This window comes from Zalophus californianus, chromosome 6, assembly GCF_009762305.2.
Source record: "Zalophus californianus isolate mZalCal1 chromosome 6, mZalCal1.pri.v2, whole genome shotgun sequence".
NCBI classification, from domain to species: domain Eukaryota; kingdom Metazoa; phylum Chordata; class Mammalia; order Carnivora; family Otariidae; genus Zalophus; species Zalophus californianus.
Genome location: NC_045600.1, coordinates 65785844 through 66273343, shown reverse-complemented (window position 1 = coordinate 66273343; position 487500 = coordinate 65785844). Strand labels below are relative to the sequence as shown.

The window sequence follows — 487500 nt, the reverse complement described above, 5'->3', positions numbered from 1 at the left end:
TTCATGACTTAATAAAAAGAAAGTGTGATATTTTGGAAACAGATGGGTTTGGCTACACCTTTACCGCACCAACTGAAGGAGTTTACCTATCGTATCACTTTAAGATAAACATAATCTTTGTATTTTCCTTGACTAATTATCTGAAAGCTCGTATATACTCATTTTGTGTCATGAAAGCGTGCTGTGGATTAAAAATAAAATGTTGAAGGACAAGACCTATGACCTGAGTAAGAACCCTCAATAAATTTAAAAGTAACTTATGCCTTTGGTAGATAGTTCTGAATAAAAACTGGATTCTGGAAATTTAGTATGGTTAAGATACTGTTATGGTTCCTTCATACTGAGTAACAAACATTTGGATGATACTAGTATTACACCCCTAAATAAACAGAATAAGGAAATACACCACTTTATTGTGCCAAGTGTCTGAAAAGTTGACTTTGTTTCCTTCATGATAAAACATTTTGAAAACACTGCCAGGTTATTGCTTTGACTTCATTTTAATGAAATGTGAAGTCATTTTCATTTTACCAGCAATAGTCATTCTTTTCTTCTTCTTTTTTTTTTTTTTTTTTAATCCTGGGTATATGACTATGACTTCACTTTAATGGATGTTACAGTCATTTGGTTTTCCCTTGTAATATTCTTCTATTATGAAATGGATTTGCATAACTCATTGTGCTTCGCTGTGTTTTCTGAATTTCTTACTTGTGTTGCTAAAAAAGGAGAATACAATATATTTTCTTACAGGAGGAGGCATTAACTTTCATGAGAAATCACAATTGTTATCACATCATCGGTAAGTACTCTTAAAGCTACTACCCTCAGAGAACATTTAAATAAAACTCAGAGACCTGATTTCTTTTGAAGAAGGTGATTAGCATATAAATACAAAAGAATCATTTTAGAATAAGACACACTTCCAGAGTATGACATAGTAAGAGTTTACTAATAATTATAAAAATTTGGGGTATTTATTGTGCATAGAGCATCCTTTATTACACCTGTGTCACAATTATGGATGAAACATGCTTTCAAGGTAACAACAGTAACATATTTGCCATCCCTTTCCCCTGATGCACATATCCTCCATTACAACAGTGATCTTCAAGCTAACCAGTAAAGAAAACTCTTTGTATTTAGGATTTTGCTTTCTCATGGGTAAATTTTTATGTCCTTCCAGATCTGAGAAAGTCTGAACTTATGATTTTATCTCAGCAGCACCTTTGTGGTCATCAAAAGAAAGAAATCTCAGACTGTTGGTAGCTTCTGTAGAGATGTCTTTTATCCTACACCTGTGACAATTACCCTGTGTTAGTGAAGCTAACAAGAGTTAGGCCAGAGGTCAAGGGTCAGGGCACTGTCAAGAGGAAGTTATTCTTCAATCCACTAAAACTCTTATCATTTTCATCTAATGTGATATCCACCTGTCAGTCAGAGAATGTAGGCCATTGTCTTGTGCTAAGTGCTGCACTTTCTGCCTCAAAGACAGCACATTTTATTACTATCTTATAATTACCATTTCCTATCATTAAAATTTCATCTTCAAAATAAACATACTGAATAAACATTTTTATACCAAAATAAGGAACAATGTTAAAAACAAGTCTCAGGTATTCATGTTTGTTTGATTGATTCAATGGTCATATGTGGCGAACTGAGTTAAAGTCAACCAAATGAATAATGAAATGAGTAGCATTAGAGAAATAACAAATCATAGAAGAGTTCAACGATGTAACATGACCTAAATGAGTGTATGTCTACATGTAGGCAGGCTCATTCCCAATATTATAGACTAGCACAATAGCCAGCTAACAAGTATGTTTCTATAATATAATAAAGCATCTTCCGAGAAATGTTTTCATAATGGACTTTGGTGGAGTTGATGTGTAAACACAGTAGGCTCTGCTTTTGCTATACTTGGATATAATGACATTCCATTTAGAATGTGGTGTAGTGAAAGGCTCAGTTATCCTAGAAGTAGGGTATACAAATTGCAATGCCTTGTCACGAGATAACTTGCAAAGAAAATCTGGTCTCAAAGAGTCTTCCTTTAAAAAAAAAAAAACCTACTAGAGATCTCAAATCATTAAAAGAGTGCAATGTGTGATTTAAGAATCATAAAGTTAATTTTTTATTTTAATATGTTTTTAAATGTTTTATTTATTTATTCATGAGAGTCAGAGAGAGAGAGAGAGAGAGAGAGGCAGAGGCAGGCTCCCCGCCTAGCAGGGAGCCCGAAGTGGGACTCGATCCCAGGACCCTGGGATCATGACCTGAGCCGAAGGCAGATGCTTAACCATCTGAACCACCCAGGTGCCCCAAGAATCATAAGGTTAAAAGTAAGTTGGGTTGTTTAGGTATTCTCTTCACAGCAAGGATACTCAATCACAAAGAAGCTTCACGCTATCCTTTGTCTCCAAAGAAAACTAAATTAAATCTCTAGCATTTTCTTATGTCCCTTTTTCTTCTGGTAACTCCCATGAGAATAACATAGTGGAATGGAAAGTTTTAGAGTGGAACGCAGGGACCATATACTTGAGCTTCCCATCTGCTGTTGGCTAATAGAATAGAATGAGTCTCACTTTCTTTAGCTCTCAAATGGGAGCGAGAGCTCATTATTCTCAACCCTATGGATTTTTAAAGGCTTAATAGCGTCTTTTTGCATCCTCGGTTACAGAGAGAAATCTCTCCCCTGTGCTCCCTAAAAAGTTTTTTTTTTTCTTAATTCCTAATAAGAACATATATATTCCACCTTCATGGCTTTGATCTTTTTGAGGACAGGGATGGTGTCTTCATTTTTTCCCCAGGCACTTAGCAGAGTGTCTGTTAAATTAGTGAACAAAGAAATCATTCTTAGGGTGACTATACATCCTGCTATTTGCCTACTTCTTTTAATGTTTAATTATTAATAGGACCCACTCACTTTCAAAATTATCCAAGTTTGGACGACAAATTATATGGTATTCATCATTTCCTTACTGGAAGTAGAAACTACTATGTCACCAGTGTTCTCAGGATCAATTAATTCTCTTTTCTTTACAAAATAACTTCAATTCTTCTTTTTTATTGTCTGGTTGTTTTAAAGTTTGGAGATTGTTTTAGTGAATAATTGAGGCATAGATTTGGGCTTCTACACTTACTGTCATCCAATATTTAAATTATCCTGCTCCCAGGGTGCCTGGGTGACTCAGTTGGTTAAGCGACTGCCTTCGGCTCAGGTCATGATCCCAGGGTCCTGGAATCGAGCCCCGCATCGGGCTCCCTGCTCCACGGGAAGCCTGCTTCTCCCTCTCCCACTCCCCCTGCTTGTGCTCCCTCTCTCGCTGTCTCTCTCTCTGTCAAATAAATAAATAAAATCTTTAAAATAAATAAATAAATTATCCTGCTCCTAAGATAACTATGGAGTTTCTCACAAGTTTAAGATTATAGGATTCTAATAAATACAGTCTTATCCTTTGATCAGTCTCCCAAATTATACCTAACGGCCTCAACATTTTACTATTATTTTAGGTAACAAGCAGGTACCAGCTTAGGTATGCCAGCAAGCATAAATAAACAGTACATTTAAGTAGGATTGGCCTTGTCTTGGGAAACACGAATTCTGTAGCGAAAACACACGTGAGAGGGTGAGGAGGAGAAAATAGGTCTTGTCTTTATGATAATAACTGCCATAATAAATGACATCTTCAGATAGGAGGCACATAGTTCAAAAATTGGCATCTGTGTCTGAGTATACCAATATATTAGAAACATGACCATTTCTGATTCCAGAATCAGAAAACGATTTTGCTAAGAAGCCACTTCCAAATTCAACCAACTTTTTGCCAGCCTTGACATGTTCTCCACTCATTCAAACATTCTATATCCTGATACATCAAAAGCTCTGATTAAAAGCCTTAATGTGAAAACAACACACAAAAACAGAAAATATGTAGTTTTGCAAAATAGAATTTTTAGCTTGTAAGTAACATTTTCAACCTATTTCCTTTTGAAATATGGACAGTAATTGTAGGCTGTTTAAGAACCTATACTACTGTTATTATCCCATGTACTCAATATGTGACTCAGTCTGGCTTTTGAAGTAATATGTAAGGAAATGTTCTCAGATAATATTCAGAGCAAACAAGCCAATTTTGACCCTCAAACAGCCTGACCACCTCCATTTTACTTTAGTTCTATTGCCTTATCTTCTTTATATCCTACCTAAGTAAAAATAAAGGAAAACATCAGAGGAAACTCAGAGATGAGTCATGAAAATCACTTCTGACCAGCCACCAGTTGAATGTCCAAACCATGAAATTGCTCTTGATAGGCATATCACTGGTAAAATTTACAGAGGAATAGGAGAGTGGTCCCATAATTTTCAATAATTTCTAGATCTTTAAAATAATACATCTTTCACCTATTTCACCTTGAAAATAATACTAGTTGAAAGTACACAAAGATAGGCAAGTAATATGACATTTCCTAGATTTCTCAAGATTGCATATGTTCTTTTAGCATCTCTGTGGTCACCTGTAATCAAACCTGAATCAAACTGTTTCCAAAAAAGTTAGAAAAGCTAATTAACAACAAAGGAAGAGAAAAAAGTGTTTCTGTGCCTGAGTTATGTACATTCAAGGAAAGAAAACCTGGAATCTTTTTGAAAGGTAAGGATCTGAATGATTTTTGTGAAAGGCAAATATATTCTTTGCAATGATCCATAAAGAATGTTCTACTTCGCCACATTCAAGACATAATAAACCCTCTTCTCTCAATGCAACTACTAAAATCCACCCCAAATGCCCTCAATTAAATACACGGAGATCAGCCTCAAAATCAATTCAGCTGAGTGTGAAAATCACAGAAGTAGAAACATAATGGCTTTATTTTGCATATTCACCTCAACGGGGATCCTCTAAGTTTGTTGATTCTGATGCTCTGGTTCTCTTTACTATTAAGATTTTAGAGGTTCTGGTTCAAGATGGTGACTTGGGAAGATCCTGACCTTCCCTCTTTCCATACACACACCAGATCTGCAGCTCTCTATGGAACAATTTTCTCTGAAAAAAAATCTAAAGACTGGCAGAGCAACCCCTTCACATTGAGCAAACAGGAGGGATACCACACCAAAGCAAGCAGGGAAGGCTGACGCACAATCTAGCCATAAACCCCACCCACAGAGCGGGGAATCCAAAATCAGCAGGGAACTCAAAACCCTGAGCTTCTTCCTGAGGAGCGAAGGGCTAGTACCCCACAGCAGGCACCTCAACATTTTTTTTAAAGATGCATTTAAATATTTGAGAGAGAGAGAGAGGGAGATAGCTTGTGGGGCACGACGGGGGAGCGGCAGGAGAGGCAGAGGGTGAGAAGCAGACTCCCTGCTGAGCACGGAGCCCCTTGTGGGGCTCTATCCCAGGACCTGAGCCGAAGTCAGACATTTAACTGACTGAGCCACCCAGGTGCCCCCAGACACCTCAACTTTTAAGACCAGTACCTGAGAGAGGAGCCTCGAAAGCCTCTGACTTTGAAGACTAACAGGGCTTGCGCGGAGAGGAACATGGTCGGTAGTGAACTGCGGGGTGGTTCTTAAAGGGCCCATGTGCAGATTAACTGACCCCCGGGCTCAGGGCAGAAGCAACCCTTCGAAAAGCACCCATTGTTTACGTGAAAGAGGCTCATTTACTAATCTTAAAGCATTGGTCTGAAGGGCAGGGGCCAGCTGGGCAACACTCTGGGGAAGGAAGCTGGTGGGCACCATCTTTCTGATTTCACTCAGCCTTTCTAAAGCTAGAGGGCCCCATTTTAAAATTGTTTCTTTTATTTCTTTTTATGTCTTTCCTTTTCCTATCTTTTTTTTTCTTTTTTTGGTGGGTGCCATCTTTGCATCCCATTTTTGCCTACTCCAGCTGTGAGTGCAATCTTGATGCTCTTCCACTGCCACATTCTAGAGCTCCACGATGGAGGGGGAGGCTCTATACATATCTGGTGACCCATTTTTTGCAGCTGTCACCCAGTGAATACCCCCTTGATCGCCTGGTTCTGGAGGCCAGGTGGCCTGCTTTCCCAGACCCCATGAGACTAGAACAATCAGACAGTACTTGGCAGACTACCATTCCCAGGGCACTGCCTAGACCTCAGACTGAAACACATTCCAGTCTTCCTGAAAAAGAGGCCTTTTTGCTTGTCTAGGAGTTTTGGCCTGAGGGGCAGGCTTCTGATTTGGCACATTTATAGAGGCCTACAGAAGTACTCCTAGGGAATAGAGGCTAGTGGCATAGTCTTTGCCCTCTTTCTCTGCCTCACTCCAGATCACCAGTATCTTTCAGAAGGGAGATACTTATCTGGCACCCTGATTTTTGCAGCCGCTGCCAGGAGACACCTCTACATCACTTGGCTCTGGTGACTGGTGGGGCTCATGGGTCCCACAGGACTATAATTAATGGAGGAAGTTCTTCAATAGCTACCACCTGTAGGGCACAGCGAGCGGCCCAAAGCTCAATATTTCTGTGAAAGAACCCTATTAGCCTATCATCATAGCTGCAGCCTGAATTATGCAGGCTTATAATTAAATACATCTAAGGGCTGACTGTATTCCTTTCCTGAGACCACAGAGGGTGGGCACTATCTATCTTTGAACTTTCCCTCTGCCATGTTCCTGAGTGCCAGCATCTCTCCAGGGAGCTCTTACATGTGTTTGGTGCCCCAGTTTTTACATCTGGTGTATAGTATTCCCTTATTATTCATTCGATGTCTGCAGAATCCGTAGTGATATTCCCATTGCATTCCTGATGTTGATAATTTGTGTTGCCTCTTTTTTTCCTGTAAGATTTGCTAGACTTACAGGATAGAGGTTTCAATGTTATTAATCTTCACAAAGAACCACCTCTTTATTTCATGGATAGTTCCTCTACTGCTTTGCTTTCAATTTTATTGATCTCTGTTCTTTACTGTTTTCTTCTGCTTCCTTTGTATCTCTTTGGCCTCCACTGATGAGTCTCTGGCTGGGAGGGTAGGACTCCTTCATTACTGACACCACGAGGGCTGGGGAAAGACAGTGGGAAGATACCACCCTAGTTGGGAAGGGGACTGGCACCTCATTATAGCTAGGTAACGCTTTAAATTCAGACTCTCTAGGTGGTCTCTGCTGATATCATGGGACAGGGGTAGAGGCAGGTGCAGGTGGGGGAGGGGGTGGGAGGGCTCATTACTGCTTGATGGGGGATGAAAGCTTCTGCTCTCTACTCAGCCTTCTCTGATACCACCCTAATGAGAGATTTGAGGAGACTCATTCCAGCCTTGAGAGGGTAAAATTCTAGGCTCCTCATTTGGCCTTTGCTGGTGTGAGTAGGGGATGGGCCAGGTTTGTTTGTTTGTTTTTCTACAGCATTTTGGTCAAGTAAAGCAGTTATTTTCCAAAAGTTTTGTTTTGCTAGACTGCCCCTTTCCTGTCCTTTGGCCAGAGAGCAGGCTTTAGTTGGAGCTTTCTGTGTCTGCACTTACTGGTGTTTCCCAGTTACCAACTTCTTCAGCTCCATAAGTCTGAGGTGCGTGAAGCAAAAGGAAAACCTAAGGAACTCATTCTGGGACCTGAACTCCCTAACTGGTGTGCCTTTTTATCTTCACTTTTCAGAATGTCCTTATGTTTGTTTTATATATAATTTCCAGGGTTTTTAGTTTTACTGAGGGAATAGTCTATCTAATTTATCTTCCCAAAAGTAGAAGTCAATCTACATTATTTTTATAATTTATAATAATTTTTATAATATATCATATATTATTTTGGGGATAGTCCATTCAGTATATAATAGAAATTCTGTCTCAATGGAAAATGTAGACCAATTTACCTTGGGAGTAATTGGCTAAACAAAGATAGACCCATGTTGATAAAAATCACCTTAGAGTCATTGTTATGGTTCTGAAAGTTAAATAATATACCACTACACAGTTCCAGACCTAAACTATCTATAAGTAATGAATTGTTTTGAATCACTGGCTCCAAGAGATTAGGGAAAATAAAGAATTTTAGGAGGTAGAATAGGGTTGGCAACCTTTTTTATATTTTAGCTCGAGAAATATTTACTATTATTTAGTGAGATTTGCTTTATTTTATTAAGAAGACTACAATCCCTTAATTATTAAGTGACATCAAGAATGGTTTATATTGGCTAAGCTGTTTAAAAAAGTATTTCCATGTGTTATTTCCAGCTGGCAAAGTTCTGCTAAATACCTATAGTGATGTCTCAGTGAGTTTAACTGCTTGAACCTAAGAAATACCTAATTATTTTGCATTTAGATAATATAAAGGGTTGTCAGATTTACCAAAAAACAAAACAAAACATACAGGACACAGTTAAATCTGAATTTTGGATAAATAGCAAACAATTTTTAGTGTAAGTATGCCCCACACAATATTTGGGACACACAAATACAAAACAATTATTCATTGTTGTTTATCTGAAATTCAAATTTAACTGAGTATTCTGTATTTTTATCTGACAATCCTGTATTTTAAAATCTTAAAAGAAAAATATAGCTCATTATACGAGAGCTATATATATATGTATATGTAGTGTTTAAAAAAACACCAAATATGTGTTATATTTTAGAAATTGCTCTTAGATTAATCATAAAAGCACAAAAGCAAAGAATTATGGTCCAAAAATACTAAAGCAGAACGATAGCAATTGGTTAGGAAGTATAAAATAAATATATTTTATATTTTACCCTTACTTTCTCTGTATGAAGAGAGTAAGAAGAACGTGAGAAAGAAATAGAGAAACAGAGAGAGGAAGGACAGAAGGAAGGAAGGAAGACTTGATTATTGAAGGAATGGTAGAAAGTGGTAAAGAATCACAGAAAAAAGTTGTTTTATATGGGAAAACACACAGTATTAGTCTTTTTGCTAAGGCAAAAAATAATAATTCCTTTGAATCCCCAAACAAAAGAATGCTGGAGCAGAAGGAAGACATATGAAAAGTAGTGCTGGGTTGAGGGATGATTAAAATTTAGGAGCCAAATACTTTTTTAAAAAAATTTATTTATGACCTATTAATATAAAAACATCTTTAGGCATTAAGTATTCTGACCTACAAGAAATTATTATTGTCATTAATCATTATCTTTGGAACAGAAAAAGAGTATAAAAATAAGCATTAGGGAAAGCTTTCAGTATTTTATGTTTGGAATAAAGAAAAATGAATTGGCGCCTGGGTGGCTCAGTCGTTAAGCGTCTGCCTTCGGCTCAGGTCATGATCCCAGGGTCCTGGGATCGAGTCCCATATCAGGCTCCCTGCTCAGCGGGAGGCCAGCTTCTCCCTCTCCCACTCCCCCTGCTTGTGTTCCTGCTCTTGCTGTGTCTCTCTCTCTCTCTCTGTCAAATGAATAAATAAAATCTTTAAAAAAAAAAAGAAAAATGAATCAAGCGATAGTAAAAATTTTTATTAGATCAAATGCCTTCTAATGTTCAACCTGAGTTATTTTATTTTGCTTAAGGAGGCTCCTTCTCACACAAGGCCAAGGGTATACCACTAGATTAAGTCAGTGACTTCCTACCTGGTAACCCAACCTCAGTTTTATCTACACTTAGCTACAATCTACATGTCAGTGATAAAGTTTTCTTTAGTAATCCTTTTCTCATTGTCAAAACCAAATGAAGACCAAATTCTCAGCCTGTCTCCTAGGGCACCTCAGTGTGATCCCAACCAACCATCCAGCTTTTGCTCTGGCTGTTTGCTCACTGGCAACCCAGGAAGCAATCCAACTGAAATTACAGTAGACCCTTGAACAACGCAGGCTTGAACTGCGCGGGTCCACTTATACAAGGATTTCTTACAGTACTGTAAATTTATTTTCTCTTCCTCATGATTTTCTTAATAACATGTTCTTTTCTCTAGCTTCCTTTAATGTAAGAATACAACATATAATACATATACCATAAGAAATATGTGTTAATCGACTGTTTATGTTATCAATAGGCTTCCCGTCAACAGTAGGCTATTGGTAAAGTTTTGGGGGAGTCCAAAGTTACATGTCAATTTTCGACAACACAGGGTGTCAGCGTCCCTAATTCCTGAGTTGTTTAGGGCCAACTGTACCCACTATCCCCTGGATCCCTTAACTTTCCTGTCTCTCTGTTTTTGTTCTTGATATACCCCTCATTTGCACCTTCCTCCCCAGATTCCACTTTTTCTTGTAGAACTCCTCATTTTCTTTTAAAGGCATAATTTAAATTCCTCTCCATCACACTGGGTATTTCCTGGTCAGTAGCCCCAGTTGTTCTCACTCCCTACTATGATTTCTCATCTATTTCCTTTTTTCTTTTTAAAGATTTTATTTATTTATTTGACAGAGAGAGAGAGCACAAGCCGGTGGGGGGGGGGGTGGCAGGTAGAGGGAAAGAGAGAAGCAGGCTCCCTGCTGAGCAGGGAGCCTGATGTGGGGCTTGATCCCAGGCCCCTGGGATCATGACCTGAGCCAAAGGCAGATGCTTAACCATCTGAGCCACCTAGGCACCCTTATTTCTCAGCTATTTCTTAACATTGTTTAATATATTTGAATTGATTCATCACTGCTTAGTTACTTGTTTGGCCCCTCCAGGAGACAATAAAACCTTTGGTTTGCTCATCCATCTTTGGGCTATAATTTTAACAGTATCTCAGACTCTATAATTTTTTCTATAAATTTTTTATAAAGATTGGTTTAATAGTATTGGTAAGAAGCCCAAGGTTTTGTGGTTTCCAAAGAATGACTTAGACTTTGGGTGACAACTCTTTCCACATCCTTATGTTGTCAGGCTTGTCCTTCAACAAAATGAAGTAAATAAGCCACTGGAACATGATGTCAATGATTAGGGTCAATAGCTTTTATGAATAAAGAATCAAAATGGTTATTAGGAAAAAAATAACTGAAACTGGCTTGGTAATTTCAAGTGCCTTAACTCCAGCTGAGTGCTTACAAAATAATAAAATTTTCAGAAACAACAACTAGAATTTAAAGGACCCAACACAGGCTTCTGCATGACTTCTTAAAGTGGAAAAAAATAATTACAGCTTCCTTTAGAGGCTTTTTCCTGGTTTAGTTGAAACTGGCATAACTGAGATACAGAGTGTCAATTTGGGAAACTTTTTAAAGGTTTTTAACTTTGCTACTGGGAAGGAGAGAAATGTATTTCTTTAAAATGAAAACTTACCTGTGGAAGAAAACAAGAAAAATTGCAAAAGGCGGGGAAATTACAGAATCTACAATTTTGGGTGTTCATGATTTTTCACTATCCCTAGGAGATAACTTTGAAATTAGATGACAATAAAAGGTGCTTTCTGTGACAAGGACTTCAGTTCTTATTAGATTTCCAATAGTCATTTAGATATGGCATGGTCTAAAAATACCATAAAATGTTATAACTTCTCTTATTTTCAAAGTTATATAGATGTTTTAAAACCATTCCTGATATTATCAGCTCTTTAAATGGTGGGTGATATCTGTAATTCCTCCAATGAATTCTTTTCTTTACACCTTTTTTAAAGATAAAGATATCCAATCTACATAGACAAAGAAAAAGCTAGTTACTAATATGGTGGGAGAAACAATCTCTATAATTCGGAGGAATCATCCTGTTTCTCTAAGAAATCACTATCATAGGTTCTCAAAATGCCTTCTTCATCTAGATCTCCTACAAGCCCTAACTTTCCTTCAAAGTTCAATTTAGCTCCTACACTCTTCAAAAAGCCTTTTCCCACGCTTTCAGTCCTTCGTGATGACCCCCTCCCCAACTTGAACACTTGTCATATATTTGTCACTTGGCATGCAGTACCTGGTAGATTTAATGACTTTTTAAATGTCAATTTGGTCTTTCAAATCATAACATGAGGCTCTTACAGTCAGGGTCTCTTATTACAGTGTCCCAAGCTTAATGGGACACTGTCAATAATGTATGTGGTTTTCATAGAGATGAATATGCCTCAAAGTTTAGGGAGCCTCCACTTGGTCCCTTTCACTGTATCAAACAAGAAGAGTATCATAAACTGAATGTTTGTGTTCCCCCAAAATTCACATGTTGAAATCTAACCCCCAAAGTGATGTTATTAAGAGATAGGGTCTTTGGGAAGTAATTAGGTCATGAGGATGGAACCCACATGAATGGTATTAGTACCCTTACAAAAGAGGCCCGAGGGAGATCCCTTGCCCCTTCCAGCACATGAAGACACAGTGAAAGCCATCTATGAACCAGGAAGCGGGCCCTCACCAGATATGGAATCTGCTGACTCCTTGATTGTGGACTTCCCAACCTCTATAACTGTTAAATAAATGCTTGTTGTTTATAAGCCCTCCAGTTGTCTATGGCAACTTGTTATAATAGCCTGAACAGACTAAGATAGGGAGAAAGTGAGCAATCTGAAATTTCTACTGAATAAATAGATAATTTTTCAAACCATGTAGACATTGATAAATCCTAAATATAAGTACAAGACAACCAGGCTCAGAAGTGAGTAACTTCACCTGTCATTTATATAGGTATACTCCTTCAAACAGTCGTCTCAAAAATTTTTCTATTGTATAAATATATTTGAGGAACACAGCAGACCATATGACCCTCTTGACCATGTGCATATGGAATATGCACACTTCCATATTAAAAGTTCTGAGAAATCCAAGTATAAAGACACATTTTGAACTCAGCCTTTAACCCATCATTTCCTAAATTTGTTGAACCATGTAACCTTACTACCATACCTTAAATTTTTATCATTTGGAACACACTTTGAGAAACAAATTACAATGCATCTCATGAACAGCATCTAACCCACTTATCTTCACCAGAAGTGGGTGGTAGATGGGACGCTGCCCAGCCGAAGATGTGGAGGCATTTTTCACACAGTACCACGTCAGCATTCTCTTGGCAACTTTCTATACTTTCTAATAATACTTGACCAACAGAGTGAATTTCATAGCTATTTGTTAAATAGCTAAAAGTTTGGCACACTGCTATTCTCATAAAAGCATATACCACTTATATTTAATAATGATGTAGTGAACTCCTGTCTGAGGACAAATTATAAGTAAAAAAAGGATAAGTGTAGGCTGGCACAAGTTGGAAGTGTTTAAAGTCATTGTGTCATAATAAAATACAGACATGTCCCTAAATATATTTAACTGCCATCCAATATTTAAGGAAAAATAAAAGTATCCTTCCTGTATTCAATTATTCCAGATTCAGATATTTTTTGGCCAAGTCACACTGTATCCTGCTTAATTTTTTAAAAAATGTATGTTGTTGTGGTTGTTGTTAATTATTCTATATACTGTAAAGCACAGGATGTGGCTATGACAGTTGTGAGGGCCACGTGTAAACCAGGAGGGAAGCCATGATAACAATGAAGTCAGCCCCTCCCCCCCCCAAAAAAAAGAAAGGAAAAAGAATGAAGTCAGTACTGGGAGAGAAGAGGAAAGACACAAAAATAACTTTTCCTCTGATGGAACTTAAAGGCTTTTCTACTTTGGATTTTTATGTCATAAGAGGTAATACATCTTCTTTAATATGTAGCCTTGTTAAGTTAGATTCTCTGCCATTTACAAATAAAAACATCATACTTGATATAGAATGTGGTTCTAAAAGTGTGGCCTTATAAGTGATATATCCCAAAACATAGGATGATTTGAGTCCAGTGATGACATTGACATCCCAGGTTGTGAAGTTGGCTTCATTATAATGTGCTAGGGTACCAGTTGCTTCAAATGTTGCCCAGCTCTATCTGGAGGCTCAAACCATGAGCTCACGGAGGCTTTAGCTCCAGGATACTTCTCGGGGAAAATTCAGGATTTTAAATTATGTTGTATATAAGTGAGGGTCCCAGAGGGAAGTAGAAGGAATACTTAACTGCACTTTTGAGAACTCAATGAAGAGAGACATTTTACATAGGTGTGGACAAGATTAATGGAACCAACATTAGATCTCAGGCACTTAGATGTTGACAATAATTGGAAGCCATGAGCATCCTTGAGCTTGTAGGGTTAAGGGGAAGAAACAGTGTTCCTGGAGCATAGAGAAAGTGAAAGCTATAAAGGAACACAAGCACCACCAAAACTGTGCCAAAGCTGATTCAAAAAGAATAGAAATACTTCACCACTCCTTCCTCCCTCCTCCCCTGCTCCATTCTCCTACAGATGACTCCTTCAGGCCAAATCACATCTGATTACGTTTTATCAAAAAAAAAAAATCTATGAAAGAAGATGGAGAAGGGGAAAAAGAAGGGGAAGGGGAATGGGAAAGGAGGGAAGGAAGAAGGAAGGAAGAAAAGAGTGAAGGAGGGAAGGAAGGAAGGTGGAAGGAAGGAAGACAGAAAGAGAAAGAAACAAAGAAACAGTAAGAATACAGAGAAACTAAATTGTTGCTACTATTAAAATATTCTTTTAATTCGGAAATATGTTTCTATGTAATATTTGTACTTAAAATGAGTATGATATTTGGAAACTCCATTGCAAAACTTAAAATGAAACTGCACTGGAAGATCATATGAAACCAGATTCCTCTAAATATGGTTCTTTAAACTTCACTGGGGTGAAGAATTTATTTAAATAATTTGGTTTAACCTGCATTTTCTTTCTAGGTTCAGCTGTTTTTAAGACCCATTTTACATACTGTCAGTAAGAACTTGAAGGTGTGTGATGCTTGTCTGATTCATTGAATGAGGATCATGGGATCTGCACAGACCTTCAACTCAATACACAAATACATTTTTAAAATTAAAACCTAAGCGGGGCACCTGGGTGGCTCAGTTGTTAAGCATCTGCCTTCGGCTCAGGTCAGGATCCCAGGGTCCTGGGATCGAGCTGCACATCGGGCTCCCTGCTCCACCGGAAGCCTGCTTCTCTCCCTCACACCCCCCACCCCCCACCGCTTGTGTTCCCTCTCTCACTGTCTCTCTCTCTGTCAAATAAATAAATAAAATCTTGAAAAAAAAAAAAAAAAAAACCTAAGCATGTTTTCACCACAGTTCCTGACTTACAGAAGCCACAACTTTATTCCATGTAGCATGGTTCCTATACCCTTTGATTAGGTCTGCCACACCATGTTATAATAGTCCCTGCTTCCCCCATTAGATGATAGGTTCCATGAAAGTCTTATTCATTCCTCATTCACATTGCTAAATATTCCCAAAATATAGCGCTAGTGAATTCTCAATATATAAAAAGATTGAATAAATGACGGATTGGCATTTCTTGAAGTGACAGAAATGGGCTGTTTTTCAGATTATTATTCACATTCTGACTTAAAACCTGCCAGAGGTTTGGGATTATCTTGAAAGACCCTGGGAGGAAGAATTTTTAAAATAATTTTACAAAACACAACAGAAGAAATTTCTTGCAAAACATTTTTATATGCATGAGACCAAGAGTTAACGTAAAACACATGTAATGCCAAAGCTCACTAGAGGCTCTTTTCTCTGTAGCTGCCCCCTGACTAGACCACATCCCTTAAAATCAAATCCATCCATTTTGTAAGTTTCGTTTTTCTATAGCTGAGATTACAATCTATCATTTAGAGAGAATCTGACACCTAGATAAAAGCAAGTATATAAAAAGGAATCGAAACTGATGCAGAAGGGAAAAAGTACAAATAGGCTGCATTTCTGCTAGTTAAATGACATGGTTGGGAGCTGAGGAGAGAGCACGAAGAAAAAACTTTTTAGGTCATTTTTATCAAATGATATGTAGGTGAAGGAACATCAGAACATCAAAATTTAATCATATCTCCTAAATTCATTGTTCTCAAAGCCCTCCTCCTTCTTCTCTGCTTTTTTGTGTATTTGTTAAGATACTCAAGTTTAAAATGAATTTCATATTTGCCTTAAAGATAATAGTATCCAAGAAGTCTGCTTACTACGTGAAAAATCTAATCACAGTCTTCATATTACCCTCAAGCAATAATTCTCGCGTACATTTGGTACATAGTGTACCTATTGCTTGGTACATACACCAATCAAAATCGTGCTTACACAACAATTGACAAAGTAGTCCCTAGTACTGAAGGCTGAATATGTCCCGTCTTGTTTCATGTGTGTAATGAAATAAGGCATAGGGATAAGGAGCCAGGAGACATGGATTTTTGTTCCAGTTCCATGAATAAGCTCCCTTCCTGGGCCACACTTTTCTCATCTGTAAAATAAAGTTACTTAGACTAGATAATTTTTAATGTCCCTTTCTTTGACTTACATAATCTATCCTTTGAAGTCTTAGGCTAAAAATAAGAAAATGAAGAGGCTCTATCTATGATCAGTTCAGTTCCTTAAAGAACATTTGTAATTGTTTTTCTTTATTAGTTGCAGTTATTTCTGCAAATATTATAGTAAATAAGATAGGATAAAATAGCCTCCAATATTAAAAATGTTTCCAAATTTATTAGATTAAAAACCATTGGGTTGATCTTACTATACCATTTGTGGGGGGAAGAAAAATAGTGCCTTTTTTTTTTTTGTACTTTCAACCTCTCCTCTTCTCTTGAAAGGAAATATATCTTAACTGTGAGCAGCATATATACATGTATAACTTACCAGATGACAAGGGCAGTCCTTCCCCCGCAATTCTGTCCAAGCACCTGATGTGCATTTTCAGTAGTACGAAAGTTTACTCAGTAATTCAAGGTATCAGATGGTGTTATTTTGTCTTTTGGGTACCTTAATAATAAAGAGAGAATGGACCAAAAGTCGGGCATGCTTCCAGCTAAACCATTAATGTTTGCAGTTTGGGTAAAATTATGCTCAACCCTGGCAAACCTGTATTTACGCATTTTTTTATTGTCTGCAGGTTTCTAGCATTACACTACTGATGTGTGCCTTACACATTTGGAGAGCATCTTAAAAGAAGGTTTTCTCCATTTGTAAGCATCAGTTGGAACCGGGACTGGTTATGATTTCCACAAAATTTCTTATCGCAACCAAGAATCAAAAATCAAGCAGGAAATGCTGCAAAAATACAAAAGCATTTAGTAGCTTAGAAAGAAATAAAGGTGTCAAATTATATAATAGGATGGAAAATACTTAGTAAAGAAGAAAAGGAAGAGAGGAGAGAGGGTGCCGTCTGTGTTGTGATTTGTCAATTGGAGCTTGCCATAAAATCTACATGCCATTTTTCCCACCATTGACACATCTAATACCATGGAGTTTACCAGATCACACAGGCCAAGGAGCAAAGCTATTTTATTGCCAGTTAGGCCCGATGCAAACACCTTGCCAAAACAGCAGCCTTTAATGTCTCCTATGTAGGTCAGAAGCATTCAAATGTGTGGTCCATAGTGCGTTCAAAGCCCAGTGAGGCTCATGGGGGCACTCTGTTGTCTCTTTCAAGATAGGTGGCATAAGATGCAATAAAATGTTTCCAGATGATGCCTAATGTTGGTTGGGTCCTCCCAAGTTCAGTTGTGTATGGTTTATGATGTTTGAAGAGTTTCTTTAGGAATTAAAGGGGAAAAATGCTGATCAGTTCAGAGGAATTAAATGACATTGTTAGTGGAAAAAAATACATTTTATAACTTCTTAAAATTAGTTAGAGGATGCCTAAACTAACACCTAAATAAATATGTGTACATAATTAATGTAGACACTGTACACCTAATTATAAATTTATGTATAAAACATATTATGTAATTACATTGGTGCTTAAATTGTTACATGTATATAATTAACTGAGACATATATATTTTCAATTTTTAAATTATCTGCCTTAACCTACAAATAATTGAGGATTATTTAAGTAAATAGATACATAACATCATTAAATATATTTTTAAATTAAAATGAGGATCACAAATAATATAAGCTAGAAGATTTTCCAAGCTCAGAAAAAATTTAGAAAAAGGCACAAAAATGCAAAACACAAGTTCCTACTGTAAAACACAAAAATGCATGTGTAGTCTATAACAAAGACTTATACACTTCTGTAAGAAGATTGCATGCAAAATCATAGACTTTGGCCTCTTTTTTTGGCCTCCTTTCTTTTTATTCCCTAATCAGACTGCCAGTTCTTGGGCTCTACATTGACTATAAGCAATAAATGGAAGTCAGTTTCCCTCTCTGTGTTCACAGATTTTTTTTTTTTTACTCCGATATGAGAACTTTATTTATTTTTCTGACTCTGTGCCTTCTTTCTTGTACCCATTTCCTGCTGCTGTCAATGCAAACACTGAACATTGTACTTTGTCCTCAGCTACCTATTAGGCTGTCTCCTCATGACTGCAAAAGCAATTTTCTTCCGGGTCATGCTTCCATCAACGACTTTATTGCTCACTTATATTTTTGTCTTGTCGACCACCCTGGCTAGATTCCCTGTTGCTATAAGCTTACCAGTTTAGCATCTGCCAGTTATGCTGTTAGTTCTAACTAAGTCACAAAGTAATCTCTGACAACTTCCCATTTACAGGCTGCTCCGTTCCGATCTGAGAATATTTATGAATCTTCACAGTTTGCTTTCATGAAGAGGAAAAGTCTTTTTTTCTTGACACCCTTAGTCTGAAGTAGGAGGAAATGGCTTTTGGGAAAAAGGAGGTGAGGCCAACTTCCCCTGGGGAATCAAATCTTCTTTCTCCTTATCCCTTAAAAGGTTCCTTTATCCCTTAAAACTTCTTGGTGACCTCCAGGTTCATAACAAAAGCTTCTGTATTTGTGGCAGTATGTATCTGTCCTGAATTGAGGTTGTGACTTCCAGCACATTAAAGGCAGCCTAACTACTGAGGGACACCTCCAAACTTCTTAAATTCTCCAGCAACTCTGTCACCCCATCTCTACTTCCCAAATATACCCACTACAATATGTAAACTGATGTTTCCAAAATTCACACAAAGTTTGCTGTAGTTCACCATAAAAAGCAAAGAAATGCACTACCTAGATAAAATCCTTCAAGTCAAAAGTCTAGAAAAGACCAAAGGATAATTTGATTACTGAATAGGAAGCAGTTATCTAACCAGGTCAAATTCATAAAAGATGTGTGTGTGTGTGTGTGTGTGTGTTTGTCTGTGTGTATGTGTGATCGTGAATCAAAGAACCTTTAATAAAAAAGGTGTGATTATGATTATCCACATCTATTCATGAAATTGATTTAGCCACTTTTTTATAGATAGAGGAGACTATAATTTTACATCTTGTGAAGGCAATTAACTTAGTACCTTACTCCCTACAAATACTACTCCATGTTCCTTTAGTTTCCATGAAGTCAATCAACAATCATTTTTGGAGCACCTACCATACATTAGGCCCAGGCTAGGTTCTAGGATTATAATGATGTACAATACATGATACCTGCTCCACAGAACTCCAATCTTGCTGAGAAACTGAACATGCCCTACAAACACACTCTTCTAGAATACTGTATGGACAGAAACATGCACAAAGGCCATTGGAGCATCCCACAAGACAGGACTAGGTTTTTCTGACACATCTAGAAAGGCTCCATAGCTCTTATTCACTTCCAAAGTATACATTAGGATAATATTTCTTTTCTAGGTTGTTATGATTAAAATGCAACCATTTGAATTGACTGCTTGTATGAATTAGGCCTTTTACAGGTAGACTAATCTTGGTTTAATGGTGAGTTCCTAACGAAGTTAAAGTGAAGGTAGAATATCATTGTTAATGATGCAATTTCATCCAAATGTATATTTGGGGACTCAGTGTCTCAATGGGATCCTTTCTCCTAAAGTTTTGAAAACGCTTGTCCCTAATTCTGTAGAATGCTAGGAGTATTGCCATTTGTAGCCATAACACAGTTGCAGAATTCCAAAAGGACTATTTTGTTCCATTTACTATAGTAAAAAAGAAATCCTTGCTGAATATAAAACATTGCTGTTTTGATTATGTGAACTGATTGTGTGTAATTTTGCCGCTTCTTTTTATGTCATCATGTCCATTGAATCCCTTTTAAAGGAAAATCATTTTCTAGACTAAAATGTTATCATAAGAGCAGCTCTACTTTTGCTGACATGATTTTGATTAGGAAATTTAGATCTTCACTCTATACGAATACATTAGGAGAGGATTACTCTGATCGAGACTCCACAAGAGAGCTAAAATATACCACAAATAAATAATCAAGCATCTTGTATAAATTTAAAAATAAATCATGTATCATAAAGTAAAAATGGCCAGTTTCGGCTCAGAAAGAACACAGATAGCATTGCTAATTTGTAGCAGAGTGAATCCAGTAACATGGGTTTTTAATTAGATGGCAGAAACAGTAAGGTGACAGGGCTGAGAACAGGTAAATCATCCAGGAATAGCAAAGCACCGAGCACAGAGCCAGCTGGTGCGGAACTGCCTCGGTGTCAGAGATCTGAACTGCCTCCTCAAATGGGGACTGTTCAGACAGTCTGTCGCACAGCTGTTCTTACTCAGAAACAAACAGCCAGGTCTGGTAGTGGTATCACTCTGCAGGTACTATCATGAGAGTAAAGTTTCTAGGAAGGACTGGGTATCTCAGGGAGATGGAAAAAAAAAAAATCAAGCTTTACTGGAAACACCAAAAAGATGTATTTAAAAATATCTCCTTTCCTCTCATTTGCTTAATCCATTGCATTATGGATGTCAATCGGATTATTTAGTCAGAACTATTTTTATAAATCAGATTTGGGGTTCTTAAGAATTTGGGCTAAGAAGAATCAGTACAAAGTTGCTGGTGCTGTTTTTAATGTTGAACATGATCGCACAGAAACCCTGAGATTTTGTTTTTCAGGGAGATATCAATATGGGTAAAGACATTGTTCAGAATTGTTTCAGAAGGCAGGTCTTTACCTTAATTTCTTTTCCTTGATTGATGCTTTTATTTAAGGCCTTGAAAGACATCCTATTTGCTGAGACCCTCCCCCAATAATAATCGAAACTCACTATACTCATTAAAGTTAGAAATAACATGTGTAGAGAAGTTCAAAAGATAGAAAGTCAGTACTTATAATTAATAAAAGCAAACAAACAAACAAAAAACGTTTTGACCAAAAAGAAAGACAATGACTTTGTGAATTGGCACTCAAAGCAAATTAAAAGGACATTTCTCTAGGGCTATGGACTTAATTGCATGTCCCACCCCCAAATTCATATTTTGAAACCACAACCCCCAGTGTGACTCTATCTGGTTATAGGGCCTTCAGAAGGGATTTAAGATTAAACAATGTCCTAAGAGTGGGGGCCTTACTCCAGTAGGTTTTTGTGGCCTTATGAGAAGAGAGATCTCTCTCTCTCTCTCTCTCTCTCTCTCTCCCCCTCTTTTTTGGTGAGCACACAAAGATGAGGTCATGTGAGCACACAGGAAATGGCAGCCATCCGCAAGCCAGGAAGAGAGCTCTCAGCAGAAAGAGAACCCCGCCAGACCTTGATTGTGGACTTTCCAACAACCAAAACTGTGAGAAAATGAATTGCTGTTGTTTAAGCCACCCAGTCCACAATATTTTGTTATTGCAGCCGACACTGATACACCCAGGAACAAGTGAGGGCTCCCAGCAAAGCTACTGATGAGTCACAAGGACTGGACAGTGAGCAGGTGAGAACTGCGTCCAGGTGCTCCTGAAGTAGCAATGGGCCTGAACAGTCCAGCAGAGGTTGCCACAAATTTCAGACACTTGCCACCTCCCTTCCTATTGATGGTTTTGGCTTTAGTTTATCCATTTTGTTTTTTGTTTTGTTTTGTTTCGTTCTGTGTGCGTGTGGGTAGGAGAGAGCTGTTGTTTAGCTTTGGTTTGTCTGTTGTATGTAGAAACAGAAGCATGTCAATTGGGTAAATCATTGGCATTTCATTCATTTTGTTTGACAAAAACTATCTGGAAGAAACAAAGAAGAAAATCACCATCTTTACTAAATCTGAAAAATAATCTTTTATTGAGTATTTTCTATCAATGACTTTGATGGTTCTTGCTAATTTTTATACAAAAACCAACCAACCCCCTTTAGGAAATAAAAGTCTATTACTTTATCAAAAAAAAAAAAAACCTTCTAATTGCTTGCCTTGTTGAATTGGCAGAGGCTTAATGGAGGTGTCGCTAACAACACTTTCCCAAAGACAGAGTAGGACAACAATTCATTAAGTGAGATTCTAGTCAAAGTGAACACAAACATGGGGAGCAGTTTACCTTTGCCTTTGCTCGCCCCAACAGCTAAGCTTCTTAATCTTTTTCATCTCTACTCATATTGGTTTTCCATATTTGCATGTATCCCAGGTACCATCATCATTCATTCAAAAAATTATAATAAACACTGGCTAGGTATCGGAAGAGCAAAAATACACAAGAAGTTTGCTTGCTCTGAGAGAACTAAAAACATGTAAAGGGACAGACAATTATGCAGGCAACTAAATTATAATATTATAAACATTATGGTGGGAGCATGAATACGTCAACACTCTGTGAGTACAGAAGAGGGAGGAAATCAAAGAGGTCAATGGAAGAAATAATATTTGCTGTTGACCATGAGTGACAGGTTGTAATTTTCCATAAAAGTAGAGGAGAAATGACAGATATGATTCCTTTGTTCAGCATAGTATTAAAATATATATCTTAAAAGGCCTAAGGTCTCTCAATTCACACAATCCCCATCCCTGCTTTGCCAGATGCCTGATAATACTTAAATTTGCAACTTCCAGGATAGAATAAACAAAACTGTGGCATTTGGAGGATGGAGAGCATCACCTAGCACTTTCTGGGAACTGTAAATACTTTAATATAGTTCAGCATACATTTCATTGAGATTATGGTTACACAATATTTGTAATAATTGCTAACAGCTGAGTACTTAGCTTGTACCACTTTTAAGTACTTAACATGTATTAACTCCATTACCCTTCAGAATGATCCCATGCAAAGTTAGGATTATTATTATTCTAGAAGAGGAAATCAAGACAGAGAAAGGCTTGGTATCTCACCCAAAGTCATGCAACATGTAGACTTAAGATGTGAAACCAGGTGAAGATGTGAGCTCCCAAACACCAATACATACTGTAAAAAAAGTAGAATGAGGGAGAGGGAATGGTCTTGAATATCATTCTAAGGAATTTGTATTTTATTCTGTGGTAATAGGGAGCCATTAAAGGTTTTTAAGAAGAGAATGACTGCCCAACTTTGTGTTTTAGAAAGATAACAGGGAGGATGCATGGGAGGGGAATGAAGACTTTATTCAAAGGGAATAATCAGGAAACAAAAGCGATTAATCTAGACAGAAAGAAAAAGAGAGAGGAACAGGGCAGTAACAAGGCAGTCCCTCTTGTTCTTGCCCCCCATCCCAGTCAGCCAGGATTTTGATTGCTATGCCCGTCTCCCCTACTGAAACTTACTGGCCATGTCACTTCCTCTATCTCCTAGGTTCCGAGTTTCTGTACCGTTCAAGATGACAGTTAAAGAACCTGTTGCTTTAATATATGTTAACGCATTAGTTAAGCAGAAAGGGGCAACTTCACCCTCAATTCCCTCTTCAGAGCAGAGCCCATGTGAGAGGTGAGTTTAAGGTAGAGTAATTCTGAACTCAGATATAAAACAGAGTTGGAAATCCAAAGAACAGGAGGAATTTAACAGAATTATCAGGTTATACCATGTAAATCAGCCATCTTTACATAAATTTATGTGTGTAGTCTTAGTCTGTGTACCCATAATTTCAAAAATTAATTCTTTGGGTAGGGAGAGATCCTAGAATTAGATATTGACTTTTTTCACTTAGCCTTTTTTCATTTTTATTTTTGAAATTTTTCATATATATGTGTATATATGTTTTATGTAAATTATAAAACATAATAGCAAAATGAACATCATGTCGACTACCCAAGCCCCTAGATTTTTAAAACAGAACATCATTTATTTACTATCATGTGTTCATTATTTGTCCTTTCATCTGATTGCAAGCTTGGCAAACTAAACTGATTGCACTCTGTGACTGAGAAAGGGTTTTGTGTCTGAGAACACCCATGAGAGACCTGTCAAGGGTTTATTTGCATAAAATACCTAGGAACTTACTGGAAAAGAACTCATCTTAAGGAAACAGGGAAGTGAGGGGGAAAGAAAGATTGAAAGATCCAAGGGTCTTAGGCCACTATGTGAGAGGCATGCACCAGACTATCCATCACTGTCCCACCCCCAAGTCTTAGAAAAAAACCCTGAAATAGCCACTTGACTAAAATGTTTGTGTGATATCAAGAGCACAGGACAGCATTGGCAGAGTCCTCAGCTTTGATACCTTGGCATCCACAAATAAGGAGTGGCAAACATGGAAATGTGGGAAGACGCTTTGTGGATGTTCTGGCAAAAGTCAGATTCACAGCCTTCTGAGGTTAAACAATGGCTTTACAGAAACTTCAGTTGAATTCCACATCTCATCAGAAGCCTCTTATGGTACTGTCATCAGAGCAAGAACAGAGGCAAGGGTGGATTCCACATAGCCTAGAGAACCACTCTGCTTTCTAAATGCACTGACTTGGACTCTGAGCACTGACTAATGTGTCTTAATATGAGGAGGATTCCTCCCTGGGAATTTTAGGGGAATCACGGCTCTAATTGTTTTTTAATTAAAAATATTACTTGATTTCTAATATATTTTTCTCCTGTCTATTCCATGACAAACATGTGAAGCCTAGATTTGTGGTAAAATGGTTGCAATTTTATCTGGAGCAACTAAGAATTTGGAAACTGCTTTACTCCTTTCTCATGGGCAGGAATCTCATTGACTTTGAATACGTCAATCTAAATGGAAAATTCTTCTCCACGTTTTTTAAAGACAAACAGAACCCCTGTTATCTCTGAATCATTGAACAAAAAGTAAAGGAAATTTAACTGGATTTTAGTAATTAAGTTTTCAGCATCATACGCAGATATTAAAGATAGTTTCCTACTAATTATGCTATCCTTAAAAATGAATATATTTGGATCAGGAAGAAAGGATCATTTTTTATCCACTCTAATCTTCGCTACAACTGTCCTAGGGCCTGTTTGTTTCTCACGGCAGGGAAGTGAAAAGTGTGAAGTGACGAGAAGGGCTTTCAAATGCCATTAGCAACATTTCCCTGTCTGCAGATATCTTGAAACTCTGTTTCAGATACCAATACTGTTCAACCTAGAACCTCATTTACACATGAAAAGAGATAACTGAGAATTGGCAGGCATTTGAGGAAAACCACCAGCAAGAGAGAAACTAAAGTCAACACAGTCCATCCACACAGAAAGAAGCTATACCACACCAATGCAACAGTGCTATTGGAGGACTCAACCAGTTACTACATTTCCAAGAGAGAGATTGAAGAGGGTAACACATCCATATTTTAAATTGAGATAGACTCAGTATTACAATATTATAAACTGAATTAGGGGAATGACAGAAGATAACAAAATATAAAACTGCTCCTTAAAAAAAAAAAAAAAAGCCTGAGCCTACAAGGAACAGACTATTACTATGTTTCATAAATTCTTACAGAGGACCCAAAATGTGGAAACCTTCCAAACTGATTCACTGAGATGTGACCCTGACAACAAAATTAAAAAAGAGTAACACTCAAAAAGAGAACCTCTAGACCTATATTGTTTATAAATGTTTAGAAACAAAATACTAGCAAATTACTAAAAGCAGTATGTAAAAGAAAAATACATTATGAAGTAGGTTTTATCCCAAAAGTTCAAGGATGCTTCAACATCTGGAAAACTGTTAATGTGGTATTTACATATTGAAGAATAAAAACCATATAATCATCACAGTAGACACAGAAAATCATTTCATAAAATTCAGCACTAGGTTTTATTAAAAAATAGTAAATTAGCAATGGAAGGAATCTTTTTTTGTTTGGTAATGGGTTATGTACAAAATAGCTATGGAAAACTTAAATGTAATGGAAAAATTAGAGACAATTTCATTTCAGTCAGGAGCTATTCAAGAACACCCATTATCACTGCTACAATGTAGTGATAGGAGGGGTTCACCTCAGATACATAAAGGTATGTGTTGTCTGTAAGAACCGCAAAACATGGCTCAGTTGGTTAAGCAGCTGCCTTTGGCTCAGGTCATGAGCTTGAGGTCCTGGGATCCAGCCCCTCGGCAGGCTCCCTGCTTAGCTCAGCAGGGAGTCTGCTTCTCCTTCTGCCCCGCCCCCTGACTTGGGCACTCTCTCTCTCTCTCTCTCTCTCAAATAAATAAAATCCTTGGGGCGCTTGGGTGGCTCAGTTGTTAAGCGTCTGCCTTCAGCTCAGGTCATGATCCCAGGGTCCTGGGATTGAGTCCCACATCGGGCTCCCTGCTCAGTGGGAAACCTGCTTCTCCCTCTCCCACTCCCCCTGCTTGTGTTCCCTCTCTCGCTGTCTCTCTCTGTTGAAAAATAAATAAAATCTTTAAAAATAAATAAATAAATAAAATCTTTTAAAAAAAAAGACTTCAAAACAGTAACAAACCAACTAAAATTCAGTCTACTTTTATTATTACTATGAGCCAGCAACTCTAAACAGTATCAATGATAAAATACTTCTCTCTGAAAAAAATATATATTGTTAGTCTAAGTTTTAAAACTACAGTTTTGGTGACTGTTTTTGTAAATATACATATGTTTTAAACTAGCACATTTTATTATTCTTCTCTTAGTAACTTATAATATATCTGGAAGCCAATATGGAGAATTCTTAGTTACACAGTCAGTCCCTGACAGAGGGCTCAGTTACACTGATTTCTATTGAGAGAAAAGTTCATAACAGTTCAGAATTAGTCAAAGTTGCTTCTTCAGGCATTGTTCTTGTCTAGAACCTCTATTCCATTACACATTCCTGCATTTAAAGAACAGATTTTAAACAAAATATAATAATATCAAAGTGATTATAAAGATAAAGAAAGTGAACTGGACTTAAATTCTGTCATTGTATGAATGCCAGGAAAAAGACAAAAGATACTGGGCTTGAATGCCTTGATCATTTCCCCTAAGAACTTAACACTTGTTTTACAGCAATGGATCAAATGATGACAATGTTTGGTATTATTCAACTATTTCCACCAATTTTTGCAAAAGAAGAAAAGCTTTGGATGTTTCAACCAAATGTAATAGAAATTTATGATGACTTTCTGATGAGGATGTTTTAGTGGAACTTTTTCATACACAGAGATATTTGGAAGATAGAATTAATACCTAGGGAACATGGACATGGACAGTATTACAATTTGTGGAATATATTAAGAAATAAGATCTGGCAAATGTAGGGATCCGAAGGGGTACGTGCACCCCGATGTTTATAGCAGCAATGTCCACAATAGCCAAACTGTGGAAAGAGCCAAGATATCCATCGACAGATGAATGGATAAAGAAGATGTGGTATATATATACAATTGAATATTATGCAGCCATCAAAAGGAATGAGATCTTGCCATTTGCAACAATGTGGATGGAACTGGAGGGTGTTATGCTGAGTGAAATAAGTCAATCAGAGAAAGACATGTATCACATGATCTCACTGATATGAGGAATTCTTAATCTCAGGAAACAAACTGAGGGTTGCTGGAGTGGGGGTGGGGTGGGAGGGATGGGGTGGCTGGGTGATAGACATTGGGCAGGGTATGTGCTATGGTGAGTGCTGTGAATTGTGCAAGACTGTTGAATCACAGATCTGTACCTCTGAAAGAAATAATGCAATATATGTTAAGAAAAAAAAAAAGAAGAAGATAGCAGGAGGGGAAGAATGAAGGGGGAGAAATCAGAGGGGGAGACGAACCATGAGAAATGATGGTCTCTGAAAAACAAACTGAGGGTTCTAGAGGGGAGGGGGGTGGGGGTACGGGTTAGCCTGGTGATGGGTATTAAAGAGGGCACATTCTGCGTGGAGCACTGGGTGTTATGCACAAACAATGAATCATGGAACACTACATCAAAAACTAATGATGTAATGTATGGTGATAAACATAAAAATAAAAAATTTAAGAAAAAAAGAAAATACACAAGAAGAAAGCATGTTTCATAGGAACAAAGAGAATAAGTCCAAGAAAATCAATAACCACAATAAATATGACAACTTAAGTTCTCCTATTAAAAGATGGAGACTTTGGGGTGCCTGGGTGGCTCAGTCATTAAGCATCTGCCTTCGGCTCAGGTCATGGTCCCAGGGTCCTGGGATCGAGCCCCGCAACAGGCTCCCTGCTCAGCGGGAAGCCTGCTTCTCCCTCTCCCACTCCCTCTGCTTGTGTTCCCTCTCTTGCTAAGTCTCTCTCTGTCAAATAAATAAATAAATAAATAAGAAATAAGATCTGGGGCACCTGGGTAGCTCACTTGGTTGAGCGTCCGACTCTTGGTTTTGGCTCTGGTCATGATCTCAAGGTCATGAGACCAAACCCCACACAGGCGCCACGCTTAGTGGGAGTCTGCTTGAGATTCTCTCTCTCCCTTTCCCTCTGTTCCTCCTCCCATGCTCTCTCTCTCTCACAAATAAATAAATAAATCTTTAAAAAAAAGAAACAGGATCTTTGGAAATCACTGAAAATGTTATTCTTATGTTTAAGACTTTTTCTATTTGTTTGTCTTGCTTCATGTGAAAAAAACTTTAAAATTAAAACTAATTGAAAGTCTATCTACTATGAGCAAAAATGGATTATAAACCTAGCTCTACTATTAAACATGAATATACCAGGATTCATTTTTCCACAGTTTAATTGACAAATTTGCAGAAGTTAAGCCTTAAAAATAGAAATTGTAAGGTTATTTATTAGTGAGACAGACTACATATATAGTTATTCTCTTTTCAAAAAATATATTAATATAATTAAATATTATTAATCCACAGATTTTTTTCCTCATAAGTACTGTAATATTTGTACTATTTTTATATATTAATTTTAATTGGCATGTATATAAGTATAAATTTCAATTAAAATTTCTAATCTGTCTGCATTTCTTTTCTGGCCATTATATTACTTATTTCATTTCATGATTATTACTGAAAATAATTTTGTCATGTAGAGGACAGAATGCTAAAAAATTATCTACTCTAGATGTCAAGTACATTAGGTATATTACTGTATCTACCTAGAAAATACAAGACTGTCAACAGAAAAATCTCGTAGAAATTATGAGACAGCTTTTTGATGTGGGATGATATTAACTTTCCCACCATAGCAACAACAAAACTCGAAAAGACCAAAAGTTAATACTAAATAAGCACTAAACTATAAAACTATTAAATGTCATAAAATAAAATGAATAATGAATGGAATGGAAAAATTCAATATTTTATTGTATTTTATTTTTTGAGAAAGAGTGTGTGTGCATCATTGCTCTAGCGGCAGGACACAGAGGATAGAGGGAGAGAAAGAATCTTAAGCAGGCTCCAAACTCAGCGCACAGTCTGATGCCGGGCTGCATCTCACGACTGTGCTATCTTGACCTGAGCAGAAATCAAGAGTCCATGGCTCAATCAACTGAACCACCCAGGTACCCCAGAAGATGCATTATTTTAAAGATCTAAATCTCTTCACCCCCAATTAGCTGATAAAGAATCAGGTTAAGAATCATACAATTGGAATTTAAAGTGACTTTAAAATTCTAGTTCAGGGCACCTGGGTGGCTCAGTCATTAAGTGTCTGCCTTCGGCTCAGGTCATGATCCCAGGGTCCTGGGATCGAGCCCCGCATCGGGCTCCCTGCTCCGCGGGAAGCCTGCTTCTCCCTCTCCCACTCACCCTGCTTGTGTTCCCTCTCTCGCTGGGTCTCTCTCTGTCAAATAAATAAATAAAATCTCTTTTAAAAAACACACAAATAAATAAAAAAATAATAAAATGTTTAAAAATAAAATAAGTAAAATAAAATAAAATTCTAGTTCAATCTCTTCAATTTACCAGCAACACTACCACAATCAGGGTATTAATATTTTAGGACCACTCTGAGATGGACGGTAACCAGACTAGGGCATTGATTTCCCCATCAATGGGGAAATGTGTGATGTGGGGGCCTTCATATTAAAGAAACGCTAAGATGCAACCTTACAGGAGAATAAAATCTCCTGCACCAATTTTATGACACAATTTTATCAATTCTCCCACCATTGTGATCCTCAGTTTGAAACACCAATGAAATCATATGGAGACAACAGAGACACACTCCACTTAGCATTCATGAACACTCAAGACTCTGTCTTCAAAATCTCCAGAACCAGTTGCATAAAAACAATTCACTGATTAAGGACTTTCATGAAACATCATTTGTTGAAACTGCTGTTGATTCTGACCTAAGAAATTCTCATTTTTAATGACACTGTTCTCTGGCAACACATATATATGATGACCTCACTAGATTTGGAAGCCCCCCCCCAAAAAAGAAACTATTCTTAAAGAAATACATTCTATGACTTGCCAACCTCTGGTTAAGTAAATCAAAAATCTTAAAATCTCCTATTCTTAGTTGGGGGCAGTCCCTATTAACCTTTTAATCATATTTACCAACATTTAATTATAGGGTATTCCTAATTTCACTGAAGATTATTTAAAATAAATGCTCACATAGAGACAAAGCATTAATTCCAGACATTTTGTAGATTAATAAGAAAATTTCTATTATGTACATTGGAGATATTGTACACATACTTTCTGCCCGGGAATCTCTCATTTTCTCCTAATATCTGAGTTCCCTTCTCAGAGTCTAAGACCTAGTGCCTTCTTAGGGCCCACTTCTTGAAGCAAAATCTTTTCTGTATCCTCTATTCCCTTTCTCTCATGGCATCCCCTTTAGCCAGTGTCCAAATGTGACAAGTTGATAAAAACTATTTTCTGGGGCGCCTGAGTGGCTCAGTCATTGGGCATCTGCCTTCGGCTCAGACCATGATCCCAACGTCCTGGGATCGGGACCTGCTTCAGGCTCCCTGCTCAGCGGGAAGCCTGCTTCTCCCTCTCCCTCTGCTGCTCACCCTGCTGTGCCCTCTCTCTCTGTCAAAGAAATAAATAAAATCTTAAAAAAAAAAAACTATTTTCCTCTATGAGTGTGCAGAAAATTTGGGAGTATAAAAGATTCTAAAATAAGGAAATAATTGAAAATAAAGTAGATTTGAGGGATAACTAATTTCAATTTAAAACCTCTTTCCTCTATTTGCCTTTACTATTCTGGAAGCTTCTATTTCTATCTAGGTCAGACTTTGTTTCTCTTAGTCTTGACACAAACTTTGTCAAGCCACCACCATCTTCTGGTCTCCATTCCCCAGGTCAGAGTCAGAGAAGCTTTCTGAATGTCTAAGTTTCGTCATCCATTCTCAGAGTGCCACAAAATTCTACTCTGCCTGCAAAATCTGTGGATCACTCTTTCCCTATTTCTAAACTCATGCTCATTTAGTATTTACCCTGCTTCTCCCAATTTTTTTCTCCTCTGACCCTAACCATGGAAGAAGGTTCCACTCACCCTGTTCTTATCTATTGGTCTAGAATGTGCAACTAAGAATTTATAATAAAAATCATAGAGTCATGATAACTCCCACATGCCCTGCCATGCACTCTCCCCGAGCGCATAACAAAGCAGGCAGCTTGACTAATAGAATATTTAGACTAGCAGTGAAGAGAGAGATCTTTTTCCCTCCTGTACTCTGAATAAATAAATTAGTCTGACCAAATGAAGAAATGTGGTGTCACATGATTTATTTGGGCCGGAGCTGACACTCGTAAGACAGAGCCTCATTATCTGCTTACAGAAACTTAAGCAGAGGTCAAGAGACACATCCTCTGATTTGGGTGTCATATGTGAACATCATGGAGAAGAACTTGAACCTGGTCTTCAATAGGAGTCCAAACATATACTAATATGTCTTATAGACTAAAAGGGATTGAAAATGGAAGCCAGATTACATGGAGAAACAAAGGTCTCCTAAGAGAAAACACATCGTGAGTGAAGCTCAAAGTTGGTGTTGCCAGGCAAAGTTAAGCCCCCCATTCCGAGGATGGAGGTCCAGGAACAGAGGACCAGTGTATGAAGGCTGCAAACTCAGTGCTGACTGGGTCTCACGGCCATGGGACTGCCACCACTAACAACCTACACACTGAAAGGGAAGGTATATCCTTGCTGGACAGAAAGAAATTTTACTTCCAAAGGCCAAAAGTGGAGGCAGCTAGAAACTATACTATGTGGCCCCCGAGATAGTGTGGAACAGGTCCATCATTCCTATACCAAATTTTAGGGACCTGGAGGCAGGCTAGGGAAAATGAAAGTCCAGCTGGAGCAGAGAGAAGCAGAGGCAGACCGTGGGGCTGCAATTCCAATTCTCCTCACCTCTTTTGGAAGTGCCTACAGAGATCCCACACAGATGAGCATGAAAAGGCATTGCTCTTCTTGGCAGGTGAAGTCTTTGGACCCATTGTGCCCCGGAACAAATAACTAAAATGCTCTCACCTAGGACCCATTAGCTGTGGGATCTAGTGTAATGGCGGAGAGTAATATCTCAGTACAAAACTAGGGACCATGTAGACTAAGGGGAAAAACATGAGATGTTTTCCTGACAAATACTTTTCTGGGAAGAAATAAACTATTTTTCAACAAAAAAAATTCAAATATAACCAAATGAGCTCTTTGGTTCCAATTTTTTATTTAAATTCTGGTTAGTCAACATATAGGGTAGTATTGGCTTCAGGAGTAGAATTTAGTGATTCATCACTTACATACAACACCCAGGGCTCATCACAAGTGCCTTCCTTAACAACCATCACCCACCAAATAAGGCCTTTTATTTTTTTATTTTTTTTTATGATTTTACTGATTTATTTGACAGAGAGAGACACACAGCGAGAGAGAGAACACAAGCAGGGAGAGTGGGAGAGGGAGAAGCAGGCTTCCCGCTGAGCAGGGAGCCCGATGCGGGGCTCTATCCCAGGACCCTGGGATCATGACCTGAGCCGAAGGCAGACACTTAACCGACTGAGCCACCCAGGCGCCCCTAAATAAGGTCTTTTATTGGCAGGATGAGACATTTAAGAAGGAGAATAAACAGGGGCTTACGCCTGGGCGTCAGATAAACCCACCGATTAGAGATCCCTTTCCATTGAAAAGTAGCATTAAAAGTGCAAATTACACTAGAGCAAAATCTATTCACACTGCAGTATACATTTAAAATATCCAAATTAATAGATTGAGGGAGAAGAGTCTGGAGTGTTAGTTCTGGAGAAAGGAGTTCATTGTTTGAAAAATTGGCAGCATTGAGAACTAAAGGGAAAGGTCATGAGGTTCCAGTTGACAGAACAGGAGGCAAAATGGTGCATGAAGAAAGGTGAACAAAGGCCTTTGGGAGGGTTTCTAAGACAAACTTACAGTCCCCATAAACAACTGCCCAGATTTCTAGCACAAACTACTTGTATGCTATGAAAGGTCATTTTAATGTAGCAATTGACTTTCTGCTAATGATAACCCGATAAGCTGGTTGTTAATGATAAGGATTAGAGCAAGAATCACATTACACATAAAAAGCATGTACAAATAAATCAATAAACAATTTTAACACATGTATTTAAGGTCCCATTATTTTTATATTGTGCCTTTTCCCTGCAAAAACTAGTATCATTTTTGCCTTGTCTTTTCGGTATCTGTTACATAAAGTCCAATTGAGTTGAAAGAAATTGTACTATATAGCTATTAGTGAAAGTATTAATTCCCTTTGAATAAAGTATTTGTCCTTTTTTTAAAGGAAAACAAAAGATACTGAGATATAGATATAGAAATCCCTAACTCGAGAAATTAAACCAATTTTTTTGGTTCATTAGTGTTCCTTTTTTGTCAGCTTTCAGTATCTTTACACCTTCTGAAATGCTCAATTCTATTCATGTACACTCTATTGTTCTCCTTGTTTCAACTACTGGCAAAATCACAAAACAGAAGACAAAGGAAGTCATAATATTCTATCAGTTCAAATCGAAGGACCACGCATTTAGGAAGGATTCAAGCCTGCTTTTGCAAAATGATCCTGAAACACAAAAACATGATGAATATATCAAAAATATTTCTCACATACTGCCTGCCATAAAAAGATTGTTTGAACTAAACATCATTATTGCACTGTTGTCAACATGTTAGAATATAGAGATAAGCCACACACATGCCTAAGCTCTATCATGATCCACAAATTACTGTTATTTTTGCTATTGCTGGTTTGTTTTTAACATTTAATATTTTCCAGAGCACACTAACCCAGACCTTGGATTCTATTTCTGTCAGTTTATTTTTCTTCAAATTATGAGACAAATTCTGAGCAATCCTTTGAACCTCTTGAATGTTTTAAAGTGTATTACTGATGAATGATATCATCTAGGTCGGAGGCTGTCATTGACATGGTGTTTTGTCATATAAATGTAAGCAAGGCTAAGGAAAGGTTGCTGTGATTTAAAGGGCTTATTGTGATTGAAAGACTTGCTTTGTTTCATATAACAAGGTATCGTTTTTTTAATCATTTAGAATTGACCTATCTGGTTGGTAGATCATAAAAATTTAGAGATTATAAAGGATCTCAAAACTACCTCATTGAAACCCTTTCTTCTTTCTATGAGGAATCAGTGGCCCAAAGTTTAAATGGCTCGCCCAATATCACTCAACTAAAACAAGGGGCTGGGGGACCTAGAATCCACCTTTCTGCTCCACTGCTGAGTCCCTCCTAGTATGCCTGACATTTCATCTTGTGGCTAGCTATGCTTATTAGAAAATTTACTATAAGAAGATCTTAAGAAAAGCAAAACATTTAACTGATGCTGGCCCTAACTCTAGTTCCAATAAAATACATTAATTGGCTTTGGGAATCATCATGATTTTGCTTACTGGTTATCATCCCACTTCTATAGAGTTGGTATATTTTAAAACTTCACTAACATCTAAGTGAACATGAATCGAAGGATTCAGACTGTAGACTTTCCAAATGTGTCACAGAAAAAAAATGTGCAAATTAGAGGATCCAGGCATAAGGTGTATACCGGTTATGTTGTTGACAGTTACATGGTCAGATCGCTGTGTTCCAGCTCGCAAATCAAGTGTTTCAGTGTGCCATAAGATAGCAGGAAAATGTGATTCTATGATTTGTCATCCATCTGGAAGTTTTATCTGATAGAAACAAAAAAATTAAGTCCTGAGAAAATAATTAATATACATTTTTTTTCCTACAAAGCTTGTTGTGCTAAGGTCTGCTCCAAACCGGAATACCTGAAAATCCAGGACTGAGTCTCCACGGACAGAACCAAAAAAGGAATAGTAATTTGATTGCTATGGATAACCAAATTTAAGCATTTTGACTGAAACAAAGTTAAGTATGCAGGGTAAATTATTTGGATGTTGTTTAACCAAGTGATAGAAGCAGAAATTAATAGTAAAAGAAGAAATGTTTCATTCAAAATAAAAATGAATACTGGAATTAAAAAAAAAAAATCCTGAGGGGCACCTGGGTGGCTCAGTTGGTTAAGCGTCTGCCTTCGGCTCAGGTCATGATCCCAGGATCCTGGGATTGAGCCCCACATCGGGCTCCCTGCTCAGCGGGAGGCCTGCTTCTTCTCCCTCTCCCTCTGCCTGCCGCTCTGCCTACTTAAGTGTGTTCTCTCTCTATCTCTCTGTCGAATGAATAAACAAAATCTTTAAAAAAAAAATCCTGAATATAAGGACCGTGAGCTTCATAATTCTAAGGATGAAGAGGAAGAAAGATGCATTATTATAAACTTCTCTCCAGATATTAGATACAAAGAGATAAAAAGCTATTCGATAACTATTGGGCAACCACTATGTCCAGGACACTGTTGTAGGCACAGCGAAGGATTTTAGCAAAAATAAAACAGACAAGATCCCTGTTCTCAGGAAAGCTAGCATTCTATTAAAGGAAGGCAGTGGATAAAAACGAAGAGATTCACTGAATGATGTTCCTATTCTTTTGTTGTTTTCCAAGTGTCAGGTTTCCACTTCTAAATCAAAAGAGTTTGAAGCAAGTAAAGAGGGAAAAAAATCTACATCTCTTTTCATATTTGATTTCTTTTTCTGCCAGAAAATTATCCAGTGATTGTCTATAAAATTTTGATTTCATCTCCTTAAATATGAATACCTATTTAGGCACATTAAATGTTTTTCATATGAATGAATCAATTTTATAGTTAATTAAACAAACACGGATTGAGTATCTGCTACTTGCCAGACACTTGCACGGGGACTAGGAATATACATTTCAAGGACTCTTACAGGGTAAAGACAAGCAAAGACAATTATCTTGACGTCCTGGAAGCGTCAATACTCTTGTCCTCAGAAAATGTAGATAATAATAATGCTTAATTTTTAGCAACACTATTTCTAATAATTCCATTTCCACCACCATTTTTAATCACATGTCCATACTGTCTGGCCCTTATAACTTTTCATGATATGTGTTATGTTATCTTTCCTGTTTTATAGATGAGAAACCAGGTGGATACAGGTTAAATATTTTCCAAGGCTGCACAGGTGATAAATATATAATGAGATAAATTTATCATCCAGGAATATTTCTTTAGTTTTGGACCATTTCTTATTCCAAGGCCTGCACTCCTTCTACCAAACCCCCCAGAGTCCTGTTTATCTACCACTCCCTACTATTTCCAAGCATTTAGGCACTTCTTTATATTTGTTCAAAAGTTCAAGTAAATTGTAGAGAGTGATTTGTTTAGAGAGTGCGTTTATGGCACTGCCCCCACAAAACATGGTAATGGAGACCCCAAAATGACTTGCCTCTCTGTGAAATGATGTGCCCTATTGTGTAGGAGTGTGCTTTACTCCTAAGATATGAGATGCATGCAAATCATTTCCATGTTGTAGGCAGGCTTCTGAGCAATATGTAAATAAGTGAGAGAAAAAATATCCACATTAATAAACAGCCCTTTGGATATATGAAACCCATCTGCAACATTAGGTAAAGAGTTTGTATACTGTGTAGTCAGACGGGATGTCCATATTGCATTCCTCAGTGTCTGTAAGGGAAAACAGAATGATGGTTCAGGTAGGGCGGTGCCATATGGCTGAATCCATGAAAATATCACAGAGTTATTTTTTTTCAGCAACTGTGATCAGTCCATGTAAGCAAGGATCAAGTCTCTGCAAATAGAATTATGACACTCCAAGTTTCATCCTGTTTCCAAGGTCTCTTTCTCACACATCCTGCTGAGATTAACCTATAATATTTCTCTGCACGTGGATTGAGTTCTCCTAAAATAGGGGATGGCGACCAAAGGGAAATTGCAAGTAGAAGAGACACAAGCAACAGAAATGGCCCAAAGTGAGAATCACAGATTGACAATACAACATGTGCCAGTGAGCCCATGGCTGACATTATCAAGTAAGATGACTCAGAGGGAGAAAAAAAAAATCCACCAAGGGAACTGTTAACTCACACCAAACAGGAAATGACTGATTGAAGACAGAACAGAAATGCAAAGCCAAGACCCAAATCAAGTCAGAGATCTTTAGCTGTGCCCTTGTGGGACAGGACCATAACATATAATTGCACCTGTACTTGCCTGATATTATGGCCACTCTCTTGGAGAAGTGGGAATGAGAGCGAGAGAATAACAAGCATGCTGTCATTTCTTTTTCCCTTAATTTCTCGACTTATTATTTTTGTATTCCTTTCCTAATGAGATTAGGGGTTCAATTTTGTTGTAATAGCCACAAAATAAGAATTGAAGGATGACAGAATACAAACAGAGTTAGTCAAATTTACCTGTGACATTGGCAGGGTGTTCACCTCACCCTCTCTTATAAGCCTAAAACTCTAGATAAAATAGACTGCTTCTTTGGCTGCTATTACCACCTGCTTTGGAAAAGATGACTTTTGATGTCTTTAATAATATTGTTGCAAATTACACCATGCAACCTAAGAAACTCAACAACTTTTGGCTAGGGTCTGCCCGGGCTCACATCAGAATTCCGACCACTTTGTCCCACAAGCGAACTCTACTTTTATTTGACACATGAAGCCTATGCGTGCTTGCTCTCAACACCCAACTCTGGATGTAATGCTCAAATGTATTTTAATCAATATTCGGTTTGATACCTCAAGCTAACTTACCTTCTGCTGACAAGGCCGCAGAGAGGCAATAAAGAGGCCTACAACTCCTGAGACCCCAGGCAACGATAGCAGACAGTTGCGTATGAACGTTCTCTTCAGAACATTAGCGCAGTCAGCTAGGTTTCTCTCGCAGCCCCGCCTGCTTTGCCCGTCATCCCAAACACAAGCTCCACCCGGTCACTCATCTCTCCTGTACTCCCACTTCCTTATCGCTTGCTTCTTCCTGCTCCCCGAGTCGGCTGCCAAATGAACTCCCTCTGCCTCTTTGCCCTTACACAAATTTGGCTCTCCCCCTGAGAACTGGCTCTATCTTGCATGTCTGGAGTTGGAGAAGTGGAATGGAGGGATTAATTACTCCTCCCATTTCAGGTTTTCTCTTTCAGACCATTATGTTCCTCCCTCATATCAAATCTTTCCCCCTTTCAGGAATTTGCCTCCTAGGATGTCATGTTTTACTCCCCCTTGCTGTTGTCCCTCACATTATCTTTATTTCATTCCACTTCATTCCCTGTCACTTCTCTACATGTTTCAAACACTTCGGAACCTGGCTTTTTGTCTTCTCCATCCCAAGTTCAACCTTTGTTCTAAGAAGCTCCAATTTCCATACAAAATCCCTGTCTCACGGTGAGTTTTGGCTTCCTCAGTTTAGTGGGTTTCACTTCTTCATCAAGCATCTCCCACAAAAAACTGTTTCATCCCCCAAAATGTCCTACCTTTAAACTATTAAAATCCATGACCTTCTTTGACCACACCTGCCACCTGTCCAAGCTCATTTATATTGTCTTATTCCGCAATTCGTTGACATCCTTCAGCTTCCAGTCCCACAGCCTTCCGTGTTCTCCCAGTCCTCAACTCCTTCCTATCACTGAGTAATGATCGAGAAAATGTTACTTATTTGCCCAGTTTTTTTTTTTCCACTAGAAATTTATGGTCTGGAACTTATATTGCACTTTTAACACTTCCTGGCATTTCTTCTCCATAGTTCACTTTTCTCCTCGGCTGCTCTTTCAAAACTTTACTCTCCTTCATTGCAAACTCATTCTTTTTCAGAATTACCTAGTTACCCGATCTCTTTTCTCATGAAAGTTAAGCAAAAAGGTCGATAAAGAGAAAATTGTTGGACTTTCTACCTTTCTTACGGGTCTTTATGTTCCCTAATTGATGTGGAAGGCAATCCAAAGTTCCCACGTACCAAGTGGAATGTGAAGATTGGCTGAGAGAACCAGCAGGGGCTCGGGGGTCAAACAGCCAGGATAAGGGGACACAGAGTCGGTTAATGGTCCAACCAGAAACCTGAGGACATGGCTGCATCACAGAGAAATCAGTTGAGCCAAAGATCCAAGCAGTGTTCCAATAAAACCACAGACTAGTTATCACTGAAGAAACACTGAACACCATTTGTGTCAAGGGAGGCAGCTTGATTAGTCACATCTGGAGAAAATGCCAGTGCAGAGCCAGCTCAGAGCCAGAATAGGAGGCCCCCCCTTCCTGAGTCTGGTGGCAGTTGCAAAATGTACCTGGAACTTGGAACTGACTCTGGAGACAATATGATGAGAGAAAACCAGAGCAGAAAATTTAAACCTCCACATGGCTAAATTTTTAACCTGCATTAACCAAGTGTAAGGTTAGTTTATTGAACTGACTGAACCTGAAACTGACTAGGCGGCATTTTCCATTATCCAGTGGAAATGGGGGCTTACAATAGAGATGATGTTGAATCATGAGAACATAAAGTTATACACATGAATATGGTATGCCAAGGTAATAAAAAATTCGTATAACCACCAGTGTCAAAATGCACAAATCCCACTTGAAGAAATTGTCCCTGAGAAGATATTCAGTCAACCATACAGAAAGAGATATACGCCCTGGGTCCTTCATCACAGCATCGTTCATAATAAGAAAAGCCAAGGTATCTAGCAATGAAAGACTAGTTATTTATTTAGCCATAATTAATATACATAATAGTGTGCAATGCAGTAATTTAAAATAATGATGTAGATCTCTATTTGTGTGCCTAGAAACATGTCACCACGTAATACTGAGTGAAAGGGAGGAAATGGCATCTTCTCCCCATATAGGAAGTATTAAATTTTCATTCTTCCTGAAATACACAAATACATAATAACCACTTGGCCCTCATCCGGGGCTCATTTTCCTATTATGGTCAAAGATATGCTTCTCAGCATCCTTGCTAACAGTGTCTTTGTGACACTTCATCAGGCAATCCCTCATTTCTTCACATTTAGCAGCCGCAGGAATTTTGTCCTGTCAGAAAGAGAGTGAGGGGTGAGGAGACCAGATGGTCTGAGGGGACAGTGTTCAGCCCTGATGACGGCCTTACCCATAATTGTCGGATTCAAGATCTGGCTCTTTTAGCCTACCTCTTAACTGGGATGCTCCCCTAAGTTCCTCTCGTGGATATTTTTCCTTTCCATTTTAAATACTCTACTTGACTGGTCTTAGTCACAACATGCCTTAGGTAGACATACCCAAAAAGAGGCCATGAGATGAGAATTTATTTGTGTGCAAGCAATTTCCAGGGAGGTTAGTCAGGGAGTAGGGAAATAAAGTGGGGATTGGGAACAAAGCAAGCACAGGTACAGTTTGGGGAAGAGTCCCAAAAGGCAAATTATACCTCACAGTTTGCCCCAACTGGAAGCAACAGAGTTGGGCTTTTGTACGCCTATACCCCTTAATCAATGGCTAAGGTCTACCATGGGCACTGAAATAACCAGACAACCCCTGCTCTCTGAGCCTGAAGACAAAGCAGCCACAGTACCTCCCTCCATGGGTTCAGGCCACTAGATACAAAACCATAAGGAAGCTGGTGTAGGGATGCTGGCTAGAAGACAGAAATTGCAAAAGCGACCCCAGGGCATCTGTGCACAAAATATCAGTGCCCACTATAACACCCACAGCTTCAACCGGCATGACAAATTCCAAATCTGTATCACTACCACACACCTAGCCCCTGAACTCCAGACCCATATACCTGTCTATTGGACCTTTTCCTTGTCAACCAGGCTCCCCAAATACACGTTCTCCAAAATGGGGCTCACATCTTTATCCTCATGTATTGCTTTTCTCAGTGAAAGTCACTTTCATACCCCCGTGAACCAGTCCAGAAATTCAATTCACTTTGCAGACACCTCATCCTTAATTCACCAAGTCCCCCTGATTTTATCTATTCAGTACACCTCTGATCTATCCCTGACTCCCATGCCTTAGTTCCAGCTTAGTCCTTTCCCAAATGTTTCCTTGTTTCTTCAATGTGCCCCCAATAAGACAACTTCCATCACACTACCTACCTTGGATTACCACTCTCCGATTTAAATCTTACCATAACACTCCTCCTCTGTTTAAAATCTTTCAGTGGCTTCTCATTTTGCAACTTAAAAAACTAAATACTTCGCATTTCAAATTATGTCCATCCTGTTATAACTCCTACTTTTCTAGCACCATCTACCACTCTTAAAATCCTAAACTCAAGACACATTTAACAATTTATAGTTTCATAAAATTGTCTTGCTCTCTTACTCTTAAGGCAATCAACAAGTATACCTTTCATCTTTCCATACCTGATGCCCACCTTAGATCTTCTGAAGGCTTCCTTGGCATTCCCTTTCTAGCAGGCTGATTAATTTCCTCTGTTGTCCCCCACTGCAGCCTATGCATAGCGTCAGGGTAGTATCTGTTTATGCCTAGACTATTAGATGACTGGATCTTAAAGGACAGAGATAATCATTTAATCCTGGGCCTGCCTTGCACATCACCTGATGTTCGAACTCTTGTCCTTTTGTCTATCTTCGACCACTTATCTACGACCGGGCAATAGATGGTTGTGTTTGGTACCGGTGATACAAAGATGAGTAAGGCTGGGTCTCTGTGTGCGGTCTAATAGGGAAGATGCTCATATATGAGATGATTCAAATATAACCCTATGATGAGTTCTCAGTTAGCGGGCTCCACTGGGTGCTGTGAGTTTCCAAGAGAAACATTTCACCTAACCTAGGGGCTTAGGGAAGGCCTTCTACAGAAAATGATGCCTGAGCAGAATTTCAAAGGAGGAATAAAGGTTAGCCAGGGAAAGGAATGTGATTCCTCCAGATGTTTCTATTCAGCTTAAAGTCGGCATATTATCAACCAAATGTGCCTTGTCCTTAAATGTCACCAACGAAACAACCAGCCAACATAGAAAAGGACAGTAAAATGATAGGCCTTCCACACCAAAAGTCTGTATGATTTTATCACTTTGCTGCATTGTTTCTAGTCTTGGTGAGTTCAACACCAAGAGGGCCTATGCATATATTTAATAGACTCTCCTTAATGTAAGAATTATCTGGAATGAACTTTATTCCCACTCATTCTAGATTGTACTGGGATTAAGCAAATTGCAGGCAAACTTTATATAGCTGGTTTTTCATTGCCTTTTTAAAGGTATCACCAGAGTCCAAAATGTTTGCAAGGGTTTTTTTTTTTTAAACATTATTGCAATAGGGTAAATTTTTATTATTATATATGGAAGCTAATCATTTCAGAGTAAACAACAGATGTTTGCACCCTTATTACTGTTTGGTACTGACATCGGTATTAAAAGATAATATGAAAACATGTCACAAACGTGAATGATGAATTCAAATGTCAGGAACAGAGGAAAAGAAGTGTTTAAAATAGAAAATGTAAGGGTCTTGGATGAGAAGTAAAACTATGAGCACCTTCTTCAAGCAATGTGAAATACTACCTTTCCACAGAATAATAATAACCTGGAAAATTCCAAGGCACATTTCCCTTCAAAGAGTTATCATAACTGAAGTATAGGTGATCAAAATTCTCACTTCATCTATTAAGTAATAGCAGCTGGCAAAAAATTCAGTTGTGTCAAAAATAATAAACTTATCAGGTATTATGTATATAGATAAATAAATAGACCGATTGCTAGATAGATGCTTTCATGTTGTACACTGTATTTTCTGGACATTATATGACATGTTTCTAGAAACCCAAGGTCATATATTTCGATATTGATTGATCTGTCTTACATACAGTTGCAAATTATATTGTTGACTTAAATTATTACCACCATTCAGTGTTTTCTGACAGACTCTGATTGTGCTAAGCCATGAGCTTGCCAAAATGGGTTAGTTTTCATCCAGTAAAGACTTATTAATCTTTTTGTTTCATGTGGCTAAAAAAATATTGGTACATTTCATGAAACAAAACATTCTAGGTCTTTTTTTCTCATCATTAACTAAAAGTCATCAAGCCTGAGGAAATGAGACATCAGAGGCTTTACCTCTAGAGCACAGGTTCTGTCTCCTCTGACAGGAAGGTAGGCTCCACATAACAGGGCATCTTCTCTGTCTTGTTGAGTGCTTCATCCTGAGTGCCTATGATAAGGCTCAGAACCTAGGAAGATGTACAATATATATTAATGAATGTTAAATGAATGAATGAGTAACACAACAGTAACAGCATTCAGAGTTTTTAGTTTTCCATTAAAACAATATCACCTTCAGTACAGTTTTGAAACTTTTAAGACATTGAAAGTATATTAGAAATCATTTATAACGATAATGAAATTTGGAAATAATAACAGTGTTAATGAAGAGGCTAGAAAAGTAAGTTGAGTTCACATTCGTTTTTGCTCTCCACGTGGAGGTAAATGGGCATTGACTACAGCCCCCTGTTGACCACAATGGAAGGCCAGGGAGGCCGTTGGCCCATTTTGTCCTCCACAGCCATTGGCTATTTATCTAGAGTTCTCTAAAGTAGGCCGTGAAAAGCAAGAATTGCTTATTTCCCTAGAGAATTAGTAAAGATGAAATGACTTACCTTTACAGTGTAAAGACATTGTTACTGCTAGAGGGAGGGTTGTGACTCTTACCTAGGAAAATAAGGTCGGGATTTAGGGCTTGGCTTCTCATCCATGTGCTTCTGTGTTTCTTCACAGATTCGGGACTTTACTCTTCACCTGAAAATACCCATTCTTGATCACAACAGAAACCACAATAAAAGAAAGTGACTGAATCCTTCCGATTCCGTCTCTAGCGTAGTTCCAATGATATGGGCTCTGGAAGTAGAGCATCGGGTATGAATCTTAACGTGAACTCTCAGAAGCTAGGTGACCTTGGGTAGCTTCCATAACTTTGTTGTGCCTCTTTGTTATCTATGAAAACAGAAACGGTAATAATTCCCACTTCGTTGGTTGCTGTGAGAATAGTCAGTGATCAATCAGCAGGCAAGGAGTATTTGTGCTACAGCAGCAGCAGAATAGACTATGACAGTCTATTCTGTGACTATGACAGTCACAAAGGGTGAGAGCCTCAGGTAGGGAAGAACGAACCTCCCTCCCTCCACATCTCTCACACTGGCTGACCTAGAAACAGGATGTTAAACTGAGACTATTAAAATAAGTAAGGACCTTTTTCACTTGCAGGAAATAAAGGGGAAAGAAGCCAAAATGTATTATTTCCCTACTTACATCATGTACTTACCATACTGTTCTTCAAGTAATCTTCACAATAAATCTCAAGGTCACTATCATTTTCCTATTTTCACATTCAAGAATATGAGGCTGAGAGAGATCAAGCCACTTGCTGAGCTCCTGGTCCTGGTAAGGGGTAAATTTAGGACTCAAACTCAGGACCATATTGTCTGAATAATGCGCAGTGCTGCTCATAGTCCTGGACCTCTGGTGCAGGGCCCTGTCCCCCCACATCCCGTTCCAGCTACTAGACTAAAACTCTAACACACTCCTGGCAACTATGAGAACAAGCAGTGTGGCCCCACCGCTCCTCTGTTCACAGCTCCAAAAGTCGTTTGCCTAACAAGAGCCTCCGCGGAGCAAGGGCCGAGTCTCCTCCACCAGCTGACCTCTTGGGGGAAGGTAATAATTTCCTAAACCAGCGCTTCTCAAAAGCTAACGTGTCCTGGAGTCCCTTGTGAAGTACACATTCTAGTTGAAGAATGGTACGCAAGATTCTGCATTTCTAACACCTCCCCATGATTCTGATGTTGCTGGCCCTGAAACTAGGTAGGCTCTTGGGTAGCGAGAACTGGCTATCTAATGCGTGAAGAACAGAAATCAGTTCCATTCAGTGCCTGTTTGTGATGGCATGCTTTGGTTTGATCTAATGTGTAAAAAAAAAAAAAAAAAAAAGTTAAGTAGTAGGGATCCATGTCCTTCTCAAATAAGTTTACTTTCCTAAATCAACTGATTTATTTGAATGGTACAGAAGGGTCACTCACCAGTGAGGGAAAACAAACAAACTGGGAACAGCCTGCAAAAATATGAGCATGAGGGAGAGGCATATTATGATGCATCAAGACCTAAGTATGGGCACCTATCTCCTCTAGACCCCTCAAAACAAAATTCATTGGTTCACCATCATTATTACACCTCTTCCAGCTATCGGTATCTGGCTGAGACATCCTCACATAGGAAGCTGCACCACGAGCTGAGGTACAGGAAGCTACATGCAGATATGGAGGTAAAAAATAAATAAATAAATAAAATCCTCCTCTCTAGTCCCTAAATGCCTACATGAGAAAATAATCTAGACAAGTTAAAAAGAAACGCACATGTTCTTCCCCACTCCTTTTTTTTCCTTAAAGGAGAGGGAATTTTCCCCTCTATTTCCTAGGAAGAGAAATGTCCAAGAGGACCCAGGCAGCCTTCACATCTAAGTCTCAGGAAAGGGGGAGCAATTTCTCTGAAGATGCATCCAGGAGAAAGCTCAGCATTTTTCTGCTTCAGGTCTGCCTGACAACAGAGAGAATGTCTAGGTCCACCCTCCTGTGAGTCAAGAGATTCCAGTCCTGCTAGGGAGGCCTGCAGGTATGTGACACTGCCTGAGAGGGGTGGGAGGTTTATTTGCTGAGTGGTGTTTTGTGTTGTTCACCTGTTAGTCAGACCCTATTTTCCACCATTTACCAGTTAAAGCTAGCATTTTTGGCTTCATCCAGCTGCTTCGAATGCCTATCTTTTATTTATTTATTTACCTACTTACTTATTTATGATTGAACTATAATTAACATACAGGGTTATATTAGTTCCAGGTGTACAATCAAAGACCTAGCTTGTAATTGATTCTAAATTTAGGAGAAAGAGAAGTTACTATTTACTGGCCTCCTCTAAAATCCTAGACACAGCTAACTGGAATGGGGAAGGTTGGTAGAGAAGGGCTCAGTCTGATTTGGAATATTTAGAACATGTCAAATAAATGCTGCTTTTACTACTGAATGACTCATTAGATGGGTTAATGAGTTGATCATTTTTTCCAAATAGCTTTGTGTGTAAGAGAAATTTTCCGATCCTTTTTCTGTAGACAACTTTGCTATGGAGAACCTAAGAGTGTTGGAGAAATAATGCTAGAATTAAAGTTTGGATTCTTGATAGTGCAGCTGACCTATTGCATGACCTCTGACAAAAGCTATGCAAATAGTGAAAACCAAAAGATATTGTTGATTGAATTATCATCCATCTGACTCAATTTTTCAATCCACATGTGTATAGGCTCTTGAGATTCTTGGAACAAAGAAGCTAAATGACTTCTATATATTCTATCCCAAATGCATTAATTGTACTGAGACTATGAATTGTATCTGTTAAATGTCTTACCACCTTTCCTTTGATAGAAAATACCCTTCTGTTGCATTTACTCTATTCATAATATATTCTGATATTCCTCTGCTCTTCTTTCCATTAATATTTCATTCAAATTACAAGGGGACATCATTGTTTACATATTGGTATTTAAACATCTTTCCTGGGGAATATTTTCCCTTTTTATTGTTTAAATAAGGTAGCAAGCAGATGAATTTAAATTCAAGCTGAAGATAAGTTTTATATACATGTTTTTATTCTATTGAACACCATATACAATTCAAACTAAATATAGCGCCCAAAATTCAAAATACAAAATGTAGGAGGAGGGAAAATATTTATTCTCCATTAAGCCTACTTGAGCTTTTGCACAAAATCTAGTATTCATGACATTTCCCACCTAGAAAATACGGTGATTTTGACATTTAAAAATACACTTTTCCCCTCCAGAACACACTTTTACAATAGCTTCTTGCAAAGCACCAGAGGCTCGAGGGACAGTCTTTAAGACAGCAATTTATTTCCTGATTTCTTTTTCAGAATTAAGATAAAATTGTGGAAATAAATGCTGGAAGCCTTCAAGTTGAAACTTACCCATTGAAAAATAACATACATGTCTCCATTGTCAAAATGTGTTTAAAAGGGAAGAGCTTAATGGTTTCTCATTTTAGCAACCCAGATGTTTGTTGTCAGCTGATCCTATTATTATTAATAGGACTCTAATTGATATTAATTCTTCAACAACTAGGTTAGCACTTTCTCACTGTTTAACTTCTTCTCTATCGTTGCCACATTTAACTGTTTTTTAAATTCCCTCCAGTCAAATTCTGCATGACCTTGTCATCTGTAAAGATAGCAACTTTGTTTAGAAATACATTTTACCAAGCTTAAATGCTATCGAAGTCTCATCAGCCAGCGAAGAGCAAGCCACACTTCATTTTTCAGATAGCTCACATTGTTTTCCATAATGTAATGACTGGAACTTGGGATGTTTAAATGGTACTTCATGGTGCAGACGTGGTCTAAACTTCTTCGTGATTATACATATGCTTTTCTACAGTGCGCACTAATCTCCTCTGCCTTGGGTGTTTTAACAAAATGGCTGAAATTTTCAGCCATTATGGATGAGTTATTCAGCAAATCTGTAAAAGCAATTCCACTTGACAAGCCTATAGTACTACTTTAAGTGATTGAATCTCTTTGATTCCACAATGGCAAGGTCCTTATTATTCTTGCAGGAATTTTACAAGTTCTAAGAATATTTCCAAAATGCCACTAGCCACACTGCCAAAGAGAGACAGGCAATTCAGTCAGAACTATACTAATTTGATTTAGGGAACCCAGTTAAAGCAATGATTTCTTTTAGGAAAAATAAATAAAATAAAATAATAAAATAAAATAAAATAAAATAAATAAAACAACTTGTTATACTTTCTACCCATTTGCGCTAATCTTTTATTACACTGACTGTCTTAAAGTTCAGTCCATAACATGGCCTTATTCTCTTGCTTAAGTTTATTTTCTAGTAAATGAATGGAAGCCACAGAATTGGTGAGGTCATGAAACTTATTTATCTGAAACACTGAATTGTATACATCCCTTAAAGGCAAAGGGATGTTTTTTGCCCTGAGGGTATTAGTCATGGTCCATAGTTCGTGGGAAAAACGAAGGAAGTCTCAAAATTGTGTTCCTATTATTTCCATTTCTCTAAGACTTTGTTTGAATTCCAAAGTGAATTTTCTATTATCCCATTGTACATTGCATAGGAGGGTACCAACCAACAGCCTTTGGGGAGCAACACCTGCAGTTACATTCAAAGGCGTGACTTTTCCAAGCAGTTTGTGAGCTGGCCAGCATTGTCCCCAAAAGGATAAAGGCCTAGGTTCTTTACCTGACTGGCAGAAGCATTCCAGCACTACGAAAGGACTCTAAACATTGTTTTGTAAGTAATGAGTCCTGCTGGTTTCATCCTGCAAGACATTGAAATCCCACAGGGAAAATGTGGTTGGAAATAAAACAGAGGGCTGGGGCCTTTAATGAGTTTCCTATCCACAGATGCCATCAAGCTTTTATACTATTCATTTTATTTCTACAGCTTCAACAAAGATTCCCAGAGTTGTGGGCCATACTCTTAACACTGAAGTGCATAGAACTTGGCAGAAATCTACACTTCAGAGATAATAACATATCATTCCATGAAATAAAGGAAAAGGCATAATCAAAAAAAGAAGTTAAATATGGAAACCTGTTTTGACAACAAAGAAATACAGATGAAGCCAGACAGGAAAGGTGTTATGTATGCATGTTTTTTTCATGTTTCACATAAATTATGATATTGTAAGAACCTATCAAGTTTTCTGTTCTCTTTTTTCATATACTTTTAAGTCAGATAGATTATTTATATTGTTCTCCATCTTATATAAAAAAAATTTTCAGACTGGTGCTTTAAATTAACAGAACACTTGCAAAATCTATCAAAAACATACATGGCCCATTCCTCAATTGCATTTTATTAGCTATTATAGTTGGAGATTCCTCAAAGTCACTTGGATATCCAACAAAATGAAATTAGACTTTCTGAATTAAAAAAAAAATAGGAAAAATGAAAAACAATTGTTACTTAATAGAGGGAAATTACCAGTGGAAACAAATATTCATCAAATATATTTTGTTAATAAAGATAATTACCGAGTTATAGACAGTTTCCTTGAAATTTGCACTGGGGGAAACGTCAAGTCTCATCAAATTTTTAAATGACAGATAAGGGATATTTTTGGGGGGATTTATAATTTCTTAAAACAAAACAAAACTTAGATTTTTCCAGTCTTATAAAACTATTCCTGATTTTATTTTTCACTTCTAAAGGGTTTTTATTTATATTCAAACTAGAAAATTTGGCAAGAGATTTAGAAGACAGCAAACCAAGAATTATGGAGATACTATACCATAAAAATCTATCTTTCAAAAAAAATCTATCTTTCCAGAAATATTTTTACTTTAAAAAATATTGAGCTTCCATTTTGACTACTTGATATTGACCCTTGGATGAATTTTTCAAATTGACTTCTGATAAGCCAAAGTTCTCTGAAAGTTTTAGATTTTACAATCCTATCTAGAAAATCATTGCTTAGTTAAATTAATGGTAAATCTCAAAAATGATATTTTGAGTTTTTATTAATAAAAAATAATGCTGAAACAGCTAGTAGAAATTATTGAAATAATTCTACCATTTCTAACATGCCTGTCTTGATGCAAATGAAGGAGACCTATAGAAACTTTTTAAAAAATAGCTATGCAAGAGACCCAAGTTGGTGAACCTTCTGAAGTAGAAGTTTGAAGTAGTTCAAAGGTATTAATGGAAAAAAAAGGAAAGAAAAACTTTTTGGAAACAGTGAATGGAGAAACCTATAACATTTCTATCCCCACCCCAAATCATGTGTTTTAAATTCCTCAATTAGTAACTTTCTATATTTTTGTTCCACTGATGTTTGTAACTAAGAGGCCAATATGATGAGAAAACTATGTGTATTTACATTCACAGATAAAACCCAGAAGTTAGGGCCCTTACTTCTACCATGTCCATCATCACCTCACACATTTTCTTTTTTTCATTGCATGAGTCAGAAGAGCAACTTTCATTCTTGCAAGTGCCTACTATGTGCCAACCATGTTAATGTACATTTGCAATAAAACAACTTCCCGCAACATGGATTTTTATTCTCATCTGATAGATGAGACTTAGAAAGTTTACATAAGAAAAGTTTCCCAAGCTCAGACCACTTTAAAGAAGTTGACCTAGGATTTGAACTAAGTCTTTTTCACTCCAAAGCCCATGATCCTCACACAAAACATGCTGCATTATGTGTTAACTTTTATTCCCTCTTCTTTGTATACTGTGTTTATGTCTCTATTTCTTCATTAACTCAAAGAGACTTTTTCCAGATGATTTGATCAGTGAATTTAGTCAACATGATCAAATGGGTTAATATTTGCAAATTTAATCTTAAGGAATTATGATGGAAGGCATCAAATGAGAGGATTAATTTTTCTTAAGTGAATTTTCTAAGCTTGGCAGTTCAGATAATGTTAAATTAGTTGAACTATATTTAGCACATAATACTGCTTGAACCAACTGCAATACCTGAGATCAGCATGGTGCATCAAACACGAAAACTACAGAGAACTGTCAAATAGGAATGCCATGATCCCAGCAATAATGGGAAATCATTAAAGAGAAGAGACTAGCAAAGATGGGACAACTGAACAAATTGAAAAGAAACACTTCCCATGAAACAATAGATAATATAGGTACACTTAAACGTAAGAAACAAGGAATTTTTGACCTGTATACTATTTGTCTTTTATCGGAATCTCAGAATTATTGCATCTCCACACTAGGTAAATGTTTTAAAGTATATGCAAGCTTTGATGCTATCAAAGAATTTTCCCAGTTGTTTTATTGATTTTGACAGCAAAATAGGGGTTGGGGCCTCATTTGCCCTTTGACTATCTCTTTGGATTTCCAGACAATTTAATAATTTAATTCTCTCCAGAAAAAAATAGCATTGATTTACTATTACGTTTGCATTATTTTGCTCTATTTCTTAGTATTATTTATCTTACCATGAATTCTAAGTGACAATACCTTGACATTTTAATCGCACATTATTTGGAATGTGTTAATTTAGTCAGTTAACCCATTCGAGCTTTTTTGGTTTGTTTTTATTTTTCAGAATAGCAAAGCCTTATATTAACCCTTGTGGTTTTAGCAAGCAATGGTTTAAACTAATTTAAACTAATTCATTGGTTAAAAAAATTAAAGTGACTTTGTTCCTCAACATGCATTGAACCAAAGGCCTCCGTGACATCACACACAGAATGTGTTTGAGGGGAAAGTGACATTTTATATTGGTTTTTGATTGGGAATCATGCACCTATCTCAACTTCTTGATTTAAAAAAATATAAAATAGGGTTTCATGTTTGTGGATCTATGTGAATTTTAGAAATTTAGAAATTTGAGCTGATTTTAAGGCTTACAGAGTTTAATTTTGGAGAAAACATTGGAGTCTTGGATTTCACAAAGTAATTTAAAGGAAAGAAAAAGTATTCTCCACATTTTAAGTACCTTGGAATTGGAGTCATCTGGCAAACAATTAATGTGAAAGTTATGCACATTCTTTCATTGTTTGCTATTAACCTTAATTTCATTTTTAAATTCTTTTCATTTTAGCACAAAATGTGACATGAACCCTTTCAGTCGTTTTGAATCGATTTTTGTTTCCACAGGCACATCTTTAAATGGGCAGAGGATTGGGAAACTGAAAAGAAATTTTATAGGAAATCTGTAAATTATGGAGAATGTATTCTGGCAACACCCTACTATGTACCAAAAATTACGTATCTTTTAAACAAGCAACAGTTGAGATATAAATAGATTCTATGCATCATGTTTCCAGTGAAAGTCTCTTAAACGTTTATAGTCACAATAATGGAAAAAGCAACACACAAGAAAATTTCTATGCATAATCTATTGCTACTACCTATTTTGTGTAAGTAAAATAAGTAGCAAATTATTTCAGAGGTAAATAATCATTTTTAATGCTTAAGTTATTTGGTAAAGTGAACAAGTTTAAGTGCTAACTAGTATTTTGCATACATACCATAAGATACAAAATAGCACGTGCTTTCTATTTATGTTGGTTACCAATCTTGATATTCAAGGGAAGAGTGTATAAAGTTAACAAGCAATTATTATTTGGCAAATTAGTACTCAACAACCCTGAGTAAATAGGAAGTTTGAAACCTATCTGTTATACAGCTACTTTAATTTGCATAGCACACTGGTGTGTTTGCTTTGCAAATACTTTGCAATGAATCATCATTTGTACTATACAGTCCAAAGAAAAGCAATCAAAATTCACAGCAAGACAATGAAATTAATTATAACTGTTGAATTCTGTGGTGGTAATTCCTCCTCATGCAGGAAGATTAATTGCATTGCACTTTCCTTGCACTCCACTAAATGATCTGATGAATGTATAATCATTTACAGATTTCTCAAATGCTGAAAATTGATTACCTTTGATTAGCTCTGATCTGCACAAAGAGCTCTGACAGAGTATCAGTGAAACATTACAACATTACAGACAAAGTAACAAATGATTTAATTACCAGTGTGCTTATTAATGTTAGATTCCCTGCAGTGATCCTGGCAAATCAGGGGCCTGTAATAGACCTGTGGGTTTCACTGAATTCCATTAGGGTTTAAATAATATTTCTCACTATTTCTCAAATCCTTCTTTTCATGGCTCCTTAATAACTCTAATTAATTTTAATTTGCACAAAAAAAAATCCATGGCATCTTTAGAAACTTTTAATTAGCTATAAAATAAAACTCTTCTCCTCCCAAGAAGACATATATGATCAGCTCTGGAGTAGACTCACAAATAAGTTTTCATTAATGGTAGTTAGCTCTCCATAATATTACTAAATGAAAATCTAAAGCAAATGTTGAATTGCGTATGTGGTCCAACTCTCCTCTTCTAGTGGCAAACAAAATGAAAATTTTAAAACAAGAACCAATTAAAAAAACAATATGGTAAAATGTTTAGATAGTAGTGTGGTAACTAAGCATCATCATAATACCCTCTCCTTTTTGTCGCAAACGCATACTTTCAACCATTTTGTTAACTAAAGTATAGAAAACACACTGATTAAGAAGCTTCAGTGTATGTTGAAAGAGGATTTGAAAATGCAAGAGCAAGAGAACACTGGCCCAGTTAGACACAGAATGTGATGAATAATGTTGGCACAAACAAATCAAGCTTATCTAGGCTTGTACGCAGGAACATTCTGAGATCACTTTGGATTGGCAGCTTTTAGGGCTTTCCTCAATTTGATGCCATTATATATGACATTAAATTATTGTGAAGCAATGACAATGAAAACCCAGATGATCAGAGGAGTCAAACAGAGCAGCTTAAATTAAAATATGTGGCTGCAAGTGTTTCCAGGCAGAGAAAAATTAGAGGGTAGGCAATTAAAAGGTTGTTTAGCACAGAAATGCTGATATACAGACAACTTTATAATAATATTTTTTCACAGTGGCTTTGCAGTTCTGCAGAGACAAGGCAGTGCTGCAGGTGTTTCTGGGTGGCATTTCAAAGCCACTAGCTGGAAAACTTAAGACGTGGGGATATGCAGCCCCCAATGCTAATGAAAACATTTATTATGTTCCGTGCTGTCAGCAGCTGAAAAGCTATCCATCACAGGGAAACAGCACCGAGTCAGGAGTCTCTTTTTGTGGAGAAATATTGAAGTCAGATTGTTGATGTCAAAAGTCAAAGTCTAGTTCAGCTATCTGTTTTATGAATCTGACTGAGACACATTGTGCCTGTGCACAAACTGATATCTAGCAGAGCTCATTTTAGCAAATGTGTGATTTAGAAGTCAAAAAAACATTCGTACAACCAAACTCATAGCAGGCAGAGGCTGTGGCACGCATGCATAGTTTTTACATTTTAATATAACACCGTTTGGTAGTGTTTATCATCTGAAATCCAAACCATATCAACTCTCTAGCTACGATATTTAAGATCTGTGTACTTTCAAAAAAAAAAATTCACACAGAATAAGAGAATACATTAAAATACCGCCACAATAGCAGAGTGATTGGCCTTGTTGGGCTTGGTTTTGTTTTCATTTTCTTCTGCAAATCAAACCACAAATAAATAGTGAATTCACTTTATTCCCAATTAAAAATAGACATGCAGGGTCAAAATGAGATGAGTATTTAATAGCCACCAAACTGCAGACACGACTCAAAGGCCTTTTTTGGACATATACACATCATTACACTCCTGGAACCTCTATTATAATATTATTTATAATTTCTGAGTATATATGTTATACATAGCCTTATGTACCAAACATCTCCAATAGCCAAATGTCGCTGCATTTGTAGAGAATAGAAGTAAGATAAGAAAAGAAACCGAGCAAACTCACTATGCTTAGGACTTCTTTTTTTTGCTTCTTTTGATCCTCAGCTCACCTTGTTTCAAAAGATATCCACCTTCTTTCTTTTTTCCACTGGAAAAAAAATTTTCAAGTTAATTTACAATAAAAGTAAATGAGGTAAAATTGGTTTGGGTACTGCATATTCAATCCTATTTAATCAAATTTTTAAACTAACTTCAAAATTGATGACAGAGCTTGGAAACTATAGTTTTCTTTTAACAAATCTTGGGGATCAAAGTGTACATTTCGCGTGTATTTCTTTAAGCAAGGGCTTTGTGCCTCCGAAGGAGCATATGCTCAGAATGCTATTACACTTGCCAGGCTCCCCGCAAATTTGTGGTGTTTAACAAAAAACAAGCACATTTTTCAATTCAAGTCAGGAAGACTCTTTTATTTTTGCTGATTTCGCCTTCTTTTCTCTTTTCTAGCACAAGCCTCAGGGCGCATGATGTAATGGTCAGCGCTTGTACATGGGAGCAAGAAAGCCTTTCATGAAGTGCAAACTTTATTCAATAAAAATGATTGTGCTCCAGCCCTTTTTCCCTCCTAAAGAATAGAAAACATACAAATATCATGTAGAAGGCTCTAGGAATTCTAAAGACTCCAGTAGATCTTAAAAACATCAATTGTTTTTTGGGGGGGAGGGGTGTTTTTGTTTGTTGTTTGTTTTTTCTTTTTTTTTTTTTAAGGAAGGAAAAGAAGCAACACACACACACAAACAATAGCGGAGATTATTTTTACCCTAACTTGGTTCAATGACTCCAGATGTAGAGGAGGGATCTATGGCTTGAAGGGTCACAAGTTTGAGTCAAAACTCAACTTCAAGTTAATTGGTTGGCGTTGGGGGCCGCACAAATTGAAGAGGGACATATTTGTTTCTAATGGGGGATGAGTAGGTCACGGTTCCAGAGCCTCTGTTCCTCCTTTCTATCTTGCCAAGAACTCGCTCTCATAAGTAAATATCTTCAAAGCAGACAACTTTCATCTTTCCTGATAATAAATAAATAAAGTGATCATGATAGCTCTTGTTAGAAAGTGAAAGGAACAAAAAAAACAAAACAAGACAAAATCAAAATAATGGTGGGACTTTATTCCTTCCAGATGCATTTTCGAAAGCAATGTTTGTTTGCTCACTCTGGGGTTTTCCTGTATTACTCAGCAAATCTGCTGACACCCATATGCATTTAAGTAAAACCAAAGATCATATCCTAATTTTAATACTTTGTAATGTATAAAGGCAAACCCTATATTTTAATGGTCAGATTTTCTTATGTCTTTTTTTTTCTAATCAATTTTTAAAATCAACTGAAAACTTCTTTGGAATACTAGGCAGGATTATTTCCTTTTAAAACTCCTTCCAGGTAAATATGTCAGCAGCCACTTTGAATACTGCTATTGGAAAACCACTATATGTCTGTCAGGGGAAAAAAAGGAATCCACAAAAGAGGGGAAAAAAGCCACCATATGGAATTCACTAGACACTAAACCTCTTGTCCACCCAAATTACACCAGTCCTCACATAATAAGAAGACATTGCAGAGGCTGTGCTTTATGCCTTCCAGGCAGAGCTCCATAGCCAGCAATTAGTCTATATAGTCAGAGGCCAAAAAACCTTATTGTCTTACTTGCTGTATAATTATCTGTTATGATGAACTGTGATTCTAAGGACTATTGTCTTTACGCTTGGATCTGTGCGTGGAGTGGTTGTCTGGCTGAGACCCAAGAATGGACCTTCCTTTTAGTATCTCTGCCTGAGTGATTTCTCTGGTCTCTTCCTGGCTGGGTAAAACAGAGACTGTTTCTGCATGATTTCTTGGGTTGATGAGAAGCAATTATGCCTTAAATGAAGTCATTCATGTCTGCCATTTTGTTTGCATATTTTCCAGTGTTCACCTGTTATTAAACCTGTCTTTAAACTGTAAGCTAGTTTCAAGTAGACTTTTGTGTCTAACACAGTTTGGTAATCAGAGGAAAACAAAATAGATAAAATGTTTTCTGCACAAGTCACTCAAGCAAGAAATCTAATAAAGTGATTAAAATCTAAAATAGCTTTTAAGAATTTCCTGGGCATTTTTATTACTTTGAATATTCCTTCCATTCACTGAAAGATGGCAATTGTCTTAGCAGTCTTAGTTTGGAAACTTAGAGCAACTTTATCATCTGTTGGGAGAGAAGGACAGGGCAGAAAAAGGAGAAAATGTTAGGAAATCTTATTCTCATTGTCAAAATAGTTATGTTGTTCATTATAATATAAAAGTGATATGTTGGCATATATAATAAAAGGATATTGGAAGTATTTGTTTAAAATTGATTATATCTTGTAGATAAAGAGTCCATTAGAAAATATGGATTAAATATTTAAGGATTCTATATTGTAACTAGACATAATTACTAATTAAAAGTATATCCTAAAAAGCTTTAGAAACTAAAAGAATATTTTACATGGAATCGTATAGAGCAAACATTCTATTGTACACCTTCGGGTCTTAAAATATCTGAAACATAAAATATCTGAAAGCCATACTAGCTTATAATGCAACTTTAGATGAACTATAATTTAAAGTTAGAAGAGTTACAAAACAAAAATTAAGATTATTATCAATTTATCTAAACTAATTCATGTTTTATTAAATGGAGCTTTATTGAATAACTTTTTTCCCCGTTTTGGAAGTTTTTACATTTAGTTAGCTATTAGCTATTCTCTGTTAGTGAATATACTTTATAGATACAATTAGTTTTAAAATAAGGCCCAGTAGCTGAGCCAGAACAATTTACTGGATATTGTTCTAATAGTAAATACAACATGGAATTTTGTTGAGCAAGTTGCAGGTATAATTGATGCCACGATTATTTCATACTATTTATTCTCATTCATTTTGGAAAAGAATCTTTTTTTTAAAAAAGGATATAGACTTGAAAGCAATTTAATTTTAAAACAATTTCATTTTGTCTAACTTTAAAAAAAATCCAACTAAGCATGTGGGTTTGATTTTTGAGCTTCAGTGAAATAAGAGAAGACTTGCTGATGGTTTAAAAGTACTTAATTTATCACCACTGAACAGAAAGCATTTCCCCCCTAAAGAGGTTTGTACTAAGGTGACCTCTGCTGTTTAAAAAAAAGGCTTGCAAAAAACAGTCCCTTTCCTAAAATACTCAGTAATCCTAAATTACCAGGATAGAAGTGTATACTGCTGCGCCTGAAAGTATTTACTAAATTCATTACTGTTTCGATTATATATGTGATTTCTAAGCCTTTTTCCTTCAGAGCTGGGAAATTTCCTCTGTCGTTTACTTCCTTGCATTTTGCGTATAAATTCTGACTGACTGGGATCCCTGCCATTGGATTTTCTTCTCACTGAAGGGTTTTCTCTACTCCTAGTGGGGCAAAGTCATGACCCAGAAAAAAATTGATTCATGAATTCTCAGGGTATAAGTAAAGAAGAGAGGAAATATGCCTTGGCTGAGCTCCGACTAGTGACAATTTAAAACCTGTAATTAGTCTGAATTCAAGCTGCAAAAGGAATCTGAATTTAAAATTCATTAATTCGAACTGATATATTAACTTTAACAAACTAGATCCCTTATTTAAAGAATCATTTTCACAAGCTGTTGAGTTCACCGCTGGAACCTAAATTTTACTAATTTTATAAAATTTTTAAAGATGGTGGAAAGACCACCAGACTGTATTGCATCGTGTTTGTTCCACCTTGATAAATCTTTTACTGGATTTGCTGAGTATTCACATCCCAGTCCTCGGTTTTATTTGCACCCTAGTCCTAAATTTCATGTTTGTAAATCCCCATTGTCCTGGGGAGCACGTGTTCTTTAGCTATTTCCCCCCTGATGTTTCCAAGACCCCAAGTCCCCTTTAGCTAACTCCCTGACATTTCCATGAACCACACTGCTGAAATGTTATACAGTAATTAATGTTGATCCTAGTACACACTCAGCCTCCAGTACAAATTAGGATGGAAAAGGTTATCATAATATTTTGCTAGTCTATTTGGTAGATTTGAATTGCTCCCCGTGGGGAACAAACAAAAAAGAAAGGTGTTTTAAAGTTAGGCTTCAGAAGGAAAAACCTTCCAGGTAATAACGAGTCCTTGAGAATCACACACAGTTTAAACTTTTCATTCAAAAATAATTAATCATCCTGTGTCCGCATATTGATTATTAAGTTAGAACTCCCTCGGGACCAACGTGCAAGACTAGCAAGTGGGTTAGTAGGTACTGTCAATGGATGGGCTCTGGAATTCAGACTGAAACTGTTATCATTGGGTGGAGTTCAAATCCAGGTAGAACCAGCAGCTGGATCCTCTCCAACTGTCAGTCGTGTCTGAAAAACACTAAGAGACTAAATAATTTAGATTACACTATATTGACCTGTATAATTGTTTAAATGAGTAATGCAGCCACCAACTGAAAGAGGTCAACCATCTGTAGAGGAAACACAGAATTCAGTTTCATTTCCAAACAAACTTTTGAAGAGAAAATTGTTTTTTCTGTGGGAGGTAGGGGAAAGTCTGAAGACAGATTAATGGCTTCTCCCACTAAATAAAGGTTAAAGCTTCTGTCACTTATAGAATGCAACTTCAGTAGGAGAGAAGTCATAAGGCAGCTGGGCCAACCGCCACATAATCAGTGTAAATGGGTATTGTTTTGGGTAGGTTAAAAGGTAATTGGCTTTGAGAGTGCAGTATTATTTTATTATATGCCGTCATCATTCATTACGTATATGTGTGAGTACATGTGTATATAAAGGGAAAAGACTGGAAAGACTAGATCTTGAGGTTAGACTAACCACATTTTTACAGATGATAGCGAAATGTTTGTTTTAAATGCAACTCTACCTAAATCCTTATCTCTGAAGTTTGCTATAAATCAGGATTTGAGATGCATACATTATGCATCCAGTTTATTTTGAGAAAAAATGCCTATTTTAACTAGATTAACACATACTGATCAAACTCTTGGCATTCAGGCAGTTCACATCAAATGAAAGGCTGCAATAACCAAGTGCCCCTACCAACTTATTGTCCAGAGCCACAACTTTCCAATGGGTTACTTGCCAGGCAGAGTGAAGTTAATTACTGGATTTCTTCCCTGATCTTCTGTTCTCCTGCCATTGTACTTTAACAGGCTTCTCCAACCTCTTCATGGTATACAAATTATAAAAGAAGAGAATGACACAGAGGAAAGAGATTAAGTTCTGTGCGCCTATGAGCTAACCTAATTTTGTGCCACGAATTAAAAAATAACAGAAAAATCTTTACCATTGGTCTTTACTTCCTACCTACCTTGCTTGAGGCTGCATGTAGATTAATGTTTAGTAAATTCTTTCCTCAAATGCCTTTGGGTATGCTGCCCATCCATTTAACAAGAATATCTTCAGTATTCACCTTTGCATCATTAGTCATCTGATAAAACTTTTTATGACAATGATTCAATACATCAAGAAGATACTTGCATTGCATATGTGAAATGTTGAGCTTTTAAATCACTATTTATAGTCACAAATCTTTGCAAATTTGGGTAATATCCACATATTGTTACTGAAATGTAATTTTGGTAGCCACTGACTGATAACAAATGCTAATTGGGAATATCATTTTTAAATATCATTTACTGAGAGTTTGGTGCTGTGAGGAATGCAGGAATAAATAAAATACAGATACTACTCATAATTTCCTTTTAATATAATAAAGTTGAAAACTCCATTGACTTATAATAGACCCAGTCTGAAAACTATGCCCGGAACACACAGCCATAATGATACCAGTCCCTGTACCATATTCTCATGCTCTGACTTTCATGAATAAGCACTTTGTCCTCTCTCTCTCTCCGTCTCTCGCTCTCTTTCTCCCCTCAACCCTTTCTTTCCCTCCCTCTCTATCTCCCCCCTCCATTTTCTCTCTTTCTTTCCCTCTCATACACACGCTTACAGAGCTTTACATATTCCTCATCTGAGCCAAGTTAAATAAAGAAGAGGATAAGTAGGACTTCACACGGATTTTGTATTTGTTTGTGACTCCTGCAGGCCACCAATATTTCCCATTCCCTCCTCATTCATATTCCAAAAGTGAAAGCTGCAAAGGGTAGTGATTTGTAAAATATGTCCCAACTGATGGATATATTTCAACTAGAAGTCAATATATTGAATATTTCCATTGCATCAAGCAATCCCAAGAAAAATGAAAAACTCAGCAGTGGCTAAGGAAATTCAAATATGTTTTCCACTTTTCCGACATGGTATACCAGTTACACTGACATAATCTTGATACGTTGATGTCAACTTATTTCTGTTTTGGTCCAAATATTTCTCTATTATCTACTACAATATTCACCAGAGAAACTGGAAATAGAAAAAATAGATAGTTCCAGAACACAATTCCTGAAATGTTGTGCTGTATTTCTAAACATTTTTCTGGTCTTAAAACGAAATCATATTTTGTTTGAATACTGCTAATATAATCATTCTTCATTTCAACAGATCTAAGGCCCTTACCTCATCAGACACTGGACTGAATGCTGGGGATGTAGAAGTGAATAAACATACAGTCCCTGCTCTAGTGGAGCTTACACATTAGCGATAAATTATGGAAATTATTAAGCCCCTTTAAGGAAGGAGAGCCAATTTTTAAGGAAAAAATAGATAGGTTGGGGATATACATCATCTAGATCAGCACTATCCAGTATGGTAGCCATTAGCTACATGTGGAAATAGGAGGCTATTGCAGGTTTTCAGGGAACATGACCTGACAGTTTTTAAAGATGACTGTGGCTTCTTTGTTGAGGATAGAACAATCCTGGTTTATGCCAATTGTGTTGAGACATTATTAATAGTGCTCTCTCTCATTCTCAAAGATGCCTGTTTGGTTAACAACTATATGGTCACCCTATAGGATGAGGCTATAGAGGTGACCCAGTAGGACATTGATCCAAGTAGTTTGGATGAAGACAATAGCAGTGAAATAATATATATTATGCACAGGAAATTGATATCTTTATCACATAATCCTGGGTTTCTTTTTATTCTTTTTTTAAATGTTTCAATTTATTTTTATTTTTTATTATTTTATATTCCTTCTTTTTGTTTTTAATTGGGGCAAAATGCACATAACAAAATTTGCCACTTTGACCATTTTCAGGGTGTGCAGTTCAGTGGCATTAAGTACATTCATAGTGTTGTACAACCATCACTACCAGTCATCTCCTGAATTTTTTCATCTCATAAAACTGAAACTATGTACCCATTGAATAATAGCTCCCCATTCCACCCACCCCAGACCCTGGCAACCACCATTCTACTTTGTCTCTATTGATCTGACTACTCTAAGTACCTCATATAAATGGAATCCTTTGGTATTTATCTTTTGTAGCTTATTTCACTTAGCATAATGTCCTAAAGGTGTATCCATGTTGTAGCAAACATCTCTTCAAAACTGCTTTAAATTCTTTTGGGTAGGGGCACCTGGGTGGCTCAGTTGGCTAAGAATCTGCCTTCAGCTCAGGTCATGATCCCAGGTCCTGGGATGGAGCCCAGCTCTGGCTCCCTGCTCAGCGGGGAGTCTGCTTCTCCCCATCCCTCTGCCCACCTCAACCCCCATGCCCACGTTCATGCTATCTCTTTCGCCCTGCACTCTCTCTCTCTCTCAAATAAATAAATAAAATCTTTAAATAAATAAAATCAATTATTTTGGGTATATATACTCAGAAGTGGAATTGCTGGATCATATGGTAGTTCTATTTTTAATATTTTGAGGAAAGACCATACTGTTTTCCAGAGTCTGCACCATTTTATTTCCACCAACAGTGCACAAGGATTCCAATTTCTCCACATCACTGCCAATACCTGTTACTTCGTTTGTTTTGGGTATTTTTTGTAGCCATCTTAATGGATGTGAGGTAAAATCCTGTGTTTCTTAAACTCAATTAGCATATCCAGATTCAACATGGTATATCTTCCTAGAATGTCAAGTTATTGCCAAGTGTTGGGTAAAACCTATTTTTGTGCTTAAACAGATTTTTTGTGAAATTGAATATATTTTGCATAAGAATTTCTCATATATATTTGTAAGATAAAAGTTTCAGCAAGATACTTCAGTCCAAGCATGGTCCCTCCCTAGGTCTCCTTGGAATGCCAGTTCGTTCTTCTCTCTTTTTTGAGGTGTTTGGGTGGAAGTTTGTGAAGCAGTGGGAAATTTGTTCTTACTAATACTCATACCAATTAATATCAGCTAATATTTGAATCTATGGTTGACCAAATATCTGATATACCTGATATGACTTTTAAATATTTGACTTTTTTTTTACTGGAGGTAAGAAATGGCTGTCATGCTAATTGCTAGTAACTGTGAAGATCCACAAATAATCTGAGAACTACACTTTGGCAAATTCTTCCAACCTAATTCTTCCTCTGTTTTTTTCATGGAAAAAAACTAATAACTATTATGTTATTAGTTTTTACTAATTAGTTATTAGTTATTATGTTATTAAACTAATAACTATGTTATTAAAACTAATAACTACTAATGTGTCCTAGTTTCCTTATTTTTATGAAGAAGCATGTTGAAAAGTAGTTAAAAGAATGGCCTCTGAAAACATACTGCCTAGTTTTAATTTCAGCTCAGCAATTGGCTAGTTGGGTGGTCTGGGTGGACTCAGGCTACTTACTTACCCTCTTGTGCATTTAGTTACTTCACCTTTAAGATGTCAATGCATGTAAAGTATTTTGAGCAGGATTTCAACTAATGTTCATTATTTTTATGATTATTTTAATTTAAATTGTATTTAAACATATATATTTCAACCAAAAGACTAAATGTATGTTTTCTGATTAGTCAACATTAATGTTCACTATGGTTATGAAAATTTATTATTTCCGCTAATGGATCACTATATAGGTAAATAAAGATAAACATAAAAGACATCCACATTGAAAAATCTCCAGATTTGTCAATCAAAAGCTTTGACTCAATTAGAAGCACAGATGAAAAAATTATTTCAATCCATTTGATTTAGCATTACTAGAAATTATCCAGATTGAGAGAACATTTCATTTGATTCATCATCTCTAAGACAACTCACAACTGACACAAATGAACAGAATTGTTTATTTCATCAAAAAATGTGGTATTGTATAGATGTTTTACTTTTTTTAAATATTTATTTAGTTATTTATTTACTTATTTATTTATTTATTATTTGAGAGAGAGAGAGCACACAGAGGGACAGGAGGAGGGAGAAGCAGACTCCCTGCTGAACAGGGAGCCCAATGTGGGGCTCAATCCCAGGACCCTGCGACCATGACCTGAGCCAAAGGCAGACGCTTAACCTACTGAGCCACCCAGGCACCCCTGTATAGATGTTTTATATGGCTGTATTACACATTAATCTACAACCAGTGTATAAATGCTTACTCCAATACACTATCATCTGAATTAGAAAAGGACATTTCAACTCTACAGACATCATGATACATCCTCATGTATACACCCAGAAAAGCCACTGACATTGAGCTAATAAATGGCCACAATAATTCAGTGACTTATCACAAAAATTCACATTTAGTTCTCTATTGACATGACATAATTTGTGGCTACCCAACCATTGCTACAAAAGAACAGCATATCATTATTATCAAAATATGAACTTAACACATCATAATGACTACATCTGAATTTGTTTATTAATGAGATGAATATTGTTTTATATGAAGATAATATATTTTTGGGAGGTCATGCAGTCTACAGTAGCCCTGAATACATCCTTACCTGTGAATAATTTGGCTAGTAAAAATGGTAGTTACAAAAAAAAAACCATTCTCCCCAATTTTAAATATAAAAATATAAGCCTTAAGAAGTTTTAACAATTCAGGGGCACCTGGGTGGCTCAGTTGGTTAAGTGACTGCCTTCAGCTCAGGTTATGATCCCAGGGTCCTGGGATTCAAGCCCCGCATCGGGCTCCCTGCTCGGCGGGAAATCTGCTTCTCCCTCTCCCACTTCCCCTGCTTGTGTTCCCTCTCACGCTGTCTCTCTCTCTCTCTCTCTCTCTCTCTCTCTCTCTCTCTGTGTCAATTAAATAAATAAATAAAATCTTTAAAAAAATTAAAAAATTTAAAAAAAGTTTTAACAATTCAAAAATAAAAAACAACAAAATATTAATTAAGCTCAATATAGTTTTCTCAGAATTTGACCATGTTAGTTTTTAATGAAACTAGATACAGTAATATATTTAGTCCAGCACATAACAGCCAGAGGTAGTATACAATGGCATTTGTAGATAGCTATGATTCAAGGAATTGTATTTCTCATTGATGACTAGCTGTCAGGAAAAAGATTTAATGTGGAAGGGAAGATCCAGTCAAAGGCTCGTGGATGATTTTCAGTTGATTCAATTCATTAACTCATTCATTCATTAAATTGACATAATTCACATACCATAAAATTCACTTTTTAAAAGTGTACACTTCAACAATTTTCAGTATATCTACAAAGTTGTACAAACATCACCATTATCTATGTTCAGAACATTTTTTTGTCACCTAAAAAGGAATTCTTTATCCATTAGCAGTCACTTCCCATTCCTCAATCCCCCCACCCCTGGCAACCACTGATAGGATTTGCCAACTTTCAACATTTCATATAAATGAAATCATACAATATTGTGGCCTTTTATGTCTGTCTTCTTTCACTAGCATAATATCTTTAAGGTTCATCCATGTTATAGCATGTATTAGAACTTTATTTTTTTATGACTGAATAATGTCCCAAGGTCTGATTTATAGGATCAGCTTTCAATTCCTGCAAAAAGGCAGCTGTGATTTTTTTTTAGGAATTGAAATAAATCTGTAGAACAATTTAGGAAGCATTGCCATTAAAATAATGTTGACTTTAAATCCATGAACACAAGATGTCTTTCCATTTATTGAAGTCTTCTCTAATTTCTTTCAACAGTGTTTTGTATTTTTCACAAGTCTTGCACTTCTTAAATTAGTCCAAAGCCTTTATTCTTTTGATACTATTATAAGTGGGATTGTTTTCTTTTTTTAAATTTTATTTTATTATGTTATGTTAATCACCATACATTACATCATTAGTTTGTGATGTAGTGTTCCATGATTCATTGTTTGCATATAACACCCAGTGCTCCATTCAATACATACCCTCTTTAATACCCATCACCAGGCTAACCCATCCCCCACCTGTAAGTGGAATTGTTTTCTTAAATTGATTTTGAAATATTCATTGCCAGTGTATAAAAACACAATTTTTTATATATTGTTTTTGTATCTGGTAATGTTGAACTCTAATAATTTTGTTTGTGTGAATTCCTTAGGATTTTCTGTATAAATATCATGTCATCTACAAATAGAGGTAGTTTTAGTTTATGCTTTTCAATCTGCATGTCTTTTATTCCTTTTCCTTATCTAATTTCCCAACTATAGCCTCCCGGAAAAAAAGTGGAATAGAAGTAATGAGAATGGATTTTTGCACCCTAGGGACAAAAGATTCAGTCTTGAACATTAAGTATTATGAGTATTACGTTAGCTGTGGGTTTTCATAAATGTCCTTTCCAAAAGCGCTTTTTCATAGATGAGAAATTTTCTTTCTGCTCCTAGTTTATTAAATATTTTTATCATGAAAGGATGCTGGATTTTTGTCAAATGCTTTTTCTACATCTATTAAAGTGGTCATGTGGTTTTTCTCTTTTATTCTATTAATATGGACTATTACATTGATTATTGAATATTGAACCAACCTTGCATTCCTGACATAAATCCCACCTGGTCGTGATGTAAAATCCTTCTTATATGTTGTTGAATTAGGGTTGCTAGTGTTTTGTTAAGAATTTTTATATCTATATTCATAAAGAATATTGGTCTATAGTGCTTCTTTCTTGTGATTGGTTTTGGTATCAGGCTAATCCTGGGCTCAGAATGAAGTAGAAAGTCGTTTTTTCCTCTTCTTTTTTTTGGAAGACTTTGTAAAGAATTGGCATAATTCATCTTTAAATGTTTGACTGAATTCATAGTGAAGCCATCTGGGCCTGGACTTTCCTTCACAGGGAATTAAGTAGTAGTAGCTGCAGTAGTAGTAGTTGTAGTAGTAATTCCATATTGTTACTACAGATCTATTCAGATTTTCTTTCTTTCTTTATGTCTATTTAGTTTTGGTGGTTTGGAACTTTTCTAGGAATTTTCCCACTTAACGTAGTTATATAATGTGTTTCCAGGCAATTGTTCATAGTACTCCCTTATAGTTCTTATTACTTCTGTAATATCAATAGTAATATATTCTCTCTTCTCTTTTTTCTTCATCAGCCTACCTAAAGATTTCCCAATTTCGTCAGCCTTTTCAAAGAACCAGATTTTGTTTACATCAATTTTTCTCTATTTCTTTTTTTATTATGTTATGTTAATCACCACACATCATTAGTTTTTGATGTAGTGTTCCATGATTCATTGTTTGTGTATAACACCCAGTGCTCCATTCAATACGTGCCCTCTTTAATACCCATCACCAGGCTAACCCATCCCCCCCACATCCCTCCCCTCTAGAACCCTCAGTTTGTTTCTCAGAGTCCATAGTCTCTCATGGTTCGTCTCCCCCTCCGATTTCCCCCTTCATTTTTCTCTTCCTGCTATCTTTTTTTTTTAACATATAATGTATTATTTTTTTCAGAGGTACAGGTCTGTAATTCAACAGTCTTACACAATTCACAGTGCTCACCACAGCACATATCCTCCCCAATGTCTATCACCCAGCCACCCATCCCTCCCGACCCCCACCACTCCAGCAACCCTCAGTTTGTTTCCTGAGATTAAGAATTCCTCATATCAGTGAGATCATATGATACATGTCTTTCTCTGATTGACTTATTTCGCTTAGCATAATACCCTCCAGTTCCATCCACATAGTTGCAAATGGCAAGATATTGTTCTTTTGATGGCTGCATAATATTCCATTCCGCTTCTTAATCCATTCATCTGTTGATGGACTTCTTGGCTCTTTCCATAGTTCGGCTATTGTGGACATTGCTGCTATAAACATCAGGGTGCACGTACTCCTTTGGATCCCTACATTTGTATCTTTGGGGTAAATACCCAGTAGTGCAATTGTTGGGTTGTAGGGTAGCTCTATTTTCAACTTTTTGAGGAACCTCCATACTGTTTTCCAGAGTGGCTGCAACGGCTTGCTATCCCACCAACAGTGTAGGAGGGTTCCCCTTTCTTCGCATCACTGCCAACATCTGTCATTTTGTGACTTGTTAATTTTAGCCATTCTAACTGAATTAGGGTTGCTAGTGTTTTGTTAAGAATTGAGGTTTTGATTTGGATTTCTCTGATGCTGAGTGATGTTGAACACTTTTTCATGTGTCTGTTGGCCATTTGGATGTCTTCTTTGCAGAAATGTCTGTTCATGTCTTCTGCTCATTTCCTGATTGGATCATTTGTTCTTTGAGTGTTGAGTTTGATAAGTTCTTTATAGATTTTGGATACTAGCCCTTTATCTCTATTTCTTTCCCTATTCTCTAATTCATTGATTTCTACTCTAATCTTTATTTTCTTCCTTCTTTTGCTTTGGGTTTAGAGGTCCTTTTCCAGTTTCTTAGGGTACAAACTCAGGTTATTAATTTGAGATCTTTGTTCTCTTTTAATATAGATGTTTACTGCGAATTTTTCTCTAAGCACTGCTTTAGTAGTATACCACAAGCTTTGGTATATTGTATTTTTATTTTCTTTCATCTCCAAGTATTTTCTAATTTTTCTTTGTGATTTCTTCTTTGACCCATTTGTTACTAAGGAGTTTGTTGTTAAATTCCACATGTTTGTGAATTTCCCCTACTTTTTTAATTATTAATTTCAAATGTCATCTCATTGTGGTCATAGAGCATACTTGGTATGATTTCAATGTATTTAGATTTATTGAAAATTGATCCACTATATAGTCTATCTTGGAGAAGATTTCATGTACACTAAAATTAATGTATATTCTGCCATTACTGGGTGAAGTGTTAAATAAATGTCTGTAAAGTCTATTTGCTTTATAGTATTTTTAAAGTCTTCTAATCCTTTGTTGATTTTCTGTCTAGATATTCTATCCATTATTGATATTGGGGTACCAAAGTCTCCAACTGTTATTGATGCCTTGCCTATTTATCCATTCAATTCTGTCAGTTTTTGCTTCAGGTATTTTGGGCTTCTGTCATTGGGTGTATATATGTTTATCATTGTTATGTCTTCTTGATGCATTGATCCTTTCATTATTAGAAAATGTCCTTCATTATCCCTAGTAACAATTATTTTCTAAAAATTTATTTTGTCTGATATTAGTATAGTCACTCCAGCTTTATTTCAGTTAATGTTTCACAGTATATTCTTTTATATTCTTTTTACTTTTAATCTTTGGAATCTTTCATTCTGAAATATGTCTCTTACAGACAGCGTGTAGTTGGATTGCATTTTTTAATTCATTCTGCCAATCTTTGCCTTTGGATTGGAGTATTTAATCCATTTATATTTAATGTAATTACTGATACGACATGATTACACATGCCATTTTCCTATTGTTTTCTATATGTCTTATATCTTTTTTCATTCTTGTATTCACCCATTATTGGCTTTTTGTGTGTTAAACAGATATTTTCTAGTGTACCATTTTAGTTCAATATCACTTCCTTTAGTGTATATTTTTGAGTTATTTTCCTTAGTGACTGTTCTGGTCTTTACAATTAATATCTTAATTTATAATATTCTTGGTCACATTAATACCAAATTAACTTCAATAATATACAAAAACTTTGCTTCTATACAGTTCCATTTACTCCATTCTAATACATTTTTAAAAGTTCTTTAGATATAACTTCTTTTAGTTCTTTGAACATATTTTAAATTGCTGATCTAAAGTCTTTGTATAGTAAGTGCAACATCTGGACTCCTTCAAAAGCAGTTTCTATTGGCTGCTGTTATTCCTGTGTATGGGCCATATTTTTTTGTTTTTTTTCATATGCCTCACAAATTTTTGTTAAAAACTCGACATTTTCAATTAACATAATGTGACAACTCTAGAAATCAGATACTCTACTCCAGGGTTCATTGTTGTTGCTACTGCTACTATTTGTTCATTAAGTGACTTTCCTCAATTATTTGTTATTCCGGAAAGCCTGTATTCTTGTTGTTTTGTGGTTACTGAAGTCACTATTCAATTAGCTTAATAGTTAGCTAATGATTGGACAGAGAATTCCTTAAATTCTTGAAAGCAGTAAGTTTTCCAGACTTTGCTGAGGTTCTACGTGTACATTTGGGGTATCCCTTCAATGTCTAGGCAGTCTGTTTACATCTCTGCTTTAGTATTTACTGCCTGCCTTCACAGAGCCTCAAGGTCAACCAGAAGTGAGAACTTACATCCTTCTCAGGTCTTTCCTAGGCATTCACACAGTCCTGGGCATGTGCACAGCTTTGTCCATGCATGGCCTTCTACCTTCCCTAAAATATGTAGGAGGTTTTCAAAGTCCCCTGTGGACATCTATTCCCTAGTAGATTTTGGTCCAGTTTCCTGTTTGCTCCGACTATCATTGCTGCCTTAGGCAGAAGTGATGTTAAACAATTTCAACTGATAGTTTTCTCCCAGGGAAAAGAGCTGTTTTCACTGAGAGATATGAGTTGAGTCAGGTAAATACAAACCCTAAGTGGAGATTTCCAAAGAACTACCAGGCAGGTCAACTGATGATAATTCTCTGAGAATGGGACTTTAAGCAAGCTGGAACCCATCATGACCCTTACAGTGGCTGCTAAGTTGCTTGTTTTCATTGTGATTGTGTGGCTGTTGGTTTGCAAGACTACTGCAGAGTTGGGGAGTAGGGGGGGAATTAGACCAAGTTAAAATAAAACCATAAAACTTGCTGTTCCTACCAAGATTCAATGATTTTTCTTCTTGAATAAATGCTCCTTGGATTGCTGCAGGCCTTTGGGTAATTTCCAGAGTTCTGAAAAAGTTATTTGGACCATTTTGCAAATATTCTCATTCCTTTATGTAGGAGTGAATTTTGAAGTTCCTTACTCTGCCATTCCTGTTGACGTCCAGCCAAAGCCCTTGATATTTAAACACCAAGCTATTTATCACTTTTAAAGAAGATTTAAATAGATGATTTGGAATGTTTACTTCTTTAATTCCTCTCAATCCAATTCAATAGTTATTGAAGCCCTATGGATCCTAGAGCCTGAGAATAACTTTGAATATGCTTTAGGTCTAGTGCACTGACTCAGATTAAAGATAGATAAAACACTGCAATTACTAATAGCTCAGGCTTAATAAAGAGGCATCTTTGATCCAGAGAAATAATGATTTTTTTTCTTATTAATAACTTAGCATAGGTCACCATAGGTGTCACAGCTGGTGACTACAGAGAGAAGATCACATCAGTAAATTAAAAATATACCAGAGACGCACTTCTTAATTAATGTACCCCTGAGTTTGAGGGTCAGTTCAGTCCAGGGAACCACTGGGGTTCCCCAGTGGACATGCTAGGAAATTTGCAGAGTATGCTATGTTCAACAGTATTGCATATTTTCTCTCCTAAGCCATGTCTACAATGAGACCCATTCCTATATTATGAAATGTTTTAAGTAGCCCTACTGAAATGTTATAATATAGGCTAAATTATCCTTTGCCTGTCCTTTCAAATCTTTACATTTTACAAGTTCTTGCCTTGTTATTGCTAACTTGTAATACTTCTGATATCAATTCTACCACACCAAAATTGATGTCAGCAATATTCAACAATCCCAGTCTGGTACATCAATTTATTTAATTTTCTAGAAATTGATTTAACCACTAACTTTTGCTAGTTTAGCTGATGATTCTGGTAGAATTCAAAGTCAAACATTTCAAAGATATAAAACCGTATCTAAGGTAGATGGCTTATTCTTAAAGTTTCAGGGTAAAATTATCTTTGCCATGCACTTTTCAAATACATCTTCAGGAATTTCAGTAGCTCAGAAGCTCCTTCTTAAAGGAAAAGATTAGCCCTGAGAGTCAGCATCTTTCAACTCACCTCTGTGCAGGAGGGTGCTCTTCTCTATACACAGAATCCAATCTCACTTCCTGAAGGTCATTAACAGCATGTGAAACAGCCATTTGTCTGAGATGATAAGAGTGTTCAATTAGATGTTACATATGTATTTAATCCTTGCCTAAACCCTCCTATTATTAATCCCATTTTAAGAAGATGCTAAAGCACTGAGTTCCTGCCACTAAAAAAGAGAGCAAATTTTGCATTTGAACCTTAGCATTTTGTTTCTCCAACTGAACTTTATACTACTACTCTAAACACCTGAGAGCTAAACATACTTATTCCTAATACAGAACTTGTATTTGAAATGCATTTTATTAGTGACATAATGTTCAGTAGGGAGGACATATCTCCCAATCTAGTTTCCAATTAAAAGCTCAAAGCAGTACATACCCAAAGAGAATATTTAGACGAACATGTCTAATAAATTGAAAATTACCTCACAGCAAGGTAAATCAGAAAGCAGTAAACTTGGACCACATTATCTAAGTTCCCTCACCACAGTAATATATTTGCTAAATAATTTATAAATTATTTACCAACATTTATTACAAATAATTTACAAATTGTTAAAATTTTGATATGATGCCCTAGATTTTTATCAAGAGTCTAAATAGGAAAAATCATACAAAACTATCATTGTAAATACCCTCTATATATTTTGTTCAATGTCTCTTACATATAATTTAAAAAAACTGGTAACAAAAAGGTTTCCTTTGCAGAAGCAAGCTATATATTTTCCAAGATAATAAGAGTTATGAAATCCATTCTCCTTTCATTGTTATCAGCTGCCAGGAATCTCTAAGCTAAGTGTAGGGTTTGATCACAGTTAATGTATTTGCTCCTGTGAGAGAATATTTTCTACCTATTTAAAAAAATCTTTTTTTCTTTATTCTAGTAGCATTTTTGTATACACATATTTAATAAGCTACTCTAAAACCATTCTGGAAGCAAGCAGGTGATTTTTTAAGTTGTCTTTCTCAAAATTAAAGTTAAAAAATCTGTTGTAGGTGTTTCCCCGTAAGCTAATACTTTAGCTCTGTAAAAACCACAAACACTAATTCGAAGAGGATTTTTAGTGATAATTTAAAATCTCATTTACTCTCATCGTATCAACTAAACAAGAGGAAAAGGAACTAACTCTAGACCTATTACTTCCACAAAACACCTCCTTCAACCACACAATGGAAGAAGTAGCTATGGTCTACTCTTCATATTAATATCTTCCACAGGACCTCCAGTAATGGTTTACCATAGTTTGAGACTTGAGTAGTCCATGGGCTGGAGAATCCTGATGCCAGAACTGTACTAGAAATGCCTCACCACTCTACCTCATGGTATGGACACTGTTCCTGTCCTGTGAATTAAGTTAAAAAGCTGTAGGCATGGCTCATCTCAAAAAATGGTGATTTATATTTCTCTTTGTGTATTTCTGTGGGTGCAATAAAGGACAGGGATAGACCGATAAATCAGCTTGTCTCTTGTCTTTTGGAAAATAAATGAGAATTAACTTAAGTTTTTGTACTCCTTTTGTACTTCTTGTTTTGAGGAAATAGTTGTGTCAAATACACATGTTATCTCAATTTCTATACCAGCCCCTCTTAATATTGATCATGTTATTTCTCTCCTCACCCCTTTTACCCACCTTAGACTGGAATCCTCACAATTATCTACCTCTATTCTATCATGATATTTTGCTTCTATCTGTAGGTGTGAACACATCCATCTTCCCATCTAAGTTTCTAGATTTGAAGACAAAGATCGTGTATTTTTGTATCCTTCTAGAATCTGGCTTTAATCCTTGTACACAACAGTTCTTCAGCAAATCAGAGAGATTTCACTCTGTTAGGACTACTACAGAGGGATTTTGTTGAGTGCATTGTTCAATGTAATTTCCCCTATAAATGATGAGGCTGGCCTCATTTTTAAATTAGGAAATAAAGTACTGGCAATCGTGCACTAGAGTAGTTACGGGTGTCAACTCTAGACCTAGACTGTCTGGGTCTATAATCCTGGTAAATTATTCACCTCTTCTCAATATCTTCATCTGTGAAAGGGGATAGTAATTGGACACACCTCACAGGGTGTCAAGACCATCAGTTAACACATGCAGAGTACTTAGCGCTTGCACAGATTAAATTTTAGCAATGAAAATAAACAGGAAGCACAGACGTTCTGACTGGGAAATCAAGAAAGTCATGACTAAAACAGTAACTTGTGAGGGAGAATTTGATATGTAGAATTCCATTAATAATTTATAGCTCTGTAGCTATAAATCTATAGGCATTGTGATACATCATCATGGATTATATGACTTTTCAGAAACAATTTTATTATATGAGACATTACAAACATTGAAAAAATCTTGCCTAATAATTTTATCAGAAAAAATTCTTATTTTACTAATGACACAATTTTGGAAAATATTGTTTTATAACTAATATAGAAAAAATGACTTTTACATGAGTTTTGTCTCTGGTGCGATTTATCCTAGAACACTTATTTTTAGAACACCTTCATTCTCATAATTTGGGCAACAACTTAGATTCTGGGGTAATCAACTATCTTAACAGATCACTTAGCCTCTAGGGTGTAGGGTTGAATAACATATTAATCTCTCTTTTGTAAACCAAGTGAAATATGCATTTATGAAATGATACTGCTAAAAAAGAGGTCTGTGCACACACAACAAACATTCATCCATATACTGGTCTACTACGTGCTCTGATAATGCCAACAAAGGAAGAGCAGCATATATTAGAAACCATAATCAATAGTTTTACTCTACGTCAAGGTCAGTCAGTCATAACTTATAAATTCAAGCAGCTAACTATCTTCATGCCTGTATTTGGATCTTTATGCTTTTAAATTTAAAGTAACTCTAGTTTCTGTTACAGATATTCTCATGGGAATTGCCCAAGGTAAATAAAGAAAACCTAAGAAAAAATTTAAAAAATAACTTTAAATAGAAGTTTTTAAAATTGATAATAAATAAGCAAACATTTATTTCCAAAATTCCTTCTAAATACCCCTTTGATTCTTCTTTATAAACTCTGTACTTTATTAGTAACTTAAGCTTTCCTTTTTAAAAAAAAAATTTTAATATTTTATTTATTTGTTTATTTAAGAGACAGACAGAGAGAGAGTGGGGGGAAGAGCAGAGGGGGGAAGGAGAGGAATAAGCCAACTCCTGACTGAGCATGGATCTTGATGCAGGGCTCGATTCCACGATCCGAGATCATGACCTGAGCCGAAACCAAGTGGGACACTCAATAAACTGAGCCACCCAGGCACCTCACACTCTAACTTTTCTAGTTAACTAAATATTAGTCATTTTTGTGTATTAGATTTTTTAATATAGCCTTGTAAAGTAAAAATAATTGTCCATTAACATAAAAAAATAATTTCTACACTTACTTTTTGCCATTCCTACACATTCTGAGAATTAAAGACATCAATATAAATCTTGGTAGGGGAAACACAAGTTATTGCTTTATAATTATACTGTTGTGTTTCTTAAAAATATTCATAATTTAGAGGTGCCTGGGTGGCTTAGTCATTAGGCGTCTGCCTTCGGCTCAGGTCATGATCCCAGGGTCCTGGGATGGAGTCCCACATCAGGCTCCCTGCTCAATGGGGAGTCTGCTTTTCCCTCTCCCACTACCCCCTGCTTGTGTTCCCTCTCTCACTATGTCTCTCTCTGTCAAATAAATAAATAAAATCTTTTAAAAATATTCATAAAGTTTTTTTAGCTTTTGAGGGGAAGAGAATTTGGTACTATAACTAAGAAATTCTTAAACAGTAGTAAACCTACTGTACTACACATTAATTCTCACACAATTAAAGATGATGAGGTTTTTTTTTCTTTAGCATATATCATTATCATTCACTTTAGTTCATATTTGTTAACTAAACATGAAAATAGTCAGAAAGTGAAATAACTTGATGACAATTTTAAACCTCATATCCATGAGAGATTTTTTTTTTAATGTTTTACTTCAATACCAAGGAATTTAAGCCTTGGCATTCACAATATACTACCTTATGAGCCTTCTACAGAGGAACCCTCAGTTAGATTTTATAACATTTAATATGGAGTTTAAGTCATTGTCCCAACAGTCAAATTTGCAACTGAAATTTACACACTGGCTGTAGATGTTCCCATATTTTAAAGGAATAATAATATTGTAATTTATTTTCTTTTAATGATCGAGGAGTGTACAACCTTGTGAGTTGGTATGGAATTAATGACAGATTATCTTAATGTGCACTTTTTAGCTAAAGATTGCAGAGGACTAGATGATTGTCAGATATCAAGGGAAATTAAGGGATTGATTTTGAAAGTCATTTAAATTAACAACAAACAGAATTTTCTTTTAAAATCTTTTTAATAGCTGGGTGCTGCCAGATGAAAAATATCAAATACAAAAGGAAGTTTATTTTCATATTAGTACTGGAGATTGAAAAACATGATATGGAATTCTAAAATAGCATTTATCTCTATAAAATGTGAAGTGGACAGGCTTGATTAGTGAATTGATTAATTTCTTTAAATCTTTAGTTCTTTCTCATAAATACGTTAAAATCTAAAAGAAGACTGGAGACAATAAGTTAGACATGTTTGAAGAGACTGACAGTTTAAATGTGAATAGGGGTCTATCATTTAATAACAAGGCAAATGACAGTAAGAAATACAACCAAAAATGCCAGGATTTGAGAAAATATCTTAAAAATATACCATAAAGATATGTATGATTGTGGACATACACACCTGTGAAAATAATATGCCTATGTTTTTGTTCAAAAAAATTTTAGAGTATATAAAATAACTACATGTCAAATTGTGAAAGTTTAAAAGAAAATATTAGACATTTTTAAATATCTTATCAACAATGAAGAAAGTAAAAATCATATATTCTATACTATCTTCTTCTAGCATACCTGCATATGAAATAGAGTTTTAATTTCCACAGATAAATTAAAAATCATGAAATAGAATCAAAGTGTTGAGATATATGTGTCTACATGTACATTCAATCAATATTCATAATCATATACATATAATATATAATATGCATAATAAATTAGTCAATATATCCAATGTGGTGACAGTCTATAAAAAAATAATTCCTGTGTAATAAGAAATGCTACCTATTCCCCAAACTGTGGGTAAATAGCAACAGCCTGTGGTCATTTCTGATGTTGCAGTTTTCATAACAATTCAGTTACTTTAAGTATAAACACAATATTTACTTTAAGCAATTTCTTTAAGTATTACTAACAGTATTACAGTATTCATTTACAAAAAGTATTCCTTTAGTACCCATCCTAACAGGTGTGAAATGTTCTCTATCCTCCTTCCCACAAAGCACCAGCTTTCAGGAAATACAATCTGGAACTAAAAGATTTGATTAGCTAGTCCTTGGCTATTGTGGAGGGGGGGTTGCTACCTTCCACCTGAAAACATAGCAAACTTCCAAACCTTGCAGACATTGACATACTCTGTGACCCAGTGACCCAGTTTACATCCTGAGTTGACACTAAAGATGATTCCAATCTCATAGGTCTTGGTAAGGAGTTTATTTTTTTTTTAATTTTTTTTTTAAGATTTTATTTATTTGACAGAGAGAGAGACAGCGAGAGCAGGAACACAAGCAGGGGGAGTGTGGGGGGGGAAGCAGGCCTCCCGTGGAGCAGGGAGCCCGATGCGGGGCTCGATCCCAGGACTGTGGGATCATGACCTGGGCCGAAGGCAGACGCTTAACGACTGAGCCACCCAGGCGCCCCTTGGTAAGGAGTTTAGATTGTAAAGTCAGGGCAATGAGAAGTCGCTAGAAAGTATTAAGCAGGAGAGTGAGATGGCATTTTTAAAACACTTTGTTGGCCTTCTGGGTGGATTAGTGTGGAGAGGTAAGTGTGACGGTGGGCAATGAGGAATCCGTTGTAGTAGTTCAGATGAGAGATGAGGGCAGCTTCACCAAGCGGATTGCAGCAAAGATGGAGCAAGATGGACAGATTCAAGAGATGTTGGAAATAGTGCCAAAGCGACTTTCTGTTGTATTAAAAGCTGGGCTAGGGAATCAAGGACAAATACTAAGTTTTTCAGTTAAGTAACTATGTCATGAGTTGAGGAAGGCTAAAGGACAAACAGGTTGGTATCATCAAGAATTGTGCTTCAAACGTCATAAATTGGAGATCTCTTTTAACGCTGCCTGTGGAGACATGCGAGGTGATCAGAATCACAGATCTGGAGCTTGCAAGCTGAAGAAGTCCAGCAGGAAGTTATCCTTTGAAAGTTATCAACATGTAAATAATACTTACACTTTGAGCCTAGAGTCATTCATTCATTTGCTTATCAAACAAATATTTATTAAGCACCTAATATAACCAGGTACTGTTCTAAGTGTTAGGAAACCAACATTGAAAAAAATTCAGATGGTAATCCTTGCTGTTATGGGGCTCACATTGTGTGAAGAGATCCCCTTAGAAAGAAAATGTAGATAGCAAGAAGAGAACCCAGGATGACTCTCCAGGGCATTCCCACCTTGATAGAATGACGGGGCAAAGAATCCACAGAGAATAGAGTGAAAAAGCTGCCAGGGAGGTAGGAGACGAACCAAAAAATTGTGGTGTCACAGAAGCCAAGAGAAAAAGTGATGCACGCCTTTAAATCTTTTTTTAACAACTGTTCAGCTGTGCAAATGACTGCTGAGGTGTGTAGAAAGATTAGAAATATAAAATGGTATTTTAATTAGGTGATAAGAAGGTTGTGTCCTTCAAACTCAGTGAAATGGCAGACAGAGTCTGTATTCCAGTGGTTTGAGCCAAAACTTGGGGGAGGGTAACAAAATGGAAGCCATAAGTATGGACCCTTGTAAGTGTTACCATCAAGGGAAGTTGAGAAGTAGGCAAGTGGCTGGGAAACAACTGGATAAATTTATGTATGACGTCTGAAGGCTCTTACCAGGGCAGGTGGCACAAACTCAACATTCAATAAATACTACACCTTATCGTTGATGATAAGTGTCATTTAAACGTAATAGGATTAAAAGAAATAATGTACTGGCAATAGGTTGTCACTTGAGGCTGAGAGTTATGAATTTTTGTACTGAAAGTCTTAAAATTAGTTCAGATTACATAGATATTGAATTTACAAATGAATAAAGACAAATTAACAATAAAGATAGCGGGTGGCATTTCCATCTATTGAATTGGCAATTGTTAAAGGTATAATATTCAATATTGGTGAAAGCACAAGGAAATGAATCTTAAACTGAGTTTATAGGAATATAACCTTTCTGAAAAGTAAATTTATATGTATCAAAAGCCATAAAAATGTGCTTACTTTTAGTTTTATTTTTTCTGTGAATGTCATTATAGTGTATTTAATGGAAGAGAAATTCTAAAGTTAGAGAAACACAAAACTCTGACATTGTTAAAAAAACTAGAAGTATATGCATTCTGTAAGAAGCATCTGATGGGGGACTGTTCATATAAAATTTGTGAAATACCCATCCATTCAGACTTTAGTTACCTCCAGGCTAATTGCTGAAAGCTCTATACCTAATGCCCAGCCTTCAAGACCACCCAGAGCTTTCTGCAGGTGGGAATGCAGCTGTTCAGCTTCTTAGTGGGGTGAGTTTCTAGGAGCACAAACACTTCAGTGCCAACCTCCAGACTGACTTTGGTTGTTTTCTCTATTTTCTAAACAGGGCTAGGTTGGCCATATTCCTCAAAGTATTTAATGGTTAGGAACTGATTTTCCCCCAACAGCCCCTTGCTCCCTTTTCACATCCCTGTTTCAGAGCATTATGGTTCAAATCTGGGCTTCTTCTGTGGGGTTCAAAGAACCATACCACCATACCAGATAATTTTTATTTGTATAAAATTTGGTGGCCCAACGATATGGCCACCAAGCGGGCATATTAAGTGAAAGGGAGACGTCCTCGCACAACCACAAAACCAGTTCAGTGTCTTGGCATGAGATGATTCTGACATGAAGGGGATTGCTGCTGATTCCCTAAAGCTGGAAAGTACAGACTTTTACTGGCTAAAGACAGGATTCATTTCACAAAGCAGTGTTGTAATAGTTTATACTTAGCACTTTACAAGATTTGAAATGTTTTATTATTTCATTTGAGCTTTAGAGTAATCTTCTCCCCATTTAAGATACTGAGAAGCTCAAATTCAGGGACATCATTCCCTATGTAATGAGACTTTGCTTCATAAGATTCCCTTAACCTCTGTGGGCCTAATCCTAAAATGTGGCACAATATACGGCAGGAAGGCTACAAAGTGTGAGTGGGTATAAGAGTGTTACATCAATTTACCTCTGCCCTTTAAAGGCCGTAGGGAATACACCGACAAGGCTATCTTTGCACTAGCTGCTTCTTACATATGGCCCAGAGCATGCTTCCGGCACCAGTGTCTTTGGAAGAGGTGTGAAAAAACTTCTCTCTGAGTCCAGGAGAGTGGGCTGTTCAAATCCTCCTGGAGACAAAAGAAAGAATTGGTTCCAGTGCCTTTTTCAATCCTAACAGCTTTCAGATGACACATTGGGAGTCATTTATACAGACTTGAATATACCCAAAAGCATTTCTCGCCAAGCCTTCCCACAGTCTACACGAGCCAATGCAGATCACTTTATTTAAAAAGGTTATATGTTATGTAAAACCCACACAACTAGCTGTCTTAGATTTTTCTCTTCCCCTACTTGGACTTCTGTGGGGTTTCCTCCATATTTTCCATCTCTAACTATAGACTAACTGATTTATTGTCACCCATAAAGCAATGTTCATTTTAGTAAGCCACCTTCCAAAGGTACCAGCCATTGGATGTTCTGCTCAGCTCATCAATAGAAACTTACTGCTTAGGAGTCACTGCCCCTGTCAGTTAACAAGCAAACTAAATTCAAAAGGCTACACTCCTGGGAATTTTTTTCTACTGACTACTAAATCAAACCAATATACTATGCTGCTTATGCCCAAAATGTTACTTTTTTTCTGATAGGAAACTCTTAGGGTCATTTTTTAATCTCTTCTTTGACCTATGGGTCAACTGTACTTAACCTCCTGCTACAGGGGGATGCTTCAGCAGAATGTGTTTTCCTAGAAGTTCATACCAGCAGCTGGAAAGTCTGCCTTATACAATTAAAAGGTAAAACTCCCCTCAGTATGGTTTAGAAACAAAGGATACAATAAACTTCTCTGGTGACACTGGAGCGGGAAGCCTCGTTGCTGGCCATGTGTAGACCAAATGTCCTATCCCCATGAAGGACCCTTGAAAGGTACTCTTGCCTCCTATCTAATTGAGAATAAGGTTTTATTCTCAATTATCTATTACTGTATCTACTATTTTAATTTTGCATGATGCCTTTCATTCTGTTGTGGCTTACCTTATCTCTTTTGTTCATATTTACAAATATGGATAGTTTTAAATAAGATTTATATGGATAATATTTTTTAAGTTTGTATTCAAATTCCAGTTAGTTAACATACAGTGTAATATTACTTTCAGTTATGTAATTTAGTGATTCAACACTTACCCACAACACCTGGTGCTCATCACAAGTGCACTGCTTAATCCCCATCACCTATTTCACCCTTCCCCCCACCCACCTCCCCTCTGGTTACCATCAGTTTTGTCTCTATAGAGTTTGTTTGTTCTTGGTTTTCCTTTTTCTTTTTTTTCCCCTATGATCGTGTGTTTTGTTTCTTAAAATCCACATATAAGTGAAATCATATGGTATTCCTCTTTCTCTGACTGACTTATTTTGCTTAGCATAATACTCTCTAGCTCCATCCACATCGTTGCAAATGGAAAGAGTGCATTCTTTTTTATGGCTGAGTAATATCCAATTGTATATATATATGTATATAGATAGATATATAGATGTATATTTGTATATATACATATATATCACATCTTTTTTAAATTTTATTTACATTCAATTAATTAACATATAGTATATTATTAACTGCACCAAAAATCATAAGATACCTAGGAATAAACCTAGCCAAATAGGTAAAGGATCTGTACTCTGAAAACTACAGAACACTCATGAAAGAAATTGAGGAAGACACTAAGAAATGGAAAAATTTTTCCATGCTCATGGATTGGAAAAATAAATATTATTAAAATGTCTATGCTTCCCAGAGCAATCTATACATTCAAAGCAATGCCTATCAAAATACCATCAACATTTTTCACACAGCTGCAACAAATAATCCTAAAATTTGTATAGAAACAGAAAAGACCCCCAAATAGCCAAAGGAAAGTTGAAAAAGAAAACTAAAGCTGGTTGCTTCACAATTCTGGACTTCAAGCTATATTACAAAGCTATAATCATCAAGACAGTATGGTACTGGCACAAAAATAGACACATAGATCAATGGAACAGAATGGAGAACCCAGAAATGGAGCCTCAACTCTGTGGTCAACTAATCTTCGACAAAGCAGGAAAGAATATCCAATGGGGGGGGGGGGAAGAACAGTCTCTTCAACAAATGGTGTTGGGAAAATTAGACAGCCACATGCAGAAGAATGAAACTGGACCATTTTCTTACACCATACACAAATATATATATACCACATCTTCTTTATTCATTCATCAGTCAAAGGACATTTGGGCGCTTTTCATAATTTGGCTATTGTTGACAATGCTGTTATAAACATGAGGGTGCATGTGTCCCTTCAAAACTGTACTTTTGTATCCTTTAGGTAAATAACTAGTAGTGCAATTGCTGGGTTCTAGGGTAGTTCTATTTTTAACTTTTTGAGGAAATTCCATACTTTTCCAGAATGGCTGCACCAGGTTGCCTTCCCACCAATAGTGCAAGAGGGTTCCCCTTTCTCCACACCCTCGCCAACACCTGTTGCTTCTTGTGTTGTTAATTTTAGCCGTTGTGACAGGTGTGAGGTGATATCTTATTGTAGCTTTGATTCGTATTTCCCTGATGATGAGTGATATTGAACATCTTTTCATGTGTCTGTTGGTCATCCATATTCTTCTTTGGAGAAATGTCTATTCATGTCTTCTACCCATTTTTAACTGGATTATTTGTTCTTTGGGTATTGAGTTTTGTAAGTTCTTTATATATTTTGGAATATTAACCCTTTATTGATGTCATTTGCAAATATCTTTTCTCATTCCATTCTGTGTGTCATCTTTTAGTTTTGTTGATTGTTTCCATCACTGTGCAGATTTTTATTTTGATGAAGTGCCAATAGTTTATTTTTGCTTTTGTTTCCCTTGCCTCAGGAGACATATTTAGAAAGAAGTGGCCACTGACGATGTCAAAGAAGTTATTGCCTGTGTTCTCCTCCAGGACAAGATTTTTATGGTTTCAGGTCTCACATTTAGGTCTTTCCATTTTGAATTTATTTTTGTGTATGGTGTAAGAAAGTGATCCAGTTTCATTCTTCTGCATGTTGCTGTCCAGTTTTCCTAACCATTTGTCAAAGAGACTTTTTTCCATTGGATATTCTTATCTGTTTTGTCAAAGATTAAGTGACCATACTGTTGTGGGTTCATTTCTGTGTTTTCCATTCTGTTCCATTGATCTACGTGTCCATTTTTGTGCCAGTATCATACTGTTTTGATCACTACAGCTTTGTTATATAACTTGACATCCAGAATTGTGATGCCTCCAGCTTTGCTTTATTTTCTTCAAGCCTGCTTTGGCTATTCAGTGTTACATGGATAATATTTTAGAGATGAGAGATAATTCACTATCATGCTACACCCTGATCCATTTCACAAACATATTTCAGTGAAAGAGCAACAAGGGAAAACATTTGTTGATGGGCATTGGTCACTCATTACCTTCAGCTTCTTTTATTTTCTCTGCTTTATAATACCATTTTTATTCTTCCTTGATTGAGCCTATATGATTTTTGTTAACATAAATTCATTGGTTCAAATAATTCCAAGTTCAATTCCTGTCATGTAATTTCAGACTCAGTTTGCTGGTTGACCTGCAACCTCATGTTTCAAATATGCAAATATAATTAAAATGCAGTTCTTTAACTTGAGAACATATAGCAAAGCTAGGTCTTTATAAATATAAATATTTTTAAACCATTAAAGAGAAATATACACATATATTTATAATTTTTAATTATAACTTGAGTGAAAATTTATAAAGAGTATAATTCAAGTTTTATAAGTATAAATTAAATTTTATTTATAAATTAAGAGGACAAGTTCATGCATGTGTGTGCATATTTTTTCTAGATTTTTGCAATGCACACCTAATAAAATCTGTATACATACTCAATTTCTAGATTTCATGTTTGAGTCTGCTACTACATGCAATGAGCAATTTTTTCAAATCAGTTTTTTTATTATTTATTTGCTAGAAATGAAAACAACATGAAATTATACTTTAATAGTGGATTGCCAAAGCAATTATAAGTTATTTTCCCCAACCATCTCTATTTTTGGTAGATGATTAGTACCCCGTGGGATCCAGAGACTTCTCTGATCGAGAGCTGTTTGTTTTCTGCTTGCTGCAATTATATACTACACATACACCAATGATGAGTAGCCTCATGTGTTGGGATAAATATGTTATTATAAGTTCAAATGCTTAGATACTTTTTCGATGTTTATTTGAGCTGAGCAAAACATAGTGGTTTGAGTTCACAGGGGGCTTACATAAACCTTTTGGGGAAGAATTTCAGCTCAGAGGGGTTTGTAAGCAGATGGCATATGCAGGCAATCGCACTTCTCTTTGGTGGGAGGAATGGCATTCTCAGGGTAACAAAACAGGAGAAGGAGGTGCCATGACAAGTCTGTTCTCAGAGTCTCCACCTGGGCTTTCCCCACAAAGCAGAGATACTAAACATAATTGAGAAAGATAACATGGAATCAGAACACAGTGAAGTGCTTCTCTCAATACCCCATTCTCCCTCTGGGAGCCTTGGAAGCAAGCTGAATCATCCCACTGAACTGAGGTGAAGTTTTGCAGAAATTTTGATGAGATTATGTTTATGAATGTTAGAACCTAGCACTACCCATTACTTGTTCTCACAGTGTGCCATAGGTGCAACTACAAGCAAGAAATAATTTCAAAATGGGAATCAACTTTTATAATAGTAGGACCAGCCTCCAGGTCTCAAATGTACAGAACTCTGGAAAATCTGGGTTGGGATACATGGAAGAAAAGTCCTCTACCCTCCAACCAGCTCTATCCATTCTGCATCTAAATCTTGGAAGGTTCATTCTGCTCATTGTTATATGAACACAAAACAGAGATGAGTAAACTAAAGTGAAAAGGAGAGATAATCTGGCCCCAAGGAAAGCCTTAAACCAGTACAGCAAATGCACATAGTTGGGGTGAGGGGGGAGCAGAACAGAAGGAAGAGAAACAAGAAAAGAAAGAAAGGGAAGGGAAGAGTGGATGTGTCTTTAACCCTTATGATCCCACTTGCTAGCAAATATGTCTCAATCAAAATCCTACAATCTGGCAGAAACCATAGCAATGCTTCCCCCGCTGAGAGGGGAAATGAAGAAAGAAATGGACACTGAGTTGGCCAGAGAAGATTTGTTTGTCCTCTCCTCCCCACCAAATCATTGTGTTTTAAAATAACCAGAGAAGTCTAACCAAACCTCAGGTCATCCCCTCAAAAAAATACTACAACTATAATAGATGTTTGTGCGACAGAACATGGCACTTACATATGCTCTAGGACAGGTCTGTGTCTTGACCACTGAAACCACACAAACACATAAAACTGACTCGTGTCATTTTGGCTAAAGTGGAAATAAACTTGTTTTAAAGATTTCACACCCTTATTTACTTAGCATGTCAACTCACAATAAATATATATTTCAAAGGAATTATTTTCCATCTAGATCAACATGGGTCTCCTCAGGATTACACAGAAGCCATATTGTGGCAAAGAAAAAAACAAAGGGCACTGTTATGTTCAAAGAATTTTTGTCTAAACTCACTTCATATACACTGAAAGAATCCTGAAATGTAATACCTAAATAGAAAGATCATTTACATTTCCTTATGTCATACCATTTTCCTAGTGGCTGCTCCTCCAAAACTGTGATCTTAACCTTGTTCTAGTCTTTTTCATCCAATATCTTCAAAGAAAGCCATGAGTGTAACAAATGGCAAAGGTGCTCATAGTTGAAGTTCTGTCATTTCACTGGTATCTAGTTTACCCAATAATAATAAAGATGGTAAATATGTGAAAATTAATCTAAAGTGAAAAAAAATCATGTTAAATCCTGAAAATGTGGGAGATATCCTTATTAAATCAATGGACTATTTCTTGAAAGATGTTAAAAGGAAAACTAAGTTAATACCAATTCTAATTATTATGCTGCTCAATAATGAGCATGGATACTTTTAAATGTAAAGATTATATCTGATTAGAATACAAAACAATACTTAGGTATACACAAACTTACAGTGGGTTGTTCATATAGCAGAACCGTACTAAGTTTAAAAAGAAAGAATTTTAGCCTATTATCACAACCAGATGAAAAGAAAAGGATGGATAAATCCAAAGATGTTGCAAAGGAAAATAAAGATTTGGTGATCTGAAAAATGGATAAGTCAAAAGAGGAAGATCTCAAAAGCATATTGAAGATCTGAAAATCATTCAATCATTCATTTAAGCCATTCATTTATTCCATTAATTTATTATTTATATAATAAATATTATATATTATAAAGATATATAATCCCATTATGTCTTATTTATTTATTTTTTTAAGACTTTATTTATTTATTTGACAAAGAGAGACACAGAAAGAGAACACAAGCAGAGGGAAAGGGAGAAGCAGGCTTCCCATGGAGCAGGGAGCCCGATGCAGGGCTCGATCCCAGGACCCTGGGATCATGACCTGAGCTGAAGGCATCTGTTTACCCAACTGAGCCAAACAGGAGCCCCTCTTATTTATTTATTTCATTAATATAAGAGTTGTTTTACTCTTTATAGCCACGAGCAGGAACAAGACATTCACAAGGATCAGTATTTGTGATGCTTTTCAAAGTAGGGGCAGATGACTTGGTTTCTGCAATGGGAGGTAAACCAAAATCTAAGAAAATATTGTGGAAATCTTGGCTCATGTTTTTAAATGACAAGGTGGAAGCCAGAGAAGTCATGATGAGGTGGCTCAATGAGAGCAGATGTGACAATTAGATAAATGTGAAGAATTAAAACTGCCCTTAAGATTCCAGCAATATTTGGGGGAAAACCTGATTAAAAAAAAAACAAAAACAAAAAACTGTTTCCTAACAGTAAATTTGTGTGGGTTATTGGGCATTAGAGCAAAGTATATTTTCCTTATTTATTTTTTCCATATGGAACATCTGGAAGATAAAAAGGGTTTTAGAGAAAAACTAATGAAATCTGATGGAATTTAGTTAATAATAACAATACTAATAATAACACGTGGAGTTTGTTTAATAGTGATGTACCAGAGTTGGTTTGTTAGTTGTGGCAAATATACAAGTAAGATGTTAACAAGAGAGGAAAACAGGTGGAGGGTACTTGGGAACTCACTGTACTATTTTTGTAACTTTTCCGTAAATCTAAAACTATTCTAAAATAAAATGTTTACTTAAAGCAAAAAAGAAAATTAAAAAGCACTTGCTATTTTATGCAAATTTCAAAACTGGCCTATGAGCTTAGATCAGTTCTTAGCACATACAGTAAATGCTCAATAAATGATAACATTATTATTATGAGAAAATGCACAATGTACAAAAATTTAAGAATTTAAGTATAACTTTTACATGATATAAAGAAAGTTTAAGAAATATTGACTTAAATAATGACTGTTTGGTAGCTGGTTTGGATAAAGACAGTAGAGGCTATAGATTCTGGGAGACCACTTAGAAAACTTTTCATCTTTCTATACATTGTTTTTTGTATCTATAAAATTCCAAAACTAAGTTTACCTACCTCATAGGGTTTTGTGAGGAGTTTGTGAGTTGTTAAATGTAAAGTGCTTAGAACAGGTGCTTGACAAATAGAAAGAATTCAGTAAGTATTATTTATTACTATCTTTTTATTATCATTGCATCATATTGAGGTTTGCTGAAGAAAAGAATAATATTGACAAAATGAGGTCGATGGGACATTGAAAAACATTGATTTGGGAGGAGAAAATGATCAGCTAAGAAAGAAATATCTAGTAGATATTTGGCAACACAAGAAAACTTTTGAAGTAACCATTTAAATGAGAATAAATGAGATCTCTGACACTGTAGAAAGAGACCCAAAATCTTAGTCTTAAAAAAAAAAAAAAACTCAACTAAGTGTCAGAACAAGGTAGAGAAATGTATGAAGGAAAAGAAGAAAAATATAAAAAAGAAGAATTAATCAGGCTATTGTTATCCCAGAAGGTAAGAGAATAAGAATTTATTTAAAAAAGGGGGGGCTCAGCCATACTGAAGACCTCAGAAGACATCGAATAAAATGAGATCTAAGAAAAGCAAAAAGATTCACTCATGACCTGAAACAAACAGTTCAAAATAGTGTGATTGTGGGAGAACCCAAAGAAGAATGGTTTTATTCACCATGGGTATTATTTTTGACTGTCTTCTACTCCATGAATGTAAGCTGCTCTAGGGCAAGGATTTTTATCTAATTTGTTCTTTGATATATGCTACTGCCTGGTACACAGTAGGCATTCAAAAACATTGGTGAATTGGGGCATTTGGTTCACTCAGTTAAGCATCCCACTCTTGGTTTTGGCTCAGGTCATGATCTCAGGGTTGTGAGATGGAGCCCTCACTGGGGTCTGCATTTAGCGGGGAGTCTGCCTGAAGATTCTCTCCCTCAGCACTCTCCCTCTCTCTCTCAAATAGATAAATCTTTTAAGATATATATATGGTGAATTAAGGAATAAAATAATTCCTGTCAATTATTTTAAGTGGCTGTTGTCCAAAATTATTCTTTTTTTTCTTAAACAGAAGTTTTCTGCTAAATCTTTAGCCAGAAAATACCATAACAAAATACCATAACCTGTTGGGGTTTTTTTTAATTTGTTTTATCAGGTCATAGCACATTTTACACTTGTTTCTGCTAAAAGCTATATGACTTAATCTCTGATTTAGACTTATAAAAATAAAAAATTTTCATAATTTTGACAAATAGCATTAATTTTTAAAAGATAAAGGATAAACCAATATTAAGTATGATGTCTTTCTTTTCTTTGTTTACTATTGTATTTCAAGTGCTCAGAACAAAACCTGGCACATAGTAGGTGCTCATTTTTCTTTTCCCCTTTTTTAATGGAATATTACTCAGCCATAAAAAAGAATGAAATCTTGCCATTTGCAACAACATGGATGAAGCTAGACAGTATTATGCTAAATGAAATAAGTCATCCAGAGAAAGACAAATACCATATGATGTCATTCATATGTAGAATTTAAGAAACAAAACAAATGAGCAAAGGGGGAAGAAAAAACAGAGGGAGGCAAACTAAGAAATAGACTCTTAACTATAGAGAACACATTGATGGTATCCAGAGGGGAGGTGGGTAAGGGGACATGTTAAATAGGTGATGGGGGTTAAGGAGGGCACTTGCTGATGAGCACAGGGCGTTGTATGAAACTGCTGAATCACTACATTACACACCTGAAATGAATAGTACCTTATATATTAACTAACTTGAATTTAAATAAAAACTTTATAAAAATTATTCTAAAGTACTAGTTTTCTTTCTTTTTTTAAAAGATTTTATTTATTCATTTGAGAGACAGACAGCACAAGCAGAAGAGGCAGAGGCAGAGGGATAAGCAGACTCCCCGCTGAGCCAGGAGCCCGATGCGGGACTCCATCCCAGGACCCTGGGATCATGACCCGAGCCAAAGGCAGATGCTTAACCTACTGAGCCACCTAGGTGCCCCGTAAAGTACTAGTTTTCACTAAGAAAAAAAAATGAAACTAAGACTACAGAATTCCAAACTAGCAACAACATATCTTTTTTTCCCCAGGAAAAACATCCAATAATAAATATCACCAATTAAGTTCAGCATTAATTACACTTAACTTTTTATCAATAGGAATGGCTATCTTTTCTAGCACACACAAAACTGTAGTTATCCTATACATTTTTCTCACTTTTGCTGCTTATTATACATTAAATTTTAAAATTTAGAAGTGAAGTTTCTGATTTAAAAAGAAAATGGACTCTTGAGGTGATGAAGAACAAAAGTATGTCAAAGTGAAACCTTGGTTGAAGATTAGGTTATCAATATTCCTTATGACATAATGAAACATAAAGTCAAATATTTTATAGAAATCAGAGGGACAAGAAATAGGATGTAAAACTTCCAAACCACTAAGAGATTTTTTAAATGAGCAAAGTCAACATGATCATTTCATAGATGTCAAAATTAAATAAATGCAAACAGGAAGAAAATAAAGCAAAAAATAAGATGTTAAAAATAACATATATCAGGGGCGCCTGGGTGGCTCAGTCATTAAGCGTCTGCCTTCAGCCCAGGTCATGATCCCAGGGTCCTGGGATCGAGCCCCACATCGGGCTCCCTGCTCGGCAGGAAGACTGCTTCTCCCTCTCCCATTCCCCCTGCTTGTGTTCCCTCTCTCGCTGTGTCTCTCTCTGTCAAATAAATAAAATCTTAAAAATAAAAAACATATATCAGAGGTCATAATAAAATGAATGGACTAAAAAGCCCCTTCTAAAAGACCAAACATTCAGTTTGAACAAACAAAAAGGAAAATCTATAAATGCTGATTTTTAGGGATGTAGTTAAAGTAAAATGACACAGAAAATTGAAAATAAACAGAAAGGTATAAAGATATCGGAAATAAAAATAAAGTGAACTTGAAAATAATATATGAGCAAGTGTCCTGGCAGAAAGTTTTTAGCACATTCAGTTCAAATAACTTGAAGAGAGTTTAATAAAATAAAGCATCTATAGAGGATGGGTAGGGTTTAGGAAAACCACCACCAGTTATAGCAGGAAATTATTACCATCCCTAGGTTCAGTGGGTAAAGGGGGAAGGCTTATTACCAGAAGCCAGAGGCTATCTGACAAAAGCTGTGATTTTGTTCAAAACCTACAGTCATATGGCAACTCCACATGAAAGAAACAAGGAATAGGCATCCCAAATTCATTCTGCTCCCTCCCTGGGATGTCCTGCCAGTGCTCTCGCCAGCCTAACACAACTAGAAGTCAGGGGGCAAGGGCATCTCTTGAGATGTGTGGTCCATACAAATTAGCATCTAGAGACAGAGAATAGTAAAGAGTGGAGTGTGGATCTGGGAGGAATATATAAGATTTCCAGGATGAATAGTCATAAAAGATAAGTAGAGTTCAACTTAAAGTGGGGGTTTTATAAGGGTTAATTTCAAAGATACATACGAAGGAGTTTTTATGTACCAATAAGTGTATCATTAAAATACATAAAATAAAAAATGTCAACAATATAAGAATAATTTGGTCAAACTCTGGCTATGGAATGACATAGCTTAAGATCTGACATAACCAGAACTGAGGGGATGATTGACAAATGTGCTTGGTAAACATATACAGAGAACTTTGCACTTAACTGAGAAACATATTTTTCCTAAAGACTCAGAAAAAGTTAGTCATCCACTAAGAAACAAAATGTCTCAGTAATTTCCAAAGGACAACATTTATAGAAACATTCTCTGACCACAATTCAATAACTAGAATTTATTAAGCACCAATTTTGCATTCTAGTATAATTCACATATGACTATAAGGAATATGTTATTTTTACCTTCATTTCAGAAATGATGAAATCCTAAAACTCAAGGAAAAACATACTGATTTTGAACACTGTGGAGGTAGTAAATAAAACCAAATATCAGCTATATATATTCTTACAACAAAATGAAGTAATAAAGATAATGAGGGGGGAAAAAAGCACCAGAAGATAGTATGCATAATATATATTATAGCTACAGATTATGTATGTATATATGTAAGCATATATATATATGCAAATGTGTGGAGGAAGGAAAACAGAAGGAAAAATCAAATAAAAAAAGAAATTTATCTAAAGACTCAATTATTCATATTGAAAGAGTACCAGGCAAAAAGAAAGGAGAAACATGACTAAACACATCTTGTAAAAATTTTCTTTCTATTTCAAAGGTTGTTAACCTTGTTAACCACAAATCTGAAGCTAAAAAAAAAACCTAATAATAATCATAAATACATCTAACATTTAAACAGGTAGGAAAAATCTCAACTGGAAAGAAAATTTAAAAGTTACCTTCTACCCAGCTTCTGAGTACTTTCTCTTCTGGGCAAACCCACCCATGCTAAGATCATGGTTTTCTTGAGATCTCCTGTCAGTTGCTTTCAAGCACTGATGTCAAGGGCTATAAACAAAATCACCTGAGGTCAGTTACAATCTCTCTATATGTTTTTATTAGGTATCTTTCAAAATGCATTGATATAGCAATTGATGACTTAGATCCTTCTGAAATTTTATGTTTGGAAATAAATTACAGAACAATGATCCAGTTTATGTTGAAAAAAAGAAAATCTATGCGTGTATATGTGTGTGTGTGTGTGTGTGTAAATAAACAGAATGAAACTGGAAGGACACAAGCATACAGTTAAGAGTGGTTACCAGAAGGATATTCAAAACTTCATGAGGATCCAACTATTGAGCTCAAGATTATTCCCAGCCTCATCCAGGATAACAGACACAGATCCATGTTCAGCAATCAACCAAAATAATTATGCTTTTTTTTTTTTAACACATAATGTATTATTTGTTTCAGAGGTACAGGTCTGTGATTCAACAGTCTTACACAATTCACAGTGCTCACCATAGCACATACCCTCCCCAATGTCTATCACCCAGCCACCCCATCCCTCCCACCCACCACCACTCCAGCAACCCTCAGTTTGTTTCCTGAGATTAAGAATTCCTCATATCAGTGAGATCATATGATACATGTCTTGTAGGAAGGGAAAAATGAAGGGGGGGAATTGGAGGGGGAGACGAACCATGAGAGACTATGGACTCTGAGAAACAAACTGAGGGTTCTAGAGGGGAGGGGGTGGGGGATGGGTTAGCCTGGTGATGGGTATTAAAGAGGGCACGTATTGAATGGAGCACTGGTGTTATATGCAAAAAATGAATCATGGAATACTACATCAAAAACTAATGATGTAATGTACGGGGATTAACATAACATGATAAAATAAAATTTAAAAAAATAATTATGCTTAAGTGAAAAAAAAAAGTCCAAATGTACAAGCAACTGTATTCAAACCAGGGTAACTTCATCTGAGGCCATTTCACTGTATAGATGAATTAAGTGGAAAATATCATTTAAAAGACCACCACATTCTCCAGACATGTTTATTTTATTTTCTTTTTATTTGTTTGAGAGAGAGAGAGAGCCGGCAGAGAAGCAGAGGATGAGGGAGAAGCAGACTCCGTGCTGAGCATGAAACCCCATGCGGGGCTCGATCCCACGACCCTGAGATCACGACCTGAGCCAAAATCAAGAGTCAGACACTTAACCGACTGAGCCACCAAGGTGCCCCTCCAGACATGTTTCTTGGCTTAAGTTCACTATAATAGCTTCAGAGATACATAAATATCTCTTAAAATTTTGAAAATTTTGTTGCAACATTTTTGCCATGTCCATACATTTGTGGTTCAATCAGCAGCAGCAATTGTTCTGATTTCCCGTGGTTCCTTAAGATAGCCCACTGAGTTGAGAGAGTTGTTATTTCTGAGTTCCTGCAGTTCACATTGCTGTCTGGAAAGTGATACATGTAAACAATCACATCTTACTCACTTTGAGCCCATTCATAAAAACAGCATTTGCCTGTTACAACATAGCCTACTTTTACAATGTTGTGTTTTAGTTGTGCTATCAATACATTTACTATTATTGAATGTCTTACTCATTGCTCCATAAATTCCTTGAGGATAAGGATCAAATTTTATTCATTGCTGCATCCTTAGTACCTAAGATCTGCCTACCTATGGCTAGTATAGAAAAATAGAAAATAAGTATTTTATGGATACATGGATGGATGGATGGATGGATGGATGGCTGTATTCATGTACAACCTTCAGCTTTATTTCATCAGAAGAATTTTGTGTATAGGATTTCTAGAGAGGTGGTTTGTATATAGCCTTTGTTAACCACTAGGCATTGTTCTGACTTTACAGTTTTGATATGCTATAATAAACAGGTTTTAAATCTCCCCACCAATCCCCCCAAAAAAGGTTAATCCAAGTGATTAACAAGTGACCTCACATGAAAAATACTTTATATTTCTATCTTTCTGTTCAACCATTTCCATTGGTTCTTACAATTCCTCTTTGCTTTGTTCTCCAAAAGATTATTTCTCAATCTCTCCTATCAAGGGTCATCAAACAATACTAAGATTTTATTTCAAAATGTGTTCTAAGATACATCTTAAAATCCTCTAAAACATTTCTATTAAGAGATAGTGCCTGGCATAATGTGTCTTTATTTGACCAATTCAAGATTGACAATCTCCATAAAGGGGTAGAGAAACTCCTCCTCTCAAGCCTGTCACTCTTAAGAAGCCTTTACCAAAAACCTAAAATCATTTTTACTTTATTTCTGTATCATCAGCCCAGCTGCAGGTTAACCATCCTATGACAACTGTTGCTCACTGAATTAAACCAAAATGACATTAGTGAACAAAATTGAGCAAGCAAACCATAAAAATCCTGGAACGGAACAGATTATTTTCATTGTGTTCTCAGTCTGCGAAAAGAAGAGATGATAGAGGAGCAGTTACATTAAAATTTTCACGTTAAAAAATCCACTTCTGGTTACTTTCCTATTTTCTTTTGGTCAAACGGTTTTAAATTGCCATTAAAAAATCAGTAAAGGAATAATAAGAAGGAAAATCTCAATCTAAACTCCAATCTGTGAAATTAGGCTCACTCTCTATTGAATATACCCTGCACCTGTTACATTTTGCCACTGGAACGGGATAAGCATTGTAACTAAATGGATTACGCTGCATTTTACTAGAAACAAATTACCCAATACTACCATTTATGAGTTAAGACTTCCTGTAAGAAAATAGTGCAGGAAAAAAAGAGGGATTATTTCATATCTTTGAAGGGTGTTTTATCACACTGTGCAATTGCATGCAATTTAACACCTAAACTGCTTAAAGTGCAAATGATATCAACTAGTCCACCCTAAGGGCTTGGTAATAGTCCTGCGTTTGTGCTGCTAGAGCTGGTTTTGTCAGCACTTCCATTATAAGCCTGGTCTTTCAGGATTTTTTTCCACTCAACCATGAAAATGTGCTGTAGTTTACAACTTGGCATAGCAGGTTTTAGCTTAACAGCTCCTATTTTTCTTCCAGCTATTTTGTCCCAAAAGAAGTCAGCTGGCCATCTCTTTGTATAGAAAAGAAGAAAAAGAAGAACTTATGCTATAAGTTATAGAAAGTAAATTTCAAATTAATAGTTCATCTTGAATTTTATCTAACCTCACTGATGCTAATGTAGTTTTGCCCTGACAGTCACATCTCCACAAGAGGCTCCTAAAATATTTGGGGAACAAGAATCACTCCTTTCCAAAGTAACTTCTGGCCTGGCAAGTTTTCCTCAGTCCATAAATACTAGGACTATGTTTCATAAATTGCCAGGTAAATCTCAAGAGGGTTAATAGGGATAGGAGCAGAGACATGACAATTACATCTAGTTCGCCACTTCCTGGAAACACACATACTCAGAAGAAAGCAGTATTCTGAAGAAAGCACAGTTAGCCTTTGGAAGAAAGGTGTCCCAGTGTTGATGTTCCAACTTTTCTGATTTCTCTCACTTCTCCTGTGGATAAAGAGCATTTCTCAAGTGGCTTTCTGGAGAAATTCTCCCCATTCCTCACAAGAAATGATTTTTCATTTACAACGTCTAGTTTTCATAAAGAAAACTACATATTCGGTTCTTTTTTTGTGTGTTCTTGACAACCTACACCATAACTACACATGCAATAGCTCCCAGCACTCCATCTGCAGAGTAGCTGTGGTCTCTTCCGGGTGACCATCTCCCCTAGAGCATCATGTCACTTTCCCTTTTATCTCCTCGGGGACTTCCCTGCTTTTATTTTTCTCTTATATGCTTGTATTCCAAAGCCTCCTTTGCTACTCCTTCCGGTAAATTTATAAAACAAACTCCATCTTGAAAAACATTTAATTCTTCCCTCAATCCTCTGTAATCCTAAGGAAAAATGTGATATTTATTCCAAATACTATACACAAGTGTATTTATACATTTAGTCCATCCAGAATTTTTATTTAAATATACAGTGAGGTAGGGATCTAGGTTCATTTTCTTCTAAATGGTTGCTAATTCTTCCCCAGCCATTTATTGAAAAAGCCTTACTTTCCCTCTCAATTTGAAATCTTACACATCTGTACATTTACTTAGACCAAACTATATGTCTTTCAGTAAAGTTTTCAAGTCACACACACACACACACACACATATTACGTGTATGTATACATAGAAATATATGTTACATCATTCTTACAAAATTTATTCCTATACGTTTTATAGTTTTTGATGCAAAGATGATTAGAATCTTTGCTTATACTTTATTTTCTAACTAATTTTCACTGGTATGAGTAAAAAAGCTACTGAGTTTTCTGTACTGTGTATCCTTCAACTTTATAAAACTTGGTTTGGTAGAGTTTATCACATATTCTAACTAAATTCTATTTCATTTATCTTGTACACCAACTAAAAAAGTTAGTATGTTTCAATTTCTCTTGATAAATTATTTCACTTTTGGGGGGGTTAATCTTTTGTTTTTAAGATTTTATTTATTTAGTTAGTTATCTGATAGAGAGAGACACAGTGAGAGAGGGAACACAAGCAGGGGGAGTGGGAGAGGGAGAAGCAGGCTTCCCACCAAGCAGGGAGCCTGATGCGAGGCTTGATCTCAGGACTCCGGGATCATGGCCCGAGCTGAAGGCAGCTGCTTAACCGACTGAGCCACCCAGGTGCCCCAGGGGAGTTTTAATCTTATTGCATTAGCTGGAACCTCCAGGAATGGTAAATAATAGTGAATATCTTGCCTTGATATAAACTTAAAAAGGAAAGTATTCCATTTTTCACCATTTAATCTGATTTCAGATGTTTGATGTTTCTGATAAATAGTTTATAACATTTAGGGGTATCTATGATTCTTATTTTGCCTATAAGGAATTTATCAGAAATGACTGAATGTTGTCACAGAGTTTTGGGGATCATTTTATATAATTCTGTGGGGGGTTTTGCCATCAATTTGCTACTACTACCACTAATTGCTAATGCTTATGAAGTTCTCACTATGTGCCAGGCATAATGAAACATTTTATATGGATGAATTCATTGAAGTAAGTCATATCACTATCCCCAACTTTAAAAGCAGGAAGCTGATAAATAAAGAGGTCAAACAGATTTAAGTGAAATAATCAGGATTTTCACCCAGCAGTCTAGATGCAGAGCCCACACTCATAACCACTATGAATTATTCCTCTCCCATGTTGATTTATTTCCTAGAATTTAGCAATTCTTGGATTCCTGGAATCAGTCTTACTTTTTTAAAAAGGTTTTCTTTCTTTATTTGAGAGAGAGACAGAGTATGAGCAGGGGGAGGGGTAAAGGGGGAGGGAGAAGCAGACTCCCCACTGAGTAGGGAGTCCGACACGGGTCTTGATCCCAGGACCCCGGGACCAAAACCTGAGCCAAAGGCTTAACCAACTGAGCCACCTAGGCGCCCCTGGAATCAACCTTATTTTATCATTATGTATTATTAATAAATATACTAATATTACTAATAAAACAAATAATTTGTAATTAGTACAGAATATAATTGTATAACTTACATTATTAATTCTACATGAACAAATGAGATTGGTCTGTAGAGTTTTGTATGAAAAGTAAATGTATGAGATTTTACTATTAGTTACATCTAACTTTTTCTAAAATGAATTGGGAAGCTCTTCATCTTTTCTGTACTCAGAAATAGTTTAAACAACATAGATGTACTGGTTCCTTGGAAGTTAAATATAACGTACATATAAAATTATTCTGGCCCACAGCTGTATCTATTAGTTTAACATTGACTACATTTTAAATTTCTTCCAGTTAGTCTTCTGTTCTAATTTACAGCCTTGTGTTTATAAATATTTTGTATAATAGTGGTGATATCATAGTTATCATAATATTATAAATTTTTCAAATTTAGAATATTGTAAATTTGCTTGCTCTCTCTCATTCATGTCAGGGATTTATACATTTTACTCAACAGTTTCAGGTGAAAACTTTTGGTTTTACTCATCATTTCTACTTTTTTCCTATTTTACTGTTCAATCATTTTTCTTTATTGAGGTAAAAACACTTAACATGAGATCAACCCTTCTGGTAAATTTTTAAGTGAACCACACAGTATTGCTAACTATGGGTGTAACACTGCAGAGTAGGTCTCTAGAATTTATTTGTCTTTATCTACATTGAAGTGCCTTTCATTTTGTTGCTTTTCATCTTTTTCTATTTTTACAATGCTTATTTAATAATAAACTATTCAAGGCCATAGATCTTAAACACAGCCTGCACCGTGGTCATGGGTTTTGATATATTCATGTTTATTTTCTTCAATTGCACATCATTTGCTTAAATTATGATTGACTGTTTAGTATCTGTGCTATTTGGAATAGCTTTTTTCTCAGGTACCTAATTCTTTTGTATCTTTTGATCCTTGGTTTCTTGTTTTATTTTATCATGTACAACAAATATTCTGTAAAATGTGCATGTTGTAAATTATAATTTAAGCTTCATTTCTTTTGAATGAAAGTTTCTTTTCTTCTCACAAATGTTTTGTGAAAATAAAACCTCTGTACCCTACAGAGAATACATATTCTGCCCTCCTCTCCTTACTCTCTCTCTTTCTGTCTTTTTCTCTATGTGTATTGGGGGGTATAATTGAGATTTTTTTTTAATTTGTATTAATCAAATCTTTTTTATAATTTTTATCATATTTATCATATTTCATCTAGTTCATCTGTTAAATTCTAAGATAATACATTAAAATCTTCCACTATGATTATGGTATTATCAACTCTCTTTTTATTTCTAAGTAATTATGAATACTCTACTGCTGGATTGTTTGTAAGATGAATGTTAATGTTATTATATCCTTCATTTAGTTTAATTCTATCCATATACAGATAAATTAGATAGATAACAAGGGCTTAAATGTATTTGTTACAAATAATGAAGGTAACCACCAGAAAAATAGACTGCACAGTACAATGAGGAATTCAGAAGACGTCGCTATCAATTGAGCAAAAGCAAGGAATGGGACAGGAGGAGGGTAGAAAGTAATACTGAAAGAGTAGCAAAGAATCATCATACAATTGTAACAAAACAGAACACAACACAACAAAAGATGAAAGGAACGAAAATTTCAATTATCCAGAATAATATGAATTGATTAAATTCTTATATATGAAAACAAAGATTGTTGAATTAAGTTAAAAAGCAAAATGGAGAGGGGTGCCTGGGTGGCTCAGTTGGTTAAGCATCCAGTTCTTGATCTCAGCTCAGGTCTTGATCTCAGGGTCATGAGTTTAAGCCCCACTTTGGGCTCCACTTTTCTGAATACAAGAACCACATTTAGAACAAAATGGCAAAAAAAGATGTCGTTACATTACTTATCAACCTTTACATTTGCAGCATCCACCCCATTTAGTTTGTCCCCACTGATTTTATTATGGTAGTCTTTCTCCATTCTGATTGTGACTATAAAATAGCTCTTTAAATGGGCTCCATACCTGCAAATTTGCTATCTCCAATTCCTTCACATTATAACTTGAGTAATCTCTCTAAAACGCTCTCTGAGTTTCTCTCGATGTCTCTGAGTTTCTCCCTAAGTCTCCAGTTTTATCACCCAATGCAGCCCTGTGAATCTTCTCCTTTAGCCACAGTAAACTGCAGTTCTTAAAAGTTCTCAACATAACCTGTAGTATAGCATGTCTCTGGGTTTTATTACTCAGTAAAAGCTCCAGAGATTGTGTCTGTGTAGGCTTTCAATAAATATATGTTCAGTGAATGAATGAGTCTGTGAATAAGTAAATGAACAAGGAATGAGGGAATTGGTAAACAGATGAATAAGTTATATTCCCTTTTTTTGGACTTCCATTCCCATCAGCCTATCCAATGCCTACACTCGCTTTTCAAGGCTTCTTTGAGATTATGACAGTGTATGATATAATAACTTCTTTTGTAAACAATTCTACATAAACTGGAAGTAACGCTTGATGTTTTACCTAAAAAGAACACCCTTTTATCAAGTGACCAGGGATTCATGTTCATTTCTCTCTCTGTCTTTATTCCCTTCCTATTATGTATCCAATGATCCCAGTTCTTTCCTTGTTGTTTTGTTTTGTTTTGTTTTGTGTCACTCAATTCAGGATTTTTCTTTTTCTCAGTGACAAGTATTCCTCTTGTCTTCTAATAAGAAGTCAAGAGTTCAGCTTTCCAAGGCTCTGGAGAATGAGTTATAGTCCCAGGAGATGACTCACAGAGAGAAAGATCAGCCCACACACCTTCACCTACGCTTTCTCTGAGCTGACTCATGTCTAGAAAAGAATGTCACAGTGGAGAGGAAGGGCAGGGACAAACTTTCTTGGCCTCAGTTTCTTTTTGTGTAAAATGAGGATTCCAGATCTGATAATGCTGACAACAGCTAATCTATGACCCAAAAGACAAATATTTTGTACCAACTAATCCCAGTTCTATGCTAGATGCCTAAAACACTGACAGTTATTTCCTTTACATGACTTTTTTCCAAACCTTCCAACTACATCTCAAGAAGTGGGGGAGGGGCTAGTTTTAAAGGAGCCTGACTATGGGAATTAGGGTAATGAAGGAAACCCTCAGCTTCTCACTTTGGGGTCTATTGTGATTAGACAAAGAAGGCTGGCCTAAGGCAGGCCAAGACCCAGCCCATCTTGTATATTCTCTTTTCTGTGTGTCTCAGACTAAGGGGCTCTCAGCTGGAGTAAAAAACCTGACCAGTTTCCACATATATTACTTTGCTCTTCTTAGTCTTCAAATAGCTCAAAATTGTGGTGTGCCTTGATTGTGAGGTGTGCCTCAAGTGATTTGTTGCTAATAATAAACTACCAATTTTGCAAATAATTATCTTTTTAAATAAATTAGAGCAGACTCAAAGTTACTCCTATCTACTATATCATTTTCACCACCTTGTAGTCTAATCTTTCCTGGAACAACAAAGATGAAATTAGAGCAAGAACATGTTGAAAAATAAGCAGGGGTTCTGCATGTGGACATCATTCCTTATATCTGTTATAGGAAAGATACTGTCTAGGACTGATGTATTAAATGATTACTACAATTAACAAACAATCGATATGAGAATGCATGTGTGGTAAATAGGGGAAGATGATCTAGGTGTTGGGGAGTGGAGATAAGAAAGAAGTGCTTTGATTAGCATAATCAAGGTAGGCTTGATTATGGTAGGCTTTCCTCTGTTCTGTAAATTAATTTATTACTCAACTCTTGTCAACCCAATGCCCTTCAGAGGGTCTGTGCTATGATTTCTTGCAGCGCTTCTCAACCACAGCTACATATTAATACCACCTAGGAAACCTTTTAAAAGAAATCCATGCCTAGGCTTCGACTTTCAGAGATCCAGTTTCAACTGGTTTCCCATTAATCCAGTGGTTCTCAAAGGTTAGCATGCCTCAAAATCATCTGGATGTCTTGTGAAAATACAAACTTCAAGGGTCCACTTCTGGGGATTTTCAGTGGTCTGGGGTGGAGCCTGAGAATTTGTGTTACTGGTGTGTGAACCACATTTTAAGAAACATTGTATTCAACCATGCCACAAAAAGTAGCAGAGGACCCTAACACCTTGGAAACCTATTAAAAACACAGCTTCCCAGACTAGTCTTGTTATCGGTGGGAGAGTCTGCCTTGTGTGAATGGAGGTTTCAGTTCTTGGATTCCCCATAAAAGATTTACGTGAGGATTCACACTCAAACAAAGACAATTAGAGGAAATGTAGCAAGCACAAAGCAGTTTCCTAAGGACAGTGCCCTCTCAAGAAGGGAGAGTGGGCAGGCCCCAACGTGGCAACTGCACCAGGGATAGGGGTGTTTTTCTTCTGTGTTTGCATAGGTTATGGGTCTCAGCTAGGGTGGTCTCCAACAGAGGTTGTTTCCAATCATCTAAAGGACTCCTTCTACCTGTTGGGAGGGGGAGTTTTTGGCTCTACAAGGTTCTTGCCAGAACTGTTGTGGCCGTTTTGGGGCAGGGTGTCAAAACCACAATGTAAATTTATCATAACGAAGCTATAGGTTACCCTGGGGGCAGAGGTTGAAGAGGAGAGTGCATGGCATGTTCTGCCCCTGTGGCTCTTGGTCTGTCAGCTCCGGTGTGGAAAGCCATGAGGCCAGGATGGTAAAAGCCACAAAGTCAGGATGTTGTGCCCTCAGGCTTCTAACGTGTCACCTATTTATCGCCACCTTTGCCTCCAGCTGGTGTCTAACTAACTGCCTACTCTATCCTTCTTGTGAAGATTTTGATCAGAATGTTTGGCCTGGAAATGGGGAAGTTTAATTTTAACAGTTCCCCTCAGTGAATCTTCTCACTAGGCTAGGTTGGCGATCCCTCCAACAAGAGACCTCTGGCAGAAAGTGGAGACGGACAGTGGGGATGGTGTCTCAGTTTTTTTACATAGTGCTGCTTCATGGACTGAAGCCGTGTGGCAAGGTGTCATGTGTTATCAGTGTATTTCGGTACAGCAAGTGTCAGAACAGACCTTGTTCCACCTTATTCTGCTCTCCTTGGCCTCTCTCTCCATGGCTTCCTAACCACACTGGCTTCGCATCACGCCTAGGTCTTCCCTATCTTGGCCCAGCCTGCCTAACTCAGCTGATTTCTCTAGCACCTGCCCTATTTTTCTTATTCTTTCTTCCACCACATTTCTCTAATAGATGTTTTATATCACTACAACCACTGATTTCTCACCCTAGACTTTCCTTAAACGAAAGGAATCTGGCTTTCATCCACATTACTCTATGAAATAAACTCTAGAACAGTTTTTCTTATACTTGAGATACATACGTACCTTCTGGAACAGAATATTCTTAATATATTGGCAGTGTTAAATTATTTGTATTTTCATGTTACTTAAATATGCATAAATGTAAATTTAACTTAAACTCTATGTAAATGTTATCAATTATGATGATGTAATCATGAAAGTATAAGTTAATATAAACTGGAAAACCAATAAATTATAAATTAATAATATAAATATAATATGTCAGATGATATATTTATTTCAGAAAATACTTAGTTGCATTTACTGACAAAATAATGTAGCATAATATATGCTTCTACACCTAATCTGCTTTTCTATTTTTGTATCAGTAACACTTATGCCTAGCTAAATAACCCAGTTTTAGAAAATACATGAATAATAGTAAATCCTTGAATTCTGGTTCATGATAATCAGACCTTCTACTTAAACCTAAACTCTTTGAGGGAACAATCTTAAAATGTCAATTTTAATTAGATGTCCCTTGAGAACTCTCTAAATTTGTCTCCTTTGCTTAAAGATAAATTTTGTTCCACTATATTGTAATCTATGTTAAAGGCCTATGTAATCCAATTAGTGCCACAAGAAAGAACAGAAATTTTCTTCATTAACATATATTGATCTAGTATTACTGTTAATGATTGATATGAACAAAGGTGGAATCCACACAACACAGCTCAGAAAGTGAATATGAGATGAACTGTTATTGCCCTGCTTCTTTTAAACTCAGGTGCCTATACTTTCAAGTGCATGTCCTACTGTAACTCTCCTAACACGTCTCCATGAGGACTGTGAAACCATCATCAGTACGGCATACACTCACGGAGATGCATCCATCCTTCTTCCTAAAAACCGTATCTATTTTAGAGGCAAACATGAGCACCAGCTATGTAGCAAGTGTATATTCAATAATATGATTTACGTTTATATTATTTTTTTAGATTTTCAACTAAAATGAAAACATAGAATTTAAATTTTTTTCATCATCAACTCATAGACTCCAAGGCTATATCTATGAATTGCAGGACTGCCCAGAGGGGAGTTTGAAAAAACGACTTAAGAATAATGATTCTCATTGGGGTGGAGGAGTTACTTGACTGTCTCAGGCACTGGATTTGAATAACTTGAAATATTTGTAAGCTACCCATTTCCTACTATGAGATTCTAATATGAGATACTGCTTTTGATAATTTCCTGCCCTGAACAATGCATTGTTGCTGATGGGGAGTGGTTATATATCTTGTGTTATAAAGAGAAAAAGAGGTTTAAGAATCAGTATGTTCAAAGAATCAGTACGGCTCAAAAACAAAAGATTTCTTTAAGATCAAACTCAGATGCTTTTCCTCAATGGAAATCCTTACCTTTCAGAACCAGGTGATACCTACTACTATCTCTTTCCTTAAACTCTATCCTATGCTTCTTAAACATTTATTTTATTAGCTACACTTCTACTTATTTGACTGTGCCTAATCTTTCTTTGTCACAGTCTCCTCTTCCTCTTCTTTCTTGTTCTTTTTTTTCTCTTTTAAGACTTATTTACTTATTTTAGAGAGGGAGAGAGAGAGAGGGTATGAGTAGGGGGAGGGGCAGACGGGGAGAGACGGAGAAAGAGAGAGAGAGAGAGAGAATCCTCAAGCTGACTCCCTGCTGAGCACGGAGCCCAATGTGGGGCTCGATCCCAGGACCGTGAGATCATAACCTGTGCTGAAATCAAGAGTTGGCCGCTTAGTGGACAGAGCCACCCAGGCACCTCTCTTCTTTGCTCTTAAATGTATATTCCCTGAAAAGTTATTTTCTCTGTCTACATTTTCATTCTTAGCAACCATTCCCACTTCCAATAAAATACTCAGAAGACTGCTTTTACTCTTCATATTATTAGTCATAGGAATAAAAAGTTCCAAGAATGAGTTTGTCAAATATAGATTTAAATAATCCCACTTCTCATCACTGTACAATTACAAAAATAAGTCAGTACTTTCAAGAAGTATCCATACATTGGAAAAACAAATTCAAATTATAACCAGAAATTTCAGTCCACACTGAGCACAATAAAAAGTTTCATTAAGGGCAAGTGGCATTAAAAAAAATCCTTTACAGAATATAGTACCTGATTAATTCAATTTAGAACTTAAAGTACTTTAAATCCATATATATTTTTTAATTTAACCAACTGCTAGTCAGAAAAACAATCAAGAAAAGAACTTCTGGTTTCAAATATGTTCTTAATGAATAGGATTTGATATCTGGCCCATAGCTTAAAACACAAAAATAATGATATTTGGATTGAGGTGAAGACAAGAATAGATAGACAAGAAGTTCTTTTCCAGAAGACTATCCAGCCTGATTGGGAGGATTTTATGTTGAACATAGATGGAAGGAAGGGAAAAAAATGATAAAAAAAATAACTTGAGATGTCAGTTTCACTGTAGGAATTCAGAAATAGATATTAGGTATATTTATATAGAGGAACTGAAGAAGATCCTGAGTATGATATAATGATTCTCCTAAGACGTAACACTTGAAAAGGATCCAATACCTCTACATTCATTCTAGTTTTGGCTATTACACAAACTGACTTCTCTGGACTTTAGTTTCCTTATTAATAAAATGAAAGGTTTGGGTTAGATCAGATTATGAATTATGCTATAGTGATAATTTAATTCCTAAGTATCAGTGGCCTAACATAAATGTTAGATCCTGCACATGTCTATGCCCTGCAAGGAATCTATTCCATTTAGTCATTTGATGACCCAAATGATGGGGAACTTGTTACGTTGAGACACCACCATCTCAGGACCAGGCTTCATGGGGTACCCTGCTATGGGGAGGTATTGATGAAGAGGGCATATCGCTTTTAATGATCTCAGCCAAAAAGTGATACACATCATTCCCCTGCAAAGCCAATTGATCAGAACTACTCTCGTGGTCCAAATTAAATGCCAAGGTGTCTGAGAAATATGAAAGAGCACCTGGAAAATTTTGTAATCATTTCTATATCTGCCAATATCTCAAATTTCTCAACAGAAGTCCTAAAATCTATGGTTCTCTAATTATAAAGTCTAGTATTATACTATCTTCTACTTAACAGGCAATTTACATATGTCAAAATATACTACCTACAATATGAAAATGTAATACCTAAAACAGTACAAACCTACAATCCACTAAAGTGGGCAATATCATCCCAATTTTATAGATGAAAACAGATAAAGAAAAAAACAATTCCTAACAAGTATTGGAGTTGAGTTCTAAATCCGAGGCTGTTAAATTCAAATAAACAGTAAGACTGTTTCCCCACGTCTCACTGTCTTCCCTGAGTATGATATAATGAAAATGGCTTTTGAAAGCTTGTGCTTTGGCATAAGTAGGAAAACAAATCTGAAATTTGTTTTAATTATGTTGAAATGCCTAAAGGAAATTGTATGTTTATCTGTAATAAGACTGCAGGTTATCTAAAATGTCATATTTCTTTTTTTTTTAAGATTTATTTATTTGAGAGAGAGAGAAAGAGAGAGAGAGAGCACAAGCAGGAGAGGCAGAGGGAGAGTGAAAGAGAATCTCAAGCAGACTCCCTGTCAAGCATGGAGCCCAACACGGGGCTTGATCTCAAGACACTGAGATTAGGACCTGAGCTGAAACCAAGAGTCAGTCACGCAACCTACTGTGCCACCCAGGAGCCCCTGAAATAGCACATTTCTTTACTTTTGATTGAAATTATATAAAATCATATGCTAACAGAGATTATCTAATACTTATTAAATACTCATATAGCCCATCACAGATCTTTGATGAATAAAAAGAAAATACTGCAAAATACTGGATCATTTGGATAAAAATCAAATCCTCCATGATATTAAGTTGGATGTTAGTGTGATAGACTAGATGATCTTGAAAAGATTTATAGCTCTAGCATTCCCAGATCATATTACATACATTGTTGCTCCCATATTTGCAACTTCTTTGTTCTTGCCAATTGAATATATACATATCATCACATTAGCTCTCCTGATGTTTTGTTTACATGGCACCAACTCTGCAGTTATTTGGAAACCCCAGGTGATTGAATGAAGTTTTCCCTTTGTATTTGAAGGCTTGACATCAATTAATGGAACAAGAAAGTCATTAATTTAATTAATAATCACTGAAAATTCTCCCTTGCCCTGCCACTTCTAAATTTATCTTCAATTACAGAGATGCTTTCATTTATTCATTTAGCTATATTCATTGAGTACTTACTGTATTCTCAGCACCATGCTGGGCTGAGATTATAAAGATGAATATGACAAAAGGCCTTGCTCTTAAAGAGCTCAAGATATTATGAGTAAAAATATCTAAACATTTGTTTCAGTTTGGTTTTTCCCCTTAAGTGGGCCCCAGCACACTCTCTTTCTAGCAATTTACTTTACCTATTTCCTAATGAAACTAAGCTTTTCATTATTTTATTAAGGCATTTATGCTTGTATTGTCTAAATGGCACCTGTTTTCAAAATACTTAGGAATATTAATTAGCCTGTTTTTCAGCACAAAAGATAAAATCCATGTTTTAAAAATGTAATAACCTTTCATCAGTTGTAGTAATAACATTTATTTTACATATTTGTCTTACAATAGTATACAAACAAATGCTAAAAACAAAATACGTGTGATTTTTTTTAAGCTAATAAAATGTTCTCAGTATTTTGGAGAAATGAGTCATTCACATCGAACACTTAAAAGTACATACTACTTTTCATCTGACAGAAACACCTGAACAAAAACAGCCAACTTCCTAGGGCAGAATTAATATAAAATAAAAACTTTAGAGACTTTCTTTTTCTCCCTTTAAATTTTTATTAATTAATTATTCTTAGTTTGTTTGGGGGAGTTGGAAATGCTTTCAGTGTTTTCCAATATAGAAAAACGTACTGAGTTAATCCATAAATGCCCTCTTGTGACAGTCTCCAAAAATGCAACTGCCTTTTCCCCTATTTGTTTTGCTTTGTTTCTCCTAAAATGTCCAAACTGTAACAGATTTAATAAAAAATAATCAGTTTGATATTTTATCTAATAAAATTAACATCTCTTTTTTAATAAGCTATGTGATATTTTGAAATTTAGGCAGAAAAACTTGTGACAATTCTATTTCCCTGTGTAGGGTAATTACTGGAAAAACCTAGGAACGATTCTAATTCTACCTTTACCTTATTCTACTTTGACGTGTGTGGCAAGGGAATTCTAGATATTGTGAAAAGATCCTTTTTCAAGAACTTCCAGGTTCACAGCACATTTCTCAATGTGATAGCTAAAACATAATACATTGACTTAGTTTGAACCATTCTTTCATAAATTATTGATGATTGGGGTGCTTGGATGGCTCAGTCGGTTAAGCATCCAACTCTTGGTTTCAGCTCAGGTCATGATCTCAGAGTCCCAGGATCAAGCCCTGCATCAGGCTCTGCACTCAGCGCAGAGTCTGCTTGAGGATTCGCTCCCTCTCCTCTGCCTTGCACCCTGCTCTCTCTCTCTCTTTAAAATAAATAAATCTTAAATAAATAATTATCTCATTTATATTCATTGGTCATGTGGGAGTTCCCAGAAGCAACGTTTTAAAATGAAACAATTAATTATTAAAGCGTTAAATGACATGCCCAGGATAAAATAAGGGCATGATTAAATGACCTGTGGGTCAACCTGTGGCCTTTACACATACCTATAAAGCCATTGGCTTTATACATACCTGTATTCAAAAGTCAGATGTTGGCAAAAGCTTTCCAAAGAGCAAGTCATATGTATTTCTTATTATTTATTTCTAAAACTTTGTTTTAGGCTAAGAATACCTAACTTTACTCTAGTTTCAAAACACAAAAAGAATGTTTAAAAGGCAATCTTTCCTTTCTAAGATTCAATCGAGAGCTTTCAGTAAAGATATAAATCATGAAATTTCTTAAGCAAATGATATACACAGAACTTTGAAATGAGCCAGACCTGTGTTTGAAGAAATTACTTGATTTTTAAAAAACATATCAGTTTCTAATTCTGAAAAAAAATGGAAATAATAATAACCTACGTCATAGGATTTCAGTAAGATTTACATGAGATCATGTATCTATATATTTCCTTGCCCTTAATAAAGGCTTAAAAATTATAGCCATTATTATTAGACAAAAGGCTTAAATTTGTGTTGTGAACTAAAAGAAAACACAATTTAACTTTATTTTGTGGCTAAGATGGCCAAATATTAATAACTACTAATTCCTTTCCTTCACATTTAAAAATAGTGTAATTACACAGTTGACTCTTAAACAACACGGGTTGAGTTGTGAGGGTCCATTTACATGCAGATTTTTTTGATATACACAGTAAAGTACTATAAATGTATTTTCTCTTCCTTATGATTTTGTTAGTAACATTTCTTTTCTCTTGCTTACTTTACTGTAAGAATATAGTCTATAACACATATAACATACAAAATATGTGTTAGTCAACTGTTTATTACTAAGGCTTCTGGTTAAGAGTAGACTATTAGCAATCAAAAGTTATATATAGATTTTCTCCTGCTCAGGGTGTTGGCACCCCTAGGCCCCACGTTGTTCAAGAGTAAACTGTATATGGCATACCTAATGTTCCTAGCAGATGAGAATGATAAAAATAATTCAATAATGTGAGTCCTATTTATACTTTCATTGTTAACTTAGATAATTTGTTTAAATTCTCTTCATGGTAAAACCTGATAAGTAGCCGAGATCCAAAAATTTTTCCTAAATTTGATAAGATCTTGAACTTACACAGTCTTTCCATCACCAACTGGGGGTGAGAGGCATGTGGAGAATATAAATCAGTGATCTATGATGGAATTCAGAGGCATCCTGGACAAAGGAATATCAGAGGAGAAAAGAGGGAACAAGAATGCTTGTCTTTCTTACCTCCAGGAAGGAAACCTTTGGAGCAACAGAACACTGAATTTTGCACCATTTTGGAAATAGACAACATATTTTGCAGAGCTACCAATACAATGTGATTTTCTATTTGGAAATTCCTTGCAAATAATCATGTTCTTTAATTACACAATCATGTATGAATTTCAAACCACAGTACAGAAAATATGTGAGAAAATAACTGTCCGTTATGATATTTGAAAAGGTTCCCCAACCCAAAAGTAGCCTTTGACATCCTCAACTCCCATGCCCAATGTATTGCTGTTCTTATAAATTTTACTTCCTAAATATATCTTGAATTTTCGCACTCCTCCACATCTTCTCCAGACCCCTTTAGGTGAAGATACAATCATCTTTCATCTGGGTTATTATAATAGCCTCCAGATCATTATTCCTGAATCCATTCCATTTCCCCATTACCACCTCTTGCCACCCCTCACCCCAAACACACACTCTGAATTCTGTCTCCAAATCACACAATCAGGGTGATCTTTTGAAAGCACAAATATGATGAAATAACACATTAGTTTGGAATTTTGACCATTTTCTGTGACTCATAGGATAAAGTGCCCAATCCTAATGTTGCCTTAAGACCCTATCTGACCTTCCTTGTCTACTCCAATCTTGTGTGCAACCACTCCTCTCAGCAAATTCTGGAACACATTGGCCTTTGCCTAGTCCCACAAACACATTAAATGCTTTCCTGTTTTAGGGTTCTCCTGCATCATTTTTTTCTTCTATCACATTTTGCCTAATTCCTGTCCACTCATCTTCTGATCCCAGCTCAAACATCACATCCACAGAAAAGTTTTGCTACCCATAGAAGAAGCATTGCACATGTGTTATAAAACAACTCACTCCTAGGTCACCTGGTTGGCTCAGTAGGTAGAGCATGCAACTATTGATCTCAGGGTTGTGAGTTTGAGCCCCACATTAGACACAGAGCCTACTTTAAAAAATAAATAAATAAAAATAAACCAACACACACAAATAATAAAAAAGAAACCAACACTTCTGTCCTGGTTCATTTCCTCCAAACAAGTTATCACAGCTTATACTTACATGTTTATTTGATGGTGCATTCATAAGTACTGGCTATTGGCCTCATTAGACTATAAACTCCAAAAGGCTATGTCTCTTTGCTCACTATTATAGTTCCAGGGCCTGTAACAGTATGTGACACATAGTTGGTGCTCAATAATTATCTGTTGAAAAAATTTAATTGCTTGTTTTTACTCTATACTAGAGAAATCACTCTGTGTTTAATCTTTCTTCAAGACAGATAAGTGTCCATGCAATATTTTCAGTCTTTTCTTCCTCCTAATTCCAAGCTGCCCAGGTTGTACTTGCCAAACAACGCAACTGCCTCAACCCATTGGTGCCACCTGTTGGCTCTTCTGTGCCTCACGCCTTCTCTCTATTTCCTTACTTTAACCTTTGAAGGGGACTGGGACCCTGATGCATTCTCCTTGTCCCCTCACCTTTCTCTCAAATTTTAAACACATAACCAAACTTACCTTTAGTCAATCTCTTTCTCACAAATACACAACTTCTAAATTTCCAGTCTTTTTCTATTTCAACCTTTGTTCACTCATTCAGGAAAATTTCAGTGTGTCCTCCTTCCCCACTCGCTCTTCTTTTCCTCCATTCTGTCCCCTTCCTCCCTTCCTTTCTCCCATTCTCCTCTTTCCTGAGTCTCTTCTTCTCTCTCAGCTTCTTCCTCTTCCATCTTCTTCATTATAATATATATGTAGAAAGTTCCAGAAATCTACTTTCCAAATTTTAGCTTGTAATTATTTGTGAGATAGAACTTTCCAAAATACCCATGGCTTACAAAACCAAGGTGGTATATATTTGTTCCATTAGCACCTTGACAAAGCCCCAAATTCTAGAATTTTTATGGTAATATTGTGTTCTGCATCTGTTTTAAGGATAAACTTAGAAAATAACTTTAGCAAACTTAAATAATCCCAATGAATTACTGTTATTAAGTAATAACTGACTTGTACATATATGATATTGTATTTAGTAAAATAACTTATTATGCACTTAATAACAGGAAAACAAAAGGTAAAAGGAAAATGTTTTATAATTTTCATGTAGATTTATTTACTTCCTCACGCCTACCATATTGTACTTAACATTGCAAGTCTAGGATTATAATTTTTTTAATTAGCTATATCTAGAAATAATCTAAACAGGCAAAAAACTGAATTTGGAGTAGAATTTAAATTATAATCTTGACTAAATAATTTAATCTTTCCTGAATTACATGTAAAACTCAATAAGCTTGATGCTTAATTGAATGGGAATTTCCCTATGTAGTCAGATATTTTACAAGTACATTGAGGAACACTGAGAATAAAAATATGTATCAAAGACTTCTTATATGTCAAAGTTAACGTTTAAAAAATTATTTGGTATGAGTATTGATTACTTGCCTATTCTAGAATGAGACAGAGCATTCTGTAATTCTTCAAAACTAAAATACACAGTCCACTGGATATTATTTCATGGGCTGGGGCACCTGGCTGGCTCAGTTGGTGGCGCATGTGACTCTTGATCTCGGGGTCGTGAGTTCAAGCCCCATGTTGGGCTGGAGTCTACTTAAAAAAAAAAAATTACATAGGCTGACAATTCACTAAAGCAATGATAGCTAAAACTGCTTATACGTTTAGTAGTGAAAACCAAGAAAGGGAATTATATTTTGTCCAAGTTTACCTTATGAAGTTAGTTGTTTCTATAAATTTAATAAATATTTTAACACAAGGTATAATATCATCTTTATAAGGAAGGACAAACTCACCTATCATAGGGTTTCAGTTCAAGTCATCAAACATTTAGTGAGCAATGACTTACTCCTATAAAGAATACACAAATGAAGAGGACAAATTCTTACCCTCGTGGAGCATGAGTGAACTGAGAAGAAAAACTGGAGATCTATTTTCAAACAAAGAGGAAATGAAGGAAAAGAAGGTGGTCATTTTATGAATATTAATCTTGCACAAATCAGAGAACCCACCTTGCAAGAACATATGTTTAACTCTTTAGTGAGGCCACGAGTCGAGCATTCCTTGTATGCCAAATCTGAAATCATTATTTATTGCTTTAAGTAGTAGCATTATATTCTTTTTAAAGTTTTTCAGCATGCATGTTAAAGTGGGATTTACTTTAAAAAATTATACTACCTTTTATTGATAAACAAATGAGAAATTATTATCCATAGTAAAGGTTCTGCCAAGTAGCATTTCTATATTAAATATGGAAAGTTCCAGTTCTGATATTAGTATCTTAGTATATACTCTTGGTTTATGAAATATTCTTCAATTTTATCACAATAGAATGTAGTTTATGGGGATCTGGTTTTTTAGAAAAGTGTTTTTTATATATGCCCAAATTTTATTTCCTAGAGAAAAATTCAAATCTGATAATGTGTACTTTTCTTTAGTAGAGTTTTTTCTTGAGGCATAAGTTTTTTTTCCCCACAAGGGTCTTTCTTTTTGAGGCATAAGTTTCTTTCTCTGTATGTAAGAGGAAAAAGCAAAACAAACAAACAAAAGGAAAACCCTGTTGTACTGGCTAGCACATAAGATCCTATAAGTAAAAAGTTCAGTCTTCAGATATGATTATGGCTTCCTATTACACTGCTAAGAAGCTGGGCTACTTATCAATTTGACCAAAAGTTAAAAAGGAGACAAAACTCAAGAAAATGCGTGGTGTCTGTTTGAACAATGTTAGCATTAACTTAGGAAAATTTCTATCTCCAACATGTTCTCTCTAAGTCAACTTGAAATATATGAGAAACTAATACCCAGTGCTCCAATATATTTCTAAATAAAACTTTTTATATACTAATTATATCATGAGTATGGGTAGCATGTGCTGTAATATGTTCTCCTATTACCATATGAGGTAAGCCTAGAAAATAATATCCCAGGACTAGATATTTTAGCATACCCTAATCACTGAACTAGTTAGAAATAAGTTAATGGCCAACAACCGTTTGTGTATTACTTGAAGGAAAAATATAAAATAGTATTACATATATCTTTTTAAAATATTATAGCATGTATTTTATATCTTCCTCACTTACCTGGGAAATATTATATACACAGTAGATAATAAATGAGAAAAACTTAGAGATCTGAATTTTCCCAGAAAAGAACAAAGCCCAAATCACGTCATTATCCTTATACTGACATATTTCTCTCTATCCCTCTCATGCATTAGACCAATTTTTTTCTGTATTCAACTATTTAAAGTTTATTATTTATATCCTATTCGTTTATGTTAAATGAATTAGGACAATAGCAAATTACATCTCAGTTTAAAATATCTTTTGATAACTATTAAAATTTGCATTCTTATTGTACAACTATTTTAATGTCATTTTATGGTAAAGGATTTGAGAGGTCATTTAATTCCGTCCCTCCTTTTCCACCACTGAGCAAATTTACATTGAATTCAACTGGACTGAAACCTTACTTCATAAAAGAGGAAATCCAAAAGCTGAGCCTGATTAGCTATTGCTAAATTTTAAATCCTTACTTTTAGCACTCTTATAATCAAAATGATCCACCAGTAAGATTGTGAACACCATAAATTTAGTGAGTATGTGACTAAAACGGTATGAATGCAAGTATACTTACATATTTTCTGTTCACTCATTTATTCAACAAGTATTTATGAAGTATTTATTTGACGTGTGCCATTTAAAAAATATTTTCATGTTGGTTTTTTATATCCTTACTCTATGTCCCTTTATAGTTCTTAAATAAATACTCGAACAGCTCAGAAATATCTACTTATACTTGATATGAATCAATTATATTTCATATACATTTCAAAATAGTGATGATGATAATAAATATTATTTACAAAGAATATTTTATAACGTGGGTAAGCAGTTGTGAGGCAACATAATAACTTAATATTATCAGAGTTAAACTCCTTAGACTCAAATATGTTAACAAATAGATACATAAAGCTTACCTCGAATGCAGTTGGCCTTCATGACTGTCGTTCTCGATTCCTCATATTCCTGCATGGAAATAAAGCAAACACAACTGACGGCACCAGTGAGGAAAGGATAGTTAACCCGATGACAGGATATAATATATCTAAACATAATAAATCATTTTTTTCTGGGAATTTTTTCATTTCATCTTTTTTTTTCATCATCATGTAGGTACAACAATAGTTTTCTTTGCTCTTGATATTAAATGTGGGTTTTGGAAATCATCATGAGAAAATAATAAGAGGTTTCACTAGGGTAATGTTAGATATAAAATATGTAGTTTTATTTATCAAGAGAAAATTTAAAAATATATTAAATAGCATAAAAGTATATGTGTGAATATATATACACATATAAACTTATATATGTATGTTTTCCAGTTTACAATTTTATTTTCTATCCTTACGTTGATTAATGCATTAATTAATGGGGTGGATGAATAACAAGAAATTGTTAAAATCAAAAAGATTTAAAATTTGAGGTGTTATATACCACAAGATAATTTTTTTATTTAACTGAAGTCATAGTAATATGTATCATATTATTATAGTAAGTCTAATCAGTGAATTTTATGATAAAGCGACCCATAATTTAGTGTACTTAAAGCGTAAAGATGGTGCCATTTAACTGCTGACAAACCAGTTTTATTGATAGAAATAGCTCAAGTTGAAAGAAGGATCTTGAAAAGTTTACAGCTTATTTTTTCAAGCACCACAAACTAATAAGTAAAAACATATGAATTAGATAAAATACTTCATTAAGTTACTTTTATTGGGTGAGTCAATGTGATATGATTACATTTCAGAGACATTTAATTCCCTATCATATAAAATCACATTGATGTTTGGTTATATTTTCTCTTCTGGTGATGTAGCCATTCAAAGTATTTTACCCATATCAAAGCAGAGATATTATGAAGTTAAAACTAAAGTCATTTTCATCAAAGCTAATCATAAATTTTATTTTCTTAAGTGTTTCCCAGAATAATCGCATTGCAGGTCTGTAAAGAAGACTCTTAAAAGTACTCTTGGGTCTTGGGTTCTAATTGGAAAGAATCCTGTCAAACTTGGGAGCACTGCAGTAAATATAGTCAGGAGAGCAAAAATTAAAAAACACCCACATTTGGTTCATGAAGCTTTGGATGAACCCATTGAACACCAGCACTTTAGGAAGGTATTTCTTAATGTTGAAAGTATAATTGGCCATTCATTATTTAGATGGCCAGCTCTGCAGTGCTTTGCACTCATTTGTATAACTTATGTAAATGTATAAATGCTTCCTTTGAAATGACATAAACCCTGAATCACTACATAAACTGGTAAATGATAGTTGCTCGCTATCTTGTACACGGGACCCTTTCTATTGGTTAGAGAAGGTAGATGAACATCACAGATGGAAAATGTTTGTTGTTAAGAATGTGTGTTTACAGGTGTGGAATACCCTAAGGATGGGTAGAACCGATATCCTGCTGCAGGTGCAGACTTTAATAAACAGGAACTTGTCTTTCCCCTAACCACTTCTCTCCTTTATCATGCTTTTGGATTATCTCAATTCACATTAAGTATCACTTGTGCATAAAGCATATACAGTGTTCTATATTTATTTAGATGTACATGTGACTAGATTTTCTGTGAATAAAACCCAAAATGCATTCACATGAGAAAATGGAGTGGTTTAATTTAAATATTTTAGGAGTGCTAGAATACTAATAAACATCTGGAAGAACAGATAAAACTAGATAAATGTTTAGTCTTGTTATGAGTAACACACTAGCATACGATTAGGTTTATAATGGTTGTAATTTAACAAAACTGTTGTATGAAATATTTTGTTTAGCATTCATTAAAAACTGTTAATGCACTTGTGTCTTCCACGGACTAAATTTTTTGCAGCAGACGCACATTATTAGTATAATACAAATATGCTAAAAAGCAAACAGTTTGGTGTTAAAATGTTTTAAGTCAGATTGTGAAGAGGAATTTTACACCGATCTTTATTTTTTTTTCATTTTTACAGGGAAAATTTTACCACAAATTCCATATTTTAATGATATTATACCAACTCTATTTTTTAAACTCATTTTGTCACTGTTTTGTAACAGAAACACTGTAAATATTATAGATGTGGTAAACTATTATACTTGTTTTCTTATAAATGAAATGATCTGTGCCAACACTGACAAAATGAATTAATGTGTTACTACGGCAACAGCCACATTACATGCTTTCCCTTTCACAGTAGGCAACAGAGCATATGGTTTTCTCTTAATGGAACGCTAGCTTCTCATTAACATACCAGTAGCAGTGTCAGAACTTACAAACCAGCATAACAGGGAGATGGAAAAACTTATAAATTAGACCCTTTCAGTACTATTGAGAAGGAAATGACTGATGTTCTAAGGTACAATATTTAGCTAATACTGTGCCCTTTTCTGCACCTTCATTCCACAAAAAAAAAAACTTCTTTCTTATCATAAATATAAATATAAATATTGAAGTGCAAGTAATTTTTACCCTGCTTCTAAAAGTGATTGGCACCCCGATTTTGATAACTCTTCTTAAAAAGATTTCGTTGCCTTTTTGCTCGCAGTATGTTTTAAACAGCTGTATTTCCACCATCCTGTTTCAATACAGTAGAGCCGCTGAAATGTAAAGCCGATTGTCATGTCTTCCCAAAAGAGGAAATCCATCAGGTAAACAAAAAATGAGAATGAGAAGGTAACCTTTTCTGGAGGCCAGAGATGACAATTCCAGTCACAGAAGTGGAGCCTCCAAGAGGTTATGCTCGGTAGTGAAGGAAGAGAAGAATTATTTTCCTTAGTCCCCATTTCGCTGTGTTGTTTAAACCATATTTAGCTGTCTTATACTAATTATGGTGATTTGAATTTTTCATCCACTTTTTTTTTCTTTATTTCAAGATCCTTCTCGCTGAGAATTCAGCTGTATTTGTAGATGGAATATATATCAATGTCAAGTCTTGAGACACATTTTAAAATTTAAACCTATACATAGGGCATCAAAATGATACTTACATATGGATAATCATGACATGACCTCACATGCCAGGAATTCCATAAGATGAAGTTGGTTTTGTCATTTATATATATATATATTTTAATTTCATAATATTTAACTATGATTAGATGGCTGAGTGCTATTAAAAAGTGAAATATCAAGTCCTGGAAAAACAACCAGTGCATTTGGGTCACTGTAGAGTAATTGTCGGGAAGAAAGCAGATGTATTAATCCTCTGACAACCAGACCTCTGGAGAGATAGCAAAATGGACTGACGTTTCTTTCCAAAGACTTTAATGTCTATACTAGTTCAGTTCACTGAATGGAAAATTTTACTCCTAAGAGTATACCCATTGACTAGCCTTTTCCTGCAATATTTGATGTAGATATTTTTCTTATATCTGGTGAATGACAAGAATCTCTTTTAAAAGAATAATTCAGGAATATGTAGATAATACCAGTATCTTTTGAGTCTTAACCATAAAGATATAAACAACCTTTCTAACCATTATTATTCTGAATAAGTAAGCCACTGATATATGTAGATTTTGAAATTGCTTTTTCTTTCCTCTTTGGTGGAATTCAAAATTTTACTGAAATTTGATAATTATCCAAAGCTAGAATATTTGTGACTTAGCTCAGTTTCTATAAATGCCTGAAGAATGGCCCAAAGGGCCAGGAATCAATAGTATAGTTACCATAATAAGAAGGCATCCAAGTAATGTTGTTCCCACAGATCATCAGCCTGGTCTTATAGACTGAATCTTGGTGTTTAATATTTCTGAACTTACTCATTTTCCTTTAGCAAAGAGAAAGATACACTTCTATTCACAGGAGACTTTTCTTTTCCTCATCCACCACAGGACATGACAATACATTTCCTTCATAATCATTCTCCTTTTCCCCCTGCCTCAAAATTTGCCATTACCCCTAACATGATTGCAAATGCTTTGGAAACTAAGTTAATAACTACTATTGATTCAGGCCTGATGTTATTAATGCAAACTATTAATTTAAGGGTGTTTCCATACTTTCTAAGTAGCAAGAAGCCAGATAACTATGGCCCATGCTGCAGATTTAATCTTCGTGTCAACTGAATCCAGATTTTTCCATTTGGTAAGCAAACTATGATTTTCCACTTTACCAGGATCCAAGAGAGCCACAGGGAATAATAACTGGCTGCTTGGCACATCCCTTTGCTACGTATAGATAGTGTCCCTATAACCTGAACAAAAGTGTGTGAAAAGTCGCTACTTCTCCGTGTGTTTTTCAACCCCATGGAATCAGGACCGTCTCTGCATACAGGTGTTAAAAGAAGCTTCCACCTCATGTCTAGCATTAAAACTTAAACTGATGGCTGTTATTCAGCTGAAGACAGTATCAGTGTAAAGTGTCACCGATCTGGTCACTATCTCTGGGAGGCTGCCAGAGCCTCTACATTGGCTTCGTGGTATCGTCTGTGAAGGAAGCCAATTAAGATCACAAGATAGTGTCTGGTAATAATAAACTTCTAATGATGTTCCTGACTGAAAAGAGGTAATTAAAATGTGTATATGGATGACCCCAGCTTCTGTCAGCTCAGTGTAGCTGTTACACTGACAATGTCCATGTTTTGTTTCGGGGAAAAAAAAAAGAGTTAGTGTTGCCTAACAACAATAAAATAAGCAATTTAATAATATAGAAAGGATTGCCTTGGAAATGCACACCAGTTTCAATTTTGTTGCATCCCTGATAGAATTCCGTTGACGGCCGTCTCTTGACTGGATATTTTGTTGTTTCTGTTACTGACTCCGTAACACCTCCCTCCTCCCCCTCTCCATCCTTCCTGTCTGCCCGCTATACTCCCACACCCCCCACCCACCCCACCCCCCACCCCCGACCCCCAGCCCCCATTTGAGTTTTTGGTTGTTGTTGTACTAGGACTAGGTCTTACCTTCTTCAGGTGCTTCTTGAAATCAAAGACCATGTTTTGAAAAGAAAGACAATTAATTAGATAGCAAAGGAAGCCAGTCCTCTTATCACTCGATCTGGTCATGGACATAAGTGCTTCACACTTTTTCCATTCCCTAACCCTGCAGCACAAAGCTTTCCTGTACACCTGCTCAGCTCAGCTCATCAATTTTCTGTGAGCCAGTTAAGTTCCTTTAAGCCTGTCCACTGAGAGGTGGTGATAGCTCTCTGAGAAAAAGAAGAGAAAGAGAAACAGAATGCTGCTCCCGGCCTTTATCTTGATCACACTGTTTGTTTTCGAATTGATGTCTGTAATGAAACAAAGAGGATTTAATCGTGTTAAACAAAAGCCTGTTGGTACCCAGAGGAAACTCATTTAACTCTTCTCCAAATCTTAGAGTTTCAGGTTTCTTGTCTTCCTCTTGGCCGATCCACCAGGCTGAGTTTCTTACCTGGGGCTTAAAATTGTGAGGTGTGAAACTCTTCTTTTGTTTTGACAGGTGCTCTTTGCTAAACATCAGCCTAGCCTTGATGGTGATAATACACAGAAGGGGGAAAAAACTTCAGAGACGCTAATGACTGTAGTTACCCTACTTCTGCCTTAAATGGGTTTTATTAGCTTCCCTCCTTGGAGTTCTTCAGGATGAAGTGGGAAAACAAATCGGTCTGATGGGAAGTGAGTTGTGAAAAGAGAGTTGCTAAGGAGAAGACCCAGGAACCATCCCGTTTTAGAATTCCAAGAGGAAAATAAAGGTGATGAAACAGGGCCTGGACAGCTCTTTCTTGATCAGGGAGTTCTCTGGCAGGGCTGACAACAGTAAGTGTTACCTGGGAGAAGAAACAGACTCACAGGTGACATCAGTAACTTGACATTTGCCTAAGGAGTCTCCAGACATGATTCTCAATCCTAGAATGCTAGGAAGGTAGAAGACTGTGAGCTGATAGCGCTCTGAGACCCAGAAAAATATCTCTCTGGCTGGAGAGAGAAGCCTTGAGGCCCTCTTCTCTGACTTGAAACCACTCCGATGTGTTCCTCTGCTGACCAATCCTTCACAGTGATTCCAAGATGGCTTCCAAGATTCCTTTCTGCATTTGTTTAAAGCACTCAGTTCTACCTGCTACTACATTTCTCTGTGCCTCCCACTATCTCCTGAATCACTCTTTCCTTGACATACTCTTGAGGAGTGGGAACTTTCCCCTTCTGCAGACACTGATAGATCTGCTGTGTTGACCCAGCATTCTACGGTAAGGACAAGCTGAGCTACATTTCCAGACGGTGAAAATAATGTGTTAGGGTTGAGCTTTGTTATCAACCCAGAGAGTTCCACTGCTCCAAAATTAAGTAAAAAAAACAAAAAACAAAAAACAAACAAACAAACAAAACTTTCTTTTTTGCTGTATGAAACCTGCTTTTCTCCATCTTTATTTAGACAGTGGTACTCGCAGTACTCGCAAGAGGTTCACAGAAAATTATTAAAGAGGTGATATGGATTAGGGGTTAAAAGTGGACCCAGACCACCCAGGGCCAATTTGGGTAAAGCTATTAATGCTTCAGATTCCTCAGCTTTAAAGTGTATATACTGCAGGGGCGCCTGGTTGGCTCAGTCGGTTAAGCGTCTGACTCTTGGTTTCAGCTCAGGTCATGATCTCAGAGTCGTGAGATCGAGCCCTGCACTGGGCTCCACTCTTAGCGGGGAGTCTGCTTGAGATTCTCTCTCTGCCTCTGCCCCTCCCCCTGTTCGCACTCTCTTTCTCTCTCACAAAATAAATAAATAAAATCTTTTTAAGAAATAAAATAAAATGCACATACTGTACAATAGCAAAAAGATCACATGGTTGGTATAAGCATTTAATTAATTTATATCAATGCTTAGAAGAGTCCCTAAGTGATAGTTTGTGCTCAGTAAGTGTTAACCGTTATTACTTACCACTGGATAATCTTCTCAAAGCAGGTTGTAAATTCACTGAGCCTCACCTCCTTCACTGTGTGGTTCATCTTCCGAGCACTGGCTTCACTTGGTTCCAAGGTTTTTGGCAGACATGGGCTGCTTTTTTCATGTAAAAGGACTTTGCCTCCAGGAACCATTCTGTTTCTCAGCCAAATCACCCTTATTTCTTCCCAAACACCCTATCCCTAAAATACCTAGTCAGGTTGTTTAGCCTTTCCTTCTTTTCATTCAAGGTCTTCAAGAGGATGGAATTATATACTTAATTTCAGTTCTTTTTTTGAGCAAGACCATGCAGTAAGTGTACAAAGAAAGTAGATCGTAGATTGGGGCTGAACGTAGTTACTGCTACTGCCCATTACTGCTGCCTTGTACCTAAAGTTTCCATCTTAGACAGAGGGCTGGTCTTGACGCTTCGATTATAGTTCCTTGCAGAGTTGATTATAAACTGATATATTTGTGGAAAAATTATTTGTTAGAGACCGAGGCAGGTGAGAGGGTTTAGTGAAAAGGCCAATAACTTGGTTACACTTTTCAGAGACCAGAAAATGATGGGCAAACTGTAGATCTGGTTGATTCCTTAAATCAAATACCAGCAAATAGGCAAAAGGATGAAGAAAGAAAAAGTGGTGACCCTGACATCTTCCAAAATGGGAATATACTCATCCCATATAGATGCATTTATCATGATCTTGACAAAATATCCTGTATTTGCTTTAAAAACAACCGTTAACACAAAAATAGTGGGGGGGGGGCATTCAAACACCAATTACCTAATTGGGAATAATTCAAGCTGAATAGGTTTGAAATTGAAATGGGCATTGTGGCAAGTATCTTGGGTACAGACTTCATGTTTAAGTTCTTCTCAATTAAACTGTAAAAGACAAAAAAAAAAAAAAAAAAAAACCCAAAACTCTAGTGTCATCTCTGACAGTAGAAGCAATCAAAAAGAATATTTGTTTCACCAAATTCCCTCCCCCTCCCCTTTTATTTTTGGCTGGAAAGTCCATTTTATTCCTTTAAGTGTAATCATGTTACCTTTTCTAGTTGGAGTTTTCTGCAGATTTATAGAGAATTTTCTTATAATAATGATTCATGCTAGCTAGGTATTCACAAAATAAAGAGTAATAAGGAAAATGTTCTTTTTGGTTTTTCCTCCCCAAATAAAAGTTGTCTGACTCAAAAAGAGCAAGTCTTGTCTTTGGTTTTTCTCTTTTCTATCCTGCATATCCAAATACAGTGAACTTGCCTTGCATTTGAATGTACAGAGGGCTGTAAAAGTTCACCTATGGCACACAAATTATTTTGTTAGGGTGCCATCTGCTGGTGTCAAACTACCAAAGACTTATTTTTCTTAAAGATAATTGGTAAGCTTCTAATAAGACTAAAGACTTTGAAGTTATTTGATTCAATAACTGTCTTTTCTCATTTATAATTACAGCATAGACTATTTTCAAACGGCTGTCTGATGCATAATTCTTTACCACTCCAATATAGTAATATAAAATGTCACTTTATTTTAAGGTTAGGAACATGGAGGCACCAGACCTAGCCTTGACTTACTGGTTCATGACCTGTTTGGATTCAAATTTCATTTTTTAGTTTCCATGGCTCCCTGACTTTTAAAAAAGTTCTGTTCAATTTTCCCCCTTAGAAAAGCAATTTAAGTGCTTGCTTCGGCAGCACATACACTAAAATTGGAACGATACAGAGAGATTAGCATGGCCCCTGCACAAGGATGACACGCAAATTCATGACACGTTCCATATTTTAAAAAGAAAAGCAATTTAATTGCCATGTTTGTATTACATTGATTTCAACACTTAATGTATCTATTCACTAAATTTGTTCTCTATGCCATGATATAAGGTGCGTGCACCATTTACTGCTTCTGTATAAAGCAAGCTTGTCACCGTAGTCCTAATTATTTATGTTCAATATCAGTGCAGTTCCCAAGCATTTTTCCCAACCTACCTTCTATAGGAGGTGAGGAAAAACAACTACTCCTCCTTCTTTTTTTAAATCTCTATCACCTACTATCTGTGTAACCTTGAGTAAGTCTTTTAACTTTCCCGTGCCTCTTCTTCCTTATCTGTAAATTTCCGATAATAATAGTAACTAGCTGATAGGGTTATTTATCAGGTTACTGTGAGTGTGTTAAAGAAAGTCAAGGGCACCTGGGTGGCTCAGTCGGTTAAGCATCTGCCTTCGGCTCAGGTCATGATCTCAGGGTCCTGGGATCGAGCCCCACGCAGCGAGGAATCTGCTTCTCCTTCTCTCTCTCTGTGCGCATTCTCGCTCTAAAATAAATAAATAAAATACTTAATTAAAAAAAAAGTCATACCTAGGGGCACCTGGGTGGCGCAGTCTGTTGGGTACCTAACTCTTGGATTCGGCTTAGATCATGATCCTGTGACCTCCAAGTTGTGGAATTGAGCCCCTGTTGGCTCCGCTGGCGCAGAATCTGCTTAAGATTCTCCTTCGCTCTCCCTCTGCCCCTACCCCCTGTGCTCATGTGCTTGGGTAAGCCTGGCTCTCTCTCTCAAAAGAATAAATAAATCTTTAAAAAAAAGTCATACCTATAAAGTCCTTAGAACAGTGCCTGTAACATAGTAAACACACAATAACTCTTAGCTGCTTAACCATAGTTAATTAAGCATCTAAAATATGGGTTAATGTCAATTAGACAATTGTTGCTTTCCAGTAATTTCTGAGATCCTTAACTTCCTCCCAATTGGAAGATATAAAGTGCATATGCGTGTTTATGTTTTGGAGAATAGGGGAAGAATAATTATTTTCTTACCTTTTATTCTCACTCTATGGGCACTTAACTGGCTTGAAATCTCAACTCCCTTAAATCCTATGTAAAACCTTCTACTTACTTTTCCATCCTCATTTCTCAATATTCTCAATTTCGAACTCTGTATTCCAGCCATAAAGAACTTCTTTCAGTTGCCTGAGTGAGTCATGCTTTCACTCTCCACCCCGTTCCACAAGCTCTTATCCCTTATGCCTGGAACCCCCTTCTCCCAACCTGCTTCCAGTACCTGGCTAACACCTTCTCATCTCTCAGCTCTGCAGTTAAGAAGTTTTAAGTCAAAGATAATCCTTTCCTGGGTTCTCAGAACACTCAGCATTCTTCTACCCCACCCTTAGGCCCCCCGCATTTCCACAAGGGGTGGAGAGGTGGGATCTAGCATATTCGCCACTATACTCCCAGCTTCTAGAGAAGGTGCAGATGCTCAGTTGGGACTAAATATTTATTTCATCGGGCTCCCCAGGTGCTCGTGTTTATTCTGGGGTAATTCAAAGAGAAGGCATGAGTCACCTCTTGCTTACAAGGTTGAATTCTATCTGAAGTAGTGAACATCTTTCTCCAGTTACTGCCATTAGGACACCACTAGTGTCACTCTCATTCTTTAATATCTTTTTTATTCATGTATTGTATATATGTACAATTAAGTATGTATAATAAAAACGGATGTGACGGAGGTTTTTTTGCATGCATGTAGGAATTTATTTTTAATTTCTACTTTGGCGAATCATAAACATTACCTACTTAACAATTCTAGTTTTCATTAAAAAATCATATTATAACAATATATTCAACAAATATGGATGGAGTGTCTACTGTTTGCCAAATATTCTTCTAGGCACCAAGCAAAGCAGACAGAAATTCTTAACCTCGTAACTGAGCTCTATGTTTTTGCTTAAGTTTTTCTGTATCTGTCACGAGAAGAAAGGAAAACGAAAAGAGAGTCCCGCACCCTGGGGCTCACAACAAGGGGAGCTGTTCCTCTCCCTGCCTCCAGAGGGAAAGGGAAGGAGTAGTTCCTTAAATTCTAGTTCGGTGATTGCATGGAGAAGGCTGCATGATGGAACCAGCAGCCTTCAGTAGAGGAAATAGCCAGCAGGCAGTGTATCTCTAGAGAGGGAACCCGGGAAGTCAATTCTAAGACCCCACTTCTTCCTCCTTCCTTCTGCTGTGTCCTTCCACTGGCTGAGGCCCAGTGAAGCCACAAGGCAGGATGCCCAGGAGAGACAGTGCACAGAGCTCAGCCTCCCAGAGCACAGAATAAGTGCCAGGAACCGCAGAGTGAATCTGGAAGGACAAATGGAAAATATGCCTCATTAACCCTGATCAAGAACTTTTTAATTATTATTTTTAGCCTCTCAATCTTTTCTAAATGCAGAGGATTCTTTCAAATAATTGGCAGATTTCGTGTAGCATGGTGGGTGCCACCTGTTGGATACTAGGGCTGATTTTTAATAAAACCCCTGTCATTTAAACAAATGTTAATGTTCTGTATATTTGGAAGCTCTTTTCTGGTATCAAAAGGAGAGAGTTAAGTGATTTAATGTGAACAAATAAACATGTTCTAGATTGTGACTCTGAGGCTCACATCAGAATTTTTAAAAGGAAAGAACATCAGCAGGGTTTGAAATTCTGTGACTATGGAAGAACTAGCGATGATGCCAATTTTGTGCAACCTTTCTGAGCTTCTCCTGGAGCTGTTGCAGAAGCAGGCATGGCTTGGTGCTGTAGCTCATAACCTGAAAACCAGGTCCCGGGAAAGTTACGCACAAATAGAAAAAGGGCTACTGAGGTCCCATGGCATCTTTGAGGAGAGCACGATTTCTTTTAATGGTGGAAGTTCAATCTGAATATACCTAAAATCCAAAGGCACAAAATGCAAGAACACTAAAGTAACCTTTGCATCCTACCATCCATTTATCTATCATTTGTTATATCCTTTTTCTTGAAAACCTTATTAGAACTTTGCCTGGTACTACACATAGGGTTTATGCTCTCATAGGAAGTACTATTTTTAGTCATTTATAAGTCAGGTGGATACACTTGTTATATGGTCAACTTTTTTTCAGAACAAGTTACTCAATTACTTCTTCCTGAAAACACACCTTTGCACTCCTCTGCCCCCAGTAAATATTAATTAATCTAACAGCTTGGTACTTAACACCAACAGTGTTTTCCATATTGTGAGGTTACCAGCTTGTATGACTTCCTTCTAGGAGTTAAAAAATGAAAGAGTACTTGGGAACACTAAGAATGCCTTACAAATTGGTACTATAAAATTTTCACAACATTGTCATGTGCATCTTTGAAATTGGATGCTCATGATATTCTTTGCAGCAAGACTTTGATTCCTATAAAAAATAAGAAAGCCAGAGGCACCTGGGTGGCTCAGATGGTTGAGCGTCTGCCTTAGGCTCAGGCCATGATCTCCAGGTCCTGGGATTGAGCCCCACATCGGGCTTCTGGCTCAATGGGGAGACTGTTTCTCCCTCTGCCTCTGCCTCTCCCCCTGTTTGTTCTCTCTCTCTCTTTTTCTCTCTCAAATAAATAAATAAATCTTAAAAAAAAAATAAGAAAGCCAAGAACTTAAGTGAGTCTCTAAAACAAATCAATCTATGTATTTGGGCTCTGTGGTGCACCCACTCTGTGACAAATAAACAGTGCTCCTAGGATCCTCAGAAGCCCTGGCTTCTATTCCTGGCAAGTCCATAATGAGTGAGTTTCTCTGAACCTCAGCTTCATCTTCTCCACAGCGAAGAACTGGGCCAGATGCTTTGGTTCCCTTCCAGAGTCAAGCTTCTATGGAATTATCTCTGTGAGTTTTGACATATTGTCCCTTTGATTTTTCAATCTTCTGGATTAAAATCTACTTGAGTGTTGAGTCCTCACTATCTAGCAGAGTGCCTGCAAAATGCATATAAGAAGTCAACAAATATGTGTAGGGCCGAATATTTTGCTGAGCTGTTTAAGCATCACCAAGTCTCTAGAACTATTTCAAAACATTTTGTAACTTCTACGACATTATTTTTCAGCTGCTAGCAATGTACAAAGATGTAGGTCAATGGAGTGTTTTGGATGTTTTAGAAAAGTTGGCCAGGGTTAGAGCCCTCCATTTGATTAGATTTCTGGAAAGAGGATTCAAGTATATTTATCTCAGTTGGGCAAAAGAACATGTTTGCATCTCATATTTTAGCTAAAATTTTACCTAGAATGAGACATTTGGTTCATCTTTAACTAACACCCTTTTTTAAAGGTAACCCTGTACAAGTGCTATGGACAGAATGCATGTGTGTCCCCCCCCCCAAATTCATATGTTGAAGTCCTAATGCCCAGTATGATGGTACCTGGAGGTGGGGCCTTTGGGAAAAAATTAGTTTGGATGAGGTCATGGCACTGGAGCTCCCACGATGGGACTGGTGCCTTTGTAAGGGCATGAAGCTCTTTCTCCACAGTGTGAGGACACAGCAAGAAGACAACTGTCTACAAACAAGGAAGAGGACTCTCACCAGGAACCAAACTTACCGGCATCTTGATCTTGGGACTTCCCAGCCTCTAAGATGAGGGAGAAATAAATTTCCATTGTTGAAGCCACTTGGTCTATGGTATTTTTGTTACAGCAGCCCAAGCTGACAAAGACAGCAAGTAAATCTGGTTTGTACACAAACAAAACAGAATCTCATGGTTGAGAATTCAGGTTGGTAATGGATTCTTTTATAAGTATAATGGAGGAGCAAGAAATCTAACAATATAAGCATAAGGAGGGGCTGCATGGAATACTGACACCAATAGCAGAAATTACCAGCTCCAGGCAATCCACAGCCTAGATGGATTTATTCAATGGCAGAGATATTTCTAGCCAAAGAAGAACCCTCCAGAGCTTGCCAGACTGTGACTCCACTGCTGGACTCAAACTTTTCCAGATTGGGAATTACATCTTCTTATTGATCTTCTATAAATCTTCAGAGAACATGGGCTCTCTCTGAATGCTGCTTTAAAAAAAATACATAAAAATAAAAATACACTCTTTAATATTATCTCAGTTGTATCAAGTCACACCAGGCAGAATTCAACTCCTGTTTTCTCTTCATACTCTCTACAAAGAATATGCTTCCTTTGTTACAAACAGTAAGTTTTCTTCAAACACCGACAAAATCAATGTGTTTATCAAGGCTTATGTGTTTGAGAAATCCAGTTAAATCAGTTCAACAAAACTATTCTTATTTTACTAATAGAATGGGCTCATCAAAATGAAGTACAACTAAATTTATCAAGTACAACCAAATTATAGGTGACCTGGTATTGGGACAGGAACCCTTCATGGATTAGAGCAGCTACTTGCCCATTTATCTTGACTTTTCCTCCAGCTCTTCTTTCCTCTCTTTCTGTCTTCTTTCTCCCTTTCTTCCCCATCTTTCCATGTTCTTTCTAGCTGCTTACATTACATGGTAGGTTTCCTTTCAATACATACTGTGAGTTTATTGTTTCCTGAGATTTACAAGTGCTTTATCACTGGTATTCCAAACCTCCTAAAACATATCCCCAATTATAATACTATTGTAGCAGGACACAATTTCTGTGAGGTCCCAGAAAACTTCACCTTTGACTAAAAACCTTTGAGCCTAATTCCAGACCCCAGTTCACATCAACCCTCTGTGGTGAAAGGTCAAGTCTCCAGCCCAGACTTTGGGATTATCCTGTCTACAGAAGCAGAACTTCTACATTCCTAAGTGAGTGGTTCATTCTAGCAAGGCAAGAACTTAGTATCTGGAACTAGAAATTCTTAACCTTTAAGGGCACTATCTTATCCTGCTCTCATAGACCCTAAACATTGAAATATTTTCATTAACAAAATAATCAAAACCACACCAGGTCAAGTAGGCACTGTTCTTCCAGCTCCTCTCATGAGGTTAACTACCACCAAGGGGCTGTAATGTACCCATTACCTCATTCTCAATTTACCTTGATTTTTCTGCTTTTCTCTGAAAATTTTACATCTCCCATCTCTCTCTCTCTCTCTCTGGCCATTCCATGAAAGGCTTGGTCCTGAACTCCAGCTCCCAAATTGCTGGTCTTTGGTTGCTTGATGCCTATAGTTTGGAATAAAGATGAGGTGATTTAAATAAATAAATAAATAAATAAATAAATAAATAAATAAATAAATAGGGAAAAAGGGAAAAAGAAAGAAAGAAACTGCGGTGAAGAGGAATTCTGGAAGGAAAAGACCTGAATTCCAATCCTGGTTATGCAGCATTCTATCTTTACATGACTTCTTTGATCTTCAGCTCCTCCTTTGTAAAATGAAGCAAAAGCTATATTGCAGTTTGTGAATACGTGAGGTAGGGCACAGACCAGCTCCAGCAGAGTATGTAGCATGTAGCATCTAGCAGACAGATAACCAATAGCACCTATTGGTATTACTATTCTAAATTAAATTCAGTAAAGAATATTTAAGTAAATTCTGATGAGTGTATTCATAAGACTACCAACAGCGTATTTCATAAGCTCTAACCAACAACCATACATTTAACAATTGTCTTTACTGTCTTGGTAGCAGGAATATATGGTCTTGTCTTATTTGTCTATGCATCTCTATAGTCATGCTTAATCTACAACAAAACATGTACCTTAGCATTAAAAATTAGAAAAGATGATTTAACAAAATCAGTTTTACTTCTGCTAAGTATGTTTGGATATTAATTCAAAGGAGTTTTGATTTAGGATTTCCAAATAGCCACATATTTCTGTAACACTGTAAAAGGTGATGCTATTTTCTGTAATTTTCTAAAATAAAGTGTTTGTTTTGTATTATTTATAATAGCTACCTGATTTCAAGTGAGACCAGAGAAAAAAATAAATTTGTGTGCACTATAATTTGTTTTGAGCAGAAACATGGGGCTTATTGAATGCTGCAATTTGACTTACTGCATATACAAACATCTTTAGGGAACAATAAAAAATCATATGCACTACTGTCAAGTAAAATTGAGGTAACAACATGAGTTAGCCAGGGAAATACGTTCCAAGTTCAGTGGCTCCCTCTGTCACCACCTACGTCTTTTGGCAAGTTCTACAAGCAGAAGTTTTTACCCTCTGATTCAGGACACATTGTTTAATGGTCTCGGGTAAAAGTTGTATCACAAGAGGGGCACCTGGGTGGCTCAGTCCCCTTAGGCAGCTGCCTTTGGCTCAGGTTGTGATCTTGGGGTCCGCTCCCTGCTCACTGGGGAGTCTGCTTCTTCTTCCGTCCCTCCCTCCCCCCACCCCCATTCATGCTCTCTCTCTCTCTCAAATAAATAAATAAAATCTTTTTTTAAAAAAAAGTTGTATCACAAGTAATCTGTTGCCAATAATTGTAGAAATTGATATGCATTTCAGAGAAATTAGAGTTTTATTTTTCAACAATAAAAGTACATTGCCTGTAGCAATGATCATTGGTTTTCACAATACGTCCACGTGCCCGTCTACTTTTCCAAGCCACCAGGCCTCCCCGTAAGATCATGTGACTATCTCTCAGTAATCAAATATTAGGGGGAGTGATGTGTTATTTCATGCCCTACCTACAGAATAAAAATTGGATGTACTTTCTATTGTGTGCGCTCTCTCCCATGTCCTGCTGAAACCCAGGATCTCTGGGTCTAGGCTTAGAAAAGAGCCACACCAGTTTTACCTCAGACTGTAATATAAGCAAGAAATAAGACTTTTTATTTTAAGCCACTGAGATTTGGGGGTTTATTTGTTATCACAGCATAGTCTTTGCTAACCTGACTAATAATACCTTTGTGTATTTCTAATGTTTTCCTATTTAATGTTCATGAGTTCACTTGAGGGAAGTATAATTATTTGAGGAATATGAGGAAGCTGAGAACTAGAGACATTTATTAACTTGCCTCAACAGGAAATGGCTGAAGTGGGATTTAAATCCAGCTTTCATTTGAACTAATTTTTTTAACCTAAAAGTATTCCTTTATTATATCACATATAATGTGACTTGTATGTGAATGGAGCTACTATTTTTGCATCAAATTTCCCTGATAGGTGAACAAAAGTGATTCTTTTTATCCTCTTTGATCCTTATGTTTTTCAGCATATCCCTGCTATGACCATCCTCACAGCATAAGTAAAGCTTCCTGATCCATGAGGAAAAATCCAACCTCGCTCAAGAGAGTTAAAGTTTAACAAGGTACTATGATTTGTTTCCACTACATAGCAGAAAACAATCTATTCTCTAAGAAATCTCTCTCCTCATTTCTGTTAAAACTCATGGGTAATTGGGAACAAATTCGGGGCAGAAACTTGTGTGTCCTGGCTACTTGATGGTTCTGGAGGGACTTGGTCCTTTTTGGGACACATAAGCCAACATACTTCTTGAGAGCCCATCATGTAAAAGAAGCACTATGGACCTAACCTTAAGAGAATCTGTAATTTGGGTTGGTTTTTCCAGTAATAGAGATAGAATGCTATCATTTCTCCCTGTGTTTTCTCTTACAGTCAAGGCTGTGTGTTTTCACATGGCTCCTTTACTACTGATCTAACTTTCCCGAAGTCCCTTCAATTGAAAAACATGAGTATATAAGCAGTCTATCAACAGTATCACCAGAGCTTAAACGAGTCCAAAGTGTATCTTTTTTTAAAGGAAAAAAAATTAAGGAAATTTAGCTCAGCTGTTCTTTGCTAAATTTCAATGGCATCTCTTATATTTTGGGAAATAAAATGCAGCTTAAGAATGGTAATTGCTATGAAACCATTTACTCAAAACCCAGCTTATTGCCTCAAGACACAGGGAGCTAGTGACTAGGAATGGCAAGAGACCTCTGTTTATGCCTAAGAAAGAGCCCTAAAGCAAAGATGATGTTCCCTGAGTAGCTTCCAAGACAAATGTTTGGCTATTTTGTAGGTTCACAGAGGAAAATCAAATCTCATGTGAAAAGGAATCAGAAGATGAAACAAAAGCATAATGAAATATACAGTAATTCTTCTCTTGCAAGTCACCCAAACCTCTCAAAAATGCATCTGTACCACATTAGTTATCTGGCAATGGCTACTGAACCTCTAGAGACATTTTAAAAATTCACTTCTCTAGCACATTTGTTTCTGATAGATTGAACTAGAAAAGTTAGAAACTAGAGCTTAGCCTAAGCACTCATGGATGCTTTGGTTTGAGTTTTACAGAAAGCTGTCTTTTATTTATTCATACATATACTCCATCTATGCCATGCCATGAGTAATATTTTCTGTTAAAACCTTAGTGAAATGCAAAAAAAGAATGCTAATATTCAAACTATCAAGAGTAATAAGGCTTTTCTTATTTTTATTAACATTTATTCTGTGTCAAAATAATTACTGTAGCAACACGTGGAAAAACCACATTTAAGAAAGGTCCAGAAAGAGTTATCAAGCAAATACATCAGCCTGCAATAAATTCATCAGATAGATACTCATCTTGGGCATGATAATCTTTTTGTCAAAGTCACTCAAGTTTATTCTAATATATTTGTGCTGGTATTGCTAGTAATTAAATATATAAGAGCATCTAGCCATTTTAACAGGAAAGTCTCCAAACCACAGTACAGACGGACTCATGCAAAGAACTGTAATGACCACAAGGTGGCAAAGTATACAAATCTACATGGTTTAGATGGGCTCTTCCAGAAGAAAAAAAATGTCTTTCGGCATGGGGGATGGGGTAGGGGTAGGGCTTCTCATGATTGTCTGCTGGCTAGAAAATAGCAAAATTATACTAATTTCTCAAAATTTGGTAATTACTCCAAATTCCTGGTTCTTGAGATGAGTGTATGTATCATGTTACTATTCTAATTTGTTATAAATTTTTTCTTTTTAGAGCAAAATTGAATTTCTTAAGTCCTAAATGTATATTTTAAAGGCAAAATTATTGGGTCCCTCTCTTACAACATTTTCAATCTATTTGATATGTATAAAACGAGTCAGTTGGAAAGTGGGCGTTATTGCTACACAAATTCAGAACCATGATGTGATTGTATGATTAGTGCTAGTTATCACAAAATTACAGTTATTTATATTTCAAAAAAACTTTGGTTTAGAGAAGCTAGATTATAAGACTTCTTAATATTGTTGTTCCCAAAACTCTGTGCTCTGGTTTCTCTTCTCCCTGTAATGTACTTTGAGTGATCAACCAGTTTTCAGTGACCAATAAAATAATGACTCTCAGATCTATAGCTGAAGTCCTGGCTTCCTGAGTCTTCGACCAGAAAATCTAAAATAGCCATCTGGATATGCCATACACAGTTTGTATTTAATATATTTAAATCTGGTCTCATTATCTTCCTCCCAAAATGCCTATTCTTTTCATCTGATTTCTCTTTTGGTGATCCAGTGGACTGTGACATACAAGTCAGAAACCTAGGACTGCTTAATATCTATTTTTTTTTAATTTTCCTGTACCCTTCATGGTCTGGACCCTATCTGTTTCTGTCACTCTCCTATGGCCGAACCCACCATGTTCTCTCATGCTGTGTGTCTTTGCTTATGCTATTTTTTGTTATCTAGCTAGTACTCCTGGGGTTGCAAATTGATATAAGCCTTCTGGAAGCTTTTTGCATAACGTATTAAGTACCTTATAAAAATTCACATTCTTGTATTTGTCAATTCCACTTTTAAAAAGGAAATTATCAAAAAGTTGGTCTGACATTTGTATAAATATTATTTACAATAGCAAAAAAGATCCCAGAAAACTTAAAGAGAAATTGTAAAATAAATTACAGTAAAAACCTAAGAACGTTGGATAGCTCTGTCAACAGCATTTTCAAATAACAGTTTGTTTAGAAAAATGTTTATTGTATAACATTAAAGAAAAACCAAAGTTTTGGGGAGTTGAGAGGACTCTGGAGCCAAACTATTTGGTTCATATCTTGGATCTGTCACTTTCTCACTACAAGCTATTTATTCTCTCTGCTCCTTGGTTTTCTCATCTGTAAAATGGGAATGACAATAATAGATCTGTTTTGAGGATTCCATGGATTAATGCATGTGAAGTGCTGACAGTGGCTGACACATAGTAAGTGCTAAATAAAAGCCTGCTAATGCCACTGTTCAGGACTGGATTTCTGGTGCCATGAAACCACTGACATCCTATGTGGACAGTTGTTTTGATCTATACCCCTTGATTAATTCTCTATGCTAATGCAGTCTCAGGAAAATGATGAGGCAAATTAGTAAACCAAGTTGAAATCATTCACCTTTGGTCTAAATAGGGTACTCCCTGGAGAAATTGTTTATAATTCAATAGAGCAAATTCGTTACATTTCAGTAACTGAACGGTTAAAGCACAATAATCTCCTTAGAGAAAGGTCTTGAAAAGATTAGCCTCAAACTGAATGTTCTAGACAAAAGCAAGTTTTCATATTCCAGCTTTTGTTCTTGAAATAGAAACTATGATATACTTTTCCCAAATGAATATTAATGAATATAATTAAAAGCACATTATGATAGTCTACTGATTTACTCTGAGGGTAGCTGAAAATTCTGAAGATCACAACCTAACTTAGACAAGTAGGTATGAAGGGCCTCATCTTTCCTACGTTAATTATCTTCTGATATAAAAAATAAATAATTTTAGTTTGCTTAGCCAATTGTTTAGAAATTACTGATATTATAAGATACCTGTGATATTGTAGGTCAAGATTTAAGACTTTAATACCTTCTTATCCCTTATTAAGCTCATCAAACTGGGACTTCTTCCAGAATATAGAATAATATTAATCTATAGGAATATGTTTTGAAATAAGCAAGGGTCCAAGTGAATTCTTCAGCTGTGGAATTCCTCAAGCAACTTCAAAAAATTGAGTGTTATGTTTTATAAATTCAAATTTAAATGATTTTTGAACATTCAAAAGAGCTCAGCTAAAATCAATTTTACCTGTGATGAAAGTATCTGCTAACCATATCAGTAATCATACATAATAATATAAAGAATAGTCTCAAGGGGAAAAAAGAAGTTGCTTTCAAATTTAGAGCACCACTCTCATTTCACTGATACAATTCATTTAATAGATTGTTAGCTTTGCTAAAATTAGTATATATACTAAAATATAGCCAGATTTTCAAGTATTTTTTACCATTTCATGCTTACCCTAATTCTACCCAATTGGTGAAATTTTTCTAGAAAAGGTTTTTTTTTTTTCCAACTCAGTTCATTATCCATTTTCTGAGCTGTGGTGGGTTGACTTGTGGTCTCAAAAAGATGTCTATTTGTAAATAAGGCTGCAATAAACATAGGTATGCATATATCTTTTTGAATTAGTGTTTTCATTTTCTTTGTAAATATCCAGTAATGGAGTTACTGGATCATATGGTAATTCTATTTTTAATTTTTTGAGGAACCTCCATACCATACTGTTTTCCACAGCTGTACCAATTTGCATTCCCACCAATCATTTACAAGAGCGAAGATACTGAAGTAACTCAAGTGTCCATCCATAGATGAATGGATAAGGAAGATGTGGTATATATGTATATATATGTATATATATATATATATATATATCTACAATGGAATATTACTCAGCCATAAAAAAGAATGAGTTCTTGCCATTTGCAAAAACATGAATGGACCTAAAATGTATAATGCTAAGTGACAAAAATCAGAGAAAAACAAATACCGTATGATTTCACTCATGTGGAATTTAAGAAACAAAACAAACGACAAAGAAAAAGAAAAGAGACAAACAAGCACAAAGACAGACTCTTAAATACAGAGAACAAATTGGTGGTTGCCAGAGAGGAGGTAGGTGGGAGGAAGGGCAAAATAGATAAAGGGTTAAGAGAATTTACTGTGATGAGCACTGAGTACTGGATAGAATTACTGAATCCTTATGTTCTATACCTGAAACTTACATAACACTGTATGCTAATTATACTTCAATTTTTAAAAACTGTCAAAAAAAAAAAAAAAAGATGTGTCTGTATCCTAACTTCTCAAATCAGTGAATGTGACCTTACTTGGAAAAATGGTCTTTGCAGATGTAATTAAGTTAAAGGCCTCAAGGTGAGACCATCATGGCTTAGGATGGGCACTAAATTCAAGTACGCCATATCCTTATATAAACATGCGAAGGAGCCACACAAAGTAGGAGGTCATGTGAAGGGTGTGGTAGAGATTGGAATGATGCAGCCACAAGCCAAGGAATGCCTGGAGCCACCAGAAGCTGGAAGAAGAAGGGAAGTATTTTCTCCTAGAGCCTTCAGAGGGAGCACAGCCCTGCCAACATCTTAATTTGGGACTTCTGGTCTCTAGCACTATGAGAGAATACATTTCTGTTGTTTTAAGCCACCAAGTTTTTTGTTAATGCAGCCCTAGGAAACTAATACATGAACAGTCTCTAAAAATTCATTAAGTAGAAGAATTAGTTTGGTTAAATATTTGAAAGTTTGTTGGCTTTTTTCTTTAGAGGTCTGCTAGTATCAGATTGTATTTCTTTGGAAAGAACCTTTTCAATATAATTTTACCCGAACTGATTAAACAAGTAAATCCAAGTCTTTATTTCTTATTTAGATTTGCTGCTTATAGCTTATTAGAAGATTGAATGTAGAACAATATTTTTTTTAACTAGGCTCTATGCCCAACCTAGGGGTGAAACTCCAGACCCTGAGATCAAGCGTGGCATGGTTTACCGACTGAGCCAGCCAGGCACCCCTGAAGGCGGAACAATATTTGATATGAGTTTTCTAAGAGTCATTTTTCACCCAATCTAACTCTCCTTGCTTCAATGATGGTTTCATTACTGGAGATCATCAGGTAAAATCAAATTATAATTTGGGGCCACTTTAACCTTTAATCTCATAATTGACTGGCCTGACTCTAGCTGTTAGAGTAGTGGAAGTTCCTCTTTAATAGGTCACTTGGGAGATGGAAGGGTCCATCAAAAGATTCCTGGTCCCATGTCTGATCCCAATCCTTTCTCCTCTCCACCACACCAGGGGACAGGAATGCCATGAGAAAAGGAGGGGGGTAGAGGGAGAGAGGGAAGAGGAGAGAGACAGACAGACAGAGAGACAGACACAGAGCAAGTGAGCTGAGTCCCTATGACTAAGAAAAGTAACAGGAACTGAGGTATGTACAGCTAGGTTAAAAGAGTAATAAGCAGATCATGGAAGCAAGTTTAACCTGGAGAGAAATGCTTATGGTTGAACAGGCTAAAGAATTTCAAAGAGGTCAGGGATATCTAACATTCCATTTTATTCTGTCTGCTATGATATAACTCCATACCATTATCCCTAAATGAATAATAACAGCCAACATTTAGTAGATGTTTACTGTATACCAGGGAGTTTCCTTTCATATGTTCGCTTTATGCTCTTAAAAATTCTATGAAGTGGGAGCTATTATGAACCCAATCTTCAGGAAAGGTTTACAAAGCACAGATGCCTCATGAACTGATAATTTAGGGAAATGAAAGGCTATGTTTCACATTTGGGTAAATACAGACTAGAAAAAAATACAAGGAGATCAAAAATATTTTTTGTAAGTAGGAAGAGATAATCCATTGGGAGAAATATCAGACTACCCCAAGAATTTCCAGGAAATCCTGGATGAAACACTGGGTTTCCCACCTCACAAAGAAGATCTATTAATTTTTACAGGATAGAGTGGTTCAACTAGTTGGAAAGACTTAAACATATTTAGGCAACTGATATCAGAGGGCTATAAGCCAACATTGATGGACCAGTTCAAAAAACATGATATATATAACTAATGACTTAATTTTCTTTTCTGTATTTTTTGACTAATTCTTATTAATATTTTTGTTAGAACAAACTCAGACATTTATATGTCTCAATTTTCCAATTCCATAAATACTTTTGTTTTTACAATACTGAGATTTGGATCTATTAGGAAAAGAAAAGGCAAAATAGAAAAGAAAAAGTCTTGAACAAATTTGGATAGGTTTTTCTCATTAAATGTTGTAAAACTTTATCACAAGGAACACAATCTCCACACCGTAGACAGTTCTTTTCTCTAAGAACACATTTACTGTTGGTTGCAATACATTCTTATATTAAGATCCAATTCCAGATACTTAAGGAAACCTCCAGAGAAGTTGGCAGATTGTCGTGTTTAACCAGACATCGATGTTTATGTAGCACGTGGGTGAAAAGATATTAATTAGTAGGGTGTTGGTTGAGCTGATTAAGAGTAAGAGCTGTTCGTCGCTGAGTTGAGTAATAAGGTAAAGAGCCGATCTTGTGCTGGGATGCACTTGCTTCCAATCCCCTCTTTTGTCTTCACTGCCTTTTATCTCCCAAGGGCTGAGACCACTACAGTGGTCCTCAAGGACCTCCAGGGCCATGAGAAACCCCACCCAGGCCAGGACCTTACCTGGCCTCAGTGATCTTCCCCTGCTGCAGCAGCTTTTGGGCTCTTCCTTATGGAACTGGGGCCGGGGCGGGGCGGAGGTGGGGGGGGGGGGGGTGCTTACTCTCCAAACCTAAAATTCAAGGGAAAAGAAATAAATATAAACACGAGCTTTCAGACGGATTCAACATCAGTTCTGGGGACCTTTCTCTGGGACTTTGTCTCTTACAAACAAACACAATCTTACTTAAAATGCCAGGCATACTTTTTAGAAACGCTAAGAATCTCTGAAGGAAGAAAATCATGTCAGGACCCTGTGTTCTAAATAATTTTGCCATTGTTTCTTTTAAAATTAGAAGGCAGTGTGGCCCTTCTCAAGCTGGTGGGGCAAACAATCAGTTTTTTTGTTTTTGTTTTAATTTCCAATCCAAAGCATAGTTATACTTTTGCAAAGTATAGTAGCAATGAATTACTATGAGAGTAAAATAAAAACAAGGACAAAAAATATGAATCCGCTTTTTAGTTATTATATTTAACAACAGAAAGTCTATCAAATTGCCATAAAAATGCCTAAACACTTATAATTTCTGTACTCATCTTGTGGTGGCCCAAGACCAGCCCTACTCCACAGATTTCACTTTTTATGGGACTACGTTAGTGTCTTGGTTGGGGTTTTAATTTTACAGATAAGTGAAAACTACTGATTTTTTTTTTAATTAAAAAAGATTTCTTTTGACAGCATGGACTGATTCTAACAGAATCCTACTATCCTCCATATGCCCTTCTACTTAACATTAGAGTTTAAAAACATGAAGGGAAAAGGAGAAGTGTGTGAATAAATCCAGCTGATACACATATATATTTAAAGGATCAGTGGGCTTTAAAATTGTTTTGATCCCCAAAATATTTTCTCAGTTTTTCTGAGAAGTGGCCATATCACCTCTTTGCCAACTGATCTTTTCTCCCTCCTAAACTTGGGATAAAATAAACTATGCTTGTAGCTAAAAAGTTATACTCAGTGTTCTCCCATAAACACACAATAACACATACACTAAAATAAAACAAAAAGAGAAAATAGAAATAGAATATTAAGCACTGATGTATGATTAAGGGCTTGGTCTCTGGAGCCAAACTACCTAGATTCAAATCCTGACCCCATCAGTTATTAGCTATGTGGCCTTGGGTAAGTTACTTAATTTCTTTGTACCCCAGGCCCCTATCTATAAAGTTAAAAATATATAAAATGCCTATCATACAACCTTCATAGAGTTATGGCAGAGTTAAATGAAATGCTTGAGTTTTTGGCACCTTTACTACTTAAATCTTATATACTATTACTGTTTGGACATTTGTTTTAGGCTTTAGTTTAAAGCACACTTTCAAGATTGGTTTGATGACTAAGATTCAAGAAACATGAACCTTGGTTTCTGGTTCCAATCAAAATGGAGAAAACACATTCCACCCAGTTTCTTCCCCCAAAAGAAACTAAAATCCCTGGACATAATGCATACAGCAGCTATCTGAGGACTCTGAAAAGTAAATGGTAGTAGGCAGATTGGGGAAGGAAACCAGAACGTGAAGTAGCACCAAATCAGAAATGAGTTTCCCATTTTTTTTCTCCTCTGGTGTCTCTTAGCAATGAACTCAAAAGCAGCCTGGGACTTGAGACTGTGCACTGAATGTGAATAGAAAGGGCTCCAAGATAAGCTATTTCTTAGCTAATGAGCAAAGAAGGGCCCTCTGGTGTCAGAGAAAGTGAGGGAAAACACTCTGTGCTTTTTTCTATGATTTCTCACCCCAGCTAACCCTAAAACAGCAGTGATAGCAATGGTAATGACTGGCAGGCACTTACCACTCAAATGAAGGAGCACTTCCCCTTGACCAGAAGAACTCTGGTCCTAAGAGTATAGGGAAATACCCCATTGTGTCTTTTTCTCTATATATCCAGATACAGCCATGCTAAGTATGTTACAGAGTGAGGAAGCCAAAGCCCTGACTTAGTAGTGAGAGGACCATTAAAAGGGGGCTCCTGTGAGACAGAAGGTGTCAGGAAGATCTCAGAGAGGAGGGAGCTCAGGAAAATAATTCCAAAAAGTTGTATAAGAACTTTTGGGCTCAGTCACAAGTTGTGCATGCTTAAATCTATCTCTAGTCTGCTTATCAAAGGCTTTGAGAACTGAATGGTGAGGTAGACCATTTCCCAGATCCTAGACTGCCACTGGGTGGTGCACAAAAAGACAGGTCCAAATGGCACAGCACAAGTGTTCAAAAGTGAACTGACTTTGGAACTACAGCCCACAGAAGGCAAGTAGGAATTTGTAGCTTGAATCTAACAGGATCTATTGCTATTAAAATCAAGAAACAAATAATGCAATCAATACTCTCTACAACACTTAAACAAGACTAAAGAACCCACATAATATTCAAAATATTCATGATAAAATCCCCAAATTTAACATACAGGAAGCAAGAAACTCTCAACAGATGGCATAGATGTGGAAATTATCAGGAAAAAATTTAAAGTAGTGATTTTAACTATACTCCAAGAAGTAATGCCAAATACTGCTGAAATGAATGGAAAGATAAAAAGTCTCAGAAGAGCAATACAAGACATAAAAACAAAACCGAAGGTAAACTTTAGAACTGAAAAATGCCATAACAAAAACTAGAAACTCACTGGATGGATTCAAGAACAGAATGGAAATGACAGAGGAACGAATTAGTAAGCTTGAACTTAGATCAACAGAAAGTATCTCATTTGAAAAAAAAGGAGATTAAAAAAAATGAACAGTCTTAGGGATCTGCGGGATAATACCAAAAGTTAAACATTCGTCACTGGAGTCCCAGAAAAATAATAGAAAGAATGTAGTTCAGAAAAGCCATCATAAGAAAGAGTGAGGAAATACTTTATAAATCTGGCCAGCCATAAATTAAAGACTCATGAAGCTCAGTGAAACCTAAACAGGATGAATGCAAAGAAATCCATGCCCAGAAACACCAGAATCTAACTCCCAGAAACAAATGACAAGCAAAAAATCTTGAAAGCTACTAGAAAAAAATGAAACATTGCATTCATGTAGAGAGACGATATTAAATGATGGCAGATTTCTTATCAGAATCCAGAAAGTAGTGGTCTGAAGTCAGTGGGATATTTTCAAGTACTGAAAGAAAAGAAATGTCAACCCAGAATTCTACACTTAGTGAAAGTATCCTTTATGAATGGAGGCAAAATAAAGATATTCTCAGATGAAGGAAAACTAGAGAAGCTGTTGCCAGCAGAGGTGCTCTTAAGGAAATATAAAAGGGAGTTCTTTGGGTTGAATCAAAATGGCATTGGAGGACAACTTGGAATGTCAGCAATGAAGGAAGAGGGACAGAGATAGTAAATTTCTGGGTAAACATAATAGACAAATCTCCCCTTAATTCTTTTTAAAAATGTATGTTGAAAGCAAAAGTTATAACAGTCTGATTGGGTTTTCTTTTTCTTTTTTTTTTTTTTTAAGATTTTTATTTATTTATTTGACAGAGAGACATAGCAAGAGAAGGAACACAAGCAAGGGGAGTGAGAAAGGGAGAAGCAGGCCTCCCACTGAGCAGGGAGCCTGATGCAGGGTTCGATCCCAAGACACTGGAATCATGACCTGAGCCAAAGGCAGACGCTTAATGACTGAGCCACCCGGATGCCTCTGGGGTTTTCAATATAGATGTAATACATATTACAACTACAACATAAAGAGGAGAGGATAAATGATCTACAAGGTTGAAAATTTATATATTGCACTTGAAGTTGTAATATGTTACTTTTACATGCACTGTGAAACTTCAGGTATGTCTACTGTCATCCTTCGATCAACCACTAACAAAAAATTAAAGAGATATAGTAAAAGTCAACAAATAAACAAAAATAGAATACTATAAAATATTCTAATAATTCAACATAAGGAAAGAAATGGAAAAGAAGGGAATAAAAAGAGAGAGGAATTGAAAACAAACAAAAAAAATCATGGTAGACCTAAATCCAAAAATAAGAATAATTATGTTAAGTTTAAATTGTCTCAGCTATTAAAAAAAAAAAGGTTTCATAATGATTTTAAAAATCCAAGACCCAATTACATTTTATCTACAAGAAACTCACTTTTTAATATATGGATATAGGTTTAAGGTAAAAAAATGGAAAAACATACACCATGTAAAATTAACCAAAAGGATACAGAAGAACTGAACAACACCATCACTCAAATGGATTTGGTTGACCTTTGTAGAACACTTCACCCCACAATAGCAGAATACATATTCTTTTCAAGTACATATGACACATTATCAAGATTGGACCTATCTTCATCATAACAAATTCAAGAAGAATGGAATCCTACAAAATATATTGCTTGATCATAAAGAATAACTAGAAATCAATATCAGAAAGATAACTGAAAAATCTCCAAGTAACTGGGAATTAAAGAACATACTTCTAAATAATCCATGGTTCAAAGAGGATGACTGAAGGGAAATTAGAGAATATTTTGAATTTAACAAATTAAAATACAACATACCAGTATTTGAGAGATGCAGCTAAACTAATGCTTGAGGGCAATATTTATCAATAAAATGCTGTATTAAAAATAAAAGTATCAAATCAATAATTTAAGACATACCTTAAGAAATTAGAAAGAATTCCAAAGGAAGCAGAAAGAAAATAATAAAGATATGATCAGTTAAATTTAAAACAAAAAAAAGCAGTAGAAAAAATCATTAAAACTGAAATGTGATTCTTTGAAAAGATTGATGAAGTTGATGAAACCATAGTTAGACTAACAAAGAAAAAAGAGAGAAGATGCAAATTATCAAAATCAGAAATGGAAGAAATCATACCACCACAAGCTCCACATATTAAAAGGATAACATGGGAATAATACAAAAAAATTTGTGTGCCTAAATTTGACATCTTAGATACAAAGAATCAATAAATAAATGCTTAAGATCAGAAATAAATAAATAACATTTTGTCTCTTTGCAGATGATTGTCCGTGTACAAATTCCCCAAGATTCTACAAAATTTCTAGAACTACTAAGAGCAGAACAGTTGAACAGACACTACCAAAAGAGACCAATGGAAAATAAGCACAGTATGATTATTCACTATGGGAATGCAATGAAAACCACAATGACATACCACTACACACTGACAGGAATGGTTAAAATAAATTTTTTAAGAGTGACAATACCAAGTGCTAATGAGACTATAGAGCAACTGGAACTTTCATACGCCTCTGGTGGGAATTAAAAATGGTATCGACACTCTGAAAAACAGTTTGTCAGTTTCTTATAAGGTTAACAGACACCATATAACTCAACAACGGTGTTCATGGGTATCTAATCTAGAGAAATGAAACTTATTTTCACACACAATCTGTACATAAATACGTATCGCAGCTCTATTAAAAATCAATTCAGGGGTGCCTGGGTGGCTCAGTCATTAAGCGTCTGCCTTCGGCTCAGGTCATGATCCTGGGGTCCTGGGATCGAGTCCCACATCGGGCTCCCTGCTCCGCGGGAAGCCTGCTTCTCCCTCTCCCACTCCCCCTGCTTGTGTTCCCTCTCTCGCTATGTCTCTCTCTGTCAAATAAATAAATGAAATCTTTAAAAAAAAATCAATTCAAACTGGAAACCTCAATGTCCTGTAATAAGTGAATGGATCAACAAACTTGATACATCCAGACAATGGAATACTACTCAGCAATAAAAAGGAATAAACTACTGATTCACGCAACAACACAGATGAATCTCGAAGGCCTTACGCTGAGGGAAAGAAACCAACCACAATAGTTTATATACTCTGTGATTCTATTTATATGAAATTCTGAAAAAGGCAACTCCGTAGGGATGGAGAGCAGATTAGTGTCCACCAGGGGTAAATGTTGGAGAGAGCTTGATTCCAAAGATGTATCATAAAGAAGTTTTTTTTTTTTTTTGAGTATAAGACTATTCTGTACCCTGAATGTGATGATAGTTACATTAATCTATATGTGGTAAAACTCATAAAAAGTGTAGACCAAAAAAAGTCAATTTTACTATATGTAAATTTTAAAATAAAAAATAAATCTGACTACTTCATGTGCTCATAATTCAATGTGGAACATTAGAAACAAACTGTAGCCCTTTCCTGCCTCAATTTCCTTAGCTCAGGTATCTATTTTTTATTGCTTTACTCATAGGATTAATGAGATAATGTTTGTGAAATGTTTTGAGCTCCTTAAAAGGAAGTTGCTATGCAAATATAAAATGTTGTTATCAATACCCAGGCCCTATTTTTTTTTTTGCTTGTTTGATGAAGTTTATGATCATCTTCATTTTCACATTATTTTTAATGAATTGTAACAATAAAATGTGGTAGCCAAGATATAAAATGAAGCACTTGCGTTAACAAGGCTAGAACTTTGTAATTAGAATTTGAAACATCAGTCTGTCTAAAGATAATTGGCTCTAATGATTATTTCTTTATGTACACAAGCTACAATTTTATGAAGTCAAAGTGTGGCTTATTCTTCAAGTCACTATCTCCTTTGAGATATTCTTAGTTTGGGTATCTGAAGAAAGAGAATCAAGTGCGAGGGAGAAATTCACATCTGAAAATAAGAGTACTCTGTCTTCAAAAGGAAGTAATGAGAGAATAGTCCATTTAACCTGGACTCTGCTTGCATTATTTTTTTAAAGCCTTTTACTCTCTATGAACAAAAGCATGACTTAAATATTTGAATTCTTAGAATCACCCTGCCCCCAATTTTCTTCTTTCTTTCTTAAGTGCAAAAGAAAAGAATTCCATAATTCCCCTTACAAAAATTGCAGTTAGCTTCCTACTTATTTTGGGACAACGGGTGAATTCTTCTTCCTGGTTTTTGAGGCTTTTGATAATTTAGCTCTATTTAACCTGGACAATGTTACTCCCGGGGTCTACCTTCATATTAACCCTTTGCTTCATCAGGAGATTTTCTTCTATTCATGTCAGGTTCTTCTGACTTCCATATCTTTACTCAAGCGATTCCTCTTACTCCTCTCCCTCAATCTAAGGGGTGAAATCTGCATAGAATCCAGCTGGAGATTTTACATGAGATCTAATATGGGTCACATTCAGGTATTTGTCCCTAATTATCCTTGTCTCTGTGGAATCTAGTGGAATCCAGTAGCCAACCAATATAAGAGAGCTACCTGCCTTTAAATGTGGAGACAAAATTATGAGGAGAGAAAAAAATCTCCTTGGCAATTGAGATCAGTCAAGTGCCCAAAGCTCAAGTAAAATCCAACCTTTGTTCTCAGACTAAGCTACACTAAAATATTTCAAAAGGAGAAGATCCAAGGGTTTTAGGGCATATTTTTTTTCACTTTTTTAGATTTTTAAAATTTATTTTTATTTTTTATTGTTATGTTAATCACCATACATTACATCATTAGTTTTTGATGTAGTGTTCCATGATTCATTGTTTGTGCATAACACCCAGTGCTCCACGCAGAACATGCCCTCTTTAATACCCATCACCAGGCTAACCCATCCCCCCACCCCCCTCCCCTCTAGAAACCTGAGTTTGTTTTTCAGAGTCCATCGTCTCTCATGGTTCGTCTCCCCCTCCGACTTACTCTAGGGCATATTTAAAACAAAACAAAACAAAACAAAACAGAAGACATGAAGACTCTTCCATTTCCCAGAAAAAAACAAATCTTAATTCAAAGTCTTACCATTTCACTTAAGATACAGAAAGAAGTTCTGCAGCAAATGTTCACACTTTTGTTCACACTTTTCAGCAGATCTGGTAGCCCAGATTCACTTAAAGAAACCATCTATTGTCAAAAGTTCCTGGACACAATCTTTGACAAAAGGAGGTCAGGAAAGGATGTGACATTCCCTTGTTCAAAAGAGCATTTGCCCCAGAGAACTAGAACATAAAGAGAGTTGACAAAAAGTGTGCATCATTGGCACTTTGTTGACATTCAGATTAAACCATGCTTTCATAAAATCTTTGAATTAGGAGATAATTTAGAAGTCATATTGTCTAGCTTCCTGTTTTGTTATAGAAATAAGAGATGAACTTCAAAGAGGTGAAACTAATTCCTAAGTCCTTAATTCTATCTGTGTTCCATAAATCTGTGGGATACATAGAATTCTTATTGAATAGGACTTTTATTAATTTTTGGACCCCACAGCTTTTGTAACTTTAAGGAATCTGAATGTATCTTGTAGATAACTGGGAGCAGAGTCCTTGAGGATTTTAGAACATATGAGTAAAAGGATAAAAGCAAATTTCGTGAAAATAAATCTGGCAGTGGTGTGGAGAGTAGATGGGAGGGAGGGGAGCCTGAAGAAAATGTTCCACCTAGAAGACGTCTATGATGCAGCTGATTTAAAGGTGAAAATGATAATGCTGATTTTAGGATCTTTAGATAGATAGAGCCTATAAATTCATGGAGAGAGGAAACTGGATTGCTGAGAGCTTACGGTAGCCAATATGGATTTGGAAATAAATCATATGAAGAGAAAATATCGAAAAAGAAAATAGGGAAAACCTTGGTAAATGCAAACAGAGGTCAGGGAGAGGAGGAAATTAACATTTCTTGACCTGCAATACATGCCAGCAATTTGCCTAAGAAATTTACATACTTACCTTAGTTATCCCAACTGCACTTTAAAATAGGCATTGTTGCCACTCTACTCATGAGGAGACTCAGAGACTTTAAAGTAGTTTGTCTAAGTTCACTAACAAGACCTGGGGTTGGGATTGGATCTATGGCCATTAAGCTTCAAAGTTCATGCCCCTTTCAGTAGCCATCAAAATAAATGGAGGTAGGACCTCAGGGAAAAACAGGTCATAGGCAATATGGACAGTGACCCCATCTACCTCTCAGCTGCTATATTCCCAGCACACAGGAAGTGGTCAAGAGTCATTGCTGAGTGACTGAACAACAGTCAACCACTATTGATGGCTTTATCGACATCTCAAGCCAAGTATGCACTGAATTGTACGTTTGTATTATTTTATTTAGTCTCTCCCAACACTCCCAAAGATGTATGAGTGATTGTAGCGCTTTCATGGTCACCTAGAATTCAAGCCAATGTTAGTCTGTCTCTACATTTGGGTTTCTAACCTTTAACCTACGTTGAGAAAAATCCAACCTTTTTGAGTTAGAGGCCATTGATGACTTTCGTAAGAAGAGGATTATCAATAATAAAAATGAAAATTTTATGCCATGGGATATAAACACAGAAGCCAAAGGAAGAAAAAAAAGTGAGAAATTTACCAGAGAAAGAACAGACAAATTATTTTGCAAAAATATTTGCTAAAAGGAGAAGCAAGGCTCAAGTTGATTTGTTTATATTGTTTTGTTGAAAGTGGGAAGCTGAGCCTGCTTTAAGTCAAGGGGTAATTTGTTGGTGGATACTAAAAATATCTAACAAAAAAGAAAGCAGTTAAAGAGAAGCAGGGGAGCAGAAATGATGTGAGACATAGGTCAAATGCAGGCTTAAAGGATGAATAGGAGTAAAGGCAAGGGAGTGGGGGGGGCAGAAACGTCTTGCAAGCAATGTGTAAAGGCTGAGATGAAGGAACTTGTTCCCTTTTGGCCACTGAAAGCAGTTGCCCTTCTCCATGGGCCTTGGTGGATCTTCAGATGAACCAGTACTTGGTTTCTTAAACCAAGTCCAAACAAATGGTCTGCAAACAGAATCACTTCACAGGAGTAGTCAAGCTTTAACACTGGGTAATGGATTCAGAGGAGACAGATGGCTTATTTTCACCACTGTACTTATTTTACACATTCAGTACAAAGGTTCATTACATATTTCTCAAAATGTCTCCATCAGAGTGAGTATTCACTAAACGCAAAGATGATCTCTTCCTTAGGGACAAATGGACGTATCAAAAGCATCCGTGATCAAAATATTTTTCTCAGCACTGTCCTCTTGCTCAGGACAAATGTAAGAATGGTGGCTGTTTGTGCTGATGGTTCAGGACACGTAGAGACCAGCAATTTTTATGGCATCTTGGGCTGATAATGTCATTACGTAAGGAATATTGCTTCTGTGACAGTGACAGAGGACACAGCCTCCCTAAAACATGCTTTTGTCATTTCTCTTATTTTTGTTAGAATCAGAAGATACTTCTGTATCAAAAATGCTGGGTTGTCTTTTGAATTAAATAGACTATGGATATGCCCATATCATTTGATACTATGAGATACCACTGATGTGAAGTCTGGACAACTTTATTGATGATAATTTAGCATAGAAAGTCGGTGCTCATTCAATGAAATTGGATTCTTTGTAGCATCCCTGATATTTTGGGTGGAAGAAAAGTGGCATGACTTTCAGTGGCCCCCTTCTCTGAAAACACAGAGCCGTTTTTTTCTTTTTCCTGTGCTTGATGACAAGGCACAATAGATGGTGTCAATAGCACACAGATGTCCTTTTGACATGGCTATTCTGAATGTAGCTGTAGTCATATTCATTACAAAATGCTGGAATGGTTGGTAAGGCTGGCCCCCCAAAGGCTGAAATCATTATCTCTCCATTGTATTTTCTACTGTTGTCTACTTCATTTTTGAACTTCTTCCTTTGGCTTCTGTAATATTGCTTCATTTAATTCCACCTTTACGCGTTCCTTTTCAATTTTCCTTTCATTCTGACTGAACCTTCTGTATTGGTATTTCTCAGGTTTGTGTCCCAAGGTCCCTTCCATCTCATGCTATCCAAGGATCCAAGTCATTCTGATCAACATATGGTGGGATTTTGACTTACAAATCTGTATCTTCAACTCCAGAATTCTCCCCAAGCTCCAGGCACATATATAAATGCCTTCAGGATGTCCCAAACTTGGTGTCCTATAGAACTTTATATTCACCATGTTCAAACATGAACTCACCCTTTCTAAAGCTGTAACTCCTTTTGATTAATAGTTCCATCAATCATCCAAGCCAAAACCTAAGATTCATTCTGGATTTTTTTAAATTCCACATTTAAATTCTATTTACTACTGTTTTATGTCAGGTCCTCATCATCCCAGAAGGGTTATTACAATAGTTTAGCTGGTCTTTTGGCTCACTCCTTATCCTGGCTTCTACCCAGACTTTGTCTTGCTGGCAGAGTGAACTCTGTGATATTGCTTATTCTTCTGCTTGAAAGTTTCAATTGGTGTTCTGAGACATAAAGGGATAAATAATAACAGAACAGAATAAGGAATAGGTAATAATACAAAATAGTGACTAACCACTGAACTGGACTTACCACTATTTTACCCCGATCTGTAAATACTGTGTAGTCTTAACACGTTTACATAATACATTCAAGTGTCTCAGAACACTTATAAAATTCTTCCAAATATTTATAGCATTTCTGTTACAAAGTAACAGTAATACATGCTAATGCTTTGTCATCTTGCTACAAAGAAAGACTGCCTACATTACCCACTCCTTACCCCAAAGTCTGTTAAGTCCAATATTAGTTTTCTCTTTCCCAGGCTATAGAACTTTACCTCAGGTGGCTTTCTCTTTAGGAATTATTCTCTAGTCTTTATGTGTTTTTGTAGTTCACCTTAGAACCTTTTTGTTTAGATAATATAGAAAGAAATTAGAGCCATTATTGTAATAAATCCTGGTTTTATACTGACTAAATCAGGATGCTACATCGAGACTGCCATTTGTAATATTCTTCCTTATGCCTCCAAGTCTCCTGTTTGGTTGTTTTTCTCTTTGAGAGCTCTTTTTTCTACTGGAAACTAGATGACACGCAAGACAGAAATACTTCATTACACCTTGAAACACATTTTTAGGCTTCATAGCAGTTAAAGCTAAATTCAAAACCATGAGACTTTCTCTGCTTTTTGAGCAGATACCTCTGCTCCTAAATGGCCTGAAAGCAAATGAAACGATTCGGTCAAGGGGACACATTCTTTGACAAGAATATTTATTTGTTATTATTGAAAAATACACAAAGGCAAAAGGTTGCTTAGCTGCTGATTTTCCATAGTACAGAGGGTATTGTAAGAAAGGGGGAAATATCTGTTACAGATGGCAGTTTACATTTCTAAGGCATTTAGGCTTATGAGTAGTAGGTACACCTAGGTCCACTTCTTTGAGTTTAAACATACTGAGGCACGCCAGGCAGGCAAAGGATTTGAAACTATACAGTAAACTCTTCCATGCACTTGTGTCTAGGATTGTATTTCTATCTCCCATCCTCCATCATTCACTTTTTTTTTTTCCACATGAGTTTTGGAGTTGTTCATAGAACTAGTAATAATCTACTCTTCAAGAGTTTCCTTATAATGACAACGCCAATGGGACACACAGAACAGAACTATTTCATGGACAGGTTCCATAGACTCTTACCAAATTGAGGCTCCAGTAAGAAAAACACTGATTTGCAAAGGCACAGCGGAGACAGGTTTAATGCATTAAATATAACATGAATCATTCACAATAACAAGTTTAGTGTTTCAGGGAACTTTTGTTAATACAACACAGTTGGTCACACAAAATACAAATGCTTCTGTTGATTTGTCTTGGCAACTCAGATACATCAACAGTGCTAACAGTTTAACAGCTTTGTTCTCATCTGACAGAAAATAATGGCAGTTCTGCAAGGCAAATGTTAAACCTGACCGTATGTATTTATTAATTCCACAGTGTTTTGACAGATTATAGGGGATGGAACTCAGAGGATGCTGACACGCTCACTGAGGGCTTTCATCTCTGTTTCTTCTGTTTCAGGACTGTCGCTGTGGCTAGCACTTGGATTGATCAGGTGAGCAGGGTACTGCAGCCCCTGCTCGCCTGCATACTGCTCCCACCGCAGGTCGTCGCTTTCATGGGTGATGTAGCGTTCCCCGATTTTGCACTCTAGCTCTCGCAAATCTAACCAGGTCTGATAATCCTGAGGAAGGAATTCCAAAATATTACCATAGAGATGATTACAACTCATTAAAATACGGTTTCGTTTCTTGTTAGTTCCCACAACCAATGAGTTACCCTTTTCCCTTCCACTCTATCCGTGGTTTGTCTCTCATCATGCACCTGCAGGCAACAACATCAGGACCAAAGCCTTCCTATTTACCTAAACTCTGCAAAGACAGACTGTTTATATGGTATCATGCATCAAAGAGTGGGCAATTAATGCGTGAAGTCAACCAACTAGGAATACTGGTATTCCTCTGAAATTTAATGCCTACGAATAATCCTTCAGTATTGCAGAGTATCATTTTTCTAATGTTTAAGTTTAATGTGACAATAAATATAGAAGAGGAAACAAACACATGCATATACTTTATATTTGTTATGCATTTGTTTCATGAATATTAGCCCAGGATTTAAAAATGCAGCCTCCAAATGAGTACAGTGCATGACCAGATGGGCATCTGCTTGGACATTTATCAGGATTACACATATAGATGCTCTTGAAATCTTGTCCTTGGAGTTTTATAATGACCCTTAAATTTTTTTTGTTTTTCTGTTTTTATTTTTGGTGCATGTGTAAGCACACGTACATGAGTGTGTATTGTGGTATATTTCTCCCCCGTCAAATATTCTTGGTAGAGACAGAGAGATCTAGAAACACCAAATTGTTATTAAATCCTAAGATGTTGTATGCATTTTGGCAAACAAATTGATAAAAGAACAACAATTTTAAGACTATAACAAAAGATTTTTACATATAATACCAGAATCTGGTAAATATTTAGAAGTCCATCTGATTGGGAAAATATCCAGTGATTGATGTTTACCTGTAGCCAAGGGTGACTCAAGGTCTTATCCACGCTATAGCGCTTTCTCATTTTTACTTGCAGCAAGTTATTGATAAGATCAATGGCTGAAAAAAATTTCAATTATTGATAAAAACAGATGACAAATCTGGAACATATGCATAATTCATTTACAGTTTATTTCACACTGTTAAATGCAGCGTAGTGATAACAGGCACTAGAACCTTAAGAAAATACCTCTTGAGAATTCTAAAATCTTGGCCTTCATTTTATTTTGGATGCTAAAAAATGAAATTGAAAATAATTATGGAGGAGGAAGTCTGAGTCTTTTGTGAACATGATGTGAATTTCTCTTGGTCTGGTCTTTAATACATTTTTCTAGAGAAGGAGTTTTGGGCGCCTGGGTGGCTCAGTCGTTAAGCGTCTGCCTTTGGCTCAGGTCATGATCCCAGGGTCCTGGAATGGAGCCCCGCATTGGGCTCCCTGCTCGGCAGGAGGCCTGCTTCTCGCTCTTCCCCTCCCCCTGCTTGTGTTCCCTCTCTCGCTGTGTCTCTCTCTGTCAAATAAATAAAATCTTAAAAAAAAAAGTAGGAGTTTTGTTTAAATGTATATCATTTAACTATTTCTTACACTAACTGCAGGAAACAACTAATATTCAAGAGAAAGCATTTACTGATTTTGTTATAAAATGTGTTTAAAGTTTAAATACACATAATAGGCTTCATAGTCTTGAATCAAATGACAGACATCTGGACACCAAATTTAAAAGAAAAAAAATAAGGCAGGGATGTCCACTATTACCTCTGCTATTCAACATAGTATTAGAAATCCTAGCCACAGCAATCAGACAACAAAATGAAATCAAAGGCATCCAAATCGGCAAAGCAGAAGTCAAACTCTCACTGTTTGCAGATGATAGGATACTTTATGTGGAAAACCCAAAAGACTCCACCCCAAAACTGCTAGAACTCGTACAGGAATTCAGTCAAGTGGCAGGATATAAAATCAATGCACAGAAATCAGCGGTATTCCTGTACACCAACAAGACAGAAGAAAGAGAAATTAAGGAGTCAATCCCATTTACAATTGCACCCAAAACCCTAAGACATCTAGGAATAAATCTAACCAAAGAGGCAAAGGATCTGTACTCAGAAAACTAATACTCATGAAAGAAATTGAGGAAGACACAAAGAAATAGAAAAACGTTCCATGCTCATGGATTGGAAGAACAAATATTGTGAAGATGTCAATGCTACCTAGAGCAATCTACACATTCAATGCAATCCCCATCAAAATACCATCCACTTTTTTCAAACAAATGGAACAAATAATCCTAAAATTTGTATGGAACCAGAAAAGACCCCGAATAGCCAGAGGAATGTTGAAAAAGAAAAGCAAAGCTGGCAGCATCACAATTCTGGACTTCCAGCTCTGTTACAAAGCTGTAATCATCAAGACAGTATGGCACTGGCACAAAAACAGACACATAGATCAATGGAACAGAATAGAGAGCCCAGAAATGGACCCTCAACTCTATGGTCAACTAATCTTCGACAAAGCAGGAAAGAATGTCCCATGGAAAAAAGAGTCTCTTCAACAAATGCTGTTGGGAAAATTGGACAGCCACATGCAAAGGAATGAAACTGGACCATTTCCTTACACCACACACAAAAATAGACTCAAAATGGATGAAAGACCTCAATGTGAGACAGGAGTCCATCAAAATTCTAAAGGAGAACACAGGCAGCAACCTCTTCGACCTCAGCCGCAGCAACTTCTTCCTAGAAACATCACCAAAAGCAAGGGAAGCAAGGGCAAAAATGAACTATTGGGTCTTCATCAAGATAAAAAGCTTTTGCACAGCAAAAGAAACAGTCAATAAAACCAAAAGACAACCAACAGAATGAGGGAAGATATTTGCAAATGACATATCAGATAAAGGGCTAGTATCCAAAATCTATAAAGAACTTATCAAACTGAACAACCAAAGAACAAATAATCCAATCAAGAAATGGGCAGAAGACATGAACAGACATTTTTCCAAAGAAGACATCCAAATGGCCAACAGACACATGAGAAAGGGCTCAACATCGCTCGGCATCAGGGAAATCCAAATCAAAACCTCAATGAGATACCACCTCACACCAGTCAGAATGGCTAAAATTAACAAGTCAGGAAACGACAGATGTTGGCGGGGATGTGGAGAAAGGGGGACCCTCCTACACTGTTGGTGGGAATGCAAGCTGGTGCAACCACTCTGGAAAACAGTATGGAGGTTCCTCAAACAGTTGAAAATAGAGCTACCATATGATCCAGCAATTGCACTGCTGGGTATTTACCCCAAAGATACAAATACAGGGATCCGAAGGGGTATGTGCACCCCAATGTTTATAGCAGCAATGGCCACAATAGCCAAACTGTGGAAAGAGCCAAGATGTCCATCGACAGATGAATGGATAAAGAAGATGTGGTATATATATATATATATATATGCACACACAATAGAATATTATTCAGCCATCAAAAGGAATGAGATCTTGCCATTTGCAATGACATGGATGGAACTGGAGGGTGTCATGCTGAGCGAAATAAGTCAATCAGAGAAAGACATGTATCATATGACCTCACTGATAGGAATTCTTAATTTCAGGAAACAAACTGAGGGTTGCTGGAGTGGTGGGGGGTGGGAGGGATGGGGTGGCTGGATGATAGACATTGGGGAGGGTATGTGCTATGGTGAGCGCTGTGAATTGTGCAAGACTGTTGAATCACAGATCTGTACCTCTGAAACAAATAATGCAATGTATGTTAAGAAAAAAAAAAAGAAGAAGAAAGCAGGAGGGGCAGAATGAAGGGGGGGAATCGGAGGAGGAGATGAACCATGAGAGATGATGGACTCTGAAAAACAAACTGAGGGTTCTAGAGGGGAGGGGGGGTGGGAGCATGGGTTAGCCTGGTGTTGGGTATTAAAGAGGGCACGTTCTGCATGGAGCATTGGGTGTTATGCACAAACAATGAATCATGGAACACTGCATCAAAAACTAATGATGTAATGTATGGTGATTAACATAACAATACAAATTTTTAAAAAAAGAAATAAAATAAAATATAACATGGGCCAAGATTCAGGATAAACTCAGAGCCTAAAAATGGCCCAATAGGAAAACATTTTGGTCTCCTTCACCTTGCTTTTTAAAATATCCAATGAATTGGAATTATATCAGCCTTCATTGTTTACTAGAGGAAGACAGGAAAGAAACAGGTTAGAACCAATGTATCCAGCTTAGTACTCTGATCTGATTGGGATTCCTACAGAGTATAATTCAGAGTGATTTTTCTAGTCATCTAGTTACAAAGCACCTGAGTTACCATGTGACAGAATTTTCCCTCACCTTTGTAAAAATTATATTTTCAGCCTAGATTATTAATAGTTCATTATTAAATTCACTATTACACTTCTTACTCATTCTCGTAATAACTTCCCATATTTCTTTCATCTTAGCATTTTCTTCCCAAAAAAGAGCTTAGCGAAATCTGCCAAACCAATGGAAGCATTCACATTTCACCTGAGTTCATTTCTATCCTTATCCTACCCTGACCATTAGGTTTCCTGAGAGATGGATCTTTCCCCTCCAAATCTTAATCAAATAGGTAGCTGATATAAAAAGTGTGAATTAAGTCCCCAACTTCCCCAACCACCAAGTCCTGATTCAGATGACTTTGACTCTATGTATGGTCTATGTCAACCTGTATGGATCTGAAAATACAGGTAATCACAGGGGTCCAGAGGCAACTGGGACAAAGACTGCTTCAAACAGAATGAATCAGAATCCTTCTCATTATCGGGCAAAGAGAAATTATTTCTATAGTCTTTTGGCAATCCAGAGTTCTATCTCTCTGACACTAATATTCCAAGTATGTGTCTGCACGCTTGAACGACTGGAGAATCAAACACCTTAGAATTCTTCGATTGGAGAAAGTAAAGGCAATAGCATACATACATTTCAGGGCCGTCTAGGCCCATATACCCCTGCCTCAACGAGGATACCTCAGGAAACACAGTACTTAGTACAATTTCAAGTTCCATGCATGTGTTCCCAGAGAGCTTTTGAAAGTATAGTTCTTTCAGTGAACTGTGTATTGGGCATGTGCTTTAAAACATCCATTCACATGATTTACTCACTGGTGAGTAAACTGCACCTTCCATTCTTGCTGCTGTGAAGTCAGAGAGCAGAAATGGAGGATGAGGGGAGACTCGGGAGAGCTTATGTGCTACTGTAAGTGCGCCAGGGCATTACGTTTCCCCAGACCCCGCAGGTAATAAATACACGTTATTAATTCACTCATTCTGCTTTGAATTCTATAATTAGGAAGGTAGGAGTACAGTAACTCAACAAAAGGCCTGGTTTGTGCCCAAATGCACCCCAACAGTGAGCCACACTGCCTAATGGGGAGGGAAGGACTGCCAGGGGAGATCTGTAAGTGTCTGGAGGGAATGGAATATGTGGAGATGGAAAATTTTTTCTGCTGAAGGAAGCACACAATCACAGCTCTGACTACAGCCGCAGTCGCTGGGCGATGTGAATAAACACAGCAAAATAAGGGCAAGTACCACCAAGAGAAAATCGTTTAGGATATAAGGAGAGAATTAGAAGGGATACGTGTGTGCATATAAATATGTGAGTGGATTTGTGTGTTTATAAATATATTTTGTGGCTCTTGGTAGGAAAAAAAAATGGGGATAATTAACTTTGGGCACTTGGTGTTACTTGGAAAATAGGCCCATCATTGAGAGCTCCATTCTACTTGTCGCTGTTTCTGGAGCTCTTAAAACATCCTTTTTATTAATCAAGTCATACAATCCAGCATTAACTGTACCATCCAAAATGCCTTTCCCTAAACCCATTTTTAAAAGAAATTCTAGTTTTGTTTTGTTTTCACAATGTTCTCTTTATTGGCTATCTTCCTCACATGTGTCAACCATTCATTTGTCTGTTCATTCACCATTCATTCACCAAATCTTCCCTAAGGAATGACTGTTAGCGATTACTTAGGGAACAAAAGAGTTAATGATAAAGCTCTAACCCTAAAAAGCTCCCAATCTAGGTGCAAAGGCAAAATGTGAGTGCACACACACATGTGCACACAGACACACTGGAGATAGTATAAAACTATCTACAACGGTCCAGTCTATTTCATATGCCAATGAATACTAGTAACAAGAATTTGTTTCTCCTATAGTGTGCCCCAAACTGTCTTTTTATAACTAACCCACATTAACTTGGCTCTATTAATTTTTTTGAAGTTTTTTTTATTTATTTGATAGAGAGAGAGAGAGAGACAGCGAGAGACGGAGAGGGAGAAGCAGGCTTCCCGCTGAGCAGGGAGCCCGATGTGGGGCTCGATCCCAGGACCCTGGGATCCTGACCTGAGCCGAAGGCAGATGCTTAACGACTGAGCCACCCACGCGCCCCAACTTGGCTCTATTTTGTATGACAGTTTTTCAAGTCTTAGGGACAGCAATTCACCTTCGCTTCACCTTCTTACAGTTGCTTCAGCTGTCCTTCACACTCCTCATTTTTTCCTGTGCACCCTTATTTTGACATTCACTAGCTTTTCTTCAATGTTCCTATTCATTGTTGACAGAAGCTTCCTCATAATTAACTGACTTATTTGTACACACAGATATTATTCAGGTAGCCTAGAATTGAGGGTATTTTAAATTTCACATTCATATTCTTATATAGTCCTGATAACAGCCCTATGAAAGTAGTTATTATTTTCATTGCCACTTTATATAAAAGGAAAAGGTCATGTACCTTGGCCAAAGTCAGATAGCTCCGGAGCTGAGACTGAAATCTGGGGGTCTGGCTCCAAAGCCCCTGCTCTTAAAGACTATGGCATATAGCAACCAGATCATACCATTAACTTATTATTACTAACTGATACTGTTAAAAGTTAATTAAATTTAACATTTTTTCCAATTATGAATATTAAATTTTTCTTAATTAGGTTTCTACCACACTTTTATGTTCTTCTGTTCTTCTGTGAGTTTAACTCAACATTTTGGCATTCAAAGACTATTTTGAATGTGGTATGAGCCCCTCCTATCATAAGGGCTGAGTAACCTAGCTATCTATCACTTCCAACTGAATGAGTCTATCTGCTATGTATTAATTAGATTATTAGAAACCTTTTTTTTTTTTTTTGGTCAGGAAAATGCTTTAATATGAGGCTGGATGACTCTATCCTAGATCATACTCCCAACTGCCATGCCTACTGGTTATTCTCTGAGCAAGACTGACAAAAAAAGACAATTGCCTCCTCGGAGTACTGCCATCCAGTCCCTATTTTATCATCTTTTTTTTTTTTAAGATTTTATTTATTTTACAGAGAGAGACACAGCGAGAGAGGGAACACAAGCAGGGGGAGTGGGAGAGGGAGAAGCAGGCTTCCCGCCGAGCAGAGAGCCCGATGCGGGGCTCGATCCCAAAATGACTATGACCTGAGCCGAAGGCAGACGCTTAACAACTGAACCACCCAGGCGCCCCCCTATTTTATCATCTTTTCCAAAGATGGAAGACGGATGGGAGATTTTTTCCAAATGTTTTATTATAGTGAAGGCACATTAGTCCTCAGTAGTACTCACTTTACCATTCTTATTTAAAAAGAAAATTCAATTATTCTGGAAAAAATTTAAGTAAACTAATATTGACTAATACTGACTTTTAGTAATTTCCTTCTAAGGGCCAGGATTTGTTTTCTAAATGTTTGAACACTGTCTACTCCTAGTCTAGGATTTTGTTAAGGATCAATGTTAAGCTTCTTGTTGAATGAATTCAGAATTCATTCTTTACCCCTTTCAGAAATTCAGAGAACTCTGGCCTGTCTTAAGTATCCTGGCATCTCTCTCATTTTATCCATGATTAAAAATTACTCACAATGGCCCTAAGAGCACCACTGTGAGCTTCTTTAATATGCAGTCATAAACATTTATCGTATTTATAGATGCCATTGAGTGTCCTTCCTCTTGTGATACGACCATTTTCCCCCAGGTGCTAACTCCCAGCAGAAACTACTAGGTGTAATATTAAGAGTGTAGAGGGTCCAAGCTAAGGGAAGAGGAAGCCAGTAACAAATGAGCTAAAAGACTAGTAAAACTGGAGTAACCCCAGCAGTCCCAAAAGAGAGCCAGCAATCAGAAGAAAAGTCCAGATGGGGGTCTCAACTCCAGTTCCCAAACTTGAAATCAAGACTCAGCACTCTGATCTAAAGAGAATGCAGGGGATGAGGGGGAGAGAGAGAAAATGGGAGAGATAGATACAAAATTGGGCCATTCTGTGATTTTCTCTCAAAACTAAGCAAAGGAGACAGGGAACACATTCTGGGTCTGGCTGTGGGAAACAGGAGTACAGAAGAGGACTGTCTTAGAATGGAAAGTCAGAAGGGAAGATGCATGTTGGCACCACAGCAGAGCAGGACCCCAGAGCCTAGGGGGGAAGGTAGAAGGAGGCAGGAACTCCAGGTTCCCCAGAGCTCCATGAAGATCTGCAGCCGAAGAGGTTTCCGTAGCCCCATGAGAAAGGGATATTGGAGGAGATAATGTCTCAGAAAATCTTGGTATCTTGTACCTCCTTCCCTAGATATAGCAAAAAGGATATATCCAAATACCTGCCTTTCAAGAGTTGAAGTTTATTGCAACACAGTGCTGGTCCCCACAGTTCTGGGCAATCAGCAGATGCCATTTTGAACAGCTAACACTGGCTAGGGCAAAAGCTATGCAGGGAATCCTTTATTCCCTTGGGTTATATATATATAGTTTCACAGTCTCCTCTTTTTATTCTCTCAGCTTTAAGACATCTGCATCCCTCCCTGAAGAAAACAGGAGAAAAACAGGCAGTGGCTGATTTCTCCTTCTCTTTGCCGTAAATATGGTAATTTTTTCAGAAACTAGTAGGATTACCTTCTGCCATTTATTCTGGGAGTTAGCCTTTCTAATATTCTGAGGGTTTTGTTCTCTTCCTTAAACTCAATCCCCTCCTTCCCTGTCATTAACAAACTGTCGCAAATTCAAGCTCTCGAAACACCTTGGAAAGCCACATCGAGGTGATGAGGGAGAGAAGCAGAAAAATGTTCACCTTTAGTCCAGAAGGCTGACCTATATAGCCTGCAGAGTTTCAATATAGATCAAATACATGCTGGTTGCTAAATTCTTAAAGGGTCTCATGACTGCCCATCTATCTCACCAATAGTTACTATCGAACTGAATGATAAGCACCAGAGAAATCTGGCGAAAGTAGTTTTACGAGTAGAGAAAGAAGACGTGTATGATCTAATACTCCCTGCACCCTCCCCCTTGAACACTAGGCATATAAGCACCAGCTTCATTCAGTAAAAGTGTAGCTCTTTCTGCCCATGGGTCCTGTCCCTGTGCTACTTAAATAAACTTATGAAGTTGCACCATCAAACATTTCAAGAATTCTTTCTTGACCTTCGTGCCAATGATTCTGCCACAGAGGCAATGTGGAAAGTCTTTCCCTTTTCTTTGTTATTGGAAAATTTTAAGCAATTGTATGGTTCAAATTTTCATTTTTAAAGAATCCCTTATCCTTCATGAGCAAAAGAGCTTTGTGCCTTCTAAAATGTCTCTAGCCATGGATTCACACTGACGTTCCTATAAGTTAGAGAATAAGAGAAAAGAAAATCTGTTTTTTGAAGCCTGATGTTTCTTTTTTGCCACAATAAATTCTTGGCTAACGTGGTTACTTTCCCCCTAACTTCCTGTATAGCAATTTCTCTCATTGCCCCATCAGCTGAGAGTCTAAAATGTCAGGAAAGCAAAGAGAAAATTGAATCAGATGTTCTCTTTTGCTGGAATGGAACTTTAGCAGATGTTAGGATAGCTCAAGTACTGGGTAGCCTGTCTGCCAGGTGTACAGGTATATATCGGAACAAAACCAAAACTAAATTGTATATGCAGGTGCTGAAGGGCTTTGTTTTAATAAGAAAAGAAAGTCCCATCAGAGTGCTAATTGTATGGATTCCATTTTTTCTGGCATCAAAATTCAAAATTACCTTTGAAATTGTAGAGACTATATTGCAGTCATTCTGTATTTCAAAGCAAATACCATGTGTATGGACAGAATAAGTTCTGTGTGGGGCGCCTGGGTGGGTCAGTCGATTGAGTGTCCGACTTCGGATTTTGGCTCAGGTCATGATCTCAGCGTTGTGAGATGAACCCCAGGTTGGGCTCCGTGCTGCGTGTGGAACCTGCTTAAGATTCTCTCTCTCCCTCTCCCTCTGCAACTCCCCCTTTGCTGACCTCTCTCCCTCTCTTAAAAAAAAAAATAGGTTCTCTCTATGTAGATTGGTACATTTGCATATGCCATTACTATGGCTAAACTGAAGGACATCCAAAACCTGGAGAAAATTTTACCAAATGAATAGAACTGGACATATTTGAATATATAATAGGTCCCGTGCGTCAAACCTCAGTCATTTCCCATTTCCCATCTTGTATTATCTCAGTATATGCATGTCTTCCCCCCAGTTCTTCCCACTAGATTTTAACTCCTTTAAGGTCACACAGATTATGTACTGATTTTTGCACATAAGTTTCATAAATATTTAAAATAAAATGCATCACTCAGCACATTAGAAGAATGCGTGCTAAATGGCATTTGGTAGATTGAATACATTAATTAGAAATTTAAATGGCCACTTTCTCAGCTCTAAGTTTTAATATCCACATTATGTGCATATGGTTTGTATTATTTTGGCTAAACATATTCCTAGATGGAAAGACATCACAACTCCATAAAATGTAATAGATCACAGGATTGGTGACTTCTATCAGAAGATCAAAATAATGCTGAGAATACCTGAAATAGAGATCATGTTATTTTGCAATGTTGATTTTACAGAAGAGAAATTACCTGTGAATCCCATGGGCTGACCTCTTTTTTCCAGAAATAGTATCTTTTCAACATTTTTCCCACACTGTCTTCTGTCCACCCACAAATTAGTCAGGTACAAATTTTCAAACAGGAAACCAGATCGGAACTATTATTCTAGTGATGGAGCCATCATCTGTCAAACCACTGAGCTCCTTGCCTTCAAGGAGGTATTTTCTTTTTTCCCTTTCGATTCTGCCTCACTGCCTGTCACAGTGTAGTGCTCAGTACTTCTCTTGGTTTGCTTCATGCTGATGGTAAGTTGTATGTTTATTTTAAAAATCATTTTGCAACCCTTCACATTCCAGCTCTCAACCCAGCAAGCTGTTGCCCGGCAACACTAACAGGGACACTCCTCCTGGGCTGAAACCAGAGGCTGGTGGCAAACAAGGCCACTAGAAATCATGCTCTTCCTTGTTCAGAGTCAATGACCGCAATCCAGTCAAGTGCAGGACCTTTTGAGACTCAAGTCGGTATCTTTCCTTTTCCAGTTCTTTCCTCTGTAGAAAGTTACTCTACCAATGGTTACACCTTTCCTTTACAATTTCATTTCCTCTTGAAGACTAGGAACACAATCTTGGAAATCATGAGTTGTTAAAAAACTGCCTACAGCAGCCCCCAAACTGATGCCAAATTGGTTCAAAATTTAAGGTAGAAATCAAAATACATTTACTACATGATCCTAATGATATTCAGGTGGATTTTTTTTTCCTTTTTCACTGCACATTAAAATCCTTTGGAGAGGCTTCTGTGTTTCTGGTTTTTAAAAAATGCTAATACTCAAGCCACAGTTTCAAGTGAAAATCTTTAGGGAGGGGCTTCCAGGTATCAGTATTTTGAGAAGTACCCCAAGTGTTTGCTAGTATGTGCAGCCAGCATTGAGAACAACTCTGCCAAGCCGTGCTTCTCAGACTTTTACGTGCATATGAATAATCCAGGGATCCTACACTGAGGATTCTGATTTGGCAGATCTGGGGTAAGACCTCAGAATCTCTTGTTTCGTGGATCCCAGGAAGAGCCTTAGACCACATTTTGAGTAGCAAGGAACTAGAGGTATGAGAACATTTACAGGAGTTAATAATTGGTTAATATCACCTAACGGGCCCCTGAATGGATGGATGTAAACATAGAGAAAGTTATCTGTCCTCAGCCCTATCTGGCTCAGTATTCTGCAATGAAGACACAGAAGGGTTTTAGGATTCAGAGGATGTCAACAGGAAGAGCAAGCAAACTGGATTACACAAACAAGTTCCAAAGTAACTGTATCTGCAGCTATGGGCCGTACTAATAAGATAACATTTAACAGGGGCAAATGAAATGAAGTCCTCTTTTTAGGTCCCACTTCCCCACCCCCCCTTAGACCAAGGAAAAGTCTAAGTACAGAATTGGAAAACCTGGCTTATCAACAACATTTGGAGAAAGAATTCAGGATTCTAAATCCACAGTAAACTCAACACTTGTTTACTTACTGTTCCCAACTCAACTGTGATTTCATGTCATGCTAAAAGAAATGTGTTCTTTACCATGAGGAAGTGGTGGCATCACTTTACACTTGACTCATGGAACCCAAGTGAGAACAGTTTCGGGGTTCGATTTCCAAAGAACATAAACGAAGATGAGAGTGTTTGGACCAGAGTGAACAAGAGGCTGTGAAGGAAAAGCTGACTGCCGGAGAGGAGAGGAGAGGAGAGAAGCGAAGCTTAGGGGTGACATGATGGCTGCTTTCAAACCTCTGAGATGAGCCTCTATTTGGAAAAAGGAGCCGGCTTGTTCTAACAGTGGATATAAACACTGAGATATTTTTGCTCATTGTGCAAGGGTCAAATTCAGAAGAAACGGGGCTCCTCATGAAACTCTGTATTTTCTATCACTGAAGCAATTTAAGAATGTTCTGGATAATTACTCAATATCTTGAACTACAGAGCAGTAGAGGGGTTAAGTAAGATTTTTAAGATGCTGTATTTTGAAGTATTCTGTGTTGTCATTATAGAAGAAAGCAAACTCAGAATACTTAAAACTTTACCGTTCTTCTACCCTGACATTTCAGATGTCATACTTCAACTCAACTATGATACACATTCATAAGTGAAATTTTAATTTTATAATTGAGATATACAGGAAACACTTCACTTTGGGGGGACAAACAAACAGCCAATTTTTGAGCACCTATAATGTCAATATTCTTTTTTTTAATGCCAATATTCTTGCTAAAACTTCTCAGCAGTTTCTACTAATTACCATATTTTAGAGAAAATTCTATTCGTTTTATCTTACTTGCTATCAGAATAAACAATTCCTTTCCTGGTGTTACATCTTTTCAAATATTATCTCATTTGGATTTTGAAATACATGTATACGTACACATACATACATAATAAAGAATTCACTCTATTAGATTAAAAAGAAAATCACTGTTCACGATTTTAAAGTTCCTTATTATTGAATGAAGTGCATGGCTTAAAAAAAAGTAAACGTAAGTAACTCCAGAATTTCAAGTGGGGCTTATTAAACCCCCGTGGAAGTTCGAATCCACATAATTCACTTTAGTTTACCAATCGTGATAGAATTTCCTGGGACTCAGTCAAGCATTTTGAAGCAGTTCACCAGCTAGTCCCCTCACATCTCCTCCATGCTGATATGTCTGACAGTGGTGCTAATATGTTGACAAATCAATCTATTCATTAATATTCAGCAGGCTTGCTGGATCTGCAATCCTCATAAACTGTTACAAACAGAGTTTAATTATTAAAATGACAATTGTCTTTCTTTTGTTTCTTACACCATTGGATTTCTGGGTCTCATCTATCCGAGGCTTATTTTCAACGGGGTTATTTTTTGTTTTGAACAATATGTAGTGGAAGAGGGACCTACAGCTGGTTCCTTTTCATGGTAAAGTGCTACTTCCAACTTAAGTGTTTAGTGTTCTGGAACACTGTTCATTTTGAAAACATACCATGTGGTATTCTTGCTGCTAGGCTTTTATTTAGCTTTGCTTTGTGTTTGTACTGGCTGTATTTTTCATCTTCAATTTCTGGGGGAAAAACACACTTGTGACCAATTTTATTTGAATTAACCACAGTGAATGGTAAAAATTGCTTTTAAAGTAAAATTGAGATGCTTTGATAAATTTAGTGGTATATTATGATAGCTAGTCCATGACTCGAGATGCCATATATTCTACACTGTGCATAAATCTCACCACAGGACTGAGACTCACTGGAAGAATAAATTACAGCTATGCTTATCAGGGAAAGGAGGAGACAGAAATACTAACATTGAGGCTAATCGAGTACACAAGTGGAAAAAACCTATGTCACTGGGGCATCATCATGATTTGATCATTCTGAACTGAAGACAAGCTATAGGATTCATGCAAGGGGTCCCCCCCCCTTACATGTGGAATGTGAAAGCTTCATGTCAGCTCTTAATTCTTGATAATACCAACTAACCATGTGACTCTGAAGCTGAGCAGTAACAACACAGCAGGTGATTTGAGAGTAGGTGCTTCTTCAGACTTCACCTGTGAATACAGAACATGATCTCTGTCTGCGGGGGTTGGGGACTCGTTGTGAGACAATTTCCAAGGTTGCCTCTGTGTTGATTACTGCCTGCTTGCCTCCCTAATGGCACATAAAGGAATATCAAAACTCAGAAGAAAAAAAAATAGTAATTTCTCTGGTGATCTTCACAGTCTATTACTAACCTTCCTCAGATTTACTGTGTGTCTCTAATTGAACACATCGATTCAATTTGATGATGGAAATGTACTTTTTACTCTAATAAATGCTTTCCCATTGCTGCAGGTTTGTCATCGTTCTGGTGAGATGACTTGCGCTGGAACAAATATGATATCTCAGTTTACCAGCTATACAATCCACATCACTCGGTTATCTATGTCACTTCCCTTCTTCCTCTAAGAGTAAACTCTTGGGAAAACAAAAGCTGCCTACTAAAGCCATACATAAGAAAGAATCATTTACGATGTATGTTATGATTCTGAGCAACTGAAAGAATATAGGAAAAGAGAATCTGTTTGACTTTCACACTTGAAAATTCTCCTTTGTGTGGACACAGGTTTAGAGAGTGAAGGTTATGTCTTCTTCATCTGCCCAGTCACAATGCAAGGGCTGGTGTTAAGGAAAAGGAAACATAACCCTCACTTTTCGGTGAATGATACTTATATATAAAATATTACATATATTGTTTGTGTATTTAAAATTTTAGACATTTTTATATCAGGCACAGAATTATATAAAAAGTTGTACTCCATTTATTTCTAGAGCCTTCTTTCCCCCCACACACTTTTGTTCATTTTTATATATTTTTTAAGTAGGCTCCATGCCCAGTATGGAGCCCAACATAGCATTTGAACCCACGACCCTGAGATCAAGACCTGAGCTGAGATCAAGAGGCGGACGCTTAACTGACCGAGCCACCCAGGCGCCCCACTTTGATTATTTTGTAATAAAGTATTGCATGCACTTGGTAAAAGATCTAAATTAATCAGTAAAAGGAGTTCAAAATGAAAAATAAAAACCTCACATCTCATTATGAGACCCACTCTCCAGAGATTACCTCTTTTAACTACTTAAAAAATTTCTTCTGATTTAAATCAGTGCTACTCAGAGGAGGTCCATGGATCAGTGCCAATCTGTGAACTGTTTATTGGTCTACGATGAGATAAGTATAGAAAGTAAGACTAAGTCTTTGGAAACTTTTATAGCAATATGATACTGCTGTCACATTTATTTTATTTTACAAAGTACTGGTCCATATGTTTGGAAATTAAGATAAAATAAAACTGGCCCTTTATCACAGAGTTTGAGAAGAATCACCTTAAAAAAGAAAACAAAACAAACAGATTCCTTTCCATTAAGGACAATGAATCATTTTGTTTTTCTTGACCTTATTGTCCTCCTTCCCCCAAGTAATGAGATTATCCTAAGTTAATGTACTGGCCACCTTTGTAATTTAGAACAGTGCCTGGCACACAATATGAGATATCTATACAATACATATATGTAATATTTATTCACAAGTATTAACTCTTAAGATTCAAATTATATATTAAATCATATACAGGTAAATTTGTATGACTCAGTCCGTTCACCTAGGCAGAATCTTATATGAACTCTGTGAAAGCTATGGCTCTTAGAGTTCTCTTTACCTCTTCTCTGTTCTCCTCCTTCTCAGGATTGTCGATGTTTCATTATTTACATTCTTTTGCATAAGTATAATGAAATCAGACATGCTTGGTCTAAAGGTTACCTAAAATTTTAAATTAATATGTGGAATAACTTATATGTAACTATTATGAACTATAAGATTATAACCCCTGCCCCCTATACCCTATAACCTATAATATAAAATTTCCAAACCTATGTCCATTCAAAGGAGAATTTTCATGTGTTAAAAGGATTCTCTTTTCCCACATTCCTTTAATTGCTCAAAATCATGGCACATATGTTAGTTTATTATGTATTGTATATAGTTTTATTATACAACTTTCTGTATTTCCTGGAGTTTATATGTTTTCTTTTTTATTCTTTACAAAAGGAACTGGTCAAGAAGTTTTTTTCTATTCTTACTACTTTCATGACAATGTATATTGAAATACATTTAACATTTGGAACAAATTACATGTCCTGATATTAAATATCTGATAAAGAAAATGTGAATGCAAAAAGAGGTTGGGAATTAGAGAGGAGTTTTATAGTTTATTGAAATTTAAATTCCGGGAATCTATTTAAAAAGTTTTTTAGAAAAAAAAAATTTAGAACACTGTTCAGCTGTCAGGTCTTTCAGAGGATCAGGGCTCTGGAGCAGCGTTTTTGGAAGTGTGATCCGTGGACTTTTTACATTCTCAGGGCAGGATTGCAGCTTATGGGGGGAGCCTGGGAATCTCCATTTTTAACTACCTCCTCTGATGAAAGGGTGGCATTCCAAAGTTAAAAAATGCCAGCTACAGACTTAGAGCTAGACTATGGCAGGTTGTTTAAAATGAGCCATAATCAAGAAGGTTCTTCGGCAAAATTATTAGAAATCCCTTGCCTTGCAAATATTCCTGTGTTCTATTAGCTAGTTTTTCCATTTCCCATTTCTAAGACTTATACCCCTGGTATCTACTTCTTAAGTCATAGACAGAGTCTTGTTTGCAATTTTCTGATGTTTTGGCAATGTCCATCCGAGATTTACCCTTATTATTTTACCAGATGTGCCAAACATGGAGAATAGCCTGGTCTACCTCTTGTTCTTTTGGAATTGCTACAAATGCAATGAAAGGAAGGGCACATTGACACATGATCAAGTAAGGCATCATTTTCCTTAGTTTCATCTGATTATCTAAAAAATGTTTAAGTGAAAATGGGCTGCTCTTTCTATAAGATAAAGTAAATTTGCCTAATCAAGTATATATTTTAAAACAGGTACACGAGTCCTTTCAAGGAACTGAGAAAGGTCGTAGGATGGATGTGTTGAGGGCCAAACTGAACTCAGCATGTGATAAAGCTAGAGGTGGGAGTGAGGCCATGTGTAATCACTGATGGGTAATAATGGATAAACTGGATGATGTCAAATGCCCATCCAGTAGTCACAATGATGAAATGAAACAAGAGGAAATTAAACGAATACACAACACTGGCTTAGAATGAACTGTAATGTTCTCAAACTCCCATCTCATGATTACCTCAAGTCTTCTCTTGTGCAATTATTTGTAATCATATGATTCATTCTGGAGGGTTTTATTGTATACATGCATTCTTATTTAGTTATATTTGTATAACTGTATTTATAATGTGTGTATTTGGTTATATATATAACTATATATAACTATAATTAAATATATGTTTAGTTACATATATAACTATATAATTACATACATGTGTGGGTATAACTAAATACACATACAAAGACAGATACATAGATCATGTAAAGTGACTGGAAAACAGAAAGTGTTCATATATTTAAGGTACTCTATGTCAATCACTGTGCTATGCATTTTGCAGTATAATTTCATTTAATACTTAATATAACTCAGTGAATTAGGAATTACTGTCACCATATTTCAGACAAGAAAACTGAGACCTAAGAGAGTAAGTAACTTGGATGGGGTCAACATTACACTAAGTGGAAGAGCTCTCAACTCAGGTCATTATCACAACATGATCTTGTTTCCCTGTATTTTAAGACATTATTGAAAATTGTGTTGCTACTGTAGCTCTAAGCTGGTGAAAGCATATTAAAATTTAATGTGACAGCATGGCAAAATCCATTAGAAGGATAATCAAGAGGCTGTAATTGTAGTAGATAAGAGCATCTACCTTGGAGCCAGCTGACAGGATTTGCACCCTGGCCCCACTCAGGCAAATCACTTAACCCTCTGTGTCTACACCACTTCATCTCTCAATGGAAACAATTATAGTATCTACTCAAAGGTTGGGGATGATTAAATGAGTTCATATATGTAAGGTGCTTGGCTATAATGCAAATGTTATAGATGTGTTAGCTACTATTATTTTTTTCTTTGAAAGTTTAATTTTACTATCTCCCTCTTACCTGTAACATTTAGTGAGGTAAGTTTTCCTCACATTTTTTCTCATTTTTCAAATCATACCTTTATTCACAAAAAAAAAATCTATTTTTATAATGGACATCTGTTAATGCTTTTGTGTTTGTTTTTAGCCTACTATCCTTTCCCTGCAGGAGCTTACTCTCTCCAAACTGGAGAGGCTCTCCATCATCCATATGGCCAATCAAAGCCACGCTCCTGCGGTGACAATGGGATTGTTCCCAGGGTATTACAGGATTTAAGCAGAGCCAATCAGTGCCCCTTTCAGAGACTCTATGGCTACTGAGAGATAATTATTCTTCCACTCTGAGATCATGTACAATGAGTATAGCATGTAAAGCCTGGGGCTGCCGGGGATCACTTGGCATCACATGAAGAGTCCACCTGAGAAGGAAGCCTTCATAAAGTAAAGTGGAGATGATGAGAGATGGAGAAATAGGACACTTGAACTGCCGGATCCAAAGAGACGAGGTTCACCTTTTCGACTTCCCAGTTGTGTGAGTCAATAAATTATCTTCTGCTTAAGTTAGTTATAGGTTTCTATTATTTGCATACAAGAGTCCTGATTAATTAATTCACTGTTAAATTATTGGTAAGCACATCTCCAGAATGCTAGTACTCGGCTTATTCTATTATCATAGCAAAAATAATGAATGAGTTTAAAATATTCTCTATAGGGTCCTAAACATCAATCCATAAGAAAGGAGCACCCTTCCATGTACAACAATGTACGATATAGAGAATGGAGGCAAATAATTTCAAATCCAAGTCCTGCCACTGTGTGACTTTAGGCAAGGCACTTAACCTTTCTGGTTTCTGTCTATTACAGAGACTAAAACAAGTTACATATTGGAGGATTGTTGTGAGGTTCAAATGGCACAATGATAACTCCAGCACTCCAATATATAGTAGTATATTATATCAGGTACATTTCTACACTAACAGAAAAAAATGCATGACCCAAGAATTTTTTCATTCTGACCCATCTATGTATGCTACAAGGACCTTACAACTTTCTTTTTTCTTTTGCATTTTCATGCCAAGAAAAAAAAATACAACTAACAAATATGTCTGAAGAATCCTTGGGAAACATGCACATCAGTTTGCATATAATTTCTAAAATTATACAATCAATTCTTGGTTACCCGCCAGAGCAATTGCTTGGAGCTTAGTGTTCTAGCCTCCCCCTAAATCAAAATCCTTGGTTCACCCCACACCTGCCTTTGTAGATGCTTTTCACATCCTTTATTTCATTCAGTCTCTGTTACAACCTCATTATATAGGCAGGAACCAAAGCTCAAAGAAGGTTAAGTGATGGCTAATGAGAATGGCAGATAGGATGATAAATCCAACTGCTTGACTATTGTTCCTTACCTTTGATTTTAGAGTCACTGAGGTGCTTAGATTTTTATTTCCTTGTATCCAGATGGTGGTCTGGTGTGGTTTAAAGTATACTGAGACTAAAAATTCACTAATATCAGTTGTGACCATCCTTTACCAATACTAGCTTGCTTGTGTATTTATCAGCTCCTATGTGATTAAAATTATATCGTACCAGCCTGTTATTACTTTTCATGAGGGAATTATTTGTTCTCAACAAGATAGTGGGATAGACTCCAGGCCAGTAACTACTTCTGTAACACTTCAGCTAATATTATGACATCTTTAACTAACTTTTTTATATTCGACTATTAGTTCTGTTCATACACCAGCAGCTAGGTAACTCATTTGCCATCCAGAGCCTCAATTGGCAGCCAGGAACCACTCTTGTGCTTCAAAGGCAAGGAGGAGTCAGAAGAAGATACTGAGGAGAGAGGCCAGTTAATTCCAAACTGATACCTGAGTCATTTAGAAAAGTGAGGGTCTATCTGAGCTGGCCTCCACTTCACTTTGTCTGCGTGGTAGGAAATTTTTAGCACTTAGAAATACATACAGCAAGTAAAATATGTACTTCTTGGTCAAATATAAATGCCTTTTTAAATTTTCCATGTAATTCTCTTTCTGAAATGCTACATCTCTTTCTTTGCAAATTTTGTGCACACATACATATGGGGTTTCCCCATAACAGTTCCTTGAGGCATTAATATTTAGGTTTCTGGTCTCTACTATCAGTGATAATTAAACATTCACAGCCTGTAACTGTTCGATTCCGGCCTCAGTAGGCTGTATCAACACAGTTAGGCCAGCACATTTCCATGGTACCAGAGAGGGGGCATCATTTATTCCACTACTCCAAGAAAAAGATTTTAAAATGTGGAGGCTATTTTCCCAGTGTCCTATTCCTACAGAACAAGAAAATGTGACTGGCTTCAGAGGTATTCCAGATTTGCACTGTGGTAACAACATCAAGTCATTTTATTGGATTTCTGGGCTGTAGGTATCAAGCATAACAGTTAACCGTATTTAAAGGTAGTGTTTCCTAACAAGGATACTGGTCACAAGGTTATTTGATAATTCCACCTTTCTGCATTCTGGAATGGAAACATAATGATACTTTGCTTTTTGTCTCTGTTAAATTATCCTAAATATTTCATTAGTGCTTTGGCTACATGATGGTTCTTTTGTAGGTCACAGATTCCTTTAAGATATATCCCTCCAGCTATGATTTACAACTAATTAGAGGATGTTAAAAGTTGTCGCTAATAGTAACTCAAAGCCCTGATAATGGATAGCTCTTGCCATTTAATACCAACAGTAGCCTAAGAACTTAATTACCTCAGGCAGTTTATCTACATTCTTTTCCAATTTCTACATCATCGCATTCAGTAACAGGTATTGAACAGATGTTTATCTATGACTGTATCTGCCTTTTTAAGTGGCGAAAAATCTGAACTTAGAACTAGACACGGCCTGAAAACTAAAGAAGGACCAGTCATTAACCGGTGGTGGTTAAAGAATGTATGCGCAGACTGCCTGGGTATAAATTCTGGCTCTGCCACTTACTAGTTTGTGATTTCGGCCTGTGGTGTCTGTTCTTTTGCCTCAAGTGCTCTTACCTGAAATCCAGGTGTAATAGTAAAATTTATCTTATGGGGTTGTTGTGAGAATTAAATAAACTCCAAAGTACGTTCATTGGGTTCTTCATTCCGAAGCATTGGGTGTGCCCTTTTCTCTGCCCTGATTGCCCCTCCCACTTTTAAAACTCTTTCTCTCTCTTTAAGAAGAAGGAAAGATTTTTTAAGAATTTAACTTTAAATAACGCAGCACTGCCAAGGCAATCTATCCTAAAGAAATCAACCAGAGATACACATAGAAATTATATATAAGGATCAAATAGGAACAACCTAAAAATACAATATCAGGGAAATCGCTAAAGAAAATACCATATATATTCTAATGTCACATGAAGGAAATCAGCACACAAAGAACTGGCATACTAATATATAATATGATAATTAAAATATCACTATCATAAACTTCTTGTGTCCCTAATAGATTAAAGTGCTTAATACAGAAACAGGTATATAGTTAAAGATTACTCTTAAAATAAGGCAATATGCCAAAATAATAACAATTTATTTTTGTTTCATTTGTCTCTTAACATGTATCACTCAATTTCTCTATAAAATATGGACATTTCATCAGAAGATGCTTTCAGTCTCCATTTCCTTTACTCCTTCCTAATCCACCTTAACAACTTGTGCCCCTACTCCAGTGGACAATTTGCAATGAACATTTATCAATTTAATAATTCACAATTGAATTAATAGTATAACATTTAAGCATTAAGCCATTATCACTTTTGAGTGGGAGATAGTACCTTCGTGAGAGATTTCCTTCCAGGGATTTGGTGGATACATGAAAGCTGCATTCTGGATTTGGTCATGTATGTCTTCATCTTCATTGAACGGAAACGTACCACTTAGGCTTACATAGATGATGACTCCAACAGACCACATGTCTAGAGAGCGGTTATAGCCCTTGTTCCTTAAGACCTCAGGAGCCAGGTAAGCTGGGGTGCCCACCACTGACCTCCGGAAAGACTTTTCTCCAATGATCCGGGCAAAACCAAAGTCACAAAGTTTCACCTGTTGGTAATAAATGGTTTGCAGAAATGGTAAGGTCACAAATGGTGTGTCTGTGTGTGTCTTAGCCCAGGTCTGTCAACAACAATTAGAATACTTCACATATATTGTATAGATTTCTTGTGCATTATAGAAGTAATAGCTATTTTCCATTTTATATATTTGAAGACAGTGGTGAAGTACTGGTACAAAAGTATATTTTCATTCCTGAAAAAATCATCTAAACATTCATCCTGCCTTCCCCCCAACACAAAACTGAGAGATAAATGTGAAAATATGTATACTCAGAAGTGGGCAATACTCTTTTACAAGGCAGAAAAACCTCATGCAAATCTGGAAGTGACAGACCGAACGCAAGGGCTTATAAGTAAAGTTTGAGGGATCAGCATAGAGACCTGTCATATTACCTACGATGATCCTCAAAATCAACTCTGCTTGGGAACCTAGACAGGACCTGAAGAGGTCAGGGAAGCAAGGCGGACAGCTGCCTTAGTTCACTTCGGATGGCAGATTCCCTGGGGAGACGTGCAGTAGTTTTCCATCCTCTGAGTTGAGGAAAAGCAGAAACGTTTGCCCTTGCCCCTCAGAACAACATTGACCTTCACCTTCCCTGGGACTCTTCATTGTTCTCCTCCCTCCCTGGCCAGTGCTTTCAGTACTGCCTGGGGCCGCCAGTGTCCCAGGCTCTGCCTACCCTAGCAGCTGAACAAGCACAATGAAAAGGTTCTGCACGTGTTGCTCTCCGGCAGGCTGAACTGAGAAGCCAGAGTAACAAAGCTGCAGTCCCCAAGATCGAAGAAGGAGACAAATGGATGAAAACGAACAGGTAAAACGTGAAACAAATAAAGCTTTTGAGGAAAAAATCCTGCAGGGGAGCCGGCTGCCATCAGCTGGTTTTGCTGAGAGAGGCTTTTATACTTGCCTGGGGGAAAGGATCTGCCGATGCCAGCAACACGTTTTCTGGTTTGAGGTCACAGTGAACGATATTTTTAAAGTGAAGATGCCGCAAAGCCACAAGGATCTAGAGAGAAGAAAATCAGCAAAATAATCTTATTTTGGTCTATGAGTTTATTTCAAAATGTCTTCTACTGGGACATAAATTGGAAGGGCCACGAGAAAACCCACAATGAACAGTTAAGCCTCTTTACACCAAGACACTGAAATGAGCTCAATTCACAGGGCAGGTTTCTAAGGAAATGTCAGCAGAAAGAGTAGCATATTATGGTATTGATACAGCAACCAAGACAGGTGTAGATAACAGATGTCAGTAATATCTTCCAGGGAGACCCATTCTTGAATAGTTTCAAAGAACCAGGACTCAGTCACCGCGCAACTGAAAGTTTCATGAGTAGTTTTAATACATGGGCCCACAAACGCATGACTCACTTGGTATGCTGGACTCTGGAGACCACAGATAGAAACGAAATAATACAACACGCCCTCACCACCTTTCCGAGTGTAAGTCAGACTTGGGACTCAGGGACTAAACAAGGCTAGGAAGCTGCAGTAAAACAGTGATAACATTTGATATTGAACATTATCTTTTTTTTTTTTCTGTCTCTAATTGATTTCTTACCTGAGTAATTAAAAACTTCGTTATGTGCTCTGGCAACCTGCCCTTTTCACTTGACAAGATCATCTCCAGCATGTCTCCATGGAGTTTTTCCATAACAACAAACACTCTTTCAGGCGTCTCAAACATACACTCCAAATTTACAACACCAGGGTGATGAAGGTTCTATTAAAGATAAATAAAGCACTTGAAGAAAATGAGTTTTTTGATACTGTTTGGCAAGCTGGCTGATTATATAAAACTGTTCAACCTTAAAGCTATGGAGAAACCCACACTTCAGATTTTTAACATTTCTTAAATTCCACATGTGCTGCCTTATATTTTTGAAATTACAATGTCTCCAAAAAATATATCTTTACTTTCTATGCAGAGTGAAATTATTTTTTTCCATGCTGAAAAACCTAAGTTCCAGCACAGTGAATTGCTAATTAGGTTTTAATTAGAATGCCATATTGAGAAATCTGTAATTTCTCAGGATCATCTCCAATATTAAGCATACCACCCTAAATAAGCATACTAGGCCATCTCCACACACTTGATAGAAAGTTAATGTAGACAAGATGAAATCTGTACTTGCAGCGCATTGGATGGCACTGAGGAAGCACATGAGTCAAAACCTTTCGGAATTGCTCTGCTATGAGAAGCTGCAGTAGTTGTTACCAACGCTCCTACACAGAATGAAGATTGCCAGGAAAATAGCCAAAAAAAATAAAAAAATTATTGAGCCCATGTTTTTTCAGTACCCCATGCCACGTGGTAGTCCTGCGTGGTTCTCAAGCACTCAATAAATATTTCCACAATAAAGCAATGGCTAATGAGAGGATGCATTTGGCTTGACATGTTAATTGTCACATATGTCAAGTAAAATGACTCTTAACATTACATGGACCCTTGTGAGGATGCTTCAGCCTGAATGTTGCTGTGGGGTCAACAACAAAGCCTTCAATCATCTGACCTTTATTTTATTTTTCTTCTGGGCACAACAACAAAAAATCCTAACATTAAAAGAACTATTATACATCCACTTACATTTCAGTGAGAAACAGAAAAAAAAAATCATCATGAACACAACTACCTAAAGAAAAAATCAGGGACTAACTAAAATGTACTAACAGCTGAACAGACCAAAATAAATAAATAAATAAATAAACGGTTTTAGAAAAAAAAAATTCTCCTTCAGGGATAAAAGTACACATAAAATGAAATTTTCACAAACTTCTTGAAACCTGAGACGGCTCGCTATTTAGACCTCACAGATGGATACTGGCTGGTGAGCAGCAGAAGGGATCGCAGGTGATTCTGAATGGTTGTCGTCCTCCCTCTGCCCACGGACAAGGAGAGTCTGGCGTGAACTGGATACGGAGCCTGGCAAAAGCTCCCGTGATGATAACACGTCTCTCAGGACGCCCTGCCCATACTTGGGCCATGTTGATCTCTGCGTCAGACACCTGACGGGTCTTTTTGATTTTGGTGCCTTGGTGCCCGATCCTGTACCGTTAATGTGGTCAGGGAAGAGCAAGTTTCTGAATGTGGTCTGAGCAGATGTCTACACCTCTACCCCAAAGCCTTTCACTTCCAGAGGGCTGGAGTCACTGTTCTTGAAACTGTCACACTGTTAACTGGTCAAAACTGGCTACTTTGGGATAAACTAAGCCTCTAGCTTCAGAGCTGAAGCACATGGAGAGAGAGTGAGATGAACAAAACTACTACTTTATTTGTCCTGACTGGATGACAAATAAGACCGGACAGCTGCTGGGCTTTGACCACCGTGGGGCTGCCAGATCATTAGGTGGGAGATGCTAATGAAGGACTCTGTGAGTCCGTTTGATATGCAGTATGGAGTACCAGTAATAGCACTGCTCATACCTGAACCCGTGCCCAGGCTGTCACATGGTCTTGAATCCCCTTCCCGGATCCAGGAGCCACACCGAGTAGAAAGACCACCAGCCCCTGGGGTACCCAGGCATTTCAGCTGTCCTCTTTTAAATCAATGATGACAGGAAAGGATTTAAGAATGAAATGAGAGTCCTGCCTGAGTTATGATTCTCCTGCGACAAGTCCACTGTGAAATGTGCTAAGTGTACCTTCCTCTTTGAGTATCTTCTGAACTGATTCTTTTTTCTATTTACTCTAACTTTAAGCATTTAAGCAGTGTTCTGGAGATTTGGCTTTCTTTCTTTCTTTTTTTAATATTTTATTTATTCATTTGAGAGAGAGAGAGACAGAGAGAGCACAAGCAGGGGGAGAGGCAGAGGGAGAGGCAGAAGCAGACTTCCCGCTGAGCTGGGAGCCTGACATGGGGCTCGATCCAAGGATCCCGAGATCATGACTTGAGCGGAAGTCAGACACTTAACCGACTGAGCCACCCAGGTGCCCTGAGTTTGGCTTTCTTAAATGACCAAGGCCTTATTGACTGAGTGGGGAGCAGGAACAATGAATAGAAAGCAGGAGATAGGCAAAAGAAGGTAGCAAGGCAAGGGGTCTCCCGTGTAGACCCAGGAAAAACTGGAGTGTGAAGAAGATCAATGAAAAGGAGGCTCAGGAAGTGCAGGGGAGAACAGAAGTGGTGCTGCTTCTGCACCCTGTCTTGGGCTATGAAGGGTGGGGAAGAAGAGGGACTTAGGAGATGGCCAGGAAGCTCTCCTACCTAAATTAATCCAAATATATATGTAATGTTGATTCTCATGTGCTTCTACTGGCATTCCTCTACGTGAGGGAAGTCTTAAAAGTACTAACGTCCTGTGTCAGTATTTCTTTTTTCCTATTCCCTATTCTACAACATGACTTAAGGAGCCCCTATATAGAGGCGAGGACTTAAATGGGTTTATCTATTTGGTGTATTCCCAGAATGTTCAAGGCCAAAAGTATGGAACAGATTAATGAGATTATTCACTGTCAACTATCTTGTGCCATGTTCACTGTAAACTCTGAAGCACTCTAAAATGTCCCCCTACTAACATCTTTATGAAAGGATAAGGGGAAAGTTTGCTATTTTAATAAGGGACTTTGAATATAGTTAGGTATATAGATTTATAAAAAATTCAGTAAAAGCACTGAACTAAAAGTCATGTATTCACAACTGGTAAAAAGATGTTTTAGAAAAGTTTAGACTAATATGTTTGTTGCACGTGGCCCTTGCTCTTTTATAAAAACCTTTATGCTTTCTAGGTTTGCTAAAGAATACATTGAGTGGTAGTTGAAAAATTTTTCCAAGAGAAAAATGACTTTTTTTTTCCTGCAGAGCTGATATATAAGAAGTTAACATTTTTAAAGTTTATCATGTGTAGTTGAGACAAGGCCATCACAGATGCTTACTCATGAGCTATATTTTTTGCATTGACCCAAATGACCAAACTTGTTTTTGTATTTGACAGTAACAAAAGAAAAGAGAATAGAAAGAATCATGCCTTATTTATCCATATTCTCCATACTATACTGATGAATACTTCTTTACCCTAGAGAAGATAATATTTGGAGACTGGAAATAAAAAAAAATTCAAGGCCTTATTTTCTATTATAATTCATATTACCTTTTTAATTCCTTAAGGGTAACTTTAAGATAAGCTTCAACCCAAGCAGTCCATGTGACTTGTTCACAATTTTACTCTTCTATATAAAATATGAAATACCTTTTCAACTTTTCCTTCTAATGTCCAAAGTAACTGAATTAACTGAAAAGTGGCTTGATGACCACAACACTATGGCACACTAGTGTTCAGAAGGAATTGTGCTAACTTCTCAGGCCTGCCTCAGGAACTCAGATAATAAATTTCATGGCAGAGTAATCTACTCCTGGACTCTCTGGCCATCTGTTCGTTGCATTTAAGCAACTTAATTTTCAGGAAATGAAACATTTGGTCAAGTACAAGAAAGAATAGTGTCCATTCACACTTCACAGATTGATGACATATCCATGGGGTGAATATAAATTATTCTGAAGTCTGGAGGAAATACCATTTGGAGATCAAGACAAAAATTTTCCTGATTCAAGTTGCCTAGAAAATCCTTATGTAATTAATGGAAACTAGTCACTAAAAGCAAAAGCTTTTATAAAGGTTACAATATTTTATCTGAAAAAAAAGAAATAAGGAGTTAACTAATTCACATTTTTAGTGAATGCATACATTCTATTTTATATTTTTTGGATTCATGTTAAGCAATATTTCATTAGTACCTGTATTCCTTAATTCTAATAGTGTTGCTTTGTTTTAATACTCAACTCTGAAGTCGAGTATTTATTCCATATATTTAGCTGTGATAAGTTAAAGGTGTCATGTTTTCCCCTTCATTCTGCCTTCAGGATTATTATACTCAAACATATGAGAGCTAGGAAAGAGGAGAATTAGAATCAACATATCTTTTTAACAGGTTATTTAGGAGCAATACAGCCTTAATATGGGGACTTCTGACTACTTTTCTATCAAACACCTGAATGATTTGGTTCATAATGAGACTGAAAGAAATAAACTTAACAATGATGAGTCCAAGGTCTAAATTCTACATGGCATGCAGAACAGAAGAATATTCCATTACACAGTGGTATTGGTGGGGACATGAGGTGCCTTTCTCAGAGTAAAGCACTGTGGCAATGGCTTTGTTGATCCTCATTACTGCCCGTTTGCCAGGGTTGAGAGAAGAGCATACCTTCTTATCCATTTTCCAATCACGTTCTCTTACAATTTATACTTCATTTAAGGGCCCTCGAAATCACCATCATCTGATGCCTTATAAAGGAGAAATAACATGCAATTCCTGGAGAGATGCTACAAAAGTCAATGTAGAAAGCAGATGATTATAAGAAGACTCAAAGATAATACCAAAATTGATAAGGGAAGCTCCGCTATCTCTCCTAAATTCCAGAATCTTATATCCAAGTGTCTTTTTTCATGTAAATGAGTGATGCCAACAATGGGATCAGTGTCTTTCCATCCAAACTTACTCTTCGGGTGGTGTTTCCTCTCTTGGTAAATGGCCTGCCATCTAGGTCAGAAACCTGAGAGTCATCCTAAACATTCCCTTCCCTCTCACTTCTAACAACCAGTTGGTCTCTAAAAATTTTAGAGCTCATCCCCTTAATTTCTCTCACACTGATGCCTCACCTTCATCCTCAACCATCAATGCCTTGGTTTGAACCTTATTTCTTTCCTAGGGATGGGCCACAGCCTCCCAAGTGATCTCCTCTTAGGTTTTGCTCTCCTCCAGCCCACTCCTCAAAGGGCCGCCACTGTGATTCTGATCATTCCATCTTACTTCCAGTTCATACGGGAATCACCACTAGCTTGAGGAGGAGATGTACCCTGTTAGCGTGGCACACAGGACCCTTCACCATCAACTACTTATCCTCCCCCCACCCCAATATTTCCCCATCTTTTCTTCTTCTCCTACATATCTACCCTTCTCTCTAGCCATAGTAAACTATTTTCAGAACAAGTATCGCTCTTTCTCTCCTTTCTACACTTTCATACATACTTTCTCTCAGCCTGAACCAGACCATTTTGCCTGGTCTGAATATTTAGCAGTCAGGCAGCTTTCATTGACTCCCATAGTCTGACTTGGATGTCTCTCCACCCTCTTTCCTCAATCCTTGATAAATGCTCTTTCAGAACAGTTAACATATCATATTCAGTTACTGGTGAACCCGTGTGTCTTATCTACAAGTCTATAAGCTCCATAAAGGCCTATATTTTATCCGTTATATTCCTAGTCAGTATAAGCCTAGTGCCTGGTACATATGAAATGTCCCAGGCAAATTTGTTAATTTGATTGAAAGATGAATTGCTATATCTCCTTACTTTTTAGTATGTAGATAACATTCTTTAGGATTTAAATTATTTTACTGAAGAGATGATAACACATGTCCGACATGTTTGGTCAGCACATTTTGCATCGAGTATGGTGTATGCTGGTATCTTCTCTTCATATAAGAATACAGTACATGAATTTTTCATTGTAAGTTCACTTGAACCTGCCAGTAAGCAAGCTCAGGATTCTGATGATAACTAATATCAGAGATGCTGCCACTAGTGTGAGTTGAAAAATGGTTTTCTGAAGTCTCAGGGGAATGACGAAGACCTCCTAGTGGTTTCTGGGCACCATTCCTTCAAAACATACAAGTTTTGGCCACTGCCCTGGTAAATACTTCAGCATCTATGGTAGGAAGAAACCCATAATTTTCCTGCTATTTGGGTGATTTGTATTTATTCTATATCTAGTTCTCAATAAGGAGCTATTCATATTTTCAGCTCATTCTCAAAGGCTACTAAGCAAGGGTTATCAGCAAGAGAAGCAAAGCAGCAGTCGCTGAAGGCCACCATCAGTATATTCCTTCTAAATTATCCCTTTCCTTCCATGCCACCCGCCCCCCGTACATGAGGTATGAAAACCTAATTCCTAGGATTTCATTATTGTCCTGAGGATGAGAAATAAAGCAATGAAAAATGGGCTATTCAGAGAATAAGGATCACCGTATTTCTGCCTTCTTGTGTAGAGAAGACCTTGGGACTCCCTTCTCTTTCTCCATTTTTGCTTTAGCCCAGAGCGGGCATGACTACAAGGAAAGTCTCAAGGCGTGGAACATAATTTCAGGAGCACAGTACCTGGAGACAGACTGCCAGAGTGTACTGGAGCTCTGCACTTCCCAGCTCTTGACTTCCATTTCTTTGTATGTAAAATGGCATAAGAATAATGTGTCTAATTCTGAAATGTAACTAGGACTTAATCATTTAATGTGTATAAAATACCTGAAATCATGCCTGGTATATAGTAAAGGTTAACTGATAATATTATTAGGCAGATTTTCTGTCATTTTAAAAAGATCTGTGTTACATTTCTCTCTCTAGTTTGATACCTGAAAGTTTACAGTAAGTGGCAGCAAAGAAAACTTCCTTTTGCCGTTCATCTAACAGAGGCTACAGGGTTAAGTGTGAACTGCCACAAACTTGCACCTCCTAGTGTGTCCTTCCCCATCTTTCCCCTTGCTGTGTTTTTAGACCTCAGTGATGGCAGAGATGCATCTACCCTGAGGTCAACCAAGGGAGGGCTGTGTTACACTAGGTGAAGGCCCTCCTGGCCTCAGGTGGGAATGGAGATCACCTGGTTGTTGTGTGTAAATGTGTGCCCATTTCATGCTCAGTTGGCCAAAGGTCTACAGTTTACATGAGGTCCTACTTTAAGTAGTTATCTTTTAGCATTTTTGGCAAATTTCATCTGCAAACTTTTAGAAAGGGACTTGATAACAACCTAGAACAAAATAAAGCTAACATGCACTGTCAGAGGAATAAAGGCATACAATATTACTTCAATCACAAGACCAGCTCTAATAATCCATCCTCTTATATATAGCTATCACTGGCTGACAGTGAGGTCAATGGGGCCACAATCAAACTAACCCACTGGACTCTCGGACCTCAGAAATGTTCATATAATTTTTGGTAAGAATTGTCTGCTCATACCATCCATCACAACTGGAATGTAATTTACTTTGGTTGTAGCAGTAGTTAGCACAGATTAATGCTAGTTTAATACAGTCTGAAATTTTGTGAGAGAAACCCTAAGCTGAAGCAGCATCTTCATTAACTGCTAAAAACAAGAGATATACCTGTATTGTGCCTGGCTCTCAAGACAGTCAACTTGCAGGTGGCCAGCTTGTAATGAACAGTCCACCACAACATCTTAAATAGCTTTAAGTCTTGTGTATTGTATTAGGTAACACTGGCCCAAGAAATAAAAAGAAAAGAAAAAGAAAAAGGACCAATTCAATATTTGCTCAGCAAGAAAATCAACTGAGGGCCGATGCGTGATTTTGTATTCATGTATACCCATAAACCTATCTACACATCTCTGAGTCATTCTTCTCTTTATCAGTTCTGGAAATGCTTCAATCTAGCTTTAGATTCCAGGGTTGCTGCAAACACACGATAAATGTGAGTCCTCCCCTTTCCCTCTAAGAGAAGAAGCTAAGGGGGAATATATATAAAACAATACTTTAAAAACCCTCCCATCATTTTCTCTCATACTGTTTCCAGCTTTTTTTGACTTCTTCTCAGGTAGAAATAGTATGTGAAATATGTGATATTTTCCATCCATCACCAGGAATCCTTCAAATTAGAGGTATATGGAAAATTTAAAAAACCAAATCCAGATGTCCTAAGTCTATCATCTGGACTGATACACTGAGTTTTCATTGGAATTAATGCTTATATATGGTTGAATTTGATACTGTAATTTTTGGGTAAAGGGGGAGTGGTTTCTATCAGGAGAACTCAGGACAGACCCTCAACAGAAAGGATCTTGTACATACTCCAGTACCTACCCCTTGACCCCTAACTAAGGCCAGAATTTTAAGTTGACTATGTAAAAAGGTGTTGATATATGAGAGCCAATAACAAAGACTTCAAGGACAGAAAATTAATGACTGATCAATACCTTAAAAAAAAAATCAGTGTTAGTAACATTTCACCCATAAAATATGACCCCCCCTTCTTCCATGCTATTACTGTTTGTGTTTAGGGGAAAGGCAAGAATTAAAGTATGGTTGTTAAAACAGAAAAACTGGAATTTGTCAATCAAGATATGTTTATTGTATATAAAAGCTGAAAAATGGTTCAAATATCTGGATTTTTTTTCAATTTGCTATCAAATGCAAAGCAATGGAGACACATCTGGAACACTTTTTTATTTCCTGTTAATCTATCTGGCTAGAAACATGAATGCATAAATCCAATCTAGTCTTGGTGCTAGATTTAAAGTGTAATTTTTAACAAATCATATCACTGTAGCCCGGCTTCTATATTTAGATGCCAGCACTCCAGAAAGCATAACACTCTATTATAGTGTTAAATGATCTATACAGATACATAATCCTTCTGATGTCTTATATATCAGATAATGGGAAGTGGAGCGAGGATATAGGGTCTACTGGACAGGAATAGAAGACAGAACGTTATGTGCAAAAAGGTCAAATGGTGATATTTCACACTTGTGTAAGCTTTCTGTGGCAAAACGTGTTTAACTGGCATATTCTCAAAATTAAGCGAGTTCTTAATTATGGGGCTTTAGTAAGTGAAAAGACTGTATTCACTTCCAAGACGTGGATGACCTGGATATCATACACAGCATTTTCTAAACTGTCTCAATGAGGGAATCTTGACCCCATCCCCTTCCATGAAGAAACTCAAAAGACTAGTGTTCTTCCAAAAATATGCTGGGAAACACTGATTTAAATATATTATTTAATTTAGTTCTCCAAAACATTCTTGCAAACCAAGTACAAAGTCACATGAATTCCAACTCATAAGGAAATCAAAGTTTAAAAAGATTTACCCTCCACCCCCCAAAAAGGGAACAGTTTTGACTTGCAAGGAATCTGGCTTTTTGACACTAAGTTTTCACTATGACTAACTTCTTACTGAACAGAATATCTATTTGGAAAAATTTCTAAGTTCCTTTTCTTTTTCTTATAATAGATTTTTATTTCCTTTCTCGCTCTATTTTAGATATGTATATACCTAATCAATGGGCTTCATTTTTTGGAACATGCAGAAGATAACAAGATTACCTCAGAGCTGCAAAACATGTCTTATCTAAAGAAACAATTTCATGAAAATTCTTCATGCAATAGAATACAAAGAAATATTTGAGGAAATATAATAAACCGATTAGATGAAACAACAGAAGCATAAACAAACCTCTCCCTACACGCTAAAAGAACCAAGTCAAATTTTGCATACTTTTCTCTAGAGAAAGAAAAATTGACTCCTTCATGATTTTTTTTTAAAAATCACCAGTTGGCAAAACTTTTCATTTTCCCACCCACACTTAGCAGTATTATTCTCTGGTTTTCTATCATGATCACCTCTTCTCCACCTCCTGATCATCCTTCTAGAGTAAGAGAACAAAGCCATTTACTTATAAGATATATATGTCATCTTGCTCAATGAAGACAAATTGCCATGGTTTTAGACAAATGATAAGGAATGCTTTATTATCTTATTGGCATGCTCTGCAATTCTGTATTCTCCTGGTTTCTTCAGTGTGGCGACATTATTTGTTCAATAAATATTTACTAAGGCCTATCAGGGGCCAGGCATATGTTAAGGTACGTTTTAGCCTGAGTCTAGGCTTTGAGTCAACCACGTTCTTTGTTATGATGAAACAATGTGTTTTGAGGTTCTCTATTTAGGGAATTCAACATCAAGTTATTGGACCCGCTTTCTAGAAGCTAGACTTTACAACCTAGTGGTGGCAATGCTAGTAACACCTTAGTAAGTATGGAACCTTTACTACCTGCCAGGAACTGCTAAGAGTTTCACAAAATTATCACATCCGAGTCTCACAACATCTCTACGAGGTTTTCCAGAGAAGGAAACTGAGGCTCGGACAGTGTAAGTAACTTATCCAAGCTCCTAAGAACTCTTAAATAAGTCTGAGCTTTGAATCCAGGCACCTGATTCCAGAACTCATGTTCTTTAAACGCTATATTACACATTGCTTTAATTTTTTCTGTGGACTCAAGTCCATTTAGGACTGGGGTCCTGCCTATTCTAACTGGTATGCCTCAGGCTCCATGACACTTAGGCCTCTTCACTGTGATCTCACAACCCATCTCAGCATATTGTCTGGTTTTCTGAATGCTGCCAGGGATGACATCCACCTTGACAAGTTGCCTTGATGATTCCTTATTTTCCTGACTGGCAGGACTTCTCCTAGAGCTCATTCTATTTCTAAACCCATGTACCACCACAGTGTAGTTCTAGGTTACCAAATCCCTTCTTGATCTCGAGGTTCCACTGTCTTTAAAGGTATCGCTCTGACATGTTCTCTGACTTCTTTTGTACCTAAAGCCCAATTTTCCCCACAGGATTCAGCTTTTGAGACAGCCTGTACATCTGGAACAATTAACAGCTATTCTACAAACTCTTCCTCCTCCTCAAATACAATAACTTTCTAATTCGAGCCTAAAATTTAATGATTCATGCAAAAGGTTTTATAACAAAGGCCCTTAAAATTTAATACAGTATGTGATTTAAGACAATTTTGTCAAACGTTAACCTATTACTTGTAATGTCTTTACTACTGTGCTAGGCATTGTGGAAACGGAAAACAAGGCGTTGCTGAGACCTTCAAATTTGTTTATAGTATAATTATAACATAAGAAGTATTTGATAAGTATTACTGCTTTGTATGAAGACTAGAAACCATAAGTAAACAGGAGATATGGAAAAGAGCACGAGCGGTCAGAGAGGATTGATACATCTCGAAGATCAATCAAACGTGAATAAACCAAGGAAACCAAGGTGGGCCTCCAGGCTTGGAATTAAAAGCTGAGCAATGGCCAGAGGTTAAGAGTATGATGAGAACAGTAACTTGAAGAGAAATGAAGGACTAAGGTGAATAGGAGTGATAAGGTCCAGCATGATCACCTACAATGCTAAAAACAGATTTGATGAAATAAGAAAACTACTAAGCCAGGGAGGGACAGGATGGAAACCCACTAAAGACTCATCTGATTGTGGTCTTCAGGATGGACCAGGGGAAAAGGCAGGGTCAGCAAGATGATGACAGATTCAGGCTGGGGGAGTGGGGAACCAAACTATCAGAATATCACCCATTGCAGCAATCAAGGCATGAATTTAAAAGTCTGGTTTAGGGATGCCTGAGTGGCTCAGTTCGTTAAGCGTCTGTCTTCGGCTCAGGTCATGATCCCAGGATCCTGGGATCGAGTCCTGCATTGGGCTCCCTGCTCAGCCGGGAGCCTGCTTCTCCCTCTGCCTGCCACTCCTCCTGCTTGTGCTCACTCTCTCTCCCTCTCTGACAAATAAGTAAATAAAATCTTAAAAAAAAAAAAAAAAACAAAAAAACCCAGTCTGGTGTAGACTAGTGCCAATGGAAATGTTAAGGATGAAGCCAAGACAATTGCATAGCAAGAAAGAAGAGGAACCAGGGGCACTTTGTCACTACTAGCTGAAAATAGCAAATAGCCTCCAATGAGGTTTTCTTGCCTTTAGACATTTTTCTCTATAATATGCCATCTCCAAATGCTAATTTGATCATAACATTTTTTTCAAAACATCTCAATAATTTACAATCACCCAAGCGTAATAAAATCTGATCAACTTGGCACATTATCTAAGGTTCTCCATGAACTCACATGAAAGCCATTTCCTGTCTTCCTGCACACTATGTCCCACCACAGCAGTCTCCTAACCAAGTAGGCATACTCTTGGGGAACAGAAAGATTTTTAAGAGATATGTGAGCAGAGCAGAGTTTTAGGAAAATCTGTTTTGTTTATATCTGTATCTTTACTGTAGCCTGGAACATGGTGGGCACTCAAAAATATATGAGGAATGAATGAACGAATCAGACCAGTCCACAAATAACTTCTAATATAGATCTGAAAATATCTGTGTAGTTCTCAAATTCTCCATCCACATGTTTCCTTTCATAATCATTTTTCTTCCTTCCATGGATGCTTCTCACTTACTCCAAATATTACTAGAGCACCTTGCCGGGGGTAGGGAGAAAAATCCCCTGAGAGAAAAGCAGAGAGAAAATTTGAAATACTGTGCCAGTCTGAAGTGAATGACTCTAACTTGGAAATCAATTCATCTGTAACTTAGTTTCTAATTCATGCTTTCATCAAAATTAGAGATTTAATGGATTTATTAATGGAGAAAGGACTGAAATGAACTTCTGAAGATAAATCACTGTTTTTGTTTGGGCTTATAACTTGGCTCCTATAGTTTAAAAAAAAAGAAAGAAAATGGTTGCTGAATTCTGTCTAATTCAAACAACAAGTAATATTCACATGCCAATTTATGAACTAAATTAAAAAATCAATCTCAATAAATAGTGTATTTTCAGTAGCATTTTATTTTTTATGTTTAACAAGTATAGGTAAAATTTTAGGGAATTAAGTTTTTACTAATAATTGTAATGGTAACTGAACCCAAAAGAATGCTTTGAAACACTTATTAAAGTGTTGTAATCAAGAAATTTAAAATATATACTTATTTTTACTGTAAATAATTATGAAAGGGGACCAACAAAAGATTTTCAATTATAAAAACACATTACATTGGAATACAATTTCGTGAGAAAAGTATAATATAGTCAAAGAAAACAAGCAATATTGTGAATTATATTGTCAAAGAAGAGTCCATTCATGTATTTTTTTAAATGGTTGGTAAAGTATATCAATTGACTATGACAATTAGATTCTAATGCATACCTGTAAAGAAGTGATATAATAGCTTTATTTTTAAATATCAATATTCTTAATATAGTGCAAAACTAAAACTCTTTAAATGTCTGATAAAATAGTTCTGGCTGTCATCTTAAAAATATACAACCAGGTACAAGGTACAACGTTTTTTAAAATTCTTTTTGAGGATACATGAGGAAAAATGTCTGAAAGCTAATCTTCTAAAATGATCTAAATTTTTCTATTCAATTTTCATACACTATTTATTTTACTAAGGTGGCCCCTCAGCCTAATAACCCTTTCCAACATTTCTTTGGTTATCAAAACCCATGAATCTTTCAAGACTTCACCAATGCCATATTTCTCTTGGAACTGATTCCAACATCCTGGCCTCAGTCATAATCCATGATTTCTTTCACTGTGCTTCCACAGCTATCCTGACTTGTAGTTACTTGTACCTGACTGCCCAGATAGATGATAAATATCTTAAAAGCTTTCATTCATTTTTATATGGCCCAGAGGCTCACTATATTGCTTCGTATAAAGGAAGGAAGTACTTCGTAGGTACTGTTGATTGACTTAATATTTTTATTAATTGAGGAAAAGGGTTCTTGCCTTAGAAACTGGAAGAATGAAAGCAAAACAAAGTTAGGGAGAGAGTATCTTGCAGGGAAAGATCTTACAATTAAGTGTTAGGTTTTAGGCTGGTTGGTTTGGGGTGAGACTGGCCCAGCAAAGTGGAGATGTCCAAAGGTCAAAAATATGAGACTCAAGTGCCTCTGGAAGATCAGAACTCAAAGATAAATTACGGGATGACCTGGAAAGGGATGACAGAGGCTGCTCTTAAAGTGGATGACCTCACTCCGGGAATGAGTCCCACATTAGCATAGGCCAGTTAGGTGAAAGAAAGGAGAAGTTCGGGTAGAAGTTTGGAGAAGCTAGCAGGGAAGGAGAGAGAGGATCTTGTAAATGCAGGGGAACAAATGATCAATGCCACATAAGGACTGAGATTAGTCAAGCTGGATAAAGACTGAAAAAGAGCCAAAGGGTGACAGATGGGCAGAAGGAGAAAACAAGGCGATGGCAAAAGGACCTTGCATTTTCTTTAAGAAAGGTGTGGAAACCAAAGACAAAGGAATGTGTGAACAAGAATGGAAAGAAGAGGAGAGATCTAAATCTAAAGAGTGGCCACACAGAAGGGAGAACTGAATGCACCTATGCAAGGCAGCCTGGACATATCAAGACCACATTTGGTTGTTGCTGCCTTTTGGTTTTTAAGGGAAGAGAGACTTGAATGGGAAGAGGAGTGCCTCACAACAGAGAAACCAGAATAATCGAGGTAATTCTGGAGTGCAAAGGGATACATTTAATTTATGGCTTATAAAATTCTTATGTATTTTTTATATTATGTATTCTATATTCGGTCCTTTTTAAATTCCAAAATGCTTTCACACATTGTATCATAAACAGAAGTGCTAGTGTTGTAATTCTGACTGAACAAGTCCATGTTAGTACAGTATATTAAATATACCAATACCATTTACTTTAAATTTTAAGTTTCTAAGTTTTGCAAGAGATAGTTGCCATCTCCTTGTAAAAGGTCAGTTTTCTGTGATATTCCTAATCATAAAACAACAATCTTCTTATTCTTATTTTGCTGACATGAATAGAAAAAAAAAAGTTTTAAATTTGCTATGTCTTTTTTTAAATCAAGATACAACTTTTAACATAATAATATAAGCAGATCCCTTGGGGATTTTATGAAACATTTAACATGTACATTAACATTCTACTGAAACAGAAAAATAATAACGAAGTATTTACATCTAACGAAAATAGGCTATTCTAAATGATATAAGGGATGACTATGCCATAAGATTCACACTTGCCTTAATTTGTCAACTATTCAAAAATATCTAAAGAGCTTAGTTTCCTAATGACTGAATCAGATTTTGGAAAGCCCTGACCTAGGTTATACAGCAAGGAGAAAATGGACAATGAAAGAATTCTACTATTTCATATAGTCCATATTTACACAACTCTGAAGTCTTCTATAAGCAAAGGTACTTTTCTACAAACAACAGAAACACATCAGAATTTGACCAGAGGACTAGAAGAGCTGCAGGAGGAGGGATTTCTGCCATCAGTCATTTCAGCCCACATGGCCCCTTCTGGAGAATCAGGAGGAAGGGAACAGGGCAAAACTTGTAAGACTCCAGGTACAACCATAAACTAGGACTCCAGCTTTCGTAAGTAGGGGACCACGAGGCAGAGAATGCCAAATGCTTCTAGGAATCACTTTTATGTCCAGAGGGACGGAATTCTGTTCCTTAAGAGTAGTAGAAGAAAACCTTGCTCACCATCCAGTTGACTTCATTCATGGTACTTTTTCTGAACATACCAGTTAGTGAGTCAGAATTCTAAGCCCCACTCTCTATCCCCATTACCACTTTGTCTTTTCAGGTCCAAAAAGATGAATTCTTACTTTTGATAAATACAAAATGAGGCAATGAGGGCTTTCAAAGAGCTAACCCCATTAACCATAGTTAATCCTTCTTAACTAACCAGCCAATTAACCATTAACAGCAAATGCAGTCTAGACTTCTGCTACCTGGTTAGATACTATGTAGGACATTTTATGTGACAGGATGGTGTTTCTGTACAATTTTAATTCAACAAATATTCCATCAACAAATATTTGCTAAACACCTGATATGTACCAGGAACAATTTTTGGGGCTCGGGACATATCAGTAAACAAAAGAATGATATCTACCCCCCTGATGTGTATATTCTAGTGAAGGGGCTGGGGAGAGAAACACACAACAAATACAATAAATGAAATTCTATAATAGAACAGAAGGTGATAAGGGCTATGGAAGAAAAAAACAGATCAGAGTAAGAGGCGCACAGGGGTAGGGATGGGAGGGGGTCTGAATGAATTGTAGTTTTCAATAAGGTAAGAATGGTACTTATACAGTTGATGATATTTGAGCAAAGACTCAAAGGAGGTGAGCTTGAACTTCACTGTCTTTGAATACTGAATTACAATCTTTCCTTCCGGAGAGGCTGATAAATCAGACAATGGTTAAAGGGTTAAAACATTTTCTTTCATTTGTTTCAGTTGGGAGATAGGATGAGTCCCCTATTTTTGAAATTTTGAAACAATTGGCAACTTTATGATAAAAGTATGAACTTCTGAATCCCGCAAGTGCATATAATTAAGCCAAGGCTTAAGAAGACTCATGGTACATGTTATGTGATTGAAAATTCGACACATAAATAAGTTGCAAACATCTGACTGAAGGTATAGCTGAGTGATTCAAATTAAGACCCACGACAACAGGCAGCTCTTTCTGTCCATGGGACCTGTCCCCATGCTGTAATAAAATCACCTTAAGAAAAAAAAAAAAAAAGACCCACAACAAGGATCTGTGCATCTTGTCCCCTCTGTATTCACTGGACCTAGGACGGTGCTTAGCTCATGCTATGTACTCAATCAATAGGAGTTTGATGAATAAAGTGAATGATTAGGGACAGTGGGGATGAGGGATTAGCAATGAGGATTTTTGAGATTCCAGGCCATAATATGAGAACTGTTCAACCTCTTCACATGCTCAAGGGGCAGAATTTGACTTTCAACCTAAACAAACTTTTTTTTTTTGAAAACCATAATGAAAATCTTGCCAAGTGTCTGTTTATTGTATCTGAGTTGTTGACTGCACCTACTCTTTTAGAAGAGGAGACGGGAGGCAGTTTATGCTCAGGTGTATTTTATTTTTCTACCTCACTATAGAGTCAGCAGCTGATACTTACTGACAGGCGGGGGAGAGCCAATTACAGGGCCTAGACACAGAGAGTTAGACCTTCTACATCTATCCGATCACACTCTGCCACTGCAATAACATGTAAAATGACGGAGCCATGCTAACCAGGAAGTTTCTCTCTCTCATGTCTGGCAAGCAAGGATAAATGTCTCTGTACATATGCCAGTCTGGAGGTTGGCATGTTGCAAAGGATCAGCCTTCAGGACACCACTTGGGAGTGGAGACTGGGAGAGCAGGGGCCAGGTTTGGCATGATGTCATTTACTAAGTTTTCAGACGTCATTAACAGCTCCATGTCGCCAAGTTAAGAATTTTCTAAAAAATCTTTTTTTGGTAACTGATTAGCAAGCACTAAGCTATGAATCTATGAAACTGGCATCTTCAGAGCCTGGTTATCATCTTCCCCAGGAAAACACAGAACACTGTGGTAGTTCTCTGTGTTACACAGTTGTCCAAAAGCACAAAAACACCATCTTTAGAAATTCTGAGTCCCAGAAAAGTCTATGTTATTTTTCTATGTATAGCGGGCATTATTTTTGGTTGTCTGTGCACATGAGCTCCTTTAGGGCAGAAATTGCATCTTTTTCAACTTTTTATTGTATGAAACTCAATAAATGGCAGCTCAATGAAACAATAAATGAAGAAAGGCAATCTGTTCTGTTAGCCACGTTCAAATGAAAATTATTCAATAAAGCTATGAATTAGAAATTATGAACAGCTTGCACAACAAGTACAGAATTATGGTGGTTATATAAAAAAATGGGCATTTATCAATGGCCTGATTGTCTAGACTGAATAGCTAGGTGACCACATTTAGCAAACAGTTGCTCAATTTCCTTTTAGCCTGTGGAAAAAGTTTTAATGGTTACAAAAATTATATGTACCGCATAATATCTTTGACTAACATATTCTGGCTTGAAAAAGGGATTACTGTTAATGAAAGGAGTTAAGTAACATGCTCACTATTAAGGGAAAGGCTTACAGTGAGAGACAAAAAGGACATTAATAATACCAAGACGATCCGATTCTCGGGCATACATTACTCATGTACCTAATATGCTGACAGTTCCATACTCAATTCATATAATTATCACAGCATAAAGGAGGAATGTTTATGAAGGCAAGGTCATTTACGATGTAAAACAAAATGGTCTCAGCATGTCCACCACGAGCAAACGCTGAAACATTACCCATTTAATGAGCATTAATAATATATTAAAACCCAGAATTAAGTACATAAAAGAGAACAACTACTGCCCAGACTTAGGAAAGATACTACCTAGGCAATAGTCGGATGCTCAAGCTGCCTTTCCAGTTATTTTAAAGCGTTCCAAAAAAACTATGCCATAGATATCTGGAGACCTTTTCTTTGTTCTGCGGAAGTTGGGGGACAATCTTAGAGACTCCAAATGAAAAACAAAGATGTACCTGAAGAATTGCAACCTCATTACGAAGCTGGCTTTCTTGTTTGGTTGGAAATCTTAATTTGTCAATGATTTTAATAGCTACATCTCTTCCTGTTTTACGATGTTTTCCTTTAAAATAAAAAGAGGAAGATATTAGCATAATGTTATTAAATATCATCTATATTAAAGAACACCAGAATTTACAAGGACAATTTTGGGAATTACAAAAATGTTTCATTGAACACAACATTTCTAATGAGCATTGACTTACATCCATCAAGATTTCATTTCTTAGCTCCCTTATTCTAAATCAAATATGTACCATAAAATTAGCCACAATTTAGAAAACAAAAGTGGGACCTTAAAGGCTATACATATCAACAGCCTGATATTGTTGCATAAAAATATATGATTTAGAAACACGATATTGAGCTACTTAATATAAACAATCTTATACCACCAACAAAATGCTCTCCTTAAGAAAGTATAATTTTAAAGTCCTGATAAACTAATGCATGTCATAAGGGAAAGAATAAAAAGTCTTGGCTCTCACTTACTAGCTTTGGTACCCTGAGCAAATCACTTTAGGCTTTCTGAGTTTTAGGTACCTCATCTTCAATGGTAGGGCTGTTCTGAGCATTAGGTGAAATAAGATACCTAAGGTACACACACTGCCCAGAGAACTATACAAACTCAGAAAACCTTCATCATCATCACTGTCATTGTCATCACAAGACAGGCCTTTTACATACATTACATCCCATTTAAGCCTCCCAACAAACCTTTTAGGGAATCTATAGGGCACCCTCGAGCTCTTAACTTCTACACTACTATACTGTAGTAGGTATAGAATAGAGTAGTGTTAAATAAGTATGAAAATGACCTAATTACACGTTTTTTTTCACATACAAACAAACCTGAAATTCCATGATACCATTTGTTGTAAATCCAGCGTTCCTTCCCCCTACACTCTACTCTCACTCTTCCTTCTGACTCCTTCCAGACTCTTGCTGACTTCCTTCTGACACCTCCTTCCTTCTTTCCCAGATTGTCCTGTTTTCCCATTCTCTACTTCCCTAACATCACTTACTCTTGGACGCACTGCCATCTCTATTCTACTTAGTCATTCCACTCTCTACTCTCTTCAGGGTCAGACCTTCTTTTGTTTCCACTCCTCTGTCATGATATAGAGTACTTGACCTCTCTTCTGATAGTGGTTCTCATCTGCTTCATCCCCTATGAGACCGGTCTAAACTTTTCAGTTTCCTTGTGGAGTCCTCTTCCTGGGCCTGCTCCTTCAGTGTTGGGTATTACAAATTATCTGGCACCTGCTGGTCCCTCTGCCCTCATTTCTCAACCCTACAGGATGTGCAGTTATATTTACTATGTTTTATATTGCATGACTTTTTTTTTTTGCAAGCAATGATTACACTGTAGAGTAATACTCTGTGCAGCACTGTTACACTGCTATGCATTAACAAAAAGCACAATGTCTGCTGACTCATTGTGGGTTTCCCATAAAAAAATAGCATTTGAGCATTTTATAAGAATCAAAATTACTTTTTATTTTTTTATTTTTTTAAAGTAAACGCTACACCCAGTGTGGGTCTCAGACTCACAACCCCAAGATCAAGAGTTGCATGCTCTACTGACTGGGCCAGCCAGGTGCGGCCCAAATCACTTTTTAGAACAGAATATAACTTAATCAGTTTTTAACTAAAAAAGCACATATTATACTATCATAAACAATAATGAGTGAGACATTGTGATTATTTCAGAGCCCTCCCACCTCACAGAAAAGATAATTTTTTTTAACTGATTATATCCAAGAACTGAAAGTTGTGGTGTCAGTTTATAGGGGAGGTAAAGCATAAATATTAAATGTTTCTTAAAGACTTGAAAACTATAATTGAACTGGCTAGAATCTAAAACAGCAGAGTTTAAAATAATAAGTTCACCAAATAGCTTGACAATAAGGAAAAGGGTAAAAACCTAGTATTTCATTTCAAAACTTTAAAAAACGACAACCTTTATGAAATACATTGTCACAGATTTTAGAATTAAAAGATTATTTGTCTAGTTATGTGAATAGATTTCTTGTAGAGTTCTGATCAAATATGCTAAAAAGAAATGGAACTAATTTATGAATTATAACTTCCGTCCTTCTCAATATTTTGTCTAAATAAACCAGTATTTAACCAGCATTGTGTATAGATTCTGTCAAGAGTTAATCAAAAGAAGTTTTTTAGGAGTAGAAAAACTTCTCTTACAAGACAGAAATATCCAGTTCTCTAGATAGTGACTATCTCAAGAGAAATTGCTGAAAAGGTAAAACACAGAGAGATATATATACAAATATGTGTACACATAGGTCTTGTCTTTTATATTTTTCTTGGAGATATTACTGTTCTAAATACACGTAGCTAAAATTCCAAGTTAATAAAAATACTAGTGAGCTAACCTACCTCCATAAACAATTCCAAATTGCCCAGAACCCAGTACTTCATCAGGAAAAATCTGATATACTGTGCTGATGTCCTACAGGTGCAAGTCCAATGAAAAACAAACATGAAGTAGAACAAAACATTAGTCCTGATAAATTATATGTCTATTATATACATTACTAATATTATTAGATATTTTAACGTAAATGATAAGATTGTAAATGCTAGATGAAATGTGCAGCATCACTACAGAATTCAAAGCACACTCTTCAATTAATTTAATAGTGTAATATTTTTGCAAACTGGTTGGTTCTTAAGCAGCAGAGGTTTCAGAATGTTCAGTCATATATGTTTTAACAGAGAGAAATAAGACTTATAACTATACTACGCTACTTTAAGTATTCAAAAAGAGATTTGCTTGTGGGGATGGTTATTTAGAAATTTCAGGTTAAATAATCATGGGTCCCAATCACATGTCACTTCACTCTTTATGGCTAGGATGGTGAGGATGCTTCTCTATCAACCATCCAACCCAGATGAATCTAAACTGAAGGGGCTGAATCACTGTGAGTTGGAGACACCACAAAAGGATGACAATCCATTGTGAAACTCTCATCTGTGAGGAAGCTATTTTTTACTACTTTTGGAGGTCACAAGATCCAAATGTCTAGTCTTTTCTCTTTGAAATAATAATTGCTAAAGAAAGCATTATGTTTTAATCTATGTCTTACAGTCTCTGATTTGATGATTACACTCATGAAAACACAAACACCACTTTCCACTTTATGTATTCCTATTATATCATACTGAATTTTCTGCCTGTCCTCCACTCTTACAGTCTTTGTCCTTTCAGAAAGCGAGTCCTTGTACATCAAATCCTACCCTCTTCATCTCCTACCCACTCTTATCTTTTCCTTTGTGCTCCTCCCTATAAAACAACTACCAGTTGTCTCTATTCTGTTCTCCCTTCAGAGTAGCCATGGGTTGAGTTCAAGGTTGTCTGGAGACAAGAAAACAAATTAATACTGTTCCAGTATTTTGAGTCCCAGCTTCTCCAACTTTTTCATATGGCTCAATGGCCCACCCCAAATTTTCAGTGGATAACAGTGGCTGAACAGGGTGGAATGACCTGACAGGTATCTAGAATTTTCCAAGAGGCTTATAGATTACCTTTATTTCCCAAAGTCTTCTCTGGCTGAGCAAGAGCAAGAGGAACGTGCAGGTGTTTAGAAATATATTTCAAGATTAACAGCATAAGACTACAACTAACCTTCACTATGAAGTTTTCCTAATTCTCTTCAATTCAGCTTTGGTTTTCAGTTTACTTTATGCCAATTTAGCAAAGGATGCAAAGCTATAACTAGTGATGAACAGAGTTTCATGGATTTTATTCTTTAAAAATTAAACTCACATCAGTGTAAGTAAGGCTGTAAACATTTTGCTTTCAGTCATAGGTATAGCAGGGAAAACAGAGCAAAAGGTCTGAGTCACAGGACGGGGTAGGAAAGGCTTTATTACATGTTGGCTGCCTGTCATGACAAAATATAATAAATTATCTCATGTCAATGATTTTCAAAAACTGAGTTGAAAGGATGGAGTTATGTGGCATAGCCAACTAGGGCGTTAGAATATGGACCCATAAAATCTAATGATTTATGCAGTTTTCTGAGGTCTTGATAAGCATACGTGACTCTAAAAGCGTTCACAACTCCTTGTCATAAGACAGCACTGCTAGGTAGCAATCAAGGAATGAGAATTTAAGGGCTGCTTGTGCAACTCAAAGAATTTATTTTGTTTGGTATTGTGTTATATTGACCATTAAAATTCCAATACCAAGGTGGGCAAATGTGAGAAAAATCAGTCACTGCATTATAATTGTTTATCTGAGATGAATAATAGTATTTAGCTCTCCACACTACAGGATATAGAAAAATCACTTTAAAAAATCCACATAATATAATGTTTCTAAAATCTTATGGAAGAAAAATATCCCAATAGACCTTATTTTACTTTCTAGAAAATACTGAAAAATTAAAATGTTAGATAAATAAATATGTACTTTAGGATACTCTTATTTTCCAATAAAGAATCACATTACCACATTAGTAATGTGGTTTTATATTAGTAGGTACACACTCACCACATTTTCTTGAATCTGGCAATTTGATACTGAAATACTCACAGAAATATCTCCTGGAAATACATGTTAAAAAATACACAAAAGAAGTAAGAGAAGCAACATCAAAGCAAGCAGATTATAGGCTTTACTAATCAAGCTGCAGGGCTGTTTTTAAATCACAGCAATTAAATGTTTCTAGGAAAATGTTCATTAGAATATTTCTTTCCTTTTACAATTACAGATTTACTCTGTACTTGGCTTTGAAAAATAATATTTTGTCAGTTTAGAGTCTGGAGTCCTGAAGCCTTGGGTTAATGCTGGCTGCCGCTTTACCACTCTGGTAAAGTTGAGACAACTTAATCTCTCTAGGGCCCGATTTCCTCACCTGTAACACAGGCAAATCATTAACATCCACCTGTCAGGGTTGTTTTAGGCTTTAAAATAGAGACCTCACGTAAAATGCTTAGCACCAAAATAAACATATATAACCTATTTATATATGTACATTGCTTTACACATCAATAGAAAAGTTGTGACCAATCACCAGATAACTTACTGCAATACAAAAAACAGGTTCCCCCCTCGTAGGCTTCATTATTAAGAGCCATTTTGAAATTTAAAATTACACATTTTTACATAGATATTCCTCTAAAATATCTTTTTAAAATTCATCCTCAACACCTGATCACAGTTGCATTTTGGTAAAATCTGTCTCATTCTACTAATGAACAGAGACTTCTTTCTGGGATACAATTATCAAGAATTTCCAAGTACTCTGCATACCGAGTATCCTGCACAGAGTACCATGTTAGGGGGTTTTGAGGAAACATGTTAACTCACATTTGCAAATAACAAAACTGGCATTCCAGATCAAATGCAAGCTGACTAGATTACTCCTTCTTTTAGGACCAACAACAGCTCTAGGTTTCTGCTATTACCTAATACATAGGGTTTACATGAATTTGTTCAAATTTTCATATAAAATAAACAATAACATATGATCATTTAATGAGATACCTTAGTAGGTGTAGCAGCTTCTATTTGAGAGACCCAATGTTCTCCAATAAACTAAGTCATCCCCAAAGAGGCTCTCTTCAACTGTTCTACAGACACAAAACTAGAGCAGACTCACTGTGCGAGTTGGTTCCTGAACCTACAGTCGAGCCCTTGGGAATGACGGGCATGAGGGCATGCTGAATTGCCATCTCCCACATCCTGGCCACATCTGCACCAACACCACTGGTGAGGACACTGCTATTGGGTGGTGGGCTGGAAGGACTGACCACGTTTTCTCCCACGTAATACACTACATTGGCCGTAGTGATCTCAAAACAATGAGGATTGGCTCCATTAGGAATTAAAGCTGAAGGTTTTGCTGGTTCCAGAGATAAAATTTCTGATAAAGGAATTTCCTGTGGAAGAAAGAGTGTACTAACTGCAGTTTATCGCAAGTCTATGAACTTTCAAATAAAATTCATGCTAGGCACATGTGACAAATGACATTACAAATAGCCATCATTCAGGTAAAATAGTTTTATTAAACACAGAATACTGCTAAGCAAAATTCAAAAGTACCTTTACTGGGGGAAACTTTATCATCTCCTCTTGCCAGAAAAATTCAAGTGACTTTTTTACTACGTTCATGTGGCAAGAAAAAGTACAAATAGGAATAATGATTTTGAACCTGCACTGAGATCTAAGAATATAAATGATTAATTTTTATAATGGTGAGATAGAATCACACTTTTGAAATGCACTTGGGTATGCCTGGCTGTTGCTAAGTTTTAACTATCCTTTTAGGCACTGAAAATGAATCATATAATTTGATTCAACAGATGTTAATATAATAGTATAGCCAAATGAACAATTTTAGTGAGGTAGACCAGAGAGACTGGTTTTAAAAGCCGTTGCTTTTAAGACAATTTTGATAGCAAAAAATAATTAATCACCACATTGTCTATGCAGAGGTATGGAGTGACTAAGAAATAATAACTTTTAAAATAAATTTTTCATTTAAAACTTAATGAGGTTTCCTTTTTCTGTTAGAGCTGTGTAAAGTAGACACTGTGAGTCATATCAACTATGGCTGAGGCTGCATTAATTTTGAAGGAGCAAGTATATACTGTTTTCACTATGAACTTCTTTTGGAACCATGTTTTACTGGGTGATACATTATGTGACATCTGTACTATTTCACGTAGAGAGACAAAGTGGAAACTGCTGCCAAATTTTTCTCTAGAGGAAAGTGCTCCTTATGCATATTGGCAATGCATGGAGACATCATACAATGTTTCTTAACGCCCTGGGGAATGTGTTGTAAGACTATAGATGAACAAAAAACCTGGATGTAGTGGATATCAAGAATGCAGCCAATCTGCTGGACTTTGAATTTTCTAGTTAAAATGCACATATCTAATATACTCAATTAAACTTCCTCTTCCCCACCACCATTCCATGGGGCCAGAAGCACTCCTCAGGGAAATTTGAAATTCACAGATGACTAACTTGGGGTCACAACCTGATTCCCCTCAAATCTGTAAACTACAGAAAAAAAATATATCTCCTGGAACAAGCACAAAACAGTCATGTCTGTTAGACGTATTCTGTATTCCTAACACCCTACATTCCCAAGAAGACAAGAGGGAGCAGGAGACTCCAATTAAGGCAAGAGCCATCCTTACCTTGTAGTACCTGCTTCCGGTGTCATTTTGAAAGAGGGTAATACATTTGCTATCCAATCTCCAATAGTGCCGTTTCCGCTGAAACAGAAATTAGATTTAGGATCTTTAAAAAATTTTAAAAATACCAAAGATTAAAAAAAAATACCTAAGAATGATAAAACCAAAACATTTTCCCAATGGAGACATAAGATCTGATGGGCTCTGGACCAGGAAGACTCACACTGAATTTTAGACTCTAGAAGAAGTTGACTATTTAGCAATTGTGTGATACGTTTCTGCATCTCCATCAGAGAGTTAGGAGTAATAAAGGAGATAATATATTTGCACCCAGTGTAGTGCAAATATAGTAAACTTATAGTTTACTAGTAAACTAAACATAGCACTTAGTGCATGCGTAGTAAATATTTCTATTTTTTAAAAGATGTATTTATTTATTTTAGAGACAGAGAAAGAGTGAGCACTCAGGGGGTAGGGGCAGAGAGAAACTGAAGCAGACTCCCTGCTGACTGCAGAGCCCAAGGAGCTTGATCTCATGACCCTGAGATCACCACCTGAGCCGAAACCCGCACTTAACCTACTGCGCCACTCAGGTACATTTCCATTTTAAAAATTTATTTGACTGCTTGCAGAGCCAGAGGTGGATTTGCAGTTTGTAATAAAATAAAAAGGGTTAGATATAAGAGATATTATAAGAGATGTAGAATTTATGTATACTCATTATTTCAGAACATAAGGAATACCATGCTTATCCAGTCAAGTATTCTGGCCTCCATTAGAGATGGAAGAATTCTGAATATTACAGAACTAAAGAATATTTTGTTGGATGTCAAGTCTGACTCCATGACATCAATGTAACGAAGTCAGGGGAATGCATCAAACTCTATGTTCTCTTAAGTTCACTACAGATTTAAACTTCCATGATTTGGTGATAAGGTCCTTGTTCAGTCTAGGTTTATGGTCCACAATTTTAGGGTGTGTGTGTGGGGGGGGTGGGGGTGTGTGTGTGTGTGTGTGTGTGTGTGTGTGTGTGTGTGTGGGTGTATTCATCCTTTTAGACCAAAAAGCCCTAGCAGTATTCTTGGTTCTCAACCACAACTAATCTTAGACCAGTCAAATATATTAGATATGCTTTAAATACTGTATGTCTGCCATGTCTAGGAAGAACTAGAAATGATATTCAATTGGATCCTATAGTAAGTCATGTAAATCTCTCTCCAGCAGAGAAGACTGATATTATAGATAGAGTAATTAGGTTATGGGTGTCTATTTTTCTAAAGAAATGTTGGGGATCCTATAAATAAGAGGTGAGGAGGAAAACACTACCAGTAACTGAGAAAAGATGCTTATCACCAAATGTCTATTAGTTCAAAACAAAAACGAAGATTTTTCTTTTCTCTCTCTTTCACACATGCACAATCTCATTCATCACCTATTAGAAAAATCTGGAGTAGTGAACACCTCAGACTACATTTAAAAAATTAAAATATGTTGTCCTTTATCTAATAAAATACAGGATCACTGTATTCCCAAATGGGTCAGTTGTTAAGTGAACACTTAATTAAGGATTTAAAAAGTGTATAATAGTTATCATTGTTTTTTCTCTCCCTAAAATGCAGTGTTGTTTTTTTTTCCTTAAATTCTGAATCACAAAGGAGCATTCTGAAAATACATGCTGTCATTTTCATGACTGCTATAAAATGACAGGTAGATCAAGTTGTTCGGAGATCATCTCAAGTAACAGAGGTAAATGACTTTGTTTCCCTGAGATTGCTGTCTACACTTTTTTCTAACTCAGTTGCTTGCTCAACTACCTCCGACACCCAGAGACTGTTAATGTGTTCCACCGGATCCTACGCAATGCCCAAGCAGAGGTTTGCTCCTGGTAACATATGTCCTGCGGTCTTGTCAAGGCACTAGCAACTCTTCTAATGAAAGCTAGTGAGCCAAGAGTAAACTGCTGGCTGTGGATCTTACCAGGGTGTCCTTGCTGGTGTAATGGACCATCCATCCTTCTTTCAACACCGTGCTGCTTTTCCTCTTCGTGTGTTTGACAGACTGCACAACTCTCATGAGCGGGATATTGTTGCTTGTTGATGGACTTGAAAAGTCAAAATATTTTGGGAGAGAAATGTTTTTAGATACAGATCTTTTCCTGCATAAAACCTTATTTCAGCTATTTCAGGGGGAAAGTCAAAAAACATTCACATCCCATTTTTGGTGAAATGTATTGTCAGAATACCATGGTTCAGAATCTGGATTACTCTGAGTGATAGGCACTTTACACTTTAAAAATCCTGAAGCAGGATAATAATCACCTTAGTTTTTAGGTTGAACCGCATGGTGTTCAGTCTTCGGGGAAACACCAGATAGATTACCGTCTTAGGGTACTGAGGCCACAGTATTCAGAATCACACATAAAAGCTTATTTGCTTACTTATCATAGACTACAGGCAATATATTAATCATGCGCATAATATAATAGAACATGATTTTGAGTCTGGATAATTTCATAAAAAGTAGACTCTGCCATTTAAACTCTCTTAAATAGCTATTGTTCACAGGATCCTTCATCTCTTTGCCTTTCATTTCTGTCTCTGTCTCTTCTTGAATTCTTCCCTACCCACTCTGCATATATGCAAGCACCTCCCCCCAAACTCCCCCCACTTTGATACTACAGAAATGTACACCTTCAAAAGATAGTTCCGTCACAAGACTAATATTTTCCAGTATATTTCTTATGCCGTTAAATGGAAAAACTCCAATTATTTTATTGCTCTACTCATGAGCAATTTCAGTTTGCCAATAAATATGGCATTTGTAAAACGGACACAAAAGTGTGAATACATTTTATAATGTAAATCAGAGGCTGGGAAACTTTTTCTGCAAAGGACCAGGTGTAAACATTTTTAAGCTCTGCAGAATAGTTAATTCTGCCATTGTGGTGCAAAAGCAGCCACAGACAATATGAATGGGTCACGCCTATGTTTCAATAAAACTTTATTACAAAACAGGCAGCAGCCTCATTGACCATAGTGTGCTGATCCCTGATATCAAAAATGGGGATCATCTAGTAATCTAGAAGTACAGATGATCAAATCCCAAATATAAAATTTCACATACTTCTGAAATAAAATACAGAAGAGTAAGATGTAGACATATGTGATATTTGTATAAGGGGCCAGCTATAAGATAGATGGTATCCACTGATGTTGGCCCCTGATCTTTGCAGGTCCAAACAATGAACTCTGAATAAACATTAATTTAGCAGTAAACCTGTGGCTGGCAAATATGAGTAACTTTCACATGCAAAAGAAAAGCGATCACAGAAAAAGGCAATGCTAGAAAGGATGCAAAACTACACCTCTCTAAGGCTATCCAGACCTCCTAACTCCACTGGCTCTCCCCTAGTTCACATCGCATTCTTAAACAAATCAAGCACACGCTTTAAATTTCTTCTCCAATAGATAAAAATAGCAAAGAATCTTAAAAAGGAAATTCCCCTGCTGGCGTGAGACTGGGAGTGCAGCCCTCACCTGATGGTTCTGTTGGAGTCCTCAGGGTCGGGGTCTGGGTCCTGCATTTCCCCACTGTCATTCTGGCACTCTGCCATCACCACCTCAGCATCTTGAACCATTGCCTCTTCCATGTCATCCATGAGCCCACTGTTCCTTTCACTGTCATTGTCATCACTCCCTTCTTCCATGACCACATCAGACTCTGCCCCAGGGCTAAGCAAATCTAAAAAATTGTTTTGCATCCATGAAGATAAGCCTGGAATCCTAGAGTCAGGGCTTAAGAGAGTTAGGCAATCCTACAACATATCAATTGGAAGCCCTAAAAAAATACTTATTTCAAGAATTTATCCTCTCTTTCCTTTTCTTTTTTTTAAATTTTAGTTCATAAGTATCTGAAATTATCAGTGGATGAATACATAATTTTATAAGCAGATGTTTCTTTTTCATGCCCCTAAGCCTAAAAACATGAAAAGACATGGAGAGCCATGGCAGGAAGCCAAGGGTAGGATAGAAGCAAAGTTCTAGGAAGCAAAGTGATACCAGGAACGAGTGAGGAGGAAACTGGTCTATTTCAGTAGCCCAGCCCCGGTGGGAAAAAAGGGCTACATGGGAGGATGAGGGAAAGTTTGACATGCAAGAAGACTCGGGGTCACCGATTCTTGCTATTCCAGTAAATTTTTAAGTCATGGATTCCAATATATCCAATTGGTCACATAGCAGCAGTTTTTAAATACTTAAGATATTTGATATTTGAAGTAATACTGAATCCTGTCATCATGCATTTGATGGCAATGCAATAAATTATAATTACAGTTGGCCCTTGAACAACATGGATTTCAACTGTGTGAGTCTACTTACACACAGATTTTTTTTTTGATCAATACAGTACTGTAAATGTATATTTTCTTCCTTATGATTTTCTTAATAACACTTTCTTTTCTCTAGCTTACTTTATTGTAAAAATATAGTATATAATACATATAAATACAAAATGTGTGTTAATCAACTATGTTATTAATAGGCTTCTGGTCAACAATCGGCTATTAGCAGTAAAGCTTCTGGGGAGCCAGAAGTTATAGTCAGATTTTCAACTGTATGGGGGGGTTGGTCCCCCGCCAATCCCCAAGTTGTTCAAGTGTTGACTGTACTTACAAATGCAGAGTACTTATTTTAAACTGAAAAACAGATCATGGACCTCAGCCTGCCAAGCTTGGGAAATTCATGTTTTTACCAGATTTTTCTGACTGTATGGGAAAATGCCATTTCAAAGTAATCAAGAATATCAAAAACCGCACTGTTTCCCCTTAGTTCCAGTTATCAAGAACATACTGACATTTCCTGGGCCTGAAAAAGTCAATTCCCCATGCCACAGAAAGTGGGAAGACTGCCAAGATTTCCATTTTGGCAGCTAATCCATGAATCTCCAAGGCAGGAACTAGTAGGAATGCTTTCCTTGAGAGATTTCCCTTCTTCTTCTAGGTACATATTTCTTCTAGGGAAGAAAGTTCTAGAGAAAAGGTAACCCTTTATTCTTCAGAGTTTTAGCATTAAAAATACTCAATTTTTTTCTCTGGTCTTCTGTCCACCATTTTTTTTTCCAGAGGAATCACAAAACTGATATTAGACTCAAGGTATAAAGCAGTCCACTGTCTACAGAAAAAGTTAGCCTGGGGTACTAAGTCAAATATTTTACTAAGACTCCATTAGGAATACTACTCAGGAAGAAAAAAATGTCAGCTGTTCCTTTAGGACACGGTATTTTACTTAGGAATCTTTCAAAGTTAATTTTTACAGTTAGAGTTTTCTCAAAAGAATATTCCCAAGTATAAAAAACAATATATATTTTTAATTGGCTGAATTAAAGTTCTTTTTATTATTATTAAAGATTCAAGTTAATAAGCACACATATAACCGAATTAACTGGGTGGAGGAAGGAAGTGGGTGATTATTTCTTGATGGGTCAGTCTCTGATTCTTCCCTCCCTTTCCTCCCAAAGAAAAATTAATCTTTGTCCCAGTGCTTGGAAGGAGAAGGATGAAGAAAAAGAGACTGAGAGCTATAACTTGCAGGCATTCCAACATTTTCTACATTTCTGAACAAACTAGGAAAGAAGTATTAAGAAGAAAGCTGAGAAAGAAATTCTGGACATCCAAGTTTTCAGTACTAGCTGTGCACTGCATAAAAATCAAGCGAAGCTCTTTGGTTTTCTTTTTTTTTTTTTTTAAAGATTTTATTTATTTATTTGACAGACAGTGAGAGCAGGAACACAAGCAGGGGGAGTGGGAGAGGGAGAAGCAGGCTTCCCGCCAAGCACGGAGCCCGATGCAGGGCTCGATCCCAGGACCCTGGGATCACGACCTGAGCTGAAGGCAGATGCTTAATGACTGAGCCACCCAGGCGCCTCAAGCTCTTTAGTTTTCATCAAAACTCATTGAAGAGCGTTTTTCTAAAGTCAAATAGAACAAACTGAGCCCATAATTTACTTTGGGCTGGGTCACAAGTAACAGAAAAAAAAAATCCTGTGAAGTCATTACAGACACACTCTTGAACAGGGAAGAAGCACAGATGTGACAGTTGATCTTTCACTTACCTCCATTAATGGTCACTTCACCAAGGCAGTTGTTGGGTACTTTGGATGCACAACGTTTGTGACAGTTGAATCTGCAATCTGATCACAACGATTGTGAAAGGAAACAAAAACCAAGCACTCATCAGAAAGAGGAGTTGTGAACTAAGAAAAAGAACAGTAATTTCAAATGGATGAGGACTACTTTCCAGATCAAAGTGCGGCTGGCGACAAATGTCCGGTGGCAAGATCCTCCTTACCTTTGCACTGGAGGCCCTGCCGAAAAAGCCCCTTGAGCAGCTTCTTGCAGTACTGGCACACGGTGGGCCGGGTGTATGAGTGGATGACGAACGTGTGTGGCACTTTCACCTTAGACATCAAAATCTTGTCAAGCTGAATCGGTCGTCCAATGTATGACTGAGAATTCGACCTCTTCTCTCGACCAATAAAGGACTCTGATGGTGACTTTTGCTGTGTTTGAAATACAATAAAGGATAATAAGATGTAAGAGATGACTTGATTTATATATACATATAAACATATATATATCTATATATATATAAATTGTTTTTACTGTTTAGTGGTTGGGTCCATAAGGAAATGAGAGGAGTAAACTAAAATTGTGTTTCTGTTATTTAATGTAATTTATACCCCCTTTATTTCTCATCTGACTTACCTTATTTTTACAGTCTGAAAAGAAGAGAATTAGAGATCAGAATATTTGAAACTGATTTCTAGAACTTTCAAATTTGGGGCTTTTAAAAAGTAACATAATTAGTTGTAATGCAGAAGTATAAAGTTGAAGGCAAACACACAATGATCCTTCACCCCACTGCACATGTTATTTCTTTGACATTTTCTGAAGTATGACATGCACGTGGTTAAAAAAAGGCAAGCAGTCTGCATAGTGCATCATCTGAAAAGTGCTTATGGTTCCTCTGAAGTTCCTCAAAGCAAAAATAAATATGGTTTGATATTATTCCTCAACAATAGAAAAGTGAAGGGTTAAAATTATACTCTCATTTTTATAATTAAAAAACAAAGCAACTAGTGGACTATACAAGACACACAAATATGGGTGTTTGGTTATAATTACATCTCTGTGCACTCTTGTCTCTCATTTTAAAAATTATTTAATCAGCCCAGTACATATATTTTTAAGTAAATGAATTAAAATTAAATGAATTAAATAATTCATTTAAATTTGTTACATTATATATAGAAATTCATTATTATACAAATTAATATAAATTTATAACAATTATTACATTATTACATTCAAGTAAATTTAATTAAATGAGTTAATTTAACATAAAATGAATTAAAATTGTTTCTATGTTTTTGGGCAATTTCATGTAGCTCTTGATATCAAGGAAATGTACTTGGGAATGATCAGAATAAATGTATTTTGGAATTATCAGAATAAAAGAGGAATTGAGTTACTTTTTAATAGTTACTATACTTATAGATCTCATTTATTAAGCTCCTACCCTCAGTAATCATTGTACGAGACACCTCACAAGATAAGCTTTATTAGCTAAAGTCAAGGTATCTTAGCCCATAAAATTTAAATATATTCTTTTGAGTCAAATGCTACAAGAGCTAAAACCTGAACCCATGTTTGTTTGCCTCCAGAGCCCTTATATTATTACCTTACTCAGTTAGTTTCTGATTTGGAATGGTTACTGACAAGATGAGAAAAAAAATCATATTTATGTACAATTTCCACCCATTTCAATGCCTATCAGCACCAAAAGGTAGCACCATTTGTTACCAAATGGATATATTTTGATTTGCAGATTTACTAGCTGCAATAAAAAAAAATTTGAGATGAAGTTCTACACAGGGATTTATGTCTACAGTTAAATTTGTAATTACAATCCTATAAAAGAAAACTGCAAAGGATAATTACTCTGGAACGGTTCAACTCTTGCAGAGAAGTTGAGGGAGTACAATGATAGGCCAAAGGTTTGCCAGACCAGAATCATGAATACGAATATACTGAATAAATATCTTCAATGGAATTGAAAAATAATTAAATCCACAGGGTTAGGTCTCAGTTTTATGTGTCCTTCTCGAGTAACTGTAGCTAACGGGCCAGTTTTAAGCATAGACTAAAATGAAAATTGGTATTTTTCCATAGTTGGAAAGTTTCAACACTCAGAATAAAAGCTGACCTGATGTCACATTTTAAAATGGTCTCAGATTTGGAAAATCCTATGAAAAGTTGACCAAATCACTCTTCAATTATTTTCCTTAATTTAAGACACCTAATTCTAGGCTATGTTAATAGAACCAGTTTCACAAAGGGCTCTTTACTATACCGTGGAGCAAAGTCACTCAGAAGAGCAAGAGGCAATCTGATAAATTGAATGTTTTCTTCTTAGCCAATACGGTAACATCCACATAAACACTGCCTTAAACACTGCCTAAAACTTAAAAAAATCATTTCCTTTATTACCTTCAAGGCAGGACTGCATATGGAATTTTAAAATGTTATGTGAGTTTATAGAAGAGAAGTTAGCTGTCACTGTGGCCTAGAGACTGTATTATACACACATTCAGGCAATGGTGAGATTCACACAGCTACATGTGTGCTTGGCACGGAATAATAATTCACAAATTCTGTAATTTATAGTATCAGAAATTAAGACTTTAATAGCACTTAAGATTTAATAGCAATTTAAGCTTTTAGTAGCATTAATAAAGAGTACCCTCCTGGCATTCATGACATTTTAAAATTAAAATCAGCTAGCATCATGACCAGAAATACGTATCATCACCTTTTCTTATAGTTCCAAATACATTACTTAATTTCAACGTGGCCTATGTTTCTAAATTAAAAAGTAAAGCTTTAAAATCTTGAGATGCGTTGCAAGCTTGGTGACTTATGTGGGAACTGATTTACTTCTAGAAGGAGCTTGTGTTGTCTAATTTTACTAGATAACACACACTCTGGAAAAGGGAGAATGGGAAAGGCTTTGGAAGTTTTGTTTGAAGAATTATATTCTGTGTCTGGAGTATCCACACACACGTGCATGTGCTTTTTCCTACCAGGATGCAAATCTCAGAAGCTAAGACAAAAAAGGAAGACTGGTTCACTATTTGATAACTCTATAAGTGCTTATATTTATCCATTCTTCAATTAAAATGCAAAACAAGGCCTTCACTGATATACAACAGATTGTAAAACAAACAAAAGCCTATGAAATAAGGCTGTTGCCCTGTAATACCCATTTATCATTGTTTATGTAAATGTTAAAGAACCAACTTTTCAGTAATCCTGCCAATCATCCCTTCGAAATTAATTCTAATGATGTGAACACAAACCAAACATTCCTAAGGATTTTCAGAATCAGTGATACATTTTTCCTTAATAATTAATATTCAGTTACCATTTTAAGCCAAAAAATGTAATTTCTCAATTATGTGAAGTTTTATTTGAAGGTATGTGCACCAGAAAGCCATAATTACAGTATTTTGTTTGTTGTATCAAAGTAGGCAAAATTTAGAAATTGGTAATGTTAAAAAAAAAAAAGATCCTTAATAAAATCTCCCCGATCTAAATCCAACTAGCTTGGTCTTTAAAATAACTTCAACATGAAATTAGACATAGTGGTGAGTCAAAGTCAAGGAGTAACATTGACTTAAACAACCGGGCTTTTGCGCATGTTGACACATTATCATACAACATAAAGAGAAAGAGTATTATTTCTTCCTTAACTTACTTAATTTTATTTTTTTATTTATTTGTATATTTATAATGTGCACAGTCCTTTAAGACCTTCCCCTTTTTTCTTCTTTTAAGTAGGCTCTATGCCCAGATGGAGCCCAATGCGGGGCTTGAACTCATGACCCTGAGATCGAGAGTCAGATGCTTAACCGACTGAGCCACCCAGGTGCCCTGTAAGATCTTTCTTTAAAGTCAACTCTGGTAAAGGGAAAATTCTTCTTTACTCACCAACACCAGTGAAGGTTTTACTAGGTTAACTAAGTGGTGTTTAAATTATTTCCAACTGCTACTTGTTGTTCCAGTTTGGCACTATGTATTTGGTGAACCTGAGCAACCTGCAGAATGATTGTTTTTTATGGGCATAGGGGAGGAAAGTTGAAATGCTCTGGAAAGGGAACAGCTACATTTTGTTTCATTCTGCTTCATTATTATGTTCAGAGCAAAAACTGGCTCAAAACTCACAGGACAGATCTCAAATTCCCTTCTCTATAATTATGGTAAGCGCATGCAGGAGGATGTACTTCTAAAAATTTACATTTCTACATTAGCCAGTGGTATTATGAATTGTTCTTTTCCTGAGTGGAGTAGTTTAGACCAAGTTACAGGTGTGCAGCTTTTGGGAGAACTGACATAACTGTGAAGTATGGTACTGGGATGCCTGTGTACAAATGATTTGATTTGGCAAATTATAGCTGATGCAAAGTGTCAAGATTTCTTCTCTGTTCTCAGTGTAAGATGTATCCACATCACAGACAGGGGAGAATATGAGAACAGAAAAATTATGAAAGCTGATTTTTAAAGCCTGGATTAGAGATAAAATAAAGATTGCAGAAATTAATTTTTAAGTCTGTAGTGTTGTAAAGCATCTGTAGTATTCTTACGCTAACAGTATTCATTTGAAATTAGAGCCAAAGTTAAAATGCTATGCACTGAACACCTACTTACACAGATAATATACCCTGCTTCTCTAGAGACTGAATTTGCTTTTTAACCTGGTATGCTAAATTAATGACTCAGCAAGTTTGGAACCTTCCCAGGAAATGATGGCTTAGATTACATTATGGAAACTCCAACTGCCAGCACATCTTTAACATTTAACAGGACTCTGAAACCACTTCCCAACAAGGTATATCCCACTTCGTGGTTCAAAATGAATTCTCTGCATTAGTAAAGCTAGAAAACAGAGGGGGAGGAGTTGCCTTTCCTTGCCGTTTGCTGATTGCCATTGATGTAAAAATCAAACACAAGATTTTGGAAGATAAAAGTCACTTTACATAACGCCTGGTTCAAATGAAAACTGCGGTATTAATATATTTATATTCATTAACTAGAATTCATTTCACAGCCTCATATTGGGAATGGATTTGGGGTGACATAAACTCCCCTTGAGTGAAAGAGAAACAGAAAAGTAGAGAACACTTTAGCATACATGTTGACATCCTTTTTGGACTTGTCTCAATCATAAGGCAATAAGCTCCTAAGAGAAGAACACTGTCTTAATCTCATTTGTCCTCTGTGAATGGAAACAAGTTCCTGGTACATGATAAACAATAAACATTGCTTGAACTGAACAGAATTAATGTTTTCAAGAAGTAACTGCATGGAAATAATGGATGTGACACTTCAATAGAAATATGCAAATACAGACTATCATTTAAGTCTTTTTTTTAAAAAAAAGATTTATTTATTTGAGAGAGAAAGAGCACAGGGACAGGCAGAGGGAGAGAGGTGCGGTAGAAGCAGGCTCCCCACGGAGCAGGGAGCCTGATGCGGGGCTCGATCCCAGGACGTGAGATCATGACCTGAGCTGAAGGCAGCTGCTTAACTGACTGAGCCACCCAGGCGCCCCGAGAGTACAATTTGCTAAGGAATGTTTTTCATTGCAGCTGCTCTCTGTACTTGTCTGCTTGCTCCTCACCCCTACTTGGCATATCCAACACAAATACAAAATCTCTCAGAACTCTTCTGCTCTAGAAAGAGAAGGACAGTCAGTTCAAATACTTGTAGGTTGCTAAGATCAATGGGTAGCCCCTCAGTATCAGGGATGCAATAGAGAATGGTGGAGACTATGGTAAATTGGAGGAAGGTTCAGAATAAAAGGGATGGCCCCTGCTCATAGACTGCTGATAGCTGCCACATGAGTATGTGAGCCCAGTGTTGTCAGGCCTCTGCGTTTTTCAAAACAAGCAGAAAAAAATCTAGTTGTTTTATGAAATAACCCTATTTTTAAATGTTGGCAACTTTGAAAAAAATATGAAACATTTTGCCAGTCCACTTACTTGGGGAATAAATCTGGCCCATGAACCGAGACCTGTGAACTAGATAATGACATAAAACACTTTCTTTAACCTTTATATGTGCCAAGCTCTTTTCATAGCACTTTACGTGCATTAATTCATTTAAACTCCACACCCAACTAGTGTTATGACCCCCCATTGTACAAATAAGAAACTGAGTCTCAGGGACGTTACATCCTTTGGCCCAGGTCACACAGTCTGTCAGTAGCAGAACTCTGAATTCAGGTAGTCTCAGGCCAGGTGATTAACAGTGATTCCTCTTCCTTAGCCCCTCCCAGCTCTCACATCCCTTGCTTTTATGCTAATATGAAAGTAGAAAGGATTTTCTTCCCTTCATTTAAATCATGATGGAAGAATTCTTGGGGAGAAAGTGAGAATAATTAAGTAATAACGTTCCACATGCCAAAATGCAATGTGAAAATATTGTGAATCCCTTAACCTTGACCTACAGAAGAGACTTTCAACCAGCTCATCTGTGCTTAGAGGATAGCATCTGAGTCGTGCATGTTTTCTAGAACAAAATGACTAGCAGAATAAACAGCTTCTATTGTATGAGCATCATTCAGTTGTCTGTCTACTTTCCTATTCAGGTGCTATTATACTTAAAAGATACTAGCACAACTGTGTGAAAACATCCAACCAAACAATCCTTTATTTCAAAAGTTTTAAGATCTAGCACTTTGGACTATCATTCAAAGAACTGTGCGGAATAGCGCCTTACGATAGTCCTCTTCTCTCACAATTATGATTAATCTATTTAATTTAACAAGCGTTTCCTGGGGCAAATCTTAACCTGAAAGCTCACTTCAGATGCTGCAGGACATAGAAAGACCAGTAAATAAGTCTCTGTGCCTGATAACTCTAAATCAATAGAATCCTGGATACAACATAACTGTTACTATCAACAATCACAATATGTGCTCTTCCCTTCTTTCTGCATACAGGGTTCTGCTTTATTCTCCAGATTTCAGTTCATAAGTCACCTTCTCCAGGAGGCCTCCGGACCACCCAGCTTATCGCTCACTCCTCATTCACGCTCTCTGGCACGCCATCCTATCTCCTCCCAGAGCTCTTACTGAAGCCTGCAACTGTCTTATTTGCCCACTTGCATATTGGATTTTTACTGTTTCCTTTAATATAAGGGCCATGAGGAGAGAATCTTGATGGTTTTGTTCATCAGTGTATCACCAACTTCTGAAATACTGTCTTGCATAGAATAAGTGCCCATACATATGAAGGTTTGAAGAAAAGAGAAACCACCCCTATGGTGGAGGCAGAGGGGGTCATTCAGAAAAGAGGCTTCCTGAAGAATAAGCATTTGGTGTGGACCCTGAATTGACTCCTACCATGAATGACTATGTTGAAACTACACGCAGATTTCTCTATTTACTTTGATACCTCTTTATCTCTCTTAGAAATGATTATCTAACCCTGCCCCTAGTTGCTGCCAGTACAACACTGTGAATGCTCAGTCTGAAGCTGACTACTTTCTGAAGCAAAAAGAAAAGGAACACTACATCAAAAACTAATGATGTAATGTATGGTGATTAACATAACATTAAAAAAATTTTAAAAATTTAAAAAATAAAAGAAATGATCAACTTCTCTCAACAGCACTTAGATGAACACACTACCTCTCACACAAGGAGTGAGGGGTTTTCTGGCACAGACCAGTTGTTGGGCAAAAGATACATCTGAAGACCCCTGGGAAATGGAATTCATATAGGAACACCCGTTTCATTGTCCTGTACTTCACTGAGTAGAGAGAAGGTAGGGTGTTTGGTGACTTTCGATTGTTCGACGCTATTCTGTTACAATTCTGATTCTACACCCCTTGAACTGCCTGCCAAGCATGCCAGATAAATAAATGAGTTTGCCTCCTCACTCAGTTGGATACCCTAAATATATATAGCATAAATAAAAGCTAATCAACACCTTTTCATAACAGTGAAAAGAGTTGCTATAGGGCAGGAAAAAAAAGTGTGCCCTTGTTTAGTGGTGACTGATGCTGTATTTTACAGAAGAGAATGCATTTTGGGTGCCTGGGTGGCTCAGTTGGTTAAGCAACTGCCTTCGTCTCAGGTCATGATCCCGGAGTCCTGGGATCGAGTCCCGCATCTCGCTCCTTGCTCGGCGAGGAGCCTGCTTCTCCCTCTGACCCTCTCCCCTCTCATGTACTCTCTCTCTCATTCACGCTCTCTCAAATAAATAAATATTTAAAAAAAAAGAAGAGAATGCATTTCTTAATGTTTGCTGCAATTTGTGAAAGCTTTCAGGGTAATAACATATATATGTATAATCTTCTATTAAACATACAAGGTGGTCTGGATTTTCTGAGTGTTAAATAATCTTGAAAGTTACATTAACTTTTTTATTGCATCGCTCTTTTTTGGGTAAACAGAAATGAAGGGTAAAGGAACCTTACTATTTGCTTGTGATCCACCTTTGCAGGGAAAGCACCAGAACTGTTCAAGAATTGTTGCAAATTACATGCATTGTTCTTTCAAACTGTCAGTTACCAACATCCTACAAACTGTGGGATCTTGGAGGAAAGGGGAAACATAAGATTACCTCGCTTTTTACTTGAAGGTAATGTGACCTTAATGCCATGTACTCTAAATTTACACAATAAAAAAGGAGGACTTCCACTGAGGAAGAAAATAATTTTGCATGTCAACAGCTTCTGTTTTGGGGCTTCAAATGGCAGGATTGGTCTACACATAGAAAGTGAACTAGAAGGTAAATAGATTATGTGGAAAAATCAAGAATAGTGATGTTAGGAACATCCATTCCCATAGAATCTGATGCTGCCTAAATTGATAGGGACCTGGTCTGAGAAAGCTGAATGAAATGATCTGGAAAGAGGCTGTCACATTGATTACTGCCTTAGAGACATCAAGGAAAAGCTGGAAAAGCATGCCATAAACACAGTTCAAGGCTATAGAGGTTAGCCCCTCCCTTCAAAAAAAAGTATAACTTAAGGGCTCATAAGGATACTTTTATAGTATTTTATAGAATCTTAACCTATAACAGTAAATGGTGAACACGAAGCACTCGTGTGTGTGTGTGTGTGTGTGTGTGTGTGTGTGTGTGTGTGTGTACGGGCACTTGTGCTTCTGAAACAACATGGTAGAACCAAAGGCTAGATTTTAATGTAACTCAGTTGAAAAGAGAGAAGAATAAGATGAGACTTTTTCCTCATCAATTTTGAGTTTAAAAAAATACAGGAAATAAAATTACACCACTCAGTGATATTTTCAGTGCATAGCTATAGAAAAATAGGTATCACCAAAAAACTGGGCTATTTGGAGAAAGAGGTATGTATATTTATTCATAACTTCTAGACATTGTTTCATCTTGCATTTCACTATATTTATTATCAAAATAGCAATACTTTCACTCTTCTTGAGAAGGGAGAGAGGAATTCATCTGATCAAATAGAACCAAATATTAGAAAACCATGTCTAATGATTCAAGTAAAATAATGTATCTAAATATTTCTGAAAACACAGATAAGTATGTTAGAAGCTGAATTATTTCTCAAGTTTCTGGAAGTCTAATTTATAATATCAATTCCAATCTTCCACTTTCCTCACACTTCATTGTTATTTCTCCTACACAAAACTTTTACTCTGGGTAGAAACATTCATTAAGACACAGGCTTTCAAAGTTAATTGAGGACCTCAGTAGTCATGGCTGGTCAGCAATTAAATGAGAAGCGACTGAAATCTGGCCAGGTCTGGCTTGAATTAGAACAAAGGCCTGTTATTGATAACAAGGGTGGGAGGCTGCTTTGCATCGCAAGGTAGAGAGCCGTGTTCTGTGTCTTAAGGCATGGCTGTGGGTAGAGTTAGGAAAGTCCCTTTCCTGAGGAGAACACAGGCCCTACAGAGCCTGCTTTAAAGATCCATTAGTTCCCAAGACCGATATGCTTGTAAGTGTGGGCAAGTAGTAAATGCCCCTCTCTCCTGCGGGAGTCCATGAAGAACACTCCTGAAGTGTTTAATTTAGAGTTACACATCTGGAAGTTTTTGTTCAGAGCATGAATTAATAATGTACATATAATAAGCCAGACACACTGAATGAAATCAGGCAACAGCTGATTAGTAACACATCAAGTAGACCACACACTCTTAATTTTTCTGAAGGGCTCCTTCCTGACAAACCCACCACTGCACATACTCTTCTAACTCTCAGGAGGTGGAGACGTGCTGGTACAAGAATTCTTGGATGTGTTTTCTCACTGACTGAACATATACACTACCCAGGTCTGAATCTGAAGAAATAGTTTACACAATCATCAAAAGAAATCTTGCAATATCTGGCAAATGTACTACATGGATGTTATGGTGCATATTTCAATGGAAAAATGACTTTTTAATTCAGATGAATCACCAGGATTCCTGGAACCCCAGAACACAAGAGTAATAACAATTTAAGTCTCTATTTCTAGGTAGATTTTGCTACTTTGGAAAATACCCTGGAAAATTTTTATTTGGTCAGAAATATCATAGTTTCATTCAGGATTAGAAATAGCTTTTTTTTTTTTCATTATTTGCTCATTTGAAAAGAATCTACCTGGATATGATAAAGCACAGCAGGATGATATCCAGTAATAGACAGATAATGCAATACTGGTATCCTCTTGTCTTCATTTTTTTTTTTTTAATCAACAAAAACAGTAACTGAATGAATCATTTGTGGGGGAGATTTTTCTAGGAAAGTATTCAAGCAAGAGTTCCTTTTAATACAATGTTTGTGTAATTAAATGTGAGTCAGCAAACGTTATGAAAGTAATAGCAGTTTATGGCAAATTATTATTTAGAAAATATGCACCCTTAATAACAAGTTAAGCTGAATATTATCTAACTTTCATAAAAACGAAAGGATGCAAAAAGTGAGGACATAAAACAGTCAAACACAGGGAAAACTTTTGGAATGAGCAACTTATTTCCTAATAATTTCTGAATATTAGGAATAACCAAAAAGACTGGACTAGAAGTATTTAATTTCACCAAAAATAAATTTTCTGCAGAGCCCCTTAACCTCAAAGCAATAATGGCAAATGTTTCCTGAAAGACATTTAAAGATAATTTTAGGGGTGCCTGGGTGGCTCAGTCATTAAGCATCTCCCTTTGGCTCAGGTCATGATCCCAGGGTCCTGGGATGGAGCCCTGCATTGGGCTCCCTGCTCAGCAGGAAGCCTGCTTCTCCCTCTCCCACCCCCCCTGCTTGTGTTCCTGCTCTCACTGTGTCTCTCTCTGTCAAATAAATAAATAAAATCTTAAAAAAATAAGATAAAAATAATTTTAAAACTTTAGTAAAGTTCTTAAATTTTAAAAATTCCATAAGACCTTACTTTAAAAAAACTATCATCAATTATATCCTGTGATTGCAAAGGACACCATTGTCTTAAATTCGGCTTCATTTTCTACTTTGAATTCAGCTCCTTTACTTCAGGAAAAAATCATTCTCCACAGTCATTTGCTAGGGTATTATGTTTAATCTGGCCATACTGATTAATCTTTAACAGTCTATCTGTAGTAAGAAAATTAGTGAAAATATGTCTTTTCTCTGTCAAAATAGCAGGGTGGGAAAAGACGCCAAAAGCACACATAAAACTGAAAATATTAAGAGGATTAATCATATTAACAGAGGATTAATCATATACAAAGATTCCAAGCAACCAATAAGCAACTCAACAGAAAAAAAGGCAATTCACCACAGGGGAAATACAAATGGCCAATAAATATATGAAAAGCTGTTTATCTTCCAATAAAGAAATAATATTTAGGCATAGAAATTTTTCACCTGTCAAATTAGTAAAAAAACAAAACAAAACCAAACACAAAAACCTTTTTAAAATACTGATAAAATCTATTGTCAGGACGAATATAAGGCAACAGAAACTTTCATACACTGTAGTTCACAGAGTTATAAATTTAAACTTTTACAACTATTTGAAGAGCTGTTTGGAAAAAAATTGTATATATTCTTCAGTCCATTTGGCTTCTAAGAAGATAACCTACTAAATACATTCAACAAATGCTGACCAAGAAACCTACTAACACTTTTACAGATGAACAACAAAAACACAAGTATGCTTATTTCAGCTATGTTTAAAATAAAAAAATGAAAACAACCTAATCAATAGGAGAGATTAAGAAAATTAATATATATCATTGCAATATAACACCAGGAAGTTTTTACAAAGACATATATACTATATCTATTTGTTTGCACATTGGCCATTTATGCAAGCTCCATAAGGGCAGAGAATTTATGTAATTTTGTATGCTTCCTCACTCCAGAGTTATAAACCTAAAAGTGTTAATTGACTAGCACAGGAATGTGGAACCGAGGGGTGGTTTCTATAAGAATTCTGCAACTTACACTACTGTCATGAATATACTGGTCAAATTTTATGCATCATTTTCTTCTAATACAAGTATAAAAAACAAAAGTCTACTATCTTTTCAACAAACTGGATATAAGAAAGTTCAAGAACAACAGCTTGTGCCAAAAATGCATCTTATTTGCATCAGGAGTCATCCTGTGAAGGCCTGTGAAGGCCTTTAGAGGTTGTATAACTTTCACAGAAAAGTTGGGCACCTGGGTGGCTCAGTTGGTTAAGCGACTGCCTTCGGCTCAGGTCATGATCCTGGAGTCTCGGGATCGAGGCCCACATCGGGCTCCCTGCTCGGCGGGGAGTCTGCTTCTCCCTCTAACCCTCTTCCCTCTCATGCTCTCTATCTCTCATTCTCTCTCTCTCAAATAAATAAATAAAATCTTAAAAAAAAAAACTTTCACAGAAAAGCAAACGATCTCCCTCAGTCCCTTAGATACTCTGTTCCTGATTACAATGTAGGAGAAGGAAGTGAAAAATGCTTCTCATTCTCCTTTGGCTTCATTCCGAAAGGACAATCTGAAGGGAAAGATACTAATTCCCATTTCAAATTATGTCTGGAAGGCATTGTAAATCACAAAATTTAAATTTGCAAGAATATAAAAAAAATTACATTTACCTAGCTTTCACCCTGGACTTTTCTAAGTAGGGCACATTTTGAACTAGGATGATTTTTCCAAACATAGAAATTTACTATTATTGAAGTAGATTTCTTCACTTTATATCCTATGAATCAAGATATCTTGACTTCTCAATTTTATTTAACCTAGAACACGTTCTGGTTGTGTTTTCATTAGCTTCCTTTGTTAGAGTTACTTTAACAAGACCATCTAAGAATGGACACTAATAATGGTATTTGAAATTTATAGTCTCATGAAGAAAAATAATATGTCAATTCTCAATTTGCCAGAAGTACAGAAATAAGGAAAACTAGAGATTAATAAGCCAACTGGTCAAAACAAGTTATCATTATAAAAGCATCATTGTATACTCTGCTTTACCACTTGATCTAAATGCCTTTCCTCTTATTCCAGGCTATCAATTGCTTAACATAAATAAAAGGCCAGTTTTGGAGGGGGGCTTAATTAAAACCCTTAGGAAGGAAATTTGTGAATTTTGTAAATATAAACCATCCTTTTAAAAATAATTAAATAAGGATAAAAAAAGCTTCTTTCTTTAAAAAAAGTTATATTCATCTTCAGGCAGTCCTTGCTGTATGCCAACCAAAACCTGTGTGTGTGTGTGTGTGTGTGTGTGTGTGTGTGTGTGTGTGTGTGTGTGTGTGTGTGTGTATTGGGATGGTGGCCTCACTTTGCGTGGTTCTGTGGTACTAGGCTTCAGGATACAATTCCAATATGCACGCACTTCAGTTAACATGCCACTGGGTAAAATGCATGCTGACTCTATTCTGTTCTATTCTCAACCTGTCTTTTCAATTTCCTAGAAAAACCTATGGGCTTTCTGCAGTTCAACAGGTTGGATTCTGAGCTAAATTCTGACCTGATTATTCTCATAGAGTTAATACAAATAATTGTCTGATGTCAACCTATTAGTATTATGTTGGTTTGTAAAAGATGGTGAAGCATATTCCTATTGTCAGGTAAAGTTAGTACCTACCTCAAAGCCAGGACTCACAGGAGACTGAAACATGAAGTTGTAAGAGCAAAAAGCAGGCAAAGGTGCAGAATAAAGGGGAAAAAAGACAAGAAAATCGTGTTATTTGAAGAAAGCAAGGCATGTTATCAGTAATGTTTTACATAGATGCATTTTCAAGCAAAATGTTACACTAATCAGCTTTTACGGTCACAGAGACATCTGAGTTAGAAACGACTTTTTTAACATTTAAATGGAATTATGAACACTAAGTACAAGATTGCAAAAACACAGTTTACAATTTGTGAGTTGGGAAAAGTAAAAAAAAAAAATCTACTTGTTAAGGTGTCAGTGATGAAAGACAGCTCTTTCACCTTGTTGAAAATAAATTATAGTCAGAATGAAGCATTTTTGACCTTTATGGGAAAGATTAGATTTTCTTCACAATAATTCATCCTCTCAATGGGAAAAGAATGAAAAAGGTCATCAAAGTAATCAAATGTTACATAGTTGTTATCTGCCTGCAGGCAAGAATAAGCTGATGAATAATCAGTATTAGTCAGTGGTTTACAAACCTGGAAAGTCCAACAGTGGGTTAGAGTTTTAATGAGAGAAATATGCCTACAATGCATTCTTTGCTCATTTTAAAATCTTTGTTGCATATCATTGTTTTCTGTCTGATTTCATTCAAGGTTGAAGTATAATTCAAAAGTGGAAAGGTTATTCTGAAAAATTGTTTTAAGAAGAATATCAATGAAAAATGTAAGAAACACCTTGGTTAAGTAAACAATACATATCCTGTATCTACACTGAATATGTTTTTTTCATCCCAAATCCAAACTAAAATATAGCTGACTCTTTTTCTTAACAAAAATGCATGGCCATTGTTCTCTGAACCCCCATATCCTATTCTGCAATGTACAATCTACAATCAGAGACATTGGGAAGTAGTGTACATTTAGACTGAGGTTCTGCCAAGATTAACTGTTAGTTACCCAGTAATAACTGCTACATTTCTGGATTGACATGAAGCATGTGCAGAACTCAGGGTTAACAACCGCTCATTTGAACAGATCCAAACAGACTTTTAGGGATGTTAGGGAAGAAGACCTTCCTCTGCCTTATGGTCCTTCTAGTTGGACTTAGAAGCAAATTGACATGAGACAGATTAACAGGAGAAAATAAATTTTAATAGGTGTATATATGGGGAATCTACACAGACATGAAATTCCAAAAACAATGAGGCAACATGAAGCTTATATGAGCTAATGAGAGGGGTAGGGCCTGAGGATATGTAGGGGAAGAAGGTCTTTAGCAAGAAGGTGAAGAGAGATGTTTGGAAAAACAAAGTTGCCCTATTATGCAGATAAGTTCCTTAGGTAAAGGGGAGTCTCTATTAATAGCTCTCTTCCTGTTACAGGCACTCTTTTCCAATGTAAATTTAGGGAGTTGTGGGGGAGGCAGAGAGCTTTTCCTGCATCTGCTGGGTTTTGATTGCTTTTAACTCAAAACAATCTTTATGCCAAAGTGGCCCATCTTGGGATAGCCCGCCCTGGGTCCCTACAAGGTAAAATTATAACCCTGTTTGTATGTGCTTTTACGGAACATTTTCATACAGAGATGGCAATGCTTTCTCTTTGGGAGAGGAAATCAATCAATTTTCTCAATTTCCAAAATAAGGTCTTATCCTTATCCTCATCAACATATCTGATGTGTAAAGTTCATGATCTTCCTCCCATTTGTAAGCTCTGAGTACCTTTACTCTGGGCTCTAATCAGCATTCGGTTTCAGCTGAATGCTATTCAGCTCATGATATTTGAAGATGATCTATGCAACATATGTTCATTTATTCCACTAAGTTATCATTTCTCAAAGTGCATTTTTCCCCTATAGGATATCCCTAGGTTTTATGAGGAAAAAGGGATTCCATATTTGAGTCAGTATAGGAACATTGATTTCTTTATTCCAAGACTTCTGAGACCCATAATTATGCTTAATAAATATCACGATGTCTAATACATGGATGGACCGAGAAGGACTTCCCATTATTATCTGACCAGGAAGTTGTTTATTTTTTTTGCAGAATATGTGATAGGGCCATTACTTTAAAGAAAAAATTGGGGGGAACACAGAGCTCTTTCTACTTTGCTATCAAGGAAGAGTCATCAGAAAGGTTATTTTTCATCCCAAATAGGTGCCACCTATTCCTTTAGCAGTTGGCTGTAATATTATGCTATAGTTTTGTTTTTATTTTTGGTTTCCCCTTGAAGGAAGATCATCTGAATTACAGTTTTTCATCTGTAGTGAAAGCTACTGTAGAAAACAATGTTGATTATGCAAATGATATGCATATTGGATGATGTGACAACATGACTTTTCTTTAGCACCCAAAGAATTTATTTCCCTTTATTAAATAATATAATTCCTATAACCCCATTTTCATCAACTGATATTAATTTCAGAACTAAATTTAATTATTAATTATTCTGATATTTTATTCTTTTCTCACATGACCTGTGATGAAGAAACCTAATAACTTTATAACTATTTATTTGTTTCTAGCTTTTAGCTATTATGAATAAAGATACAAATATGCTTGTAACAATACCATTCACATTGGCACCCCCTCAAAAAGAAATACTTAGGTATAAATCTAACCAAATATGTATAAGATCTGCATGAGGGAAACTATAAAATTCTAATGAAAGGAATAAAATAAGAAATAAATAATGGAGAAACATTCCATGTTCATGGATAGGAAAACTTAATATTGTAAAGATGTCAGTTCTTCTCAACTTGATCTATAGATTCAATGCAATCCTAGTCAAAATCCTAGCAAGTTATTTTATGGACATCAACAAACTGATTCTAAAGTTTAGGAGGAAAGGAAAAATATCCAGAATAGCCAACATAATATTAAAGGAGAAGAACATAATTGGAGGACTGATGCTACCTGACTTCAAGACTTACTATAAAGCTACAATAATCAAGACAGTATGGTACTGGTGAAAGAAGAGACAAATAGATCGATGGATCAGATTAATGAACCCCAAAATAGTCCTTTGTAAATAGAGTCAACTGGTCTTGAACAAAGAAACAAAGGCAATACAATTTACAAAAGCAGTTTCCTCAACAAATTGTGCTAGAACAACGAAACTTCACATGCAAGAAAAAAAACCTAGACACATACCTTACACACTTCAGAAAAATTAACTCTAAATGGATAGACCTTAATGTAATAGATCAATGCAATGTAATAGAGTGATGTAATGTAACAGACCTTAATGTAAAACACAATACTCTAACATTCTTAGAAGATAACATAGGATGAAACCTACATGACTTTGAATATGGTGATACCTTTTGAGATATAACACCAAAGGCACAATTTATGAAAGAAACAACTGATAAGCTGTACTTCATTAAAATTAAAAATTTCCACTCTGCAAAAGACATTGTCAAGAGAATTAAAAGACAAGCCACTGGGAGAAAATATTTGCAAAATGTTTGCAAAAGACCCATCTAATAAAAGATTGTTATCTAAAATATACAAAGAACTTTTAAAACAATAAACAGGAAAACAAACAACTTAATTTTAAAAATGGGCCAAAAACCTTATATACTTCACTAAAAAAAGGTATAAGCAAAAGGGGTGCCTGGCTGGCTCAGTCAGTAGAGCATTAGACTCTTGATTTCAGGGTTGCAAGTTTGAGACCCATGTTGGGCATAGAGATTACTTAAAAATAAAAATCTTTAAACAACAAAAAAAGAAGATATAAGAGATAGCAAATAAGCATATGAAAAGAAGCTCCACATCATATGTCATCAAGAAAATGTAAATTTAAACAATGAAATACCACTGAGATGTCCTGTGTTAGGTGCAAGGATAAATAACCTGTGGATACCTACACAATGGAATATTATTCCACGCTAAAAGGGAAGAGTTGTCAGGCCATGAAAAGACATGGATGAAACTTAAATGCATATTACTTAATAAAAGAACCCATTGTGGAAAGGGTACATACTGTATAATTCCAACTATATGACATTCTGCAAAAGGCAAAGCTATGGAGAAAGTAAAAGGAACACTGGTTAGCAGGGATTGGGTGAAAGTGAAGAGGGAAGAACAGGTAGAACACAGAGGATTTTTAGGGCAGTGAAAATACTTCATGTGATACCATAATGACGAATACACAATTATACATTTGCCCAAACCCAAAGAATGTACAACAAGATTGAACACTAAAGTGGGACTTTGGGTGATTATGATGTGTTAGTGTAGACTCATCAGTATTAACAAAAGTACTGCTCTGACGAGTGATGTTGATAATGGGAGAGACAATGCACATGTGGGGGCAGGTGGTATATGGGAAATCTCTGTACCTTCCTTTCAATTTTGCTAAGAACCTAAAACTGCTCTAAAAAATGAAGTCTAAAAAATTTAAAAGCAAGAAACAACAAAAAAAATGCTTGTACATAGTTTTCTCTACATGTCTATACACATTTCTGTTGAATATAAACCTAGGAGTAGAACTGTGGAGTCACATGATGTGCATACGTTCAGCTTTAGAACGATAAATGCCAACCATTTGTCCAAAGCTGTGAACTAATTTATATCCACACAGTAGCAGTGTCTGTGAGTTCCAGTTCCTCAGTATCTTCATCAATACTTGTTATTATCAGGGTTTTCTTCAGTGTTAGACATTCTGGTGTGGACCTATTTCACTGTTGATTTAACTTTAGACTCCTTGATAACTAATGCCATAAAGTACATTTTCATGTTTATTGGCTGTGCTCTTTTATAAAGTGCCTTTCAAGTATTTTTGCCTGTATCTTAAATGGAGTTGTCTGTCTTCTAAATTTATGTAGATGTTCTTTATACATTCTGGATAGGAGTCTTTTATAAGACAGATACACTGAAAATACCTTTTCCTATTCAGTGACTTGCTTTCCAATCAATGGTATTTTTTGCTGAAAACAATTTCTTAATTTTAATGATGCCCAATTCATCACTCTATTCCCTTTGACATCAGTGATTTGAGTCCTGTTTAAAAAAGCTCTTCCAACCCCAATTTCTTGTAGATACTCTTCTATGTTATGTCCTAGAAGCTCCCAATCTACCTTAAATTAATTTTGCATATGGTGTAAGGTAGGGTCAAGATTCATATTTTCCAGATAGATACCCAACTGGTCCCAGAAATATGTGTTGAAGAGACCATCTTTTTCTCACAGCAGTGATACCCTTGTCAGCAATCAGGTGGCTTATACATACACACAGGTAGTTTCTAGACTCTTTTTTCTGTTTGATTGGTTTATTGTTCTGCTCTTGCATAATACCACCTTGTTTTTTAATACTTAAACCTTGTGCAATACTACATTGTCTTAACTACGGCTTTATAGTAAGGAAATTCTCCAGCATGGTTATACCTCAGGGGTTCTCAACCTCAGCATGACTGACATTTGGGGCCAGATACTTCTTTGTTGTGGGGGCCTATCCTGTGCACTGACCTCTCTGTGATTTCCTTCCTCCTGAGACATCGGTCCCTCAAATCCTGATTGCTTTGGTTGCTCTTGGGTACCTTCAAATATTATTTTGTTCTGGTTTCTTCTGTTATATTTTATTCAGCTTTTATGATTGCCCCTTGTAGGACAGTTGATCAGATATAAGCTTCTTCATAGTTCTGAAAGAGATTATTAACTTTTTGCCTAAGACTAAGTCTCATAGAACACGGTTTCAATTGGTTTTGACTTTTCCTAAATACCACAAGAACATTTGTAAATAAAAATAAAAAGATGAAAAAAATAAATAAAAAGATGAGTAAAGCATAGAGAAATGATAGGATCATTTAATCCTGACTTCTGCAATTTTCTTAAAAGTGCATCAAATGGATATAATCTTAATAAGTATACTTATGTATAATAATAAAATATATTAATGTGTCCTACTTAAGAACTTATTGGGTTTTTCTCATTTCCTTCTAATACTGGTGATGGTTTACAAAAAGGTATACACCTCCCGCTGAGCTGTTATGCCACAAATTGACTGCATTTTGAGTCTTCTTAAAAGATGGATTGCCTCATGGTTGTTATAATGAATACAGTTTACTGCCAAAATTGATGACAGATAAAGCCTGTCATATGATCTATGTTGTTATACTTGTTTTTCTTAGCAGCAATATGGAAATCTGAGATTCAATTTATGTGCCAAAACTGAATAAATTAATAGAATTACCAGTGTCTTTATCTGTCTGTGAAATGGTGATTTTATAGTCAAAATAAGCCATCAAGTATGGACAGGAAAAATCATTTTCTTATGTTTGAGAAAAAAATCTATACACTTGTCATGGCAGACTTGCAACATGGATGATATCAATGGGATTAATAAGCAATACCACCTTTATATCTTGGTTATTGTCTTTTTCAGAAATGGAAAAATATCTTTTATTGTATATATAACTAAAAGATTTTATTATTATTTCCATATTACTTTTGATTAGATATTCACTCTAAATTTTAAACTGTAATTACTGACCTTTTATGTCTTGCCCAGGGATAAAAAAGGTCATATTCACTGTACTCCAAAATGCCTGGGTAGAGCAGGGTGGTTTTGTCCCTACATAAAGCAGCTGAGGCATGATCATGACCCAAGACAACCAGAAAATACATGCCCTCCACAAAGTGGGCCGGTGTTGGCTTCCTTTCTCAGTTATCGGATAAAACAAGAGATAAATAGGTATATCGTGAGGGCACAGAGAGCTTTGATACATGGAAAACATGACTTTAAGAACTAGTGGGTCAAAGAGTGTCACAAACATGATTTCCAAAGGCATTTCTCATGTAAAGGCTACCTGTTGGGCATTTTATACAAGGTTATGGAAGTTTATGATAATAATATTTTTCAAAGTATTTTATGGCCCCAATATTTTCTCACCTTACAAATTTCTGATTTGGTCACAATCTTATAAGCCTTCTTGACAGACATGGTTAAAATCTGATTTTTAAAAATAATAAAAAAAACATTTTAAGCATTCTACTATAAAAATTTCCATTCAGCAATAAAGCACTAATGAATTTCAACATTTCATGTAAAATATAGCTTGTAATCAAGTAATTCAAATGATGAAATAATTATTTAATTTGGTTAAATAAAGCAATTAAATAATTTGATTTAAAAACCCATGTTAAAGACTATAGTTATGTAACCTAAATTATATTTACATATAAATTATATATATTTATAAATATACACATGCATATAATTTAAATATGTAATTCAATTTATATTTATAAAATCTAAATTATATATGTAATGTTTTATATTATTTACATGGATGTATGTGTATATATATGTATAAACATGTATACATATATATGTATATATTATAAAAAGTTGAGATAGATCTAAAAGAAGAATCTTTAGCATTAATCATCTAGATTCTAATCTATTCTAATAATGAATGGCTTTAGAGCTTTAGATTTCTTGTGGGATGTTAAATAATCTTTTAAGAACTTTCCTTGGTAAAACTGAAAGAAATATACAATTAGTTTACAATTTTGTTTCTTAAACTTATTTTTTTTATATTTGTAAATATTTATTCTCTTGAACTGAATTGTCTCAGTGACTAACTTAAAAGCAAGAGTAACTACTATAACTTGAAAAATCACTACCTATAAAAATTCAAACTAAATCAAGGAATTTCAGAATTGGGAAGCTGACATGAGTTATTTGAAAAAGTAAATAGTTTTTGATTTAAGTACCTTTCAGTTAGAATATCACTAGTTCCAATTAATGCAACATTACGGAATAATATAAAATCACGCATACACATTCTGAATAGTTACCGAACATAACATATTCTTCTAGTTAAATGGCAGGAATAAGTACTTGCCTTCCTCCAACAGGTTCACTTCATGAAAGACTGAAAACACAACAAAGTCTCAAAAGAAAGTCTTGGGAAAACAGACTATGACATTTTCCTGTTTACCAAAATGAGCATGTATTTGGGCTATATGTCTGGTTTACGCTGTAACAAACAAAGGACTCATTGATACACCTTTTTTTAGAGATGTCTTCAAAATTTATCGCCCCTCTCCATTCCAAGAAGGATAAATTTAACCATAATGTTGTAATAATTTTTAAAGTTTTTAATTGATTTTTACAATAGCTAGATTATAAAAATTCTTTGTAATATTCTTTGGGGGAAGGGAGCAACTATGGGAAATTCAACGTCTCACACTGTTAGCTTATGTTCTTATTTTAAAGATTTTATTTATTTGACAGAGAGATAGAAAGAGAGAGCACAAGTAGGCAGAGAGACAGGCAGAGGAAGAGGGAGAAGCAGGCTCTCCACTGAGCAGGGAGCCTGATGCGGGGCTCGATCCCAGGACGCTGAGGATCCGACTGAGCCACCCAGGCACCCCGTTAAGTTCTTACTTTAAATAATTCACATAATTACCACAATTTTTACTTGGTTTTAAATGTGTGGAAAATCCAAATTTAACTGCCTTAAAGAAGAATATTTAAGTCATATCCGTAAGGTAAGTATTTTAGAGCTAATGGAAATATTTAAAGTATTCAAGCTCTATTTTTCTCTAAGCATTTGTCCATCAGCATCACCCTGACAGTATCACAGAATGTATGCCATTGATGCCAAGACATTAAAGATTTGCCTATTTTCATAAGAGCAAATTTAAAATTTTCTCCCAGAATAAATATTCAGCGACACCACAAAGTACTCTAATAATCTCCAGAGGAGAACTTCTTTTATCTCTGGTTTCCAAGTTTCGACGAACTAATGTTTTGCAATATTCACACACTAGGTTTGCGCTGCTCTGGCCCTACGACCACGATGAAACCTCACATATTTCTAATTGCACGAAGCTCACAGATAAAAGCAAACTCAAAGCTGTTGGGTATTTGACGAAGCACTGACCAATCTCCAGCATAGGCCCTGAGGAAACCTAACCCTTAACACCCTGGCTGTGTCCTCCCTCCCAGGGCACTGTCTTGGCTGACACTGTTACCACACTGTCCCACAGGTTCCTCACGTAAATGGATAAATGGATAAACAGGAGGCTGTACCAGAAGGGGCTCATCAGGGGTGCTGGTGGAGAGCTCAGCAGACGCTGTGCGGACGGTGCTGAGCCCAGTGAGGGAAACGTTGGAGAGCCTTCTCCTCCTCACACCACTGCAATTGTTGGGGATTTTAAATGCACATCTCTTATGGTAATTCAGACCACATCCTGGAAAGAGAAAGTAAAAATGATTTTTGTTCAACCATAAATTAAAAGCTCTTCTGGTATTAAATTATGCATTTTTAAAAATAGTACTGTTTCTTGAGGCTATTTGGAAATTCAAATTTTCTCCTGAGCTTTTTCTGATTTCTTTTCACATTTTGTAAATAGGGTGGGTTTTGAATTCTGATTCTATTGGACAAGCTCAGCAACTATTCTAGTTATTTTTTTTTAAATGTTCTTTGATAGAATGAACTTGGGCTCTGAGGGATCTAGCAACAAAAACCCAAAGAGATTATCTGAGGCATTTTTAACTGCCACAAGTTCTAATGCGAGTGGATGCATAAGGGAAAGTTAATCACAGTGCATCACAACTTTTGAACTACGTTGATTTGAATCCTTGGCTCGACAATTTTTTTGTCCACATGACCTTGCATACCTCAGTTTCGCTGTCTATAAAATAGGAATAAGTTACTTTGTAGCATTGTTAAGAAAATATGTAAAATACCTTACATGGTAGTTTCCACATGGTAGATCATTAGGAAGGCACCATTTTCTTTTCAATATTCCCACTATTCATTGTTCACGTAAGACACATGGGTACAAGCTCCGGTCTACCATTCTACAGCTGAATGACCTTGCATGGTTTGGTTAACCTCCTAAATCTCTGCTCATTTCAACAAACTTTTATTGAATGCCTACTAATCCAAATCCTGACTGAAGAAGCAAATATTATTTTTAGTTTGTTGCCAAAATAACACAAAAGAAACAAATCTACAAAATACAGGGGAAATGGTATGAGTGTCAGGTTTCCCAGATCAGAGCAAATATGCTGAAGACAGGAAATGTAACAAAATGAACAGAAACAGAATCCATGCACCCAAAAAAATCGCTGGAAGACATCTGAGGGAATGACATTACTGTAGAGGGCACAACATAAGCAGATAGTTGGTATGTTCCCGCATGTGATTGACTTGATTGGGGAGGAAAGACCTTACCTTCACATTTAAGGCCTTGACGAACCAACCCCCACAGCATTTCTCCACAGTGATCACAGAAAGCTGGAGCTCTGTATGAATGAACAAAAAGAGCGTGGGGACGAATCTGAAAGTCTTCAAAGGTGGCAGAAGCTGTAGAAATAGTAACATTGGAAAATAAGTCAAATGGATACTCTGATCTTTAGATAATTAGCATACAGGATAATTAATACACAAGTATGGGTATAACTCTCTGGGCAAAGTCAGGAAAGATAAGATGCAAGACTGCTTGGCTTTAGCAGTGAGACTCCATTCTTCCCACCCCCAACTTTACCACTGGTGGCTTGGCATAGCCTCTCTCCCATCTTCCTGCTAGTCAAAGTTTCGGGGCACTTTGAGAATAGGTAAAATGTGGAAGAAAGCATGAATCAAGGATAGTTCAATCAGATTTACAAATACCTGATGTTACTTAAAAATATTTTGCTTTTTCTTCCCTGAAAGGCAGTCAGAAATATTAATGAAAAAAAATTTGATGGATTGAATTTGACAGATCAGAAGATGGAATACTCGAATATGACCATGAAGAACTACATGAGAAGGGTGGGGCCCCACTGGAAGACGGATGAGCCTCTTCTTTGGGAGATAGAGTTGTTTGAACTCTTAAGGCAATATAAACAAGCATTTATTATGACCTAAAAATAACTAAGCAGCCTCTTCACCAATAGGTAAGAGGTACTGAATACACACGCTGGTGAATTCCAGTCCACTCCTTGAGAAATACACTTTAGCAAATCATACTCATGATGTAGGGTACTTTTTGTTATCACATACTGCTACTTATTCTATATGGTACTCCTGCAAAGTATTGAAATTCATTACTTTTTTAAATTATATTTTTCCAAATGATTATTTTTTTAAAAGATTTTATTTATTTATTTGACAGAGAGAGAGACACACAGCGAGAAAGGGAACAGAAGCAGGGGGAGTGGGAGAGGGAGAAGCAGACTTCCCGTGGAGCAGGGAGCCCGATGCGGGGCTCGATCCCAGGAGTCTGGGATCATGACCCGAGCTGAAGGCAGACGCTTAATGACTGAGCCACCCAGGCTCCCCAAAATGATATTTTTTATTGTGTTACAAAAGTAGTTTATGCTTTTTGTTGTTGTTCAAGTCAAGAAAGATATAGAGAATTGAAAGTAAAAGACCACCCACTTTCCCAAAATTCTAATGGGTAGGGGGTGTATCTTTCTAGATTTATTTGCATACATAGCGTAATGTTGAGCTTACCCGGGACACTCGAGTGAGTGTGCTGAGCTGGAAGGGAGAAGGGCTGGATGCAGCTTTGCATTTACTCAAGTGACTCCTCACCTAATCACCATGAGCCTCAGTTTCTTATACATAAAAAGAGAAGATCTGACTGATGGTAACTTCTCCAAGCCCTAAAAGTTTACACTTCCATTAAAGTTAGGACCATGTGCACTTGATTTCATAAGGTTTTATTCAAAGAGAATTTGCGGGGGGGGGGGGGTGGGAAGGGGAACTTAGGCCTTAAATATAGTGTTCTATTCTGCCTCTCTCTTCCTTCTGGTTGCCTTCTTGCCTTACTTTTTCAACACAACTTTGTTAAGCACCTTCAGTGTTGTCAATGGTACAAAGGGGGATAAAGATCTAATGATGAGTAAGACATCTCTACCGAGCTTACCAAACTAGCAAGAAAGATAGGTAAAAACAAACAAACAAAACCCCCCACGATAAGTATAAAATGACTTCCAAGGTTCAGAGAAACTACAAAATGTGACCTATGATACTAAAGAGAACTAAAACTACAACCCATAGGTGTTCTGGCCCCCAATTAACTGTCCTTTTCATCACACTGGCATTACATCTTATCTTCCCTATCTCCGCCCAAAGAGTTATGTCCAATAGGCCCATGCTGTGGAGAATAAATATGTGCAGTTTTCCTATTGCTACCTTGGAGAGCAGGCTATAGGCTAACAAATCATTCACTGAGTGTACTTAGGAAGTGCTTACCTTGTTAACTCAAGTATACAAGGTGTCACAGAGTGCATACTGAAGATGTAGGCCATTCATCTCTGCTAGGTAGGTGTCCAAACTTATGAGGACAACTCTGAGGGTAACACATCCCTCAGAGCAAGTGATAACAGAACATGCAGGAAAGTGACTCACTTCAACCAGAAAGAATATTACTGATGGTTCGCAGGACATACAACTGGACCATAATAGGAGATTGAAAATTTTAATGGGTGGATTGTTCTTTGAGCCTTGAATAAAAGCACTTTATTCCAAATTAATGTGCTTTACTGTTGAAAATCAATTTATTAAAATCATGACTTTTACTCAGTTGGAAAGATAATTAAAATAACAAGAATAATTAGGATGTATTGAGCTCTTAATATATATTGGATATTATGCTAAGAGATTTAAGTGTGGGAAGAAGAAGCTGATCAAAGAACTACCAACAACCATGCACCAACATGGCCTCCATGAAGTTCTGACTAGTGTTAATACTTTTTATAAAAAGGATTTCAAATGAAATAAGTTTGAGAAATTGCATACTATGTTTCTCACTTCAAGATTCACAATATTATAGTCAATGCTTATCAGTAAAGGGGTATGATTTGTGTACCAGTCATCTACTTTTGTTGTTTGGTCAAAACACGTCTAATTTGGGGATGGTAAATTCTCTTTAAAACTGAGCTCTCTGACTTATGGACAAAATTTGTTTTTATAATATCAGAGAAGGGGCGCCTGGGTGGCTCAGTCATTAAGTGGCTGCCTTCAGCTCAGGTCATGGTCCCAGGATGCTGGGATAGAAGCCCCATGTCGGGGCTCCCTGCTCTGCGGGGAGCCTGCTTCTCCCTCTCCCACTCCCTCTGCTTGTGTTCCCTCTCTCATTGTGTCTCTCTCTGTCACATAAATAAATAAAATCTTTTAAAAAATAAAATAAAATTTCAAAGAAAATATTTTGTGCCAATCATTAACTCCTTGCCTCTTCTCTCCCCTCCCCCTAAAAAAGTCACCCCTCAGGACCAAACAACTATGATGATACTATAATACCAATTAGTTAATAATTACTGTAGTTTTCAAAATAAGGAACATTAGTATTTGAGAATACGATTACTAAGCTGTGCTCTCAGATATTTTTGAAATAATCAGGAAAAATATAAATAATTAAACTGAAGATTTTCAGTGACCACACTCCTCCACCCCCCCACCCCATTTTGCCAGGTAAGTTTGTTTTTTCACTTTTTGAAGGGGATTAACATTCATAAGCGGTTAGCACCCTTGACTTATGTTTAAATGCCATTTTCTAAAGTTCAATTTTAATATTCTCCTGTTAATTTTAGAATAATTAAATAGATTTTTAAAATAAAACTACCAAGTATGGGGAGGTTTTACATCCATTTGAAATCAAAGCACAACATCCATTCATTATGAATTTACCTGTTCTTCACCCTGGGGGAAATCAGCATTAGCTGAGTGTATGCATGCCATCTCGTCTAATCACAAAATTGCACTTCAGAGATAATCACTTAGCACAGGAAAACAAAGTGAATGCTGTAATTCCATTTCACTTAAGTTTTGGAATCAAAATGGACAGAAGAGAGTAGGAATGTTAAAGTGTCTAGAGACTCCAAGAGAGGAACAATGTGCTGTCAGTTTGTCATAATCAATCAACCAACCTAAATTAAAAGCATGTGACAGGGCTACAAACTAAGCACAATGGGCCCCTTATACTGGTATTTGTGTCTCTTTGATTTGCTCTATTCAAAGTCTATTGTTATACACCAGTGTGCAGGAGAGGAGAAAATGACATGCTTTCCTTAGTCACTGAGCATTTGAAACAGGTAATTGAGCCAAAAACTCTAAAATAATCAGTAGTTCTTTTAAGGTTCATTATGAATTGTTGCACAAAATGGAATAAACTGGTTAGCAGTACAGAAGAACTGAGGCTTCTGATGCAAAATAAATAATCTCTAGAGGTCAAAATTATTTGCATAATAAAGTAAAATAATGTCAGCTCCTCCAAGATTTGCAGTAATTTTTTTATTGGTAATTTTGGCAATTTCGGAGAAGCATTAACTCTTTCTGGCATCAGCAATTTGGGACAGATATAAGAGAAAAGGTTATCATCTCTTTCCGTTTTTTACCAGCAGTCTATGAAGTAGATATTATTATCCCTACTTTACAAATGAGAAAACTGAGTCTCAGAGAAATTAAGGAGCTGTCCTAGGTAACAGAGCATCCTGATTCAGAAAGTCTCCACACCTGAACCATACAAATTCTCTAAGCCGCTCTGGATCAAATTATCATATTTCTCTGACCATTAAAAATATTATGGATTATAAACTGCATCTTTATTTTATGAATCACTAGAAAAGATTTTTTAAAAACACAATTAAATATAACACATTAGCCTCGTATCATGCATCCTTATCTCAGAGATGCAAAAGATATTGGACAGAAAAGGAGTCCATGAAATAACCATAGAATGAAATTAATTCTGTTTGTGATCAACTATCCTTTTAATATGCTTTCTGCATGGACTCCATTTTTTTAAATCCTTCTGCCTCCAAACCAATAGGAGTTAGTAACAATAACTGGTTTTTAAATTGTCACAAAATCAAAGGTAATGCATCACTAACAGCCAGTGGAATTTTGTGTCCACATGATAACCAGTGTTGCCACATTCACCTGGTAAGTCTGGCCAAGTGCAAAACATTACGAAGTTTTTTAAAGCTCTTAAGATTTATTGTAGATAAATTTGCCTTTTCCCTAACCTCCAGAATACTGCAAATAGCTTCTGGGTATCATTCCCACATAAATACACATACTCATCAGTTTTAAGGCTAAGAAACGATTATGTCCTTTAACATCCCATCATTTATCCAGACACACAAATAGATGTACATAAATCATCCTCGGTTCCTTGAGAGCTTCCATTGGTGGAATGATGACTCCTCACAAATCAGTTTATTGCATTTGTGAATATATCAAATTAGTAGAAAGATTTTTTTTTTTAATTCTGAGACTCAAACACTCCTCTGTAACTTCGACATGGTCCACATCTTTCATAAATTAGCTCGTGGAGGCCAAGTGGTCCTAATATCTTCAAGTATGTAGTTGACTAATGCTAGTTTTATTGATGTATCTACAACCCATTAAGTAACGTAGTATATGTTTGAAAGAGAAAAATGACAAGGAAACGGTATCTGCTGTTGAGGGTTCAAAGTCGAAGTGAGGATGACAGACCCATAATAATCATAATAGAAAATGCAGAGATGGAAACAGAAAAGGGTGACTAAAACTGTCTGGATCTGTCAAGGAGAGCTACCTCAAGGACAGACACTGAACAGAACCGAAGGATGAAGTGTATTGTATTTTGAAAAGTAGACAATGGGATGAAGAGGGAACATTTTTATATAGTCCGATTTTATTTAAATATAGACAATTTATAGGATTAGCTACATATTTCTTTATAACTATAATTACTGTGAGTTCTTGACATTTCATCTTTGGTGCACTGTCGGGACAGTTAGCAAAGGGACTCCCAACTGTCCATGCGGCAGGTACCTGAAGTTTGACAACAGATCATTTCTATGCTATTGTGGCCCACATATTTGACAGTACTTATAAAATTAAGTTTGCATATGTCTGTACTACCTCTACCCCCCATACACACATATCTACATGGACATCCTAAGGCTGGTCATTTCTTTCTGCTTCTTCATTTGTCTCAGTCTCTCCAAGCCATGTTTGTACCAGATTCTCCCTTTGAAGAAATGAGATGGGAATTTCCATTTTTGACTCATATCTGACCAGAAAAATTTTAGTGAGGTGCAATGATGGGAACTTGGGAGGCTATGAATATCCCAGAGGTTATAGCAGCCAAGAGAAAAAAACCATAAAATGCATTTAGATATGTTGATTAGGCAGTTCAGAAAGTTCTGGGAAAATATTTTATAAGTCCATGGCCAGAGACCCTTAAAAAAATACGGCTCCAAGAGGAATGGTCTCTCAAGCCAGATTGATAGCACAATAACAAGTTACCCTAATTAGGAAGAAAAAGGGGTGGGAGCTAGAGAAACTGACGTAACCTCCCAGGGAACTCTCTGACAAGCTCATACTGAAAAATAAAATGCATCAGCTACAGAAGGGGCAGCCGAGTCTGGTGAAGGCAAATGGTGGTTCCGGCCAGTAAGAGCCACCCCGAGAAGACTAATGGAAAGAAAAAGCCGAAGCTTTGAAAAAGCCTGAAACAGAACAAACGACCTTGCAGCCATGTGATATGTGGAAAGGATGAAGTCGAGATAGTCCTGAACCATCAAAAAAACAAAAAACAAAAAACAAAAAACCACACACACAGCTTAATGCTAACAAACAAAATAGAAAAAGCTGAATTTTTCAGTTGTAATTCTTTCCCTATCTTTTCTAGGGGAAGAGGACTATTTTCAAAAAACAAAAAATTAGAAGTACAAATATATTTCAGAAGAAAAGAGAGTAGATGAACAAAGATTATCTAAGGGCTTTAACTGAACTATTTTAAATAAGCCATAAGAAATCTTATACACGAGGGCTCAAAATTCACCCTTAATCTTAAGAAAACATCTACTGCAATATTCTTACAGAATATTCTAACAAAATCTCATTGGGCTTAATGAAATTATTCTGAAGGCCTTCTGTATGAAAAACAGAAAATATTCTGATACAAATATAAAAGTTTAAAAGGAGAGTAAAGAAATTCAGCCCTAGTTTATATCAGAATATTCTATAAAACTATATTTTAAAAATGTGCTGGCTGTAGGGGCACCTGGGTGGCTCAGTTGTTAAGCGTCTGCCTTCGGCTCAGGTCATGATCCCAGGGTCCTGGGATCAAGCCCCACTTCGGGCTCCCCGCTCAGCTGGGAGCCTGCTTCTCCCTCTCCCACTCCCCCTGCTTGTGTTCCCTCTCTCGCTGTGTCTCTCTCTCTGTCAAATAAATAAATAAAGTCTTTAAAAAAAAATAAAATAAATTAAAAAAAATAAAAATGTGCTGGCTGTAAGACAAAAGAGATAAAAAAAAAAAGACAGGTCTTGATAGCATAGTAATCCACTCAATGTATGAATTTAAAATATGATGGAGGAAATATCGTAAATCAGTACACCAGGAAAACATTTAACTAAATGATTAACAATTAGCTACATGGTGGAAAATATAACTTAGAATCTTATTTCCTATACTATAGGAAATATTATATTTTTATATAATATTTATAAATTATAAATAATTTACAACTTATAACTTATAAAATAGATTTTATATTATTTCCTATATTACAGGAAATAGTCCTATAATATAGGAAATAAGGAAACATAGGAAATTTCCTAGGTTATACATGTATATACATATATATACATACACACATATATATGTAATGTATTATATATGTTATACCTGATGAATAAAAAGTTCAAATAAAACACCAACCTGAACAAAACAGAAGTGAACGCTCATCAAATCTATAAAAGAAACATGACTGTAGAAAGTAAGAGGAGCTCATAAATCTTAACAGTGATGGAAGAAACTGAATGGGCAAGTTCATGAAGATGCTCATGTAGTAGGCACTACTGGTTGACTTGCCAAAGCGTCATAATGACAGTTTCTTTTTTTAAGCATAGTTACAATAGGTTTATTTATGATAATTATATAAAGCTAGGTCACAGAAAGCTAGTTATATTAACATTTTCAGGTATTCAGAATATAACTACTAACATACAAGGAGAGCCCCCTATACATTGTTAGACATCAGACATACAGGTGACAAGGCCTAGGTTCTATTATGAAAATTGGGAAAGTCTGCATGCATTCATTCTTGCTCAGAAAGAAAGAAATCCTTCTTCTTTTTTTTTTTTTTCTCTCTGTTTAACCAGAAGCAAGCAGCAAGACAGTGGGAGTGTCTGATGGCAGGGCTACAACCCTGCTCAGGAAGCAGCTGATGATCTGTTCATGAACCAGGAGAGTTATAGTTAATGCCTCAGTGACCAACCCTTTGTTTCCCTCCCAGGCAACTGAGCTCTCTGGTTGTTGCAGAACATCTGCTTTAGAAGCAGCAATGCCTCCCAATGTGCTCCAGCCACTACTGATGTATGCTTCCCTGTCTTTCACCCAAACCTTTGCTTTGTTTAGCATGTGGCTAACCCCAGGTAGCTAACTCTACTCATCCCCAAACTCAGCTCAGTATCACCTGCTCTGGGAAGCCTTTTGTGATACGACTGCCCCCACCTGATGTAAACTGTCCTCTTCTCTGTTCTCATAAGCGCCTGGGCACACTTGTGTCATAAAATGTATCACTCTATACAGCAACTCCCTTCCTTACTCCTTTATCTGTTCACATCTGACATAACAGATTGCTGGAGGACAGAGATCATACCTTCTCTCACTTTATATGCACATATTAATGATCAATTAATATGATTCAACCATGGCTGAATAAATAAAGCAGTGCCTTCAAAACTCAAACACTTGTCTGCAGATCTCAGGTTCTATATTTTATGAAATCCCAGCAATCTCTAAATACAGTATTTGAAGTTTAAAAGCAAAGCCCATCAAAACCATAATTTGGATCACATTTTACAAAGTGTCTAGCAATGCTTTTCAGAGATGTCCTTGCTAGTTCCTTATTACTGTAAAGGAAGCCTGGTGTTGTAGTCATGAAAACCACGGACACAGCGTCAGAGCAGACCTGGCTACTAATCCTGGTCATAGCAAGTGAGTGACCTTGGGTAAGTCACAGTCCACTTCTCTAAACCTCAGTCTCCCTGTCTACAAAACTAGCTTAGTAAAGCTCACCTGACTGGGATGTGAGAAGACACAAAGTAACCAGCACAGTCCCAGTGGTGGTTATCGCAAAAACGTCTTGGCATAATTTAGATTAACAGTGCGGGCTTTGTAATCCGAAAGACCTGGGTTTGAATCCCAGTTATTATTAATATTATTTATAATTATTATTGTCACCATCAATATTAATGGAAGGCAATGCTGCTTTTAAATCTATTACCAATCCATAGCACTTAAAAAATCCAAGGACTTTAAAAACTACTACCGTTTGTTCCCTCTATTACCTTATAAAGAATATGTTTCCACTCCAGAGGAAATTGCTTTTCTATCTACTGTTCTGGTTAACACTAATTAAATGGAGCTAAGCCCATAGGATGGTGTCTAGTTCCTTCTCTAAAATGAATCAATTAACAGTTGGGAATTGCTGTGGGGAAAGAAGGGTCACCGTATCCTGATGTGACTGAATGACAAATGCCACAGCTGGAAAGAGATTAGAGAGCATCTCAGGTCAAGAAAGAACATAAATGGTTGCCCCATGTGTCCAAGATAGAGGAAAAAGAAAATTAAGTAAAAATGTCATGGAGTCAAATTCTAGCTAATGAGTATAGGCTCTGCAGGCACCCTGAATGAGGGAAAGAAAGGTCAAGTCTGTTTCTTAGAAAGCTCCGGAGCATACAGGAAACGTTATGCATTTAAAAGGATAATGACCTCATTTACATGAGGAACCCCCACATACAAACCGCCCTTTAGATACTTAAAAAAGCTGGTAGACAAGGCTAGGTACAGTACTATGGGAAATGCTCTGATAGGCAGCAGGGTTTCTGGCAACAAATGGCATCACTGTTGTCAAGGACATCTGCACACAGAGACACCAGACTGAGGTCCTAGATGCTCTGCTTCAAGCTGAGGTCTCACTGTACCTTTCATAAAAACAGATGCTTACTTTTGCTTCACAAACAACAGAACCCTTAAAAGCTGTGAAATCGGCTGGGTATTCCCATTGCAGAAGAAGCAAGAGTTCAGTGCGGGCTGAACTGAATCCAGGGCTTGCTGCACACAGGAAAAGTTCTGGCTGCCGCTCAGGGGACCAAGGGAAGGGGATGTACTGCTGAGGAGCTCCCTGCGTTCTTTCTGAAGAACCAGGCTCATTGATTTCATTGGTCTATGCTAGCTCACCAGAATAAGAGCTTTACCCATTGAAAATCTGAGTTGATGCTTTTTAGTCAGGTGCATTGAGGCGCAATTTACATTAAGTAAAATCCACGCTTTTTTGTGCACAGTTTTGATAAACATGTCATTATGTAACTAACACCATAATCGAGAAACGTGCCAATTTTATCAACTCCTCCCAAATTCCCCTGTGCCGCTGTGTAGACAATCCCCTCCTCACCCCTGGCACCCTGCCCTGACAACCATTGATGTATTTTCTGTCCCTTTTTCAAAATGTCGTATAAATGTAGCCTTTTGAGTATAGCTTCTGTCAGCATAATGCATTTGAAATTCATGCATGTTCTATGTGAATCTGTAGTTCACTCCTGTTTATGGCTGAGTTGTAGTCCATGTGGTTGATACACTACAGCCTGCTGGCCAACTCTCCAGGTGAATTCTTTCAACAGAACATCAGTTTATCCATCTCCCAGGGCATTAGGGCATACGGTCATTTTGAGATTGAGGGTGGTAGGGATGTAGGGTCCAGAGCCCAGGTTCCAGGGGGAAGGCAGAGGTGGAAAGGAATGTTTGTGATCAGTCCAGGACATCCATAACATGGGACTTTACTGTCGAAAACAATTTCTTTTTTATAACACTGGACAGCATATGACTTTGGGAGGAGATAAGGTGGCTTCACTGCTATTTCCACCTACCACTTACAAGCTGTAGGATCTCTCTGTACCTCATTTCCCTCATCTTTTGAAATGGGTAGAAAAATAAACTCAAATAACAGTTTCACAATCATTTTAATGAGAAAATATTTAAAAATAACAGTATTATATTTGGCATTACACTGTGGTAGTACACAAAATATGGTAAAATATAGTAGACATTTTCTCAAATTTATATGCATATGTAGATTTATAATAATCTTGTTTTTATGCCATTAGCAAAAAATAAATTCAAAATAGATCATAGACTTAAACATAAAAGCTAAACTGTAAAACTTCTAGAAGACAACCTTAGAGAAAATGTTTATGACCTTGGGCTAAGCAAAGATTTCTTAGATACAACCAACACTTTAATTAATTTTTAAAAATTGGTAGACTTTATCAGAATTAAAAACTTCTGGTCTTCAAAAGATCTCTTAAGAAAATAAAGAGACAAGCTACAATCTGGGAGAAAGTATTTGCAAAATACATTTCGATAAAGGACTTGTATCTAGACTATGTTAAGAACTCTCAACAATATTAAGGAAAGAACCAAAAGAATAAGTTTGAAAGACAGTTGATCAAAGAATCTAATGTAGATGGTAAATAAGCACATGAAACCTCATTCATTGTGGGTACATTGTAGGCTTTGGTACATTAGTTTGGAACTATTATGTCCATTTATGATGTTCTTTCAGTTACAAAATCATTCTTGTTCTAAATATTTAATTTACAAATTAATGTGTTTGAGGACATAACTCATATACAGGTCTGTCTATACTTATTTTAGGATCTTATATCACATTCCATCTTTGTAAATGAAATCACAAACTTTGGTCCTACTCAAGAAAATATTTTGGGAGATCATCATTACCAATTTTTAGAAAACACCAGAAGTAATTGCAGTTTATGATTTTTAATCTAAAATTAACTATGTTTGGACAAGCTTTAATTAATTTTGTGCAACAACATTCATGTTTTGAATATCAAAATGCTCTGCATGTGTATGGTAAATGAATTATTACTGCAACTTTGTTCATTTACTCATCCAATATACATTTTATTCTCATACAGTACTCTTACAGTCATATCTGAATTTTAGCATTTAATTCTACTTTCTCTCCCATTTTAAATTGCAAATCCCAATGTCATTATTACTTAAAGCAACAAAGGGTTAATTTTATCAGCACATAAATTCTAAACAAGCTATCTAGTGATTTCAGGACAATAGAGGATAAATAGCATAGGAAAAAAATGTTTAAAAGAAGATAGATGTAAATTTTTATGTAAATTTGATGTTTCCTGTTGCAGTTTTAGGTAGTAATGTTTTTTTTCCAGGGAGATATACCAGCGCTGAGAGGGAGGGGAACAAAGTAGTTTTCAAATTATATATGCAATCCTTGAAATTCGGATAGTAGCTCCTTTCCTAGTCTAGAGGAATATTCTCCTGCGATTGCCATTCCATGTGATGGCAGAGTTCACTTTGTGCTGGGCATGTAGACAACATGGAGGCAGAAAGGACTGTGTTATTCAGTGCAGTGTAACGGGTTAGAAAGGCCATTCTGGAGCAAGACTGCCTGGTTTGAAAGCCAGCTTCACCACTTAGGAGGTGTCTGAGCCTGGCCATGATTCCTGATTCTGCAGGTCTCAGTGACCACATCTGTAAAATGAGAGTGATAACTGCAATAGGAATTCAGGTTTTGAATGTGGACAAATTAGGCGAAAACTCATAGACACTTTAGAGAGGAAAGTTCTGGAGAATAATTTAGATCATCCTGAATCCAGACCTACATATGGATTTTCCAAGTTATCATATCCACTGCAAATTTAGTATCACTTTGCCTGTTCCTTTCCAGTATTTCCACTTCATTTCTTTTTGTAGTGTTATTCCATTTGCTAAGAATTTCCTGAACTAGGAAAGATAGCTCTTTTCTTCTTAACCTTAATTGGACTGTGCCTTACATATTCTTGTTAAAAAGGATGTTATTGATTTAAGTTAACTACTTCTTATTAAGATTCATGAAAGATTATAAAAATTGACTAATAATGTCAAATCAACTTTTTATTCCTAGAATAACTTACTTGGTTATTTTGTATTATTCTTTTGTATTCTTACAGATTCTATTTTTCTCAACACTTTATTTAGGACTTTTGTAACCAGAAAGCAAAAATATTTCATTAATTGCATGTGGGTTCTGATTTCAGATATTCCTGGGTTTTAGGTAAAATTTTACTACTAAGTAACTGGGAGCTTCCTGGCAAATTACTTAACTTTTCTATACCTCTGAAAAAGGCTTACCATAGTACCTAGTGAATGGTAAGTGTTTAAAAACATTAATCATTCCATTAGTGGACACAGTCTATTCTTTCTGTCTTAGTTTCCTTTCCCTCTTAGTTGGCTTGGGCTGCTGTAACAAAATATTACAGACTGGATAGCTTATAAACAACAGTTCTGGGGGCTGGGAAGTCCAAGATCAAGGAGGCAGCAGATTGAGTGTCTGGTGAGTCTGTTTTCTGGTTCACAGATGGAGGTCTTTCCTGTCACTAATTGTAGATGGCAGAAGGGGTGATAAGGCTCTCTGTGGTATCTTTTATAAGGGCACTAATCCCATTCATGAGGGATCTACCCTCATGACCTAATCACCTCCTAATACCAATCACTTCGGGGGTTAGGATTTCAACATGAAGTTCAGGGACATAAACATTCAATCCACTGCATTTCCTTTTCCTTCTTATGGTGTCTTTTCCAGGTTTCAGTATTAAAATTTTGCTGAGTGTTACTGGAGTGGTTGGGGGTGGGAGGGATGGGGTGGCTGGGTGATAGACATTGGGGAGGGTATGTGCTACGGTGAGCGCTGTGAATTGTGCAAGACTGTTGAATCACAGATCTGTACTTCTGAAACAAATAACGCAACATATTTTAAGAAAAAAGAAAAAGAAGATAACAGGAGAGGAAGAAAAGGGGAGTATGTCAGAGGGGGAAACGAACCATGAGAGATGATGGACTCTGAAAAACAAACTGAGGGTTCTAGAGGGGAGGGGGGTGGGGGGATGGGTTAGCCTGGTGATGGGTATTGAGGAGGGCACGTTCTGCATGGAGCACTGGGTGTTATGAACAAACAATGAATCATGGAACACTGCACCAAAAACTAATGATGTAATATATGGTGATTAACATAACAATAAAAAAATTAAAAAAAAAAATAATAATGAAAAATAAGGTTTTATGAAAACAACTTAGGTATACCCACTGATAAAGCATAAAAAATAAAACAAATAAAACTTTAAAAAAAAAAAAAAAATTTTGCTAGGTTTGGGTTAGTTATTAGACAAGATGTTCAACTTTTATGTGTTCTGAAATAGTTTGTGCTTAGGTATTTGATAGAAATTCCACCCAAATTGCCTACACAATGCTCTTTTTTTGAGTGGGTGGGGAGAAAGTTGGTACATCTCAAATTGTAATTTTTTTCTATCAAAAAGTGTATATATGTGTGTGTGAGTGCATATACCAGAGAGTAAATAGAACATTCTAACAAATTATTACAAGCCAAATCATATGACAGCGAATAAATCTTACTATTAAAATATATTTCAGTACTCAAATGATTTTAATTGTATCTCTGATGAAAATAATGGATTTTAACATAAATGTGCAGATTTAAATTAATGAACCGTGAATACTTGAATCACAACACGATTGGCATACATTTAACATGATAATCCTTACCTTAAATCATAAAATATTATTTGAAATGATAACAAGTAAGCATTAAAATAAACATTAAAAACAGATGACAATTTGTACACCAACTTCCAGCTTTAGGTAAGTTAAAAGCTCTAGCCATTATTAAATGCTGCATGTTATCAGAAGGCTATATGGCAGGAGAGAGTGCAATCACTTTCCTGGACTGTTTTTCAGTAATTTTCCTAGATGAAAATGATAAAGAAAAAACACAGAAACCAATCTATGTGCCACAGTTATCTAAAAAGTTTATGAAAATAAACCCTAAAAGTGAAAATTTTAATGGAAGAAAATTGATTTGATAATAAGCAAAGAATAGATTCAACGTGTACCATGTGTCAATTTTAGCCCATCTTCCTAAAGGGTGCTATAAACATAATATTAGCACAAGTGATTCTGAGCAAAATATTCCAAAAGGTGATTTTGCCTGTAGGATTATTACATTTGGTAGAGCTTTGAAGTCTTTTCAAAGGCCATTGTTCTTGGCACTCAAAGACTGTATCTGGCCTTCAACATTTCTCGGCTCACTCCACATTTACAGTAACACTCTCTGGAGTATTTCTACACTTGACATGATTAAACCAAACAAATATAGCCTCTTCCAACATATTTAAAAGAAAGTAGCAAAAAGATTCATGGTCATTCCACTAGGATTTTATATTCTAGGGGAGGAAAGATGGTAAATATACTAAAAAACAAACAAATAGGCCAAGTAGACTATAACACAGTATGTAACCAAATATGGATTGGGAGATTGTAAAGGTCAGGAAGAGTTCCTGGGAAGGAGAAGGGAGACTGCACAGACGATATGCTGTAAAAGATGAAGGAAAGTATAAATCTTGAAGAAGAAATAGAATTTCTCAGATAGAAACATGGTGGGAATAAGGTTCAGAAGAGGAAATAAATGTGGGAAGTTTGGAGTACTGAAGGAATCAACATGATCGGATGGGAAGGTCATTATCGTCAAGAAGTGGGAAAGACAGTGGACAGTTTGTCTGGGATCAGCTGATGGCCAACTTTGGTATTTCAAGTTGAGGCTCTAGAATGCAGTAAGACATCCTTTAAAGTCTTTTTTAAAAAATGACTGGAATTTATTTTAGTTAAAAGTATCACATATACAAAAGAGCATATAGAGCATATGAGTAGGTTAAAGAATAACAACAGACAGCCCTCGTACTTTCTATCCAAATGAAGAAAACTACCGTTACCTCAGAAACTGCCTTGGGATCCCCTCCTGAGCTGGTGAAGTATGTAGAAAAGGGTTTTGGTGAGATGAGTTGACTCATGTTTAGAGCATATAAAGGGAAAACACAGAAAGTACAGACACACTTGAGAAAGCAACAAGAACCCAGGGGACCTTAAGCTAGGAAAGCAGCAGTGGGAAAACAGAAGAAAGGGACAACCTATGGAAGAACGGGAAGACAAATATGACTCCCCTTGTTTGTTTATTTTTGGAGTTGTTTTAGTTCGGCTTGTTTTTGCATGGATGAAACAAAACATCGGCACCACTACTTAAAAAAAAAAGGAAAGGAAGGAAGGTTTGAAGGGAAAGCCCATGTTTTAGACCTATAGTTGAGAGAATGAAAGATTTAAGTGTAAAACCTACATCAGTCCAGTAGAGACTACACGAACCTTTGAGATTAAGTAGAGCAGAGTTAAGATTTGAGGCTTGAGGGCTAAGAAATAACCAGGTGGAGGAGTTGTTAGAGGGCAGAGGGACCCAGGAGCTACTCTGTCACAGATGAGGGAGGAAGAAAGCCTTTGGAGAGGGTGAATTGTGTGTCCTGAGAAAACACCTCCAGACTTTTTAACAGCAGGTCAGTTAGAGACCTTTGCACGAGGGAGTGAAGGGGCAGAGTGCAGCCTGCCAGAAGCTGAGGAAGAAAAAGAAAAGAGAGGAAAGCAGTTATGTAGGTACTTCTTTCCTCATTTAGAAAGCCAAAGGAATCTCCTGTACTTAAGCTTCTCTTATCCACAGCAACTGGCATTATAAGGTAGCAGAGGTCCATGGTGATGCCTTTAGGTGACTGGAGCAAGAGCAAAATGTCCTTGGATTGTAGCCATATCATGATAATCCTGCTAAGGCGACGCATAACTAGCCCTCTGGCACCTTTAATAAGCCCAGGGCAGAGCTGAGACGTTCATCACCTCTTTCCTCCAAGCCTCTTTATGCCTTAAGAAGGAGAAACAAGAACAAATACATATTTCCTATTCAGTGTCAAAGCAGCTGGGCTTTCCTAAATCTCCCTGCGCTTCCTTCTCACAAACTGCCTGCATCTACTGCAGAAGTTCTTGACCTTGGTTGTGCACTAGAATCACCTAGGAAGCTTTCTATCTATGGAAAGTTCTGATCCTGACCTCTAGAGAATCTGATTTAATTATTCTGGTTTGGAGCATAGATACGCATTTTTTTTTAAGTTCTCATGAGTGAACAAGGTTGAAAATCACTGCCTAAGGCTGACCTCACTGATTTTCATGAGTCTCCAGAAGCTAATAATTAAAAAGGACTTAGAACCTAGCATCAGTTTATTATGTTTCAAGCTATTAAGGGGCATATTTGAAGTAAAATGTGATCACCATCCATAATTTTGCTAAGGAGGGAAAAAAAACAACATTGTATATAACAATTTTAAGAACATCAAAAGACATATGTGACTGAATTGTATGATGACAATCAGTGAGGCTAACACAGTAAAAAAAATATGCCTGATGCTATGTTTCAAAGCATAGGGGCAAATATGCCAGTTTAACATAAGCCTAGTAAAATCAGAAACCTATGAGAAAGACAGTCTAACTGAAGTAAAATTCTTCAATCTTCCAAACATCTTTTACCACTGATCAGTGTTTGCCTGTAGGTTCAATAACTCTCCAAAGGCAATGCTGTGAACATCTCCCTAAGAACAAGGAGTGATGATGGCAAAACAGGGGCCATATATATGTCATCCCTTGCCTGGCATCTCTACCTTCATTAGCTGCTAGGATAACCAAGGGAGAGAAGCTATGTGTTTCTTCTCTGTGGATTCTAAAATGTACACATAAGTAGTTTTTTGGACTTGGCCAGTGTGGCATGAAAGATTACATAAGAGAGCAGAGTGTCTGTTCTCAAAGCTATGGTACCATCCTATTAAAAATGCCACTTATGGAAAGCTGATGGTCCATCCTGGACACTGATGAAACGGATTCTAAATAGCAAGAAGCAGGTTTACTGAGTCTTACTGAGTCTTCTTTTTGGATGAGAATCATTCATCTCTAACCCAGTAAGCTCATTTGGTATCTACTTTCTGTCTATTCCTTCATCAGAAATTCACATCTGAATTCAGCTTGCCCAGGGGACATCCATACCTAAAGAAGCAGACCCCCCGATGGGGGGGAACCAAGGTGACCATTTCTGGACAACCACAGTATCTGGTCCATTCTCAAGGGGGAGTTACATTGTAATTAATTGGTCAGATCGCAAGAGACTATGTAGACTGAAGTCCTACAAACGGGTGGAACACTCAGAGGAATAAGGTTGGCTGGGGGATAAGGAAAGATGTGGTCTCTTCTATCTTCCTTGAAGCCTAAGAGGTAGGAGGTAAGGCTAGCCTTTTATGGTGTTTTCTCTAATTGGCTATGGCAGTCCACAGCTGAAGCAACTGCCCTCATCAACTTGACCTATATGTGGAGCTAGGATAGCCACTGTAGTAGAACAAATATGACAGTTCTAAGTCATGGCCAAGAGTATACACCGGGGTCAAAGCCCTGGGCATAAGCCTTTGGCCTCCTCCTTTGCTCCGTGTGTGTGTGTGTGTGTGTGTGTGTGTGTGTGTGTGTGTGCGTGTGTCCCCACTAGATAACACTGTATTAAAGTCTGTCAAAGACATGCTCTGTGTATTCAATCCAAAAATCTAAATCCAACTCTCATGAAAGGTTTTCCAACAATTACCACTAAGGTTTTTAGAAAAAAAGTTAAATTCTTGCTATTTAAAATGTGGTCCATGGACCTTAAGCCTCAATATCTGAAAGCTTCTTAGAAAGGCAATCTCAGACAACCACACCTCATACTCTACCCTCTAAGACGGTGGGAATCCTTTACCCTGCCAGACCCACTGAATCAGAATCTACATCTTAACAAGATACCCAGGATATTCACATGCACATAATGAGATCCAAGACTTCTCAGCTGATGAGGTTTTGACTTTGAGTTGATTCTATCATGACTTTGGGTGATCTTGGGATGTGGTCAGCGTATTTTGGATATGGGTTGGATGTGAATCTTTTCGGGCCAGAAGAAAGACTGATAGGCACAACAGTCACTCCCTCCCCTCCTAAAGATGTCTACGTCTAAATCCCCCAAACCAGTAAATATGTTATGACAAAGATAAATCAAGCTAGCAGTTGGAGTTAGGGCTGTTAATCAGCTGACTTTAGACACGGAGATGATCTTGGATTATCTGGGTCAGTACACTGTAGTCACAATGGTCCTTAAATGCAGAAGAGGGAAGCAGAGGATGCAAAATGAGGAGGATTCACTTGGTCATTGCTGGCAGTGAAGATGGTGGAGGGCCAAGGGCCAAGGAGTGTGGGCCTCGAGAAACTGGAAAGGGCAAGGAAACATGGCCAGTGAGACCCATTTGCATTTCTCACCTCCAGAACTAGAAGATAAATTTGTACTGTTTGAAGACAATAAAACTGTGGTAATTTGTTAAAGCAGCAAAAGAAAACTGAACAGGGAAGCACTGTTCCATTTGTTTCAGCTTTGCTCTGTAGAGTTCTATACTAGTATTTTGGGACAAATTTCCTGCTGCAAAGAAAGTATTACTGTTTCTTGTTTACCTGCTCCCTTTCATATTGTATATTCTCTTGCTTTCAAAACTGGGAGACTAATGCATTAAAAAAAATCCCCAAACTTTATTTAGCTACTGCCTCCAACTTTTTCTCACAGTAAAACTTCAAAGTTTTCTTATGTACTTTCTGCTCCCTGACCCTTTGTCTTTTCAGGAGAATGAGAATAGGTGATGAATTTAAAACCTTAAGACTAAAAAGGAAAAAGAGAAGAGAAACTGGTACCCTGGCAAATTTGTTCTGTTTCTGAGTAATCACAAGCTAATTATATTTATATGTGTCCATAACAGAGATGAGTAATATTTTCACATTGGGTGAAGGGAAAGGTGAATAAGTTGTCTGTGCCGCTGTTACACAGTGTCCACATGGGACCAACCCTGCCTCCCTCACGTCACCAGTCAATGTGTCTTTGGAAAGTCATTATGACAGGCATTATTCTCCATTGTATTCTGAGTAATGTGACCCATGCAGAGACTTCTATTATGTTGAAATTATTAGGCGGGTACTTAGACATGTCAAGCAATTACACACTTGAATATCTTTAAATTAAGTAAGGAAAAATATTATCCTTGAGAAATGTTTCTCTTTTGTCATAGCTATATTTTATTGTCCTTTGTGTAAAATCAGAACCTGCCCTCATGGATCCTAGTTTCTATTCTATGCTTTTTATTGCACGCAACATATAAACATGCAACATGGCACAATTTGTATTCAAGAATTCACGTACTTAATGGTGAAATGCTTTTAGAAGATCAGTAGAAGCCAAAAACACTAAGAGAATGCTGAGAAAATGAGCAGTTAAGCTTCTGAAATTGCTGAGTATAGATGTAATTCTCAATTATACTACCAATGACATTTGCCAGAGCAAAAAACTACACTGAACCTAAACAGAATGAACAAATGGAAAGTGGAAACTAGCAAAATGGCCGTGGATCATTGTACATAATTTGATAGCCACTGAACCATAAAGTCCACATGTCTGTGTGAGTATCCATGTAATTAAGGGTGTAGGTATGCAATTTGGCTTCTGGTTCTCTATCACACTAGTTCATATAGAAATGTAAATGTCAGATCTGGGACTACCAACAAGGTTTGATAATTATTATGTACTTGTTTATTTAGCATCAATTAAAGTGAGGATACTGAACTTTGCACATTGGTAGGAAAGAAGATATATATTAGAAGAATTTCTTTTAACCTCTATCTCAAGGGCTTTTTCTAGTCCTTCCTAATGATTGAAAGGACACACTGGGTTCAAGGTCTTGTTTAAATAATTTTACTTTCCCTTGTACATTTCAAATGTTTTGTAAAATTAGCTCAGATCCTTCATGTAATCAGTATTGGACCAATCTTCCTGAAATACCACTTTCATCAATATTCCTCCCTTGCTTAAAATTAAATGGCTTTGTTTCTCACTGCATTATTTATTCAAGAAACATCTGTTGAACAGCAACTGCATGGAACACACAGGGCCAGGAAGCGGACAGGAAGGGGAGGTGGTGATGCCAGGAGAAAAAGGAAAATATGGTTGGGGTGCTTATGGAGACTATGGTCTAGTAGAAGAGATCAAATAAATATACATAAACACTACGTAGCTGTGACAAGTACTGTAACAGTGGAGGGGAAATTTCATGCCGAACTTGGGATCTCATCTTGATCCTGAAGGGTAAATGTAAACCTTAAGACACAAAGCTGGGAAAGAGGCTGGTATCCTCGGCAGAAAGAAATGCCCAGAAAAGCAAAGAACGGTTCAAGACGGTCAGCTGTTCAGTTAGGTTGAATCACGGAACACCCGAAAAGCATGTACAGAAGTGTGCCAGGGAAAAGCCAAAAGGTGAGTCAGGGCTTGTATAGAAAGGCCTGGATGCTTAGGGAAATGGGATTCAGCAGATGATGAAACGGAAGGCACTGGGGACTTCAGGCCAGATTACAGTCAGGTTTTTGGAAGACTGATATGTAGAATGGTCACAGAGAGGATGGACTGCAGAGGGGCAAGGACGCTAACCAGAAAGAGCTACAGCGGTTCTGATGGTAAAAACAAAGGAGAGAAAAAGAAAGGCAAGTTATAAACTTGACAACAGATGCAATGAGACGTTATTGAGAAAAGCAGTCAACTGAGCCCTTACAAACTGACCGGAAACCAAATGCTACCATCAAGGATAACAGATCACCAGCAGGAGGGGTGAGTTGAGCCAGAGGAGCAATGAGTTCTATTCTGGATATGTTGAGCTAGGAGTGCCACTAGGATATCCAAGTGGAGATGTCCACCAAATGGTTAGAAATGTGCTTCGGGAGAGAGAATTTCAGACAGAGACTGACAGTGGAGAAGTCACCCACCCCACAGACAGTTCTTAAAGACACAGGAGTGACAAGGTTACCAACAGAAGGAGTAAAGAGGCCTAGTGGAGGTCTTTGGAGGGATGGAAGAGCCACAGTCAGAGAGGAGGCAGGAGTTCAATGGAAGCTAAGGGAGATGCGATGTCCAAATTGAAGGGTAATTAAACCAGTATCAAATGCTGAACAGAGGACTACGGAGTAGAATACAGAGTGAGAAATAGTAATACCTAACATTTATTATGCATGTAGCATATATCAGACACTATGCTAAACACTATATGCATGATCTCACTCACTCCTGACCCCAAACTGCAACAAGGTAGATTCTACTGTCATTGTCCATTAACAGATGACAAGATTAAAGTTTTCGGAGTTTACGGAACTTGTCCAAGGACATAATGCTGGTTGGTACCAGCAGACCATGGATGTACCCAGGGATCTATTGAAACCTAATGACCATTTTCTCACAGTTAACAAACTCCTTGTGTCCACATGTTCACATTCCTCAAAACCATCCCTTAGGGCCCAGTTCCAGAACCATCATTTCCAGAAAGTCTTCCCGGACTCTCCAAATATCTTCTTTATAATGTTCACAGCCCTTGCTCTTTAAGACAAAGAGGATCATTTAGTTCTATGTACTGTCCTTTTATTATACATCAATAATTTAAGTGCATTGCTCTCCCCTCAATTAAGCAGCTGGAAGAGGTAAGGAAACATGTTCTTTTTAGGCCCCTGAGACCTATTTATCACATTTTATATTTCTTCTCTACCCTACACTTGTCAGTGAGAGGTGTGGTGTACCCAGTGAGGAAGTATTTGTTATAAATGAACCCATGTCCCCAGATGCTAAAAGAAATTAGAATTGGCTGAGGGTTAAGGGAGCAGAAATGTTCTCAGTTATACGGGTTTAACAGGATGATTCTAAGAGAGCAGAAGGACGTTCCCAGCCCTCTAAAAAGCCTGTGCAAGCTTGAATGGACGATGACGAGGAAGGAAAGACCCTGCTCACTGGGTGGGGCTACGCAGGACTATTCTGAGCTAAAAGCTCTGAAAATACACTTGGCTTCTCATGCAGTTATCACACCCCTGAGATTGTTAACAAATTAAGGCATGCAATTTTTCCAGTGGACTCACAGTTTAAGCTTATTTTAGAAGACTTGATTTTCTGAATTCTGGAAGAATATTTTTCCCCCTTTCCAGGGAGTATTCTACAAAAAGTGTCTCTGAAACAAAGCTTTACTTTGATGGAGTCCTTCTTTAGAGTAAGATTTAGACAAACTCCAAAACAGAAGCCCCTCAAACATCCTGGCTCATCACCATCTAGCAGCATTTCTCAGGCCACAGGCCCAAGGAGACTTGTCTCGCAATTTCCCACTCGAAGTGCAGAAGACCATCCCACTTGGCAGAAGCTTGACTGCCCCTGGGATTTGGGACACCTTATTTGAACCCAGAACATCTAACTTGATGACTGCTAGAAAGTATGCCCTTGCCCTGCTTTGAGTGCCTGTTTTCAGCTTGTTTAAATATGCTCCACAATGTCAGTCTAAATATATCTGAGAAAGTAAATGCCAAACAAAATGCATTTAAAACCACTGTTACTTTTATCATCTGCAATGGAACTTGACTCTGACAGAAATGACAGAGCACATCCAAACATCTAAAAAGTTTCATTTTGGTGAAAAAAGACCATAGCAATGAAGCTCTTTACAAATCAACTTTCTGCATATACCACAAGCTTATATTATTACATTTTTTCTGTAAGTTATCACCATTTATCTCTCTGAAATATTAAACTGAGTGATGTTCTTAACTAAACACAGTTTTTCATCATCTGCAAGGGAAAAAAAAGTAAAGTACCTCTTTAATCTCACGGAAATGAATTAGGGATCACAAATTCTGTTACAAGGAGAGCATTTAATTCAACTTTGGCTTCATCTTGTTCAAGATACTTTCAGCGAACTGAACAAAAAATGTAGATGGTTAAAATTCCCAATCCTGTCATAAATACTGTGACATATTTTCCAGTAAAGGTGATAAATTTTTGGAGGCAAATAGCATCTTTTGTGGATCTTTCATACTTAAGAAAGATGAATAGTTATAATTCACAGAATGAGCAAAGATGTATCTTTATCCTCACTCTTTGTGTGTGTGTTAACAGTCTTTTCTATGCAATACTGGACCAGCTAACTATAACTCAAATTTCAGATGTTTATGCTTAGAAAAAAAAATTCTATTTTGGACTGTATAGCTCTCATCAGCATTTAGTTTTAGAAATAGAAACTTTTTAAACTCAGAATTTCTAACAGTAAGACAGATTCTCATTTTGATGATGACAGCTGATTTAGGGAAAATGTTTATTTCCATTTAAAGTCTTCAAAGACACACACATAATAACTTTCCATAGTAACCGTATTATAAGGGGGAAGACATGATGCAGTTTTGGATTTGGTTTGCACAATACTTACAAAGGGCTTGCTACTTTCTTTAACAGTTTGGGATACAGAGCTCCTGTCCCACCGAAAGCTCAAAACCTCCCTTCACCCTTTTCCTCGTAACTGGAATCCTTTTCGGTTCTTTCTTGTTTGAGTGGAGAGTGTGCTCCATAATTCAGCCGGTGACCCCTTGCTTGATGTATCTAACTCTGACCAGATGGGCTGGGAAGCACCAGGAATCTCATACTAAGTCTCTGGGTGGAGGCATTTAGGGGAATGATTATGGAGTGTTGTCAGTGGGAGAGATTTAGGGGCTTTAAACTGGTGCTCCGCCATTGGCATATTACCCAGCTACCCATGTTAATCCACTGAGACGACTGTGTTCTTCAGTCTTCCTCTCCATACTCAGGGTGCTCAAGTCCCCCATTCTGACGGCTGAATCTCTTCCTCATAATCTGTGCTGGGATCCACGCCTAGGTATGCCCTCTGTATCTGTTACCTCATCTGTTACTTTGCCAGTTTTCATTCATCCCAGAGGTTCAGCCACAGATATGAACTCAGGGGCTGTCATTATCTGACAGATGTTCTGGATTCCCCATCAAGGGCTTTGCCTATAGGCCATGTACCTCTATTTGCCAATTATCGGCTGTGTGATCTTGGCCAAATTCCTAAACCTCTCTAAGCTTCAGTTTTCCCATCTGTAAACTGGGAATGATAATCACATTGCTTATCTAACAAAATATTTTGAAGATTCCTTGTAATGTGATTAAGTTAATATTTGGCACTCTGTTAAATATTCAAGAAGGAAATCTATTATCATTACCATTCTTTCCACCTCAGGTTAGACAGGGCTGATGCTGACCACAGTGAAGAACTTACCACCAGCTGACTGTTAATGACATGTCACAGTTTTGTTGTCAGAGCCTTCTCTGGCCCAGTTCCTAAAGCTTAGTCTGTTCTCCTTTATCCTTGAACATCATAACCTTGAGCACCCGCTCCCTGCCTCAAGTTCTGTGATCTGCTAGCTCAAACCCTCCTGAGGCAGAGGCCATGCCCAGTCAGCCACCCCTAATCTTTGCTCATTCTCTAGAGGTCTGGTCGCCATCTGCAACATATTTCTTTCCATGATATGGGCTTTAAAAAATACATATCAGAGCTGAAAAATTTTTGCATATCTTTAAAAAACAGACTTTAATCTCTTAAGGAGAAGTAAAGAACGTGAAGTTATTTTACTAGCTGTACAAAAGCCCAGCTGAAATTGTGTGTCTTCAGATTTTTGATGGAAGGAGAAACTGGCTGAGATTAGGGATGGAGAAGAGAGAAGGAGGGGAAAGGGTTTAATTATGTGTACACTTAACTCTTCAAGCAGCTCTACAATGACCTATCACCAGGGACTCAAAAAGTTCTGCTAACTTCTTCAAGGTCAGAGGCATGAGACCCCCGAGCTCCTCTAAGACTCTGGCACAGGTTGCTGCGCGTATAGCCATGTGGGAAGGGGGCCCTGAATGTGCACAGTCTTTGCTCGGGGTGGAGACGCTCCCTTCAGTTATCACAACCACTCTGACATACTACTTAGCGCTCCACAGATATATAAACACCCCTCGTTGTTAACTGTGTTTTTGTGCGCCATTTGTCTCCTAATTATTTTCCCTGTTACTTCCTATCTATTTAGTGAGTCTAAGGTTAAAATCAATCACATCTATCACAATTCACTCACACCTAGTGCTCAACATTTGTCACTGAAATTAGTAGAGGGACACATAAACATGCCCTCAGAAGCATGTGCATTTGTATATCCATTTGCTACATTTGAACCTACTTCATATCCCTATCTGACTTCACTACTTCAATACTTGAATTAGTTTCCTACTGCTGCCATACTACAAACTGAGTGGTTTAAAACAACACACATTTGTTATCTCAGAGTTCTGGGCGTCAGAAGTCTAAAAGGAGTCCTCAGGGGGCTGAAATCAAGGTGTCAGCAGGCTGCATATCTGCTGGGGTCCACAGGGGAGAAATGGTCTCGCCTCTGCACCTTCTAGAGGTGGCAGGCATTCCTTGCCTCCGGGACCCTTCATTCCTCCATCTGCAAAGCCAGTAATGTCAGGCCAAGTTCTTTTCATGCTGCCATCTCTCTGGTTCTCTCTCTTATGTTTCTCTCCTCTACACGTCAGGACTCTTGATGATAGTGGGCTCACAGGGATAATCTCCTTATTTTAAAGTCAGCTGATTAGCAACTTTCATTCCATCTACAACCTTAATTCTCCTTTGCCATGCAGCTAACATCTTCCCAGGTGCTAGGGCTCAGGACATGGGCATCTTAGGTGGGGCACTATTCTGCCCACCACATAACCTTATGATTTAGGTGGAGGCAGGGGTTTCTCCTGGTATGGGTTTAGGAAAATGAAATAAGAACAATTAAATCACTTGCCCATGGCACCGTTATAAGCAGTGGCAAAGCCAGAACTAAAACCTAGTTATACCTACGTCCAGTGTCCTGGACAGGTACTCCCACTGCAGACTCCTTGTTCTTTAAACTTTGAGATACAGGCTCCCCTTCTCACTTTCTGAATGAGGTCATCTACTCTCCTGGTTTAATTATCCTATGAATGTTTATATCCCCAAGTCTTTCCCTAGTCCCAACATCTGGGAATGCATATCTAAAGCTCATGACAGATACTGGGACTAGGGATAGGCTTGGGGAATATGTTCAGTTCATGGGAGCCTCAGATGTAATTTATTCTAAAACAAATTCATCAACTTCTCCTCAAAACCTGTTTTTCCTCCTAAGGTTCTTAATTTGGTCAAATTGCCCATACCCAAAGCATGGATGCTTTCATCCTCTTTTCTGTCTCCAAATACCCAAATACTCCAAATAATTCACTCTTATTCTTCTCACAGGCTTTCTACTTCTTTCCATTTCTATTGCTGTGGCAGAAGCTACCATCACCTCTTAACTAGATTTCTGCTTCAGCATCCCTTCTTTCCGGCTTCACTCTTGCCTCCTTGCTCAATCTATTCTGTGTCATGGCCAGAGAGTCAAAACCACTGCTTGTGGGGCGCCTGGGTGGCTCAGTCATTAAGCAGCTGCTTTCGGCTCAGGTCATGATCCCAGGGTCCTGGGATCGAGCCCCGCATCGGGCTCCCTGCTTGGCTGGAAGCCTGCTTCTCCCGCTCCCCCTGCTTGTGTTCCTGCTTTCGCTGTCTCTCTCTCTGTGTCAAATAAAATCTTAAAAAAAAAAAAAACACTGCTTGTAGGAATAATGACATGACTCTATAATCCTCAGATCTTTTTATCTGCTTGAACTTGTTGAACTCCTAACCTTGGGACCCCACTCCAACATCACTGAAATGCTTTCATTTTGTGACAGGCACACACACTCTCCTGGACTTTGAGTTCCTGATTTCCTCAGAATGCTCCCCACTCCTACCCTCTCATCTGACTGAGTCCCAACTATCTTTCAGTTTTCAGCATAAACTTCATTTGTTTGCCCTTGACTTCCCTCTTCCCCTCAGTATGGATAGACACCTTTACGACCTGCTTGTCTTTACCGTGGTCCTGTATGAAAACTGTCTAGTGATTTGTTTACTGTCCAACAGGGCTCTAAGTCCTGTAATGGTGGTTGCATGGCTATTCTGAGCACCATTTTATCCTCATGTTGGCACAGTGCCTGGCACATAGTAAATGCTCAAGACACCGTTGTAACATGAAGAAATGGCAGGTTTAATTATATTAAAGATCAAACTTAAATGGAGCTGAGAAGCAGCCCAATTTTTTTCACTAAAATTCTACTGGGATCTTTTATACAGGTGCTGGATTATACCTACACAAAATGAGGAAGTCTTGGAGATGGTGAAGCATAGGTATTTTTAAAAAGTTCCCCCATGTGATTTTAATAAGTAGCCAAAATTTAAAACCACTGATGTGATCTACTTTAAAATTACTGCCATGAGAATAAGGGCTTTCTGAGAGCATTTGGTCCACACAGATCTAAACAGCTTGAGGCCCACAATGCCCAGCAGAGGTTGCCAAGACAACAGCAACAAGAGAACAGTTTTATTCCATTGAGACATCTCACCCTGGGGCTGTACTTCGAGGGGTAGAATTAGTTGGATTAGCAGTGTACAAAGGGTTAAATATGATTGTTGATCACTTCTTCAGCATTTAATATTTATAAAGTTAAAACAAAGATTCCCTCAATTTGTCACCACTATGTCACAAAAAAAAAGGGATATATTTCCATCAAACTTTGAAGGTGTATTTAGAATGCTCTGAGCTAGCATACAGCTATGGGAGCTTTAAAAAAGAGTTCTTCCCCTTCTCCCTGCATACCTTAATGAAGAGGCAGCCTTCCTCCAGGGCTTTTCAAAATACGCACATATGATTCTAGGTATGTGCTCCACCAGAATAAGCAGCATAATCAACTTTCAGGGCGGTACACAAATGCAATGTTTTAAATGTGAAACTTATCCCACACAGCCAAGCACTGAGTAAACTTAAATCTTCCCATGATGGTACTATGTGCTTGAAATAATTAATTTGTAAGTCAGCCTCCTTATGATAATTATGGTCATCATTTTATGTATGTAAAAATGTCTTTAAACAAAGTTCACAACAGAATTCTCACTCATTTTTTAAAAATTCTGCTCAAAAGAAAATAGTGTTCCAATACCCTTTGGTCCAAATGTACCTGTTGGATGATTCAATTCTTGCTTTACATCCTTCCATGTGCACAGTGCCCTAGAGTTTCAGATTGTCTTAGCACTTGACCTCATTTGCATTTTGAAAACAGGAGAGCACTATGACTTAAGGACGGGTTTTAATCAAGGAGAACCACAGAATGACTGTTTCTGGGGTAATTTTTAGGAAAAGGATTCTTTTTATTTACATGGAGGAGAATTTGCAAAATTTGATGGCCACCAGAAAAAGGGACTTAAAATGTTTTGGAAGAGGAAACAAATAGAATATTTCCTTTAGCAATTAGTTTAGTTTGAATGTAATTACTGGAATCATTATTGCACTCAAAAAAATTTTTATAAGAATGACAGTGGCCTGATTTAACACTTACTCATCATCCTCAACTTCCCCTAATTCAGATTACTCTGAATGCTACTATACAAACACCCATCCTTCCCTTTCAAGAAATTGTCATCATGTCTTCATAGGGAGCCTGATAAAATATAAGATTTTTATAACTCCGGAAGTTATCAGAGATACAAGTTTGCCAAATAATTACAGTAGTTTTCTCTACATTGGCTAATATTGATTCAGTCTACAGTAACTAAATTGTACATGACAACAAATATCCTCATATAAAGAAGTGCAGGCCAAATGTAATAAAGCAATTATTACATGGCCCTGCTATTTCTTAAACTATTGCTCAGTAATACATTGCACATGATATATTTTGAAATCTTCTGTTATTTGGCAATGAACTTGTGCATTTTTTCAATGCAAATTACAAACATCTGTCTTATATTTAGAAACAATGTCTGGAAAGCATTTGAGTTAAACAAGCAGTGCAGTTCTGGTGCCCTTACTAATTGGTTAAACTCTAAAGATGTTGTACTCATGTTGTCACTGTTTCGTGCTTATAGTCAGAAAATACCTCTTCCAAGAAATTGGGAGCTTCCAGTCATTTGTATTCTACAGCCCATCAAGATCGAATTTTGAAGGCCAAGAGTTGTTGAAGATGCAGTTAAATCTGATACTCTGTGCTGCAAATTTGGGTCAGATCATTTCATTTATTTACCCACAGTTGTATCACATATACAGTTTCCATATTATAACTAATACCAATTCTGGGAAATCCAGAAATCCATGCAAGAAAATAGCAATGTGTGATGATTTTATGTCAGCATGACTGGGTCACGGGGTGCCCACATATTTGGTTAAACATCATTGCTGGGTATGTCTGTGAGGGGATTTCTAGAGGAGATTAGCATTTGAGTTAGGAGGCTGGGTAAAGCAAACTGGCTTCCCCAGTGTGGGTGGGCATCATCCAATTCATCGAGGACCTGAATAGAACAAAAAGGTAGATGAAAGGAGAATTCACCCAGCCTGATGGTTGAGGTAGGACATTGGTCTTCTGCTCTCAGACGGGGACTAATAGCAGTGGCACTCCTAGCTTTCAGGAGCTGAGACTTGGATCACAACCTACACCATCAGCTCTCTGGTTTTCAGGCCTTTGGACTTGGACTAGAACTTACACCATCAGTTTTCCTGGTTCTCAACCCTTCAGACTTGGACTAGAACTACACCACTGGCTTTTCTGGTTTTCCAGCTTATAAAATGGCACATCATGAGACTTCTCAGCCTCCAAAATCATGTGATCATATACATCATATATCTAAAGACAATTATTATATAGTTATAATTATATGTAATTATAACTACATAATAAGACATAATAATAATGTATATATAAAAGACTTATTACTTATTATGGGGAATACTATAATTATATATAATATAGGATTATAACTATAATAATTATAATATAGCAATTATAATATAGATTACAAAGAGGAGATTATAAGGAGATATATATAATACTGTAGTATATGGATTATATATAAGGATGCTACAGTTGACCCTTGAACAACATGGGTTTGAATTATGTGGGTCCACTTATACACAGATTTTTGACAGTACAGTACTCTAAATGTAGTCTCTCTTCCTTATGATTTTCTTTGTAACATTTTCTTTTCTCTAGCTTACTTTATTGTAAGAATATAGTATATAATACATAGAGCATACAAAATATGTGTTACCTGACTATTAATGTTATCAGTGAGGATTCCGGTCACCAGTAGGCTATTGGTAGTTAAATTTGAAGAGTCAAAAGTTATATATGAATTTTGACGGCACAGGGAGTTAGGACCCCTAACCTTTGTATTATTCAAGAGCCAACTTTATATTATAAGGATTATTAGATAGAAAAAAATTTAAACACTGTGGCTAGGAACTCATAGAGAAGGTACCATGGGCGTGAGAGTGGAGGAAATGACTAAATGAATTGCACTGATATCTGAGGCGAGAGCATTAGAGGCAGACAGCACAGCACGTACAAAGACCCAGCAGTGGGAGTGGACTTGGTACGTTCAAGGAACACGATAAAGACCGACTTAGAATTCAGTTAGATCATCTAACTGCTATATTTTGAATAAACTGTGTAGGGGCAAGGACAGAAGCAGGTGAGAGATGATATCTTGAACTAGGGTGGGCATGGTAGAGAAAGGGTAAAGAGATCAGCCTCTGGATGTATGCTGAAGGCAGAGTAGATATGATTTAATAACTGAGCAGATGTAAAGTATGAAAGAGAGAAAGCAAGGATGGCTCTGTGAATCCATAGCCTGAGCAACAGAAAGCATGGAATTGCCTTTCACTATGAAGGGAGGAGTATGGGAGCAGCCAGTCTAGAGGAAACAAAGAGGAGTCCAGCCTTGGACGTGCTGCCTTTGGAAAACTTATAAGACATTCCAAACAGAGATGCTGAGTAGGCAGCTGGATATGAGAGTCTAGAGTTCAGGGGACACATCTTCAAACTATAAGAACTTAGAGCGAATCATTAGGGTAATATCAGAAAAGAGGGGGATTGCCAGCCAGTGGAAACTGGGGCATGTTATCCTAGATTAAAAAAAAAAAAAAAGAGGAGCACCTGTGTGGCTCAGCTGGTTAAGTGTCTGCCTTTGGCTCAGGTCATAATTCTGAGGTCCCGGGATTGAGTCCTGCATGGGGCCTCTTGCTCAGCAGGGAGTCTGTTTCTCCCTCTCACCCCCACCCCCTCACCCTGCACTCATGCTCTCTCGCACACACATGCTCTCTATTTCACTCTCAAATAAATCAATAAATACAATCTTTAAAAAGAGAGAGATAGAAGAAAGCAGAAAAATGATAGTCCAGTAAACTTAAAATATAAATTTCATATTGGATTAGTAGATGAGTTGAGAACACTGAGGGAAAAAAAGTACTGATTAGTTGATTGATTTGAGCCAAATAAAGTCACTTTGTCTTAGGAATTGGTCTTTTATAAAGGTTCATTTTGGTATATACTCAAAGATGGGGGAATTACCACAGCATAAAGACTCTCATTTTCTACAAAGCATGTGTCAGAGTTGCTCACGTTAGTCCAATAAATTAAAAAAAGTCAAAACAAAAAAACCCCCATGAGCTGAATATTAAGCATACAAACTACTAATTAATGGATTCATGTCCATCACCAGGAAAGCATCTAGTGATACTCCACAGAGCCACGTACTTGCCTATGTATGTGCATATGTATAGGTTTTTTGGGGGGTTTTCTTTTTTTCAAATAATTATTTCGGATAAAGACACAAGAGACTTGGTTAAAAAACTTGAAGTATACAAAAAGCTATGAAAGGCCAGCTGTTTATAAGACATGTAAACCAAGTTTCCCAAATTTTGGAAGAGAATCTGGATAACAGACTAAAGCTGATTCCTTTGTTTCACATCTTCTATCACTTTCATACTTTTATTTTTTTTTAATTATTTATTTGAGAGAGAGAGAGAGATCAAGCATGAGTGTGTGGGATCAAGCAGAGGGAGAGGGAGAGAATTTTAAGCAGACTCCGTGCTGAGCCCGATTCGGGGTTTGACCTCACGACCCTGAGATTATGACCTGAGCCAAAACCAAGAGTCAAACCCTTAACTGAGCCACCCAGGCACCCCCATACTTTTAAATGAAGACCGTTAATGGTTATGAGGATTCTTTTGGGGGTGATGACAATATTTTTTAAAAGATTTTATTTATTTGAGAGAGAGCAAGAGCAAGAAAGCAAGCTTGAGAGGGGGGAGGTAGGGCAGAGGGAGAAGGAGAAGGAGACTCCCTCTGAGCAGGAAGCCCAATGTGGGGCTCAATCCCAGGACCCTGGGATCATGGCTTGAGCTGAAGGCAGACGTTTAACCAACTGAGCCACCCAGGTGCCCCAACAATTTCTAAAATTAGATGATGATGGCTACACAATGCTGTGACTATACTGAAAACCAATGAACTATAAATCTTAAATGACTGATTTTTATGATCTATGAATTTTATGCCAATAAAGATAATTTTTAAATGTTTATAAGACCTGGTAGAAAGTAAACAAAAATGAGCAAAGTGAGCCACTTTATGTTACTTAAACATGTTCTCTACTTAAAACATGCAGCCATTTCAATTTTTTGTTTTCTGTCATTGGCTACAGACACAGTTCCTACCAAATATTTCTAAATTATTAGGGACACTTCACAATCACAAAGATAAGCAGTGACTGATAATGCGGCCTCAGCGACAGGAAGACCACGAAGAGGGGCAGTGACTGCAGTGAACAATAGTGCTGAAATTCCATTGTTCCATCAGCGGGGAGGCTCCCTATGCTGGGGTGGGGGGGCTGTCATGGAGTGCTGAGTCTGAGTGCTGGTTCCTCTGAAATTTCAAGACAACCCTGGAGTCCAGAGTTTATGTCAAATCTCCATATTTTTAAATGTCTACTCTAATTTTCCAGGAAAAAAAAAAACACCATTTGGGGCTCTTGGGTGGTTCAGTCGTTAAGTGTCTGCCTTCAGCTCAGGTCACGATCCCAGGGTCCTGGGATTGAGCCCCACATCGGGTTCTCTGCTCAATGGGGCATCTGCTTCTCCCTCTCCCACTCCCCCTACTTGTGTTCCATCTCTCACTGTCTCTCTGTCAAATAAATAAAATCTTCAAAAAAAAAAAAAGAGTTAAAAAAAAACCCCACCATTTTGTTGACTCTTAACGCACATCTGTAGGTTGTACCTGACCTACGCACTGCTGGTTTGTCGCCACATTTTGATACACACAAAGAAAAAAATCACATACCAGTATTTAAGTCCACTCCTCCTCTGACAGGACAATTTAAAATCTCGGTAGTAGGAGCTGAAACATACAGCTGCATATTTTTAAAAGTGTTCTTAACACTTACAACTCAAATGATAACACCAACACAACTCCCGGCGTTTCTATTGCCTAAGTGAGTGTATGTACACAAGATTAGACATTTAATAAAAAGTTAAAACTTCATCTGAATTACTGTCCTCTAAAATAAGAACAGTCTGTATCATGTATGCAGATCTTTTAGTAACATTTTAAATTTCATGATGCCGTTTTAGGGCAGCTGCTGATTTAGAGTATGTTATCCCGTTGCAAACATCTACTCTATTAAAATGTGTGTGCAAAACAAGTTTGGGGGAATAATGTTTTAATATAAAATTGTGTTTCATGAATTGGACTGAAGAAATTTTAGGTAATCACACTTCACTTCTTTTTCATTTTTTTCTTGACATGATTGTGCTTGAATTTCTCCAGCAATTTCAGCAAATGTATTTTTAACCTTAACAAATAGTAAGCTTTAATGTATTCCTGTTTGACATAATGAAATTGTATAACTCCCACAGCTTTCTACTTTTTTGATATTATATAAGAACCCTGTAATTTTATATGCCAGAGAAGACAGAGCACCTGAGAATAAATGTCTATTCAGACTTGTAAAGCAGTATCTAAAGATGTGCCAGGCATTTCTAAAGTAACCTGAGGTCAAAATTCACATGAAAACAAGAGATGCTCAAAAACTTTACCGAAATATGTCTTTCTCATTACATCTTATAGTTCTAATTTTTCTAAAAACTGTTACCACTAGTCATGTGAGATCTGTCAAAGTGTCAATATTTGGAGCATGAACCTGGTGTTTCCTCACTACAAAGATTTGGATATTTGAAACTAAGTTTTAAGAAAAATCGAAAAATGACATTTGAAACATAAATACATGTTTCTAGTGACTGTTATCTGGATCATGAGATATTATGTAAAACTTATAAAATTCCTAAAACTATGAGAGTAAATGTGGTCCTCTAGGATGCCATTTTTCAATGAAGGCAACAAGTAACAAGCGTACCGGTGTTATTTATAAGGAAAGCTATTTATAGTTTTGAAATTTCACGAAGTAAGCTTTAATCAAGTTCTGTCAAACTTGACAGGGAAGAAATGAGATATTAAATAATGGCCTATTAAGGAAAAATCCTAGATGGTAGATATCCTTTGACCTCCTAAATTAATTTCTGCCATTCCATGTTATCACTGAAATTTAAATGCTGCAGAATATTCTATCCTTTCCGATTCCTTTCTGGTTCTCTAATAATAAAAGGCACTTATAGCAGATTTCTAATGTGTTGCTAATAACCTTGTAAGAGTATTTTTATTAAATGTGAGAGCATTTCTAAAGAACTGAGAGCTAGAAGGAGAACTGCTTGGTCACCGAGTTTGCTTTTTTAAAATTTTTGAAAGGAACTACAAAGTTGCCCATCAAAAGAACTTTACCAATTTGTTTTCCAACTGACAGTAGTGAGGCTGCACATTTCCCTGTACCCCTCCCTCATCAGTACTGGATCTTGCCCAGGGTTTTTATTTTTGACAAATCTGCTAGGTGAAAACTCTATCCTATCAATTTGCATTTCTTAGATTACAAATGAGGTTGACCATCTTTTCAAAATTTTTATTAATAGACTCCCATTTGTCTTCACATATTTTTAGTTCTTCTTTTGTAAACTAACTGTTCAGACCTTTGCACATTTTCCCTTTAGTTTCATTTGTTCGCATTTCTGCAGGAGAAGCAGACTCCCTGCTGAGCAAGGAGCCCGAGATTTGGGGCTTGATCCCAGGACCCTGGGATCATGACCTGAGCCAAAGGCAGCCGCTTAACTGACTGAGCCACCCTGGCGCCCCTAGAATTTATTTTCTAAGTGGATATCCAATTGTTCCAACATCACATGGCATAATGCATTCTTTTTTTCTATTGATTCAAAATGAAACTAAATGTTCATATACAAATGTGTCTCTTTCTTGACTATATTTTACTACTGAGCTGCCTATCTCTCAGTCAAAACCACAGTTTTAATTTTGTAGATGTATAGGATGTTTTGATACCTGGAAGGGTAAGTGCCCCTCTATTATTCTTTTCAAAGGTTTTAAAAAAATTTTTACTGTGAAAATTTCAAACCTGGAAAAAGAATAGTACAGTGAGCTCCCATTCCCAAACCAGATTAAAAAATTATCAAAATTTTGCCTTATTTGCTTCACCTATCCCTTTTAAATCTTTTTCCCTTGCTGATGTATTTGAAAGCAGATTCCACACATTTTGTCATTATACCCACACATATTTCAGAATGCACTTCTTCAAATAAAACACTTTTCATATGTAAACATTTTCATATGTAATCACAAATTCTATAATAACATCTATTGAAACTAACAAAAGACTTTTTTTCTTGATAATTTCTGTTCCATAAACAAATGGCTCCAATAGTTTTCAAAACTTCTTTTTATGAAAGATTTGTGAGAGTAAGGTCCTAACAAGTTCAATACATCACATCTGGTTGTTATATCTCTTAAATCTCTCTTGGTCCAGGGCAATCTCCCACCTTTTTTCTGCCCTTTTTTCCTCTTTCCTTACTCCTGCCGTCTCTCCCTTCCTTCCTTCTTTCAATACCACTGACATGTTGAAAAAGCCTAATCACTTCTATACCTTGTTTTATCATTTACCTTGTTCCTCTTTCTCCCATTAAAAAAAAAGTTAGCTCTGGAGCCTTGCCTGGATTCAGGTTCAACTTTTTGGCAAGAATATTTTATGTTCATATGATAGTTCCTTTTATGTGTAAACTTGGCTAAGCCACAGTACCCAGATATTTAGTCAAACATTATTCTAAATATTTCTGTAAAAGTATTCATAAGTTGAGATTAATATTAAAATCAGTAGACTCTGAGTAAAGCAGATTACCCTCCATCATGTGGGTGGGTCTCATCTAATCAGTTAGAGGTCTTAACAGGAAAAAAAAAAAAAAACTGACATCCCCTGAGGAAGAGGGAATTCTGCCAGCAGATTGCCTTTGGACTTAAGCTGAAACATCAAACTTCCCTGCATGTCCAGCTTGCTGGACTAACCTGCAGGTTTTGGATTTGCCAGTATCCACAAGCACATGAGCCAATTCCTTAAAATCTCTCTCTCTCTCTACACACACACACACATATACACACACATAACCTCTCTATTGGTTCGGTTTCTCTGAAGAACCTTATCTAATGCAACTCAGTACTGTGTACTTCATTTTACATAACATCTGGAGGTCTATGATACCTGGTTGACCCACTTTAGTAATGCTCACTGATGAGTAGATTCCCGTGATTAACAGCTTGATTTTTTCATTCTGAAGTTCCCCACCAAAATTTCATTTAATGCAGAGGCTCTCAAAGTGTGGTTCTCAGACCAGCAGCATTAACATTACCTGAAAACTTATCAGAAATGCGTATTCTTGGCTACACCTAAACATACTGAATTGGAAACTCTGGGGATGAAGCCCAACAATCTGTTTTTAACAAGTTTCCCAGGAGATTCTGATGCTCACTAAAATTTGAGAATCAAATCAAATTTTAGTTCATCTACTGATGAACATTATCTGAAACAATTTCATTAGAGACTGCAAAATAGTGATTTTCTAATTCTATTATTCATTCCATATTTTTAGTTCGGATAATTCTATAAAGCATATCTCTTCCTCATAAACTGGTGCTATTGGGTTTTCCTGAAATACAGTTAGTACAGAAAAGGCAAGATAAACTCTTAATTTTTTCCCTTTTACTTGCTATTATTTTCAAAAATGAGTTGGTGCCCTAATTATTTCCGATATAAGTATTTTTCTTCTTTTTCACTCTTTGTCTTACCTATCTTGAGCTCACAAATTTTTATATATCCAATATGTTTCCATCAATTGAACTTATTTTTCTTTTGGATGCTTAAATTGCACCATATTTACTCAATGGGAAACGCTTCATGTTGGTTCCTATATCCCTTCAACAAAGAGTTATTAATCCTCTTTTTCCCTTGGACTAAATAAATGGTTATTGTTGCTATTTTTCCAGTTTCACTGAGAAGTAATTGGCACGCATCACTGTATAAGTTTAAGGCATACAGCATGATAATTTGATTCACACATATTGCAAACCTTGCCACAATAGGTTCAGCTAATAATTATCTTCTCATACAGATACAACAAAAAGAAAACACTTGAAGAGTGAAGGAAAAAAGAAAAAAAATTCTCATTGTAAAGAAGACTCATAGATTTACTCTTTAACAACTTTCCTGTATAGTGTTAGCTGCCATCATCATCATGTTGTACATTACATCCTTAGTACTTATTTATCTTATAACTGGAAGTTTATACCTTCTGAACACTTTTCTCCAGTTCCCACCCCCTACCCTGCACCTCTGATAACCACAAGTCTGATATTTTTTTCCATGAATTTGTTTCTTTGTTTAGATTCCACATATAAGTGAGATCATACAGTATTTGTCTTTCTCCATCTGACTTATTTCACGTAACATGATGCCTTCAAGGTCCACCCATGTTGTTGCAAATGGTAGTATTTCCTTGTGTTTTTTTTTTTTAAGATTTTATTTATTTATTTGACAGAGAGAGACACAGCGAGAGAGGGAACATAAGCAGGGGGGAGTGGGAGAGGGAGAAGCAGGCTTCCAGTGGAGCAGGGAGCCTGATGCGCTTGATCCCAGGACCCCGGGACCATGACCTGTGAGCCGAAGGCAGATACTTAACGACTGAGCCACCCAGGCGCCCCTTTCTTGTGTGTTTTTTTTAATGGCTGAGTAATATCCCACTATTATATATATGCATATATATAACACAACTTCTTTATCTATTCATCCATCAGTGGACCTTAGGTTCTTTCCATGTTTTGGCTATTGTAAATAAAGATGTTATGAACAAGGTGGTACAGGTATCTTTTTGAGTTAAGTGTTTTCATTTTCTTTAGATATGTCCCTCTGAAATTCCCTTTTATAACTGCTTTTGCTGTACCTCATAAAGTTCTGGTATGCTGTGTTTCCATTTTTGTTTTTTTTTTTGGAAAATTTATTTCCCCTTTAATTTCTTCTTTGATCCATTGGTTGTTTAGAAGAGGATTGTTTAATTTCTGTGTTTTCATGAATTTTTCCAGTTTTCCTCTTACTGATTTCTCGTTTCATGCCATTACAGTCAGAGAAGATACTTGGTATGATTTCAATCTTGAATTTGCTAAGACTTGTTTGTGGCCTAACAGATGGTCCAACCTAGAAAATGTTTCATGTAAGCTTGAGAACAATGTGTATTCTGCTGTTGTTGGATAGATGTTCTGTATGTGTCTTTTGTCCATTTGGTCTACTGTATTTTCAAATATGTTGTTTCCTTATTGATTCTCTGTCTGGATGATGTAGCCACAGTTGAAAGTGGGATATTAAAGTCCTCATCTATTATTATATTATTGTTTATTTCTCCTTTTAGCTCTGTTAGTTTTTGCTTTATACATTTAAGTGTTCCAATGCTGGGCACATAAATATTTACAACTGTTACACCTTCTTTATGTTTCGATCTCTTTATCACTATATAACGTCCTTCTTTGTCTCTGAATATAGTCTTTGTTTTAAAGCTAAGTATAGCTACCTCTGCATTTTTTGGATACTATTTGTTTGAAATGTCTTTTTCTATCCCTTCACCTCAGTCTATGTGTGTCTTTATGGCTAACATGAGTCTCACAGGCAGCATACTATTGGACCTTGTGTTTTTTTTTTTTTTTATTTAGTCATTCTATTTATTTTAATTGGAGGATTTACTCCATTTACATTTAAAGTAATTTTGATAGGCAAGGACTTACTATTGCTATTTGCTAAAATTTGTCTGGTTGTTTTGCAGATCTGTTGTTCCTTGTTTCCTATGTTGCTGTCATTTCTGTGTCTTGATGTCTTTGGTATCAGTGTGACTTGACTTTTTCATCATGTTGTTTTGCATAATTACTATAGCATTTTCCCTGTGCTTGTGGGGAAAATGTGGTTTTTTTCACATTTTCTTGTGAAAAAGAAAATTTCTTTTTCTTTTTTGGTTACCATGAGGATTACATAAAATATCTTAAACTTATAATACCCTATTGTAAACTGATAGCAACTTAACTTCAAAGAGAATCCATAAACTACGCTTTTGCTTCTCTCCACATTTTACATTACTACTGTTACAAATTATATTTGTTTTATATTATGCAATGAGTAACAGATTACCATCATTATGATTATTTTACTATTTTTTTTTACTTTTAAACTACAGTTGTAAGTGAATTATACCCCACTATTATCATATTGTGGAAGCTAACTATAACTATATATTTAGCATTATCAGTGAGATTTACACTACTTTTTAATATTTTTATGACATTAACTCATGGGTTTTTTTGCATCCACTCAAAGAACTTCCTTTAGCATTTCTTGTAAGGCAGGTCTGGTGGTAATGAATTTCCTGTTTTTATTCATTTGAGAAAATCTTTATCCCTCCTTTGTTTCTGAAGAACAGCTTCGCCAGATATAGAATTCTTTGGTGACAGTTACTTTCTTTCAATATTTCAAATGTATAGCTTTGCCAGGTATAGAATTCTTCCTTGGCAGTTACTGTCTTTGAATATTTCAAATGTGTCATCCCATTCTCTCCTGGCTTCAATATTCTGCCAATATTCTTATGGGACTTCCCTTGTATGCAACTTATCTTTTTTCTCTTGCTGCTCTTAAAATTCTTTCTTTGTCTTTGATTTTTGGTAAGTTAATTACAATGTGTCTCAATGCAGTCCTATTCAGGTTCAGCCTATCTGGGGTCCTTTGGCCTCATGGATCTGGATATCCATTTCTCTTCCCAGCTTCAGGAAGTTTTCACCCATTACTGCTGTAAATATACTATCTGTCCCTTTCCCTTTCTCTTCTCCTTCTAGAATTTCCATAATGCAAATATTATTTATTTTCATTGTGTCCCATAAACCCCTAGGCTTTCTTCACTCAATTTCATTCTCTTTTGTTTTTACTCCTCTGCCAGGGTAATTTCTCATGTCTTATCCTTCAAGCCACTGATTCTTCTTCGGCACGGTCAAGTTTACTTTGAAACTCCCTACTGAATTCTTCACTTCAGTTATTATATTTGTCAACTCTAAAATTTTTGTATGGGTATTTTTTGGTGACTGCTATTTCCTTGTTGAACTTTTCATTTTATTCATGCATGGTTTTTCTAATTTCATTTAATTGTCTGTGTTTTCTAATAGTTTCCTAACTTCCTAAAGAGAATTATTCTGAATTCAGTGTCTGGCCGTTCTGAAATCTCCATTTCTTTTTTCTTTTTCTTTTATTATGTTATGTTAATCACCATACATTACATCATTAGTTTTTGATGTAGTGTTCCATGATTCATTGTTTGAAATCTCCATTTCTTTATAGTCAGTTAGTGGAGCGTAACCAGTTTCCTTTGGTGTTATCATACTTACCTGATTTTTCATCTCCTTTATTCCTTATGTTGGTATCTGTGCACTTGAACAATCAAGCTCCTCTTCCAGACTTTAGAGGTTTGCTTTGGCAGAGTCAGTTCTTCACCAGTCAGCTCAGTTGGGTTTCTGGGTATGTCTACTGGTAATGTTCCTGAACAGGTGGGGTCTTAATATGCTCTACTTTGGGGCAAGGAAATTATCTGAGCTCTGAGATTGGGGATGAGGATTGTGCCAGTGGCTGAGAACAGTTAGACAGGACTTCTGGCTTGGCTCCCTACCCAAATGAGGTTGTAGATGGGCTCTGCAGTTGCCTAGATTTCCTTGTCAGGCTTACTAGGTGGTTGGGACTAGCTACTATATATATAGTAGTTGATTATGAGCTACCCTGTCCTGGCAGGGCAGCAAAATGAGACCCAGGGCCTGTATACTCATTGTTTGGGAACCCAAATCAGTCCAAAGTTTGCACTGAATTCCATGGGCAGATGAGGCGACTGGTTCTACAGATAGGGGAAGCCACAGGCTGTGTTCTCTGTTCAAATGCCACTGTACAAAGTACTGAGTTCTGTGGCTTCACATGTGCTCTGGTTAGGTTCCCTGGTCAGACAGGCTGAAGACTATATTCAGCAATGAACAGGGATACAAATTAGATTCCCTATCCACTCACAGCAGGAGAAGAAGCTCTAAAGCTGGTGAAGTTCTTTGTTTTCTTGACTCAAGCCAACCTACATTCCAAGTTGAATAAAGTTGCTGGTTGAGATCGCTCTTTGTACAATGCAGATATGAGCTCAGTCTGAAGAGATCCTCTGTGCTAGGTGTTGCAAGCCACTCCCTCCTATCTCCATCACAGGCAGATTCCCAGTGGTTGAGCCCCACACATTGCCCTGCAATCCCTCTGGTGCAAGATCAGAGTAGGGGCTTCCACAAAGTGACCCACAATGCTGGAGAGGGGCTGGCTGTCCCCCCTGGGTTCTCTTTCCTCACTGAAAGAACCTGAGGTTCAGGGGATACCTCTCTGCATGGTTCTGTGCTGGACTGGGGAAGGGGCAACTGGTCAACTGCTTCTCTTAAAGTTCTAATGCAGTCTGTCTTGGTCTCTGTGGTGCTGTTGGCACTTCAGCTTCACCCTTGTGTTCTAGAACTCTCTCAGTGGTGTCTTGTTCTTGAATAGTTGTTAGCTGTTCTTGTGAGGAAGAGTGAAGTCAGGAACAACTCATGATTATCATTTTGGTGATATCACTCTCAACTCATTAGTTTTTGATAGCTTTTTTGCTTCCTGGCATAACAAAATATTGCAGGCTCATCTTGCATTATTTCCTGTCTCAGACCTAAATCCTCCAACTCTCTAAGAATCGCAAGATCATCATAATCTGGATAACCCAAATAGTCTTATTCTTGCACATTTTCCTTCAAAATCAGCTTTTCACATTAAATAAAACTCTTTTTAAACTTTATTAAGGGGTGCCTGAGTGGCTCAGTTGGTTAAACATCTGCTTTCAGCTCAGATCATGATCCCAGGGTCCTGGGATTGGGCCCTGCATCAGGCTCCCTGCTCAGCAGAGAGTCTGCTTCTCCCTTTCCCTCTGCCCGTCTGCTCATGCACACATGCTATCTCTCTCTCTCAAATAAATAAATCTTTAAACTTGAGGTTGCAGTAAACACATGATTAATCTGGGAGAAATTGAAATGTTAAATTTACTGAATCTTCCAATGTAGGAATATGGAACTATTTTCTTTGCTCTTCTTTGAATGTCTTCCAGGAATGTATCATAGCTTTCTTTTAGAGGCATCAACATTTCTAAGGTTTATAATTAAGTATTTTATAAATTTCTTTCATGAGTTATGATTTATCATCACTTTATTCTAACCCTCTAATCAATCTTGAGAGCTTTTCAGTTAAATTCCTTAGATTTTAACTATTAGACAATCAAATTGTTGAAAAAAAAATAGTTGGCTTTCCTCCTAATACTTATATACAATTTCTTTTTTATATATCATTAGCTAAGAACTCCTGTACAATATTTAATAATGGGGCATGAGACCAGACTACTGTGTTTTATTCCAGACTTTTATGGGAATGATTCTTTTTTTTTTAAAGATTTTATTTACTTATTTGACAGAGGGGGAGCAGCAGAGGGAAAGGGAGAAGCAGACTCCCCACTGAGCAGGGAGCCTGATGCAGGGCACAATCCCAGTACCCTGGGATCATGATCTGAGCCAAAGGCAAACATTTAACCTACTGAGCCCCCCAAGGCGCCCTGAGAATGATTCTTTCTCACTTCACTGTTGCATGAGATGTTTGATACAGGTTTCTTAAAATATGCTTTATAAAGTTAAGGAAGTTTACCTTTATTCCTAACTTGTTATAGATTTATTTCAGAAAAAAAAATGCAAAACTTCTCCAATACATGCTGAGTTAATCATAACATTTTTCTCTTTTGATCCACTAATGTAGATTAAAGTGAAAATTACATTAATAAATTTTTTAAAAGTGTGCAATCCTTCACTTGTAGCATAAACCAAATTTCTATTTTCAAGGGTATTGGTAAAAAATATGCATAGTATACTCTTTAATCTTATGCAATTCACTTATTTTAGTGTTCTCTTTACATGTTTTGAGTGGAATGATAAATTATTTCCAAACATTCTTGTGTTCTAATAAATGCATTTAAGAATATATATTTTGTTTCTTTTCTTCAACAATTTTATTTTGGGTATACTGTAATTATTTTATTTATTTAGTCCTTCATTACTTACATCTAACAACCAGTGCTCATCGTAACAAGTGCCCTCCTTAATATCTATCACCCATTTAGCCCATCCCTCACCCACCTTCCTCCATCAACCCTCAGTTTGTTCCCTATCATTAAGAATCTCTTAGGGCTTGCTTCCCTCTCTCTTTTTTGTTTTTCTTCCCAAATGTTAATTTGTTTTGTTTCTTAAATTCTACATATGAATGAAATCATATGGTATTTGTCTTCCTCTGACAGACTGATTTCACTTAGCATAATACACTCCAGCTCCATCTACATCATAGCAAATAGCAAGATTCCATTCTTTTTTATGGATAAGTAATATTCCGATGTATATATAGGAATATTACTCATATATATGTATATGATATATATATATGTATATGATATATATATGTATACATATCACATATTCTTTATCCATTCATCAGTCAATGGACATTTGGGCTCTTTCCAAGGTTTGGCTATTGCTGATAATGCTGCTATAAACATCAGGGTGCATGTATCCCTTTGAATATGTATTTTTCTATCCTTGGGTAAATACCTAGCAGTGCAATTGCTGGATCATATGTTAGTTCTATTTTTAACTTTTTGAGGAACATATATATACTGTTTTCCAGAGTGGCTGCCCCAGTTTGCATTCCCATCAACAGTATAAGAGGGTTCCCTTCTCTGCACCCTCACCAACATCTGTTGTTTCCTGTGTTGTTAATTTTAGCTATTCTGATAGGTGTGAGGTGGTATCTCATTGTGCTTTTGATTTGTATTTCCCTGATGACAAATGATGTTGAGCATCTTTTTATGTGTCTGTTAACCATCCGGATGTCTTCTTTGGAAAAGTGTCTTTTCATGTCTCCTGCCCATTTCTTAACTGGATTATTTGTTTTCTGGGTGTTGAGTTTGATAAGTTCTTTATAGACTTTAGATACTAACCTTTTATCAGATATGTCATTTGCAAATATTTTCTCCCATTCCATAGGCTACCTTTTAGTTTTGTTGATTGTCTCCTTCACTATGCAAAAGGTTTTATCTTGATGAGTCTCAATAGTTCATTTTTGCTTTTTTTCCCTTGTCTCCAGTGAAATGTATAATAATGCTATGTCCAAGGTCAAAGAAGTTTCTGCCTGTGTTCTCCACTAGGATTTTGATGATTTCCTGTCTCACATCAATTTTGAATTTATTTTTGTGCATGGTGTAAGAATGTGGTCCAGTTTCATTCTTCTGCATGTTGCTGTCCAGTTTTCCCAACATCACTTGTTGAACAGACTATCTTTTTTCCATTGAATATTCTTTCCTGCTTTCTCAAAGATTAGTTGACCATATAGTTGTGGGTCCATTTCTGGGATTTTAATTCTGTTCCATTCATCTATGTGTCTGTGTTTCGCTGCCACTACCATACTGTCTTGATGACTACAGCTTTGTAATAGAGCTTGAAGTCTGGAATCGTAATGCCTCCAGCTTTGCTTTTCTTTTTCAGGATTGCTTTGACTATTTGGGGTCTTCTGTGGCTCCATATAAATTTTAGGATTCTTTGCTTTAGCTCTATGAAAAATGGTGGTGCTATTTTGAAAGGGATTGCATTAAAAGTGCAGCCTGCTTTGGGTAGTTTCCATCTTAACAATGTTTTTCCAATCCATAAGGATGGAATGTTTTTCCATTTTTTTGTGTCCTCTTCAATTTCATTCAAAAGGGTTCTGTAAGTTTTCAGAGTATAGATCTTTTACCTCTTTGGTTAGGTTTATTCCTTGGTATTTTATTGTTTTTGGTGCAATTGTAAATGGGATCAATCCCTTGATTTCTCTTTCTACTACTTCATTATTGGTGTATAGAAATGCAACAGATTTCAGTATGTTTATTTTATATCCTGCTACTTCTAGCAATTTTTTGGTTGAGTCTGTCAGGTTTTCTACATAGACTATCATATCATCTGCAAATAGTGAAAAGTTTGACTTCTCCCTTGCCCATTTAGATGCCTTTTATTTCTTTTTGTTGTCTGTTTGCTGAGGCTAAGACTTCCAGTACTATGTTAAATAAGGATAATGAGAGTGGACATCCTTGTCTTGTTCCTCTTGATAGAGGAAAAGCCCTCCACTTTTTTCCCCACTGAGGATGATATTAGCTGTGGGTCTTTCACACATGTCCTTTATGATGTTGAGGTATGTTCCATCTATCCCTACTTTGTTGAGGATTTTTATCAGGAATGGATGCTCTATTTTGTCAAATGCTTTTTTTTTGCATCTATTGACAGGATCATATAGATCTTATTCTTTCTTTTATTAATGTGGTTTATCATGCTGATTGATTTGCAAATAATGAACCACCCCTGCAGCCTAGGCATAAATCCCACGTGATTGTGGTGAATAATTCTTTTAATATACTATTGGATTTGATTGCTAGTATCTTGTTGAAAATTTCTGCATTCAAGTTCATCAGGAATATTGACCTATAATTCTCCTTTTTAGTAGCGTTCTTTGTCTGGTTTTGGAATCAGGATAATGCTGGCTTCATGGAATGAGTTTGGAGGTTTTCCTTCCATTTCTATGTTCTGGAACAATCTGAGAAGAACAGGTATTCAATGCCTGGTAGAATTCCCCTGAGAAGCCATCTGGCCCTGGACTTTTGTTTGCTGGGACATTTTATGATTATTGATTCAATTTTTTTTGCTGGTTATGGGTCTGTTCAAATTTTAAATTTCCTCATGTTTCCGTTTTGGTAATTTGTATCTTTCTAGGAATTTGCCCATTGCTTCCAGATTGCTCTGTTTGTTGACATACAATTTTTCAGAATATTCTCATAATTTGTATTTCTGTGGTGGTTGTTATGATCTCTCCTCTTTAATTTGTGATTTTATTTATTTGGGTCCTTTCTCTTTTCTTTTTGATAAGTCTGGCTAGGGGTTTATCAGTTTTATTAATTCTTTCAAAGAACCAGCTCTTAGTTTCCTTGATCTGTTCTACTATTCTTCTTGTTTCTATATCATTTATTTCTGCTCTAATCTTTATTATTTCCCTTCTTCTGCTGGTTTTAAGCTTTATTTGCTGCTCTTTTTCTAGCTACTTTAGGTATAAGGTTAGGTTGTATATTTGAAACTTTTCTTGCTTCTTGAGGTAGGCCTGTATTGCAATACACTTCCCTCTTAGGACCACATTTGCTGCATCCCAAGGGTTGTAGACTGTTGTGTTTTCGTTTTCATTTGCTTCCATGTATTTTTTTTATTCCTTCTTTAATTTCCTGGTTAACCCATTCAGTCTTTAGTAGGCTGTTCTTTAACTTCCATGTATTTTCCAAGCTTTTTCTCGTAATTAACTTCCAGTTTCATAACATTGTAGTCTGAAAATATGCATGGTATGATCTCAATATTTTTGTACTTGTTGAGGGCTGATTTGTGACCCAGTGTGTGATCTATTCTGGAGAATGTTCCATGTGCACTTGAAAAGAATGTACATTCTGCTGCTTTAGCATGAAAAGTTCTGAATGTATCTGTTAAGTCCATCTGGTTCAATGTGTCATTCAAAGCCATCGTTTCCTTGTTGATTTTCTGCTTAGATGATCTGTCCATTGCTGTAAGTGGGGGTGTTAAAGTCCCCTATTATTATTGTATTATTATCAATGAGTTTCTTTATGTTTGTTATTATTGATTTATATATTTGGGTGCTCTCAAGTTGACGGCATAAATATTCACAACTGTTAGATCTTCTTGAGGAATAGACCCCTTATTGATGATATAATGACCTTCTTCATCTCTTGTTACAGTCCTTGGCCTAAAATCTAGTTTGTCAGATTTTGACAAACTCTGGCTTTCTTTTGACATCCATTAGCCTGATAGATGGTTCTCCATCCTCTCACTTTCAATCTGCAGGTGTCTTTAGGTCTAAAATGAGTTTCTTGTAGGCACCATATAGATGGGTCTTGTTTTTTTTATCCATTCTGATACCCTATGTCCTTTCATTGGAGCATTTAGTCCATTTACATTCAGAGTTATTATTGACAGATATGAATTTAGTGCCATTGTGTTATCTGTAAAGTCGGTGTTTCTAGTGATGTTCTGTTCTTTTTTAGTCTTTGTTGCTTTTGGTGTTTTTTTCCCCAAAGAGTCCGCTTTAATATTTCTTGCATCGCTGGTTTAGTGGTCATTAACTCCTTTAGTTTTTGCTTGTCTGGAAAACTCTTTATCTCTCCTTTTATTCCAAATGACAGCATTGCTGGATGAAGTATACTTGGTTGCATATTCTTCCCATTCAGCAGGTTGAATATATCATACTATTCTCTTCTGGCCTGCCAAGTTTCTGTGGATAGATCTGCTGAGAACCTGCTCTGTCTTCTTTTGCAGGCTAAGGACTTTTTTCCCTTGCTGCTTTCAGGTTTCCTTCCTTGTCTGTGTATTTTGTGAATTTGACTATTATATGTCTTGGCGATGTTCAGCTTTCGTTGAATTTAATGGGCGATCTCTTTGCTTCTTGGATTTAGACGTCTGTTTCCTTCCCCAGATTAGGAAGTTTTCAACTGTAACTTGCTCAAATAAGCCATTTGCCCTTTTTTTTCCTCTCTTCTTCTGGGATTTCTATGATACAAATGTTATTATGCTTTAAGGAGTTGCTGAGTTCCCTAAATCTGCATTTGTGATCCAATACCTTTCTTTCCCTCTTCTTTTCAGCTTCATTATGTTCCAAAATTTTATCTTCTATATCACTGATTCGTTCCTCTCCTTTGTCCATCCTCATTGTCATTGCATCCAGTCAGTTTTGCATCTGGTCATAGCATTTTTTTATTTTGACCTGAGTAGTTTTCAGTTCTTTTATCTCTGCAGTAAGGGATTCTTTAGTGTCTTCTATGCTTTTCTTAAGCCCAGCTATTATCCTTATAATTGTTTTAAATTCTGGTTCAGGCATCTCACTTATATCTGTATAGATTAAATCCCTGGCCATAACTTCTTCCTATTCTTTCTTTTGGGGTGAATTCCTCTGTCTTGTTATTTTGTCTAGGTCACTGTTTTATGTGTGTGATTGTTAAGAAAGCCTGTGATATTCCTGCTCCTGAGAGTAATGGCTATATTAAGAAGAGTTCCTATACTGTCATGTGCCTGGTTTTTCAGGAGGTATTTCAGAATATACACTCTGTTATTGTGTTTTGGCTGCTCCTTCCCTTAGGTCAGTCCTCTGCAGAGTTTCTTCTTGCCTGCAGTGGGGGTTGCTTGGATCTTGTCCACTGTGTGGCAAGTTTTAACTAGGTATGTTAGGGTCTGCTTGTTAAAAGAAGCTAAATGAAAAAAAAAAGAAGACAAAGGAGGAGGAGGAGGAGGAGGAGGAGGAGGAGCAGCAGCAGCTAGATCTTATCTCCTCTAGAGCTAAAGCTTTGCAGCACTCTATGATCAGTAGACTTGGTGTGTGTGAGGGGTATGTGCTGTCCTCTAGGGGAGGGGCCTGCTGTGCTGATTCTCAGGCTGACTTGCCCTAGTGGAGATGCATCTGCAGGGCTTGGTGTAAGCAGCTCTGTCCTCCACTGGGGGGTGCTGTGCTGTTCACCAAAGTCAGTCAGTGCTCATGGCGGATGGGGGAGAAATGGTGTGGCCAGCTCTCTCATCCCCAGAGCAGACAGTTCATGCCCATCATTCTTCAGGAATTTCTCACAGAAGAGCAATCAATCACCCCTCTTGTGTTCCCGGTTCCTGTCAGATTCCTGCATTCACCCTGTCTGTATCCAAGCTGTCTGCCTGCCAGGTAGCACAGTCAGTACTCCTGTGTTTTCTTAGGCATGTGCCTGGATTTCAAAACTTCCAACTTTTAGGGACCCAGGTGCTGAGGACCTGTGCTGATCTTATGGAGGAGAATCTCACTGGGCTGTGGCCAGTGCTGATTTGTCCCAGAAAAGCAGTCTCACGACCACACAGCAGTTCAGAGTCTATGCTAAAGCACAGCAACAAGCCTGAACCAAGGCTTGTTGCCCTCAACTGGTGTCTTTGTTCCCATGGTAGGGAACGGGCAGCATGTTGGTGCCGCCAGTTCCTCTGTCCCCAGAGAGGCCAGGCCACCACTCTCAAATGCACTCCAAGAAAGGGAACTGTTTCTCCCTGTGTGATCCAGGGGATCCTCAGACTATGCTGCCCGATTCCGGGTCTCTGCACTCCTTCCTCACTGGAGTACCATCAAACTCACCAGGCATGACCCCAGCAATGGTGTACACTTCTTAAGCATCAGACTTTGAGCTCCACTGTTTATAAAAACTTGTGGTAGTCAGCCCCTCTCCTTTTCCCAGTCAGTGGTTTTGGAGAAGAGTTTTTCTTGTGCAATCCCTTGCCTGCTGCATTCTCTCCACCACCACCACCCCGCCCCCGCAATCAGGGCTCCTTCCCCTCCACACCACCTGCAGTTCTTTTCTCCCCCAAATCAACTTTCTGAAGCCCGTACCTTCCATCAGGTGGTTGTTTTTCTACTTGTAGGTGTGCAGCTTTGTTCTCTCAGTCCTCAGACTGATTTCTTGGGTGTTCAGAATGATCTGGTATTTATCTAGCTGTGTTTAAGGAACAAGGCAAGCCCACAGTCCCCCTACATCTCCACCATCTTAACTCCTCCATCTATATACTTTCTCCTTAAAATCATTTTGGCACTATCCTAAAGTACAGGATGTACAGTATTCTCATACTCATTTCCAAATAGTCTATAATTTAACTGTTTGCTTTTATTCTGTAACCTGAATTTTTAGAAGGATATTTTAAAATTTCCAAGTTGATATATTATTTGTCCTTTAGATTATTTTATCTTACTTTATTGCACTCATGTTAAGAAACATACTGTGAATGGTTTCTACTTGAGGAATTCATTAAGATTTTCTTTTCATGATGTGATCAAACCTATGATTTTTTTCCCAAGGGTTTTTGGTTATCCTTTGTCTATGCTTTCATTTCAGTTATCTCATCTTCATTTATTGATCTCCAGCTCACAAAGTCTTCCCATTTAAATAGACAAGTCTCCCACCACCTTCCATGTAAAAACCATGATAATATTTAGGAGTCTATCTACCAGATTGTGGACTGAAGCTAGGGTCTCCTTTCCTTCATTCTTCAAGAAATCTTCTTCACCTTTGCTAAGCTCCCACCACACCAGGTATGACAATTAAATTTTAGGGCTACTGTTTTGGTATGTAGACCACGCAGAGTTCTATGTCATACTGCACTGGGTTTTGGGGTTGTTTCTAGTGCCCTTAACTCAAATGAACACATAAAAATCTGTGAGCTCATCAAATGTTAAGACAGAGTGAACAAGAGAATAGCTAAATATTTATTGAGCACCCTTGAAAATAGGGCAGCAGCTAATTATTTTACTTTATTTTATTTAATTATTTGAGAGACCAAGAAAGTAAGCATGAGCAGGAGGAGAGGCAGAGGGAGAGAGAAAGGGAGAAGCAGACTCTCCACTGAGCAGGAAGCCCGACGCGGGCCTTGATTCTAGGCCCCTGGGATTATGACCTGAGCTGAAGGCAGACGCCTAATGAACTGAGCCACCCAGGTATCCCACACCAGCTAATTACTGAACACACACACACACACACACACACACACACACACACACAATTCAGTCCATGCAATTTTTGTTCTGTCAAACTAAAGATGTAGTATTGCTCTATCAAGAATATCATATCATTGCATAAACATGTATCAGTTAAGGAGAAGAGATTACTCTGCATTGGCAAGAACAGAAAAATCTCTGAAGCAAAAGGATCAAAAGCATATTACACGTCAATACTGCAATGTGCTAAAGCCAAATCCTTTGAATTACTCACATTGACAGGTTATCCTAACAGCATAATTTGAATAATAATCCTTCCTTAAGTCCCCAAAATAAAGCTTATGTTCAGCTTTTTGACTCTGTAATCCTTATATTCTATTGATCTTTAGCAATTAAAAGTTCTTAAAGCAACTAAAATTGTGTATAAAAGACCTCCACAGTATTTTTGATATAATACCTTCCCTTGTCCTCCCTCTACAAAACCTTTATCCTCTAGGTTTAAAGAAAAGCCAAATTCTTATTTTTTTTTCTTTTATCTTCCATCTACTTTCTGTCTTTATGGTTATCCCTATTCTGGACATTTCACTGAAATGAAATAATACAATAATTCACCACTTGTGTCAGATTTCTTTCATTTAGGATAATATTTTTAAGGTTCGTCCATGATGTAGCAAGTATCAGTACGTGATTCAATTTTATGGCTAAATAACATTCCTTGAATGGATATACCACTTTTGTTTATCTATTCATCAGTTAATGGAACTTTGTTCTTTTCCCACTTTTTGGCTACAGTGAATAATTCTATGAATACTTGTGTACCAGTTTTTGTGTGAACATGTTTTCTCTTGGGTATATACCTAGGAGTCTATTACTGGGAAATTGTGAGGAACTGTCAATCTCTTTTCCAAAGCAGCTCTATCATTTTACATTCTAATCAGCGATACAGGGTCCTAATTTCCCCACATCTTTGCCAAAAAACTTGTTATTGCCTTTCTATTTGATTTTGGGGTATAAAGTAGTACCTCATGTGGTTTTGATTTGCATTTCCCCAGGGACTAATGAAGTTGAGCATCTTCTCATGTGCTTATTGGTCATGTATGCAACTTCTTTGGAGAAATTTCTATTCAAATCCTTTGTTCATTTTTTTGCAAATTCCTTGCCCATTTTAAAAATTTAGTTTCCTCATTTCTTTTTAAGCCTTTGAACTTCAATGGAAATTCATTCCATATAGTCTTTATTCTTGTTCACTGATGAGAGTTTTTCAGTAACATGGTTGTTAGATGCTATTCAAGTTATGAATTTAAAAAGCCACACACAAAAAAATCATTAAAAGTTTTTTCTTTCGATTGATAAATAATAATGATAATGTTCTAAACTGAGTATCATCCATATCATATTTAAATCGAAATCTGTCTTAAGTACCCATACTAACCCTATGGGCTTCCTGAATGTTGATGTACCTACCTGGATTTGCTTACTCATAATCATAAAATGATCCCTAGGATACATCTTTCAGGTTGACAGATCACTGACCCTTTCATGACTTCTGGAAATATCTGACTCTGACACTTCAGTCTCCATCACTTCTGACCGTAGCGCCAGTTGACCATTAAAGGTAAGTTTGTCAATCTTACTTTTGGGGACTCCTCTATAATCCAAAACACAGATGTTGCTTAGTAAGTACACACTCTCAGTCAATCTAGTACGCTTATCATCCCTTTCTAATAGAGTAACACATAGTGATGCCTAAATCAAGCAGATAAAATGACGTTAGGAAGGACAATTTAATGGGATGACCAATTAAATGATCTTTAGGCAAGTGAAGGAACTATAAAAACATATACTGGTTATAAGATGATTAAGGCCTGAGGATCTAATATATAATATGGTGACGGTGACTATAGTTGATAACACGGTATTGCATGATTTAAATTTACTAAGAGAGTAGAACATAAATGTTCTCACACACAAAAAAAGTAAATCTGTGAGGTGATGGAAGTTACGTAATTCAATAGAGGCAATCGTTTCACAGTCTACACATGTATCAACTAATCATGTTGTACACTTTAAAGTATTTTACAATTTTACTTGTCAATTATATCTTAATAAAGCTGAAAAAAATACCAAATGAAAAAATAAAAGAAAGCATGACCCAGAAAAGAGGAGATTTTAAGGCATTAAATATTTAAAGGATGACATAAAAATGTGGGAGTAGGATTAGTTTTGCATGTGGTCTGTGGGCAAACTTAAATGACTTAGAAACATGAGTTAACTATTAGGGTTTGAAGCTTGCAAGTCTTTGTTTTAGGGATTGTATAACTATTGTTGTGAGTGCACAAACATCTGAAACTTTTAAAAATTTAATTTCAAAATGTATACAGTGGCCATAATGTAAAATAAGAAATTTGTCTAAATATTTTCTCCTTACCTATTAGTCTCCAAGTGTCTTTACAACTTATAATATTTATTTTAAAAATAAGTATAGGTCTTTAAATCGAAACAAAGCTATAATCACTCCTTCCATAGAAAGACAGTAAAATGTTGTATAACTGTTCCAAGATATATTTTATATGACTTAGCTTTTATCATAGTATTAATATGTCATGTTTCTACAATTTGCACTACAATAGTTGAAAATTATTATTAAGCAAAGCTCCTTTTTTATGGCAAATTAGAACTAAATGTAAGAGGATCCTTATCCATTGATTAGCATCTGCTTCAGAAGCAGATTATTTATGGAATGAAGAAACTCCTTAAGACTTAGTTTATTCAGAGTATGCTTTATCATTGTTGCTACTAAAGAATTAAGGAAGACATGCATTTTATTCTCCTAAATAAAAGGGAAAAATGTAAAAGTGTAAAAGAATTATTTTAGAGCCTTTGCTAGCTCAGATTCATATCTATTTAACAGAAGAATTGGGAGAATATCTTAGAAGAATTTCAATTTATAAGTTTTAAAATCTCACCACATAAAGCAATAAATGCAAAGAGGTGATTAACATAAATTTCAATAGAAAGAGACAAAGTCAGGGAAGGGGCAAACAAAGGGTTTTTCAGGCTTACAATATTTCTCTAATCTTCAGTGGGATAATTGGTTTATTAATCAGAGTCCTCCAGGTAAAAACAGCCAAGAGAATGAAGATTGGCTCACACAATTATGGAGGCTAACAAGTCCCGAGATCAGCAGTCAGCAAGCTCTAGAGCCAATGAAACAGTCCCAATCCTAATCCCAGTGTGAAGGCAGGAGAAGAGCAATGTTCTAGCTCAGGGACAGTCAAGCAGGCTATGCTCCCTTACTCTGCCTTTTTGATAGGACTACAAGAGATTGAGTGAGGAGGCCCATCAACACTGGGGAGGGCACTCTGCTTTATTCAGGCTATTGATTCAAACGTTAATCTCATCCAGAAATATCCTCAAAGCCATAACCAGAATGTTTAGCCAAAAATCTGGGCACCCATGGCCCAGTCAAACTAACAGAAAATTAACCATCACAGTTGACATACTGGTATTCATTGGTATCCATAAGTATCTCTTTAAATTATACGTACATGTGTGTGTATTCTCTTATATGCACAGTGAGAAAAGCTGAGCTCAAAAATATTGCTGTGACAAGTGGCACTAAAACTTGTATTATTAAATGTAGTTAAAAAAAAAACCTAAAGTTGTGTTTTGAATAAATAAATGAAGAGATTAATTCTCATTCCAGAGGAATTCAACTTAATATATATAGATTGTTCCCTTTCCAGAGGGTGGAACTTAACCTTACCTTCTCCCTTGAAGGAAGCTAAACTTAGTAACAGAGTGGGGGAAGAGTAATAGTAAGTTTATAGTGGAGAAACCTGGCCAACAGCACCCTAACCAGGTAATGAAGATTCACATCATCAGTGAGGTTGTGTTGACACCTGAGAAGTATACTGCACTTCCCTGGTACTTTATACCAAACATCCATAACCCAGTTTATTTACGAGAAAAACATCAGGTAAACCCATATGGGCGACATTCTACAGACTACCTGGTCTGTCTTCTTCAATACTGTCAAAGTCATGAAAAACAAGGAAAGTCTGAGAAATTGTCACTGACCAGGGGACACTCGAAAAACACAACTAACTGCAATGGGGTACTCTGAATTGGGTCCCGGATCAGAAATAGGACCTTAATGGGAAAAAAACTGGTAAGTTCAAATCATGGACCAATGTTGATTTCTTAGTTTTGACAAATGTACCATGACAGTGTAAGATGATAACATTAAAGGAAAGCAAATCTGGGTAAGGTGAACTCTCTGTACTATCTTTGCAACTTTTCTGTAAACCTAAAACTACTCAAAAATTTAAAAGTTTATTTAAAAAGCTATTGGGTTTTGACTGTTGATTCACTTGCTAGGCTGGTATCATCTATGGAGGCTAGTCTGATTTTAAAGCTGGAAAGATGCATTTGTGCTTGTCTCGCTTGTTCTGCATGTTAAGTACTCCAGGAAACCAAAAATAGATTTCAATCATTAGAGATAGCAAACCAAGACCTCTGCTCAGCACGAAATGTCTTTAAAAGCATAAAACCAGCAAGAGTAGAGATTTACACAGGAGATAATCCTGAAATTCTATTAAGCTTGAAGGACAAGATGAATCTATTTGGCTCAATATATAAACATTACACATTTTTTCTACATGGAAAAGACCGTATATTAAGATTATAGAATTAAATATTTTTCATTAAAATTTTACAATGATTTTTTTACAAAAAAATTTATGATAATTGTTAGAATAACATGTCATAAGAAATAATGTCTCTTTTAACTCTGAAGTTTTCCAAATATTTTAACTCCCTAAAATCAAACTTAATTTTTTCCTTTCACATTGAGAGCCATATATGAAGTCTTAAATTGCAAAGTAAAGCATATCAATCATGAACAAGTATTTTTGGACTGACTACTGTATATCTGTCACTGAGCTAATTGTTATACAGATTTCTTCTTTTTTTTAAGGATGATAACCTACTGCTCCATCCTTTAGGATTATTAATCTCACTGAATATGTAAGATAAATGCACATCAAGTACATCCATTTCAGCAAACTTATGTCTTGCTCTGTCATTGCTTTTCATGACCTGATTCCATAGAAAGTAATTTTTTACATGTCAGTTCTCACAAATACAAATGATTTTAAGTGCTCAAATTTCATATGGTGAAAGATATGTGGGGGCAATATTAACACATCATCAAATGAATTCAACTTAGACCTTTAAACCTATATGAATATCAAAGTGTAAAAGCTGGAGCAAACCAATTTCAAACTATGCAACTTTAGTTTCAGAATGGTTATGTCTGTCTAATCACTGTGAAAACAGGTATCTCTGGATGGACTGCCCCATACCAGATCTTCATTGTTTCCTAATGTCTATCATTCCTAAAACACTGCTTGTGGATAACATAGTGAAGCAAGGGGTAGTTTTTGCTTTACTTTTGGTTTTTGTTTTTCAACATCAAGGGATTACTGTGTGGGGAGAAAAATCTTTTTTCTCTTGATTTTTTTTTTTAAATAGAGGACCAACTGTTTAGACTCACTGAGGATTCTCTACACAGCTTTATATTACCATGCTCTCAGGATTAACAAGTTATAATAATGAGAACCTCAAAAAACTTCTGAGGAAAAATAAAAATAGAATAAGATGAGACCCAGAGTTAGCCAAAAAAAAATTGTCATTTTCTAGAAACTGAAAAGCTGAAATTGCCTCACAACATGAAAAAAAAAAAAAAGAGCTCAGAGCTTGATTCAAATCTCAATTCTTGTATTAAAATATATGTAGGGAAAGAGATATTTGGTATATTTATGTGTCAACTTCATTTTAAAGCCTGAAGTCAACACTGGTAACAGGCTATGTAGATGTCTTAAAAATAACTCAGAAAAGTGGAGGTACAAATCCATTCTGGTGTAGTATTGCTCTTTTCAAATACATCTTTCTATTTTATTCCTGCATACTGGCATAATGAATAGTACTATTGCCGTTTAAGACTTAAAACAGCTGCATTTCTAATTTTGGCAGATTATGAGGGATTTTTACATGGGTTGCATGTTAAAAGCAAATAAGCGACACGCCAACCAGCAGAATGAAAGTGCTGGGCAGATGGTGGCAAGGCAGAGCTACTGAACTGAAGTGCTGTGAGCACCACCCATCATGGGACATCCAAAGGGGTATGTGGCAGCTTTTCAAGGGAAGCCCAATCCTTTACCTCAAACAAAAATACCCATGCCATAGAGGTCTTCAGAGAGCCATGCAGTAGCCATTCTCCAACTGGCCTTTGTTAACGCAGGCAGCCTTCGATGCCTTTATTTCGCTGATTTTGATGGTATCTATAATTCTGACTTTCCTTCCTTCCTTCCTTTCCTCTTCCAAGCCCTCCTGTTTTGTGTGTGCGTGTGTGTGTGTGTGTGTGTGTGTGTGTGTGTGTGTGTTGGACAGAGAGATGAATAGGGAAACAAAGTATATGTTATAATTTTTTCCCATTACTAAGGGAATTATCCCTGCAGAAGACAAGAAAGCATTCTAATGTCTTCACAGTGAAAAAAGAAAAAAAAAAACCAACGATGTAAGATCATAAACAGTCTTGATCAATATCAATTTTTATTGATCAATCTTGACCAAAAAATTTTAAAAACTGCATTCAGAATGTTGCTACATAAATTTTCCCAAAACCCAGAGAGATGGTTTTCCTGAGAATAAACAGACGGGCACTAAACCAACAAAAGTTCTGGCCTTCAAAAACAGGCTTTCCTCGAATTCAAAGCAGCTTATGAAGTATGAGGATAAAGTTATATGACTGCTTCTTAATAAATATTCTAGAATTTACATTAATTAAATGATGTCTTTTCTGGGTGCCTTGGTTGGTTAAGTGTCTGCCTTCGGCTCAGGTCGTGATCACAGGGTCCTGGGATGGAGTACCGCATCCAGTTCCCTGCTCAGCAGGGAGTGTGCTTCTCCCTCTCCCTCTGCCCCCCACCAAATAAATAAAAAAAGAAAAAAGAATATTATCTTTTCTAACTTGGACAACATCCACTGTCAATTGCTGACAATTTTATTATATTTTGTATGTTTTTGTAAGCCAGCAAAAATTTATGTTGGAAAAAAGGTGAGACAAAACAAAGAAATGAAGCCATTCATCAATCGGACAATTAGTCTATATACTATATCACGATGCTGCTGTATTATTCTTCCTGACCTCTTTCTTTTTTTTTCTCCTATCTACACTTCCTATCTCCTTCATTTCTAATATGATTTTACAAGTTCCTTATGTCCTAGGTAGTGTGTTAGATACTATACATTATTATCATGTGCATCCTCAGTTTGAAGGTGAGGAAACTGACACCCAGACACTAACTAGCCTTCCCAATGCCACAGAGCTAATGAATGCACTGCTGGGAACTGAACTCAAGCAGCTTGGTTCCAGAGTCTGTGCTTTTAAGCACTAAGGTATGCTGTGTAGCATGCAATGAAACAAGATAAAGAAATTAAGAAACTTGGGGAAATAGAATACTGTGGCAAATACAAAGAATTAGTATAGTAAGAGTGACGTAGTATTGACTTGGGTCATATTAAAAGTGGCCCATGAATTCCTATCTGAGAGGGAGAAGCCAAAGCAAAAAGAAAAACCAGACATCATACAAGAGTAACATTACTCAGAAAATAAAGCTGTTTTGGGGTACTAAAATCTGAGGAATCTGTCCTATAAGGAAGTCTCAGGGTAATATAGTGGACAATTTCTCCCCTGAGATTTTGGTAGTAAATATACTACCAAAGCATTCAGGTGTGTTATTTCTAACATTCCTCTAAATGTCATTTCAAAGAACATTTCAGTAAAGGCATTTCTGCAGCCTATGTACGTGTGTGTGCAAACAATGTGTTCTAGACCTTTAGGAGTAAATTTGGTTTATCTAGCTGCTCTAACAGAACTTCTTTTTGATAGTGAAATGTTTATATCAATATGGCAGCTATTAGTTAATGTGTCTATTAAACACTTGAAATATAGTTAGTGTGACTGAGGAACTCAGCTTTAATTTTACTTACTTTTAGTTAAATTAAGTACAGCCACTCACAGTTAATATGGACAGGGCAGAACTAGAGAAATGGTGGGGTTGCCTATCTCTCAGCCAATTCTCATGAACATAATTTTGTCTTTCTATAACAGATGAACAAAATAACAACTGAAACAGTTTTATTCTCCAGTTTGAGCCTAGAACACAAGAATTTTGTGCTAACTCGATATTAATAATTTTTTCAAAGATTATGACAAAAAACCTATTCATATCACCTCTATATAGAAGTGAGCCAAGGAAATACTGATTTACCAGATACTATGATTGCCTAAAACTTTTTTTTATTAGGGTCTAGTCCTGTAAGTCATCTATTTCGTTACCTCTGACGTGTAAAAATCATTTTTGAGTTGGAGTGCAATTTCTTAAATACGTCCCACATAATTCAGAGTCAAACCTGGTAAATGAGGTAGATTAATAAGACTTTTGTGTGTGTGTTTTATACACCAATTCATGTAAAAAGGCAAAAAGAATGAGCTAGTATCTTAGTATATATTCTAGAACGATTCTGAATATGCAAAGTTCTCTGAGATCCTGTTTTACATGGAGGTGCTAACATGGTAAGATTTACATACATGAGACGGTTAAATCTCCACCCTAAGAAGCAAATATAAAGAATTTTTGATTACACAGAGACCAGAAAATACAGAGAAAAAGTCCTTTTTGTGTGGTTTTCATTACCCCTGTGTTCTTTTCCTGTTTATCTGAATGAGTTATAATACTGGCTTCAATTAGAGAAGTAACAGATGAAAAGAGAAGAGAAGGAAAAACTCTGATTTCTGGCTGGATATCCACTTGCCAGATGGTGAAGAACTAGGCCTTAGGCTAATTCTCCGTGAAGAGAGGGGCTTGATACGTCTGTCTCTGAAAACCACAGTATGTACATGGACAGAGATCTATGGAGATTTAGACTCTGGTTTTGGAGCACATGACTCAGCTTTTCCTATAGATGGTGCCAGCTTACCCTTAGGCACAGACAGCTGTTCTGTTAGGTGGATAAAGCAATGGTGCTCCAGTGTGAGGAATGGGGGTCGGGGGAGGAGGAAGAGCAGGAAAGGTCAGCCAGCATCCCAGCATATCAGTCCTGGTTCCTTCCAGACACGGAAATCGAGAAGTCAGAGCCTGAGGCCAGCTCCATAGTCATTACTAAGAGTTAACGCAGGTATAGAGCACTGAGGCTCCAGATGAGGAAATGATACTAAACTGATGAAGGCAGGTGAGATTAGCATGGGGGAGGGGCGAAGGGTAGTGCATCCAAAAGGAGTGATTACTGAACATGTTTAAGAAAGAGAGCAAGAATATTTGTAAGAAAAGAGCAATGGCTGGGAAAACTGGTTGAAGGAAGAATGAACTGAGGTAGGTAGCAAATGAGTTACTTGGTCATGGTGATGAGCATAATCCAGGAGTTGTGGGAATCAGATAGGAAAACAATTAGTGTTTTATGAATTAGTTCTTATTTTACATGAGAAATGTTGTAAAAATTAAAAATAAGTAATTTCTAAAAAATAGTTTTTGACAACATATAGAAGATAGCAAGAATCTGGAAAAAAAAGGATTAGTCAAGTGATAATAATATTGATATTACTAATAGATTAGGCCAAGGAGAGCCAACAGTAAGCATTGAAATTCTTCCTACAGAACAGCCTTGAAATTCTTCCTACAGAACAGCCTTGAAATTCTTCCTACAGAACATCAGTAAGTTCTGGATATCATATATAAGCACCAATTTAATAATGCGCTTATTGGTTTGTTCATTTTGTTACTTCAAGTATCCATTCATTCACTCAACAGATATTGGTTGCATGTGACATGCCAAAACCTGAGGATTCAATATAAAAATAAGTGGTTCTTGTTTCAAGAAATGTGTGGGTGGAGGTAGAACAAGGCAGAGTACCTCACATTCACCAGGCATCTTGTGAAATGCTTTATATCTATCCTCATGGAATTTACAGCCCAACACCAATAGTAAAGATATTACTATTGCTATTTGACAGGCGATGGATAAAGACTCAGGGAAAGGAGGTGACTTGCCAATCACTATGCAAGAAATAAATGGCAGTTCAGCCCAGTCTTTGACTGGAAGTCCACTAATTATCAAACTGGATTTATGGGGATATATGCCATAAAATAACTGTGATGCATATTTCTGAGTTAATATACGTAAAGCACTTAAAACAGTGCCTAACACATCATGAATGCTATACGTCCTTATATCATCATCATTAATGTTGTTTTTCTTAAAGAACAATATGGGGGAGAAATATTATTTATTCAAAATTAAACAAGAGAAATCGAACACAGCAGAACGCAAAATGTCCATAAAGTTTTCAAATGAAATAAGATTCTTCAAAGAACTTTTCTCTTTAGGGTTTGTCTTATGCCCCATGTTACCTGGGAAGCATGTTTTCACTCTGCCTTGACACTTAGGGTTACTTGGGTATAAAAAGACAGAGAAGCAGTGGACTATTGTGCCACATCTCCCTAGAGACTCCACTCCACAAAGAGACAAATAATGGAGAAAACTACCAAAGTAAGGAAGGAGTGCTCCGAGCCCCCATATCCCAGTTGAGGTCACAAGTTGGGAAAGGTGGAAAGTCTATGGAAACATTCCAATAGCCTCCTCTTTGTATTCACTTTTCTATGAAAACGATTAACGTAGTACAAAGAAACTAAAATGAGGTTTACTTGCAAGACAAAGATGGAAAGAGGCTTAATATTAACAATAATAACAAGGAAATGCTTAAGACACACTTAACATAAACCCTACTTGGAAGAAAAGAGTAACGACCTGTAATCTTACATTTCAGTTTTCCATTATTATAAAACCACCAGCACAAATAATTGCAACTAAAGTTGGACAGGACTTGGCACCACGAAGCCTGGAACACTTAGATGCCCAAAACAACTACAGAGAAATATAAATTGAGTACTCAGGCTAGGTCTTATACAACCTTAATTACTCAAGCAGTATGAAGACTGGGGAGGTGCTTCGCACGATTAATTCTCCCTTCTTAAAAGCAAACAAAACCATGTCTATCTAATGTATTCTTGGGGAAAATAATGCAGTGATCTAATATATCCCCCTCACAGTTTTCCTCCTCCCGCCGTATTTCAGGGGAGTATAAAACACTGCTAAGCAGTATCCTACATCTGACAGAAATGGATATAACTGGCACAGTACCATACAAATCAATAATTTACATTTTCTATAAAAGGAAAAAGGACCTTGCTAGAATTTTTTTACCTTTTTTGGCTCATGGTTTAGGCACTGAATCCTAGGAATAGAAAAACATGGTCATAAGGATTCCTGGAAATATACTGATGCTATGACAATATTTCAATTTTGATCAGAGTTGTGAAATTATATGATGGGATCCTGTTTAAGCAGGGGTGTGGTTACTTTATTTTTTCCTATTTTGTACTGTCACTCTATGAAGAAAAGCCTCCGGGTTTTCTTAACCTGGTCACAGTTTTTATATTTATTAAATATTTATTTTTTCATGAAAAGGAGGGGATAAGCGTTCTACAATAAAAATAATGCCAGTGGAACCTGTAGCTCGTTACTGGTTTTGTTGTTACAAATACCCTCAATATTTCCCTGAAGTATCAACTGACCATAGTAGGAATTCTTTGAACAGATCCTCAAGAAATCCTGTTCAAGTTCAAATGGTTAACCTGAACTTAAGGTAATGTAATAGTGATTAAACACTTAGATTCAAGTTCTGGTACTATCTCTACTACTCACTGCAGGATGTGGGCAAGTTAAAATGTATATTTTATAGCTTTTAAGATATCTGATTTCACTACCTCCCAGAGTCATTGTGAAGGAAACATTACTTATGTAAACAGATTCAAAAGCTTGTGCTCTTATGTAAACAAAGCTTTCTTTCTTCCTAGCTCCTGTTTTTCCATGGTTCAAGTATTCCCCTCTGTGAGAGAGAAGTGGCCTATGTGTAGAGAGAACAGATAGACCCTCTCAGACCATTTGGTCCATGGGCTTGACCCAGAGGAGTACTGCCAGTGTAGACTGCTGAGGCCAAGACTCACTATATACTTGGGAAAAAAACAAGTATTTGTGTTAAAAGTGAATTTGGGAAGTGATCTTAGAAAGTTATGCTTCATATTAGCATGAACCAAAGTTCTTAAGAGTCCTGCAATAAATAGCTCTTTTAACATTGTTTGACACAACAATTCTCAAAGTTGTCAGACCAGGATTCCCTAACAACGATGGACATTGTGGGGAAAGGCTGCTAAGAGCGTAAGGAGGAGAAGAAACCAGAACAGCTAACATCTATTGTGTAGTTGCCTGTGTGTAGAAATCTCTGAAGTGCTTCACATGCGTTCACTTATTTTTAATGTTTGTAGTAACCTCACACTGTAGGTGCTGGTGCTGCCTCCATTTCACAGATGAGGAAACTAGGGCACAGAATGTCTAAATGTCTTTGCAAAGATGTAAACAGAAAATATGGAAGATGTAAAAAGAAAATATGGAATCCGGGCACTATTAGCCCTGTTTGATACTTACCCATCCAGTGTAAGATTCTTTTTTGATTGAAAAACACACAAAAACCCCTAAACCTCAGAGATTATGCAACTTGTACAAAATCACAAAGGAAATCAATGATACTATAGGCCCAAGAAATTAGTTCTCCAGCGTCTTGGAGCAGTAGCTAAACCACTCAACAAACACATTGAACAACATGTGAGAGCAAGACTTGGTGGGAGGGAAGAGCATGTGATCACTCTTAGGTGGTTGTAGCTGTCCTTAGAGTCCTCTTCATATTCTCATTTTCCTTCATCAACTATAGCCAAATGGGCATATATCTCTTCAATTTTACCCCTAAAATATTCCTTAATCTCTCTATCCCATTTTCAGCTCTTGAATCATGGCCTGAAAATAGGCCCACAGCCCCCTCTGCCTGGGCTACAGCACTAGCTTTCTAATGAGGCTCCTATCCCTAGATGGTGTGGAACAAATAACCAGCCACATGTGGTGACACCGCTTTGCAAAAGCTATAAATAATACTGCATGATCTATTGCAAAAACTAGTGAAAAATATCCGAAAAAAATTGGATTTTTACCATTAATGAAAGAAGGAAAGATTCAACATTTAGCTCTGACTTTAAAATTGTAATTTTACTAGAGAAATTCTTGTAGTTGTCTATTTTCCATTTAACCACCTATTAGACACACACACACACACACACACACACACACACACACACAATTATTAGCGATCAAGCCCCCACAAAACAAAAAACAAAGAGTTGAGTCATGTGAATGCAGTGCTGGTTATTAATTTGCTTTGCTATGGCTGAATTATCAGGCTTTGATAGAGACCCATCATGAAGAAGGCATCAGATGAATTCCATGAACTTTATTTTATAGTTTAGGACTACACACTTGAACTTGACTTTGGCTTTAGTAAGAGAAATTTCCATTTGCAGTGTTTTCCTACTCCATAACAATAGTACCAATGCTAATCCTTTGCTTAACAGACAAAATTTGCCAGTGGTGGGAATGTGCATGGTGGGGAACTTCCATGGAGTTCATCTTTTTTTTCTCCAGAACCCAACCCATCCACCCATGAGCAATGTTTTCCTGGCTTACAGGGTCTAAATGCACTAGCTCATACAAGCCCTGTTTTTCAAAAAGAAAAGGAGAAAACCAGCAAATTAGCCAGGAGCAGCCTGGTTAGAACTAACAGATGATGAAAGGTCTCAGCACAAAATGACATGAGCAAGAGAAAATTCTTGATGGTTGCCTGAAGAGTCTATAGAGTATTTCACCTTCCTCAAAATTAATTTTTTCCATATTTTCTCACATTTTACTGGACTCCTATGTCAGAACATGTTCCTATGGGTGGAATACAGGTTAAACATTAAAAGAATCAAATTATGTTTATGCTGAACTACAGAGTAAAATTTATTTTTTCATAAGGAAAAACAGAAAATTTGGACAAATGAATTTGAATAAAATTATAGTCGTTAAGAGAAAAATCTCCACAGCATCGCTTATGTTCTCAAACTGGTCGAAAGGCAACAGAGGGGGTGTGCCCTGGGTTTTGTTCTCCTACCCCCATTGCCATTTTGAATGAAGTTGATACTTAACCACACCTTCAGGAAATGGCATATTACTCTGCACTGCATATTCTTCCGGGACTGGGTCAGGAATGAGTAAGTGATAGGAGCTCCCTCACATTCACACCTGACATGCCTTCGTTAGCAATCATTTGTCTTGCCTTCAATTATAATGCAACGCAACCCTGCCCACATCACAGGTGCTAATTTCTGGTAAGGGCTGAGTCAGTGCACAGCAAGGAGACATGAACTTTCTATTTCTTACTATTGAGGAAATACCTAGAAATAGTATTTTTATAACAAATCAATATTTTGTCAAAATTTTGTAAATGTGATAACTTCTAATGTGAAAGCCACTAGTCAATCAATCAGCTCATATATATTTATTGAGAACCTCAACTGTGGTAACAAAAGGATGCGGGGGCAGGGGGAAGAAGAGATTGGTGAACAGCAGTAAGGCCAGTAAAGACGAGTCTGCACCGAGACACAGAGGCAGGGGACTGTGTGTCTAGCAGCTCTGTGTAGCTCAGGACCAGGAATGACAAAAATGGATGGTAAAGTTATTCAGATTACAGACCTGTGTAACAGGCCCTGTGAGGGTGTAAGAGAACACAAGAGAGTTGAGAATGCATCAAAGTGATGTAAGACGTGCACATGGTGGCCCATGTGCTGTGGGGAGAGAAAAAGAAAGGGAAAAACACAGTCTTAAGATGGTAGGGAGTTGGTGCCTGAAAACTACAGTCAAAAGACAGGGCCTACAGATGTGGATTTGGTAGCAGCAGCAGGCAAGATGGAGAAGGAGTGCCTGAGCAAGGACCGAGGAGCTGGACCGTGCCTTAGTGGTGAGCTCAGACATAGGAAACTGACGACAAGGAGAGAGGAAAGGGGTAGGGGGGGAAACAGGGTTATAATGGGGGGAGGGGGAGTTAAGGAAAAACCATTTTTAACATTTACTGAGAAAATCACAATGTGAAGCATTAGAGTGGGAGAGGAGGGAGAATACAGCCACCAAAGAAGCTAACAGAGAAATGTGGGAGATCATCAATTAAACATAATTGAATGCGTGTATATATAAAAAACACATACACTACATATATTATATATAATAATTTAAATACATATATTTAATTAAATATGTATACTTGAATATTTAAGGGTTAAATGACACTGGGGACGTGGGACTATGTGGACTGAAAAAGTTGAAAGTCTCCAGGTTCAAGTCTGAAAGTAGGCTGTTACAGAACAGCTCCTTTTAAATACCAACAAGTTAGCTGATAAGAGTAGGAGAGACCTTCCTGAGTCTGGTATTGGGACAACAGGTAAGAAAAAAGGCTGCCTTTAAGTGCCCTCTCAGCAGTTGTGGCCATGGAGACAGGAGAGGCAGAACATGGGACAGAAAGGGTGGCTGGCAAAAGGAGAGGAGTATAAGCACAATGAGGGTCTTGGTTTGCAGAGATGGTGGGAGGAGCATCATGCTGTTCCCTGGGCAGCAGGGCAATGCAGAGAGCTGCGTCAGGTCAGTGTGCCAAAGGGCAGGCCCTGCTCACTGAGGTAACATGCAAACAGGCAGCCCTCTTCCCTCTCCCACAAGCACAAGCACACCCACACCCAGCTTGCATTCAATCTGTCTGGTATCACTATAAAGTGCTTGACAACAAAAGTAAAATGGAAAGAAAAATAAATTAAATTTTGAAATGCACTCTTAAAAATTCTCACATATTTCTGGACATTGCCACAGGCCAAAAAAAGAAAGATTCGTAAAACGTATTACATTATTTGCAAAGCAGCCTGGCTATGAGTTTAATATGAATTATAGATAGAATGGATCCAGGGCATGATTTCCCTGAATAATTTATTACAGACAGACCCTCCTATTCAGAAATAGGAAACTTAAAAAACAATATGTCTAAGGCACTAGATTTTTTGTTTTTTTTATTATGTTAATCACCATACATTATATCATTAGTTTTTGAGGCACTAGTTTTTTGAGGCCAGGTGTACTACTTTTGTGAAAGAGCCAACAAAAGGTAACAGCATGGAGGTTTCTCAAAAAATTAAAAATAGAGTGGCGCCTGGGTGGCTCAGTCGGTTAAACATCTGCCTTCGGTTCAGGTCATGATCCCAGGGTCCTGGGATCTAGCCCCACATCGGGCCCCCTGCTCAGCAGTAAGTCTGCTTCTCCCTCTTGCTCCTACCCCACCCCCCAGTCTCTCTCTCTCTCTCAAATAAATAAAATCTTTCTAAAAAATTAAAAATAGAACTACCATATGATCCAGTAAGATTCCACTACCGGGTATTTACCCAAAGAAAATGAAAACACTAAATCAAAAAGATATATGCACCCCTATGTTTATTGCAGTATTATTTACAATAGCCAAGATATAGAAGCAGCCCAAGTGTCCATCACCAGATGAATGGATAAAGAAGATGTGGTGTGTATGTACAACAGAATATTACTCAGCCATAAAAAAGAATGAAATCCCGCAATTTGTAAGAACATGGACAGATCTAGAGGGTATAATGATAAGTGAAACAAGTCGGTCAAGGAAAGGCAAATACCATATGACTTCACTCATGCAGAATTTAAGAAACAAAAAAATGAGCAACAACAAAAAACAAAAACAGACTCTTAACTATACAGGACAAACTGATAATTGCCAGAGAGGAGGTGCGTGGGAGGGATGAGTAAAATAGATGAAGGGGATTAAGAGTACACTCATGATGAGCACTGAGTAATGTGTAGAATTGCTGAATCACTATACTGTACATCTGAAACTAATTTAACACGCTATATTAATTATACTTGAATAAAATATATATATGAAAAAATAATAATAAATTAAAGTGGTTGGTATTGTCTACAGAAAACACATGAAAGCTTTTGCTTTTTTGATTTAGCAAGGGGCAACCCTATAAACAAGAACATTATTACTCTTTTATCTAACAAAGCAAGTTTATAGGCTCTAGCTACACAGTGAAAATGTGGCTATCCCAGGACCTCACATAGTGATAGATGATCAACAAAGATAAAGACAAATTGGAGTGAATCAAAGCAAAGTCCAACTGAATTATAATCGGTGCAACCAAGGTCTGGGCTCTGAACAAGTTGAGGAAATTGAGGAAGTGAAATCTAGAATCAGTGAAGCAAATGGATTTCCTTTAGATAAAGAAATAACAAGCAAAGATGGCCAGAGGGGAGAAAGGAGCAATACAATAAGAGTTTCTCAAGAATTCCTCAATTTCCACAAAACTAAACATTAAAAATCTAGATCTGTTCGTATTATTGCACTGATCATTGTTGTAAGGATCCCCACTACAGCTGTTCTCTGGCACTTTTTTTTTAAAGTTAAATATGCCTTTTTTTTCTGTATTGATACACACAGTCTGATTACTAACTTCTAAATCCTAAAAAAGAAATCTAAATCTGGGCAGAGGGAAACACAGCAGCTCCTCAAGGAGGGATCTGGCTAGTGTCACATGGCATGGCCTGACCTGCTGTAACTCCCCGAACTCTGTTTTCCAACTTGGTCTTGGCTTAGAATGAGTAGACATCTGACTTAACTAAAGCTACAGATTCCTATTGTTATTTCTTGGCTTCCAGCCCCTCCACACATTTGAGGTCCTAACATCTGTCTTTCCCCACTGGGGAGTTTTTGGTTTGCTTTTGCTGCTGCCCAGATGATTCAAGGTGATGAATGCAAGTATGCTTGTGTATTGCTGGGAGGCTTGGGGAGATGGTAAAGTTGGAGAAAGTGACTGGGGCCATACTGGGTGTAGAAACAGCCAACTCGAGGCAAACCATTTGCTTTTTCCAAAAAATAATTTGAAAGTTCCTGTAGACAGAGGCCTAACATTTCCTTTTAGGGCTGAGTTTGATGGATTTTTTTTATGTTGCCTTAAAAACTTATGCCCAAGATTTCTTCAAATACAAACTATTAATCTATGGATAGAGAAATAAGTGTACTACCTGACAAGACAACTTCAATAAGATCGCCTTCTTGGATATCGTTAGCCGTTTTCACCAGCTGAAGGATGTTTTCGGAGGTAGGGTCATGGCGAAAAAGCAGGATCTTATCATACATTCCGTAGAAACCACATTCAGGGAACTGTAAATACAAATACCACAATAGGTTAAATGTCAAAATCCTCCTAAATTTAGAATAGAAACCAAAAAAATAAGTGTCAGGGCACAAATACAAGCTAATTTATACTTTTATACTATGTTAAATATATAGTGGGTATATTTGACATACAGTAAAATTCACCCTTTTTGGTGTGCAGTTCTGCAAGTTTTGACAAATGTATAGGAATAACTACATACCATCTATGTGGTATACACAAAACAGCCAAGATATAAAACAGTTCCCATCACCCCCTAAAATGTCTCCATTCCCACTTTGTTATCAACTTCTCCCCTGACCCCCGGCCCCTAGAAAACACTGACCTTTCTATCTCCAAAATTTGGTCTTCTCAAGAAGGTCATATGAATGGTATTGTACCTTTTACATTGCATATAATTTTAAATCTGATGTTTTACTTTTTTATTTCAGATTTCTTATTTATTTATTTTGAGAGAGAAAGAGAGCACAAGTGGGGAGGAGGGGCAGAGGGAGAAGCAGACACCCACCAAGCAGGGAGCCCGATGCAGGGCTTGATCCCAGGACCCTGAGATCATGACCGAAGTCAAAGGTAGAGGCTTAACCGACTGAGCCACCCAGGTGCCCGAATCTGATGTTTTTCACTTAGTGTAATGAATTTAAGATTGCCCATTCTGCTACATGTATCATTAATCTTTTCATTTTCATTGCTGAGGAGTGTTCCATTGTACTGCATGGATATACCACAGTGTATGTATCCATTCCTCAGTTGAAGGGCATTTTAGTTCCAGTTTTTGACTATTACAAATAAAGCTGCTATAAATGTTTACTTAGAGGTTTTTGTGTGAACACAAGTTTTTCCTTCTCTGGGGTGTATGGAAGTATCTGGATAACTTTATAAAAAATTGCCAAACTGTTTTGAAAGTGGCTATTGCATTTTGCATTCCCACCAGCAGTGTATGAGAGTTCCAGTTGCTCTGCATCCTTGACAGCACTTAGTGATGTTGGTTGTTTTTACTGTAGATATTCTAATAGGTGTTAGAAATAGAAAAACAATGTTTTTCTGTTATAGAAATAGAAAAACAATCTAATAGATGTTGATTGTTTATTGTAGATATTCTAACTCATAGTTTTAATTTTTCCCTAACAACTAATGATATTGAGCATCTTTCCATTGTGTCACCCCCATGCACACAACTGATCAACTCCTTTGCCCATTTTTTAAATTGAATTGTCTTCCTATTGAGCTCTGATAGTTCTTCATATATTCTAGATAAAAGCTGTTTATCAGATACGTGTTTCATAGATTTTTCTTCTAGTCTGTGGCTTCTCATTCCCTTCACATTATTTTCTGAAGTTCTTAATTTATATGAAGCCCAACTTATCAAATATTTCTTTATGGATCATGCTTTTGGTTTAATATCTGATAAATCTTTGTGTAACTTAAGGTAACAAAGATCTTCTCCTATGTTTTATTCTACATTTTCTTCTTTGGGGTTCTACATTTGGATCTATGATACAATTTGAGATAATTTTTTAATGAAGTAAAAAAAACATCGATTTAGGCTCATTTTTTTGTGCATATTCTTGAAGATTCCTTTGGAATTGGTATAAGTTCTTCCTTAAATATCTGGTAAAATTCTCCAGCAAAGGCATCTAAGCCTGGATTTTTCTACTAAGATTTATCTTTTAGATAGCACTACTTAGATTTCCATTTTCTCTTAAGTGAGCTTTGGTAGTTTTCTTTCAAGGAACCTATTCATTTCATCCAAATTGTTGACTTTCTGGGCAAAAAAGTTTTTAATATTATTCTTCTATCACCCTTTCAATGTCTATAGGGTCCATAGTAATGTCTCTTTATTACTTTTTCATAATTTGTCTTTTCTTTCTTTTTGCTTGATCAGTCTCTGACCATCAGTCTATGTATCTGATTTTAAGCCAGTTCCATACTGTTTTTGATTACTGTAACATATTTTGAAATGAGGAAGTATCATGCCTCCAGCTTTATTCTTCTTGCTCAAAATTGCTTGGGCTATTTGGAGTCTTTTGTGATTTCATATGAATTTTAGAATTGTTTTTTCTACTTCTATAAAAAAAATGTCATTGGTATTTTGATAGGAATTTCATTGAATCTGTAGATTGCTTTGGGTAGTACAGACATTTTAACATTAATTCTTCCAGTACATGAACATGCTCTGTCTTTCTATTTGTGTTCATTTTCCTTTCTTTGAGCAGTGTTTTATAGTTTTCATTGTACAAGTCTTTCACCTCATATTTTCATGTAAATCCTTGAAAGTTGTTTTCTACTAAGTCCATCACCTCTACCATTCTGGTCTATTTCCTTTAACTCTTTTTTGATCCTTCTAGGTTACATTTCCTCCTACATTTCCTACTTTTTCATATGTGTACTTTCTAAAAATTGAAGTATAGTTAACATACAATGTTACATTAGTTTTAGGTGTACAACATAGTGGTTCAACAATTCTATATGTTATGATATGCTCACCACAAGTGTAGCTACCACCTGTTACCATATAATGCTATTAAAATATCTTGACTATATTCTCTATGCTGTACCTTTCATCCCTGTGAATTATTCATTTGGTAACCAAAAGCCTGTACCTTCCACTCCCACTCCCCTTCACCCATTTTGCCCATCCCCCTACTCTCTCCCCTCTGGCAACCACCAGTTTATTCTCTGTATTTATGGGTCTGTATCTGCTTGTTTGTTTGTTCATTTGTTTCTTAGATTCCATATATAAGTGGAATCATATGGTATGTGTCTTTCTTTGCCTGACTTATTTCACTAAGTATAAAAAGAGAAATGCCATATGATCCAGTAACTCCACTACTGGATATTTATCCAAAGAAAATAAAAACACTAATTCAAAATGATATATGCACCCCTGTATTAACTGCAGCATTATTTACAACAGCAAAGATATGAAAGCAACCTAAATGTCCACTGACAAATGAAAGGATAAAGAAAATATGGTTTATATATAATGGAATGTTACTCAGCCATATAAAAGAATGAGATCTTGCCGTCTGGAACAACACAGATGGACCTAGAGGGTATTATGCTAAGAGAAATAAGTCAGAGAAAGACAAATACCATGTGATTTCATTTATATGTAGAACATACATGTACTTTTTAAATTAGATGCCAGATTTTATGAATTAATGTGAGCAGTTGGACTTTGTTGTCTTCCCTTAAAGAATGTTGACATTTGTCTTGGCAAAAATATTAAGAAAATTGCAGCTCAGTTTTGTCTTTTCAAGGTTTATTTTTAAGCTTTGTTAGGTTAGCTTTTAGAGTAGTATCTCCTCTAGGGATAGTTTAACCCTACTACTAATACGTAACTCTTTGAACATCTCTATGAAATATCTCAAGTGTTCAGTGAAATTTCTCCCATTTGCCTGATAGAAACTCAACTGTCTCTCAGCCCTGTGTGAGCTCTGTTAAGTGTTCATTTCATACCTTCCAGGCAGCTGCTCTTTCCTCTGCCTTAATGATTTTCACCATACACAAACACAGATTTGTATTCAGTCTAATACTCAAGTGGGCCCTTAGGCAGATTTCTGAAGCTCTTTTTCTGTATAGGTCCCACATTTCCAGTGTTTCTCCCCTAAAAATCCTTTTGACATGGTCATCTTGAGCTCTATTCTGTACGTCTTCCATACAGCTAGACAACTAGGCTCCTCTTAGGTTCTTTCTCCCGACACTACACTCTGGATCTTGCCTCCAGGCAGAAAGCTATTACTTACCTTGTTTGTTTCTCTTCTCTCAGGGATCATAATCCTGCATTGCCTGTTGGAAAATGTCTGAAAACAGGCATTCTACACATTTTGTAGTGTTTTCTATTTGTTTGGAGCAGGTGAGCATGTCCTATACCAGATACTCCTTGGGAGGAGAACTCAAAGCCTCATGTGCTTTTAAAATATAGAATGCTAATTTTTTCTACCCAACCTTTTGACTACCCAATTCTATATAAATAGCATTTGCAAGAAAAGTCAGTTAAAGACAAATAAAATGCCCACAATTGGGAAGAGTACATTTTAGATGACACTGAAATAAATATATAAAATACATTTAGTGAAATAAAATGTAATAATTATCATAAAACTCTTAAACCTCAGTTTGAGAGTTTGAATTAAACTTTAACTTAAAGAATCTTCCCTGATTTGATCACAAATGTTCTTCAAAATACACTAATTAATGCACAGATCATCTTACTATATCCTGTCCAAAACCATGGGTAGCTGATTCTGACTCAAGATAGGAAAGAGAAAATACAAGGGACTCAGTGTCTGAGGTGGGGTGAGTAGACAATAATAGCTAGACAGGAAGAGAGATGAAACAACAATTGTCTTCCCAAAGAAGAACCAAACTTTACAGTGTCTTCTAACAATGTCTTGTGGATGTGCTGTGTGGAGGAAGGATCAGGTGGCAATAATGAAGAGGGGCTTAGGAGGCATCTCATCACGATTTGTCAACATGTCCACACCCCTCTTGCTTTCTTCAGCAAGGAAACTGTCCTTTCTTCAAGGACATTTCTAAATTCTATTTCTCTATGGTCTTAGATTGCTAACATTTGAGTATCCCATTCTATATTGTGCCTCTTTGTAAAAGTGGGTATATGGAATGGATGATTTTGTATTCAAGTAAGGCTTGAGCACCTCACATCCTAATTATTATATTTCTTTCTGAGGGTGACTCACAAAACACTTTTAAAAATAAGAACAGGTAGAATAATACCAATATAGACAACCCATATTAAAGCTATTATTTAAAAAGACTGAATTTAAAAACCAAAGATACCATCATGAATATTCATGGAAGTTATTTGTCCAAGATATAGAGCACTGAGGCGTGGATATTCTTTCTCCCACATGCCATCTTACTGGGTCATAAACATGGCTTTTCTTTCTTCATTAACAAGCCATTCAGAATCAGGTTGTAGAGGCCTGTGAAGCAGGGCACAGGGGTGAACATGAAGGCCTAGCCTCACGGGACAGTTGTCATGGCAGCAGAAACTGAGGGTTCGATTTTTTTTCAAATTGTACCTTTTTTATTGGCCAGAGAAAAATATATGCACATTTGCCTTTTACTGTTAAGAGAGAAAAAAAAATCTTTTCTTTGATGTAACATAACGTTCTGCTTGAATAGAACCTATACAAGACTTCCAAAAATTATATTTAAAAATGATGTCTGGAAGGTGGAAAGTATAACAAAACAATGCCTGACAACTGAGAAGAGAACATATTGGGGGAAAATATTCATGGAACAACATTCCCTAATTTGGTCATAATCATCTGTTTTTACGTGAAGGTGTGTGAGCTTTGAAATCTGAAAACCCTCATTAAACTAAACAGGCTTTCAGAAAGGCTCAGAGGCTTGTAAACTCAGCTGGAGCTTATTACAAGATCAGTTCTGTGTTTCTCAGAGGCTTTGTGGTTGTGAGCGCAAACATCTGAGATAAGTGATTTCAAGCTCTCTCCAAGTTCAACTGTAACAAAACTGGCCACTGTGAAAATACGGCCAACAATCACGGCACTGGTCCTAAGCTCTTTAATTCTACCCTATGCTGGAAACCTCTGTGCTGCTGTGTGTATCATTTGGCATTTTTGACCACAGAGCACAATTTACTGTTACATTTCACTATAAATTCATGGCTGGCCAGACAATGTGCTCCAGAGTAGAATAAATACATGTTTTAATGAGTTGCTGAAATGTGACCTGGCCAACGGGAACTCTGAGGAACAAAGGGTGCTTTTCCACAGTTGAGGCCAATCACAAAGGGCAAGGAACAAGCAATACCAGAAATAAATTAATCCATGATTCAGTCAAGTAGAAAAAAAAGAAAGAGAGTGAGACGGCCTGCCTGATTAGGAAATGAAAATACACTGCCAGTTTACTTTTGCTAAAAGGTGATGAAAATCCTGGAATTAAATTATTCTGCTCAATAACAGAACACATCAGGCAGGTGAATATTGAACTCTTCTCATCAAAGACGCTTTCCAAGTTATTTTCCAAGAACTCTTTTGTTTATAACAAGTGGTGCCATGACTGGCCACCCTTAATGAGCAAAGAAATTAAAAAGGTGCTACTACTTCCTAGTTTGGCCAAAATACTCCCTAAGTATTTTTCTAGGAGTACTGGGACAACAAGGGTACACGATGAGCAACTGTCTTAACGAGAAAGCCTAAACAGTTGGGTAAAACTGCCTCTGGGGTTCCTTGCTGGAGTTGCACCTGAATGATGTTAGCACTGAACTGTGAAAAGCAGGAACAATCAGACGGTTGATGATGGTTCTGAAAGCAGTGGATCCTTAGGTCAACTGGATCCTGCCGAGGGATGTCATGGGTGAGACCTAAGGCAACTACTGTTGTAAACTTTTCTTAACTTTGCCTAGGAAACTAGCCCATCCCATTTTTAATCACCTCACAATTAAAAAAAAGTCTAATAATTTTTTTATAATTCATATATATAATATAATAACTTTTTAATAATTTAAGTATAGAAAAAAGTTAAGTATATGAAAAAACAACAAATAGTGAATAACCACTGGGTGATTATCACGTACACAGCACTACAGCTGTAGCAACAAAATTATGAGCTGGTTCAAGCCCACCAAAAGCATGAACACTAAACTGACATTTAAAACACAAGTTATAAAGTGTAAATGAAAGGGGAAAAGAAAAAGTGAATACTCTATATTATCTGGAGGCATATTTCTGAAATATATTCAAATTTGGGCACAGGCTCTTTGATTTGGTGATTTCATATCCTCAAAAAGGCACACATGAAAAGAATTCCACCCCATGACCACATAGCTGTGTGACTAGTTTCTGAATCTAATCTTAGGAAACAGAATCCAGAAAAAAAATTAACTTTTCTTTTTAACTCCCTCCCTCCTCTACCCAACCCACCCCCACCCCCGCAAGCCAGGCAGAAAACTGAATAGTGTTCCATCACAATAACTAAGAATCATTGTCAATGGCAGAACTTTGCTATCTCTCCTAGTGGCAACTGTTATTACAGATTCTTGGTTGAATCACTGGTCTCTCAGTCCAAAAGATATGATTCATGAAAATAAATCTGTAACACCTATTTTCATGAAATATTTTGAAAAGCCTTTGCAGAATTCCAGTTCCTGAAAATGATGACTAAATGATAGTTACAGTGTTGCCATAAGAAGATGCATTATACACTACCCAAGCCATGAAAAAGAGCACGACTGTCGCCGACAGAGCCAGGAGTGCAGGCATTCTCCATTTTACTTTGCTATTTTCTGGGCCACAGGCATGCTGTCCAGATGAAGAGAACCCTAGCGAACAATCACAACCCTTGCCTGGCTCCCTCTGTAGTTCTTTCTCTCACCAGCACCTGTAATCATATGACTCTGCTCTACTAGCCCAATGCTTCCTTTGAAAAGGGATGCCTAACACCAAGGGTCTATCAACTTCAGAAATCTTCAAGGTCTGAATTTACAAACACAAAAGTCACTCTGGCTACTCCTCCTCTCTCTGCTCTAGAGCCAAAACACCTCCTTTTCTCATTCAAGACAGGATTTTAATTTATTCCACTCTTGTTTTCCTAAAGGCAGATCTAGAATCTGACCCACGCACTTTCTTCTGCTTAGATTTTCTTTTTTTAGCCACTCTCCTTTCCATTAAGTTCAAAAGCCCATTGTTTAAACAATCATTTTCGTTCATAATTTTACATTTGGACCTTAACCTTACCCTCCATTTGCATTACAGAAAAGAAAAATAAGCAGAAAAAAAATCTGAGGAAAAAAAGGAATATATTTCATCAAGGAGAGGTCTGCTTGGAATCTTTAGATTAAATGTGAAATGGTAGATTTTGGTTATGAGATTTAAAAGTTGGTTGTACTACCAGACACAGAAACATGCATATGACCGGAACTTGGCAACACCTTTGGGGAAGAAAGCTAGACTATAAATTCTTCTTCCTAGGGCATATAAATATATTGACATCATATACCAGATATTGCTAAAGAAGTCTGTTTAATAAATTATATGCTTATCTTTAAGGCAGCAGATGTGACTCAGTGTGATGCTTAATTGTTAGTAGAAACTTTTCCTCTACATTAATTTGAATAATATGTCATCTATTAAAAAGACAAAAGCAGTAAGAAATGACTTAATACATCATTAACTCTAATGCAGCAACTTCTGTGTATAGACTTCCTGGAGGTACGTTAGATCATTATTTTGTTGTCTATAATTTTTAAGGTTTAAAATAAATGTTCATATCAAGCAATTATAGGTGGTAATAATTAATGAGAGCCTCACCACTGTTGTGTAAAAACATATTATACTGCATTATACCTTGACAGATTACTAGTCAGTGATAGCTATTAGAAGACTTAGTAGGCACTCTGAAATTATTCACACAACAGTAATTAGGTGCATAGATGTGCAGCTTGGAAATGGAAAAAAATGTACTTCGCACTCTTTGTCTTACTCTGTATTCAACTGTCATTATAGAATACTGTATAGTTTTTACAGTCCTTAATAAGGCTACATGGTTGTTCATTACTTAAATGAATTAATGATAATGGATGCACATATTAGATAAAATGAAGAATATGACAGCAACTAAAAAGGTTTTACCAAAAATTAAAAATCATTAACTTTGGAGAAGAAAAATTTCCAGAGGTAATTTATCTTTTCATTTAGAGATGAGTAGACTGATGCTCAGAATTTACTAGGGAATTTATCCAAGGTCACAATGTTAGGCAATGCCAGAACAAGGACGAGAAGCCTAGTCTCCTAACTCACTGCTTGATCTTCCCTCTCAGTTCCACTTCTCCTAGGAAGGAAACACAGGAAGAGTGGCCAAAAGTCCAGCCAACAGTGAGTCAGAACTGAAAACCCTGAGCACTTTTTTTTTTTTTTTTGCCAGAAAGTGCTGGACCCACACTTACAGATTTTGGATTTTGAACAAAACTAAGGTAAATGACTTAATGAATTTTAAAACAGCTATTCCATGGCAACCTTCAGTTCTTACTACGTAGACAAGAACCTACAGTTCTTACTACGTAGTGACAGTGAGGAAGCCCACTGAAGGCTGAATGACAGCAGAATGGACAGCTTATAGCAGAAGAAAACCTGGTCGGGGTCATTAAGACAAGGCGGGGGGGCAGGGAGGGCACAGTCTTACACATCCTACCCTCAAAGGAGAGTTTTATTATAAGAGAACCATAATTAATATTTACAGAATTATTGGTCCTTTAGATATAAAGAAACATACACATAGTATTGAGTAATACATTTGAAAAGATTTCCACTAAATTATCTAAGATAAAATTGGAAAATAAAATGTACTCTTATTTGGAAAATTTGTACATATGTCCATCATGTTCATTGATGATAATGAGAGATAATTATATTAGCATATTACAATCTGAGTTTGTATTTCAGATGCATGCTGTGTAACTTTTCATTAAATTAAAACTATATTTTAATATTAAATATACATAGACCAATGACCAGAAAATGCTAATTTAACTGCACACATTTACAACAAAGTTTTTATGTAATCATTAATAATGCCATTAACCCTCAAACTGCTATGGACTGTATAAACAGCTGGTCAATTTATGAAAGCCAGTTAAAAAAAAATCAATCTTTAGCAAAATAACTGAGTAAACCATCTCTTTTTTCACTGTTTTACTCTTATGTTCTAAAATGTTTGATTTTGACTAAATTCATCTTACTCTAGGTAATTTTTGTTCACACAATAACTGGACAGAACTAAGTACGTGTAATCATCAGGGATATAACATACTGGAGAAGGGTGTGGGAGAGAGACAAATTGCCTGGATTATGCCTCAGATCAGAAATCTAGAAATGGAGGTTAGGGAGAAGTATTTAGAGGTCAAATACTTTTCTTACCAAAGCTCTTTAAATGATATACCTAAAGGAACAAGAAATGGGGATGGGACACAGACCTTCCAAATAAAGTGGAAAGGCTGATGTCACAAATATAACCGTCCTGCTGAGCACCCACCTGGATCACTACAGCACACATAACACACAGAAGAACACCTCTCTCAAGAGGTCGGGGAGACATCACAGCACACCACAAGTGCACCCAGTCCTTCGTTCACCCAAACTTTTAGGTACTACGTCCCTAGCTAGAGATACAATGATAAATCAAACCCGACATGGTCTCTTCTTCTCAGAAGGAAGGGGAGAGCACAAGTGGGGGAAGAAGGGCAGACATCAGATAGCTACTCCCACAAATGAAGGTGTAACAGGACAGCGAGATAAGTGTAATAAAGAAATGGAGCGACTTCCCAAGAAAGCATACAACGAAGGACCAGACAGGGAATTAGGAAAGGCTTCCTCGAAGAAATGGCATTTCAGCTCAGATCCAATGTTCAAAAGCAGTAACTTCGGAAGGAGGGCAGTAGCAGGTCAGAGTTGCTAGCAGCACAAGCATCTGTGCAAAAATCTTACATGTTCTTTAACATCACGGTAATAAGTCTCCTTTGATCAAGGGGAGAAAAAAGTATTGCTGGTTCCCACATCATTACCCTTTCATATCTCATGGTAGTCCACGCTGGGACTAATGCCTGTGTCATCATCTACTTTATAGCTCCGATACCATATGAGCCCCACAAACTGCTTATTCATTAAGAATCCCCTGGACTTAGACCAACATCAGAATTCAGTGATAAAATTAACATTTCCCAAAGCCTATACACTTACTCCACGAGTAGCTCTATGACAAGAAGGTCTGAAATAAGTTTGGAAAATGTGGCATATACTATACCCTTCCAGAAAATTCACCATGTATTTTATCATATTTATGTTTATAAAGAAACTTGCTTCCCAGGCATATTTTTATATTTGACACATATATGCATATATGTGACATATATCACATATATTATAGGTACATATACATACACTTATTTGTTTACTGATTGCTTCCCAGAACCATTGTAGAGATTATTAAATAGCTGTACAGACCAATGGAGCAAGATGGCGGAGGAGTAGACCTAAATTTCGTCTAGTCCCAGGAATTCAGCTAGATAGGGATCAAACCATTCTGAACATCTATAAACTCAAAAGGATATCAAAGAAAAGAGGAGCTGCAACTCTCTCAACAGAAAAGTGACCACTTTCGGGAAGGTAGGACCTGCGGAGAAGTGATTCTGAGGCGATATTCGGGAAGATAGATGGCGGGGGAGGGGGCCTCCATCAGCCGCTACCGGCAGGTGATAGAGCGGCAGAGCACAAAATCTGAACTTTTAGAAGTCGGCTCCGCTGAGGGACATCGCTCCAGTGGCTAAGCGGGGGATGGAACCCTCGCAGGACAGTGTGGTCTCAGGACCCTCGGGGTCACAGAAAGACCGGGGGTGTCTGAGTGCAGCAGAGCTCCCAGGTATCGGAGCGGGGAAGCTGGCTGCAGAGACAAAGCCAAGGCACGGGCTCTCAGCTCGGGGTGGCCATAAAGCAGGATCCGCGGCACGGTCAGGACACTGCTTTTCAGGCGGGTATCCAACAAGCAGCAGAGCCGGGGAGACTCCCCTTCCTCCCCCGGGGGGAGCGGCGCGGGAGCACACTGCAGGGATCTGCTGGGTTTGGAGACTCCACACGGGGTCGGGTGCCAGAGATAGAAACGCTCGCTCACAGGCCAGGTGAGCACGGAGTGCAGCCAGAGACCGGGGAGACGGGAGTGACTGACTGCTTCTCTTTCGGGAAGCAGACGAGTAGGACACCGAGTTCTCGGCTCCTCCGGGGCAGAGATTGGGAGGCCGCCATTTTCACTCTCGTCCTCCAAAGCTGTAGGGAAAGTTTGCAGGGAACAAAAGCTGAGAGCAAATGTGAGAAGATGACTTAGCCGGGACCAGCAAGGGCGGGGCAATTGCGCCTCCAGCAAAGACATTTGGGAACCACGGCAACAGGCCCCTCCCCCAGAAGATCAGCAAGAACAGCCAGCAAGCCAAGAACAAGTTTACCGATCAAGGAGAACAGGAGAACTCCAGCGCTAGGGGAATCCTGCACATAGAATTCATGGCCTTTTTCCCATGATTCTTTAGTCTTTCAAAGTTAATTTTTTTATTTTCTTTTTGTTCTTTTTCTATTTTTTTAAATTTTTCTTTTACCTTTTTTTACTAACATCTTATAAATCGCTTTTTTAAAAATCTTTTTTATTTTTCATTTTTGGAGTCATATTCTATCCCTTCATAGTAGTTAACCTTATTTTTGGTATACATATAACTTGTTCTCTCTTTTTTTAAATTCCTCTTCTTTCTTTTTTCAACCAACTTCTTCTCTTACCAATTCCTTTTATAAAATCTTTTATAATTTTCATCTTTACAGTCATCTTCCCTTCATCATATTTATCCTTATTTTTGTATATATATACGTTTTTCTTTCCTTAAAATTTTGGGAGGCACTTTCTTCTAACAGACCAAAATAGACTCAAAATCTAGTGTGTGGCACTGATCTATGCACCAACCTGATCATATTTGATCATATTCCTTTTTTTTAATATTTTTTTCTTTTTTCTTCCTTTCCCTTTCTTTCCCCCCAGTTTCAGGTCTCTTCTGACTTGTTTAGTGTATATTTTCCTGGGGTCGTTGTTACCCTGTTGGCATTTTGTGTTCTCATTCATCTATTCTCCTCTGGACAAAATGACAAGACTGAAAAAAAATCACATCAAAAAAAAAAAAAAAAACAAGAGGCAGTATCCACTGCCAGGGACTGACAAAAAGAGAGATAAACAACTACTGGATCATGAGGGCAGAATTCGAGAGATAACTGATACCATCAGATGAAACAATATTAGAATAATTGGGATCCCAGAAGAAGAAGAAAGAGAGAGGGGGTCAGAATGTATATTGGAGCAAATTATAGCAGAGAACTTCCCTAATGTGGGGAAGGAAACAGGCATCAAAATCCAGGAGGCACAGAGAACCGACCTAAAAATAAATAAAAATAGGTCAACACCCTGACATCTAATAGCAAAACTTACGAGTCTCAGAGACAAAGAGAAAATCCTGAAAGCAGCTCGGAAGAAGAGATATGTAACCTACAATGGTAGAAACATTAGATTGGCAACAGACCTACCCACAGGGACCTGGCAGGCCAGAAAGGACTGGCATGATATATTCAGACCACTAAATGAGAAAAATAGGCAGCCAAGAATATTATATCCAGCTAGGCTGTCATTGAAAATAGAAGGAGAGATAAAAAGCTTCCAGGAAAAACAAAAACTAAAGGAATTTGCAAACACGAAACCAGCCCTATAAAAAATATTGAAAGGAGTCCTCTAAGCAAAGAGAGAGCCTAAAAGTAACAAAGACCAGAAAGGAACACAGACAATATACAGTAATAGTCACCTTACAGGCAATACAATAGCACTAAATTCATACCTTTCAATAGTTAACCTGAATGTAAATGGGCTAAATGCCCCAATCAAAAGACACAGGCTATCAGATTGGATAAAAAAAACAAGAGCCATCAATATGCTGTCTGCAAGAGACTCATTTTAGACCCAAAGACACCCCCAGATTGAAAGTGAGGGGGTGGAAAACCATTTACCATGCTAATGGACACCAAAAGAAAGCTGGGGTGGCAATCCTTATATCAGACAAATTAGATAGCCAAAGACTATAGTAAGAGATGAGGAAGGACACTATATCCTACTTAAAGGGTCTATCCAAAAAGAAGATCTAACAATTGTAAATATCTATGCCCCTAACATGGGAGCAGCCAACTATATAAGCCAATTAATAACAAAAGCAAAGAAACACATCGACAACAATACAATAATAGTGGGGGACTTTAACACCCCCTGACTGAAATGGACAGATCATCTAAGCAAAAGATCAACAAGGAAATAAAGACTTTAAATGATACACTGGACCAAATGGACTTCACAGACATATTCAGAACATTCCATCCCAAAGCAAAAGAATACACATTCTTCTCTAGTGCCTATGGAACATTCTCCAGAATAGATCACATCCTAGGTCACAAATCAGGTCTCAACCAGTACCAAAAGATTGGGGTCATTCCCTGCATATGTTCAGACCACAATGCTTTGAAACTAGAATTCAATCACAAGAGGAAAGTTGGAAAGAACTCAAATACATGGAGACTAAAGAGCATCTTACTAAAGAATGAATGGGTCAACCAGGAAATTAAAGAAGAATTAAAAAAAATTCATGGAAACAAATGAAAATGAAAACACAACTGTTCAAAATCTTTGGGATGCAGCAAAGGCAGTCCTAAGAGGAAAGTATATAGCAATACAAACCTTTCTCAAGAAACAAGAAAGGTCTCAAATACACAACCTAACCCTGCACCTAAAGGAGCTGGAGAAAGAACAGCAAATAAAGCCTAAACACAGCAGGAGAAGACAAATAGTACAGATCGGAGCAGAAATCAATGAAATAGAAACCAAAAGAACAGTAGAACAGATCAATGAAACTAGGAGCCGGCTCTTTGAAAGAATTAATAAGATAGATAAACCCCTGGCCAGACTTATCAAAAAGAAAAGAGAAAGGACCCAAATATATAAAATCATGAATGAAAGAGGGGAGATCACAATCAACACCAAAGAAATACAAATAATTATAAGAACATATTATGAACAACTATATTCCAGCAAATTAGATAATCTGGAAAGAAATAGATGCATTCCTAGAGATGTATCAACTACCAAAACTGAACCAGGAAGAAATAGAAAACCTGAACAGACCTATAACCACTAAGGAAATTGAAGCAGTCATCAAAAATCTCCCAAAAAACAAAAGCCCAGGGCCAGATGGCTTCCCAGGGGAATTCTACCAAGCATTTAAAGAAGAATTAATACCCATCCTTCTGAAACTGTTCCAAAAAATAGAAATGGAAGGAAAACTTCCAAACTCGTTTTATGAGGCCACCATTACTTTGATCCCAAAAGCAGACAACGACCCCATCAAAAAGGAGAATTACAGACTAATATCCTTGATGAACATGGATGCAAAAATTCTCACCAAAATGCTAGCCAATAGGATCCAACAGTACAGCAAAAGGATTATTCACCATGACCAAGTGGGATTTATCCCTGGGCTGCAAGTTTGGTTCAACATCTGCAAATCAATCAACGTGATACAATACATTAATAAAAGAAAGAACAAGAACCATATGATCCTCTCAATAGATGCAGAAAAAGCATTTGACAAAGTATAGCATCCTTTCTTGATCAAAACTCTTCAGAGTATAGGGATAGAGGGCACATACCTCAATATCATAAAAGCCATCTATGAAAAACCCACAGCCAATATCATTCTCAATGGGGAAAAACGGAGAGCTTTCCCCCTAAGGTTAGGAACATGGCAGGGATGTCCACTATCACCACTGCTATTCAAGGTAATATTAGAAGTCCTAGCCACAGCAATCAGACAACAAAACGAAATAAAAGGCATCCGATTTGGCAAAGAAGAAGTCAAACTCTGACTCTTTATAGATGATATGATACTTTATGTGGAAAACCCAAAAGACTCCACCCTAAAACTGCTAGAACTCATACAGGAATTCAGTAAAGTGGCAGGATATAAAATCAATGCACAGAAATCAGTGGCATTCCTATACACCAACAACAAGACAGAAGAGAGACAAATTAAGGAGTCAATCCCATTTTCAACTGCACCCAAAACCGTAAGATAACTAGGAATAAATCTAACCAAAGAGGCAAAGAATCTGTACTCAGAACTATATAATACTCATGAAAGAAACTGGGGAAGACACAAAGAAATGGAAAAACATTCCATGCTCACGGATTGTAAGAACAAATACTGTGAAGATGTCAATGCTACCTAGAGCAATCTACACATTTAATGTAATCCCTATCAAAATACCATCCACTTTTTTCAAAGAAATGGAACAAATAATCCTAAAATTTGTATGGAACCAGAAAAGACCCCGAATAGCCAGAGGAATGTTGAAAAAGCAAAGCAAAGCTGGCGGCATCACAATTCCGGACTTTAAGCTCTATTACAAAGCTGTCATCATCAAGACAGTATGGTACTTGCACAAAAACAGACACATAGATCAATGGAACAGCATAGAGAGCCCAGAAATGGACCCTCAACTCTATGGTCAACTAATCTTCGAAAAAGCAGGAATGAATGTCCAATGGAAAAAAGACAGTCTCTTCAACAAATGGTGCTGGGAAAATTGGACAGCCACATGCAGAAGAAGGAAACTGGACCATTTCCTTACACCACACACAAAAATAGACTCCAAATGGTTGAAAGACCTAAATGTGAGACAGGAGTCCATCAAAATCCTAAAGGAGAACACAGGCAGCAACCTCTTCGACCTCAGCCACAGCAACTTCTTCCTAGAAACATCGCCAAAGGCAAGGGAAGCAAGGGCAAAAATGAACTATTAGGACTTCATCAAGATAAAAAGCTTTTGCACAGCAAAGGAAACAGTCAACAAAACCAAAAGACAACCGACAGAATGGGAGAAGATATTTGCAAATGACATATCAGATAAAGGGCTAGTATCCAAAATCTATAAAGAACTTATCAAACTGAACACCCAAAGAACAAATAATCCAATCAAGAAATGGGCAGAAGACATGAACAGACATTTTTCCAAAGAAGACATCCAAATGGCCAACAGACATAAGAAAAAGTGCTCAACATTGCTCGGCATCAGGGAAATCCAAATCAAAACCTCAATGAGATACCACCTCACACCAGTCAGAATGGTTAAAATTAACAAGTCAGGAAATGACAGATGTTTGCGGGGATGTGGAGAAAGGCGAACCCTCCTACACTGTTGGTGGGAATGCAAGCTGGTGCAACCAACTCTGGAAAGCAGTATGGAGGTTCCTCAAAAAGTTGAAAATAGAGCTACTGTACCACCCAGCAATTGCACTACTGGGTATTTACCCCAAAGATACAAATGTAGTGATCCGAAGGGGTATGTGCACCCCGATGTTTATAGCAGCAATGTCCACAATAGCCAAACTATGGAAAGAGCCAAGATGTCCATCCTCAGATGAATGGATAAAGAAGATGTGGTATGTATATACAATGGAATATTATGCAGCCATCAGAAAATGAAATCCTGCCATTTGCAACAACATGGATAGAACTTGATGGTGTTATGGTGAGCGAAATAAGTCAAACAGAGAAAGACATGTATCATATGATCTCACTGATATGAGGAATTCTTAATCTCAGGATACAAACTGAGGGTTGCTGGAGTGGTGGGGGGTGGGAGGGATGGGGTGACTGGGTGATAGACATTCGGGAGGGTATGTGCTATGGTGAGCGCTGTGAATTGTGTAAGACTGTTGAATCACAGACCTGTACCTCTGAAACAAATAATACATTATATGCTAAAAAAGAAGATAGTAGGAAGGGGAAAATGAAGCGGGGGAATCGGAGGGGGAGATGAACCACGAGACACTATGGACTCTGAGTAACAAACTGAGGGTTCTAGAGGGGAGGGGCATGGGGGGATTGGTTAGCCTAGTGATGGATATTAAAGAGGGCATGTATTGAATGGAGCACTGGGTGTTATACACAAACATTGAATCATGGAACACTATATCAAAAACTAACGACGTAATGTATGGTGATTAACATAACATCATAAAATAAATTAAAAAACACTAACTGTACAAGATTTATAATAGACCAAAGGAAAATGATAATGTTTGCTGTTAATACGTAGTTATAAGTAAGTTATAAGAAAACCAGGATTTTCTAGTCTGCTCTGTTCTTTATCAGAAACTCCATATGAGGGACCACTCGGATGCACAATAAGTCTGCTTATTGTTCTGCAATTTCTGCTTAGTTCCTGTAACTTCAACATAGCTCACATGATTTCTAATTGGCTCTAGCCAGATCGTGAAACTAAAAAGGCTACACTAAGGCTTCCTTCACTTCCAGTGTTGTGCATTCTCTGGTATAAATATTCATTACACCTAAGATATGTATTACATTTCTTCAAAACTAACCTATATTTGGTGAAAGAAATTTAACCAATTTTTTAAAAAACTCCCTTGTATTTATTCATATTATGATATTTTTGTGTTAATTTCACATAGTGTACTAGGAAAAAAGCAAGGACCACAGATTTGGATGTTGGCATTGATACTGTGGAATTCCATTGTTCTGGTTGTACTGCTAATGATCCTTTGGTTCCATGGATAAAAATCTCATTTCCTGAAAACCAAATCCCCAAGGAGCTGCTGTATTTTTTTTCTTCTTTGTACTGATAAGCAGGCATTTCATCTGATTTAAAGGATCAAAATGAAAACAATTTCTCTCAATTACTTTGATGTTCCCCAAGATAGGAAAGAATTTCTTCACCCCCCCGTAAAATGCTATACAGCTTCTGGAAAGAATGCTGTAGCTTGTGGAAGAGTTAGTAGTGGCCAAAGATAATAAAACCACCTGCCATCCCACCAGAAGTAACATTTAATAAATTGGCCTTTCAGCTTACTCCCAAGGGGCCAGATGTCCTCAGCTGAGCTCTCAGGCAAGAGCAGCTTTGGCCCCACCTACAAAGACCCTTTATGTTTATATTAAAAAGGCATCTACAAAAGCACTTATGGATATCTGTGATGCCTTAGGACCTTGATTCAGGTTATTGGGTCATAGAGAAATGTATTATATTTCCAGCAAAACTGACTAATGGTCTCTTGCTGTCTCTCATAAAGGCAGATGTAGATAATTTACAAAGACGAAATCTGAAAAATGGTGAGAGAGAGCAAGTTCACCTGATCCCAAGAGAGAAAGAATTAAAAAATGAGATGTTGAGGAAAAAAAAATCTATAAAAGTCTGTGTTCTTTGATGAAAGGTACAGCAAAAAATGAATACAGGCTCCCCCATTACCCAAAAGTAGGGCATTCCTAGAAACCTTTTTGTAAGCCAAAACGTTGGTAAAGGGAAAAAGTAATTACCATTAATTTACATGGGAAAATTGTTGAGCATTCTCAGATACAGAAAATAACCTTTCTTAGGCTTTTCTGATGCCTGGGAGGACACATCTCGCTAAGGGATGCACAAAATAAGCTGAGATAAAGCACAGATGCTCACAGGTACAGTTCAAAGCTGTAGAGACTGGATGCTGACACACTCACTGAGTGTAGTTCAGGGGAAGGATATTTACAGGGCCCCTCTCACCGCCTGGGATGCATGCTGCCTCTATAACTGCCCCTGCAGAGCAAATGCTCAACACTGTTTTTGCTTTTTGCCTTTTTTTGGTAAAAGCAAGAATCGTCTTCAAATTCCTTTCAGTTAGCTAAAATAAGTACTAATGTAGGTCTTTCATAAAAGCAAAGTGGATCAATAAGAACTTTCAAAAAGTGGGGAGGATACCTATATGTAGGCAAAATCTTATACTATGACTTATATACTATGAATTATACTATGACTTTGCATTAAGTAGGTTAATTGCTTTCATTTATCATACTTACCAAAGGTCATAAAATATAAATATATTTTAAAAATATATAAAATATATAAAAAATATAAAACGATTTTTTTAAGAAAAACAATGGCACTATACTAATACCTTGTGACATAAATTATTCCAGTACAAATTTATATTTTTATTTTTTGGGTGCTTGGAGAACAGTGGTTTGTAAACAATATGGACAAATATCCCCCAACTTCATGAAGATCTAAGATACCCTTCTGTTTTCTCGGCTGAAACTTCATGAATTTCCTAGAGTTACCAGAGGCAATCCCCCAAAAGTTAACTTCCTGTTCCCTTTGCATTTCTACGATCCAGTTTGCCCATAATCACAAGACAGTAAAGACGGAAGAAGTCAGTGTAGGAAATGTTTTAAGTGAGACATTGTGAGAGAAGTTCCTATTTGACTTTATTTTTTTTCAAAGATTTATTTATTTTGAGGGGGATGGGGAGGAGCAGAGGGAGAGACTTTCCAGCAGACTCCTCACTGAGCGCAGAGCCCGACGTGGGGCTTGATCTCACCACCCTGAGATCATGACCAGAGCCGAAAATCAAGAGTCTGGCACTTAACTGACTGAGCCACCCAGGCGCCCCTTCTATTTGACTTTAAAAGAAGGTACAACAAAACCTCAGGAGAGGAACCTGTGATATCTGAGAAATCTGGGCCATCTAAATAGGCGAGCAACTGCAAGTTGTCAAAACCCCCTATTGTATTCTTGAAGCAACTGGGAGTTTATAAAAGAGTACGGGTCTGTGATTATGTCATTTCATCTGGGTCCAGTCATTGCACTAATTCATATTCCTTTCCACAGGGAGGGAATGAGTGCAGACAAAAAGTAGAACTGAGACATTTGAATTGAACATGATATTTTAAAGCTCAGTAAATATATATGTATGTAAATTTATATATAAATCTTACTTTAAATTCATAGAAAATAAAATTCATTAGTTGAGACTGAAACACATTAAGAATCAAAACACTGTCCTTCACAAAACTTCAAATACATTTATCAGAATTCACTTTACCAGCAAAACACTCAAGGTGTATTGCACTCCAAATTGCACCCATTTCCCTCATCCTATTTAAAAGAAATTGTCCTTACGAGAAGCAGTGGGCACTCCATGCATACACTCTCACTGGAATGGCCTCCAGGCGAGCTGTTCTTCACATTGTCAGGTTCCATGGGTAATCTCCATCCTCTTAGGCAATACATCAGCAGCATTTGCCCCAGGTGATCACTCCCTCCTTCCAACAAACACTTTGTTCCCTTGATTCCAGAATAGTGCATTCTCTTGGTTTTCCTTCTACTTGAAAGGCTACAACTCTTCAGTCACTATTACTGAATCTTTCACTTCTTTCCAACCTAGTAGATAAATGCCGGAGTGGTCAGAGCTCATTCTGCAGGAAGTCTATTTTCTCTATTTATAATCACCCTAGAGGATCTCATCCAGTCCTCTGGCTTTAGATACCATATATACTCAGATGGCACAAATGTCTACCTCTAGCATTGAGCGTTCCTCTAAAACACAGACCTATCTATCTAACGACACTCAACATCACTGTGTGGCTACATCTATGAGATTCACAATAGAACTCTTGACTACTCATCCCTGATTTTTCCCCTTCACTGTCCCCATCTCAAGAAAAGGCACCAACATCCAGGTGTTTGGGTCAGAAAGCTTGGAATCATCTTTAAATTTTCTTTCTCTCATTTCACATGGAACCCATCAACAATCTTATTAGCTCTACAAGCATGATATACTCCAAATCTAAAATCTGACACCATTTCCACTGCCATCTCCCAAGTCCAAGCCACCATGTCTTGCCCATACTGCCATAACTGCTCAAACCACCTGCTCCTCCTGTTGGCTGCACAATCTTTTCTACACACAGGAATGGGAGTCGCCCTTTTAAATCGTCTATCAGATCAGAGCCTTCAGATGGCTTCCCTTCACACTTAGAATTATCCTTCAGTCATAACTAGAGCCCACAAGGCTCTTCCATCTCTGCCTCATCTTCTGCCACCCTTCCTCTACTCTGGTCCCATTACTGTTTTTCAAGTAAATCAGAGATAGTTCCTCCTCAAGGCTTTTACACTTGCCCTTTTCCTCCTGCTTGAAATACTCCTCTTCTCAATATTTACATGGCTAATTCCTTCATGTTGCTCAAGTGTCACCACCTCAGCAAGGCTCTCCCTGACCACCCTAAGTAAAATACAGCTCCTCTGATGCCTTTCTTTTTTCCTGTTTCCTTTTACGTCAGAAAAATTGTCACTACCTGAAGTTATAGATCTATCTTCTTTTTTAAAAAATAATTATCTTCTCAACCACAACATAAGCTCCATTAAAGCAGGAACTTACTCCATCTGATTCACTATTATAACTCAACAGCCTAGAATAGTGCCTGGTAGGCAGTATGTGCTCAATACGTAGTGATGAGTGCATGAATAAATAACACGACAAAAGCAAGCTATTTTACCTCATGAAAGAATTAGAGGAATTGGTTAACAATTACTTCACTTTTCTTTAACATTATCAACCCAACCGCAAGTTGGGTAAGTACCGAAGTACCGAAAATTAATTCATAATTTCTCAGTAGAGGTTTTAGAATCCATCCAGAGACATTTAAAAAAAAATGGGTACCTAGCTGTCCATAGATTTAAAGAGATGATCTCTCTTCATACTCTAAATCCACAACTAAAACATGTCAATGACCTGTATTTATTGGGACGATCTGTTCCCCTTTGACTCTTAAAATAAAAACAGTCTTTATTTTTAGAAACCAGGATTTCCTTTCCTTGCAGAGGTTACAGCCCAGACACAGTCAAACACTCAAATGTTTACAATGACTTTGGCAGACTGCTCACACTGAAGAAGCATGTTTCCCCAATTTAGAAACTCCAGGTCTCTGAGGGTCTAATTCTCATATTCTGTGCCACTGTGGGTATTTCCTCAGTTGACTTATCAGAGTATCTTATCACCTCTAGAAACTTTAGATTAAGCAAAGAAAAGTGAATATGCTGATTCACCAAGTTAATAGGTAACCACCCAATCTTGGTTCAGTTCACCTCTCTCACTGACCAACTACCACTTTCCACTCTCCCCTCAGCCACTCTTCTTGGGAAGCATCAGCCATGAAGCACAGCTAGACTCATGGTGTCCATTCTTGCTGTTCCTTTTGCCTGGAATACTCTTCCACCTAACAGTCTACTAGCATACACCTTCGTTTAATTCAGGTCTCTGCCCAAATATCTTTATATTTTTTAACTCACTGTGTATACATATATATAGTATCTCTCTAATCAGTAAAATGTGCCCTCACTTGAACAGGGACCATGTGTTTGATTCATTGTTGAATCCTAGTACCCAGGACAAGGCCAGGTGTAGGGCAGTTAGTCAACTAATGGTTGTCAAATGAATGCTCCATAAACAGCATATCTTCATCATCCCTTCCCAATTACCCCCATTAGTCACTGAATGAATTTTCATTTATTTTGGAACTAGCAGCCTATTTGGACACTCTTAAAATACCCTCTCCTTCTGTCCCTCCCCCTCTCAAGTAAATAAATAAATCTTTTGAAAAAACAGACTTACAGCTATAATTATTGAATACATATAATGTGTTATGATTTCAGATTTTAAAATATTGGAGAAAAATAAACTGAAATCTCTACAACCAACCAAAATGCATGTTAAAGGAATTAAATATAAGACAAATAGTTAAATAAATAAATGAGAAAGAAATATAAGAGTATATCTGTCTGATTGGGGAAGTCCTTTCTAATCCTTTAAGCCAATAAGCCTCTGGTCCAGGATGACAGATGAAGCATACATATTAAAGTTTCATATCCAAAAAAAATTAAAAAATAAAGTTTCATTTCCACAAATTCTGAAACAATAGTAAAGTACAAAGGGAATTTAATCCATATTACCCTGAACATGGGAGTGGACAGAGCAATGGAAGAACCAAAACTTCTAACAAGTATCAAGAAGATGGCAATCTTGATGGAAAGAGATCATACATAGGTTGTCACCTTTCCTGTGCATATATTTACATGGAGACTCTGACTGTGATTTCCCTCAATATACAGGAAGCAGGGGTCTTATACGCATCATTCACTTCTACGTCCTCAGCACCTAGTATATTCCAGGTACATAAGAAGTGCTCAATGCATATTTTTCTATTGAATGAATTAATAGCCATCAATAGAAAATTAAAGACACAAAGATGAGTCATTTTAATGTATTCCTATACCACCTTTAAAATTCAATGCCAATCACAAAAGAAGTTCTCAATAAATATGTTCTGAACAAATGAACAAATGGCGGAAATAAAATCTTTAATGTTGTGAAAAATTGCCATGATGCTCCGGTAAGTGAAAAAGATCATAAAAGAGTATAGACAATGAAACCCATATGTTGTTAAAAATAAAGGCATTCATACAAAAAGGACTTGAGGAGAATCCAAAAATATCAACTGAAGATATATCTGGCAATGGGATTATGAAAGGCTGTATTATCTTTTGTGCTTTTTTGCATTTTTCAAGCTTCTCACTACATACGTATAATCCCTTTGTTATTAAGGGGGGGGAAGCTATTGTATAACAGAAGGATTTAGTTCTGCCGTTCTCTTGGAAGTACTATGCTATATCTCTTCTCCCACTCTGTAGCCAGCCGGCTCATACCATGTTATGTGCCAGACTGTAGTCCCACCTTCACACAGGAAAGGAGGGAAAAATGGAGGTGTGACAAGGAGGCAGTTATACAGACAGACAAGAACCAGGCTCTGGGCTGTGCTCTGCGTTCCAGGATGGAATTTCACAGCCTATTCAGGTTAGAATATATGCCAGATACATCTGTATGTGCGCATATATGTCTATGTTGGGATGGTGTGCAGGTAGAGGTGCTTCCTCCACCATGGTACAGCCCTGAGCACCAAGATAAAACCATGGAAAGACCACCACCAAGGTCCCGCACACAGGTCAGGCACACTTCGCTCAAGTACCTACTTACTGGTCATTACGGATCCAGGCTTGGTGTCAGCTTCCTTACCTATGTGCAAAAAAAACATGTGGCTATCTGTATCACTGGGTGATACATGGAAGTGCTAAATTACTATATTGTCCACCTGAAACTAATATTACACTGTATGTTAACTAACTGGCATTTAATTAAAGCTTAAAAAAAGGATGAGGCATGCAAATGAAGCTTTCTCACTGCCTTGATCCCTCAGATATCTTCTGCTTTTATTCAAATTTTGTAAGGCCAAAATGTCTAGAATATGGGCAACCATCTTATGACCAAGGGGATAAAGGCAAAGGAATCATAGAGATACTATCCCCACAACCTGAGGCTGTGGAGCAGCAGAGGAGACCCTAGAGCCCTGTACCTACAAACTCCGTGTTAAATATATTTATGTGCCTGATGGCTCAGTATTGTTCTGTGGGCTTTCTGTGACATGGGGCTGAAGGCATCTATGATGGATGAAACACATAAAAATGACCACTAATTATTTCCTTCCCTGTAACCATGTCCATTTAGCTATCCTGTAATTTTTAGTGCTCTGAGATTGGCCATGTGACTTGCTTTAGCCAATAGGATATAAGCAAGCATGACTCAAGCTGTATAATTAGCATTTGTGCTCTCTTGCCAGCCCTGAAGCCACCACTGCCATGTGAACAGCACACACATGCATACATACAGACATATACACACACAAACTGGGAAAACTTTTTTCCAGTATTCAAAACTATTATTTGGTTCAGCAAAGAACTCATTCATGTCACTGATGAACATGGTAAGTCCTGACATCCACCTCTGTTGCTTCATTTTCATCTTACTCATTCACATAAAATTATACACCAAGGGTCATGTCAGAACTACAATTGTTTATCATTTGCAAACATAGGTTGCAACCATAAGATACAAGAGTTTAAAAAAATAGACAAAATTATTCTATGAGATATAATTGGCTATATGGAATTTATAATAAAGGGTATTGCACATTTTATTATTATTTGTAAATTATATTCTATATTACATTTTATATCATTAAAACTTCAATAGTTTTTTCAGCATTTCTTGTTAAACATTTACCAGCATACCACTGAGTACTATATAATGTGCCATCTTGCCCCCTAAGTCCCAGAGGCTGAGACAAAGAAGAGATTCTTGAGTTCTCCATCATAAAAAAAAAAGATAATAAATTAAATTATTTTCCTCAAGGAAATGGTGCTCAACTCTTTAGGAAAGGATGACATAATTAGTAAAAGTGGGCTGCAACTTCCTTATAAACCTGCAGGAAAAGCTAGAATAATGGCTGGAGGTAAGGCGGGCAGCTGGATTTCTAAAAACAAGAACTTTTTATTTGCATTCCTCTCCAGGGATGAACAATTATTTTTTTTTTATTATATCCAGGCTCTCTCAAATGTTTGCACCAATTAGAAATAGGAATCAGGTAACAACTTCTTATGTGGGCCTCATTTTTGAGGACCTGTGAGGGCATCACCAACTTAACATAAGGCCAAAGGCCAAAATAGGATATTAATTGATAAGTGATTCAATTTAATTTTTCCAACTGTGAAATCATCAAAGAACAACCTACAGTACTAAAAAAAAAAAAAAAATGTACTTAGAAAAAAACTTTCTTGAAGCCTGATTTTTTTCATAACCTTTACTTTCTATTGCCAAAATATATGCATGAAAATAAGATCAAGTAACCTAGCAGTTTATTCCCTCCCACCATTATCCTCCCGAAGTCATATATAGGAATAGAGTGTGGGAGGTGTGCAGGACAGATCTCTAGGCTGAGGAAAATCAACCTCTTAGTAAAAAGAAATGGGGAGAGACCTTATGTGACTGTTGGGAACAGGAAAAATGTAGAAGGAGAAATAACAAGACGGTACATTTTTTTCTTTTTTTTAATATAGAGAGAAAGGAAAAAGCAAATTGGAAGACAAGTTGATGTGGTGAAAAAAATCGTGAAAGGACAGAGCCAAAAAATGTAAATGGCAATATAGACAAAATTAAGCGGCATATAAAAGAAAGAAGAGCAAAAAAAAAGAGCCAGAATGATTAGTTTCTAATTTACTGTGCCATGATGAGTATTTCAGAATCCATTCTGCTAATGCTTTCCAAACCTTCTCCTTAAATTTAAGTAGCTGGCCATCCTTCCCCACATTTTAGGGGTCCGGGTCCTTGAGTAGTTCTCAGTGTGATAATATCCATAAATGAAGTCAAAGGAGGCTGGTGTTCATACAGCATCACATATTTTGTTAGTGTACTTTTGATATCCTGACTTCTTGAGATATTCCTGAGACAGTAGACATTTGCTATTTCTAGCAGATAGGATTCATTCTTCCTTCTTTTGGAAATGATATCTATGCTTCCTGCTTCCTTTGGTGTGTCTTTTTTTTCTCTTTCTCTTTTATTCCTATAACTTACTTCCTTTTCTCTCTCCACCCCAGGAAAAGCCATTGTAAAATGCTTTGTGTGTATCTTTGGTTTGTATATGCATGCATATATTTGATTTATAAAAATAACATTATGCAACATATCGTTTTAGTCCTTTTTTGCTTTTGAGATGTATCCATGTTGCTATATGCACATCAAATCCATAGTTTCTACCAGCTTCATTCTAATCCTTGGTGTCCACTATAAACTACTTATCTACTTTTCTAGTGATGACACCCAGATTTCTACCAACTTACTGCCCCCCCAAACAATACTACAATAAATATGTTGATCCCTGCTCCTCATGTAGCTATGTAAGAAATTTCTTGAGGCCATATGTACCCAAACTGCTGAGTTATAATATTTGTATAGTTCAATTTAACTAAATAGTACCAGATTGCTCCCTAGGATGGCTACACCAGTCTACACTTTGACCAGCAATGCCTGAGGCTTCCTAATTATCAAATCCTCACCAGTACTTGGCATTATCCAGCTTTAATGTTTTTTTGCATTTTAGTAGGTAAAAGATGACATCTCAAAATTCCTTTAGTTTGCATTTATCTAATTACAAAATGATTTGATGTTGTGGGCATTAGGAGTTTCTTCCTCTGTAAGTTAACTGTTCATATCGTTTGTTTATTTTTCTTTTGGTTTTGCTTTCTTTCTGTAGTTGATTGTTTGGAACTCTTTGTATTCTACATATTAGGTTTTAGATATTAGGAATATCTTCACCCATTTAGACACATGTTTATTAACTTCCCTGATGGTGTCCTTTAGTGAGCAGAAATCCTGTAAGTTATGTCATCAAATTCATCAATTTTTCATTTTATGATTTCTGTTTTGGAATTTTAAGATGGCCTTCTTCCTTCTCTCCATTACAAGACAGTCTCCTAATTTTTTTTGATTCAATTTATAATTTTAGCTTTCATACTTAGGTCTTTCATCTATTTGGAATACACCTTTGTGTATAAGATTAAAAATGCATGTTTTATTTTTTCCATATTATAAGCCAGTTTTCCCAATATCATCTACTAATTAATCCATCTGTTCCTCATTGATCTGTGGTACAATTTTTTATCATATATAAAATTTTCCCATATATATCAGTTTAGTTCTGAGCATTTCATTCAATCTTTTCAGTCTACCTCTCTGTTCTTATACCAATAAAACTTAAAAAAAATTATTATGACTTGGTATCATCTTAATATTTGATGGCCAAATCTCTGTTTTCCTCTTCTTGAAGTTGATTCATTTCCTTCTGAATCTGTATTTTTCCATAAAATATTTGTAATAAAATTAGTATTTTTAAATCTAACTGAAACTGTGATCAAGGTTAATTTAGGGAAGTTTGACATCTTTATAATATTAAATTATATCATCCTAAGAGCATGGACTGTCTTTTTTTATAAACATCTATTATATTTTTTATTAAAGTTGTAATATTCCCCATGGAAGCCTTATACAAACTCAATTATGTTAACTTCCAGATATTTAATGCTTTGTATTGCTTTTTTTTTTCCACTGTAATGTCTAGTTGATGTCTCCTAGTATAGAAAAATATTACTGATTTATGAAAGCTGATCTTGCATCCCAGACCTTAGTTGACTCTTTTAATGGTTCTAGTAGTTTGCCTGTAAAATCTTCAGGGTTTTTTCTTTTAAGATAGATGGTCATTTCTGATGGACTCTGAAAAACAAACTGAGGGTTCTAGAGGGGAGGGGGGTGGGGGGGTGGGTTAGCCTGGTGATGGGTATTAAAGAGGGCACATTCTGCGTGGAGCACTGGGTGTTATGCACAAACAATGAATCATGGAACACCACATCAAAAACTAATGATGTAATGTATGGTGATTAACATAACAATAAAAAATTATTAAAATAAAAAAGATAGATGGTCATTTCATCTACAAATAGCGAGAGCTTTACCTCTCTCATTCCAATATTTCCATTTCTTTTTTTTTCTTTTTTCTAAAGTGTTGTTCTTTACCTACTCACTTTTTAATGTTCCGAAATATGTACTAAACTTCTCCATGAAATATAATATTTCTACAAGTTTTTTGCACATGATACTTCCTAAATTAAGAAGCACCATTCTACTTCTTTATTCCCAAGATATATTTTTCATAAACAGGTATTGAACCTTATCAAATGCTTTCCTGGGATCAATCAAGATAATCATTTGATTTTTTTTCTTCTTTGATCTAATAGATGAATTATCCTTTTTTTAAAATATCAGATATCAAGTTCTACTTTATCATGATGCATTATTTGTAACACACTATAGGATCCTATAATACACTATAGGATCTGCTTAGCTATTGGTTTACTTTGGGTTGTGGTGTCTACATCACATGAAAAACAGACCTATAATGATTTTTCCTCTGTTGTGCTCATCAGGCTTTAAAGTTAAGATGTAACTAGTCTCAGTTAGTGAGCTGGACAGCTTTTGCTAATTTCAATTTTCTGGAACAACTTTCAACAATAGGAATTAGAGTTCCTTAAAAGTTTCGTATGATTGACTTATAAAGCCAACAGGCCACAGGTTATTTGTTTTTAATAGTTAATAGTTAATTGGTTAATTCCAATTTGGAACCTTGGAATCATAAAGGGAGAGACTGGACTTTAGGGGCTCACTGTGTAGACTGGAGCCAAATGTAAGTTTAACTAAGCCAGGAGATAAACCCTGGTGGTACTGTGTGAGTCCTGGATAAAACCAAACCCACCCCTGGTCAATATGGTTTGGTGTACCAAGTTCCTCAAGAAAAAGTTTTTCAACCAGTTTCTGCATTTGTAATTACACGGTTCCTAAAAACTTGGTCTTAAAGCCTCAGCCTGTAAACTTGGATCCTCCCTGGTTCTTTGTGAATTACTGACCTCCTGCTCCCTAAAACACTGCCTGGAGGAAGCTGATGACTCCCTGGCCCTTGGCATGATATCCTGAGCCCGCATTTTTTGCTTGTTCTCAAATGTGCTGGGACAGAGCCTTCTTACTCAATAGCCTTGATCTCACTTTCAGACTTTGGCTTGCTTTTGACCCTGTGAACAACCAGCTTTCTCTTTAGCTCCCCACCCAATCAGCATAGCCACATAATGCCTAGGTCACAGTGTCATAGATGTGCAGATAGAGTGGAGATTTACCAACTGCCACACACATTTTTCACTCAATTTTTATAGTTAGTGTGTACATAGTTAGTGTGACATTACAGTTTCATAGCCTAATGAGAAAAAAAAAACAGGAAAAAATATCTTGATATAGTCATATATTTATCTATATCTATAATGGTAATACATATATATTTTTTCCTCTAGTAAGTTCTGGCACTCTCAATACCCCCACTGAGTTTCTAGAACATATGATATCATTTCAAAGACATATGACAGAGAAACAATGTTTAGATTTCTAAAAGTGACACAAACTGAATTTTAACTGTAACAAACTGTTGTACCAAGCTATGTTTAAAAACTTTACATTTAGAAACAATGACACATGCTGCCAAAGTCTGTTTGAAGTGTTCTTTCTCTGTACTGTGCATAAAGACTTTCTATGTTTTTAAATCAAAATTTAAATCAAAAGTTGATCAGTGATGAAGGTATATTCAAGATTTTGAGGATTTCTTTTTGTACATTTTGAAAACATACACATGGTAGTTCCTCTTTTACAAATGAAACTTTCAAGAATAAAAGCAACATTTCAAAAAAAAAAAAAAAACTAACATTCTTTGGATATTACTTTAAAGCAAGACAAAACTTTCACCAAAACTGCCCTATGTCTGTCCTTTATTCTATCCTTGATGGAACAAAACAGGACCAGTGTGGATATGGAATACTCATGTGATTGAAGGAACTTTGCCATTGGTCCTTCCTAACCTCACTGCAGGCTAGAGTCTTTACCAAGTAATTAGAAAGCCTGAGGTTCTGCAGACAAAGCTCTGCGAGCCTGCACAGTGGCAAAACCACAGTAGTAGTCCCTTACTTGAGAGATGTGTTATTTCAGAAATTATGTGACAGGCTCAGGACTCATCAAAACAACTGCCCTTTGAGATAGCTGTCATGAATTTTATGAAAAGGGTAGAGTGGCCATGGACCAATTTCTATGCTTCTTTTAACTTAAATATATTATCTGGTAGAACAGACTTTTCAACTTTGAAGCCCCTGTGTCTTAGTCCATTTAGGGAGGGTGGCTTATAAACAACAGAATTTATTCTCACAGTTCTAGTCAAGATCTAATCCAGTCAAGATCAGAGTGCCAGCATGATCGGGTGAGGGCCCTCTTCTGGATGGCATTCTGCTTCTGCTTCTTCATGGGGCGGAACGGGATAGGGAGCTCTGTGGGGTCTCTTTTTATAAGAACACTAATCCAAAAAAACAACACAAATGGATAAACAAGGAAAAAAATAGTATCAGACCTATAAATACAGAGAACAAACTGATGGTTGCCAGAGGGGATGGAGATGGGGGGGATGGGCAAAATGGGTGAAGGGGAGTGAAAGTTATAGGCTTCCAGTTATGGAATGAATAAGTCTCAGGAATAAAAGGTACAGCATAGGGAATACAGTCAATGATATTTTAATAGTGATGTATGATGACAGATGGTAGCTACACTTGTGGTGGGCACTGCATAATGTATAGAAATGTCAAGTCACTATGCTGTATACCTGAAGGTAATGTAACATTATGTGTCAACTATATTCAAAAATTTTTTTTTCTTTTGAAAGAGCACTCATACCATTCAGGACGGTTCTACTCTAGTGACTTAAGCACCTCCCAAAGGCCACACCTCCTAATACACTGGGCATTAGGATTTTAGCATATGAAACTTCAAGGAAGACACATTCAGACCACAGCACCCTTATCATATAAACTCCATCTTTTTTAGATTTATTTATCTGTGTAGTCAAAAGACTAAAAATCATATAATTATAACCCAGAGTTTTCAACTATATAAAAAATAATAATTGTAAGATATTGTATATAGTTATCAACAAAGATCAGCAAAGTTAACATCATATTGCTAGTAAGCTGGAACAGCTAAGCTCCATATCCCCCTTAATGAGTAAGTGAAGTCGGTTAGCTGTTTCACCAGTCTCAGGTTCTAACATGGTGCCTGGGCATACAGACAAGCATCACATTAACTCCTAAGGATTCTGGAATGAAAGCTCTTTCCTGCTTTCAAGGAGCTCCCAGGCTAGTAAGAGAGCTTGAGAACCATGCAGTCTTCACAATGACGAAGCTAATGCAGGATGCCAAGGGAGCATGGATGAGGGGGGTACCCAGCTCTACCTGAAAGCTACATGGACAAAGTGTCATCTCACCTGAGTTTTGAAGCATGAGGTGAAGCTGCACAAAGAGCGAGGGGCATGTACAAATATATATGCTCCATGAGAGTGACTAAGGATTGAGTGTAGCCATATCAAATCATATTTCAGGAAAATGGCAGGAGAACTAGGCAGAGAATAGTCCTTGATTGCTACAACAAGGACTTTTTGTTTTTATTGTGGACACAAAAGAGTTTGATTGTTTTTTTGTTTTTAAATAAAAACATGGCCTGATCATAAATGAGGTTTCCCACAGACTGGCTTAAAGGGAGTGAGAGTAGAGCAGCAATGACCCACACAGGAAATGCTGAGGGCCTTCCCAAGGGCAGAGCAGAGGGGGAACAGTGAGGGGCAGCAGATTGGATAAGGAGGGTGAAGCGTGGACAGGGAAATGGCAGAGTGGGGACAACGCTCAGATATGGGGATTGAGCCACCAGACGGTTCATGTTGACGTTCTTTAAAATTAGGAATCTAGGGGAAGAACAGACTCAAGAGGAGATGAGGAATGGTTCTAGGAGCTATGAAATGCCAGGATACAAGGTCTGTTTCCTGGGTGTGCCTCACTTTCTGAATGCTCTGCTCAAAAGCCCGTAATTTTCTGCCAAAATTATAGTTTTCTACGGGGTAAATAAAAGCTCTTCTCACCAAGAGAGGAGGATAAAAGCATGGAAAGGAAAAAAGAAGATACATCAATGAGCAGAGTGAAGAATGTGAAAGAAGAGAAAAGTGAAAGTGGTTGTCAGAGCAGAGGGGTGTGCGGGGGAATGAGCGAAATAGGGGGAGGGGGTTAAGAGGCACAAATTTCAAGTTATAAAAACAAACAAGTCACAGCAACGTACAGCATAGGGAATGTAGTCAATAATATTGTAATAACTTTGGGTGATGAGAGACAGTAACTAGAGTTAGCATGGTGAGCACTGAGGAATGTACAGAATTGTCGAATCACTATGTTGTATACCTGAAAGCAACTGAACATTGTATGTCAACTATACTTCAAAAAAAAAATTATTTTTCTTGGTTCAAAAGGAAAGAGCTTGGTTTATTATTTATTATTATTATTATTATTTCTCTTGGTTGGAAAGGAAAGGAATGGAAAAGAAAGGAAAGGAGGGAGGAAGGAAAGACAGGAAGGAAAGAGGGTGGAAATGCTAACCACAGAGAGTGGAAAGACCATAGTGTATGAGCCAAACCTGAGCAGTTGTCCAGACATGACTCCAAGGTGGCTACAGTGAGTCTTCAAACCGTGGTGACCCAGCAAACCATGAGAATAAGACTTCCAGACATAGCTGGCAGTTCAGCAGGAGGTCAGAGATCTCAGACATTTCTTTTAGTAAAAGCCTGTTCTCTCTCTGAGGAAGCCAAGGAGGGAAGGGATTGAGCAGGGTGTATTTTACTTCTTTTTCTACATTTACAGGCAGCTGGCAAATGTATAACTGTAGAAGTTTAATTGCAAGATCAGGACTTATTTATATCCTATATATAAAAAGTCAATTCCTTAACTGAGTTTTAGAGCACAAAATGTTCAAATTCCACCAAGGTGTTGGGTGTAGTTCATACTTTATCTTGTTGGCCAATATGTTAAAATGCAGAGCTTTCATATAATTTCTGATTTCTCCAAAGCTGGGACCAAGAGAGGCCTCCCTCTTCAGATGCAGAACATGATGATTTGAAACCTTAATCTATCACTCTTGAATTGTCACAACAATTATTTTTCATACTGCAGTTATATTCATTTGATAGAAGCACATTCCCTTCCAATAGAAATAAGTTTTTAAATACAAGAGTTCCTACCCTTAAGAATTCTCAATTTAGGGGCACCAGGGTGGCTCAGTTGGTTAAGTGTCTGCCTTCGGCTCAGGTCATGATCCCAGGGTCCTGGGATTGAGTCCTACATCAGGCTCCTTGCTCAGCAGGGAGTCTGTTTCTCCCTCTGTCTGCCACTCCCCCTGCTTATGTTCCCTCTTTCAATCTCTCTCTCTCTCTCTGACAAATAAATAAAATCTTTAAAAAAAAAGGAATTCTCAATTTATAAACTTTACATATAAGAATAAAGCTGTGCTACAGAGCAATAGTATGTCAACATTGTACAGATGGTGTCCATTCGTCACATGTGGTCATTTTGGTCTTAACCATCACAGGGTTCTAAAGTCTAAGGAGACTTGTAATTGTGTTGGGTTTTAAAGGTTCCACAACTGTAGTTAGTACACAATACTGAGATTGGTACATAGGCAGTAAGGGTGGAAGGTGCTAGTGAGGTGAGACATATTCGTAGGAAGCAAACTAAAGAAGAGAAAAAAATGAAAAAGAGTAATTGAGACCATGCCAAGTACACATGGAATTCGCCTCAAACAGCATGTGAATCACCTGGTGTGTGGAAGGCACAGGGCTCCTATAATGGACTCTAATTAATTTAAAAATAGCAATCTTTCTATTAGTATGAAAGGAAGCTCCATGATTAAACTGGTCACATTCAAAAACATGCGTTAAGCATCTTCACACTTCAGGTAATTTTAACCACTGTCCTAAGACTAATTTGAAAATGTAATCATTCCAGAAGCCACCACAGAGGGGGAATGAACTGCAGCACTAGCCCTCCTCATTTTGGCAGTGGTTTGGAGTTTGTGCAACTTAGTGACACTCAGAAAGTTTGGGAGTTATTTTAGCACAAAAGGGAGGCTTCTATTCAGATGCACAACACTGTACTTTCACGTAAGAAACATGAGAGCCCACCAAACACACAGAAAATAGAAGAGCCACAGGCTCAGTGGCAGAAGTTGGGATTGTGTGTTGAAGGTGCCAACCTCACGTGAGCAAAGAACTGGTGCGTTGTGGCAAAATTCACTGAGTGAAAACTCTTAAAAGAGAGCACTCCTACAGAAAACTCCACACATATATTTTCCTTTATGACTAAGAAACTGCATGTTATTCACTGGCAAATATTTCTTATTTATTAAAAGAAATTTCAATTTTTTCACAGTCAGAGGCTTATGGACAAAAGTTAAAATAATCTGGCTGACCTACACTTGATTGTAAACACAGGCAAAGCCTTCAGAAATACAGACCTCCCCAATGTTATTAAATAAGAGACTGTTGTGTCCAGTGAATGGGCAAACAGCATGGTTTACTATTTTTGTATGATAGCAGTTTTCAATAGCACTCTTATTTTCTTTTTAAAAGGCAGCCTTCCATTCAGCCAACCCCAAATTCCCTCTTTCTTCACATTGGAGAAATTGTTCTGCATTCTACTTTGCAGAGTCGCTGAGTTATGCCAATGAGAGAGCTCACACAGTTCAATCCTGCTTGCACCAGCGGTTCATTAGAACAGCTTCTGGATTTCAAATTCACTTTAAAGGGACACTTAGATTTCACCGACCAGAATTTTCTCACCGTCAACTAACACTCAACACATTAGCTAAAATACATATTGGGGAATTATTTCTTGATTACTACCCAGAAGCTCCATTCTACTGAGCCTTACAACATAACTCATTCCACTTCAGTCTTTCTAGATCCTTTGCAACATATATATATTATATATATATACACATATATATATTATATATATGTATTACATCTACTGTATTAATAGATATATAATAATAGCTTCTTGTTAGTTTTTGTTTTGGTAGCTTATATTTATATAGTTACATTGTAAAAGTTTATCTTAAATAAACTTACAGAATTGGTGGTCCTAGGCACATCCTTGTTCGCTAGATTTTATGTTTTAATTTTAATTACCATTTTAACCTCTTATTTTAAGTAACCAGTGTTGAAATCTCTTTAAAACAGAAAATGTTATCTTTAAAAAAAAAATAAAAAATAAAATAGAAAATTAAGTATAACTTTGTTAAACATAACTTGAAATTTTAAACATTAGCTTAAAGTCACCATAATAAACATCAATAATTACTGAAAGCAACAGAGTAGGCCATCAAAAGCAGAGGCATTTTAAAGCCCTGGGCTCAATGTTCAAATTCATCAACTAATTTGGCATTGTCTGAACCTTGGATTGCTTATCCACAAAGTGGGAATAAGAACACATTTCTCATCTGGTTGTTGGGATGACTGAGTTAGATAATTAACTGTACTCAAAAAAACAAGTCTTCATCATTTCTCTAGAAGGCTGGAGTGTACTCAGAATCTGCTGAGGTAGGTGAAATATTTGCTTCCAGTCTAAATAGCACCACACTACTGCACTTTTAGAGTGCTCGGGCTTGATTTTATTACTTTTGACTATTTGCCTGTCATGGTATCAACTCAGGCTGTCACTGATATCATTATATTAGCCAGTGGTCTAACAGGTAAAATAAAAAGGGAGCACAGGATTCAATAAATAAAAGAAGCCTTCCTGTACACAGAAAAGAGTTCTCCTTCCTCTTGTGAGCAAGACAAGTGCGTTTCCTGAAATAGAGGTTCCTGAAGGAAAATGGGAAAAGAGGTGTTTCAAACTGATTTACAATTGGGCCAGGCACAACTGCCCAATTCTTTTGATAAACATATGAGTAGCATCGGATAATCAGCAAAATGTATTTTAATGAAAACAAGTCCTAGACTGAGCTAGACCACAAGTTCAAACAAGCATTAGCAAGAAGGCATACACCATCATGCCACCTGTTACTATAGACTCTTCAACTCCCCTCTCTTAGTCTTCGTTTTTTAAGATTTATTTATTTGGGAGAGAGAGGAAGAGGAGGGGGAGGGGGAGGAGAAGGAGGTGGAGGAAGAGGGGGAAGTGGGGGAGGGGGAGGGAGAGAGAATCCAAGCAAACTCCGTGCTGAACACAGAGCCCGATGCAGGGCTTGATCTCACAGGCTTGTGATCACCACCTGAGTCAAAACTAAGAGTCGGACTCTTAACCAATTGTACCACCCAGGCACCCCTCCCCTCTCTTAGTCTTTTTAGGCACTCCACATACCACTCTGCATGAAAGATTTACCATTCCACAAGAATCAGCTAGTCCTCTAGTCAAATAAGAAGACAGAATGCTCTTTGAGTGGACCCACTGGAATTCTCAATCAAGGGGCTTTACTCTGAAGGGGTTAGCTGTTCTGTTTGCAAGATTCTTATACACTTCATTCCAACGATGGAGGTACCTATACAACTCCTAACAAACCGCACTTGTCTCACCACTGAAGAATTCTAGCATCCATTTTACTAATTAATGAATTCTATGGTTCATATCTGTATGTAGTTCATATATATTTATACATTTGTATATATGAGTTTTGTGGTTCAATATTTGAAGTGTTCTTAGTGATCATTTTAGATTGCAGACTCCCCTTAAAAGTCCTTCTTATATAAATAACTATGCCTACAGTGGAGAGTCAACTTCAGCACACACATATTACTCTCTATACTGAAGTATTTTAAAAGTAAATTACAGATTAGTAATGAGGAGGGGTGGTTGTGATTATTGTTAATTTTGTGTTCCTTGTGGTAGGGAGAATAAAAATCAAAAGCTTCACATTCAGGAAATGTAGTTCCCATGGCCTTGGATGGTGTCCCAGGGTCTTCCACAAGTGTTCAAGGTACTCAAGACATGGTTTGCACCTCACAGGAGCCACAGAATGGACAATGGGCTGGGAACTAAGCAACTAAAACCTAATTTTTCCCCTGTGCTTCTTCATGCTGAAGAATCTGCATAGAAAACTGGCTACGGGAGCTCCTCATCTAGTTAACATATACTGTCTGGTGACTTTTGGCTCATCCTGGATCCAAATGCAATCTAGGCAAATCTAAATTACCCCTCTAATTTGTTGATTATAATCTGCTTTAAATTCATAAATTAGAATACTCTATTTTTTTGCAGATAGATTGATTTTGTTTTTACAATGATACTTATTCTGCAGAACAGAATCATCTAGGGAGACTTATCTATCTCACAGACATAATGAATCAGAATGTCCACGGTGGGACCCAGGAATGCATAATTGAGGGGCTAAAATGGGGAAGATGCTATTCGGTTCTGATGTACACTCTTGATAAAGAACCACTGGAGAACTGCCAGTTTGCCATAATGACGAACTAGAGCTTCAAACCAATCTTCCTCCACTGGGGGTATATATATATATGCTGGATAGGCTTTTTTTTAAATAAATCACTTTAAAAGTATCAAAGAACTGACAAGATAATAAGGAATCATTAGCTCAATACTGCAGGAACCCAGAGAGATAAGCTAGCATGGAAGATTTCTTTCCATGAGTCCATTAGCCAGTTCTGACAAATTTTAAAATTCCTACATATTTGACCTTTTGTCTTCATGGCCTCACTAGCAGAAGGTGACCAAAATCAAAGCCCCAGACTGACACAGAGTGGAGGATTTAACAGGAGATCACCCTGGCAGAAGCAAGTATTGTTTCCTTTTGGAATCCCAACTTAAGTTTAGGGTACAGGTGAAATAGAATGGATTTGCAGCCTAAATTGGCATTATGAAGAGCCTCCAAAGAAATTCAAGCCTTAAGCTTGGTTGGTGCTACATTCAAAGTGTCACCTTGTGCCCAGCAGAAGCAAATACAGATTCTTTCCAGAGAAAGTTAGCTTAATTCCAGAACTCAACTAAACGTGACTATATTCAAATAAAGTACTTCTGTTCATTAAAGACATCATAAAGATAGGAAAAAAAGGAAGACAGTGGATGGGAAAAGAATTTGCAATACATGTAACAGACAAAGGACTAGTATCCAGAATATAGATAGACATAAAATTTATATAGATGCTTCACAAAGAGTAAATCTAAATGGTGAAAATACATGAAAAGGTGGTATACCTTGTTAATAATGAGGGAAATAAAAAAACAAACACACAATTAAAGACGCTACACACACTCCTGACTGCTTCTCGTTGAAACCTGGGAATGGGACATGTTTTTGAGAATTAAGAAACAGAGCCTCTTATGCCCTTCTAATATGAATATAAATTGATTTTAAAAAATGCTTTGGAAAGCATTTGGCCTTTTCTAGTGAAGCTGAAGAAACTCACATGCTATAGAAATTCCACTCTAGGGAAACTCATGAACAGGGACATCAAGAGATATATTTGTACAATAATGTTCTTTGCAGCACTTTTCTTGACAGCCAAAACTAGAAACAACCCAAAAGTCCACTAACAGCAGAATAGATAAATTGTAGTATAAACACATAATAGAATATTTTATAGCAATGAGAATAAACAAACTACAACTGTACACAATAACATGAGTAAATCATTAAAGTAAATAAATCATGAAAAAAGGCAAGTCACTAAAGTACCTATAGTATGATTAAATTTATATGAAAGTCAAAATCAGGTAAGACCAACCAATATTGTTTCAGTGTACATACGTAGTGGTAAAATTTTATTTTTTATTCTATTTTTTTAAGATTTTATTTTTAAATAATCTCTACACCCAGTGTGGGGCTCAAACTCACAACCCTGAGATCAAAAGTCACATTCTCCACCAACTGAGCCAGCCAGGCACCCCATAGGGGTAATTTTTTTTTTAAAGATTTTATTTATTTATTTGACAGAGAGATAGAGTAGGAACACAGCAGGGGGAGTGGGAGAGGGAGAAGCAGGCTTCCCGCGGAACAGGGAGCCCGATGCGGGACTTGATCCCAGGACTCTGGGATCATGACCTGAGCCGAAGGCAGACGCTCAATGACTGAGCCACTCAGGTGCCCCCAGAGGGGTAAAATTTTAAAGAAAAATGAAAGGAACTGGGGAGTGGGAGAGGTTATAATTAGAAGATCTGTCAATGTTCTTTTCCTTGACCTGGTGATGACTGCATGAATTTGTGCTTTATAATATTCATTAAACCATATTTTCAGCTTTATGGACTCTCCTGGTTTCATATTATATTTCATAATGAAAGCAATATTTAAAAAAGAAGAAGGAAGGGGAGTAATAGGAAGAGGGAAGAAGGTAAGGAGAAAAGAGAAGAAAGAGCAGGAGGAGAAAAAGGAGGGGGAGGAGAACAGGAGAAGCAACACTGACTTCAATCCCGAGTCCATAGGCTTGTGACCGTATCCTTTCTCTTCAGTGTGCGACGTCAGATCAGCCCGCACCATAGAGTGCCTTCAGTAAGCCCTCCCCACTGCCCCACTATGTTCACTGTAGGCTCTAATTTGGCCTTTGTCCTGACTTCCGGTTCTCTTCGACAGCTTTCTCAATCAGTGAAAAACGATGACACTGTTAACACGTCCCAAAATAAGTATTCAAGGAGCAGGGGAAATAGAATATCACAGGATGACACTTGCTCAATACCATTTTAGCCTCATTTGCTCTTACAGTCATCATTCTCACAGGTATGGTAAGTACCTCAACTGTGGCTTTCTTTCCATGGGTATTGTCCATGAATCTCACTGATGCTGAATGGTGCTGACAATACGGGAATCAATGTCATGCTCTTCAGATGTAAGGAAATATGTGACTTTTTTCTCAACCTCAGCAGGAGTAGAAGTACTAACTATAATTTATAATATGTATACTCCCATGGACTTATTTTTTGAGTACTTTAAAAAAATTTAGTTGGAAAAATGTGGCTGCTGAACATAATTCATGACTTCTAATAGGTTTTGAAATAAATAATAAATAATTGAATAATTGAAATAAATAATAAATTTTAGGGACCAAAGAATGTGATTCCTTAAAATGTGAAACTTTAATTCAGAATTTAAGATTATAGATGTTTGGGGGGAGGGGAAGGAAACAAACAGACAAACTTTTATTATTAAAATTTGCTCAACGTACTACAGATTCTTTGGGGTCACTTTGGTATCACTGGCTGCCCTGAACTTAAAAACAGGCTAATCAATCCCTGACTGTTGTGAGGGAGAAATTCTCCATAAGGGTAGGAATTTGTTTCTTCTCCCAACTGAATCATGTTTTACTTCAAACACACTCTCTAAACAGGAATGGTTTGTACTCCATGTTTTCTTGTTTAAATTTTTTTTAAGTTATGTGGCTGATCTTATATTACTCCTAATATAATCCCCAGCCTTCACCCCTAAAATCCTAATTTTCATGCTGCCAGACTTTCCTGAATCTTTTCTGCCCCTGAAACAAAAAAGTACCCAGATTTTCTGCTCTACCTAAGCAATCTATTCAAGTTCTGGAGGTCTTGTTTAATTGATTTATAGAACTCCAATTCCAAGAGGAAGAGTTTCCAAAAACCCCATGCAATAATGCCACCCAATTCATCTCTGTTGAGTGCTTATCCAGCTTGAAAACCTTCAGCAACGGGGGCTCAACCTCCAATGAGACAGGTTCCATCATCTGAGTAGCTTAAATTATAAGGAAGTTCTAATTAATGCTTGTAAATGGTACCAGATGGCCTTTGTTGTGCATTTTGGAGCCACACCAAATACCTCTATTCTCTCAACCTTAGGCAGTTTTATCAAAAATACCTCAAGGGAGTTCTATTTTCTTATTTCCAGGTTAAACACAGTCCATTTTGTCAACTGTTCTTCAAAAGATAAGGTTTCAAGATCCATCACTGGACTGAACTCCCGTTTTGTCAATGTTCTCTCCAAAACAAAGTGCTCAAACTAAACATGGTACTTTGTACTTAATTCATGTTATTATTAAATATGCAGCCTAGAATAAGGTCTGTTTTGTCAGCAATAGAATACTGTCAACTGAAAATCAGTCAGCAAATCCTTCAGAATCTCTTTTGCTCTCATGCACAGTTATATGTTGTATAAGTGATTAATTTCAATAAAGTTTAGTTTTATACTAGTACATAATAAATAATCACCCTGTTAATTACAGAACAAGTTTTGAGTTGCTTGAAGTATTTACCTTTATTCTTTCAACTAAGAAGTTGAAATCAGTTAACAATTCGGTGAGTATCTACTGTTTTATAACAGAAAATTGGTTGTTATTTTAAAGATAAGGAAACAGAAATCCAAAACTTTAAAGTGACTTGCCTTGGAATCAGCATTCTTATCTAGTCTGTGTGACTCCAAAGGGTGTGCTATACCTCTCTGTTCTTTCTTAACCATCCCACTACTTTAGATATACACAGAATTGACAAGTAGGCCTTCTAGTCTTTATGCAAGTCACTGATATGCTTCTGAATGGGGCAAGGCCCAAGGATGGAACTTTGCAACACATAACTAGAAACCCTTCACAGGGAGACATACTGACCCACTAAGCACCAGTCCTTGATGAGTTAATTTCACAATTAAGAACTAAGCTATCTCCATCAAGCCCACACTTTCCATCTACTCCATAAGACCATCAGAAGTAATTTTATAAAAAAAAAAAGTCCAAATTTACCACATACACAAAGTTCCATGCATGCCCTTGAATCAAGTAATTATTTAAAAAGAGATACCAAGTGTTAAACTGAGGCATATTAAAATTTTAAGTTTATTTGAGCAAAAATGCCTTGGAATAGGACCGTGCCAAACCAGAATTGGTTAGAAGCATTCCATCAACAGGAGCCACAGACAAGCGGTTGCCTTGTTCAGGAAAGCTTACTTGGCTGTTTGTGATTGGCTGTCTTTAGGTTTTGATTTCTTAACCTAGGTTAAGCATTACAGGCTTAGCTTTGGTTCGTTTATGTAGGTTACTAAGCCATTAGAACCACCTGTGTCTAATGGCCTCCTTATTTAATTAACTTAGCACAAGTTAGTGAAGCACAATTTCCTCTTGGATTGGCATGAAGCCATGCCTCATCTCCTGTTAATAATCACTGCTGCTTTTCTGAAGGTTCACACAGTCTCATGATCTATTTTGAAATTTGGCTGAAGAGTTTGAGGTTAAGTTTACTAATTGGGAATTTACAAATTCTTCTATTACCCTTTCTGGAAAATTATTTTTAATCTCTTAGAACTCTTCAGTTCTTTGAATCTGTAAAAATCCTAACATCCCTGCATGGTGAGTCTGGACTCACAAGAAATCATCCCTTCGGGGAGCCTGGGTAGCTCAGTCGTTAAGCATCTGCCTTCAGCTCAGGTCATGAACCCAGGGTCCTGGGATGGAGTCCCGCATTGGCTCCCTGCTCAGCGGGGAGTCTGCTTCTCCCTCTCCCACTCCCCCTGCTTGTGTTCCCTCTCTCACTGTGTCTCTCTCTGTCAAATAAATAAATAAAATGAAATGAAATGAAATGAAATGAAATGAAATGAAATGAAAATAATAAAAAAGAAATCATCCCTTCATTACCTAAGAGCTCACTCACTATTTCCACATATTTTCAGGCACCAAGTTTCTGCTAGCCAGCTTTGTTCTACCTCTTGAGTTGGAAGCTCTCTTTGATTAAAAAAAAAAAATCAAACAAAACAATTACTATGTGCTTCTGTTACCTCGTTACCATCTAGATATACGATATAACAGGCCTCAAACAAAAGCCTATCTCTCCCATGGTCTTCTTATTCTGAAAGTAGTTTCAAATACCTTCTTTTTGGCAGGACGCTGTATATTTTAAATTACTCCATGCATTAAACTTTCTCAAAGCAGTTTTAAAAGATCTTCCCCCTCTGTTATAAATATCCTTGGTTACATATGTCTCAAGCCCAGCACAATACCCACTGTCTTGAATCTGGGAGACCAAGTCACTCTTTTTTCTCTTTCCAGATTTTATTTAAATTCAAGTTAGTTAACATATAGTACAATATTAGTTTCAGGGGTAGAATTTAGTGATTCATCAGGTGCATATAACACCCACTGCTCATTACATCATGTGCCCTCCTTAATGCCCATCACCCATTTACCCCATTCCCCCCACCAACCTCACCTCCAGCAACCCTCAGTTTATTCCCTATAGTTAAGAGTCTCTTATAGTTTGCTTCCCTCTCTGTTTTTATCTTATTTTACTTTTCCTTCACTTCCCCTATGTTCATCTGTTTTGTTTCTTAAATTCCACATATGAGTGAAATCATATGGTGTTTGTCTTTCTCTGACTGACTTACTTTGCTTAGCATAATACACTCTAGCTCCATCCACATCATTGCAAATGGCAAGCTTTAATTCTTTTTGATGACTTAGTAATATTCGATCATATATATGTATATATATCATTTATTCATATATATACATTTATATATCATTCCATCATACACACACACACACACACACACATATAAATACCACATCTTCTTTGCCCATTCATCAGTCGATGGACATTTGGGCTCTTTCCATAGTTTGCCTATTGCAGATAGTGCTGCTATAAACGTTGGGGTGCATGTGCTCCTGTGAATCAGAAAGGATACAAAAATAGTGAGACCAAGTCACTTCTAAACCTTGAACTCATTTCCTTCTGCCCCCCACTTCCCAAAACACTGAGCCTGGGCCAAATGTTAGCCAATAAGAAGGAAACTGAAAGTATTACAGTGCTATGATGAGTGCTGTGAATTATATAAGACTGATGAATCACAGACCTGTACCCCTGAAACAAATAATACATTATATGTTAAAAAAAAAAAAAAAGAAGAAGAAGATAGCAGGAAGGGAAAAAATGAAGGGGGGGAAATCGGAGGGGGAGATGAACCATGAGAGACCATGGACTCTGAGAAACAAACTGAGGGTTCTAGAGGGGAGGGGGGTGGGGGGATGGGTTAGCCTGGTGATGGGTAGTAAAGAGGGCACGTACTGGAGCGCCTGGGTGGCTCAGTTGGTTAAGCGACTGCCTTCAGCTCAGGTCATGATCCTGGAGTCCCAGGATCTAGTCCCGCATCGGGCTCCTTGCTCAGCAGGGAGTCTGCTTCTCCCTCTGACCCAACCCTCTCTCATGCTCTCTCTCTCTCTCTCATTCTCTCAAATAAATAAATAAATAAAAATCTTTAAAAAAAAAAGAGGGCACGTACTGCATGGAGCACTGGGTGTTTTACGCAAACAATGAATCATGGAACACTACATCAAAAACTAATGATGTAATGTATGGTGATTATCATAACATAATAATAAAAAAAAGTATTACAGCAACTTTTACAAATAGGAAGTGTCAACAGATAGGAGTCCTGAAAAAAAAAAAAAAGACAGAAACAGAGGCCATGGGAGCTCCACATATCACCAACAGGAGAAAACCAAAGCACCACAGACAGGTCTACCCTTCAGGGACACACCTAAAAAGTGACTCCTCCATACGCATCAATTTTCCCACCTATTTTTCTTTTTAATATGGAGTATCTATGTTCCTCAGGAATTAATGTAAAAATCTCTTGAAAAAGAACCCATGCCAATATTTTCCTTTATGTGGAAAAAAGCAGCAGTTTGCTATATCAACCTCCAGCCCATCTGTATAGTAAGGAAACTAACAAAGAAACTATACACTGCATATGCATACATACAAAGGTGTAAGAAAATAGTGGTGTGGACTGTTATATAATAAAATTTATTTATATAAATGAATACAAACATTATTCAACACTGTATATTATATTAAATAATACACAATGAATATTACATATTATATATCATGTCATATATCCTACATTATACCTTACATATTATATACTTCATACTGATGTATGTGTATAAGCATACACTTTTTCTTCTATTATCATCCAGAATGTTCCTGACACCTACTTACTACCAATACTGTCTTTAGTGACATCTGACAATTGCCCAGAGGGTGCAAAGCTCTGCCTAAGATAACAATGTTTGCTTATATCCATCTGATTCCAAAGCTTCACAACATTTAAAAGATACTACGGAAGTATTTTGGGGCTCCACAGGAAAGCAGCAGATAGCAATTGTGTTTTAAAGAGATGTCTATAAAAGATAAATCATGGGAGAAGACCGAAAAGACTTTACCAAGAAGCTGTAGTTATCATTCCAATGGAGATGAGAAACTGGGTATGACAGAGGCCAATGTGAAGCATGAAATGACAAGATTTGATGAAAGTGTAGAGAGCAAAGTTTGTGTCATTTAATGTTCTTAGGTAGAAGCAGCAGAAGCATATTCTAATTTATGAACATAAGGATTTTACTTAAAGAGATCTGAGTAGCTTGCAAAATCTTGAGAGGACCAGAGAGCCTGAGGAAGTTCATCAGTCATAAAATACCTCGAGTGACAAAACAGAGGCCCCCACCACTGGACAGTGACCCCCAGCTTGCGAGCCCATAGCAAGACACTGCTAGACACTGTCATCAGTCAGCTGTCACTCCTTTCTCCTGCAGCCACCAACTGACAGAGTCATCAGGGAGGCCACTATTACGCAAGCCCTAAGTGGATCTGGCTGTGATAAGTTACAAAAAAGACTGGGAAGGGGTTTTCAGTCTTGGTAATGGCTGAGGACTCTGTCTCAAAATATTAGAGAGTCCCCAGAATATAGGAAGATCTAAAAAAATAACAAATATCCACCACCAGGTGAGGGTAGAAACATTTAACATTTTAAATTATTTATTTATTTATTTTGGAGAGGGAGTTAGGGAAGTGGGGGGTGGAGGGGCAGAGGGAGAGAGAGAGAGAGAGATGGAATCTTAAGCAGGCTCCACACCCAGCATGGAGCCTGACCCAGGGCTCGATCTCACAACCCTGAGATCATGACCTGAGCCGAAATCAAGAGTCAGATGCCTAACCGACTGAGCCACCCAGGCACCCTGAAACATTTTTTAAGTTCATTTTGTGTATTGCATATTCAGAGATTTTAGTTTATAGGAACACTTCCATAACATAATCCCCGAACGCAATTTTACCAAACTAACTTGACAGGGGAAAAAGAGCAGTCAGCATATTGTTCCTTAAGAGTATTTAAAAGGAGACCATTGTATCATTTGTGAATATTCTTGGAAAATGCACCAAGGTATACAATTCACCTTGCTGCTATTTCTAAGAAGTGGTTGTTGTATATTCTTCCTCTTTGATTAAATCATTTTTTCTTTTGTCAAGAATATCCATATGGTTTGTGTATCCAGAAACAGATTTATGATACATTCTTTATATGCCTGTATTCCTTGAGGATCTGAAAATATCTGTTTTCCTAAGACACTGTATCATGATGCTTTCCAGTTGAAGACTGAAATCCTACTTGTTTTGAGAATGTTCTGGATAAACAAGAGATGTCATCAGTGATAATCTAAAGTTAACAGTGAATGTATATCTGTTTGAATTAGTGAAATTATCAGATAGTAGTTCTATTTTTAATTCTTTGAGGAACCTCTTTACTGCTTTCCATAGTGGTTGCACCAATTTGCATTCCCACCAACAGTGAACAAGTGTTCCCTTTTCTCCACATCCTCACCAACACTTGTCACTTCTTGTCTTTTTTAATACTAGCCATTTGGATTGGTTTGAGGTGATATCTCACTGTGTTTTGATTTGCATTTCCTTGATGATTAGTGATACCGAGCATCTTTTCATATGTCTATTGGCCATGTGTCTGTATTTGGAAAAATGTCTGTTTGGGTCCTTTGTCCACTTTTTAATCAAATTTTTTGGTTTTATTGGTGTTGATTTATACAAGTATTTTTTTATATATTTTGGATATAGAAACACCATATGATCCAGTAATTCTCCTCCTGGGTATTTACTCAGAGAAAATGAAAACACTAATTTGAAAAGACATATGTACCCATATATTCACTGCAGCGTTATTTGCAATAGCCAAGATATGAAGCAACCCAAGTGTCCATTCTTAGATGAACAGATAAAAAAGATGTGGTATATAAACAATGGATTATTACTCAGCCATAAAAGAAGAATGAGATCTTGCCATTTGCTACAACATGAATGGACCTACAGAGTATAATGCTAAGTGAAATAAGTCAGAGAAAGACATATACCATATGATTTCATTCGTATATGTAATCCAAAAAACAAAACAAATGAACAAACAAAAACAAAAAGACTCCTGAATATAGAGAACAAAATGATGACTGCTAGAGGGGAGGGGGGAAGGAGATAGGTGAAATGGATTAAGAGGTACAAACTTCCAGTTCCAAAACAAATAATTCATGGGGATGAAAAGTACAGCATAGGGAATATAGTCAATAATACTATAATAACACTGGATGGTGACAGATGCTGATTAGACTTGCCATGGTAAACACTGAATAATGTATAGAATTGTCAAATTGTATATGTGAACTAATAAAACATTATATGTGAACTATACTTCAATAATAATTGTTTTAATTTAAAAAAATAAATAAAATACCAGTGAACATTTCTGAACACTATCAGTGCCAAGTGTTTTGCTTGCAAGAATATGTTCTGGCCTGATTCACAAATACATTTTGGGGAATTTGCCTTATCTTGAGGACTATTTTACTTTAATGATTTCTCCTGAGTTGTGAGTGTTACTAACAACAACAACAAGCTTCTAAAACAAATTGCAAAATACGATTTTATTTTAGGTAAGGGAAATGAATTATAACTATAAATCTTTCCTCTGAACAATTTTAATATTTAATATGTATATGATATACATATATAATAACAATTAATATTTAAATTATATTCTATTGCATTTTCTTTGGGAACTCTTCACTATTTAATAATAAGGATGAAAACTAGTTAGAGGCATCATCTAAGTATGCTTCATTTAAAGATGTATATCATAAAAGTCGTACTTGCTAATGATGTGTGCTTGGCTGATTGAGCAACTTACAATAAAAAGATGTACATTATGGATAAAGTCCAATTACTACTTAGTTTTTATCATGCCAGCTGTAATGTAACAGAAGATTCATAATTTATTCAACAGCATGCTGATCAGACACCATAAATACCACTAGGTCTTTACTTTTGCTTTTTTAAAAAAAGGAGCTCATGCCTCTCATTGACAAAAGTATTCATCAATTGATTGAGCTTAACAATCCCTGGAATAGCCAGCCTCAGAGGATTTTTCTCTGATTTGGCTGATCTACAACACAGAAAACAAACAACTTCTATGTTTGTTTTCAGTCTCATTGCTCATATTTCTGTTGTTTTCTTTTTAATTGGTTTAAAATTAAAATTATCTCTAAACATCTTCAGACAGAACTTGGAATCACTGTATTACAGAGCCTTTATTGCCATACCATAAAATTTATGTTATGATGATATTTTATTCATTCACTCACTCAACAAATAGTATTGTTTCAAGTATGTACACGATGTTATGAATAAGTGTCACATTTTAGAGGGGATAGAGATATTAATCAACTAATTATGTAATCCATTATATGACTGCAACAGTCACAAGCATTAGAGAGATGTACAGGATGCTATGAGGCCACATAAAATGAAGTTCTGACAATCTGGGCAAGAGGGATGGGAGAAAAGGCTTTCAGGAACGTCTTCTCTGAAGGTTACTATGAAAATTACATGTTTGAAAAGCCCTCGGCGTAACAGGCACTCAGTGAAGCAGTGATGATGAGGATGAGGAGGAGGATGATGATGACAATGACAACACAGTTAAACCGTTCAGCTGAAGATCTTTCCTACTCCTCCAGACCAGGCATATCTAGTATATATTAGGAACAGAAGCAGATGTGCTAGGAATAACTACACATCATCTATTGTTTCAGGAATAACAACAAAGGACCTGAGAGTTTGTAGCTGTCTGTCTCACAGTGGTTTTCATGACTTTGTCAGAGATTCTGCTCATCAGAGGCTTAAAGTGTATCCTTCCCCAGGGCACTTCTGGTTCTCCTACGCTAATACGTTATTTGAGATCTGAATGGATGTTGTCACGCTACTTGCAAGAAACAGAAGGGGTAGGGGTGAGTATGGCAACTCCAGTCATAGTTAGGTCCCTTATTTCTCCAATTTGCATTGAAAACCATTGAAATTGTCCAGTTCTGCCCTTCTGCATCTCTCCATAGTCCTCGGCCATAGCTCTTCTTCAGTCTGGGCCATCTCAGTGAACCCCAGATTCAGCAGTCACTTGGAGATCCCATGACCTGCCACTGTATTTACTATTATTATTTATTTACTTATTTTACTTACCTCATGAATTGGATAGGTGCCCTTAAAAGAAAAGACATAAGAGAGATGATATCTCTGTGGATACCGTATGTGGATACAGTGAGAAGGTGATATCTGCCAGCCAGGAAAATGGCCCTCACTAGAACGTGACCAAGCTGACACCATAATCTCAAATTTTCAAGCCTCCAGGACTATAGGAAATAAATTTCTAAGGCTTAAGCCACCCAGTCTATGGTATTGTTAGAGCTGCCCAAACTGACTAAAACAGGTACAAAGGCATCACTTCCCGACAGCTCCTTTGTAGTCCCTCCCTCAGGTCCTTCTCACCCTCTGAGTCCAGGCAACCACTGATCTGTTCTTCTGCACTATGGATTAGATTGCACTTTCTGGAATTTTCTATAAATGGAATCATACATTATATACTTTTTTGTGTGTATCATCTTTCAGTCAGCATAATTATTTTGAGATCCTTCCATGCTGTACCATATATCAATATTCCATTCCTTTTCATAACCAAGTATTATTCCATCATATGGATATGGATATACAATAGTTTGTTTATACATTCACATGTTGTTGAACATTTGGGTTATTTTTAGTTTGAGGCTACTACAAACAAAGCTACTATTGGAAAATTTGCACATAATTCTTGGTACAGACACGCCATACCAAGGTATGTCTCTTAGGTAAATACCCAGGAGTGGAAGAGCTAGAATATATGCTAAGTATTTGTTTAACTTTTTAAGAGACTGCTAAACTGTTTTCCAAAGTGATTATACCATTTGATATTTCCAGTAGCAGTGTATAAGAGTTCAAAACAAATGAGTTTTAATACCAAGCATACACTAGAATATGAAATAGGATAAAAATGAAGTATCTTTTACAAGGTCAGAAGGTCCATATTTTGTACTGTAATCACACGGAGTTAGGTAGGATGAGGTAGAGACCTTCCTAGTATACTGAGTTATCAAATATTAATAATGTTACAAATGTCTCAGGTATCAATTTATCTCAAATGTTATCATGAGTGATTCCTCTGTAGAGAAGAATTTTATTCAATGTTGAAAGTTTCCAAGGCCAACCCTTGGCATGGCTTGGGCTTGTGAAATTTCAACCAGGATGCTAAAATGTGATGACCATTACAAGTCAGTCAAAAAATGGGGAGGAAATAATTTTGCCGTCCAATGACAGCAACACTCAGGAAAACTGCTAAAATCTCCTAAGTGCCAGAACATGGAACTGTTGAAGATCTCAGGCAGAAAGGAAAGGTTTATCATCTACATAGAAAATTGCTACCAAATCCCAAACACCTGGATGCATCAATACCTGGGAAGAAAGCAATGACACGATGGAAACTAGACAAGAAAAATAATTCAAGTTCACTTAGCAAGGTCTGAGTAAAGCAGCCAATACTAAAGTGATGCCAAAGTGAAGTCACTGCTTTAAAAAAGCCAAACAAGAGGAACCATGAAAGACGATGGACTCTGAAAAACCAACTGAGGGTTCTGAGGGAAGGGGGGTGGGGGGATGGGCTAGCCTGGTGATGGGTATTAAAGAGGGCACATACTGAATGGAGCACTGGGTGTTATATGCAAACAATGAATCATGGAACACTCTATCAAAAATTAATGATGTAATGTATGGTGATTAACATAATAATAAAAAACTAAGAAAAAAAAGAGGGAGCATGTGAAATAAATAAACAAACAAATAAATAAATAAATAACAAAAAAGCCAAACATTCCCCAATGTTCACTGGATCACAAGTGATCTAATTGCAAAATAAAACGCATTAAAAAACATACAGGAGAACAGAATGGCAATATACAGACACCTATAAATCAGATTCCTTTTAAAAGACTTCACACTTGTATCATGGAAAAAAAATAACAATCTGCAGATTATTAGTGCTGCCAAAACTGAAAAAAGTTCTTGTGGCTAAAATAAAAGCAAAATATGCATAAATATACAAGGGTAACAAAAGACTATTTTTTGCTTGTAGAAGCACTGTAATTTTATTTAAATGGTAGGTGTTTCTGCAGAATAGAAAATGGAATTGCACTTAAAAAGACATCCAATTCCGTATCTCATATATAGTAGTCATCTTTAAAATGTTGGCAGGAAAAAATGCCTACAGGAAAAATAAAAGAAGCAAACTATTTTAAAATCATACATACCATAATAACTCAAGAAACACATCATCTATTCACTTCCCCCCCCTCAGGTAAATCTGAGATAGGTTCTCCTTAAAGAAAACAAAAGCCACTACCAAGAATCAATTTGTTCTAAGATACTCAAGAGCCTAAATCCCCCAGCTATCTTTTCAATATATGTTCCATGGGAAGTTGGAGGTAAAAACACTATTTTCTTTGAACAGTTTGGTTTCTTACACTTAAATAGGAGCAATGTTCAAAATAATCATATTCATGAACAGTGGGTATTTCTGATTCAAATAGGAAGAAACAAGTACAAGTGTGGTCTTTTGCTCTTTGGGTTTTGTTTGTTTGTTTAGGTTCTTAAAATTTAAAAAAAAATGAACTTGGTCTCCAGAACTCCTATGCAACACTTCTGAAGCAGTGGATTTTAAATCACCCACAGCTTCTGTCTCACCACAGAAAATGAGATGCGAAATCTGAGTAGATTTTTTCTTAAACATATAATACTATGTTTATTCCATGTATAGGTATCTTGCATTAATGGAAGAGCTAGAGGAAATGACAAGCTACAACCATACCTTTTCTTTCTTTTTTTATTAACAGTACCTTTTCTAAACACAGCAATTCATGGGCTCTGTTCTGAATTTACTAACATAGAATGTTCCTTCCAAAACAGATTTTTTTTTTACTGTGGCCACTTTAAATCAAGCTTATTAGCAGTTTGCAAATTTCTGCTATGCATAGTGATGAAGTTTGTTTTGTTGGCATAAAATGTAGATATATTAACAGATGTTTTAGGTTCAAATCCAACTTGTAATTTAAGGTTAACATGCTGATTTTATAAAAAGGGGCTCAGAATTTCAAAAAGTAATTTTAGGCTGTTTTCAAGTTTTAATTTTATTCACACAGAATAAGGGCCATGACTTATACATTATGCTATACAGTAGAACAGACTTTAGTATATAAAATTCTTGTATTCCTTTTTAAAGCATGGATATGCAACAATTATTACAACTTGAAATTTAAATTAGTGAAGAAGTAAACAAAACTATAAAGTTCCTCTTACACTAAATAACACCTATCAATTATCAATTACTAAGGGTTTTTTGGGGGGTTTTTTTGTTTTGTTTTTTGGCCTATTCCTTTCATTCCTCTTCTACATACAGAGTGTTAAGTATTTATAATCACCATGGAGATAAAATGCTGCACCTTGATTTACTTACTTATTTCAAACATAGTTGTTCATCAATCTACACTATATCTTCATAACTCAATATTTAAAAAAAGCCAAATACTTCTCTCTCTGTCTGCCTCCACCATTGTACTTTATTTTGGAATCTTTTCTCAAGGAAAAGTCTCAGAAAGAGAAGCCAAATGATAGAATCAAAGGAATAACCACAGTTTTTGCCCTCCCAATATAAGGACAAATTTTTCCAATTTATCATTGTGTGAATTCACACATGTCCCTATTCACTCACCTAAAATGGATTTATAATTTTTAGTTATTTAATAATTTAGTAGATAGTAATAAACACACTTGATTTACATTTCTGTAATATTACTAAGTTGAACATTTTTCCTTTCATCTTTGATAACTGTTTCATTTATATGAAAATTTATTTTCATTCTCTAAATATCTTGTATATCACTCTTACACATTTTCATTAATTCTGTAAATGACATCAATATTAATTTTCTAGTCACCAAATGTATCCAACAGTTCATCATACCATGAACTTTATTGAGAATCTGAAATAATATCTGGTGAGTATGTGGAGAAAAGGGAATGGATTCTCATTCACTGTTGGTGGGAATGTAAATTGGTGCAGCCACTATGGAAAACAGTATGGAGGTTCCTCAAAAAATTAAATAAAACTACCATATGATCCAGTAATTCCACTACAGAGTATTTACCCAAAGACAACAAAAGCACTAAGTCAAAGAGATATACACACTCCTATATTCACTGCAGCATTATTTACAACAGCCAAGATATGGTAGCAACCCATGTAACCAGTGATGAATGAATGGATAAAGATGTGGTATATATACACAACGGACTACTACTCAGCCATAAAACAGAATGAAATCTTGCCATTTGCTACAACATGGATAGACCTAGAGAGTAATATGCTAAGTGACATAGGTTAGACATAGAAAAGCAAATACTATATGATTTCACTTATATATGGAATCTAAAAAACAAAATAAACAAACAAAAGAGAAACAGACTCAGATACAGAGAACAAACTGATAGTTGCAGAGGGAAGTTAGAATGGGTAGGTGGACAAAAACAGGTGAAGAGGATTAAGAGGTACAACTGTTCAGTTATAAAAAATTAGTCACAGGGACATAAAGTACAGCATAATATAAAAACTCTGTATGGTGACAAATGGTAATTAAACTTATTGGGGTGACTATTCTGTATGAATATAAATATAAAATATATATAATATAAATAATATAAAAACTTTGTATGGTGACAAATAGTAACAAAGCTTATGGGGTGACTATTCTGTAAATGATTATAAACATCAAATCACTAGGTTGTATACATGAAACTAATACAATACTATATATATGTCAATTATTATTCAATAAAATTTTTATAAAAATTTATTGAGTATCTTAATATAGAAAGCCAGAAAATGTCACCCCTAAGCCATTTTGCTTTTGTCTATTTTTGTTTTTCTTCTATTTTTATTTTAAATATATTTATTTATGTATATATATTTAATTACTTTTAATCTATTTTACACAGTAAATATGTCTGTTTTTGAATCACATGAGATATAAGAAAAGTTTATCTACCTCCATATTCTTACATCAGTTTTGCAACATTGTGTGTTAAATAACTCATGTTTCTATTATAGTCTCACTCAAGTTTCATATAATAAATTCTAATAAACATTTCTGGAATATTTGTCCTGTCTTCAACATGGGTAGTAGTGTAACTTAGGAATAGGTATACATTTTGGTGACTTTATGGTTGAAATGAAACTGTCTGAAATTGCTTTCAAATCAGAGTTCTTTTCCATTGGAAAATTACAGTAAAGTTGACCAACAAGGTAAGAATGACAAATATAATAATTTGGAATATTGCCAAATTCTAGGTATTAAAAAAATCATTCAAGACACTTAGCAGAACACAAAATGTTCTAGAATGCTCTTTATTATCACTTGGGACATTTTTAAGCCTAACAATACATGAAATATGCTGTGAACTGCATATTTAAGTTATAAAATTCAACTTTCAGCTTGGTTGAAAAGAGTTAACTTTTTACTGCCAGACAGGCAAAAATAACAACATTTACAAAAGAGGACAAGCAAAATAAACATAATTTACTAAGATCGTTTTAAATGTGTTAGCTGGTCATATTAGTATGTGTGTTTCCTACTAAATTATAAATGCTACACTCTTCTTTCATCTATTGATGTATAAATAACAGTGATATGCATATTTGTAACACTTCTAAGCGAGCAAATGATTTCTCTGGCTAAATGATATCTCCCAATAGGATTACATGGTATACTATGTTAGCATGAATTAGTTTGTTAGGTAAATAATCTTAAATATGAAATAGCAATCAACAAGTATGCATAAAAATCACTTAAACGTGTATGATGTGCCTTCCTGAATTGAGTGATTCTAGTTTGTATATCTGAAGTAAATTCCCCAACTCCTGAATAGGGAAATTAAAATGAATGTTTAATTACAACAATATCAAAGTTGTTTTTTTAAAGATTTTATTTATTTATTTGACAGACAGAGAAATAGTGAGAGCAGGAACACAAGCAGGGGGAGTGGGAGAGGGAGAAGCAGGCTTCCCGCAGAGCAGGGAGCCCAATGTGGGACTCGATCCCAGGACCCTGGGATCATGACCTGAGCCGAAGGCAGACGCTTAACAACTGAGCCACCCAGGCGCCCTCAAAGTTTTTAAATTGCATCTTTATTTATCATCTTATAGATGGCTTTTTTTTTTTTTGATGGAAGATGCAAAACTGGTCTATTAAAATTTCTGGATGTAGAACCTGAAATTCCTATAACTTGTGAAATAGGAAAATTGAATGTTTGGGAGAAAGGTCTGGTATAAAGACATCAATCTGGTGTCATCAGCCTATAAATGATATTTAATGTCACAAGACTGAATGAGATCTCCAATAATAAGTGCAAACAGAGAAGAGAACCAAGTACTGATCCCTAGGGTACTCTGACGTGGGAAGGTCTAAAGAAAGAGAAGCAAGGAACAAATGAGTTACGGGCATCTGGGTAGATGTGCTGTCTCTGCTGCTCTGGGGTAAGTCAGGTAAGATGAAGACCAAACAATGACTAATGGATACAGGAACTTGGAGGTCACTGTTGAACCTAATCAGATTGCTGGAGGAGTGGTGGGGACAACAGTGTTAAATTAATTAGAGTATGTTGGGCGCCTGGGTGGCTCAGATGGTTAAGCATCTGCCTTCGGCTCAGGTCATGATCCCAGGGTCCTGGGATCGAGTCCCACATCGGGCTCCCTGCTCAGCCGGGAGCCTGCTTCTCCCTCTGCTTCTCTCTCTCTCTCTCTCTCTCTCTCTCATGAATAAATAAAATCTTTAAAAAATTAATTAATTAGAGTATGTTTAAGAGATACCTATAGGAGAAGTAGAGACAAGTACAGACTTGTTGAATTTCAATGCCAAGGGCAACAAAGAATGGCTAGAGAAACGAGAGAGGTGAAGAGGCAAGAGGGCGTTTTTTGGTTGTTTTAAAGACAAGTGAAAATTTGTAACAATTAATTCTTTCTAAAGTTCTTAAACAACACATTCCCCTAATCCAGTCAAAAGCTCTAATGAGGAAAATCCATTGAGAAATGATAGCCTGAGGTAAATGGTAGGGAATATTTTTGTCTAGAAAACTTGATCCTCAATCAGGACAGTCCTATTTTCAAAGTAATTAAAATGTACAGGCATTCTAACTACATATAAAAAGCAACAGTCAATTGTTCTTCTCCCTTTCATAAATGATACTGGGTAATCCCCTGATGATCACTATTCCCAGAACACGTAAAAAAGCAAAGCTGTACCAGGTGGTCTTTTAGGAAGGCTATTAGTATGACTTGTAAATAAATTTTATGTAAGTGACAAATTAAAATTTCTTTGGTATTTATTCATTGGCCAAATGTACTAAGTTTAATTCAATAAAATAAAGCTGTAGGGGTGATGTTACTATTACCAGTTCAATTTAATGTTCAAACTGTGCTCTGAAAGGAATGGTTTAAATGTGTGAAATTATCAGAATTGCACTGTTAGAGCATATGAAGTATGTAAATATAATCTAATCCTGCTTTAGCCATATTAAGTAACAAGGTTTCTCAGAACACCTAAAACTTTTATGGCAGAGGCCACTTTGCAAGAATCATAATGGGTAATTAATTCAAACTACCCATGGGGCCACACGTAAATGGTGCAGACCCTTTGTCCCGCTGAGCCCAGGAATCTCAAGCCATGTCCACTACTGGAGAGACCACACCACTGCAAAAGCAGCTGTTCACGTTAGCCTTCCTGTTCTCCCTCCCCACCCTACTCAGGTACCATGACCGAGGCCTGGGGACCATAAAACGGAAGCGACTACAACTGCACTACCATTTACTTTGCACTTCTTTGCTGAAACGAACACAGTTTTGAGGTAATCACTGCTTAATATCAAAATCCAGGGGACGTATAGAAACTAAACCTTACACTAAAATTTAAGCTGAACTCAACCGATTCATACCAGTAATAGAGCCATTTAATCAGGATCAACTGTAACTACAGAACTAAATATCATCCAAATCTCACCTCATATTAATACTTAAGGCATTCCAGAAACCATCAGGAAGATGTATGCACACTTAAATACACAGCATTGTCCTCAGAACATTTCCAACTGTTACGTTATGAAAATGCCAACAGAAATTTTAATTTAATTAAAATGGACAAATATCAGCTTTTCTCTCTTGGGATATTTTGTTTCTGAAGACACGTCTGAAATGAAAATTTGCCCCTATAATTTTTTTTCTTTGAGAACTGCACTTTCCTGACAGCAATATGCAGTTCCACGCAGTTACACCCACTTCCCACTGCTTTTCAGACTTATGTAGCAGAAGCGCCACCAAAATACACATACATATTCATAAGCTGTCTGAAGCATTAATTCCACACATGGCAATGTACACTTGCATCTGTGGTTGGAGCTTCTAATTTGCAAAAGCAAATATAATGTGTCTAAAAATCTTGATGAGTGAGTCTTTCAAATTCAAGCCCAGAACATTAAGGATCGACATATACATAATTTCAAGCAGCAATAGGCTTAAGTTTTCTGACTACCTAATATAATTCTCTCCAAGTCAGAGTGTCACTATATGAATATGATTATTGCCAATGCTAATTTCTCTAATTTACTTCTTATATGTATTTCAGGTTATAAATATTCATAACCAAAGTCCTCTGGTAGGGTCTCCTTCCACTAGTAAAAACTAAATTCTACTTGCTATAATATAAATCTATTTTCTCCCATTCTAATTTATGATATGGCTAAGAAAAGTGGCTTGTGATATCTTTTCAAAATAAAGAAATAACAACCTACCCTTTCTTTTTTTTTCAGGGTACAATGGTCTAGTGGTGGAAACACTGACAATAAAATATTCAAATTATCTTCCACATCTCTGATTCTTTTTCATTTTTTTCTTTTGTTCTTTTTTTTTTTTTGTACCAGTAGTTGAGCTGATCTATTGCCTCTGCCCTTGAGTTCTAATTTTGCTTCAGTACCTATAAAATGGCATCTCCTTTCCCTCCTCTTTCTTGGGTGGGGTTACCTCCATGATGTGGCAGCTGGTTAAGGCAATAAAAGCCCTGGATTGCTAATTCATGACTTTTAAGCACAGAAATTTGCACCTAAGTGCTTCACAAATAAAGAACTGAAGGATTGGCATCAACCTAAAAGTACATAAACAGTTTGCAAGAATCAAAGTTGTAGACTTGCTAATTTCTTGGCAAATTTCAATATGATAAAAATCATCAAAAGGTGAAAACCTCAATTAAACAAGTAATCGTTTTAACATGGTTAAACACGTAACATGTTAATGAATTGACTTCATAAATCTTGGTGAAAGAAAACAAACTGCTTCTCCACTAATATTTTGGAAAAGATGACAAACTACTTTGCTTGGATTTTGATTTCTTGTTTATTTGTGTTGATTTTATTACACATGCTAGTGGTTCAAAACAAACACCTGAAATTGCTCAGAGTTTCCTAAGGAAAACCTATCGCCATATTTAGAGATCTGTTTATTTACAGAACTTATTTTCTCTTCCTAAAATACTGCAGTAACAAAGATTAAAAATGTTTATTAAAGAATCTTGCAAACGAACATAAAATGTTTGGTAGCCCAACAACTTGGACAGCACTGCACTCTCTCACAGAGTAGCTTCGCAGGAGGCTGTTTACTCACAAATATATGTATCTTCCAGAAAGATCCAAGCTGTTTAAAGTAGATCCTCATTATTTGCAGATTCTGTATCTGTGAATTCGCCTACCGGCTAATATGTATTTGTAACCCCAAAATCAATATTCATGGTGCTTTCAGGGTCATTCTCAGACATTTCTGGGTCATTCACAGAGTGGCAAAATTTCTGAGTTGCCCAACGTGCACATCTCCAGCTGACACTCCGCATTCTTGTTTCAGCTCTCATACTGTAAACAAATGTACTTTTCTCAGTCTAGTAAGTGCCACCTTTTTTGTATTTTGTGCTTCTCACTGGTGATTTCGTTATTTAAAATGGCCCCCAAGCATAATACTGAAGTGCCGTCTAGTGTTCCGAAAGGAAGAAGGCTGTGATGAGCCTTATGTAGAAAATATGTGGGTTAGATCAGGCATGAGTTATACTACTGTTGGCCATGAATATATTAAACAAGGTGTCTTTAAACAGAAACACACATAAGCAGATATATGTGTCGATCGGTAAACAAAAATATAACCAGAGGCTTGCAGGAATCAACATTGTATTTCCCCTGGCAACAATAAATGGTTCAATATTTGCTAATTCAGTTCTTTAAGTGACTTTGTAGAACATTACTACCACTAACTATGTATTTCCAATCAATTTCACTGTGCTATATCATCCCAAGGGAAGGCGGCAGGGGGAATAAAGCAGAGTATTCAGATTAGTTTAAAAGTCTGTTCCTAGATTTGGTCCAATTTTTATTTAATTAAAGTCTGTATTTTGGACTTTGGGGTTTATTAGAGTGTTATCTTTGATTTATAGCAAACAAAGAAACAGAAAACATCTATGGACTGACCATATGACTTTGAGTCTAACAATGAAATTACTTTTCTACTGCAATCCTAAAATCACTACTCTTTTTTCCTTTTCAATATCTTCTTATTTGGGAAGACCATGTCTCAAGAGAATACATGATTGGCTGTACCTTGTAAAACCCAAATGTAAGTGTGAACACTATTAATTCTATGTATAGACAAATGCCAACTTCAAATAGAAAAGAAAAAAACAGGTTTGTCTTTGCTGTTGTCATTGATGGATTTTCTTGAAAGAAAGTCTTTGCCAAATGTATAAATCTTTTCCTGCAGATATCACATGAATGAGTATTTTCAGGTTGTTTCAACTCTCTGTTTCAGTCATTTTAGGAAAACAATCCAATCCCTCATTCCTCTCTTTCCTTTTTCACACTTGCTCCCTACCTGATTAAGACCATGTTAACAACTGTACCTATTTTTAAAACATTACTGTATGCCATATAGATTTTAAATTTAAAACATTGTTTTAATTTGGAAATTTAAGATAACGCATAAATACTTTTTTGTATAATACTTCTGTCAATTTAATTGTCAGAAGCTGTATTAGCCAATCAATCTTTGTCTCCAGAGAAACAAAATCCAACAGGGCATATATGTGTATGTGTGTGTGTATATATGTCTATATATAGACATATATATATATATAGATATATAGATATATATACACAGAATATATAATACAGAAATTGCTCACATGAGTGTGGAAGCTGGCAAGTCCAAAATTACAGGGCCAACAGGCAAGCTGGAAACTCAGGCAGGAACTGATGCTGCATTCTTTTTTATTTTTTTTAAAGATTTTATTTTTAAGTAATCTCTATACCCAACATGCAGCTCGAACTCACAACCCCAAGATCAAGAGTCAGATGCTCTACTGACTGAGGCAACCAAGCACCCTAATCCTGTATTCTTGACATTTCTTCTCAGTTTTTGTTCTTTAGGCCTTCAACTGATTGGATAAGGCCCACCCACATTATTATTTAAATCAATTGCTTATGGATGTAACTACTACAAAATACAGACCACAAAAAAACCTTCACAACAATACTCAGATTAGTGTTGAACCAACAAATGGACATAACAGCCTAGCCAAGTTGGGACAAACAACTAATGCACACAGTACCTTATACCATAAAGGTGCCTCCAATGAACACCAATAAAAAATAGGAAAAAAGAATAAACTGAGGCAACAATCCTGAGCTTAAATCCCAGCTATTTCACAAACTGTGTGCTTTTAAGAAAGTCATTTTTTTTCTCTGAACCTCAGTCCATTTATTTGCAAAATGGGGAGGCAGTGTATTCATACATACCATTTGGTGGTATTATATGGATCTGATGAAGAACTTAGGGCAGTCAATGAGTGGTAGTACTATACTATTAGTGTCTATGGGTTTTATAACTGATTAGCAGACATTGATATATTCCTGGCAGGTAGTAGGTGTTTTATAAATGTGTGTGGAAGGAACAAAGGAAAGAAGGAGGAGAGGGAGGGTGGGGAGGGAGGAGAGGGAGGGAGAAAAGAATGAAGGAAGGAAGGGGGAAAAAAAGGGGGAAAAAAGGAATGAATGTCAGAGTTCACTTTTGGAAAGAACAAAGTCATCATATTTGAGACGACAGAAAAAGCAAATGAAAATTAAAAAAATAGTCCCTGTTCTCAAGCAATTTAGACCTGACATGTAGTAAATAAGGCCAGTATGCAAATAACCATAATACAAACATATTAAGAAAGAGATACAGAAATGACTGCATCTAATGCATAAAGCAATTTAAGAATTCTGGTATAAGTTCAAACAAAAGGCACATTCTGAAACCATGAAAGGTCAAAACCAAACACATGACATATGAGATCTGTCATCCAAAGACACCACTGTAGGTAGATCTAAATGTGGTTGTATAGACGTGGATCACCTTACAAATTAATTGATAAGGACAGAGTGTTGCTAAATTTAAAACAAGGTCACAAGCAGCATCTTCCGAATGACACTACTGGAATGGAACATGTAAAGGAGAGCTGTAATTCAGTCAGTTGGGATGATGGATAAGGGATCAGAACCTGAAGATCCATTATTGTTTATATCAAATTATCCAAGGAAAAGAACCTTATCAGGTGACCCAATAAGGCAACGAGGTTTTCACACAACCTAGATGGAATATCCTTCAAGACCAACCAATTCCTCAGGTTTCAACTCTGGGCTGATTCAGCAACTTTCCAGTTACTGATTTGCAGGTGTCTTGCTACGGAGAGGCAATACCCTCTCCACCATTAAATAAGCACATCATTCACTGTGAGTTGGTAAACAGCCATTCTAGATCACAAAAATTTTTTGTAAGTTTTACTAGCAGGGTTTGTCTTCTAGGAACTATAGCAACTCTGGCTGGAAGGAAAAAATAAAATTTTTGGAGCTTAAAATTTGAGAACCAAAAACTGCACCTCAATGAATCAGTCATGCGACAGGCCATGCATGACTGCCCTCTCTGTACTCCTCCCCAATGCTGGTCTTTAAGCCATATCTGTATACTGAAGCCTGGAAAGGACCTAGCCGCTTCAGCAAAAAGAAAGAAGATAGGAAGTATTTTAATGGGCAGAAATTGTGAGTTGACCATTCCGGATGGAGAGAAAAGCACAGCTCAGGTTCAAAGACAGGGAAACACAACGTACATGTTGATTAAAACAGTCCAATTTTGATGTCTCCATACATAGGAAGGTTGAATAAGAAAACTGTAAAGGTAACCTGGCCATTTGGAGCACTGTAAATGACCAGATTGGAAAACATTTTGTTTTTATTTTACTGGCAATGGGAAGCCACCAAGTCTTGATTTCTTTTTTTTTTTTTCCTGGTGAATATCAAAATAGTAACTATATTAGCATAATTAACTTGTTGAGAGCACAGGAGATATCTTTGAGGAGGGAGTGACTGGTCCATGAAGTTTACTGCAAGAATCTACATGGGGGGGGGCGGGTAATAACAACCCAAGCTGGAAAGACAGTTGTTGGAATAAAAACAGAGGATGCGAAGGTGAGACATTCAGGAAAAGACAATTGTTGGAATTCACCGAACATCTGATTGGATGGGAAAGGTGGGGGACCTGGAAAGGTTGATGCATACTCCAAGGTTAGTGATTTGGATTTCAATAAGCACCACTAAGAGAAACACACGTGCCAAGGAACAAAGTGGATATAGAGTAGCAGGAAAGACAAGGAGGCTGAGTTAGACAACTGGAATTTGACCTTAAATAATGAACCCAGGTGCAGGTGTTAAATAGTGATATTAAGAGATTCAAGGGTAAATTGATGTTTGAAAGTTATATAATGGCATAACAGTAAGTTTTTTAAAAGGAGTAAATGTGAACACGCATACAAATATTAAGAAAAAAGGAACATCAAAATATACTACTTAATCCTGGGAGTTTTGAGAGAAAAGAGTTTTGTTTTTTTTTTAAGATTTTATTTATTTATTTGAGAGAGAGAGAATGGGAGATTGAGAGCATGAGAGGGAAGAGGTTCAGAGGGAGAAGCAGACTCCCTGCTGGGCAGGGAGCCCAATGTGGGACTCGATCCCAGGACTCCAGGATCATGACCTGAGCTGAAGGCAGTCGCTTAACCAACTGAGCCACCCAGGCGCCCGAGAGAAAAGAGTTTTGAGCTGTATTTTCCAAAACTTATAAAGATAGGATCAGAATAAGGGAATTGCCTTTTCAGTGGTGACACAAGATGGAAAAAAAACTGGCACTAAACACTTATTAAGCAAGTGTATTATATTTACTAAGTATTATATATACTAAGGATTTTTCTGAGTGAAAATAAAAATAGCATATTTTTACATAAATGATACAGATCTCATTTTTAAAACAAGACGAATCACAATTCTTCCACAGATCATTTTCTTTCATTATTATACCCATATTTTGCAAGTTTAATAATAAGGCATATAATGAATTTCTACCAATATATAATATATAAATTACTGCTAATAAATATACTACTGCCTCTGTTTCCTTTCATTTAAAACTCTTAGCAAAGTATCAATGGAGAACTTCATTATAAATCATGGGCAAATTGACTCAAGTTTCTAAGGACTAATACATCTAAGTGATAGAAATACCGGGGCGCCGGCATGGCTCAACTGGTTAAGTGTCCCACTCTTGATCCCTGCTCAGGTCATGATCTCGGGGCCTTGAGATGGAGCCCCTTGTCAGGCTCCGCACCAGGGGGGAGTCTGCTTGAGATTCTCCCTCTCCCTCTCCCTTTGCTCCTCCCCCCACTTGTGTGTGCTGGCTCACGCTCTCTCTCCTTAAAATAAATAAATCTTTAAAATAATAATAAATAAATAAATGGTAGAAATAGCATGTTTATTTCACAACTTAAGCAATCTATAAAATAATGTTTGAGTTACTTAAAGGTAATGTTTGTTTATGACTGAGAGCCCACAGTCCTAAGGTGGAAATACAGGTACATAAATAATTGCAGTATGCCATATATGATGTGTAGTTTTATGTGTCAATCTAGCTAGGCTGCAATACCCAGTTATTTAAACCAAACACTAATGTGACTGTAAAGGTATTTTGTAGATGTGACTAATAACTACGATCAGTTGACTTGAAGTAAGGAGATCACCCTCAATAATCTGGATAGATCTCGTCCAGTGAGTTAAAGACCTTAAGAGCAAAATGCAGGTTTCCCTGAAGAAGATGAGATTCTGCCTCATGACTGCAGTACCATTTCCTGCCTGAGAGTTTCCATCCTGACAGTCTGCCCTTTGGATTCCAGACTTAACAGCCCCTACAATCACATAAGCCACTTCCCTGAAATAAACTTTTTTTTACATGCCCCCACACATCCCCACCCCCACCAATATTCTACTGGTTTTGTTTCTCTGGAAAACCCTGACTAATACAACATGATAAATGTCACGGCAGAAGTAGGAACACACAAGGTAAACAACCTGTGGGGTTAGGGAAGGTTCCACAGAGGTGATATGGTTGGGCTGAGTCTTGAAGCTATGACACCAGGCAGAGAAGGGAGCATGGTGAGGGGCTATAATGTCATGCAGGTTAGAGGAAGCAGGATGGTCAGAAATCCATAGGTTTGAGAAATCATAAAGTGTTCCAGAAAATGCCAAGTATTTCTCCAGGTACACACAGGAAATGGTCAGAAGCTGTCTTCATGAGTCATGCTCTGTTCAGGGGGTGATGGGAAGCACCAGGGAATTTTAAGTAACAGAGAGACATGATATGAATTACATTTTAGTAAGTTTTTTTTTTTCTTTTTTTAAGTAGGCTCCACACCCAGCATGGAGCCCAATGCAGGGCTTGAACTCACAACCCTGAGATCAAGACCTGAGCTGAGATCAAGAGTCGGACCACTTAACCAGCTGAGCCACCCAAGCGCTCCAGGGAAGATTACTTTTGTAAGGCAAAGTATGGGAGACAGATAATGCCAGTCTTGTATTTCTGCTGTCTCTCTTTATGGAGAGGCAGTTAATGTTATGGAAACTCAAGTGAATTCTATTTTAAATTAATATTTATTGTTGCAATTATAAAGAACATATGGTAGCTGAAGGAACTGAAGGAGTTAATACACTCCATTTAGTGGTTTGTAAATCAAAGTTCCATCTAGCAAGCTGAATCTTCACTCTCCACAACCACAGAAATCTGTAGATTTTCCAAATGTTCCACCCACCCATAAAGACAGAGGTATGCAAAAGTCAAGGTAACAATCTAACAACACATGGTTTATAAAACTAAACTGTTCAAAAAGCAAAGTTGTCCAGCTAATAATCTAGCACTTTAGGTCCTTTCTTGGTACCTGGTAGAGATACCAAGACTTGTTAAACCAGCTTGACCCTTCTGTATGTTGTCTACCCCTTAAACATATTCAATGCCTCCCCTTACCAGAACCTTGCTTCAACAAAGCAATATTCAGAAAACATCAAGAACACTACACTGTCAGCAAGTATCTAACCAGTAGTAGAAGCCCAAATGTGCTTCTTTGTGCTACCCTCCCCACACTCAATCCCAGCTAAGAAAATGCATCCTAATTTTTAAAACAGAGCTACCACAGCAACAAAGTGAACAGTTAAAAAGCAATGAACTTAATCAATGCAAGTCATTGTTGGAAAGATTATCCCTTGAGACAAATTTCACTGCTAAGATTATTGCTATTTATCTGAAGTGTTTTCTGAAAAGGTAAGAATGACTGACTGAAGGCTTCAAATCAATGAGGTAGGGTTTTTTTTTCTTTCAATGAGCTAAAGCTCCCAGTAGACCTAAGCTACACTTTTAATAATGACATTAATCAATAACAATTACACCCAAGAGGATGCCAATATAGGTTTTCCAGGAAATCACAGAGGGTTTAAAGTGCTATACTTGTAGAAGTAGTCAATATTATGTATTGTAAAACAGAATTTAGGTTGATGTCTTCCTATTTCCCTAGAGCAGAATTTTGGTGCTCAGACCCAGAAACATTAGCCTAATGTTTTCGCAAACATTAATGTACTTATGAATCACCTGGGGATCTTGCTAAAATGCAGATTCTGATTCAGGGGGTCTAGGGTGGGGCCTGAGATCTACATTTTTACAAGCGCCCAGGTGATGTCCATGCTGCTGGTCAGCAGACCGCACCTGAGGTAGCAAGATGTCAACGCATGTTATTGTCCCGTGGAGAGAAAGGGCACATAAAAGGCATGCGTACTAGTGGAGAGATGCTTTACAAAAGAAGGATTTGACCATAAGAGAGATTCTATTTCTAGAATCTCCACCTCAAACTGCCCTCCTTGTAAAATGACTTGAGAAAAATGGCAACACTAAACGTATCCTGAGTAGCATTTTCCAAATGTATTCCAAGGAACTCCAGTTATCTAGGATATTAATAGGTGATGCCAGAAAAACAAGACTCTAATAGGTGACTCAGGAGACACGTAACTCAGTTAACCAAACACTAAGTACTAACAATGGCTAACATTTGTTAAGCACCTACTACGTGTCAGGCGTTGTTCTAAATATGTGATATGGAATAACTCATTTAATCTTCACGGCAACTTTACGAGGGATAAACTATATACTCATCCCCATTTCACGGATGTGGAGAAGGAACAAAGGAAGTTAAGTAAGCCAAGAGTCACAAGGCTGTTGAGTGGTGGAGCCAGGGTGCAAGCTCCTCCAGGATGCCTCCAGAGCCCTGCCTCCACTCTGTGGAACATGAGCACATTTCAGTGTTGATGGGAAGTGCGAATCACCACAAAGTGACACAAGGACTTGTAAGTGGCCAATGAAGGGGGATATGCAATGGAGAGGAGAGAGGAAAATCTACAAGTTAGGACAAGATAGGAAGGGAGAACAAGCTGGAGAAAGGAAAAATTAGAAAATGAAAGTAATGTTTGGAGAAAAAACAGATTTATTAAGAGTGCACTGGGAAAACAGAGGCATCACCCACTCAGACTCAGATGCCTGAATGAAGATAGATCTGCTTGGCAAATAAATGCCCAAGAGAGGAAAGCAGGTCAAGTGGTGGATCTCATGGACCACAGGAGGACTTGAACAGTTTACTTGCACTGAATACATGAAAAAGCACTCAAGGATGACAGAGTCATGATTATTCTTATACTAATTACCTAATTTACAGATTATCTATGTCCCCTGCTGGGTCTCTTTCTTCTTCCTATAGGACTGTTTGGATATTTTGCTTCTAATTAGCAACTTTGCAAGACTGAATAGGGAGAAGAGAAGACTATTAAATCGGGGGGGGGGGGGGTGAGGGGGGGTTGATTTTTGTTTGTTTGCTTGTTGAGTTTGTTGCTCTTATTTTGGGCTCTAGAAATAGGGTTGGGAGAGGGCATAGGATATGAAACTAATATTGAAAGTGCATTCTTTTTAATCCTAGATTTCAAGGAACCCTCTCTGCCTGGACTTCATGTTGCTAGACCCAGTCTGAATTATGTAGTCTGAGCTAGAAAACAGCCGGCACATTATGCAGAGTATACCTCAGGACAGGCAGAACTATAAACAAAGTGGTTGTTTGCTTAGATGAGCACTGGGACACTGTTCAGATTGTGCAGACAAGCATTAAAACAAAAACTGACCTCAGAAACGTCTGACATTCACTGATCCCTAATACAATATATATACAGAGATGCTCGTGGAAAATTCTAACACTAGCTTTAAGGAAAAGAAAAAACTTATTGTAGACAAGGACCTGCCTTTCGGCATCCAGAAATGATCTGATGTGTTAGTGTATTTATAAGTACAGAACTGAAGCTAATTCTTTCAAATGAAACAAGACGGGTCCCCCTTGGCCTCCAAGACTGAAATGTGTCCCAACATCTGTACTGACTCTTCACTATCCCTTCGCTAGCACTGCAGCCTGATAGGTACTAGGCACGTCCGCGTGTAGGGTTCTAAGGTGAAGCAATCTAATTTTGTTATGCTGGTACTTCAACCTACATTTACAAACTTTTCAAATATTTTAATTTTATCTAAATGTTTTCCATCAGCATGTTCCTTTTTACAAGAATCCTTTATTGTTCCAAGACACAAATCATATCCCTTTGAATTCCAGATGAAAACATTTTAGGCCTATTTATGATTGTATTTCAATAGACATGTATACACATGTAAAGCAGCCTCAGTGTTATTTAAAAATACACTTCAATAGGTCTCATTGTGTTGATATTAGCAAGGCACTTAAGAAAATGCTTCCAGGTGGCAGGCACCTGCTCTGGCTTTGAAACACCAACCTCAAAACCTATAGTCAAGCTCCAAAATGGGAAGAGCAACAAACTATAGTTTTCAGCACCTAGCAGTTTTGGCAGCTCCTTTAGAACTGGTTATTGCCAGCTGGGCATTTTGCCATTTCCTTGAGGCAAAATTAAAGTGGAAGATGCAAGGGTTTTATTGTAATTTTCCACCACATATTTATATCATTATGGGTTTTGTGCTGCGCTAGTCCCCACACAGTCTCACTGAATATCTTCTTATTATGTCCCTGAAATGTGAAGCAAATATAGGATGATGCAGTGAAAACAAGTGGGCACTGTGTATAGTAAATGATTGCTGAAGATAACACTATGCCTATCAGAATGGGCTACATAACTTGCAGGCCCTGTGCAAGATGAAAATGCGGGGGCCCTGTGTTCAAAAGGCAGACGAAATGTTCCATTAAAGGTACTATAAAACACCAAGATTTTCCCTTTCCTCTGCAGTTTCTCTCTCAACCTGCTATGGTATTGTTTATTTGCGAGTCTGCATTGTGATCCCTCAGCACAGGGATACCTGCAGAGTGAGTGCACACCTAGGGTACCAGCCTGCATTTGCCCTCAGGTGCACACAAACTGCCCCCCATTGGGTACTGAGTCTCCTCTCCGTCCAGCTGCAGACCAATGCTCTGTGCACCTCCTGCGGGAGGGGAAGTCAAGTCAGCGGTCTCCCTTCCCCAAGGCACACCATCCCAACCCATCCCCAGGAGCACTGAAAATCTCTATACAACGATACATCAGGCACCTAAATTGGGATAAGTGAGAAGTTTACCCCACTGAGGCATCGTTGTGACACTCCGGGATGGGGACAACTGCATCAGTGTCCAGTCCTGAAATGTCCTGGGCTCTTGCTCTCGAGCCCATCCCGTCCCTGCCAGGTACTGAAGGCAGCAGCCATTGTGGGACAGAGTGTGAAGGAAGAAGCCAGGTCCTTGGGGTCCTAGGAGGTGGGGGAGCAATCTGTGGAAAGCAGGGGCAGGCTCCATTATGCCAGCAGACTTCACTTACGAAACACAAATTCAAACATAAAACTAAGGATTTCAAGACAGCAAAGCCAGAGCATTAAATCTTAACTGAATGCTCTGGTCCCGGGCCCGTGAAGCCAGCCCTGATTCATTAAAAACAGAACAAAACAAAACAAAACAAAACAAAACAAAACAAAAAGGCCTATGGGCCTGTGCTTACCTCTGCAGCATATATACTAAAATTGGACAAGAGACATTAGCGTGACCCAAGCACAAGAACGACACACAAATTCATTATGTGTTTCTGTATTTTTATTTTATAGAACTAAAGACAAATACACAAAGGAGTACACACAAAATTGAGAATATCGAGTAAAACGGGGAAAGGCAGATTACGTCAATGTCAGTACCCTAGTCGTGATATTATACCACAGTTTTGCAAAATGTTACCATTGGGAGAAACCATAGAAACTATATAGGAATTTCTCTGTATTATTTCTTACAACCGTATATTATAATTACCTCAATTTTAAAAAGATCCAAGGCTTATTAAATGGACAAAAAAGAGCATACAGGCCATCATTACCGAAACTACCTATAGTAGTTTGGATATATTCAGAACATTAAACTGAATATAATTTGACTTTGATATGATATAAAAGAACAATTCTTTAAATAACTAGGTCAAATACAAAATCTGTAATCAGCATGTTAACCATACTGTACATTACCAAGAGGAATGTGCTCAGCTCTATTTCTTGTTAAAACTTCTCTTACCTACTTAAGATAAAATGAAAACACACAATCTAGAAACTATAAAAATACTCTAGAAACCAAAGTGGTCTTTGCAAAAGCATGCCTTTACTCACATAAGGGGAGTAAGTGTGTATTAAGTAGGGCAAAATCAACTCTAAAATGTTAAATTACTGCACCCAGAAAGTTGGCTTGGGTACCATTTACACAAAGTACATATTTGATGCTGGTACAGTTACTTAATTTTTATATACATAAGACAAAACATCTTGCCTGTCAAATGCTAAAAAAAAAAAAAAAAGTATAATAGCGAAAATCTGAATTCTCCAGACTGAGTTCCCAAGGACCTGAGCCAAGTGAGAATTCTTTGTTGCTTTTTAAGACTGTGTGTGAGCAAATGCCCAAAGGGGATAAATCTTGTCACAGTCCTGGGGGAAAGGGTGTGGCCGTGTCTGTAGGGCCTCAGAGATAAAGACTGCTCAAAGGGCACCTAATTCTACTCAAACTGCATTAAGTAAAATAATCCAAGAGACGCCCTCAACACCACAGAGTCGAACACATTGAAAATACTCTACAGACATTAGCAGTTTTTAACAACTATGGCAGCCAGTTCCCATTCTGACCTCTCAAGTGCTTAGCACCAACTCAGTATAAATTATGCATCCTATTATTATTTCTTGCTCAGTCAGATGCATTCATAGCCAAGATAAACCCACCTTTGGTTCAAGCCAGGACTTCACAGAGACCTGGAGAACTGATTACACAAAGCAAGAGGTCTGGGATCCAAATTAATGTTGCCGCTGCTAACTCTGTACCTCTGGGTAAAACACTGAGCTGTTCATTAGTAAAACGGAATTTGAATTTCAAAGATAAATGAATATTCATTCACTTTGGGAAATTACATACTAAGGCATTCAAAAAAAATTTGTTGAATGAAAGACTGAATTAATGAATGGATATGTACAGACTTTCCTCCAACCTGGCTTTTTTTTTTTTTTCCTCTTCACTAGCTAAATTCCCTTTCAGCTTTATTTCAGAGTTAAAATATTGAGGGAGAAGGGAAGGAACCACAAATAAGACAGCACTTTGCTCATGACCTCGCCTGACTGTATCGTGCTGCACCGCGACAGAATTCCTCACTGTCAGCACCAGTCAGATGTGGATATGCAGGCAGCTCCAAGTCAGCGTTTGCCAGGTGTGGCAAATTACCCAGTCTTCATCGAGCCAAGCTTGGAGCCCGGCAGCCTAACAAAAAGCACTTAAGAAACCTCCCGAGGCAGGAGAGCAGCGCTGGCTGCCTATCAATGTCTCCTTGCTCGTGGTGCCCTAGTTTTGTTCTGGCCGGCTTGGGTTCCTAGGGATTCCTAGGCTCCTGACTGGGCCAGTGTACTGAGGAACTGGGCTTCTACCTGTCCCATCCTGGGCGTTCGAGTCCCAACCAGCTTACCCCTGATGTCTGTATGCGCCCTAAGCGCAGTCTGCACACCCGGACTTTGCTACCCTTTCTCAAAGTGATATTCAAAACCCTCTCCACTGGGTGTAGGCTTGGGTCCCAGGCTGGAGGGGCTCCCTCTCAGCGATTCCCTGCAGCCTCCATCGTTGGCACCAACATAAATACCGCTTTGTATCTGCTCGCCACAAAAACCTCGACTCTGTTCTATTCCATCATTGATTCCTTAGCACTCGAAACTAAGCCAATTATATTTCATGAAACTGAATGAACTACCATGCAAAAATATTAATGATTAAGCAAAATATAGGTCAAGAGCCAACCTGAATTGTGTGACTGTATAGGAAGTAGAAAGGATGGCTTAATATTTAAATAAACACCAATCTAAAAGAAGGTGACAAAACGTGTGGTTGAACGTAGATGAACAATGCCAAGTGTTCTGTGTTGTTTCTGAAAAACTAGTTTTCTAAAATGTGTCGTTCAAATCAATGGCCACTCTAACTCCCCTGCTCTTCTTCCAAGCTCTATTTCAGAGATTTCTTACCACCTCTAAAGCTAAAAAGCTACTAAAAATGTGCATCAAATGACCATTTAATTACCAGTCAACTGCACAGTCCTATAACATTAAATAATTAATTATGACATGGCAAAACTACCATTAGAAGTATCTAAATTATTTAAGCTAAATCAAACATATGGTAATTAGCTATTTCTTTCCAATCCACTAGAACATCATAGTTAACATGAATACCATTGAGAGTCTCATGATTTATATCCTTCCAACATATTTTCACCTCTCCATTCCAAACATTCAGTTTCAAAATGTCCCTAGAGGGAAACTGTTGCGAGCAAGAGGTGAAACACAACAATGAGGAAAATCCAAGTACATAATACAAGCCTTTGGCACAAACTGAGGTCTGAATATGAAAAGAGCAAATGTGGAGAAATTTATTGATAACAACCTAACCATTAATCCAAGTTGTACTTAATTGGAAAGCCTGGAACCATTTACAGAACTATGCAATGGAACATTCACTAAGAATTCAACCTGATGCATCATGTAACATCCACCTATCTGGAGAGTCTCCTCCTGTCAGGGTTCTTCCCAGACTATTAACAATGTATGCACATTAAAAGTTTTCCTGGGGCGCCTGGGTGGCTCAGTCGGTTAAGCATCTGCCTTTGGCTCAGGTCATGATCCCAGGGTCCTGGGATCGAGCCCTGCATGGGGCTCCCTGCTCAGTGGGAAGCCTGCTTCTCCCTCTCCCACTCCCCCTGCTTGTGTTCCCTCTCTCACTGTGTCTCTCTCTGTTAAATAAATAAATAAATCTTTAAAAAAATAAAAGTCTTTTTAAAGTGGACTCCTAGTCCACTGACCACTCCAACTGTGATTCTCATACAGCACAACTCCAGACCCCATTTTTATTTCCAGGTAAACTAAAGAAATTATAAAAGCTCTTAGGTCTACCAGTTTCAATGTGGTGCCAGTGTTCTACATGTTAATAATACTCATTTCTCCATTAACTTAAAAAAAAAATATTTCTACCTTCAATGTAGGTACAGGCAAAGGGAAGAATTTAATGAATGGAACACAGCCAAGTCAGTAATCAAAACTCCCCTTGGAAGCTTTTCATCAGCAGTTTACAGAAACCAGCACAGAGAGAAAGGCAGAGACACTGAGCTACCACCACAGCTACTAACCATGTGCCACAATAGAACCATAGTGGTATGGAGTTGGAGTTGATTTTCATTCTTTTCTTTTTTAATATAGTTTACTGTTGCTTACATCTATTGTCATGAAACTTGTGAAACATAATGATAGAAAAATCGTTAGCTGTGAACACATTTAAATAATCTGCAAAGTAATTTGCTTTTTAAGTTCTCATCATTCACTGACCAACACATAAACTTCTTTTCATTATCTACTGTAACTGCTTGGGTGATTTCTTTTTCTATCAAATATATATCCTCAGCCATATCATTAATAATCCTGCAGAAGTTTACACTTACTCTGACTTTGCCTTGTGTTAAAAAGGTTGGTTAGGGATTCTTTAGCTTTGCTGACAGTTTTATATTTCAGTGGAGTGTAAAAGTTATTGCTATGGACTGAATGTTTGTGTCCCCACCCCCACCCCCAAAATTCATAGGTTAAAACTCAAATCCCCAATGTGAGAGATGGGGCCTTTGGGAGGTAATTAGGTCATGAGGGTGGAGTCTTCACGGTAGGATTAGTGCCCTTAGAGGAGAGACAAGAGAGCTTGCCCCTGCTTGTGCTCGTCTTGCAACACAAGATGGCCATCTACAAACCAGGAAGTGGGCTCTCACCAGACACGGGATCTGTTGCCACCTTGACTATGGGCTTGCCAGCCTCCAGAAGAGTGAAACATAAATGTCTGTTGTTTAAGCCACCCACTCCATGGTAATTTGTTATAGCAACCAGAACTAAGATAGCTGTCATTCAGGATATTATGTCCTCAATAAAGTAAATAATCTATTTCATGTAATGCTATGATTATTAAAAATGGTCTCCACATATTGAAATGCCCCCAAAGTCCTGGCAGTCCAAGAGATCGTGTTTTCTCTATTGCTAATTTCCAGTAAAAATAAATATGAACTACCTGTGACCTACTAGGCTTCAAATTTAACCACATTTAGATAAAAAAGACATCTTAAGGACTGAAGGCTTCAACTAATTTTTCTAAACATACATTTACATACCCTACTTTTATGCTAGCTGGGTGTGTGGTATGTGTGGTGTGTGTGTGTGTACGTGTGTTTGAAGAATGAGCCTATATCTCTTAGAAACAGTTTGGAAAATGTGTTTCTTTCAAGTTTACATACCTGACATCTGTGAAATTTTAAATGAAATTTTAAACTAAATGTTCTTCACAAACACTATAGAGTAGGGCTTCTAAATCAAAATAAAGCCATGTTATGGGTAAGAAGTCCAGAAGTGAACAAATATAGTTAGCCTTTTAATAATGCCTTCTCTCAATGAAGCTAAAGCACAGAAATGAGTGGCAAACTGATGCATTTCAACTTTTTGAAAAGATTAAATTCCAGAAATGTTCAGTTAGGGTCCCCCTACTTCTCTGAGGAGGACTCTCTGAAGAGAGAGCTATGGACTGTTTTCCACTCACATACCACGAGGAAAAGGGATGAGTGTAGTAAGACTGCAGGGGGAGATATTTGTTTTTATTTAACAAAAGCATACCATTTACTATATTCTAGGCACTATTTTAAGTATTTTACAAACATCAACTCAATAAATCCTCATAACAAACATATGAGTAGGTACAGTTATACAATTCCCACTTACAGATGAGAATACAGGGGGACATGGAGATGGAATAATGTCCCTGAGACCACATAGCTAGTAAACTGCTTGACCCAACATTTAAACCCAAGCTCTAAGACTTCAGAGTCCATGCTCTTAATAACTACCTTATTCTCTGCTTCTCCTGGCCACTGCCTCCTTAAGTCTTCTCAAAAATTCCACCCAAAAATCCAATAAGAAAAAAAAGACAACATCTTTCTTACAGAGGAAAGTAAAAGTGTATAGCTTTGGAGATTTTTTCCTTTTCAGTAAAAGGCAATGTAACTATTTTTCATTGAAAAAAAAAAATGGACTTCCAAACACAAATGACAAAAACAGCAGGGAAGGAAATTCTATTTTCAAGTTTCTACAAGGTTATCATAAACAATGAAGAGAGAAAAACAAATTAAAGTTTTCAAAAATGGCATTTGACAGTATCTTCTCTCCCTTGCTGCCCACTACAAGTTGCCTGCACTGTGGACGGTGACTGTGCAGAGTGCCCTAAGGTGTGAACATTAAAGATGACCGTGTTTGGAAAGAAAAAAGCAGCATATTGTAAGCTAATGTAAATGCACAGTAAGGTCTGAATGTTGTGGAAATAAGCCCAGTCTGCTTCTCAATTCATGAGTTTAGCTGAGATGTCAGAACAGATGACAAACAACAACAAACAGAAACACCATACCACACAATTCTCTCCAATAGTGGGGATAAAGATCCATAGCAGCTTATTTAATTTGATGCTAATTTACTTCCTTGTTTAAACATTCTAAATATTTGCTATCTACTAAATATTCATGTATTATGTTTTACCTTGAGGGTTTTATTCTCCAAGGAATTAATTTATAAGCACCTGTAGTATAAAGTGCTTTCCTCAAAATAACAGCAAAATTTTTATTTGAAGACTTAATATCAATTAATTGGTCAAAATAGGGGAACTGGAGATAAACTCAATCTTCTTGGCATTTAAAATTTCAAATACTGAGATAGATACTTCATTTGAAATACCATTTTATTTCAAGATAAAACAAAAATTTTATCTGTTCTCTAATACAATTATTTTTGTTTGGTTTTGTTATCAATGAAAACCTAAGAGTAGACTTTTTTCCTCACAGTACCAGAAACAGCTTATTTATTTACCAAAAATTGGTTTATTCAATCTGCTTTTGAACATAAACATTTTTGAAGGATCTGCTTTATTTCTGTGTAGTTTCAAAAGTAATATTAATTTACTCAAAGAAAATTAAATAACAGTTTTATACATTAATTATTTATATTAGATGTGGTGATAGACTATTAGTGCAAATCCAATGATTAAAGAAAAAAAATGATAAAGCAAAATCTACCAATATATCAAACTCCCAAATAAGGAATATCCTATTTAAGGAAAGAGGGTAGAGTACACTGTATTCTTCAAAAGTCAATGTCATAAAATACAAAGAAATGCTATGGGAATGTCCACATTAAAGGAGGGTAAAGACATAAACCCACCAAATGCAATACCATCCTAGGCTGACTCCTATGGGAGGGGGAAGATGCTCTAAGGGAAGTTACTAAATCAGTTGATAAAACTGTAATGCAAATGATAGATTAAAGTATTTATCCATGATAAATTGACTGATGCTAATAATTATACTCTAGTTGTATAAAAGAATACCCTGTTCTTGGGAAATATACACTCAGTGGATGGATGCAAAGGCTCATGGTATGTAACACACTCAAATGGTTCAGGAGGGGGAAAAAAGCATGAGAATGAGGGGAAGACAAATGGGATAAAATATTTAGGTGAACCTGGGTAAAAGCCAGAAGACTGATCTTTGCATTATTTCTAGTTTATAAATTCTCTGTGAATTTAATTTCCAAATAAAAAGTAAAAAAAGGGGGGGGCAACAATGAAAAACTATATTGACCTGAACCACAAGTATGAATTAAATCCCATGGATCAAGCTCACTCTTTACAGCACACAGAAACAGAGTTCCTGAAACTTGCCCTCAAGGTACCGATATTATGTTGTAGACTATCACAGACATTTGAGTCTCAAAAGACCTTGGTCCACATGGAGTGGCAGTTATTTCTAAAACTAAGGTCTCCTAAAAGGCACTCCTAAATACATTCCAGTTTCTCAGCCACTATAAACTCACAACGTCCACAATGGGAAGACGAGGAACATCCACCCACCTTAAACACAACTGTTGTAGAATCAAAAAGCCACCCCAGATCAGCCCTGGAAATAAGGTTCATCCACACCACCAAGGCTACAACTCTAGTAGTCTGACTCAGTGAATATTTACTTAGTGCCTACTATGTGCAGGCACTGGACTATATGGTAGGAAGAGAAAATGAACATGCTTTGGCACTAATCTTAAGGAGCTTACAATCTGAGGAGAAAAAAGACATATAATTCTGTAATTACAATATCATCTATGAAATGTTGCTGTAATAAAGGTGTATATGGAGTGTTCTGAGAAGGTCTCAGTGAATAGTTAAGCCTCATTCAGTTTTTCAATAATCAATTACTGTGTGTCAGGGAAAGGAAACTTAAGAATGAGTAAGTGCTCAAGAATGTGTAGCTTGAGGGCGCCTGGGTGGCTCAGTCATTCGTTAAGCATCTGCCTGCGGCTCAGGTCATGATCCCAGGGTCCTGGGATCGAGCCCCGCATCGGGCTCCCTGCTCGGCAGGAAGCCTGCTTCTCCCTCTGCCCCTCCCCCGCTTGTGTTCTCTTTCTCACTGTTTCTCTGTCAAATAAATAAATTCTTTAAAAAAAAAGAATGTGTAGCTTGAGAAGACAGTTAAGAATAGATATTTAAAGATGATCAGAAAGAAAATAAGCTAAGAAAAGGAAGAAGAATGAGAGGACAGAATTATATGGTAACGAGCATTACACGGTACTTGTATATGGGTTAGACACCCAGTGACCACAGTTCAACCAACGTGCAATACACACTCACTACGCTGTTTAGGTACCAGATGTTTTGCTACATCCTGATTATTATACTGGCACCAATCTTCTACTATATCCGAATAAGACGGTGACTTTTAAGTGTGGATACAGTTCAAGTTAAGTTCTCATTCTATACACTCTTGCCTACACACTGAACTACAAAATTAAACAGAGGACTTCATTTTAAAAGGAAGCATAATCATGGACAGACTAAGAGCCTTTATAGGCATTTAAGGCTTATAAAGCAACACAAAGAAAAAAGGTTCACAAACACTAACCTTCAACCCTTCTTTTAAAAATTACTGATGAAAAAACATTAAAACAAACCATGGTTCAAATAATGCAAATAATTCAACACAGCAATGCCAATTGACTCTGGATTAAACAATGAGGCTCCTCCCCATGGAATGCCTGCAGATCTCATGTGAGAGCATGTGTGCGTGCGCACACACACACACCCACATACAACCTCCTCAAACACGGACTTCATAGTCATAGCAACCTTTTAAACATATTGTGTTTATCCCCCACAGTGACCACCAGTTTCATGCAATCATCTATCCTCTCACAGAAATGGTGATACCTATCCTAGTAACTCAGCATAGCAACCAGGTTTCACAACTAACTCCATGAACCAAATTACTCTCTATACAATCTTTTTTTCCTTTTTAAATTTCATGATTAATGTATTACCTGGATCTTCAATATTTTTGGCCCCCCAGGTCACCACAGAAAGCAATCTGTTTTTCTTGTACAATCTTTTGAATAAAAAATACCCAGTCATCTGACTGCAAGTATTCATTACACCTGAGCTATAGAAAATAATTGGTCACAGATCAAGTTTAGTAGCTTCAAAACAAATGACGCAGGTATGATTTATACAAAATTCTTAAAGTGGCTCACCAGAAATGATCTGAATTTTGTCCTATGCACATTATACAACCTTCTTTTTCATTTTGTGAATATTTCTCTTGGGCCAATATTCACTTTATGCCTTTCTGACTCAGCAAATAAAGGCTCAGATCCAAAATGGTTTTGCCATTGGTCTAGCATGTTAATAGAGCAATAATTATTTTAGTGCTTCAATCTGGTCAAAAGATGACCTTATGATGAACCTCCTGTAAGAGAAACAGCATTGTTTATAAATAAAATCTCATGCAGAGAGATCCTTAGCTTCCAAAGGAAGAAAGCAATCACTATGTTTGCAGGCAGTTAATGTTCTGCCCTTTACTTTAGGTACGTAGTATCTACATTTTCATCAACATTTTTTAAAATGTTGCTCTAAGTACAGAATCCTGGGTTTTGTTCATGCATATCTGGAAACTATTCTGTTTAGGGAATATCCCACAAGCAGCAAGGATGCAAAAGGGACATTCTTTATGGATTCTTGCTACTAAGAAAATACTCCCACAGTTCTTGGTTCAGTCCCACCACTGTCTTAAAGGGGCATCTAACTAAAGAAGAGCTGGAAATTTCTGTGAAGAATCAAGATATCTATACACACCTAAGGCAAATTTAAAGTTATGTCAAAAGTAAATTATACAAAAGACTAACTCAAGATTGAAAATGGTACACTCCAGGTTTAAAAATCACATTTGAATTCAAACAGACTTGAATTCCCAGATTTACAGGCCGGATAACCTTGGACAAGTTACTTGACTTTGCCAAGAATCCAGATGGAAATAATCGAATATAATATGTGAAAAACTGAGTCTAGCACTTGGTAACACATAGGCACTCATTAAATATTACCTTCCGTCTTGACTTTCCATTTTGATACCGTCAGTGACAATCCATTAGGGAATTCCATAATTTTTCATTATGTAAGTTTGTGGTTTGCATTTCAATGATTACCTGCCATTCTGTAAACAAAGAAGATCACAGGTATCCCATTTTGATACATGGTAACTACCAAAAGTGGACTGATAAGCTATTTTTAATGTTAGTTATTTCCATAGCCTATGTTTCCATAGAAAAATGCAAAAAAAAAAAAACCCATTCAAATGTGAACATATTTTTAAAAAGATTTTATTTATTTATTTGCAAGAGAGAGAGAGCACACACATGAGAGGGGAGAGGGGAGAGGGGCAGAGGGAGAGGAAGAAGCAGACTCCCCTCTGAGGAGGGAGCCCCATGTGATGCCCAGCTGGATCTTGGGATCCCGGGATCATGACCTGAGCCGAAGGCAGATGCTTAACTGACTGAACCATGCAGGCATCCCTCAAATGTGAACATATTAAAGTACACATGTGATTAAAAAATGTAAACAAGGCTCATAATTTCAAAATACCCAGGGTCTTCATCCCATCAGATTGACTGATACAAATGACAAAAATCACTGAATGAATACCATATTACCACTTCTTTTGTACTACCCTAGTCAACTAAATCAAATACAAACACTCTTTAGTGGGACACTGTCCCTATTATATAACCCAAGAGCTGACATAAAAAAGAACCCAAGAGCTGACAAGTCCACCTTTGTATTCTTTAGTAATAGGTCAGAGGACAGAAACATTAGTATGAGACCATTATAAAAATGTTGATGGAAGGGGGGGAAGGTTTATGGTTTTTGATTCCTAATTGTAAATATCCCAAAATATTATATTCATATTAATAAACATTTTTCATCTTAATGATGAATAGCCACCTGCTGAAGTCAAAAAAACAGGAGCCCACTTCTAATTGGAAACAGCAAGATTGTGTGTATTTTCCATTGTGTATTTTGGCTCTCCAAATGTTCAATTTGAGAACTCTGAGGTTAAGCCTTAGAAACTCCCCCAGTTCTTCATAAACTGACACATTCCTCAAACACACACTGCATGCATTCAGTATAATCAGAATGCGCACAGTTGGAATGCCAGGCTTGAGGCCTTTGCATTTTTTAATCAGTTTGTGTGAATTTTAAGTGAGTTATCAGCTATGCTGATGGTGCAGCAATTCTGTATTTGGAAAGTTTTTAAATGGAAGTAATAGGATCCGAATGTTTTAATGTTCCTTTATTCATTTCAGAGAAACAGCCTCTGTCACATTTGCTACCTTCTGCCAAAGTCTACAAGGATCAAACTTAGTGGTAGCAGACTAAGCTAAATAATGTTTTGTCCAAGTTTCCAAAACAAGCTTTCACAATTTTCCATTTATGAAAATTAAAGGTAGGAGCTATATTTTATCATTTTGAACAACCAAAATAATTTAAAAAATAAACTTGATTCTTAACTCTTCCATTCCCCCTTCAAAACTCCAACCACCATTATTTTAAGTAGCACCAGCACATGGTGAGGTCCCCTTCCCTTCCCTACTAAATGAGCTCTATCAACGGGAAATCAATTTAGTAGAGTCAATTCTCATTTTCTGTTCGGGGCCTTATACAAATAATCAGGCACAATGTTAGTCTCTCCAATTATAATCCATGTATCAAATGACTTGTCAAAATGTTACCTGAAAAACAAACAACTTGACTAACCCAACAGACTACATTCCCATTCAAGAAATGTATTCACCATACTATGAAATTATTCTATCAAAAACTGTTGAGTATCTTCTTTAACTGGTTGACATTCTAGGTGACTTGGGGATAGTTATACAATCAGTCATATAAAAATCATTAGGTAGATAATTTAGGATGTATCTTGCCTTTTTGTTCGTTTTAATTTGTGAGCCTTGTGGCTACAAACATCCCAGCATTTGTCAGTATTGATGACAACATATTTAGTCCAACTGGACACTAACTCAGTAATCAATTCAGTATGTCAGTACATACTGAAAAGTCAGAGAATTAATCCCCTCAACAGGGGACCCTTTCAGATTAATGCTGTATCCCATGGAAGGATTGGAATATTCATGTTTTAAAATTTTATGAAGTATGAGAATCTTCCAAAAAGAGAGAATACTTTTCATTCTAAAATCTAGTGGGTCTCCAGTTTTCTCTAATCAGGAATCAAAGATAAATGTTCTTTTCTGGGTTTCAGAAGAGTTTTTCTCAAATTACACATGCCAATAAATGTCATGGGTGCTTCCTGGTGAAATAAAACATATCCAAAGGGGAATATAATTTATAAAAGGATCAACCTAAGTATATTAAACAAAACTTCTAATTTGGAGGGGAAAGAAAAGGTTTGTTTGTCCCTTCGTTGTTTCTAGCTACTCTTGATACAAGAAGCCTTTTAAGGAATTACCCTTAGGCACAAAACCTACCATAACGTATTTCTCTACTAACACAGAAACCTCACATTTAAGAAAAATAGAAACTTGTTCAAGTTCAGACGATCTCCTCACTTAAATCCTAGCTTTATGCCTACTTTGAACCAGATGTTGTTTCTAGTCACATGCTACTTTTCTTTTTTATTTCACTGAGGTCATATTTACTGCTAAAACATTTCTTTTAAACTTGCGTTTGCATATCAGAGAAAATAAACAAAACACAAAAATGAAAGACAACTGATTCACTTATTTCCTTTAGGCTGACAGATTTCACAGAAAGTGCTTTTGTAATAAAAAAATATTAATGAAGTAGTAATGTTTTGTGCAGACATTTGCTCCTCGTCTACTTCATTTATAAATACATTTTAATGAGGTAATAGAGACTACACAGATCTGCAAGTGTTCCTTTTTCTAACATTTGTTCTGAATTCAAAGATTAGAAACAGCTAATCTGCCACATTTTGGGGGCTGGTTTATGAATACAGCATTTAAAGCACATTGTTCGAGCATCTGGAAAGCTAACATCTCATAAATAGCCCATCCTCCCAAACATATGATTAGACAATAAGGGTAATGTGAAATTGTTTAAAATCAGTAGCCATAAAGTAGATACAGTGTACTACAAATTGTCCCTCCCTCCCTCCCCACTCTCCACTCCAGAGCCTGCATTGAAACATGCCTGAATGGGCCTTCGTTTGCCAAGAAGACATTCAGAGTGGGGTTTGTCTTTGTACAATTAAATTATGCACATTGTCAAATCTTCTCATTTAAGAAATCTATATTTTACTGAATTATATTTGAGAATTAAGTCAGGTCTACCCTGGAAGTAGTCTATGTCTCCATTCTCATGTTACATAATTAAATACTGTTTTCTCAATAAAATAGTTTTTCACTCTTCCTCAAGTGAGTATATATTTAACCATAACAATCAGCAGACTTAATAAAGGACCTCGTTCAAGTACAGTCTCCCTTCTGATAGACCTTCTGATAGGAAAAAAAAAAAGAATCACATACAACACATTTAAAATCTTTCCTTATTTCACATATGTAAGTATATATTTTTTCCTTTCCAGATTAAAAACTGCGTATAACTGACATTTAGAAAAAGTATAACCATCTTATTTTATATAAGACATGAGCCCCTGGGAGTCATAAATACACCAAGTCTATTGTAATATCCTGGAAAAACTTATCTAAAAGAAGTCTCTAAAGAGGAAAATAATCTTTATGATTAAAGTATCCATCCCATAATTGATCTGTGTCATGAATTTCAGCAGTCATGTCTGTAGTAACTTAGATTTATTGAGCAATGAGATCTGTCGGGGGACAGAGGTAAGTGCTCTACATGAATTATTGTATATACTCTTCAAAATAACCCTATTAAATAGGTACTACTATTCGTCCCATTTTACAGATGAGTAAACTAAGGCAAAGAACATTTCCAAAATAGGCCTAATGTCACACCGCTACAAAGCTCATAAAATTTTTAAGTTTGGACAAAACATTTAAGATGGCCTAATAATAACATATTGCTTTGGATATAAGCCAGATGGTTTAAGTTAAGCTAATAGCAGAACAAGACCTAAACCTAGTTTTTTTCTCATTCCCAGTCCAGTGGTCATTCACATTTTTTTAAATTTGCTACTCCTATATAGGAGTTTTTAACTTTAAATCTTAATTTTAATTTTAAATTTTAATCTTTTGTGTTCCCCATTTGTGACCATCCCTTCCTCAATCTGCTGTGTGTTCTTCCAGCCCATGCTTTAATCAATCTCTGATGACTTCATAATCACTTATTGCAAGTGTTCATAACTGACACAGGTGGAATTATTTTTTATTTATGTGCACCTTCTACACTATCAGTATGTTGCTTTGTCACTCAAAAGTATGCTGGAGGGAATTTGTCCTTGTGACATATGTATGTATATCTAGGCCATTATTTTTCATTTCTAGTTATATCCATCCAATGAATATACCATATTATTATATAAATTATTCTTGTTTTTCATCATAGCAAGGTTACAGTGAACATATTTGAACATGTCTCTTTGGGCTTATGTGCAGAAATGGCTGACTCAGTGTATATGTCCAGCATCACTAGACATGGCCAAATACTTTTCCAAAAGAACCATACCAATGCACACTTTACCCACTATACAGACAGTCAGCCCCACCCAACTCCCCTGCCAATTCTTCTCTAATGCATAATATTGTCTAAACTCTTAAATTTTGTTAGTGGACTTGAAGTGGTTTTCTCTTTCTTATTTAATGCATTTTCCTGAATACTCGTATATTGTGTAGATTTCCTTTCTTTAAATTTATTTATCATTCACCCATTCGTCCATTGGCTTATTTGCCTTTTTTTTATTGATTTTGTAAAATATCAAACAAATATTGATTTGTTATAGATGTTGTTTTCTCTCAGACTAACTTGGCTTTTAGCTTTCTTCATAGTTTCCATTATTATACATAAATTTTAATTTGGGGATAGTAAAGTTTATCTGGTTTTCTTTTCTTGATTAGCACAATACATTCAAATTGATATGAGCATGTATATTTTTCATCCAAAATTTTTACAAATGGCACCCTCATTCTTTGCTCAAAGAAAATTAAGAGAACAAGAACTGGACTTTCCTTCTCTGCACTGAGCAAAATGACCCTTAAAGTGACTATTTAAATCCTTGGTTACTATCAATAAAATTCAGAATTCATCAACTCATTTTTAAGTGGAATTATCTTTTCATTTTATATCATTTTAAGTAAAAATATTTAAATATTCACATTTTTATTAAAGTAACATCATCCATCTTAACAAGGATCCCAGAACTTATATGATTGTACATTTTATCAATTGGCGAATCTGTGGTATTTTATTTTAGCCCTGTTTGTACCTGGGTATCGTACTTTGTATATGCTTTCTTCTTTCTTTGGAGTCAATTTTTCTTATTACCTAGCTAACCTACACTTTTAAACTTTCGGAGAATTTGGAAATACAAAAATTATGTACAACTGAGGAATATTATACAAGAGAAGATTTTACAAGGACAAAATCTATTTTTCCCTATAATTCATTATAAAATATTTATTTTTAAAAATATATCTCAAAAGTACAGAGTTTGAAAACAATCCATTTTGAAAGGCAGTCCCTGATGAATGCCTTCCCTATCCTGCATTATTCTTGCGGATAACATGTGGATGAGTAAACAGTACTTAAAGTTGTCCTATGTATCTAACACCCTGCCATTAGTTGTATGACTACAGGTAAGTCACTGAATCTCATTTTCCTTTTATGTAAATTAATATATTAAGAAAAATGATCTCCAAAATTCTACCCCTTTAAAGTCTCCTACTCGTACCTATACACACAATACTTAAGGGCCTCCACATCAGCTATGAAACTAAAATTTCATTGTAACAGGCGGCTGCCCAAAGTGGGACGGGCAACTTCCTTTCTTCAATACAGCTACTGAAATAAAAAGCATTACTCACCAACCAGAGGCAGTGTGCCTCAGAGGAAATGGATTCTGATGATGTCAGGTATTTATTGTTGCTTCCAGAGCAGACAGCATTGAACACACTTTCTTTCCCCATCAAGTAGGAAACATTTCCGTGTAAGAAACGTGTAATATAGGATTCTACTTTACAACTGACCACATACCCATTTTCTGAGTTATCTCTGAAAGAACTTTACTTTAGTTGATTTATCTTCCTATACATCAAAATTGCTATTTGTTGAATTCTACCAATTTCAATTTCATATATAAAAAAGCAATCCCTTTTACTCCTCTATTTTCTACCCATCAGCCCCATTACTGAATACGTAGTAGTGAGTCTGAAAAAAAGAAAAAGAGAAACTCTCAAGAGAGGAGCTATTCAAACCTCTCAAGGCAAAATACAGAGCAAAGGAAGACAGCTTTCTTCCAAAGAGCATGTCCTTCTCCGTCTTCCTTTGAGAGAGAGTCTCTCTATCCATTTCCTACAGCAGTAGACCTATTCTTCCTTTGAGAGGAGTGATATGGGTTTTAATATTAAATTGCATGTGTTCATAAAACTTGAATTTGTTTTAAACTACACAAATACTTTCAAGCAGGGTTTCTCAGTTTAAAAAAAAAAACTTAATGAGTTTCATCAAACTGGATCTGCTAGAGACAGAAGCTGTCAGCTGTTCATTGTTCTGGTTGGGAGAACTCATAAATCCAAGTTGTGAGCTGGGCAAAAAAATAGCTGTACCATTTATCTAGTTTGTTTGTGGTGACATACTGTTGTCTAACTTTTCTTGTTTTGTTTGAAGAGGCCTGATTTTTTTAAGTGATTTTTTTTTTCCCTTTTAAAATAATTCTGTCTAGTTTCTTTCACATAGCACACACATCGTTGGGATTTCAATAAAATATTTCTTTTTCTCTGACATTAGTCTTCACATATAACTAAGTTCTTGGTTTCACTAGCCTTAAATCTTAGAACAAAGCAGATTAACGAAAGCATGCTCTTAATTATTTAATGCCTGGTTTTCCCAGTTTGTTGAAAATCACAAAGAATGAATTTTCTCCCAGTGCTTTTGTTTTGTTTCACTAAATATTAGTGGCATTGTCTTGTAATATATTTATTAAAACAGAAGTAACAAAAATAAGTTACTAACATTATGAAGCAATTATTATGTGCTATGTACTTCCCTTAACCATTTTACGAGGATTATCTCATTAATGCTCATACATCCTATGAAGTAAACATTATCTCCATTTTAGGAAGGAGGAAACTGACTCACATCTGTTAAGTAATTAGACAAAGGTCATACAACTAAAGGTGGTGGAGCTAAGATCTACATTCAGGCAGAGGACTCCAAAGTCAATGCTTTTAAATGCTAGTCATTACTACCTCCTATTACATGATGCTGCACTAAAACTGGTTTTCTTTTCCCTCTGAAGAACTAGCTTATCCTTGTCATTTATGAGTTTACAATCTGACAAATTAAAATGAACATATAAAGAAATATAAACAAATATAGAAACACCAACCAACAAGTACATTTGATTAGAAATGTGTCAGGTACTCATGTTGTGAATGGTGTCCCAGCGCACTGAAAAAAAATAAATTTATTTTATACAAATACCAGAGCAGTTAAAGAAAATGAAAAGATCAAAACTATTCATTGCTATGACTTAGCAACTTGGTTGTGCTGATGACCACAATAATAATTTCCATCACATACTCTATTTCCTGCCTTCACTGGCTTGAATAACTGAAAACTGGATAACACATTCTGCTTTTGCCTTTTTTACTGGGTGAAAAATCTTAGAATTACATAGTACAGTTTACCTCTACAGGTATAACAGTGTAAATTAAAGAAACTGGTTATTTTAGACCAACTTTGATCAAAAATTGGCTACTTCTCCTTCAAAGACTCATTTCCTCAACTGCACTGACCAGACTCTGTAAGTTTGTTTCCTCTAGGCTTTGCATTTGAACAAATTACTTAAAAATGCAGATAAAACCAGTAACAGGGATGCCTGGGTGGCTCAGTCAGTTAAGCGTCTGCCTTCGGCTCAGGTCATGATCCCAGGGTCCTGGGATCGAGCCCTGCATTGGGCTCCCTGCTCAGCAAGGAGCCTGTTTCTCCCGCTCCCTCTGACACTCCCCCTTCTTGTGCTCTTTCTCTCTATCTCTGGCAAATAAATAAATAAAATCTTAAAAAAAAAATAACATATTCTTCCTGAGGCCCAGGATACTTTTCATATTTCATGCCATCATAAATCCAACAAAGCATTAAAAATTAAAATGTATAATAAATATCACTTGAAAGGTATGAACCAAGTACCATGGGAGAACAGGAGAGAGGACTTCTCTGATGACACAATCCAGATGGGTTTCACTGAGAAGGTGGTGATTATGGCAGGTTTTCCCTCCAGCGTGGTTAAAATGAAACAGACCAGAGGAAAGAGGACATTTCAAAAACAAGGGAGTGTGCTTGGAAACATCCAGCACACCTTGCCAGCTGGGAAATAAAGGTGTGTGGATGTAAACTGGGGCTGATTTAGGGGGCTGAGGCAGGACTGTCAGCCTGAGGTTTTGGCACTCTATTTGCTAAACCTTGAGGAATCACTGACGATTTTAACCGATTCAGTCTTAAGTCAGAGACGTGAACTAGGAAAATTACTATGGTAATTGAGAGTAGGATGGAGCCCAGGGAGGTTTATTGCAAGGTTAGAGGCTGAAAAAGCGGTCACTGGTACTGAAAACCCTGAAGGACGATTAAGTCATGTTGCAGACGTAGAGGTCAAGAATGACGGTCGGCAAGAGGTCAAACCACACTACCAAAGGTGAGTAGCGTCTGTTGGCATAAAGTAGAAGGTTGCAACTGCAGAGAGGAGCTGCTGAGAAATCACATAACCAAAGTCTGGACTCGGCTGTTGGCTGTCAGGTTTGCCAATGCCTCCTTCTTGTCCTCATTCAGACGCAGCAAGAAAAGCAGACTCCCTGGAGAGAGCTCTGAGAGAAAGACTAGGGTCATCAGAGGAACCAGCATTCAACTAGGGGAGCAAGCCGGAATCGTGAAGGCCCTGTGGGGCGAGCAGTGGAACGTGCATTCCTCATGGACAATGTAAAGGCCAGAGCTGATGAGCAATCCTAGGTGAGGATGAAGTTTAGGAGAGAGGAAAATCAGAGGAAACAATGGCAGGCCACATAATTCCACAAAGTATTCCTAAAAATCAAAATAAAGTGCAACCATAGACCTATCACCAGGATGGTTAACTTAGCTTCTGGTTCTAAGTGTAATTAAAATGATTCCATCTAGTACCTTACCCAATAAAAAGTCTTTATGTCCATGGCTGGATTTAGACCTTGCGTGGTCCTAAACACTGAAGGAAAAAAAAAAATCATGCACTTCCACAGCATCAGTAATTCCAATAAGTACCCAAACTGTAAAAGAAGTGGAAGGCAACTAAGCACCGTTTTTTCTTATGGTGACTAAAGTGTTCTTTTTCTTTTAAGATTTCAAAATTAAATTACTTCCAAAACTGAAAGAAGAACAAAAATAAAAACCACTGTTTTTCTGTCTCCCTGCTTTGCTGTAGCCTGAAGGACGGGGTTGGTCTACCTTTAAAAATATGTAATTTGGTTCACAACACATAAACCATTGCACTTTCAATCAACTGCTTCTAATAAGTATCAGCCATCAGCACCAAGGATTTTTTTTTTTAAGATTTTATTTTTTTGACAGAGACACAGCGAGAGAGGAAACACAAGCAAGAGGAGTGGGAGAGTTCGAGAAGCAGGCTTCCCGCAGAGCTGGGAGCTCGAGGCGGGGCTCGATCCCAGGACCCTGGGATCATGACCTGAGCCGAAGGCAGATACCCAAATGACTTAGCCACCCAGGCGCCCCAGCACTAAGGATGTTTATTCGGCTTTCTTTCTATGTATTTAGAAAAGCTTAATATTTAACACTATAAAAGTAGAAAGGTAATCAAATTCATTTGTATGAACCTTTAAGTAACTAAAAACCTACTTTCAAGAAAGACAAATTATGATGAAATACAGTGACATAAAATACTCATTTTAAATGGGCACTTACAACCTATGGCTTTGTCAAGTAAAAATTTAGTACAAGGGAGCCCACTTCTCCCTCTCCCTCTGCCTACTGCCTGCCTCTCCACCTACTTGTGCTCTCTCTCTCTCTTTCTGTCAAATAAATAAATAAAATCTTAAAAAAAAAACAGATCATACTTTATGGTGAGCTTCAGTTATACACTAAACTCTAACACTCTAGCTCCTCAAACAATGAAAACAATCAACAGTACTCTTACTGAAAAATCTTGAGGAGACAACAGATCTATGAAATTGCTTCTCAAATCTGAAAAGTGTTGCTAAAATGTGGGAAAGTCAAAATGTGTGGGACTGCCTTCTTCCTTGAGTCCTAATTTATTCAACTGTTGTAGACACAGGTTTCCTCTTTTTTTTTTTTGTTAACAATTTACTACAGTTTCACGTTTCCTAAGAAATGAAAATTGCAATGCTGAATAAACAACTTGTAAAGCTAAAAACAAAAAACAAAACAAAAAACAAACCTTTAAAAAGAGCTGCAAAATTACATTATTTTACTGAAGTTCAACATTTGGAAAATATTTAGATGAACTTCGAACATAAGACAATGTGATCAAGGGGTGCCTGAGTGGCTCAGTCAATTACGCATCCAAGGACTCTTGATTTCAGCTCAGGTCATGATCTCAGGGTCGTGGGATCGAGTCTTGTGTCAGGCTTTGCACTCAGCGGGAGTCTGATTCTCTCTCTCTCTCTCCCCCTACCTCTCTCCCTGCTTGTGCTCTCTCTAAATAAATACATAAAATCTTTAAAAAAAAAAAAAGACAATGTGTTCAAGATCACTGCAGAATTCTAAAAATGAGTAAATGAAAGATAGCACATGATTTTGATAGTATGTGATTCAGAAAGTGTCACATTTTACATAGCAACATATTTTGCTAAATCAATAAAGTAATACAATTGCAAAAAAAATCAAAAAAGAATCAAAACTGCTATCTGTAAGGCACCTATAGTTCAACTTATAGGGCATAATACAACAGAAATATATATATATATATATATATAATGAAATACTATTCAGCCATAGAAAAGAATGAAATCTTGCCATTTGCAACATGAATGGAGCTAGGGAATATAATGCTAAGCGAAATAAGTCAGTCTGAGAAAGACATACGATTTCCATATGATTTCACTCATAGGTGGAATTTAAGAAACAAAACAAACAAGCAAGGGGAAAACAATAAGAGAGACAGACATAAGAAACAGACTCTTAATTACAAAGAACAAACTGATGGTTACCAGAGGGGAGGTGAGTAAGGTGGGGCGGGGGGTGGGGGGGAATGGCTGAAACAGGTGATGGGGATTTAAGGAGTGCACTTGTTGTGATGAGCATGGGTTGATGTGTGGAAGTGTTGAATTACTATACTGTACACGTGAAACTAACATAACACTGTACGTTAACTAACTGGAATTAAAATAAAAACTTGGGGCACCTGGGTGGCTCAGTTGGTTAAGTGGCTACCTTCGGCTCAGGTCATGATCCCAGGGTCCTGGGATCGAGTCCCGCATCAGGCTCCCTGCTTAGCAGAGAGCCTGCTTCTCCCTCTCTCTCTCTCTGCCTTCCTCTCTACCTACTTGTGCTCTCTATTTCTCTGTCAAATAAATAAATAAAATCTTTAAAAATAAATAAATATTTAATGAAAAAATAAAAACTTAAAATTAAAAAAAAACTCCCAAACAAGCTATGCATTGTTATTAAAATTTGATAAGGAGCAGACCAATATCTTGCTTAAAATTTATCATCTAGAATAAGATGTTGATAAATCTATTTAATAACAGATCAGAATGTTATATGAGAGTATTAAATATAAATGATACCAACTGGAGGATGCAAATGGATTTCAAATAATAAAATATAAAATAAAATCTTAAATTTAAGGAAATATGATATACATGTTTTATATAACCAATAAAGTTGCATATTTTTCAACATATAAGTAGTGATAGTTGTTGGTAATATTTATTCATTCATTATCATACTAAATCAATATTTGCTGATGTTTGGCATCCTTCTAAGCTCTGAAGATACAGGTAAAAACAAGGCAAATCCCTGACTTATGGAGCTTACATTTTACTGTGGGGCACAACTGACAAATAAATATAAGAACAAATTGCAGGTGGCGATAAGTGCTACAAGGAAAGTAAAACTGGTGGGGAAAAATAAAGTCAAGCATGACAGGAAGCCGGGTGTAGTTTGACTTTGGTCAAGGCAAGTGCCTCTGAGGAGGTGACATCTAGGCAGAACTCTGACTGAAGGGAGGAAGAGGACCACATGAATATCCAGGGGTAAGTAAAGAGAAGAAAATGCCAACAACAGAAACCTGCAGGATTTCGACATTTGGAGCTTGGGGAGAGAAGGTGAAATCCAGCAAAGGAGACTGGAAAAGAGTCACTGCTGTTGTAGGAAGAAAGTCAGGATACCACAGTGTGATGGTATCCAGTGAGAAAGTATTTCAAGAAAGAGGATGACAACACTATGAATCAAATGCTACCAACAGCCTGAAAAAGATGCGACTAACTTTACTTGGTAACATTGAAAATGGAGTTCAGACTTTTTTTTTTTTTTTTTTTGGTTATAACTAACAGAAACTAACCTGAGTTAACCCAGATTATTTTTATTTATTTTATTTTATCTATTAGATAGACACAGAAGTCTCTCTTGCAGCTAGGGCAGAAACGGAGTTGAATCCCTCAAGACAGAGAAAGGTGACCACCCCACAGCTCCCCAATTTAAACACATTACACAGCTCCAGCTGCACCTAGAGACTACCAGCTGCAGGGTCAACAGCCAAATCCCTAGGAAAAATCATCTATCTGGCCCAGTTTGGATCAGGCATTTACCCTAGTAGTTTACGTGACTGTTGTAGGGCAGAGGAACCGTGTCTAATAACACTGGCTTCATCCAGGACCTGGTCAAGCATAAATGTGCTGGGCAATCCTAACTATAATCAAACCCTGCCTTCATTCTGACCATTGTTTCAAGAGCTGTGCCAAGGACAGTGCATAATATTATCTCAGTAATCACAATCACCAGTTGAGGCAATGTACAGATGAGAAACCCAAGATTCATGAATGCTAAATAATGCATCATATGGTGGTTACGTGGCAGAGCTGAGATTTTCTGACTTTCATGAAAACCTATCTAAGCTAATTAGGTCATGCACAACTAGGAAGCTCTCTTTGACAGCTACCACCAACAGTCAGAAGTCAGCGAAGGGTCTGGATTTATTTCCCTGCACATCACATGCAGGTATAAAAGCAAGTCTTAGAACAAACTGTGACCCACAATTTGGAATATTAATTATCAAAAATAAATAAATAAATAAACAAAACAGTTCTTTAAACTTGTTTACACACTCAATGAGGTCCCAGGTTTCTATCCTCTATCTTTCTGATCATACATTCCATGCAACAATCTACAGAGAGGATTCAGTCATCCTTAAACAGATATATAGCAACCACAATCCTCTAAATTATCAGCTGGCTAGCTTAGGATGCATGCTTCCATTGCCATTCCTGAAGGCCTCTCTAGATCCTGATGCCACATTCTTGTAAGGGTAGGATGTGTGTCTAAGGTATTGTAGCCAATCCACAAATCTTGAACACCATTTTTTATTTTAAAAAAGTAAAAATTCATTTTAGCTAATAAGAAGCCAAAAATTTTAGCAATGAAAATCCAGTTCTAACATTAACTGGCTTACCAGTAAAACTCACGGTTGACCAGAGATAAAGAGAGCTGGTGGTACAGATCTCTTCAGACTGAATTCTGATTAAATGCTTAGTTCTCAGTGATGTGTATTCCTGATTAGGCCAATGGCCACCCTACAATATGGCTTAAACTAACACAAACACACTATACTACTGTCATAATGAAATGTTTTAAAGTAAATTATAGTAGTGGATTCCAAAATCCATACCCTTCTACCACATCTCAATACAACCTGAGATTTACATATGAAATTTTATATTTTGGTGTTGTTTCCATATTTCATCATATATTTTTAATTTTTCAGGCTTACTTATGTTCTTCATTCCTAGAATGCATTTCTCTGCACTCTTTTTTATTTCTGCCTGAAATTACAGAATATGAGACCTGAATGAAATGGCCATCTTAGTAACAGCTTTAACTTACAAACTAGGAAATTAAGACCTACAACATAAAGGAACTTATGAAAGGTTACATTTCTAGTCAGTACCAGAGATGGGACCATACACAGGCCACCTAGATTCCTTGTCTTTCCATATATTCCATTGTCTTCACTGGTGATGAAGTTTCTGATGCGAAAGTACACTTGATATCATCTTTGATAATGGAGAATACATCATAGCCTGTCTGCACACCCATCACAGTGGGATCGTTCTATTCCTTCAGCTTTAGGCTTCACTGAAACATATGCGTCTGGATGAAGGATGACTCAGTATAAAGAACAGTGCATCCAATACCTTACATCATAGGATAAAGGAAGTTGAAATTGGCTGACTAGAAAATACTAGAAAACCAAAAAGCAGCTGCCAGTCTATACAAAGAAAAATCCTTTGCCAAAATCTACAAGTTCTTCACTTGAGCCAAGCGTATCATTTTACATTCCAAATATAGCAACCCAGGCATCAGTGTCCGTTCCCCAACCTCCTCAAAAAAGAAAAGAAAAAGAAAAAAAATTGATGCGGCCAGTTGTTGAAATACCTGAATAACTGGTAATACAACCACAACCAAAGCTCTGTCAGGGTCCTAAGCAGAACAACAGAGGCACCAAAACCACAGCTTTCTCATTAGAGTTTTTGGGGAATAAAAGTAAACAATCAGTGAAAGTGTCCATGGAGTAAGAAATACAAACAGATAAAGGGCGTGAATAATAGAGAAAACTTTATCTAAAATCTGCAACAGGAGGGCCCCGTCAATAGTGAGCATGAGAAGGACCAACCGGGCTGTCAGCTCATTGTACTAATGAGCTCCATCCATACTCCGAAGAGAATGGAAAGAGCAAATTCAGGACCCAACTGAGCACAGAAGGCCTCGGAGGCCTGTTGGGGAGTGACTACCTGAGGTGGGAACCGACTGTAACCTGGTGAGCTGACAGGAGTAAAATCAAAAGGAACTCCAGCTGTCAGTCTTTCCATAGCTCACCCAGCTGCCTAGCATCCAGGACACAGGAGCTGCTTGTTGGTCCTGAGTTAACAGAGCTCAAGTCTAACAAGGGACGAATTTCTCTGGAACCATCACTGCTTATTTCTGGGATAACGGGGGTGAGGAGAAAAGAGACTTCAGGATCAAACAAACCTGAATCTTAATTCCAACTCCACTACTATGTTGCGCTGGGCAGATTACTCAACCTCTCAGCTTTCTTTCCCTGTGGATGATCGAATTACACACCCTGAGGACTGTGGCTGAAACTGAACAAAATCATGAATGCATGTGAAATATCTAGCATATGAGACAATCAGAAAACACAGAATCTGATAGAACCACTGTTACCGTCATTGTTCCTGGCTCCCCCCCCGCATGTGGTGGCAGGCCAGACTACCTACCTCAGTAGAACAAAATCTACCCATACCACCTCTGACCTACAAATGTCTAACTTATAAAGGCAGAGAATAAAAGTGCCTTCTGTACCTGTTTCTCTTCCCTTGCCGACAGGGGAGCCCTCAGAGGAAAATACTCCAGAAAAAAGGTGAAAGGCAAGGTTGCACACCTTACCCCATAGTAGACAAAAGGGAAGCAATGGCCTTCGCGACCCGGTGGCCCCTGACTGACAGTAGTTCCACTACATTTTGAGTATTTTCACCCAACTTTGTTAGCTTACAAGTCCAGCAATTAGCGATTCAAGTATCCTCTTTAGAAATGCAAATCCCTGGGGCACTTGGGTGGCTCAGTCGGTTAAATGGCCGGCTGTTGATTTCAACTCAGGTCACGATCTCAGAGTCCCAGGATTGAGCCCTGCATCAGGCTCCATGCTGTGTGGAGTCTGCTTGAGATTCTCTCTCCCCCTCTGCTCCTCCCCCACACTCTCAAATAAATAAATATATAAATAAAATCTTAAAAAAAAAAGAATGCAAATTCCTTTGTTCAGATTAGGGTTATGCTCACATCATTACTCATTCATACACTTACGGGAAGTAGTGCAATCAAACTTCTCTCCTCCTATGGTACCTGAGGAAGAACCAAAGATAAAGAAAATACGAAAATGCCATGGAACACTTTCTAAGAGTGGAACAGGGTGAATGGGACTGAAAAGGGCACTGTGAGGGAAATAAAGAAAGTCTGGGGGGCTGAAAATCTGACAGAATAATGGGAAACCCAAACTAGCCGATTTAAAAATCTGCCCACAAGATGTTTGCCTGGCGTCCAGGAAAGAGGAGGAAGTCCTTTCCTTCTTTCCCTTCCAATGCCTTGGTTTCTTCCTTCTCCCAAGCACCAGAATGCAGGAGTCCATCACTGGTACCACAGTGAAGTTTTAACATGAGTTAGGGGAATTTTTGCGAGCCAGCAAGGAAATTTAACTTCATCTGTTTAACATTATTTTGTATAGGAAAATGAGTTTTAAGTTCTACAGAACTCACCCAAGTGGCTCTCTGAAGCAGAAACCATAATTGTCTCTTCTTAGATCAGTAGCAGAGTTCATGAAGTGAACTGATGATTAAATGAATGAATGGAGGGAAGGCCTCCCTGACAAGGAGGGTAAGGCAGCCTCCTAATGAATCTCTCTCCCCTGATCCTGGTTTTCTTCTAATCACATATCATTATCAGACGTTATAATACATAATACATCATCAGTCCTTATAATAAATATAATATTTATGTATTTGTTGATTCAATGTCTGCCTTCCTCATTCGACTATCAACTCCATGAGGGTATATACTGTTTCTCACACTCCTCAAGTCTTCACCTAAAACTGTGTGGCAAATCACAGATGCTCAGTCCATATTTGTTGAACAAGTGAGTAACTGAACTGAATAGGAAATGTCTTCATATGACATTGAGGGTAAACACTAGGCCTTTAGGAACAATACTCTGGATCCTTCCCTCACTCAGTCTCCACTTCTTATTTCAAACCCCACAAGGACCAGACTATGTCTGGGCTTGTGATCATGTCCTTTTAAATCACACCCTACCAATCCCTTTGAAACACTAGAGATAGCGTGTCATGACACTGGGGTTTGTCCTTGGCACCAGTTCTCTCTGAGAATTTTTTTTTTTTTTAGAAAAATGGCAAGCTTTCAAAGAGAGTTTCCACCTGCACCAAAAATAGAAAATTCCACCCATATAATGGCTTTCCCTGCTTTTTTTTTTTTTTACAGTGTCATAAACTTCTTATCCTCTTTCTTTGAAAAGATCTCTGAAGGCAAATCACATAAATGCAATTGTAAGATCTTCCCATTTCATTTTCTGTAGAAAAAAATACTGATATGTAGAAAAATAAGGGGAGAGGACACTACAAGGTACTTTACATTTGGTATCTGAAAGTCACCTCCCCAGGAACCAACTGCTTCCAATATTGGGGAAGTCTTCCCTATTTGAACAATGGCACAATACCATTTATGTCTTTTTTTTCTTTTAATTTTTTTTAGTATAGTTGACACACAATATTACATGAGTTTCAGGCGTACAACATAGTGATCCTACTTCTCTATACATTATGCTATGCTCACGGTATAGCTACCATCTGTCACCACACAACACTATTATAATATCACTAACTATGCTGCACCTTCTATTCTTATGACTTTTATTCATTACATAACTGGAAGCCTGTATCTCCCACTCCCCTTCCCCAATTTTGCCCAACATCCCATCCCCCTTACTCTGGCAGCCATCAGTTTGTTCTCTATACTTACAGGTCTGATTCTACTTTTTGTTTGTTTATTCATTTGTTTTTTAGAGTCCACATAGGAGTGAAATCAAATGACAATACCACTTATTTCTAATAATTTATTATCTTTTTAATTATAAAAGTCCATGATTATTACATCGATGGCAAAAGGCAGGCCAAATTATCTTCTTAGACCAATATATTCATTATTTATACTAACATAAAATAGTAGACCATTTCTCTACTTGAACAGACTCACACATTAAGTGCTTGATAATTATCAAAATATATCAGGCCATCAGAGTGCCTGGGTGGCTCAGCAGCTTAAGTGTCTGACCCTTGATTTTGGCTTAGGTCATGATCTCATGGGTAGTGGGATCAAGCCCTTTGTGGGCTCCACGCTCAGCAGTGAGTCTGCTCGAAGACTCTCTCCCTCTGCTCCTCCCTTGACTCATGCTCTCCCTTCCCTCTAAAATAAATAAATAAATCTTTAAGAGCCTGATAATAATGTCTCTTTTATATTCAGCCACCCAGCTTCCCCATTAGATAAATGAATGAAATAAAACAAGCTTCATTTTATAACCCTGATGTCATTATAAGAATTTAAAGATGGAAAGGAGAATTTAGTAATTAGTTAATTACTAATAATCATAAAGTTACATGACTCAGGAATAAGCACTCAAAGCCTAGAAAGAGACTTGTAATTCTTCATCAGGTAAAAACAGTGCTCAGGAAATACCATATTTTTAAAAATAATAAACTTAGTCTAAGATATTTCTGTAAAACAACATACAATTAATATTTTTCATAATCTGAATGAGTAAACTGATCTTTGAACTAAATGTACTAAAGGGTTCTTGTAGGTATTTTGAACATTTCTTATATCATTCAGCACTAGTCAAATCAACCGTTCATTCCTAGAAACTTACGGGCAACAAGGGAAAGACAAGAAAATAAACATTCCACTCAGAATACACATGAATAAATCCACCACATTTGCAATCTCCAAACAAGTACACTTCTTTCTGCTCTGAGTGCTATTCCTAAAAATAATCATGATTATAAGACAAATACATTGATTTTAGGCCTGAACCACTGTATTGCACTGAAGGCCATGGAGGGGCAGAAGGTCTACCGTAGAAAATATTTCTGGCTATTGCTGGAAAAATTCTGGAAGAATTAAATCCAATGTAAACTGCATAGGCAATGTGTAACTCAGAAGGGCGCCCAGCGATACTCTTCCTAACATAAAGTGAGACAGATGATAGCAGTGCTCCTAACAGTAGAGACTGCAAAACAAAAGGTCTAACCAGGCTTCTCAGACTTGTTGCAACCAAGCCCAGAAGCAATACATGGAGGTTTCATGGTAGCTCCAATTTAAGTTCATTGAGCTCAAATATCATCTGAGATGCTGTTGTCTAGAGCTGATACACAGAGTTATTTCTTCTACAGCTACAGCTCTAGAAATTAAGATCATTTTAGTTGTTGCTTACTGATGTCACTATAAGATTTACACACATCACAAATGCCTTTTTCATTTCATAGTCAGACCTTGCATGTTTTTAATCATTTGCAATTTAGAAAGTGCTTTTATAAATATTACCTCCTATCCTTTGAAGTAAATGTTTAAATTTACTTTTATAAATAAGCCAACTGAGGCTTAAATAATTTAAGTGACAATCCCAAGGTCACTCGATAAGATAAACTTCCACTCAAATTTAGATCGTTTGACTCCAGGGCCAACAGACTTTCCACTACATCAACTTCCCAGCTCTTTCCAGATCTTTATCTTACCCACTTATGTTTTAATTCTGTAATGAGACAGATTACATTCTCCATATTTACTAAAACAAACAGACTAGTCTAATTTTCAAGCCGAGATGAAATAGGCCCTCCCCTCCAACTTTTACTTTTTTTAATATTTATTAAAAATTATTTGACAGTATATGAAACAAGCCAAATTAAACTCATTTTTCAGTTAGAAAAAAAATAACAAAAGAAGTCCAAATAAACTACAACTGACACCTCCTAAACCAAGTAGAACTTTTACTGAGTAATAGCTGGGGTAAAAATGCAAAGCAAAAAGGGAGTTTCCCTCTGATTGATGCCACTTCTCATCAAGTGAGCTGGTTTTAGCTTACCTCTAGTAAGGGGTGCCCTGACTTGCAAACTGCAGCCTGACACACCATTTCTAAAAGCTTCTATACCAAATATAACTCTATCTTACATCTTCACCAAACATTTTCCTCTTTGGTAGTGTCATAGAACAAAGTCAACTCTGGCTTTGAGAAGGAGCAACATTCTACTAGTTGGACTAAAGCTGCCACTCTTCATTGAGAACCTTACTGAACAGCTGTAGCAGAGGTTCACCGTTTTTCCTTCACTGACCTCTCAAGTGGGAAAAATGATGTATTAAGTAAAACTGGCAGAAGAGAGTCAGCTTTGAAGTCAAAAATCAGAGTTTTTTAAATTCCCTACTCTGGGCATTTTGGAAGGTTCCCTAATTATCTTTTCAGTATCATTTACTTTGTGTTTTAATCAATAAGGAAGTATAAAATCTACTCATACCTCCTCATAGGAAGACTAAGGTAAAAAACAGAATATCAGATACAAAAGTATTTTGGAAACAGTGGAATCCAAAACAAAGTGTTTTCAAATGAATGCTTCATCCATGTGAAGAAAATATACCACTCCCCTGGAGGTGAAAGCAAGCCATCTTATTTTTCAGTTCTACTATCGGTTTTTCATCTGGGGAACCATAACAAAAGGCATTCTCTTGTTCTCAAATGACAACATGCACACCACTTATTTTTTCTATTCTTCTGTCTTCCCAACATTTTTCTTTTGTTGTATTTTTAATGCACTGAGCCCATGTGCCACGCTCCATGATGTTTACTTGGATTACCAGGGAGAGACAGAGTATCATTAAATAATTACATTTACTACTGCAAATGTTGCCATGCAGGAAAAGGTACCTAGCACTAAGAGAAAGTAGAAGAGGCACACCTGACCTAGTATAAAAGGACAGGGTAAGTTCCCATCAGGAAATAATATTTAAACATACAAATTCTTTTCTCCCCAATCTTCACTTCCAAGTATAAGAACCATGGTTTCTGTTCATTAGTGTTCTTGAGGTGCTCCTGTCTTCCTCTCTTCCAATCCTAATCTGATGCTACTGAAATAATTTTTATTTTTTAAAAATCTTCAATTCATGTTTTTCCTTTCTCTCCAGATCTGTTTTTCATATTTGGATATTATCCATTACCTTAGAAAACAGTGGCTTGAAATACACACTTTTTCCCCAAGAAAACTCAGTAAAGCATACAGTTTTTCAGAGAATCTAAGGTAAGACAATATGATCTCAAAAACCACAAAAGAATAACAGCAATTTTAGCTAGTTCTAGGAAACAGAGGAACTATAAGAACAGCTAAAATATTTTTAAGGTAAATTTAAATGATATGATACAATTTTACAGTAAAAATACTCATTTTTAAAATATGAATGTATAGTATCAGTTGTAAAGCAACGAATCCATCTCTAAAGCAAGATACTAAACAGTATTTATTTTACCAGTTAAAAAGTAGAACTAAATCACATTAATTGGGACATATGCTCATTACTGGGCAATGACTATATGGGAATTCAACTAATAACATACTAATATTCCTGCCAATGTAACTTGGTCAGAAGATATCCTTATAAATCTACAGAAGGAATCAAAGACAGTAAAATGGGGAGAGTTTCAGCTAATATCTAAACAGTAAAGCCCGCATTTAAAAGTCTTTAAGGGTACCTGAACATGGAATCTCAATTTATCTACCAACTAATCCAATTCTCCCTTTTAAATGTAGACCCTGACTCTCAAAAGAAGGCACATTCTCTCTGACTTCGAAGCGTATGCAAAGTACGTCTTAGGCAGTCCAGTGCTCTGGGTCCAATACCTATTCTTTCCCATAGACCCTTAGTAGAGGCAGTATGAAGAAAAAAAAAGAAGCAAGCTACTTTCTCTCCTAAGAATGCCAGTCCTTTTTACCAAAAGTGTATTGTCATTTTTGTATTGCAAAGGCTCAGAACAGACACTTAAATGTACCATACCACATACACAGGCAAAGGGAGAGTGTGAGTGTGAGTATGTAGATAAATTGAGGGACATTTTGGTACCCAAAACAAATCACTCTGAAAATAACTTTAAGAAGAATCAATTTATGGGTGCCTGGATGTTTCAGTTGGTTAAAGCAAGACTCTTGATTTCGGCTCGGGTCAAGATCTCAGGGTTGTGAGATGGAGCTCCATGTCAGGCTCTGCGCTCAGCACAGTCTGCTTGTTCCTCTCTCCCCCCACTCCCCACCCCACTCCACACTTGCTCAGACCTTCTCTCTCTCTCTCTCTAAAATAAATAAACAAATCTTTTTTAAAAAGGAGCAATTTACTTAAAATCCCAAGACCTTGGGATTAAGGTAGAAAGGACAGAGAAATAAAGGAAAAAGAAGACTATAGTTAACAGTCCATTTGAATAAACTTACCACTAGATTTCTCATAGTTTGCTGGAGGATGCTCTTGAATTGTCCCTAAGTTTGATCTTTGAGCCAATGTTCAAATTACTTGATCAGGTTTTTCCTCAAAGAGCTGTATCTTAAATGAACTGAGAAATTATAGTAGTCTTTTCAGATCTTCAACTATTTTCTGTATTTTTCTGGAACACAAAGTCATGTGTGCAAGCAATATCTAATTATAAAAATATACACAAAACTGCTACCATATATTTACGATAATATCAATCAGTCTGGGAGTACTTAGTGATCATATGAAATTAATATACAAAATGCAAGAGAGGTAGGTGCCAAAAAATTGCATGCTCAATTGCATACTGAAGATAATGTAAGCATCATGGGGGTGGATGACTGTGCTTGTCTTATTCTCTTTGTAATTACCTCTACCCTCCAACACAATGTAACAGGCACTAAACAAACATTTGCTGAATGAGTAAGTTTTCAAAAATCCTACAAATGAGGAAATCAAAATGGCCACCAAAATGTTTTAGTTAGGTATGTCTTGCCATTTGCCCTATCTCTATGTTGTTTCAGGTACTGGCAGGAAATCCCAAACTCCACTCACCTGGCTATTCTCCATATTACCTGTTACAACAAACCCTCTGCTAATCCTGTATTTTATTAAGAAAACTGTCCATTAACTTCCATACATCTGAGACACAATAATACTTGTTAATAATGACAACTTATATGAGACCTTAGAAAGTACCTTTTAATCAATGAACATTACCTTGTACTCAATACTCTTTAAATGTAATTTAATTTTTTTTAAAGATTTTGTTCATCTGAGAGAGAGAGTACAGGCAGGAGGAGTGGCAGAGGCAGAGGGAGAAGCGGCTCCCCGCTGAGTAGGAAGTCTGACTCAGGGCTTGATCGCAGGATCCCAGGATCATAACCTGAGCCTGAAGGCAGATACTTAACTGACTGAACCACCCAAGTTCCTCAATGTAATCTATGTTTTTTAAAAAAAATCTAGAATGTTGCATTATCCAAAAATTAAAATGAAAAATACTATTATTCAACCATGTTGAATGATGATATTCATTATACATTAGTCATTGTGAAAGGTCACATAAGTAAAGTGATAGAAAACAATCCATGGAAATTTAGAAAGTATACTGCCATTATTTTAGAACTGCCTGAAAGAAAGAAACATAGATTGATTAGCCTTGAATACAAAAATGTACAAAAAGTACAAAAAAAAAAGTTTTTCTTGTGAAAAGAAATTTTAGGACTTACTTTCTTGGCAATCTTCAAGTATTCTCTATAATACTATTAACTATAGTCAACATGCTGTATTTATTTATTTTAATTAAAAGTTTACAACTGAAAGTTTTTATAATTGAAACCTCTTGACTCTCTTCACCTAATTTGTCCACCCTCGACCCCGTCTCCTCTAGTAGCCACCGTTCTGTTCTCTGTATGCATGGTTTTGTTTTCTTGTTTTTTAGATTCCATATGTAAGTGAAATCTCACAGTATTTGTCTTTCCCTGTCTGACTTATTTCATTTAGCATAATTTTCTTAAGGCCCATCAATGTTATTGCAATTGGCACAATTTCATGCTTTTTATGGCCGAGTGGTATTTTATATATATATGTATATGTACACGCACACCACATTTTTATCCATTATCCATTGATGAAGTCTTAGGTTGTTTCCAAGTCTTGGCTATTATAAATAATGCTGCAATGAACATAGGTGCGCATATATATTTTCAAATTAGTGGGGTTTTTCCTTCAGATAAATACCCAGAAATGGAATTGCTATATTATATGGTAGTTCTATTTTTAATTTTTTGAGGAATCTCAATACTATTTTCCATAGAGGATGCACCAATTTACATTCCCACCAGCAGTGCACAAGGTCCCCTTTCCTCCACATCCTCACCAACATTTATTATTTCTTGTCTTTCTGACAATAGCCATTCTAATACATGGGAGGTGGTATCTCCTTATGGTTTTGATTTGCATTTCCCTGATGATTAGTGATGGTAAGCATCTTTTCATGTGCCTGTTAGCCATCTGTATGTCTTCTTTGGAGAAATATCTCTGCTCATTTTTTTAATCATATTGTTTGTATTTTTGCTACTGGGTTGAGTTGTTTATATACTTTGGATATTAACCCTTTACCAGATATATTATTTGCCAATATTTTTTCCCATTTAGTAGGCTGCCTTTCATTTTATTGATAGTTTTCTTTGCTGCACAGAAGCTTTTTGTTTGAGATAGTTCCCCTTGTTTATATTTTTGCTTTTGTTGCCTTTTCTTTTGGAGTCAAGTCCAAAAAATCATCACCAAATCAAATGTCAAGGAGTTTGTTGCCTATGTTTTCTTCTAGGAGTTTCAGGTCTTAAATTCAAGTCTTTAATCCATTGAGTTAATTTTTGTGTATGGTGTAAGATAGTAGTCTAGTTCCCTTCTTTTACAAGTGGCTGTCCAGTTTTCCCAACACCATTTATCAAGGAGACTGTCCCTTCCCCGTTGTATATTCTTGCCTTTTTCATCATAAAATTACACACTAATATCCCTGATGAACATAGATACAAAAATCCTCAACAAATATTAATAAACCAAATTCAACAATATATTAAAAGGATCATACATAACAATCAAGTGAGATTTATTCCAGGGATACAAGGATGGTTCAACACTTGCAAATCATGATACATGATACAGCACATTAACAAAATAAAAGATAAAAATCACATAGTCACCTCAGTGGATGCAGAAAAACCATTTGACAGAATTCAACATTCATTTGTGATAAAAACTCAACAAAATGGGTATAAACGGAATGCACCTCAACATAATAAATACCATATATAACAAACCCACAGCTATCATCATGCTCAATGGTGAAATACTGAAAACTCTTCCACTAAGACAAGGAATGGCAAGGATGGCTACTACCCCCACTTTCATTCAAGACAGTATTAGAAGTCTTAGCCACAACAATTAAGCAAGGAAAGAAATAAAGGGCTTCCAAACTGGAAAGGAAGAAGTAAAACTCACTATTTGCAGATGTCATGACACGATATATAGAAAACGCTGAACACTCCACCAAAAAATTCTTAAAACTAAGAAGTAAAGTCACAGGGTACAAAATTAATATACAAAAATCTGCCGTTTCAATCAGAAAAAGAAATCAGGAAAATAATCCATTTACAATTGCATCAAAAGAATAAAATACCTAAGAGTACATTTAACCAAGAAGGTGAAAGACACGGATGGAAGAAACTGAAAAAGACACAAATAAATGAAAAGATATTCCATGCTCATGGACTGGAAGAAAAATATTGTTAAAATGTTCATACTACCCAAAGTGTAGTACAGTTTCAGTGCAATGCTTGTCAAAATTCCATTGGCATTTTTCACAAAAATGAAATAATCTTAAAATCTGTATGGAACCACAAAAGACCCCAAATAGCAGGGCACCTGGGCGGCTCAGTCAATTAAGCATCAGACTCTTGGTTTTGGCTCAGGTCATGATCTCAGGGTCATGAGATCAAGCCCTGCATCAGGTTCTATGCTCAGCATAGATTCTGCTTGAGATTCTCTCTCTCCCTCCCTCTCTGACCCTCCACCCACTCCCAAGTGCACATGCTCTCTCCCTCTTTCTGGAATAAATGAATAAATAAAATCTCTTTAAAAAAAGATCCCAAAGAACCAAAGAAATTTTGAGAAAGAAAAACAAAGCTGGAGGTATCACACTCCCTGATTTCAAACTATATTATAAAGCTGTCAAAACAGTATGGTACTAGCATAAAAACAGACACATAGATCAACAGAACAGAACAAAAATCCCAGAAATAACATGCATATATGGCCAATTAATTTACAACAAAGGAGGTAAAAATAGACAATTTGGATTTTGTTTTGAGGCTTATATACCCAATGCCCAGTGAAGTTTGGCTTGCGGTATACACTCAACTCTATGAGCCTTCATTTCATCTCCACTTGACAATGGCCTCCTACACCCGCAGCCTCACCCCAAAAGCTGTCCTGATAACTGATGCACATTTAAAATCTTAGAAGATGGGCACCTGGGTGGCTCAGTCGGTTAAGCGTCTACCTTTGGCTCAGGTCATGATCCTGGGGTCCCAGGATGGAGTGTCACATTGGGCTCCCTGCTCAGCATGGAGTCTGCTTCTCCCTCTGGCCCTCCCCCTTCTCTCTCAAATAAATAAATAAAATCTTTAAACAAAATAAAATCTTGGAAGTAATCTTCTCACACTGCTTAATTTCTGGCCCTCTCAAAACTTCCCTTCTGCTACACCTTCTCTTCAACCTGAGAGAAACTTTACTCTCACAGTCTATAAACCCCTCCCGATATCATTCTTTAGAGAAGGCAGCATAAATTAAATAAAGCAAATAAATATAAACTTAGAACTTTGAAGGTGCTATAAGATAAACAGAGTATAACAAGAGAGAGTTATGGGGAGGCCTATTTATATAGCACAGTCAGAGGAAAACTCTCTGAGGAGCGACATTTCAGATAAGACACGAAGGAGGAGAAGGAGCCAACTCTGGCAAGAAGGGGATAGGGTATTCCAGTCAGAGGGAACAGCATGTACAAAGGCTTGTAGGCGAGAAAGATCCTGGCCTCTTTGAGGCACAGAAAGGTGGCCAGTGTGGCTGGAACACGGTGGTCAAGGGACAGAACAGAAGGAAAGGTCAGACAGGTGGCAGGGGCCACATCACACAAGGCTTTCTGAACTGTGATAAGGAGTTTGAATCTTAGGCCAATTATAACTGGACTTCATGGAAATGTTTTAAACAGGAGGGTAGGTAACACAGTAAAATCTATGTTGTTATGAGATGACTGTCACTGTGGTTCACAGAGATGGCACCGTGCTCGGGGCACGGTGCTCAGGGCAGAATAGGTATGGGGCTATATAAAAGATACACATGTAGGGATCCAAAGGGGTACGTGCACCCTGATATTTATAGCAGCAATGTCCACAATAGCCAAACTGTGGAAAGAGCCAAGATGTCCATCAAGAGATGAATGGATAAAGAAGATGTGGTATATATACAATGGAATATTATGCAGCCATCAAAAGGAATGAAATCTTGCCATTTGCAACGATGTGGACAGAACTGGAGGGTATTACGCTGAGCAAAATAAGTCAATCAGAGAAAGACATGTATCATATGACCTCACTGATATGAGGAATTCTTTATCTCAGGAAACAAACTGAAGATTGCTGGAGTGGTGGGAGGGTGGGAGGGATGGGGTGGCTGGGTGATAGACATTGGGGAGGGTATGTGCTATGGTGAGCACTGTGAATTGTGCAAGACTGTTGAATCACAGATCTGTACCTCTGAAACAAATAATACATTATAAGTTAAAAAAAGAAAAAGAAAAAGATAGCAGGAGGGGAAGAATGAAGGGGAGTAAATCGGAGGGGGAGACGAACCATGAGAGACGATGGGCTCTGAAAAACAAACTGAGGGTTCTAGAGGGGAGGGGGTGGGAGGATGGGTTAGCCTGGTGATGGGTATTAAAGAGGGCACGTTCTGCATGGAGCACTGGGTGTTATACACAAATGATGAATCATGGAACACTACATCAAAATCTAATGATGTGATGTATGGTGATTAACATAACACAATAATAAAAAAAATAGGTATGGGGCTATATAAAGCAGAATTCTGACACTCCATCTAGTATAGCACCTGGCACGTGCTAAATGTCCCAAAAATAAATGACAGAAGTAATGGATAAGTGAGCCAACAACCTTTGAAGCTGGAAGCGGCAGTCACAAATCAGTCTCAGAATGATTAGTCTGGCAAATGTGTTTTAGACTAGAGAGAATCTATGTCGGGAGAGTGTTAGTCATAGACCCTGAATATCTGGACCACTCAAAAACATTCTACAGTTGACTATGCCTTCCGAAATTTAGAGTCAAGCTTTATAGACTTTCCATATTCTAAAATAGCAGAGCAGAGCAGGGATCTTTTTTATATACAAAAAGGATTAAACCACTCTGTGTAAGCTGTTCCTGGAGTTTAATAAGAGTCTTTGTTTGTTTATCTTGTGTCTGGCCAAGTGTGTGTGTGTGTGTGTGTGTGTGTGTGTGTGTGTGTGTGTATAATATATGTGTTTAGAGATGCCGAAGACTGATGGTCAATCAAGAGAAACCCACACTGAAATTGTTAAGAGCTGGGAAGTGAGCCAGTTTGCAATCACTATAGGAACTGCTTGAGCTGAGTTCCTTGTTGCCACTCTGGTAATGAGCATTCCTCAAAGGATGCCACTTTGCATAGTTTAGTCCTCTCCGATGCAAAATATGTCACTTCTGAAATCAGGCTGAATTGTTTTAAAAAGGAGTGTCAATAAAATTAAGCTCAACCTATTCACTGATTACAAGAACAATAAAAATAAATGGTGGCCCTTATGCTGTAAAAAAGTCCACCAGAAATATATGGAAGGAAATACACTTTGAGAGATTTAGCTCTGAATCTGATCTTCACTGCATTTGTTTTTCATCTGCTTTTCACGGAATCATGTAAGAGGGTAAGGGGGGTGAAAAATTCATCAATTCACAATAGGAATTTTTCCTCAGAAGTAATGAAGAAGAGAAAGTTATTTTCTTGGAGTAAAGTGGAAATTTTCAAAAATATACATTATTATAAAAAGCCAAATGGACAGATTACTTGGATAAATTCACATTCTCTTGCTTCAGAAATGTCTTCACAGAACAATGAAACTCTAGGCATAGTAATATCAATTTATTATTTCTAGTTCCTATGGAAACACGCATTCCACTTACAGAGTCCAACCAACATGGACACAAGTGCAAAGCAAATACACTTAGAAAGAAATCATGTAATTTTTATCTCTAGGAAAATGAGCTCTGAGATATCAGAAACAATTGCCAAAAGGGCCCACAGTCAATATGAAACCTTCTCTGAAGCTACTAGCCACTAGTGCCATTAGGAAAACAAAAACAAAAACATAATCCTACACTTTGTAGTCCCACAGGTGGAAATGCCATATGTAAACAAACATCACACATAGAAATATGAAGGATGAGAAAAGACTAGGCCAAGCTCAAAGAAAGAAAAAAAGAAAGACAGAAAGAAAGACTGATTTACATATGAATACTGCCTTGTTCAATAAATCTCAGTATTTAAAAATGAATCTCCTAAATAAGGTCATATAAATCAGAGTACATACAGTACTTGTTTACAAAGCTGTTAGTTATGCAGAACCTTGACCTCAAGAGAGATAATTAGGTAAAAGTATAAATATGTTTAAATCAATCAGTAAATATTTGTTGGGACTCTATGCTAAGCACTATGCTAAGGTCTGTAGAGGGAAAAATGAATTTTAATTCATTTGAGAAGAATTTATTGTGCATTTCTGTTGTGCCATGTACTAAGACAAACATCAGGGAACATAAAATAGTTAAGATACCACTCTAGCAAAACGGAAATTGTTTGCAATATAATTTATGGGCAACACATGCTACTGGAATAGCATTGTAAGATGAAAAATGAGTCACATGAAGAGTACAGACATGTGTGCAAATAGTTTTCAGAAGAGAGAGATCATGGCGGCTGAGTTGGTAAGAGAGGTTTCCACAAATGACGTGAGAATTGACTTGGATTTGAATAATGGATGAAGGGAAATGGACAGTAATGCAACTGACAAAGGGGATAGAGCAGGAATTCACAAGGTTGGTCTGGGTACTGGAAAAAACCTGAGGAGGGGAGAGACAATGGTGGAAAGTTAGGCTAAGGCCAGAAACAGAAATGCCCCTTACTGGATAAGGCGTTTCTTTGGAGTGATGCAAATGCTCTGGAAGTAGAGACAGGTGGTGAAATGTACAACACTGTGACTGTTACGAGAATTTCACCTCAGTAAGTTTTTTTAATGTCCATGATGATGATAAAAATTATTACTATTGTTAATTGCAAAATACTGGAAATACCTAAACATCCAACCATGCAGAGACTGGTTGTTGGAAATCCATACGATAACATTGGAAAGTCCATCTGATTAAAAAAAAAAAAAAAAACTGAATATTTTCTAAATATAATATCACAGGAGAGTATTTAATGACACAGGAATAGGTTCATAGTGTATTATGCAACAAAGCAAATCCCAAAACAGTTTACCACATCAAATCTATGATAAAAAGAGTGGAATGATATAGTCTGAGTGTTAGCATCATGAATGATTTCAATTTTCCTTTTCCTTTTTTTCATTACAAACATCTAAAAAGTTTTTTAAGATTAAAATTTTTATTTAAAATGTGTTTTCATATAAAATACAGAATTTCATCAGAAGACTCATTGCAGATCTAAAACTTAGCAAATGATTCAGGATCCTTCTCTAGATAGAGCCAGGCATAAAGTAAAAGACCTGCACACAACATGGGACTTTTAAGTAGCAACTTAACAACATTTGCTGGAATTAAAATGAACTTCAGGTAATTAGCTCATTCCATAGAACCTGTAAATTTTCAACGATTTTCTTTCTTTTTTTTTTAAATCTGATGATATTTGTTCTCACCTCTGCCTGAGAGTGACAACATGAAGACTAGCCTATTTCTACACTGTTTTTCTGTTTGTTTTTTTTTTAAGATTTATTTATTTATTTGAGAGAGAGCACACAAGCAGGGGGAGCAGCAGAGGGAGAGGGAGAAGCAGGCTCCACGCTGAGCAGGGAGCCTGATGGGGGGCTCCCTCCCAGGACCCTGAGATCACGACCTGAACCAAAGGCAGACACTTAACAGACTGAGCCACCCAGGTGTCCCTGTTTTTCTGTTTTTTAAAAGTATGTCAAATAACACTGACTTTCATGTATCCATGGTCATCCTCCTTTTCTTTTTGCTTACAATACTTGTTTTTCTTTGAAGGTATTGCCACAGAAAGGGCTCTTCCTCTCAAAATATGAAATTCACCATCACTGCTCACTTCCTCCTTTTCCTCATTCTTAACGACTCCCCTTGAATGTGGTTATCTTACGTCACTAGAGTCATCAACTCCAGGTTATTTTCATTTCTTCTCCTTAGTATTACCAAGGTGGGGTAAAAATAAAGGCAATCAGATGAAACTCTTACCCTCAGTTCAGATTTCCTCCATATTTCATGAAATCCATCAAACAAATGCCCAGATTATATTTCACAGTAAGATGAGCAAAAGCACACCTCTTCAGCTGTAGGCCCCTTTCCTTGTGCATTCATGGATGCCAAAATCAGAACCTACAGTTCGGGAGCTGCACACAGTTGCATCTTGTTTTGAGGTTTTGTTTGCAAACTGTCAGTAAGATCAGAATAAATTGCATGATATGCAGTCCAATATGTATATTCTTGAGCACATCTCAATGTATCCACCAAAAAATATTCATAGCTGCAGGTGTACAAAAAAAAAGGCAGAATTATGGCTTGATTTGCCTTGATAAGCATGGCAATTTTCTGTACACTTTTCATAAAGTGCTAATCAATTTCAGCTCAAAATAGATTGAAACACCCAACAGATTGCTGCCATAGTCCACAAATGTTTGTCATTCGTAGGCTGTGGCAATAATGTGAATTCTGAGGAATAAAACTGCAACTGAACTATACCTTGTAAAAATCCCTTCCATTTGTCTTAATAACCCCTGAAGCAATGCTAAGAATTATTTTGAAATCACATAAATTTGAATTTTCCATTTCTTTCTTGTTACATCTAAGTATTGCTTGTCACATAGTAATATCTGTTAAGTATGGTTATAGATAGATTATATTTAGAACTCAGTGTAATGATGATATTTAAGAATCAGATATCACATCCATATTGTTTAATATTCTTCTAAAGTATAATTACAGACGTCACATTCAATTTGGAACTGAATCATCACAGACTTCTGCAATAAATTACTCTTTGTATCTTTACCTGTTAAATATAGAATAATTTTTTGATAATGTTTTGTCAATATTCTAGTCCTTCCATTAAGGTTATTTCACAAACACTTTGAGGTGTTAATATTCATATTAATGCACCTTTCCGAGTAGCAGTGCTCCTGCCATATGAATCATTCATCTGCCTGGGATGTTTTGCCAAACACAAGTGCCAAAACTTTGCTGAGCACTGTTATACTCCTACAAGGGAGCCTCTGCTCAAAACTGAGCGTATACTTTCCCTTTCGTTAAGTGTGAGAAGCAAATGGTAATGACATTTAGATCTGGGTATGATACGCTCTCCATGTAAAGTAGGAAATTAAATGAGAATAGATAACATTTCAAATTTTCACACCTTCCTCTTTAAAACTACAAAAGCGATAATATAATATGGGGGGGGGTAAAAGCTACACAGTTTGGCCTTAGAAAAAAAGAGTACTTGAGAGTTGTGACTTAAAGCAACTTCTGTGATCACCATCTGCCAAAAAATGTATCACCAAAATTAGAGGCAGTAGAGTGTCACAGACCCAGTCTCTGTGGTCAGAACGCCTGAGTTTTTAAGTTGACTTGGCAATTAAATATGTGACCTTGAACAACTCACTGCATCTGTTTCCCCATCTATAAAAAGGGAATTATGAGTAACTCATGATAAGTGAGACAATGCATGCAAAGTTCTGAGGATTAAATGAGATAATACATACCAAGCTCTTAGCAAAGTAGGTTCCAGTCAATTCTTAGTAAACATTAGCTGTTCTTATCAGCATCATCACCATCACCACCATCATTTCAAAGAGAAGTTCTAGACCCACAGTCTGAGTATGATAGTTAAGTGTTCTTACTTGCTTTATATCAACTGTCTGCCAAAGTATTTGTTTCTAGGTCTGGGTCCTCCTGACTCACCCATATTAACCTATTTTCTAAAAGAGATGATAACATGTTTGGAAATCCAGTCAGCTCTGCATGAAATGGTAAACCTCTTGGCCCAAATTACCATCTACTAATCTTGTTAAAATAAGGGTGAAAAGGGTATGTAAAAAAATGTGAAACACACTTAGAAAGTGTTCCTGACTCTCCTACACAAATGGAAAACTGTCATCTCTTCCTTATTCCAGATCTAGTATAACAGTAGCTGTATTCATTGATAAGCTGTTCCCATAATGTCACTCTTCTTACTCATTAGTGTCATCTCTCGAATTTAGCTAGACAGTCACCTGCACGGAGCCATGAGAGTTTCAAGAGCCACTGAGCAAAAAGTTTATGCATTCTGACCTTAAAAAAATTGAATCTGATTTTGTTTCCAGAGAGGAAATTCATTTATTTACCCAATGAAAAAACAAAAACACACCATTCAGGAAAAAATCACTAACGTACATAAAATGTAACCACAAAAATACATTTCAAATCTTCTTAATTAATTACTATGGTCAAAAGGACAACAGCTGACTCAAAAGCTGACTCAAAATCTCCACACCAAATATCTTCCTTTTCTTTCTTCCCCTTTAGAATAGTTGTTAGGCAGTTGCTATGGAGCAAATCGATGCACAAAAGCAGTCAAAGCAGAAACATACTCAAGTGAATTCAGGTTATTAAAAAATACATATGTATTTTAGACAGTATTTTCCTGAGATCACACAGAGTGCTTTGCCAATTTCCCCTTGACAATCTATTAGATTTTATGTACTTGTGCTTTTCTTCAAAATGCCAAAACATCAGCACAAACAACTTCATGTGATAAATTACCACCTCATTCCCTTTTCCAAAGACAATTTAAACACAAGTTATAGATGAAGGTTGCAAAGGTTGCTTTATAAGTAAATTTGATGTTGCTTATACTTCTTTTCTCCTACAATTAGAGGCACTTCCTCAAGGGCAAGCTTTTGGAACTTTAGCTGGATATAGTTACAATTAAACTTTATTGTATATTTTGCAGAGAGCAAAGCAAGATCACAATATGTACAAAAATGCTTTGTATGTAATAAATATTCAACATGCACTTGTGAATTAATTTGAGTAAATACCTTTCACATACAACGGATGTTTTAAATATTTGTTTTAAAAAAGTGCCTGAACATATCACACAAGATGGCTGTTAGCCATTTTTTTATCAGTAATTTACACAAGAGGTGCACCAAGCCCAGAAATGAGCAAGAAAAACCACTGTATAGAGAAAGAAAATGATTATGTTCAGTCAATAATTTCAAATTGTTATTCTTACCTTTATAAAATATGTTGTTTTTATTTTATAATTTTTTTATAACTTATAAGTTGTATAACTACAGTATCATTTATTAATATAGATCACATATAGAGGAATATGTGATCAACTTTATTTTCACCAATGGTGTGAATGTTCAAAAGAGTTTGAAGAACTACACAAAATGGAAAACTCTTCATTCACAGATCAAATTCACGCAGTTATTTTATGTTATTAAGATCTATTCTCTAACAATTTTATCAAATGTAGCTGCCGGGTGTATTAATACAGGTTTTCACTGCCTGGTAGTCCACATAGTAAAAGCCGCATGTGTCTTGAATAGCAGGTTGCTCTGTGATCTTACACATTTCAGCTTCAAGTTTTAGCTCCTATTTTGGTTTTAGTTTCAGTTTTAGTTTGGTTTGGTTTTGGTTTTGGTTTTATTTCAATGACAGGAAAAATAAAGACCAGTGATGAATATGTGTATACTGTCTTTACAGCTGTATAGATTTTACCCCAAGACATAGAATGCACTTACTTATCTTAGGCAAACTTCTGAATGTGCCTAAGCCTCAGTTTTTGCACCTATAAAATGGAGATGATGCCTCACGGACAGATAAAAATTGGCAGGCGGGGTAGAGGCAAGGGAGTCCACAAGAGCCCTGATGGGAAGAAGTATTATCATTATTAAAGTCCAAGAATCGTACATAAAACAGAAAGCAAGTGTTTGCAATAACGTGGAGAAAATGGAACCCTGATTCTTTGCTGGTGGGGGATGTAAAATGTCACAGTCTCTGTGACAAACTGTTCCTAAAACGGTTAACATAGAATCACCACATGACCCAGTAATTCCAGTCCTAGGTATATATCCAAAAGAAGGGGAAACAGGTACTCAAAGAGACACTTGTACACCCACGTTCTTAGCAGTATTATTCACAATAGCCCAGAGGCAGAAACAATCCAAGTGTCCACACAGGAATCTATAAACAATTTACGGTATATACATATAATGGAATCTTATTCAGCCATAAAAAGGAGTGAAGTTCTGATACATGCTACAACACACAGGAGCCTTTAAAACATTATGTTAAGTGAAACAAACCAGTCACAAAAGGACAAATACTGAATGATTCCACTTACATGAAATATCTGCAATAGACAAGTTCAGAGAGACAGAAAGAAGATTAGAAGTTACCAGGGGGTAGAGGGAGGAAGGATTAGGGGGTTATTGCCTGATGGGTATAGAGTTGCTATTGGGGTGCTGAAAAAATTGGGGAACTAGACAGTTAATTGCACAACACCATGAATATACTTAATGCCACTGAATTGTATACTTAAAATGAATAAAGTGGTAAATTTATGTTCCATATATTTTATCACAAAAAAATTTTTAATAAATAAAAATAAAATTATATTGGGGCACCTGAGTGGCTCAGTTGGTTAAGCAACTGCCTTCGGCTCAGGTCATGATCCTGGAGTCCCGGGATCGAGTCCCGCATCGGGCTCCCTGCTTGGCAAGGAGTCTGCTTCTCCCTCTGACCCTTCCCCCTCATGGGCTCTCTCTCTCTCTCTTTCTCTCTCTCTCAAATAAATAAAATCTTTAAAAAATAAATAAATAAAAAATAAAATAAAATAAAATTATATTATTATATCCTCTCTAGTAGAATTCTTTCTACTCTACTCTCCTCCGCTTTACAGTAAAAATTCTTGAAATGGTTGTCTTGGCTCCTAGCCTCCACTTCTGATGTAACTCAGCAACCCACTTCAACCTGTCCTGGGCCCCACAGCACTCCTGAAATGCCTTCCACCAAGCACACCACGCAGCGCCTTGCTGCCAAATCCTTCCCTGATAGATAGCCTGTTGACTACCACCTCATTCCAAAAACACCCTGCTCCCTTGGCTTCTTGAGAGGACACTCTAGGTTTTCCTCCTCCCTCTCTGACCTACCCCTGCTCAGCTTTGCTTTGTTTGCTGTTTTGGTTTTTTTGTTTGTTTTGTGTTTTGTTGGTTTGCCTAGGTTTGGTTGTGGGTCGTTCACCCTCTGTTCATTCTTCCATTTTTCCCCCCTCAGGTTCCTTGTTTTGGACCTCCTTTCATCCTATCCCACAGACCCTCACTAGGCTTATCCATCCCCTCCCAAGGTTTCAGTAAGGATGGTTGTGTTTTCCCAAACCCTCTCCTCCTTCCTTTTCTGTCCCTACCTTGGTGAACTGCTCCACCATTCTCTCACTAGTCCAAGCCATAATGCCATCCTTTTCCTTCCCCCACAAACTCACTTACACACACACACACACACACACACACACACACACACACACACACAAACTCACACTCAATATTTTTAAATCTTAGGTCTAGCTTTTTAAAAAAAAATCCAAATCAACACAACTTTAATTGCATCTTTAAAACACAAATAAAAACTCTGGTTTCTCTTCAGATCAAATAAATTTTTCACCTTTTACTATCACAAATAAGTCTGAAAAATCATCCCAACATCTTGCTGTTTCTATAGCTGGGCAACTTAGATCTTATTCATCAACCCGAATTGTTTCTTTTTTAGAAACATATATACCATCCAAAAATTTTCTGATATCCTTGTTTTTAACTGCTATGGCTTGCTGAATCAAAGCAGCTGAGTTTGATACAAGGTCAATGCCATTTCCTTCAAGAATTAACTCAGCTTTCTTGAGATACCAAACAAGCAACACCTAGTCTCATCTGAACACTGCGGATATATTTTTCACCCAAGAAATTTCTGATTTCAACAAGAGAACCATTCTCCTGAATAACCATGTTGGTGGGGAAGTGAGTATGCATAGACCTCATTTTGTAGGGGAAGCCCAGTGTAAAGCCCTTGATCATGTTCTGTACGTGACTACAGACTGAGAACAGTAGCCAGTTCTTCCTTACTTTCCCAACATGTGTCAACCCAGAGCTTCTTCTTTTTCTTTCCAAAGGGACTGAGTTCTACACTGATGTGATCGAAGTCCCTTGGCAGAGTTCTTCTGGGGTCCTTCATAGTAACAGTACATCCCTTCAGAGTGATGCCAACATTTTCTGGAATGTCAACTGTCTGATTGCTGAGAATGGCCTTCATTCTCACAATAGATGTGGCAAAGAGCAAGTCTAGCTTTTTAATAGCTCTGGAAGTCACTCACTCCTTTCTATCCCTACAACCAATGTCAGTTATTGTCCCCCACGATACTGCTAGCTTATTAAGTGATGGCCCTGCCTCTCATTCCATTTCAATCTCTTCTCTTCGGTGAATCTGCAATCAAATTTCTGAAGTACCAATCTCTCTCTACTACTCTCCTCTATAAAAATCTTGCATGGTTCTTCACTGCCAGAATCATGCTACAAGGCGGCATGTAACTTCATAATGTAGCCTCACCTTACGTGTGGCATCTCTTCCCTCCCCCACCCCAAACTCAGCGTTCCAAGCACAGTAAACTCTTCCCTCCTCCACCCCAAACTCAGTGTTCCAAGCACAGTAAACTAGTCTCAGTTGCTAAGCCATGTTTGCTGAGCCCCACAGGCACACCACCAAACCTGGACTTAGGACAGTGAAAGAGAACCCATGCACTCCAGGACAGCAGACATAAAAGACTCTCCCGGCAAAACGACCGGAAGCTCTCTTGACCGATCTGCCTCTGCATTTAGTTTCCTCCATTTTCTCCTCCAACCATTTCACCCAATGAACTTAGATTTTTCACTGAACAAAGCTACTGGTTCTTCCACAAGGTGTTTCCTGAAGCCCCAAAACAGAAATCCTGAACTCCCAAAACCCTACATTTTTTCCATCATACTCTTAATTAATCCCTTTCATAATCTTTATGGAACTTTACTGTAATTTTCTGTTTGCTACTCTCTTCCCAATCCATTCCAATTGACTTTAGATTCCTTGAGGACAAGACTTAACTTATTCATCATTATATGTCTGAACCCAGCTCAGTCTCTAACACAATAGTAAGCCGTCAATAAATCTGTGAATAAATCAATGTCTCTGGATTATTTATTAATAACCATTAAAAAGCAAAGCTCTGTTAAATACATATTTGAACATGGTGATTTTAATACTTTACTTAGCTTTTTTTTTAAGATTTTATTCATTTATTTGACAGAGAGAGACAGTGAGAGAGGGAACACAAGCAGGGGGAGTGGGAGAGGGAGAAGCAGACTTCCCACTGAGCAGGGAGCTCCATGCAGGGCTCGATCCCAGGACCCCGGGATCATGACCTGAGCCAAGCGCAGACGCCTAACAAACTGAGCCATCCAGGCGCCCCGTAGTTAGCTTTTAATTATTCTACAAATAATAATTTACAATGCCCGGTGTTTTCTACCAAAAATAAATAAAATAGACAATTTAGGGACAAGTGACTTGCCACTGAGCCTTAACTAGGTTTTCTTATATATCTATATTTGATCAGTAATCATGTATTATATCATAACCCTGTTAAAGGTCCAAGACCAATCCTAGGTTATCTTTTCTGTAGAAACAATTATGGTTAAAAATAAATAAGCTCCAATCTAAAAATTATACTTTCTCTCCAGTTTCTCTCTCTTTTTATGGTGGCAAAATACACATAATATAAAATTTACTACCTTAACCATTTTTAGCTGTATAGTTTAGAAGGGGTAAGTCTATTCATTGTTATGCAACAAACTTCCAGAACTTTTTTATCTCACAAAACTGAAATTGAAAGTCTATACCCATTAAACAACTCCCCATTTTTCCCTCTCCCCAGATCCTGGCACCCACCATTCTACCTTCTGTTTCTATGAATTTGACAACTCTAGATAACTTATATGAGTGGAATTATACACATTTGTCTTTTGGTGACTAGCTTAATCTTATCATGTCCTCAAGGTTCATCCACGGTATACCATATGTCAGGATTCCCCACCTTTTTAGTGTGGAATAATATTTCGTTGTATGTATATACCATATCTGGTTTGTCCATCTATCCCTGGATAGGACACCTGGGTTGACGCCACCTCTTAGCCATTGTGAATCATGCTATTCTGAACATGGTCAACCATTTCTTTTAATAACAGAAAATAAATACAAGATATCACTAGCATTAAAAATAAAGAAGTAAAAGTTTACAGAAAAAAGCATTTTTCTATATGTATATTTATTGCTTTTTTCTATAGATATTATTTTTAGATGAAATTTTCTTTGTGACTCACACTTTCACTAACAGACATATGTTTAACACAATCCAAACATCATGTCTGTTCTAAAAATGAATATTCATTCACTTTAATGACAAAGTAGTTCTTTTTAGCTACATTTAGATGGAACTTACTTTGGGAAAAAACTTGCCTTCTGATTTCTGGGTATATTTGATTGACATATAAAAATACTTTATTTCATGCATGAATATCTAAATGACTATTAGCCCTTTGGGGCTACATCTGAGATTTGCCACCTAAATTTGCACAGTCCAGAGACCCCAAGACAGGGAACAAACATAAGCAAAAATGAATAAATTGAGAACACAATTCACAATTATGAAACTTCTGCAATCTGTCTTTACTCACTGCTCTCAGATGCATCATTGTCAGTATCTGACCCCGTTAGGTGGCTGATAAGAGGATTTTGAAGGCCAGCAGATTTTATTTTTAACCTCTCCATATGGGTGACCTTCTAGTTTCAATGTGAGCATCATCTGCAGAGATGATCATCAAATGGCAACTCCTACCCTAAAATGTTTTGGGTAATTTTGTCAACTCAAAAATGATGCTCAGTTAAAGAACAATATGTACAGTGCAATCTTCCTTTTACTTAAAAGTTTGTACTTAAGTACATTTTAAAAGGTCTACAGGAGCACAGACAAAAATGTCACGAGTAATTTACTGACACTAGGACTAAAAGATTTTTTCAAAATGTATGCAATGTTCTGCTTGTACAATGAATAAAAGTTTAAAAGTGACTTTTGCTATCAGGATTTTCAGTGAGCTAACTTCTTTTTTAATGTGAAACATATATGACAAATATTTCAAATGTAAAACTGGACTGAAACACTGAAAGGTAATAAGATTTTATAAAAAAATACATATATACACCAATGTATTAATATTTCAAGTCTAATGTTAGCAATACCAATGATAATAGAACACATTATGTTATTACATATTTCAAAATTAAGAGACATAAATTATTTTGTCTGTGATTTATAGTCCAAAATGTTGTATTCTCACGAACCTTAAAGACATCAAAGATGATTCTCCATATATGAAACTCTGCATATAAGAATATAATATTATTCACCCATCTATTTGCTCAACAAATATTTAATAGATGCTATAATGTTCCAGAGACAGATTCAAAGCTATATCTGACAAAACAAAAAAAAGAGCAGTCTCAACATATCAAGGACCTCAGTCAGGTGACAAAGACAGATGCTAGCTTATTATTATTACTAGACCAGGTGAGCAGTTCACTCAAGAGTAGAAGAGAAAGAGGCCGGGGGTTCAGTAGGGCAAAGGGTACAGAGACTGATGAAAATCGCTTAAAATATTTTCCTTTGTAGGCTCTATTCCTCAGTCCTGAGAAAATAAAACACAGTTGTATTTATCTCTGAGATGAACTTTCAGGGAACACTATCGTACAAAAAGACAAAACAGTGTAACTCTTTCAAAATTCATGATCTCCTACTCATCCAGAGGACCCCTTATTTTTTGGACTAAGCTGCCTCTTCTTTCATATTCCTTTATAAATTCCCATTTACTCAGGATTTAAGAACACCACCACATACCAATATGGGACAAAAGGGGTGACTTCAGATATTTATCACAGGCAGTTTGGAGAAATAATTATGACTAAAAAATGCCCCATTTCCTGACAAAAGTTGAAGAACAGCAGTTAGCAGAGTTAAGGGGGAATTCCCCATTCCCTAAGGAGTGTAATTTAAATCAAAATATACTTTTTTTGGATATATTGGTTAGAACGAGTTTACAGAATACCTAAGCTATGAGAAAATACTCCGATGTCCACACAAAGCCTCTTGAGGAAACAGCACGGTGTGGCTGGCAGGGACCTGAATAAGGAATGACGGAAAGGGGAGGAAGGCACCTGCTCCCCACTCTGACACATTCTTGAAAAACAAGGCTCACGGAAAGGTCCAGCTGCTGGCGTACACAGTTATTCATTAATATTCTAGAAATCAGTGGAATTTTAGGGTGTACCTGGTATGTTCAACGTGCTTCTGTGCCCTGGCATTCTTGTAATGCTTAGCAGTAGCTGCCAAAATTAAAAGGGTATGAAACTAGTACAGAAAGGATTCCTAATATGTCTAAATGTAGATACATCCAGATCCAGGTAAAACATTAAAGATTTTAAATAAAAGTCGATTGTCACCACTTCTTAGTTTCTCTTGTTCTCTTCCTCCCAACCAAAAGGAACAAAATCATAGTTCCAGTAAATTCATGGCAATGTCTTTATGATATAAGACTCTCGGGGAAGAACCTGTCAGTGTGTTCAAATGAACAAGTTTATTTTCAAAAATCATATTTGGGAGAGAGTTCCTGGAAGCATGCTAAACCATGCAATGACAAAACTTAACTCTGTGCCTAGCACCATCTGCTGACACCCTTCCAGCCAATTCTCTTAATATAATAAACCATACAAGCCAAGAAATATAATGCAGTCAGCAGAATGTAACCACACCCACTGTACATGTATATTCAATGAGATAGTCTTTAACAGATTCCATAGCTATTTTGCAACAGAACAAAAGATGGACTGAGCAACCACATTTGTTAGTTTTCCTCTGTCAGCTACTAAATGTATTAATCATCCAGATTTGTATGTGATGGTAAAGAAAAAACATGAATTGTAGTTGTCTTCCCTCCTCTGATGGTAGGTGCTGTCATTTTAACTGGAATGATTGACATTCAACATCGAGCAGTTTTCTGGAAAGGAACTTGTGCACCTCTCAATGGCACATCTGGTAGCTGCAGATGGTGAGGATTAGCATAATTTTCCCAGCAACGATGCGCCAAAAGCATAACGCAAATTAAGACTTATGCCTGATGTCAATTGTTTGTTTCTTGCCAATGTTAATATAAAATCTTCTAGAGATGGTTTTAATGTGTTCTCTCAGCTCAAGCTCCAGGAAAAAACCCAGAAAGCAATCCCAACTGCCCTGCAGGTGGACTTGAATACTTTTAACACAGCCTAATGCCACTATCACTCTCCCTTCCTCTTGTACGAAGATGGTTAGGTCTCCTGCTAGGGATGCAACCAGTACACGATGTGGTGTCAACAAAATGCATGCCCTCTATGATGCATGAAGATTTGATCTGTATCATATCTGCATGTGTAGTATATTTACTATGTCCATATCACTGATGCAGTAGAAGCAAGATTTCAAAGAAGCATGAAATAAGGTATCTGTTCTGTGAAGACAAGAAGGAGAAAATTGAGCACCTAATCTATACAAGGAACAGCTCTAGGCTCCCTGAGCGATATGACAGTATATGAGGTACACTGCTTTTTCTCAAAGACTGCAAAATGAAGAAGAAAAGCTTAGGTTATAAATATACAATGTAGTATGTTGTAAGTGATATGAGCCCCAGTGAATAAGACTTGAGGCAATGTATAAACGCCCAGATGAGTGGACACATATATTCATGCTGGAAGACCTACAGAAAGATAAATCAACTTTTACATGAATTAGGCTAGAAGGCATCCCTTGAAGGGATGCTTGAGACCTGGAACATAGGGCATATTTCAGTTAACCTATTAGTAAGCAAATATATTCAAGAGAAGAAAGAAAAAATCAGACCTACATGGTACAATTCAAGGTTAACAGGACAATAAGTCACAGTGGTATATGAGGGAATCTGTTAACATCCATACTGACCCACAGGGTTAACATAAGTGAGTAATGGGAATAAAAGTCCACATAGCAATGAAATGGAAAAATAAAGTGGAGGAGTGATATAAAGAACAAGTACACCACACAAACCAGAGATTCAGTTCCTAGGTAAGGCGTAAGTTGTTATTACTACAACCCTAAGTTATTTACCGTATTTACTGATACATACTCAACCTTGTTTCTAAAGTGGTTAAAAAAAAGTTCACCAAAAAAGCATACAATGTACAAGATGAAATAAGGTAAAAATAATGTGCTGGGTAAAGTGGAACAGAACTAACCCTTTATTATTCAAGTAGTGATATTGACCTAAAGCTCTGAAGCAGGTATCTTCTATCCCCTGAACTGCTGTGTTCCTAACGTGTGCAAACACCCCACAACCCTAACATGCTTGGGTTCTCCTCAGAGTAACACTACTAAAGTTGACGGCATTAGACCTCTAGTCCTTGAGACTATTTTCTTAAACTCATCTTAATTTTAATGCAATTTAAAAGTATAAACACTGGGGCGCCTGGGTGGCTCAGTCATTAAGCGTCTGCCTTCAGCTCAGGTCATGATCCCAGGGTGCTGGGATCCAGCCCCACATCGGGCTCCCTGCTCCACAGGAAGCCTGCTTCTCCCTCTTCCACTCCCCCTGCTTGTGTTCACTCTCTCGCTGTGTCTCTCTCTGTCAAATAAATAAATAAAATCTTTTAAAAAAAGTATAAATACTGCTAGCCTAATATGATTGAAATTATTATTTTAAAGGCAATTATGTTTTGGATATAAATTAGAAAGACTATTCCCGAACCAAAATTTTGATTAAGATTTGTAGTAAGATCTCTACCAGTGCTTCTTTAATATTAATAGATGTTTATACTATTATCTACTAGTATTAGGGATAAAAAAATTCCATTTACATGAAAAAAACCTATATGAAACAACTAATAGCATTACCGAATAATGAAGGACTAGGAGTATGCTTCTAGAAATACTGTTGCTCACATTTTAAACTTTTTTCTGAAGTGCTAACCAATGCCATGGACATTTGAAAAAGGAATAAAAGTTATGTATTGAAAATGAAGTAAATTATCATCATTTGCAATACAACTGCACAGCTAAATAGAGAAAGAAGCACCTGAAAAACTAAGCGGTTATTTTCTTCTTTGCAAAAAAAGAGAGAGAGAGAGATAAAAGAATACAATTCTTTCTATATTCCTTTTAATTATTAATTAAGTGATCATAAGAAAAGGACTTCACCCCGATTTTTTCATCTGCAAATACAAGCAAGTATCTAATATATATTGTTATTTTCTTCAAGGTAAAAAAAAAAGTTTTGGGGAAAATCAGACAAGAAGTCAATGTTTCCAAGTGTTTTCAGTTATGAATATATCCAAGTAAATCAAAGAAGGATTTTCAAAATGGGAAAAGGTATTATTTAAAAGCTATAGGCTGGGGCGTCTGGGTGGCTCAGTCAGTTAAGTGTCTGCCTTGGGTTCAGGTCATGATCCAGGTCAGGCTCCCCGCTCAGTATGGAGTCTGTTTCTCCCTCTACTCTTCACCCCACTCGTGCTCTCTCTCTCTCGCAAATAAATCTTTTTTAAAAAATAAAAAATAAGGGGCGCCTGGGTGGCTCAGATGGTTAAGCGTCTGCCTTCAGCTCAGGTCATGATCCCAGGGTCCTGGGATCGAGTCCCACATCGGGCTCCTTGCTCAGCGGGGAGTCTGCTTCTCCCTCTCCCTCTGCCTCTCCCCCTGCTTGTTCTCTGTCTCTCTCACAAATGAATAAATAAAATCTTAAAAAAAAAATAAAAATAAAATAAAATAAAAAATAAAAGCTATAGGCTGCTAAAGACAATTCCATCTTTAATATGCTTTCTGAGCATTTAGAAAATAATGCAGTCGGGGATGCTGTAATGAGTTCTTATCTAGCCTAGTCTAAGGCTCTCAGAGGTCCTTTCCTTCCTCTAACAAGAATTTACAGAGCGTGTGTGTGTGCATGTGTGTGTGTGTACAAGCATAATTCTAGGCTCTAAGGCTACAGAAGGAAGCAGAAAAATGTTCTTGTGGAACATGGGGTCCAACAGCGGAGACAGCAGTTAGAGAATCACACAAATAAATGTGAAATTACACTGTGGTAAGACGATAATGAGATAAGTGCTACTAAAGAAAACAAAGAAGTATAGAGACAAAGTCAAAGGTCTATGCTATGCTACCCTAGCATAAAATAACTAAGATCATTTCACTATAAAAACTGTCCACATTGGAATGGAAATAACATAACAGTCATACCCCCCAAATTATGAGAAGCATCAAAGTATACCCTAGGCTGCAAACTGAGAATATTGGCAATAACAGCTGGCAGTACTTCAGGCATTTAGGGAATTCCTATCTGAAGAAGCTCATAGATAGACTTCAATCCTGTGCATTCTCCTTGACTCCAAAAGAGAAACTTTTGGACAAATGTTAGCCCTGAAGAACACAGGAAATCACTTAAGCAAAAAATCTTTCCTTGGTAATTCTCTAACAAGGTTCTCAAACGATTTGTATCATTTTCTGTATGCATATGAACTTCTCAAATCCCTGGACGATTGTATTATTGATACTACCACAGTATTCTTTTAATAGTTTTGCCAATATCTTAACAAATGTAGTTCTCTCCAGACACCATTACTGTTCTCCTAAGACAAAGCAAAGAACTGCTAGTTTCTGACATGCTCAGATATTTCAAATGTTTTATTTTTTCTCACTGTTAAGAATTTGTATTAGTTCTCCCAATCTGTTACAAGTAAAAGACTAAATCTCTCAATGGCATCTTTCAAAAGTGAAAACCCCATCAAATAAAGAATCTTTTTAAAATCAATTTTTGCTCATACCTCACTAATTGAGCAAGAGAGCTAAGCCCCCTAATTCTTAATTCTTCATCTACAAAGCAAATATGCTGGAAGGAATAACAAATGTGACCCGGTACCTGACATAATAAATGGTATCCTAAAATAAATTTGTGTGTGTGTGTGTGTGTGTGTGTGTGTGTGTGTGTGTGTAGTAGGTGTAGATAATTGATAGATGAATAGAAGATGAACAGGTAGGGTGCCTGGGTGGCTCAGTTGGTTAAGCGACTGCCTTCGGCTCAGGTCATGATCCTGGAGTCCCGGGATCGAGTCCCACATCGGGCTCCCTGCTTGGCGGGGAGTCTGCTTCTCCCTCTGACCCTCTTCCCTCTCGTGCTTTCTATCTCTCATTCTCTCTCTCTCTGAAATAAATAAATAAAATTAAAAAAAATTAAAAAAAGAAGATGAACAGGTACATAGATGGGCAGACAGATGATAGAAACAGAGATGATACACAGATGAGTAAGTAGCTACATGGACAGATAGATGACAGAGAGACAGACAGAAAGATAATAGATGGATGGACAGACAGATAGGTGCGAAAACTAACAACATAACAAATGAAGGTGAGTTAGGAAATAACCTTAGAAAATTCAAATACTCTTTTTTTTAAAGATTTCATTTTATTTATTTGTCAGAGAGAGAGAGCGCGCAAGCACAAGTGGGGGGGGGGCAGAGGGAGAAGCAGGCTCCCTGCTGACCAAGGAGCCCAATTCAAGACTCCATCCCAGGACCCTGGGATCATGACCTGAGCTGAAGGCAGACACTTAACCGACTGTGCCACCCAGGTGCCGCAAATTCAGATACTCTTAAAAGACTATCACAGGACTGAAATCAGCCCCTTGACCCGCCCCCCCTTTTTTTCAATAAAATGGCTAAAGATAAAATATTCCAAGTATCTTCCAAGGGAATGAAATCTTCTAATGCAATAACTCTTCCAAGAGAAGACATGGTCTAACTAGCAGTACACAGACAGATGAGAATGCAAACACTGAAACCAATTATACAAAAAAAAAAGCCTAATTTCTGTCCGACACTACATATTCTGATAAACAAAGATACGTAATTTTTTATGAAACTGATCCACTGTTGTGAAATTAGATGCTTCATATGACTGAAAATTGTATCTACCACCATGGTCACAGTTTCCTGTGGTTAAGTTTTATCTGCCTTTCACATAAAATATACCTGGTATTAAACAGCAAGGAAGAATCCCTACCAAAAAACATTAACCAAATATTTAACAAATGCCTGCTTATATCCAGGCACTGTTCTAGACACTCAGAACTTATTAAGGAAGAAATGCACCAACATACAACATCTCTTATCACAGGGCACAAATACGGTGAATGGATGCTAGCAGGATGCCCAAAACACAGCTATGTAATAAGCTACAAAGATAAAAGGAATAAGCAGGAAAAATCCTTTAAAGGAGCATAAATATCATTGCTGTGGCAGAGGTATAGGCTGCTCAGAGACTCAAGCAATAATCAGAAATAGAGGGGAATTTAATCATATAAAGCAGAGCCACCTTGGATGGCAAAACCCTCTGTCCAATTGCATGGTGCACCCAAAAGCCACAAGTGAAATATTTAGTTAGATACCAGTTTTCCTTTTCCTCTGTTTCTGTTTCTCCCATGCACACACAGACACATGGGCTATTATACTATTCTTTTTTCTTTTTTTTTTTTATTTTATTTGATTATGTTAGTCACCATACATTACATCATTAGTTTTGTTTTGTTTTGTTTATTATGTTATGTTAGTCACCACACATTACATCATTAGTTTTCGATGTCATGTTCCATGACTCATTGTTTGCACATAACACCCAGTGCTCCATTCATTACGTGCCTTCCTTAAGACTATTATACTATTACAGTCCATCACTGACAGTCCTGATGCCTCTCCCTTCTCCACCATCATATACACAAAGAGGCTGATCCTCTTCAAGGTCTATTCCAGGGCACACCTCTTCTGCAAGCATCCCTCTAATTGAATAGGATCTTAACCCTCTTTTATTTCTCCGAGGCACAGTCTCTCTACTTTTACCACCGAATAGTAAATTTTTGGTATTTTTTAATCCCTTTTTGAGATTAAAAAAAAATATCTCTATTTTAGCTCTTACAGAAAATATACATTTTCTGAAAAATATCTAGAGAGATATTCATGGAATTAAATTCAGAAAGAGAGTTTACATGTAGCTAGCTACTTATAAATACATACATATTTAGTTTTTATAAAAAATTTTAAAAGATTTATTTTACACAGGGAGGAAGGGAGGGAGCGCATGTGCACATGAGCAGTGGGAGAGCTAGAGGGAGAAAGAGGAAGAGAGAATCCCAAGCAGACTCCCCACAGAGTGTGGAACCCGATGTGGAGCTCGATCCCACAACCCTGAGATCATGACCTGAGCCGAAATCAAGAGTCAGACATCCAAACAACTGAGCCATCCAGGCACCCCTATTTTTTATAAAAAACTTCTAAAGGACTTTCTATTGACCTCTCAAAATTTTTGTCAAAATTTGTCAGCATTGATGCTGACAAATAAGTCACTTAATTCATGGCCTTGATATTAACAGTAAATAACTCCACTTCGGCAAAAATTAAGAATTATTTAGTCTCACCAAACTTCATGTCCTCTTCATATACGGTGGATGCTTTATCCCACACTTCTTACAGGTCACACATTCTCCAGGTATTTTTTCTACACACAGCTCTTTGGCACCTTTCTTTCATTTCAACACAACCATTCTTTCTTTCAATTAAAAACACACCAATGTATTAAGTTTAATACCTTGATAAGTACACAGTAGATACCAGATAAATAATTATTGAGTTTTCTCTTTTCATTTAAGGATTCAAATTTTCCAAACACCTTAGCCAAACTTTTGAGGAAGTTTCCCTTTGTATCAAGAACAATCTTCTGTGCCTTGTGCTACTAAACGTGGAATCATTTCTAGCCATCCAGAACAACAAAAAGGAAGGAAGGAAGGAAGGAAGGAAGGAAGGAAGGAAGGAAGGAAGGAAGGAAGGAAGGAAGGAAGGAAGGAAGGAAGGAAGGAAGGAAGGAAGGGGGAAAGAACGAAAGAAGGAAGGAAGGAAGGAAGGAAGGAAGGAAGGAAGGAAGGAAGGAAGGAAGGAAGGAAGGAAGGAAGGGAGGAAGGAATAAAAGAGAAAAAAGAAAGAGTATTACGCATTTTCTCTTTCAAGAGTTTGTTTTGCAGTTTCCATGCTGACAGACTTCACAATAAAAGTCTTACACAAATTACCCTCCTTTGCAGTGCCAAGAATGACTTAATGCTCAAAGGTCTATTGCATAGATGCCCTGACCTCCTATCATATTATTAATTTCTGGAAAAGGCAGAGGCTCAAGATTGAATCTTCTTCTCAGGTGTGCACGCGCTTTCGTGTACTGAACAATGGTACTTCAGAAGTGGATTCATTAGATTGAGATCACATCAAATGTTCTACAGTGCCAAGCTGGCATTCTAAAAACTGATTATTATTAGAATTGATAATAATAAATATGAATGGCCATTCATTGGAAGGGAAGTCACTAAAATTCTAGGTGGCTTCATTCATTGCTTACAAATAAGAATCTGTCAACATTTCCATCAAATACATCTATTTCTAGAATGTCACAGCCACAAAAGTTATTTTGGAATAGAAGCACCATTAAAAATGTCCATGAAAGACTATTTCTTCATAATGTTAAAAATAAATTCCATTCAGCTCTATGAATTTGAAATACTTAGAATACCATATGTATTTCAATAACATATCTGTTTATTTGCTTCTGAAATGGCTATTGATAAACCTTCTCAAAATACAATTCGAACTTTTTTAAAATGGAAAAAAATGACAATCGATGAAATAAAACTAAGCTGGGTGCCTGGGTGGCTCAGGTGGTTAAGCGTCTGCCTTCAGCTGAGGTCATGATCCCAGGGTCCTGGGATCAAGTCCCGCATTGGGCTCCCTGCTCCTTGGGAGCCTGCTTCTCCCTCTGCCTCTCTCTCTCTCTCCCTCTGCCTCTCATGAATAAATAAATAAAAAATCTTTAAAAAAAAAAGAAATAAAACTAACTTATACCACTCTGAGAGTTTGATACATTTCCATTTTCTAGTAGAAATAGTAGAATAAGTAAAGTTTCATAACAGAAAAATGTAGATCAGATTTCAATACATTTAATGCATATAACAGAGCAGTTTATTATTGCCAAGACCAAATACTCCTGTTTCAAGTTATACTTTATCGAGGGTGTTAATGACCAAAGTTATTCTGTTTTAAAATAACTGGAATTGTTTTTATTTTTTACATAACTAGTTTTTAGTTTTAGTTTTGTTTTTCAAGTCTTATTAATGTCATTCTTTTGTCTTCACCCAGGTATTTGGTGCCAAAGCTTTCCCTCTCTCTCATTTCTATTTGTTAAATTTAACTTTGTTCTTGAAGTTACCTCAAACAATGTCAATAATTCCAGTTACAAAAGTTACAATAAATATATGAAATGAAAAAAATATATATATACTTTCAACTTCAAAACTGAAAAATGAGAAATGCCTTGCTGATATTGTTTTCTTCAGCATGTGGTTCTTAGGCTCCTCCATAGTACTGGTAGGTTCATGAGGGTCAGTTGCGGCACAGGAAAGAATGCACAGACACCTGGGTTCTAATTCTAGTTCTCACTGTGATTTGAAATTCTAGTTCTGATCCTAGGTGCGACTCTACACTAACACATTAAAATTTCCTTGATAATTACCGAAAACAACCGGTGAAGCTATCTTCACTTTCAGGATGCATTTTCTGGGCAGGTAGTGAGTTAGTGAGTACTCTGTATGGATCAAGTATTTCTGAGGCAGAGATTTAAAAGAGAAACAAAAACTTGCATATCTTTGACCTCACAAAGCCTGAAATCTAGCAGAGAAGAGAAACATTATGCAAATAGTTCATGAATATTTATGTAGAGTCATGCCACCTGCTACAAAGGAAACATTTAGTGAGAAATGGAGTGTATAACCATGTAAGGTTTCTCGGAGGAAACAACATTGAAGCCCAGACATTCAGGATGGGCAAGGTGGAGACAAGTGAAGGGGAAGGGCGGTAGAGGAAAAGTGGTCCAGTAAGAAGGAACGAGAAGTACCAACTCAAGGAGGTAGGAGGGGCTTGGGGTCTTTAAGGAACTGAGAGGCAACTGTCAGGGCTAGAGATGGAAAGAGGCCAGCCGAGTCTCTTGGGTGGATCAGTCAGACCCTGCAGGGCCTTCTTTGCAGATTTTTGTCCAGGTCATAGATTGTGGACTTCATCTTAGGTGCAGAAAATACAAAACATCTTCAATGGGAAGCAGAAGCCAAAGGATTTCTAGTGATGTGGTCTGCACCTCCTGGGACACAGAACAGGACAGAGTAAGGTGGAATGGACAGGGGCCTGTGGAAAATGATCTACAGAAGTCACTGAAGGTTTTTACATGGGGTGTGATTTGATGACACCTGCATTTGTAGAAAATTCTGTTTGCTAAGTAGAGAACGGAAGAGGATACTTGTAATACAAGGAAAACTCACGTCTAGGACCATAACAGTGGAGATGGAGAGAAGTAATCAGAGTTGAGATATCACTCAAAAACACAATGGACGGGGCGCCGGGGTGGTTCAGTCGGTTAAGCATCTGCCCTCCAGTGAGGTCATGATCTCAAGGTCCTGGAATCGAGTTCCACATCAGGCTCTCTGCTCAGCAGGGAATCTCCTTCTCCCTCTCCCTCTGTGCACGCACTCACTCTCTCTTTCTCCCTCCCTCTCTAATAAATAAAATCTTAAAAAAAAAAAAAACACAGTGGACAAGACTTGGTGATTAGAGAGGGCACAGAGAGTGTGTGGTGGTGTAGGGACATCTCAATTTCTCAAATAAGCCAGGGCAATACTGAACCACCCCTGGATCATATGCTACATGTACTGTGAGAGGAGGCACAAAAGCAATCTTTGTTGAGCTTGAAACTTCGATTTCTTCAAAAGAGCTTCAGTAAAAGTAAACTAAAACTAAGAGGTCCCATTTAATTTCTAGACATCTGATATTAAAAAGTATACATTCAAATAACAACATATATTTAAATTCTAAGCCCTTAAGAAAAAATATGAGAAGTGAATACCCTTTAGCTCAACACCAAGTCTGTTTCTCACTCTCCCTCTGCCGCTCCCCCTGCTTGTGCTCTTTCTCTCTCAAATAAATAAAATCTTTAAAAAAATAAATTAAAAAAAAGAGTAAACACACCTTCCTGGTGCTTCCTGGATGACTCTCCCTACCCAGACTGCTCACTCTCACCCAAGCCACCATCACCTCTCACCTGAACTCCTGTAAAAGCTCCTAACCAGGTCCTCTGTTCCCACTCTTACTCCCACAGTCTAGTCACCATACATCAGCCAGAAGTGATCTTTTAAGAACTTAAATCAGGTCACATCACATCTCCTCTCTGAGCCTGTAATGGCCCCTGTCTCCTTCAGAGGGAAAGCTAGAGTCTTTAAAGAGCCCACAAGTCATTGTGATCTGACCACACCTAGCTCCCCTCATCTCACTCACTCCACTCCAGCCTAAGTGGTCTCACTGCTGTCCCTCAAACACCACAGGACTTTGGCCCTTGCTGTCGTCTCAGCCTGGTACATTCTTCTCCCACATGTCCACATGGCTACATGGCTACACTTTCTTCTAATTAGAATCTTTCCTCAAATGTCACCTTCTCGAGGTCCACCCTGACACCCTATTAAAAACTGCAACCTGCTCCCCCATCCACCACCCTACCCTGTTCTACACATAGCACTCTCAGTTCTCCTTACCCATATCTTTTAATTTTATCCATAGCACTAATCATGTTTTATATAATTTACTATTTATTATGCTTATTTTTCATTGTTCATCTCTAGCTGCTAGAACATAAGCGCTAAGGAAGTAGGGGTTTTGTCCGTTTTGTGCACTAATAGATCATGTGCCTAGAATAATGCCTAGTATACAGTAGGTGCTCCATATATATTTGGAGAACAAATGAATGAAGGAAGGACAAAGTATTATCTGATTGAATCATGTCCCAAACCCTGTAAAGTAATATGGGAACCAATACCTCTATTTCATAGATGAGAAAACAGAACCTATAAGAATTTAAATAATTTTCCTATGTGTTTAATATAGTAAGCCAGAGCTTAAATCAGATTTCTTTTTTTTTTTTTAAAGATTTTATTTATGTGAGAAAGAGAGAGAATGAGAGAGAGAGAGCACGAGAGGGAAGAGGGTCAGAGGGAGAAGCAGACTCCCTGCCGAGCAGGGAGCCTGATGCGGGACTCGATCCCAGGACTCCGGGATCATGACCTGAGCCAAAGGCAGTCGCCCAACCAACTGAGCCACCCAGGTGCCCCTTAAATCAGATTTCTTGACTCTTAAATTCAGTAAATTCATTTATCCTTAATGCTTCCCAGTCATCAGATTGTGAATTTCTTTATTTGAGTATAGTTGACACAAAGTTACATTAGTTTCAGGTGTACAACACAGTGATTCAACATCTCCGTATGTTAGGCTACACTCACCACAAGTGCATCTGTCTCCATACAACACTACTACAATATCATTGACTATATTTCCTATGCTGTGCCTTTTATTCCCATGACTCATTCATTTCCTAACTGGAAGTCTGTATCGCCCACTCCCCTTCGGCCATTGTGCCCACCCCCAACCCTCCCCCCTCTGGCAACCACCAGTTTATCCTGATAGCTGCATAATATTCCATTATATGTATATATGCCACATCTTCTTTTTCCATTCATCTATGGATTAACACTTAGGTTGCTTCCATATCTTGGATAGTGTAAATAATGCCTCAATAAACAGGGGTGCACGTATCTTTTTGAATTAGTGGTTTCATCTTCTTTGGGTAGATAGCCAGTAATGGAGTTATTGGACCATATGGTAGTTCTATTTTTAATTATTTGAGGAACTTCCATACCGTTTTCCACAGTGGCTGCACCAGTTCACATTCCCACCAACAGCACACAAGAGTTTCTGTTTCTCCACATCCTCGACAACACTTGTTATTTTGTGTCTTTTTGATTTTAGCCATTCCCAATCATCAGGATTACAGCTTCCACATGCATGTGCAGACACACACACACACACACACACACACACACACACTCCCCATCCAGACTGTTAGCCTACCTTAGATTTGTTTATCCCTCCTACAAGTAGTATTTGTTTAAGTAACAGGAGAGGAAGTTGATATCACTGGTTTTCTCTCCGAAAATCAGTAAGCTAACAGGAAAATAAAAAGAATTTATTTCTCCTGCCATCAGCAAAATCCTCAGAGATGGTTATAAAGCTGGGCAAACACAATCCAAAACAAGATAATGTGGCAACCAAGTTAAAGTTCATGATGTTATGGTGACTAAACCTTAGTTACACAAAATCCTCTAAAAGGGCTGAGCTTTAAGACATTCCAATTTACCATGAGAATTAAAGATACAGAAATCAGGGAAGGGGCAAGAACCTCCTCGGCTTCTATAACCCCAACTAACATGCAAATGAGTCTTCTTGTAAGAGCCTTAGAAGAAAACAAACCAAGTAACTAGAATGGGGAGATGAAAGGGGCTACAGATACAAAGTCTGAGAGAAAATAATGACATTTATCAAAAATCAAAGTTCCCTAAATATTTTTCCTTTTAAAAACAAAAAATTATTTTTATTTTTCCAATTATAAAAATTTGTAAATTTTTCATATTTTATTAAAATTGATAACATCTATAATCCCATCAGCCAAAGAAAACCATTTACCATTTTAGATGATGAGAGTATCTTTCTAGACTTTTATGAATATATACAAAATTTTAATTGATTCGGGCGCCTGGCTGGCTCGGTCATTGGGCATCTGCCTTCAGCTTGGGTCATGATCCCTGGGTCCTGGGATCGAGCCCCGCATCGGGCTCCCTGCTCCACGGGGAGCCTGCTTCTCTCTCTCCCACTCCCCCTGCTTGTGTTCCCTCTCTCACTGTGTCTCTCTCTGTCAAATAAATAAATAAAAATCTTTAAAAAAAATTGTTTTAATTAGTTCACTTTACACATGTTTATAAACCCTTTTCACTTAACTACTATCACAAACATCTTTCAAATAAATAAAAATATAGTTCTACTTCCACATTTTCATGTCTATATAATTCTTCGTTATATGTATATAACATAATTCATTTACCTAGCTCCTTATTGTGAGATATTTGAGTTGTCTGCAATTTGTTTCCTTTCATAAACAACTATGCACTGGATATTCCTACACACATGATTGAATATGCCCACATACAAGATTGTGTACACGATGGGATTTTACTTTAAAAAAATTAAAGAATTGGATTTGCTAAATCAAAGGAAGAAAACTATTTCTATGCCTTTTAATCCATATTCCCTGACTATTCTCCAGAAAGGCGATTCCAAGTTTATACTCACATCAACAACATAAAATAGTCATTTTCCCACACCAAGTACTACTATTTTCATCTTTACTGATTTAATAGGTGAAAATTAGTCTCTCAGAGATGTTTTACGTGCATTTTTATTATAAAATTTCACGTGCTTATTGGCACATCTTCTACTTCTACTTCTTTTTATAATAGCCTGTTTATAATCCCCAAATCCACAGAAGTAGAATCGCTGGGAGTGAATCCCAGGACTCTGCACTCAGCACTCACATAATCAGCAGATGATTCTAATAAACACTCATATCTGAGAATCACTAGCCCATATGTTAAATGTTTATAAGAACTGAAAAGCTTACAAAAGGTTTGGTTTACTCTGTTTCAATAGATCTATTCAATAAGCAGGTAGAACATTAAGATCTAGAGATACTTCCAGAAGTTTAAAAAGAAAAAGGCTCAAAGAGGCTTGGTAACTTATCCAAGGTCATGCAGCTAATCAAAGAAAGAACTCTTCATGATGCTACAGAACAGAGATAAGACATAATCCAATTTCAGAAACAGTAAAATTGTGCCTCCTAAGTTGGAGCCTATTTGGTAGTAAACAGTGTGACTCAGGCAACTCACATTTAACCTTAGAGTTAAAATTCACTACACAGGGAAGCATTATATAATATATTTATGTTTCAAACTGATACTTTAAGAAAGGAATTAAAAACAAACACTCTTATGGAAGAAACAAAGAGGAAGTATGTGTTGGGGAGGAAGCTGTGTTCCAAAGCCCTCACTAACTCGCTACACTGATGGAACCACACAAACAGCTCTAATATTTCCAATTCACTTTGAAAATGGGGGTGTTTTCCATGGCCAGATGACAAATGCCATACTTAAGGCAACCCTGTGCATTGCATCATGATGATTTCTAGTGCAGAACTATGATCCAGTGAGAAAACAAGAGTTTTGGAGCAAATAGACCTTTGCCATTTACTAACTATGCAGCCTTGTTATTAAATCTTTGTGTCACAGTTTCCTAATCTGTAAAATGAGAGAACAATTTCAACCTCAGAGCATTTTTTATGAAGATAAAAAGAAAAAAAGGAAAGAAAATAAAGTGCTATGTATCTAGTAGGTGCCTAGTTATTGTTTTTTCCTAAAGATATGATTAAGAATTAGAGTTCTGAAACTTACCTACTTGGCAGAAACTGACTGCTTCTGTATGATCTCATAGTATTTTGACAGCTAACTAACTGTTCAGTGCACAATAGCTGTAGTAAGCTATCAAGCAAAATAGGAACCACCAAAAGCCTATGAAGTCATCCAAAAAAAAGCTGAGTTACTGCTAAAGAGATAGTGATGCATAGTTATCAGGAAAAAAAGACCTCTGCAATACTCAAAACATTATCTGCATGTGAAGTTTGATTTGGAGGACATTTTACATAAAACAGAAAACTAGTAATGTTTTCTCTTCTTGAGATGAGCTCAAACATTAAAGCAATGGGGGAGCAACCCAAGATGGAGGCATAGGACGATCCTGAACTCCACCTATGGCCACACCAAATCTACAGCTACGGATAGAACAATTCCCTCTGAAAAAGACCTGAAAGCTAGTTGAACAGCTCCTTCGTAACAAACAGTAAAAGGGCCACTTCAAGGTAGGTAGGTGATGCAGAGACATGGTCTTGCCAAAAATTCCACCCCCAGTACCACAACCCATCATTGAGAGGGATGTCACATAACCAGAGCTTCTCCCTGAGGAGAAAGGGGTTCATGCCCCACATCAGGTACCCCAAGCCTTGGGATCTGCAATGGAGACATGAGCCTCGCAGAACATCTGCCTTTGAAAACCAAAGGTTTATAGAGAACGAAGATACTTCTCTTAAAGGGCTTGCATGCAGACTCACCCCAGGGACCAGCATGAAAGCAGAAATTTGAAAAGTACCTAGACTATATGTGAAGGTAATTCATTTGCTAATCCTAAAGTATCTACCAGGGGAGCAGGGGCCTATTGAGACTCTCCCAGGAGATGGGAAGTGATGGTGGACACCATCTTTTTGCTCTCCTATTACCCCGCTAAATGTGGCAGGATACTCTGGCCCTGTGCTCTCCCACAAACCCACAAAAGCTGGCAGGCATGTCCTAGCCCAGCATGCTCCCACTGCCTTCCTAAGTCAGGTGCCAATGCACTACACATAGAGGAGACCCCTTGATCATCTGGTGGCCAGGGGCTTCTGTTGGTGGGCCTCAGAGGACTGTAACATTGAAGAGAAAGTTTTTGGTAGGCTACCACCCCGACAGCACTACACAGACAACAGAATGAAACACACCCTCCTCCCACCAATGTCCCCATCCCCCAGCCCTGGTCTTTCAGTTTCACCCTGAAGGGCAGACTTCAGCTTTGCCACACAACCAGAAGCTTCTGAGCCACTCTCAGGGAACATAAGCTGGGTTGCCATCTTTACTCTCTCCCTTAGTTTTGCTATAGCTCATCACTACCTCCCAGAAAGAGACTTCTATACTTGTCTGAAGCCCCAGTTTTTACAACTTGGTCCAGAGGACACCTCCAGATCTCCTGGTCTGTAGGCCAGCAGGGTTTAGAAATGCAGTGCCACAGAACAGTATATATTTGTAAACCTTAAAAGCTGCTACCCGAGGGTCTAGCTTCCAATCAGCCTGACACTAGATGCTGATGGAGGTCCCTCCTTTTGGAACACTGGCAGGTCTTAAAACACCCTCAGTGACTGGGACCTGTCAGGAATAAATCCAGGGTGTTTAGACAATCACAAAGTTTTGAAAGACAAACAAGAGCTAGAGCAAAGTTGAAAATAAGATCTATCTCCTACAAAAAAACCACTCCTCCAAGACTGGAAGAGGTAACTGTTTCACCTAATACACAGAAACAAACACAGAAAGTCAAGCAAAATGAGGAAACAGAGCAATATATTCCCCAAAAGAAGAACAAAATAGAAGCTTCAGAAAAAAAAGAAACTTAATGAAATGGAAATAAGTAATTGACCTGATAAAGAGTTCAAAGTAATTGTCACAAAGATGCTCACTGAAGTTGGGAAAAGAATAGATGAGAGAGCAAAGAGAGAAAAGATAAACACAGTGAGAAAGAAATAGTAAATATAAAAAGGTACCAAACAGAAGTCACAGACTAAAGAATACAATAACTAAATTGAAAAATACACTAGAGAGGTTCAACAAGATACTAGATGAAGCACAAGAAAGGATCACTGAGCTTGAAGACAGGGCAGTGACACTCACTCTGAGCAGCAGAAAGAAAAAAAAGAATTTTTAAAAGTGAAGATCATTTACGGGAACTATTGGACAGGATCAGGCAGAATAACATTTGTATTACAGGGAGAAGAAAAAGAAGAGAATTAGAGAGAGAAAGGGACAGAAGACTTATTTGAAGAAAGAATGGCTGAAAAAGCATTTGAAAAAATTCAACATCCTGTTAAAAAAACTCTCAACAAAGTAGGTATAGAAGAAACATACATCAACATAGGAAGGCCATATATGAAAGCCCACAGCTAAAATCATACTCAATGGTGAAAAGCTGAAAAATTTTTCTCTAAGAGCAGAACAAGACAAGGATGCCCACTCTCACCATTTTTATTCAACACAGTATTAGAAGTCCTAGCCACAGCAATTAGGCAAGAAAAAGAAACAAAAAGCATTCAAATTGGAAAGGAAGAAGTAAAACCATCACTATTTGACATTTGCAGATGACATGATTTTATATTATAGTGAACCTAAAGACTCTGTCAAAAAACTGTTGGAATAAATAAATGAATTCAGTCCAATTACATTAAAAAGAATAAAATACCAGGCGCCTGGGTGGCTCAGATGGTTAAGCGTCTGCCTTCGGCTCGGGTCATGATCCCAGGGTCCTGGGATCGAGTTCCGCATCAGGCTCCCTGCTCCTTGGGAGCCTGCTTCTCCCTCTGCCTCTCTCTCTCTCTCTCACTCTGTCTCTCATGAATAAATAAATAAAATCTTTAAAAAAAATAAAAAATAAAAAGAATAAAATACCTACTAGTAAATTTAACCAACAAGATAAAAGGACTGTACACTAAAAACAAGACACTGATGAAAGAAATTGAAGACACAAATGAATGGGAAAACACTCCATGCTCATGGATTGTAAGAATTAATACTGTTAAAATGTCCATATTACCAAAAACAATCTATATGCTCAATGCAATTCCTATAAAAATCCCATTGGCATTTTTCAAAGAAACAGAACAACAATTCTAAAATTTGTGTGGAACCACAAAATAGCCAAAGCCAACAGCCAAGACCACACATAGCCAAGGCAATCTTGAGAAAGAACAAAGCTGGGGACATTATGCTCCCTGATTTCAAACTCTATTACAAAGCTACAGTAATCAAAACACTATGGTATTGGCATAAAAACAGAAACATAGATCAATGAAATAGAATAGAGAGCCCAGAAATAAACCCACATATACATGGTCAGTTAATTTACAATAAAGAAGGCAAGAACACACACTGGGGAAAGGCCAGCCTCTTTAATAAATGGTGCTGGGAAAACTAGACAGCCACATGCAAAAGAACTAAACTACTATCTTATATCTTACACAAAAATTAACTCAAAATAGTTTAAAGACTTGAACATAAGACATGAAGCCATAAAACTCCTAGAAGAAAATATAGGCAGTGAGCTGCTTGACAACTATCTTGGCAATGATTTTTTGGATCTAACTCCAAAAGCAAAGACAACAAAAGCAGAAATAAACAAATGAAACTACATCAAACTAAAAACCTCTGCACAGCAAAGGAAACCATCAATAAAACGAAAATGCAGCCTACAAAATGGAAGAAAATATTTGCAATTCATAAATGCACTAAGCGGTTAAGATCCAAAATATATTTAAAAAAAAACCTCATATAACTGAATAGCAAAAAAAAATCTGATTGCAAAATAGGCAGAGGACATGAATAAACAATTTTCCAAAGAAGACATACAGATGGACAACAGGCACATAAAAAGATGCTCAATATCACTAATCATCAGGTAAATGCAAATCAAAACAATAATGAGAGATCATCTCACACCTGTTAGAATGGCTATTATTAAAAAGATAAGAAATGGCAAGTGTTGGCAGGGATGTGGAGAAAAGGGAACTTACAGGCACTATAGGTAGGAATGTAAATTAGTGCAGCCACTCTGGAAAACAGTATTGAGATTCCACAAAAAATTAAAAATAGAATTACCACGTGGTCCAGCAATTCCACTTCTTGGTATTTATCTGGGTATTAAACTCAAACACTAATTTGAAAAGAGATATGCACCCCCCATGTTCACTGCAGCATTCTATACTAGTCAAGATATGGAAACAATCTAAGTACCCATAAATGAATGAATGGCTAAAGAAGGTGTAGTGCATATATATATATATATATATATATATATATATATATACACACACACACACACACACACACACACATATATACACACATATAAATATGCATATATATATATACACACATATATATACATATATATATTACTCAGCCATAAAAAAATAATGAAATCTTGCCATTTGTGACAAAAGACAAATACCATAAGATACTATTCATATGTGGAATCTTAAAAAACAAAGCAAACAATCAAACAAAACAAAACAGAATTCATAAGAGAACAGAATGGCAACTTCCAAGGGGCAGGGAGGCTGGGGAATGAGGTAAATGGGTAAAGGGGGTAAAGAGGTAAAAACTTCCAGTTATAAAATAAGTAAGCATGGGGATATAATGTACTGCATGGTCAACATAGTCAATAATATTGTACATTATGTACAAATATATACATATTTGAAAATGCCGAGAGAGTAAATCTTAAAAGTTCTCATCATAAGGAAAAAAAAAATTTTGTAACTTTATACGGTGATGGATGGTAGCTAGACTTATTGTGGTTATTGTTTTGCATTGTATACAAATATTTCATATACAAATATTGAATCACTAGGTTGTATACCTGAAACTAATGTAAAATATCAACTATTCCTCAATTTTAAAAATATTAAAGAATGAAACATATATTGGTTACCTATGCTATATCACTCAAGCCAGACATCTAATTTTCAAAGCTAGGGAAAAAATTAAAAGTTTTTAAATAATTTGGTAAGTTCTTTCCCTCAGCAGTACTCAATGCTTTTTGGTAAAAGTTAAATTCCGAATGCTAATTTTCAAGAAAGAGCAGGTAGTATTTCTTATACATTGAGATGCTTTCTCAAAAATAATCTTGTATACTAATATAGAGCTGCCTATGTTTCTTAAAATGTAAAGGAAAATATAACATATGTCATATGTTATGTTATCCCTTTAAATTTAAAACAAGTTAAAAACTGAAATGAATTTATCCTAAAATAACTACTAGTTTCTTAATTTCACAAATTTAAAAATTAAGTTGTTTTGTTATTCACTATATCTTCAAAGTTAGTAGTATATCCAATATTCCAATTCTGGATTTTGCAGATCTACATTTATGTGTAATTTTGCAGATTAAGACAAGAAAATTGGGGACTCTCTGAATAACATTTATGCAGGGACTCTCTGTATAATGTTTAATATATGTAATATATAATTAATAGTATATAATACATAATAAATAATATATAATAATATACATAATTTAATATAACCTAAACTTGAAATAGCAAAAAAAGACTACTTCTTTTTTTAAGAGATTCAAAAGATTTCACTACCTTTCAGCTAATATGCCTAAGGAAGCAACAAAGTGGTCTGGGAGCGCCTAAGGGAGGGGCATGGTCTTTTTCTCCTCAATAAGTCTGTGTGCCAGGGGTAATAAAGTACATTACAAAATGTATACTGAATAAATGAATCCCATATTATTCAAATACTGGTGCTTCTGATGTATAAGTGTAAAATATATCACATTTCATCACTTCAATTGGCTATTAGATTTCTTTATTTTAAGGTGAAGCACATCATCAGTTCATCCATATCATTGTGTCTTCAATAACCAGATTGATAATTCTGATCAAATTAGAGTCACTGTTATGACTATTCATGTTGGTTTTGTTTTTAGTAAGAGGTGGCTGAGAATTTGACTAAGTAGGCTCTAATGTCCAAAAGATTATATCAATTGTGTCTACAAACTGTGTAAGCTTTCCTTTGCTATTTAGCACAGACGTTTTTAAATATTTCTTTTAAAACAAAAAGAGAGATACATTTTAAATAACAAATAAATATTACAGACTCTTATCTGGATGGTAGTTTAGAGGACAGAAGGCAGAGAATATCTTTGTGGGCTGGCAAATTTTAATACGCATCCAGAAGGTTGATTTACAATATCTTGATCACTGGAGTGTTCTGAAGTTTAATTGATTAATATTTATGAAATGTTCAAAGTGCAAATTCTCATACTTGTGATGCAAATATGAAAATATTTATATCAAGGTTAGCACTTGCTATTTTTAATTCAATCTACAATTCACTAAGAATCAGTACAAGCACACACCAGTAGAAGGCAGTTTACATCAAATAAATAAAGTATTTTCACAACACTGAATTTAGATATATTTGTAAATAAAATTTAAACCTCTCTTCATGAGAGTTACTATTCTATAAATCATTTGCCAGTTTTTAATTGTCAGAAAACTGTAGAATCAATTTCTTTTATACAATACACCCTTAAACAGAGAGGTTGTTTATGTAAAATAAGAATTTACCATTTAGTATTTTGCCCATACAGGACTGAAATTATGACCTTCATAATGAATGCTATACATGAGTCTGTTGGAGCTAGCTAGCATGGACTGACTGCTTAGCATGTGTAAAGCACTGTGTGTTCTACAGATGTTATCAAGCCACATGTTAACCTTAGAAAGTAATTCTTATGATGCATAGACACTTATTATCCCCATCTTACAGAAAAGGCAATTAGGATCTTAAGCAAACTGCCCAAAGTTACTCAGAAGGCAAGTAACCCAGGCTTGTCCTCTAAACCATTCCCTGATAGTGTTTACAGCAAGAGCCAGCATTAATAAAAACCGTTGGCTTTGGAAAGAGAAAAATAAAAATCTTTATAGTAACTCTACTATAGAGAGTAACTCTACTATAGAGAATAACTCTACTATATAAAAGTCCATTAATTCCATCTGTTTTCAGCTCCACATTTATCATTTAATCAACTTACATTTGCATCTGATCCACAGTAACACAAAAATGTTAAACTATTTCGCTCGAACATACTACCTTCTAACTATTAACATTGCTGGGCCCTTTTCAAAAAACACTCCCTCAAGCCATTTTTCTTTTGATCCTTCAACAAGCCCTGGTGGTGACAACAGCAGGGATTGCTACCCCTGTTAGAGGAGACAGGGGTAAAGATGTGGAAGCTCAGAATTCAGAAAGTTAGGAGACTATGGAGAATCCCAAAGCTGTTGGCGCTTTTCTCTCCAGTGCTTAGAACAGACCTTAGCACACAGGAAGTACTGGATTTGCATCCATATAAGACCATGACCTGGGTCTTCTACTCATAAGCCAGTGTTCTCTTTTCATATTGTCATGTTGTCACTCTCCTCATGGCGTACCAGGCTCAAAGCATGACTTGGAGCAAGGTGCACTGGAATTGTGATTTAATCATCTTCAAGAAACTCATTCAAAATACATTATGCTTGGGTGCCTGGGTGGCTCAGTTGGTTAAGCAACTGCTTTCGGCTCAGGTCATGATCCTGGAGTCCCGGGATCGAGTCCCGCATCGGGCTCCCTGCTCAGCGGGGAGTCTGCCTCTCCCTCTGACCCTCCCCCCTCTCATGCTCTCTCTCTCTCATTCTCTCTCTCAAATAAATAAAAATCTTTAAAAAAATACATTATGCTATCGGAAGAAATGGATAAAGTTATTTTTATCAATAACATGGCTTATCAAAAGAATACAGTGCCTTCTCTTATCAAAAGAAGACAATGTCAATACAGTAAAGCTAATGTAACAGTTGTTTAACTGAAGTTGTTATTTCCTTTAAGAGGTATTTTTTGAGAAGGGATCATTACATTTTTTTAATTGACCCACAGAGGAGGGGTTGAAAATTTCTCTCCTACAGGGATGCTCCAAAGATGGAATGAGATACTGTTCAGAAAGTGCTTAGCATACAACCTGATCCGTAAAGGTTTATTAGTAAATTCAAGTAAGTCTAATTCAAAATGACAAAATAAAAAACTGTACCCACAGAGCCCTTCAAATCTCACACAACCCTGGCTTTCCAACCACAATTCTTTTATTAGTGGTTCATTATTCAGTTTCAATTTTTTTTTAAAGATTTTATTTGAGAGAGAGAGAGAGAGAGCACAAGCAGGGGGAGTGGGAGAGGGAGAAGCAGGCTCCCTGCTCAGCAGGAAGCCCAAAGCAGGACTTGATCCCAGGACCCTGGGAATGTGACCTGAGTTGAAGGCAAACGCTTAATCGACTGAGCCACCCAGGCGCCCAGCATTCAGTTTCAATTTTTAAAAGCGTTCACATCTTTTTCTTATTACTTTTATAACCACACATAAGAAATTTAGAAAAATAAAAAGAAAATAATAACATCAGCTGTCTTATCCCAAACCAGAGATAACACTATCAGGATTAATTTGTTAATTTGTTTATATTCTGTCTTACCTGAAAAAGCAAAAAAGACAAACAAGGGTGAGAATAAAGGAGAAGTAGGAACAAATTTAAAACCCATGCCCTAACGTCCTATATACCTGCTCTTTGGGCCCCAAATTGGCCCTGACCTTTAGGACAGTCAACACAAGATGGAAAAATGTTAATTTCACAATTCACACTATCAGTGAGATTAAAAGCACAGGAATGGCTCAGAAGGGAAACAAGTATTCTTGGAATTAAAATTTAACAGGAAATTCTTCTACGGGTTCCTCATAAAAAAGACCAAACATTATAATGAATATGTATCAGTTCTTACCCTAGACGTGAGTTTCACAGAATCATCCTGTCTTACAAACCTAGAAATGGGTTAATGGCATCACCACAAGTAAGTCTGCATTTCACCAGTGCAATGCCTTTTAACACACCACTTTTGAATATAACTTGATTCAGGAATGTACTTTAAAAGATGTAGACTAGATGGAGGGATAGATGTCCTTCAAGCAATTTCTACTGACAGCCATCTCTCACATGAGATACTACTAAGTAGCCAGCATCAGTAAAATGCCTGGAATATAGTTTTTCTTTGTTGCCAGTTGAACAGAGAACCACATCTCCTACCAGACAATAAAATATAAATGTAAGGACACCTTCAAAGCCAAGCACCTATAAAAATGCAAGGCATGCAGCCTCAGAGAGGGTACTATTATACCACAAGGATTCTCTCCAAAACTCATTCTGGAGACTCTCCAGAAATTGGATTAAAATAATCTTAATATTTAGCTTTAAAACAATCCAAGGAGAAGAGGCTAAAGGGGTAATGACTAGGAAACAAAAAAATTCATTATTAATGAAAGAGGAGTGCTATTTTGATAATTACTGAAGCTGAGTGATGGGTATATAGAGTTTATAATTAAAAAGTGAAAATGAAAATCTAATAAAGTATCCAAAGGAAGTCTAACATTGTACAGCACTAGTCTTAATGTACTCTTTAAGACAAACTACTTATGAGGATACCAAGAAACTGAAAATGAATATACATATATATTTCACATACAATTATGTTTTTACAAATACATGTTTTATATATTTTTTCTTACAAACACAAATATATACACATATATATAGTATGATTGCTTCTCTTAAACCAATTATAAGCTCAGAAACATTGGCCAACATAATAAAGTTAGATTTAGAAAAGTTTATAGGTACCTGTCTTTATGGCAATAATTAATTAACAGGGTCAGTCTCCAGTCTGGGCTCCTTGTAATTCCAAATAATAAAATGTATCAATTTATAAAAGAATAGTTTCTGTGTGTTCTCTAAAACAGGCATCTAGCTCATTCATAAGAATTATCAAATGATTAAGAAACAAGCTAAAGGGAAAAGTGGCTAATTTTTTTAAGATTTGTTAATCCATCCAGAAATATTTAAGACATTCTATACATATAGTCTGGTAGTTAAGTACATAAACTTTGGAGGTTAGATGCCTAAATTTAAATCCCAACTCTGTCACTGCCTAGGTAATCCTGGACATTCTGTGCCCCAGTTTCCTCCCCTGTCAAATGAAGGTAAAAGTAGTTATCTGCCTCTTGGGTAAATGAGTTAGTCTAGGTAGGCCCTTTAAAAGACTGGCATAGTAATGGCTGATAAATGTTAGCTCTATTAAAGATTAATAATCATCATCATCATCATGACTGCTATTAATATTTTAACTGGTCTGGGGCGCCTGGGTGGCTCAGTCGCTAAGCGTCTGCCTTCGGCTCAGATCATGATCCCGGGGTCCTGGGATCGAGCCCCACATCAGGCTCCCTGCTCAGTGGGAAGCCTGCCTCTCCCTCTCCCACTCCCCCTGCTTGTTGTTCCCTCTCTCGCTGTCTCTCTCTGTCAAATAAATAAATAAATCTTTTAAAAAAAAATTTTTAACTGGCCTATCAGAAGTTGATTCCTACTGATTTCTATGCCAGTGGTCCCTTACTGTGCAGATTCTATTGATAGAGCTTAAATGATCAGGGCTATATGCTGAGTTCAAGTAGATTAACTCACAATTGGTTCTTGTTCATAGATTCAAAGGCCAAGGAAAATTAATAAAACCTAACAGCAATTTGTTATTTCTGATTTAAAAAGGTGGCACTAAAGAATATCTAAATCCTGACTATGCCTAGTATAAAATCATTGGCCTAAAATATCCACACTTAGATTTTTAGTTGGAGATCAGTTTGGACAAAAGGTCAATAAATCATAATATGTGGAGAACAAACACATGGTCACTTTTTTTGAAGACAGTTTAATTGTACTCTGGGTCTGCCAGATGGGTGATGTCACTTCCTAGGCTGATTTTCAGGTGCACAACCACAATGACTGTGTGAGATGAACCCCCAAAAGATTAAAGAGCACACCTTCACGGGAGTCAGAAAGAAAAATTCTTGGGAGGGAAAGGCAGAGAGGTCACACTACACCAGCAGGAGTTGTTATTTGGCCCAATTCCTAAAATTTGACCAAGTTTCCCTCTAGGGACTCCAGTCTTCCATATCCCTGCACCCCAAGGAATTGGGGGGGAAGGCTACGGTCAATAATCCAAAAATAAACAGGAGGAATTGTTTTTTTGTGGGTTTTTTTGTTTTTTGTTGTTTTGTTTTGTATATCAAGAGGCCTACTCTTAAAATGCCTGGATAAAAGTGCACTTGATGACTTTAAACAGCTATTTGCCAGTGGAAAAAACACACTGCATTGTGCAAATCCAGACGGAGATAACTCCTGTTCTCACCAACCACTTAGTTCTTTGTAAACTCTTAACAGGAAAGGTGGGGACCATCCTTGGAATAAGTAGCCTAGAAAGCAGATTAGTTTAAATTTTTTTTTTTTTTTTTAAAAAGGCTATGAATTACTACTGTTCCACCTCTTATGAATGAGTGACATGGGGGTATCATCTCCCCTGGTTTAGCACCAACGACTGGGAGAAGCCCTCCCCAGGAGTGACTGTGGAAGTTATACATAACTTCTGGCCTATAGCCTGCAACTGCCCAAAATACAGTGGTTATGTACTTGCGAGTGACAGATTCTTCATCCAAGGACTGGATGTTATGTCAAAAAACAATAGGGTTCCAGAAAATTAAACACGATATCCACCCAGTGGGGTTTATGACTCTGGAGAAAATCAACTCATGAGGACCTATCAGACATTTAAGAATATCCTAGGAGGTTTAAAACTGCTTAAGAAAGTAAATTATGAAGGGGGAAAGAAAAAAAAAACAGCAGGACAGAAAATTTAACATATGAGGTGTAAATCTGGGTTGTCAAGAGCTAGAATTACCAAGAGGATAAAATTAAAAGAATTAGGAAAAGACTTTTTTAAAAAAAAAATCCCAGAAAATAAGATAGGAAACGCAAACGAACATGTACATATAGATGGGTATAAACATAATTTAATACCTGTCATCTAGTACACAATAAAGTACTGAAAGTATGAATAAAATGATTTTCAAAAAGAAGCACAATATTAAATCATTTAAAAAACTGAAATATAACTTAAGAAATATAAAACACAGTAATTGAGACATAAAAAGTAAAAAATTAAAGTAACTAAGGTTAAGAATTGGCAGGAAACAAAGAAAAGGTAAATGTTTTTAAATTGTAATCCTCCTGACTCACACGAAAGCAGCCAAACTAGAGACTATTAACTATGAAAAAGTTCCTCACTGGGGGCCACTCTGCTAAATGTTCCCTGTCAGCCCGTCGGAGTTTCTCAAATTCACTTCACAAGCCTGTGGGAAGCAAAACAACAGCAAAGGGACTTCCAGCTAACATTGGCTGAGTTTGTCTTTTCCTGATTTTTCCCCCAAAGACACTGATCTTCTCCACCACCATCTCTCCTACCACTATATTTCATATGTTGTGCTTTTTATTATTTCCATAATTATGTTCTTAAAATCTACAGGTAAAGTAGGCTGAGGTTTGACAAGTAAAACACTGAAGTGTCTTTCATAATATTTCAACTAAGTATCCACTAACAACCACAGAAGACTCCTGTTCCAAAGACTCAATTCAATTCAACAAATATTTATTCAGGCTCTATCATAAAATGTTTTCAGGAAGGAAGGCTTTCACTGGCTTTAAATCCTTGGCCCCGTTAGATGAGAAGAATACTAACTCCTCGGAAGAGACTCAAATCCCAGGGTTTTGTGTTTGTGTGTTGCCTCAAATACAAGTCCAACATTCTCCCCTAAGTACCTCTTATCTCCTAAAACACTTCTAATGTACCTTTTAAAAGCATTGATTTGAGTAATAATTATGGATCAAAGGTAGAAACAGCACTTCCTAGAAAACAAATAGCCCAGATATAACAAAAAACTTAATTTGCATACAAATTGACCACACAGCACTGCTTCTGGGAACTTAACAGTAAATAACGCAACAAATCATTCTTTCCTATCATTCAGTGCCAGGCACTCTTCTAGATACCTGGGATATGGGCGGGAACAGTCAAAGATTATGGTCCAAAGGGTGTTTATGCTCTTAGGTGATTTACTCAAATTTATTGACTTCACCTAACAAAGAAACTTTGTTTGTAAATCAAAGGTTTCTCAATCAAAATATATTTTAAATGAACAAAGACAGCTCTACGGTATTCAATAAGAAATGCAAAGGCTTCTTTTGCAAAAAAGAAAGGGCTCTGGGTGAAAAACAGACATATCAAAGATGACATCCACACTTACATATTTTAAAAAACTCAGTTTTTTATATTTCAGGTTTCTAAAGAACACTATCGAGAACTGAATAAGAACAAAGTAGAGTGAAATTTAACTTTTAAGAAATTATTCTATGGAACTTTCTTAAATATTTATGAAACGTGTATTTCTCAAACTGCTTTTTAAAAGATGAAAATGAATTTGGTTATACAGAGAAACTATCAGGCCAGTGCTTACTGAAAAAAAAGTAAAATGGGAATTAATTTTTTTTAATTTTATTGTTTGTTCATTGTGAATTTACTAGATGTATTTCATATGCAGTCAACCCAATAATGGATTTAAGTGTTGGTTATTAAATATAACAGTTTATTCTGCACCTTGTCACTTGCTTCACCTCATTTTTCTCTTTAAATACAGAACAAAAAAACCCAAAAACCTATGCATTTGCATTTCAAACTGAAAAAAGCAAAAAGTCACTATAAAAACTACAATTTAAATATTAATCTTAAGAATACTACCTATGAGGGGCGCCTGGGTGGCTCAGTCGTTAAGCATCTGCTTTCAGCTCAGGTCATGGTCCCAGGGTCCTGGGATCGAGCCCCTCATCAGGCTCCCTGCTCGGCGAGAAGCCTGCTTCTCCCCCTACCCCCACTCCCCCTGCTTATGTTCCCTCTCTGGCTATGTCTCTCTCTGTCAAATAAATAAATAAAATCTTTAAAAAAAAAAAAAAGAATATTACCAATGAAAAAAAATTTAAGTATTACTGATGATATCAAAATATTAAATAATCTTAGGAAAATTAACAGACAAGTTCAAATACAAATATTATATAAGTGGAAAAAATTTGCCAAGGTATATGCATAAAGATGTTTAAAAACAAAAACAAAAACTGACTCTTAAATATCCAGGAGTAGGGAACAAGTGAAACATATTGTGACAAATCCATATACCAGTCCTATTTAAATATTAAAAAGTAGTCCTGGGGCGCCTGGGTGTTGCAGTCAGTTGGGCTCTTGATTTCGGCTCAGGTCATGATCTCAGGGTCGAGCACTCATCAGGGAGTCTGCTTGGGATTCTCTCTTTCCCTCTCCCTCTGCCCACCCCCAGCACACACTCTAAATAAGTAAATAAACAAATAAGTAAAACTTTAAAAAAAAGGTGGTGTCCTAAGCATTCTTTCTTATATTTACAGAAGAAGATATTAAAGTAAAAGAACAATCCTATGAGTTGTGACTAGAAGATGGTCAGGCAAAACCCCAGAGGCTGCTAACAGTCAATTACACATATTTAATATCTGTAAGAATTATGTAGCCTTATGAGAAAGAATATAAAAATGCAGTACTCCATTAGGTTCAAAGTTCTTTAGTGTAGATATGAAAGGATTCACTTATCTTAGGTGCTAAAGAAATTTAAAATCCAATCAAATGATCATTCTGGGAAGGAATGTGAGACTTTTTGGCACACAGAAGTAATATACTGAATATATCTTAAATATAATTGAACCCAGGGATGTAAGTTACATGATTACCCTCCCTCCCTTTCTTGAAGTTATAGAAGCACTGAAAGAAATAGAGTTCCGTAGAACTGATCTACGTTGCCTACAAGAATTCAATCTCTGTCCCAGCAAAAAGCACTGGGGCTTATGCAACCTTAATCAAGCCAGGAAGATAATGGCAAAATTTATACGAGAAGGGAACTCCACAGACTGTTTGGAATCAGATAATTATTTCACAAGTGAAAAACACCTTTTAAAATGGGAGTATCTAAAATTAAATATAGAAGAGTTTGAGAATTAAAACTATAATATCAATATTTTTGTGCATATTATATACATATAATTAAGCAATTGATTTTGGCTTATCTGTAGAACACTGGAACATTTAGGAACTTAAAACTTTACCATATTTGCATATTTATTAGTTTCACTCACTAGATGTAGAAGGATTAAAGACATATAAAGCTTTATCAGGCTGCTGATTGCAATATTTAAAGGAAATCAAATATATTAAATTTACAAATTCAATTTAAAATGTTCAAAAGTATCTAAATAATTGGGTTTGTAAAGGATACTAATAATTCTTCAAAGGTTCTTAAGTGTAACTGTTAAAATCTGCTAGACTTAAAAAAAGTGTAAGTTGCATTAGAAAAATTAAGGCTAATATCTTAACCTGTAACTTTAACAACTTGAATATTAAATTATAAAGCCAAAATAAATATCTTAAAAACATTTGCTTCATATAAAAATTACTCCCAAAGGCACTGAACATTTTATATTTAAAAACTGACATGGAAAGATAAAGTATCAAATTGCCAAGATAAGGAAATAACCTAAGTGTCCATCCATGGATGAATGGATTAAGATGTGGAATGTATACAAAATGCAATATTACTCACCCAAAAAAGAAGGAAATCTTGCCATCTGCAACAACATGCATGGACCTTGAGGGTATTAAGCTAAGCTAAATAGGTCAGAAAGACCAATACCATACAATTTCACTTACATGTGGTATCCAAACAACCAAACAAACAAACAAAACTCATCGATACAGAGAACAGATGTGGGAAATTATCACAGGAGAAGGGATTAGAGGGTGAATAAAATGGGTAAAAGGGGTCAATTGTATGGTGACAAGTGGTACCTAGACTTACTGTGGTGATTACTTTGTAATGAATGATAATATCTAATTATTATGTTGTACACCTGAAACTAATATAATGTTACATACTAATTTTACCTCAATAATAAACTAATTAAAAGAAAAATAAAACCATCTGGTTGTGATAGTTACAGTAAATATGGAGTAAAAAGTGTGAGTTTGGACACTTTCTCTTTTCTCCTATCTCTACAAAGACTGATTAGGAAGAGACATCCAACAAAATGAAATAACTATCTCTAAGAGATATCTGCACCCCCATGTTCATTGCAGCATTATTCATAACAGCCAAGACATGGAAACAACCTACGTGCCCATCAGTGGAAAAATGAATAAAGAAAATGGGATAGATACACACGCATATACACACATACACACAGAGGAATATTTTTCAGCCACAAAAAAAGGAAATCCTACCATTTGCAACAAAATGGACGGTTCCTGAAAGCGTTATGCTAAATGAAGTAAGTCAGAGGAAGACAAGTACTGAATGATTTCACTCAAAGGAGGAATCTAAAAAAGCTGAACTTAAAGAAACAGAGAATAGAGTGGTAGTTGCCAAGAGCTGTGGGGTGGTTTGAAATGGAGACATGTTGGTCAAAAGGCACAAACTTCCAGTTACAAGATGAGTAAGTTCTGTGAATGCAATGTAAAACATGGTAATTATAGTTAACAATCATGTATTATATACTTGAAAGTTGCTACAAAAGATCTTAAATGCTCTCATTATAAAAAAAAATTGCAATTATATGAGGTGATGGATGTGTTAAGTAATCTTATTGTGGCAATCATTTTGCAATATATACAGGAATCAAATTATCATATTGTATATCTCAAACTTAGACAATGTTATGTGTTAATTATATTTCAATAAAGTCGGAGAAAAAAACAAACTAGAAAAAAACAATAGTATCAAAAGAAAAGAATAAAAAAACCATAGAGAAGTTCTGATGAGCTTATCGACTTGTAGGAAAAAAATCTGATATTTATTAAAGTATTTTAAATCTGGGTATTATGATCCATTTGGGGGCTTATGTGAATTTCTCACCTTTTCTCCAATGAATGTGACATATTAAATTTCCAGTTACTGCTATAACAAACGACCATAAACCTAGCAGCTTTTAAAAACATAAATTTATTCTCTTCCAGTTCTGGAGATCAGAAGTCCAAAATCAGTTTCCCTGGGCTAAAGTCAAGGTGTGGTTCCCTCTGAGGTTCTAAAGGAAGATCACTTTTCTTGCATTTTTGAGCTCTGAGCTCTCAGCTTTGTATTACTTGCTTCCTGACCCCTTCCTTGCATCACTCCAACCTTCTGTTTCTGTTGTCACATCTCCAATCACTACTGTGCTCTAACTCGCCCCTGCTTCCCCCGTATTTGGACCCCAGCATTCCTTGGCTCTTGTCCATTTCCTCCATCTTCAAAGTCAGCAACAAGGGATAGAGTCCCTCTCACGGTTAGAATCTCTCCTGCTTCTCAGTCTCATCCATCTGACCTACCCTGGAAGATTGATCACTTTTAAGGCCCTCGTGTGATGGGATTGGGCTCACCCAGTTAATCCAGGATAATTTCCCTGTCTCAAAATTCTTAACTTAATCACATCTGCCAAGTCCCTTTTGCCTTATCATTCACAAATTCCAGGGATTAGAATGTGAACATCTTTGAGGGTCATTATTCAACCTATCACACATGGTAATTTTGTAATTTTCAAAATAAAAGAAAAATAATTAAGTAATTGAAGTATAAAAGTTATAATTTTTCATGTGGGGAAATCTAAACAGAAAAGATTATACAAAATCAAGCTCCTTTTCAGGTAGCTTTAGACCCATTGACTTGCATTATTTTTCAGGAGCCAGAACCTTCAACATAATTTCTGAACCTATAATTCTTAATATTACTTCAACAACATATTTATCAACAGAAACCAAGTAAAGAGTGTTAGGTATAACATGTATTTGCGTCATTCAGTCTACACCTCTGAACATCTTAAGAAAATATGAGCTACAGCCTACATGTTGTGCTTGTGGGACAGTACAATTTCCAAAATTTTATATCCCTCATTTGCCTATTTTTTAAATAGAAAATGAGTTTTCTAAGTAATCAAGAGCATTTGTGTGAAATTCTCTCTCTCTTTTTGCTGACCATGTTATTTTCTCCAGCGCACAGAATATAATAAAGTACAACTCAAAACTATGATGTTATCCTACATGTAAGTCAGTATATTTTGCCTTTGTGATGGTTGCCATGGGTGCTGAAGCTTTAAGGCAGGCCTTTCCTGTTTACCCATTTGAAATAATAAGGTAGTATGAACTACCAAAATAAGTAAAATTATTTGCTGTTTGACACAATAAACATGTACAAACCTATCAAAGTATCTTGATTTACACTGGTTGGAGAAAGTGGACTTAAAACTACTTTAGATACTACATTCAAAGTGAGATCTAATTAACTAGTTAATGAGACCAATTCTAAATGTTCATTGTCAGTTCATCTTTAAGTTACACAAAAACTTTTGATCACAGGGGATAACATTCTAACCAAAGTAATGTTTGTGTTTGTTTTTGTTTTTAACTTAAGACTCCATTTAGAAAAGTTATTCAAAATGACATGGCCAATATATATATAATCTAATGATTCTTTCCATGAAATAAATTCTAGGTATAAGTTTTGCTTTTATCTTTAAATATACATGGATTTTTGGGGCGCCTGGGTGGCTCAGTCATTAACCATCTGCCTTCGGCTCAGGTCACGATCCAGGGTTCCTGGGATGGAGCCCTGAATCAGGCTCCCTGTTCCGCAGGAAGCCTGCTTCTCCCTCTCCCACTCTTCCTGCTTGTGTTCCCTCTCTCGCTGTGTCTCTTTCTCTGCCAAATAAATAAATTTAAAAAAATCTTTAAAAACAAACAAACAAACAAACAAGGATTTTTGGCCAAAAGACATAAAATGTCTTCCCTAAGGAAGGTTTTTCTTTCTGTTTTTGCTTGTTGTTTATTTTTAACTTAAAACTTCACAGTTTTTATTGTTGAACACACACTCAAAAAGAATTCTAGGATAACAGACATAAACTGAGGGTTCTGGACAAGTGGTTTTACGGTCATTCTATTTAACATAGTGTATTAGCTCAGATCCACTCTACCAGTCCATTCCCAAAGAATTGAATAAAAGCAAAGTTCATGCAAGATTCAGTCTTTTATTCTTTGAAGATCTATTCAAGCTACTGGCTATATTTAATTATTCTGAAGATCTACATACCAGGGTGACAACAGCTCATTCCATGTCAATAGATGAAATTAACATCTGTCACAGGGAAGGGCACAGAGCCTTCCTGTCTAGGAGCTACTCTATTTCTCAGCACTAGTCATTTAGTAGAGAAGAGCTAGGCATGAGTGACCCATCCAACTACTCCTCAAACAGTAACTGATGCCCTGTGTCTTACTAGTTAAAGACGAATGGTCTCAAGATAAGGCTTTACAAGGCACAGTACTTGACTAACAGATACCTAGCAGATTCAGACTTCTAGTACAGCTGGAGAGGTCTGCTGCCTTTCTGTCAGCCAAGAGACCACCAGGAAGTCATATCAAAAGAGAATTCTCTATGTAACTCATCCATTGTATTAAAGCTGCAAAAGTTCTAAATTTATCAAAAAGAGGCAACATTTCAGGCACCCTTCTCACCTATTAGGAACAAATAACTACTACATGCTTCCCAGTAGTCATACAGGGCAGGAACCCTTTGGATTTAATTGAATTACCAATATACTTTAGATTATGTCGTGTCTATATATAAAGCTACATTTTTGTAAAGCCTAAAGATAGTACCATTAGTCTGCAAGGGAAATATTGGCCTCAGCCCTGTATACAAGCAATGCAAAGGAATGCAAGGCAAGTCACAATTTGGAATAGCCAGCAGTGGAAAGAAAACCTCCACATGGACTGTGATTAATCATGCACAACAAGCGGGAGTAAGTTTACCTTAGGGTGTGTTCATTCATAACTGACCAAAAATAAGCAAACAAATACATAAAACTTATAAAAAGAGAAAATGCATCTGCAAAACATGATCCTTAGCATATGGGCACTCCAAATACCTCTCAAATGAAAAGCAACCACTGCAAGGCACTTTTCTTAAGGACCTTTAGTTATTTTCTCAAAATCTCCTCAGAATCAATGAACTATTCAAGAAAAAATGATTAACTGATTTACACTGGTAGCTAAGATTCTTTATACCCACAAGTCTTGAGCCACAATGATCAACAGGTGGTCTTCCATAATCGCTTCTTCCAAGACACCTCCGTGTCCATATCTCCCTGGGAAGAAGTGTTGTGAACCAAGGTAGGCCAATTTAATCACACAAGTTATTTAACTTCTTTGGAAAAACAACAGTGGTGTCTGGAAATTTAAAGATGGGTAAGGCATGGCTATCCCCACCTCTTCTTACCAGAGTATAATAAAAGTAAATTCAAACCAAATTCTGCTACCTACTTAAAAAAAAAAAAAAAAAAAAAAAAAAAGGCATGTTAACTCCTCAAGGGTGAGGTATGGCTCTAAAATACTTTGGGCAATCAGCTATCTGTAATGGCCCTAATATTCCCAGGGAGAGTCCATCTTTAATGTTCCTTACATTATTTATCAGTACTTGGGGGGAGAGGGGGGCAGGATCTTGCTCAGTAAGAGAAGCCTTGTTGTGGTGGCCACCAGAGTGACTACACATTTAGCTGACCATGAAGTGGGATGTGAATTCCAGACGAGGGAACCCTTCCAGACTAAGAAATCACTTAAACACACACATAAATAATACACTGTCAAAGCTTAAGTGCCTTTAAGTAAATTTCGGCTAACACAATAGGAAATTTAACATTTCCCCCTCTCCCATACTCTGATAACCAAACTCTCTGTTCAGATCTATGGCCAGCCCAACCCCCTCTGTTCTTAGGAATAGCTATAGTGAAGTGAATCAGATACTGGGGGGTTTGCTTTCTACTTAGTAGCCATGTGGAATGGGGTAAACAATTTAACACCCTCAGGTTCCTTACCCTTAAAGTGGAGAGAGAATGTCTATCACAAAGGGCTACTGTGAAAATCAGAGATGACAAATGAAAAGAAGCCAAGATACAGGCAGGCACACAGAGTACATGCCAGGAAGGTTTTGTTCCTGGAGGCTTCCCTCTGCCGGCCATTGTTACCATGAGGTCCAGAACCTTACAGAGCATGACCCAATGCTCCCGGGACAAGCTTTTCCTAAAACTCTCCTATCAAGTCATCCTGGAGTTGCTCCTTGAACCTCTCATTTGCGACACTGTGAAAACTTCCAAGGAGAACTGCTCAGCTTGTAAAAAGCCACCTCTAGACCTCTCCCCACTACTATCCATGAGTCACGTGGTGGGGCCATGCTCGCTAACTCAGGCCACAGGAGGTCAGAGCTTCACTGTCCTCTTCTGCCCTCTGGTGTCACTAGTCTCATAATCCCAAAAGCCTCGCCTACAGTAGCCTGCTCAGGTCACCAGTGATACCAAACCTTAACTGCCACCCCTCCAATCCCACCATTTTCCTGACTCTCCAGCTTTTGACCAGAGCAAAAGCTACAGCTGTTCAACCTAGACCACTGCTTTTGGTCAAGGGGCCTCGAGCCCTACTGTTACTGTTCTGAGGGTCTGACTGGACTAACCAGTCTCTAAATAATTATAACTCTGTAAGTCACATACGTTCTGAGTTGCAGCTTTCCATATCCAGAATGCACACCAAACCTTTCAAAGACACTGAGTGCAAAGACTCTACAGACGGTTCCTCATGGCCAGGAGATGACTTTTCCGTAAAATGAGAAATATTTTCCTGTCCCACCCTAATAATCTGTTTTCTTTGATAAAGAAATCACCCTTAGGTGTCTTCAAATTCTTCCCATTCCCTATACCAGATGCCCTGGAGCCCTTACGAATGTCCCTCCCTGAAGGTTGGCCATGATACCCCGAGAACTTTGAGATGGATGGAGCCAATCTGAGGTATTATAAGAACTCCTAGTCCCACCTCAGGAGCCCTGCCTGACCACAAGCCTACCGCTGTTTCTCAAAATCTAAGGAGTTAAAAAAATGGGGGAAAAAATGTTCATGTTTAATTGATGAAAATGTTGAGACACAGTGTCATGAATAAATATTTGACCTGGCCTAATTCAATCAATTAATTCTCTGGAACTTAATGCAAGCACCTGAACTAGAACTGAATCCCTGGTGTCTCTACTCTGGCTACGGTTATCCCTTCAAATCTAGTGATAGTTCCATAATTATCCACTAGTTATTATATCGTTAGTATGACTTATTTAGACAACCTAGGAAAAGGTTTGATTTTTTGGCATTTTCAACACTGACAGTTTAAAAATCTTTATTAACACTTTAACCTATTGGTTTAATCTTTACTAATGATTCCTGGAAACTATTCTGCTTCTTAAGAAAATCTGAAATTTACATCAACATAAATCAAGCTGAATAAATTTCCAGCAAAAAATATTTAAAGTCAACTTAAAACATTTATGAAAAATAGACAAAAAGCAAAATTATTTAGTGGTATATGGATTTCACATTTGAATAAATTGTCTTATTTGATGTGCAAATTATGTTTTTGTCTATGACACGTCTTATCAAATCAGGCTTTGATTATATTGATTCTTTTTATCTCATTGTTTATGAAAAAGGAAAAGACACATATCTTTATTTTGCATATTTAATACTCTTTTCATTGGATCTTAAGTGTATTATTTTTGTAACAAAACTTGTATACTGAAGCAAGCTTCAGTTGCTCAAAGTATGGCATTTCTCCAACAATCTGAACAAACAAAAGCTACATATAACTTTTTTTACCAAAGTAAGTTAGAAAAGTTTCCTGCTAATAAAAACTATGTTTCTTTTATTAATAAGACAATGTACTATTCTATAGACCTTAGATTATCAATAATACCATTTATTAGGCACAATGATATCTTTTGCTCAATATTTTCATTGTCACATTCATATTTTTTATTTATTTGATGATACATATGTGAAAAAAGTAGCTGCTGACAATTAGGGAGAGTAGAAATCAGAATTTTTTTTTAAATTATGCCTAAAAACAAGCAATAAATTCAACAAATTCCTCGTCAATCAGTGAGTGGCTTAGTCAGAATAAAAGCCAATGAACCAGTGAAGGGTACATATTTTTCCCCCTTTCACCAAAATAAGTTGAACAAAATTCCTACATGATTGCATATTTAAAAATCTAATCTTCATATCTGCCAACATTGCTAAGCTGCTGTATCAACCGTCTAGCTTTAGCCAAATAAAACCTTTTTGCGACTTTGGAAGAAACTTCTATACAGGAAACTATAAATTTTGACAGGCAAAATTGTGTCTTAACCTGTGGTGTTTTTATACCAATTCTACCTTTCTGACTATCTAAAATATGCGATATTCCATAATGGCTATAGTGGTCAGGTAATCAAAAGCTTTATTTAATTATCTCTTTTCTGTGTGAGACTAGAAAGACAGAGTAAGAGACGGCCAAATGTGGGTTTCCCTGCTGCCAAGTAGCTTCAAGTGGTGCTGTCATTATTGGTTTTTAATGGTACAAAAAGACTTGGTTGACAGTATCAAAGAAATTCCTGGGGGAAACTTCACATATTCTTGTAGATGGAAAAAAATTTTGAATATATGTGAGCAAAATAACCATTTTCTCTGTATCTAATTTCTATCAATATAGAAAAACTGATCCACTTTTATCTTGTTCTTTTGTGTTCTAACATATTCCAACATTAAGAAAAGTTTTAAGAAACTGAAATCTCATTTTCAAAGCCTCTCTAGAATAATGCTGAGGAAATTAAAAGTTAAGCACAATCTTTAAAAATACTCCCCCCTCTTTTTTTAACCTCTACTTTCACATTTGAGCTTAGATCTTTCAGATGAATCAAGGTGACTCTAGAAGGTCAGAAGTCAGAAATATTAGTTATGTCCAAAGCAAAGCAAACAAATATAAAAATGAAACAAAGAACTCTCATGTTATGATCAATTCCTATGAACTGCATTTTATCCACCCCTAATATAATCTGGGTCCAGCCCTGCTATCCTGATCATACTAGTTTCTTGGTACAGCTTGAGAGCTTCTTCAGTGATTCCAGTCTAAATCACAAACACGTTTCATGTAATTATCTCTTCTACTCTTCTTTAAAAGATGGATGGATACTTACTGATTGTGGTTGTTTAAAGGTTTTATAACGGGGCATGGACTTTAATAAGAGGCAAGGGGTAATTAGTGAAAAGATCTGATTGGCTCAGCGAAACGGCTAACTCAGTTGTTTCCCAGTAAAACTGCCTCTCATCCCAATATCACACTTCAGCATGTGTGTGAACAACTATGTTATATGAGTTATTCATCAGATGTAACAACTTAGCAAACAACCCCTAGATGCTAGTATAATAGCAAAATATGATCTCCCAAAGTCATTTCCAAGTGCCTTCCTCCTCGTATCAAGGGCAGACTTGCAAAGGAACTTTTGATTTTGGTCTTCAGGACCAGATCTGAGAATCATTATGTTGCCAAATACCATACCCTTACCTATTTTATTTCCCTTTTTTATCAAATGAAATATCATTGAAATTACACTTGCAACTGAAAAAGAATTAAATCAACTTCTTGTCAAAAATAATAAAAAGCAATGAAGATGTGCTGTACTTTTATCAGCATATGTGTTTTGCATTTAGCAATAATCAAATTACTCCTTGAGGAATTCTGAGAGGTGGAAATTTGAGAAGCAGTTTCAAACAACTACTCCTAAGATTTGCCGTATTATAGACGACAGAGAAAACATATTAGCTAGGCCTTACAGGCCTTAAAGTCATACTGCTTTTTAATACTACAATTTTATTCAAATGTTGATATAAGAATAAAATAAAGTACACATTTCTTTTGCTAACAAGACAGTATGCTAGTTTGTAAAGCCGTGGAATATCAATAATGCTATTTACTATACAGCTATTTGCCAGGCAGTATATTTAATCCTTTATATATATATCCTTATTGTTCAAAGTAACCTTAGATAAGTCACAACCACACATTCACAGGCTTACAAATTTGTTTGTACTGTCCAGTAGGGTCAATAAAGTTATTCATGCATAAACTGATGAAGGCCTATATACAATCACCTCACCAAAAAAAAAAAAAAAAAAAAAAGGGATAATAACTGCTAAATAAGTTTTAAATCTCCCTTAATAGCTGTGAAGGAGTCTGTTGATACGGACCAACACAGTTATCAAGTATGGGGCAAATTTTCAAACTTTATTAAAAATTTTCCAGCCCCACCTACCCTCCGACCCCCACTCCCACATACACTCACACTATAGATTTCACAGAAAATTCTTTCAAATTTATCTCAATCCTGGATCTAAAGGCCCAAATTAATTTCTATATTTGTCAAAACAGCCAATCATCTAATTCTTAGAATGTTCTCTAGAATACTTTCTAGAATATAGAATATTCTAGAGAATTCTCCTTGTGGGGTGCCTGGCTGGCTCAGTCAGAAGGACGGACATATGACCCACAATCTCGGGTTTGTGAGTTCGAGCCCCACATTGGGATAGAGACTACTTAAATAAAATTTTTTCTAAAAAGGAATATTCTTCTTGTGAGAACTGTCAAATAGCATACCTCTATAAGAAAAGGTTTTCTGGGGCACCTGGGTGGTTCAGTGGTTAAGCATCTGCATTGGGCTCAGGTCATGATCCCAGGGTCCTGGGATCGAGCCCCACATCGGGCTCCCTGCTCAGCGGGAAGCCTGCTTCTCCCTCTCCCACTCCCCCTGCTTGTGTTCCCTCTCTCGCTGTGTCTCTCTCTGTCAAATAAATAAATAAAATCTTTAAAAAAAAAAAAAGAAAGAAAGAATGATAAGTTGTTCAGTTCTGTGCATGACAGAAAATATAAAGCAAAGTTTCTCTTTGGATTATGAGCTATATAATGAGGCCCCACTTCTTGCAGGCTACAATACAACAATATAAAACAATATTTCAGCATCTGGAGGCTATTCATGACAAAGTGGGCTTTTTTTTTTTGAAGATTTTATTTATTTATTTGACAGAGAGAGAGACACAGCGAGAGAGGGAACACAAGCAAGGGGAGTAGGAGAGGGAGAAGCAGGCCTCCCGCTGAGCAGGGAGCCCAATGCGGGGCTCGATTCCAGGACCCTGGGATCATGACCAGAGCCGAAGGCAGATGCTTAAGGACTGAGCCACCCAGGCGCCCCCAAAGTGGGCTTTTAAAACTATGTTCCAAAACACACTTATATACTTAGATAATAAACTACTATGTATATATGTAAAAACTGCACATATATAGTACATGAGCATTACATATATATCAAAATATATTCCTATTATACTACTAAGCTTGAAATTATAATTTTAAACATACACTATTGAATTATGTTAAGAATCACTTAATGAAATGACAACTTCTGTACTTCATCATTAAATCAGAAATCAAATGACCTATAATAATGACAAATATAAAATCTGAATAAAAAGTATACATCTAAGACCCAAACACCATCATTAGCTTAAAAGGATTTTGTTGTTCCTCATATGTTGAGCTGATCAAGCAGTTAATTATTTCCAGCTTAATCTGTAGAAAGAGAGTAGCTAAAATTACAATAAAGGCAAAAATGACACTACAACTGTTAAGAGAACAATTTACAATTAAGAAAGTGAAACAATTATAAGCATACCAAAGCTGCTCTCAAACCAAGGCACTAACCTTTGTTATTCCTTTAGTGAGCTATCTTCTATAAAATCTCACTCTTTAGTTTCTCTGGTCAGATACATGACTGTGTAAACTGAAACTATATGCCAAGAGTCTTACTGATGTTCTTAGTTCATTTTAGTAAATTCAAAAGGGAAATATGAGTCATCTTTCTAATAAGATAACAACCAAAATGAATGGACAGATAGTCATATTAGTTGCAACTCACATCCCTAAATTAATACTGCTTGTTTAAATAAAGTGTGTGTGTGTGTGTGTGTGTGTGTGTGTGCGCGCGCGCGTGTGTGTGTGTGTAGATAGACAATGTACTATAAAACCAAACTAATTTGTCCTTTGGAATACTGTTCCTTGCCTCAAAACAATTCCTTCTTAGTCTGTACATTCAAGGTTCCTTTGATAGTAAAAAGTAACAGTGTTTCAAAGGGAAGTCCATTACTGTTATTTTTTTACCTTCCAGAAAACAATAATCATGTATACTAACAAAATGCATGTCTTTATATACAACCAGCCTTCAAGGTTATATGCTTGCAAAGTAAAGAAATAAACATAAGTAAAACCTTAGGCTAATACTTCCAAAAAAGAAGGAATAACTCTTGTATATTTAAACATTGTTACATACAGAAGAGCCAGACTAGATTTTGACCTAAACTAAAAGATAAAAGAAATAATTCTTTAGCCATATAATTCAGTACATACTTGGACTACATTTACCTTAAAATGCTGAATTACCATTAAAAATTTTTCAAGTACAATCAAATGTCTGCCATACTTTCCAAACCTACATAATCAAAGAAAAACTATACTCTAAATTCTAAATAACAACAGTAATAACTTTAAGATGAGTTTCTCAGGGACAGGATCTCTCTTATACAGCCCTATACACCTCATTCGCACACCCCACAAGAAATGGCCCATGAATGTTGAGGAAATAAATTGAATTGTCAGCTAATAATTCCAAAGATTTAAGCTACTCTGATTTCTTTTAGTGTGAGTACTCGGAGAATTCTCAAATCCTATGAAACCCCTTTTCAAAAAGTTAATGAAACAATGAATGTAGAGGGGCGCCCGGGTGGCTGAGTCGGTCAGTTAAGTGTCTACCTTCAGCTCAGGTCATGATCTCAGGGTCCTGGGATCGAGCCCCGCATCGGGCTCCCTGCACAGCAAGGAGTCTGTTTCTCCCTCTCCCTCTGACCCTCCTCCCTGCTTGTGCTTTCTCTCTGTCTCAAATAAATAAATAAAATCTTAAAAAAAAACAAAAATAAAAACAATGAATGTAGAGGGCTCAGAAAATCAGGAGACCCTTCTGCTGTAAGCCCAACATGACTCCATGACTACATTATAAATTGTAAACGACTTCAAACTCTCAGTTCCAACCTAAAACATTCATTTCCCTCCCTCCCTCTCTCTTTTTCCCTCCTATCATGGCTATCTTCAGCCAGTACTTAAAAAGAACCTGAAATAAGGGACAAAGGATCTCCTCCCATTTCCTTAATTCAGCACTGACCCTGTCTGCCATTTCCATTGTCACAAAGCAGAGTGATCCCTGCTATCCTGTGATGGATATTCAGCCCTCTTAATCTTGTTTCTGCCTCGGGTAATAATGTATCTCAAGACAGATGACAGAAGACAGATAGATGGAAATTTTTCTGTCCAGACCCACCATCCAGTAAATATTTACTTACAGTATTCTGTATATAAATAACCCTCAAATCCATATCTCTAAATCGAACTCTATGCCATAACCTTAAAAAAAAAAAAGTACAAGGGAGTTCTTTACCTTGGCTATCCCAAGCCATTTGACTTCTCAAACTCTTCTTTCAGCAAGAGAAGAGCTACAAGAGTAAATACAAAAGGAAGAGGTTCCCCTTATAAATCAGCCACCAAGGCTGACGATTTTCCCTTGCCGGTACCTTTCCAGGTCTCTCCCCAGAGTGTTGGCTCAGGTCTCAAGTAGCTCATGACTGAATTCCAGTTTTCTTTCTACCATAACATTTTTGGCATTCTAAAACATCTTCCACACAGCAAATACATCTTTCAGATATCCTTGGTTTGATATCTCTATGTGGAAGATTACTGAGGCTTCTACTAATTTGAGTTCATTCTAATTTTAAGGCCTTTTCAGTTATATTTTCTCTAAATACCCTAGTCACTATGCTCAGGCCTACTGCAATCCATAGGTGTTTGGAGTCTCGCTCCCTTTGCACTCATATCCTTCCCTCCATATAACCCCCTTCTTGGTAGCTACTGCGACAACTGGAATTCACTCTCCATTCAAAATCCCAAATCCCCAAACCTCTTGAACCATTAATGTTTCTCTCCATCCTAAACTCCATCAAGGGGTGGGTGTGTGTGTGTGTGTGTGTGTGTGTGTGTGTGTGTGTGTGTGTGTGTGTGTTGTGTGTTAAAGCTGGTCAAAACAGTCCATCCATATTAATCTGACTCAATCTGAATATTCCCCGTGACTCTACCACTTATTTTAACTTTAGGTAAATGAAAATTCTGTACAATTGCATTAGCTTTTTCAGAAATTTCATTATACATTGTTTTTATGCTTATCCAGTAATGCTCTTAAATCCACCGGTTTGCACCCTCATGAAGACTGTTGTAGACTACAACTTCCACTAAGGGAAGGCTTTCAGTGCTGAGCAGAGTACTCCTGTTCACCTGCAACTAATATTCCATAATATTGATGAGGAGGCACAGGACGGTACTTATACTAGAATTAGACAGAATTTGTCATTTACGTGCAAGTTGAAAAAGATTGAATGATATGCAATATAAAATGTCACTACATTGAATAACCAAAAATTCTTGACACCACTGTTGCCTTAGTCTAGCATCCAGAACTTTTACAAACTTCTTAGATTACTGATTTTTCCCTGGGGCTTTTTCTAAAATCCCTGTGCTTGATGCCACAATTAACAACGCTCGGATTTAGCAAACTCTGTTCCAAATACTTTAAAGAAAACATTCATGATTATTCAAGTGACCTTTATAAGGCAAGTACTAGCCAGTCCTCCAGGGCTGAAATTCAGCACCTTTAGAGACTTCTGTCCCCACCCCCTAAACCCTGCCTGTTTATACTGAGAAGCCTGGCGCCATGGCCCCCTCTCCTTCACACTCTTATCACCCCTTTCCATGCAACATCACTCTAGATGGCTACAGAAACACCCTGAAATTCAGAATTGCACTATAAACAGTGGTGGGGAGGGTGAGTCTCCTCCCTGGGTGGGCTGGCCCAGGATAACGGCCCTTTTTCCAACCTGCCTTTTGTAACTACTGTCCAGAGTCCCACAGCCTCAAACTTAAGGGCACAGCCAGCCTTGGGGTGCTCCTGGGAGTGCCCCCACCTTTTATATGTCTGTGCCTCCACTTCAATGCCCCACTATCAGTGCCTCAGGGTTGAAAAATTTGCTTTCACGTTCACACAAGGGTAGGACTAAAAAACTACCAGGAGGTGAGTGGTTGTGATCTGGTCAGTTGTTTTCACAGCTGGCTGAGTCAATCATCCCCTCTTAAAAGCTTATTTGACAGGTGAGAAATTCCTCATCTCTAGATCATTCCAGGAACTCCTCAGCATCAGTCTGAGCTGGGAGAGGGGCCTGAAGAGGAAGGGAGTGGTGCTGAAATCGTGTTGAGCGTGTCCCGGGAGGGGAGGCGGGGGGAGCTCTGGTATGGGAAGGAGGAATCTGGCGCCAGGAACGTGCCGGTCCAGGGTCCAGAGGGAAGAAAGGGGGGGAGCCGGGAAGTCTTAAGAGGAGGGAGAGGCGCTAAGAGAAATGGGGAAGCAACATACCTGGAAACGTCCTGAGAGGAATGGAAATGGGTGAGGAGGATGCGGACTGCAGAGAAAGCGGGAATGCAAGAAGATGAGGCAAGGGGAGAACCGGACAACAGGGAATACAGTGTCTCAGATGCCGGCGTCCAACCCTGGCCGGTGCCAGACCCTTCCAGAGCGCCGGCGAGGCTGGCTCCCGGCCGAGCCCCCGGAGCCGGAAAGTTGTCGCGAGGGGCGACCGGACGGGCAGCGCCCCCTGTACGGCGCCTTACCTTCTGGTCGACGATGGAGCAAGCCATCTCGCGGACGTGCGCCAGGCTGTAGTCCCCGGACGAGTCCTGCAGCAGCAGCACGGGCTCGCGGCTCAGGCCGATCTGCAGATGGAACGAGATGCCCCCGGCCGGAGCCGCGACGGGAGCCAGGAACGGCGCGGGCCCCGGCCCGGACCCCGGGACCAGCGCGGCGGCGGCCGCCGCTGCCGCCGCCGCCACGGGCAGCAGCGGGCTGGGCGGCCGCAGGACCGGAGGGGCGCTCATCGCTCGGCAGGGCGCGCCAAGGGCCGCGGGGTCGGACAACCGAGGGCGGGGGCCGGCGAAGCGGCAGCCGAAAAGTTTTGCTGCCGCGGAGCCGGGAGCTTCTTTCTCCGAGAGCCGAGGCGGAAAATAAAAACTTTCCGGAAAAGTCCCCGCGCGGGGGGAGGGCGAGAGGATGAGGATCGGGAGGGGAATGGGGGAGGGAAAATGGCTGAGGCGGGAGGACTGCGCCGCCGGGAGCGCGGGCGCCGCTCGGGGGAGGCGCTGCCGCCGCCGTGGAGCAGCCGCCGCGGCGCGCTTCGAGGGCCGGGGCGGCGGGTCAGCGCAGCCGGGCCGCCCCGCGCCGGGCGCCGGGCGGGGGCGGGGAAGGGGGCGCGAGGGGCGGGGAAGGGGAGCTTGGAGGCGGGCACTGCGGAGACACCATCCGGCGGGCGCCGGAGCCGCAAGAGCCGCGGCCGCGCGGCCGCAGTAGCCGCAGGGTGCCCGGTCGCCGCCCCCTCTGCCCTGGGTTCCCGGGGCCTGAGCCTCCCCGAGCCCGGGCAGGACTGAGCGGCGGGGCTTGAGGCCGCCTCCGCGGGCGTGGTCCATCCCTCTCCGTCCGGACTCCGGTCTCCGCTGGCCGGGGTGCCCGGCCGCAGACGGAGGGGACGGGGCGCATCTCCTCCGACCCGCTTCCTAGCGCCGCCAGCTTCCCTGTCCCCAGTCCCCGCCACCAGTTCCAAATGCCCGAGGACAACGCACTTCTACCAGTGGGGTGACCTGTGATGGACCAAAGGATGCCGAGCCCTGCGGTTTTCCGTGGGTCTTACCTTCGAAGCTTCAAGGGAGGATGAAAATAGAGGGTCCTCGGAAATCCAATTACAGCCCGCCTCCTTCTGGGAGCCCTCGGGTTTCTTGCCAGAGAGGGTAGGAAGCCTGTCCACGGAAATGTATTTAAACCTGTCTCTACCTTTTTTGTGTCTGACACACCCCGATGCTCAACTCCACCTACTCCACCGCGGCTCCCAAGGCACCAGACTTACACAAGTGGCCGAACTGAGGAGATGGTCTCTTGAAAGAGCAGGCATTGTCTACATAAAGACAGGAGGAAGGTCTGCTGTGGCCTCTTTCCCTTTATCTTATTCTCTATCTGACACCTTTACTTCTGGAGCCTCAGACACCCTGGTTTTTTTCCTCTCCCATCATTCTAAAGTCTGCTTTGTAGGACTGGTGCTCCCAGCCTCACCCAGCGCCACCACCATCACTAGCACCACCATCAAGGTTGGGCACTATCTGCTCCAGTTCTGGTAGTTGCTTTTCGTTGTTGCTGTTGTTGTCTTGACAGGGGTAGGGGGATGGGTGCTTCCCAGTCTGCGGAGACGAATTCTAATCTTATCCTCCCCCCCAGGATGGGCTTCAGGGGTGTGACTGTGCACGTGCACTGGGCCCTGACCTCAGAAGGGCCCTGCTGGGTGTAACGCTCTGCCACAATGCTTTGCTGCCTCTCACCATCTTGGAATTCTTAATAATTTTTCATTTTGCAGTGGGCTGGGCAAATTATGTAGCCCACTTCTCCAGTCCTTCCCCTTACGCTGCACAAGTGCGCATACCACCTACTCGAGCAAATCAGTATGTACGTTTTCTTTTGTATTTAAGTTGTATTTTATTCCGTTTTGTTCTATGTATATATGTATGTATGTATGTCTTGATCTCTGCTTCTGACCCAGGACAGGACATCAAAAGTTAGCTTCCTGTTAGACCCCTGTTCTCAGGCTTAGCAACGGGGCCTTGAAGGTCTCCAATGACACTATGTCATTCGCTGCTCTAGAAGAGATTTAAATTTATTCTCTCTGGATCTGATGGTGTGATAAGGTCTACCTGGATAGACTGGCATTTTCCCTGCCTTCTTACTCATGAAGTAGTTCTCTTCATCCATGGTAGAGTATAATTTTTCTAATATGCCAGATTCAGCTAAAGTAGGAGAATGGTGGGTTTATTCTTGATACAATGCTGTTCTGAATTCTCTAGGCAGTTGTGTTTTGTTTTTTGTTTTTTTTTTAATGTCAGAACACGTGTTTCATTTTCTTTTAAAGTTTGGATAAAGTATTCCCCCAACTTTCTATTACCAGAAAAAAAGTTTCCTTGTCAGTTTACAAGGTACTTACAAAAAGTTAGTTTAGCTGAAGACATTCATGTTTAATAGGTAACACAACAAAGTATTGAGGCCTTCTCTGTGTCAGGCACTATACGGGCACCAGGCATGCAGCAGTGAAGACAGACTAGGTCCCTGCCGTAACAAATCACATTTAAAAAGCAAAGAATAAAAGGAAAACAACTAAGATTATTTCTGACAATCATAATTGCAATGAATAAAAATGATGCAGTAGTAATAAGAATGACTTGTGGGGAGGACAGTAGAGAAAGGAACACTGCTTTGAACTAGGGATGAGGGAAGTTTCACTGCGTTTACACTTGAGCCAAAGCCTAGATAATGGAAAAGGGCCAGCCGTAAGAAGATCCGGGTTAATTACACTCGAGGCATAGGGACCAGTTAACATAAAGAGTGTAACAAAGAATGTACTTGGCATTTTCAAGGCACAAGAAAAGTGTGTGAAATGAGGTCAGATAGCTGGTAGAAGCCAGATCACAAAGGGTCTTGAAAACCATAGTTAAGAGTTTTTATTATGCTGCACTGCCAAAACACTGAAAGGTTTTTTAAACCAGAGAGTAAGATTTAATTAGCATTTTTTAAAAATCACACTCTGGCTACTATGTATAAGAGAAAAGAATCGAAGCAGAAACACCAGGTAGGAGACTGGCTGTTGTCCAGTCTAGAGACATTTGTGGTTTGGACAACTACAGTTGTAGTAGAGATATTAAGAAATAGGAAGATGCAGGCTCTACTCTGGGAGTAGAACTAAAGGTCTTGCTGATGAATGAGGTTTATAGGGAGAGAGAAAAGGGGATTCCTGGCAGACTCATGAGTTTCTTAGCAATTAGCCTATTGGCGGTGCTGGATTGAAACAGAGAAGATAGGGAGGAAGCAAGTTTTGAGAGAAATAAGATTTCTGCTTTACCATGTGGAGTTTGAGATGCCACCAGATATTCAACCTGGAGATAACAACTACAACTGAATACTTGACCCCAGAGTTTAGGAAAGAGAATAGGGCCAAAAACACATTTGGAAATCATTAGTGTAGAGCTGTTAGATGAGAAATCTACAGAGGGAAGGCTTCAGGCATTCATCACTTACGTGCAACTTACAGGGCTTAGATGCCCTACTTAGGAGGAAAGTAAGCTATGTAAATAGCTGCTTCTTATATTCTGGTTTCTCAATAGTATGAAAGATTCTTGTGGGGTGCTGGAAATCACTGAGAAGGAAACGGGCAGGGGAGAAAATTCTAAGGCAGCCCTGAAGAATTAAAATTACTTTTAAGAAGTTGATAAATTACTGAATGAAAAAGAATGAATAAGGAGAAACAAGAAGAAAAAAAAAAAAACTCAAACCACAGGAGCTCCCCATAAGAAGCAGAAAATTCCCAAAGAGTTGGTTATTACAATTTCTGTGGCGGGCACCTGAGATCTGACCATTTGTGAACTACTACCCGTTTTTGCTGAATGACAAGAGAATGAACAACAGATAATACTTGAAGGAAATCTGATGGGTATCTCCAGTGGCTTCAAAATTACACATAGAACATGTGAAAGGTTTTAAAGAATTCAGTCGTTTTAATGCCTTCTGGATGTGTGAACTTTGGAAAAGAGGAAATAGAAAGTGAATAGCTATTTATACAAATTATATTCATGAAATAGGATTTCTTTTTTTTTTTTAGATTTTATTTATTTATTTGACAGAGACAGATAGCAAGAGCAGGAACACAAGCAGGGGGAGTGGGAGAGGGAGAAGCAGGCTTCCCGCTGAGCCAGGAGCCCGATGCGGGACTCCATCCCAGGACCCTGGGATCGTGACCTGAGCCAAAGGCAGACACTTAACGACTGAGCCACCCAGGTGCCCAGGAATTCATTTTTTCTTTAATTGTGGGTAACCTATCTTAGAAAGAAGGTTCAATACCCTAACGAAGACTCCATGTAAAAGTGAGTTGGATGTGCAGAAGCATATGGAGGTGTTTATAACAATTTCCAAAGATAAATGCTAATTCTGTAGGATATTCTCTAAAAGAGAGCTGTATATTGAAATAATTTTGAAAATAACTGCATAAATTTCATTTTTTGTTATAGCTTATAAATTAAATTAGCACTTAAATTCTCAGTATAAATTAGCATATAAAGGCACTGAGAAGTCCTACAAGTTTTATTTCACTTAACCCAATACTTTCTAGACATTCTTGACCTTAGAATCCCTCCTCATTTGTTGCTGTTATTGTTGTTTTTACCATGTAGCATATCTTAACATTTCACATAGCTAGTGTTCCACAGAACACACTTTGAGAAACAGAGTACTATACAACAAATGTAAAAGACCTTTTTTTATAAAGATTTTATTTATTTATTTGACAGAGAGACACAGTGAGAGAGGGAACACAAGCAGGGGGAGCGGGAGAGGGAGAAACAGGCTTCCCGCGGAGCAGGGAGCCCAACATGGGGCTCGATCCCAGGACCCTAGGATCACTACCTGAGCCGAAGGCAGACGCTTAATGACTGAGCCACCCAGGTGCCCCCCCAACAAATGTAAAAGACCTTAAGTTAAAAGTTGAAGGTAGAGAAAATTGCTCAGATAATTAAAAGCAGATACTTTGAAGAAGAGCATGAATGACAAAAACAGATGCATAATATTGGGAGTGTCCACTAATTCATAATTAATTATCAGAAAGAGGATTAAGAATAATCTGATTTGAGGGCGCCTGGATGGCTCAGTCAGTTAAGCATCTGCCTTCGGCTCGGGTCACGATCCCAGGGTCCTCAGATGGAGCCTTGCTTCGGGCTCCCTGCTCAGTGCAGCGGGAGCCTGCTTCTGCCCTTCCCCCCACTCATGCTCCCTCACTCTCTCTTGCTCTCTCTCTCAAATAAATAAAATCTAAAAAAAAAAGAAGAAGAAGAAGAAGAATCTGATTTGAATGGGAGTCAGTCTGGAAGCACTATGTGCTTTGTTCAGATGAAATGGGCAACAGAGAAAGAGAAGTGATTGGAAAAGATAATGCAATTCTATAGCTGAAAGGGTCCTATCCTCTAGAACAACCATTTTTCAGTCTAAGAAACTGAGGATCAGAGAAATTATATACCAATGTGGAAATGAGAAATTGGAAAGAGAAAGTATGGTCCCAGGATGTCCTTCTTTTTATATAATTGAACACTGGAAGTTGTAAGCATAAGGATAAAGATGATGATGGATAGATGATAAATTATTAATATATATGATAAAAACATTTTATGCTGTTGTTTGTTTAAGAGCGTTCATAAATTATAGTCTGTAAGATCAGGTTAAATAAGGATTATGTGACAAAACTGGTACAACAGAAAAATAAGGGGCGCCTGGGTGGCTCAGTCAGTTAAGCATCTGCCTTCAGCTCAGGTCATGATCCCAGGGTCCTGGGATGGAGCCCCGCATGGGGCTCCCTGTTCAGCAGAGAGCCTGCTTCTTCCTCTCCCCCTGCCTGCTGCTTCCCCTGCTGTGCGCACTCTCTCTCTCTCTCCCTGGCAAATAAATAAATAAAATCTTTAAAAAAAAAAAAAGAAAGAAAGAAAAAGAAGGTCCTAATGAAGATGTCAACCATATAGACATCTGCCAAAAATCTAAAACCTGGGTGTGTGATAAAATGTTGCCTATCTTACTGATATCTTCATGGGAGATAAAAAAGAAATGAACTTGTTTAGTTCACCAAGAAGAAAAGAAAATTGATTTATTCTTTAAGAAAGCAGATTTTTTAAATTCCAAGGGAAAAAAACAGGTAAGATTGTAGAGTTAGAGACTCTAAAAAGGACAAGAGGCCTTCTTTGAAGACAAGCTTTCAACTATAAAATCATCATGATCTAGGTGAGGAATAAACTCAGACTCCAGTGTGACCACATGTCAACTTCTAGATGAGTACAGATCTGCAAAGAGAATGAACAAAAATAGATATAAGCTATATGAACAAGAGTATATACAAATAAAGGTTATTTTAAGCTAAAAGCAATAAGTACTAGCTATACATAAGAATGCTAAGTTTTGGGGGCACCTGGCTGGCTCCATCTGTAGAGCCTGTGCCTCTTGATCTTGCAGTTGTGAGTTCAAATGCCACGTTGGGTGTAGAGCCTACTAAAGGAAGAAAGGAAGAAAGGAAGAAGGAAAGAAAGACAAGAAAGAAAGCTAAGTTTTTAAACATTCTCCCACCCCTGAGTAATTAAGTTGTAGGCAAAAATTGAATTTTTCATTTTAATTTTTACTTACGTGAGGTTAAACATTTTAATGTGCTTATTGGTCACTTGTATGTCTTCTTATTTGAATATTATATTCTAAATTCCTTATGTGTTTTTATATTGGAATATTCCTTTTCTACACATAAATAAATGAGAGACTGTTAATAGGTAAAGAATGTCATTCCTTTGTTATATATAAAAGCAATTGCTTTTTTGTCATTCATCTTTTAATTTTTTATGGGGCTGTATTTTTCAAGCTGCTTTATAAATATCTTTTCTGCCTTTATTTATATTGCTTAGAATGGCATTCCCTAATCAGAAAAATATCCATCTATAGTTTTTATTTTGCATTATTACTCTTAGGATTTTTTTGTTTAAGTACTTCAATCAATCTAGGAGCTATCTAAGTACATGTATTAATTTCTAGACTTTTTTTTCCTAAAAAGTCAATAGTCTCAGCTACTGGAGGACATTTTTATTTGCTTTTATTTTCATCAATGGGTTAAAAGAAATAGACCCAGCTTCCAGTATTCACCTTTAAGTTTCCTAAAGTATGTTTTAACCTATATTTCTCTAATTTTTGAGGTCATGAGTGTACTTTAAAATTTATCATCCAGGGAAAAAAATAAAATTTATTGTCCAAAATCTTAAAGCTTTACTTTTGCACACATACATTTACATTTCTGTTATACCATTTTTTGTTCTTGTTAGACTTGATTTCCTAAACATCATTCCTTCCTGGGCAGTAACAACTTTGACTCTGCTGTTCTAGTAAGAACTAAAATCTACTGGCCCTAAGGTACAAAATTTGCTCAGGTTCCCTGAAAACAGAATGACACACTTTTTCCTTGAACTTCAATATACTCACAGTCTTTTGCTTATAGCTGCCAACTCTAATTGTGCACATCAGCTTTTATTAAGTCAATCCAACATTCAAATTCAGAAACCATTAACAACAGCACATTTCTTTTTATAAAGATGCAATTCTTCTAATCCTGTTTTCAAGGCCCATTGGTTCCAGGGATAGAAACTTTTCTTCCCTTCTTATTGGATTTTATTTGTTGTCATAGCCTAACACTTTCCAGCTATGACTATCAAATACATTCCATTAGTTGATAATATGCCATAACCTAATTTATTCTTAGTACATGTCATTTTGTGAGATTCAATATTATTTTATTTGGTACATTTTAAAAAGTGCTGACTAAATTTTGAAAAATTAAGAAAGAATAAATGAGTTGCCATTAATCCAAAGTTACTTTTTGGGTTCCTTCCTGGAAAAATTTTTTTTTTGACCTGTAATTTCTTGTGTGTGGTTTCTGATGCTTGATTTGGAAAATGAAATTTTTTAAGGGAAAGAATCTGGCAGATTTACTTCTTAGTGACATAACCAGGAAAAATAGTTTTAATAGTTTAAGAAAAAATAAGTTGCTTTTCTTGGCTTAGAAAAATTTTAAATGGCATTATTTCTAAAATTCACATATTACTATAAAATTCACACGGCACAAGGTTGAAAGGATGCATAATTAAAATGAGGTCATTTATATGGAATTGAAGCCTAATTATCTAATCATCATGCTGCATTTTGTTTATTAATTCTTATCCTCAAACATACAATCCTGGAAAGTCATATTGTTGCAACCACAGTAAACTTCCTTTCCCATAGTTTACTATTTTTCAATTGAATTATTTACACATATGATCTCACATGCATTCAAACTAAAAACGTCTGCCTCAGACAGCATTAAATAGAATATTTACTTCTTGATTAAATATTAATTTTTATATATATAATTTATATTTATAAGATATTGTATATACTTTTCATAAATATACTTTGTTTTGTTCAATCAGTCAACCAGACTGTCTAGGAAAACTGAAGTCCTCATAAACTAAAAAAGAAAAAAATCATTAGATTTTAGACTTATTTGAGAATGTATTTAAGAATTATGCACATACTCTTTTAGATGAAAAAAGAACATTCTAGAATACCTTAATCTTTCTGCTTTGCTTCTCTGGTTGACTTGAAGTCAACAAGTGTAGATAATGGAATTTTAAATGCTTGTTTGTTTGTCCATGCAACAGCTGTCCTATGACTGTCCAATACATATTTGTCTTCCCTTTATTTCAATACATGTTCATCTACATCTGACCTGACAAGTTGAACTTTTTTTAAAAGATGTATTTATTTGAGAGACAGCGTGCCTGATTGGAGGGAGGGTAGAGGGAGAGACTCTCAAGCTGACTCCCTGCTGAGCACAGAGCCCCTGAGCCAAAATCAAGAGCCCGACGCTCAACTGACTGAGCCACACAGGTGCCCCTTTACAAGTTGAACTTTTATTTTTTTTTTTAAAGATTTTATTTATTTATTTGACAGAGAGATAGAGAGAGGGAGAGAGAGCGTGCACAAGCAGGGCGAGTGGCAGGCAGAGGCAGAGGGAGAAGCAGGCTCCCCGCAGAGCAGGGGGAGCCTGATATGGGACTCGATCCCAGGACCCTGGGACCATGACCTGAGAAGAAGGCGGTCGCATAACCAACTGAGCCACCCAGGCGCCCTACAAGTTGAACTTTTAAAAAATTTAGTTATCGAAATAAATTTTACTTGCTTTGGAGAAATAATTTAAATCATCAATGAGGAAGATTCATTTTAATCTTCATTTCCTTTACCAAAGATATTTTCTTTGTTTTTACATAGAATATGAAAATACTTCATAATTGAATGATAAAAAGCATCTACTAATGATTTATCACCTGTGTTCTTTCAAAAAACAATTTTAATGAATAGAAAAATCTTATCAAAATAAATAAGCAGCACAAATACTTTAGCTAATATCCACAATTTCTGCTGTAACATTTGGCTTTAACTTTCTTCACAGGCAAAACAAAAGAAGGAAAAGAATGAATTCCTAATTCTTATTGTCTGATTTAAAAAAAAATTTAGATGAAATTATCACAGGTGTCCATATTATACAAGACATGGAAAAACTCTTGATTTACATTCTGAACTCCCTGGAGAGCAAGACTCTTGTCTTACCTTTCTATCCCTTAGTACCAGTACACAGCAAATGCTTATTAATGTGCTTTTTGAATAAACTGTTCAACTCCACTTTGAAGATTAAAAATTTGCAAACATTTTTTTCAAGATAGTAGTCTTATATTCACCCTGTTCAAAAGCTCAAGTCAGTAACCAGCTTTAAGCACGAAGACATTTCCTTGTGGGACTCAGTTAATGAGGTTCAGATAAATGCTATCCTCCTGATCTAGTCAGATCCGATTCACATAGTTAGCTACTCTGTCCGGATATAGCACTTTCTTAGCGCTATTACCCTAGCACCCATCACAGAGTATTGATGCATCCCTGTGGGAACCATTTTATAACCATCTCCACATACCCCTCCTCATGTGTCTCCAGAACCATACCTGGCATAGACTAGAGGCTGATACTTGGTAATAGTTCAGTAATTGTTTACTGAATAAGTCACTTGAGTTTAAAATATCTTCAAAAAATGGATAGCATAATCTAATGGCCTAGCTTCCCAAAAATCAACCATCTCAGCTGTGGAATAACATGTACGGTTATTTTCCTGATTATAAAAGTAACACATATTAATTTTAAAAATTAGGAAAAAATAAGAAGTAAATTAAAAAAATTATAATCTAACTCAGAGTTACTATTAATCTTCTACTTTTTCTATGTGAGTGTGTGTGTGTCGAATCATACTAAAAGTATTGTTTGAGGGCCGTCTGGGTGGCTCAGTCTGTGGGCGTCTGCCTTCAGCTCAGGTCATGATCAGGGTCCTGGGATCCAGCCCCACATCGGGCTCCCTGATCTGTGGGAAGCCTGCTTCTCCCTCTCCCACTCCCCCTGCTTGTGTTCCCTCTCTCGCTGTCTCTCTCTGTCAAATAAATAAATAAAATCTTTAAAAAATAGAAATAAAAAATAAAATAAAAATATTGTTTGTTAATCTGATTTTTAAATTTAATATACCAAGCATTTTTCTGAATTCATTAAATATTCTTCAGAAACATTTGGAATGGCTGCAGAATATTCTAGAATGTGGTTTGTGACTCCCTATAGTTGAACATTTACTTTATCTCATTTTTTTGCTGACACATTTTTTTTAAAACGTGAAAAATAGCACCATTACTTGGGCAGAAAATATATTCACAAATTGTAATAAAGATTTAGAAATACAGTTATGAGAAAAAAAATAAGACTAATAAATTATGGGAGGGATTGACTCTGCTAATAAGGATTATATGTAGAGGGTTTTAAAATAGAATAATACAATGATGCACAAAATTTCAAAGAATTCATGATGGCGAAATACATTAAACTGACATAAAACCTAAAAACACGTTTTTCCTAACTAGCAAGACGTATCATAGATTTTTTAATTGAATATTCAAATCAAATTTGACACCTCAGGAGAACATCAGCTCTGCTGTCAGAAATCAAAACAGTGATGTATGCTATATTTGGAAAGTAAGTAATAGAATATATATATACATTTTTTACTGTATTTTATTATGACAGAAATTAATTAACTTCATGAAATATCACTGACAAGCAAAATTGTAAAGTATTTGCTTTGCTACTTCCCAACCATACTTTTTGTTAATTGGCTAGAAATATAAGTGCCAATCTAATTTTCTTATTGTTAAAGTATAGTACTTTAAAAATAAGCACATGGTTCACAAGCAGATGGAATAAAGGATGTTTAAAATTAATTTTTAAAACTTTGCAAAATATGTTAAAAGAAAATTTTCTATTTTCATAAACCAATCCCAGTTTTCAAACTTACAAAGTTACAGATTATTTTTATTTTTTTGTATTTTCTTTTTTATTAAAGTCTAGGTGACACACAGTGGTACATTAGTTTCAGGAATACAACATAATGATTCCACAACTACACAGTTATAGCTTATTGAGTAATGACACAATTGATTAAATAATCCAGTTTTTAGTTTAAAAATTAATTAAACAAACATTATTCTATTTGGCCTAGAAAATTTGCTTGGTTCATCCCCAAATTATGTCAGTGTAATATCTCTAACTGATTCATACTCATAGATGCTGTTAAACTGCATATCTGTGAAGCACTTTAGCAGTCGACAGCCTTGAAACAACCGAGAGAAGGCTAGCTTCTTCTGAACAAATACCAAACACACACACACACACACACACACACACACACACACACACACACACACACTCCAGTGCACTGTATTAGCCAAAATAAAGCTATGGTCACTGTAAAATAGTCCTTCTGAGACTCATCTTAAAATCTTAACTTGTAGAATTCATATTTTAATGGCAGAATGATAAATGTGGCCATTAGGAGTTGAATTATGTCCCTCTAAAATTCTTATGTTGAAGCCCTAACCCTGGGTACCCCAGAAAGTGACTGTATTTTGAGATAGAGCTGTTAAGTTAAAAAAGAGGCTGTTAGGGTGGGCCCTAATTCAATCTGCCTGGTGTCAGAATAAGAGGAAATTAAAACAACATGGAAAGACGGTAGGAGCATGCGCGCTGAGAGGGATGACCCTGTGAAAAGACAGCAAGGGCAAGGGCATCTGCAAGCCAAGGAGGCCTTAAAAGAAACCAGTTCTGCCAGCATGTTGATGGTGGACTTCCAGTCTCTAGAACTGTGAGAAAATAAATTTCTGTTGCTTAAGCAGTCTAGTCTGGGATATTTTGTTATGGGAGCACTAGCAAAGCAAGACAGTAGCATGTAATTACAGTGCAAGGGTAGAGTGAATGTATTTTATGTATACATACGGAGCACAAAAGAAATGATCTATTTTTCTGGACCACTAGGCACAGAGTACAATAACCTCCCTTTCCAATTTTTGACCTTTTTGGTTCCATCAGAAAAATGTGGGAGTGGAGTATATTATTGAAAAATGTCAAGGAAAAATACTAAATTACTTAGTAAGATAATACAACCCTGAACTTAACAATTCACAGAAAATTAGAATAATAGACTCTTTTTAATCAAATCTATTTTGCTGTTTTTGAGTAACAATTACATTTATGAGATCAATCTTGATTAAGTTATAATCAAATTGGATAAAACTTTGTCCTCAAGGAAATGAATATTTTTCAGGATTTAAAAAATGCTTTAAAGAAACCACCAATAAGGGAAACAATTTTCATGTGGTATTTTATATCTTTTGGAAGGAATACTAGCTGTTATTGTTTGTAGCATATTAGAGGTAGAAGTGGTATTAAAGACCATCTTTCCAAATTGCTTCATTTTAGAGGTGAAAAAAAGAAATGCTCCAAATCACACAAGTTAGTAAAAGTGCCAAGCCAAGAATGAGTCAACGCTGTTTTGATTACACCAGTGGTCTACAATCTGCATTTGGCTATGCACCCCACTGTAAAAAAAAGAGAGAGAGAGAGAGAACATGTACTTTTGATAAATGTGTTTGTATATTTATTTGTAATTTAATATATATATAATTATATGAATGGTATATGACTGGTATAAAATATATACAAAAATAGAAATTTAAAATCACATTTAAAGGGCTTCCAGTTCTGGATAACATGAAGTAGATACACTTTTCCCTATTCTTACTGCTAAGTACAACTAAAAACTCTGGACATTGTATGTTAAAGAAACATGGGGAGACTCTGAAAAGTAAAGAGAAGATGAATCAACTAGAGACATTGAGACTCATGGAATAACACAGAAGTAAGTTTTCTTTTTGCCTCACAGGCCTACGCTGGGTCCTAGAGAAGCCTACAACCTAGAAACACCAATAAGTGCTAACAAAAAACCCTTAAAAAAGTCTGCTTTCTCCAGCCAAAGGATCAGGAGAGGGGAAACCTAGTAAGACAGAAAATTTTGAGACAGTAACTGCCCTACTCCGGCCTAACACCATGGGAAAAACTGGACCCCCACACACATCCTCAAAGGCTAAGAGGGAAGCCTAGACTTTGCTTCTCATCACCCCACTATAATTGGCAACACCCTCCCCCCAGCCCCCACACACACCACCCCACGACTCTGCACTCTGCCCTGGGATGATATCAGAGAAAGCCAAGTGGACTTTCAATCCTTTCAGGTGTCAACAATCTCCAATCAGTAGAGAGAACATGATAAATCTAGACTCCCACTCCTCTCTGTGGTAATGAAGCATCCCCCTTCCCCTACTGCTAGAATGGTCTCAGCAGAGGCATAGTGGGGAGCCTGAAATTCCACACCCACCCAGCAATGAGGTGATTCTCCTCACCAGAGGGACAAAAGAGACTGACAGAAGGATTGGATTTCCATCTCCACCTGGCAGTAATTAGGTGGCAACTTCCTTTCATTCCTTGCACAGTGTCAGCGAAGACCTGCTGAAACAGAAGATTTAAATGAGATCCAGAATTTCATAACACAGGATCCAAAATGTCTAGATTATAATTAAAAAATCACGGTCAAAACAAGAACCAGGAAATCCTTACTTGAACAAGAAAAGAAAATCAACAGATACCACCCCATCTCTAGAAGAAAAACAATTCAAATGACAGAGGATTTCTCATCAGAAACTGTGGAGGTTAGAAGAAAGAGCCACGATATTGTTTAAGTGTTGAAGGAAAAGACCTGTCAACATAGAATTCTATATCCAGTGAAAATATCCTTTAGGAACAACGGGAAAATTAAGACATTCTCAGATAAAAGGGAACTTAAGTGAATGTGTTGTCAGCAGACCTACCCTGAAAGAATGGCTAAGGAAGTTGCTGAAACAGAAAGGAAATGATAAAAGAAGGAAACTTGGAACATAAACCAGGAAGAAAGGTGGGAAAATAAATACACAGTAAATACAATACACTTTCCTTCTTTTGAGTTTTTAAAATTAGATTTGATAGTTGAAAGAAAAATTATAACATTGTATGATGTCACCTTTGGCCTATATAGAGGAAATAGTTAAGACAATTATAATGATGGAAGGCAAAGGGACTTAAAGGGAAATAAGATTACTACACTTTACCTGAATAGGTAAAATGTTGATGCCATAATACTATAATAAGTTATGTATATACAATGTAAAACCTAATGCAATCACTAAAAAAAAAATCTATACAAAAATATACACTCAAACACACTAAAGATAAATCAAAATAAATTTATTAAAAAATGTTCAAGTAACACACAGGAAAGCAGAAATAAGAAACAGAAAAGAAAAACAGGATAAACCAAAAACAGATAAAATAGCAGACATAAACCCTAATACATCAATAATTACATTAAATGTAGATGTTCTAAACATACTAATTAAAAAGCAGAGACTGGCAGGGTGGATTAAAAATCACAACCCACACTGTAGGCTGTCTACAAAAACTCACTTCAAATATAACACTATAGAAAGATTGAAAATCAAAGGATGGAAAAGATATACCATATAAACTTTAATGAAAACAAAGTGCCTATATTAATATTAATTAAAGTAGACTTCAGTGAAGAAAACTGCTAGGGACGGAGAGGGACATTACATAATGATGAAAGGGTCAATCCACCAAGAAATCACTGCAATTCTAAATGGATTGCCCTTTGCCCCAAACATCACAATTGCAAAGTGAGTATGGGGGTGGGGGACAACTGATAGCAGTGAAAGGAGAAACAGACAAATTCACACTTAGATTTGGAGATGTCAACACCCCACTCTTAACAAATGATAAAACAACTAGACAGAAAATCAGCAAGTATGTAGACGAAATCAACACCACCATCAACCAACAACATTGAATTCACAATTATAGGACACTCCCCACAAATGAGCAGAAATACACCTTCTTTTTAAACATGCAGTGGGCATTTATCAAAATACAGCATATTCTGGGCCAATAAAACAAATATCTACAAACTTAGAAGATTTTAAATCATACAGAGTGTGTTCTCTGATGTAATGGAATTAAACTAGAAATCACTTACAGAACAATAATGGGAAAATTTCAAAACACTTAGAAACTAAGCAGTACACTTCTAAGTAAACAATGGACTGAGGAGGAAGTCTTGAGGGAAATCAAGAAATACATTGAACTAAATGAAAATAAAAATACAACACATAAAAATTTGTGGGAGCCTGGTGATTGATATTAAGGAGGGCACTTATTGAATGGAGCACTGGGTGTTATACACAAACAATGAATCATGGAACACTACATCAAAAACTAATGATGTAATGTATGGTGACTAACATAACATAATGAAATAAAATTTTAAAAAAATTTTGTGGGAGACAGCTAAAGCAATGCTGACAGAGAAATTTATAGCACTAACAGCATATAATGGAAAAAAGGAAAATCTCAAATCAATGATCGAAGTACCATCTCAAGAGCCCAGAAAACAAAGGAAACAAACCCAAAGCAAGCAGAAGGTAGGAAATAAGAGCAGAAATTAATAAAATTGAAAACAGAAAAATAGAGAAAATCAATAAAACAAAAATTCAGCTCTTTAAAAACATCAATAAAAATGAAAAAACCTCTAGAAAAACTGACAAAGAATTGAAAGAAGCCACACATTTCTGATATCAGGAATGAAGTAGGATATATCACTACAGACCCTGCAGACTTCAAAATGATAAGTTAATACCACAAAGAACTCTACACACATAAACTTGACAACTTAGATGAAATGGAGCAATTTTTCAAAAAGAACAAATACAACAACTCACTCAATAGAATGGGTAAATGAATCACCCTTTAACTATTAAGGAAATTAAATCCATAATTTTAAAAAAGTTCTTAGACATGACCTCAAAAGCATGATTGTCTCAGTCAGTCCAGGATGCTATAACAGAATACCATAGATTGGGTGGCTTGAGCAACAGATTCATTACTCACAGTTCTAGAGGCAGGGAAATCCAAGATCAAGGTGCCAGCATTGTCAGCTGCTGGTGAGGGCCAGTTTCCTACTTTACAGATGGCCATTTTCTCCTTGTACCCCCATTTGGGGGGATCAGACAGAGAGAGGAGAGAGGGAGAGGAAGAAAGTTGGCTCTCTGGGGTTTCTTCTTAGGAAGACACTAATCTCATTCACCAGGGCTCCACTCTCACAATGTAATTACCTCCTAAAGGCCCCACCTCCAAATACCATCACATTGGAGATGAGGCTTCAAGATATGAATTTGGGAGTTAGGGGACACAATATTCAGTCCATAGCAATGATCCATAACAGAAAAATCAATAAATAGGACTTCATCAAAATTAAAAATGCTGTTAAGCAAAAACCCCTATTAAGAGGATGAAAAGAGGGGTGCCTGGGTGGCTCAGATGGTTAAACGTCTGCCTTCAGCTTGGGTTCATGATCTCAGGGTCCTGGGATGGAGCCCCACATTGGGCTCCTGGCTTGGCGGGGAGCCTGCTTCTCCCTCTCCCTCTGCCTGCTGCTTCCCCTGCTTGTACACACGCTCTCTCTGTCAAAAATAAAATAAAATCTTAAAAAAAAAAAGAGGATGAAAAGACAAATTACAGGGGTACCTGGGTGGTGCAGTCGGTTAAACGTTGGACTCTTGGTTTCAGCACAGGTTATGATCTCAGGGTTGTGCAATTAAGCCCTGCATTGGGCTAGGGCTCAGTGCAGAGTCTGCTTGTGACTCTCTTCCCCTCTCCCTCTGCCCCCTCCCTCACACTCTCTCAAATAAATAAATAAATCTTAAAAAAAAAAAAAGACAAGACAAATTACAGACTGGGAGAAAATTTGGCAAACGACCTATCTGACAAAGCACTAAAATCTACGATATCTATTAAAAAAAAAAAAAAACCTTTGAAAATCTTTGAAATTAACTGAAATTAACTTTTGAAATTTTTGATCTAAAAATTTAAGAACTAGTGTATATTAAAGAGTGAAAAATTGAATGTATTTGTCACATTTTGCAACTTCAAGTCTAAGGTATAAAAGAATTTCATCTCAGATCTGGAAACCTCAGACCTTTACTGTAAGTTTTTATGAACCTCTGTCCTCTAAATAGAGGTTTCCTCTACAAGGTAACAAAGCTCACGGTTAGCTATTATATTCTCCTTTTTTTCTGAGAAGATATATTTATTTATTCATGTTTAAAATCAATGATTGCGGGCTGATGGATTGTTATTTAACTGAAGTGTTGAAATCTTTTGTTATTATTTATTCTGATGCTCAAATTTTCCTATACTTAGCCAGTGAGCCCCTTTCAGCTGATACCTGTGTCTTTTGATGTGTCCCTATCATAGAGTATCTTACTTTTTGGCAAAAAAATATATTCCAGGCTGACTTTGTCCTCCATCCTCAGCCCAAGAGTCAGTCATTTCCCCAGGAAGTTCTGGTTCTTTGCGGTGGAAGATAGTTACCAGAAACCAAGATCAGGACCTTGCCAAGGCCTGTTGCTATTTCTGGGTCATACCTTCTAGCCCCTCTTAGTAGACAAAGCCAAGAAATATATGTATACATACATAAACATATA

At 37.0% G+C, this 487500-nt stretch overlaps 1 protein-coding gene, 1 long non-coding RNA gene, 1 other non-coding gene and 1 pseudogene across 6 annotated transcripts; 2 read left to right on the top strand and 2 right to left on the bottom strand.

Annotated features, from left to right (window-relative positions):
* The first annotated feature begins 43963 nt into the window (after positions 1 to 43963).
* LOC113910234 lies at positions 43964 to 45469 on the top strand. The gene is made up of 3 exons (XR_003515975.1): positions 43964 to 44065; positions 44784 to 44863; positions 45386 to 45469. It is a non-coding gene; the product is annotated as an uncharacterized LOC113910234 (long non-coding RNA).
* Positions 45470 to 123292: 77823 nt separating this feature from the next.
* LOC113910600 lies at positions 123293 to 123398 on the top strand. Its single transcript, XR_003516113.1, has one exon. It is a non-coding gene; the product is annotated as a U6 spliceosomal RNA (small nuclear RNA).
* Positions 123399 to 150683: 27285 nt separating this feature from the next.
* PRKD1 (protein kinase D1) lies at positions 150684 to 470063 on the bottom strand. 4 transcript variants are annotated; one of them, XM_027569852.2, is made up of 20 exons: positions 469471 to 470062; positions 301390 to 301528; positions 231646 to 231777; positions 230496 to 230656; positions 228345 to 228404; positions 221438 to 221461; positions 207645 to 207855; positions 207409 to 207486; positions 204837 to 205041; positions 203278 to 203401; positions 201304 to 201381; positions 199755 to 200034; positions 198644 to 198696; positions 196525 to 196597; positions 194082 to 194188; positions 175630 to 175791; positions 174976 to 175074; positions 173789 to 174056; positions 152530 to 152615; positions 150684 to 151682 (listed from the first exon to the last, which is right to left on the bottom strand). In XM_027569852.2, exons 1-20 carry the CDS (start codon positions 469732 to 469734, stop codon positions 151464 to 151466), a joined length of 2823 nt encoding a protein of 940 aa, XP_027425653.1. In that variant the 5' UTR covers positions 469735 to 470062; the 3' UTR covers positions 150684 to 151463. The 4 variants fall into 4 exon arrangements, with proteins under 4 accessions (XP_027425653.1, XP_027425654.1, XP_027425656.1 ...); XM_027569853.2 differs by lacking the exon at positions 221438 to 221461; XM_027569854.2 differs by lacking the exon at positions 228345 to 228404 and having other exon boundaries at positions 151464 to 151682; positions 469471 to 470063.
* Positions 419026 to 419594, bottom strand: LOC113909012 (annotated as a pseudogene).
* Positions 470064 to 487500: the final 17437 nt, after the last annotated feature.

Bases quoted from the DNA above. Each gene is read 5' to 3' on its own strand.
- PRKD1 (XM_027569852.2), bottom strand. From the start codon at position 469,734: ATGAGCGCCCCTCCGGTCCTGCGGCCGCCCAGCCCGCTGCTGCCCGTG. The intron at 200,035-201,303 runs GTAAGGATGGCT...TTTCTTCCACAG, and splicing joins CCGGAAGCAGGTACTACAAG to GAAATTCCTTTATCAGAAAT. The intron at 194,189-196,524 runs GTAGGTTAGCTC...TTTATTTTAAAG, and splicing joins ATTTGGAATTGTTTATGGAG to GAAAACATCGTAAAACAGGA.